The 576,716-nt window shown below is 29.3% G+C and overlaps 12 protein-coding genes and 1 non-coding gene across 14 annotated transcripts in view; 8 read left to right on the forward strand and 5 right to left on the reverse strand.

The window, feature by feature from the left end:
* Positions 1-126,659: 126,659 nt before the first annotated feature.
* Positions 126,660-130,185, forward strand: LOC123305402 (tektin-B1-like). Its single transcript, XM_044887110.1, has 5 exons — positions 126,660-126,874; positions 128,117-128,333; positions 128,404-128,841; positions 129,714-129,937; positions 129,996-130,185. Exons 1-5 carry the CDS (start codon positions 126,660-126,662, stop codon positions 130,183-130,185), a joined length of 1,284 nt encoding a protein of 427 aa, XP_044743045.1.
* A 5,518-nt stretch (positions 130,186-135,703) lies between these two features.
* On the forward strand, positions 135,704-137,440 carry LOC123305412 (dynein axonemal intermediate chain 3-like; the record flags this gene model as incomplete). Its single annotated transcript, XM_044887122.1, has 3 exons — positions 135,704-135,872; positions 137,249-137,311; positions 137,433-137,440. Coding segments are annotated over 3 exons (240 nt in total), but the record flags the coding sequence as incomplete, so codon positions are not given.
* Positions 137,441-137,451: 11 nt separating this feature from the next.
* LOC123305421 (dynein axonemal intermediate chain 3) lies at positions 137,452-141,303 on the forward strand. Its single transcript, XM_044887135.1, has 3 exons — positions 137,452-138,089; positions 139,113-139,322; positions 139,434-141,303. Exons 1-3 carry the CDS (start codon positions 137,452-137,454, stop codon positions 141,301-141,303), a joined length of 2,718 nt encoding a protein of 905 aa, XP_044743070.1.
* A 9,525-nt stretch (positions 141,304-150,828) lies between these two features.
* Positions 150,829-153,015, forward strand: LOC123305430. Its single transcript, XM_044887147.1, has one exon. The coding sequence runs from the start codon at positions 150,829-150,831 to the stop codon at positions 153,013-153,015; it is 2,187 nt and encodes a 728-aa protein (XP_044743082.1).
* Positions 153,016-156,639: 3,624 nt separating this feature from the next.
* LOC123302421 (sialin-like) lies at positions 156,640-162,254 on the reverse strand. The gene is made up of 8 exons (XM_044885351.1): positions 162,014-162,254; positions 160,135-160,370; positions 159,402-159,711; positions 159,023-159,342; positions 158,823-158,955; positions 158,601-158,756; positions 158,454-158,539; positions 156,640-156,970 (listed from the first exon to the last, which is right to left on the reverse strand). The coding sequence occupies exons 1-8, from the start codon at positions 162,078-162,080 to the stop codon at positions 156,674-156,676; spliced, it is 1,605 nt and encodes a 534-aa protein (XP_044741286.1). The 5' UTR covers positions 162,081-162,254; the 3' UTR covers positions 156,640-156,673.
* Positions 162,255-167,083: 4,829 nt separating this feature from the next.
* On the forward strand, positions 167,084-397,420 carry LOC123305441 (tyrosine-protein phosphatase non-receptor type 13-like). Its single transcript, XM_044887158.1, has 15 exons — positions 167,084-167,255; positions 202,148-202,197; positions 269,412-269,608; positions 335,379-335,557; positions 340,821-340,973; positions 359,802-360,133; positions 379,946-380,118; positions 380,398-380,624; positions 384,633-384,731; positions 386,532-386,864; positions 386,923-387,129; positions 388,387-388,631; positions 392,983-393,638; positions 394,349-395,598; positions 397,297-397,420. The coding sequence occupies exons 3-14, from the start codon at positions 269,413-269,415 to the stop codon at positions 395,593-395,595; spliced, it is 4,047 nt and encodes a 1,348-aa protein (XP_044743093.1). The 5' UTR covers positions 167,084-167,255; positions 202,148-202,197; position 269,412; the 3' UTR covers positions 395,596-395,598; positions 397,297-397,420.
* LOC123302457 lies at positions 171,729-176,586 on the reverse strand. The gene is made up of 3 exons (XM_044885364.1): positions 176,562-176,586; positions 175,105-175,525; positions 171,729-171,818 (listed from the first exon to the last, which is right to left on the reverse strand). Exon 2 carries the CDS (start codon positions 175,509-175,511, stop codon positions 175,167-175,169), a length of 345 nt encoding a protein of 114 aa, XP_044741299.1. The 5' UTR covers positions 175,512-175,525; positions 176,562-176,586; the 3' UTR covers positions 171,729-171,818; positions 175,105-175,166.
* Positions 184,157-185,942, reverse strand: LOC123302444. Its single transcript, XM_044885353.1, has 3 exons — positions 185,760-185,942; positions 184,455-184,527; positions 184,157-184,376 (listed from the first exon to the last, which is right to left on the reverse strand). The coding sequence occupies exons 1-3, from the start codon at positions 185,898-185,900 to the stop codon at positions 184,240-184,242; spliced, it is 351 nt and encodes a 116-aa protein (XP_044741288.1). The 5' UTR covers positions 185,901-185,942; the 3' UTR covers positions 184,157-184,239.
* Positions 283,333-287,842, reverse strand: LOC123302429. Its single transcript, XM_044885352.1, has 2 exons — positions 287,759-287,842; positions 283,333-283,902 (listed from the first exon to the last, which is right to left on the reverse strand). Exons 1-2 carry the CDS (start codon positions 287,819-287,821, stop codon positions 283,432-283,434), a joined length of 534 nt encoding a protein of 177 aa, XP_044741287.1. The 5' UTR covers positions 287,822-287,842; the 3' UTR covers positions 283,333-283,431.
* LOC123291149 lies at positions 285,850-286,034 on the forward strand. The gene has a single exon (XR_006534940.1). It is a non-coding gene; the product is annotated as a U2 spliceosomal RNA (small nuclear RNA).
* A 12,084-nt stretch (positions 397,421-409,504) lies between the features above and the next one.
* Positions 409,505-568,163, forward strand: LOC123305452. The gene is made up of 10 exons (XM_044887169.1): positions 409,505-410,501; positions 551,755-552,522; positions 563,252-563,460; positions 564,084-564,269; positions 564,338-564,490; positions 564,683-564,849; positions 565,188-565,408; positions 565,696-566,345; positions 567,377-567,532; positions 568,042-568,163. The coding sequence occupies exons 1-10, from the start codon at positions 409,505-409,507 to the stop codon at positions 568,144-568,146; spliced, it is 3,612 nt and encodes a 1,203-aa protein (XP_044743104.1). The 3' UTR covers positions 568,147-568,163.
* On the forward strand, positions 412,134-415,886 carry LOC123306134. Of its 2 annotated transcripts, none has more exons than XM_044888025.1 (4): positions 412,134-412,194; positions 412,906-413,132; positions 413,647-413,896; positions 414,624-415,886. In XM_044888025.1, the coding sequence occupies exons 2-4, from the start codon at positions 413,024-413,026 to the stop codon at positions 414,925-414,927; spliced, it is 663 nt and encodes a 220-aa protein (XP_044743960.1). In that variant the 5' UTR covers positions 412,134-412,194; positions 412,906-413,023; the 3' UTR covers positions 414,928-415,886. The 2 variants fall into 2 exon arrangements, with proteins under 2 accessions (XP_044743960.1, XP_044743959.1); XM_044888024.1 differs by lacking the exon at positions 412,134-412,194 and adding an exon at positions 412,743-412,837.
* Positions 568,164-574,151: 5,988 nt separating the features above from the next.
* Positions 574,152-576,716, reverse strand: part of LOC123305460 — a 4,410-nt gene continuing 1,845 nt past the window's right edge. Inside the window, exons 3-5 of the mRNA XM_044887181.1 lie at positions 575,816-575,952; positions 574,990-575,149; positions 574,152-574,314 (exon numbers count right to left, since the gene is read on the reverse strand). Coding sequence (XP_044743116.1) covers positions 574,152-574,314; positions 574,990-575,149; positions 575,816-575,952 — 460 coding nt within the window. The remainder of the gene's footprint in view (positions 574,315-574,989; positions 575,150-575,815; positions 575,953-576,716) is intronic.

The raw sequence follows: 576,716 nt of genomic DNA on the forward strand, positions 1-576,716 counted from the left end.
TTATTTCTCGTAGCCTCCACCATGACCATCAAAGGGAAAATAACATGGTAGCACCCGCATGAACGAAATTTAATTTAATTGTGAGCTCAATCGTTTCAAAATCGTAGGACCACTTTTGATCACTCACTATTTTCGTTTTACCACCTACCGTTAAATAAAAATTCACGATTGAAATATTTTCCCACGGCCTCCACCATAAAAAAACATTGTAGATTTTCATCCCGAAAATGGTAAAATATTTCATGCTAAACCATTGAAAACGCTTGATAAGCAAACAACCCTTCTCGGCCTCCCACCAGCGTTCTTCTATCACGATTCATGAAAGAATATTTTATGATTCAAGATATTCGAATTAACGAATCAAAGAAAAAAATATCATAATTACTATTTCAAAATGAAAAAGTGAAAATTTTCTATCTTAATTGTTGGACCATCGTAGGCACCCTGAAATATTCACGAAGAATAGCAACCCGTGAATCGCGTGCTATAGATGATTTTGTTGGTTCCATGTGTATCTAAATCCTAGAGCTATCAAAATTCCTCTTACTTGTTATGAGGTTTTCAGATTCTAAGATATTTAGATAACTTTTCTTCACAAGTTTATTGTTTGATAATGCGAGTATTATGAAACGACAGTTTCCTAGTAGTAATCGAAAAACACCCAAGTTTTGCTCTTTTCAAAGCTCGGCTTTGCATCGCCTCGCCTATATTTGGTAAATGGGCTGATTTCAAATTCATTTTATAATTTGCCTTTACATGCATATGCATATAAACAATTATTAAATGGATGTTATAACAGTGTATACTTCTCAAATCTTTATTGGATCAAATCTAAGTTTTTGATTTATATTCGATGAATGCCATACGCAATAATTACACCCATAAATATGTAAATATAATACGTGAGAAACAAATTTAATTTTATACTTATTGGATATAGTATATGTATATGATATAGTAGGTATAATATACTATTCAGTGGTATAGTGTTCATTTTTCATATAAATTATGCAAGAACTACATTGAATATCATTTAAGCCATTGAATATTTCATCAATAATATTTCACATAGACTCAACATATATCCTGTATTTTAATATTTTAACTAAACAAATAATTCCCATAAAGTTGGCAGTCCAAGTTTTAATTTTTATTTTACATTCCTATACACTAATAATCCATCGATTTAACAAACAAACAAAAACACTCATAAAAAAAAGATAAGCGAAACTGAACATATTTCAAAAATTATGCTTGAATTATTTTTAACGACGCTTTAACGACCCCACGCTTTTTAACGATAAAATTATTTTTTAAGGATTTAAAGAAATTATTTTCTACCTTTTAGTTCAGCTAGCTAAAAAAAACGTGTTTTTTAGTTTTTTCAACTATTGTTTATTTTATGTCTTTTAGTTTTTTAGACTATTATTTATTTATCAAAAATTAATATAAATATGGTGGGAGCGCAAATAAATGTATATATTTTCAGATCTTGAATCCAGAAAATCCTGATCAAAATAATCAAATAAACGTATAAAAATTATTGTATTGTATGTAAACTAAGAGAGGAGAGGAGGTGAAAATTGAATCAATTTGATAATAAATTCAGAGAGATCAGCAGCTTTAAAAGCTCCCTTATATGCCTTAGAAAGACAGAATTTTTCAAAAAAATGGTGTTGTTTATTTCGGGGGTCTACCTATGTGGCTTTTGGAAAATTCGAGATCAACGACTCAAAAAACCGCCTGATACGTTATTAAAAGTATTAATTCACAAAAAAATGGTTTTTCCATTTAGAGAATTTTTATACCCCGCAGGGGAGGGGAAGTTGCATTAAGAACAATTTTAAAACAAATATCATAAATTTCGGGCTACTTTAGCATTTTGACCTTTTTAAAATATCTTAAAAGTTATATGATTTACTTTACGACCCTTTCTCCCTTTTACCTAAGTGGCGCGGGGGTAAAAGAGTTCCGCTTTAAACCATATTGACTTTTTTTAAGGTAATTTTCTGAAGCCACTACAAAAAACCATAAGTTAATGCAATCAACAAACAATTCAATTTCGTAAGAGTCAAAAAATTCTTGGTTCATTTATTGTACTATTGGATCTATTCAACTATTAGAACGTAAAAGAATGTTTCTTCTTTAGAAACTTTTATAGAAAAAAATCATAATAAAACATAAAAATAAAATATTAAAAAAAACATTTTTGATTTCTTCGTAAAAATTATATATTTGCGTCAATTATTTCGAGATCACAGTCTATGTAAAACATTTCTCAAAATCACGACTTAAGCAATCAATTTAAAAAGAAGATTAATAAATTTAAACAATTCTGTGAGAGTACGATGTCAAAAAATAAAAATTTATGTTTAAAATCTGCTCATTTCAGAATTTAAGTACCCAAATGGCAAATTTGCTTGGACATTTGGAATGCCAGCTTCACACAACTTTTATATATATGTATATACATTATTAACTTTTATTAAAAAGGTTACTTCTGGTCGGTTGTACATGATACACGAGCACATTTTTGTCATATTTAAACATAATTATTATTATGGCTTATGCATATTATTGCCTAAGGCTTTGTTTTCAATCAATTTGTTGTGTCTTGCTTATGAAATGTACTGTTATGTACTATATTGTTATTTTTATTTGCAGCAGTTCAATAGAACACTGGTTGATAAAACCTTTTTTTACATATTTCCAGTCTTATTAAAAGCATTGTACGAGTTGTGCTAAAAGTATTATAAAAAAAATGAACTCTGTACTTAATAATAGGGCCATAAATTTCCGATATAGTTTTCTATATTAATTAGATATCCTGGTAGCTGGTAATAATAGAGAAAAATGATCAAATGATAAATGGAGTAAAATTTGTTCTTAAACATTTTCGTTATGACCAAAAATTCTATTAAAGTATTAATTTCATATTGTTTTTCTTGCCCCTCTAGCCCCTCTAGCCCATGCGTAGCTGTTCATAGCCTATTCATTATATTTTTTGCAATAAAACTCAACGATACGCATTAACCCATTTTCACATATGCCATTTCTGCATACGTACATATAGATATTTATCCTTGTAAAATTAATTTTGGTTTGAATTTTTGGTTTTGATTCTCATTTTCTCAGGAATACAAATATTCCTCTTTATTTCTCCTAAAAGATTCCCAAATTCTTATGACCAATTCTTATATTTTAGGAGACAAAGAGACGATGAAAACCATATCTTAAAATTTTCATGGATAGTGCCATCATAGACATTTTCGAGAAAAGTGTATTACTTGCTTTGTTTACTTTCGAAAGCTTCTTCAAGTACTTAATGATTACTTTAAAATAATCTTTCTTTAACACTAGCGATAGTACATTAAAGCTGTAAGCCATAGTTAAATGTTTCCATAAACACCATAGACTTATTTGTGCAGTAATTTAAAATTATCGATATCATATCTCGTTAAAAGCAGATTGGATCGAAAACTTCTTCTAAGATCTTTTTACACACTCTATATACAAATAACTTAGATAAAAAAGACTGATTTATTGTAACCGATACGTCATTCATGTTACATATTTGATAAATGATACAAAAGCAAACGAAGTTGATTTATAAACTAAAAAATAAAAGTCTTAATTTATTATTAACAAGCGATAACAAACAATTGACTGAGTTAATTGTTCAAATACCATGCATAGACAGTGTTGATGACATTGGCACATTACACATACATGGATGTCACACATACACATATAACTGATATTCCCGTATATTACATACTATCCAATTTGCGCTCTCACGGCTAAACAGTGATGTTTACGAAAAAATGTTTCAAACAGAAATTTTTTATTTTTTTATCAGGAATATTTTATAAACTTTTAAACTTTTGTTCTATCTCTAACAGTTTACAAGATGGGTCCCACGGACCCAAGACCCGATTGACCTATGTGGCTCATTTACGAACTCGAACTCTTTTTTTATGTCCCGAGCACGCTATAAAAATTTCAGCTTGATATCTTTTTTCGTTTTTGAGTTATCTAGTTGACAGACAGACCGTCAGACAGACGGACAAATAACCGAAATTGGACTAATTAGGTGATTTTATGAACATATATACCAAAATTTGGTTTGTAGCATCAATATTTTTAAGTTTGCAAACTTGGGACTATACTTAGTATACCTTGATATATTTCATATACATGGTGTAAAAATTTATTTAGTTTTAATTTTAAATTGACTTCAAAAAAGAAGAATTTTCTTATTAATGGGATGTTATTTAATATACAAACATAAAATATTACTGCAAATTCTGTGTTAGTAGGAAGAATGGCCATGAGTATTTCCCGGTGTACTTTAGATATCATACACTAAATTATGCGCTATCTATAACTCATTAAGTCAACTTTCGCTAGAAAATCAGGACTCTGAAGCAATTTTCGAGGGTTAAAATTCGGGTGGGAAAAAATTTATTTGTTGTCGATTGAAATGTTAGCAAAATGATAATTCTACCGGGAAATTGAAGTGTGTTTTTAGTTATGGTGATGAAATAAACTTATAAAAATCTGATGTACATCTGTTACAAAATTTGTTTTTATCATCGATATTAGTTTTAACATTACAAATGTAGACTAAATGTAATATTTTTCCCATTTTAGGGGACTGTTTTTCATGTCATGTTTGTGTGCATATACCAACTACATACCTACGATACCGTTGGTTATACAGGATTGTTGAAAGTCCTAGGATGGTAGTCGATTGAACAGTGTCGTTGCGTCTGTTAGTCACTCGTTATATATGTGTTGATACCTATATCATGCAATTATTAACCAATTTCAAAACCGTTTATCACTTAACCCTTTTAATATATTGATATATGATGTTTACTGTATGTACAATCACCGAGTGTACAAAAAAAGACGGAACTCTTCCAGAAATACTCGAAAAATAATGTTAAGAATTATATAATTTACTTATGAAGTCATTTAAAATTTGATTCTGGATAAATTCAACAGTTTTTCTTGATTATATTCTATTGCGGATTGAAATTCTAGTTATGATTGGTTTTAATTTTTGTGATATGTAGTCAGATTTCAACTAAATACTTCCTTTAAAACTTTATTGAGTTAATTTGGCTCTAGTCTCATAATACTATTCTAATAAAAATAAAGACTTGAAAATAATATTAAATTGTCGGACATTTCAGGCTAATATTCTAAATATTAGAAACGCTACTTTTATTAAGTATAGTTTTTAAAATTCTTAATTGATGGTTACCCTAAACAAGTAAGAGCGTTACCCAAGTTCATTGTGAAATTTTCATCGCTTACTAAATAAGAACCATTTTTAATTATTTTAGCTCTTGACCCATCACTATTTAACTGAAAAGCCATACTTTCATATAATAATAGATTCTAAACATAATGTTTTTACCAAATTCATTTACTTTCGAAAAAGATTCCTTACAACTATAAGTTATTACAACAAAGCTTTAGTTGAAAATTTTCCTCTATTCTGTTCACTTGAGAGAAAACCTTTTAAGTCATCTTGAAAAGACTTACAACGAACTTAAAAAAAGGGGTGTTCTAAGTTTTACCGCTATGTGTGTGTGGCTGTGTGTGTGTCTGCCTGTGGCATAGTAGTGCCTAAACGGATGAACCGAATTTAAATTTTTTTTTTATTTGAATGGTAATTAGAGTTTCAAGTGCGAGCTTAGCTATGGAAACGAATGGTCAAATAAACCTGGCTTAATTTATTTCGAAAAGTGAAATGGTAAAAAAATTAGGTTCTTCCAAAGAACAAAGTCAACTCAAATATTTCAATTTCAATTAAAATATTGTATCCAAAAAAAGTGATAGCTCTCAAAGTATTATTTTCATCTGATGCCCTTGACCATAACTTTGATATTGATGTATGAAGGAGTGTTATGAGTTTCAAGTGTTTATCTGTGCGTTTGTGTGTTTCTCATTGGGATCGTAGTCCTTAAACGGTCGAACCGACTTGATTGAGAGACTTGATTGAGAATATTTCATAGCTAAGTTTCCAAAAATCGGTCTACAAGAAATAAATCGCATTTGTCAGGGTTTTTTTAAATTTTGTAAAATTTCACTTGTAACCCTTTAACTTACGCATTATTATTTCTATGTATTGTTTTTCTTAAAATCATCTTTTTCTGGTGGTACGGTCTTTTTTACTCTCTGTATATACATACAGTGGCACAATATATATACAGGTCACACATTATAATGTACATTAATTTTAAATACGTCATTAAAGTTTGTGTCATTTTAACATTACTGTTTTTGTTGTTGTTAACTGTATTTATTTGGTATATATGGTATACTATTATGGTATGTAACACACATTACGTACGTTTAATAATAAGTATACTGGCTAGTTCGTATGGTGTGATACGCGTCGTCACCAATATTCATTTGGATTATTGTAATAAATCAATTCTGTCTGTTAACTTCATTATTAATTGGAAAAAGAACATATATGTACTTTTAATTATTCTTATTATAATACCAATTGTCACTCGGAACTTTGTAGCGAATGTTTCTCCTGTTTTTCCTGGTATTTAAAAGTCAATTTCTTGAAATTATGTTTGAGATGAGTTCGGTTTGTCATAAAAAAGATTTGTCAATCTTTTAAGGCGATTTCATTAAACTGGCGAGTTGAGAAATCTTATCAAAATCCTGACTAAAAAAGTTGCATTGTTGTAAAACATACAATGTAAGTCTTACATGAGTGCCTGTTCAAAATATTCCATTGCATTGAATTCCGCTTCTCATTTCTATATATGGACGCCGAGCATAAACTCACTTTGTTTGCTAGGATCCATGTTCGAGCTCAAGCAGTCAAACAGAATTCGTGCCTTGAGTTCGGCTTGTCTATTCACATAGATTGTAATTACTGGTTGTCTATACTACTTCTGTAGCCTTAAATGTCCTTAAATGGTGGCATTACTGAGAAAAATTATATTTCAATATCCAGTATTCAAAGTATATTATTACCTCAAAAAACATTTTATTCCAAAAATCGAAACTCAAAAAGTATAATTAAACTTTAGGTTGGTTACACATATTGATAAGATAGGTTTACACAAAACGCTACGAATTAACAGTGTTTGAACAAAATCTTTAAGGAAAATCAGAGTCGCCAGAATATTCTATTTTTATATACGCTTGAATTTGAAATGACTCTTAAACAAGTGTTTTAAATAAAACGACTTTTTTATTACACCGATGTTACTGAATAACAAGCTATCTTCCCATCTAACAAAACTTCTTACCTTAAGGAGGTTCTTTTGCTTGGGGGAAGTAAATTATGCACTGGCTGGAAGTAAATTGTGCGTTTTTTTTTAAGTTAACATTGGCGGCGAAAAGACCTCCTTAATTCAATAAAATAAGTATTTGACATCTTAAAAATTAAAGTATAGCAAGAAAATATTGTCTTAAATCAAAGTATTTAATTGCTGTCTTACGAACAAATTTTTCTGCTAGTACTTTTTTCCAGTTTATTATTTATTTCTCAATAAATTTCACGGTAACATGTATATTTTAGAGCAAAAACTAAAACTGAATATTACGAAAAACTAATTTTCAGTTTTTTTTTTTCACTGACTGGTAGTTAATTCGAGAAAAGAGCTAGAGTGTTACTTTCTCATAAGACTCTTAACAAGTGCTAACAAAAATTAACACGGCAAGGCGTGGTCTAAATTTCACTATACGATAAATAAAGACTTAAACTATTATCAAATAATTATTTTCTTTGTAATGTTATATTTTTTAATTAACATGGGGGGGGGGGGGGGGCAAAGAACTCTCTTAAACTCCTTTTTAATATCCCAGTGCGTAGAATGCCTTTCAATATGCATTTAGTGTATGGTGCGGCATCCTTCGAATAAAGTTTTGCAGAATTATTCCATGAAAATAGAATTCATAAAATCATTTATATCATCGCCCAAAAATTATATAGAAATTTTAATATTAAATATATAGGTATTATAGTTAAATTAATAATGGTGGCATTAGATAATGTTATATTGAAACAATTAGTATGCATAGCCTATAATAATACCCATAATATCATTTAAATAAAGTTATATGTTTACACATACGTAGTGTCTTCATTATATACTATACAACAATTATACACAAAGATAGTCAAAATTTATTACACTAATTAATATACAATACTTTGAAAGTGTGCAATAATACACTCGAACATTCTATTTATTTAAGTATAGTTGGTCTTGATATTTTTTCAAATGTTTGAAAATCATTACCACGCAACATTTTTTTTTTTTTGCTAGTAATTTAATCGTATAGAACAAGTGAAATTCACTAAATTTAAAACATCGCACTTGAAACATATCTATGAAGACTCTCCATTAAATTACAGTTTTTCTTAACGCCTGCTCCAACCTGCTCCAAATTGAACCGATTTTGAACATCATCGCCAATTTTTTAGACTTTTCGGGTATAGAACCCAGGACACGGACTTGAAACGTAGCTAAGAACTCTCTCCATTAAATAACCTTTCAAACGAAACCAAAAAAAAAATCGGCTCACAGACAGACAGACATACACATATAGCCGTCAAACTTCTAACATCCCTTTTTTTAGTTCGGGGGTAAATAAATTAGCGTTTAAGTTTGGTGCAATCGTCGTTGTGTATTTTAAGGATGCCATTGGCGCTATTTTTAAATAAAGAATGAAATTTTTTAAATATATATTTTTAAAGAGCTCTCTCTTCGCATCAATTTTTGATAAGAAAAATAAACTTTACGTTTGATTAAAAGCAAAATAGTTAAACTTGGGTTATATTTCTTACGGTTTAGAAGATGAGTCAGTCCTACGGACCCAAGATCCAAGATCGCACAAATTTTTGTTTTTAACTTCCTTACATGAGCTTTTAAAAATGCAATATAAAAATTTTTATAAAGATTTATTGATTAGTCCTGGATTCCGAGATTTTACAATTTTTAGCGCCCCCCTATTACAAATTGATTTGAAAAAATACAAGGAAAATTTTGGTAATGAAATTTTTCACTTTCAAATATACTTTAGAGAACTACTATATATATATATATATATATATATATATATATATATATATATATATATATATATATATATATATATATATATATATATATGTAAAATCTCGGAATCCAGGACTAATCAATAAATCTTTATAAAAATTTTTATATTGCATTTTTAAAAGCTCATGTAAGGAAGTTAAAAACAAAAATTTGTGCGATCTTGGATCTTGGGTCCGTAGGACTGACTCATCTTCTAAACCGTAAGAAATATAACCCAAGTTTAAATATAAAAAATGTTCCATGTAACGAAATAAACAACTTTTGTTTGAAACATTTTTTTTTTTTGCCAACATCATAGTAATCATCACCTAATTAGTAAGGACACTAATTAGGCCCGAACATAAATTATTCCAAAACGCTAGCTTAACTTATAGCCAATTAAAATTCTTAATCAAACAAGAAATATGTTTTTTTTGAATTAAAGCAAATTATTTTACTAAATCAAAAAATACTGGAAAATACAATATTATCGTCATAATGGTTATTAGTCTCATTTTAATGGTTTTATCAGGTATATAGTCAGTTGTCCTTCATTTCATCTGCTTCTTTTTCACAGAAAAACATCCACTTTTACAATATATAAAAGTCGATTGAAGTAACCGCTCGAAGATTTTTCTTAAGTGAGAGAAAATGGATACGTACGTTCTGGTCACGGGTACACTATGATGTGGACAAAAAAGTGTTTCAAACAAAATTTGTATACTTTTTTTCCAAGGAAATTTTTTTATACTTAAATTTTTTTGTATATTTTTTGTTTTAATGGTGGGCAAGATCTAATATCGCACAAGATTCATTGATTCAATTTATATTTTCCATGAAAGTTTTAGAATCCTAAGAGTAATGCAGATTGAGTAGGTCAATAATTGGTGTAATTTGAGGATATGAGGTACTACCTAAAATTAACTAATTAATTACTAATTTTTTTGCACGTTAAAGGCATTTAAATAAACTAGTAGGTACTAATCTTTATAGTACAAAATGAATTGTCATAAAATTCATCATTTTCTAGTGGCACGCACTATTGCGGGTATTGACGTGGGTAGGTATCGATCGCTACATTCTGAAAATGAGTTGTATTCAACTGCACATCCAAACCTATCTTAACATCGAAAATCATTCTGAATTTCTTGATTTTTTCAATCAAGAAATTCTATAAATTCTATATAAATAGGTATACTTTTTGTTAATTTTAAATAGTATTACTTGTTAAAAACCAGACGAAAAGTAACATTTTTTTTAGCCGTTGGTTCTGTATCCCATCATGAATACTATGCTAGAAGACAATAACTTCTTACTACATGTGTTGTATTGTATAGTAAAAGAATTGTCTAAGATCTGTGGTTTTGTTAGAATATGCAATATTTTTGCTATTTTAATGAAATCATAACTTAGTAAGAAATGTAAAATTCGTTTACCGCTTCCGACACCCTTTTAAAGGAGATAAGCGGGGTTCATAGTATATATAATATGTTTTCACAATTAACTGTCACCTTCCTCTCACGGCGCATGAAACAGATGTTATTCGGAAAACTATATTTTATACTACCTGTCTACTTTTATGACTAATTTGGTCTAAGATCTATTAGAAAAATTCTTTAATATCGGTATTATTCCACCACATTACCGTCTTAACTCATACTGTACAAAAAAGTTAGTGTATGTTACTAAACATTTTCTAACAATGAACTTATATAATCAAACCCAATATTTGTCGTTTATAGTCAAGTAATGTAAATGAAATCTGCCCTAGTCACATTATGACTACATACACTATTCGGCCACTACGAAGAAGATACCATTTGCCGCTCTGAAATGAAACAGTTTAAACATTTTCTATGTGTGATACAAAATTACAAAGATGTTTATTTCTTGTAGGTATTTATATCGAGGACATATCTATATTCAACCATACTATGAAATGTCTAGACATTCCTTAAAATAGCTAATAAGTTTTCAGATTGGCAAGCTAGTATGTATCGTTCGTTAATTGACGATTCGTCAAGCGATACATATTGTCGAATTGTTAGAATTGTACAAATTACTTTGAAATATTCAACTAATTATTAATTAAAATATTTAAGCCGTTTTTAAATATTCTTAGTGGATATTCTTCACATGTCTTCGTCGGATGATTTCCATTTTTCCAAAAAAGTCTAACTTCCAAAAAATTAGACTCGTTGGTAAAACCTAATTTCGGATTGTGTATTGAATAATTATATTCGATTCGGCGTGGTTGAAATGTCCGTGTTTCATATTGCGGATATGGGATTGTTTCGGCTTTTAAGTAAAAATTTACTAAAAAAATGTGAATCTCCCGAACAGGATCGGATCGGACATGCAACTTCTCCAAGTATCTTGCGACCAAGAACCTTCAATTATCTTAATTTTGCTTATGTTTCTTCTCTTCACTGATACGTTGAGTGATAAATCATGCCACCATGAGATAAGAGATGGGAACCCTTCTTATAAATTAATGCATTTTCTAAATTGTCGAGCCATATCATAAAATTCCAAATTCTGCGATTGTATTTCGACATATATATACAGTAGAAATGTTAATATATAAGGTGTAAAGTTCTATTTAAATGAACATCTTAATATAATTATTTACTCCGAAACCATAAAATATAATAATTAAACCTTTTCGTGTATGGTAAATTAATGGTTTTTAATGAATTCATGTAAAGGGTATACCGTACTACACATATTATTCCCAAAAGGAGCATAACACCATCATTCTCGATGTGCTAAAATTATTGATCCAATTAACAAGACGGTCCAGATTTGATAATAAAGTTCTAATGTACCTATGAATTAAAGTTTAAGTTTCCTTTCCACATTTCTGGTGAATGTCTTCAAGCAAAAAAAAAAAATTTAATATCATTAAACAAAGCTTGTTCCATGAAAGTCGATACAAACAAATTAGAATTTAACTTTTGTAGAAAACCTATTCCAGTTAAAGATCCATTTTAGCAGAATCAAACATACCTAACCTATTCAAAACCACATTTATGTTCATTTTATTTTTGTGTAAACGGATTTAGAAAGAACCTACAATTTTGCAATAAATTATTTTCGAAGAAGTGACGCACATCAAAGCATAATTTTAAGTAGAGAAGCGCAACATTCCTATCAGACACCGAAAAACGACAGCAATGACATCATCGGCATCCAGGGCATCAACGACGAACCCATTTGACAAATAAATTAAAAAGTATAAGCTTTTAACTAGTATGAGAACATTTAAAAGGCAAACTAGTTTGTAGAAAATCCATTTAATTTCAAAGAAATATATTCTACAAATTCGTCGATAGTTTGGTAGAATACTAAAATCTTCGAATAATCTAAAAAACTAACTGAAATTCGCAAATTCCATTACAAAATTTTCAGAGCTTCCAGCTCAAATTTGACATTTGTTTTATAAACGTTAAACAATCATAATTAATTTACCTTTCTCTAAAAATATCGGTTAATCAACACCGATTTGTCCAATACGATCTCCTGATTGGTTAAAGAAAACGCTAAATTATTATACAAAATGAGACACAAATAAAAAATCGTTATTATTTAGTCGTATTTAAGTTTGAATTGCGAGGGTGGATTGTTTTGATTTAAATTAAAATGCAAATTATTATATGTGATTTATTTTTGTAATAATAATCTTGAATATACATTCTATATTTCCAAAAAATAAAATCAACTGCAAGAAGTTCCCAAAAAATTGAGTTTATATTTCAGATTTACGTTTCAAATTTCGAGGGTGGATTCTGTTCATTGATTTCATCACTTTTAATTTATTTTATAAAAAAAATGCATGCCGCTTGTTAAAATTGACTTTATGGAAAGATATTTGTCATGCTTTTAACTAATTAATATTAGCTTTCAAATAAATCTTAGAAATTAGCTTATTTTTAATTTTTTATTCATTTCAAACAAACCAGGAAAATTTTTTACTTTATATTATGGACACATAATATAAGTGCTATCATGTGCTATCATGGATGAACTTCGTGATATTGAACTGAATTTTAAGTAAGAAATGCATAGATTTGTAATTATTCAGTCGATAAATATTCCTTAAATATAAAAAAATTATCTCCGTTATGTAGATATTAGTGTAAAGAAAAATTTTACAGACTGTAATTCCGAAACAAATGATTTTAATACCAATGTTGAATGTGCGAACTCCTTTAACTTATTCAATATTAAATCCTGATGTAAGGTAACTTATATTGATCAAAATTATAAGTTTGACTTAAATTGAACTATTATGTTCAAAAATGCACTTGCAAATTTTCAAGGCTTTTGTAGTTTGATTGCCAGCAAAGAATATAAATAAAATAGAATTGAAATTAAACCAGTGATTTCAAACCCTATATTTCTGAAAGCATTTTTTTTAATTAGATTTTTTTGCATATGATTATTATTTATATAAAAAATAATAAAAAAAAGAAATAATTATTAAAAAATTACAATTGAGCTTCGGGCGATAACATATTATTTTTATTATATAAAAATTATATTTTTATTCAGATTCTTCTCTGTAAACACTATTGCCAGATATTTTCTGCAAAACATTTTTTTTTATTCTCATAATATAAACAAAGTAAGTTCCATGGAAGCATTATTGAAAAATTAGCAACAAAGCATCGAAAATTGTATTTTCATAATATTATTCGTAGTCCGTTTCATTACTCATGCCATAACATTAGAGAAATCTCCAGCAATATCTCTTTTTTGGTGTTAATTTTTGAAAAAATCTTGGGCTTAAAAGTTGGCTTACAAATTCGGTTAAATCTTTATATATTTTTAAAAATTATGAATATTGATTAAAGCTAAGTGTTCTTGTTCATAGAAGTGTACTCCTGCCATATGAATGAACAAATTGTGATTACCTGGGTTCTGGTGGAAATAATGTCAATGCTTGTTACTTCTTGAGTATAATGCAGGCCATCATAAGATCTAAATAAACGTTGAGTGTTGAAATATACGAGCATATTAAATCCCTTGTACCTGATTGCATTTAAAATATAAGAACCCATTTTGAGTTTGTAACGTATAAAATACTTAATTCCAAGGTCTTTTTTTTTCGAAAATAATAAGGAATATAATTTTATATACCTAATATATTTCCAATTAAAAAAAGAAACGGTGAGCATCCTCGAATTATAGACCTAGGTGTTGTTTGACCAAGGTATTTATTTATTTACCTAGATATTTTTGTCAACTAAGAGACATTAAGACGAACCGTGTTGAAAATAACTGAGATAATGTGCAATAGGCCTACGGTAAATTCCCCCGAGTGTCAATAAATAGTATACAATATATAATATATCTTCAGTGCGCTTAAATATGTGGGTATGAAATTGTAATTTTGAAAAATAAAAAAATGTATATATAGAGTGTCCTTCAATGGCTGCATTCAGACAATACAGAATTCTTAATTGGAAATGTACCCAGAAGTTTCCTTATCCAATGAATATTGTTACTGTTAATGACACAGTTAATTAATTTTTAATGAGAGAATTAAAATTAGTTCAGTAGTTTAAACTATCCATTCTTTGAAGCCAGCACAACAATTGCACACATAATTTATACTAATAATAAACGTATTTGACTAATCGCGTATTTTTAGAACCCATTAGAACATGACTTGTACATCAATTCACGTTAATTTGAGATGTGAGTGATAAACATAATGTTTTATTATTCAAATTATGATCAGCATTTCTGTAGTCGGTATTAGGTATACATTTATTTTGTTTTTATTTTATTATGATTGTTTGATTTTGGCTTTAGGGTTTAATGCTACTGAAAAAAATTTCCAAAACAATCGAAACAGGTATAGCAAAATTTTTTTTTTTTTATCAATTCGACTAAACAATTATTGTTATGGACCCTGAAGAGGTTTTATTTTAACAAAGAAGATATGTTTAAAGAAGAACTTATGCATTGTCTCTTTAATAGCCAAAAGTATTTTGTATCCATGGTAGAATAAAAGTCGATTTATCGTGAAAATCGCAGACTTATGATCTAGCTGACTATCACCAAAGCAAAAAAATAAACTGACTTGCTTAGCTCTCTCCATACTATTTTCCTTTTTTTATTAATCCAAGTTATTTTTGTTCACGTGATATTATTGCAATCCCTATATCCCTTATTCTCTATATGATTACATCGTAATATCTCAATATTTCTTTATCCCTATATCCCTATTCCTTTATGTATCATAAATTAAAGATTTCTGTAAAAATGATGAACGAGATACAATTCATGGTCATCTATTCTGATACTATCAATGAATCAAGGCTATAAAACATTTAAAAATATTCAAATCTGCGCATATATTTTACTTGTATAATTAATCCCTACGCGCATTTGAAAGGGGGGAAAAAGAACAAGAGAGGTTGAGGCTGTAACACGGTGATCTTTACTTTTAAGCCAACCGAAGCGGGCGAATATCAAGCTAGTATTTCCATAAAATCATCTATTAAATTCGTCTATTGCAGTAGTTACTGATTATGTGGACACGTTACTTAGATACATAGTACATGTATGAACAGGTCACGTGGAAGTTAAAATATCCATTCTCATTATTGTTAAAATCTCAAGAAAATTTTTTCGCGACTACAAGTACTTCTGGTACCATGTACAAGGTATCAGAAGTAAAAACGGTAAAAAACCGTTTATTATGGTTTAATATGTTTATGGTTTTATGGATAATTATGAATGTTTAATGTTTATACTCGTTGCAAAGTAAATCAAAATAAATACTATTTATCATCCGAGATAAGAAATTGGGGTGGGAGTTGTTTTGTGGAGAAAGTTTTGAATTTTTATCTTTCTAGTATATATTGAAGAAAAAAGGTAGTATAGGGGATATTTTTCAAATTTTCGACGGGTTGGGACGTTTATCTTAGAAGTTTTCTGCTAATTTAAATTTACATCGCGTCAAAATGGTAAAAATCGTCATTCTAGCTTACATAGAAATGAAAAAGGCAAGTTAGGAATGTCCTATTCTCGGGTATTTGTGACATAGATATTAAAATAAAATTAAAATAGTAGGTTATAATAAATATCCTATTCTGATAATTAAGCTAAAGCCTACCATTAACAGTTTTATTTCCTCTTCAAGTTTTATTTTCGAAAAAAGTACCCTATGTACTTTCCCAAGGTCTCATCTATCTCTAAACCGGAAATCATCAAAATTGGTACAACAGTTTGGGCGTGAAAACGTAACAGACAGGCAAGCAGACTTACTTTCACAATTATAATAAGCTATAATTAGCTACGATAAATAAAAAAAATTATAATTGAAAGATATCTTGCACAAAACTAAGAAAGAAAAGGGTACATAAACAAATAGACAAAGCAATCTTTGCTAACATATTTAATCCCAAAACATATATGCACTATATCGAAGATCAACGGGGTTAGGGTGGGGGTGTGATATATATGCGTTTATAATCATTAGAACACAAGTTATAAAGTTTTGGGATGCTGTATAAATCAGCAATTTGGAATAGGCGGAATTTCCAAAAAACCGCTTTTTTCGACGTTTTTAAAGCTTTGTATATCTAGAGATCCTTCAAATTGAGCTACAAGGTTGAAAATCGTAATGTAAGTTATAAACATCAAAGAAGTAAGTAGGTAACAAGTAAGTAGGAACAAGTTTCCATCAATGCCACTCTTATTTGTTTTGAAATAGCATTTGAAAACGCGCCTGGCATTTTCTTCAAATTGTGCTAGAGATTGAAAATGTATATGTAGACTTACCTAGGGACAAGATAATGTCTTTGGGGGGAAGGGTGTATTTATGTAGTTTTTAAGTCTTATCTCCAAATCTCTTCTAAATTGAAACTGTGCCCATTTCAACTATTTTATGTAAATAGTTTATGCGTTCAAAAACATGTAAAACATCTTATTTCAATAGAAAACATTCTATTATAGATCACATCCAATGGATGCTCTGCTGCTCAAATTTTATTTTTATTTTTTAATATTTACATATTTTAAGCCACTTGCGCCACTACTATCAACGATCAACGATCAAGTCGCAAGTATCAACGATAAGTTTGCGACAATTCCGCATAATTTTTGAAATGATGAAATCCACGTCGAAGTCATAATAACGAAAATAATATATTTTCAAAACGATGGAACTGATGATAGAATTTTTATAGCACGCGTAGTTTATAGGAGGATATTGGGTTTATGGGATTCAAATTGATGTACCCTGTATCAACCCTAAGGTTTGACATTGCTTTTGGAAACACTCTCTCATATAATATAAAAAAAAGAGTAAATATGTGCACATGTATATAAAATAAATTGACGATCATTTAAAATTAGCATTACAGTTTTACAGTAGGCGACACACTATTTGTACAGAGCTACTTAAATCAGCTATTAAAAATTAACAAATTTCCTAAATTTTTCAACGCAAGCATCTTTTTATTTTTTATTACAAAATAATCAAGTATATTTAATTTTAAAATCAATTTTTCTCAATTGAACGATCAATCGATCTTTCTTTTCAATTGTTTCGATTACAATTTTTGTTACGTTGCTCTATTATTTTTGAAGGAACTTAAGAAGAAACTAGACCGGTAACCTCCAGAGTGTCAATAAGAATAAATGGGAATCTAAAGTGAATCAAGAATGGTTATCTATCTATCTTCTCAGCGAGACCGGTGAGTACCGGATTATGATGAAATATTTCGGTAATATTTAATTTTTCGATCTTAAATGTATAATGCATTCATTTGCGTTTCTTCTCACATGAAGAACGTTCTTAAATTAACTTCGAAGGGAAATAATCCGAAAATAATCCAGATTAAAACGAATTTCAAATATAAACATAATTTTGATCGGTTAATCAGTTTGGAATCTATGGTCATTAATTAATTCCCATAAGAATAAGAATATACACAAAAATACAGCAAGTAAGTCGGAAAAAAGTGTCGATAGTGGAAAAGTTGGGAAACAGAATCGATTTTAATTAAATTTTTGTTACGAGTTTATTGGTCCCAAATAACATTCAGCTTACTTTATATCCCAAAGAACATTGAGCTGACTTATAGGGAAATAAAGCAAAAAATTTTTTTAATTGCTTATTTTTAACTTCCTGGACTAAAAAAAGGGGTCTGTCTGTCTGTGGCATTGTAGTGCCTAAGCAGAACCGATTTGGATTTTTTTGAGTTTGTTTCAAAGGTAATTTAATGGAGAGTGTTCTTAGCTTATGTTTCAAGCAAGGGTTCCGTACCCGAAAAAACTAAAAATTTGCGATGATCTTCCAAATCGGCTCAGTTTTTCTTTAAGGAAAAGGACAATTTAAGGAATGTTTTTATTGTTAGATATGTTACAAATGCGAGTTTAGGATTTGGGCTATATATGCCACTCGCTGGGGCCCTATGCCCATCTATGACTAGGTAAAATTGGCTAAATATTTCTTGAGGTCCTATAAACACGTTACAAATAGTTTCTTATACTCGTTTCTGTTTTCCCACTTTTAATTACGTAACATTAAATATAATTTGAAACGACAATATTAGATTTGATAGACCATACAAGGTATTAATTAATAAGATAATTAATTGGAAATTTACCGTCGGGCTCCTTACAAGTTTTATAATTTCTGTCGCAAAAGTTCAACAAAACTACAATTATTTTGTTAGACAAAATATATCATCCTGTAGCCTTTATACATAGCTGCTCTATGGACATATCTACATCCCTTAGTAAAACTCATACCGTCCAACAAATATCACCAGTGAAAGGTGTGAGTGAGAATTTTAGTTTAATTAAAATTCCACGAGGGAAAATGCGTCATCAGAGTAATATAACGCTACGCGGTAAGGCGTGGCATATATTCTATGTGTATGTAGTTTAGTGAGGTTGTTTTTGGACATCATCACCGTCGTCGTCGTCGTCGTTGTATTATTTGTCGTTTTCAGCGACAACAACAAAAATATACAACAACCATGCATAAAGTAAATCTGGTTCGTACGAATTGTGTACCTACATAATGTAGAAAATCTGAGAAATGTTTTAAAAACGGAATTTGTACCGAAAATGTTTCACATAATGTGGACAAATCTTATTATTAAATATTTTTAGCTTTTCATTTTAAAATTTTTAGGTCAAATAATTTATTGGCTTCCGAACATTTTTTGCACTATTTACAAAAACTCAAAAATTTGAGTGTATGTAATCTTGTGATAGTCTATCAACGCTGGTAATGGGTAATACGTTATTGAGAGAGTTTCGCTTTTTATGATCAGGATAGGGGAAATGTTCATTCTATCTTGGAAGATTAAAATTTATGACCTTCTTTCATACTCTATTAAATACAAAATCGATTCCCTGACACTGTCGACTTTTATCCGACACTCAACGCCGCAGAGTGTTAATTTTGAAAATATCTAATTGCAAAGTGTCAAACTATGAATACATCGCTTTTGGCGGGGAAATTAAAAAAGCTCAGTTTTCTAAATAACACCCAGTGTTATGAGACTATTAAGGACTCAGTTCAAACAAATTTTTGGCTATTTGTAAAAAAAAGTTCGAAACATGATCGATAACTTTATTCCTAAAATTTGAAATTGACTAAAAAACCAGTACACATTAAAACACATCGCAAACGGTATGTCGGCGTTTTAATATTTAGTAGGATGTGTAAAATAAGGGATTGTCATTGAAATTTCCAAATTCTTGAAATCTAAGTCGAATATCAATTACGCCGTTCCGCATCATGTTGAAAATCAACAGCGCAATATAATATTGTAGTCATTTAATGTATATAATCAAACTGCCTTAACATGCCACAATCAGTGTAAATATTCTTAATGTTTCTGGACACATTCCGCGAACTTATAGTTTTATATAGATACTGTGAGCTATTTTTTGGGAAATATCCCCACAACCGCAAGAAATATCTCCGTAAAAGACATTGGCAAGATAAACTGGTATCTGCGGTTATATTCTGAACACTACTAGCTTTAAGAAAACATGACTGGTGTATTCTGAATAGAACCTTGTTCTAACATGTTGGCAAAATGGCTTCTATAATAATAATATATATACATAATATTTTGTTCACTTTTCACATACAAAGCACTATTTTTGTGAATTTTTATAAAAATATTAATATTAAAATTTCAAATCGGTCGGCTTTAAAAATTACAACTTTTTATTACTAGCACAAAAAAGTTAAATTAGAGTCTCTCCGAGGATTTTTACTTTGTTTCGATTTGTAGGGTTGGAAAATGGCTGTTCATTCCCAGTACCTAGACTAAGCAAACCTATTAAGTAAATCATTTTTTGCATAAGCGGCAACTGCATCGCATCGAAATACAAAAAAATGTAAAATACTTTCATAATAATCGTCACAATATCAGTTTTTACACAGTCACCCGTATTATCACAAATAAATTTTTTCGTCACTTTTATGAAACACCTCGTATATTTATATATGTATCTAGAAACAGAATATTCCTCTTGAGGATGATGATAATGGTGGGTGACTCCAGTGGATGATAGTATACGTACATATATACTGTTCCAATTGTTGTTGCAACATTTACTATGTAGCGTACATAGCAAGTACACATAAAATTGTCCTGGCACTCATTTCTCTCATTCCAAAACCTAAATCCTACCGTAGAGAGACTGTCGTAGAATCAAGCACAGTGATAATAGCATACTACATACCATTTTCTATGTTACGATATTCTTCTACATGTGTGCATGCAGATCAGATTGCATTGGTATATACAGGTTTTGAAACTGTTTCATCAAATAGGTAGTTCTTGAATTGTAAATATAAATTGAAACCCAATCTTTTTAACTTAAATAAAGAAAAAATAGCGAACAATAGCAAAAATTAACTTTTTGGAACATAAATAACAGTGTATGCCGGGTCAAAATAAAAGCATTGCAGGAGAAATGGATAAACACTACTCTAACTCATATTAAAAACAAATACATGAATGTTCAGTTATTTGTTCTGTAAGTTTGAAAATATATTAAATCTATCTATTTTGTTTTCTAGAATTAAAAAACTTGAAAAACACAACGGAACACTAAACTTGCACTTCAAATATATCTTAGATCACTCTCTATTAAATTACCTTTTTCCTTAAAACATTTTCCAAATTGAACCGATTTTGAACATCATAGCAAATTTCTAGATTTTTCAGGTACGGCACTCTAAACTCGCCCTTGAAATGAAAGAAAAACGAAATCGGTTCAATCGTTTAGGCTTTACGATGCCACAGACAGACAGACAGACTCACACACATAGCGGTCAAACTTATAACACCCCTTTTTTTAGTTCGGGGGTTAAAAAGTACTAAACATATAGTTCGCCAAATAAATTTCAAGAGACTGAATATTACTAAAACTTAACATTATAAAATTAGAAAAATTATGCTCCTACTATTTTATTTTACTATTAATATGCTCCTACTGGATACATTTCAAGTATTTATTACTTCTTGTTCTATTGTAATGAGCCATCGCATCGCCTATAATAAGTGTTTACATCTGATCCATTAACCGACCAGGAATTTAATTTGTCTTAGAAACGAAACTAAGTAATAACAAATGCAAATCCCCCCGAAAATATTAAATTGTACCTTATGAAACTAATGCAGATTTTAATATTAAAGGTTATTTTAGCCCAATATCTAAAAAAAATGACCGCTATATGTGTGTGTCTGTCTGTCTGTGGCATCGTAGTGCCTAAACAGATATACCGATTTGATTTTTTTTAGTTTTGTTTGAAAGGTAGTTTGATGGAGAGTGTATTTTAGCTGATAGGGTACGGGTACGGAGTTTAAGATTACGTACGCTAAAAAACTAAAACAATCGGCGATAATTTTCAAAATCGGCTCAGCTTAATGAAAAAGGTAGTTTATTGGAGAGTGTTCTTGGATATGTTTCAAGTCCAAGTTTAGTTTGGTAGTTGAATCTCGTTATCTACCACATACTTCTTTATTTAAATTCACATATCTTATATAGCCGGTGTGTTACGGAAGCTACTAAACATTACCAATATGATTTCAAAGATTGATGTTATGCTTATCCTGCCTATTCTAAAAGTAACTGTGCGGAAACATCATTGATGGCATTGATGGTATGTCACACTGCACTGATAAAGGAATATATTTTGAGAAATTCATTAGTTTTAGAAAATTATTTTCCGCTCAACCTTACGAAAATATTAAAGGTTAGTGTCAATGATTACTAGTTTAACCAACACTATTTTGGCTGTAGTTCTTTATATATGTATACGATGCGATAACTTTCTCATAAGTAAAACATTGCATGTATGTATGATCTTTTGAAATAACATGCAATAAACAAACTTGGTGCAATACACCAGAGCTGAGAGCGCAGCCAGAGAGTACTCTCGATAATATAAATAATTAATTTTCTTAAAAGACATATATACATTCTATGTAATAACATATATTTATTTGATTTGTTTTTATAAGTGTCCAAAATTATTTTAAAATTAATAAATTATACTCAGGTACCTACTTGTTTTCCTTGTATTTATACTCTACATTTAAGCTTTTATTTGCGTTTGAAAAACGGAATGAATACAAGCTAATGGGGGAAACAAATTTCTTTATTCTTCAAACTTGTGGTTTAGCGTTTAACAAATACATTAAGTTTCTGGCATTATTCTTCAAGAAAGCTTCAATTCAAATGATACTTTTAACACAGATTCTTACAAGCCATTTTCCTGTCTAATAGTGAAGACTACTTTGCTTAAATACATCCAATAATATTGAAAGAAAGCAAAGGAGTCAAATTTTGAAAAATATTTTTCTATTCTTTCAAAAATTATACATTTCAAATAGCCACTTCCATTTTTCAAACTGTTTTTAAACAAAAATTTTTCAAGAAAAAACTATGCAAAATGCGAGTAAAAGTTCTTGTGGAATCTTTTAAGGAATCAAATGAGAACGATTCTACCTAGGAGATGTTAAAAATCAAGATTCAAATGAGCATTTTTATGATAAACAAACTCTAGTGTATTGTATACAAATACCTCTATAAATTTTGATTAATAAATCCTCTAATTTTTATTAAATCCCAAGGATTTAAATCATTTTCTTCCAATCCGTAGAAATGCATGTTGGCATTTAACTGCACATTATCATTTCATAATTTATCATTCCAAGTTCATAAGTGCTTGTTTTCATGCTTATTTCATTTATATTATGCACAAGAATTTCTTATTTTATTTAATTACTATTTTTATTAAAATACATTTTCAGGATATAGATACACATTTGATACATACCTATTCAGCTCTACATACAAAGACAAATACTCGAATTCTGGAACAAACATAAAAACATTCAATTTAGAAAGAATATGAAACTCCGACGAAAAACGTTAAGATTTAAGAAACAAAGACAAATTCTTTATAGACGTGCACTTTTAGGCAGACCAACAACGCGGAGCAAGTTCGCTAATAATTAAAAACAAAGATTTTTCAGTTCAAACGAGGAAAATTTTTAGCTGCCCTGCTCACTCAAAATTGATGAATAATCGTTTTTTTGTTTTTCTATTAAGACAAGAATTTTTTATGGCACTCCATAAAACAGACAAAAGAATATTAATTTTCATGGTGTCAGACTATGGTCAGTCGTTTACTGGATAAAACGTAAGTTTAAAATCGTAATTTGGAGTACATTTAAAAATCAAGAAAAATAAAGAAATATATAATTTATTATTAAATATTTATTCAAAGATTACTAGCATTTTATATTTAATGAAAAAGTTCCAATATGAACAAAAAAGATTTTATATTGGCTAAAAACATTATTTTTATTTGAAAGGCATTGGCTACTGGTTATCGAATGATGGTCAGTGAATGAACAAATTTATCCATTTTTGCCATATCCGTATCTCCGCAATTAGGCCTCAGATCTAAATTTGGAAAATAGTCACTTACACTTGGACCTTGGAAAACTGTAAGTATCAAATTTGAGCTATTTCTATCTTTAAATAGGAAGAACAAAAGGATATTTTCAGGGTCACGGGCAACGAATTTGTCCAGTATCGAATAAACGGATAAAAAAATGACATTTGAATTTGTTAAATGATCTTTTATATTAAAATTGCAAAAAATAATAGTTAATTATAAAAATACGCAGAGAAGTTGTTAGTAGATATTTAATACTGACAATGAGTATTAGAATTGATTACTGAACTATAAACTACACGATGACAATCAAAATCTCAAAGACACCCAAAAAATCGCCATTTCTTTAGTCAAATTCTTATTGCATTTAAATGTTTACTCTGGCAGTTGTTAGTAAATATATGCTCAATGCAAAACAAAACTTTCTTAAACTAATTACATTTTTTTTTTTTTTTTTGTAAAAAGATACATTTTAAATAAATAAATTCAATTTCATATGGAAGAATATTCCGTAAACGTTTTTACATCTTTACCAACATTTTACTGTGGCGTGTGGCATCTGTATATATAAAATGTACCCAAAGGCTAAATTACCACACTAAATCCAACATGTATATAAAAATATACATGTATTTATAACCGTCCAAGTTCATACATCAGTAACAAATACGTCATAATATCTCATTTCAAATCGGACATAAAATGTAAAACAAACGAATATAATTCTTGTATCGAATAATTTACTCAATCCTCTTTGCCCAGTCACGAAACTTGCCACTATATATTTTGTGAGCTTCACGAAATCGTATTTAAGTTTCAATAGGCAGGCTAATTTTAAAACAGTGCTTAAACCTTGAAAAAAGTCATGTTTTCCAAAAAAATTAGATGATTGTTAGCCCATTTGCCACCTGCAATATATATACCTTAGACCTGTAGTTGAATTGAAAAAAAATGATTGTTACGAAAAATGACATAAAAAATGACATTCAGTAAAATATTTAAAACGTGGACATAAGTTACATTTCGGACATATTTGTCATCAGTTAACTCATTTTTGGACAGGTAAAGATCTCCAACGTATCCTCACACGATCCATGTCCGTGACAACATATTTATTGCAGTGAAATATGATCAAATAAATATAAACTATAAATTATTGGGCTCGTTCTAAGTAGGAAGAGGTGTTAAATAGGACCTACTGTCGCCTATACTATTCTTCTTGGTTCTCGATGGTTTAAAGAAGAAAGTAAACAGTAGACCGAAAGGCTTAAAGGGGGATTTGATGGACAAACTGGAAGACATAGATTTTTCAGACGATTTGTGCATCATATCACAAACATTTAAAAACATGAAAGAGAAGCTAGACGATTTTCACAATGAAGGAGAAAAAGTTGGCCTCAAGATAAACTTCGATAACACCAAGGAAATGAGGAAAAATGAAAGAAACTACCAACAGTTAGCAGCGAACAATGTAAACATCGAGCAAGTAGGTCGATGCCAATACGTAGGTTGCATAGTGTTAAAGACAGGTGGAATTGATGAAGATGTCACTTGCACAACTTGCTCCAGTGTGGAAATCTAACAAAGAGAAACACCAAGCTATAATAGTCGAGACTAATGTAAAATGAGTCCTTTTGAATGGCAGCCAGACGTGGTAAGTGACAAAAACCGTCTCAAATAAATTAGAGGTATTCACGAACAGATGTCACAGAACAATCTTCAACACACACTGACCAGAAAGAATTGCGAATGAGGAATTGATCAGGAGAGTAAGTCAAAGCCCTATCAACGAAATGCTGGAGAAAATAAAGTTTGGGTGCATAGGCCAAACCTAAAGAAGAATATGTAGCACCATCAGCGAACAAGCCCTTGAGTAGAGCTCCCAAGGAAACCGAAAACGTAGAAGACCCAAAATAACTTGGAAGAGGTCAATCGAGAAAGAGATAGAAGAAGAAAGGAGGACTTGGAGAGAGATAAAGCTAATGGCTCAGAATGGTGTACGGTGGAAAACATTTCTTACGTCTTTCAAGAGAATATAGGAATTATCCTGATTCTGGGAATTATTCCTCAAAATAATTCTCGAAATGTAGGCGCATAAGAACATTTCTGTATTTGTTCTTGATTTTGAAATAATACAAAAAAAATTAATAACTCGCGTTCTTTACAAAGTAGATTTTGTGTACATATAACCTCAATTTTTTGAAATTCTGTAAGAAAGAAATTGACAATAATCCATTTGCTTGTCTATATTTCCGGCTTGTTAGATTATCATTTTCTTCCTTTTTACGGTTAGCTGTTTTATAATGTATTGTTACTGCCATGGGAACTTTAACTTTAACAGAAGTCCTCCTTAAATGGTGTTTATGTTTCATTTTACTAAAGATTTATATACTCAAAATACATTTACACAAAGTACAAAGCAACGCACACCACCCATTCTAAAACAGTTTATGCAATTATGTTAGCATAAAATTCTTTATTTTATCTTTTATCTCGTATTTTTTTCTTCTTGTGGTGTATAAAATAATAATATTAAAATTGAAGTGAAGAACGAAAAAATAATAAGAATAGTAAAGGCAAAAAAAATATGATTTAAAGAGATGTTTATTGTATGTAGCGCTACAATTTACATGATTAAATTAATTTCTACAGTCGATAAATTATATTTCAAATGTTTTTGGACTATTAACAAAATTTATAATGTTCTAAGCCATTTAAGATTACTAACTATTATACTTACTATAAAATGGCACGTTCATACACTTTTAAAAGACAGAAAGTCTAAAAACTTTCCAACCACTTTTAAATAAACGTTGGATTAAAGAACAAGCAAAAAATTAGGTACGTGTTTTTTTACTTTAATTTTATATCTACATATAATAATAAAAAGCTCCACTATCTGTCTGTGTGCTTATTCGTACAGAGCCAACTTTGAGGGCCACTCGTGAATAACTTCTATATATTTTTATTATATTATTAATATGAGTTTTCACACAAAATTACATCAATAATGTAATAATATTGCCCATATTCTCAAAATATTAATATTCTATAAGTTAGATGAAATTTACTGAAGTTTTGGAGGCAGCAATGCCAAGTTTTAAATTGTCTCTGTAGAATAAAACTGTTCATATGCGCAAAAAAAAGATTTTTATTCGAAAACTATGCATTTTAGAGAAAAAATAGATTAGTTCCAAGCTATTGGGCGTAAAATTTCCCATGGATTTGTATATATATAAACTTTTTTTTATCTTTCATATTATGTGAAAATATATACATCAATGTACAATTTTCTATGGTTTTTTTTTAATTTTTCTTAAAAACTTTGCATTTTTCTATTGACTTCCAAATAGATTCACAACCAAAATAATTGAAGAACTACTTTTAACACTACACTGTTATAACACCCATTCACGATGACAGCCCGAATAGAACTGATTTTTTATTTTACAGCACCTATATTTCTATATTCATTTTGAAGTGAAATATACATTTTGAAGTCTTCCCAGAAATACATTTTCTTCTTCTATAAAAAAAAAACAAGCTTATAAAGTATTACGAAATCATTTGCAGACTTTTTATTTTATTCCACAGTGTAAAACTTCTCGTATTATCAAAGGTCATTGTACATATTTCAAGAAGTTTATTTCTAATAAGTATTACAATTGTAAAATTTATTTCTAATATTAAAGTTATTTCTTGGAAGCAATAATTTTGACAAGCTTGAATTTAAAAAACTCTAGGGATCCATAAATGTAAACAATCGTTTTATATATATTGTTTTCAATGTGATGCTTGGAATCTGACTGTTTCATTCTTCTGTAGCAGCACAAAACAGTAATATTTTATGTGCATTGGTTTTAAGACTAAAGCTTGCTTATAAGTTTGAGACAAAACACAACAAAAATAGAAATTGTTATAATTTTACTACATAAAATACATTAGAAAACATATTACACGAACAAGGACGCCTTGTTTGACAGATCCATTACGCAATTATTTTTTCTTACTTCTGAAGTAATAACTACACCAAAATTCAGAGTTTAAAAAAAGCAAGAAGTTCTTACATCTACTAGTCTATGATACTTGGCAACACTACTGAAAGATTAATAAACGGAAGTGGTGAGTGTAATTCGGATAATACTTTCAGAAATTATCTATTTTAATACCATGTATATTTATGACATGCACTAAGGTATACGTTTATATATAAGTTTAATCCCAAGTTTGTAACGCTTAAAAATATTGATGCTAAGCACAAAATTTTGGTAGGTAGCCTAGTGTATTACCTAGCCTAGCCTAGAATAACCCCTTTAAATAGTAGACATTAGTTTTCATTTTATCTTCTGAAATGTATCATATGAACTACAAATGTAAAATAGAAAATGTAATAATCTGGATTCGAACCATAAACCTCTATCTATCCGGAATAGTGCCTGGAACCGTTAACCTATAAACAGAAAACGAAAGTATGGTCACTTTTATCACAACAATTTCACACGTATAAATATCATAAAAATTGATGGTCAATGAAGTTTAGAGTATTATATAAAATTCAACGATGCGTTTTATTTAAATATTGGTGATAATGATTTTAGAAAAGTTCTAAAGCCACATTGAGCGAAATATCTGAAACAGTTCTTCTAAAAAAAACGATCTAACATTTCAAAAGTAAAATTGGAAGTAAAAAGAAAATATATCAATATAATGGACAACGAATTGAGTTATAAAGTTGTATGTTTCCTTATTCAAATTTTAATGTTGTATCTTTTAAAGTAACAGATGCATAACCGATTTCGAAATATTTAGTAAGGTTTAAAGTAAAATGAAAATGCAATAATAAACTGTTGTATTTTCCTTTTGGTCCATGTATGAAACATTTGACTAAAGAAATTTATTGGCTTTATATTGCAGATTTTATCATAAAAATGAATTACAAAATTAAAGAAACTAAATCAGTATCTATAATTTAAAGTATATTAATTCTTCAAAATAAACATTAAAAAGTACATGAATTGCACTGGGCCATCCGTACAGCCCTTTTAAAATCAAAAATAGGCTGTTATATGCGAAACTTTACATTGTTTTTAGGAAATCGACTTTGCTGGATCGTTTAAACAAGTGGCTTATTCCGACTTGTTCTCGTATTTGGAAGGTGATAAAGAAAACTTTGCTTTAGAAAGTTTTTCCTTAAAAACCCTTTAAACAAATTTGTAGGAAACATTTTTTCGAAAAATGAATATATCTCATTATTTTCGATACAATACTTCTTTTCATTCCAACGAAAATTTTTACTTATTTTCGGAAAAACTTTATAACTTACCAGAATGAGTCTGACTAAGCCACTTCAGGGTGAAATCACAAGTTGCAAATATGTTCAGTCTTATTAGTTAGCAGTCTAACAATAAATCCTAACCGACCAGAAATGGTTTTGATCGTTTAAAATTACTTTAGAACTTTTTATTCGTGAATAAAGTATAATTATTTGACAAACACCCCCCCCCCCCTTTAGCATAAATTTAACTAAACTATAATAGCCTTTGACTCTGACATATATGTATAAATATTAGGACTATAAATATTAGAAAATATCCTTCTATATTTATTGAAATTCTCTTCTACGTCAATTTATTTTTTCTTTTAAAAATTAATGTACTTTAGCATAACGAGTAAATTTTGTTTTAATTTTTATATATCCGTCGCAACTTACCAATACGCTGTCATGTATTCGACGTTTATTTTTGCTTCAAAAGCCAATTAATATGGCATTAAAAGTGAGTATCCATAATTGAAATTATTTCTTCGATTTGTACCATATATTAAGTTACTTAAAATTTCCGAAAGTATTAATAAATATAATTATGTTTCAATCAAAATTTGAAAGTTTTTTTTGTAAGAATAGGTACACTAAATCCTCTTCAAATCATTTGATTTTTTTTGTGTAAGAAATTGAATATTCAAAATTTTTCTCAGTAAACAAGGACCTTCCAAATAATTTATTTTATTACTTCGTAAAAGGAAAAAAACTCAGACCGAAAAACTATAACTCTTTATACCATGCATATATGTAATATGCAAGGTATACTAAGTTTAGTCAAAAGTTTGTAACGCTTAAAAATATTGATGATATGAACAAAATTTTGCTATAGGTGTTCATAGAATCACCTAATTAGTCCATTTCCGTCTCTGGACACGATAACTCAAAAACGAAAAAAAGATATCGAGCTGAAAATTTTACAGCGTACTCAGGACGTAAAAAGTGAGATCGAGTTCGTAAATGAGCATCATAGGTCAATTGGGTCTTGGGTCCGTAGGACCCATCTTGTAAACCGTTAGAGATAGAACAAAAGTTTAAATGTAAAAAATGTTTCTGATAAAAAAATAAACAACATTTGTTTGAAACATTTTTTTGTAAACGTCACTGTTTACCCGTGAGGGCGCCAATTAGGCGGAAATTTTATAGTATGTACTATAATCAGTTATGTATGTGTCACATGTATGTATGTGATATGTGATAAAGAAATTAACACTGACTATGCATGGTATTTCAACAATTAACTCAGTCAATTTTTTATTTTCACTTTTTTAATTTTAAATTGAACATATGCAGAGTGACAAATAAATTCTCCATTTTTAAGTTATTGTCGTTATGCAAATGAAATAAAATATTTTGACCATTTGCTGTATATTATTCATCCATATTAAAATTATAATTTATTTTATTTAATGGACACAGAAAACTACTTCATATTTAACGTTATTCAACCAGATATATAAATATTTTTTTGTATTCAATAGGGTTTCCGTAGTTAACTTATAGTTATTTATGAAACAAGTGGAATAATAGCATTATTAACGTACGCATGCACAATGAATGCGTATCCTGAATTCAGCAATCGTAAAAGTGCGTTAATAATGCACTATCACACGCATTATCGCACCAAACTTTATTTACGCCTCTTAAATGTGACACTAAACGATAATTATTATTTAATATTTGTCATTAGTTAGTTATTGAGAAAAATAGAGAATTAAAAAGTTGCTATAGTATTTAACTTGTTATTAGTTTACATTTTGACAACAATTTGGGTTGTGGTCTTGAATTCATTATGATGCTAGTGCAGTACTGGATTCATTACGACTTTAGTGTGGTAATGAACTAGTTAAATTTATCAGTTTGTTCCCTGTGCCGCCTTTGTGTGCGACTGTAAGTTTTCCAAATGGAAGTTGAGATGAGTTTATAAATAATGTCCTTCAATTCAAGTAACATCAGCTGTTTTTATGGAAAATTTAGATTCCGTAAAATGTTAATTAATTTTCACCTTACTAGAAAACTACAATATTGGACACTTTTATTCAGGGTACAACATTTTGTGAAATTGATTATATGTTTTTTATTTAATAAATTTTTCTGAAGAATTCCTTTTTACATCAGGCCAAGTATTTTCTTATATTACCTTGCATTATTTAAAGTAGAATAAAACAAGAAACAATTTAATCTCTTGTGAATTAACGAAAGTTCGAAAATTTTTTAGATAATATAATAAAACTTGTAGTCATACATCAATAATAAAATTATTTTTTATTATTTTTAATTATTTATTGTATTGTAGTATGTGCTACCAAAAACCAAATATAAATTCAATAAATTAAAAATCTTGTTAGGGGACTTGAAATGCACCTCACAAGCTGTTTTAGTTTTGGAGGCAAACGGAAAACATTCAGTAAGTGATAACACAGTTATAATTAATGTATATATTAGAGATACAATTTCTAACCAAATTTTTTCTGCGAGAGAAAGATTTTTTTGAGATTAAATGTCAGGTTTAACATCGTTCGGCTCTTCAACGAATTCTAGTGAAAAAACTCTTGTGCAGCATAGTTCTCTTTCCCAATAAGGTCATATTTCTTACTCATTAATTTTTTTTTTTTACAAAATGAATTTTATTGTTGAAGTTTTTTCTTACCATGCTTTTTTACTATTAAAATATCTACATAAAATAATGAGAAAAGTGGCTAGAGTTGGCATTACCAATTAGCACTTCATACGTCTTTACTTAATTCGCATACAAAAAAAAATTTAATTACGAAAAAAATATGTTGGTTACAAGCTCATTTTCAATATGAAATAAATTTTCTACTAAATTTGCGTTTCTATCTTTTGAGGGCTAGTAAAATCTCATATCTCTACGGTACTAAATTTTGTAATTTCAGCTGATCTTTCAATTTTTGATACACAAGTGATATATTTCTAAGTAGAATTTTTAGCTATTAATCAGGATGATATTTTTGATGGAATGAATGCCTTTTGTGGCATCTAATAATGTAATATAAATATATAGACAATTTTTTTTTCCAAATCGCCTGTCATAAAATGTTCCAATATAATTTATCAACAAAATGGAACTATGGAATGGTCTTTTATTTCATATATCATTCATTCTATGATTTCAAATATCATGCAATGACTTACTTTTGAAAGAATTATGTTTAGCAATCGAATTGAATTCTTCATATGGAAATCCTATTTTTATTCAAACATACGAAACATATGTATACAATCTTTGAATGGTGGAATAGAGAAATATGTACATGCATATACATATACGACAGATTCAATGTCTGATGACTTCTGATGAAGGATATGAACACTTGTTACATAAACTTTTTGATGATGAACAAAGTTTTAAGAACATTCATATAACCCAACACCCTGTACAGTGTATGTCTAATAATAACTACTACTACACCAGCAAAATTCATTCATTATATTTCGTTACGACCATATGTCCGTCTTTCTACCCGTTTTGTTTATATGGTTTTGTAATATGTATGGTATATCTACAATACATACACCGCACAGACATAACCAAACACCAAAAACACCAGCAGTTTGTCAAAATTATATTATAATGTGGGGAATATGAAACTGTTTAAAAATAGATTTTTTATTGTTTAATATTTATTCTTTTTTCTTTTAGTTTTCTACAACTTTTGTTGTAAAATAAAAAGTGGATTTTTTTAGTATGTTTTATGTTCAGATCCACATTACTTATACATTCATTACAAACATTATCAACTTCTATGGTTACTTTCCTCTTTGAAATTTTTATTTATTTTTAATTCACAGTCACTGTCAGGTACCGATTGACACTTTATGCTAACTAGACAGATATAACGACGTAGTGACTTATTTTGAATCATTGCAATTAATTTAATTGTGTTAGAGAATTGATTAAGAAATACCCTCATGAAATTGACGATTTTCAAGAAAAAGAGAGAAGGCGATCGTGTAGCCAACTTGTATTGGCTCTTTTCTATAGGTCTGTAACATAAATATCGAGAACGATCAACTGACCGCTTAATCGCTTTGTCTCACAAATTTCTTACTTTATTTGTAGTTGAATAGAAAACGCTCCGACTATTCCCTATGTCTATAATGTAGAGCAAAAAGTATAAGATAGAGGAAAAGACAACGTCTGTAGTGATTGTGTCCAGTCAAAACGATCTTCACCTTCATAATTTTGTTTAAAAAACTTCTTTTAGCAAAGCGTAGTTTCGATCTACGGACCTCTGGGTAATGGGACCAGCACACTTCCACTGAACCACTATGCTCTGTGTAATAATATCGCAATAACGTGTACCAATTCTATTTTAAATACATTACTATTTACAGGATACAAATACCAGTATGCATTCGTGCCTGTCTACGCAACCTTCTCCTCTATCTAAAAACTCTTTGGTGTAGAAGTAATGCTTAAAAATGTAAAATTCAAAATTTATTAAGAAACACATACAAAGATAGTTTCTCTAGCACTCGGGAACGTCAGAGTGTTGCAGAAGGGACATCCGTTTGGTTGTACGACAAACTTGACCAGCCTTAACAAATTTTGCTTTTCTAGAAAGTTGTACGACAAACTTGACTAGCCTTGATGAATTTTGCTTTTCTACAAAGTATAGACTAATTATATACTTTTATTCTATACAGTCGATTTCCTTGTGATGTACTTAAATTTTTGTAACATTAAACATTACAAGATGGCCATTTATTTCGTTGGTTTGAGGTCATGGAGGTGTAAGCCCAAACAGATATTTTGTGTATTGATATCGTTGAAATATAGATAATATAATAGATGTTTCCGCTACATACCAATCTTAGTGGGTATCATTTTAATTTGTTATTATACCATAAATTAATTTTTTTTTTTTTTTTTTTAATTTTCTGTATTTTTTATTATCAGCCTTGCCTTGTAAAAGTGATAAGACATATGAGCAATATTTTTTTTTTTTGGAGTTAAAAAAGGTGAACTTGAAAAGATTCTCTTTTCAAAAATTTGACTCTCCCCCTTTTTTTCGACTTAAAGTAACTTATAAGCAAATTCGAGGGCAGTAGATTGAAATTGTTTCACCTTCAATGGTAATATTTAACTTCCCTAGGATTAGTTATTGTAATTGATTCAAAAATCCAAACCGTAATTTTCCACTTATCCATACATTTCATAGCCAGGAAAATATATTAACACCATTTTTTGATTGATGTCTGTATTTTTGAATGTTTTTTCGTTCGTTCGTAGATATTTTTTCGTTCGCAAGTGCATAAAATTTTTGCATAATAAAATCAAAGATATAGGTTTTAAAAACTAATAAACACGCTTTTATAACTAGCTGAACTAAAAGGTAGAAAATAATTTCTTTAAATACAAAAAATCATTTTATCGTAAAAAGGCGTAGGGTGCTAAATTTCAATTAATGTTATGTAATTTTATAGACACATATTAAAAGCAAAGTCATTATATAATATCTTAAAAAGCACCCCTCGCTTTTTTACGATAAAAGGATTTTTTTGAATTTAAAGAAATTTTTTAGTTTAACTTTTATTTATTTTGTGTTTTTTAGTTTTTTAGACTATCAAAAATTCAGTATATATATGGTGGAAGCGCAAATAAATGTATATATTTTCAGATATCGAAATCGTTAATCCTGAAAATCCTGATCAGGATGATAAAAAAAACTATTTTATTATTGTATTGTCAACGGTCCTAGATAAGTATGCCAAATTTCGAGTTAATCCGACGTTTTGAAGGGGTCGAAATCATGTTCAAAGTTTCCGTTACATACTAACATACGTATGAAGCTAATAAAAGCGTGTTAAAATGATCTCTAAGAGCGTTAGAGGCTAGTAAAGCTATCATCTGAGAAATTAATAATGTGTATCATAAGGGTCACACGCACATGTAAGGCTTGTTTACTCCAACTTCGATCTACTCTGAATAGATACTTAGAATTAACAGGGACGTTTTTCTTTCGACATTCCTTTTACTTAAATAAAGAAATTTTAATAAAAAAATCCCAATTCGTCTCATTTATGATAGCTAATTGCCTGGGGTAATAAATGAATAAAAACAAATATTTTATTCAAATAAAGTACGTGGAGTAGGTACTTTTTATGTATATTCCAAAAAAAAAAAAAAAAAAATACACAATTGAAAAAACTATTATTACAACTGGCTGTTGTATTTCAGATAATTAAAAAACATTTATAATATAATACAATAAATCAACGAATTAAAAAGTTTAACTTAGTATAACGTGGTATAAAATTTATGAAAACATTAAAACATAAGATATATACTTGTTGTGTAGCGCTACACTACTGTTCATTAAAAATGTGAATATATCAATGTACAAGTGAGGTGTATGTAATAAATGCAATGATTCAAACTTCTCGATATATAAGTGAGATTATCAAGAAATATATTTTAGTACAGTTATTAATACCTACTGTGGTTTTTAGAAGGAATGAAAATATCAATAATTTGTCTATAAATTTACAGATGAAAATTAGCTAAGCTCATGGAGTTCCTCGTACTATTTGAAGACGATTTACTATAAATAGTTCAAAAATGTTTGTTGAAATTATACCACTTTTTAATAAACACTCTATTTCTTAGCCATTTCTGAAGACATTACTCCTTTGTTACATTGACGCAGAACTCTTTTTTTAAAGATGGCTAAAATTTGGTTACTAGCACGATAAATGCTCAAAATTAAATACATACTATTCAAGAAATTTTCAGAAATAAATATTTCATATACATTTTATAGGTTCTTTCAAAAAGACTGATACTTTTTAAAATTGAAATTTCTAGTTGCTTTTATATGTCTTTTCGTGTTTGGGAATAAAAGTTTAAATATAAGAAATGCGAGAAAATCATACACAACTCGGTGAGTCTATAGACTCTTAAGGTTTTTGGGCCACAGATTGCTAATATTTTGGTCTCCCGACTTTTGGTTTTTTTTTAGCCATGGTAACATATTGACCAAAAACGACCCAAAAATTATAAAAACTAATGGACGTCCCTTGTCAAGTATGATTTGCATACATGTGTTTTGAATACTATGAGACCGACGATTTCTAAGCATAAAAAAATTGCTGCATACTAAAACTGCTTACTCAAATGATTATTTCTACACTTGAGAACACAAAAAAATATGTTAAAAAGGGAAAATTTCAATGTAAAAAGTATCACTCTTATTGAAAAACCGCCCTTCATATGGAAAAAAAATCGACTCCAAAACACTGAGCTGATCTCTACTGCTTTAATTATGAAATGGAGAGGAGGGTGTAAACATTATCTTGAAGCGTATTTAAATGACATTAAAAAGGAACTAAAGGAAAGTAATGAACGATACAATTTCGAAGAACACGACTGTATTTCTAGAATAAATGATTTGTATACAATAATGGAAAATATTATTGATTCATTGAAAAAAAAAGGTTTATTCCAAATCGGTATTACAAAACGTTAATATGAAAATTGGAAATTTTTACATAGAGGAATGTAACATTTCATTAGATTAATAAGTTGTTTTGTCGTATGTTTTTGGCACAGATTCTCCACCCGATCCATGCTCTACAAAATTTGTTGTGATTTAAATCTCCAATTTAAATCCAAAATTGGATTAAAAGATCTACTATCTGTGTTTGCGAAAAAGAAAAATTTGTGGTTAACAATAAGCTACATAATTGACACAATCGAGTAATAAATCAACAATTAAATTAGAATAACTAAACAAAATATAAAAATACCGTAAAAGAAATGTCAAAAATATTATACATATTATTATTTGACGTCATACCATCTTTGCCGTAATAACTCTATGCTAAATTCTGTTTTTATTGAAAGATATACAAAAAATCTTTGTTGGCTTTTATCTTAGTTGTTTCTATACTTATTTGAAAAACGAATTTTCTCTGCTGTTGTCTCCATGAATAAGCTTTATGAAAGCAAAAAAAGTAATCGTTATTTCCTATTGTAAATATTTGAGGCAATTTAGTATATTCACGAGTTTCTTCCAAGAAAGTTTCTGCAAATGAAATTTCTTACCTTTAGAATTGACAGAAGTAAGTTTAATTTGTTTTTATTTCATGGCGGTTTATAAATTGATTGGTAAAACTTCAACTTTGCGTAAAAAGACATCGCAATTTGCGTCAAATAATATTTAATGTGGTACAATTCAATTTGGTATCATCCTCATACATCATAAGGTAAAAATGTTCCGTGTCTTTCTGTCTGATATTTGTTGGATTGATTTTTTCGACTCTCGAATTTCGTTTATGTTAATAGAACGACATTTAAAACATAGCCCGTAGCAAAAAAAGGCAAAAGAATTGCAAACAAACGTTTGCAATGCTCGAAAGAGTTGAAAATTACTATTTTTATCATTCAGCTTAATGAATATGCTTACAATTTCTTGTCTTGCATGTTACCACCTAAATATATATATATTGAATTCTCAAATGAAATTTCCCATATGGTATAATTTACTAAAATATTATATACAAATGTTCCCTGAAATGAAATTATTGTTATATGAATTGACTATATGTTACCATTTTAAAACAAACAAAAAAAAGTATTAAAAGTACCCAATGGTTATGTTATGTTTGTGCCCAGAACGTATGCAACTTGAACAAGTCAAAACAGAGTATGAATGTTATGGACCAAGAGCCAGTATGAATAATGAAAAATTTCGACAACACACTCTGAGTTGAAAAAAGATAAAGTTGGTAAAAACCTACAATTTTCACTAGAGCCGAACTTCAATTTCCTGTGTTACTTGCATATGACAATCCTTAAAAAGGTAAAATAATCATAGATATTTCGATTCATTAGGGGCCACATTCAAATACAGCCATTTCGTGGAAAGGTCTAGAGAAATATTTTTCAAAGTATTACGAACACTGCACAAAAATATTGTTTAAATGTAGCTCATTGGAGTCATGTTTTAGATACCTATACTTTTTGTTACATAAAAATTCTCTCTCATTTCGTTCATGCTCTTTAAGAAAAGTCTCTAGAATAGTTTGGAAATTATCTCACAGAGATTTGGCAAAATTAATTCATTCTGATGTATCTATTTGGGATATTTATTTTAGCATGAGCAAAATAGATCAACTTGGCCATACATCTTAAGGATCTATCTTGTAAACCGTAAGAGATAGAATAAGTATTTAGATATAAAAGTTGTTTTTTACCCCGACTATTCAAGGCGAGGGCTACGTGCTTGACCGATATGTGCACCTGGCTTCTAGAATACTTATCATGGTTTGACAAGTGAGGTATTGCTAAAAGCGACTTGATCATCCGCTGGGTATAAATGCTGGTGGCGTCACATTAAACTTAATATAGCGCCCAAGAGAGGACATAAAGTTATGATCGAAAAAAATTTCGATTTAATGATAGCGATTTGGTATCAAATTAAAGGGCATAATTAGCACTTTGCAAAAATAAATATGTTGTTATACTTAATCTCGAAATCATAACTGCAAAATAGTCTAAATAAATTAAAGTTCAGAAACTGGAACCCCGATGACCACAGAATCACGCTCTTAAAAGTATGAAAACAAGAAAATATTTTCACCTGAAGTTGTTATGCTAAGTAAAATCGTAATTGCAGTCGGGGTACCTATTTTCTGTCCTGTGGAAAACTGTTTAATGTTTGAGGTACCTAGACTGAAATAACGATTTTACTTATCATAACAATTTCCGGTGAAAATATTTTCTTTTTTTCATACTTTTAAGAGCGTGATTGTGAGCTCGTCGGGGTTTTAGTTTCTGAACTTTATTTTATTATAAAAAATAATCAACTTTTGTTTGAAACATTTTTTCGTAAATATCATTCTTTATCAGCGAGGACAAAGATACAGCGTTGAAATTATGTAAATAGGATCTACTAGTTAGTCTTGTAATTGCAGGGACAATTTTTTTTTTTTTTAATTCGTTTCAAATTAACATAGGCATTTGTTTTTTTGCTGGCTCTGCTGTTATAGTATAAATGTTATACGTATAATGTAATATATACATTTACAATATATTATAGTATAATGTGAAAAATTAATGTTATTTTCATATTATTTACCACTGAATACTGTACTGACTACTAATACAATTTACATGTAACGATGTACATATACTTGTAATGCACTGCACTGTTATATAAAAATGAAAAAAATATTATCCGTTTTCAGCGAAGAGAACTTATTGTTATAAATTTCAATAATATTTATACAACACTCTAATTACATAAATATATAAAATCCGTTGAAAAATCAACAGGCCAAGTACCTACTTGTAATCAAATTGCATTTTCTTGAATGGTTTTGTCAGAATTTAGATTTTCATAACTAAAAATGTTTCAAGACTTATTTGATAGTTCAATATCACTGAGCAAGGATGATGTTGGAAGACGGCACTGCGTAGGTTATGGGCCAGGTAAATGTTTAATAGCCCCGGCAAGTTAAAATTGATGAAAGTTGGCTTATTTTCTTATGTTTATAGAACGATAATCACCTCGTCAACTCTATGGACTTTTGTTCAACACTAAACAATGAGACACCAAAGTATACGTAGCCCGACACATTGAAATTTAAAATTTTAAAGTATCGGGCTACAGACACGTTATTTTGTTGAGCTTTGGCGGGGCTCAGACTTTAAGTGGTGCAGTTCTCTCAATGTTACCCTTGCCTAATAAGTTAGTCCTGAAAGATTTTCTACAATGAAAAAATAATTCAAACAAGTGAAAACAAACAATTGACTGATTCATATATTCGTTGTGTGCGTAGTCATGGTAGGGACAATAAAATCGATGCCAGCGATTCCAGTGAAAAATTTTTTAGATAAAGGAGGCTGTTATGACTAATTTTCAATTCTTTATATGTTAATGTTAAAGAAAATGCCAAATTAATATTATTGAAAAACACTAATTAATTAAACTTAATGCATTAAAAATTGTGAAAATAAGAAATCAAATTGCACAAATATTATTTTTCAAATGTAAATTATCATAATTATTTATTTAAATTTGTTTGATAATAATATTTTAATTTTCAATGTAAGTGATAAATACAATCCATACAATTATATATGTATCCATACAATTCTATAATTAAAGTAGTGTATCGTTACCATGGAAACGCCTCCAATAAAACTCACACACGGTGCGAATAAATATACTATTAATTAATAAACTTGTTGCATTAGAGAAATTGTGGAAATTGCATAAATAATATTTTTAAATATAAATTAGTATAATAACTTATTCAAATTGATATAAAATTTTCAGTGTACAACACATGAGAAGTTTGCCATTGTCATTGTGAAGAAAGAATGAATTCAAATATATAATACCTTTTATAACTTCGTTGTATTAATTGTTTCAGCAACTGCGAATAGTCAGTACTGGAAAGGTTAACATTTTTCGTCAGTTGCTTCGGCCACATCTTGAACTACTAATCGTTTGAGCGCTTTAGAAACTTTGAAGCTTCCATAAGTATATAAGCAATGTAAGCTTAGCTAACGAAATTACACTTTTTTGAAATAAGAAATATAACACTTTGTTTGGTATAACGAGATTCACAAAATTTAAAAACCTAACAGCCAAACTTTTATTAAGCTGAATTTCTAATATAAAAAGGTTATAAAGAAATCACCTCATACGTTCGAAAGAAGCGAAAGGCTACTATATTTTTGTCGGGGATTTGAAATTGTGTTCGACATACAAGTGTATCCAGTATTTTTTTCAGTCAGTATTGCGAAGTTTGACCAAGTATAGCCCAATAAATATATTTTAGCTGATAAAGGAAGTTTGAGAATTTGAAACGGATATTTAAGGAAAAATTTATTTAAATTTTAGAATTAAACGAGATTCTTGAAATATCTCGTAGTAGACCCATTCACACCATCATTTTGAAAATTTTAAAAATATTATTTTGAAGTCTTAACTGGATTGCAAAAAAAATGCATTTTACTTATTTGTTCTTTTTGGGCATTTTGGCGTTGGTATTAAGAAATATTACAGGCAAATGTTTTCGCCGGGAATGGCTTTTTAAATTTATTATTCAAAAAAAAAATTAAACTCTTTCTTTATATTTAGTGTTAGAAATATTGGGAACGTATTACAAACGTATTTGAAAAAAGAGTGTCTTTGTGATCGAAGTCTTTGTAGAAAAAGCATAGTTATTTTAATAACACGAAAAAACAATCAACATATATAGTTTTAATCAAAACATTAATAAAACCACTTTAATCATCAATAAGTACTTAAATTTCAAGGAGTGGCTATGTTTTTCGCACGTATCTTGTATGCATGTATATTTGTAAATATCTTTGTAACTTCGAATCAAACCTGAAGAGTATGGTATCAAAATAAAGTTAAGTCAATGAGGATTACTATGAATGTGCATAAGTTATACATTTAAATTTTATTAGGAATAACAAATTGTTTTAACTTTTAATATAGTATAAAAAGAGGGTTTTTTTTAGTGCCGGGACACTAAAAAGTCCAAAATATAATAAATAATAAAAAAATAAAAAACTTGACTGTGCTAAATAAAATCGGAAAACAAAGAAACAAGTCCAGAAGTTTATATAGCGACTTTAACAGTCAGGCCCACTAATATCTAAACTGGCTCAAATCTACCCAAAGATGGGCCGCGACAGTTAAAGTCGCTATATATAACTTCTGAACTTGTTTCTTTCTTTTCAGATTTTATTTAACACAATCTGGTTTTTTTTTCAATTATTTATTTTAATATTTTATTCTAAAGTAAGGTTTCTAGTAAGTCATGCTATTCTTCTCGCTTAAAAATACACTTTATTTCAAAATACGCACCGCAGATCTGACATATTCTTTTAGAATATACAAATAAAAATTCATCAAAATGAAAATATACAAAGCATCTCATTTCCATTTCTCATTACATCTAATTATTATTTTCATTTTTTTTTTTTTTTAATAAAAGAAATTTATTCATCGCTATGTTGTCAAAAGCACCATTCTACTTTTATTTTAATATAATCATGACACCATGTAATGTTTTTTATAACTAGAAGATATGAAAATATGTGTTCTGTAATAAAAATAGGTCCTAAGTCATTCTTCTTACTGTTTTCTGTTTCTTCAGAATCATTCAGAGAATATACACAACATTTACTTACAAAGAGTGTTAGGTATTCTTATTTATTGCGCGATACAGAATGACCATACCTACTTCTAAATAACGTAAGATAACGTAATTATGTGCATTTAATGTATACTGAAATCTATGTATTATCTAATTGATTGGAGAGTGATTAATAATTACTTATCTAAAAAAATAATTATTTAACTTTCCGAATATAGGTAAATAGATGTTGTGTATATTCTTTTAATTGTTCTGAAGAAACAGAGAACAGTAAGAATACATAGAACACAGAATACATATTTTCATATCTTCTGATTATAAAAAACATGACAATTAAAATAAAAGTAGAATGGTGCTTTTGACAACCTAGCGATGAATAAATTTCTTTTATAGAAAAAAATTGAAAAATAATAATTAGATGTAATGAGAAATGGAAACGAGATGCTTGGTATATTTTCATTTTGATGAATCTCTAAAAGTTAAAGAATAAAGATCAATAATTGTTACTCTCAAATCAATTTATAAATAATACACAGATTTCCATACTTTTATTCAAAATTGCCCTGGCGCTCGAACATCCTTAAATGTTCTGAAGGAACAGAAAACAGTAAAAAAAAGGACTTAGGAAGTATTTGTATTATCGAATATTATATCGTTTGCAATTAAAAAAAACACTATTCTGATTAATTAAAAAAATTTAAATTTAAGTATAAATTAAAATATTATTACCATGTTTGTGGGCCCTTTTGTGTTGCCAGATTTCTTGTTTCATTATTGCCTTTCAGGGAAAAGGGCAATACAAATTGTGCAAGGGAATGATGTAATTGAGTCTGGTATATTACATACCTGCGGAAATAATAAGAATTCTACTAATATCCTTCGCAACTAAACATATGCGGAAAGCTGTAAATAAGACTGTGCTATGAAAATAAGAACAGATTATATGGAAGAGTTGAAAAGAATAATTCTTTGACTGTTGAATTGAAAATATTATACATTGATGTCTGAAAAATTAAATGTATATTTAATTTTGTTAAATAGCAAAAGGTTTATATTGAAGTTACATAGAATTCCCCCGTGTATGTTTGAATTTTGTTAAATCCGAAAAAAATTGTAACAATTTGTTAGACGAAGAATTTGGCAAAGATAAAGACCAACATCTATGATTAATGTAACTCTTTTTATTGTATTTCTAGAACAAAATGGAATGGAAGCTTTCACGGAATTAAGAATATGAAATAAGGGTGGTAAAGTTTATATGTTGTTGGTTAAGGATTTCGGTTCACGTACAGTGAAAAATCAAATAAATATACCTACCATTATTGGAACAATCGCAAAAGAAAATTAAAAAAACTATGATTATGTAAATAAAATTGAATATTAAAATCAGCAATTTTGGAATTGGCTCCAAAAATTTTCCCGAAAATTAGTATGCAGGAGATTGGGCCGAAAAATCGATAAAGCTAGATTTCATTTTAAAAAAATGTCGTTTTATCCGTATTTTCAGGAAAAACTAAAATATTGACTGTAAAATATGACCCATCCTGACATAAATTGTCGACGATATAAAGTACATGAGATATTCAAACTGGTATTTGTGTGGAGAATTTTTAAATGGTTCTTATATTAGTGATAAAATTTGTATCTTTTTAACTAAAAAAATCCAGGTATTTCCGTTATTATATGAGATACAATATTATTTTATTGTCATGAGCTGTTAAAAAACAAAATTTCACTTAGATGTTGGTCATTTGGATTCGACCAGATCATTCAGATGTTGGTGAAAATTGAGCTTTAAAAATTTTTTAACTAGATTGATACCCGCCCGCTTCACTGGGCTTAAAAGTAAAACCACTGTTGGTATACACACTTTTCAATTTTGTTAAATGTAAAATAGTCATAATTCATTGAGTATAGCAGAATAGTTGGCCATGATTTGTTTGACATTTACTATTTTAAATTTCTACAGAATTCTTTAATTTATGGTTCAAATTGATGATCAGAGATTTATTCCATCTATAATCATCATTTTGAACCATAAATTAAAGACTTCTGTAAAAATTAAAAATAGTAAATGTCAGATTAAATATAATTTTTAACATTTTTTAAAAATATATCTTTATAAATTATGGCTCATGTGTTATTCTGATGAATGAGCTATATTACTGTACAGTTTCATTAAAAACCATTCGCTAGTTTTTGTGTGAGAGCGTAACAAACAAACAAAGAAACAAACATCGTTACTTTCACATTTAGAATACATAGGGATCGTGCTTTAAACTATTTTTAATTGATTACAAAAAAAAAAGAAAGAATACAATAGGTTTGAGTGACATCCTATATACGTATAAAACTTGACAGGCAACCATACCGCTCACAAATATATAGTCACACATATACCCACCTCAAGTGTGGTTTCTTATTATAAAAGACTTAATATACGGCTGAATATGGCAGCATAATATAATATTAGTGTAAACGAAAGCACAAGTAATACATTGGGTAAGTAAATTACACTTGCATGATAATTTATGATAGTTGAAAAACGATGAGGAAAAACCCACCAATGTTTGCATATACATTTATATACATTTGTATCATTCTAATTTTCAACCCTTGTTATACAATGTATATGAAATATACCAAGGTATACTAAGTTTAGTTCTAAGTTTGTAACGCTTAAAAATATTGATACTATGAACAAAATTTTGGTATTCGTTGTGTGCGTAGTCATGGTAGGGACAATAAAATCGATGCCAGCGCTTCCAATGAAAAATTTTGGCGATATGGACGCTGTTATGACTAATTTGCAATTCTTTACATGTTAATGTTATAGAAACTGTCAAATTAAAATTATTGAAAACACTAATTAATTAAACTTAATGCATTGAAAATTGTGAAAATAAGAAATCAAATTTTACAAATATTATTTTTTAAATATAAATTATCATAATTATTTATTTAAATTTGTGAGACAATAATATTGAATTTTGTAAGTCATAAAATGCAATCCATACAATTATATATGCATCCATACAATTCTATAATGAAAGTAGTGTATCGTTACCATGGGAACGCCTCCAATAAAACTCACGCACGGTGCGAATAGATGTTCATAAAATCACCTAATTAATCCATTTCCGGTTGTCTGCCTGTCTGTCGTCTGTCTGTCCGTCTTACATGACCATTACTCAAAAACGAAAAGATGAAATTTTATAGTGTGCTTAGGGCGTAAAAAGTGAGGAGGAGTTCGTTAATGAGCAACAATAGGTCAATTGGGTCTCCTACGGACCCATCTTGTCAACCGTTATAGATAGAACAAAATTTTAAAGAAAAAATGTTTCTTATAAAAAAATAAACAACTTTTGTTTGAACCATTCTTTCGTTAACATCACTGTTAACCCGTGAGAACGCAAATTATGCAGTACAGTATGTATTATATGGGAATATCAGTTATACATGTGTGACATATATGTATGTGTAATGTGACAGAGTAATCAACACTGTCTATACTTGGTATTTCAACAAATAACTCAGTCAATTGTTTGTTTTCACTTGTTTTATAAGATCTTTATATGTATTTAAATATTGCTCTGAATACATTTTTTTTTTTCTGTTTTATTAAATAATCCTTCATGTATGTATAATATTGCGAATGGATGTTTTTTAAATTACTAACATAGACATTTATATTAATTTAGAAATTGTTAGAAATGTTACAAAATTCTAAATTGGTTTAAAATGGCACGATTTAAAAAATTGTCAGTAAAGAAGAGGTAAGCCCACTACATAAACTATCATTATGAAGTTTCGAAACCTAACTGAAAGGATTACCAAAAATTTGGTGTATCCAATACTGAGTACTTAATATTCAGTTCAAATTTCAATACGATTCTGTTTTACGAAAAATTAATTATTAATAATATTAAACTAAAAATTTAAAGAAACTTCTCACATTAAGTCTAATCAATTTGTTTATGGCCTCGTACCTCCTTGGGATTGAAGGGATGAACAATTTTTTTTTTTTTTTTTTTTTTTTGAAAAGTAATTTATACGACAGTGTTCATAAGTATGTTCCAAGAAAATTTACTAAGCCGTTTGATGATCGGCTCTATTATAGTTGCTTCGGGTACGGAACTCTCTTGAAACTTAGCTAAGAATCATCCAAAGTGCCCCAGGTTGACGACCACTGTTCTAGACAGATGAATCGATTATGATTTTGGTTTTGTTTGAAAGATAATATGATCGAAGTGTTCTTAGCTATGCTTCAAGAAATTATGCTCATCTCTTACAATATCATGTCCTTTTTCTAGTTGTTATTGGGCACAAAAGCCTTAACTCATAAATAACGCAGCTAAGAACACACTCGATCAAAGAATTTTTCAAAAAAAAAATAAATTCAAAATCGGCATGAAAGCAACCTTGCAAATTCATGTTACTAAAATGAAAAAATTAATATTATTGATTATTTCTTCTCTCTTTTTTATTTAATTTTTATTAAAGCCTGCGAGAATAACATACAAATTTTATGTGATGCCCTTGATATATAAAATTCCATGAAATGCGTTAAGAGTATACAGTACACTGATATAACATCGTCACTGTAATTCCAAAAGGTATTATGTCAAAGTTTGAAATATTTTTTATTTGTTCTAATAAAAGCTTTCCCTGAATACGCAAAAAGCACGGTTAGTTAGCCTCTGGTCAACAATTGGTCTACTATATTTCTCAGTCGATCACGATAACTCAAGAATTAAAACTGCTATCCAATTTGGATCTCGAAGCTATCAACTATTTTATACAATATTTTTCCATAAGCTAGTTTATCGCGATAATAATAGACTTTTGATAGATGTACATTTTCAATACTCAAAATCTCTAGAATTAAGTCAGGGGCTAGTGAACTTCATTTAGTCACTTCAATGATTGTGTCCCTCCAAAAAAGGATATATACGATCTTCGTAATGGAGAAATGCTGTTTTTGGTTTTATTTATAAATAAATATAAGATTATAAAACGCAAAATTACATCAATTGATATTATTTTTGGTATGTGATCAAATTATTATCTCAGGAAGAATATCTCGAAATTGGTTTTCATGTGATCTTGAATTTTCAAAAACAACAACAAAATATTGATAGACGTTTTCATATAAAATTTCGAAAAATTCATGACCTTATATTACATAAACTTTGACACGTTTTGGCCGGGCAGTTTGGTCTAGTATGTTCGAATAAGTATTGTACACAAACTTAAGTTTCTGGCCCATGATTTGAAATTTGAAGAATTACGACCTAATTATGAACGTTAGTTCAAGGGATCCTTAGAAGAAGGTTCATTATTGAAATAGCGGGAAAGTAGAATGTTCCAATTATGGGTAAAATATTGTTCTTGTGTTCCTAGATTCATAAATTCACCTCTTGGTCGACACTCATTCCACATATTGGTTTTTTGTTACTACATCAGTGCATTACTTCAGTGGATTCACTGTAAAATATGATAAAAATATGTGTGAAAAATAAAAAACATTTTTAAAAAATTTATAAAAAATTAGACAATGACACAAAACATTATGTTAAAAGGAATATATCAAAAGAATTTTAATTAGACGCATTCCATGTGACACAGTGTTAAGTTTTTTAAGATTTTTTTTTTTTTTTTTTTTCGTGAGAGAGTGTCTCTCGAATAGGTATATATGCATGTTATCGGCGATCCGATGCCATATTTTTATCATAATAACACAGTGTTATTAGAAGAAATAAGTTCCTTGAATAGAAAAAATTTCAAAGCATAAATTTTTCAATTTTATTTTTTATTTAATAATAAGTTACATATTATTTAATGGAATGTTGAATACCATAATCATTAAAAATGTGAAGAATAAATCTTTTAATATATTATTAATTTCAAGTTCTTTTTTTCTTTTTAACCGACTTCAAAGAAGAAAGAAGGAAGTTCTCAATTCGACTGTATTTTTTTTAATCTTTGTTACCTCAGAACTTTTGATTGAGTGAACCGATTTTGATGATTCTTTTTCAATTTGAAAGCTGCTTCCCATGTGGTCCCATTTCAATTTGGTCCAGTTCTGACAATGGCATTCATGAGAAAACCATATAAGTCTTATAATTGCGCAACAAATGGACGAATAACGGAATATCACGCCAACCAATTACGATGATTCTTTTTTAGTGCCAAATTAGTTAGTGTACTTCAGATTCACTAGAAAATAAAAAAAATAAAATAACTTTTAACAAAAAAAGAACCGATTTCAAACGGTAAAAAATAGAAAATGCACTAAAAAGTAAAAAAAAAATTACGATAATATAATGTAGTTATAATTAATGCTATTTTCACAACCGTAACAGAATAGTTTGCTACATTAACTTGGCTGATACCGAATGCAAAAAATAACAATAATTATAACTACATTATATTATCGTTATTTTTTTACTTGCATTTTCTATTTTTATACTTCTTTAAGTCGGTTTTTTTTTATTAAATTATTTTATTTTCTAACAAAAGCCAATGATTTTTCTTTTCAGGGCATAATAAATTAGACAAATAACAATTACATGAAAATTTTATAAAAACTTCAAAAATATTTTGGAAAATATCAAAGAATTGGATATGTTTTCATATGCCTAACATGATTTGATTATGTTAATAAAATCGAGATGAAATTTTGTATTTATTTTATTATTCACATTATCCTGTTGGCCCTTAACAAACCAAACAGATAACGAAAGATAATTCAGCATAAATTTCAAGTATTCGAATTGATTTTGAGAAATATATCGTACAAAATTTGTTTCAAACGTTAAAACAAATGTATTTTTTATGTGTATTATTCGTATTCTGAGACACACATTCTTGTTTTCACTTTGTCGAGTTAGTGAAATAAATAGAGGTTTTTCTTTGAACAACTCACGAAAGCCAAAAATTTTGAGAATATACCTGTCATATCAGGAAGTTATGACCGTAATTCTTCCACATGATTTTCCTGTCATGTTTTGCGTTAATCGTTGTTTTTTTTGTCTAATAATTCTAAAAATATTTCTTTAAAAAAATTTGACATCACCGACATTTTTCATACAAAATATATTTGAAATATTTTTCTACGATAGAAAGTGAAACCTCCATGTTTTTTTTTAATCCAGAAAAATGGAACTCACGTGCAGTGAATAAAGAACGGGTCGCGCACAAACTTAGTTAAATTTGTTGTAACATTAAACGAAGTAATTTAATTTAGTTAAACTGTGCTTATGAAATAACAAAATGTGGTTATTATATTTTATTTTCAAATTAGGCGATACAAGAAGAGATATCTGATAAAATCGATAAAGGTTTACTTTTTCTTGAAATAAAAAAATGAAATTTTTACAGCTCAGTCTAAACTCGTTAATTATCATTGGAGCAAATATAGTAGTTTGAAACTCATTTCTTAGTTTTCATATAAAAATTTTATTTAAGTTTCATTTATATGTTTTTTTATGAATTATCGACTTCTATAATTAGACTTCTAAAATAGACTGCTAAAATTAGACTTATTAAAATAGACTTCTAAAATTTGCTCGGGAAATGAATTAGTTATTATTTTTTAAACCTATGTAAAAAATAAGATTATATGAAAATCTGCTAATTCTCACGACGAAAGACTTATCCAAAGTCATAAACTAACTGTATACATAATTTAATAAGCTATGTCTTAAATTAACTTATCGTATATTATATTATATCCTGTGGCTGCATGAAATAATAAAGTCGATATGTCTAAATGTAAAGATAATCGTAGCAAAAAACTGTTGTTAGGATATTAAATTGATTAAAAAAATACCTTAACCTGACGAAGCAAGGAAAACACATTATTCGAACCTTTTTTGTTATTTTATTTTTTTCATAGACATTATTCAATATAATGAAGGTTCTCATTAAAATTTTATTAGGAATTTTTCTAGAAATGTGTGAACAACAAAGAATCGATATAAGGATCGAAAGTAGATTAAATTTAAGAAAATCAAACATGAAATCGCCTAACATTATTTCTGCCTACAGCATGAAATATTTTATATGATTCTGAACTAATGTTTTGCACAGAACTAATTATTTTTGAGCAAAAATCAAGCATCATTTATGCATTCTAACGATCCTGGAATCGCTCCTCCACAGGTCAAATATCTTGACGTAGTCATTAACCCTGTTCTTCACTCATGTCAAACAAATTTTTACAAAATGGACCAAATAGCTGTGAAAAAAGTTTACTCATATTGCATCCAAGTCGCTGAAAAATAGACAGCATTTGTTCAATCATTCTTTGTATTACCTAAGAAATGAAAAATTCAATATAGTAATTTGCTATAAAAGGTCCAGGTATTGCAAAATGTATCTTTATTTAAAAACCTTTGTTTTAAATGTTTCCGGATTCACAAAAAATTAACGCATAAGAGATTTTTCAAACAAATCTTCCAATATACAACGAAAAATCTTCAGTAATCGCCAACAACTCCCCTTTTCATAATGCCCCAACATGCGAGCGTGTGGTAAATAAAAACGGTTTTGAGTAATCATAAGAACATTTATTATAAGTATAATGATTATTTATAAGAACATAGAATATTACAATACTTTGTCCGCTTTGAGTTGTATAATACCTAGCTTGAAACACGTCTTGGCAAATAAGATATAAACTTCGAACTTGAATCTCTCAAACACCTCACACTTGATTACATGTAGCATTTAGTTTTCAAGAGTGAGTGAAGGTACCAGGATTTATATATCGTTGTTATTAATGGTATATTCTCTCTTAAAAACACTTTTATTAGTGTAAATGCAAATAAAATAGTGAATAAAAATTTGCTAAAAATTGAATCTACATCAAAAAAATGTTTAAAAAAGTTAAAAATAGTTTTTAAGTACCGAATAATTTTCTTGTGAGCAATTACACTTTGAAGCCGACGCCAATGAGTAAATTTTTTAAAAAGCATATAGTTAGCGTCATATATCATTGAGTGGAGTCGGGACTAGACTATTTTTACTTTTTTGTGCATTTTTTTAGAGCCGGTTCTGTTTTTGCAAAACACTATTATTTTGTACTCTTGAGAGTCTTTAGACCTTTCTTTCGTAGATAATAAACATAGTCACTTACACGTATTATTCCATATCTTGAAAACTACTAAACCGATTTTGATGAAACAACTACGGAACTGTATGGAGAATATACCTTTTCAATTAAAACTACAAATATGAATCATGTTTCAACAGAATTGTTTCACAGATGAAAATTCAGTGGGTGAGTTATCAGTCATAGCCTATTTTTCTACCCAAAGGAGCAATATTTTTTTCGAATTTAAATGTTATCAACGTCGAAGTATAGCTAGTCCAAGGAATTATCGAAATCGGACTACTAGTAAAAATTAAACATGGTCATACATTAAAAAATATATACAGGTTGATCTGACTTCTTCGTTTTTTTTTTTTTTAATCAAAACTAAACGTAAGGAAAAAGATCCTCCAATTTTGTGTCCTGTTAGATTTAAAAGTAAATATTTGTTCCTGAAAAGTAAGTTTGCATTAGTTATTGAGCTTTTTTTTGTTTATAATCGTCGAGTGCATGTATATTACTTTGAAAACTCCATTTATTTCTTCAACGGGTTTGAATGCGTAATATATATTAGTAGCATTATATAATAACCAAACTAATATAAAATGGTTTATATTATATAATATAATATATAAACATGAATTAATTATATATGATAAAATATGAATATTATAACCACGACATACTTGAATAAAATATAAGCAGTTTTACTGTAGAGTAATTATAACTACATATTACTCTACATAGGTTAATAATATAGGTAACACTGCTAGAGACTTTAACCACATTGTTTTTAAAATACCGTAGAGTCAACGGTTCAGTTTATTTAGCCATGGCAGGTGTAAATACATTTTACTATTTGATACAATTTAGGCTTTCGATTTAAAAACATTATTTTCTTTAGATTGTTATTAAGAGTTTATACTACGGTTTCATTTTCCAATTATTGTTTAAATTTGATGAAATATGTCCAACGACTTCAGCTTTATAACTTTGATTAAAATAAAGAACTGGTTTTACCTTTTTAATTTCTATTTATTATTTGAAAGGTTGTTATTAATGATAGCGGTATACTAACACGCAACGTCGGAATCAAAAAGAATTTTTGAATTTTCTTATTTAAACGATGTTTTTGGGTCTGGTGTTTAATGAAATTTATTAACATCATTTACAACATCTAAAGGACTGATGAAACTTTTTTTCCCTTAAAATTGAACATCAAAATTTAACCCCTGTAAAATTCCTGCAAGTTGTAAGGAAAAACTTTGCATACTTTTCCTGGAAATAAACATTTTTCTTTACGGCGAAGATATAAATTGTGTATTCTGAATAGGAAGGAAAATAGTTATGATTTTTTAAGTGTAACGGAACCCTAATAACACAGTCATTCTATATTTCTAACCAATGTAAAACATGCGGCAATATAATTTTACCATAGAAACTTGGAGATAGTAAAAAACCAAAAAGCATATGTATATACATGTATAGTTTTCGAAAACAAAAACCATGAGTTATTTTTATAATGTTCGTTGATATTGTTCATATTACTGATGAAGCGGTACTCGTGTCACTATTGCATATAAATTTTTGAAGTGAAAACTTCTTTAGTCACGTTGAGCACTTTTTGGTGGGCGGAAATGTTAAGGGTTCGCGCCACCGACAAGCTGTGCGCATGCTTATAGCAGTATATCTTTAGTTATACAGCGGACGTATTGTGTAACATTAGTGCTGCGTATATAATAAGTACATTGAAATTTATACAAATACTATCCACAAATCATATGATTGTGTATTAATTGTTATTTCAATTGAATTGTATTTATATTTTTCATAATCTTGTACAGCCCGTAATATTATATTTAAATAATAAAAAACCATATAAACATGCACATAATTGTTGCTCGGAGAGTTAATAGACGAAAGCCAGATTGGTGTTGATAATTTGAATTCGAATATAATGAAATTTAAATTTTTTATACTAAAAGTATTTACTTCTAACGGCAGCCCCTATGACTGCCAATTATGCAAGCATTAAAGAAACTAGTTTTTGAAAAGACCGCCTAAATTTTTTTAAAAACGAACTTTCGTTTAACTGATTTCTCTCAGAACCTTCAATAACACATTCATTAGATCTTCAATGGCCTTTGATACACTAGCATCGATTTTTTAGACTTCGCAAAAAATATCTTTTCGAAGGTTGAAATTAGTTAAAAGTTTTGTTTACACCATGTATTATTTTAAAGAAGGCAATGTATGTTATTAGATTATTAGCAACAAATGTTTACGACAATATTCTTCATTCATCAGAACCATTGTCCACCAAACAATGTATGAAATTACAATTCAGGTAAAATTTTTAAAATCTGAACAAGTGAGACAAACTTATAAAAGATATCGAACAATTTTTTTTTTTTTTTTGATGTGTTTATTTAAAGTCGCTCTGACAACCCAGGTCCTCGAACAAATTTGTATCTTATTTTTTTACTTATTTTCCGACAGTCAAATAATGACAATGAAATCAAAATTTTAAATAATTTTGGGTGTCTGTAGGAAGATGAATTTTGTTATGTCAGGTGAAATGATCTATAACAACTTTCTAGGGTAAGGTGTTCTAAATTACACGGACGAAGAAGAACGCAGTGTCTAAGAGTATAGATTAGGTTAGGGTGGCTTTTCTGGGGTGGGACACACCATCCCCGGCCACTACTCCATGAACCATTTGGAGTTGTTTGAGAACAGCAGGAGTGCTTTGACATCGGCGGACTTTAGGTCGGAACTACTGTTACAGCTCCTGCAGTAGCCGTGATACACTGCCAGGCCCAAGCATTCAGCATACCTGCCGCCCAACCAGTATCCTGTAATAGCCACAACTACTTTGCTAATAGGGGCCCTTGGAAATGATATAAGATCTTCGGAACGCCTTCGATTGTACTCCGACTATATATGTCTTATAGTACCACAAGTACGTTCCTCCCTACATCTAAGATTGGCCGTTTTTAAGATATCCTCTTTGAGGAGCAACTTGCAATTCGCAAATGGAACTCCCGGATGATTATTGATGCTTGATTCCGGCAGCATTCCTGGAATGTCCCTGTGTCCCGGTATCCATACCAGGCTTACATTCATTTTTTCCGCCAGTTCATTTAAGGACACACGTCAAAGAGTTTACATTCAAAGTATACAGCTAGCTTCAGTTGTGTTTGAACTAGAGAATAGAATAGAATTGTCTCACGAAAAAAATAAAATCGATAGTGCAGTAAAACGAAGCATTCACTGTAGTTTGAAGTCTTTTCTACAATTTCTCATTATATTTTTATATTTCTAAAGCATTATAACACAATATTTACTTAAAAACGCTATTATACTTAAGTGTTTCCTTAACCAAATGCTTCAATCTAAAGTTTTATGGGGGTAAATCATAATTTTGAAATTTGTTGCGGTGACCTTTTACAGCCTTGTCCAAATAATACACCCCAACTTTTAGAAATGTTGTTAAGCCAAGTCCAATTCCATTAATCATATTTCCTTTATTTTGGAAAAAGTTTTATTGCAAAAGCGTATTATTAATAACACAAACGACACTCCTTTCCTAGTTTGTAAGCAGTGTATCTACCTCAGTCCTTTCTTGTGGTTTAATTCTGTATGTAGATAAATACTAACTATATACGTATATAATAGTTAACATACAATTTGTATTATAAATAGATAATATATTAAATGTATGCTTACAAAAGTATAAACAAAAACTAATGTTCATAATATTATATTATTATATAAAATGAAAGTCTATCATCAAACATTTCATTTATATTATATGTCATGGCATACCTGAGTACAACACCCTTTACGAAAAAAATTGTTTATGTAAGATACGGAAAGCACAAAAAATATTGATATAGAAGTTTATTTTTGTTTATTTGTTAACTTTCTGAAAGTTACAGTCTTCAACCTGAAAAACGAAATTAAAAATTTAATTTATTGAATTTATATGAGGTTTTTGGTAACATACTATATTATAATAAATAATTAAAATAATGAAAATAATTTTATTATTAGTATATGACTTCAAGTTTTTTTATTTGATCTCCAAATTTTTCGAACTTGCGTGTCATTCTCAAGAGATTTAATTTTATTTGTAAATTAAATTAAATCTCTTGAGAATCAACGCAAGTTCGAAAAATTTTGATAGCAAATAAAAAAACTTGTACTCATACACTAATAATAAAATTATTTTTATTATTTTAATTATTTATTATACAAATATAAATATATAAAATAAATATATTATCAATTTATGTGCTTATGTGAAGGAAGGGCAAGTATATTTTTATAATTTTAGGTCCCTGACTTTTTAAGTCATTTATTTATTTAAATAATCGAGCAACCCCTCCTAAAATTTTTAGAATTGATTTGGACTTAGTCCAACTACATATAAACAAACAAATCAAGTCTTTTACCCAACATTGCAATAGCGCTCGTACATTCTTAAAGGTATATTTTGACAATAAACTGCTATTGGATGTTTCTTTACCAGGCGCACGAAATTTCATATATGTGACATTAACGGCATGGCATGGCGCTGAATTTAATTGGAAAACCCAAGAAATAATTAAAAACTTTCACTCAAAGAATGATATCTCTTTACCACATAGTAATTAATCAGCCGTGTAAAACAAGTGTATGTTGTACCCACTGATAGTACTTGTATGTAATATTCAAGGTATGTTTACATACCACAGAATATTAAATACATATTTCATGTAATAGTGTGTAACAAACAATTCTTCGTTATTGTTATTAGGTATTATTAGTCCAAAACATCAGTACAACAATCACCATACATAATGTATTCGTACCTAATTTCTCACAGTATATTTTGATGTTACAAATACGTCTGGTTGTATACTATTTGCATTTACTCCAGTGCACTTACGAATTGACCCAAAAGTTTTGACACTAAATTTTTTTTATTTCGATAGGGGGTTGTTTGAAGACCTTAAATCTGATTTTGCATATTTGGGAAATTAACCCTTTCTCCGCCATCTTGGAAAATGACTTTTTTACGTTTTGGCTTATATTTTGCCTTCTATTTATTTAAATTTAAGCTTAAAACCCTTTTCTTTCAAAGTACACGCTAATTGATAGCAAACTTCTTAAACTTCACTTTTTACCCGTCAAGGCGCAAATTAGGTTAAAAACACAAACTATTACAAAAAGAAACTCACGAAAAAATTTTGACTTTGAACACGATTACCTTTTTTGCTATCAATCGTAGCGTGTACTTTGGCATAAAAGGGTTTGAAGAAAAAACGCAGACCAGTCCAAAGACATCAATGTCATCAACTTTGGCGGAGAAATGGTTAATTTCCCGAATACGCAAAATCAGATTTAAGGTCTCCAAACAACCTCTATGGAATGAGTAAATAAAAAAACCTAGTATCAAAACTTTTGAGTCAAACCCCTGTGATTTATGTAAGTGCACTGAACTAATCTTTGAAGAATGGCTTATAAAATTTTTTTTCTAATTTCGCTTAACATGTTTTTAGTATGCTACTCTAATCTCTTGAGCTGAGTCAATTCAAACTGTGAGCATTTAATTCCTCGTTCAGGTTAAAAGCAAATCCTTTCTTTTTGAACTATTGGGTATTTTACCATATCGGGTGGGATAATTTTTTGCTTTTAAATTTCATTGCAAGTAGCATATACCTATTTCCGTACATACCTATTGCATCCACTTCATCATAAAATCCATTATTTTATAAATGAACTAACAATGCCATATAAAATAAAAATTTTTTGAAAACGGATTGAAAAAATATACAGTTTTTAATTTTTTTGCTGACAGAGATGAAGCTTCATAAGTATTGCAATAATTTAATAAAGTTACAACTAAATAATATATAATATTCTATATTAAAATCGCAAATAGCGATGTAACGCTGCTTTTTTGGTATGTTAGGTATGTTACTGTTAGTTAATTTATAGAACATAAAAAAAATTTTCCAAAATGAAATTACTGACTTTTATAGGTTTTTCACTCGAATAATTGAAAAATTTCCTTTTTATAAATAAGAAATTATTTTAAATTAAAGTAGAAGAAAACATGTCAATCACCAACGCATGACGTAAGAAGGTATTACGATCGCAATTGCTCCATTTTTTTAAGAAATAGTTTGAAAGAAAATAGTTAGAAATAATTTTATTTTTAGAATATAGTAAAATTCCCTGACTTTTTCTTTATTGAAGAGATTCCCTGACAATAGGGGATAATCCTGATATTGAATTGGGCATATTACCCATAAAAATGTAAAACTAGAATTGAATCATGACAAAATTTGAAAGTGAAATTAAAATTGATTAAAAAACGCAGAAGGTATAAGCAATAAAAATTTGAATCAAAGTTTGCCCATTTTCTTTTAGTGGGTGTATTCCTTTTTGTTAAATTAGGAGTTTTAAACGTTCATATCTTGCATACTAGTAAAGATTTTTAAATCCAACTTCACTTTTCTGTTCGTGAAGTGAGAATTCTTCGTCTGAAGTGGTAAAAAATATTAAAAATTAAGCCCGATCCCAATTTATCGAAATTCCATGACAATTCCATGCTTTTCATAACTATTTATGTTAAGAAATTCACTTTAAACTAAAAGTATCAAGAAAATTATAGATCAAATATTTTATTTCTGATAAGATTTATATTCCATTGAAATCGCGAAAATTTGAATTTGCGCCAATTTCCCCTATGTTTGTGGGATTATATAAAAGTAAATTAAATTTTATAGAATAATTAGTTTTGTACATCCCTGAATTTATACATTTTGACTAGTTTTGACATGATAGCAATTTTATTTTCCATCAACAAATTGCATGACTTTAATCTAAAATCAATTTCTTCCACAGAAGTAATGATTTTGTTTATTTAACCAGTGATTTTGTATCAGTGAATTCATATTTCAAATGCAATCCCATTCTATTGTAAATACAAATTTTGCGTAGTGGTTGAAGGTATTTTTACTTTATTTTGATATGAAATGGACAACTTCGGGATGAAATTGTCATTATTTTATTTTATTTTTTTAATTAAAAAAATTTAATATCTCAGCATTGATTGCTCAAAAGGAATGTTGTAGCGTTTTTGTTTTATACAACGTCAATTATATCCTTTTTTTTTAGTATACGTGAATCGATTTTAACTAGTTTATAAGCATACAAAGAAGTCATGTGATGGTACCTCCTATCTATTATAAAACGTATTCTTCTTCTGACATCTTTACAATCGACTCTTGTACTACATAATATAGCATGGACATTGCCATGTCTTTAGTAATACATTCATTGCATTATTATTCGTCTTCTTAGCATATAGATATAGACTCGCCGTTTCTAATGTCTGAGAAACCAACAAGAAGCATCAAATATAAGATACTGTGCATATTAACACGAATTTGGTTGTCTTATTATATAAGCATGCTACTTAATAAAGCCTATTACATGAGGTGGTGAGTTATATACATACATATGTTGGATGGCATGCGGTGTAATACCAAATGCATTGGAATTCCTATTGATATCAGATAAGTAAGAAACTTTCTGACAATTCGAAGTTGTATGATTGCACATGCAGTGCACATTCCTTTTGAATTATAGTATGTATACTTAATACATATTGCGAAAGTTTTATGACTAAAATAGGTCAATGCAACAACCATAATGCAAATGTAGCTGAAAGTATTGTAATTAGAATCAAACTAAACTTTTTAACAAGTATTTTGATAATTAATCCGTTCATCTAATAAAGAAAATTTGATAAAGTCGTATGATGTAATCAGGGAATGATACAGATATCTCGAGGATTTTTTTAAAACAAAAGTTGAATCTAGAAACAAATATCAATGTAAAAATTGAAACTATTAAAAAAAATTCAATATGAGATCGGTTGATTGAAATCAGCGGAGCAGTTATCCCGTAAAATCCGAAAATCTCTACAAAAATGCGAATGAAACAGGCGTGGAGAGGATTGCGTGCGAATATTTTCTATAGGATCGCAAGGATATTACTTTTCATACCTTATAATATATGTATCTTAAAACTGCGAACAAAAAAATGTAGTTTTCAACTAACTTATTTTTGATTTTTTTCGTCGAAGTTTAAATTAAAAACTAATTTATTTACGTGAATTGGGTCACCTAATTACCTTAGGTTGAGTATAAATTAATTTCAACTTTTTGAGGAGTAGATGGATAGTTAGCGGAAAAGTAGATACAATAGTGAAGTTTTAAGGAATCTTTTGCCCATCGATAGTATAAGTACCATAAAATAGAATCTATATTACTTAATTTGTTTGGATCTAGATTTTCAATTTCAAAAGAATTATTGTAAAATTGATTCACATCCTTCTGGTCTGTGATCCGATTGCACTATTCAATTAACATTGTTATCTCGATAAATTATAGATAAAATTTGCAATTTTAAAGTATGAATCTGCCGGAAATCAAACAAACCATTTTACTGTTCGAATAAATGCTTTAGTCAATAAGCTGCAAAATGTTTTTCGGACGCATTAAATTTTTTCATAGCATTACATTATTTATGTATCTCTGTTGAGAGATTTTGTGTTGACTGTTTAGACAATGTATGCCAGTTTATTTTTAAGCTATGATAAAGCTGCATAATTGCCCGAGAATCAAACTAAAAATCGCACACTTCTTACCCAATCTATCTGTTTTTAAGCAATTAAGTGTGATTTTATTAACACACAGGTATTAACTTCACTCATAACTTAGAAACAATGTAATAAAATCTTTGAATTAACTTGAAAATTTTCACACTTATCCAAATCCAAAGATAATACAATAATTAAATGAGTTTATCCTTCCTGAGTTCTGAGCAGGATCGCGGTATTAAAAAATAAGAAATTAAAATATAGTTCCAAAAACTAAAAAAAAAAAAAACGCTTTACTGCAAAAAAACGAAATTATTCATTATTTTAATTGTAATTTATAATTCAAAGAGTGGGTTTTCCGATTTTATGTCCCCACGCTTTGAAAATTGAAAATAATTATCGTCTTTTTAGTGCAAGAATTAGCGTATTTTTTAGTTTTCGAAACTACACTTAATTGAATCACAAGCAGTGAACTACCCGCATTTTTGGACAGTTTTGTAATGTACACGTCGTGGCCTTTTATTTGGGGCACCAATTGGGTATATTTGAAAACATTCGATTATTTATCTTCACTTTCTCCCTTCACCTTTCCACTCCCGAAGGCTATAAATAAATAACAATCTTCGAAGCTGGTTGCATATTTTATCAATATTTGAGCTTAATCGATGCACGGCTTTTGAAGTTTTTGAAGCACATCCCTTTCAAACCCTATTTCAACCACTTAGTCTACTATATTATGCTTGTATTATACATAAAAACCTTCGACGTGAATCTCTCTATCTATTAAATTAACCTCAAAGTCCGTTACATAGTTTAGAGAGAGACAGGTAGACCGAAGCGACTTTGATTTATACTGTGTATATGTATCGATATATACTTGAATGATGTGTTTAAATTTAAGATCGTCATAAAATGGTCCCCTTTCTTTAAGCCAAACGACCTCTAGTTTTGACATGTCCAACACATTTTACTCGATAAAACTTATATCCCTTAAGCAATAGCCCGTGGCAAGAAAAATACCACCTGTATATTGATTATTATTTGACTAGGAGTTAATTATTATTTTTGGCAATCATTCTATATGTTTGTGTGCATCGGTTGAGTGCAATGCTCCAAATAGTGTTTATATGCATCCATATACATAAATAGTTTATAAAATGTAATTATTCAACAGTTATTTATTAATTCTATTTTTATACATAAATTAAAATACTGTTGAACACACATGGGAATTATTGTACCATGACAATATAATGATTTGAAATGAAACAGGCAGAGGATAATTAAATCAGATAAAGATAGTCTAGTTTTATATGATGTACAAAATACTGAATGCTATAAAATAATAAATGTATTGCCTTTGGTGATATGGTGTTGATGTAATCTCTAACGGCACTATTTTATGTTTATTAAATATCTATTATTTGATGTAACAAATTTATTACGGTGGACAACCGACATAGGAAATCTATTGAAAAAGCGAAAAGCTTGCCTAAGAAAATTCAAAAAATCAAAAAGTACACTTGATTTTGAGCAATTCAAAATAGCACGCTCAAATACTCGCCGAGAAATTCATGAACAAAAAACTAAAACCTGGAACGACTTTATCTAAGCGATAAACAAAGACACTCCAGACAAAATTATATGGCAAAACATTAGAAGATTTAACACTGGACAAAAATACACAGAAAAAATCAATGCACTACAAATCAACAATAACATATCCGTAGATCACAAAGAAATAGCAAACCAACTAGCAAACTACTTCTCCCATGTCTCGAGCAATGCGCAATACAGTCAAAACTTCATCACATACAAATCTACAAAAGAAAAACAAACTCTAAAATTCAACACAAATGAACAACTCGTCTACAACAGTCCCTTCACTATACATGAATTCAACGTAGCTTTCCAGCAAATAAAAAACAAGGCAGTCGGCCCTGATAACATAAATATACTGACCATCAGACATTTGCACCCCACAGCAATGGACAATATCTTAAAAATTTTCAACGACATTTGGAAAGTGGGGAAAATTCCGGAATGTTGGAAAAAGTCAACCACAATCCCTATATACAAAGAAAACAAAAACAAACTGTCACCCAGTAGTTATAGACCAATATCACTAATCAATCACATCCAAAAGATAATGGAAAGAATGATTTATGAAAGACTTACATGGATTCTAGAGGGAAAAAAACTACTCAATGCAAAACAATATGGATTCAGAAAAAAGAAGTCCACACTCGACTGCTTCACTATACTAGATTCAGACATAAAAAATGCTTTTACAAATCGTTCCAACTTGTATGCCTTTTTTTCGATTTCGAAAAAGCGTTCGACACCACCTGGCAGTGAAATCTATAAGATTAAAAAAACCATCGACTAATTTTTTGGGTACGGAACCCTAAACTCGCACTTGAAACATATCTATGAAGACTCTACATTAAATTACCGTTTTCCTTAAAGCCTTTCCAAATTGATTTGATTGATTTCTTAAACGCGCACTGGAAAAGCTAACGACACTCTCCATTAAATTATCAAAAAAAAAACAAAATCGGTACATCCGTTTAGGCGCTACGATGCCACAATCAGACAGATACACACACATAGTGGTCAAACTTATAACACCCCCTTTTTTTAGTTGGGCAGTAAAGAAAAAGGACATGGTAGCAACTGTCAATAAATGACTTGATTATTTTTTTATACGTAGTTTAAATTCTTTGAAATGAATTCAGAAAATTTGGGGGATTTTAACCGATATATTAAATAAATATTTGACTTCAAAAGTAATCAGATTTAACATTTATCTTAAGATAAAGCAGTTGTGAGATAGAATATTATTATAAACTTCTCCTAGCTTTGACCGTAGAATAAAAAACAAAACTATATTATTCAATATGAGGCTTTAATTAAGAAATAATAAAATAAATGTTTTGAATAATCATATAGTTTGGAAATATCAAATATTTTAAACGGTTTAATAGGGAATATTCATGAAATTTAAATTTGGTTCAAATATTTTTCTTCCGTAACTTTAATTACAGGACCTTTCAACGAAACCATTATTTTAGTAATTAATATCTTAAAAATAATTAATAAAAGTACAAATTCAGTGAGGGCATTTATAAATTTCTAAAACGGAAATTCAAATTTTTATACGGACGTGACATCAAAATACGGGCTTATCAAATTTGTTGACATATTGTATGATATTAATTACTTACATTTTATATGGTATTTCATTAAATTATACTATTCTACGGCTTTTTATTAGAAACTTAATAATAATGTGTGTAAATTCTATGTTGTAAGTTCAGTTTTTTAAAGTGTAAATTATACATTGAACTGTCAAAATTTGACAGTTCACATACTTATACGTCATCAACAGAGAACGCCAAAAAACTGCGTTTAAATATCTCAAAATTATAATGAATTTTTAATATTTTTTTACACTTATATACAGCATTTTTAAACAGTATTTATATTTTTTACTTTGTTATAACGGTGTAAACTATGTATTAAAAATATAAAAAAAATACAAGAATATTTCCTATTATTTAGTCTTTGGTATTTAGAAAATTAATTCAGATGTCGACGAAATGTATCCTTACTTTGAGTCCAAATTCATCAAATTATCACAAAATTCATAATAGTAGTTCCAAATTTCATTAATAACGTGCTTAACTCAACTCGTATTTCCTTAAAGTAAGAATATGGTGGAAGCGCAAGTAAATGCGTTATATAGAGTAATGCATGTTTTGGTTAGTTTTTGAAGAAGCGATTATTTCTTCAGTGTTCGAAGATTGAGCATCGAAGTTGCACAAATTCGCTTACGATAGTAGTCAATATACGTTTTAACAACGTTGGGAAACATTACAAATTTGTTATTGGTATAGTGGTATACATTTTTATTTTTAAATTTGATGAAACTCACTATGCAGAGTAATTTTAAAATCCAAACAATTTTAAAAGCGCATTTGATAATTGGAGTATTGAAAATTTCAAAATTTACTAACTTAATTTCATCAAAATATTAAAAACTTATTATCCGTTGGCCTATTGTTTGAGTCGAATCGCCAAGGACAAACGTTACGCTAAACATCAAAAGATGATTTTAGCTTTAAAAAATACAATGATCTAAAAAGTGGGGATAAAACCATTAAAATTATACTCGAACTTGGGTCGCCAGGATGGTCTACTCCATTTCAATCAGAAGAATGAAATACTATTCTATTCATATTCGGCAGGTTTCTTCTTAAAAGTAAAATACTAAGCACTTGAAAATATTTGTTTCATTGACCTTAAGTATCCATTAAAAAATTGACAACAAACAATTTCCAATTTTATTGAATAGAAATTATTGCTTTATTTGGGATAATTGCAGATCTTGCCAACGTTTGTGCAACTCCATCGATTTCTGAAAAAAATAATCAATGAAGATTCACCGCAATAGGGTCGAACTTTCAAAATTTACATTTTGGAAATTCAACCTTAAAATTGATAAAAGGCTATTTGACAATATGAAAATTATAGTCATATAGTTTATGGCATATCCATGATGTATATGATTTTGATATATATGTATATACAGGGTGGGTCATTTTAATATATTATGACTAATAGCTCGTTTTGTAGTTACCCAATAAAAAAATAAGCTAAATGTGGCACATCATGTATAAAATCTGATTAGACCTAGTTCTCCAGGTTGCTTTAATAGCTAATTTGTAAATTAGAAATTTGATACTCATTAAAAAAACTACCATTTTTTATTTTAAACATTTTTTCGAAAATAGTTAGTTTTCGGATGAAAAGCAACTTAAGAAATTTTCACTATTACAATTAAATGAAAGAAAATACAGATGTTACCAGGGTTGACTTCCCTTGTTTACTTAATATGTATATTTATTGCTAAGGTGTGGTATCACAAACTTAAGTTAATAGATCTTACAAGTTTAAGTAGTTTTTTAATTGTTGTTTTTTGGAAAAAATAAATAAAAAGCATACCCTTTTTGTGGGATCTATAAATATCATTATTGATTACTTATATTCTTACTGTACTAGTTAAACTATTGGCACCGATTTAAATTTATTAATTTATAATTTTATTATAAACTATCCCAATAGAATTAACGAAATAATTGTTTACACCGCAGAGATATGTTCAGTAGATAGATGTTTATATGAAAATAGAAATTATACCTGTATAAAGTACAATAGTTGTGGTGAATTTGAGTTTCGGTTGCAGCTACGTAACGAGTTTTAGTTTCCAATTCAGTAAATTATTCTTGTTCCGTAGGTAAATTATTTATTTTTTACATTTTAGTAAATAAAATTTTTTCTACATCTTTGCCTGTAATAAATAGGGAATACTTACCGACTTATCTCTTACTAAGACTTACTAAGGTAAGAAAATTCTAGGAAATTAAAATTTTGTATAGTCGAAGATTCAAATAGAAAATACAGACAGAATGTGAAAAAAATCGGTACTCCGAAATAACTCGGAAAATAATGATTCTAGGAAAAAATATTTGATACAAAAAATGATGTTCTTGAACTTCCTTGCATGGCACAAGCATCCATGTTCTCCAGTTTGTATTTTTAAGAAATAGAATACAGAAAGCAAATTAGATTCACTCTGGTTTTAGTACTTTTAGTTACCATGGATATGAGTATTGAACACCAAGCAGTATTGATTTCTTATCATGGTCTGTTAATCTCAGTCTGTATTCGAAGAAAATTAAAATATAAAAAAATAGTTGATGACATTGAACTTGACCTAGAAGTCGATTTTTAAGGCTTTTTTGTAACTATGTTGATAATTTCCAAGTTTTGTACCTAGAGAGTTTCAAATGGAAATCAAGCACAAAATTTTTCGCCGAAGCATATGCTTCTCGGCGGGTTTTAAAAGGTTTAGTATAAAGATATTGAAAACTGACCTCAAGTTATATTTCAAAGCCATCACTTAAATCTTTTATCAAACCATGTATATATGAAATATATCAAGCTATACTAAGTTTAGTCGCTTAACTAAACAAATTATAGTACAATAGTAATATTGTAGATTTGAAATATATCTTGAAGTCGATTTTCGTCGTTTTCTAAGGTCCTTGAAGTCGATTTCAAGATATTTATACTCAATTTTACGCTACGGCATGTATTCGTTTAGCTTTTCAACATTTTTTTAAATTTAACTTTTTTTCTACAAATTTTATTTTCTCTACAGCTTTATCTACACAGATGATCTTGCACAGATCCACCCGAGCATAAGTGATTTTCCTTAGACTGAAAATATTCAAAAAATTTATTTCGTTTTTCAAGGTGCAAACAATAAATTTCGAACAGAATGTTTACAAGTCTACAGCACATAATATTTTCTGTATTAAACAAAATAACAAGGATACGTACATATACATACAATATGTATAATTCACTGCGATGCAGTTTGCAGTATATGAGTCTCAATAGTATATTAATATGAACCAAGAGAGAACAGTTAATATATATGTGGTTAAAAACAAACTGAAAAATAAGTTTACTTATAGGTAAAACTATCCGTATTGTATAAATAATAATAATATTTTTTTGGTGTACAGTACACAGGTACGTTATATACCTTCATTTTGTACTGGACTTATTCTTTACCATGCTGCATGTTATATTTTCATGGTTAAAAGACAACTATTTATGATCTTCCTGCTTGAAATTAATGTTAGACAGGCGGCTACCAATTTTTATTATCCTATCCAAATATACATTCCAACTATAACATTAGCTTTTTGATCATACCGCTATTTATTTTCTGTTTATTAAGAGCTTCTAATGAACTTCCATTTTTATTAATCACAATAGCCACAAGTATAAAAATCATAAAAAAAGCAGAGCGTCAAAAACCTATAGCGCACAAAGATCAGCTCTATTACGTTATATTTTCTTGAGTTTACTCATTAAGTGGCATTGTTACTTTCTTGCATAAGTATAGGAAATATTGCAGCTACGAAGTAATTTGATGTTGGGAATTTTATGAATACATTTTTTTCGAAAATACGGGATACCATTGTACAAAATTCATAACTCAAAATCGATATGCTTTAGAATTTTTTTAGCAACTTAATAATTATTTCTCATCATCTGGTTCAAATTCAATAAATGTTGGAGTGTTCATTTTCTGCTTATTAATGTGGCCTTTGTAGTATGAATATCAATGCTGCCTAGGTAGAGACCATACTTTAACTAGTATGATTCGGGGATAGAAAAATGAACGGAGCTTGAGATGATGCAGTTTTTAAGTTTTTTCACATGTTTTTTTAAAAACAACCTGTAATAAAAAAATTAGTGCCTTTTTATAAAAAAGTTGCTGTTGTCCAATGACAAAGTTACTCCTATAAAATACAATACACACCTCAAAACATCGCACGCTTTCAAATTTATGGCATAAGAAATTACAAGAGTTTTCTTCATTTAAGAAAAACGCAGCATGTTTAAAATATGTGCTAGTAAAATCTTGAAGCCAATCTACAGCTTCGTATGCCTAAAATTTTCTCAGATAATTACTTGAAAAATTTACATGGTTTTCAGAAATGATAAAATTTTTGTTTTGCTTATGTTCAAGATAGAGATAGAACAAAAGTTTAAACGTAAAAATGTTCCTTATCGAAAAATTAACAACTATTGGTTGAAACAATTTTGAGAAAAAAAGTTTTCTAGAAAATACTTCGAAAAAATTGAAGATTTTTCGAAAACTAGCGAAAATGGTGGTCGGTAGGCGATATAAATCTGTTTTATCGATATGTTATTTGACCACCTTTGGGGAGTGTGAAACTATTTTGATGAGCATTTGACAATCTTGGTTTTATTTTTTAACTAGTAGCTGGTAAAATATTATACATAGAGGACAATATGTCTTCATTCTGTGGTTTCTCTGCAGATATTATTATTTACTGGACAGCATTGTTACTGATAAGAGAGTATTTTATCGCATTTCAAATAGGCTGACGACTGGTTGTCAATGTGGTTTTATTTTTGATTAAAACAATTAAAATTGGTCAAAAAATTAGAAAATTTTAATTATTCAGACCGTTTATTTTTCTACGAGATGGTCATTGCATATTGATTTATAAATCACACTCGTCGTAAAACATTGGGGACTAAGTTTGTAATACCATATCCCAGTTTTTAACAAAACATCTTGAGAAAGTTACGTTTCAAATACTCAAAGTTAAGAACTTTGAATTTAAAAACATATTATATTCATGCATTAGCATGTACTGATACATGATAATGCATTAAATTTTAAATCTATATTTTCGTTTTTTATGGGTTACTATAAAAATAGGTAAGCGAAGTATAAAGGAGGAAAGGAAGTCTCATTCACTCCAAAATATACAAGCCCGCTTTGCTGGGAAATTCCTCCTTTAAAAACAAAGACTATCACGTTATATCCCTCACTTATCCTCCCTTTTGTTCACAATTTTATGGACTTTAATTTTTTGCCCATGATACTCGCTGACACTACTTTCTATAGGTCCAATCCAAAAAGTACAAAAATTGGGTGCATTTGATGACTGGTTGAATAGTTTTTGAGATACGGACTAAAATCGATCCAAATATTGCGATATCTCAGAAACTCAGCATCCACTCATTAAATTAACCTGATTTTATACTTTTTGGATGAAAGTTTTCCCATCCACGGAGTTTCATCAAATTCCAAAACACAAATTTTCTTTTTGTTTTTCTCGATTTTTTCAAAAAGGTGCCCCTTAAAAAAATTGAAAAATCGATAAATTTTGTTATCTCTAATTTCGATAAAACTCTGTATATAAGGTAATTTTAACCCAAAAAGTTCAAAAATCAGGTACATTTAACGACTGGGAGAATAGTTTTTGAGATACGGACGAAAACCGATCCAAATATTGCGATATGTCAGAAACTCTGCATCCTATCATTAAATTAACCTGATTTTTATACTTTTTTAATCAAAATTACCCCATCCACCGAGTTTATTAAATTGGTTAAATAGTTAATTCAAAAATGACGAATTTTCATACAAACTATCATCCCCTTTTCGCCACCAAAATTACAGAGTTTCATATAAACTTTCATCCCCAATTTGATCCTCTCAAAGAATGAATTTTTATGAAAAAAGTTAAATAAATTTTTTTCTCAAACCATGAGCTCATATATCAAGTTTTACATTTCTAACTTCAAAAATGACATAGTTTCATATAAACTTTCACCTTATACAGGCTCTCTCCTCTCTGAATTAAAAACTGGAGTGATTCATTTCCTTTTTTGATTAGTATGTATTTATTTTATGATCAAAAATTGGATACCAATTTCAATACTTAAAATATGAATAGGAACATAATGTTTATGAGAGGAAAGAATAAATTTAGTAGATATTTGATAGAAACGTTACTCTATTAGTAGTTCTGTATTAAATATTATTTCTTGATATTTGGATTTTGTAAGAAAATAAATTTATTATACTATTTTTCCTTTAAAAATAAATATCTGGATGACCGAGCTTTGCTCGGTATTCTTAAAAAGACACAAATTTTATCACTAATAGAAGACCGTTTTAAATGTTTCCACACAAATACCAATTTGAATGTCCCGGTAATGTATTTTATTTCATTAACTACGATATACACCAATAGATGTCAGGAAGAGTCATATTTTGCGATGTATGTTTCAGTTTTTCATGAAAAAACGAATAAAATGACGTTTTTTTAAAATGATACCTTGTTAGATCGACTTATCGCCCCAAAAAACCCCTACATACTCATTTTCATGAAAATTGTTGGAGCCATTTCCAAGATCGTTGATATATATATATATATATATATATATATATATATATATATATATATATATATATATATATATATATACAAGAATTGCTCGTTTAAATATATAAGATTCAAATTTCTTTTCTATCTTCAATAGTTTTCTCTCGACTTTTTCTGCTGGTTAAAACCTTAAATATACAACTGTTTAATCATTGTTTCAAATATTTCGTACAACGATAAAATAAAGTTTCAGACTTTCAATTTATAAATAATGATTCCAAACATACCGCTTGTGAGAAGAAAAATTAAAATTCACTGTAAATATATATAAGCCATATGAAGTTAAAAAAAACTATAGTAACATGACAAACATGCAAAAGTATATCTACATTTAACTATAAAATTATTAACATGGGTTTTCCATATACAAAATAAGTATCCCCTTTTTTCCCCCTTAGGGGTAGAATTTTGGAAAATCCTTTCTTATCGGATGCCTACGTCATTTAAAGAACACACTCTCCAAGTTTCAGGTCTCTACGATCAGTGGTATAGACTGTGCAATGATCCATCAGTCAATCATTCAAGACAATGCATTTTATATATATAGATAAAAAATTACAGCCATTCCGATTAACAAATACGGTAAGTTATCCTTCTCAAATTTTTTTCATAATCTTGCATATTTTGAAAGCTCTGCGTTCAAGGACCACTATATTTATAATCTGTTTTACAATAATAAAACGTAAAAAACTGCGTGTCATACAAAATAATTACATTTTTTTGTAACTTATAACGGATAAAAGTAACCGATGAATTATAAAATATTGTTTTAAGTAAAAAGTTGCTTTTCTTTACATAGGTACCAGTTTTATTGTCTTTTAATAATCCATGTGATTCTCCTCATATTTTATTATGTATAAATGTTCGGTATGGCACAGGAAGAAACATTTATCGAAAGAGCATTCATTCGGCTTGATTAATTTAGAAATAATTTGACATATCAGAATAACATAGATAGAAAGAGTGTGAATTGAGGTTTGCTTTTTTTCCTTTCCTTTATATGCTACATAAAATCTGATAAATTATGCTTTATTAAAATAATCTTTGTTGCCAATAATTCATTGTTTTATGAATAAAATTATATTTCTTAGATTCACTGCAAATGGTTTGAAAAAAACCTTGCCGATGATTCGAAATATATTATTTACATGAAACCAAATGCACAAGCCAGAGTTAAATTTCGAGTGTAGAATATGGACAAATATTAAGCAGACACTTTTGGTCCTGTCTTTTTCCATTATACTGTTAATCGTTAAGCATAAATTTTCGTTTTGCATAGTCATGTTGTTGTCTTAAGAAAAAACAACTTGTACGTTTCTCCTTTGAACTAAATTTTTTATGTGTGAATGCTGCAAATAATCAAAAATCGAAAACAATTCCTACTTCTATCCTGGGTGTGTTCAATTTTGTATTATTAACACACTTCTATTAGCTTCACATGACACTTGAATATTTAATTCTTTTTCTATCAAAACATAAAATTGAATTGTTTAAAAATTTTGAAACTTAATAGAAGCGATGATAAAAGTTAAAATAAAATTTCTAATTAAGTAAAACAAATTTTCAATTTCAAGCAAATGTTAGATGGAAACTAAATAGAAGTATGCCTTTTGGAAATTTGGAGTAGACTACACATTTCCCGAAGTCTAATAAAATGAAACAACGTCATTTCACTTATGTTGGCATCAAGTTAAAAGTGGAAAATAATGTGACTTTTCACTTAAAATATATAACAAAATACACCATATAAAAAGAAACATCGTACTGAAAAAACTTTTTGGAGGAATATCTTTTAAAAATCTTTCAATAATAATTTGTAACTAACTCGACTCGTGAGGAATTCCGCTCCCGTAGTCACCGTAACCCGTGGCTATCCTGTACCTACCCGTGAACAAGCAACAAATTCAAACAAACAAGCATGTGAACAAGCAAAAAAACAAACAACAAATTCAGAAAAGTGGTGAAAAAAATCAAAAGTTTTTTAATTTATATTAGGAGAACATGTATTAAAAATAGAATTATATGTCTAGAGTATTAGAAGAGCATCTGTAAAAACTAACATGTTTGCCTATTAAACTAATTATTTAAATTTATGATTTTTTCGTTAAAATTATTTATAAAGCAAGGTTTTTCCTAAGCGGTAAATTTGTAGACGTCAAACCTAGACATTATAAGATAAGGGTAGGACAGAAAAAAACTTAAAAAAGTAATAGTATATAAGATATGATCGATTTCAAATAATTGGTAATAAAGTGCCTATAAAATTATCCCATTTAACCCTTCAAAATGTAACCATACTATTTTTAAACAGACAATCATTAAAATGCCACCTCGTACAATGGCTGGAACATATTACCATACCATTAACTTACCTTTTTATAAATGCCAGTTTGTAGCAGTCCATTTGTAGCCAACGGGGGCATTATAGGTTCATAGCTACAGATTATTAATAATATAAACAACTGCTTATAGTTTTTCAAAAAATCACCAAATTTATTCCAATATAGAATCTCTTTTTTACCCACCCTGTACAATAAAATCTTATACCTTCTTCATGGGGGTTAAAAATAACATTTCTAGTAGAGAATATCAAAAGAGCGAGTTATTTTTTCTTCAATTTTATTATTGTATTTGTTAAACACAACAACAACGACCAAAACTTTAAATAACAAAACTTTCGGTTATTTTTGTTTTATATTTTTAACCAGTTTTACATACTTTTTTTTTTCGTTCATATATACCTATTTTTTATACATAGGTAAAATTTTAAATTACTTATTTATTTGTTATATAAAATAAGAACAAACAATATACTTCTGTTTTTGTTCTTTTAAAAAAGTTTTTTGTTTTTTAACATATTTTCATTCTTTTCAGTTTAGTTAATTTATATGTTTTATGAATTAACTGAATTTTATTCATATTTATAAAATATATAATAATATTTTTGTAATGACAATGTGATTTTATATCTCTATATATTATAAATGTGAAAGTAAGCATGTTGCTTGTTGGTTTGTTACGCTTTCACACTAAAACTAGCGAATGATTTTTAATGAAACTGTACAGCAATATAGCTCATACTTCAGAATAACACATGAGATATAATTTATAAAGATATATTAAGCTGTGTTAAACAGTCCTTACCATTATTTCGAGTGTTATAGAATGGGGATAAGCGAGAGTAATCTTTATCAATCTTTACTTTTAAACCCAGCGAAGTGGTTGGGTATCACTCTAGTCCCGATTATATTTGAGCAAATAAATTCTTTTCCATTCAAATTAACACGATGATGTTGAAAAAATAAAATTACTGACCAATCACTAAAAATGTGAAAGCGACTAAGCATGTTTATACTTTTCGTGAACCTTGGACCAAAAGGAGTAAATTGGTAAAAAAAACAAAATTGTGCGAGTGGGCTTTAATTTGTTAGCTAATTAACAGTTTATTTTTATTTTGGAAAATGCTTTCTGAGGAAAAAACGGGCAAAATAAAAAACTTTTTACTCCATTGTAATTTTTTTCGAAAAAGTGCGTTTAAAAAAAGTAACAAATATTTTAAAGTCAAAAGGCTAAAAACAACGTGTTTTATTTAATTAAATTTCAAAATTTCTTGAGATACTCGAGAAACTTGAGAAATATATCTCGGAAAATAAAAAAGGTCGAGAAATAACAAACCCTAGTTATGTTCTTCTTATGATTATCTCTATTCCACATTATCCTCCACTTTTATTTCTCACATATAAATGACAAGATAATTCGAAAAAAATGTTTAAAACTTAAACAATATTTCCCTTAATCAAATAGTACAAGAGACGGTATAAGGTTGATCTTCACCGATCTGAAAACCTGATGAGACATATTTTTTATAAAATTTTTTTGATTTTTAAACACTCCTTTCACAGTTTTTATATAGAAAAGTGGCTATTTTTAATCAAATTAATTGGAATCATTTTTTCCTTGGACAGTTTTTTTCAGTCAAGCCTATACCATGAATTTTGTAATAAACTTATCTTGTGTCTTATACGAATTTCGATTGTTCAACAGATTGATGTAGATCTGTTTATATCATATGCACTGGTAAATCAAAAAAGTTTGCTACACCGATCTGTTAGCAAATCGAAATTTGTATACGAAGAAAGATAATATAATTTTGAAAATAATGGTATAGGCTTGCCTGAAAAAATTCTTAATAGGAAAAATTAATTTAATTTAATTAAAAACAAGTGAAAACGAACAATTGACTTAGTTAATTGTTGAAATACCATGTATAGACAGTGTTGATTACTCTGTCACATTACACAAACATACATGTCACACATGTATAACTAATATTCGCATATAATACATACTATACAATTTGTGCTCTCGCGAGTAAACAGTGATGATTAAAAATGTTTCAAACAAAAGTTGTCTATTTTTTTATAAGAAACATTTTTTACATTTAAACTTTTGTTCTATAACGGTTTACAAGATGGGTCCTATGGACCCAAGACCCAATTGACCTATGTTGCTCCTTTACAAAGTCGACCTCACTGTTTACGTCCTAAGTACGCTGTAAAAATTTCAACTTGATATCTTTTTTCATTTTGGACTTATCGTGTTCACAAACGGACGGTTGGACGGATGGACAACCGGAAATGGACTAATTAGGTGATTTTATGAACACCTATAGCAAAATTTTGTTCGTAGCATGAATATTTTTAAGCGTTACAAACTTGGGACTACACTTAGTACCTATATTTTGATATATATTTACATATATACATGGTATGATAGCCATGAATACTTTTCTATAGAAAAACTATGATACGAGTGTTTAAAAAACAATAAAATTCAATAAAAAATATGTCTCATCTGGTTATAGGATGAGTGAAGATCGACCGAATACCGGCACGTTGACCTGAAGGTGATTAAAAGTTACTTATTCCATACCCCAATTTTCTTGTTTAACAAAAGAAAGAGTACAACGTATATTACTTCCATAATTATTTAGCGTGTATTACTACCAAAAGTATAAATATTATTCGAAGTTATTCTATTTACCTTGAAAATCAAAAATTTATTACTAGATTGAACTAGAAATGAGCAATTTTCATAAATTCTTCGCCAAAAAGTATTTTAAAATTCAAATTATTCATTTATTCTGATTATTATAAATTTTTATGACTATTATATAAACAGACTTGTTCGAAAAATGTATTTTATTTATCGTTTTTATTTCAATTCGAGTTGCAAGAAAAACAAGATGTACTCGAAAAAAGCCTTTATATAAACACTGTAAAATTAATAAAGTTAAAAACAATTGTTCCAAGAAATCTTCGAAAACGTTTATTTTGTTAAAAATTTTATGGTGACTGTAATTTAAATAAAGTGTCAATAAAACAAATTGAAAATATTATATAGAAAAGATGGTTATAAGATTTTCATGAACAATATAAATGATTGTAGCCATGAAAAATAATATAAATGCGTTGAAAATAATAATATTTTATATTATTTTATAAACTACAACACAACAATGTTTTTATAGCATATTAGAATTGTAATTAAAATCAATTAATTAAATCCAAGTGTTGCATTATAGATGGGATTATTATTTTCATGAATATTATAATTGTTCAAATGATATAAAAATGGTCCAGGATTATTAGCATTTTCAGGCAACAACAATTATTATTATGCTTGGCTAGATCTATTCACAATGTATCAAATTTAAAAAACTAATTTAAATTAACGTAGTTCCAGCATGGTATTTGCAGTTTCTATGTTAAAGCAATGGTACAATTTTTTTTTCGACAGAATTTAACGAAAAATTAAATTTAAGAATTTAATAATGCTTACTATTAATTCCCAAAGTTTCAGAAATTTTGACCGTTTAAAATGGGAAATAATTATGCCAACGTCCCAATTTCGATCAATTTACGTCAAAATTAATATCTCGAAAGTGAAAATTAATTTCTAAATTTTTTTTTTAGAATTGTATTGTATAAACATTTCTTTCTACTTTTTCTTCAATATATAATAATATCATAAAAAATAGTTGGAGAGACCGGACATTTTACATGCTTTAAATGGGACATGACCCTCAAAATCGCGAACTTTGTCTTTAAATATCTCGCGATCTAAACGGTCAAAAATTATGAAATTTTAGGAATTCATAAATAAAGCTATTATAAACCCGAGAAAAAAAATTCGGCCAAATCTGTCGAAAAGTGATTTCATGCTGGTACTACCTTAACAAGGAATATGTGATTTTAACCGACTTCAAAAAAACGAAAAGGTTATCAATTCGACTGTTTGTTACCCGAGAACTTCCGACTGGTTGAACCCAATTTGATCATTCTTTTTTTATTTGAAAGCTGGTGATTTCGAGTGGTACCGTTTTAGTTTGGTCCAATTCCGACAACGGCGTGCATGAGAAAACCATATAAGTCTTAAATTGCATTAAGTATGTGCGCGACAAATGGTCGAATAACTCAATATCAGGCCATCCGATTTCGATGACTCTTTTTTTAGTGGCAAATTAGTTAGTGTAATTCAGATTCACTTAAAATCACAAAATAAACACTTTTTAACAAAAAAAAAAAAACTCACTTAAAAAAAAACTATTCCATAACAAATTAATATGCACTAAAAAGTAAAAAATAACTATAATATAATGTAGTTACAATTATTGTTATTTTTGGAGTCGGTGTCAGCCAAGTTAATGTAGCAAACTGTTCTGTCACAGTTTTTTTCTCAATAACAATAATGGTAACTACATTATATTATCGTTATTTTTTTACTATTTAGTGCATATTAATTTGTTTTGGAATAGTTTTTGTTAAGTCGGTTGTTTTTGTTTAAAGTTTTTTAGAGCGAATAAAATCAGGGCCTTCTTTCCCATATTGTATACTGGGTGCAAGTGTCCCACGAGATTCGAGGGGCTTGATAATTTCTGATGAAAAACTAAAATTTCGCAAATATATTTTTTCGTAAAAAGTGGATTAAATATTGTGGTAGCATAGGACACCCTGAGGAAAAAGTATCTAAGGACTTAATAGATTAAAGACGACCCCGTACAGTAACTTTCTGATCTGTAAATGATTATTTACTCCTCAGTGAAAGTTCTTATAATAATAATAATAATATTAATGGGGTTTAACCTCCGTTTCTCTGACATATACGCCGATTCGGATTATAATTAATCCGAAAACCCAAAGCGAAATTTTCATCATATTTTTTCGTATCATGGTCACGATAATGCATAACATCACTATTAAATGGAACTCTGTGTGGCGTATTTTTTGCAAGACGAAAGGTATTACGTAGCGATCTAAGAATTACGCTAATCGTTGCGTAATTACATCAGAGGAGAACAGAAATATTCTGTGATTATTAAGAAATTGAAAATGTTGATAGTTTGTAAAGTCGTAGAAAATTACCTACACAATTATTTCTAAGATGTTCATTTTTTGTGTAAAACAAATATTTACATAAATATTACCAGTAATTGATTTCATCAATTTGTATAGCATTAAAAAAATTTTTTTCAAACTGCTTGTATCTCAGAAACTCTTGTATAAAAAGGTTATATATATGGTCACTACCGTCATATTCTATTAAGATTGTATAAACTAAATTATTTACTGTCTTTGTTGAGTTGTACAAAGTGGTTATTTGAATAAAATAAAATGCAAATTTTTTATCCAATATTTAACCAAACAAATGAAAACAAACAATTGACTGAGTTCACTCTTAAAATACCATGTATAGACAGTGGAGATTACGCAATCGTATGTTTTTTGACGTCATGTAATAATAATATTTTTCGTCTCATTTCCTCAGTGAATATAGTAGGTAATAAAGAAACAAACACATACATAATATATATATATATAAAACGTATAAAATATATTTGCGCCCTCACAGGTAAACTCTAAATATTTCATACTTTCCGAAGAAAATACAATAATTTAATAAGTTTATTTGATCATTTACTTGCGCTCCCACCATTTTTATACTGAATTTTTGATAAATAAATGATGGTCTTAAAAACTAAAATACACAAAATAAATAATAGTTTAAAAAAACTAAAAAATCACCCTTTTGTAACTAGTTGAACTAAAAGGTCGAAAATAATTTAAATTATATTTAAACTTGTGTTGTATCTCTAGCAATTTAAAAGATAGGCCCTGCGGACCCAAAATATTATAAAAAATAATGTTTTGTGATGAATTTTCTATCAAAATGATTTTTAAATTATCTGTCATAATATTTTGCTTATAATTTTTTAATAATTCGTAGGCAACAAATGAACAAGAGTATTTTCTAAAAATTTTCCAGCTAATTTTTTCAAAAACTGATTATAATATCAAAAAACTGTATAATATATTTAGTTTTATCTGCCTTCTGGATCAAACGATAGTCATTATCTTTTCACTACCTTTTTTTATATGGCAAATTCTAATTCTTAATTCTCAGTAGAAAAAAAAAATCAACAAACAAATCAAATTAACAAAAATTTTTTGTCCTTAATTTTCGTTTCGGCTTTTTAAGACTAAAGCCTGTAAAAAAGTATAGACAAAAATTTTGTAGGCCTAAATTATTTGCTGATGTTTATAAAATAAGAATCTATGAAAAAAATTCTTATTTGACGAATAAAGCTTGTTCTTGCTGGAAACTTAAAAATGAACCTGAAATCATGAACCAAAACTAAAAATTTGGGGAAAATTTTGCAGAATAGTTTTTTGCGGCAAAGTACCCATAAGCAATTATAAAAGAATGTAGAAAATAAACAGTGGTAAACAGTAAGACTCGTTTTTTTTAACTTAAGGAGACCCATAAACTTAAGAAGACCCGTATATTACCATTTTTTTATATTCCAATTCATTTTTTTAAAAATTAGCTGGAGACTTGATTCAAAATTAACTGTAGGTGTAAATTTTGATATACAGTACTTACTTTCTACAAATTTAGTAAAAACGAGCACATAATATTTCCTATTAGCTTCACATAAGCCATCATCTATCTCATTTTCAATAATAAATTTAATAAAATCAAACAAAAAATGTATGTTAAAGAATAAAATTTAATGTTTTCATTTTTAATTGACAACTAATTAAAATTTCAGTTATTTTATCTATATATTGCCAGGGTTGCCGTCGAAACTTAATTGTTTAATTGTTTTATGGACACATTTGATATATCAACTAATTGATTCAAAAATTATTGTTTTCAAGCCAATTATAAAACGACGACTTTTCTGTTATATGATTCAGAATCCTCGTTTGTATTTATTTTCCCTTATTACGCATATCATCTCAAAATTTAACAGGGAAAAAAAATTGAAACTTCTATTACTTTATGAAATCAAAAATTATTCAAGGTTTAGAAATAAAAATACTCCTGAAAAAATTGAAACAAAAATTTTTTATATTTTCTTATTACCTGAGAAAATTCCACAACGCACTATACTTTAAAACTTTAAATTGATTTATCGAAATTGCACTAAATTTTTGCACATAAGTAAGAGCTTTTTACAGAAAGTTTTATAAAAACTGCACTAAAAAAAGAATTCACTTACTACAACAATAAATAAATAAAAAGTTTAAAAAGTTTATCAGTAAAGCTTTACCACATACACATGAAATATTTACAGTTCTTTGTAAGTTCTACTTGATCATCAACAATGATATGTTATAAAACAAATTTGACAATATTACGCGCGATGTATGAATCATACGAGAACGTACATAGAATAGATATAGTGACAACAATAAAATACCCGATGGAGCTTTTACATCGCACACGCTTCAGCATGTAACTACTGAGAAAAGCTTGATAAACATCATCAGAGTCTAGTTGGAAATATATATTTTCAACGACGCACCACACACAACAATTTGATTGTAAATGTTCTTCTTGTATATACGGATATATGATGCTTTACTATAGTCGCAAGCAGCACAGGATAAAAGAGCTTATTACATACTATATATCGGTATAAAGCTACTATCTATATGGAATATGCTGTGGATGCATGCATACATCTATGCTTGTATGTTGTGAATAACTGTATGGCGCATTGAGCTTTCAACACAGAAAAACCTCGGACCGTTACTAAAAATCATAGTGTTCATAATATTCTAATTCTATACAGACATTGAATCAATCCATTTTTTATTATTGTCAACCATTATATGTTTTCATGGTTATGAATTTAAAAAAAAAATTGAAAAGAACTAAAAAACATGCTTTTGTAACTAGCGGAACTAAAAAGTAGAAAATAATTTCTTTAAATTCAAAAAATGATTTTATCGTAGAAAACTCTGGGGGGCTCAATTTTAAAGTAAATATCTTATAGACAGATATTGGTAAAAGTGAAGTCATTATAAAATATCTTAAAAAAGCACCCCACGTTTTTTTACGATAAAATGATTTTTTTTAATTTAAAGAAATTATTTTCTACCATTTAGTTCATTTAGTTACAAAAGAATGGCTTTCAACTATTATTTATTTTGTGTTTTTTAGTTTTTTAGACTATTATTTATTTATCATAAATTCAGTATAAGATGGTGGAAGACTTATGACAAATAAACTTAATTAAATTATTATTTTCATCGGCCCTTGATAAGTATGGAATATTTCGAATTAATTCAACGTTTTAAAGAGATCAAAATCATGTTCAAAGTTTCCGTTACATACTAACATACTAACATATTAACATGTGTATGAAGCAAATAAAACGTATTAAAAATGGCACAAGTACGTGTAATAAAGGCATTAAAGTGTTGCGACATATATGCTATGGAAAGAACAATAAAGAAACATTTTTCGCTGCAAAAATAATATAAAAAGCAACATTCAAAAATACAATAAAAAGTTTCAAATAACTTTTCTTCTCAGGCAATTATTTCACGAAATGTTATCTCTTAAAATATTGAGTTAGATAATGTATCGTGTTCAAAATAATTTTCATTGATAGTGCTTATCGAGTATTACTTTCAATTAAGAGGGGGAGGGATGCATTTCTTTTTGGATGATTATACTTCGTTCAAAATTCACGTGACGCAAAAATGTTACTGGAAATTTTTCATTTATCTTTCAAAGATATATCAAACTATAATCTATACGAAACAGTACATTTAAAAAAAATTGGCACACGAAATCTTTAGCTCTTTTCTTCTTTAATTAACACATGCTCGAAATAATTTTCGTTGAAAGTCTTCATTAATTACCACTGCCAGCACTTTCAATTTTCTATATCTCGTTTCAAAATTTAAATAAAATGAAAAATAATTAATTTTCCCTGTTTATGTTTATGCAAAATACGATTGATATCTTGAATAGCTTTTGAATATTGAAAGCGTCCATTTTACTTTAGTATTTTTATAAATTCAGATACATTTTTTCGAAAACAGTTCATTTTAGACAAAAATAAGTAAAAATATTTTTCCTTTGCTTTGACTTAAAAATTATTTTCCACTAAACGAAATTTTTCGATTAAAACTGAAAAAAGAAATTGGTTTAAATAAATACTTAATCATATTTCTGACTTGCAAGATACACTTTCAAATACAAATGCAGTAGATTATCGATAATCGGAAGACTCGAAAATCGGAAACGTCGAAACACTGAACACCCACTCGCATTTTCCACAAAACTCTCTACCAATCACTTAAATATGATATTGTTTGTTTGTATATACATCAAATATGATTCATTGTTATGAGGTTAAATACACAACATCATCACAATTACACTTGTTTATTGCTGTGTGTACAGCCTCACTTAAATAAATACTGTCTAAAGCTGTTTTTGAATTTTTTTTGGATACAATTTCAGTAATTGGAACACGGAATAGCATAAAAAATTCCATTCCAATATTTCAGCCAGGCCGGACTAGAGCTTTTTATGGAAAAATGAAGACAATGCCGCCATTTTCAGCTGGTTTGATATTTATTGTAAGAGAATTTGACAATCGTAGATTTATGATCACGCTGTTTCATATGACCAAACCAAAAATTAAATTGTATTGGCATAACACTCTCTTGAACAATTTTTGGCAGACTGATTGAAGCCGATCCATAGAATTAAAACTAAGCAAATCAATTTTGAATTTCACGACACCTCCACTTTTTTTTATATTTCATGACACCTTCACTTTTTATTTCTTTGGATGTAATTTAATACAAGGTAATTTTTTTATACGGGGACGTCGGATCAACTTTGTATTTTGGAACGAGGACATATGTTTTATTCGTCTTTATGGTCACATCCAGATCAACTTTGTATTTTGGAACTAGGACAGATTTTTGTTTTTTTGCGACAAAAGCAAAAAATATAAAAATTACTTCCTAGGCCTTAATTCGTGGTATATGATTTCAGGTCATTCCAGTTAAAAAAGTTTCCGCCAATAAAATTTTAAATAAGCAAATTCAAAAATTAATAATTTTTTATTTTGCAGACTCATATTTCAAATTAAAAAACGAATACCTTAAATCGGCTTTGTTCCCTATATTATTCTTACAGTTACAGTTCTTACAGAGCTTTAAAAAAAAAACTTTATATAAAAAAACTAAAACTAAACTTTTTATGAGAAAAAACAAGTATTCTCATAAAATGTGTAGATCCATCTAAAAAACAAAAGGATCTATCTAAAGGTCATATAAACTAATAGCTCAACAAACGTAATGATACCAAGAAACTGTATATAATATACGAGAGCACTGCCATCTATATATGCAACCACTAACTAAAATATGATGTTATTTTGAAACTGACAACATTTTCAACAAAATGTTTATTCTCAAATTTACACATAAAATCTATTTTAATAAAATATCGTACATTTTCTATTCAATATTTTTGTGCATAAATAACATTGCATTATCACAGCCGTGCATTCTTTACCGAACATTGTCGAATATTTACGACTTATACAATACAGTCTGTTCAAAATTTCTTGGCTATGCTCTTAGCTCAAAATTTAGCAGTCGTGAACTGTTTCGACTTTGGCAAAGAGAATATTTATAATTAAATGTGAAACTTTTGCATCTATATAGAATTTTTAAACCAGAAAGTGCATTTTACAAATGAAGACCATTTCCACTTACCACCTAAAAATTAAAAAATTATTTTCTTCCTTTTAGCGAATTGCGGAATTTTGAAAAAATTTCTTCAAATTTTCATCGATCCTATCCAATAGATGTCAAAAATATACATGTGAATCTATACGTTTATGTGTCTGTAAACTCTTTAGATATCGCAATTTCGATTTGAATAAGTCCAAATCCGATTTGAATAAAATTTGATATCAAGAAGGGTTTTGATATTTGATAGCTGAAGTTCATTCATGAGAAAAACCGACAGATAAACAAGGGGTAGGGGGAGGTGTGCAAAGTAAAAAATTTTGAATTTTTTCAACTTAAAAACATTTTTGTATTTTTGGTCAGTTTCAAGCAAAAAAGTACTTTTATGATTTTTTTTCTCTAGACGCTTGATTTTCGAAATAAAAATTCTTGGAATACTGAAAATGCAATATTCGCTTTCAAGAAAAATGTGATATTTTTCAATCTCTGAGGGAATTCGCTTAGCTTACGTAGGAATTTCCCGCGGTACGAATTTGTATTTCTATCCATGTTTATAAAAAGAGACATTTCCAACACAAATTTTTGAATTTAGCGACCACTGATTTTGGATTTTGAGAGAGGAGGGAGGTAAAAAAAATCAACCCGGTACTTCGTAAAAGCATCTTAAAAAACCAATAGGATACTTGTATTGTACATTGTACAAAGCTCTCGTAGATCTTCATAGCCCAGATGTTGGAACGTTTCTCAGAAAATCAGAGACTGTCGATTAAGTTTATTCAGAAAATCAGAGACTGTGGTTTAAGTGTTTTTTTTCGTCGTATCTAGAGCATTGACTTGAAATTGTATTCATAATGCCTTTTTATTACTATATTTTTGAAAAAATTACAAACAAAACTTGTTGGAAATATTGTGCTAGATAAGTTTTTGGTAACTTTAACGTTCTATCAAGGACATAATTGGATATTTGAATGAAATTTCACCAGATGATCAAAAGCGAAATTAAATTTAAAATCGGCCAAGACAAACGGATGATATAAGCATTTTAAAGACAGGTATTAAATGGAGAGAGAGAGAGAGAGATACATATGGTATACCTTAGCTACTCAATGTTAAATTTTGTTTTTCTAGAATGAGATGAAAACAAAACTTTGATGGCTTTTATCTTGATTGTTTTTATAATTATTCGACAAAAAAATTTCGGTTGTTTACTAACATGAATAAGTTTTTAATTTTGTTAAGAAATTCGAAAAATAAATTTCATATAAATAACCAATTACATGCAACCGTAAAATACCAAATGACGGACCCTTTTGATATCCGAGAGGAGTAATATCAATGAAATAATTTAATGCAACCTCGATATATCACTATATCGCTGTATTAGAAAAGGCTAAATTTGGACAAACTCTATAGTTTGTTCATCTTGTATCCTGAAACTGTTCAAATATGTTTTCTGATTGGAGTAAAGAGTATTACAAACAAATAACTATTTCATTAGGTATCAAATGCCCTTTGGCATACATAATTCGTTAATAATTTTAGTACATTTTAAACAACGTATCAATTATATATCGTTTAAATCAGTGAATTAGAGATGAAATTGTTGAATATCATCATTATTAGAGTTTCTATACAAAATCTAGTGTAATATAAATGCATTTCATTGAATATATTTATTTATGAAATTGAAGGTCATCATTTTAAATTATATCAGCAATCACTTAGCGTTTTTAATATTTTCAACATTTGCTATTCAATTTTAGCAGAGAATTCCGTCGAAGTTTCATTCTTGAATTACGATTTCGAAAATCAAACTGCAACTAACATCATTGCTATGGCATGGACAAATAATAAATTTCGATATATTTTATTTATATTTTCTAAATATTTGTTTTAATAAATCAATTTAATTTAATAAATAAAAATGGAATATTTGTATAAAAGTAAAATACTTTGTTTTAAGAAATCAGACGAAATTAATTATAATGTAGTTTCTACATAGTTCTTTCTATAAGAAAAATGTTTGTTTCCGAAACTTACTTAATAAAAAAGTATTCTTTGATTCTATTGTAAGTTATCCGGTTGTTTTACTTCCTTGTACATAGAACAGGAAGTAATGTTTTCGCGAAAAATTATTAATTAGTTTTCAACCGAAATACAAAATTATTCAATGAAATATTTCCACGTAAGGGAGAGAAATTTATTCCAAAATGGTCTTACCACTTAAATGGGAGAAACACATTTCACAGAAAGATGTTCCCATTATAATAGATGAAATGTTAGTAACATAATAAAAAAACAAGTGAAAAGAAACAATTGACTGAGTTAATTGTTAAAATACCATGCATAGTCAGTGTTGATTTATCACATAACACATACAAACATGTATAGACAGTGTTGATGCGCAATCGTTTGTTTTTTTTGACGTCACGTAAATAACAAAAGATAATCACTTTTAAATAGACACACACAACTGATATTCCTATATTCATACATACTATAAAATTTGCACCTAATTAACGCCCTCGTGGGTAAACAGTGATGTTTACAAAAAAATGTTTCAAACAAAAGTTTTTTATTTTTTTATAAGGAACATTTTTTACATTTAAACTTTTGTTCTATCTCTAACGGTTTACAAGATGGGTCCTACGGACCCAAGACCCAATTGACCTATGATGCTCATTTACGAACTTGACCTCACTTTTTACGTCCTGAATACGCTGTAAAAATTTCAGCTCGATATCTTTTTTCGTTTTTGAGTTATCGTGTCCACAGACGGACGGACGGACGGACAACCGGAAATGGACTAATTAGGTGGTTTTATGAAGAGCTATGACAAAATTTTTTTCCTAGCATCATTATTTTTAAGCGTTACAAACTTAGGACTAAACTTAATATACTATGTATATTTCATATATGCATGGTATAATAATCGTTTAAAATAAATTATTATACAGAGTGTTCAAAAACAGGGTGTCCTACTGAAAGCATTTTAAAAATAATGATTGAAAAAAATTATCAAGATAAGGTTGTAAGATTCCGTACAATCTGAAGTTAACCTTGGATTTGACGTTAACCTTGACTATGAAGACGACTTTAAGGTTTAGTAGAGTTTTTACATTGGAATTATTAAATAATTTAATGATTAAATGAATTCACTATAAAAGTATTGAAATAAAATTGCTGAATGGTTTTCATAACTTTGCATTGGCAACCATCAGACGTTTTCAGGTCACCGTTCTCGTCGAGCTTGTGTTTTGGATCTCTGTGAGAACTTTTATAATGAAGCATTGTTATAATCTGTTAATTTCGCTATTAATATGGATGACCGAGCTATACTCGTTATTAGTTTTTTTCCTGGGTTAAAAAATGAAACCTAGCTAGATCGATTTTTCGCCCTCGGAACCTTTGCATACTAAATTTCATAAAATCTTTTGACCCGTTTCCGAGATTAAAGTTTCAGACATAAAACGACGTTTTCTAAATATTAAATTATATTTAGGCTAATTTGTGGCCCTCGAAACCACCCATCTACTAATTTTTATGAAAATCAATGCAGCCGTTTTCGAAATTAACGATTTCGAGATAAAACGACATTTTGTAAAAATGAAACCTAGCTGGATCGATTTTTCACAATATATTTCATGAAAATGAAAATTGGAGTCATTTTCGAGATTCCAAATATATACAGTGTGTCGCATTGAAAATGAAGACACCCTCAAATTTTCGTTATTTATAGGAATAACGATTTGAAATTTTATCCAGTAATACAGGGTGATGGGTCACATTTTTTAAGATACTTAACCAAAATCAGTTAACTCAACTTTAAACTTAGATACAAATCAACTTTAAACTTAGCTTACTTAAAATTGACAAACAGGACCAGTTTTGAATATTTTGCCTAAGGTCAGAGATGGTTAGAGATTTCGAAAAGAAAAAAAAACTATTTAAAAAAGTTGCTTAGAATTTTTTTTTTGTACGCATAAACGGATTATCATGATAAAATTCACACTTTTAATTAATTATTTTTATTTTCTAAAATTCAGTGGTGCTTGAACTTTTTGAACACTCTTTATACAATAAAATGTTACTTCTATATTATGCTCTTAAAATCCACTTCTCATCTATTTACCCGTGATGATTATAGTTACAGTATGTATCTGTCTCGTATAACTCATAAACTATTAGTCGTATATTGTTTAAATTTTGGACTTAGGATTGTTGGAATATCTGATTGTGCACCTCTACTTTTGTTCACTATTGTATGTCGCATATCTCAAAAACCCTTATTCGAAGGAAGTTAATAATCTTGAATTTACTACGGTTATAACATTTATTTAGAAGTGCACCTCACGTTTTACACCTATTGTTATTTAACGATATTGACAATTAAATCATTTTAATAATTATCTCATTCAATTCATTTTTACCGTTTTATAAGCGTACAAAGAAGTCGTGTGGTGTTCACATAAATATTTTTTTATGTGTAAATTGTGATATACTTAACAGTTTTAAATTAAATCAATTTAAATTAATTTGTTTTGAACCTAACTATACCATGAACCTAGGTACCATGATTAGGTACTACCTGGTATTACATGGTACGTTTGATAAAAAATTATCGTAAATTGAGATAAGTACTATATATGTTAATAATTAGTATTCATACACGGATTTTTAAATTAAAGGTCGCTCCAAAGTCAATAAATCTAAAGCGAAAGTTTAAAAGTTTGAACATTCATACGGCAGACGCAAAGTGTATAGGTTTTTAAACATAAAAATTCAGTTATTATTTCTTTTTATGGTTCATATTTTTCAGTCGCCCGATTGGATTTGCTTGTTTATGACATCAAATTTTGGTTCAGCCAATGTGAAAATCTAATAATGACACATTTTTTACCACCCTCCCTACAAAGCGGCAAGGGATGATAACAATTTTTGAGCAGTAGATTCCAAAACTAGAAAGTATAATTTTTCTAATGAGCACGATATGATTTTAAATAACGCTTTTTTTTTATAAAATGACGGCCAAGTGAAAAAACGCCTAAAATATAAAAAAAATCTGTTTTTTGTGTGTTTTAAAAACGAAAATTGAGAGATTTATATATGAAAACATTTCAGTGCTATGATTATTAGATTGAGGACTTTAAATCCAGAAGTGTCAATTTTGCTTGAAAAAGAAATATCTTCGTCAAAAAGCCCGTACGATAATTTTTATAGCTTATTATCAAGAAAAATAAACTTTTCAGTGGTTTAAACAAATTTGTGGGAAAATAATTTTTAAAAATTTGGTACTTCTAAGCTTTATATACAAATTAGGAAAAATATTTTTCACCTTTCCAACCATCCGTGCAAAGAGGCAAGCAGTGATAAAACTTTTTGACCAATAGATTCCAGAATTAGAAAGTACAAGTTTTCAAATGGGCTATTGAAGTTCCGATTTCGATGATTTTTAGCGGAGATACATCTGTTTGAAATTTTGGGAAAATATTGTGTCAAAATTTTGTTCCTTTAATAAATTGAGTATAGAGTTAAAGTAGCTTTAATATTTAATTCTTTAAACAATAAAACAAGTATTTGACTTCTTAAAAAAAAACTTTAAATTTTCAGAATTACCAATACACGGATATGCAAACAGTATCGTGCAAGGAAAAATGAAAAAAAAAACATTTAAAAGAAACTATTGATACTAAATCTGCAAGGAAGCGTACCACGAAACTATATATTTATAACTAATTACTACCTACCGGGTACCCCACGACGCCTATAGTTTTTTTTTTAATTTTTAGAGCAATAAAATCTTTGCTTCTAAAAAAATTATTTCAGCAATTTTTTTTTTCGAAAATGAACCCTAAATCTAAGTTCACTATATAGAAGAAAAAAAAGCACCATAACCATTAGCACACTCGCATATCATACACTTGCAGAAACTCTAGTATTAAAATGAAAAGACAACATGACATGTCTGATAAAAATATAACAAACAAACTAAACATTAAAATTATAATTATTTTTGAATGAATTTTAATTATAGAAAGTGATTTCAACAATTTCCACACGAGCTTTATAACAGTTGTAAAAACGAACATTTGCGAATTCACACGAATGCTATATTGTTATTACTTTATTATTATTATGATTATTATTCTTATGATTATTATTATATTGGTTTACATGTTATACGTTATATGTATGTATAAATGCACGAAATATGTTCGAAAACAAACTTCGAATAATATTGTATAAGATAAAATGAAACAGAAACTATATCGCATACATATATCGGTAACTATGTATATATACACACATATACGGTATCACAGACCACCTATTCTCAATAAAAATATTAAACTTTTGTTTTGGGTCGTAAATTATCAGATTTAGGGTTACAGTCTCTCAGCGATACTTCTAAGGATAAAAGTATTACAATCTATGAATGGTTGGTCTACAGAATTTCTTCTTCTTAGACGGAAAAATTTTTGTTGAAGTCTATGGAATTTGATTTACTAAACGCCCAAACTACCCCAAAAAATAGAACAAATATTTTTTCAAGGAAAGATTTATTCTTGTATTAAGTTTAAAAAAGTAGTTTATCATTATTTTCGAGCCATATTACTTACCTAATAAATGTGTTTTCACAGTTGGTATCAACAAGAGGCCTGGTTTTATAGTCAACTTCGTTGGTAGAACAATTTTTTTTGGAATAAAACTTGAATATAATGACAATAAAATAAATTTTTATCAAGTCAGGATTCTATATTCATTGAAAACTCTAAATTTTAAGAGGAAAAGAGAGTTTAAATCCGAATACTTCGGTTTTGGAAATTTTAAAAGTGATAAGTATGTCTTACCTCTTTTCCAGAAATTTTTTTGATAATCAAATAGATTCAGTACAATTAGGAAATGTTTTTTCGTTTTAATCAGGCACGCTCTGTCCAATTGAAATATAACTGATTGTTCCAAAAAATATGACTTTGGAGTCTAAAATTTGTTTAAAAGCCGAGTGTTTCTCACCTCTCATATCATTTATTTCAAAAACAGACTAGCTCTTTCAAAAAAAGTATAAAGAATTTCCTATAAATTCCGTCTATCAAACGGTGATATTTTCTACTTATTGGAAGGACGAAGCACAAAAGAGCGAATCTGATTTATAAGGAAAAATTTAGTTTTCCACTTTTAAAATGATACGGGTAGTCTGAGACACCACATATAAAATATATATTATGAGTGTATGTGTATATATGTATCTAGTGGGGGTTAAAAAGGCGTATCTCACTTTACATACAGACACGCCTTTCAATTTTCGAACACGCTGGAAGACTTTAATTCATTAACGTGCGATCAAAACTAATGACATTTAAATAGACAGACAATAACTTGTCATTAATTAAATTCGATTTACATTCAATATAAAGTAATACTCTTTACATATTATAGTGTATGCCATATAAATTAAATAAATCGGATATGATTTTTAGCTTATTTCGAAAAAAAACATAGTTTTTGGACTTTTTCCGTGCTCGTTTTAATTGGTGTACACTATTTTATTTTCATTTAGTTGACTGTTCATGTTTGTAAGATGCTAATGATTTCACAAGTTTAATATTTTTTTTAATTTGGTTTGTATTTATTTTTAAGATTTTAATTTGAATTTTTCCTAAAAATTACTTTTTTTGTATGGGTAATTAGGTGCAAGGTCTTTTCGAAAATATTAATTACTTACTTAATTTTAAAACACAATCTTTAAACAAAAATATATTTGTGTTTGGGGAACCGAAGAAAATGCACAAAAAAGTAAAAAATTATTTTTAATAACCGATCATAATTAACAATTTCGTTGTGATTTCACTTCCAGAAATTTGAATCATATGAAATGCAATAATATATTAAGAACTGTTGAAATGCCGTTTGCATTTCAAATGGTGGAGATGCATCGAAGACATATATTTGGCTAGTGTGAGCGTTGGTTTGACTTTTAAAGTCCGTCTTGAAAAGACAGTTTTAAAAAGCCAAAAAACACGCATACAAAAAAGTATAAAATATTAAAAATACATACTTAAACGTGTGAGACACCTGAGATTGAGATGTCTCAGATGTCTCATTAAAACTCGTTAGTGTAAGTGAGTACACCTTATGAGCATTCCAAGCTTTTATAATGAATCTTTTAAATTATTTTGTATTTTTTAATTCACATCACAATCATAAATAAACGTTTTAATTCACATGTTTATAATTCGCATGTTTTTTTTTTTCAGAAAAGAAGTGGAGGACTGAGATAATCCCCACGTTAATTAAAAATACTAAATCAAAGAAACTTTTTTTCTATGTGTTCATCGGATGTTTATTTTCTGAATAGTCGAGACAAGTTATGGATCTTTATGTCTAAAGCGACATTTACACGATCAATATACACAATTATAATATTGGACCAATAATATTGATCACGATAAATATATATACAATTCCAATATTATTGATCTAGTCTAATAATATTGTGAATAGATTCATGTATTGTCAATATGAAAAATATTTATAAATTGGTTTGATGCAAGTCAAAATAATTTCGTTAATATTTATGTGCACAGTCGACTTGGTTTAGGTCCTAGGAACCCACTTGTCGTACTCCTCTTATGTTTTGTTATTAATGTTAACATTTTTTAACCATATTAACCGTATTTTTTGACCATAGTAAAAAAGGTTCTTCAATAAGAAACTCCCTCGTAAATGGTAGACCCTTTGTTCAAAAAAATATATCGCCTTAAATGGGATAGACATGTTGCCTAATAGATGTTACCACTTTAATAGAGAAGCAGTGTATTTTAAGAATATAATAAAAGAGTAATATTTTATTTGTACTTATGTAATACTAGCTGTTACCCGCCCGCTTTGCTGGGCAACAACCCCACTTGCACCCCTCCCTCCACATTTCCTTGCGTTGGATAACAGTTTTGTAATGTACACGTCATGCTCTTTTATTTGATACCTCACTTAGGTATATTTGTAAATATTCGATATTTCCTTCCCACTTTCTCGCTACACCTTTCTACCCTCCGAAGGTTAAAAAAATTTCTAAATGTAATTTAAAACATTCTGACCAAGTTTTGAACTATTAAAAGCCATAATTGAAAATATGAATTTTTTATTCATGAACACCCCCGCAACCCCCCTTGTGGGTGGAATTTCGTAAAATCCGTTCTTAGCTGACCTCTACTTGGCAAAAGGAATATTCCTGCCAAATTTCAAGTCTCTAGGTCTTATAGTTCCAGAGATATCGTGATGAGTGACTATCTATCTATATCTATAGAAAGTCTCCTATATATATAAGATAATAGGTAAAAAGATCTGCCATCGTATGGCGGCTCTTGAATGTGTTCATTTAAATGATTTTATCAACGATTTTTGTGTTCATACTAATCGTTGAAGCAATGTAAAAAAACAATTAATATTTTATGTGAACTGTTTGGTAAAAAATACAATGGCATCATTTTACCCACGATTCTTACAAGATCGATCAAAACGATCCCTTTTGAGGAATATTGAATTTCGTAAAATCCGTTCTTAGCTGACCTCTACTTGGCAAAAGGAATATTCCTGCCAAATTTCAAGTCTCTAGGTCTTATAGTTCCAGAGATATCGTGATGAGTGACTATCTATCTATCTATCTATCTATCTATATCTATAGAAAGTCTCCTATATATTTATAGATAACTTGTATTACTTATATTAAAGCATGTCTCCCCTCCATTTAAGTAATAACATCTTAAAGGGATAATGTGTTTCTCTTATTTAAGTGGAAACAGCTTTTTGGGCAAAGTGTCTACCATTTACGAGGTAATTTCTTATTGAACAGCCATTTTTTACAGTTTTTTAATATGGTCAAAAAATATAGTCAATTTGGTTAACATATGTTAACAACAATAACAAAACATAAGAGAAGTACGGCAAGTAGGTCACTAGACGAAGTCCTCAATATTATATGTCCCATAACATCTTATTGAACAACTCTGTATATTTAAAAACAAATTTCGAACAATATTGGAAATAAAACACTGAAACAGTGACTATGTCTGATATATAATATGTATGATTGTGTTACACTCACTCTTATTAATAATGTATCTCTACTGTTACACTAAACTAAATTTCTTTGGTGGGCAAAATAAATCTTCAACTTCTTAGAAAGAACATAATTTTTAGTTAGTGGTGAGCAAGACAAAAGCAAGACTATCTTTGTTTAACACACTAGGTCTTATGAAATTAAGATCTCTTACATATGGTCTAAATCTTGCACGTCTTGTATGGTTTTACATGTGCTTAAGAGCAAGATCTGTTTCATGTGTGTAGAAGTACAATACCTGAGCCATGTGTGTAGAAGAGATCGTCAATAATTGAATTAGAAGATTAGTCTTGGTTTTTCTCTTGTTCGAGTGTAGTACACTCTAAGCAGTTAGGAAAAAAAAGCCGAGAAAAGTTATATTTATTTAAACTTAAATGTGAGATTGCAAGTAATACGAATGGACACTTAATCAAAAAAATATAAGAAGCGAATCGTCCAGAGTAGACTAAGGCACATGATTTTACCTAGTCTTATTTTTTAATGTAGTCGTTTTGAATCTAGTCTTATTTTTTAATATATCCACTAGTCTAATGGAACAGGGAATTCGACTAAACTTGTTTATCACTTAAGATGAAGATTTCTCACTTCACGAATAGAAAAGTGAAATTGGTTTTTAAAAATCTTTACTAGTGTGCCAGATATGAACGTTTAAAATTTCTAATTAAAAAAAAAGGAAAATATTCACTAGTGACGTCATACGTGGGTATCGGAATAGACATTACATATAAAACCTTGTTTTGCTAAAAAAAAATGGGCAACTTTTGTATGAAATTTTTGATTGCTTATAGTTTCATTGTTTTTTAATCAATTTTAATTTCACTTTCAAATTTTGTCATGGTATCAAGTCTAGTTTTACATTAATATGGGTAATATAGCCAATTTGACATCAGGATTATCCTTGCCTATTGGCAAGTGTAGCTGACATAATGCCATTCATCAATCCTTCAGAGGCCGCAAGTTGTTTAGAAAATGTCAATTTAATTCGGACGTTTAAATTAGAGTCAAAACCCTTACATTCCTTAAAATACGACTGAGTGGAATATAAACGCGCCCTTCTGTGATTAATAAGTGTAAGAAGAAGAGAGATCGATCGGGTGATCATTATAGATTTCCTGGTAGTTGTTCAATCTATATTGCTAATTTAAAGTGTTTCTCTATCTCTTATCATTACGCGAATATGAATTGACTTTCAAGTGACCTTGATTAAAGTAAGCATTACATGTCTCCTTTTGAAAAACATTCAAAAGGCAGGTGTTTTTTCTAGTAAAAAATTGTCAAAAAGTTTATGAAATTATGGTATTGTAACAAGAACATTTCTATGAAAGCATTAAATAATAATATTTTCTTTAAAAAAAAAGTTGAAGTATAAAGAAAAGAAAATGAAAAATACGTCGATATGTATGTATTTGTGTGAAAGAAAACATTCTGTTTTACTCATATTATGATAAACTAAAAACGACTTTGTGCCTCATTGTTACCCTATGTTGTGTGTATTTCGTTTATCAACACTTTTATGAAATAAACAATTGCTTATCTCTATTTATTCCCTATTACTATTATTCTTTTATAAAATAACGATATATGTAAATTGGCGAGAAGGCTTGTTATAGTGGTTCAAATAAACTAAAAAATACAGTATATAAATACAAAGAAGTGTTTCTTACAAAATCATTTTTCCTTTACTGGGAACTTTTCTATTTTATAATAAATACGCATTCAAATATTTTACTTGGGTGTATTTTTCTTTTTAAACTGCTTCCAAATTAATATATTAAGTTTTTCATACTTTTAAACATTGAATTACAATGAAAATTTTATTTTAGTCCACATGTTAATGAGGAGTTCAAGCTATATTTTAAATTTAAAACTAAAAACCACCGCTTACGGTGACGAAAAATAGTAACTTCCTCTTAATACGTCTGGTCATGACACATTAGGTCAAATTTTACCCTGAGGGATTGTTCTATATAACGATCCCTCAGGGTAAAATGATCCGTCGTTGTTTTTAAGTGTCCCATTAAAATCATCTAGTATATTTATCGATAGATGGCTTCCGCGTGGTCAAATTATTCGTTCAACAAAAACTTATAAGCTATATATGGTGATGTATCTAAGCTAATTTGTGTTTCGTAGCAAAAATATTAATTTTACTGCTTATGATCTATGGTAAAACAAGTTTCAACGTAAAATTTCTTTTTTTGTGTTAGTTTTTGCCGGCTGGTTGTTTTACTCTTGGCTTCTGTTGACTTTTATTAATATAAAACATATTTTGATACGCTTATAATAAATATACGTTAAAATGATCCCTTTTATATACGTTAAAATGATCCCTATTTTGTTTATAAAATTATAATAGGTAAAAAGATCTGCCATCGTATGGCGGCTCTTGAATGTGTTCATTTAAGTGATTTTATCAGCAAACTTTTGAGTTCATACTAATCGTTGAAGCAATGTAAAAGAACAATTAATATTTTATGTGAACTGTTTGGTAAAAAATACAATGGCATCGTTTCACCCACCATTCTTACAAGATCGGTCAAAACGATCCCTTTTGAGGAATATTGAATTTTTTTTTTTGAGGAATATTGAAAAATTTGAACAGATCCAAAGAAATTGACAAGCCAATATTGCAACACCTGAATAAAGAAACTAAAAATATTTCGACGCTGTACAAATGTTGAATAGTTTGGCGAAAAATTATTTTTTTTCTAAAGGAGGACATCTTCCCTTACCTAACATTAAATGTAATAATGTATACGGCAATAAGATTGTCAAAGCTACTCTTAACTAAAAAGTGTTCAGATATTATCTATTACTTACAACCATTTTTATACCATGTATGAAATATACATAGTATATTAAGTTTAGTCCCAAGTTTGTAACGCTTAAAAATAATGATGCTAGGAAAAAAATTTTGTCATAGGTGTTCACTAAATCACCTAATTAGTCCATTTCCGGTTGTCCGTCCGCCCGTCCGTCTGTGGACACGATAACTCAAAAACGAAAAAAGATATCGAGCTGAAATTTTTACAGCGTACTCAGGACGTAAAAAGTGAGGTCAAGTTCGTAAATGAGCATCATAGGTCAATTGGGTCTTGGGTCCGTAGGACCCATCTTGTAAACCGTTAGGGATAGAACAAAAGTTTAAATGTAAAAAATGTTCCTTATCAATAATTAAACAACTTTTGTTTGAAACATTTTTTCGTAAACATCACTGTTTACCCGTGAGGGCGCCAATTAGGCGGAAATTTTATAATATGTACTATACTTGATTATCAGTTATGTATGTGTCACATATTTGTATGTGTAATGTGATAAAGAAATCAACACTGACTATGCATGGTATTTCAACAATTAACTCAGTCAATTGTTTGTTTTCACTTGTTTAAAATATCTTTACAATCATTTAAAATATCTATTATATTCAATTTTACTTTACATTTAAAGAACCTTTTATAAAACCGTGTTTCCTATTACTGAATAGCCTAATTTCTTACTAGTGGAGAGGTAGTTGAAGACGTGCTAAGACAATAATATTCCGTGTAATATTATCACAAAATATCTTTCAACATTTAGATAATGATTTGCTTGACACTATGAATAGAGTCAGGATTAAGATATTGCTTTATATTTCAGGCTTGTTTTAAAGCCACTACGTACCACATATATGTACCAAAGCATTCAAATTTTTTTTATTGAAAATGTTCCCAGTATGATATACATTTTACACATACGTAACACCATCCTACTCCGACCTTCCTAATTTTAACTAAACAGCAATAGTACTCTAAAGTTGGATCTGCAGCTGATATTCAACTACTTTTTGTATAATCTACTTTTGTCTCTCTCGTTATAGTTACACAACTAGATATAGATACAAATTTTAAAAGTAGTTGTCACATCAAAACAAAGTGTTGAATTTTTCTATGTAATTTCCATTTCTTTTTTCTTCAATTAAAACGTATATATAAATTTTTTCCGTTCATGAAATAGACGAAGAAGAAATGTGTTGTTGATTATGATGATACACTTATTTGTGTGTAAGAATATGTTTTTTTTTTTTTGTTGCTTCCTTGATAAGGAAGGAATCCTTCTTATATTCGCTTTTCTTTTGTTTATTGTATCATTACCGCTCCTATTGTCAATTATTTTTATGTTATCATATATATCTTACAAGTGAAAATAAAAAACTGACTGAGCCAAATGTTGAAATATCCTGTAAAGACACTGTTGAATATCAATGCTTGCACTACGTTTAATAAATTAGAAAAGTTGAAAAAATCAACAAATTTACGGTATTTGTCCTATTTTCCAGTCTTTTCTAGAAAACTTTTTTTCGTTTTTTTTTTTCAAAAGTCTTTCATAAGGCACATTAGTTGAAGCTATCTAGAATGGTCATCTCTCTATCTTTTATAGTTTTGGAAAAAATAGACATCAATGTCTTGTCCTAATGTGATCCTCTGTGGGAAAACAATGATATTTGTGAAAAAATGTTTCAAACAAAAGTTGTTTATTTATTATAAGAAACCTTTTTTAAACTAAGTTTTTGGTTCTATCTCTAACGGTTTACAAAATGAGTACAACGGACCTAGGAACCAATTGACGTTGCTCATTTACGAACTAAAAGTCACTTTTTACATCCTGAGCATGCTATAAAAACTTTAGCATTGATTATCTCTTTTCGATTTTGAATTATCGTGATAACGGAAATGGACTAATTAGTTAATTCCATGAACAAGAATAATAAAATTTTGTTCGTATTCTCAATATTTCTAAGCGTAACAAATTTAAGACTCAAATTAGTATATCTTAATATATTTTTCATATATACAGGGTTAATAAAGCCAAATATAGTCTGATTTTCATGAATCAATAAAACAATCCTATTAAATTTCCATAATATTTTTAATTTATTAGTCAAATTTGATAACGATTTTGAAAATATTATCCAAAACATCCGTTTATCGTATTTTGTAACGTCAAACAAATTCAAACAAATCAAATTTTGCTTACTCAGCCCAACTTTCTTGATTTCAATAAACCAAGCATATAATTTTATATTATAGTTAATAAGTCGGGATGCATTAGAAAAGTTGAGAAACAGGACCAATTTTAATGAAATTTTTTGTAACTAGTTTCCCCGAAGTAATATTCCATGTAGGACCTCAAGGAAAATTCAGCCAACTTATGTATCCCAAAATTTTTTTGAAATGCTTATTATAGGATTCTTTTTAGGGTTTCTGGTTTCTCGACCATTTTTATTTCTCGAGGTACGAGAATTCTCGACCAGGATTCCTCGAGTATCTAGAGAAATTTTTTTAATTTATCGAAAACAATGTTTTTTTCCTATATTTTCTTAACTCATAGATTATTAGCTCAATTAAATCAAATGGTATATTTGTCCACAGACAGACGAACAGATTGACAGACAGGCGGACACGCAACCGGAAAAGAATTAATTAGGTGATTTTATGTACATCTATACCAAAAATTTGTTCGTAGCAGTAATATTTTGAGCGTTACAAACTTGACTCTAAGATTAGATATACCTTGATTTATATTTCATATACACAGGGCAAAAAAAGAACAGTGATTAATTTTACTATTTTATAAAAAATCATTTGAAGATTGTTCTAGCCATAACTAAGTTAAGAAATAATTAAGTTGTGATAAAATATTTTTGTTGGCTCCTCATGCTATTTTTTATTTTCGAAGACAAAGGTGAAAATATTCTGAGTTGAAAGACAAATAAATATTTTTTGAAAAAATAAACCGACTATAAAAAATACGGAAGTAAACAAAATTTTAGTTATACATCTGTAGATCCTATTTCAGTCGACGCCATAGGATTGAATTCTAGCTTGAATGATATGATTGTGATCTATTCCAAATTATTGAATTTAAATGAAATTACATTCGATTTAAAAATGCTTTTTTGTCCACATCGCCTCCTTTCAATAATATATAATTTCGGTTTAAAACGCAATATCACCTAGCATCACAAAAAAAGTAACCAAAGTTTTCCTCTTAAAAAAGCGTCATATACCTACAAATTTTAATGATTCAAATTTTTATTAAATAAATCATAATTGTGTGTACTTTGACTAATTTTCAACAGAAAAGTGTTTTGCCATTTTATCAAATACTAAGTTTCCGGGATAAACAAAAATTATGACTATTAAAAATTAACTTGCATTGTTTTAAATATGTTAATGTAGAAGGTACAAAGTAGGAAATACATAACAGTTTTAACTTTTTTAAGGATCTGATTTCTAGCCGTGAATATAGCATACCTAAATCCGAATAAAATGAAGATTTGATTCGTTTTTTTACATCTATCATTTATTTACATTTGATCACACAAAATTTTCTTTTGTCCACCGCCTTCTTATAAGTTATGAAACAATTAAAAATTATGACATCCGCACCCCAGTTGAAAATAAAATAAAAATTTATAAAATGAAGATATCATTCTTTTGACAACGATTCGTCCATGTTTGTCCACCCAAAATTGTTATTTGCTCACCCATCAATTTAATTCAATTTTAAATTTTTAAGAATTTAAAATATAAAATCAGCAGTTCCAAAAGTGGATTTTTACAAAATGCAGATGCCATATGGTTTGTTCATCTAAAACTTTCGTTTGCCCACCATAAAGTTAACAAAAATAGAAATTTAAGCTTTTGTTATCTTTGGCAGGATTTTTTTTTTATTGTAATGAATTTTAACAACTAGCTTTAACTTAGCCACTATTCAAAAATCGGGCAAGTGTGTGTCGGACTCTTTGCGGAGGGTTTCGTACCGTCGTACAAGATGTACTACTATGTACTTTTTAGCGGATTAAATAGCGGTGAAAATGAAGAAATAAATAATAAATAACAACAATAAAATGTTGATGTCAAGTTTTAATTTCCTCAAAACTAAAATTGAAGGGTAGACTAACAAAAATTTTGGGTGGACACACCTGAGCAAGCCGTTGTCTAACGAATAACATTTTGTGAAAATTCGCATTTGAGGTACTGACACAAATTTTAATTTCCTCAAATGTAAAACTTCAGGGTGGATAAACAAATATTTTGGTTATCGTGGACAAACGTGAACAAATCGTCGTCCAACGATTGATATCTTCGTTTTATAAAATTTTGCATCTGTTGGTGCTGATGTTATAATTCTTAATTGTGTAATAACTCTCCATAAGTGGGTGGACAAACGAAAATTTTGGATGTCCACATGTAAGCAAATGATGGACAAACGAATCCAATGAGAGTTTTATGAAAATTCGGATTAAGAGGCTGTTATTTTCACGGAACTGTTCTAGTTTTAATTTTAATAATTTAATAATATGTAATACATTTTCCTCTCCTTTTCCACTTGAATATACTTTTTCAATGTGATTTTTGATTGGATTATTGAATTTTCTAAAGAGAAAATTCACCTGGTTAACGCAGCTCTTGCGTCTCTTTTTTTAGACGAAAGTAATAGCTTTTGTAAGGCATAAACCAGATGAAGTCGTAATTAACTTTTAATTAACATATCATAATATTTTAATATTGATGACAAATATTATCAAACCAAAAATAAAAAGGGTCAAATTTTTTGAACTGTAAAAAATCAGAAATGTAAATAATATGGTTGACAAACTGTTTTCATCACATATATAGTTCCACTGGCATCAGCATGAATGGTATGGTAGGGCAAGAGGTAATATTATGTATATTTGTATTCTGTTAACAGAAAATTGATAACCTTATTATTATTGAAAAAGATTTCCGAACATGAAATGGGTGGGTCGCAGACCATTTCTTATATGAATGTTGTTACTATGTTATTGTACAAGTATTTTGTATAGTCTATTTCACTTACTCCTCAGATACCAATCCACATTCTCATTAACAACATGGCATATCAAGTAATGAATTTAGAGGGATATTTCAATTATAAACAGTGCTCTATATACTACAGTGATTTTATTCAGCTGTGGAAGAAATCCTATCTTGAATTAAAATATAATGATAAACTCATGCAAAGCATGGATAACAGACATTCCTTCAAACTTTAGCGTCAGTTTAAGGTCTAAGCTCTGGGCAAATCTCTCGGGTATTGCCTCTACTTCATTGAAAAAAAAATTCTTAATATCAACCGATATGCGGTTTTCTCAACTTCATCGCGAGAGGAAATATGTCGAATATGATACAACTACCGTACGGGGTTGAATGGTGAAGTTGACACAAACGCATGAGTTGTTTGTATGAAAGTAATAACAAATTTTAGATATTGTTGTTTTGAAATGCAACATAGTTTTAAACAATCTTTTTTTTATTGGTATCAATTTGACTTATTTATATTGTTTTATTAATAAAATAAAAATAACAAAAAATATTGATTTAGTAATAAAGTTTTAATTTATTATCCTTCATCAATGCTAAAAAAATATAATTAAATTATTGGCTTCGGATAAGGGTTAAACAAAGACTGGTAAACTAAGACTAACCCTTGCTTACTAGCCCTTGCTTACCACTTAACCGAGACCACTAATTCAAGCTTTGTTTTGCCAGATTTTTTTCTTACGTCAAGTTGTTAGCTTCATGATTTTATCGTCTGGTATTTGCCAATAAGTTCATATTTCCTAAATAGTTGAAAGTTCCGAAAATGTATATAGCTTCAAGAACCCAATAAAATAAATCCAATGTGATAACCACATGACTGCTTACGCTTTAATCTAAAAATCGAATATTTTCATTACGAAAGGATGACCTTTCGTTCATGTACAGGAGGGTGTACAACTAGATGTCAACAGTATTAAATCCAAAAATTGAACATTTAATGGCTTATGCTTTGTTAGCTGGGATGTATGTACGTACGTAACGCAATTTTATTGTCAATTCGATAATCGTATATACTTAAGCTCTGAAATCATATCAAGTCAATCAAAATGGATTCAGGGGTCTTCAAAATATTTATCTTCTTCCCCCTTCAGCTTCAAAATCAGATAGGATTTTGAAACAAATTTAGTATTAATTTGTTTTGAATAATATTTTTTTAGAAATATTTTTTTTTAAACAAATACAAAAAATGTATTTCCAGTGTTCATCTTCTTTAATTTTGTTTTTTTTTTATTCCCATACGATTTTGATATGAGTGTTTCAGTAAGAAATTACCTTTATAAAAAGTTTTGTAGAGAATTTATTGTTGAACTAATTTTCTATAAATTTTTCCATGTTTTGCATATTTTCAACATTTGTACTTTCAAATCACAGGCAGAAACCGCCCAAAATTACATAACGGCCCTTTTGTAGTTGTCGAACTTTCTTTTATTGAATTCTACTCATAAAATACTACATGTTTCCACTGCTTTCAACATGTCTGCATTTCAAGAGGCGATAAGCTAGAATGATTGTAGTAAGCAATGACTCCTGATATATTGTGTGGCAATTCAATGTTGTTTAGTTGCATCGCTTATATATCCTGTCAACTCAACTAAATGGAATGATATATATCAATTTTTAAAAGAAAAAAATAACATCAATTGCATTTTATGTTAACTACCCCGTTTTTTCTTATGTCATTGTCTATATTCTTAAAAAAGTGATTCTTAAACCACAGAGACACTAACAGTAATCGATCAGTCTGATCAACGTTCCAGATTTGACAAAATGGTTCTTTGTGTTAATTTAATGAATGAACTACAATTGCCACTAACCAAGCAGGACTATACACAATACATACAACAATTCTAAAGAAATTAGCCAGAACGACTCACTGAACCAAATTACACAGGTCTGCAAAAAAAAATTTTTTGTCAGCTGCATGAGATATTTTTACTAAATTATATGTTTTAGAATGCGCTGATTTCAGAAGTGATGGCCATTTTTTTCTATCACGTAAGGTTTTTTTACAAATTCAAACACAAAAAATTGGTAAAAGCACTCGTTTATTAAAAATTATACAATAGCCTTCAAGCATAGTGACATCCCATCTTCCCTGGTACCGTCTCTCGATATCGCGGACATCCTGGTGAAACCGCTCCCCTGTTCTTCACTGTAAGCTCCCAGGTTTTCAGGAAAATAGTCTACGTGGGAGTGTGAAAAATGAATCTTCAGGTTTATCTTGCAGCCTTGAGCTTCGTATGCTGCTAGTTGAACAATGGTTTTGTAGTCAGGATCCTTAGTATTTCCCAAAAACTTTTGCACTACATCCTTGAACGATACCCAAGCTTTTTTTTCCTTCTCATTCATACTTTCCACAAAGAGGGTGCCGGTTAAAAGCCTTTTTATGTCGGGGCCATTGAAAAATCCCTCTTTAAACTTTGCTTCTGACAGCTTCGGGAATATTTTACATAGATATTTAAAACAGTCTCCATCCTCTTGCAGTGATTTTACAATTGTTTCATCAACCCCAACTTGATATGGAGAGGTAGCAACAAAAATTTTTCTGGCGGCACCAAATTAGTATTGATAACATTCTTCTCTCCAGGTTTTAAAGTTTCTCGGAGTGGCCAATCACTTTTAGTCCAATGCTGTTCTCTGGCTCTACTATCCCGTAAGCATAAGAAGCATGGGTATTTAGTATAGCCTGCCTGCTGACCCAAAAGCATCGTGAGTATTTTGAAGTCCCCACAAACCATCCATTAATGGTCCTGATATTTAATTCTTTCCAGGATAATGGCCAAATTGTTATAGTTAGTTTTCTTCCATATGCACAGAATAGCCCATTGGAAGCGAAACTAATTTATTTTCATTGTGCAATAATAATACTTTAAGACTAGTTTAATATTACTATAAAATACTATATAATACTACTTAAAGGCTAGTTTATGTTGTTACTAACATCTATAAAAACCTATGTCATAGAATGTTTTGAATATTTTTCCTGTTTTTGGGAGGTCAAAATCTATAAGAAAATTCAAAAAAATCTTATGCAGTTTTTTAGTCGCAGACCTGTGTTATAATACAATTTGCTAAAAATTCAATCTCCTTGTAAACGACTATCAAAGAATTAATTAACATTTTGTCCCATTTCAATTGATTAGGTGTTAACTATTTGTTAAATTGTAGTTCCATTATTCAATGTATAGAACCTTTTTATATGTATATTCCTATACATTATAAAAGTAAAACTGAAAATGTTTGTTTGTTTGTTACGCTTTCACACAAAAACTACTGAATGGATTTGAATAAAACTGTACAATAGTATAACTCATACACCAGAATAACTTGAGCTTGATCTATAATTTATAAAGATGTATTAAAAAAAAATTAAATTTAGTCAATCACGTTGTATTATGCCATGTATGAGCATCATTTAGGACCATAAATTAAAGATTTTTGTAAAAATGTTGAACGAGATATAATTCATTTTGCAAAAATTAAAAATAAATATTTGCGGTTAATTTTTCTTCAATTTAAAGGTAACTTTTTACGAAAAAAAAAGACATAGAGGTCATGGTGATTGATTTAGGAGCCAGTGCTTCGAGGGCAAATCAATTATGATAAAATTTTTACTTCCGCCCTACTTGTAACCAATACTGCCTTACCTCAATTTTGACTCTAGCTACAGCCTTGTGGTGTCAGTTTTTGTACAAAATTCAGTTTGCTAAAAGTAAAATTATCAGTCTATTGTGTTTTAAAAAATACCAACAATACATCGTATATACATAAAAAAAAGACAAGCCTCTATGCGTTCTAGTTCCTTTTTTTTATACCAAAAACCTCGTTCAATTTAATTCGGATAAAAAGAGCATGTGATCACTGTTGTCCATGCCTGAATAACTGAGATACAGTACTTTAGAGTTATTGATATTATATTTTAACATCATATATACATTGAATTTCTTATATATAGTTGTACTATGTGTTTCAAAATTCAATACAATTTTATATCTGTCATTTTAACCGTAATAGACTGTATTCCTTGAGAACCAATTTTTATAAAATCATCAGTGTTTTAGTTTCACTGTTGATATAAAATTAAAATAGCAAATCAAGATGGTGCCTTCGTATGAATAATAATAATAATAATAATAATGGGGTTTAACCTCCGTTTCTCTGACATATACGCCTATAACAGAGGCCACCCACATCATTATTTCTTAATCTTTATTTATTTAATTACAAACATATTTACAATTACATTTTGATGTGGGTGGAGTCGGTTACTTCGTTCTTATCCAAGGGACGACAATGTGATCAATTCTGCACTCCCATTAATTATAAATTGTTCACACTGCCGCTGCCTGGATTCGAACCTTCGTATGAATAAATTTTTGGTTGATGTTTCATACGGGCGAAAATATCTACTCAATAGCTAACATTCTTTGGATGAAACAACCTAAAGTTGTTTCAGTTTTAGTAGGCGTCCCAAAGATCTTATATCACTTCCAAGGGCTTCTGTTAGGAAAGTTGTTGCGGCTATTAAAGGAAACGGGTTGGGCGGCAGGCATGCTGAATTCCTTGGCTTGGCAGTCTATCATGATAACTGTCGGAGCTGTCACAGTGGTGATCAGGAGGAGACAATGTTTCATCTTCACTGTCACTGCTCAACTCTTGCCATGAGGAGATGGACTTACTTGAGCCAGCCTTTCTTTGACGACCTCTCCGACCTAAAGTCTGTCGACGTCAAAGCACTCCTGCTGCTCTTAAGCAGCTCCAAATGATTCATGGAGTAGTGGCCGGGGATGGGCCAACCCTTTTTCGGTATCATAACGTACCCTATGGTCTAAGTTTGTCCCACTCCAAGACAGCCATTCTAACCTTATGTGTAGTTTCGTTGGACTTCGATGTAGTTTATTTTTTATGTCTATGTGGTTTACTCACAAAAAAGTGTGTCCACTTTTTTGACATATTGCACATTATACACCATTCCTTACACACGTATATTGAAAAAATCTGGTAATGCAGGAAGTGTTTCCACTAAGCGAATTTCCTCTGAAGAAAATCGAAAAAATCAATCATATTTCACGTTTAAAAGTTTGTAATTGGTCTTGTTTGACTGTAAGAAACTGTGACTCAGTTGTTATTAGATTCAAGTTTGTTCAGAAATATGTTGAAGTTTTTATAGTAAGTATGTGGATATAATTTTAACGATAGATTTTTAGACATATTTTAGGTTGGATCATCGGTATACAAAAGCAATAGCTCCCTTTCATAAGAAGAAAATTCGCTAAAACTGTTATACTTATATAATAAAATAAAATTTATCTATTTGTATATACACAATAAAGATCCGATTATGAATGGAAAATTTTCATATTTATGTCCAATCTCCAACATGCTTCCTTTATGTTATATCTATCTAAATGACAAAAAACGTGTTTCATAAAAATAAGAAAAACATTTTCTTCTCTAAATAATTTAATTATGCTGAATATTAACGCTTATAATTTAACTTAGCTTAGCGTAAGTTGTAAGTTTTATAAAACAGGTTTAATTTTCCATAATAATTAAACATTATATTTCAAGTTTCATTCTCGAAATCACTGTGTAGTACTGCCCCTGTACGCTTATTCAATACCACATAGTTTAACAGTAAATTAAAATTAAGTTAGTATCTATGGCGACGTGCTTATTTATTCTTTATTATGTCATTTGTGCGCTTACAAGAAACATCGATTTTGATTTCTCTAATCAATTTTTAATAAATTTTATCAGTTATTTTAAATTAAATCATTATTTGGTTAATTTAAAATGAATAAACGTAAATGGAAAACAGTTATCATTTTATTTAAAAAAAAAAAAAAAAAAAAAAAAACCAAAAGTGCAGCTCAAGTGACAAAATTTATCAAACCTAAGCAATATTTAATATATTAAATATACTCATCACAGCTCTGAACATCTACACAGTGATCTCGAGAACGACACTTGAAATATAGTAAGATCGAGCGAGCCCGCGGGTATATACTGATAGTTTCGTTCGAAGAGTTCACTCCCACCCAATATGTCCCCAATATGTCAATCTCCCAGTGATCTCTTCTACCTAAACTAAAGCAAAGCTGAACTGAATGAAGATTAAATTAGCACGTCGCCATTGATACTAACTTAATTGTAATTTACAGTTAAACTATGTGGTATTGAATAGGCGTACAAGGGCAGTTCTACACAGTGATCTCTTCGAACGAAACTATCAATATAATTATGATCGAGCTTCACCCGCCTTCGGCAGGCTCGCTCGATCTTACAATTTACAATCAATTTTAAAAACAATATTAAGTCTATCTTGTAAAAACACCAGTTTTACTGGTAGTTATGTATGCAGGTGTACACAGACTATAATAAATAAAAGAAATAAACATTATTGTGTCAGTATATGTTTTAAAGCTACCATAATAGAGTTCTTACCTTAGTTATGAAAGGTTTACATACCAAATTTAAATATTTTGTATATAATTTTATCGAATTGAGTAGGGATTCTATGTATCATTTTCTTCAATATACATATTATTTTGTTTGTTAGTTTTGGTTCTTATCAAATTTCGTCAAATAATTTATGTGGGTTGTGTTCACACAAAAATTTTTCTAAACCATATTCAATCTCCAAAAATTTTGACTCATGTATAATAATAATTTTGAAAAGTCATTTTCTCGGTGTGGCGATCAGTGATGTTATCCTCAGCCAAAACGATAAACGAATTTCTTTGTTTTGGCAAAAAAGAAACGCATATACGTATACTGTGTCCATCTATAGAATAAAATCGATTCTGAAAAGTGATCATGTCACAATAATCGTAATTTAAATTGAAAAAAAAACTTTATTTTAACAAGTAAAACGGCATGCTATAGCTTTATAAAAATTGTTTGCTTTGTTTTAGTCAACTAACTGATTGATTGTTTTTTTTTTTTTTTTTTGCAAAAAAATAATAAGCAAAACTTCTTACTTATCTCTGAATGTACGAATTCATCAATACAAAAAAAATACAAAATATTATCTATGTTTCACTGTTTCATAAAAACTATTGTTACAATTTGTTTACAACAATGTGTGTGTTAAGTTTTAGGGTAGATTTTCTACTGTTAGTCACTGATGATATTACTCAGAGAGCTTCATATCACAAGCAACATATAAACCATTCAGCTGGAAATTAAAAGATAAATAAGCATAGCTCATAGCTCAATTTATGTTGTAAACATGAAGTGTACCTGGGGGCTTTATTGTGTGACAATCTAAGTACTGTGTATCATACATCTCTCAATATGATTGAAGTTGTTTTTCTCATTTAAAGTAGTTCAACATATCTATTGTTTTTAGCACAGCGGTCGTCCAATCTCATCAAGTATTTCTAAATAGAGCCGTGAAACCTTCCTGCATGACTTTTTTTAAAAACTTTTAAGAAGTAATACGCAGTTTGTCCATTGCCAGTTTAAGTTCCATAAATTCAATCAAATGTCTGATTTTTCAGAAAGCGCTTTAATGGACTTAGCTTGGAACCTATGCCGAAATACTCAACAATCTAAGCCAAAACAAGTATCTTAACTTTTTACCAAACTATGTTAGAAGCTATGTTTATCGAGATTTAAAAGCGTTACTAAATATTAACATAGTTTGGAGTTTTAATTTTACGCAATATGCGTTGCTGCTAAATAAAAACTTTACGAGATAAAATTATCACATTTCTGCATTTCAGAAAACAGAGTTGGTTCCCGATAGAATTATGGCGAGAAACATTGTCGACTATAACATACGAAATTCACTGAGCCGTATTTTGTTAAGAATCTAACTGTTACAGAAACGAATATCAATTGAACTTCTTTTTTATTTTATGTGCTTTATGGTCATATTATTTCTACTAAATATACGGTTTTTGAGTTGCCCACGAAAAACTGATAACATTTGGGTTTTCGCGCATATCAGCTTATAAAATAACAAAGCATATATCGTAAAAAAATGCATATACCACAACTAATTTTGTTACTTGAATATGTGCAACTATATCAGGTATCATTTTTATATTTAATGTATAGCTAATGTCAAGTTGTTGAAGGGAAATAGTCAAGTTGTTGTTTTTTCATTTTCCAAAAGCTGCACTTGACAGCAACTCTGTCCTGTTATTTTTAACCGACTTCAAACAAAAAAGGAGGAGGTTATCAATTCAACTGTATTTTTTTGTGTGTGTTACCTCAGAACTTTCGACTGGGTGAACCGATTTTGATGATTCTTTACCTATTTGAAAGCTGGTGCTTCCCATGTGGTTTCATTTAAGTCCAGTACCGACAGCGGCAACCATGAGAAAACTATAAAAGTCTTAAATTTGCATTAAGTATGCACGATAAGAGGACGAATAACTGAATATCACGCCAACCGATTTCGATGATTCTGTTTTTAGTGACAATTTAGTTAGTGTACTTCAGATTCACTAAAAATCACAAAATAAAAAACTTTTAACAAACAGAAAACCGACTTCAGAAAAAAAACTTTTCCGAAACAAATTAATATACACTAAAAAGTAAAAAATAACGATAATATAATGTAGTTCAAATTATCGTTTTTTTTGGAGTCGGTGTCAGCCAAGCTAATGTAGCAAACTGTTCTGTCAGAGTTGTTTCCTTGGCTGACACCGACTCCAAAAATAACAATAATTTTTTACTACATTATATTATCGTTAGTTTTTTACTTTTTAGTGCATATTAATTTGTTTTGGAAAAGCTTTTCTTTTGAAGCCGGTTTTCTTTTTGTTAAAAGTTTTATATACTTTCAAATACTTATGATCAAATTTTCTTCAAATTTCTAATATATGATCAGATCTCATTCATTTCTCCATTGCTTGAACTATAAGACCTGATACTAAAAATATTTATAAATAAAATATACTCACTGTATTTGTATGTGAATTCGATCGAACAATATATTATTTCATGAAATTTGATTTCATTAATGTTAAATATGTACACTTAAACTACTGAAAGTCTATTTTATATTGGTTAAATATTATCTTACAATTCAATATTTATTCAATTCCTATATTTTCATTGAAAATCACCGGTAGTCACCGAAATCATTCATTTTACAATTTTACGTATTCAAAATACGCTTTAATAAATTGTTTACTAAAGTTTGTATATTTACTTAACTTCTAGCCACTTAAAAAAAATATTTCGTAAAAAAATGTATAAGTAGGTGTACGAAATAAGTAGCTTTGTTTGTAAATAAACACTTTACAGATAATTGGGCAGTAATTCTGTATATTAAAAGCTAAAAAAGGTTCATAATTTCAGAAAATATCGAGAACCTAAATTATTACGGAGTCTTTAGATATGCATCGAAAAGATAAAGATGTATAAATATGGCCGAAGTTTTGTTTTTGTTCGAGGATTTGGATTGAAATTCTTGAGCAAGACACTCTTTAGACTGCGATTTTTACAGTCTATTTCTTCTTGGCTGACGTAAAGGAGCGCATATATCTAATCTAATTCAAATATTTTGAATTTTGTTTTCAATTTCATTTCTTTGGAACTCTAAACTTGACTCTGAATATGGGCATATTTTCCCAATATTGGAGATTTTCATATAAATACTACTCTTTAGACCATAAGCCCACAGATTTGCACCATGCAGTTGAAAATTCATGATTTATCTTTTTCTTTAGTAGTTTAGTAATCAAGAAAATTATATGGTACGAAGGTAAAGATAAATTAAGTATAGTAGGGCAGGATAAATTACGTTTTGCATCTGACAGCAAAGCTCAGATCAATCAAGTTTTTCATCTAGCAAATGAAAAATATCATCATAACATAACAGATATTCATATATTCACATTTTCAACTTGTTGGATGGAAAATTACGTAAAGATATATTGAAAGCAAGTTAAGAAACAAACCATTAATGATTCTGCATGTTATTTTATCATTTATTTTATGTATTTTATCAAGTTCTCTGTTATATAAAGATTTTTTTTTTAAATTACTACCAGAATTTCTGATGCGGTGTCGCAACAAAACTGTCTGCATTTATAATTTACAGTGCTATACATTACATAGCCAGAATGATGTTAATAAAACTCAGTAATGGTAATTAGTTTTATTTATTTTTTTTTTTGGCTTTCGTCTTCTCCACAATTTTTCTGTCTGTCTTAGATGGAAAACAAAAAACCTCACTGATAAAACAATTCTTAATTAATAATTAATTTACAATTCTTTCGCTAGTTGCAAACTTCCCGTCATTTTTTGCCTCTGTTATTGCCAGTATCGCTATATTTCGGAATTTCGGACGTTCGTTTAAATTCATATTGTATCTTCTACATCTAAGCAAAAGCTGTATTTCAATTTCTATGAACTTGGTTCCTCACTGGTATAAATAGTGTTCTAAGAGAAGTCATTGTAATTAAAATAGCTCATCGTTAGATTGTTCAACGTAGTTAATATTCTACGGCATATTCAAGGGCAATAGAGAATATTCATGAAATTAAATTTTGGTTCAACTTTATTGGCTGGAAATTTGAAGTAAACCATTATTTTAGTAATTGATATCGTTTTAATTACTTCAAATTAATTATTAAAAGTGCAAATTCAGTGAGAAAAATTCAAATTTTAAAACGGGCGTGACGTCATAGTATGTGGCTTGCCAGACTTGTTGACATACTATATGGTATTAATTACTTATATTTCGTACGGTATTACCATGAATATATACTGTAATTACTACATAGGTGGGAATTACACCTGTAGTAAACAGTACATGGAACCTGACACCAACTGACAGGTCACATATTAATACGTCGTCAACAGAGAGCGCCAAAAGGGCTGCGTTTAAACATCTCAAAATTATTTTCTATTGAAAATATTTTTTACACTTAGTTACAGCATTTTTAAACAGTATTTATATTTTTTACTATGTTATAACGGTGTAAACAATGAATTAAACATGCATGAATATTCCCTAGAAAGTAAAATTATAATTTTTTTTTGGCAATAGTACTAACACTTTAAAGATATTGTGTGGACTTTTCGCGAAGCTGTAAGTTTACAGAGCTTGTGTCTCGTCTTACACTTTGGCTAGGATAAAAACAAAAAAATTAAATAGACAGAGCAGTAGTAGGGTGATTGTTTTACGTATGTAGTACATATTATATACACTTGTTGTAACAGTTGTTGTTCTAACATCATCTGTAGTGGTTACATAGTGGTTAATACTGCAGTTCTAGTTGTATAGTGGAAATAGAACACCTGATCCACACCAATTCGTTAAAGTCATCAACTATCAGACGATATAGGATTGTTAACAATTTATTAAATTCAAACAATTTATATGTTTACCTTATAATCAACAAATATTTAAGCGAATGTTTAAGTATTATATCGAAAATGTAAACAAGGAAAAATATTTTAACTTTGACTCACTGATTAATTAACTTTTCCTTCGAAAATGATTTCCAAGTTATTTCGATTGTCAGATCTATGTGGTGCTTGCCAAGCGGAAACGGCCTTTTACGAAGTAAACAAATGGATAAGTTTAAACAATTTAGTTGACAGCTATATCACTTCCCTCACTGAGAGCCGATCGATGATAAAATTACCCAAGATCTACCTAACTTCAAAAGAAGCAGAGGACTTCCGAACTTCTCTATATAAGATGTTAGAAAATAACAAAATTTGTTATCCCGACTCCATTGACTTCTATGCTACCGAAAGTCCCTTGTTTGTGAACTAAAAACTTTAATTGCTGAAATCGATTTTATAAAAAGAACTCCCTTGAATGCAGGGTGGAATCAAATATGAACACACACACACACACACACACACACACACACACACACACACACACACATATATATATATATATATATATATATATATATATATCTTCCCGTCATCTTCACCAATCAAATTTCTATATCATCGTATTATCTAATTCGATTATAATATCGATTAATTATTACATTATCATCCGTTTTTAGTAGCTTTTAATAATTGTAAAATTTCAAATTGTTTAATCCACTGAAATCCGGAAGTTTATTTAGACTGTAACCCGCTGGTTCAGATTTATTGCATTTAAGTGTACTTACACAGTCAATGTTACATTTGTTGTAAAGCTATAAGGAATATTCGTTTATTCTAACATGACTCGTTTACAAACTGACACTGGTCCTCAATCAATGTTGACCAGTACTCTATCTTGATCATCAAATTGTTGAAATTATTATTATAAGCCGATTTTGTTAGTACATTTTAAATTATTTATAAATAATTTGTATTTATAAATATTTATCAATATTTATATACATCAATTATGAAAAAAAAAACATTCCGATGTCTATAAACGAATTTCTAAATTCTTTCAAATAATGAATAAAGAGAGGCGAGAATCGTAAGGCTCATTTTCAAAGATTCATTAAAAAACGGTTCAATGGCGTTAAGCCACTACATTTCATTTTGCTTCGCTGAAATACGAAATTGATTAAAATACATTGAGTCACACAAGGATATTTGTTTGTTTGGTTGTATAGTTAGTATAGTTAGTATAATTAGTATAGTTAGTATAGTTAGTATAGTTAGTATAGTTAGTATAGTTAGTATAATTAGTATAGTTAGTATAGTTAGTATAGTTAGTATAGTTAGTATAGTTAGTATAGTTAGTATAGTTAGTATAATTAGTATAGTTAGTATAGTTAGTATAGTTAGTATAGTTAGTATAGTTAGTATAATTAGTATAGTTAGTATAGTTAGTATAGTTAGTATAGTTAGTATAATTAGTATAGTTAGTATAGTTAGTATAGTTAGTATAGTTAGTATAGTTAGTATAGTTAGTATAGTTAGTATAGTTAGTATAGTTAGTATAGTTAGTATAGTTAGTATAGTTAGTATAGTTAGTATAGTTAGTATAGTTAGTATAGTTAGTATAGATAGTGGATATCTCTTTTGGTTTTTGATTTATATTGTTTACAGACGGATAGGCAGACAGACAGACAGGCAGACGGACAGAAGGACAACATTAAATAGACTAATTAGGTGATTTTATGAACACCTAAACCAAAATTTTGTTCGTAGTTCGTATATTTTTAAGCGTTACAAACTTAGGGCTAAACTTAATATACGTTGATATATTTCATACATGCATGGTATAAAAAGTATTAATCAAAGTACGCATCGACGTTTGTTTTCTTTCATTGTTGGTGTTGAAACAAAGAAATATCAAAGTTTAGAAAGCATACAATCAATAATCAATGGAGCAAATAATGCGATCGTAAAACCGATGAGTGAAATGGTAGTTAATTCTAAAGATTGAAGGAGTAGAAAATTTTAATGTCATTATGTCTCCATACACCAAACCACTTTCACGTTATTTATTATTAATTGACAAATACAAATAAGAACAACAAAGAATTTTATTTGCCAGTGCCACCCTAAAAGTTTGTTTTTTTTTTTTTTTTTTTTAAATAAAACACCATTCAAAGTTTTGACTCATACTTATATAGAATGGTTAATTTCTTTAATGAGAAGTTTTTTTTTTTAATTGTAGTTTCCTATTGTATGCATTTATTAAAATGATGTATTATGGTCGTATAATTTATTTTAAATAACAAATAATTCTGCCCACTATATGCAAAACTATTCTTCTCCTAGTACAAAAAAAAAAAAAAAAAAAATAAAAAATAACAATAAGATCTACTATAATCGAATGAGGAAAAATGTTTGAAACTTACTCCCCCTAAAATTTAGAGTTTTACGTTTCCCAAGACATACAAAAAACCTAATAGAAAAACGAAATAATTATAAAATTTCCGGCCAATATACTGACTGATAAAAAAAACTTCAAACAAAAAGAAAACCGACTTCAAAAGAAAAACTTTTCCAAAGCAAATGAATATGCACTAGAAAGTAAAAAATAACGATAATATAGTGAAGTTAAAATTATTGTTATTTTTGGAGTCGGTGTCAGCCAAGAAAACAACTCGAACACCGTTGCTGACACCGACTCCAAAAATAACAATAATTTTAACTACACTATATTATCGTTATATTTTTACTTTTTAGTGCATATTCATTTGTTTTGAAAAGGTTTTTGTGTTAGTTTTCGAAAAATAACACAAAAAAAAAAAGTTTTATTGACCCTCTAAGAATAGGTGCGTAAAATGACTCATTGCATTTTACCAAATAGGACACATAAAATATTAATTGTTCTTTTACATTGATTAGTATGAAAACAAAAACAACTGATAAAATTACCTAAATCAACCCACCCAAGACTCAACACATGATAGAGGATCATTTTACCTATTATAATATTATACACAAAATATAATCATCAGTAAAACATTACTCCTGACTTTTATGAATATTAAAACACATTTTGGTTCTCTTTTTATGACGATATTCAAATATGGCGTTACGGGTAAAATGATCTCCTTTATAAACGTTAAAATGATTCCTATTTTGTGCATAAAATTATAATAGGTAAAATGCTCCTCAATCATGTGTTGAATCTTGGATGGGTTGATTTAGATAATTTTATCAGTTATTTTTGTTTTCATACTAATCGTTGATGCAATGTAAAAGGACAATTAATATTTTATGTGACTTGTTTGCTAAAATGCAATGGGTCATTTTACCCACCTATTCTTACAAGGTCAATAAGACTATCCCTTTGAAAAATTTTGAATACTTCTAAAAATTTGAACAAATTAATAGAAATTTTGATGCCAATATTAAAACATTTGAATAAAGAAATCACTAATATTTCGACGTTATACATATCTAGAATAGGACACCTTTGCCTATATATCATAAAAGTATCATTGCAGTGTTTCCACGAGTCCAAACTTTACAGTTGAATATTCGCCCTTTAATCTTGTAGGGTAATTTCGTAAGTACAACGCTATTTCTACAATACTCAAAATGGTTTCAAAAGCAATTTTGCCCTCGAAAAATGATTACTTTTTTCTCAAAAAGCTTTAGACTTCTTAAGATGATGCTCGTTAGTGAACACAGACAGTAGGGTTGTATTAATGTTATACTCAAAATGACTAAAAAAATGTTTCAGAATACATTTGCTACAATAGATTATCATATTATTTCTTTGTTTAAAACCTACATTGAACTAACAGTAATGTGTGCTTTAAAGGTACTTAATCCTGATTACATTAATACAAAAAAGAGTAAAAACTTAAAAACGTAAAAAACGATATAAACATTTATGTATGTTTAAGTGAAAGTTCTTTTGATTAAAATACATTGAAGGGACTTCACATATATGTTGTATATATGTATATATAATAACAATAAATATTCTACTATTATTTTAATGGAAAGTCAAGTAGCACTCAGTTAAAAAGTAAAACACCAGGAAATGTATACGGAAAAGTATAATAGCTCGGATAACGTTAAGAAAAACTACACACGCCAATGTCCTAAAACTATATAAATATATGAAGAAGAAGTTTTTTCTTCTATATGTCGCGTTCGTATACATCGAATACCATTAACGATAAAATATACTCTTATATACATTACTCCGATAGATATAGAATTTTTCGTTTAAAAAAATACATCGAAATCATTTTATGGCAGAACCTTCAACTGGTAAACGGAAAAATTTCAATATCTCCAATTACTTGGATCTGGAGTAGAACCTGCCAATATGATTGTAGCAAAAAACATTTAAAGCTTCTTTATTCATTTTAGTAATTTTTAACTTTTTTTTTTCACTTATAAAATTTCTTTACTTAATCTTATCTTTAAATTATGACCCAAATTCTTGAAAATTTCTGCATATTTTCAATAAATCAATACGTAAGTTAATATATGTTGAGTGTTTTAATTTGAAAAATGTCTACAGTCTACAGGATGGTTTAAAATAAGTAGCCGTCAATGAGGAGGTTATCATTGACAATAAAACATTATAAAAGTTTTATTTAAACAAAACATAGCCCCAAAGAAAACCCGTTTCTAGCGCTCCATTCTTTTGTAGCAGCACTAATATTGGCCACATTAAGATCCGGAAAAACTTGGAATATTCCTAGTTCTAGATCTTGCATTGATATCAAATGTTTGAAACATTCCCATGAAAAATAGTTCATTGGAGTCAAGACCAGAGTCCGAGATAGCCATTAAATTGGCCCATGTTTTTACAACTAGCTTCCTAGGAAGTTTCTTTCCTACTCCAAATCGAGCGTGGAAGTGCAACTTGTCTAGGTGAGGATCTGTTGGACCAACTTCCTTAAAATAATAAGATAATTTAAATATTAATCTTAGTTGAGTTAGTTTGAATTTTTTTTTCACATTTGAAATTGCTATAACATACAAAAATATAAAACAGTTTTTAAAAAAATTTGATGCTATTTAATACGGAAGCCTGAATGTGTCACTGTGTGTACTAAATGTGTACTATCCACAAGTATTAAACCAACTTTAAAAAAGTCACTAGTTCACTTTCAACAAGGGCACCTGTGACTTGTGGCATTATGGAAACGAACCTATTTGAAGGTGTCGGAATTAATTAATAAACACTTAATAATACTTTTAAAGGTTAGAAATTAGAAATGTGCAGTTGCAAAAGAAAAGCATTATATTTTTTAAATAATACTAAAGAAAATTTTTAAGTAACTACATAAGACTAATTATAAACATTATTAAATTATTATTAAATCCGGACATACAATTATTAATAATTTCAGACAGATTCGGCAGTGTCTAATTAAAGAATAGTCATCACCGACTGACATCTTCAAAAAACTTCGTTTCCATAATTCCACAAGTCACAAGTGCATTTGTTGAAAGTGAACTAGTGACTTTTTTAAAAGTTGGTTTTATACTTGTGGGTAGTACACATTTAAAAAATAAGCTAGTATAGACCCACTTTCTCGTAAATTGACAATGAGACATTCAGGCTTCCGTAATTTAAAAGTAATATATTTACATCAAAAACAAGTGAAAACAAACAATTGACTGAGTTAATTGTTGAAATACCATGCATAGTCAGTGTTGATTTCTTTATCACATTACACAAACAAACATGTGACACATACATAATTGATAATCAAGTATAGTTCATATTATAAAATTCCGCCTAATTGGCGCCCTCGCGGGTAAACAGTGATGTTTACGAAAAAATGTTTCAAACAAAAGTTGTTTAATTTTTGATAAGGAACTTTTTTTACATTTTAACTTTTGTTCTATCTCTAACGGTTTACAAAATGGGTCCTACGGACCCAAGACCCAATTGACCTATGATGCTAATATATGAACTTGACCTCAATTTCAGCTCGATATCTTTTTTCGTTTTTGAGTTATCGTGTCCACAGACGGACGGACGGACGGACAACCGGAAATGGACTAATTAGGTGATTTTATGAACACCTATGACAAAATTTTTTTCCTTGCATCATTATTTTTAAGCGTTACAAACTTGGGACTAAACTTAATATACTATGTATATTTCATATATGCATGGTATAACAAATTTTTTCGCTAAAAAAATAGTTTAAAAATGATTTAATACATATATATTATATCAAAATTCCGAACTTTAAGAAAAAGGGGGGTGGAGCTTTAAAAACTGGTCAACTCGCATAGTAAAGTTATGATATTTTATTTCCCTGCGCTGTCATTTTAAAATATAGTAAATGTATCACCCGATACAAAAAAGATTTTTTATTTTACATCGAAGTCTTTACAAATTTCACTTATTATTAAACTTACGTATAATCTCATCTATCTTTACTGAAGTATAAATTTGGTTGGTAAGTATATAATGACGTTCCAACTACAGCTACGAAGAAAAAGGAACTATATACGTATGTAACTATGTACGTATGTAGTATATATTGTAATCTTTCCTTAAGTTTAAAAGCTAGTATGTTATGTGGTAGTTTGGTATGGTGCTATGAATAATATTTTACAATTTTTTAAAATACAGAGAGTATTACATGAATGTAATGTATATATTTGCTTCCGTTTCAAATAAAATTCCTAATGCAAATCTATATTATATAGAGGATATATTATAAGAGTTTGGTTTACTTCTTATTTTATTTTATTCTTTTTTGGTAAGTTCTGGTGAATAATTTGGCCACATAAATTATTACATTATTTTAAGAATGATTTATTATCCAAAATATGATTAACGACGATGAGAAAACAATTGAATGTTGCATCATGCTAGATTTATACACTCATGAAATTTGCACCAATTGACTTGTGCACCAACTTTGCACAAGTAAATCGTTGCATGTGAATGAAATCATTAAATCTGTTCAAACCAAAATTTGCATGTGATTGATGTATTCGCGTGAGTGTGTAAACGAGACTAGCTGAAAATTTCCTACGTAGTGAACTGGCAATTAGTCATATTTTGGTCTTTTTCTTTTTTTATTTATTTTTTTCTCAGCTTTGACATCTCAGAAAATAATTTTAAAACGACCTGGGGTTCTACTTGTCCCAAATAAACAGGTAATAAATTGACAATAACTTAAAAATTTAAGCTATAATACAAATTATTCATAAATGCGAGGTTATTTAGTGAGTTTATGGGAAACATGAAGCATATAGACAGGAGAACGATCGCTATAGAAAATATTGTCCCCGAAATATGGATAAAATAAGTGAGGCGCTGCGATCAATACGTAGTATCAATAAAAGCGGGCTGTTGTGCGCTAATTTCAAATGATATATCAATTTGTACATTATGCTAACAACAACAGCTAACTTCACAGATACTACTTCTTGATGACAGCGCGGCTGGTGGCTTAAAAATGAACTATAAATTCTACAAATTTTTAGGGACAGGTACGCTAATGCTTTAGTACATAGCGATCTTTCTCCTGTTCTATAACCTTCATGATGGGAAACATGCTCAACACTTGGTAGACGGAACATCTCCATAGGTAAGGTAAAACATACAAATCCTTAGCAGTCTATTATGATAATTAAAAGATATACAAATTTCATCCAAAGTAAAAAATTTTTTAGACTTATTATTTTTATTTTTGTACCAAATTTTGTACACAATAAACTTTTTCAATTCTCTTTAGTTTGAATTTACTCTGCAAGTACTATTTATCCATCATCATTGTATGGCAAACATTATTAATAATCGAAAAATTATAATGATTATTCTATACAAAATTTAGTACACAAATAAAAATAATAAGTTAAAAAATTGGTTAATATTGACAAACAAAATCAATAAATTCGCCATGAACTTGAAAAAATAGTATATTAGACTTACCGCATATATTGCCGAATTGGTAGGGCGCTTGGCATGAATTCAAAAGACCCGGGCTCGATTCTTTATTTACGTGGGCGAGTCCGAGAGAATATACTCGCTATTCCCTAAAATACTCTTTTTTTTAAGAAAGGTATTCTAAGCTGCACTTCGAATTAAGAATGTTTGTTATAACTGAAATAGCTTGTCAATTATTAACGAAGTATCTCAAAATTGATTTAATTTCTATCATCTAGATATGGTCTAAGTGTGTCTCACCCCAGGACAGCCACTCTAATCTAACCTAACCTATCATCTAGATAGAATACTTCACAATGCAAGTATGGAACCTTCATTCGAGTTTTAGAATGGGTAAAATAATAATATAAAAAAACTGTAATTATAAATATTAAAAATGTTACATTTAAGATAAGAAACTTCACATAATAACAATGAAAAAAATAAGTTCAATGAACAAATTGGGAACTTTGAGATATTCACATAAGAAATTAATCAATATCACACATATTTCGAGCTCTTTGCGCAACAAATCAATGCGGTACAATTTTAGAACGTGGGTCTATTTTCGTCGTCAGCCGGTACGATAAGCTGCGTCCTAAGCGGCAAAGATATTTCATGGAATTTGATAAAGAAATAAGTAAGATCTCGCTGACCTACAGATAAACAGGCTAGAATGCATTGTTTTTAAAATATACAATGTCTTTATTAACAACAAAATAATATTTTAATATAGCTAAAGCTGAAAAATAAATCTCAAAGAACGCCAATATCTTTATAAATTTTAGTAAATTATAAGAAAAACTTAAGGTAGTACTATTGGTAATAGACTTTTCATTCAGAATTTAATGAAACTTTGCATAGTTGTCTATTATTATATCATAATTAACCAGTTAAATTTTTAGGGGCTTTCAGAGAACTGAAAAAAGATATTTTAACATTGATCCTTATGGGAAATCACAGATTTTATTTTATTTCACAAAACTGGACGATTTTCAGTTCTCTAAAGGCCTCTAAAAATTTAACTGGTAAATTATGATATAATAATGGACAACTATTCCAAGTTTCATTAAATTCTGAATGAAAGTCTATTACCGATAGTACTACCTTAAGTCAGTGTAAGACAATATCTTATAAATTCACGTCTTATGGGAGATATTAGCCTAGATAAAAGTCTCCTTCCCACTAACTAATGTTTCCTACCCTACGTGAATCTCTTAGTTAAGTAATTTTTATAAAAAAAATTGAACCACGTCCATAAAACCTAAGTACTGTAGGTATAATTAATAGTTTGAATCTATTCATATTTAACAACATCAATTAAACGTCTAATATTGAGAAAAATCACTTACCAGACCGTTACCACTCCGCACTTTACCACGTTACCCATATATTTGAACCTATTTTCAAAATTTCTTTGAATATTGGACAATCAAAATCAGTTAAGGGAAAGTCGCGGTTGTAACGCTTGTGATAACTCCTGTTTTTAAATTGTCATAATCGGTATATTTATTCATTCTATAGTAACAATTAAAAAGCATATGACATTCCTCTGGGCTTATTTGTATCAAAAAATAGCCATCATTCAATAAATATAAAAATCAGTTTATAAATATAGTGTGACTTAATAGTGAAAGTCTGGAATTCATAACGATTAAGTAAAGAGTTAACAAAAAAAAAAGAAAGTATTAATTAATTAATTCTAATAATATTTCTTCATTACTCAATGATTTTCTTTCAGAAGTAGATCAACTATTTCATTGTTTAATATTAAAATTTTACTCAACGCTAGTTGACCAGATTTATTTGAGCAAAGCAATTTTAGGTATGCTTACGTATTTTGATCCTTTAAATACTTCTATCTCTTTGTTTTGTAATTTCTATCTCTTTTTTGAGTAACAGCCATAATAATTTAAATTTCTTAATCCTTTAACTTTTTTTCATTTCCCCAATTCACTTCATTTAATTTAAATAAAACTCATATTTTATTCGTTAACTGATGCTTTCGTTTGAATATATTTTTCACGACGCTTCCACCAAATTTTAATTATTAAATGGTTGCGTATTTTCAGGTTGACATTATATTATCGGATTGACGATAATATTGTTGGACTAGGTCTCCAATTACACACAGTTTTAAATCAGTCTGCTAGGACTTTTTACCTAACCTAAGTTTTCCTACTTTTATGTAACATTTTTATAACTACATCTCGTTTTTAATTTACCGTTAAATATCATCAACTTGTAACCAGTCTGGCACGTATTTATTCCCAAAGAAACTTTCTGTAATTTCGACGTCGAAGTTTTTAGTGCTAGCTCTACATAATTTCAGTACTTTTAGCTCAAAACCTATCTGTTTTTTCACAAATATCGACGATGTGGCAGGCGTCTGCCACTACCCTTATTATTTGAAATTTTCAAACAATAATTTCTTCTTCAAATTTAGATCAATCTGTTAAGATTTGGTTGTTAGATGACCAATCAGAAACAAAGAAATTTTTGAAACAAAAACTATTTTAATAGTATAAACCGACCAAAACTGGGAATAATTGGATAAAAATATTTCAGCTAAATAGTTGTGTACATAAGTAGTTTTGTATTTATATATATTATATATATAATATATGTGTACGTATAGAATATATACCTAGGTATATATCCGATATATGTTTGTACATCTTTTCATGATTAGAACAGTGCCAAGTCACGAATTCGATTACAGAATCATCTCGAATGTATTCTATCAAACCACACATAATAATATGAAAACATATACCACTTCTATTCATATAAATATGTTATGTTTGGTTCTTTCTTCACCACGTTATTTTACATTATCTGTTGGTGGTATATGGTTTTCTTTTTCTTTTCTTCTCTTATATTATCATATACATCATTTTATTGAACGTCCTCAGTCAAATGGTACTGCATCAATATGTTAGAACTAAAGATATTTGTTCAGTTGATATTTTACATACCTACCCGTATTTCTGTCCTCTATTTCAAGTCCCCTACCTCGTTTGCAAAGAAAAACTCCCGAAATGCGTGCTTGTGTGAGCTTTAATATACAGCATGTACCTCTATTTCCATATTTAGTTATTCAATTCCGTTTCCTTTTAAATGGCTACATAAAGTTCTTATCAATTCTCGCTTGATTATCTAGTACTTTTCTTATTTTATAAGTATCCCTCACGGCACTGAAGTGTTAAAAAATAAAATGGAATTTAAGTGAAATTTTTGCTGTGGGTTCTATTTAATGTGGTTCAATAATAAGAACATACGCTCCTATCTACACACTCGATTCAAATTTAAACTCCTACTATTCTTGAGTGTTTGTTTTATGATAAAATTTGTTTTCGTAAACTTCAAGGAAAGTGTAAAGGTAGATGTGTCCTATTACCATGCTCTCTTTGTACCTCAGTACACCTCGGCAATAACGAATACTTTTAATATGGCTTAAACTAAATAGTCTTTTTGAGTTTCGTAGTTAATAATTGTTAAACAATTGTTCATGTTTAATAAAGTACCCGTCTTTCTTAGATATTTTAAATAACATACATAGTTTCCATTATTCTTGGGAGATTCTTACTTCGTATTGTATTATCATCAACAGTAAAAAAATCTACAGAGGCACTTTTTCTGAAACTCACCTTTTATAATTGTTTATGTTTTTTAATTACATTTGGCACAACGATAAAAGCTCGTTTATTTATGTGAAAAAGATATTTCAAATATGCAAAAACTCGGATAATACAGAAGAAATAAAAAATCAAAAAATTTTAATTTTTTTAACCAACTGCCAAGTTTTTATATTTTTTGCGAGTATCTTGTATGTATGCATGTATGCATGTGTGTATTTATATTCGTTTGTAAGTTTCTTTATTACCTCGTATCTTTATTATAAATATATATATTCGTCTTAAAAATCCAAGTGTTCTTAGATAGGTGTTTGAAGAAAAGACAACATAAGATATCAAAACAAAGGAAATTAAAAGAGAATTACAAAAATATTTATAAGTCATAGACTTTAATTTGACTAAGTATAATAAATTGGTTTAAAATGTTTTAATATAGTATAATAAGAAGGTTTTTGGTGACGGAACATTAAGATGCCTAAAATAAAATTAATAATTTAATAAATCAAAAACCATACTGCGCTTAATATAATCTGAAAAGAAAGAAACAGTAGTTAACTTTAACAGTCGAGGTTCATTAAACTTTAGTTAAATTCGCTACGTAAACCACTGGACTTTAGTTTTATTTCTTTTCAGATTTTTTAAACGCTGTTTTTTGTTTTATCTAATTATTTATTTTATTTTCTGCATTTGAAATGGTGGAATTACATTCTCAATTAGTGCGGTGTACTCAGTCAATGCTCGGGTTAATGCTAAGTCCGTTACCTCGAATAACGCGAAGGCTCTATTCTATAATCTTCTCTGTATTATAATCTTTATAATGAAATGAAATCATATTTAAGTTCTTCTTTATCATCCAGTCTCATCTTTAAACTTCAACTTATTAATTCAACGAGTTTCAACTAGTTTTAATATAAACACACAGCGAAAAACTGGAGACACCTTTTTATTCTATGTGAAACATATATAAAAAGAACTTGTCACCATGTATACTTTCTGCGAAAATGGTAGGAAGTATGTGAGGAGTTATTATTTAATGTGTGTTATGATAACCTGATTCTCCAATTCTTATGGACAATAATTATCACTCACTTTTTAATATCTACTGGCGAATAGTTGATATTGAAAATCATATTAAATTTTTATAGAATTCCATGTATTACTATCAGATAGTACGTGAGCTGATAGAAAACAAGTGAAAACACACAATTGGCTGAGTTAATTATTGAAATACCATGTATAGACAGTGTTGATGACGCAATCTTTTGTTTTTTGACGACACGTAAGTAAAGAAAGATATCAACTTTTAAATAGCCACATATTCATAAATGATAATCCCATAGAACACATACTATAAAATTTGCATCTAATTGGCGCTCTCGCGGGTAACAGCGATGTTAACAAAAGAATGTTTCAATCAAAAGTTGTATACTTTTTTATAAGGAACATTTTTTACATTTAAACTTTTGTTTTATCTCTAATGGTTTACAAGATGGGTCCAACGGACCCAAGACTCAATTGACCTATGTTGCTCATTTAGGAACTTGACCTCACTTTTTACGTCCTGAGCACGCCGTAAAAATTAGACAGACGACAGACAGACAACCGGAAATGGACTAATTAGGCGATTTTATGAACATCTATACCAAAATTTTTTTGGTAACATCAATATTTTTAAGCCTTACAAACTTGGGACGAAACTGAGTATACCTTGATATATTTCATATGCATGGTATAATAAATGAGTGGGTTTGTGAGTCAGTTCTGATAAGAAAGGAGTGCGTCTATAAAAAACAACCATTTTCTTTTTAAAAACGTATTTGAACTTTCTCCTTAGTTTTGAGCTTCCTTATCGAGGGAGATAACTTAGTTTATAAACCGAGACCCCAAAACGAAGGGAAACGAAATGAAATTTCTATGGGACATTTTGTCTGGCCATTTGGCCAGACTGGAAATGAGTTTGAGGAATGAGGAAACTTTTATTTAACATGAGTGAAAAAAGACATCGCAAAATTACCAAAATCGTAGGCGAAATCATTTCCATTAAGTCGAACCTCGAAGCCACAGTTACTATTAAACTTTACCTTATATTCTTTATCAATATACCAAATGACGAATAAAAAAAGTGTTCGCCTTATTACGTGCTTGCGGTATGGCTAGGAGAAATTTGGAATGTCAAGTTCTTCACAAGCAAAATTAAGGAATTCGACGAAAAGCAAAAAACTTTGATTACTTATATTAAAAAATTTACTTCGGTTGTCGTGCATTTTATTTAAATAGGCAAAAGTAAATTCCACAAACCACACCTTTAACAGATTGTAGCTAATATGAGGGAGTTAAATGAGAGAGCAATATAACTACTACTTTAAATTCACAACTATTTAATCGATAAACGCACAATAGTAACGCATCCCATGGTAACGTTATTAGAATAATGATGGATTCATAAGAAAATCAATAATTAGTAGGAAATGCAAGAATACAAAAAACTTGTTGTTAGTTATAGCTCAGTTATTTAGTGCAACGGGTGAATCTTCTTTCATTCTGTGTTTACAAATTTATTTGCAATATGCCGTATCAAGCGTCAATAGTCACTTTTGAGCAACCAATTAAACGAATAAATATAATTGACTGGCATGGTCGACTAGAAAACCAAAATAAAATTGCTGTAGCTCAACGAGATGAATCATTCGATATTCGTCAAAAAGCGAGAACTTTACGTAACGAAGTTGATATTAAAACAGTTTGGGATGCTGCGAAAAATACTTCATGTTTAAATGATCGGTAATTATATTTTTAGAAATAGAAAAATTAATAAAAATTTAGAAATTAAAAATTTAAATTTTATGATGCTTAATTTAAGGAAAAATGACTTACATAAAATCAGATAATTGTGAGGGTGAGAATCACGGGTGGGGAGTTAAAAAAATATTGGAGGGAGGAGGCAACAAAAATTTTTATAACAGGAACGGCGAAGGTAGAGTGATTATTATTCGTAGGGGAAAACATACACGTAACAGTAATTTAAATATCACGGAGATGAACCATGGGAATTACAGTAAAAAAGTTTGATTTCATAATTTCTAACAAAATTTCAAATATTTATTACAATTGCCCAAATATTGGGATAACGCGTGGCCCCCCAATAAAAATTTTAGGGTGTGCCTTCCCTCCCATAGTTGCCGCCCCTGAACTAAAAGTTCAGATACATAGGCCGTTTCATTTAGCTTGTTGAAATATTTGGCCTGTTTTTCACTCAGAATAATGCTGGCTGTGAGATCCAAGAATTGCAAAATTTTTGGTCGATTAGTTCAAAAAATAATCAGTTGCAAAGTTATAATTTCGAGGGTCAAAGATAAAACTAAAAACTCACAAAAAGTAGGAGAGATGAAAAGAATGTTTTTAGAATTTAAAAAAAATTCCCCCACATCGTTTGTTTTCGAGAAATTAATTTTGACGTAAATTGTCAAAATTGGGAACTTAGGCATTAATAATATCGTATTTTAAACTATCAAAATTTCTAAAAATTTTGGGGTTTAATACCACGTCCTATTCTTAGTCTGTGAAAAAAAATTCGGTAAATTCTGTCAAAAAGTGAGATTTAACATAGTTTTAGTAGAATTATGAAATAAATAAACTTTGTACTTAGATATTAAAATGTTTTACCTTTGACCTTCGGCTTTTATATATAACAAACAATATACTTAGTCCCGCCCCTTTGCCTCTAGTCTCATTTTAGAAGGGCTTTCCAAGGCTGTTGTGAAAATCGTGCCTTAACATATTTTTCTCTAAGAAAATTATGATAGTCGGAAACTTAAAATATTTAATTAAGTTACAAGATTCAATTTTTCCAAAAACAGCATTGATTTGCATAGTTTTACAACAAAAGCATTTTTTGTACATATAAGACAGCGATTAATTAAATACTCAAATTCATATGCTCAAAAAACAAACTATGTTTTTTAAAATGGAACTTCGTTACATTACTTTGTTTGTTACATTTTAATCAATAAAATAACTTTTTAGCATAACTGAATTGCGAAATTGGCGTGAATTACTTGAAACAACAGTAAAAACTATTGAAGATGATGTTAGTTGCTTAAAAAATGAAAAATCATTAACTGAACATGATATACGAGTGTTAGAAGATCACTTGAATGTCTTAAATGAATGTTTTACAATTCGTGACTTGCGGCGAAAACCAGAAGCAACTCATGATGATGTTGAAGTACAACTTAAACAGGTTACACAAACAAAACTTTACTCTGAAAGCTATTGTTCGAAACAGTAACAACATGAATAATCTTTTTTAGGAGCTGACTAAAATGGAAGAAATGAAGAAATTACTATTGGATCATTGTGAAAGTTGCTATGAGCAGATAACACGTTTAACTGAAATCAAATGTCAATTAATATTGGATATTAAGGATAAGACTGTAGCAATACAGGTTGACGAAGAAGTTTGTTCTTTGAATCGAGATCGTGGCGATATCAGCTACAAACCAGATGTATTAGAAGCAGTAAAACATTCTACAACCTATGAGGTTTGGTTGCAACATTCACGTAATTTGAAGTATGCAGCTGACGTTATCATTGGTGAAACACCTAAAGTACGAGAATCAATGTACATGGCCCGAGAACTTGCCAAAAATGAAGCACTGGCATTCAGGGAGGTAACTGATTTTACATTACGCAAACGGATTTATGATAGTGAACGAGCTAAAAATGAACTGGAATGGCAAAAACGAAAGGTATGATTTATTATTATATTTACGTGTGCAAAATATAGACTTAGCTACAATTGTCTAAAAAAAAAAATATGTAGGAAATAATTCCCTTACTTCACCCCGGATAATCATGAAAGAAAGTTGATTTAATTTGCTACAACTCCTTGGCTACTTTTTTAAGAAAAAGTTTCGAATAAAACGTAACAAACTAATTTAAACAGAAAATCGTTTATGCATATTTTTTTAAAGGGTAAATAAATTTGGACAAAACAGTCACATTTTAGTTTATCCTTCCCATTTTTCAAATCAAGACAAACTATTAGAATTGAGTCGAGATAGTGCAATGACCTCCTCAGAGTTTGTGGCTTTGCGTTTGAAAGAATGCAGAATGGAAAACGCAAAAGAATTTCTTACCAGTGTAAGAACATGAATTTCTAGAGTGACATGCTCACTCCATTCAATAATATGTAAGGAATTAAGAAGGAGGTACCTTATTTACTGACGGGAATTTTTTATGCTTTTTGGAATCTATACAAGTTTTGAAACATAGGTATTTGCATAGAAATTTTTTCTCTCAAAGTTTTTGGATTATGTTTAAAAAAAATAGTTTTTGATGAATATAATTTTTGTAATTAATAGTGTTTCGAAACAATCTTTTACATACACCAAGAAATTTTTGAAAAAACAGACGTTGATTAGTGATTACTTACTGCAAATAACTAATCGCCATCCAAAAGAAAAGTGATTAGAGATTACTTGCTGTGCATCATTTCATGTGAAGAAAAATACTCTTTAGCAAGGTCCGAACAGATACAAGTTTCCGTAGGGATCACTTGAAATACATTACTTCACAAAAATATATTTTGTAAAGTATTGATAAAGTTATGTTTTTTCAGATTGAAGATGAAATGTTTAGTTTAATGAGTGAAATTGAAAGATTAGAGCATAACTTTAATGAGAAAATTAAGGATTTAAAATGTGCTGAAAGTCGATTATACACTAGAATGTATCGACCTGGATTAGAAAAAGCATACGATAAAACGGAAATGTCATTAAATATGGAAATTACTGATTTGAGGAAATCTCGACAGGAATTAGATGAAAAGATTCGAAAGGCTAAGTATGTTTCATTTAAAATTCGACTGACAAAATAAAATTTATTGTTTAATTTATTTAAGGACTATGCATAATGCATTAGAGGATATGAAATGGAAAGTTGATAAGGATTTTGATAATAAGAACCATTCATTAATGACTGATATTCGATGTTTAGATGTGCATTTGCGTATTAAAAGTCCTGTAGCAGATACACAAATGAAACGAAATATTCAACTGACACAAATGGACAGGCAATTGTCATCAGAATAGAATTTTGTTTACAAAATTTTATGAATAACTTTATACCCTTTTTTAATTGTAGAAATTGTAGAAATGTAGTTTAAAAAAAGGTTTACAATTTCAGTACTATTTTTATTAGTTTTCATTTATTTCACGCTGCCGAATAACTGATCAAATATCCCAATAATTTTGGATTTGATTTAGATCTTCAGAATCTTTCAAAAGTTCACTGCTTATATTTGTGCACGAGAAAAGATAGAGGAATGCTCTAGTTAGGAAGTTATTCCTTATGAAAACACTACCCGATTTGGTTGGAAACATTTTAGCGAAAGCTCACGATATTCATCAAGAAAAAGTTATTGTCAACACGGCTGGCAAGACTAAAACTTAAATTTAAAATTACCTTTTATGTTTTTTGCTTAGTGGTAATAAACTTTTGACGCGTTTTATTTTTAAATGAGTTATCAAGGTTTTAATTGTTAAATAAAACCACTACCATCACTCAATTTCTTTTCAAAAAGATGTACGGCAAAATGAAAAACAGATGAAAATTAGGGCAAAATTTTATAGTGATATATTGTTCATATCTATCTAATAACAATTTTTCAAAAAAGTTACAGCTATATCTTTAAAAAAAAACATAAGGCAGTAAAAAATAGTTTTTAATTAAATAGTCCTATCAATACTTTTTTTGTAAGTAAAAAATAACCTTTTGAAGTCGACGTTAATAAGGCGATTACAAATAACAATTTTACTTCAAAAAGTAGTAAGTATTGATTTCACAAGCAAATTTTTGATTTCATTCGCTTCACAATAGTCCTGAACAAAAATTATGTAAACTCAGCAACACAAATTATGTAAACTTACAAATATGTAAACTGTAGCAACTGTATTGGTATTATTTAATAAATATGATAAATATAAGTGTAATTGCGATAATCAATTGACTTACATGACTTACATTGAAAATTTAATATTATTGTCTCACAAATTTAAATAAATAATTATGATAATTTACATTTGAAAAAATAATATTTGTGCAATTTGATCACAATTTTTAATGCATTAAGTTTAATTAATTAGTGTTTTTCTATAATTTTAATTTGACATTTTCTATAACATTAACAATAACAAAGAAATTTGTAAAGAAATAAACTAAACTAATTTGTAAAGAATTGCAAATTAGTCATAACAGCCTCCTTTATCGCCTCCGTTTTCACTGGAAGCGCTGGCATCAATTTTATTGTCCCTACCATGACTACGCACATAACAAATAGAACAAGATTCTCCTCTGTGTCTTAATCTTCCTTACATAGTGCTTTAGAGGTATCTTAAATCTGGCGCAAACATAATAGTGATAACAAATATTTATCATTCAAAAATATTAAGAAATGTGAAAATTTAGGTAAAGCAAATAATACTTGTATTTATTTCAACAAAATCATAATATGTACTACTATATTAAAACAATGCGCTATTTATTTTTTACAAGGTCATTTAGGTTAATGCATTTAAACACACACTAACAATTAAAATTATAAGTATTATTATGATGAAATTAAAAGTTGTTGACACGAGAAAAAATAATGAATTTTATTTCAAATGTAGTACTTTTAGCAAAAAAAACTCTAACATTAGCGCCACACTACCTCCATACAATGATGAAATATAGATACCCTCTCGCTTAGGTACCAAATATGTTTACGAAGATAAACAAAAATTTAAGTATTAAGAATAAAACCTATGTTTTGTTTAAAATTAACTGAGTTAATGATTGAAATAGACTGTATAAACCGTGTTGAATATCAGTGCTTACATTATTTTTAATAAATTGGAAGAGTTTAAAAAACAGATTTATTTTAGTTTTCGAAACTTTCTAAGATTTTTCTTTTTTCTTTTTACCTAATTGGCATGATTCAAAACGAATTTTTAAGAGTTTTGAAGCAAATATCCTAATTTTGCCCCTAACAGGAAAACAATAATGTTAACGAAAAAGTGTTTCACACATAAGTACGGACCCAAGATCGAATTAACCTTTGTTGCTCATTTACGAATGCAAACTTACCATTTACGTCTTGAGCATGATATAAAAATTTCAGCTTAATAACACTTTTCGTTTTTGAGTTGCGCATGGACTACTAAACGTAAATGACAACAAAAAAATGTAAAAATGTAAAAATTTTGTTTGTAGCAACAAGCTTTCGTTAAATGAAGCTTAATATACTGTTATATATGTATTTTATACACACAGGGTGTAAAAAGGCACATCGACATACATTTAAAACCTAGAAATTTTCGAATTTCAAATTGAACATTTTATAATTATATTCAACAACTCAATTTTCTTTTTCATTCTTCATCCCATTTACAAAATGTAATCGTCATCAAAAGAAAGAGCTGCTATAAAACAAATTAAAGAAGTCCATTTTTATTAATTAAAATTCGTTTACTCGGCATAAGGATATGTTGTAAAAGCGGAAATTATGGATGTGTGAACTTCTTAGCCCCTTCTCCCTTTTATAGATCAAATATTATATTTTTTTCGCTTTTAAAGGCTTGAGTACGCAAATTCTTTTGCAGGTGCCACCTTTCCAGCTACCCCACCTCTTTTTTATTTCGAAATATAATACCTTTGTGAGGTTTTTAATGCTTTGAACACCCTTAATTCTCCTGTAATTGCATTGGAACCCAAATTATTTTATCAATTACGTACCATTTTAAGGTATTTCCTTTCACTATTGTCAACTTTTCAGCCCCCTCCTTTTTGTTGCTCTTTTTTGTAAATATCACACGTGTTAAGTAACCTGATAAGACAAAATGCACATTTCAAATCAATATCCAATATAATAGCAAAAAGAATATAATGAGGAGAACGTCATATTGTTAGTGAAGAAGCTCTGAATGAAAACGAATTTCTCAATAAACTGAATGAACTGAATCATAATTAAAATTATTTCTCATACTGGTAAGTTTTGCAAAAAAAAAATACTATGATTTTCGCAGGTACCAATGAATTAAAGCCCTTTTCGTAAAAACGGCAGCAAAGATGAAAATTGTGTTTTTGAAATCAGAGCGCCTTAAAACGTAGAGATTCGTTAAAAACTCAAGATTATATTTTCAAAGAAATATCTTACCACTTTATACACAGATGATTTTACAAAAGGTCCATTCTCATAAGTCGAAAAGGCAATTAGTTTCAAAAACGAAACACTAAAAACGGTCAAGGTTGGAAAAGGAACAGTAAGTCGGATTTGAATACTGTTTTCGCCATTCGATTCGTTAGAGCGTCAGGAAATTTTGTGGCCTAAATTGATTTATAAAAATTTAAAAATATGTCTATATGTCGCTATATTTGCGTTCAGAAACCCGAAAACCCCCCAGTAACAATTTTGGAATCATTTTCATCACTATTAACCGAATTGTGAACTAAGTATATTTACGGTCAATTTAAAATGCAATAATAAAATGCGTATTATTTATGCAAATTCCATATTTTTTATTTCTTATAAATTAATTTAGGTCACAAAATTTCCTGAAGCTCTAAGAAATCGAATGCCGAAAACCGCATTCCAATCCGACTTCAGAAGTTCAAATTTTTTCATTGCATCATTTCTGCAACTAAATAGAAAACCAAAAATGGCAACTAAAATAGAAAACACGTCGGCTCATTTTTATACATTTTTTGGTATAAAAATGTATATAATATATTGTAGAAAATTTTTTTCCTAGACCCTAATCTTTGGCACTGTATTTGTAATATTTTTGGGTTAAAAGGTTTTCAATGAGAAAATTTTTTTATAGATTCTTATTTTTTATCAAATAACAAGTAACTTTTGTCGACAAAATTTGTACTATACGATTCTTAGAGTTTTTGAACCCGTAAAATGAGGTTCCGAAAATTAAGGTCTATGTTTGACCTTCAGGGTGTCCCTGTAAAAAAAACTAAATGCCGAATTGTTATTCCTCCTAAAAATGAGGCGTTACATGTTTTCGCGTCTTCTGATTTTCCATTCCACTTTCGAAATACAAGGGAGGAAACTTTTTAATCACTTGTGTGCATTCATCGATAACAATATTAATCCATAGGTGGAAAAGGATTTTTTTTAAATCAGTACACCTCAAAAAGTAAAGATCCGTTATGGAATTATCATTATCTTTTCGAATGGATTATATGACTTCTTTATTACTACGTATATAGAGGCAAAAATAATAAACCAAACTATTAAAATAAGAATACTGAACAATATTGTGGTTTGTATTTACCCGCTCATTACTTTTCATTTCCATAGCAACAATATATTATTTGAAATGTTGACAACTCATTAAACTTCATTTATCCAAATATAATCATATTAATTACTAACTAAAATGTCAGACAAAGAAGAAAAGGAAGAAGAGAAAAATGAGAAAGACAATGAAAAGGAGAAGAAATTCAAGGAAAAGAACAAAGATAAAAAAAATGTTGACATTACTGCTAGTGCTAGTGAAAAGGAAAAGTCTAGTACTACAAAAAATTCTCCTCGGTCTCCTCGGTCCAAATCTAAAACATCTAGAATATCTAGCATGTCTATAAAATCGTCCAGGTCAAAAAAAAGTGTTAAATCTGATATGACCGAATCTGAAATAGAGGTAAAAAAAAGTTTTAATAATTATTCTGTTTTAAACTCTATCTATCAAAATAATATAGTCTGTCAGCGGCAGGTAAAAATTTGTTTGTAGATCGAACTGAAAGGTTATTCTAGAAAAATATTTTAATTATTTGAAAAGAATTGCTTGCGGTATAAATCTTAATTTGGAATAAATTTTTTCAATGTTCGTATTAAACAAATTTTTTTTAATTATTCGTGGGTCATGAGTAATACTGGCTCACTTTTCCTTTTTTCCGAGGTCTATTAGTCAGTTCTAAATTAAGTTAACATGTAGTAATTTGGAATGTAGATAAATGTTGTAATTAATATTGATAATTGGGAGTTGCAACTCGCCAACTAGCGATAATAATTCCGGCTAATTAAAATCAGAAGAAGCCCCAAATTTAATAGTTAAACTAATTTCGACTACCAGATAGCGGTAGGTACTTGTACTTGCAGTTTTTTAAGGCCAATAAAAATATTTAAACTCAGATAAATTGCTCCAACTACTAGAAACAAATAAAATTGTTACAACAACAACGCATAATAGAAGTATAATTTTGGTTAGTTACGATAGGTCAGAGCTTAAAGGAAATCATTTAAATTTCCATATATTGAGTGCCGGTAGGTACTTGTTTTATCAAGCGTTGCAAAAGTTCGATCACCTCTCCAAACGCAGTCATTGACAACACAATATTTAAACAAATTGCGGGATGTGTGCACTTCATTTTTCAATCGTTTCGAGAGTTGTTGCAATTTTTTTACCTATTACTTACGTTGCCAATAACTAGCTTTCAACATATACAAGAGACATAACGAAATCGTTTTATCAAACACGAAAAATATATTATATAATTTAATTATAGGTAGAAGAAGATAAACTACCGGAACCATCTTATCGTTTGCCTGGAGTCCTAGTCATCACTATTAAACCAAAAACTCAAAAACAAATGAATTTAGTTGTTGGAGATGATGTCACTTCCGAAAAACCATTTAAACTTATTGAGAAGTCTGCATTATTGGATCATATACAAAATGTGGAAGATTCGGATTTTTTACCAATTAGAGCACAGATAGAACAATACCCGGGTAATTATTTATTTATTTATTTTTTTATTTTTATTTTATTTTATTTTATTTTTATTTATTTTTTTTTTTTTTTGCTTAACAAATAATCAAAGAATGAAGAATTGAAAAATATTCTTCATGGGAACTTGAACATACAATTCTTCAATACAATTTTAAAAGAAGCTAGAATCTAGATAAATGAATATTTACAATGATTATGCTTTTAAAATTTTAAATTAATTTATTAATAGTTCTACATGATTTATTTTTAAAAACCTGTAACAGGTAATTACCCAAAAAATTTTCAGTACAAAATTATTTATGCTTTATTAGGAACATTTCCGAATGTGTTTTCTTATAAAAAATTTATTTAAATAATATCAAATTTCAACTCTTTTCGTCTAGGAGATTCAATGAAAATAAGCTTTAGGTTTTTTTTCTACAACAGGTGGAACCTTGAAAATTTATAAGTACTTACATTGTAATGAAAGTCTCAAGTTCGAAGTTTTTTTGAGAAATATCGAATTAAGAATGTTTAACTTGCTTTTCGTCACTTTTAAAGTTTAAGATTCAAAAAGAAATTCACTCGATAATCGATATTTTATCTTAAATCATTCAAAACCATTTGAATTTTTGTATTATCAAAATTATTTTTATTTCTCTAATTATATCATTATATTTTGAGTATGAACGTCCTTAATATGTTTGAAAACGTACTTTTAGATTTTAGAAGAAATTTTAATTTTTAATAAATAACATAAAATATTTTCAGTACGTTAGAAACGCGGTGATATTAACTAGCAGAATCAATTGCAATTAGGGCTGCAAAATCAAAATTTTGAATATTCGGAAATCATTCCAGTGAATCAGGAAAGTAACCCTTTTTTGTGATATTTATAAATCTACCAGGGATCCTTTTGTAGTATGAGGTCCCTTCTAAACTTGACAAAATAAAATACATTTCATCAAAATACATTTCATACATACATAGCTATTCTACTAATCTTTGTTTACTGGCCAGTAGATATGACGCAGCGCAAACTGGTTTAGAATAATAATGTGGATATTATAAATATTATTATTTTTTAAATATAAAATAAATTTTTATTTATGAGGGATAAATTTTTGTTCTTATAAAAATTCTTCGAAAACCGGAGACTATATCCATCGGCTGCAAAAAGTGACGGAACCTAGAGAAATTTTTTTAAATGTTATACTAACAATTCCATTAAAACTCTGTCAGTTGGTGATTGGAATACATTATAAATGTCTATATATTCCAGTCAGACTGGTAATTGGATCGATGAGAGATTAAATTATTAACTAACTATTGGAAGGTGTATTAATTTGGAAATTAAATATAAAAAATAACCAGATTTCTTCGATGTATTTTGTAGAAGAAGAAATTCTTATGGGGTATGTAATAAACGAACAGAACACTGATGATGAATTTTATTTTTGTTCAACACCTGAATTAAAAAATCAAGTATGGCATTTATGGGAAACACGATGGAATAAATTACGTAAAATATTAATCGATAAATACACAAAATATCCCGGTTCTTGGTATTCATTAAATAGTGATGTAGACATTGAACAAATGCAAGAAGATCAACGATTTCGTTCATTATTTGAAGTAGAAATCGAAACGAAGTTTCCAGTAATTAGTGAGCAAACAAAATTTCGTAACCGTAATGCTGACGATGTACGTGATGGGTATGTTGAAATTTTACCATATCGCGAAACGTTCGATAATACAGTAAAAACTCGAGTGCATGCATCATCACAAATAACACCTTCAAAGAAGACAGTATCTGTACAAACAGTATGCACATTTCCAACACATAAATGGACCCAATATGGATATGAATACGAACCACCGGTTGAGGTACCAATAATTGTAAAGAAAGGGCAACCAAGACCTAAAACCCCATTGGAGAAGTTTTTAAGTTCAAGTGGAGTTGATCCAATTTATGATGAAATGGTTTATAATAGTATTTTAAATTTATACAAAGATGATTATCCTGATTTATGTACTGACGAATATTCTAGTAAATCGTCACAAAATTTAGAGTTTAACGAATTTATGTCATTTGCTGATGTAATAAACTGCCAAGATAAATTAATTGAAGCTTGTTCCTGGCATCATTCGTGGAGTGGTATTGTTGCATTATCGTATGTTGACGCATCTACTTCTAGTAGACTTCAATCAAAACCTTCTCGAGATGAAGTTTACAGGTAAAGTGACTTACGTTCTAAATTACCAGTGTAAAATATTAAGCAACAGATTCTGACGAAAAATTTCAAATTTTTTTTACTATTAAAGCGACCTTTAATTGCTCAAGTTACGTAATTAATGAAAGGAAAAGGATTGTCGCAATTTCTTGGAATCGCAAGACCATTAATCATACTTATCAGAACTATGAATTCAAAGCGATTTGTAACTTAACAATTATAGTTCAGTTGGCGCTCTAGCTATCAGATGGATGATAGCTGTATATATTGAAGCATACAGTTTAAAGAAGTCTATTGTCATGAAATTCATAAGAGAGGATAAGTGATTAAGGAAACAGATTCCGAAAAGATAGTTTTTTCCAGTTTTTACCAAAGAGCCATTCTCAGTAAAATTGAAATAATAATGAGCAAAGTTTTGTTATCATTTACAGAACTACAGTGATGAGGGAGAAATGAAAAACTGCAAAAACGGGAAAAATTGGAAACTAAGTATCGATGGAAATGAGTCTAATTTTGTTATTCGGGGGCTACCATACCTTATCTCTTGGAGTTTTACGGGAATATATAACATATTTCGCCGAAACTCGTTACTTGGGCCAAATGAGGGCAGATGCCTTGGGGCCGTTTTCGTAGTGATACTCGTAAAACTCCAAGAGATGAGGTTGTGTGCTGTACGCTCTGAGCACAAAGTATTTCAAGCGCCATTTTCGTTTTGATATTTGAGTTCAGCGGTCCCAAAACTCCCGGTAACAAAATTAGACTCATATACATCGATATTTACTTTCCAGTTTATCCAGCTCTTCATTTCTTCTTCATCATTTTTGGTCACAAAGCTTATAGACACCCTCATGAATCGAATGCAAAAAACCACATCTCGATCCGTTTTATTACTTTATTACAATTTTAGTACTTTATTTCTTTGTCTACAAACCTTTTTGCTGCCATTTTTCTTTATGCTGCCATTTTTCTAAATTTATCCAATTATATATGATCTAAATATTAATAGTTTATAAATTATAATTTTAGGGCAATTCAAGGTAAAAATCCAGTTTTATTATGGAGTACATCGGAAACATTACATCCGATACTAGAATTATATGCACCGCGTGAAGTGCGTGAATTGGAATTTTGTCCATTTAACGAAAATTTACTACTTGGTGGCTTAATGAATGGTCAAGTAATATTATGGGATTTAACAAATCGTATAAAATTTGAAGAGCAAAATGAAGTTTTAACGTCTGCTCAACAAAAATATAAACAAATTATGACAAAATCAACAACATGGTTTAAAAATATTAAAAACGATGTCATTTTACGTCCAGCATGCATTTCAAATTTATATTCCAGCCATCGACGGCCGATTAGTTCCATTGTATGGTTACCACCACAATTCCGTATTAATCGTTCTGGTCAATCATCAACAGTACCAAGTGCTAATGTGAATCCATCATACCAATTTTTAACATCATCTGAGGATGGATGTATTTATTTCTGGGACTTATCCTTGGAGGTAGATAGTACCCAAGAAATTAAAAAGGAACGTGTCTCAAAGCGATTGCACACCCGGCTACCAGAATTAAATGTTGATAGATCGCCCTACTGTGTACTAAACGGCTTTTTAAAACCTTTTTACAAACTAAACATTCCAAAACAAGGTAAACAAGATTTAGTAATTAATCCAATTACTTGCATATCAATGCCACCAATTTATGTTGACTATATTAAAATATCTGAGACTAATGCACGCAATATAACCAGTCAAGTAATTTTCGAACCAAAAATTCCACTGGATGTAAAACCATTTGAACAAGTAGTTTATATTGGTTTTGTAGATGGTGAATTTGGTGTTGCCAAATGGCTTGGTTATGAGATTGATACTGGATCTCCTTTGAACGTAGAGACACTAGAAATACAAATGTTTCGTCAAGCACATGATGGTTCTATTTTAGACATAATTACAACCAAATTTTTAGAAAATACAATATTAACAATCGGGGGTAAGTTGGCTGCATTGTGGGATAGAAATTTTCAATTAGCCCCAATTTTTGTTATTCGGAAATCTAAATCGGTAACATGTGCCTCATGGTCATTATTTCGACCATCTTGTTTTCATATAGGTCTCTCGGATGGTACAATTGAGATTTATGATATTATACATCGTTCTGATAAACCAATAGTAAGACAAAGTGTTTCGGGAAAAGGACTTACAGTTATAAAAAGCCATATTATTAAATTAAATCAGAATGTTTTTGGTATTGGCGATTATCGTGGTACATTTCGAATGCTAAATATTCCATCAATTTTTTGTGAAAATAATGCTGAAATACATAATACAGTAAAAAAAATTTTACATTCAGCAGTCCAGCGACGTAGAGATTTCTTCGAATGGCAGGAAAACTGGCTAGAAATCCATAAAGATTTAATTAATTCCATTGCACAGGAAAAAGAACGTGCTAAAGAGGAAAGAACTAAACAATTAGAAGAAGAAATTCGTATGGCAGAACAATTAGAGCAAAAACGTATTGACGACGAAAGGAAACGTATACTTGCTGAAAGTAGACCGCAACCGGGACAGTATGAAAAATGGGCTCAAAAGAAATTTGATGATATGCAAGCAATTCGTATGCACAATGTATTATTAGAGAAGAAACAATTACGACGGGAAGATCTAGTAATATATTTAGCACCGTTAAATCGTATTGAAGATGAAAAGAAAAAGAAGGCAATCAAACAAGAAAAAATGCTAGGTAAAAAGAGTAAACTATTCGAAGATGCATTGGCAATATCATTTCCTGAAACACAAGATGCAGATTGTGGATTTACTAAAAAGCAACCTGTTTCTAAAATTAGTGATGAATCTAAACTGATCGATAGAAGTACAATACGAAAATATCTAAATATGTATGAAGAATACGAAGTTAATTCTTATTCACTGATCGATTCGAATAGATATGAAGTTAAAGTGACTTGGAGTGATGTACTTAAAAGAGGCAATGAGCGCAAAACTACAATAGATATTGGTTTGAAGCTAAATTCGAAACATCGAAATCGAATTAAAACTGATCCTCCCAAATTACTACCAACAATTGCAGAAATCTCTTCTTCTTCAATACCTTCAATAAGAAGTCAAGGAGGTACAATTCATACCATTATGAAACCAGACGAAGAAAGTGAACTTTCAATAGAAATGGAACATGAAGTAGAATTGGATGAGTAATTTTAATATATGTTAATAAAATTGTAAATAAATTAATTTTATATATGTTAATAAAATTTATTTCTTAGAAGTCTATCAAAGTTTTTTAATTTATCCTACATTATAGGCCGATTAAATAACGGAAAAAAATATGGCTTACGTGTTATTGTGACTTTAAATTTGTTGTTACGAAAAATAAAAAAATAGAAAATTTCTAGTTAAACATCAAACTCATTATAAAATTCGTTATACTAAAACAGATGACATAATTGTTTTATCAAAATTTTGCAAGAGAAATACAAAGTGACAATTTGATGTGTAACGAGAAATTAGCTATTTTTTATTTTTCGTAATAACAAATTCAAGGTCACAATCGCGAAATGGGCCATAACTCGGTCCCAAATCATGTAAGAATAGTATTGTTTTTAAATCTTCGGCTTTCTAAGCTCTTTGCAAATTTTAAAATCGCATCTCGTTAAGTTGAAAATTCGTTGAGAAATTTAATTTTCCAACTAAGGAATTTTTTCGTTTTTTAAACTACTGTAATTGTTAACATTGAATATGGGTATGAGCAACAAAATTTCTAATTAAAGCTGACATTTCACCCTAGCGATTCTCATCAAGCAGGTTGCGATTGGATAAAATGGATAAAAACTCAGACCTTGCAGTCTGCTCAAAGTCAACAATTTTTTTCAGACATTTAGTGCAAAATCTATTAGGTCGAATGAAATGTTCTAAAGACAGAGGGGTCATTCAATTGAAATGATACATTATAAAAAAATTTTAATAACAAATGTGAATGCATTGTCATCCACTTCTGTGGTATGGTCCATATTTCAAGTCTCTAGCTCATCGGGAAATTAGTTTAAAATCAATTACAAAATTCCACCCAGGAATACAAAAGCGAGTTAATAAAACATAACATGTTAAAATAATGTTGTTTTAACATTTTATCAAAAAATTTGCATAAAAAAAAAAAATTTTTAAATTATAGAAAAACATCTAAGGAACACAAAGTTCTATAGCACCAGTATCCTAAAGTGCGCCATTTACGAGTTATATCGCTTTCAAGGAAGCAAAACAAAATTTCCAACCGAATTTGTTTAATAATTCCAGTCCCCAGGTTCCGGGCGAGTGAACTCCGCAGATCCATTATGCGAATACCCCCCCCCACTTCAGAGATTAAAATACTTCTGACCTTATTTTTGGATTCAGGGAACTTAAAAATGTAATAATAAGTTGAACAATATTTATTACATACACGGTAAAGTGTGTTTTTTAATAACTGGAACATATTTGCGAGATTAAATTAAGTTAAAAAGATTAAATATTATTTTCCGTTCATTATCTGAAAACCAGGGTAAGTTTTCCAAAGTTATTTGACGTTAAATACTTCAATATTTGTTACCGGTGAAAAAGCAGTTTTCTTCAATAACAATCGCACCAAAGCGAATAAAATAGTACACTAATCATTTCTTTTTTTATAAGCTAAATTTTTTGGGGTAAGTTTTTTATCATATGTCAATTTCTCTAGTTTTTCGAGAAACAGTGATGACAAATGTAATTTTTTCAACAAAAAAGGGCGAATTTTATTTGCCAATAACTCGAAAATTATGGACGTTTCGAAATATGCCTAAATGACACCTTTTCCTTAAACCCTCTATCGATTGCCATTATTATTTTACCCATAATTTTTTCATCCCCTGGACAAAAACAGCTCGCGGCACCATAGAAATTTGGGTCTTGAGGGTGAAATAAGCTTAAGAGCAAATATTCATCGAAATAGGTGCTATAGGTGCTATACGTACAACCCAAACCCACTGTAGGGATAGACAAATTACGTATTTTAGGTCAGGACGTCAGATACACAAACGCTACGGAGAATAACTATCATGTATAATTTTTTATACATACTTGTTTGATTCTAGGTTCGCTGAGCCTTGCCAGTGAATGGCCCACATTGGACTTCTAAAGCTTGCAAGTTTTTATATGTGTCTGTATTAGTGGATAGAAAAATTAGAACAATACAATAAGAAATATTAAAATACAGATTATGAATATATATCTATTTATATAATATTTCTGAAACAGAATTCATTGTGGGAATTAGGACAGTACATTATTTTATTTATTTACAAGTAAATGAACTATTACACACTTTTAATTTTTACATACTGTAAGACAGAATGTCGAATGATTAATTTACATTTTAAGTTGTTATTTTTAACCGCATCCATATTCAATGAAATTTTAGATAACATACCACAAATTCAACATTAAATTTTGTACACGAAATCTTTTACTTTCTAAGGTATAATTACAGAAAATCTCGAAATAATGCATTGTCACTGAAAAAAGCCCATATATTGATTATGTTCTGGCCTATTCGTTGAATTGTGAAGCTCAGAAGCTTGGATTGAAATCAAAACTGAAGTATCATTGAAATTAATAAGGTTTAGATCGGGTGAAATTAATTGAAAAAATGGGATGGCAGAATACAGACTGTTCTTTTGAAAATTCAAAATAGAAATACTAATTTTTTTTTCATAAAATTCAGGTATGGCAAATACAGAACTCAGAAAATAGTATGGCCAACTATAATAGGTTTTCAGTGAAAATAGAACACGTTACAAGAAGTAAAAACTGTCTATTTGTCTACTATAAATTACAAAACAAGAAGCTGTCATTTTGGAAACTTGGATTAAAATTTATTCAGGTATAGTTGTACAATAACTCGAATACCTATAATATTACACACTAGTAGACACTGTCAGTATTTTATTAATTCATTAAGGAAGTTCCCTCACCAGTAATAGAAAAAAATAAATTAGTAGAAAATGATCCAAATTTTTAGTATGTTGTAGTTAACGATACATATTATTAAATCAAAAAAAAATTTTGGTATCTTATCGATCAATTAAGAGAGTAATTAATTAATTAAAAATACACTAAATAACATAGCATGATATGAGGATGGTATGTTATTTAGTGTATTTTTAATTAATAAAAACTCTTTTAATTGATCGATAAGATACCCAAATTTTTTTTTGATTTAATGATATGTATCGTTAACTACAACATACTAAAAATTCGGATTCTTATCTACTAATTTATTTTTTTCTATTACTGGCGAGGGAACATCCTTAAAAGATTACTTTGAACCAAAGAACTCTCAGCTTTTCAATCTTCATCATGATCTTTGAGGTTTGATAATTATATAATTATATATAAGGTTTCAAAATCGTATTTCAATACATAGCCTAAAACAAAGTCGCTTCAATCCGTCTGTCTGTCCTTAATCCCTATGTATTCGATCTTTAAAACTACGCAACGGATTTTGATGCGAATTTTTCTAAAAGATAGAATGATTCAAGAGAAAGGGTATTATGTATAATACCATGCATAATATAGTTGAGTAAGGGGTTGAAATAGGGGTTGAAAGGGATGTGTTTCTGTAACTTAAATAGTTGTGCATCGATTAAGCTCAAATATTGACAAAATGTACAACCAGCTTCAAGGATTGTTTTATCTATTTTTAACCTTCGAGGAGTGGAAAAGTGGAGCGAGAAAGTGGGGATGAATAATCGAATATTTTCAAATATACCCAAGTGGGGTATCAAGTAAAAGTGCATTACAAAACTGTAACCCTTGAGCAAGGGGATATGGGAGGAAGTGAAAGTGAGGATGTTGCTCAGCAAAGCGGGTAGTTCACAAACAAACATTGGAAACAATCAGTACACAATTTCTTTTCTTCCAAAAATCTTTCATAAAATATTGCTCTACTGTTTTGATTTATTCAATCACGCGCCTCGTATTTCTCTAAATAAACAAATAAAAATTATTAAAATGAACGTTATGTAGAAAAAAAACTGCAAATGATTTCACAAAAGTTTATGATAATATTCAACTAAATGAAGGTTTCTTGATTTGGGTGGATTTTAGTCTTTGGTCCCTAGTGGAATATATGATTTAGTCAATATCAATATTTGCAATAAAAGAAAGTGTGGTTTGTCGGTTCGTGCCGCTAAAGTTTCGCAACCAAACCCCGCAACGCCATGAGAGTTATATGGCATGCGATCCTTCTTTATCGCATCCTCAAAGCACAGTCAATTGAAGAAAATTTATGAAAGCTCTTGAACGATATAGACGATATAGTCAGAATATAGTATGTTAGAAAATATTAGAATATATCATGTACTGATAAAAATATTCCAAAAAGTTAGCGGACGTCACATTGTCCAAGTGATAGAGAAAAGCTAATGAAAGCTTTAGGGAGTTGAATAGCATGTAATAGACATTATATCGCGAGTGGTACATTATCCCAATGACATTAGTTTATTATTATTATTTTTTGTTAAAATAAATAATAGATAATAAACTAATGTATACTTAAATTACATTCATTGTGTGCGTCTTTTAAAGTAAATGAATGACAAGTTGCTTTTTTCACAGATTTAAAAGACAAAAATAAAAAGTGAAATGAAATAACACCACATGAAAAACAATAAAGGTTATTGTTTAATTATAATAATTATTACATATTATTACTATTATTGTTATATTCATAAACAATACCTACACTTGCTATAATTAAATTATTAAGATCATGACTTCTTTTCTAAATATGCATAAGATGTATTTTATATGTTCCTATTATCTATTATGTACAATTTTTTTTATTATTGGTAATAAGTACCTAAAAGTTCTTTGACTTTTTTCATGTTTATGACAAAAGTAATATTCTAAATTTGCAATAGTGTTATTACATCATTCATAGATTGTACTGAGGTTTGCAGACTCCAATTAAACAGAAATATTTAACAACTGATAAAGAGATCAGATAATTTCTTTATTAATATTTCTGTACTATACAGGGTCGCAACTTTCAGGAAAGGGTTGATTTTTCATTAAATATGTATTTTAAATACGGTTAAATGAATTCTGAGAATTTTAAGAGGAGGGGGGCTATCAAATTATTTAAATAAATTATTGACTTCAAGAGTAGGGATATTTAACATTGGTCTTATTGCACAGCGGTCGATAGATAGGATGTATATATGATCATGTGTTAAAGTAATTTCAGGTACAAATTTTTTTTTATGATTATTAGTCCAATACTATTAGGTTTTTAGCTCGGAACCCAGTTATAGTGAATGGATTTTTATTTTTCTGCATTTTCTAAATTTCTTATACTAATAAGAAAAAAGTTTACCTATTGAAACCTTCTGCTTCCGTTTTTATACCCTGTGTATATCATATATTTATCAAGGAATAATAATTTTAATCCCAATTGTTTGTAAAGCTTAGAAATATTCATGATACGAACAAAATTTTGGTATAAGTGTTCCTAAAATCACCTAATTATAGTCAATTTTCGGCTGTCCGTCCACCGGTCAGTCCGCAAATTTCAGCGTGATATCTCTTATCGTTTTTGAGTTATCGTGTTCACCGGCGGACTGACGGGTATACGGACAGACGAACGAATAGCCAACCGGAATTTCACCAATAAGGTGATTTTATGAACACTTATACCAAAATTTTAAGTATTTTATCATCAATATTTCTAAGCGTTACTAAAATTTAATATTTCTAAACGGGATTAAAACTAGCATACCTTAATAAATATATGATATACACAGAGTATAAAAACGAAAGCGGAAAATTTCAATAGGTAAACTTTTTTCTTATTAGTATAAGAAAATCCAGAAAATTAAAATCCATTTATATAATTTCAATTTTGATGATAAATTATATCATCATATCGAAAAATATTATTCTTACTTTTCGTCTAAAAATTCATAAAGCTTTAACCAAATAATAATAATGCATCAAGTTGAAAAATTTGATAAAACAAGTGAAAAAAAAACTGACTGAGTTAATTGTTGAAATATCCTGTATAGAAAATGTTGAATATCAGTGCTTCAATTATTTTTAATAATTAAAAAATTTAAAAAACCCACACAGTTATGGCGACTTTTCTGTTAGAAATCTTTCACAGATTGGATTCAAGATTCTGGTCTGCCGTATTTATCTAAAAGTTTATTAGTAACAACTTTAGATAATCATAGATCAAGCTACCTGATTTTATCACCTCTGCCTCGGAGGAAACTGAAAGATATATAATTTTTACCATTATATTGAAAAGTTTGTGAGAATTAAACTATTAACTATGATACATGACAGTGCTTTCTAACAATTTCTTACTACCTTGGAACTAGTAACTTTCGACACTGTGGTTTTATAAAATCTTTAAACAATGACATTTCGAAGTGCTTCATGCAAATTCATTTATTAGTTTTGTACCCTCTGGGTTTTTTCATTCTGCAGTACTTTTGAAAAACTACTCTCTTTTAGTCAAAAATTACTATTATCATTATCTTTTCTATACAACAATAATTGAACTTGGTAGTCTTATTTGTAGTGAGTGGTAACTACTTGATTTTTCCCCAGTTCTGTTTGTTAGGTGTGATCATCAAAATACAAATTATCAACACTTTTACTTGAAACTTTTTTTTAAAAACCCAACGGATTGGGCACAGACACGAAACAATAAGCAAAGTTTTTAATTGATTTAGCTCCAAATAAGGACGTTCAAATGCTTTTTTGACTTATCCTATTGTCTCCTTTAGCCAAGATTTCCACAAACTTTCGTTAATTACATAACTTATTCAAGTAACTAATGAAAGGCATCATTAATAACAATTTAAGTAAACAAAAATCAGAAAAAATATCGTCTTAAGGTAGCCTAGCACATCGAGGGATTTCTTTGGGCGTAACGATGGGGACTGATATGTTTGGTTCGTTTATTGTGTAATTATTATTAAACGTATTTGCTTTATTTCAATGAAAATCATTTAAATCAATTAAATGACATAACATACTATTACCTGTATGTAGATAAGCTTACAATTACACTTAATCCAGCATCATATCAGCGATGGCTATCTGCAGTTATGCAGTTGGTACTTTCACCTTACATTGTATAATGTATGTAATACAGTACAGATTGGAAGGGTCAACATAAAATCTACTGTGTATAATACGACGATATTTTTTTGAATTGAAAATTAAAATTTTCTCATCAACTCCCCTCACATATAAATATTATATATTTTGGTCACCACCCAATATTGTAATTTTTTAACAGATTGTCTCCAAATACGGTAGAAGTTCACTATATAGTAACCAACATTCAAATTAAATAAAACATTTTTTGATTCAGCTCACGTGTAAGAGCTTGGAAGTAAGAATTGATTATCATAAAAGTGCAGTTGTATAATTTGGTGCTTGTTTTAGTTTTTAAATATTCTTTGATAATATATTTTAACTAATGGTGTTTTTTATTTAATTTTTATACAATGGTGATAAATGGAAAAAAAGTAAGAATTTTTTTAATTATCGTAAGTCTGTATATATGTGTATTAATTTTTGAATTGTCTAATCAAATGGGCTAATTCATTAATTGGAAAATATGAACTCTTTGTATTTGCCCACTGCTAACGGTGAATCTTCGGCTGTAGATTTTATTCATCTTAGGTTATCTTTAATCTCATGAAATTTCTGTATGATTTTAATTTAGAATTTCTAAAAATAATTTGTTGTACTTATGAAAATACTATATATAACACTAAAAGTTGATGTATATTACGTTTTGAAGTATTTTCTTTAAATTGCTAAGCTTATCAATTGATTTTCTTCTTTGTTCAAATTTTCATATTTATTTGCGAAAATTACTAAATGAATGAGCCCATTAATGAAACAACTTAGTAAAGTATTGTTAACATAACTGCATGCTTTTTTTAGTTTTAAATTGAAAAAAAAACTTAGTAGATGAAAATTGTCTTCCTAGCTTTTATAATAAACCTAATAAAATCATGTTTAGAAAAAAATTTGGCACAAAAATTGTATAATTAAAGAAATCGTTTATTTTTAATCAAAGACTAATTATACTTGTTTTCTAACACACTGTCGTTATTATTATTATTATTATTATTATTATTTTTTTTTTGCTAATTATACTCAAACTATTGCTACGAACCATATATAAGAAATATAAAACACCCAAATAGATATGATATTTTTTTAACTTGATTTATGCTCGTAGTTCAATAAATAAGTTTTATCGAGAAAATGTTTAAAACAAAAAATGTTAAATTTAAATATGAGCACATCTTACGCAGACATTAAATTCGACCTGTGCTTTCAGGTTCAATGAAAAGTTTACTCGTCTTCATAACTGGCAAGAGATTTCAAATTTTGTTCCTTATTAAAATGGCAAAATTTCTTGTTCGAATCATTTTTTTCGAAAACCCTTTATTTTAACGCAAAATAGTTTTTTCCTTTAGGGGTTGGACTCTCTTAGACTTTTTTAGAAAAAAGTTGCCAATTTTTAAAGACAATATTTTGTATTGAGAGTATTTCTCTATCTTTTACTTTTTTCAAAAAGTGAATGAAAAATACATCAAAAGATAGATTTTTGCATTCAATTTTTGTATAAAATGCCATTTTAATAAAGAACGATTTTCTAATTTAATAAGTTTTCTTTTATCTGTTATCAGTTATGAAGCAGGATGACCTTTTCATTGCACCTGAAAGCCCAGTAAAAATTTAACGTGTGTGTAGGTTGTGACTCCCTATTTTATCCTGAATTATACTTATAAAAAAAAAAATTATTTTTGGAGTTTCAAGCATACCTATGTCAAGTTACAAAAACACCTTCTTTCTCAAGAAGTGAGGAAACATAATATTTATCCACGGAACTATGCTAGCAAATTTATTATTTTTAAATTTAAATATTTCGCCCGATTTTTAAATTTCCATACATAATTAAGTATTTTTGCATCTTTTGTCGCATAAGGAAATAGTCCTTTTTACAATCAAGGTAATAGAACTCAACCGACTTCTATGAATATTGTAAAAACATTTTATATTAGGATAAAATTTTAAACAAAAATAGATACGCAAATGGTGCGTAGGCAATTTCTATTAATTTAATTCCTTTGATTAAATCAATGAAAAAGTTCGCATTTAAGTTAAAGTGAAAGTAATGGGTCAGAAACCCATTATTTTCGAGATATACGATAGTAAAGTTTTGGAATGAATATAAAACTTTATCAAAGTTTCGAGAATGAGAAGTAAATGTAGGCTCGGGCTATATGAGCTTTCTTTGTATTTCTTGTGAAAGGAATTTCAAATTAAATTTAAATAAATTCTTTACTTACATTTTCATACTTTTTTAAGTAAATCTTTATGACCGTATACCTCAAAAACAAAAATTTTCTCGCGATTAGTTTATTTGTATTTTTATAAGGAATCTGACGTTGCTTTTTAATTAAAGTCAAGTAAGAGGCAGTCACTTTAGTAATTGCACTCAAGCAGAGAATGATGATAGCTCATCGAGGCATGTTAAATATTAGGAAACTATTTTTCTATAATGCTTCTAAAAGTAGATGCGGTGTAAACTATCTAACCTAAGTATGTTAGCGTTGTTCATATAACTCTTTTTATTATTTTTCAAAACAGGTAACAATATGGATTATTTTGGTTATGATTTTTGGCCTATATCGAACATACGCTGAGAAAATAAATGCAGAAGATTCGACTACCACAGAAAAGGATACAATTGTTGCTGAGGAATCAAAAGATGACAAAACAATTATAAAACAAATAAATAAACAGAATGAAGATGGAACTTATACATTTGGATATGAAGCTGATGACGGTACTTTCAAATATGAAAGTCGTGATGTGTTGGGAAACGTCAAGAGAACATTTGGCTATGTCGATACCGATGGTTTAATAAAACGTGTGACATACACTACAAACGAAAATAATGAGACATCATCGGAGTCATTAGAAGATGATATTAGTACAACTAAGCCAAATGTCACTCAATATCTTTCGTCCACAACCAGAAGGCCATATCTACAAATTTCTACGTCTAGATCAAATGTTATTCAATCGATACCTCGGCGAAAAGCAGACTTAACAACCCAATCTTCGTCAAGCTCATCATCTACACAATCACCTCAAGTAGTTTATGCTACATCGATACCGTCCTCATCGACATCACGTATAGTTATGCCGCCTAGTCCACATACACGACCAATTTTACAAAATGGTGTATTTATTCGATCAACATCACCACCTCAAAATCATGAAAATCACGAAGGGCAAATTGTGAGGCCGTCAATACAGACAGAAAGCAGTTCTACTATAAAACCAGTACGTCGCGTCTTGGTATCAAGGCAGCCAGTGTCACATGATAAAACCTCCACGACAGAATCACAAACATCATCTACTTTACGTCCTAATTTGGAGACAGATCAATTTTTAGAAAATGAATCATCATCCTCAACAACTACAACACACAAAAGTAACACATTCCGACGTCAATTAACTCCAGAAAAAGGATACGATCCACATCAACATATTTTAAACTACCAACAATCAGCTGGTGATGACACCACGGATATTTACGGCGGTTCTGTAATGACAGGGACCCAACGACCTTTATTCACAACCACGCAAAATTCTCGTATTATACAAAATTCGGGAAGGCATGCAATAATACGAAACGGACATTACTTACCGATCGGATACCACCGTAATACAAATGCAAAATATCGGCAAGATCCTCTTGTCGAGGCACCCACAACACAACCAACAATTGAAGAACCTTATCAAACACAAACTACTGTTCCTGTAATCTCTATACCAGAATATGCAAAGAAAAACCATAGATATCCACAATATACGAGACCAACACTAAATACCGTTGTAAAAAACCATAATCATAATTACTTACGTGAAGAGGAACCTGAAGCACTTGATCCTCAAACTAGTTATGTAGCAGCAACACAAGAAAATGAACAATATTTAAGAGAAAATCCATTACAAAATGGGCCAGTACAATTTCCCGAAAATCCAGCTCCACAACCAGTACATCGGACACGAAAATCACGACCCCTTCCAGCGCACTTGGCTCAATATCAAGGTGAATATCCTGATCCAAACTACCAATCTCCAGTGCATATACCTATACCAATACCTCAACCAAATTATCGTGGAGCATTCGGCAATGAAATTGCACAAGGAGCACCTGAAGATATACAACCCCCTGTTACAAACAAAGATTTTCAACGATTGTTAAATCAATTAATATATTTGCAAACAAAACTTCAACAATTGACACAAATCGCTCAATATCAACAAGAAATCATAAATCAACAACGTCAATCACAACCAAATCCATACTATCAACCAGGAATACCTATAATTCCCCGCAATTCTTACAGTAGACCATATGAACGTCCGCCATTCTATCCAACCCGACAACGTTATTTACCCCCTGGATACCAACAAGAACAATCAGATTATATTGATCCAGCAGCTCAATATGATCCAAGATATCAGCGAAAAGTGGCCGTACCGCAACAGCAGTATGAAAATCAACAAGATTATTTACCACCAGAAGTGCGTGAAATGTTATTGTTACGTATGTTACAGCTAGCAATCAACTCTGAAATTGCAGCTACAAATCAAATGGAAGTTATTGCAAAATCTCCCACGAAAAATGTTGTAAGTGTCGTTAGAAAAGATTACCAAAATCGACATCCTATACATAATGTACAAATATTGGGGGAGGAAACTAATAATAACGAAAGATTAAAGCCAACAGCTAGAAGTAAACGATTTAAAGATCCTGATGAGGATATGGATTATTACGAATAGTTTTACCATAAAAACAAATTACATGCTATAGTTTTAAAAAAAAATTGCCACAAATTATAATTACCTACTTAAATTATTAAAGCCTACAAGTGGTGAAACTACGGGATGGTAACAGTAGAAAAAAACTCATAACATACGATCGCCGTTTCTATTTTGTATTTTTATATAGAAAATATAAAATAGAAAAAATATAAAGGTCCCACTAGTCCAGCCAATGTTGATATTCGATGGCTCTCTTAATTTTGAGCTGTGTCCGATCATGGCTTTTCCCTTTCGGTATAATCTTAACAGATATAAAATGAAACCTATTAAGATTTGTTAAAATTGATTTTATTTCCTAAAATTTGTTTTGTTTTGATAGGGTTTGAAATTTTAATTAGTCAAACTGAACTATTATTACAAAATTTTTCACATCATAAATATTTTTATTTTTATAGATGTCGTTTCTCTAATGTTTTTTCAAATTTCGGCTGGCCCAAATATAATTATCGGTCGGACACTAATTTTAAGAAAAGACTGGCATTGAAAATATTATTTTTATCTTCTACTTTCGGTCGTGCCCGATTTTTTGTCAAACAATGCATTTAAAAAACGCTTTTTTGGATTTTTAAAGAATTATGCCTGGGGCTTCAAATGGAGTAGTTACGCCACTGAACTCATAATATTTTTGAGATAACCGATATAGAATTTTAATACTAGTACTATTTCGAATTTTATTTATTGATTTCTAGTGATATTCATTTACTTATCCAGAAATTTTTTTTTTCTAACACAACGCAACACAAGTAGGGTATTTCATTAAGTATTGCGTAGGTACCACAAAAGTCATTTCATCTATATTCTTGATGATTTACATACAATGTAGTATGTTACAATTAGAAACCAAAATTAATAATATTGTAATTGGAATCAAGGCCTTCATTAAAAGTTTAAGTCGGACTAAGAAACCAAATACATTATTTATTAATTAAAAACAATTACAAAACCCAAAATGTATAATACCCACAATTAGAAAAATAACATAACTACATATTTTACATCTGTTAAAAAATATAAGAATAATATAATTGTTTGGTAATAATTGTGAGAAATGATAAAAAATAGAAGTATATTAACATTATGCAATTGCCTTCATAAATATGTTAACGAGAACGAGCATACACAATATTATTTTATCGAAATATTCTCAGCTCTATTAATAAAAATAATATTACATACATGTGATAAAAAATACAAACAAACATATTTCTCTACATACTTACGTATCTTTAAATGCAATCAATTCAAGACATAATTTTTTACTTACCATAATAATTTCAATTAGAAAAAAAAAAACAATGTTAATTGTTTCTTTTATTTGTATAACTTGTGTGATTTTGTTTTGTACATTTTTGAATCTATTTTAAAAAGATACATCGAATTATTTTGATTTTTTTTTTTATCCCAACGTTTATAAATCTGTGTTACTAGTTGATATAACCGATTTATTTACTATTCAAATTGCACTTTTAGTTTGTGCATTAAGATTTTTGTTTTAATTTTTTCTTAGTTAAAAGAGACTGAACTAAGAAGAAGAGTCGAAAACTTTTTCTAAAACATCAAGAGTACGCACAGTTCAGAAAAAGGGAATATGAACTTCATGGTTTGAATTCTTTATAACTTATTTATTTAGAGAATATTGTTGATTGAATTATGAAACATGATGCTTTGTACTTTTAGCAAAAGGTACAAAGTAAGGTTGTTAATGTGTCAATTTCATTTCGAACTTTTAGTTTTCAATTCTCTTCGAGAGAGAAATGGCTCTCGACATACTGTCATGCACTTTTACGCTTAAATTACTTATGCACTTTTTTTGGTCCTGTAAAGTGACATTCAGCCACTTTTCTTACGGATTCTTCTTTTCGAAAATTCGATTTCAATGACATTATAATTACTATATTGGGAAGTCCAATGCTTATCATGTACATAAATACAATTAATGCTTTTCATGTACATAAATTAGTGGACAATTGATTTATAGTTCAATAATTACGATTTATTCTACGCCGATCGCGATATATTGTTTCATTTCAAACAAATATGGTAATGAATCGGAAAATAGTAATTTTATTTTTTATTATTGATTTCGATAGAAAGTTCCATATTCATTCCCATTAAACCCATTTAAAATTTAGAGTCGAAACAGAGTTTCATTATTTTCGATTCATTTGCTTAACAATATCAAACCAATCGGAAGTGTTGATTAAGAAAAGAATTCGGACCACAACATTCATTTTTCCCGATTCTATATAAAAATATCAAAATCGAGATATCGTCTATTTACAACTTCTCCACTTTATTTCAGAACATTTAAGGTTTCGTATTTCAGTTTTTACTCTATTTTGAAAATAAATTGGCGTCGTGCAAAGTTCTATAAGAGAGATTATTTTTTGGCCAGAATACTAAATGTGGTACACTAGTGTACCTACAGTTGAAAATCGTTGTTGTTTCGACTGTCGCTGTACCTACATAATTTATGTTATTTTTAATGTCTCTACTATTAGTTCGTACTTAATCCTTCTTCCAACGCATGATAACTGCGGCGTCACATTTAAAAAGTTTTTTTTTTTTTATTATATGAAGTAACTATAATGAACATCAGAAGCTCACTAATGTAGTCCATATTTTAAGTATCCTAGTATTCATTAACACAAATTTCAATCCAATTAATATATCTCGAAATTATATATTTAATTTTAAGAATCCTGGAACTGCAAAAATGTGGGGCTCTGCCTATTACGATGCCAAAGTAGATTTCTATTCTTTGTTTTGTTTTTTGCTGTATAAAGTATACTTTGCGGTTACATTATCAAGGCTATTTTTATTTATGATTTACAAATTATTCCTAATAAATTAACTTTGAATAATTATATTTAAAATTTTCTACAATTTTCACATCGGATATTTTTTATTTTCTATAAAATAATTCATTTAAAAAAAAACTTCAACATTTACATCGAATGTCATTTAATTTCAATATATTAGTTTTAAGAATAATAAAATAAATAACAATTTAATTAATATCAAGTCAATAAAAATAATTGCTTCTATTTTAATCGATAAAAAATTTGTATTTATGTTTACAAGGCTGTAAAAAAATTAACATTATTAACATTACGGAACATCGGCGCGACGCGACCAACTCTTTGAGGAAATTTCACGCGATGGACGAAAGGTTAAGATACTAAAATTATTCATTATCATTATTTTAAATTTTTCCTTTTTTTTAGTTGGAAATTATTTTTGATTTTCGATATTGAATGCGCTTTCTTGAATTAATGACGACTTTTTAAAATTAATTTGAGCATACGATTTAGTATTACTTATTTGTTAAATAATATGTCTCCAGATATTTTATAAATTTGATTAAAAATGGTTTATTACTATTGAAATGTACTTTGATTTTGAAATTGACAATAAAAAATTGAAAATGATTGATTAGATGTTGTACCCATTTCGTTTACAACACTACTTCTTTTCAAAATGATTCGATGAATTAAAGCTGAAATGATTAAGATAGTTGAAACAAATTTGTGAATTTAACATGTCTATTTATGTATATTTATTATAGTTTTTACACTCAATTAATAAAGAAATTTTTAAAAAATGTTTTTGTGTTTTAAATATTAATACGTTTTGAATTATCGAGAGTTTCTTGTAGATGATTAACGTTATGTGAACCACGTCGCGCACATAACACATCGTCAGAATCAAGGGAATTTGTTCTTGCACCAACTGTATCAGAACTACGCACAGTTACAATGGAGAATCGTGGTTGTTCTGGTGGTAATTGTTTGGGAACATAATGCGAACTCCAACTTAATGCGCATCCTTTACCAATTGTTAAGAACACACAAGCAGTCAAAAATAATTCAGCAGATGCTATACCAAAAACAAGGCGCCACCAACCAGCAAACTGTTAACAAAAAATTTAACTTTTTACCTTCATAGACCTTTTCATCAAATGTCATATGCGCAAGTGCAGAATTTATTTTTTCGTACTGACAGCAATAAGTAGGACTAAGATAGAAGATATATTATGCATTTTATCACATTGGTTATAAATCATTTAGTACGAGGCAAATGTGAATCGTGATTTTAAAATGAAAAGCCCTATTAGTCACATTTCAATAAGTTACGATTTAGTCACACTGGATACATTTTTGTTTTTATTTTCAAACTATTTCAATCCGTTTTTTGCAAGAGCAAGTTTATGAAAAACAAACATTTTATTATAATTATTAAACATATTTATGCAATTTTTTTGTAATTTTAACTAAAAAATTCTCGGAATTCAAGACTAATCGCTTCTAAAAGCAACCACGATTATTTTCAATCATTTATAACGCTGAAAATTCTCTATTTTAAAAATTAGCGTGAGAATTTTCAGCTGAAACCTCGCTGGTTTAAAATTTACCCAATGCGGCTAAATAAGTTTTTCGGGAGAGTTGTTTCACACAGAGACGAAATTTCACACTTTTAGTTCGATGTTATATGTTACTATGTTTTTGACTCACTAAAAGACTACAAAATACAAAGTTTAAAAAAAAAACTATATATCGTTCTTTAACATTGTTAATTAAAAATGGATAATTTTGTAAATTGTCAAATATAAGCTTAGTTGTTATGGAGACAATTACGATCCAATCGAAACAATTCGGATTCGCTTTCTATTCTTATTTTACGCATACTGCTTTCACGTCATTTTCGAGGTACAGCATATGGCGTTTTTTCTTAGTTTCTTCAATAGATCTAATTAAAAATTGAAACATATTAAGCGAATTTTATAACTAAAGATTTCTCTTAATCATTCACTGTTATCCAGTGGATATATCTCCGACAATGTAAATTGTAGATTGGAAAAACATAAAAGCTGATGGAACACAGAAACGGCTAAAGATTTTTCGAAAAGCTGCAATCGATATTCACAAGACCTTTGATAGGAAACAGGCGAACAGTAAATAATTGGTTAAGAGTAAGTATTAGTTATAAAACGGGGTTAATATGTAATTTACCCCGACTTTCGATTAGGTCAGTTTGAGATACCCAGAAAAAAAAACGCATCATAAAACTTAAATAAACATAATAAAAATCGTAACGTTTTCCATTGGATTATCTCGAAAACGGCTAAACCAAACCGTTTATTGCAGTAACTTTCACAAGCTACAAAACTCTCGACCAATTTGTAAGAAAGGAAAAGCGGAAAGATATTTAAAGAGCTCATATGGATAAAGCAATCGATCAATCACATTGCGGACTAAACAGTCTATCCTTTTTTATTTTCAATCAAAGAGCACAATAGATTTTTTCCTTTAGCAACGAGCCAAAATTAAATCGAATTCCGAGTCTGTGCGAATTAATTCCTAAAATAAATGGTACTACTAAACTTGTTCACTTACAGATCCATGTAAACCTTCTCTTACAACATAATTTGCGGCCAATAATCCAGCAGCTCCTAAGGTGGTACAAAGTCCAAAAGTAGTGCCTATTTAAAATAAACAATATTTAAGTTGTTATTAAATTACAGTTATTATTTGATTCCAGACCTGCATATTCGGGTGCTAAATCTATGGCACTAGCATATGCTCCCGCTGGTGTAGCTGCAGTTAATGTTAAAGCAGCTGTATACATTGCAGCTGGTGCTGCGGGATCACATCCAGTATATCCCAAAACAAATATTAATGCAGCAGGTAGAAAATGAGCTGAACAAAAATTATTTATCACAATATCACAATTTTATATTTAGGTTAATATTTTCATAAACTTACCAATATATACCAATAATTTTCTGGCAGTAGTTGTAGAAACAATACCCGATGCACGAATATGATCCACAATAACTCCGAATGTAATTGCAGCAAAGAAATGACCAATGTGTGGAACCGCAGACAAAACATCATTCTAAAAATAAATTATTAACAAATAACAATATTCTTTTCCGTTTTCCTTTTTTTTTAATCATAATTACATGTGAAGTAGTAAATCCATAAACAAGTTTTAAATATTTCAAAACTCCTAACATCAATGTAGCATCAGCCCATTGACTACCCAAAACAACTAAGCCACAAGCCCAAACTGCCGGTGATGCCAAAAAATGACGCCAGGGTATTGCACTCCGTACTTTTTCGTTAGGGGTTTTAAATGCTAAGCTAACTTCCACAAATCGCCACCAAAAAAAGAACCATAAAAATACAGTAAGACAAATGAAATAACATACAGAGTCCCTGCCAAAATTTGTAACTAAAAATGTTCCCAAATATCCAACAATAGCATAGCCTAAATTAACAGCTACAAAATAATAATATTATTAGTAACAGATAAAATGAGGAATTTTGACATTTACCAACCTGTGTAACAAGATACAAATGTGCCCATATATTTTGGATCAATCCATGAAGCAGCCATCATATGTGCAGTTGGCCAAGTAGCACCAATGCATATACCTTGAAATATTCGTAGAGCTACATGAGCAGAAGTTAACCATGCAGCCGGAACTAATGCCGCAGAAATGCCAACACCTAATATAGCATAACCAAATAATTGTTCTGCACCAACACGAACAGCAATTCGACTAGCACCTAAGGGTGATATAAAACAACCCCACATAAAAGCTTCTCGCAAAATTGATTCAGTTTCTTCGCTAAGTGATAATGGAATCTAAAATTTAAAAAAAAAATTAAACACACGTATCTGGGGATATAGAAAGTCCGCATCATGAGAGTTAATTTTTATTACGTGTAATTTACCAAACCGTAAAATAAATTACGAAAAGAATTTTAAAAAATTAAATTAGTTTACGATTAATCAGATTTGCAGCTGTATTCTCCCATGCATGCATGTATGTACTTCAAACTTTAAATATATGTTTGTAAAGCCTGAACTTAATGTAAACATTTTTCAAACTGAAATTATTTTCGTTTGGGATTTTATCTGATTACCTAAGTTCATATTGTGTTTCGATTATTTCTCTTTATTTATAAATGCAATAATTACACAATCTTAAAATTTAAATATATTTGACTATAATTATTTATACGGTTTGGATATTACATAGAACCATTTATATGAATCAAAAATTACTTCGATATGTGGAATGGATAAAACAACATGTACATCAGGATTTGAATCATTTTCTGGTGGATTACACAGCCTTGTAATATAACTTGTATTTTCAACATATTGTGCAAATTCTTCTGCTGATACTAGAGCTTTATTATTTGGCAATAAAGCCACTGATGAGCTTTGTTCAACAATACCACCAATTGCAAAACCAATTGTCAGCATAAACGTTAAAATGTGACGATGATTAATTTTTTCTAAAATTTAAAAAAAAAATGAAAATTAACAAATTGAATAGTTTTCAGCTAGTACTTAATTTATTAATTAATTATTCTTCTTTAGTCATAAGACTATTAAAATGAATCATATAGGTATATTATACTACGAATCTTATTCCAAATTCAGCATCGACATTAATTTAATTGGGAAAAAATAATCTTGCCTGAGTCGGAATTAGTTATAAAAATATTTTATTAATCCCGATTCAAACCCATTAATATTTTGATTGGATTTAAAAGGGATAGTATTGAATCGGAATCACTGAACTGAAATATATAGAAATTTTCCACTAGTGTTTTCATTTTTCCAGTGTTTTCCGTAGCAGAACGAAAAGTTAAATACACTTTCTAATGGATTATTAATTTGGGTTAATAATGTAATTCAACAAAATAAAATTCAACGAGATTCGACTGAAATATAAAACTGAACTGAAATATATATAGAAATTTTCCACTAGTGTTTTCATTTTTCCAGTCTTTTCCGTAGCAGAACGAAAAGTTAAATACACTTTCTAATGGATTATTAATTTGGATTAATAATGTAATTCAACAAAATAAAATTCAACGAGATTCGTTACTTTTGTTTATTAATTTAAAGATTCAATACTTATTTGATAATTTAAGACAAAAATGGGTAAATGAGTAAAAGTTTAAAATTTTCCTAACAGTAAACGCTTAATCTTTTCACAAGATCTTTATTTGGATATTTGATAAAGGTAAAGTATTACTCTCACAGTCGTAGCAAGTGCATGTTAAATCCTATATTTTTGGCAATTTCAAAACAAAGACTTCTTTCTGAAAATTTGTGATCTATAAACATGCAATTATATTTTAATCTTTAATTTCTTGTAATACACTAATCATCGAGGCTATAAAACAAAAAAATGACGCAAAAATCAGAATTTAATAGTACAAGTTCAACTTTTACGACACCGGGGGCAAACTTACTTATGTGCGTGAACGCGCCTACAATTTTTTAATAACTAAAGGTGCTGACAAATATGAAAAAAAAAAAAAAACGGGGATAAACTATTTTAAGCGTTTCTTGACCATTGGCATTTTTTCCTAAACCTATCTAAAAAAATTTTAGAGATAGAACCGTTCAAAAAAGTCATTAGTTTGATGAAAAGTTTATATTGGCAAAATTCGATTATCGTATGGTTTTGATCAAATATTTGATCCAAACCAATTGGATCTAACATTTTGAAAAACTTTTTTCACCTAATCTCGCCGTTTTCGAAATTTTGGCGTTTTACAAAATTTTTAAAACGCTAAAAATTCTTTTAGGCTAAAATTTTGTTGTCAACAAATTTGACAATTTTCGAGTGGTTTATACCAAATATTTGATCAGAAAACCAACTGATTTCATATTTCTGACTATTCTAAATCACACTTTCTGACCAAACTGACTTTTTTCTACACCTTCATACGGACAGTTTGCATCCGGTCCCGTAAAAATCGAAGTTGTGCTATTATATTTCAATTTTACAAAATTTTCTCATATTGTAAATTGAGAACAATAATTAGGCGAAATAATTAATTATGCTTAGATAAAATTATTACCTTTGAAATACAAGAATTAATATTTAAAATAATTAATAAAGAATAATAATAAAAATAACCTTGGACTTCTTTTACAGCATGTTGGATATGGATACTGCTTCGTTTTAATTGTCCTAAAGTTGCCATACTGATATTTCAACCAAAAGATTTTTATAATCCAAGTCAAAAACAAAAATTAATAATAAACAAATGCATGATATAAACAACAATAAGAATAAAAACAAACAAATAAAATAAATCAACAATAGATATAAAATAAGTGTTTAACTTCAAAGGAGAATCATATTATTACTGCCAATGATTCGACATCCTTTACAACTTATTAGATCGGTTTTAAATTCGATAATTGCGTTATTGCGCGCTTATACCACTGCATGGTCAGTGTTTTAAAGTGGGCAGTTAAACGTTTATTTATTATAATCATTTTTATTATATTACTAGCTGATGCCCACTACTTTGAACGTAAATTCTAAGTCTTTTGGCCTCATGAGAAAGAAAATATTTTCTCTATGGCCCTCTACCTTATTCCCTCTGATCTGTTTTAGCATTAAATTTAGGGACTCAATATTTCATTATTGTCATAAATACAAATACAACTTAAAACAAGCGAAAACAAAAAATTGACTGAGTACATTATTGAAATGCCGTGTATAGACAGTGTTGATTATGCAATCGTTGTAAGTAAAGAAACGACATGTAAGTAAAAAAAGATATAGTCACTCTTAGGTAGCCACACATAAATACATGTCACACACATATAATTGATATTGCCATATAATACATACTAAATAATTTGTGAATAATTTGCGCCCTCCCGGGTAGTAACGGTGAAGGCTACAACACGATAGTCTTTCTTTTTTAAGTTGATATTTCAGAGCAAAGCTGGCGGATATCTGCTAGTCTATTATTAAATCTTACAATAAAATAAATTTATATGAATTGTATTAAAATTTTAGCAATCAGACTCCTTGGTGAGATAATCTCTATTGAATATATTCTTGTATACTTGTAGCTTATACGTTAGTTTATATATTTGATCACTCATTTCGCACGGAAGCATTCAGAATTTTTAATGAAATTAAAGATTTTAAATCAGTGACGAATTACAAAGAAAAAAAATTAAACTAATCTTGATAACTTGTTTTTTTGCCAGTGATGCACGCACATAGCAAAAATAGGCTACAGATTTATTATATTAAAGACTTGCTGACCCATGTACAGCGGTATCTCATTCATACTTAGCACAATACCTTCAAAATAAAGTATTATAAAAGTATTGTAGTTTGTAGAGTCTCATGTATTTGTTATGTAGAAACTAGAATCTTTCAGGCATTCTCCAAATATTTTCTAATTATTGATCCAAAATTTAAAGGTCCCTAAAACCTGTATATGTATGTGTTTTATGATAGACGGAGGATTTATTTACGATGGAAACTTTCACTATCTTACTCAAAGACTACTAGTCCTCCTCTGCCTCCCAGTCAATGCAAGTGGTCAAACATATACTTGAGTTGTTTTATCGAGGCCAATTTTTTGAACTTGTGTGTTTTCGAGCCTAATAGTACAATTTCAATGATTCGAATTTACATTTATGCTAAATATAAGTTATTTTAAATCAGAGTTAAAAGATCGAACTTCTTAAATTAAGCTGTGTGCTTTAAAGTCTACTTTGCTTTTTTAAATGTTGGTCTCGATAAAACAACTCAAGTATAGGAGAAGGCAGAAATGACGGTGGTGAATTGGATATTTTACGAGAATAAACGACGATTCTTGACTCAGGAATGTAAATTCTTATCGTATTGCTTATTAAATAATGATAGATAAACAAATTATAAAACGATAAAAATATTTTTAAAACAATATCTAAATTAATAATGGTATTTTTTTTTTATTATTGATAAGCGACCTGAAGGCGTGGCTTAAATAAATGGCTACGTATTGTGTGCAAGCAAGTTTTTGACAGTTTTTTTACATTTATTATACCATGTATACAGAATGTTCGATTTACATCTAGGAATATAAATATCACGGGTACAGAATAAATGCGTTAAGCAATGCATCTAAGTGAGAGGTATTATATACATGTGTAGAAGCTTCGATATGAGTTGAGATAGTAGTAAGACGCTTGGAGAGTGAGACTTTCTTAATTGAATAGCTGAACTACAACAGATAAGCCACGATACAAGTCACTTTTGCAATTTCATATAAAACCTATAATACCTCATACTTAGATACATTGCTTAACGCATACTCGTGATATTTATATGCCTAAATGTAAATCGAACATTCTGTACATGAAATATATACTCAATGTCACAAAAAATGCTCGTTTTAAAACATTCTAAGTGTTACTATTATAACATAACATATGATGCGTACGCTTAGAATGTTTTAACTGTGGCACTTTTTCTGACAGTGAGTGTACATAGTATATTAAGTTTATTCCCGAGTTTGTAACGCTTAAAAATATTGTTCTACGAAAAAATTTTTGGCATAGGTCGAGTTCGGAAATGAGCAACATAGGTCAATTGGATCTTGGGTCCGTAGGACCCATCTTGTAAACCGTTAGAGATAGAACAAAAGTTCAAATTTAAAAAATATTCCTTATAAAAAAATAAACAACTTTTGTTTGAAAAATTTTCTTGTAAACATCACTGTTTACCCACGTCAAAACGCTTTACGTGACGTCAAAAAACAAACGATTGCGTCATCAATACTGTCTATACATGGTATTTCAACAATTAACTCAGTCAATTGTTTACTTTCACTTGTTTTTTAATAAATTTATGATTTATCTATTTGAAATTTTTAATTGTTTCTGAAAATTTAAGAGCAGTTGAGAAAATTATTGAAGCTTGATAGTTTATATAATGTGCTAAAAATAATGAGAATAGTATTGTTGTGAGTTTCTCAGGACTGTATTAGCAATGTGTTAAAGTATATGCTCAAAACTCCCATTTGCAAGAGCAATTAGTTATATTGAATTTTAGCTAATTTTAAATTAAAAAAAAGCAAGTGTTTTATGCTACGTTTATAATGAAACATAGTAGTAGTAAATATCCAATATTGTTTAGATTGGTGTAACAAAATCTTAATTGTGATATCGAAAATGTGATTAAGAATTGATAATTAGTAATATAATACAAGTTATAATATAAGCAGGCTATTATTCTATTTATTCCACACATTTGTTTATTAAAACTGCACATTAAAACTGGTTTGTTTTTAAGCCACCAGATATCATGACCAAAGTGGTCCGTTTATCACACAAAAAGGGGAGTTGGAGTGGCTGTAAAGTATTCCAAAATTAATCAAATTTTTTACAGGCTATTTGGCGATAGTATAGGATGTCTATCCTAGGTTTTCGACTACGAGGACCCTGTGCTTCAGAGGGGGCCAAAAACCCCAAAATTTTCGGACTTCTTCCAGTTTTTCGCTTATATCTCGTTACTTAAGTTCATTTTGTGTTCTACACTAAATTTGCTAAACTTTGGTATATAGAACGATTTTCTAGACTCAATAATAACCGATATACAGACGATCAAAGACAGACAAAGTTTCTCGAAATGTAAAAAACTAGCTGGAAAATGATGGTTTTGGCCCTATAACTATTTATTACCATCATTTCCATGTTAATTATGTTAATCGCACATCAATATCAATAGTTTAGTACAACTATGAGACTATGACCTCAGCCTTATCCTCCTATTCCTTCCCTAACTTTCCCCCTCCCTCAAACGTGAAGGTGTCTTATTTTAAGGTAAGAAATGCATTTTAAGATACCTTCGCTTACACCAAGTACTCTTACGTTGTACACATAATGTGGTGTCACGGGGTGTGAGGAGGGTCCAATGACCAAGATTATTTTTGAAATTTGCAGTTTCCATATTTTCGTTATTATTAATAATAAATAATTGATGCCGTTTATCATTTTTTTTATATTTAAGGATAAAGTAGTCGCTTAGATTTCCAAACTAAAACCGTTTGGGAAAAGTTGTGAAGTTAACAATTTTAATAAGACTGCCATTTTTTCTATTTGATTCTTTTAATATTATCCGTCAGTTTCAATATGAAATTAGAATAAAAAGAATTGATAGTTTGAATTTCTGAAGCTCCCTACAAAATTTCAGTCATATAGTTTGGGAGAAATTTGGAAAAAAATAAATGTTATAAACTTGCGCCCTTACGGTAAAACTATGATGTTTTTAAAAAATATTTCAAACAAAAGTTGTTTATTTTTTTTTAAGAAACATTTTTTGTATTTTAACTTATCTTCTAGCATTTACTTTTTTATAAGATAGGTCCAACGAACTTATGACCCAATTGACGTGTATAGCCCATTTACGAACTTATAATCACTTTTTACATCCTTTTTATACCACTGTCCGTTTTTGAGGTACGGTAGTACAGACGGACAAACAGAAACGAAATAATTAGGTGATTTTATAACACCTATACCCAAATTTTTGTTCGTAGGGATCAATAATATTTCTAAGCGTTACAAACTTGAAACTAAATTTAATATACCTTGATATATGTTATGTATGTATACAGGAATAAAAATCAAAATAAAAAAGGCTGAGTATTTTACCAAATAAAATGAGTGGAATCGTGCTTTTTCACAATTATCTTATATTTAGTTTTTAAAAAAATAAGATAATTATTATTCGGGAATTCTTAATTTCCAAGAAAATAGTAAGTCACTTTGTTCACCTATATTTTATGAGCTGAACTTATGTTAGCAAGTAATTCAGAAATCATCAAATGTTCTCTGTTCAAGAACTAAACACCGTATTATAAAGTTCAATTTGTTGCGTAAAGATGTCAGCACAATGTTATTAACGGAACAGCTGTAAAACCCGTTAAAAATGGAGTAACGTATTATGGATGGCGGGTGTTTAATACAAAAATCAGTATAAATTTATTTAAAAAAAATTTTTGATACAGTTATTGTATATTTTTATTGTTTGACAAAGTGTTTTTGTTTTGTTATTAACTTAATTTAAAGTTTAAATTAATTTTTAGTAAATGAAAGTGACGTCAATTTATTAAATATAAAAAAACATACCTATTATTTATTGTGGTTATGTTCATTTGTTATTGACATTTTTGAAAATTATCTTTTTTATTTATACAAAGTTCATGAAACAGTTTTGTTAACTTATACTAATTTACTAATATTTTTCAAATATGTTAGTTTTCTTTAAAATAAAAAACTTAAAAAAAACTTTTAACACATTGCGTTGTTAACTGAACAGTAAATACACAATCAACAGTGTTTTGTTTTGAAAGTTGGAACAGGTATGTAACTAAAATAAAGTCTTAAAAACTATATTCATATGTTATTCTTAATTAAGTCTATTGATATGAATGTTTTGACCTTTGACAGTGTGTTTTTAAACTGCATAAAAGTCCAATAATAATATTGTAATTCTATTCATTGTAACTAGTCATTTTACGGAAAACAGGAGCAAATTACGCAAAACATGCATGTCCCATTTCCAGCAAAATTTATACTTAAAAAAAAAATCGTTCCTTCAATTTTTCTGCCTAGATCAGCGAAACTACTGACATAGATAGGTGAAAGAAGAGATTTCTTCAGGTTGTGTTACCAATAGACTTTATAAGAATTATATCCAACTTTTACAAGCATGAATTCAAATTTCCAGGATGCTCCAGAGTGTCTAGCGATTCTGAAAACCTAGAAATGTCAGGGAATTCAAAATTTCTTGAAAAGTTATGAAATATTTCTGGAAAATATAATTCTTTATTTAAAAACTTTAATAGGATAATGAAATCAATCAATGAATTTTAGCAGCCTAATTTTGGCGTAAATCTACATCAAACTGAAATTGAGAATAAATTATTTTTTGGGATTCCAGTTCTACCTCCCGAACATTAGTTGACGTTTACAACAAATATACAAAGTAAATGTAAAATATTTGATGTTAGTTAATAGTTTAATGTATCTTGACGCCCAACTTGATGCCAATGAAATTGCACCATATGGGCCTACCGAAGTCGTATTTGCTTACCGTCGTGTTATAGACGGTAACTAATATAGCTTCTGATTGATTATCGAGACAAACGTTCGCGCGTAGGACACAACTTTAAGTGTCATCGATAAATCGTTCAAAACAATCAGAAGTTCCGTTAGTTGCTATTTTTAACTGCATGTTAAGCTAATATTACTTCCGTTTGACTTACCGCCACCCAATGTGTTAACGTACAACAAGATTTCCCACTTTAAATTCCGTCTTAATGGAACTGAGCTCTTCCCTATGACAAAAACCTTATAAAACTTGGACAAAGACAGTCAAGAATATCATAGGATCTTATAGAATTTTATTAGATCTCATATGAACTCATAAAATTCTATAAGATTCTTGACTGCCTTTGTCTTTGTTTTATATGACCTTTTCCATAGGGTTGTACTTAAAAATTTAAAACATCTTAAATGAACAAACTAAAATATTTTTGGCACTGAACAATGGATTTCATGGATCTTGTATTGTCGTTCAATGTAGTAATACGACTACGTCATATTACTAAATTACCAAATATCGCAAGATCATTTATGGCACACACGTAAATTCCTCGGTCAGAAAAGTCTTTATTAACAAAAACCATTCAAAATGTTTTAACCATTCAAAATGTTTTTGTGTTCGAAAAAATATTGAATATTTCATACTCATTTTATTTATTTCAAATGTAAATCTTTAGTTGAATTTAAACTATTTAAAGTTCTTTTTACATGAATAATTTTTGTACTTTTTTTTTTTATTTTAATTTTCTTTTTTACTGTTAATTATACCAGTATTTTGTACAATTGGAAACTTCTTAATTGATATTAAAATTTCCTGATATTATGTTCAAATAATGGAGCAATTGTGGAATTCGCCGAAGGCATAATTTAACCTAGTGATACAAAAAGATACTACTTATTTTAACAATATAATCATGTATGTAGTTGTAATGTAATAATGTGATTATTATTTTCGTGAGCATTTATATACAAAATATTTGTAATTTCATTTCATCGCACAAAAAATTAGTTCCAATTTCGAACTAAGTGGTCAAAAATGGTCGTTTTCAAAACTAATAAATAATAATATAAAATGAAATTCCTTCCAAAATCATTATAGATTACCTCATTCGAAGGTAAAATTTTTAATGGTAAAATAGAGATTCTATGTTTGTAAATATTATCTGTCTCATATACATGAATTGAACAGCGATATTCTAGTGTCAAGATTTCATTTCAAGATAAATTAAAAAAATTTTGATTAGCTGACAGCTGATTAATTTTCATTCTTAAAACAACTTCATCGAATTTAAAAAAGGCAAATATGTAAAAAAATTAAGTAAGTAACTAGTTTAAAAAATTGTGACCAGATTTATATTGTACTATCTTTACCCCGATTTAAAGACATTTTCCGAATGTAAATATGCATATAATTAATGTGAAATATTTTCCAAACAATTGCGAATTTTATACCTCTCTAAACATTGCTCTTTCTTTTAGGGGATAAACGTAAGCTTATTCAATTTTAACGCTAAAATGTCAGCGCCACGAGTAAAAAAATGTAAACCATAATTTAAACGCTAAGCTGATTTTTTCATTGAATAAAAAGACTAAAGATGTCTAATTCATTATACATCTAAATGTGCTGGGCCATAGTAAATACCACCGCTTTATAGCCTCCACCTCTCTTGATTTCACTTAACCCCCTTCCATTTCAATTGAAGAGATTGTTTTACACAGCTAAAATATATGTACAGTTTTCAATTTTATTAGTCATTATTGAGTATATCAGAAAAGATGAGAATTACGTATATCAGAAAAAATGGCCATGAAATTTACTACATATTTACTGTTTGACATTTACTATTTTAAATTTTTACAGAAATCTTTAATCTATGGTTCAAAATGATGATCATAGACGGAGCAGTAAAATATCAGATAAATTGTAGCTCATGTGTTATTTTGGTGTTTGAGCTATATTGTTGTACAGTTTCATTAAAATGCATTCGGCAGTCTTTGCGTGAAAGCGTAACAAACAAACAAACAAACATTTATTCGTTGTGTGTGTAGTCATGGTAGGGGCAATAAAATCGATGCCAGCGCTTCCAGTGAAAAATTTTGGCGTTAAAGGAGGCTGTAATGACTAATTTGCAGTTTTTTACATCAATTATATATGCATCCATACAATTCTATAATTAAAGTAGTGTATCGACACCATGGAAACGAAACTCACACACGGAGCGAATAGGAAAACATATAAAATATATAGAGATAGAAAATTGGTGCGGATTGGTTAGAATGATTTAAACAACCCGTGAAATCGAGATTTTAAGAAAATAGTTGATAATAGTGATCACCATTTTGAACCATAAATTAAAGATTTTTGTAAAAATTTAAAATAATTAATGAATTTAAATAAATTCATGGGCATCTTTTTTGATATACTCAATGAATTATGACTATTTTACTCTTTTAAAATTGAAAACTGTGCGTATATTTTAGCTGTGTAAAATAACCCCTTCGAGTGTTATGGAAGGTTGATATTTGAGATCAAGAAAGCTGGAGGCTATAAAGCGGTTGTTGTTACTTTTGAGCCCAGTGAAACGGGCGAGTATCAAGCTAGTTTATTATATACCACTCAAAATTTCAAATTTATAATATATCAGGATCTATAAGCGTTGCACACTATCGCAAACTAGTTCTTTTTATTATCGCTAGATAGAGCCTTTCTTAGTATTAAAATCCATTACATTGAATTGATCTGTGTTAATGTTGACAATTTACTAGCAATATTTGTTTGTCTACACCAGGCATGGGCATACGTGGCTTAGAGAAGTCCCTCAGACTTCTGTATCTAAAATACGAGTAAGACAGGGACAACCCAACCAGTGACAACCCAAAATACGAGACAGAGTGACAAAATTTTTTTCTTCCTATCTCATTACTATAAGAGAAACTGAGATAGGTAGAAGAGTCGTATACCCGTCTCGCTTCCTCCTCTATGAACAATGCGGACTTGGATAAAGAGACACACAATAAAGTTTATGGCACCAATAAAATTATAACAATGGTGACTTCGACTTAAAATAACTCCCCCATGCCTGGTCTATACACTCGGTGTAAGTAGAACAATAGTCTTGCTATACATTAGATATCACTATCCTTTTATATTTAAGGTGTAACCAAAAAGAACATTTATATTATATATGGTCAATGAATTTTTGAATTATTCAACTGGAATATCCGTAAAAATCACGTATTTTTAATTTGAATAATCTGTGGCCAATGATGATGATTAGATAGATACATTTAAAATACATTACACATTAGTACGTAGGAAAAACATATACATAACCTATTTAAAAAAAAAAAATTAGTTTGTGTGCCGTGTTCATATCCATTCAAATGAAAAATAATTTCCACAAAATCAAATTCAATGATGATTTAATCATTTGGTTGATTTCTATCGTTTCTCATACAATATTTTTCATTATTCTGATATAAAATGTTGGTTTTTTTATTTTCGTTTTCGCAAGCCTTTATTTGATCATCGTTGTTGTTGTTGGTAGCGTGCAATTGATTTGAATCTATTTTTGATTGGTGTTGCATGTCTTCAGCTGTTGATAAAATATTTAAAATATCTTGTTCTTTTTGATGGAAATTGATATCATTCTTATTTATTTCTAAATTAACTTTTTGTAATTCAGTTTGAATTTGTTTACGAAAATATTCATCAATCGATTGCCATATATAAATTGTATACCAAAATAATACAGAAACAAGGACTATTCCACGGAATAAGAATTGCAGCATGTTTAATTTTTGGAGACAAATTAAATCTGAAAAATTATAATAACTAAGTATGAATACTACAAACAAACGCTACTATTTAGCATAAACTAAAGGTTATGCAACACTAGGTTATGCAACATTGACGTTAGAGTTATATAGACTGAGTGTCAAACGACTTTAAGCATTCCAATATCTGACGTAATTGCTTAGGTCCATCCATTGTAGATTCGTAAGATAAAATGTAAAGTGATACGTGATAATTATTTTTTTTTAACCAAAAAGCGAAAAAGTTCAGTAAAATTACGATGTTTTATGTAAAACATTTTGTGATATGAAAATTTTATATTATTATTTATTATTTTAATAAACGTATTTTTTTAATAAATAATCCTAGCTTACCTAAGCAATTACCTCAGATGTTGGCACGTTTCTCACTGTACGGAAAGATAGGCGATGCTTAGTCTATAAAACTATAAAGTCAATGTTATGCAATCACCACTTATAACATTTCAATTTAGAATAATAAAGGTTATATTTATAGTAGCATATTTAATTTTTGGAAGAGCGAAAACCATATAAAGTTTAAATTTAACACGTTTATATTAACTTCACTGATAACTAACTAGTATTTGTTTATTAGATTTTAGAAACTTTGTAAAAAAATCGGCCACTCAAAGGGATACTTAACGCCCTTTTTTGGAGGGGGGGGGGGTAGGTAGTTATAGGTTTTAACCAGTTTTTTACAAACTATAAAAATACTATGCATCAAATAAAAAAAAAATTAAAATAAAAGTTCTAGCTGATTTATTTGTGCACATTTTTGTTCTCGGCCAATTTTCGATTTTCTAGCTTTAAAATTGTCCGAGATATGTCAATTTTAATATGGTGTATTTTTTGCTCATTCAATCACATGCAAATGTATCCATCTTGTAAACCGTTAGAGATAGAACAAATGTTTAAATGTAAAATTTATTCCTTATAAAAAAAACTTTCATTTGAAATATTTCTTCAGAAATATTACTGTTTACCCGTGAGGGCGCAAATTAGGACAAAACTTTGGTGTCTATTTTCTCCGAAGCTATAAAAAATAGGGAGTTTAAAATTTGTATTTGTAACTTCATCTAGTGGCCTTGTGAAACATTCTCGAAAAACAAAATATAATTCTAGGAAATACTTTAGAAAATTTCGTATTTTTTAACCATTTATTGCAATGAAAAATGACCCATTTTGTAAACCGTTGGAGATAGAACAAAAGTTTAAATGTAAAAGTTATTATTTATAAAAAAAAAAAAAACAGCTTTTGAAATAAACGTTTGGCTGGAAGTCTATAACGCTATTCGGCATCGTTTGGGTGGAGGCAACGTTAACTTTCCATCCTCTTACTTTACAGTTTGTTTCGTTGTCTATTGATGCAGGAGTATTTGTTTAAAATTTCTACCTAATACCACCTTCTATGTACTATTAAATATATTAGAAACTATAGAAACTACTCGTCCGATTATCAAAAGTATCCGATTAATGTATTGTTTGGATCAAAATTACGTTAATTGATTTGTCCATTTTTTTTAAAAACTTCTTTAAACAACCGAGAAAATCACAAAATGTAAACTTAACATTTAAAGATCGGTTTCCTTTAACGATCTGGAATCTATTCGAACTTTTCCTAAAATCTATTCAAACAGTTTTATTTCGGTTGTTTTTAGTATATCTCGAAAAAAAAACTCATATAATCGTCAAATGAACTGATTTGAATATTTTTGAGTTTTAATTATTCTAAAATCAATCAAAAGACAAACAAGTCTGGAAAATTTTGCGATTGAATAAAAATAAAAATTTTCAAGTTGTTGACTGAAAAAGTTGTTCCAGGATACTACCCTTCGCCCAGTTATTAAATGAACCCCATTTTTGTAATTTTTGGATAAAAATTACTTATGATTTTTATCGAAATCTTAATCTCCGATTTTTTGCTATTTGCTTAAGGGAATTCGATACAAGATAATTTTGACCCCAAAAATACAGAAATCGGTCTCTTTTAACGATTGGGAGAGCAGTAGTTGAGATATTGCCTAAAATCCATTACAAATAAATCGTCAAAATTGGTTTTTATGTTTTTTTCAAAAATTTTCAATAGGGGATATTCATGAAATTTAAATTTGATTTTTAAAACGGGAAATTCAAATTTTTAAACGGACGTGACATCGTAGTACTGGCTTGTCAAATTTGTTGACATACTGTATGGTATTAATTACTTACATTTTTCATGGTATTACCAAGTATTATATTGATTTCTATTATTATATATACGGCTTTTTATTAGAAAACTTAATGATAACGAGTGTAAATTCTGTGTTGTAAATTCATTTTTTTAATGTGTAAATTATACATTGAACTGTCACCAATTGACAGATCACGTACTTATACGCCATCAACAGAGAGCGCCAAAAAACTGCGTTTAAATATCTCAAAATTATTCTGTATTTTAAATATTTTTTACACTTTAATACAGCATTTTTAAGCAGTATTTATATTTTTTACTTTGTTATAACGGTGTACACAATGAATTAAAAAAAAAAAAATCCATGAATATTCCCTATTGTTCCAAGATGTCATCTATACTTTTTTAATCGCAACGGGTAAAATTTCATTTTATAGTTTCTTAAAACTATATGCAAAGTTTTAGGGCTGTACCCAACAGTGTGCTGACCGCACTACAGGCTGTATTAAACAAGAAAAGAGTATGTAAATTATTTTCTAAGAATAGTGTAATCAAGGTATTTTCTCATACAATAAAAGAGTATTCAAAACCACTAAAACTGATAACTATTTTAAGTATATCTTAGATAACCATTTCTAGTATATGGAAATTAATACTCTCTTTTTGTACTTATACAGATTATACTGGATGTTTTTTTGAGAAGATTCCATCTTTATTGATTTTGTACACAAAAATATATAAAAATGAAATTTTTTTAACAGATTCTTATTATTTTTCGAAAAATCAGTAACTTTTCATTTTTTCGTATACGTTTCCTATAATAACTATCCGCATTAAGCATAAATTTTTCATGCCAGAAAATTTTGTTTTAGAAAATAAAATTTCAAACAAAAGTTGCCTTTTTTTAAACAAAGAATAGGAATCTATAAAACAAAAGGTGTTTTCATAAAAAACAAAGATCTCTGTTTGATAATTAAAACGGTCATAAGTCTTTTTCATTCTCTTAAAAATGAGCAGGTACATGATTTGCGGTTTTCCACCCAGTTAAGGTGAATACTTGTTATAAAATCAGTCTGTATAAACTTAGATATAATTGGGTGTTCGCTATTAGTACTTACTTCGAAGTTATACCCTCTGATGAGAATCTAACCACTCGATGTAAATCTACTTATTAAGTCTCTTATATGACGTCACCTCCTTTTATAAAAGATTCTATAATTTCAAATGCTTGTTGCATCTGTGGCCATGCAACTGATAAGAATATAACAATAGAATTTCCGATTATAAACAGACGTAATAATGCATGGCCTTGTGATGATCTTAACCAACCACCAAAACCTTCATCATCTGAATCAAGTAGTATATCGTTTTTTGTTGGTAAAGTTGTATCCACTGTGCTTTTGATGTTTGTCTTCTTAGTGTCCTCTTTTTCAGATAAGTATTTTTGTGCTAAGTTATTTGGATTTCTGTGATGTTTCTCAATTACTCCATTACGTTTAGAATGTTTTCTGCCATGTTTTTTCATTATTTTTCTTTCATCTACAACATAAACAAAAAAAATTTTAAGGAAAAAGGAAAAAATAAACTAAACATAATCGCATTTTTGTTACGCTTAGAACAGAAGAAAATAAAACAATAAAAATGATAAGAGTTAAAAAAAAGATTTCTTGAAATCGTACAAAGGTTAAATTATCTAATTTTCTCCTACAATGTGATTTGGAGATGCTCCTGCATCAACGCTTTTCATTCTAGCTCTTTATCAAGTTATTACGAAATTAAATGTATCATAAAATATCACAAGATAAAGAAAATACCTGCTAACGGCAATATCTCTTTTATAAAGGATATGAAAGCATGGGGTGAAAAAATTGACTTTGTCGTCTATTCTAGTGTGGATCTAACGATCAGTAACAAAATGACACCAGACACATTTTTTTTTGTAAATCGAATAGTTTAGACAGTGATTGATAGCAAAATTCCCTAAAAGACACTATAAAAAAACCGGTCTTTATAGAAAAACAAACTACTTTTATTGGAATTTTTTTTTGAAGTGTGCTTAGATTTTGCAGAAGATATACGAAAAAACAAGTTTTGAGGAAAACTTTTCAATCCGTTGCTTAAAATGTACGCGAAAAAATGTTTCGAACAAAAAATATTCATCTACCTGTTACCACTGTTATGGAGTAGAGTGGGCTTTTCATTGAGTTTGAAAACCTAGGTCAAGTTTAATAATATCTGCGTATGATGTAAGCCGATAGACCCAATATTTTTTACTTGAAGCATTTTTATCGATAAAATTATTTTTCGAGTTTCAAGCATATGTCAACTTAAAAAAGCACCTTGTATATTACATATATACAGAATATAAAAATATAGTATATTATGGCATTACTGATGAAGTTTTAAGCCATTAATAATTACCAATTTTTTTCAAAAATTCGAAAAAGGATGTCAGATAAGGATATTTGAAAGGGGTAATTTTTTTTACAAAAAAATGTTTTTTTATTTCTGATCGGACTGGTTACAAAAAGCTTTATTTTTATATTTAACTTGTTATTTAAATTTTTCCACTTACCAAAGATTAAAACTAAAACACTAACTTTTGTACACAACTTCAATAAATAGGTACTAGAAACACAACAAAAGTTGAATCATGATTTTCCATGTTCGATTTTGTTTAATTTAATTAAGGGTGATTATGTAACACTAAAATAATACAGTGTGAGTTAGAAGGTAGTAAGTAGGTAGTCTGTAATCGAATGATATGATCATAATGCGTATCACTTAGTGGTTAAACTTTTTCGAAGAGGGGTGAGATGATAATGTAGAAAATAAAAAATCATTTTATCTAGTAAGTCAATAATTTTTTATTTATGGTGTTTTAGGTGTATCTTAAAAGTCATTAGCAAAGGGGCATACTTAATAATAAACTACATTTCAGTAATTTTAAAATCATTATTAGTACAAATATTTTGAGAAAGAAGGAAAGTATCCCAAACCTGTGAGATTGCAACAATAACTATGATTTACTAATCAGTCATTCATTATACATGAACAATCTCAAATATAGTGAAATCAAAATGTAGAAAAATGGATTGGAATTGATTTTATAATACAAGTAGGATTTATAATACTATCATATGGATAATTCGCCATGGGAACTGATTTTAGCGCTGTCTAGTGGTAGAAAATAGAAGCCGTTTATGACAAGTCAAATTTATGCATGGCTATGATTGAATTGTTTATTTATATTTTGATAAAGAGTGAAATAAAAAAATTATTTTAAATTTTGACACGTTCGTACTCTTATTTCTGTTGAAATTTGACTTGTCATAGACAGCTTTTATTTTCTACCACCAGACAGCGCTAGAATCAGTTCCCATGGCGAATATTTCAGGGGTAAAAAAATGAAAAATAAATAATTTAAAAAAATTATGCATTAACTGAACTTGAACAAGTGAAATACCGCTGTCATAGTCCTGTGTATTCTTCAATTTCTTAGCATAACAATTAGCCAAGATTTACCTACTTTTTTTTTTCAAAATCAAAGGAAAAGAGAAAAGTAATTGATTAATTTTTATTTCTTTTTATTTCATGTACATGTATCTTTATAGATGGCGCTGAGACTATTAACGAAATAATTCAGACTTCATAGAATGCAACAACATTATAATTTTATCCATGTTTAGACCAATGCAAAGTATGATTCCTACTTCTCTGGAAGAATTAACTCTAATAATAAAGGTCGTTGGCATTGTTTGTTCGTCGCTTTTTATTCTGAAACATTTTCAATATTAGCAATAAATCCCATAGGCTTTGAAATGTTTGAGAAAATTGATTTCTTTTTCATGCTTTGTAAAAAAACTGTTTACAAGATTTTGAATAAAAATACTGTCAAAAAATTTAATTTACTATTTGAAAAAAAATAAAAAAATATGTAATAATAATACAAAAAAAGCGTATAAGATTGTTGCAAGAATACTAGAATACTATTGGTAATGTTTTGATAAAAATTTTATTTGAAAAAACATTTTTTGTTTCACAATTAGATGTTTATTTCACAAACAAGGATTGTATTTTTACCAAACCATTGTGCGTTACAGTTTCCAAAACTTTTGTAAAACTACCTTTTGCCTACGGCTAGGCTGTGATTATGATTCATTAACTTCCCAGAGGAAGTTAATGTAATTGGGCCGATTTTAAAAATCTCCAGTTTTACATATTTCCGCGGTTTCAAGGCCGCAATATCCGAATCAAACCTTTTGTTTTGATAGTGGAAGTGGTAAGATCGCTTCAGAGCAAAGTCTTTTGCCATAATACATCCTCTTTTACAAGTTTTCTAGACACAGCTACACAATGGCGTACTGCTCTTTGTTACATTACCAAAAAGAGCCTTTTATTAAATTCGATAGAGGTTCATTATTTGCAACCGTTACCCGGTATTTATAATTCGTAGCATATATTTTTATTACCGTATTGTCTTACAAATGTCATACCTTTCAATCATTTCTTGATTTAATGACATTTCTACCGTACTCTACTATATATTTTCAGTACGGTATTATGTTACATGATGTAATCCAGATTTTCTCAATACATTTTAACAATATTTTCAACAGATAGTAACCAACACCAAAAATGGTTTATCGATACTTTTTCTGAGATAAAATATTGTTATTACACATAAAATAGGTACTCACTCCTCATTCCTGTATAATCTACTTACGTTTATGTAGAAACCTTTTTTAGTATATTAAACCTGGACTATAAGCACAACACATAAATGATGTAAGCTTTCAATATTCTCTTGTATTTACTTCCCACCCTCTTTCACTTAATCTGATAAAAATTCGTTATCCAATTATTTTAAAGTACTTGTAGTTCATGAGTTTATTTTTTATTTTTTAGTGTTCCGTACACATAAACGTTCCTTTTAAAGATTCACTTATGTAATTCGTTTGTCATCTTTATGTTTCTGAGAGGCTATTTAATGTAAGCGATTTTAAGGACCCGTACACTTTTGTGTAAATTGGGTTTCACAAAAAAATTTTTACACTATGGATTCTGATACTTCTATCTAATCTATAGTCGAAAAATTCATCCCAACTAACCCGTAATTACATCAATACTCCAGGTCTTTAAAATTTTCGGTCTTTTTTTCCAAAGAGCAGAAAACAGTGTCCTATTTGACGTTCGTTTATATCTTTAAGAATACCCCAAATAATAAGTTGAGTGAATAAAATTGCGTGTCTCACTTTTATTCAAATTCTTGTATTTTCGTATACCCCGTTGTGTATGCAGGGATGCTTCGTTGGTTTAATAAATATTATAGCTTTCTGGTTAGTTACCTTCTCAGGTGAATTGTATGTCAGGTATACGAGGCCTATGTCTAATATTGATCCCCCATATCTGAAAACCTACCACATTCTTAGAACTTTGCGTTCGTAAAGACTTTCGATTTATTTATCAAGGATTATTAGAATCTATAGCTTATAAAATTTTGAATAAAGTTCAGTTTATACACATAAACTTTGCAACCGTTGTCACAATTATTGTAAGCAGTTATCCAAATACGAAGGTAAAACTCAGGCTGAAAGCCTGTTGGAGTCACCACGTGTACTGGTAAATGAAACATTTTTTCAAAAATGTATACATGTTACATATATGTAAATATATAAATTTTCTATAAGAAAATAAACGAAAAGTTGATACTTAGTATCAAAGTTATAGTAAGTTATAGTACGGAACACTGATTCTGCAAGTATAACTTGCGAGATCACAGCTTTGGTTTATTTTATCGTAGCGTATTTTTAAAAATTTATTTCGTGCATAGTTTATGTGATTTTGTAAATTATTTATACTTCTGGGATTTAATCGTTATTAATCGATCTACTAACTTCTTCAATTACAAGATTATAGCAATATTACCAAAAATTTGATATAAGATTAAACAAAATACAGATCGATTCCGATAAAAAAAGAAGTATTAAATATCAAAAATTTCTTAGAAAATGATCAAGACGTTCTTAGAAAATGATCAGGAATGAAGTTTTTGGAATATTTTGAACAAAACAATTTTGGCAAAATATGAAGAAATCTTAGGAATCAAAACTATTGTTATCTAAATCTCAAACGAACTTCTTATACCTGACTTTACCAATACCTGATTTTTTTAATAAAAGGTCTCTAAAATTTTTACGGTCTCTGTTTTTTTAAAAAGAGTAAAAAAAAACCTCAGTTCATTTGACAATCGACAAATAAACCCTTCTTTTTGTATTTTTATTGTAAAAGTTCCTCTATATATATGCAATAACTCTGTATCGATAAGGCTATAATTTCCACCCAATATTGTTTATATGAGTAAGCCCATAAAAAAATCGGATTCTGACGATAAGATAAATTAGAAAAGTTAAAATTACCAACACATTTATGGCGGCCTTGCGGTCGACATTTATTCTAATTTAATAAAATTTCATATATTTTTCGAAGTATTTTCTAGAAAATTTTTTTGTTTCAATTTTCACAAATCTATTACTACACTTACTAGTTGAAGTTTCTTAAAAATTTTAAAATCTTAATCTGTTTTAGCTTTATAGAAAATGGAACCCAAATTATATTTACGAAAAAATGTTTCAGACAAAAGTTGTTTATTTTGTACAAGAAACATTTTTTACATTAAAACTTCTGTTCTATGTTTAGTTTACGGTTTAGAAGCTGTCTCCTATGGACCCAAGACCTATGTTGCTCATTTACGAACTCAAAGTTGCGAACTCTTTCGTTCTTGAGTCAACGTGCTGACAATCGGACGGATGGATATGGTCGAAATAGGTGATTTTATGAAGGAACACCAATACCAAAATTTTGTCCGTATCATCAATCTAAGCGTTACAAACTTGGGACTAAAATTAATATATCTTGATATGTATTATATTACACAGGGTATATATGTAATGAATCAATTATCAAAATTAATTGTAAATGCAAAAATTTTTAAGATGTTCCATTAATATTGCAAAAAAAAAAAAAAATTAAGCCGAGTTCCATTATATAAACATAAAAAAAAAGAAATTCATAAAAACTTTGGGTCATATAAACAAAATCATTTGATTGATTCATATAAACAAAATCACAAAACTATTTTTTTTTTTTGAAATATTAGTAGGACATCCTGTATATAAGCTATTCCTTTATTAAATTTAACATTGTATTAAAAAATAACAGATTTATTAAAGCGTAAATAAGTGTGTTAATAATAAATTTTATAGCTTGGTTATGTCATTAACCTAATCCTTATTCAATCAAGGCCGATCGAAGGTCCATGTTTTTCGAAATTTTATTCCTTTGTTCTTAATAATGTAATGCATGCTCTTTTCTTTATCAGGCTGCTAAATTAAATAGTCAGTATTATTGTACCCTTAATTCGTATACCATGTATATATGTAATATATATCATAGTATATTAAGTTTAGTCCCAAGTTTGTAACGCTTAAAAATATTGATGCTACGAACGAAATTTTGGTATAGGTGTTCATAAAATCACCCAATTAGTCTATTTCCGATTGTCTGTCCGTCTGCTCGTCTCTCTGTCTGCCCGTCTGTCTGTCAACACGATAACTCAAAAACGAAAAGAGATAACAAGATGAAATTTTTATAACGTACTCAGATCATAAAAAGTGAGGTCGAGTTCGTAAATGAGCAACATAGGTCAATTGGGTCTTGGTATCCGTAGGATCCATCTTGTAAACCGTTAGAGATAGAACAAAAGTTTAAATGTAAAAAATATTCCTTATCAAAAAATAAACAACTTTTGTTTGAAATATTTTTTCGTTAACACCACTGTTTACCCGCGAGGGCGCAAATTGTATAGTATGTATTATATGGGTATATTAGTTATATGTGTGTGACATGTATGTATGTGTTATGTGACAGTGCAATCAACAGAGTCTATACATGGTATTCAACAAGTAACTCAGTCAATTGTTTGTTTTCACTTGTTCATATACCATTTATAAAATTCTTATAATAAAATGTTTATATTATATTTTTGTAGAATGAATACTTTGCCTTCTAATTTAAAAAATATCATTTATATGTTTGTCACGATTTCATGTTGAGTTTATGAGCGTTTCATGAAACAAATTGATATAAATAAAACACACATTCAAACAGGGTATTTGAATATTAAATTTGGAAAGTTTAAAAATATATATTTAGAGTCATTATGAAAATATGTGTTGGGCTTTTCTTTTTCTATTGTATATGGTACCTTTTTGTAATGACGTTTGCTCATTTAAATGTTGGTATAAGTGGTAAGATGCTTAATCGATAAATTATGTGGCCTTGTTCTTTAAGTAAACGTTCCTCCAAATTGTCAGCCAAGGAACCAACCCTGACAGAACAGTTTGAAAAAAAAAAAAAAAATTTTAACTTTATATTTTTATAAAGTTAATTATATTATTTTTACTTGTAAGTGCATATTAATTTGTTTTGAAAAAGTTTTTCTTTTGAAGTCTGTTTTCTTTTTGTTAAAAGTTGTTTTTACTTAGTGATTTTTAGTGAATCTGAAGTACACTTACTAATTTATCACTAAAAAAAGAATCATCGAAATTGGTTGGCGTGATATTGAGTTATTCGCCCTCTTGTCGTGCAAATGCAAATTTAAGACTTTTATGGTTTTCTCATGGAGGCCGTTGTCAGAACTAGACCAAATTGAAATGAGACCACACCAGCTTTCAAATAAATAAAGAATCATCAAATCGGTTCACCAAGTCGATAGTTTTGAGGTAACACACATTAAAAAAAAATACAGTCGGATTGATAACCTCCTCCTTTTTTGTTTGAAGTCGGTTAAAAAACAAAAGCAATATTTGAAATACGCGCAAAACTAATTTTTATATTTGACAGTACAACTTTACAACAATTATGTGCTGAATAAATTCAATTGCTAACCCAAACGAAGTCCTCCGGAAAATTTTTCTACGACAAAGCTTGCATTAATGTTGGGATTGTATGTGGAAGTATTATAGAACGGAGACGCTTTTATATTCATCAAGTTAAAACAAGTTATATAACATACAGGCTTAAATGCATAAGAAACGCAATAAGTGAATCACTGACCGCTAAAAAAATACCGAAAAAGGGACCGTCTCCCCTCTTTGTCTCGCAGCCTGACAAAGCGCGAATATTAGTATTTTGAATTATTATATAAGCACGTACATGTCTGTGTATTTCATAGAGGTTATATAAGACAGACGAAGACTTGTACTTTTTTTAGGTCTCTCTCTTTAACGATCAACCGTTTGGATGGGCACATTACAGTTCTATGTAATTAGTCTTTGATCGTTTGGATACTGACTAGGAGGTTTCGGGTTCAAATACAGGCAGCGACAGTGGGATCAAATTATAATTAATGGGGGCGGTAGAATTGATCACACTGTCGTCGCTTGGATAAGAAAGAAGTAGCCGATTCCACCCACATCATAAAATGTAATTGTATATATACGGATGTAGTTAAATAAATAAAGATTAACAAATAATGATGTGGGTGGCCTCTGTTTTTATATGTCAGAGAAACGGAGATTAAACCCCATATTATTATTATATTATTATTATTACTACCAATGTGACGTATTGTAATTGTAGGTACGTTCTAAGAGCGCGATTATATTTATAAAACGTTTGAACAAGAACTAAACTGTACTAATAAGAAATAACGTCTACTGGCATTTATGCTACTTGAAATTTGGGCTACAATTATATTTTAAAAACATAAAATGCTTATTGGAAAACCCGATATACTATTCTTGAAAAATATAATTTCTAATTGTTATTTGAAGTATAGCTAGTTTATAGCTTTTTCCAAAATTGTTGACTCATAGAATTTCCCCGAAGTTTAAGGATTCCCTTTTTGCAAGAATAAAAGATTCACAAACATGTTGTTCCAAACCGCACGAAAATGTTTCCCCAAAATCTTGCGTAGCACCCTTTCAATATTAAAATTTTTTTTTAAAGACATCAGATTGTGGAAAAATAAATCAATTTCATGATTAAGAAAATTATCATTTATTTGAATCTATAAAAACAGAATTTGAATACAAAATACAAAGATAAAAAGTAAAAGATTATTGTATAACATCTTATCAAATAAAATATTCTATAACTAAACATCGTGTAAAAATTATTCTTCTATGAAACTGGTCATCATTCGTTCATAGGGAAAACAAAAATAATATGTGCGAATAAAATAAAATATATCAATTAAGTGCTAATGCAGAACTTGAATTCGGTAACGTAGAACTTAATAGTTGACTATATGGGCTTGATAAAAGAGCAGCTTGTAGTGAACTGTTTGGATTAGGCAGAAGTGATGATGGTTGAGTACCCAAGTGATCTAGAAATAGAAATCTAGAAATGGTATTTACGAATTAACACAAAATTTTGAAATTAATGAAATTGACTTAGAACTTACGTGGTGGTAGAAATGATTGTGCTAATGCTGATGAAGAGAAAGGTAATTTTGAAGCCATGCTCAAGAATGGATTCTGTAAAATACACAAAAATATTTTAAACAATATAAAAAACTTAATAAAAAAATCTTCGATCGATTCGTAATTTTGAATTTAAAAATTTTTTTAAGGTTATGCCAGATGGTAGATATGTTTTTAAAACTGAAAAATAGCAACGAATGCAAAAAGTACAATACATGTGGTGTTGTAGAGAATTATAATTCTAAGATCCACCTTAGGATTTGTGCTGTTTTTAACCGATTTCAAACAAAAAAATGAGGTTCTCAATTCGACTGTTTGCTCAAGTTCAAGTGCTCCATTTCATTTTGGTCAAGTTCTGACAACGACATCCATGAGAAAACCATAAAAGCCTTTTTGCATTAAGTATGCATGACAAGAGGACGAATAACTCAATATCACGCCAACCGATTTCGATGATTCTTTTTTTAGTGACAAATTAGTTAGTGTACTTAGATCACAAAATTAAAAAAAAACTTTAAACAAAAAGAAAACCGACTTCAAAAGACAGAAAACTTTTCCAAAACAAATTAATATGGACTAAAAAGTAAACAAATAACGATAATATAATCTAGTTCAGATGATTGTTAGTTTTGGAGTCGGTGTCAGCCAAGCTAATGTAGCAAACTGTTCTGTCGGAGTTCTTTCCTTGACTGACACCGACTCCAAAAATAACAATAATTTTAACTACATTATATTATCGTTATTTTTTTACTTTTTAGTGCATATTAATTTGTTTTGGAAAAGTATTTCTTTTGAAGTCGGTTTTCTTTTTGTTAAAAGTTGTTTTTTTGTTACCATTTTTGGACTTCTAAATTTTCATTTTATTTGGTTTTTAATACCAGAAATAAAAATGAATTGATTAGGATACACAATAACATAATAAGAAATTGGTAAAAATCCGAAGAAATTGATAAAAAAGATTTGAAACAACTGAAAAAGCACAAATCAATTAGCGGTATACAGAATTTAGAGTCCTTAAAACTTCTTAGTACCCTAATTCTGCATTCCACCATACGCTCTGTGCTTTTTGCATTCGTTGTCATTATTTGGTTTCTTCATATTTATAGTATTCTTCGGGTTTCAGCATCTGGAATAAAAAATTAATATTATAAATATAAATTACAGCAAATCTATCTTCTTCAGCTTATACACCTTACCAAATTTCTTGGGTTGCTTATTATTGTTTGGGTTATCTGAAATTACCATAACAAACCATTTTTATTGCTATAATTTAAAATTTTACTCACTGTTTGTAAAGGTGGTGACAATCCAGATACATGCTCTAATGGATTTGTTGAAAGCATGTCCGAAAAAAGATCTAAACATGGTTTTCCCATACTTAAACTTATGAAACTGGCCAATATAAGTATAAAATTAAAAACTTTCATTTTAAATATGTTTGATATAGTTTGCGTCTAATATTGTCAATATGTGATACGATACTCAGAACTTGAATGGTTAATTTCTTTATATAGGTCAGATATTCGTGACAAAAGTATCCTTAAAATTTTTACCGCTTTCTCGTAACTCCCGTAGTCGTCATTTAACACTGGCCAGTAGCCTGAATTCTTTACGAAAACACTTAGAATATAACCCAAGATTGTTCTCATCAAAACTTTTAACATTTTTTATAAAAAGTGATTTTTTTATAATCTGAAACGTGACACGTCTATAATACTTTTTATACACTGTAATATATATCATTTGCACCATTTACGAGCTACATCGCTTACAAGAAAGCAAACAAAAATTTTTAGCCGAATTTGCTGAATAAATCCAGTCCCCAGGTATCGGGCGAGCGAACTCGGCAGGTCCATAATGTTAGTACCCCCCTCCATAGATTAAAACCACTTCTGACCTGTAACCGACAACAACACGTAAGCCATATATTTTCCCTTATTCTATTGGCCTTTAGGGTAGTAATCGTTAAAATTCAAAATTTTCACGGATTTTTCGATTTTTGGCAAAGTTGCGTTCTGCGCTCGATGTCACAAACATGGATTATTCATTAGACCAACATCATAAACAAGTCTGCAAAAAAATCGGAACTACCGGATTTGATGCAGACTATCCCGTACTTTCAAACGACAAGGTTACTGTATTAAAAGTTATCTCAGAAATATGGAAGTGACAATTTTTTTTACTGTATGAGTAACGATACAATCATTTTCTTCGCGTAAACATGACGCAATATTTCTTGTCATCGTTTTTTTTATTCCCTTGTTACTGATAAGACAAATTATTATTACCTCACTTAGTATTCATATCGTTTCAAATATATCTTTTCAAATTATTTACGACTAATTGCAAGTAAAAAAATAATGAGTACAATTACGCAACACTACAAACATATTTCGTTTAATATTTCTAATAATAAAACGTGTTTGGTAAATGATGCAAATTCTTAAATCCAATCTAAAAAAATTATTAAAATTTTTTTTATTGTAGTTTGTAAGTTTATTTTTGTAGTGTAAAGCGTAAATTTTTCCTTATTGGGTGTAGGTTTTACTTCATGTGTGTGGTTCAATAAAAAAGTTTTATACTTTGCAACCAGAAAGGCTTATTCGTTCTCGTAAATTTTGGTATAGGTGTTCATAAAATCACCTAAATAGTCCATTCCGGTTGTCTGACTGTCTGTCTGTCTGTCGCCTGTCCGTCTGTCATCCCGATAGCTCAAAAACGAAGAGAGATATCAAACTGAAATTTTTATAGCGTGCTTAGGATGTAAAAAGTGAGGTCGAGTTCGTTAATGGACAACATATTTCAATTAGGCCTTGGGTCTGTAGGAGTCACCTTGTAAACCGTTAGAGATAGAACAAAAGTAAAAATGTTCCTTACAAAAAAATTAACAACTTTTGTTTGATACATTTTTTTTGTAAATATCATTGTTTATTCACGAGGGGCCAAATAAGGTGCAAAGTTTAGAGTATGTATTATATGGGAATATCTGTTATGAATGTGTGGCTATCTAAGAGTGAATATCTTTCTTTACTTACCTCCGTGACGTCAAAAATCTAACGATTGCGTCATCAACACTGTTTATACATGGTATTTGAACAATTAACTCAGTAAATTTTTTTTTCACTTGTTTTATATTCGAATTGTATGCGAATGTTATTTAATAAATAAAGATTTAAAAAAATGGTGTAGGTGACCTCTGTTATAGACGTATAGGTATGTCAGAGAAACGGAGGTTAAACCCCATTATTATTATTTTATTAGTATTCTGTCGAAGATATTAGATTTCCTTAAAATGAAATCAGAGTCGAAACTTTTGTGTTCCATAAACAATTATTTTTTATTTAAAGTACCGAAAATGGAAAACGATTCACTTGTTGAAAACTTTACAATGATATACTTTGGATTTTAGAGGGAATGTACTGGTGGGCTATGACACCCGGTATATAATAAATAAAAAGACTTTCGTAGACAATGACAAATATGACTAACGAAAAAATGTTTCATGTGAGAATATACATGAGCTGCTTAAAGAAATAACGGTAAAGAAAATACTAAGAACTTGTAAAAACATTCTTGCACATAAATTTAAATAAAAACTAATTAAAAAATGGTTGACATAAAGGAATGTAGGTTTTCTACTTAATATCAACTTTCTTGAACTTTCATTTCGTTTACCACTTACGTGTACAGACCAGCGACTATTACATTAAAACTTTTAAAAAAAGTTGTAGTATTCTTTATTTATCTGTTAGATTAAAATTTCTGATAAATTAATCGTTGTCCAAAGTGTAACTTACCATGAAACAAATTAAATTTCTGTTTACTATACTGAATGTTGAGAATTTATTAATCATCTCTCATTTTAAAGTTAAATATGGTGTGTTTGTGTTTTTAAGTATGACCAGAGATGTAAAAAGTGAAAATATTTAATTATTTCACAATACTAACTTATAAAACAATTCCACCACATGTTATCCTTCAACCCATCTGCCTCTGCTTAGCCTGTCCCCTTAACATCAGCTTGAATTCGAACCCTAGGACGATAAGACATTCTTCGGCCTTGAATATAGTGTATATATTTATAATGGTTTAATATCTACGATATTGTAAGAAAATTTAGTTTTACCGAAATATCTCCGGCCATCGTTATGGTACATAACGAACATTGCATATGTACAATAAATAATATTCGAAACATTTCCAGAAGTCGTTTTCTATATTCTACAATCTTCAAGAGGATTTTGTAATATTCTTGTATATTTTAGAATACTATGGAACCTTCAAAAATTTTATGACATTCGGGAACGTTCTCATCCCTTTAAGATAATTCTATAACATTCAGAAATTCCAGAGCATTCTCGAACACTGCTGCTTTAACGTTTTTTAATTGGGGAAAATTTTTCGTTAGGGAAATTTTCATTCATGGATGAAGGAAAAAAGGCTACCATACTACAGATCTCTCATGAGCCTGCAAACCTCACTTTCTTTTATTATAAGTGTTGATTTAATTATTCCATTTTTCCTTTTTTGTTACAATTTATTACCTACTAATTTTTTATGTAAATATAATTATAAAAATTATATTTGTAGAAATAGCTGCGATTTTAATATTCTATCTCTAAAAACCATTCACAATGTGTAGATATTATGTTCATGATAGCTTATTTTATAAAAATATTTAGGATGTGATGGAGTGTAATTGATATTGTTATTTTTACCCGACTACGATATACTATGCAAAAGACCTTAGTTATTTATAATCAAATACCTTTCAGTACACTCTTAGCTGGCCACAGTTCGCCTCCGACAACTATTTTCAAAGACATGAAAAGCTTCATATTTGATTAATTGCATCATTGAGTTTAACCTACATCGCAAACTCTGATGGATAAGTGGACGAAATCGTCAATTCAACGATGCAGAAAGAATATAGCTTTACTCAGAATTTTTTATCGTCAAACTTCGAAGTGATTGTTTATGACTACACAACACACGATTATTGGGTTTACCAATTTGAAGTTCCATTTGAATTATAAAATAAACGTTGCTATTGCAGGTGTCGTGGAACACCCTGTGAACTATGTGTCCAAATTATAAATTATTAATTAAATTTTTTTTCTTATTTTCCAAAATTAATCATTTAAAAAATCGATTGTCTTGGATGAGTTTTAACCTTACGACCTTCTGTATCAGGAAAGAGCACTTTACTACAAGACCATTCCCTCGTTAAGAATACTATTAATATTTCAAGACAATAAACAAACAAAAAAATAGCCGACGGTGCCGGATTTTTCAAATTCCGCCATACGTGTAGTAAGAAACTTCAAATGCTTTCATTTGAAACAGTTTTGAAAAAGTAAGAAAACCTTTTACATACCTTAATTTCAATAAAAATGTGATAACTTGGAATTGTCGACTTAACATGTTTATCATCATGAAAAGATTTTCATGCTTGCAGTAGTACGAGTACATATTATTACACTTGAACAAAATGAAATAATGTTTATAGTATTTCTGCTTCTCACAAAATTCTCACAGTGTTTCTTGTTTAAAATAAAAAATAAAAACCGTATAATTAGCAAAGAAACAATATGATCGCTTTTGTTTATGCTGAGATACTACAGTTTTTGTTTTTATTAAATTTTATAAAATGCGTTTTTCTTAGAGAAAATATTATCTCACAATTTAGCTTGTGGTGTGTATCGTTAAAAGTATAACAAACTAAAATTGTCTTCACTCATTTTAATGTAGTCAAAACTTGTAAACACAAAAAATTTTCTAGGAAAAATGGAAGAAGATTTTTATTTTTGAAAAGTTAAAAATATTTTATTTTATCATCCCAAATCGGGAACATGTATCAATAAAGAAAACTATCGGAAAGAGAAATACTATCATTTACAAATTTGTTCAAAACTTTAAATAAAACCTGATTATAATGTCGAAATAATACAAAATTTTGTTTATATGGCTATTTTTTGTTTATATGGCTCTATTTACAAGTTATACAAATATACTTTTAGACCAAACGTTAAATTTTGGATGGCTTGTCATATTTGGTGATATTGATACATGCTTTCGACATGCAATGATATATAAAAAAATTGGCATAATTTTTACAAGCTTTTATTTTCACCTTTTCGTTGTTTGTAATCAAATCTTGGATGTATAATTTGATTGAGGTGAAATTTTGCATGCGTATATAAATCGGATGACAATGCATTATTATGGTAAGTATTGATCTGATTTTCCGATCACGTCCACCATATTTGTTATTTGTACACTTTTTTGTTTTAAATTAAAAATTTAAACAACAAGTGAAAACCATAAATAAATTGAATTAATAATTAATATACCATGCGTAGACAGTGTTAATTACGCAATCGTTTGTTTTTTTATGTCATGTACCTAATTAAAGAAAGATAGTCACTCTTACACACAAAGTAATAAGAGTATCTTTCTTCTCACTTCCTCAGTGTATACCGTAATAAACAAACATATACATATATACAAAACATGTATTCTTTAAATACAATACATGTATACATACTATATTTGTTCTCACCTAATTTGCGCCCTCATGGGCTAACAGTGATGTTTACGAAAAAATGTTTCTAATACAATTATTTATTTTTTTATAAGGAACATTTTTTACCATTAAAATTTTGTTCTATCTCTAACGGTTTACAAGATGGGTCCTACGGACTCAATTGATCTATGTTGTTCATTTACGAACTTAATATCACTTTTTACGTTTTGAGTACTCTATAAAGTTCACCTCGATATCTCTTTTCGTTTTGTAGTTATCGTGTTCATAGACAGATAGACAAAGGGACATGGACTAATGAATTGATTTTATGAACACGTTTACCAAAATTTTATTCTTAGCATCAATAGTTTTACGCGTTATAGACTTGGGACTGAACTTAGTATGCCTTGATATATTTTTACAAATGCATGGTATAAAAATGCTTTTTAGGTGCAAGCTTTTATTGTATCAAAACATAGAAAATAATTTTTATTGTGCATAACTAATAGTAAAAGCTTGTGGCGTTTCGAATCATCCTTAATGTTTTAAATGGAGCGCGTCCAGATTTTACAAATAGTCTTGTATGAGGATCTCATAAGAATTATTTTCTATTTTTAAGTACAATAAAAGCTTAACCCTAAAAAAAGTATTTTTATTTAATTTTTTGATACCTTTTCTAATTAAAGAAAAAAAAATCTCTTCCAAATTTTTCGAAACAATTCTTTTCTTTGCAACTTTTTACTCCTTTAATTTAGGTACTTCGAAGTAAACATAACTACTATTTGTGGCCTTCTCTATTGTAGAGAAAATGATTCAAGTTTGATTTGGAGACATAGTATTACAATTTATTCCCCCGACATTATTACCATAATGAATGTATGTTCTCCCGACATTATTACTGAGAATCACAGCCTGTGTATTCACAGACAAATTCTGTGTATTCACAGAATACACAGAATCGAATACGTGTTTTGGTGGTCTCAAAAATTTTTGCAAGAAGGTATATTACTATTTTATTTTGAAATCTCAATGTCATTGAAACCCACCTCGGTTTAAACCTGGTTTCAAAAAAACAATACACTTCAAAATCAGTAAGAAAGATTTACTTTATTTCTGAAAACTTATAGAAAGGTAAACATTTCTGCAATATGGTTTCTTGTACAAATACTATCAAATTTAGTGCAAAATAACGAATAGTACAATTTCATGAAAACTAGATAGCAATTGTCTAGATTTCCTTGGGTATTAGAAAATATATTATGATGAATTGAGGGGTTATATTATAAAAATATGTCATAAATCATTCTTGTTTAAACAGTAGCAGCTTAAACAACTTCAATAAAGAATAATACATTTCATACAATTAAACTTGTGAAAAAATATAAAATATTCTTTTGTAAAATAAAGACCATTGAAATAAATTAGTGAGCTAAGCACAAAATCGACATGTTGGAAGTTGAAAGAAGACGAGCTGGAGTTACATTAATGTTGGTATTGTTAGTGTAAAAGTCTGTTTGCCCTTTTAAAATATTTCTATATCCATGGTTTGCCTTCTGACGTCTGCCTACTATACTTACTTTTGATAATCGATCAATCCAAATACGGCTAATGAGTACAAATCTCACCAACGTTTCTTTGCGGCTGATTTTCATAGAACCACATACATGAATCCACTGTCAATAAATCTAAACCCTTCTATTTATTTTGCGATTAAAGCATGATTAAATTTTGTAGTTCTATTCTGCTAAACTGAATTTTATTGTGAAATTGCTTAATTTTAAAATTTGATAAAACCCCCGAAAATTTTTCGCGTGCGGAAACAATAAAGTCGCATCTGAAACATATCTAAGAACACTCTACATTAAATTACCTTTTCCCTTAGAGCCTTCTCCAAACTGAACCGATTTTGAGGATCATCGCCTATTCTTTAGTTGTTCCGAGTACGGAACCCGAAACATAGCTAAGAACAATCTATATTACATTACCTTTCAAACAAAACGAAAAAAAAAATACAAATTGGTTCATCTGTTTAGGCGCTACGATGAAACAGGCAGACAGGCGGACACACACATAGCGGTCAAACTTATACCACCCCTTTTTTTGGGTCGGTGGTTAAAAATCAATATCTACAATCTAAAACATTATAAAGCCACAACTGTAACTGACTTATTCACTCACTGACTTTTAAATTTCACATTCTAAGGGACTTGGAAAATTGGAAAACTTCAACGTTTTCATTTGAACTTTCCGAAAAATCATAAAAACACCCCCAAAATTATTTGTGTAGACGTGTTGGTCGTATTTCGTTAGTTTATTTTTAACCGACTTCAAAAAGAAGGGTGGTTCTCAATCAGGCTGTATTTTTGTTTTTTATTTTTTATTTTCATTTCTCGGCTAATTGTGAACCGATTTTTTGCTTGCAAGAGTATACTCTCGAGGTGATCCCATAATTGTTTCATTAAAATGGGTTCAGTTCTTGATATATGGACCTGTAAGCAACTTTATTTCGTACGAAAGGTACTCCTAAAGACACTTAAAAACGCAATATAAAAATTTTTTGCAAAAAATAGAACCGACTAGAGAAAAATGTACAAAAAGTACAAAATAATTTACCGATACAAAACAATAATTTCCTTGTGAGCAATTACGCTTTGAGGTCGACTCTAACCATTTTCGTAGTAAAAAAAATAGATTGATTGGCGCCGACTTCAAAGCGTAATTGCTCACAAAAAAATTATGAAGTAGAATTCGGTAGGTACTTCGGTAGGTAATTTTTTTTACTTTTTAACCCCCGAACCAAAAAAAGTGGTCGAAGTTTGACCGGTATGTGTGTCTGTCTCTCTGTATGTATTTTTGTGGAATCGTAGCGCCTAAACGGATGAACAGAGTAGGATTTTTTTTGTTTCGTTGGAAAGATAATTTAATGGGAAGTGTTCTTAGCTATGTTTGAAGTGCGAGTTTAGGGTTCCCTACTCGGAACAACTAAAAAATAGGCAATGATCCTCAAAATCGGTTCAGTTTGGAGAAGACTCTAAAGAAAAAGGTAATTTATAGAGAGTGTTCTTAGATACATTTCAAGTGCGAGTTTAGGGTTCCGTACCCAAAAAATTTATCGGGGTTTTTGTTATTTTGTAAATTACACTTTTTTAGGCATTATCTCGGTTTCATTTTTTGCAAAAAAATTTTTTCCTATACGTTTATATAGATTAAATTATGTACGTGCTGATGTAAAAATGATATCACAGAGGTCATAAATACAGTACCTTTATGTTAATCAATAATTGATTATCTATGGTGGCATAGAAAGAGAATGAATAAAAATAATTATTTGCAGCCATCAATCAATTGTAAAGACGTTTTACTATACTTATATTTGATGTGAATGTGATGTAAAGTAAATGACACCACACAAACTTTTATATTATTGTCCGATTTGTATTATACCCAAAGGGTAATCAAATGTCGATCCATCTATATTTACATTGAATTGTATACTATTGTAGGTACACATATGGTAAGTTTGAAATACAGAATGTACATTATCGTCCCTATTTCTAACTAGTATTGTATAATGAACCTATCCACAAAAATTTATGTTTTTAAATCAGTACTTGTATACGAGCCTTTTCTTTAAGTTTCAAGACGGCTGTATTTTTGGTATTTCTTTTTTTATAGAGATTAGTTTTATACGGATGAAGTTCATCTGGTACCTGAAACCGATTGAATTTACTGTGAAAAAAATGACAATTAAAAAAAATTATTTTTATTTCCCGCAATTAAAATCGCAAAACGTGATGTAAAGCTTCTTTTTTAGTATGTTATTTAAATTCCTTAGGGGAGTGTGAAAATACGTTTTGCAAGAAACAAAAATTGTGCTCCAAATTTTCGGACTTTTTTCAGTTTTTTACCTGTTACGCAGTTAGTACAACTTTTTTATTCTTGCAAAACGTAGTTTCCTTTTGAACTCTCCTAAGATGTTCAAATAACATGCCAAAAAATCAAATGTAAATGTAGTTGTTTTTTTTTTTACTGTTTTTAATATTTTACTGTAGTATTAGTAAAATAAATTATAATTGGCAGTCTGTTTTACCGTTTCTAACACTGCGCCAGATATTATTATAATAATTTAAAAAAATTTTTAAAATCTTTAATTTTAATATAAATTAGTTTTATAACTTAAGAAAGCAATTATAATTTGCCAGACAATAATTGGGTCCCTTTAATTGCGTGCATCTTATAGCGCGTTCGTTAACGCAACCGTTCATTTTTACTTTGTCAGTCATTTCACTTTCAGAATTTGACGGTAACATCACATTTCAAAAGCATTTAATTTTCTTATTGTGTTGATTTTGAGTACCCAAGTTTTACAGCAATATAAAAGCACAACCACACATAGCATTTTAATATTTGGATTCTTAAACACTTGTTTAATTTATTTTTCCCGCAGAATCACTTATTTCTAGTCGTAGTACAACTTCGGAATACATGCGCGCGCATCGCTCACACAACATTTGTTTTATATGTTATATTATGGTCATTTCTGTGAAAATTAGATAGTTGAGAGCATTTAAGTACGGCTACTTATTTTTTATTTTAGTGATTACTTAGTTCGAATCCAGCAACAGACAAAAATTAAAAATAAATTTCTATCTATTTGTTGTTATCGATTTTATTTTTATAACGTTTCTTATTTTATTTTTTTAAAACTCTGTATTGTTATACCATGATATATGAAATATACATAGTATATTAAGTTTAGTCCCAAGTTTGTAACGCTTAAAAATAATGATGCTAGGAAAAAAGTTTTGTCATAGGTGTTCATAAAATCACCAAATTAGTCCATTTCCGGTTGTCCGTCCGTCCGTCCGTCTGTGGACTCGATAACTCAAAAACGAAAAAAGATATCGAGCTGAAATTTTTACATCGTACTCAGGACGTAAAAAGTGAGGTCAAGTTCGTAAATGAGCATCATAGGTCAATTGGGTCTTGGGCCCGTAGGACCCATCTTGTAAACCGTTAGAGATAGAACAAAAGTTTAAATGTAAAAAATGTTCCTTATCAAAAATTAAACAACTTTTGATTGAAACATTTTTTCGTTAACATCACTGTTTTCCCGTGAGGGCGCCAATTAGGCGGAAATTTTATAGTATGTACCATACTTGATTATCAGTTATGTATGTGTCACATGTTTGTACGTGTTATGTGATAAAGAAATCACATCATGCATGGTATTTCAACAATTAACTCAGTCAATTGTTTGTTTTCACTTGTTTTAATTACAAGTTTGTTAAGTTGAGTTTATCGACTATAGAGGAGTTGGTTGGGTTATGAAGTTTTTAGCCCATGCGTTGAACAATGGGACACTATTACAGAAAACGGAGATATTATCGTAAAACATACATGTATTTATATATACAAATATATTCCGCAAATGTGTTACGACTAGAAGTAAGTAGAGTCCTTATTTTTTAAATATGGATTTAGTTTGTTCTATTCTTTGCTTAATATCCACTGCACATTCCATATCAACTTGTTGAATATTTTTATTTTCACACTTTAAATTTACTTATGTCATTATTTTTTCCTTTATTGATTAACACAATACAAAAAATTTTTTTAACGTTTAACTTCAAACCTGCGTTCACACTTGCCTTAGAAACTTTATATACCAAAACCTGCAGACCTTCTTCAGTATTTGCTTTCAAGCCGATATATTAGCGTACCTGATATTATGAATGTGTTCGTTAACTTTAATGCATTCGTTTATATCATCTAATTCTTCAATGATCTTTTCCGCATATAGGTTATAGAATAGTGGTGACAATACACATTCTTGCCTTCACCCAGTTTTATTTTGATCCATTGATATTTGATTCCAGTAAAGAAGTTTGATTAAACAGTCAGATTTTTATCCATTATATTTTTATGTAACAATCCCATTCCACGGCATTGGTGATTTTCCCAATAAAGATAACCTGCATATAGAGTGACTACAGCGCCATTTTTAATGGTAGTGGCCTTGAATGTAAGTAACGAAGTAACAGTTGTATACGTTGTTGATTTATATTGTTGTTGAAAAGTTAACTGTGTCATTGACTATCTAGTAACCGTACCTACTCTTATTGTAGTTGGTATCAAACCCCGATTGTTGTTACGCAAGTGATGTAAATTTACTATTGATAAATGGTAAGTAATCAGGTGGTCTAAATTGAAACTACTGAAAAAGCGGTTCTGGTACAAGTATTGCCATCTGGTAGTCGAAATTGTAACTACTGAATTGGGATCTACTTCTGTTTTTAATTAGTACGATTTTTTATCGCCAGTTGGCGATTAGGAACTCCCAGTTATCAATAGGCAATGAGATCTTAACGATTATTTAATATTCAATTCATAAACAAATAAATTAGTTGTTATATTAAAAAAAATTGCAAAACTTAGTTAGCAATTTTTTTAACATAACAACTTTGAGTATTAAGTGTAACATAATAATATATTTTTGTAAGCAGAACCGATTTGGCGTTATTGTAGGTACGTTATTTGTATCTGCTTTACCAGCCTGTATACTGTGATTCTATATGAAATCATTTACTTTAAAAAACGACAAATATATTATTTATATAGAGCATTGAAATGAATTGAAACCTTTATAGATAGATATATTGAATGATAGATAGATAGGCATATTTACTGTTACCAAAACCAGAAGCTTGTATCACTTTTATTACATATTATATCTTTATTATATATACCTTCATATTTCATTATATGCGCCCTTAATTTTTATTAAGAGCTTTTTTTAATGACTCTCGCTTGGGACTTTTATATATGAATTTAGTTAAGCAGTTGACTGAATGCACTTTTGTGTACAAAGACTGACTGTCATATGGTTGGTACTTTGAATACATTTTCGATGGCTTGTTCGAAAGTAGCAGATAAAAATTTGAAGAATAATTTAAATAGTGGTTTTAATAATATTTGTGCCTTTCAAATCGAAGAAGTTCATGAGAAGAAAGAAAAAATTTAGTAAATATTTTATAGAAACGTCGGTCAGAACTTTAAATATACAGCTGTAAAATCATTGTTTCGAATATTTCGTACAACGATTAAATATAGTTTCAGACTTTCAATTTATAAATAAGCATTCCTTACATACCGCTTGTGAGAACAATAATTAAAATTCTCTGTAAATATTATAAACCACATGAATTAAAAAATTAACTATAGTAACATGAAAAACATGCAACCGTTGATCTATATTTGTTTATAAAATTATTTACATGGGTTTTCATATACAAAATTCACACCCCTTTTTCATCTCTTTAGGAGTAGAATTTTGGAAGATTCTTTTTTATCGGATGCCTACGTCATTCAGGACAATGCATTTTATATGTATAGCAAATTGACCACAAATTATGATCGACCTTTATTCTTACCTTCAAAAAATTGTGTTCGAGTTGTGCAAGGATTTTATGTGACCCGCAGCATCACGGAAAAGAACGTGTTAGAAAATACAAATTTTCGATTACTTGACTGCACATATTCGCATCGATATCTTCGATGGCACTGTTTGGCTTACTTTGAAGGGCATTCGATCAAACCTTACGTTTCAACGAACATGTAACACGAACAGAACGATTATTTAAAAAAAAAAATTTAATAATGTGCATACGTTTTTTGTCAATAATTACTATATTGCGATGCTGAGCCAAGCTGTAATTGTCATTTGTGGGTATCGTAGAACACACTAGACCTTTTTCATGAAATGCTTTTTGTTAATTTTTTATAAAAATATAGATCGAGTAGATCCTATAACTCGGAAATTACGCATTTTTAACATTAACAAAAACTCTATGGAAAAATTGTTAAAAAATCACGATACTTGCAATGAAAAGAGGTGTTTCTGACTTTTTGGTCAAAAGATTAGTTTATCATCGTTTATACGAAAAAAACAATAATAAAAAATATAACAGAATTATCGATCCTAGGCAAAAATTGTAAGAAATGTAATTCCAAACAACTTCGGTAATTACCATTTTTCGTGTAAAATTAAAAATAAACGAGTTCTTCAATAAACAAAAACTCAATCCGCTTCTTTTCGGATATAAATCGAGAAATATCGATCCTAGGAATTGATGAGAATCAATATTGTAGGAAATTTACTTCCTAATAACTTTGGTAATAACTATTTTTCGCAAGCTATGCAACAAATAAATCTTCTCGACCATCTTCTTTCGAGTCTAAATCCAAAACTATCGATCCTAGAAAAAAATTTATAAGAGCCAAAATTATAGGAAATTTAATTTTTAATAGCTTTGGTAATAAGAATTTTTCGTGTAAAATTAAAACTAAACTTATGCAACGTACAAAAATTCAAGACCACCTTTTTTCGGGTCTAAATCGAAATATTCGATAAGCACCAAAATTTTAGGAAATTTAATTTGAAATAACTTTGGTAATAAGCATTTTTCGTATAAAGTTTTTCAGTAAACAAAAATGCAAACTATGTCGAAATAGTGCTTGAAAAACTGTAATACTTACTTACCGATCGTTTGCGCCAATTTGAATTTTAATAATTTTTATTATTTTTATCTCGATCATATGGCTCAAAACAAATCGGGGAAGAAATGAGCCCTTTTATCGAGGCATTTACTTTCATTTAAAAAAAATCTGAAAAAGGTCTATTGCCATGAAATAAATATTATTTCAAAAATAAATTTTTTTATTATACCACGCTCACAAATTGTTTTACTTAAGTTTAAAGTTCGAAAATTCTTTACAGAAAAGCCTTTATATTTATCTTAGATGTAAAACAAAATTATTTGATATTAAAATTAGTTATTTGTTTTAAAAGTTGATAATAAAATATTCAAAATATATATTATCATATTTTACCATTTTGAAACAAATATGGAACCTATGATAAAGTGGATAATTTTCACACTTTGTTACAATCGATTTTGTTTTTGTTTAAACGTTCGTTCCATGTATGTGTTAAATATCTCGTATACAAATAAATTGTATATTGAATGCTTACTGGAAATGAAGCTTATATGTCGGAACATTTACAGTTTAATTTCCTCTTTTTTAAAGTTTATTAATTTATTGCAAAGAATATTTTATATCATTACCTCAACACATTACGTACAAACTGTAGCTTCGTAGACGATATAGAGGCTATATTTTTTATGCCAAAAACCCACGTTGAGTATCCACTTGATGTTTATTCTTTTTGGCGTGTAAAATCATTTATACTCTCTGTATATGTCTGAAGTTCCGAATTCAACATCTCAGAAATGAAAAAGTACTGCCGAAAGAAAAATTTTTAGCGGAGCAAACAGAAACTATTAATACTTTACGAAATTTTTAAACCAGAATACCTTTGCCATTTTTCGAACTGACATACCGTTGACTACAGAGGGTTCGTTAAGCACCTTTTTTAATGTTTCTACACTTATCAATAGATAAATTTTCAACTAATATTAGGAAAAGTTAAATTTTTATAATAAGCAAAGCTGTAAGAAATAAAGTTAATTGTTATTTAGTACCTAATCATAATTTCGCTCAGTTTAACTTTGAAAAAATTATAAAATAAATTAAAATAGTAAATTTCTCTGTAAATATTAAATTTACCGGAAAATATATTGATAAATTTATCATTTGTATTTCCTACAACTTTGCTTATTATAAAAACTTAAGTTTTCCTTTAATATTGTAATTATTATAATTAAGAACGATAATCCAAGAAGCCGTGGCTGAATTTCGTTAACGATGCGTCATATTGAAAACCGCCAAATGACTTTTCGTCTTAGAATTTCATAAGGAATTCGTAGTTTCTATTTGATGGTTTAGGGCATACATCTTAGAAAGGGAAGGGCGCTATTTTATTAGGAATTCGTGGATAGTAGTCACAGAGAGTATTTTACAATAATATTTTAACGTGATATTAAGAAAATCGTTTGAAAGTTATTTTGTTACCTATTATAAAATAGTTTTCAAAAGGTAAGATAGGAAACTAAGAAGTTCACCTTTAAGCCAAGTAATTTTTTTCAAACTATGTATCTGGAACTAACCTGGAACTAAATATGTGGGTGTGGAGTGTGTACAATAAACGCTTAGCCGTTCGATGTGTTTCATGGGCTATATTTATATGGCATATGATTAAGTCTGTTGATTCTAAAAACTGTTTATTATTAAAGAAGGTTAAACTAACAACAATTTGAGATCAAACCGGTTTTTATAGGACCGATAATTTCGGAGATAGAACTTTTCAAAGTGTGTTTGTTTATTTTTGCAAAGTCATACGGTTTTTCGCAAAATTTTATCTTGTAAACCGTTAGAGATAAACAAAAGTTTAAATTAAAAAATGTTCCTCATATTTTTCTATAAGGAACGTTTGTTTACCCGTTAAGTCGCAAATTAGAACAAAATTTTGGTGTGTATGTTCTACAAAACTATAAAAGATAGGAAGTTTGCAGATAACTTCAATTAGTGGTCTTGTGAAACATTCTGAAGAGAAGAAATTGTAGAAAAGAAAAAAAACGAGAAAAAATTGTAGAAAATACTTATATCGAAATCATGTTCACGAAAAAATGTTCCCAAATAAGATTTTTTATTTTTTTATAATAAACATTTTTTTCATTTATACTTGATAAATTTTGCGTAAAATAGTGTGACTTGAAAATACTTTGAAAAGTTGTATCTCCGAAACTGTTGGTCCTATAAAAACCGCTTTTAACTCAAATTGTTGGAAATTTAACCTTCTTTAAAAATAATAACTACAATTTTTGAGGAAAAGCCTGTCTTTCCGGTTCAAAATCGTTAAAACTGAAGTAACGTCAAAATTTTTGAGGTTTTTGTATTTTACGGCATGATACGGTCGTCTTTCGAGGCCGAAAACTTGGATTTAATGCCTCTACATTGCAATCAACATATAAAAAAAACCTTATTTGAATCATTCATTTATGAATGCACATTTTCACAAATTGAATGTGTATTCGAGATTCTGATTTTATCTTTTTATCTAATAGCAGGTGTAGTTTTTGAAATTAGCCTCCCTTTTCTCAAAAAAAAAGTAAAATAAAGAAAATATTTGCCTAATTCTCTTAAAGGTTTTTTTTTTATAGTTTCTAACGATTTTTTTATTTGTAGGTGGCGTGGTTTTGAAATCCTGAAAGGACAATCAAGGGCATTACGGAAGAGTAAGTTTAAACGTTAGATGATTTTTAAATTAGTAAAAATGATTCAACGTGAATGTAAAAATTGAGTTAAGAAGAATATTCAAATATTACCTCTGCAATTGAAGCTGAATTGACTGCGGTTACATAATTATAAGAAACACAAGTTTGATTCAATCGTGATAAATGTATGTACTGAATTAGCCAAAAATAATCAATCTTCCATTATAATTCGACCGGATTTGCAATACAAACTAGATATAAAGTCAATCGTAAATTCAACACAAAACGATCTGATTCATATAATTGGCTGACAGGTTGCAAACACAGCAATCGGTTTTTTGTTTCTTGTGTCTGCTATTTGCTGCCAATAACTATCTGGAACGATACCGGTTACAACAATGTTCATAATTTTTTTACGACCGCAAAAAAAACACTTCCCTTGAAAAAATCCGTATAATTACACCACCATCTTATAACTGCTATTATTTAATTCTAATCTTTAAAGATCAGCCAATCTATGGATATTTGTGGTTACAAACATATACATCATTATTTACTCACCATGACGATGAACCAAAACTAACATGCCGTATTTTTGAGTATATAGTAGGTTTTAAAAATTTCTGTCTACCCTGTCTAAAAACTCCGTGCACGCCACTGCTGCTTATAGAAGATAATAAAAAAAATTATATTGTAATAAGATTTGTAACACTTATTTAATCAATAAATATTATAAAAATGTTTATTTGATAAAGCTTTAATTAACTGCTGATTTGAATGCTCAAAGGAACTGAATCCAAACTCCCTTATATGAATACCATTTACTATGAAACATCTTACAATAACAACAATGTGGAGTTAATTTACATAAGGATTTCTATTGACTTGGTAAATTGATTATAAACACTTTGTAAAATAACTGTTGTAGCTTACAGGTGAATAGTACCACAACATATAATCAATACACAATTTACATTATTATTGTCAATGGGTATGTATAAAGGTAATACTCTATTGTAGTACGTAACTATTTAATTTTTAACATGATTGGTGTACCTATTTTCAAATTGATGATTACATTGAAATCTATATATTTGTAAGGCTCAAAGACCGAAAACGTTCACTGATTGAAAAACCATCTCCCTCAATGTTACATAAAGTTTAGAAGAGTACTAAAATTTTAAAAATTATTTTACAACAATTTTTTTAAAACCACTCGAAAGCTTGTTTATTTTTCTTGAAAATGAACTAAAAAATTTTCCATACGAGCTGGATCAAGATATTTGCTTTCCAAGCAAAATCGACACTTCTGGATTTAAAATCATTTATCATCAATTTCCATTCTCCCAATTTTCGTTTTTAAAACATGCCAAAAACAGATTTTTTCCATATTTTAGGCGTTTTTTCACTTGAACTTTATTTTATAAAAAAAGGTGTTATCTAAAATCTTATCATGCTTATTGGAAAACTTGTACCGCCTAGTTTTGGAATCAATTGATCAAAAGTTTGTATCACCCTTTGCCCTTTGTACGGAGGTATGAAAGGCTGAGAAATATTATCTCTAAATGTAGTATGAAATTTAGAAGCTCATCAAAATTTTAAAAATTATTGTTTAACAAATTTGTTAAGACCACTCAAAAGCTTGTTAATTTTTCTTGATAAAGAGCTACAATATATACAGAAATTCCCCTACGAGCTTTGTGGATTTTTACAAATTTATGTGGTTAAAAATTACCTCTTTGCACAACTTCGTACTAAACTACTTTAAGAAATACCTTAAACTATTAGTGGATATTTTGATTATCTGTGTACTCTCAGTAGGACTTTATATATTATCATTTTTGCAAATTTTTAACTAATAATTTTTTTATTGATTTTGAGTAAATTCAAATAAAGAAGTTATTTTGTGCATTATTTTGAGATTTTATTCGGCTCTGACCATTTTCACAATATTTCATATTTAATAATGAAATTTGGGAAATAAAATTAGCAAATCTCGCAAGACTTTTGCAAGTTTTTATCTTGAAATTGGTCTTAATCTTGGTTTTGCTACCAAAAAAGTGGTCTTGTTGTTGGTTTTGCCGATCAAGGAAGACTACTGCTTGCGAGACCAAGTTAAAGACAAAGAGCATAGGATAGAGGAGAAGCAGCCCATATGAGCTAATGTAAAATCGTAGTATACGAGTTTCAGCGCCTCTACCGAGTCAGGCTTTCAAACTTAATAGTTAATAGTCACCCCCGCAAAGTAGTTAAACTTAATAGCCATACCCGCAAAGGCCTACAAACTTAATAGTTGATCGCCTCAGACTCCAGATGTCACTTATAATTATACTTCTGCTTCTTGTCTATCCTATAGTCTTTGGTAAAAGATTGCAAGACCAAAACTTATTTTGCTCCTACTACCACAATGCATCATTGTCGTTTTAAAAAGTACGATAATATGATTTTCCCATGTGAATGTTATAAAGAAACCACAACGCATTGTGAGCTTAGTACGCATCCTAGGTCTTTGCGCCGTACATATACATTGCATGACCTATACTCCAAATATAGTTGTTTATTCGGTTGTACAATGTAAACCTATCGATATTCCCCCCGTGTTATGAAATGTGTACCATTTTGGTGATTGATAATAATTTATGTGGCAATCGTTGTATTGTTGGTATTTTGTTCCCTACATTTGAATGTCTGGTATTTATATTTGGTTTTATACCATATGTAATAATATTATGCTCCTTTTTAAGTACCATTCAAACTGTGTTTATGTTTATTTTAATTTGTCAAGTTCGTAAAGAAAATTCGAACATTTTCATTAAATATACATGCGTTCGCTGAATTTTTATTGTTGATTTATGTTAATATTATACTCTGAAAAAAAAAATTCTTATTACCAACCGGTATGAGGCTGTCTCAATCTCATCGCGAGATAAAATATGGCGAATGGTGCCACGGATGTGATACAACTACCGTACGGGGTTTAGGGGTGAAGTTGACACTAACGCATGAGTTGTTTGTATGAAAGTAACATACTGTCTAACGAATTTCAAATATTGTTGTTTTGAAATGCAACATAGTTTTAAACAATCTTTTTTTGATTGCTTATACCACTCATAAATATTATAACATAATACTTATGCGATTGTCACAACTACATAAGCAGGTAAAAAAAATAAAAGGTTTATACCTGCTAATAGGTTTATTCAAAAAAAATTTGATTTTTTCGAGTCGGATTTGTACCAACGATACATTGATTAATATTGATTTTAGTGTCCTAAATTTTATGTGCTACCGATGCTTTTTTTATAAATACCAAAAAATTTGGTTTATATTATAAAAATGATGAATAACTTTATTTCAAACTTTCTGTAAGTTAGTAACAACAATCTTCATGTAGTTGGTTCAATCACATATGGGCTAGACATGATAGATATGCGATCAAAATAACCAAATCCTCTATTTAAAGCAACGCAAAGAAATTTTATATATATTCCAACTAATATTCATATTTTAAATTCAATCCCATTCTATTGTAAACTCAAATATTTAGCTGTACTTGTTCCAATCGTTAGAAAATTGTTTGAAAATATTTTTACTTTATTTCAATATGAAACGGCCAACTTCGGAATGGGGTTTTCATTATTTTTTTTTTCAGTGTACCTTTAGAAAAAATGCGTTTTGAAAAAATAAATTAGTGTCTATAGTCGTTATCGTAATCCCGTGAAACAGCTTTATCAAGTTTTATTAAAAAGTCGTTGCGTAAAAAAATTTTTATCTTATGAAATTTCAAGTTTGTTGTGGGTGCATAAATTTATCAATAAAAGAGAACCGGGAGATATAAAGCAAATAAGCCAAATGGCATATATTTTCATTATTACATGGAGCTGTGCATGTTTATAATGAATAAAAAAAATCAAGAAACTGACGTGCAGGAAAATAGAACAAGAAGTCTGAGAAATTTCTAGGAATATTGTGGCGATAGTAATTTCTAACGAGTAGTTGAGAAAAAAGGTAATAATATCCACTGGCATATACATTTACGCTTTACAGTTAAAATATTCTGCATATTCTGCATCTCAGCGGCATATTCTGTGTCAAAGTGCGAGGAAGAGGGAAATTAGAAATATAGGTTGAACTGGCTACTGCTTAAGGTACTTTTTTGCTACGTACATAGATTTATTGAAACCACTCAGTTTTTTTAAGGCCGAATTGAATTAAACTGATGATGAAAATACTGAAAGACAGATAGATAAAAATTCTCAAGGATAAGTGGAAAAAGTCAAAAAGGAGATAATTAGCACAGAATTTGAGAGATAATTGGCAACATTTCGCTATGAGCTGATTATCATACCAAAGTCTTAATATCTAACTGCTGAGCAAAAAAATGTGTACCTAAACGATTTATTCGGTGCTTACTTTAATCAGTAAGATTATCATTTCTGAAGTTTATGTTAGCAGTTAGTTGTATAAAGCGCCGATAAAATCGTTTAGATACTTCAGTAGGATAAGCTCTGCAAGCTTATTTTTTCACACTAAACTTGTACTCTATTAATGGGAAACCAAAATTAAAGCCTCTAAAGATTAAAGTGTCTAATACATTATTTTATTAACTTCGATGATATAATAACGTTAACAAATTGTTTAGATAACAAAGCTAGCTTGTATTAGTGACTTTTTGTTTCATTTGTTTTTTGTTTATAAACAAAAAAATCCATTAAGAAATGAAGGACTCGCTGTGTTTGTTAATGGAAAAAAATAATAATATGCCATTAAATAAGATGCATTTATTCATACAAAGTAGGCTTTTTTATAAATAAAAAAAAAAAGCAACTGTTCGCTGACTTGATTCTTTGTTATAAAATATTTTTTCTTTATAGTAATCATGGTATTCATCCATTATCTTTGTTTGACATTCAAGATCTGTTTTATCCTACTCCAAAGGTTGTTTCAAAAGACATCACAAAAAATCGTTTTACTTTAATTGCTGTTTTCAATTGGATAGCATTTTATGCGATCAATACTCTTTTTTGGAAAAAAGTTATGGTTTGAATTCTTGAAAATCATTTTAATAGCACTTTTCCAAACTTAAATAATTTCTCAGACATGTATAAAACCAGAAACTTCAATTATCAAATACTGGCAGATACCTATTTAAATGCCTAATCACTGCCAAGTATCAGTGTTCACAACCTGAGGAACAAGTGAGGAACTAACTTATCGTACCAGTAGCGCAAAATTATAGTACATAAATAAAGTAAAATTATTGTACTTATAAAAATAACTCTAACTTAAAATAAATTATATTTAACGTTAATGAAAAAATAAATTATATTTAACGTTTAACTGTATGCCAAATAATGACCAGATAATTACCGTAAGATTCTGAAACCTGCCAAGTATTCATGGTCAATGTCTCGGTCTTCAAGATGACGAAAGATGATTGTCAAAAGTATTCTGCTCTATGGACACAAGATGTTTATAACACAAGACAATTTCAAAGTAAGTTACCAATTCGAGTTGCTAATCTGCTTAAAGCTTCCTTAGTTATACCCGTATTCATTACAAAGTTGAGCGAACACGGGTTGAGTTACCATTTAATTGGCTTTTTTTTTTTTGGCAACTCGCATTAAAAGTGTTAATGGTGAAAAAATCGATGGCATGGTATAATGGAGATATTCTACTGTAAACAAATTTTTTTGCCGTTTTTTTGTCTTCGCTTTTTATAACCGACGATTAAATTAGAATGGAACTTTGCATGTCCCAAGGCCACTTTTATATCGTATATTTTTTTTTTATATCGTATATTAAATATCGTTTTATGTTCTAAATTAGAAACTATTACGTTTCTGTCTTTGCCCCACATTATGGCTATCCTACCAATAAAAAAGATGTCGACATGAAGAGATTAATTAATCTACAAAATTTCCATGATAGTAATGAATATTTGCACGTCTGTTGAAGAAATGACGAATATTAATTTTTCCAGATTTCAATTAATTTTTTGGACAAATTGTAACAAATGCCTGAAAATAATCAGTTATTTCACAAATTTAATTTCGCATGATTTTGTTTTGTTTGCGCACATGAAAGGAACAGGATACGATTCTGTACATAAAAATGTGACTATTATTTTTAAACAATTCTTATAAAAACTACCACATTATTAATACTGCCTGTTTAGTTAAAGACTCTGAAATTTTAATTAAAATTGAACTATTGATAATAAAATAGTTAAATTTTATAAAATACATGACACTTATTCACAGACTGTGTATAGTGAATGCGAGGATACATATCGGCAATAGTTTAAATTTTGTATTAAACGCTTTATCCATAATACTATTTATTTAATAAGTACTTTACAGTACAGATGCAATAGGATGATACTTGTTTAAAAGATGCCGTACCATAAACATATATGCATAGAACACACAGGAATGTGAACAAATGGAAAGATTAGATAAAGAGCCTAACCTTATATATCGGTATTTAGCCTGAAAAATGAGCCAGCTTTCTGATGTAATTCCCCGATGAACTTGATTCACGTTTCCTTCGAAAAATAGCGTTTTAACGATACTTTTTCTTGATTCGTCAATTAGATTTGATCACCATTTGAAATCTGAAACCAATTTTTAATGAGTGGCGTACAGATTTGTGCACAGGGCAAGACAGACTATTAGAAAATTTTTTTTGAATGTTTATGTTTAGTTTTCTGCCGATATAAATGGCGGGCAGATTTGTGAAAAAACATTCTACATTCTGTACATGGTGATATCTGTCCACATTTATGTAGAAAATAACCTATGCATACTCTGTGTCACAAAAAACGGATTTACATATAGGGTGTTCTGTTATTTACTGCAGAAATCTAGCTTACCAAAATAAGCTCATCAAGAGCAACCAAAAAACTCTTTTCCAAATTTTGATCTTAGGCCTAATTTGGGAGATACGGATATGGCCAAAATTGATAAATTTGTTCATTCACTGAGTATCATTCGATAACCAGTAACCAATGATAATCAGTAGACATTAGTAGGTTTCATTTAATTATATTGAACTATGGAAGGCATTTAAAAAAATGATAAAACGATTGAATCGGCTTTAGTCAAATTCTCCCATTTTTTATATTTATATTAAATTATTGTGAGAAAAAAAATATTATTGTGAGTAAACATTATGTTATTGTACGTAAACAAACAAACCACGCCCATTCATATATCAGAAGTGTACGTAATAAATTTTTTCTCACCAAGTTAAGGTCACCAAGTTCAAAGATTTGTTTCCTTAAAGGAATATATTTAGATACAAAGATTTTTTGAGATCTATACGCAGTTATTAATGCTTAGTAGCAAATATGGAAAATAAGTCAAATTTCAAACAAAAGTCGTTTACTCCTGAAAAAAGAAAGTAAGGATAAAATGATCAAATAGCCAACTAACTGAAGCTACCTAGATATTTGTGTTTATTATCTCTTTCGGTTTATCTTTAATAGTCCATCTACATAGATTAATTTGTGATTGTTAGGAAGAAAGTTTTAGAAATTTTTTATAATGTTCGTTCCTAAGTGATTTTACTCGAAAGATGTAAGATTTATTTCAATAGGTCTTTTGAGAAGATTTTATTAATTGATCATTTAATTTATATGTACTGTCAATTTTTAGAGAGCAATAGATTTCACGGGCTAAACATTTATATGATATTTATGAAATCAACCGCCTGAACAAATTTTTTTTGGTCCCTAAACATCAATCAAAAATACTAATTTGAAAATCAACAAGTGAAAACAAACAATTGACTAAGTTAATTGTTGAAATACCATGTATAGAAAGTGTTGATTACTCTGTCATATTACACATGCATACATGTCACACATATATAAGTAACTGATATTCTCATATAATACATACTATACGATTTGCGCATAATTTGCGCTCTCACGGGTAAACAGTGATGTTTACGAAAAAATTTTCCAAACAAAAGTTGTTTATTTTTTATAAGGAACATTTTTTACATTTAACCTTTTGTTCTATCTCTAACGGTTTACAAGATGGGTCCAACGGATATTGATTGACCTATGTTGCTCATTTACGAACTCGATCCCACTTTTTAGGTCCTAAGCACGCTATAAAAATTTGTGCTTGATATCTCTTTTCTTTTTTGAGTTATCGTGATGACAGACGCACAGACGACAGACAACCGGAAATGGACTAATAAGGTGATTTTATGACCATCTATACCAAAATTTTGTTCATAGCATCAATATTTTTAAGCGTTACAAACTTGGGACTAAATTTAGTATACCTTGGTACATTTCATATACATGGTATAAAAATAAGATATAAAAGCTTAGGTAAATGTTTCGAATTATCCTTAATATTAACTCTTGTCCTGTTTCGTTGAGTAGAATTCGAAAACATTATCATGATTTTCAGAAAGAATTTGCAATTTAATTAACAATTAAACTCTTTGACACTTACATATTTTTGGAGAAATTTGATTATATACAAAAGATGTAAGGTTATTTTGTGTTTTCGTTGAAAATTCACTTGGGAATGTATTAATGTACAGTAGGAGTATTAACAATATACTCACTCACACAGGAGAGTTTAATGTTTATTCTGGATAACAAATCTCCCGTTTATAATTGATGTGGGATTAGAATTCTATAGTTTCATAACACACCCACATAGAATGTTCGATGTAATGTATGTTTTTCCTGTTACAAAAAAAGGAAAATAAAACCATATTGTGATTCAATATGTGTATGTCTATCTATGGTATATGTAATTATATTAAAACAATAAACGGACGACAATCAAACTTTATGTTGTTTATTATTGAATAAATTGGAAATTGAAAATGATATTTAAATCGTTTTGTGAAATGACTCAAATTACGTCCATAATATTATTTTAGTGAGACAGCACTTGAATTGAAAATAATTAAACTGTATTTAATATCACTGGATTTAGAGTGTTATTCGCAGTAAAGGAATTTCGTTTTCTGCCGAAGTTTTTATCCAAAACCAATTCATGAGAATGCCTGAAAATTCATAGGCGTATTTGCAGTTCTTAATTTTTTATATTTTGAATCTTTGTCCAACAATAGCATTTGCTTTATTGTTCTCTCTCTTTGAGTATCATAGCAAATGTTTAATAACTGTAATATACAAAAAGTTTATAACAATTAACAGAGCTAATTGTTACACCGCATATAATGAGGTTGGAATGATTACATTGTTGTATAATTATACTATTGTAATAAATTTGTGCATTTAAACGTACGTATATGCGTACCATCAACATTTGGAATTATTTATTTTCAGAGACAATTTGATAATAATAATAATAATCATCATTTATTTGTTCCAAATTGTACATAAATTTACAATATAAAATAACAATTTTGATGTGTGATACAATTGGAATAAGTCAATACAATTATGGAACCCCAATTTACATCATACTTAAAACTTTAACAGCCCATGAATCATGGACTCTATTAATGAATTAACAACACAGATTAAACATATTTAAACATTACTTTAAAGTAGAATAGAAAGAACCAGATTACCACCATAGCAAAAAGTTATATTTACAAAAATGTAAGAAACGAAACCGAAAAATCAGTCCAACCCAGGAAAAACTCTTCGCCAGTATATTTATATGGGAGCTGATGGAAAGTGTTTGCCTGAGTGTCTTCAACAAAATCATATTCATACGAACTTGTGTATTTTCGATTTACGGCAATACGGTAGAAACTGTTATATTGTGAACTAATCTAATTATTTTTTGAGCACTGACATTGACAAGGGAACTTCTACCATACCGTATAGACGTAAGTCGATAATGCACAAGTTCGCATGAATATTGTTTTGTTGAAGACACTCAGACAAACATTTTCCACCAGCTCTTATAAAAAATGCTTCGTTTCCTACTTCTTCTAATATTGAAAAAATACAATACTATTTTCTTTCTTTACTTTTTTGGTAGAACCCTTAAAAATAATTGTCTAATTATTATTTTTCAAAATAAATCACGAAGGCATTCTATGGCGAAGAAGTTTTAAGTTTTACTAGTTCGCAGCGTTCTCGACTCTTTTTGGTAAGTCATTAAGAACGTGTTGTGAACAAAAAGCGTTGTTCGAAAGTTTAATTCGTTTATTGCGCATAACAGATGCATTCAGAAATTTTATTTTATACAAATGAAATTATCATAGACAAAGTGTACCAGAATCACAATTATCCTTAAGTTTAGAACTGAAATAAAGTTTTTTATTCAAATTTGTCTCGATTTTTTTCATGTGTACTTCCCAAGAAAATCTTTCGTCTAGATGCATATATGCATATTTTTCGGTATCGATAATAAGCTTCATGAGCTATGAGCTGCAGTTGAGTTCATTTTAATAGTTTCAATTTCAAACGGCCTGATATTTCTTTTTTTGGTAAGTCAAATTTACTTGTACTGATTTGGCAAATTATTTTAGTTTCATTTTCCGCTTTTGTGACAATTCGTCTATGCGTCGTAGCCAGTCGCGTTTAGGTTCTATTCAAAATTTGTAACTCTCAGAATAGTTCCTTGCGACACATATGTTTTAATGTCTTTCATTTTATGTGAGTAGTTTTTATTGAATTCATATATATGTTACAGGCAAAGTTGATCCTCCAGTAAGAGTTGAGTTTCCCTAGGTAAAGTCGACGGTAACTGGTATTTTCAGTAAAAGTTGTTTAAACTAAAAGTTGATCAACATGTACTAGTCAGAGTTAACTATTGCTAGGTAAAGTATACTCTTACTGTCTTGATATAGTAAAAGTTTCCTTTTGCAAGGAAACGGTCTACTAGCTAATAAAACAAATAAGAAAGGCAAAACCTGTATTAATAAGTGTACATGGAAAAGTTTAAAAAAACTAATAAAAGTTATTAAACGTAAATCTAAAATGTAAAAAAATATTAAGTTAATATAAAATATAAAAAAGGCGAGGTTATATGGACGATATCGTGAAAAGTCTCTCGTTATAGTGCTTTCGAGTAGATGATTAGCGTGAACAGAATATTATCTAAGTTTTTGAGCTTTTTGCAGGATAACAAAAAAAAATTTGATGTTTTCTTTATATATTCTGAAAGGTGACTGTGTGCCCTAATGAAACAATATATTTTCAGAAAAAAATACAATTAACATTTCTTGTAGGGCGCCAAACTTTAGCTAAACTCTAAGTTTTGCTCAAAATGTTATATTTTCAGTAACATTTCAACTTTCAACAAACAAGATATCAATCAAAACAATCGCACAATTACAAAACGTAAATAAAGTATGTCCCTGTGGAACTTCTCAGTGAATTAACTTTTACTAATCCATAGGAGGCATATTTCCTATGAAAAATGTGTTTATTTTGAATCAAGTGTTACTGATGTTTTTAGTAAGAGCTAACTCTGTCTAGTAAGAGTCAACTCTTATTAACTAACCACTATTCCTGTAACATATATACTTTTCTTGACAAGACAAGTAGTTCGTATTTGGATATTACATTTTTTTAAGCTGAGATTATCAGCATCGTCTTTAGTAACCAATGTAATAGTGCTTTTAATTCTTTTTCAGGAATTTCTTATACTTATAGCTTGTTATTCACAACTGAATCATTCTGTAAAGCATATTATTCGACAATGTGTTTTGTTTAAATCGGTGAAATTCGCTAATATTCGATGTTTGTGGGGGCGTCGTCCTACCAATATACTAACATTCATGTTTGTGTATATATATGTGTTCCATGCAACAATCACCAACAACATATAACTCGAACCGAATCGCGAATGAAGGATCTAATATACGACGCAACACAGCAACAACTCACTCTATAGAATAGCAATGTCTATACTTTTACTGATATGCTGGCGCTTTTGATTATAATGTTGGTGCTACTGCTGCACACCCATACACTAACAAACTCTGATGGTGGTGGATGATGCTCTCTCATCCGCCAACAAACCGGTTTCAGAATCAGTCATTGATAAATGTTAAAACGGTTCAGACGGATATATCACATTATTCGTCACTCGTATATTGTTGTTGGTTGTTGTTAGACGTCATGAAACGAAAATAATTTTTATCTCGTGTAAATTTTATGTGTGTATTTTTTTTCTTTCATTTTTTTTGTTTGTTTATATTTTCATTTAGGATGCTCACAGGCTACAGCGTCCATCGTGCACAAATAAATGATGAAAAAAATTATTTTTTTATTTACGTGACTTTTTTATTTTTTTTCGGTTTTTCTATAAACACTTCAACGAAATGTGCTTAAATTAAATCAATATGTGAATTTTTTTATTTCAAAATAATACTTTTTGTGAGATAAAAAACTGTGGTAACAGAATTCGTGTTTCTAATTAAAAAACAAAATACCTATACCATTAACAAAAAAAAATGAATTGAGTAATTTTAGAAAACATCAAAAAATCATAGTATCTTTTCAAAATCAAATAAAAATTACCAATCGTCAGTTTTCTCACAATTTATATTGTGGTGCTTTTTGAAACCATCTGTTAATATCTGATAAATTCAATTAATAAAGCTTTTACTAATTTCTTTAATTTTTTTTCAATATTTTCAATATCAGTTTTCAATATTTGATTATACAAATTCAACTCTATTGTGAGTTCACTTAATTGTTTTATGGGACTAATAAATTGGCTAGCATGTGTTAAAGATGTATAAAGTGTACGGCTATTGCACTCGATCCCACTGTATTAACTGTAAATATTCACTTTCGTGGGATATTGAAGGGCTTAATATGTTAAAAAAAGTGGTTTGGTTGCTTTTTCTTATATAGTACTTAAAAAGTATTAAAGTTATTTCGGTATTAATAAGAAAACCAGTAAAAGAATACCATTTTGTGGACAATTTTTTTTTATAATTATCTCTTTTATTTTGATTATATAATTTGTTTAGAAACGATGATAATTGAGAGACCTTTCGACTTCAAACAATTGCTTTTGTTTAACTAACTATAACTATTTCGTTAATTTTTGCTAAATCTGTAATAAATTTTTACTCTCATAGTAGTTTATAACTTTTCTCCATTTCATGGTTTACATTGGATGGATTTCAATTATTGTAAAATATTTTATTTTTAGAAGAAAGGGTGTTCATAATGTTTTTCAAAATATGAAAAAGATTTATGCGAACTATAATATAGCAATGCTTTGTTTCTGGCATTCAAGATACTGAACAGGATATGAAAAATTATCGCGTACCGAATTCAATTAATCTTACGAAGGAACGTATTCTAAACATACCCAATACAAAACAAATATTTTTACATACACGTTCGTATAAACTGGTTTTCTACGGAAAATGGATATATAGTTAAAATACTTGTTTATCGATAAAAATTTCTCAGATTTTGTAAATTAGTCAGCGTGCGTATATCAGAAAATAACTAATATAATTAGGAAACAAAAGATGGCTTGCACAGTTGGTTATGAATCTTATATTTGGAAATCCTCAAATCCATGGACATCAAAATTATTTATCACCGTATACAGACACAATATCTGCGGGAAAATTGTAAAAATAATTGTATATATGGGTTTACAATTATATGTATGTTGTCGAACCAAAGAAGGCTATATTCAACTAAGTTCAACTATTGCACAAGTAATACCGCCTGAATAGCCAAGAAATCTCTATTGTAGAGAAGGTAATGGTTGTCCGCGAAGGACACACTTAGGCTATAGAGCCCATTGTGATACCATATATGTGTTTTACCACCTTTCCGCTGATAATTTCATTTATCAGCTCCTCAATTATTTGGAGGCTGAGTGCACCTCCTTCATGCATATACCATGCACTACATCAGCCCATCACAACCATTAAATAAATTAATTTTTGTTGTGACGGAGAGAATCAAACCCGCTACCCTTACATACCGAGGACGGAAATGGTTACGCCTTAACGAACTGAGCTACAATGTTTGACGATTGTTGAGAAACTTGTCTATATTTCTGGGGCATCCAAATCCGAGGTAGTGAATGATTCAAATAGAATGCTCGTTAGAACTTCTTTTCTAAAAAAACGCCAAAAAATTTCCCCTACTCGTGCTACTTCAACCTAATCTATGAGTTGAGCTGAGCATTGGGTAGCTTGTAGGCAGCCGAATTACAATTTGGCTACAACAATCGTGTAGCTGGTAGCTACGGTATATTCATATCGTACTTAAATTCAGTATTATGTGTGTATGTGCTGAAAGAATGACATATTCACATATTCAGAAAAAGGTTTTTATTATGGTGAAGAACATCTCTTTATTCTTTATCATATCATACAGAAGAGGTATACGAACGACATTTTGCGAGGATTTGATGTTATGAAAAACCATTTAAGTCGACCTATTACACAATTTTCACTATATTGTTTTTAATCGGTTTTATGTTGATGTATGTTTTTCAAAACCCTTCTCATAAATCTTTTTAATAACTGCGTGTTGTATTTAGACATTATTCGTAGCAGACTTCAAATTGCGTACTAACATATCTATCTATATTTTCTACCCATATTCTCTATTTATATTTGGTTTTTTTAGCAGATTCACTACTTACAAGACTATGGGAAAAAATAAACACACACACAAATCATCATACTACGCAATGTAAATGAATATTCATATGCTACGGTATTGGATCCCTTATTATCACTAGGGCAATACGTCATTACGGCAAATATTTCTCTATTATATTTGAAGAAATAAGAAATAAAAAAGCAAGAAAGATTGTGCTCAATATTTTAGTCCATGTAAGGTGGTAGATGCCTTCCGACGAATACAGCTTTGCTGAGATTAAAACTACAATTGAGTTTCCGAAATGAAACTTCTAAAAAATAGCCAAGGGCAATCGCATGTAACTAAACTGGCTGCAAACTAGTCAGATTGCAACCGACTCATTGATTTGAAACTTTAATCTTACATGATGTGTTAGGCTATGTGGTGTTATTCCCTCTTCGACATGTTTCTTCCTGGGATAGTTTTGAATTTATTTTTCGGATCCAGGCAACACTCTAGAAGAGCTTCATTTAAGTAATGTGGATCTTTGAAATAAATGATTAACCGATTGTTCTCAAGTAATCAGATTCTGTATATTATGGTTCTTCCAGATCATACGTGTGGCCAGCCAAATCTAAAGATCTGTAATCTGTCTATTAATTTGTATTTTCTTCAATCACAGCATTCTGCTTTCAATTGATTGAGACATGGTCGAATACACTACTATTGTAGTACTATCTTAAAATAAAATTCTTCAAATGTGCAAAGTGAAGTTGAGTCGGGTTTGTAATAAAGATTTTTTGTTTGAATCTTGCACCGTTGAATTGCTTTTCTTGCGGATTTTTATTTAGTAGCATTAACATCTGTTCTTGTGTTTCGTTCAATTTAGTTAGTCGATAATCATAAAATGAAAAAACTTTGTAATCAATAAAAATCAATGACTTTCTAATTTCAGGTATTATAATTGACAATCTATTCTTGAATTGGCAAACCCACTCGTAGTCATGTATCCTCCTGTCTTATTAAAATAGTACATTCTTAGCCTTACTGACTAGATACCAGTTTTAACTAAAAAAAATCTGCATTAGTCATACATTTTTTTATTTTTGTACATCGCTAGGACAACCTGTATATATGAAAAACAATTAGAATTGGTTGTTGAAGAACATATCATGTTTAAAAGTTTTCTTTGTTAACATGCATTCAACATCATGTTAATTTAAAATTTGTTGTTCTTGTTTTGGTTCATATAAAATTTTAATCAATAAGGATAATACCTACTCTATACTCTATAAAACGGGTAGAATGTACTTTTATAAGTAGATAAGCAGCTGATGACAAAAATCACAATCGGAACTATTTACGGTTTAAGTTTGACATCAATTCAGAGGATGATATTCTATCGTTGAAATTTCTTTGAATCAATTGAACAGAAAACATTGAATGCTTGACTAGTCAACTGGCATGTTAAGACCTTATAGATTTTTTAAATTTTTGGAAAATATTTTACATGTGGGAAGAATATATCCTTTTAAGTTTGAATCTGCCTAATGCAGCCAAAAATTAATTTTAAACACGAATCTGTGTGTGTCAACGTCTGGAATGTAACATGCCAGAACACGAATGGATCGTGCAAGAGTCTAAAATGTGATTGCTTTTCTTATTTGAAGATAATGAACTTTTTTTTAAATTCATTTGCAATAAATACAAGTGATTTACAATTTAGTTAACTGTATAGACAACGTTGAATGTCAGTGCTTACATTATTTTTAATAAATTAGAAAAGTTTAAAAAATCAATACATGTATGACCATATTTTCTAGTTTACTTAACGTTAATAAATATTTTCTAGAAAACTTATTATTTCGGTTTACAAGAACCTATCACAAGACTCACTAGTTGAAGCTACTTACAAATTTTCAATCCTCTGCCTAGACATTTGTCCATTAAAATAAAGAAAAACTTTTGCATTTAAATATATTGCTCATGTACGAACTCAAAATTATTTTTTACGCCCTAATTATGCTAAAAATTCTAGCTCGATATCTCTTTTCTTTTTTTAATTATTGTTCTGACAAACGGGCAGACAAACAAAAATGAACTAATCAGGCAATTTTATGAATACCTAATTTTGTTCGTATCATCAAAATTTCTAAGCGTTGCAAACTTGGGATGAAAATAAGTATATCTTGATTAATATTTTATATGTATAGGGTATAAAATAATACATTATAAAATAATATTATAAGAGAATAAAATCTCATATAAGCTATGCAACGTAAAGATATTTTGTTTTTGACCTTTACTTTGCACATCATCTCTTTTTTTTCTAACAGTTGGCCAATCAAAGTAACAATCGCTTGGGAATTTGATGGTGATTACTGCGCTCGTAATCACGCGTTTGCCAGTTATTTATAACGCCTTCTTGCTAACATATTATACAAAATTCCACAATAGCCTTACAACGCACGTCATCAGGAAAATAATACAAACATACAAAATGATCTATTGAAATTCCTTCTACATTCAAATATGAAAAGACGGTATATTACTGTGTGCCATTCGAGAATTATAAAGACTATATAAAAACCAAGGGGTAAGAAATCCTACCCATATTTTCATTATTTAGTACTATCTCTTTGTAGAGAGTTTCGTATTGCGCCGGTCTCGTTTCATAAAGTTTTGGTATAACTCAAAAAATAGGTTTCACCTCGAACGATGTGACCTCGACACGTTTTTTAACAGTTTGGTCTCAGTCTAAGCTCATATACGAGACAAAATCGATAAAAGTATCGGCTCCGCATGAGTTTATAATTATTACAATGATATAATTCATAATTTTCTGCCGCGAAATGGTAGCCAGAAATATCGAGCAAACTGCATAGAACTAATATTTCTTCTATGTAGGGTTACCGCATACCGAATGAAATTTTTGTCTATCACCTTAATTGGACTGCATTATACTATGGTAGATAGATATCAAACCATAATTTTATTTTAAAAAAATGTACCGTCTCATTTAAGATCCTTGGAGAAAAATCATTTATATTTATTTGGCGTTTCATATCTATACAGTAAGATAATACTCAAATTTGATCGTTTGTTACAAATCCAGTGTCTTAAACAGTAATAATTTTTCCACAAGTCTAAATATTTCTTATTTAGATTTTTCAAGCGCACAAAACTTTTTCTGAGAGCTTATATGACTTGACTTAATTCCTTTAATCCCTAGGGGGCCCCAGGGCTGCAATAAAGGATCTACAGCAAACACAATTGCTGGCCAAACTCTTGACTTCACTCTAGGTTTTACCTTCCAGTTCTGTCTCTTTTTCTATGGTTCTTCGCCAGGTGATGTGAGGTCTTCCCGATTTTCTCCTGCCTTGTGGATTCCAATCGAGTGCCTGGCGGCTGATGTCTTCAGCAGTTTTTCTTAGCATATGTCGATCCATCCAAACTTCCTATGCTCAATGATGTCTGCTATGGGTGTTTGATTTGTTTTCTTCCACAGGTTAACATTGGAAATCGTATTTGGCCAAAAGATGTTTAGTATTTTTCTAGGACAGTTGTTAATGAATGTCTGTATTTTGCTAGAGATGATTTTAGTAACTCTTCATGTTTGGCAACCGTAGAGTAATACTGACTTTACATTTGTTTCGAAAATTCTCAGTTTGGTCTTGAGTTCTAGGTCCTTACATGTACAGATGTTTCTTAGTTGTGAGAAGGTTCCTTTTGCTTTTTTAATTCTTTGAGCTACATCTTCATCGGATTCCTCTTTTTTATTAACGATGCTGCCTTAATATGATAGCTTATAAACTTGAAGCAAATGGTATACAAGCTCCTTAGCTATTCATTCTTGAAATATGTGTTCCAAAATGATTATTATTGTAAACTTAATGAATATTTTGTTATCGTAATATATAAATCTGTGTATGAAATATTATACCTCCTGTTTGGAACAAAACAACGAATAAACTTTCAATATGATTCTATTTTCATTTCATTTCCATACGTGCAGAAATCAATTCGTTCTTCATATATTTTCTTCATGTTATACATAAATATCCATTATAAATATTTTTATTCATATTTTGTAAGAAAATCAATTTCATTCGTATTTTAGAAGGATGAGAAAATTATTTATGTAAATTTTTTGATTGTTTTGAACAGCCTCATTAGCGTGAAATTGTGATTTCTCTAAGTTTATGCTAATTTATTCTTTTTATTTTTATTTTAACCTACGATAAATAACGACACGGAAGATAGAGGGAAAAAAGTTATCACAATCAGAAAAGAGCTATAAACGTCCTAATAATCCATGGACAGATATAGCAGCGACCCGATAGTATTTTAATTTTTGTTAAATTGCATAATTACTAAATTACAATTTTACATGTCTCAAGGGCCGTATTTAAAGTCCTTACCGTCAATGGAAATTCTGAGAAGTCGATACTTTTTTGTTTTTGTTCTCTTGAAATCTGTTCATAGTAACCTTACTCAGAATCATCACTAAAGATTTGGTATAACTAAAAACGAGTATAATTTACTCTGCCTAAATAATTTTCAACATTTTAAGAATATATTCAAAAAAAATGCTATTCATTGTGTTAAAAGTTTTTTGATGGCATATTTAAAACTCTTCAAACAAAAATAAACTTTCAATGAATTATAAACACCACTTTTACAGAGCAAAAGGACAAACTTTTTTTCCTTATGCATATATGTTACTGTAAATATGCGAAGAAATGTTTAAAAACTTGAGAAGTTACCAAATTACCTTTATATCTATCTTATATCCTTTATGTGTGAAAAAAATTTTAAAAATGTTTTCAACTTTGATTTTTTAGTGTTTGATGACATAATAGTGTTTTTTTTTTTGTTAGAACTTCTAGAAAGGTACATCTTTTATCAAACATTCATTATATAAGTCAAGTTTAATTCATTAATAATACAAGTTTGGATATTGTAGAATTTTACTCTTACTGTAAATGCTTAGTACCTAAAGGTTATATAATTTATAGACCCAATAGGAAATATTCATGAAGTTTAAATTTGATTCAAATATTTTTTTTTTCCATAACTTTATTGGCTGGACATTTCAACTAAAGCATTATTTTAGTAATTAATATCGTATTAATTACTTAAAATTAAGTAATAAAAGTACCAATTCAGTGAGAAAAATTTAAATATCTAAAACGGAAATTCAAATTTTAAAACGGACGTAACGTCATAGTATTGGCTTGTCAGATTTGTTGACATACTGTATGGATTATTTATATTTTGTATGGTATTACATTGAGTTATATTATTACGGCTTTTTCTAAGAAAACTTAATAATAACATTTTTGTTAAAGTGTAAATTATACATTGAACTGTCACCAATTGACAGGTCACATATTGATGTCACGAACAGACAGCGCCAAAAGGACTGCGTTTAAACATTTCAAAATTATTCTCTATTTTAAATATTTTTTTACACTCAATTACAGCATTTTTAAACAGTATTCATATTTTTTACTATGTTATAACGGTGTAAACCATGAATTAAAAATATAAAAAAAAATACATGAATAATCCGTATTGTTATATGAATTTTTCCACTTGAATACTCATGAAGCCTATGCTGTGATCAATTGTTGCTCATTTGAATATGTTATTCATCGAATTAAAGGTATTACTTTAATTTTAAAGTTTAAGTTTTGTTAAGGAGGTAAACCAAAAATAGTTGAAAATTGTAAATAACTATTATACTCATAAATACTTGTTCATAAACAAAAAATATCGTAAAATAAGCTTTCAGATTACACATGTTCCTTATAAGGTCATTGTTAAAAAAGCTAAGCTCAAACTAAATCTTAAGTCAAAAGTTTATTGGCTAACTTCAGTAAATTCCCAATTTTGCTACAATTTCTTGGGAGTAGTTGGAGATATGAACATTTAACAGTGATCATTACTATCATCGCAAAAGGGTAAATATTGCGATGTATATTAATATGTCGGGAAACTTTATTGCCCTTTTCGCACATTTACTGTAACACCTACGCGTATAGTATTACATAGAATACGCCTAGTATACTTATTTGCCAATAAAATGAACCCTCTACTAAAACGTAAATACTTATTTTAATGATCTTTTGAAGATATTTCTATTTAATTTACGCGATTATACTCACAACAATATAAATGCATATAATGTGTTGTGTTTTATAGAAGCCTGATGACATTCTTATTTTGTTATTTTGCTTTTTATGGCGAAATTTGTTCATCTGCAGTTGAATAAACCGTATTTTTTTGTGATTTGATCCCGTAAACCCATTCACAATATTTTGAAATTATCTAAAACATTTTTATCCCCATAATAGAGTGGCAAGATACCTGGGTGGCTTCGGTGCTTGTATTATTTTTTATAAATTTTAAGTTTATAAAAAAAAGAACAAAAATTTATACAAAAATGAACTTTTCTCGCGTGTTTTGGTATCTAAATTATTTAAAACGAATTTTTAAACAAAAAAGTTGGACCCCCTTAACTTCATTCGGTAAAAGTACGGTATGAAATTAAAATCAATAGAAAAAATATTCGAAGCTACAAACAAATTTTGAATCTTCTATCTTGTATATTTTTGAAGAAAATCGAAAATTAAGTTTTGTCAATTTCTAACAAAAGTTGTTTATTTTTTCACAATGAACAAATGAATTCCACGAAACCATGACATTAACCCATCATTTAACTTACGTTGCTCCATAAGGTATCTCTCGGCCATTTAAAATTTTATTACAAATATTAGAATCCGTAATCACGAAACTTTCAGGATTAGTGGCTCCTGGACTATATGTACATAATATAAAACTTTAAGTCATAAAAACGTTTGAAATTTCAAGTTGTTATTGCAGTTTTTATTGTATTTACTATAATCTGTAGTGCTTACAGCCTTTCTAATAGCTGTTTATTTATACGGCCTTTCAATATAGACGGTAAATTTTTTTGAACTTGCCTATACTCTAATCAAGTTTATCCGCTTTATGTATAAAACTTAAACTTGTAATTAAATTATTTTCGTTATATAAATATACATTTACTATATTATGTTACTATCTACAACATAACGTTTACAAGTTTTAGTTACTTACTAATACAATATGAACTGTTTTGTTAGTGAAATAGTCTTTTCTATTCTATAATATTATAACCTATCTTATTCAAGGTTTATACAAATATTTCTCCATTCTATTCATAGAAATAATTCATGTTTGCATTTTATTATAAATATCAGATGTATACATGAATTGAGTACTTACATTTAATATCAGAATTATAACTCTACCAGAAATTATTATAACTTTTATGATTTTACTCGTATATATAATTTTTGCGTCTATCTATGCATGTATAGGGTGCGCCGTATTTTATGTCGGTATGTAAACATTGAATAACTTTGAAAAAACAATCGATTTCTATTTTTATTCCATGTCGTTTCTCTGCAATTTATTTGGACTAGTTTTTGGACTACAACATCAATCAAGTGGCCACCCTCTATTAACCAAAACAAAATGTTCCCTTTTTCTTACGTTTTTGTCCAAACAGTCACTTTTTAGGCATGCAATGGCGTTTCATGGATCTTGTGTGAATTCTACTTTCCTCAAATGTGGCAATTTTGCCACATTTTAACGTCGCCAGAGAGTGTGAAATAAACGTGGCTCCCCACCCAAATTTATTTAAAAAATCAGGTTCAGTGTCAACCATTCGAACGGCTGTTTGGTAACGATACGACATTTTTGAGTTCTGGACGCGTTTCTGACCGCTTCAACTAGTTGAAATGCCTTGGCCTTGACATGCACGTTGAGTTAACACAACCTAACGACTATTTTCAATGTACAGCGTCGCTATTTCGTCGCGTTGTTTCGGTATGAAGCAATTTGGAATGGTACTGAATTGACGTTTCAGAAAAAAAATAAAATGGCCAAGTTATTAAATGCTTACCTGTCGACATAAAAGATGGCGCACTCTGTATATTATGATCAGATATGCCAATACTTTTCTAACGTTATTTTCGCATCGATAATTTCGTGAAAACATTTCTTAAACGATGCCAATCAAGAGGTGATAATAATTTCTATGTTCGGAAATACTAGCGCTATCCAATCCACTTAACGATAAAATATAATTTCAATGGAGCAAATTCTATTTTACCATTTCATTTCTTCTGTTAAAATAGTCGTCTTAAAGTATAATGGATCAGAAGATTTAATTTTTATTATTATTATTATTTTACTTATTGATTCGTAACGTAACTATACAGGATTCTAAGAATAAAGGTTTCTTGTTGTTTTTAGATTCGATGTACCATTAAGGAGAGTACGATGTACCATTATGTATATTATCATTTCTTATCTTGATTAAAATTATTCAAATTGAAATTTTTCTGAAAAGTGATGTTCAGTAATCTTAAATATGTACTCTAGAAAATTCAAAATTACAAACCTTAGGTAACGAACCTAGTTTTGTTAATGGAACATAGACTCAAGAAATTCCAAGAAGAAAAGTCCTTTGATGTTTTCATCGCTCCGTTTCAATTTTAAAAATTTCTAGTCGAATATAAGGAAAGATTACATTTTTATAAAAAGCATGTTATAGGAAATAAAATTTACTGTAATTTATCACACCATTTTTTAATAATATTTAGGTACAGAGAAATTTACGTTCCCACTTTTAAACTCTACAGCTTTTAACGTAAATTTCTCTATAAATACTTAAAACTTTATATTTCATGCTTTCCAAAAAAATTGCATTACAATAAATTGTATTATAATATCCTACATCTTTGCTTATTATAAAGGTTTCAGTTTTCTCAATATTAATCGTGAAATTATTAATATAAAAACGATAACTAAAGAAATCTTAATTGTTAGATGCTTCATATTGAAAAGTGCCCAAGAGTATTTATTTAAGAATTTTATAAAGAATACATAAAGGTTATATTTGGTCTGATGATTTTGGCCACCTTGTATAATTATATTACTAAACAAATAAAAATTGTCAAGTCATTGTTATATGAACCAATTGTTAAAAAACAAAATAAAAATATTCATTTGTTTCTATATGTCAATATTAATATTTTAGTAAAAGTTTTAGTGTATATTTTAGCTCAATATATTTATGTGAAGTTTTAGCTCAGTATTTAATATCAATATTTTATGTGTATTATTCTTATCACGTTCAATATCTGTAGCGCAAGCTGCCTGCTATGTTTTCATATGTTGTTTACCCATAAAATATAATAGTTAAATATATGTACACCGGGAAATAGTGGGAGATCAGACAGTCCCATTTTCTTGCTTCTTTCTGTTAAATCAAAAATTCGTTCGGCTATTTTGACCTTCGCCAATATTTTTTGTGAACTTTATGATATCCACTTTCATACTTTCGATTGGCAAAATCTTCTAAAAAGCAACCTATACAATGCTAAACGTCGGCTCCTTAGTTCATCCCTTTTGTCTATTGTTTTTCGCTGGATTTCGTCCTAAAAAACTGATTAACTCTTCGAGTTCCTGATCATTTAAAAAAGAGAGTATGATTAGGCCAGAAAATAAAACACCATTAACTTAAAATTTTAAGAAATGGCTCTCTTAATGTTAAGACGTCACAATTAAATTCAATAGCTTTTAGCGATATCACTTTGTACAACTCCAAAATCAGTTGATAATATCTTTTTAGTGACAACGCAGCTAATGATAGCCCTCTTCAATTTTTACAATAAATTGGTTTCAGTGATGTACTGTTCTCAACTTATTAACTAATTTTTCGCGATAGCTAATAAAACTTTTACCATCTGTTGTAGTTTGGTTATAATTTGGCTTAACTTATAAATGTTTTGACAAAGTTGTTCATTACATACATTAAATAAAATCAATTGCTTTTAACAGGATTTTCAGAATTGAAAAATAGATTACTTTTTTTTTACCACTATTGATGTTCGTCTGTTTATTATTCGGCCCATGTCAGGTATTTGAAAAGATTTACACTAGAACATGCATGCATAGAAAATTACAATATTTCCCGATGAGGTAGAGAGACGAAAATTGCAGAATATATAGATAGAAGAGATATATATATTTGTATATCGAATGAAAATATTCCATGAGAAAATAATATAAAATTGGAAGAAAAATAATTTGCTTTATTTCTGCCATGATTAAACAAAGTGAAAAAATGAAGATTTTTTGCAAGCAATTGTGCCGAGCTACAGTTTTTTTTCGAAAACAATTGTAAATCAAAAATGACTAACAGCATGATTTGCGCAGAATCAATTTTCTAACTAAATTTGCGGAAAAACAAAGCTTATTAACGGAGAAAGTTATTACTACATACTACTTTTGAAGATAATTTAGCAAAAAAGGAAAAACATGGTCTCCCATTATCCCTTTTAAACTTTTTAGAAAGGGCTCATCTTTGTTCGTTCATTTTTCTTTAAAATATACCACTCGATCAGATAGATATCAAAAGAAATAATTAAAATTGAGGGCTCTAGTATAGAAAGTGGATTAGAATCACCCAATATAGATTTATATATTATTAGTCACATCAATGAATGTTTTTACTCGGGAGTCTCCAATAACAGCTGCGATTTTGATGATTTTTTTTTCAAAATAATTTTTATGTATATAATTTAAAATCAGAAACATTTCAGATGGGGAAATAATCTGGAGAGGGCATAGGCAATGTTTCGACTGATATATCGGCGCCCAGCCTAAATCGCTAATGATAGAAGTTTGACATTTTGAAGAGATATTGATTTTATACAGTAGGTGTTACATAAGAATGAATTTTTCGAAATTCATCCCCTCAAAGGGTCAAATAGGGTTTTTATGCAAATATATATATAATTCACTGAGTTTACTACGTAACCGATTTTAGAAATTCTTTCATCTATAGAATGAATCGGTTTGTTTTTTTTTTTGCATACAAACTTTCATCTCCTATTTGACCTTTGAGGAGATGAATTTCGAAAAATTATTTCTTATGTGACCTACTGTATAAAATCAATATCTTCTCTAAATTTCAAACTTCTATCATTAGCGATTTAGGCGGGGCGTCGATATATCAGTCGCGACATTGCCTATTCCCCTACTTGATTATTTCCCCTATCTGAAATTTTTCTGATTTTAATAATATATTTAAAAAATCATTTTGAAAAAAAAAAAAAAAACTCATAAAAATCGGAGTTGTTATTGAGGACTCCCTGAGAATGGCTATTTTATGTATTCCTTTATTCGACTATATGTAGATTTTGAATAATGAAATGAATGAGATATAATCCACAATACTTAGTATTTCCAGTGTTTATAAATACAACTTTGGTTATTAATAATAATTTATCCGATTATTCCAACATATGTGAATGTATAACGTACTTATATAATAATAATTGTGATAAACTGGCGTTGCTAAATATAATTTATAATACAGAGTTAATAACACACTTTATCGTACTATTGAAAATGTATATTTTTAACAACAATTTGCTGCTGATTTATAAAACAAACTTTAACTTATTGTAGAACAGAAATTTCTAAACTTTTTTTTTCCTAAGCATTAGCTTTAGATTACTTATGAATTTTTCTTCTTTCAGAAAATCTTCTGATTTTTTAATATAATAATAATAATAATAATAATAATAATAAGCTGTTTATGGGCATAAAAGATTTTCAATAAAAAATAAAAATAAAGGCCTTATAGTCAATACCACCAAGTGTTAATGTAAAATACTTAAGCCCAAACTTGAACATGCTAAGACTATTTATTTCTGAGATATGTGAAATACATATGTACGTAGTTACAATCGTCACATCAAAACATCTTCTACTCTTATTATTAAGATCCAAAGTCTGCACGTCATAATGTATCTACATATATATTTCTGTAATATATAAACATCAGTTTCAATATGAAAATTGTAACGTGAAAACTGTTTTTGTCGTGTATGTTCCATTATCACAAAAGTAAACTTTCCCCACACAATCTTTTACATTCATGTATCGTGCATAATACATTTTGTTTTTTTTGAGTAATAGAAAGAATAAATCAACAAATGTATAATCAATCATTCTCCCAAAACAATTCAATCAATCATTCATATTTTACATAAAAAATTAAAATTTATACCATTTATATATTAAATTTAATATGCAGCATTTAATGATGTTACGCAATGCTTCGTACGAGGACTAAAAAATATCATAGCATGTTCAGCATTAATAAGCGGTTCAATGCGCATTCAGCGGTTTATGCGATCACATAGAAATATTTTGGGTCTAGCAGAAAACCTAGAGAAAAGCGCCTTCCTTTTTTTTATATTCTTTATAAAAAGGAAAAAGCGCGCTATTTTTCTGCTAGACACAAAATGTTTTCACGCGCATCCTGCAAACAAGTTCATAGTCGAACGTTAACTAGTGTTAATCAGTCATTTACGGAGGTCCTTCCGCTGACTGATTGTGCACTTTTTACACAATGATAATAAAAGCAAGGAAAGATTTCTTAAGTTAACGATTTCATTACTTAATTCAGTAAAATAAGTATTCGACTTCTTAAAAATTAAAGTATAGCAAGAAAATATTGACTTAAATCACAGTATTTACTTGCTGCCATGAAGAACAAATTTAACTGAATAAATTTCACATTAAATTATATATTTTAGTGCAAAAACAGAAACCTGAAAACTATTTTTTAGTTTTTTTTTTACCCCATCTAATCGATAACTGGTAATATAATTCAAGAAAAGTTGGAAGGGTCTTACTTTCTCGTAAGACTAACAACAAATGTTAAAATTTTTGAAAAATTTTTGCAAAAAAATGTACACAGTCAAGTTTGATCGAAACTTTATATACGATAAATAAAGATTTAAACTATTAAAAAAAACTTATTTTTCCTTGTAATCTAATATTTTTTAATTAACAGTGGCGACGAAAGGACGTCCTTAAAACGCACATAGATTATTATTTTTGTGAGTATTCGTCTGAACAATTTGGGCTGCGTTATTAGTCATAAAAAGTGGTGACGTGTAAGAATAAAGTATAAAGAATCTTAAGTATTTGTAAGAACTTTAAATAGTCTTAATTAATTAGTAACTTGAGCTGTGTTAGTTTTTGGAAGACATTTTGAAGATATTTCGATAACCTAATAAAATTAAATACGTGTATGTGGCATACTAGACAATTATCGTTAGAGTCCAACTATAAAATTCCTAAGATAGAGCAAATTTTTATCTTAAATCATATAAATAGGCCTATGCTTATTTCATCCACGCAGGCAGTCCAAATTATGCTACACGAAAATATTTTAGCTTAAGTCTCGGTGGTCTGGCGCTCCGATAAAATTATTGAAAAATAAAGGGAAAAACTTTATAATATCAGTAGCGAGGAGTTTAAGTATAACACTTCGTTCATTCTTAAATATCAGTATAAAGCAGCGTTTTTCATTTTTGTAATTTGATTTCATTAATAATTCGTTGACGTGTTTTCATTTGTAAAAAAAAAAACAAAAGCACGTAGCTACGTTTTATACTAAATTCTTGTGATACGTCACAAAATATTACTTTTTCACTATCCAAATCATTGTACTAGTTGAATACAAATTTGGTTGGACAATGTTCGCCAGATAATAACTTATGATAATTAGTCTTTTGTTTTTTAAATTACAATTTAAAAGCAACACCCATCTAATGTAGATGTCAGAGTCTGGTAAAAAACCATTTTATGCGTAGGACATCTACGAAACATATACACACACATTTTTCACAGTACATGTTCCTGCAATAAATATTAATGCTCATACAGGGTATCCTATATGTACACTGTCCGTCATCTTAAGCGTAATCTCTTTATTGAATTTAGAACGATATTGTAAAAAAAAAATACTACAGTATCGCTGAAATCCTAGCTAATCGCAGAAACGAAGCAAGCAAAGCAATGCAAGTCGGCTGAATGCGATTTGCGGCATTCGATTCATTAGAGCGTCAGGAAATTTTGTGACCTAAATTGATATATAAGATTTGTGACCTAAATTGATATATAAGAAATTAAAAATATGCAATTTGCATAAATAATATCCATTTTGTAATTTCAATTTACAATAACCATAAAAATTCTAAATTCACAATTCGGTTAATAGTGATGAAAACGATTTCAATCTTATTCCTCGTGGATTTTGGGGTCGCTGAACACACACATAATTGATCTACGTGGTACCTGGTGCCCGATTCCGTAACGATATTCGTATTCAGCGATCCCAAACACGAGTAACGAGTTTGTACCGATTATATAACGAATTTCCCGAAAACTCCAGGAGACGGCGGATATACCGTTTAAACTGATTACCAGGTACCTCGTAAACCAATTCTGACGCAATATTAGTGTTCAGCGACCCCAAAAATCCCCTAGTATCAAGTTTGGAATCATTTTCATCACTATTCACCACTTTTTTTTTAATTTCTTACAAATCAATTTGGGTCACAAAATTTCCTGACGCTCTAACGAATCGAATGCCAATAAACCGACCTACTGTACGAAATTTTTGGAACTTTAACCGTTGTTAGTGTTTTATTTCTGCGACTAACTATGAATTAACAAGAAGCAGCGTTAAAAACGAATTTCAAAATCATATTGGAAAAACTCCTCAGTGTTGCTGTTCGTATTTTAATTTTTGTTAACCGAAAAGTAAAATGTTGATTTTTAGTAATTTGGTAATGTTTTTTTTGGATAGCGTACTAAAAGCCGCCCAATTATAATCTGAATTAAAGCTGCGGTAATCAGCTTAGTTGTCTATGTGGCTAAAGTAATAATAAAATACTTCACTTGAATAAAAAAGAAGTTTAGATTAAAAACCAGCTGTCCTAAATACGTATTTCATCAATACAAGAAGTAAAAGCAAAAAGGATGCATGCAAAACTGAAACGATAGATTTACTGCCTAATTCGGATAATACAAAGTTCACATTTATTGTTTTTGTCTGTTTAATGTGCTTTTAATTCGGAGCTTTAATACAGAGTTTAAGTTCGTAATTTATATAGTAATTCAGAATTGTTAAAAGAATGACAAAATATAATTGTTTTTCCTTTTTTCAGAGATTTATTTAATGACTAGTGATTAATGGTAGATGTCTTATTTTTGACATTATTATTCACCTATTCGTTGCCTGTATAACAAAATTTAGCGCCGCATCGCTTGATATTTATAAGTTCTTACTAATTTAACGGATATTCACTAAACAAGTGCTTATATGGAAACTAACTGCGAATTGGACAATCGCAGAAGTACGTAAATAATATGTTATCACACGTATATCGTACAAAATTTTATCTACGTCTCAAATTTGTCATTATTATTTAAAATTTGTGATGGCTTATTGATAAAAATAGAAAATTAATAAGTTACTGTATTCATTACCGCCGTTGTGCGGAAATGAATTCATTTCGACACAAGGTCAGTTATGAACTATTTTTCCCACGCATACTTAGAGAAGAGTACTTCTTTTCTCACGGGCCTAGATAAAATTAATTGTAATATTTACTATACACAAATAAATTACTATACCATGTATATAAAATATACCAAGGTATACTAAATTTAGCCCAAGTTTGTAACGCTTAAAAATATTGATGCTATGAACAAAATTTTCGTATAGCTGTTCATAAAATCACTTAATTAGTCCATTTCCGGTTGTCTGTCTGTCTGTCCGTCTGTACGTCTGTCATCACGATTACTCAAAAACGAAAAGAGATATCAAGCTGAAATTTATTGCGTGCTGAGGACGTAAAAAGTGAGATCAAGTTCCTAAATGAACAACATAGGTCAATTGGGTCTTGGGTCCGTAAGGTCCATCTTGTAAATCGTTAGAGATAGAACGAAAGTTTAAATGTAAAAAATCTTCCTTAATAAAATTAAACAACTTTTGTTTGAAACATTTTTTCGTAAACATCTATATCAGTTATATGTGAGCTATATATCAGTTATATGTGTGTGACATGTATGAATGTGTAATGTGACAGAGTAATCAACACTGTCTATACATGGTATTTCAACAATTGTTTGTTTTCACTTGTTGACTTTATAATCTCCTCTATAACGCGAGTGGTCATCAATCCCTTAGAAAATTCTGACACTATGAGTTTTTGGCCATTATTGTCTGTGATACTAGACATATACAACAAAATAGCAAAAATATTTTCAACATCTACAGTACGAGCAAATATTGTAATTTTAATCAAATTTCTGGGTCTTTATGGAGCACTCGGTATGCGATTGTAGTAGGTTTGAATTACATAAGATTAAATTCTATCCTGACATTCAACGTATACACTATTTATTTTGAATCCTGCAGTGATGGTATGACGTTTGGTGGTGTCACCACCAACAAATTCACTGTTCTTGTAAGAGAGATATTACTATTATACGTCACTTAAATAAAATAACACATAAAAATTTATGTACACCGAGTGATGTATGTAAAAGTAGGTAATATAATTCTTGATGCGTTTGGAGGTAGCCTGGCACTGGGGTTAAATGTACAATGATAAGCCAAACACAGACGTTGGAAAACTGACGTTTATTTTAAAAAAAAATTATACATTAAATAAAAAAAAAAGTTCTAGATGAAGTATTTGTGCAAATTTTCGTTTTATTTTTTTTTAATTTGCGTTACATAAACATCCAAAGGCAGTTTTGGAAGTTTGATTTCTTAAAGTCCTAATTATGGAGTTCTCTAAAGTGAAGCTTCCTACAATAATAAAATATATACATATTGGCTTATAAACACAATCCTGTCGGGACCCATTGTTGGGAAGATTTCAATCGGTCTAGATTTTAATCGATTCCGATTGTTAAAATCACTATACAAACGACTAAATAGTCGCTATTTATAATAAGTTCTTTTCCTATCAATTTATTTTTTTAATGAGTATAACGTCAGTCGAATAGTATATTTAACAGCTATTCAATGATACATCACTTGACATAGTTCGTTGGCAATCAAAATCGGCCCGCGCGTTTGGCATCTAGTGGGCATGTAGGAACACACATACATTCCTTTCGCAATATGGCGTCTGTTGGTCGTCATATTGCATTTTCATTAGGTACTGTCATACCTTCAGTAACACTCCCAAGGTTAAGACAAATCGATTGACGTCTGAATCATTAAAATCGGACCATGCGTGTGTTTTCAATTGTGCCACATAGGAACACACATACATTCTTTTCACAATATAACGTCTGGTGGTCGCCATATGGAATTTTCATGACTGCCAGTTCTTCAGTAGCACTCACAAATATAAGACAAATCGATTGACGTCTGAATCCTCAAAATCGGCCAACGCGTTTGGTCTCTAATGAGACAGATAGAAATACACATTTTCACAATATGGCGCCTGGTGGTCGCCACATTGAATATTCATGACTGGCATATCTTCAGTAGCACTCCCAAGGTTGAGGCAATTCGATTGACGTCTGAATCATCAAAATCGGCCAACGCGTTTGGACTCAAGTATAGAAACACACATTTTCACAATTTGGCGTCTGGTGGTCGCCACATTGAATTTTTATGACTGCCATATCTTCAGTAGCACTCCCAATGTTGAGAGAAATCGATCGACGTTATAATCATCAAAATCGAACCGCGCGTGTGGTCTCAATTGCACCACATGTATTCTTTTCAAATTATGACGTCTGGTGGTCGCCATTTGGAATTTTCATGACTGCCATATCTTCAGTAGCCCTCACAAAGTTAAAACGAATCGATTGACGTCAAAATCATCAAAATCGAAACTCGCGTTTAGTTTCTAGTGGATTACATAAGAACACACATTTTAAAATATGGCGCCTGGTGGATGCCACATTGAATTTTCATGACGGCAGTAGCACTTCCAAGGTTAAGACAAATCGATTGACGTCTCAATCATCAAAATTGGCCCACGCGTTTGGTCTCTAGTGAGACAGATAGAAACACACATATATAGCTGATAAACACATTACCACTCCTTTGCGTTGCTCAGTCGGGTAATGAATTTGTTTTGCTCATTCAATCAAATGAAAAAGTATCCATCTTGTAAACCGTTAGAGATAGAACAAAAGTTTAACTGTAACGGTTATTTTTTATAAAAAATTAACAACTTTTATTTGAATTTCTTTCGTAAATGTCACTGTTTACCCGTGAGGGCGCAACTTAGGATCTTTTTTTTTTCGTTTGATTAAATGAGCAAAAAATTATAGAAAATACTTGAAAAAGTATTTCGAAGAAATTCGAAGTATTTTTCTGGAATTTTGTTTTGTTTTTCCAGAATGTTTCACAAAACCACTGGTAACTGAAAATTTCCAAAAAACTTTTTTTTTATAATTTAGGAGAAAATGGACGCCAAAGTTTTTTCCTAAGTTGCGCCCTCACGGGTAAACAATGCTATTTACGAAATAATTGATTTGTTAATTTTTTTTTTATAAGGAATAACTTTTACATTTAAACTTTGGACATATCTCGGTCAATTTTGAAGCTAGAAAGTCAAAAAAGAAATCAAAAATGTGTACAATTAACTCAGCTAGAACTTTTAGTATACCTTTTTTTTAAATTAAATACATACTTTTTTTTGTAATTTAGCACGTCCCTGAGAGGTCGATTTTTTTTGAAGATTTTACAACCTAATAAACAACTTGGAAAAATTTCAAAGATTCATAAATTTTTTTCTTATTACCATGATATTTAAAATTTGTCAGTTTCTGATTTATTTATTTTCGAATATTCACAATAAATAAATTGGAAAATCGTCTATTTTTCGAATATCGGTTGTCTGTCTATCAAATAGTTATTACAATCTATATTATTTATCATTATCTATCTCTTGCTACATCACTAGGTGTAATGGATAGTTTACGTCCGTTTAATGGTTTCAGTAAATAGAAAAACAATTATTCTGACATAAGCTCGTTTTCATAAACCTTTTTTTTTATCAACAAACGTTTGTCACCTGATTTTTCAACTTGTATGTGTACGATGTCACCAAACCAATTTTAAAATTTGAATTAACGAGATTGTAAATATGGTTAAAGTAAACCAACCGTAAAACAAGCACTCTGTATCTAGAAAAAGTATGATAGTTTCACATATTTGTATTCACCTACGCCAAAAAAAAAAAAAATGTTAGAAAATTCTACTGGAAGGTGAATATATGTTTACTAAGCCCTCCATAAATATGCTCAGACATTTTATACGACGTGCTCCAAACAGCTCGTAGTATAGATATATACCTATATACTGCAATACAATATTATATTCCAACAGAATATTATTTTTCCCTAATAATATACCACTTTATATTTTTTCAATTCGAAGTAGATAGATGTATAAAATAACTATGTTCGTACAGACATACTGTTTTCTAAAAATCATTTTTTCTATTTCTATTGTCGATTTATACCGAATACATTAAATGTTGAAATAAAGTTTTGAACAAAAGGTTGATTCAAAGTTGGTCTTCTTCATATGAGAGTGCTGAATATTTTTAAATAACAAGAATATATGTCTAAGTGCTTTTTTTTCCTGTATTGACTCCTACAAATTAGTATCGTAGCTAATAGCACTTTTTTTTCATCCTTTATATTAATTTATAGTTAATTGAAGCAGCGTTTAAGGGTCAAATGTCTGGATGTTAAACTTTTAAATTAAACAATCATCTTTAAAATGTTTTCCTTTAAACTGATATATTATTAACTCCCGAACCAAAAAAAGGGGAGGTATAAGTTTGGCCGCTATGCGTGTCTGTCTGTCTGTGTATTTGTCTGTGGCATCGTAGCGTCTAAACGGATGAACCGATTTGGTTTTTTTTTTTGTTTCGTTTGAAAGGCAATTTAATGAGGAGTGCTTTTAGCTATGTTTCTAGTGGAAGTTCAGGGTTTCGTACTCGGGACAAATAAAAATTAGGTGATGATATTCAAAATCGGTTCGGTTTGTAGTAGGCTTTAAGAAAAAAAGAATATAAAATGAGAGTGTTCTTAGAAACGTTTCAAGTGCGAGTTAAGTAATTTATACAACAAGTAAAGGTATAAACAAGTGTTACAGCTAAATGACGATCATTAATGATTGTTTGTTTATATTATTATAATGATTGATTGTTTATATTAAGTTGGAAAGCGTCGCGAAGCTAGATCGCAATATGGGTGCCAAACTTGATACTTCATCTTTAGCATTGTCTAGGATAACCAATAAATGTAATATGAAGGCAGGGTGAGTGATTTCCCGAAAAAGTGTAATGAGCTTCTATTTGTTCTCGAACAGAAGAAATAAATAAACTTGAAAATGTTTATGTTTTTTGTTTATTTTCATTTTGTGGGAAACCAAGTAGTATGTACCGTCGGCAGCTCAAGGCCTAAAACACATTTGAACTTTTGTCAAAAGGGCTTGAAATTTCAGCTCTTGAAATTTTAGAAATCCTTTTTGCTTTTAGAAAAAGAATTTGAAATTTTAGAACAACTTTTCCGATACAACAAGAACTTGAAACAGTTAGAGATGTTCAAGTTAGAAACATATGCCATTTATGAAGAAGTTGATGCACAATGCATAGAAATTTTTAAAGGGTGGTCCAAGTTAAAACAGCAGGACTTCATCAAATGGTAGATAACTTAAAATTAATGACAGTTTCTCAAAACAGTTATAGCCGTGAAAGTGTCTTTTTCTAGATATAGGATTTTGAAATGCTGGATGAAATGGAATATTTTTGATAATATTGTCAAATAGCCTGCATAAAGAATAGGCAATTTGACATTAAGTTGTGTAATTTTCTCTGCTTGGGGCATTGTATGCCAAATTTTTCAATTTTTCTAAGTAGTGGTTTGGCAATATTCACAACTGCCCATATTCATTTTTTAATTTCAACACCCAGTATTTTGAAAATGATGCTTTTCCGACAATAAGTGAATTGAGAAACTATTATTACTTTCACTAGAAAATGATATGATGAACTCAGATTTGTATAACTTGGGCCAGCCTGTATACCATCTATCACAATATAAAAGAATTTTGCAACAAACAAATGCTCACTATATAACAACATATTTATTGAACTGTGATTAATAACTATTCACAATTCACAGTGCTTTTGAACTATCACTAATATAATGATTGATATTGTAAAAAAATCATAATACAATAAAATATAATAACAGTTTTATATGGGGAATTTATTTCACATATTTTTCATCGATCCAAACAGTAATAAAGAAAACTATTTCAATCAAAGCCTGTTCAAACTCCAATGACTGTAATTATGTCGAGACGGCAAGGCTTACTTTAAAGTTTGAATTTATAGATGTAAATATGTGATGAATATATTACAATGTGAGGTACAGTCAAACTTGGTTATCGTTGCTATGACCGATATATGAGTTAATAATGTAAAAAATAAAGTTAATGAGGCTCATAATAAAATATATATACGGTTCAAAGTGAAAGTTGATTTGTTGAATTGAAAAACTATGTACTTATTGCTTGCATTCTATAAAAACACTGGATCAGATCGCTACTATTCGCTAGTACCTACACTATACAGGGTTTACTAATACCTACTCGAATAGCTTGTTTTGTAATCAACCAATCAAAAAATTACTTAAACAAAAGTTGCTGAGTTTGATTGGGGGGTTATGTTTAGACATCAGATTTGACCCAGTTCTTCAGGTTTCTTTACATTTCTTTAATAGTCAATTTAGATCCTAAACGGTAATAGATAGAACAACATTTTAAATTAGAAAGTTAAGCCTCATAAAATAACTAACATTCTTTTTTTTTTTTAAAGGAGGAAATGCGATTTTAAAATATGTGATTATTGCATATAATCGAAAAAAAATACGGTCAAAGTCATGGTCACCGGCGAATGTCCTCTATTGCTTCTGATAACTTTTAGCTAAAGCAATTTTCCGTTGTAAGCGTTTTTTCCTTTCGATTAAATGCAATATTGACATATTTTGAAATCGTATTTCTTCGTAAATCTGAAGATAAAAAGCCATTTTTTAATTAATTGGTTAGTTTCTGTAAAATCTCATATTTTTACAATATTTAAAATTTTATGTGTACTAGAATTTAATCTAAAAAACACATATTCGGTATATTTCTAAATGACGCTTGTCAACTGTTTACCGATAGTGTAAAACTGCACACCCATTCATTAAGTACACCTGATTTTTGTATATTTTAAATTGCCCTACATTCCCAAGTTTCATCAAAATTCAGAACAAAATTTGTTTTTAAATCCCTTTAAGCAAATTAGGAAAAGTAAAAATAAATTGGTAGGATAATAATTTTTCCATGTACAGTATTTTTGTATTTCACTAGAAATTTCAAACACTTGAATTATTCCTATGAAACTTGTATGGGACGTTAATTCTTATAATTAATATATGATCCAAATTCTGAGTGTCATATGGGGCGGGGTCCAAAGGCGAGGTATCATTTCGAGGAATTCTATACATGTTTTACGACAGTACTTTGGCTTTCAAACAAAACATCAACCATATTTGCTTTTGGCCACCTCGGGAAACAGGATTTGTTGCGTTAAGAACCCGGATCAGATATTTCGCACATAAGATTATACGCCAAGTCTGACTCAGTCTTCAAGTCGTTAAAATTTCGTTGGCATCTCTAATCAACTTTTGAACAATCTAAATTCTTTTCATAGGGTTTTAAATGTGTAAATACGGGCTATGTAAATACGTGAATACGTTTTCCCTGGATCTATACGAGTTTGTAAATCTAAAAAAATAAATGACAATAAAATAAAATTAAAATTAATGTTATTAAAGAATTTGTTTGAATTACAATTAAAATAATTAATAGTGATGCGTTTATTGACATTCAATTCATTAATTATGTTTGATATTGTGTTCGTATTCTTTTTATTTTTGGTCGGTGTAACATGTTTAATGTATTATATTCCGGGTAGACGACGTCCAGGTGACGATATACTATTTCAAGATGATCCATCGAGTGGTAGTGTATGCACTAGTAGTAATACAACATTAATTACATCGTCAACAACACCAGGCGTCCTAACATCTACATCATTGTCGTCATCAGCGTCAACATTATCAGTGTCGTCATCTGATATTACAACAAATAATGTCCCATCATATACATGTTATGTTACTGTTAATTCATCAGTATTAACTGAAGATGCACCATTGGATCATGTTTAACTGTGTAGGTAAAAAATATGTTATTACGTTTTTCAATTTTTTTTTTTCAGTATTTTCTCTTAGTTTATGATTTATCGTATGTTTTTTATTTCCTTTCGGTCGTACGATGTGATTAATATATTTATAGAAGTTCGGTTTTTAATAACTGAACACTTTTTAATAACTGAATTATGAGCGTGCTTACCCTATATTCCACACGAAGAACTCTCTGTGAATTTAGCACCCTTTATGTACTTTTTCTGTAAGGAAAAGATAGGTGTTCAACGTGTGGGAGCTCCAAATTTACAGATAGAGGTAGTAATATTACTGACGTAGTGGAGTATTTTCTAATCACGATCAATATTTGATTGGGTTTTAAAGGTAAATGTCCGTGTACAACAGAGACCCGTACAACCTTAAATAATGCTTGAAGTAAGAGAGGCATATATTTTTCCACCCTTGTTTCCCCTATGTGTTAAGATTAAAAATTAAACTTTTGTAACTAGTGTGCTATGGATTGTAAATGCTGGTCAAATTGATAATTTAAAAGTGTTATTTATGTATTCAAATATTTCACTTAACTGGGAATAATATTGACTAAGGGCCAAAATAATGAAAAAATTAAAAATGTGAATTTTGTCCTTAAAATCGGTATATGGGTATAAAAAAGTATTCTAAACAACTTTTTCTTACAGTTTTTGGATTTTTTTTTTCAATGTTTCGGCTGATAATCAGGCTTTGAAAAAAAATTGCTCTCACTATCCGAAAGTAAATAAAAAACTTGCAATTAAAAAAAAAAGTTAAAGTCCGATGATTTGCCTGAACTGTACAAGCTGTTGAAATTTTTTAGAAATTTTTTTCGTTTTTTTTCAAAATTGAGGTTCTGTATCGGGCTAAAATTTATCACCCTTTTTTTATGATCATTAGTTACATCTTTTTCCAAAATTTTCAATTCAATTCCTTCATTTTTCGAAAAGTTGTCAGAGAAAGTTGAAAATATGAGGTACAGCGGTTTTCTTGAGATTTTGAGACTATTTTACTATGTTAAGAGTTCGACAGCAAGCAAGGTCGATGCAAAAATTCTTAACAAAAAAATAATTTTTTATTCTTTTAAATTCGATTAATAGAAGCAGAGATATTCAAGAAAACGTCATCAAAGAAAACAATGTTGAGGTGAAACCACGCGAATATTTTTTGCAACAAAAGAAACCTATTTAAAAAAAATTGCCATTTGCAAAAATTTCTCAAATTTTTTATCAAAATCCGGTAGATTTATTAAATTTAAAATGTTAAATCTCATCTTTTATTGCGGCCCAAAACGGAATATCACTAAAACGTCGAATGTCCCAGTCAAGCTTAGCGGAAATAACAGTCTTGTCTTGTCACCAACTATCAAACTATCGACTGTCAGACGGCTAAAATTTTTCACAATGATGCATGTCTGGTCCTGAAATATTCTACGTAGATATACCATTTTAGTTTCAATATTATTTCAGATTAAGGTGTTTTAACGTTATATGGTCTGCCTATATAGCTCCTAAACTAATAAAATTATGATTATAATTAAACTGATATTTGTACGTAGTTTTTTTGAAGTCTGATTTCATTACCATTGTTATTAGATATACTATAAGAAAGCTTGGTAAGATATATAAAGATCCTTCCTAGTTTATCATGGTTCTCAAGTTTCTAACAAAGTGAATCTGTGGAAGAGTGAAACAGTATTCTTAGGCATGCCATAAGAAATCCTGATAAGATATTTAATGATAATTACTAATTTTCAATGGCTCTCAAATTTCTAATCTCTAATTTTAATTTTTAAATAGGTTAATTTACTTACCAAATACAAAACAAATTATCACATACTGCGACTTAAATTATAATAATTTGTTTCATAAAACATTTAAATAAGTTCTCCATTTAACAGGAATATTCTGTTTTGCAAATACAAACAAAACCCTTTCATTAAAATATTTGGTGGGTTTTTGGCTGGTTACAAATATTTTTCAGGGAAAATCTAATTTTAGTGTGGTATTGGGTAACATGTGGTTAAAATTCAATTAATTTACATGATCATGAGTGAACCAGGAAGTTAAAAGTTTCAATTAAAAATTAATTGTGTTTTAGTACAAATATCAGTTGTCAATGTTTATACATACATTCTACTTGTTTACAATTAGAATTTAATTATGTATGCATATTAGTGTGGATTTTGATAAGGGTTGTAAAGGTACATGTAAAAACCGAAACAGTTAGGTGATGAAGGTATTAGGGTTAATGAACTGACAGGCATGGATAGTATCTATTTACTGAATTGTATTTGAATAACTTATCCGAAGAAATATTCTATTTACTTACTAGTGTAAACTTATTGTTTTAAGAGAACGATTCACTAAACTATTTAGTTATTATAAATACCAGATATCGTAAATTTGGAAGTGAAAACTAATTTCCGCTTCTTTCAAGACTGAATAATTTTCACTAACATTGCAAATTTTTATGCATAAAGATTTCATACAACTTTCCAATTCGTTATTTACATCAATATGAAATTAAAAGTTCTTGGAAACATACACTGAACAAAAAATTAAAATAATGACAACCTTATCCCGAAGTTGGCCGTTTTATATTGAAATAAAGTAATAATACTTAAAACAATTGCCTAACGATTGGAACCAGTACAGCTAAATATTTTTATTTACAATAAAATGGGATTGAATTTGAAATATGAATTCATTGATACAAAATCACTGAAGTTTAATAAACAAAATCATTGCTTCTATGAAAGAGATTGATTTTAGTTTAAAGTCATGCATTTTATATTGATGGAAAATAAAATTTTACTTAGTTGGAATATACAATCGTGTTAATAAAGCGAATCGGTTATTATGATCGATTTGGTTATTATGATCGCATGTCTATCATGTCTAGTGCATATGTGATCCAAATACATGAAGATTGCTGTTAGTAACTTACAGAAAGTTTGAAATAAACTCATCATTTTTATAATATTTTCCATTTGTTTGGTATTTTATAACAAGAATTAGTAGCGCAGTTGGTTTAGCTGTAGACTTAGGTACTATTAGAAGGTATAAACCTTTTATTTTTTTTACCTGCTCGTGTAGTTGTGCCAATCACATAAGTATTTTGTTATAATATTTATAAGTGGTAGAACCAACCAAAAAGTTTGCTTAAAACTATGTTGCATTTCAAAACAACAATATTTGGAATTTGTTGGATAGTATATTCAAAACAACAATATTTGAAATTTGTTAGACAGTATATAACTTTCATACAAACAACTTATGCATTTGTGTCAACTTCACCACTCAACCCCGCACGGTAGTTGTCACGTTCGTAGCATAATTCGCTATATTTGCTTTAAACCCCTTAAAAAATATACAAACTTGTACGCGTTTTATCAATTTTATTTCACTCTTAAATGCCATTATAAACAGCGAACAGAATCAACTTTCGATTTAAAAAATAGCGTTAATTCAATATGAAAGGCATCTTTACCGATGTGAATGAATAGAATAAATATCGGTCTACATTTGAGCGGACGATTACTAACACGCCATAATAGGTATAATACCGAAATCACGTGATAGGTTTTTTACTCCCCCGTTACGAAAAGAACTCATTTTCTGCGTCCAAATTTTTGAACATCGAATGTATTAAAAGCTTCTGGGAGCGCAAAATCTCTAAAAGTTTCATAATCAATTGTATTATTAACATGGGCATACCATTTGACTCCGATCTGATATACAAGATATTTTTATTTAATACATTATTAATATTTCAAATCGTAAAGTTATCTCAAAATATTTCGCTTTTTGAGATAAAAATCTTATTATTGTATTATGGAGTTCAAAAAATTAACTTTTAAAACAACGTTCTTAAATATGAATATCTTTTTCTTTCGTTCAATATATTTCAACACGTACAAAGACATCGCCAAAAGCGAAATACGCGAAAAATTAACCAAATTCTAGATATTTACTTTCCGCTCGAAAAATGAAATTGTGTAAGCCTGTGAAATTCTGCTTCATTTTACGGTTTTGCGGAACCCTAACTGCAAGTTTTACTTTTCCAACATCTTACTGCCTCCACCTTTTTCACTTACTTTAACTAACTGAATGCCGACGTCATTGCGGTAATGACAGGTACAAACAATTCAATATATTGGATTGCTTTTCCTTATTTACTTTATATAAAATAGTGATTTAAGGACAAATCCTGAAAAACTCACATTCTAAAGATAAACGAAGGTCAAAAATATCAATATCAGCTTTAAATTGATTAGCCTAAGTAAAGCAATCTATCTTTTCGTATTAGGAGGAGCTCTACTGTTCATTATAAAAGTATTACAAAAAAAAAATAACTTTTAACAAAAACCAACTTCAAAAGAAAAACTTTTTCAAAATAAATTAATTGCACTAAAAAGTAAAAAAATAATGATAATATAATGTAGTTAAAATTTTTGTTTTTTTTTTTTTGGATTCGGTGCCAGCCAAGGAAACATCTCTGACAAAACAGTTTGCTACATTAGCTTAGCTGACACCGACTCCAAAAATAACAATAATTTTAACTACATTATATTATCGTTATTTTTTACTTTTTAGTGCATATTAATTTATTTTGGAAAAGTTTTTCTTTTGAAGTCGGTTTTCTTTTTATTTTGTGATTTTTAGTGAATCTGAAGTACTTATACTAACTTTAATTTGTCACTAAAAAAAGAATCACCGAAATCGGTTGGCCTGATATTAAGTTAATCGTCCTCTTGTCGTGCACACTTAATCCAAATTTAAGACTTTTATGTTTTTTCATGGATGCCGTTGTCACAACTAGACCAAAGTGAAATGAAACCACACGGAAAGCACCAGCTTTCAAACAGACAAAGAATCATTAAAATCGGTTAACCCAGTCGAAAATTCATTATTATACATTATTCAGGTATTCTTTCAGGTATTATACATTAAAAAAAATACAATCGATTTGATAACTTCCTCCTATTTTGTTTGAAGTCGGTTAAAAAAAGATTTGTAACAACATAAATAGGACACATATCGATATGAGACCTTTTTTCTATCATGATAATATATAAAGAAAACAGTTGTTAGTTCAACGTATCCACCATTATTCCTCTCACCAACCAGAAATTGTGTAACAACCTGTTACACTTAGATTGAAGTCTACAAAAGTATCCAAGATAAATAAAATTTATGAAATTGTAGATAGCAAATGACACATTTTCTTTTCGTTTATATATGTTAACGGTAAAGTAAATAATGCAGACATTTTATACAATCCCTGGTCATTCTATACAATACCATGCTTACTCCTCTAATTACAGAACAGTTGAAACCTTATTTACTCACAAGTAGCCTTCGAGAATTTAGCCATACCTATATTTGAATCTTAATTTAAGATTCGAAGTAAAATATTTAACGAATATAACCATCTATGGCATTTACTACAATGCTAGTATGGTATAGAGCGCAGGCCCATACTGGTTGGCGATACCCATAATACTTCTGGTGTACACCGTGTGACAGAAAGGGTGCTTTGTTAAGTGATTAATACAAACGTGAGTGCTTTCTTAAGGCAGGTCTATAAAACTTTTTTCTCTCTACGACTTTTTTCGAAAGAGCGACGTTTTCAAATGAGCTTAATATATCGTATTAAATTCCAGAGTTTATTTACAAATTCTGTTAGAACTTGGAAAAATTACCATAGTTTTTGACATATTGATGCCTAAAGATGTAGAAAAAATCGCTTATGGAAGAAATAACACACAAGTACATGCAATTTCATCACTTTAAATGTATTTTTTGGAAAATTATCACTTTAAATGTATTTTTTGGAGTAGAGCTTGCTACAATTTTCTTTATAGGAAAATAATTGTCTTGTTTTTAACTAATAAATATAAGTGTTCCAAATTTTTCTTTAGAAAATTAGCGTTTTAACAGCTCAACGCCTAAATCCATAAATTTATTATCGTGAGGGGTTTTAAAAAATTTACCTGCTTATAAAGAGCATTAATGAGAATGCATATACACGGTTTAAAGATTTTCCTAAGAAAACGATATTTTTTGGTCCTTTCCGAGGTATATTCTCATGAATTCATTATCACACTGGGGCGTAATGAACTATTTTTCCCACGCATATTGAGTGAGAATAGTATTTCTTTTCTCACGGGCGTAGATGAAATAAATTGCACTCACATATACTCATTTTAAGTAGTAGTATGCAAAACACTATTAAAGTTCTTCTACCATCGGTACCTTAGGTTATAGATAACGTAAACATTTTAATCACTTTAAATAATATCCAGGGATACCATGCATTACCTTATTATAACATTACCAGTACCATATATATGTATTACAGAACAGATCTGTTTTGTTTCTATGTTCGTCTCTCTCTTTCTATCTCCTTTTCTCTCTCTCGATTCCCACAAACTAATACTGTTTAAAACCAATTCACAAATCAAATATCAGTCTTATGATTTTTATTTTATAACGATTATATTTTTATGTATTTTATTTTTCTTCTTATTTATGAAATTCAATTTTAGCTTTATAAGGTAGAAACAATTTTTTTTTATCTCTTAAAAAATTTGATCAATTTAAAATGATAAACGCATGTGTTTATGGTTTGTTGATGTTATAAACAACATATTGCTGTGTGTATGGGGAAAGAACGTCTTATGAGAGCTCGTTGAATATTCAGATACTCAAATATAAAAATAATAATAATAATGGGTTTTTATCTTCGTTTATCAGAAATAAGGCTGAGTTAAAATGTTTGACTGCCTAATTTACATTTATAATTTATACAGCATTGCCTCATAGAATCTAGATAGTTTCCGGGACGTCTTCTCCTAATTTGATTTTTATAATTTTGGCAAAGCCAAAATATCCTTTTCAAGACCCAAAAATTTCAATAATAACATTGACAACAATTTGGAATATGAGTTTTTGATAATATTTTCGTCGTTTTTGTTAATATACCGTAAATTAAAAACACTGACAAATAAAATCGGCCAATATTTTGATTAAAAAATAACTTTGGATATGAGTAACAGTGGATAAAATCGATGTTTGAGAAAACATCTCAAAAACGACCAAAGATTTTAGGAGCAATATTGTCCTGCGTCGTTTTATTATGGTGGTAAAAGTTTTTTAAGTCGATACATTATGTGATGACAAAAACCACAATCTTAAAAAAAAAAAAAAAAAAAATTACGCTTGTTAATTACCTTTTGATTGTTTCCCCAATTTCCTAGATCAATTTTATGGCATTGAAATTGCAAAATTATTTAGTTTCATTATTTATTTTGTGTTTGTAATTTTAATATATTTTAAGTGATAAAATAAATAAAAGGATCTCGTGATTCGCGTTCATTTGCAAAACACCAACCACTCAATTGAGATCCGCGTTCATTTGCAAAACACTAACCACTCAATTGAGATCCGCGTTCATTTGCAAAACACTTATTACTTTATCGAAGCTAATGTTAGATACCTGGTAAGTATACATTGTGCACATACCAAAACAGCACTTTTCAGACATAAATTTGCAACGAATAAGATACATTGTTTATAAGAGTATTTACGATTAGTTAATTAAAACTGCTGGTGACTACATGGTAGTCGAAATTCGTATTTGTATAATACAATATAGAATACAAAATTGATAGCAAGAAACTTGTGGAAAATTCTATTTATAATTTTTAAATCGAACAAATGAAAACAAACAATTGACTGAGTTAATTGTTGGAATACCATGTATAGAAAGTGTTGATTACTCTGTCACATCACACATACATACATGTCACACATATATAACTGATATTCCTATATAATAAATACTATACGATTTGCGCATAATTTTCCCAATTGTTTATTTACGAACTCGATCTCACTTTTTACGTCCTTAGCACGCTATAAAAAATTTCTGCTTGATATATCTTTTCGTTTTTCAGTTATCGTGATGACAGACGGACAGACAGACAACTTGAAATGGACTAATTAGATGATTTTATGAACACCTATACCAAAATTTTGTTAATAGTATCAATATTTTTAAGCGTTACAAACTTGGGACTAAACTTAGTATACCTTGGTATATTTCATATATTTACATGGTATAAAAATTCTAGTAATAACATAAGACGTATTTGAATAGGCGATATTTCACAGTATGAAAAATAGTGCCATATTTATTAGTTACTTGCCTTGATTATGGATTTCAAAATCAATTTTTTGATTTAATTTTAAACAAAAAAAAATTATTTATTGTTTATTTAATCGCTTATAACATCACAAAAACATAGTCCATACCATAAGTACTACCGTTTGTATATTTATACAACAATAGTATGAGGTTTTGATTGGCTGTTTGTTACATACTTTATTTATATACATAAAAACATGTATTATGAAATTAAATCAGGAGTAATTTGATTTTATGAAATATTTAGTAGCTTGTGGAATTTAATATTCATAAATAGATTATATTCAATCATTCCAAAATATATCCGATTATAAATAGACAGAAGCGTTTTACACGAGCATTATTTAAAATAACGTATAGTCAGATTAATTTTAGACGAGATTAGCTTAATTTTTCAAACAGTAGGGGAAAGTGTAGTACTTTCGATCAATTTGCATTTATGCGTTTTGTCATTAAAAAAGTCATTAGAATATCAAAATTGAAATTGTCTTTGATGATAGCATTATTACAACTCGCGCTATATATTTGATTTACAGCTAATGGCTTATAATAGCACTATTGTGTATTTTTTGAATGTACAATTATATAAATACATATAAAAAACTTGTAACAACTATCTATCAAAATGTTTGAACCATGGTACCTGCATGATGTGAACTATGGTACAGTAAATCAATGTACCATGGTTCACCCGTTTTCAACATGTAATCGTTACAGTTCACTCGAGGGAACAACATCATTGAATGTGTTTGAGCGAAACATTGAAAACTGTACACGTTTACAAGCATCCACTAATCTGAGCATCCAACAAAAGCTTTAACTGTTATTTTTAAAGACTCTGAAATGAAATTTCTTTTTCCCACTTATATTTCGCTTACCTACATATGGAAACTCATAAAAGACAAGAATAGAAATGTAAAATTAAATGCATACATATTACCATACTTGTACAAAAGGTAGTTATGTTGTTAGTCAAAGTACATCACTTTATATATTTGAAACATAAACTCATCAAAATTTAACGTTATGTTTAAAACTGAAATATGGTATACCAACATATTCAACCAATGACTTACGTTAAGTATTTACACCAGTCTAAATACATCTGATATTAGTTAAATTTGGAAAAAATTAGTTGCAGGACCGGACCCGTTTTTAGTTGCTGAAAAATTAGTTGCTGAATTTAGCCGGAAAAAATTTCAAAATTTTTCAATTTTTTTTTCTAAAAAAGAGAAGCTAAAAACCAAAAAATTAGTTTTTTACATCTTACTCGTTAAATTTGAGGTTATGTAAAAAATGGTAAATACAAAGTAATGGATTTCTTTATTACCAAGAACTTTCCTATATAACTTTTTTCTCTAAAATAAATACTCTAGCCACAAATCGATAAAAACCATTTGTTACCCCATTTCACCCCCGACGTACCCCTTTCCGGCTAAATTCAGCTGTTTTAATTTTGTTTCCTGAGTTATACATATTATGTCCAACACAAAAAAACGGATCCGGTTCTGAACTAATTTTTTCCTTAACAAAATGCAATTCAGTTGGTCTAATTATGTATGAAAAGATTTCTAATTTTGATAATTTTAAATAGCAGGAAATTTCCTAAAATTACATTCTTTATGAGATAAAAAGTACAAAAATAGACTGGAATCATAAATAAAGGAATCTTAAAAATTAAGGTGAGACTCTTTACACGAACCTAAACAGAAAATTTTATACAAAAGAAGACCTTTTGTTTTCTAGATGTAGGTACAATTAAAATTTTTGAACAAGAAATTAGATGCTTTTTCTGAATTTATAATAAATATGTGAGATATTTATAGAAATAAGATAAAAAATTTAAATGAATAAAGATTTGATTTCGAGATAAAGAACAAAAGATTACTTCAAAACTTGATCATCAAGTATCACGAAAGAAAAACCTTTGGTCGTGGTATTGATTATATGATCTTTAATTTATTATTTTAGTGAAAATAAATTTTTTTTGCAATAAGAACGATAACTCCATGTGGGTTTCATTTTAAATAGAATCAAAATTAAGAAAGTGTAAAGGATTTTCTTAGAAGGCGAACTTACTTAAGCATACATAGAATAGACGATGTTTTGCTCTGAGTCAAAGGCCAGTAGATCAACAATTCAAAGCAACCATTGAAATTTTGAAGTAGTAAATAGCAAAACCAAAATTGTATTTGAGTAAACTTTACAACATCAAATATGCAAGAAAGAAATAGTTTACTATAGAAAAACCAAGACTTATGTGTAAGAGAAACAGCAAAGTACAGTAAAGTGTGATTGATTAAGATAGTCAAGAACCTCGATATGAGAACCTTTGATGCGAGGAACACATTATTTTAAGTATTTATTTATGTATAAAGACTTTACGTTAAGGTTTTTATCGAAGTTTTACTATAAATGGGAGGGCTTGATTTTAGTTTCAGTATCCCTTAAAAATACTATTATATCATTTTTCGTAAAAAAAGCACTCCACACATCATAAAATTTATGTAACGTGGTACGTTGACGGATATTAATGGGTGGTAAAATTATTTTCGTTAACATTTTCAAATATGTTTCAGTAAAAAAAAATCTGCCTTTAGTGCTTTAATATTCTTAAATAACTTTTTTCTTCACATTAAGGAATATGTTAAGAATTCACACATTTCTTTTTTTATTAAGTAAAACAATTAAGTGATTCCCATTGCCATATCAAAATAAACAGTGGTTTTTTTCTCTTATATTTCGAAAACGAAATGGGAAATCGGTATACATGAAAATACAAAGCGGCATGTTTCATCGGAAAAATACACTTTCTTAAGTAGAATTTTAGTTTTTGTAGCCGATTCTTGTTCTTTGGCCCATAAATTACAATTTTGTTTACTAAGCGTCAATTTTCAGAACTTTACGGGTTTTTAAGGCTAAAAACTGTGATAATGGTAGGGAAAAATTTTCTGGCAAAAACTATTGGTTTTCAATCATTTTGAGAATTTGATGGTGCTATTATTTTTATTTTTGGACAGTGTGTTTTCCCATTTAAGTAGTAACATATTTGGAACAAAATGTTAAATTAAACTTGGTAACATCTTATTGACAAACCCTGTATAAGAGCAAAATTCAAGTACAACACCATGTTTTCAACCGTTAATTACAGATAGACTAATATTAATGTGGCGAACGTCGAACCTGAACGTCGCTGTAAGCAGTGACTGTTGGTCGTAATTGTTTATTGCACCAACTCAAGTTGGAAGATAGCTACTGCTATCCTATCAACAGTAATTACAAGTTTTGTAGTAACGCGTCGGTGAATGTGGTTGATGAAATTATTTTTTGGACTACGAAAGAAGCAATCCAAAAAAGTGTAGTATATATTTAGTAATTATTTTTGGACTAAAAAGAAGCAATCCAAAAAATAGTATATATTTAGTAATTAATTAATTAAGTTTATATTTCTTGTCTAAAAATGTTTCACTTTTGATTTTCACGAAGTGAAAAATCTATGGCTTAGTGTATGGAAAAAATATTTTCCTAATAATATTTTCTTATAATAAAATCCAATATTTTTTCTAATGTTTTAGAATAGCTCAGGAACTGAAAAGCGATGTAAACCGGTGAGAAAGATGTAAGAACATACTAAAATACTGTAGAAAGATTTAAAATTTTTGAGAAACTGGTCGAATAATGAAGAGCGACTATAAAGAACAATATCTGTAAGTTCAAATTGAATATTCAAACAACAAGTCAATTATTCAACAAGAAATGTTCTCGAAATTTCGATAGCGAATCAAAAACAACAATACTTGTCCAAAGTGAATATTCGTATCGTTAATTAAATTGCAAATAAAAAAACTTTTAAACAAAAACCGACTTAAAAAAGTAAAAAATAAAAATGTAAAAAATAACTATAATCTAATGTAGTTATAATTAATGTCATTTGGAGTCGGTGTCAGCCAAGTTAATGTAGCAAACTGTTCTGTCACAGTTGTTTCCTTGGCTGACACCGACTCCAAAAATAACAATAATTATAATTACATTATATTATCGTTATTTTTTTACTTTTTAGTGCATTTTTATTTTTTTACTTGTTGAAGTCGGTTTTTCTTTTTTTCTTTTTAATTTGTGATTTTTTTTTTATTTCGTGATTTTTAGTGAATCTGAAGTACACTAACTAATTTATCACTAAAAGAGAATCATCGAAATCGGTTGGCGTGATATTGAGTTATTTGTCCATTTGTGGCGCACATACTTAATGCAAATTTAAGACATATGGTTTTCTCACGATGCCATTGTCAGAACTGGACTAAATGCGATCACACGACAAGCACCAGCTTTCAAATAAGAAAATTCATCAAAAATGGTTCACCCAGTCGAAAGTTCTGAGGTAATAAACATAACAAAAATATAGTCGAATTGAAAACCGCCTCCGTTTTTGAATTTGAAGTCGGTTAAAACCACTGAATTTTGTAGTAAGCTTGAAAACTTATCCAGGCAGCGTAGGATGTGACGGATAGCAGGATTATAGAGCTAAGTTTCCGTTTCACTTCTCTCTTGAAATACCACAATTTGCATATGCTTAAAAGGGAAAATGTACAAAAATATTGCAACAGTCTTTTATCTAAAATTACGACATTCAACGGCTAATCGACGTTGTTCAAGGAAATAAAAATTTATGTTGTTCAAAGCTAATGATTTAAAATAAAGCTGGTACCACTATCGTTTAATAAAGTGTAGAGATTCCGCAGACAAGTAAAATAGTAAAACAGATAATAAAATTACCTTTTATTTTTATTGAAGAAAAAGTTCTTAGATACTAAGGTAAGAACAATGTGTGTTTTAAACGTCAATATATCTCAATAAACATGAATTTATAGTAATTAATTTAATAACGAACCTATCTATAATCGTTACTAAAAGAGTGTTACTGGATAAACAAAGTGGTTCAAAATTATTCGTCACACCACACCGTTCTAAAGCTTTTCCCATTAGTGACTGATATTCATTTGTTTTCAGTAAACGTGAAGCTTTTTTAGAATGTATTTAGGCGAAGCACGAGACGTAGGATCTCTTAATCAGTTAATAAATCAATTTAATAATAATCATGTGATAACATTGGTGATTTCGACACCAATTAATATACCATACATTGATGTTAGACAAACATTCCAAGATTTATTTCCATAAATATTGAGAGAAGTCAAAAAAAGTCTCAAAATCTGATACCCTCAGTACAGTACCAATTTCCATTCACATCGTTTTTTTCTAGAAAAATATTGTTTTTCAACCTTTTCGTCCAGAATCCATAACTTTTCCCGAAATTTTAATGGATAGAATGTAGCAAATGTAAAAACAGCTTTCAGTTTGTGGTTCACTGTTGTCCGATTTTTCAGAAGGTGAAAATGGAAACCAAAGTATATATTTTGAAAGGAATGTTTACATTGGATCCTAAAAATTACAGTACGAGGAGCATACATATAAAGCGAATAATCTTTAAAATGAGAATGGAAAGCTTTTGTGACCGGATATGAAATTAACTTTTTTTATCTATAAAATATCGTTTGAAAATAAAAGTGTACCGCGTGTCAACCAAATCAATTATCATATCGTAGTTTTATGAACATTGAAAATAATAAGTTCTTATTTTCGAATTAAATATATTGTTTAAAATGTCCCGAAAATGTCTACCTTTAAATGGCCACTTGTCAATTATTGTTTGAACTAGTGGATAGCTTTTTGAGTTTCTCATTCGGTGATATTCCATAGTTTTTTTCGTCATAGAAGTACAATAATTTTGAAGCAACTGATATTAACTTTTTTAAATTGATTTTAAGTTAATCATACAAAGCGTTTCTTGCAAAATTAACTATCACGCTTTTCGTACTTCACAATATAAAAAATTTGCACAAATTCATACAATCAAGAGATATCGGCAAAAAAGCGTTAAAAAATGTTTAATTTTTGGTTGAAATTTCTTGAAACAATACAGGACGATATTGGTATCTTATTCAAAAATTCAGATGAGTGGAACCCTCTTAACTCATTCGTTTCGCGATTACTGTAAAATTAGTAAACTAACGAGTTTCCTATTTCTATAAACACGTATTAATTCGGATTTGATTTTTATAGCTGAATAAATGTAACTTTAGGTATTAGATGTTCCTTCCATCGTTGGTTATCAGGGTTTAATGTTAATCATACATTTAATGGATAGAACTATTTGATATTTAATAACTATGGAACTATAGAACTAGGAACTATGACTTATTGAAAGCATTTTATTAGTCGAAAACTTAATTCGAATCATTCACACTACTTTTCTAATTAAAGAAAAATAGCATAATTAGTCAATTTTGATGCCCGGTAGTTAGTTAGAATAAGAAATGAAAATCTGCAGAGTTACGCCAGTTAAAATTTTTTTAGTTATTGTTTAGCTTTCAAGGTTTTTCCCACGTAACAGCAACTTTTACATGTTATTTTATTTCCTAACAAATACCTATAACCAAATTTTTAACGTGTTCCTCGACTAAAAATCTCTTTTTCTTGTGTTATCATTAACAGAAAATTAAGAATGTTGACACTAGGTATATTTTTTCTGAATGTGTTCCAATCATTTTCACATCTCTAATCAATTTATTCTGTTTTCCGAACGGTAAACGAATTATATTTGTTCTACGGCAATAATTTTATTCCAGTAATTAATAAATTTAATATCGTATATTTATAATCGTTACGTTACAAATATCAAATATTTTCAGGGAACTGGAGACAAAAATCGTAAACATATTTATCATATAACATAAAAATGCCTTGGGCTCTGGAAACAAATTTTATCATTTTATTGTAATAATAATGTTATAAACTATTATACAGGCGACGTGAAACACAGTGAGCAAAGGCGGAACACTAAAGACGTCAGGATTCCTTTCAAGCTTGAAGCATGTACTAAAAGTTTTTTTAAACCATTTGCATGGCATTTGCCATTTTACAAAAAAAATTCCGGGGAAAACTTTTTAAAACTTTATTTAAAATTTAATATTAAAATTACCACTCAAGCTAATAAACTGAATATTTTCTCGTGACTGGCAACATTCAAATTTCTATTTCGTGTCGTATTTTTATACTATGTATATATGTAATATACAAAGTATACTAAGTTTAGTCCCAAGCTTGTAACGCTGAAAAATATTGATGCTACTAACAAAATTTTGGTATAGGTGTTCATGTAATCACCTAATTAGTCCATTTTCGGTTGTCCGTCCGCCCGTCTGTGAACACGTACAGCGTACTCAGGACGTAAAAAGTGAGGCCGAGTTCGTAAATGAGCAACATAGGTCAATTGGGTTTTGTATAAACCAATTGAGAAATAACGAAAGTTCAAATATAAAAAATGTTCCTTATAAAAAATAAACAACTTTTGTTTGAAAATTTTTTTTCGTAAAAATCACTGTACCCGTTAGTGTGCAAATTAGGGGCAAATTGTATGGTATGTATTATATGGGAATATCAGTTATGTATGTGTGACATGTATGTATGTGTAATGTGACAAAGTCATCAAAACTGTCTATACATAGTATTTAAACAATTAACTCAGTCAATTGATTTGAAACGTTATGGATGCGTTCCGTCTAATACCGTGAGCCCTATATAATAGAGCAAAATTCCTAAGATTTTTTTTGTCTGCCAATTGGAGATTTGGTAAAAGTAAATTTAAGAATGAAGTATAATAGGGTTTTAATTGAATCTCTGATATCGAATTAATGGAAATCGAGTTTTACGCTTTTTGCGTTTCGAATTTTGTATTTAGAATTCTCTTTCGTCTGAAAAAAGAAGAGGAGGAGCACGTTAGTAGTATGTCTTGTAGCTTATACATCTAAAAATACAAAGTAAAAGAAAAGTAGGTACTACTTTATTGATTTTTAATTAAAGTCACTGGCTCTCTTTAAAAAACTCTTAAATTATTAAAAATGGGTTTATTATCATAGTCATGTTTCTTATGCAGAGTTTTAACGCTTAAACTCAATCGTATTTAATTTTATTGTCTGATGAGTAAATTCTTGCATACTTTAAGTCCTGACGATTAGATGAGAAACGGTGAGATGATCGGAAAACTCCAAAGGACTTTTCTATTGTCTTCTATTTTTTGAACTTACGTATAATTTTGAACCACAATATCCACCAAAAAAAGTATACTAGTCGAAACATCTTTATATGATAATTAACCGATTTACGATCAATATATCACAAATTGAATCGCTTGGTCTTGGACGAAGTCAAACGGGCCAAATAGTATAGGTATAATACTAATTCTCATATAAATTCATAAAGTCAATATTAGCTACTAAGTCTTTTATTCATTCGATTGTTTTTCTTCAAAATACTGCATCGGGTGTATCATACGTCACGGGAAATTTGTCGAGAATAAATTCGTTAAGTCAAAATCAATCGCAAAATCCTTAGAGCTTTTTCGATCAAGTTAGATACTATTGAATAAAGTCGCAAATTATATGAAATATTCTAGTGAGGGGGCATCGCCTACCTTACAATAATTTTCCAAGATATTTTATGAAAATTTTTTTGTACTGTGTTACTAAGTGTACCAAAAAGGCAGTCGCGTTTTTAGCTTTTAACAAAATAACACACCACACGTACAAACTTTAGTTTATCATTTTCCTCCCTGAGAAGATGAATTTCCAGATGCACTTTGAACAGCGAACATTTTTGTATAGTAGGCAATCATGGAAAACCATGTACCTAGATGCCAATAATTCATTGCTTCTCTTGGTAACTTCTTTTTGGTTTTAAGATTAGTTGCTTCACTATTTTCTAATTACAAAGGTTTATTACATAAATTGTAAAACAAACAAAAAAGGATATAAAAAAAAAGCCTTCATATATATTAATTAAAAAACAATCAAGTTTTTTAAAGCTGATTTAGTACGAACAAATGAAGTGAACATTTTTCAATCAATGGTGGGTTGTATTCGTATACACTTTTATCGATAATGTGTGCCTATTATTTTTTCCTCATGAAAATGTAAGTGAAAATAATTGTTGTGGGTATGTCTTCACAATGCTCAATAACAGATGGGTACATTAATGTCTTCAGTATTTCTTTTCATTTAGTTTATTTGTTCATGTATTTCATTGTATTTCTTCTCGAAAGTTATTTATCTGACGTAAATTTATTTTTAATTAGCTTAGGTCATTAAGGTTTCTTTCAAGAAAGTATGTTACCATATGACGTATCATTTCTACTGAAAAAAAAAATAGGTTTAAATATCCACCCGCTAAAAATAATTATACAATGAAAACAAGCAAAAATTTTTTTTTTAACTTTTAAGCCGATTTTCAGACTACTGTACTGATTGAAGGTGGTTAAAATTATTGTTATTTTTGGAGTCGGTGTTATCCAAGCTAATGTTGCAAACTGTTCTGTCAGAGTTGTTTCCTTGTCTGACACCGACTCCAAAAATAACAATAATTTTAACTACATTATATTATCGTTATTTTTTTTCTTTTTAGTACATATTAATTTGTTTTGGAAAAGTTTTTCTTTTGGTGTCGGTTTTCTTAGTGTTAAAAGTTATTTTTATTTTGTGATTTTTAGTGAATCTGAACTAATCTAACTAAATCTTTAGACTCTAATTTGTCACTAAAAAATGAATCATCGAAATCGGTTGGCATGATATTGAGTTATTTGTCCTCTTGTCGTGCATACTTAAGGCAAATTTAAGACTTTTATGGTTTTCTCATGGATGCCGTTGTCAGAACTGGACCAAAACGAAATGGGACCACACGGTGAGCACCAGCTTTCAAATAGATAAATCATCAAAATCGGTTCACCCAGTCGAAAGTTCTTTCTAACACACATAAAAAAAAATTGAGTCGAATTGATAACCTCCTCCTTTTTTGTTTGAAGTCGGTTAATAAAACCCAGATAAATCTTTGGATACAATTCTTCTAGATATAAGCTAAAACAATAGCTATGGATTATTCCTGGAAGTAGTATTTCTTACTTGTTGGTTCGTAGAAATGAAAAGATCGTAGAATAAACTCTATAAAAATGTTTATTTACGTAATAAATGAAAAACAACAATATAAAAGCAGAGTTGTATCCTTTTTTGGAAAATATTTCATTTAAAAAAAGCTATTGTTATGTTTGTCAATAAAAAAATAAATAATATTTTACTTTTATAAATTAAATCCTGTTAATTTTAAATAAAATTCCATGCTAATGGAATATTGATGGTTATTTTTATCGGATAGTTATATTTATATGATAAATATTAATGGGAGGATTTCAGTATTTAGGTAGTTTGTTTATGCATCGTATAATATTCAAATAAAATGTCAAAAATGTTACAAAATATATATGTTGTGAACGCCACACAACTTCTGTATACGTAAAGGGTTGGCGTTAAAATTTTATAAATATATTTCTTTTCGATTATATTTCCAACTGGCGTGATACCAGCTCCGCCTCTCTTGATCTCACTCATCCTCCTTCCATGACACTCTCAGGGATTGTTTTACACAGCTAAAATATATGCACAGTTTTTGAGTGAAAGCGTAACAAACAAACACTCAAACAAACAAACATCCTTACTTTCACATTTATAATATATAGGAATATTTAAACTAATTATTTTGTTGAGACTCATTGCGATGTTTTTTTTTTATTTCTATCATCTGATAGAAACATAACTTATACGCGAAGAAGAAAATTTCCCCTTAAAGAAGTTATCATTCAAGAGGTTTGTCTGAGAGTTTATATACATCACAATAAATGTCTTAAAAAGAGAAATCAAATAATAGAGATAATAAATCGTCTGATTGAATCCCAAAATTCACATGTTTGGTTTTACCAGTGTGTATTGTAATAACTTTAATAAGCATTAACTTATATTTGAAATTGTTATAATCTATATTTTCATTTGAAAGCGATCCATTCCAGGCAGACCAAAGATAGTTATTTTGCAATAAAGGCCCTTAAGATATTATGTAGAATTATTGAAAATTAATCACCAAACATCCGCAGAAGACACTTTAGCTCTTTGTTATTATTATCGAATATATAGAGGCTAAAAGGTATCGTATAAAAATACATGATTTTTGAAAAATAGGCCACCCTTAATAATTTATTATATTTTATACAATGTGACGAAACCTAATAATATAATACAAAACCTTCGCTTAACCTTTTCTATAAGTTCTGAAACTATTGTTATGTTTTGATCTTTTTTAAAGAATGTTTTTTTTTTTTTTTTTTTTTTGCAAAAGAGATATGCAACAAAAATCACTTTGAAATAAATATTGGTTTTCAATTGTATAAACAATTTTTTTAATGTAAATATTTTTTCTAGTTACATTTTTCTAGTTAACAAGGTGTTGCCAAAGAAAAACTAAGAAATTTTTGCTTTATATGAAATAATTTAAGATGTATCTAACTGCTCAATAAACATTCTATCACCCTCTCGAAGGGGAAAATTATTAAAAACTCCGTATTGCTTCCGTGGAAACTTGATAACTTAACCAAAAATTTATTAAACAATCCATTTCATTCAAAACTGTGAAGAGGAGAAAAAAATCTGCTTAGCATAGAATAATAATTTCTATTACAGTTCCGTCATCAAATATGATAAACCGAATCCTTATAGTTTCTCCTATCTCTGCAGTAAAAAAACCAAGTGTGCTAAAATCTTAAAACCCTTGCAGGCTTACCATTTGTTGTTACATTTTGATAAATGGTATATCGTTGGATTGCTCTTTCCGAGAAGAATAATAACTTTTCTGCTGTTGTGAAGATTGGGATAGATGCGAAGTGATTTGAAACTGTTTATACCATTTTTAGAGAACATTCAACGATAGATACACTACGCGATGTTACGCCTTTATATTACGTACACCTATCTCGCGGAAAAATGGTATGAAATGTTTCTCTCGTTAGTGATTTGTTCAGGTTTATAATTTAAATATGCATTTATACAACTAAACTTTTCCAATAGGTACAATAATTGTAAAAGATAAACATACCATTATAATTTAATTTTTATTAATAAATATTCTTTCACACAATTTGCACAGTTCAACTTTTCCAAATATTGTAAAATATGCATTTATGTTTAAAATAAAAAACGGTAATACTTAAGGGTGATATCATTCTTTGAGGATGAAAATTCAAACAATGAAAATTTATTTCAATAAATTAAATTTTATCGGCAATTTAACAACACACAGTGTTTTCAAGTTATCTCCAACTACTATTAAAGTAATAATTATCCAATGTTGCTTAACTTCCTGGATCAGGCGAGAACCAGTATTATAACGTGATATTTATGTCACGTCGTATGCATGTTGCTTCCGAACTTGCAGGTCCATAAGTTTTACCTCAAAAGCTTCAAATAAAGTACATTTCTTCTAAACCTGCAAGTTAATAAAATAGTCGAAAGAAAAGTTTAACACACATTTATATATAAAAAACAAATGCATAAACCAGTCTGTAAATACATACTGAACTAAATTAAAAGAGAATTGAAAAAAATACACTCGAACCAGGACTCGAACCCGGACATCTTGGATTCATGTCAAGCGCCCTACCAATTAGGCTATTCGAGTTCTAGGCACGACATACTGAACACTCAAAAAAGTATATAATTTGAAAAGGCATACTATTATTAAAATTTTTATTTTTCCGTTCTGTTTTTGTTTCTTGTTATATCATGTATATGAAATATACCAAGGTATAATAAGTTTAGTCCCAAGTTTGTAACGCTTAAAAATATTGATGCTATGAACATAATTTTGGTGTAGGTGTTCATAAAATCACCTAATTAGTCCATTTCCGGTTGTCTGCCTTTCGTCTGTCGTCTGTCCCTCTGTCATCACGATTACTCAAAAACGAAAAGAGATATCAAGCTGAAATTTTTATAGCGTGCTGAAGACGTAAAAAGTGAGGTCAAGTTCGTAAATGAGCACCATAGGTCAATTGGGTCTTGGGTCCGTAGGACCCATCTTGTAAACCGTTAGAGATAGATCAAAAGTTTAAATGTTTCTTATAAAAAAATAAACAACTTCTGTGTTTACCCGTGGGAGCGCATATTATGCGCAAATTGTAGTATTTCAGCATGAGTATATCAGTGATATATGTGTGACATTTATGGTATGTATAATGTGACAGATTAATCAACACTGTCTATTCATGGTATTTCAATAATTAACTCAGTCAATTGTTTGTTTTCACTTGTTTTTATTTTAAAATGCCCTCTCTACTCTGAGGATATCTGCTCAACAAGTACAAGCGCTGCGCTGAGAGATTATTGGCAATTCTAACGTTAAATATACGTAAAATAATTTTTTAGTTAAAAATTTCCCCCCTCCACTTTTGGATGGACCAAATGGCATGGAAATGATCAGGAGACAATCCTGAATACAATGCATTCAAAAATAACCAGAATTTATATGAACAAAATAGGTAAATGGGTAGGTTCGGGAGTAAAATAAGGGTCCCTAGATTTATATTGTATTGTTTTTATTTTGAAAAATAAATTTACAGATAATCCATATTTTTCCAAATAAAAGGAATTGGTGGCTTAGTTCCAGTATTTTCGATTATAAGGTATCGAGATCTTTAAATTTAACCCCCGGTAAACCCTTTTGTGCGTGTACAACACCTGGTCCGTTTTTAAAAAATTCTTTGTACATATTTTAATAACATTTCGTCTCATGTGCAAATTAAAATTATGTTTATTAAAGTTTTGAATTAATTTATTTTTTGTGTTTTGTTATCGTCATATTTTATTATGAAAAAATGTAGATAAACATTTTTTAAATATTTTTAAAAACAAAATCTCCCTCTGGAATTGTTAAAATCAACATTGTATTATACAGTATAAGTCATAAGTCGTTTTTATTTAAAAATTCTTTGATTTTGTATATTTCTTATTTTTTTAGATAAATTGCTTATTCTGGCATTAGTAAATTCCGTATAAACCGTTTATAATGAAGAAGCCGGTTATATCGATGAAAATGAAAGGTTCCGACCGAATCTCCATATAAATACATATATGAATTTATCGACTATAACAACATTGGTTATAACGGCATATCGACCGTAGCGACCAATTTTCATTGAACTTATACGCTGACATATCAATTATACTGTTATAACGACCAACGTATGTATACTATGTGCCACAAATACACTTTTGTTACATACTTTTTCATAATACCACTAGCGACCCTTCCTGGCTTCACACTGGTGCTATGCTGATATTAAATATACTACAGAATATTTGTTTATATACAAAAATGTGTTTATTTACGACATCACATTAGAAACCTCTAAAATTACCAGTGTTTCTTTACTATATTATGAATTTATAATACATAAAAATCTTTGTCTTTAATCACTCTATCTATTTCCCAATAAAATTATTCACACAGACTGATGACAAGGCATAATCTGAAGAAAGATTAAACTCTAGCTTCCTCGTTTCCAGTTCAATGCTTCAAAAATGACTCAAATAAAGAACTCTTATGCAAAATTTTATACATATAGGCCCATAAAATTCTGTTCCTTATTTGAAACATTGAACTAGAAACGAGGAAGCTAGAGTTCAGGCTTTCTTCATAGGGAAGCTGCTAGGTATCTTTGAATAGTATATATAACACAAATTGCTGTAAAATACTTTTTCTATGAAAACAATTTCATAAACTTCAAACACAATGTTTGAAGGTCCACCTAAACATCCCAGTATGAAAAAAGAGTGGCCGCTTCGGTTCAGTAAAATATCTCCTAACGATTTTGCATAGAAATGCCTAAGAGTACTGAGATGTTGGACCATCGTTTTGTCGGATGTTTTTTGTTGGGATTTTCACGACCTGTTTTCCAACGCATTACATATGTAAATTTCTAGTTTAACGCTCTTAATTTTGCCAGTTTTTCAATGGCGGAAAATGCACAAGGGTGGAGAGATAGAAATCTTGGATTTTTCACAAGAGGAGTAGTACAAATAGCATATCAGGAAATCAAGATTACACTTTCTGCAAACCAATCTCCTTTTTGATCTATCTCTACTATACGAGGCTATATTTCCACTAAAAAGACTTATGAAACATATTGTATACATACGTTTGATATTAAACTATATATATACAATGAAAAATGTCTGAGTGTCTGTCGATGTGACGTCATGCTGAAATATTACACTGATAATCCACTGCTATAAGTTTCTTGTATTTTAAAATTTAAATTTTCAATATTCCCATGTGAAATTATATAGTTCAAAAAACATCATACTTATGGATACACCTATGAAAAGTTCAAATTTCATTTCGCTTGGGTTCTCAATTTATAAATTTGTTAATTTTTCGACAACAAGTATTTGGATCAAAAACTCAACAAGCATATAGATAGCAGGTATAGTTAGTTGTCTATATTTAACAAATTTTACTGTTAATATGTACATAGGTACACCAATTTATTTATTTTTCTTGTCGTAATGATGTAAATACGTTTATATAGGAATTTAGTAAAGATCTCTCTATTTCGGCGTTATAACCGGTTTTAATTATACTCATATAAATAAATAAACTGTCTCAAATTAACTCGTCCATCACAATTTCTTCCGGCCCAAAAAAATTGTTTTCAATGTTTAAATCACTAAACCGCCACATAGCCTCTCACAGGAGCTGCAGCAGTCGATTTTCTGTATTGTAAGAGAAATTTTCAAACAAACTTACTATGACGTTAGTACTTATGAACCGATTGTTCTACAGCTTCCGGGCCTGAACGGCACCAAGGTGCTCATGCCATCCTGTATTGTTTACTTTTAAAAAGACTTTTAGAAGAAAGAAGATTTTTATAAAATCAGTAACGCACTGGTATCTATTATTGGCCTTAGATTTTGTTAGTTGATTTAATCAGATCAAATACAATTGACGACATGCCGGTCGTCCAAACCAGGGTTGTTTGTTTATAAAGAATGGTTTTTAGATGACACTAAGACAAGGTGAATTTTGTAAGGGCAGGTTTACACAGCCCGTGCAAAACCACATTATTTTAACTTAAAAGTTGCTTACTATATAAGTGGGCGTTTTTTTTTCTAAGACACGGTTTCTTGGCATGAGTTGCGCCATGGCTTAATTACGAATACTTCAGTCTTATGGCCATTCGTAGACCTTATACATTACATCTTTTCTCTACCTCAGATTGCCATGTTTCTTTAGATAATCAAGGTCCGTATATCAACCCTCTTGCCACTTCGAAATCACGTTCCTATCGTTTACCCATTAAATGGCTCTATCAAATTCATTGAAAAAACATAAAAAACAAAAAATTGTAGCTATTTTGAAAAATAGACAATTAATTTTTTTATGTTACCCAAGCCGAAATTTCCTAAACTTTTCCATATTTAAGTGGACTATATATAGACCCAAAAATGACTTAGACCTGACATCGTCTTCCGGTCTATATTAGAATCTCCTCTGACAATTATAGTGTAATATTATTTTAAAGCAGTTCAATCATGAAATGGTTTTTCTTTACAATTCTGTAAATTTGAAATATAAAAAAGTATTTAATAAAAAAAAAGGAAATATTTTCACTGTTTGTCTCTAACATGTCTGAGGTATACTAAGTAAAAATAAACAGATAATTTCCTCGAATCTCCTTCTTATCATTTTCTCTTCAAACACAACGAATTGAAACATTTATTTATGGCGAATTTTTTGGTACAAAGAAAACAGTTCTAGCCCAAGTTGTTAAAAACATAGAAAAAAAAGCAACTTGTAAGAATCTCATACTCATACAATTGTAGTTGTGTGCGTATGTGTATATATTGAATATATGTATAATAGATACAATGTCTTAGTATTGTACACAAATAGTACACGAATATATAAGAGCATGTTATGGACTTGGCTATAACGAGTGTATACCTTAAATGTGTGATTTATAAAAACCATATAAACCTTTTATATAATTTAAGTATAGAAAATGCACCTTAAAGCATACTTTTTATAAAACTTTTTGTTCTTTATATCATTTTAAAAAATTTCTTCTTTATTTTCGCCAATTAACTACGAACAAAAAGAATTGTCTAAACCTTAATACTTTTACAGCGAACGTTCTGCCTCCTGCCTAGAATTAGGTGTTATTAATAATCATATAAATATTCCATATCTTAAATGATTTTAGCGCATTCTTAGCCGGATTTATTTATTAAAATCTTGACTAAAGTACAAATACGCTGAAAACATTTGAAAATTGTTGAGCGTTATCCTACCTTTTTTATCACTCTATATCAATACATGCTTGCCTCGTACCGCCGTTTGCAGAACATTATATTTATTTTAATGATATATTACGCAAAAATAAGCTTGTATTTTGGTTGGTTGACGAACCCTTTAATACGTATAATAAATTTAGTGTTGTATCATCATCCTTGTCGTAATAAAATATTTTTAATTAGATGTTTATCTTTTTAGTTGGTTATTAACTTCTATTCCCGTTTTTGCAAAAAATGATAAATAGAAATGATTGTAATCGAGTCAGTAGAAAAATAAACTCCTGTCCCTCAAATTTCAGAAAATCTATAAAAAACAATTCTGTACGACTTACGCAAAAAAGTTTTCAAAATTTTTTTCCGGAATTGGAAGAAATAGAAAATTTGTAAAATTGTATTGATTTGAAATTAAGAACAACAAATCAATAAGGAAATTTTTCCTTTCAAATGAAATCTCTTATAGTACCGGAAAAAAGCTCTGAAAATCTCAGTGCACTAAATTGCGTTATTTAGTCTCCAGAGAGTTTCTTCGAATCTATGAAAGATTCGGAGATTGCCAATCGGTATATAAGTTGTTGGCCTATATTTTGATAATATTTAGGAGAAAGGGGATGATTTTTCCAAGTTGAGTCTCCAGAGGTTTTTTATGAAACTATCAAAGATAGAAAGAGATTTTCCAATAGTGTTTATTAATCCTTATGATATAATATCTCATAGTTTTAAGTGGGTGAAAAGTGTGAGGTCAAAATTTCAACAACAAAAATTTTATGTTTTAAAATCCACCGATTAGAATCCACCGATTAAAAAAGTTAGACAAATATTTTCCAGTCTAAATATGTTTTAAGTTTAAGAATACAAAAAAGTATATTTTTCGATAAGTCTTTTGGAATTTACAATCTTTGAAACGAATTTTGACATAAATCTAAATTTGTCAGAATCTGATTGTTTTTGCTTTAGTCGAAATATTAATACAAAACGGGGATAGAAGTTTTTGTGGAGTCATTTGTAGTGTTTATAATTTCAATTTTAATCCGTATTTAACACAGACCATCAACCGTCATCTGTAAGCATTAAAATCTTAAATTCAGTAATTACATCTGTATTACATGAGTTAACTGCTAGTTAATTAAATAAATAATAGCACCGAATAACATAAGTGTTCAAGAAAATTCACAATTTTGGCTATTCATGTTATTCATGTTAATATTCCATTTCCACGTCAATGATTTAAAAGTCACTTTTTGTTTTAAACTGCGAGTTAAATTTATTTATTTTTTTCTTTAGGGGAATGGGGTTTTCTTTAGGGATGTATTAACAAAATTCAAACTTCTGTAAATATCTCCTAAAGTTTTCAACTTAATGTCATTACTAAAGTACCTTCATGACGGAAATTTATTCATCTTTCATATTTAAATCCAAAATGCCGTTTGAACTGCTCGGTTAAGCAGAAAGGAGCATTTTTTTTAAAAAGTCGGCGGCTAAAACTTACCCCGAGTTGGGTGCAAATATAAACAGTGAAGGAGTAAGAATTTACATTTAGTTTAGTTTTAAATAATGATTTTTCTAAAACATAAAAGTATATTAATCTTTATAATAATTTTATCTCAGATAAATATCAATATCGGGTAATTCTTTTTCAGTGGTATTACGGATGAATCCTGGCGGTAAACTTGCCTTTATTCCACTCGTTAAAGATATAACAGGCTTAATAGACGGACCATTTTGTTTTGCTCGGTTCTCTATATTGTTAAGAGTTCGGTTCTATTCTTTCACCAGATGTCGCAAACCCAACTTGCTTTAGTATTTTCTGTAATACGATCTTTTTGGGCTTGTGGTGATGCCGGTTTCATCCATATATTCTTGAAAAAATGAATGAACGTTGGTACGATGGAAAGAGGTGCATCGGCTCAAACTGGCAGCTAGGCTCAGTTTTTTTGTTTGATGGCCAGGACTCCGGAATGGAAATATTTAGATCAACGGCTGCTTTGTAAGCTAGAGATTTAAATTGCTCTGGAAGCAATCCTCTCTCTGGAAGTAAATTGAGGCACTCTTTATTAAATAATCGGCAATAGAACGTTCTTGTTGTTCTATGAAAATCAGTTTAGGTTTATTAAGCCCTACTTTGTATTTCAAACCAGCTTTTGTTTTTTTGACGTAATTAAAAAGTGTTACGTGGCAAACATTGAACTCTGTTGCAATATCCTCATTGATTAGAATAGGGCCTCTTGTACCGCTAACTAATACATCTCTGTTAGTAGTGATACTTCTAGTTGTTTTGCGTTTGTAAATCCTCATTCTACAACAAATAAGTTGTTAACACAAGTGTTTCAAATTGAAACTTTCAATTTTGAACCTCAGATTATTAATAAATAACTTACAACTATCAATTTTATTTGTCCACCATCCGGCCTTACTCTCCGAGGAAGCAACTACCTGGCGACGCTCTTATCAAAATTGTGAAAGAAATAAAATGTGTTTAAGAATTTGCTAGTTTTTTTTCCGTTGCTTAAAACAGCCGGAGGAACTTTGCCGGGGACAAATATTAATAGGTTAATACTTACCCCACGCATTTGGTTAATAATAGCCCCAGAGGTAATTTTCAAACATAAAACATTATTAATAAATAACTTTGCATTAATTTAACAAAACAAGATGTATATTGTATATGTAATGCTCCACTTAATAAACATTAGATAAACATGAATCCTCAATCACATATGTAATGAATTAATGTTCATTAGCATCACCCAAAGCTAAAACCTTGAAATTAGCACTTTGTCGAGTATAGTTTAGTAGCTAGAGGATTATTCATACCTATCCCCGTTGAAACAAGCCCCCTTTACCTATTCACAAAAATAAGTAATAAAGAACATTGAAGGTATTCTGCTTTCTCTATGTTAAATCGTCATAACGATTTTTGGGAAATATAAAATGATTCTGGTTCAAAGCCTAATAATATACATATTTTGATGCATTTTGTTAAAAAATATTCTCTTCTGGAACAAAAATGCATAATACATCCCACAGAATTGCACATCTGAATTTGAATATTATATATTGATATTTTAAACTTAAACACATTACTGAACTGACAATCAAGGAATGTAGCCACGGGGGAGAAATCAAATCTGCGAGATTCTAAATCATTATCCGCCTTCGCCAATTTTTCGAATATAAATTTTTATTCAAAAAATTTTTATATTCTACATTTTACAACTATCAATTTTATTTGTCTGCCATCCTGCCTTACTTTCCGAGCAAGCAACTGCCTGGCGACGAACTTATCAAAATTGCGAAAGAAAGAAAATGTGAATTTGATTTTTTTTCCCGTTGCTTAAAATAGCCATAAATTATGTTGTTTTAAACAAAGCTTGAAACTTTCAAGTTAAGCATTTTTGAATGAATTACGTACTGTTTAAGCCAATTCGAAATTGTCGAATTGCCTTCACAGTACGTAAATTACTTTAAAAATTTGTATAGAAAACAACCAGTTTTGTTAAAAAGTAAAAAAAAATGATATTCGAAACGGTCCAATTTAGTTTGACAGTGCGCTGCTACTTGGTCAAAAATATCGTTCGAGAATGCGTGAAAACACATTAAATAGAGAGATATAATAATAAACATTCGAATGCTATATTTGATTTCCTTTAAATAATTTTTGCACCCCGTGTTCGTTTTCAAAGTTCTTAAAACATTATAAGGTAGCTTTTCTCACTCGTCCAACCTTCAACATAAAGTAGTGGCGGATTATTCAAAGCATGTTCTAAAACTGCAACGTACAGGTTTTTAATGTGTTTTTGGTGATCCCGATTAGATTATTTTACTCGGTGGTACAGGTGTTTGAAATTCCGCAAATATGTTTTTAAAAGGGGCGATTTTTGGTTATGGCAAGTGTATTTTTATGTGGTCCAATTTTTTGTATGCCCAGTGTATATTTTTAAGATATTTAATATAATTTGAAAGATATTGAATTTTTTGTGTATTTTTTATTGTAGAATGCAGACTCCATCATCACCGTCAACATCAACAATAACATTACCACCGAATTCAATATTATATGGTGGTGAAAAGAATAAAGGAGCTGTCAGTCTTGCTGATTTACTTGAGCGCCGTACACACGGTCTGACAGAACCAGAAACTTGGGCTTTATTATGTCAAGCTGTTCAAGCATTACAAGACTTGTTTCTCTCTGGTAAAGTATATCTACATGTAATAAATATTGTGTACTATTTATAAATTTTAACGAAGTATTATTACAATTTTCTTTATCTACGCAAAGTAGACGTCACCCTTATGTTACTGTTTACTACAGTTATTTTAAACAACATTTGAACATTCTAAATCTAAAACACATAGGAACACATATTTAATGCTTATTTGTATAATGTCTCGAAAAAGTTCTCTGTTTAAAACATTCTTAAACAAATTATCGTATTTTCTCGGTAATTGAATAGAACTCGATTAAAAAGTTCAATATGTTTTCGACTCCCGTTCTCTCCCGACATTGTTAGATTATAGACATACATATTTTCAACTCGTGTCTTTAGCATACCTACATTTTAGACTATAAACATACATGCAATAGAATAGTTAAATTTTTTTTGCAATTATACACTTGATAAAAATTTAACGATTTACTATTTAATGCCTATTTTTGTTGTTGTTATCTTTAATGCAAATAGGTGCCTTTAGTGCCACTTCTTCATGGAGTAATGTTTCAATTTATCAATACTCAGATATCTGTTTCATCCTTGTGTTGAGATTGGAAATTGTGATCTGCTATTTTCATTCTTTTTTTTTGTTTTTATTATATTTTGACATGTTCTAAACAAATGTATTTGTAATCAAAGAACCAATAAATATATTATTATTATTATTATTATAATTAGTAAAGCACGTAAAGGCGTACAAAAAAACAAAAATTTCGTGAAGTAAGAAAACTTTTTTCAACTAAGAACTTTTTTATAAATAATTTAACAGGAAATTTCTTTGAGCGAAAAGAAATTTACTTGTGACAAAAAACATTTCTTGGCGCAAGCAACTGTTTTGTGCTTAAGAACATTTTTGTTTTCTTTTTTATATGAGCCTAGAAAACTTTTTTTTACGGTACATTCGTCGCGAAAAATTTCGGATTCGACTTCTTTGCATGGACACAAGACAAAGTTAAAAGTTCAAGAAAATAGTTGTTTGTTTTGATCGTTCGAAGGATAAGCTACAGTTTTTTTTTTTCATATGATAAGATGTCAATGATGGCAGGTTAGCATAAATTTGCTGAACTTTTTTCACAGTTTTTGCTCAGTACAATTTTATACTGTAAATACAAAATTTCAATTTCGAAAATAATTTAAAAATAGTTTCTAACTAGTGTATATTTACTCATTTATTTTTTGTATTTTGTAGATTTTAGGAAATATTTGTAATTATAAGTATTTTAGAATCCGAAGGCCCAAAATTTATATGTTTTTAAGGTCCAAAATTTTGCTGGTGACACTTTTTGATTGATTTCCACTCATGAAACAGTTGCCTCAACTTTCAATTTGCTTCTTTTTTTTGAGACAAGAAAAGCCAAAATGGTTGTAGTAGTACGTCGATGAATTCTATACATGTTTGTTGACACAGCATCATTCGTTTACTTCAGTTCAGTCAGATGAAATATGTTACATATACAAACTCGTACGCACACCCGTCCTTTTATTATTGAAGTAATTAAAGTCATTATGTATTATAATTACATAAACATTACAAAAGAAATTAAAATAATTTATTTAATTTCTAACCTTATAAAATATAAATCATTTTCATGTAGAATAATAAATATTATGTTTGTTAGTATATACAAAGAGTTATGCGTACTTCGTAAAATCAGACGCGGATACAGAGGAGGTAGTTGAGTAATTACCTCTCTAACAACTTTTTTCACCAATTTTTGGGATAAAATTGTTTCGATTTTATGTTTTACTCGAAAGTTTTATTAAAAATGACATCATAAAGTTTAATTGAACGCATCAAAAATTCAGTTCCAGGTTTCTTATACTTCGCGCAACAAATAACCGATGAAACGAATACATAATAGAGCATCCGCTCATGGGTAAGTATAGTCAAGCGACTGGGAGATAATTTCGATTTTGGTATTCAGTAACAAAAAGTCTATTGCAGTGTTTAAATATCAAAGAAATTGGACACAGGTATTTGAGGTTACCAAAAAACTTGAATGCTACCAGAACTTTGATAGAGTAAACGCCTAACTTTGGCAGAGAAATACTTGGAATAACTCGTGCTATTGATAATTTCACTTCAGTTATTAATTCATTATTTTAAGTAGGTACAACCTATATATAATATGTACGAAATAGCTTACTAACTGACGATGGATCGATGAACGCACAGCTGAAATCGCTGGGTCTAGAAGCATGAAATATTACACACACGTTCCTTAAATGACGACGTAAGTGTGCACTAAGTTGGAATTTTTGGAAATAATACCCTAAGGTGTCAAAACGAGGGCTTAAGGTTTTTGTGAAACTCAATTTTTATGTAAACAATGATATATAAGCTTAGAGTTCAAAAAAAAAGATTATTATATGACTTTTTTCAAAAAATTCATTCTTCGAAGGGGTAAAATAAAAACTTTGACATTTGCCATTTTTGAAGTTAGCTGTGTAAAAATTAATATATGGTTCAAGGATAAAATATGAGTCTTCAAAGTTGGCATTGTATATATTGTGAGTAGTATAAAGAGCGCATAATTGAGGTAAAGTTAGGTTCTCTATAAATGAATCATTATTCGTGAGCAAAAACTTGCATATAGATAAAATTAATAAAAAAAATTTATTTTAAGTTATTGTAAATGGAATATTCTAAGAAGCTAAGCAAGTTGCACTCTAACAAAGCAGTCATGACAGTTTAAATGAAATAAATAGTACTTTTGTGATATGTAGGGCCCCAAAATGATGTATGATGTCACAAGGTGGTCTTGTACCGGTACTTATCACAGTAATGTATCAAACCCGACTTTTAAAGCACCATAAACAAATTCACCATTATTTAAATTATTACTATTTTTGTTCTTTTTATAATTTTGAAGACTAGAATTTAGCTTAAATTTAAAATGAAATGGATACAACCTTATTGTCTAAGGGAACACCAGTTCAAATTGATTACTTCGAAATTGGAAGCTTACTTATTAAATTTTGTGAAAAAGTACCATTTCCGGCTTTCCTTTTTATAAAATTACCCCTCCAATCCTATATCTTGCACCTTGCTTACACTACGTTCCATCAGTCCTAAACCACCTTTTAATGAGAAATATCGGGGAAGTTTGTTACAAAAACATGTCAAAACCAAAAGTTGAACTTAAAAGGGGCTATTTTAAAAAGACTTTGTAACCAAAAGTAATCTAAAAACTAACTTGAGCTCGTATCTGACAGGAGATGGATTTAAATTCGAAATAGGAAATGATTAAGTAGAATTTGAATCAAAAAACGTTTCAAACAATATTTTTTTTAAAAGTCCCTTTTTTAGTTCAACGTTTTTTGTTATATCATAAATATGTAAGTGTGTTGTGGAAAATGAAGCAAAAGTACTTGGAAAAACATGGCGAAAGGTTAAGGCCTTAACTCCGCTATAGAACTCGTTACAAGGAATTCACGGAAGCCCTATGCTCCAGTTGTAGATAAGAAAACAGATATATAAGAATTTCAACACTTTAACCTATGCCTCTATATTCATAAAATACAATCACTAGCTTTTCTTTTTGAAGAAATCCTATTTTGATATACTTGTATTCTTTCAAATTTTTTAAAAATGCCTTTGTTTCATTCTTTTAAAAACAGCGTTAAAGATTTGTTTTGTTTTATAATTGTTAAGTTCTTTAAACAAATATCACTGAATTTAAATTTTTAACTACTGTTGATTGTTTTTCATTTCGACATTCTTTTATTTAATTTAAATTCCACAAAAATATTTTCACTTATTTTTGTAATAAAGGAAATATTTAAGTGTTAAAAGATTAATATTTGCAATAAACTTTCGTTTTATTTATCCTGTGTTAAATTCCTTGAGTGAATTGTAACATTTTGGTTACAATTTATTAAATGATTAATTGAGTTATTGCACGACGATTTGTACAAGCACTGTCAAAAAATTTACGGAACAGCAATATTTGTACGAACAGACAGTTTTGATATTAGGCTTAGCGATGAACTAGCACAAAGATTGCTAGTATAATATTACGGAATGTAATATTCCGGTGTTAAAATCAATGAAAGTAAGAAAATTTGTTCCCATAATTTTTTTGTTTCCATTGATAAATATGAATGATTTAAAAAATAGTTGAGAAAAGCACTTTTAGAGCTTTCAGATTGCTTTAAAGCTAGAAGGACAGGCCTGGATTTACATATTGGGCCACATGGGCCATGGCCCCAGGTGGCAAATTTTGGGTGTGGCAAATTGATCGAAATTTCAAAGTATTTTTGTAAACATGAGAATTTGACCTTAGACATGACGAAAAATATTCAAGATATTGAAAAAATTTTATTATTTTTAATTTCACAATCGCATTCTCCAACAAACGTAAAATTTTTAAATCCTGATTCATACGCTTTCTGAAATAATAATTCTTAAGCATCGATAAAAAAGAGCGTTGCGTGTAATTTTTCTCTTCAGTTCCAATTGTGCTAGATGTATTTTATTGTATCAGAACTAGCTGAAAAAAATTAGCACTCGCAATCATTTTTATATCGAGATTATTAACAAACAAACAAAAATATTAATAATTGTTCCCTACAAATCTTTGTGTCAACTATCTGAGATATCTCGAAGACGATTTTTATAAAATATGTTTTCATCATATAAAACTAATTTTTTTACGCATTTTACAAATTACAAATTTGCAGAACCTTTTTGTGGAAAATTATTCGCTTCAATATTCAAAATTTTTGAAATTTCAACAATTTTCCAGTTATTTATCAAAAAATGATGAAGAAACGAAATATTCTGGGCAATTTTTAATGATTTTTCGTATTTGTTTAACAAGATACATGCTTTGAAAATTAAATTTTTTATCAGTCTATCTGCGTGAATGAGTGCTGAAGATGTCGTTTTTTTGCAAAATAAATTTTTGTTGAAAAATCTATAGAACTTATCACCTATAAATTTCAAGTTGGGATTTAAATGATCTAGGAAAAATGTGACACTTTAAAAACATATACCCAAAAATTTTTTTCATGCAATGGGAAGAAAAGAAAAAGTGTCTGACGTGGTCCCGGCTTTAAAAATTGAAAAATTTTTTATCCTGAATATATTTTTAAATGAGACCTATACAAATGCATTCGAATATAATATAATTTTTAATTATATATTTTCTGTGTCTGCTGATTCTTCGAAATTATTCTTTTCTAATTAGATAATTAAAAAAGTAGAAAGACGGAAAACGTACAACAATAAATAATATATTATAATTGTTATATAGCATTTCAAGTAATTTTATTTTTATTAATAATTAATTAAGTTTTTCGTTGAAACCGTATATAATGCAAACAAATTAAATTTTAAGATACACCTCAGAGCATATTTTTAAAGTGCTTACGAAAGCTATTTTATTTAAAAGTGACCCAATTTTGCCTGAAGTCACGCTAAAATAAGTATTAAAAAGCAATATAATAAATAAAACCCACATATTTGCAGTAAAAATTCGTTATTATTTTATAGTTATTTTAAAAATTTACGGCCATGTGTCAAATTAAACAAAATCAAATTAAATAAAATGGTAACAAATAATTCATGCATGTTTGAAATTTTCAAAAATCAATATTTACATATCACATTAATCATTAGAAACTTTTATCCAACCGATTTATTCTTAGTGGACAAAAGCTTATAATGGATGAATGCTGAATGTTACCAGCTATTTACCTTTAATTAATTAAGGAAAAATTGAAAATGCTATGCTGTTGGATTAGAACATGTTATGTTTGTGAACAAATATTTCAAGTTCAAGGTTCTATTGGATACAGTTAGTACCTACTTGGGTGGGTAACCGCTTGAAAAGACTGTGTGTGGTTGCTTTTTTGTTTTTTATAATCGTTTTTATATAACTCACCTTAATCCATTTCTTCTTCCCTATTTAGTTCAAAATTCTATAAAAAATCACACTTATTCCAAAGTTTTAAGTTTATCACTTCTTTTAACAGTCCCCATTATTGACTATCTTTTTATACCATGTATATATTAAATATATCAAAGTAAATTCAGTTTAGTCCCAAGTTTAGTCGCTTAAAAATATTGATGCTAGCAAGAAAATTTTGGTATTGGTATAAAGCACGATAACTCAAAAACGAAAAGAGATATCAAGTGAAATTTGAATAGCGTGCTTAGGACGTAATAAGTGAGGTCAAGTTTTTGTAAAATAAGCAACATTGGTCAATTGGGTCTTGGGACCGTAGAACCCATCTTGTAAACCGTTAGAGATAGAACCAAAATTTAAATGTAAAAAATGTTCCTTTGTAAACATCACTGTTAATCCACGAGGGCGCAAAGTAGGTGCGAATTTTATAGTCTGTATTATATTGGAATATCAGTTATTAATGTGTGGCTATCTAAGAGTGGATATCTTTCTTTACTTACGTTACGTCAAAAAACAAACGATTGCGTCTACTGTCTAAACATGGTATTTCAAAAATATACTCAGTCGATTGTTTGTTTTCACTTGTTTTTATGTTAAGTAATTTCATCCACCTTGTATAATAAAATAATTTTATTCAAAAGGCTACAAATTTTTTAGTATAATTACAGTAAGAACGTTCAGTGCATAGTTCATTTCATTTACGTTTCACACCTGAACGCACATTAAACGATTTATTCCATAAGTAAATTTCATGATCCGTATAGATAATTTTACATAAATTAACTTATATATAGATACCTTTATGAAAACTTATAATAAGAAAGATTTCTGATGTTCCAATTATTAATCATTGAATAAGCAAAATCATTTTCATTGAAATGTATATTTTATGTCAGTGATATGAATTACAAATATAATAGGAGAGACTATCATACCTTGCATCACAATTTTCATTCATATGTACTTATTCCAAAAATATTTTTTTTCACCCGTTAGGACTCGCGTCAACCATTCGGTAGTAATCTTTAGTCGCGTGATGAGAGATTTTCTTTAACTTTAAAGAAAAAACGCGTTAAATATTCCTTAACTTTTAAATCATAACCTCTATGTAATTTTATTTTTTAATGCACTAGCTTATTTAAAATAATTTGATGACGTGATAATTGAAAGATGTTTGAGAGTGGAAATATTAAAGCAGAGAAATAATCTAAATAATTAATTAGTTTCGCTTTAACTAATTTTGCCATATTTCTATCACAAGTTTTTTTTTATTTACTGAGTACTACTTATATTAAGCTAAAGTACATGAACAAACCTGGAAATTTCAGTAAATATTTTTACATACAATTTTACTATCGTAATGAGAGAAATTCTCACAGTTAAGAAAACTTAAAAAAAAGATCGAAAAACAAGTAGTTTTTGTTTTCAAAAATTTTTCCTTTCCCATTTATTCTTACAGTTTTAGCCTTAAAAACCATAAAATCAGATATTAAAAATAGAGGTCTAAGAAAAAAAGAATCAAAATCTTTTGCTGGATAATTCCATTTAAAAAAAATTAAATTTGACCCAGAAGGTGGCCTAAGAAAATAAAACTAGAGACATTTTTTCCACTAACCAATTATTATATATATTATTACAAGGCGTTTTTGAAAAAATTATCGCCCCTCTATTTACAATTAAAAGGCTTCATATATAGTTAGAATATGATATAAAATACAAAACACAAAGCCAACAGAATACATGAATAAATAGTAAAAAACAAATTTTTTACTAATAAGAAACAAGAAACTAATGAATGATGCAAGGTACAACACACATCTTATTCTATTAAAGAACGAGACAAATTTAATTGGAAAAAGTAGGTATTCAACTGAATTTTTCTATAAATGTTAACATCTTATATATCATTAATATCTATAATTCATAATTGACGCCTATGTGGGAGCGATGGCTGCATATCAAAATGTTGAATGATAAAAATCTGCTTTTATTATAGAAACATTGAAATAATCATTTTTTCATAAAAAATAATCTGATATTATGTCAAAATAACACACTAGAATATAAAGTTTATTGTGTGATAAACAGAGGTTTTTATTAGTCATACTTTCCCCGAAAATTTATTGACATATATACCCTATATTTATAATAACGTCGCGTCGGTTCAAAGCATTTTGCTTCCGCCAGGAAACAAATAAATGTTTCCCATAAATTTTAGTTTTAGTAGAGAGAATTTTTCCATTTATTTTTATGATTTTAAAAAATGAACGCCGAGTGCAAGAATTATTTTGCTTGTAAGCCAATATTACGAATATCAAGCTTGTACTTCATCAAGCTCTTTAGAAAAAAGTTGATTCAGCCCTGTCGTACATCGTTTTGGAGCGAGTTATTAACTATCACTATAAAAAAAATATCAAAATTGGGTATAATTTGAAATCTCCAAGGCTGGAAGCTTCGTTTTTCTACAGTAACGGTTTTCCTTGACCAATTTTCATTTTTACATATAAAAAAAAACCGTACATCACCGTGGTAGAATCGTGTTGGGACTCAAAAATTATGAAATAAAAGTTCGCAGTATGGAGAAAATTTTGGTTTGGAAATTGAAGTTGTTTCATATGTAAATATAATTTTTTATGTGTTTAAGTGATTTTTTGTCTGGAATTTTTTTTTTGTCCCACTGTCTAGGAAATTTTAGGAACGCTATTTCTACTAAGAACTTCGAATTGTCTTTATAATATCCTTTACGATTTATACCCATTTTTACAGGTCATTAAGACGTAAGCAATCAAAAACATTAATTTTTCGACAATTTGCAGAAAAAAAATGAAAACCCAAGAATCAGTTGGGTAAAGTATGAGCTATTATTTCATCTTTTTCTTCATAAACATGATAGCCGAAAGAGAAAAGAACAATCTTGCCATGGTAACAATGGTAATATTATTTTACATGCAAACTAATTTTTGTATTGGACGCGCACTCTTATAGATCAAAGAAATAAATATAGAAATTTTTCCACTCTTTCAACACCCGATTATGGGGGTTAGGCTACTTATAATTTTTCAGTTATCATTTTCAAAAAGTGCATACTTGTTTACGGTTAAGATTGGTTCATTTTTCCCAGAAATACAGGTATCTGTTAATCTGTACGTTAATATTTTTGATAATTCTATTTAGACGAATTTCTGTACCGGTGAATGTATTATGCTAGATAAAAATAGGTTTTAGCGTAGTGTAATCCATATCTTAATATATATACAAATTTAAATTATGTATAATTGGGTAGATGGCTGGTATTGAATTTGCCACATTACCCATAAAATGTAAAAGTAGACTTGATACCATAACATTTGAAAGCTTAATTAAAGTTGATTAAGGAACGAAGAAGTTAAAATCATTCAAAGATTGTTTCCCACCCCAGCTTGCAATACAGTTTTATGTGCAATCTGTATGGCGATACTCAACAATGACATCACTTTTAAAGTATCCTATCTTTGTTTAATTAGGAGCTTTAAAACTTCATACTTCTAAAGATTTAAAAAAATTCACTTTAATTTTTCTGTCCGTGCAGTGAAAATTGTTCATCTGAACTGACAAAAAAAAATTATGTCATCATCCCAATTGTGGATGCAAAACTCGACGAGTTGTCCATTTATATTCAAGAGCGTTCATACATATTTGTATCCCGAAGTTTCCACGGGAACGAGCCATGAAAGAAGATGAACGTCTTATAAATATCAAATAGTTTCGTTTAATATTCATAGGTGACATATATATGTATTGAATCATAATTCTAATTATAATTTCGTTTATTTTCATTTAGTATTCATAAGTGATATGTATTGGATCATAACTCTGGTAATAGTTTTGTTAAATATTCATAGACGTTGTATATAAGTAACGATGGATTGGCATTTTGATAGAACGTTTCATATTTACCCCTGAGTCTCTTTACATACTTTGTATCCTCAACTTCCCATGGGAACGAAAATATTTTTTGTTTGTTTTGAAAATCGAATACTACTTTATTAGTTAAGTTGCCATGGCTTACGTTGGAATGTTTCGTCGGTAAATTTATAGTTGCTAGTAATCTAATAAAAAAAGTTTGTATTACTTTTTAATTTTAAGCATTTACACCATTTAATATTAGATAGTAGGAGAGACCGGGTATGGTTGTCTCACGGGTAGGTTGTCACAGCGCTCATAACATGAAACTTAACGAATAAATACGAACATTCATTGGTGGCGAAGAATCACGAACACAACATCTCTATACTCAGTTCGTTTCAGTCCTCTCAGAAACACCGGAGCTGAGAAAAATGCAGCTCTTCTTTTTTTTCACACAGTTAAAATATTTTTTTGTGCAACTGTGTCGATTCTTGTAACTATGCCTAAATTTTGCGTTGTAATATACCTTTTCATGTATTTATAATGTTAAATATATGGGCCATGATATCGATATATTGTTTTTATAAATACCCATCGATTTGAATTTTATTTTCAAGGTTATTTTCTAAAACGTGTTTTGGGGCAAGTTGTCTCAGTTTGCCGGGGGGTAGTAGTCACATGTGGCAACTAACATCATTCATGTGTTCTGCCTTTTTTTGTTGCCTTTTTGGAGTTTTGATAATGTTTGATGGTTTTAGAAATAGTCATAAAAGTGCCGCGGCATTACAAGAGAACGCCTGTCTGTTTCACCAGCTTTGGGGCTACGAGCTACAAGAGAAGTGCAAAACTTTGGTAAATCTATAATTTCTGCCGAGAAGGATTTTGAAATTAATTATCGCACTTTAACCAGATATCGTAATCACTGAACAGAATGATAACTCTAACTTTAATGTTCGTACGATGATACCACAAAGTTCTACCAAAATTTCATTGCAATATTAATCTGCAAAAGAACCTATTCCTGGTCCAAGTTCTTTGATTATACCACAATAAAATTTAAAACCACTACCAAAAGCTCCACCGTGCTGACAGAAGAAAATGTAAATCAGAAATTCTGACAGATAAGAGAAAAGAAAGTAGCGAAGAAATTATCTAAGCGTTTGTTGAGTGACAACAAAGAAAATAAAAAGCTTTCTAAAGCAAAGAAGATTCATTTGAAAGCAGTTTACAAGGACAAAGATAAGAAAGAGGATGAAGAGTTTTGCTTGGTCTGTTTATTTGATTTAAATAAACGTTTTTTTAAATACATCTTCCTTTATTTACTATGTGACTACCTACCCCCAGACACTGTGACAACCATCTCTGACACACTTTTCTGTCTCAAAAAATGTAATATTTCCTCAATGGAAAATGATATAGCCAAAAAGTTTTTAAACTAGATTGGATCCACTATCCATTGATGTATAAACGCCAATACTATACTAAGACTATAGGCATTAAAAATTCAAAAGAACGAAAATGTGACTTCCAACCCCGGTCTGCCCTACTTACGTAAGTAGGCTTACGTAAGTAAAAGGAACGTAAAGATTTCGTTTTTCTAGCTGAAAGCTAATAACATTATAAGGTGGAGGACATATATTTCTTGATAAATCATAGTTCCAAGATTATTTGTAAATACAAAATATTGAAATCATTTTCCCTGTGTACGTGAATGATATATGTGTACATAAATAAATGTGACTAAAACATTAAGTGGTAGGCAAGTTCATAAAACATTTGCATACACATATGAACATGTTATTTTGTTCTCAATTGTAATGTAATTAAAAACACGCTCATGCATATTTAATAAAATTTATTGTTTAAAATGTATTATAATTATTAGCTTTACTACCGTAGGTATTATTCATGTATGTTTCGGGTTATAACTTTATGTACCTACTGTAAAATACTTTATATTATATACCTCACCTCTTTCCAGAGTTGGATTTATAATGTAAAGACCTAGTTCATTCGCTAGGAATCATTTTGGTCGAAATAAAAGCAAATTGAAAGCGGTGTTTTCTATTTACAATTTTTCAAAAAAGCGGTGTAGGTGCGACCCGAAAGGACCAACTTCCCAGTGGAAAGGATAAAAAAATATCATATGTTTTAATATTGTTTATATTAAGTATTATTATATTATTATTTTAAAAGTTGATACGTTATTTGAAGTTAGCATGTAATTTTTTGTCCTTTGTTTTTATTAAAATTAAACTATTGCAGATCCCATATTATTATTATTACTTTTATTATTTTATTTCGTTTTTTTTTTTTTTTTTTTTTTTTACACTTTTTTTTCACTTCTCCTCCAGGGGGGGGGGCTTCGCCTCTTGCACCCCGATGACATTAAAACTATATAAATGATAAGTGATAATAAATTATAAGTGATAAAATGACAATTATTCAATTTTTCATTCGGTACAAAAAATGGCTTGGCTGATTTTGCTCAAAATTTAATCAGGTCTAAGATACATAATTATGCGTTAAATGAAACTGGTTCCGTGACAATATCATAATTTGTTCTCGAGATACGCGAGGCGAATAATGAATCCGAACATATATACATACAAACATGTGCACACATGGACAACCTTTTAAAAACCATACTATTCGACTCTAAAGGCCTTGAAACGTGGAGATATGTCTAAATTTTCAATTTGCAAAATTGGACCCATTACAATAACTTACCACTGGGAAATAAAGTAGTACAAAAAAGTTATTAATAATATTTTTTAAAGAAGTACAAGGAACATGGTTTATTTAGCATCTTTTAGTAAAACGCTTAAATAAATAATTGAGCTCAAAAGTAGGCATATTTATCATTGGCCGTATGGCAAAGCGGCTGATAATATTTTTTTCTTACAATTTTTACCCAGATTTAACCGTAGAAGAAAAAATTCGATTAGAATTCTAATTAAAACCAAATTAAAAATCGTATCGACCAACTTATGGAAGATGTATGATCATTGTTTTTAAGTGATTTTATTTATACAATTTTTAGGAGAATTTCATGATAACCAATTATAAAATAAATGAACTGGTATCAGTTTTTTGAGATTTGGTAAGGTGTTGATGATTCTCCAACCGGGAAATTTTAGGCCTAGCCAATTTGGGTCTTTATTGTACTTTACCAGTTAAACCCAAAGTTTGAATTTCTAGGCGAGAAACTTGCAGGCTTTATTCCTATACAATATCGTCTTCTGCTACTTGGACGTGCATCTTTTGATAAGTAATTTAACTGGAAAGGCGTTTGAATTAATTTACTGTTATGAGTATAGATTTGGATTACTCATTGGTCTTGGTTTGGCAAGTCTTGTTTCGTTTAAAACCAAGGCAGTTTATTAATTTATTTGAAAAGCCTTATTGGGCTAATCAACCCAATAGGGCATATCAAATAAATAAATGCACATTTGCTACATATAACATAAAAATAGAAGATATCAAATTCTTAAAACATCTACTTAGGCAGTTAATTATAGAAGGACCAAGACCAATGTGTACAAACAAAGAGCTAAGTACAGTACAGTCTAAATATGTTCGGCAAAGGTGTTTAAATTGGTCTTGTTTTGGTCTTGATGCTTTTCATTGCCTGGTTCCTTCATGGAGTTGTTCGCCGAATATAACATTTGTGAGGTTATTTCTTCAGTAAGCATTAACTGAATCGGACTTAATGTTATGAAAAAAAAAAGTGCATGCTGCATGCTTTGAACTCGATTTTGCAAATGAAAAACGTATTATATGGAAATAAAATTTAACAAAACAAGAGCGAATAATTTTTAATTTATTTTATGTAGATACCTATATCTCGAATTATTTTACTAGTACTAGGAATTAAAGAAAATAATAAGATGGAATAATTTCATATTTTTTTTATTTATATCTGGAATATTTTAAAAGCAGTCATTTTATGAAATTTGCTCAAAATGTTGATTTGTAAATTCCAACAACTGTATCGTATACAATGCTCATTTACAGTTCCTAATTTTGTTTATCAATGGTATAAGACGTTGTACAGTATCTTTATCTTTCTTAATCATGGGTACAGATTTTGCAATAGTTTCTGCAGCTAATTTAGCAAAACAAAATGCACCTGCAAAGGTTCCTTCTGCACTACATTTAGCAGCCCCTAGGGAAGTTTTGGAAACTAAGCTTGCTGCAGCTTGAACTTCTTTAACAACTTCTTCAACTACAGGTACAAGTGGTTTTAATTGCCCCTCTACACATTTCGTATGAGGTGAATTAATGAAATTTTTGATTTGGCTCAACGTATTTGCTTCGTGCTGTTCAAATTGATGTACAAGCTTTTCAACTGCATCTTTAGTTTTGCCAACAAGTCCATGCGATTTATGTGCTACAGTGTTGGAAAAATGATTACCAGCATTTTTTAAATTATTAATTGCTTTTTCTAAACCATTTGTTATAGTTTGTATTTCATTCTAAAATAAATAAAAAAAAATTTACGATTATTGGTCTGTGGAAATTTTAAGGTAAATCATCCCTTGGTTAAAATATGCAATAACTTGTTCGAATTTCATTAGGAATGCGGTATTTAATTAGTACCGAACTAGTTTACAAAAGGCATGTGTTGCATTATAATTACGAGCATTGTGTGTAAAGACGTTAATTGCAATCCTTATCTTTCGTCGAAAGTAAACGATTACTTTAGACGCAATATCGTGTTGGTTGATTTTAATATTAGAAGGTAAAATGTTTGTTAATAATATGGTTGAATGGAAAAATATTTGTTTGAAAATGTGAGAGATAACATAGCCTTCCCATGGTCATAATAATCTTGCCATATCTAGTGATAGAAATGTATTTATTTTTAACTATCTTAGCCAAATTGTAAGAAATATTGTACACCGGCTACTGACAAACATTCCGTTTCAATTGAACCAAGTCTCTAAAAATTTTATAGGATATTTATCATAACCCATGTAGGAACCGCCATAGTTGAACGACGGGGCCTAGCCTGGTCCAGTACTGGGGATCCCAGCTTTGGCGCCCCGATATTGGCCCATGCTTGAGCCAAGATGAAATTATTAGCCTTGGCCGACCCAACGATTGCCCGAGCCTGGGACAAGGCTGGGTTGCCCAGCCTTGGCCGATCCAATGATTATCCAAGCCTGGGCCAACATTGGTTTGCCATAGAACGGCCAACGCAAGGGAGCCCAGTCTTGGGCCAAGACTTGGCATCCTAGCCTTGGCCAATCCAATGATTATCCAAGCCTGGGCCAACATTGGTTTGCCATAGAACGGCCAACGCAAGGGAGCCCAGTCTTGGGCCAAGACTTGGCATCCTAGCCTTGGCCAATCCAATGATTATCCAAGCCTGGGCCAACATTGGTTTGCCATAGAACGGCCAACGCAAGGGAGCCCAGTCTTGGGCCAAGACTTGGTATCCTAGCCTTGGCCAATCCAATGATTATCCAAGCCTGGGCCAACATTGGTTTGCCATAGAACGGCCAACGCAAGGGAGCCCAGTCTTCGGCCAAGACTAGGCATCCTAGCCTTGGCCAATCCAATGATTATCCAAGCCTGGGCCAATATTGGTTTGCCATAGAACGGCCAACGCAAGGGAGCCCAGTCTTGGGCCAAGACTTGGCATCCTAGCCTTGGCAAAACCAATGATTATCCAAGCCTGGGCCAACATTGGTTTGCCATAGAACGGCCAACGCAAGGGAGCCCAGTCTTGGGCCAAGACTTGGCATCCTAGCCTTGGCCAATCCAATGATTATCCAAGCCTGGGCCAACATTGGTTTGCCATAGAACGGCCAACGCAAGGGAGCCCAGTCTTGGGCCAAGACTTGGTATCCTAGCCTTGGCCAATCCAATGATTATCCAAGCCTGGGCCAACATTGGTTTGCCATAGAACGGCCAACGCAAGGGAGCCCAGTCTTCGGCCAAGACTAGGCATCCTAGCCTTGGCCAATCCAATGATTATCCAAGCCTGGGCCAACATTGGTTTGCCATAGAACGGCCAACGCAAGGGAGCCCAGTCTTGGGCCAAGACTAGGCATCCTAGCCTTGGCTGACAATATTCAATTATTGAAGGGAAATCACAGAATAAATCGTCATATTATAATTATTATTATTATTATTATTATTATTATTATTAAATTAATTACATTGATGACATAAACTCCTGAAATGGACACCTTTGACATTGTAAAAATTTTAAATACCTAACAAAAAATGGCATATACAACCAAAAGGTATACAATGCGCATGTGTAATACTGTTTATGGAGTAGGTACATGTACTTACAATAACTTCCTCCTTCTCTGTCTTTTAGTCACTATCCTTTTTACAAAGTAATATTTATTTTTAAAACCTCTCACTAGTAAGATGTTCTAGTAAGGTGTATATAAACATACAATGTTATCGCTTCTCGGCTCAATGAGCTAAGCTCAACGTGCAGTATGTGTTCTTATCAACTCTACGCCTCGCATTGCGAGACCAGAATATTAAACTATTATTTGGAACACGGTAGATTGTTAGGAGCTTGCGCCTCTTCTACCGCGGGTTGACTCAGTGTTGCGGTATAGCTGGGGTTGGCCCAGTCAAATAAATCACAAAATAGAATTCTTCATAACTTAACTATGGCCTAGCCCCTGGCTCAGACTTAAAACTTAACTATGGCCCAGCCCTGCCAGCCAGGCATGGGCCAGACCTAAAACTTAACTATGGCCCAACCAGGCATGGGCCAAACTTAAAAATTAACTATGGCCCAGCCCTGCCAACCAGGCGTGGGCCAGACCTAAAACTTAACTATGGCCCAGCCCTGCCAACCAGGCATGGGCCAAACTTAAAAATTAACTATGGCCCAGCCCTGCCAACCAGGCGTGGGCCAGTCGAGGTAACCAGTCTTGGGCCAGCATTATCATTCCAGACTTTACCCAAGTCTGGGCCAAGTCTGGCTTACAAGTCTGGCCCAGAGTAGTGCATAGTTGGACTAAGCCTGGGCCAAGCCTGGGCCCGCCATACTTTCCTACATGGGAAGATGAAACGAGCGATTGAATTTTTCGAAGTTCGTGCAGGGGTGAAAACGAAAAGAAAAAATAATGGGAAATTTCATTAAAAAAGTACAATTGATTGGCTAAATGATTTTAATTCATACTTTAGACAGCTACAAATTTACTTCAATTTCTGTTTATGTAGGTATTGTGCTGTTAATGAGACAATGTGGGCAGTCTGGTACCTATAACGAAGCAGTACTACAAGACAGATATGGTCTGAGTACACTCAATTTTGTAAATGAGTAGTCACTAAAAAAAAGTGAGAAAATCCACTCGGAAGAGAAAAATTTGCTCAATGGCCATAGTTTTGAAAAGTCAATCATTTTTCGCTCAACTACAGATAGTGAGCTCATCAAGGCTTCTTAGAAATCTTGGAAAAAAAGGTTCACTATTTGGAAGATGATCATCTTACGTTTGGGACGTCACCTGACTGATCACCCTGCAACTTGATGAACGAGTTAGCAGGCAAGCTCCTCATTTGTCCAATTTTGATATAATTTTTAATAGTTTATCTCCCTTGCTTACGACATTTTTTTAATCTGCGTTTTCTTCAACATTAGCCTTTTATATATAGAATTATAGACTACTAGATTGATACACGCCCGCTTCACTGTGCTTAAAAGTAAGAACTACCGCTTTATCCGGTACCTCTCTTGCTACACACAGTTTTCAATTTTGTAAAATAGTCATAATTCATTGAGTATATCAAAATGGTTGGCCATGATTTGTGTGACATTTGCTATTTCAAATATTTACATAAATCTTTAATTTATGGGTCAAAATGATTATCATACATCTGCTCCATCTATAATCATCATGTTGAACCATAAATTAAAGATTTCTGTAAAAATTTTAAATAGTAAATGTCAGATTAAATTTAATTTTTTTAAAATATATATTTATAAATTATAGCTCATGTGTTATTGTGATATATGAGCGATATTACTGTACAGTTTCATTAAAAATCATTCGCTAGTTTTAGCGTGAAAGCGTAACAAACAAACAAACAAACAAACATTCTTACTTTCACATTTATAATATATAGGGATTAGAAAACGAAATCAAAACATTAAATTGTCACAGCTATGTTACAAGAACTTGTACACAGTTATGTAACAAGAAACGTGAAGCTCAAATAAAGAAAAAGATTGCTAAAGCAAGAGGTTTGCAATTTACTCTGAGTGGAATATTCAAACACTCATTCGAACACTCATCGAATATTCAAATTAAAATGCAGATACGAAATAATTATAAAATGAAATTTAAATCTTACCTTTGCTGATAGTCCATAAATGCAGGATACCAAAACAAGTATACAAATTGTTAGCTTCATCATTAAATTTTTTATTCAAATACAATGTTTCCTAGTTTTTTTGTTCATTTATATAGATGAAAAATTGTTTACTCACGCTTGTCATACAAAAAAAGTAAAAGTGCTTGTTCAGGTGTTTTCTTCAATTATTAGTTTATGCAAAATTATTAATCTAAACAAGTGAAAACAAACAATTGACTGAGTTAGTTGTTGAAATACCATGTATAGACAGTGTTGATTAGTGTTGATATACCCATATAATACTATACAATTTGCGCTCTCACGGGTAAACAGTGACGTTTACAAAAAAATGTTTCAAACAAAAGTTGTTTATTTTTTATAAGGAACATTTTTTACATGTTCTATATACAACTTTTGTTCTACCTCTAACGGTTTACAAGATGGGTCATACGGACCCAATGCCCCATTGACCAATAGTGCTCATTTACGAACTTGACCTCACTTTTTACGTCCTCAGCACGCTATAAAAATTTCAGCTAGATATCTCTTTTCGTTTTTGGGTAATCGTCATGACAGAGGGACAGACAGACGACAGACAGACAGACAACCGGAAATAGACTAATTAGGTGATTTTATTAACACCTATACTATAATAATTTCCTTATGAACAATTATGTCTTGAAGCCGACGCTAACCACATCTTAAGCTAAAAATTAAAAATAAAAATTTTGTGCAAAAAAAAAAAAAAAAACCGACAAAAAATGTATAAGGTTTTAATAAAGTATCGACTCAAATCAATAATTTCCTTGTGAGGAATTACGTTTTGAAGTCGACGCGAAGGAATCAATTTTTAGCTAAAAATATTGTGAGAAAACATTGAAAATCGATATAAAATACATTGGCTCTCATGAAAGAATCTCGAAAAACGACATATTTTGAAAGTTTTTGTTAATTTTCACTTGAAATGGATGAAAACAAATTTTAAAAAAACTTTTTAATAAAAAGTAAGCATATTAGCAATGGCATAGAAAAAAAAAGAAAGCAAGTGTATCCTTTCATATAAGGGATAAATCTTTCCTCCTTTCATAAAATTTTTAGTTATGTGCCTTGGTTTTCGAAATATCGAAAGCTGAATAACTAAACAAAATTTTCGATATTTTAAAAATTACGTAAGATATCGACAAATTTTATTCTTACTTTTCGTCTTATATCGTTGAGTTATAATATAATTTATCATCAAAATTGAAAATATATATTTTTTAAATTTGTGCCCCCACCACCGTGCTCATACATCCTTAATAAATTTTGAATAAAAAAATAAAAATAAAAAAAATTTTTAATTTTCCATGTTTCTATAACTGACTTAAAAGTATAAAATAATAAATCGCTATTAAAATACTTGTAATATTGGAAACGAAAAACATTGGGCGCATGCAGCAAACACTACACTCTTTATAGTTATGTTTTGCATCCGCCCCATGTTTTTCGTTTCCAATCTTGCAAGTATTTTAATAACTATTTGTTATTTTATACTTTTCAACCCGTTATAAAAATATAGTACATTAAAAATTTTTTTTCTGTTTTTTAGGGTTATGTGAATGTAATGTCATCCACTCCAAAATTCCAAATTTCAAGTCTCTAGCTCATGGGGAAGTTAATAAAAACATGTTAAAAACGGTGGGAAATTTTAAAAGATATATCTGAAATATTTGTAACCTTAACTACCATTATTTGAAGCTGGAGGACTTTGGAACTGGAACGACCTTATGTAATTTTTCAAGCTTCCTGTAATGAAATAATAGAATATAGTTTGATAAACAAGTATTGTTTAAATAAAAACTATCTGAAGTAATTATTTAAACAAATAATTTTTCATAAAATTGAAGGAAACACCTGAGTTAATAAAAAATATTTTTCTGAATGAGATGAGTTACAAGATTGTAAAATTTAAGTTTAACAAAATAAATTATAGAAACCTTCCAATCATCGCATTTTAATCAAAGAATTGATTGAATCATGAAGCTCACGGTATACGGTTTTTATGGATTATATGTATCGATAAGATTAAAATTATATTTTAAAATTACAGAAGACCTTGCGATGGGTCATTCTTAACCAATCTCCACTCTGCTTTGAACTTTGCGTTTTGTACGATAGAGAAGTTTGAATATTTCCGCTAGCGACATTGAATTCGCTTCTACAAGCAACGTAAAAATATTCTTTAATTAATTCGAATTTTTATTTTATCCAAAATAATATTACGGAGCTCGAATTGATGTTATAGTACAAGAGACGATATTAGGTCGATCTTCACCCATCCGATAACCAAATGAGACATATTTTTTATGAAATTTTATTGATTTTTAAACACTCCTTTCATAGTTTTCTATCGAAAAGTGTTCATGGTTTTTTTGAATTATATTAATTTCATTCAATTTTTTCCATGAACGGTTTTTTACATGCAAATTTATACCATTATTTTCGTAATTAAATTATCTTTCTTCTGGTACCAAATGCGATTGGTTAACAGATCGGTGTAGATCTGTTCATACCATAAGAACAGTTAAGCCAGTAAAGGGACACCGTTCTGTTAACCAATCGAACCAATCGAAAAAGTTATCAGAAGAAAAATAATTTAACTACGAAAATAATGGTATAGGCTTACCTGCGACAAATGTTCATAGAAAAACTTGATTCAAATTAATTTAATTAAAGATAGCCATGAACACTTTTCGATAGAAAAACTATGATAGGCGTTAATATATCAAAAAAATTTCATAAAAAATCTGGTTATCAGATGTGAGAAAAATCGACCTTATACCTTCTCTTAGACAGTTATATAATTGTGATGCAAGACATCTCTCATCTGACGTTGTGTACAATCCGTGCACAATTGGTGCCAAATAAGTAAATAATCTTCTTATTTTTAATTTAATTTAGAATGAAATGCAAAGCAAATAAATCGCGTGAACTAGTAGGCAAAATTGAATGTTCTGTTAAAAAAGTTTTGAACAACATAAAGAAAATACGTTGATTAAAATCAAAAATGTATGCCAAATAGGGAAAAAATTTTCGTCAGAAATGCAGAGAAAAGAGGGAACTTGTGAATAAAATTTCTATGTTAATTCTATGTAATTTGAAACGTTTTACTATATGGTACAAACTTGAAAATGAACGTAAAGTCACTATCCGAATATGGTTATACATTATCAGAACAACAAAACATTTAATTTAATCCGATTTTCATTTGTTTTTAATTGAAATACATACATATAGCTTAAAAAGAAATGAGAATCGGATAAAAACGGTGAAATAGTATACGGATGAACGCACCACATTAGGACTAACCATTCATTCTGCGTAATGTTCGTAAGTATCCATATATCCATATACCATCCATATAGTTTAATTTTAAAGAAGTTGCATTCATCTAGTTTTCCCAATAACTTAGTTTTTCATAAATTACTCCAGCTGACAAATTCTGCAAGTCTAATTTTTTCTTAAAACTTCATAATTGACCACAATATACTAATTTTATAAGCTAGTACTTTTTGCGAAATACGCCAAGCACTATTAGCTTATAAAAAATATTTTCCCAGCTGTTTAGTTAAAACCCATGCAATTTGTTTAAATTGGGTTAAAAATATGTTTTGATGGAGGTTGTAAACTTATCTATAATAACAAGTGAAATCCACAAAATTTAAAAAATCCCCGACAAAGCGATTCATTCCTTCTAAGCCGAATTTTGGAAACTTAGCTATAAAACGTTCTCAATCGAGTCAGTTCGACCGTTTAGGGGCAACGAGACCACTGACAAACACACAGACGCAGAGATAAACACTTTAAACTTAAAACACTCCTTCTTAAATCAATATCAAAGTGATGGTCAAGGACATCAGATGAGATGAAAAGGATACTTAGAGAGCTATCATTTTTTGGGACAAAGTTTTGGAAATATTTTAATTGAAATTGAAATATTTGAGTTGATTTTGTTCCTTTGAATTATTGTTTAATTATTTAACCTTTTCACTTTTCGAAATGAATGGACCTAGGTTTATTTGACCATTCATTTCCATATTAATTATTTATATGTTCAAATTATATGTCATGCCATTTCCAAACTGAATCGATTTTGAAGATCATCGACCATTTTTTAATTTTTTCGGGTACGGAACACTAATTTCGCACTTACAACATAGGTTACTCTCCGTTAAATTATTTTTCTAATGGAACCCACCCGTTTAAGCGCTATGATACCACAGACAGACCACACACACATAGCGGTCAAACTTATAACACCCCTTTTTTTTAATGCGCGGGTTAAAAATGAACAGAGCTATACCAAAGGCAAATTTGGGCACTACAAATTCAAAGAAACATTTGCCGCCAGACGTCAAAAAATATTTACAGAATCAAAAAAATGACATTATCAACATCTACCACAAAATCATGTTAAAAACGTAATATTTTTGTTTTGTAGTAATTACCACGCGAAATTTAAAATGAAAATGTGTCATGTTGACTACACTTTCTACAGTGATTTGAAAACAGTTTTATTATTAAATTAAAAATAAATTAGCAACGCGCTTTTCGTTTATAATCAACTTTAGGTATTTATATGGATTTTTCATTTACACAAAAAAATTACTTCCTAATCAGATTTTAAAATAAAAGTTAATAAATCATTTATATATATATATATAACATCGACAATGAATAATGTCATATATAATTGATGCCTGTAACTTTTCAATCTTGGAATAACATTCAAAAAAACAATAACATTCACAAAAGCAAATTTGTTGAAAATTATTAAAAAAAAAAAAAAAAAAATTATATTTGATGCCACGAGATCCTAAGAAATCGAGACGATACAGTAATAAGAATCTCGATTTTTGATAAATAAAGAATGTTTTCTTTTCGTTGTTGCATTTTTAACCGACTTCAAACAAAAAAGGAGGATGTTATCAATTCGACTGTATTTTTTGTGTGTTACCACAGAACTTTCGACTAGGTGAACCGATTTTGATGATTCTTTATCTATTTGAAAGCTGATACTTCCCGTGTGGTCCTATTTCATTTTGATCCAGTTCTGACAACGGCATCCATGAGAAAACCAAGTCTTTTAGTCATTTAGTATGGACGACAAGAGGACGAATAACTCAATATCACGCCAACCGATTTTGATGATTTTTTGAAGTGACAAATTAGTTATTGTACTTCAGATTCACTAAAAATAAGAAAATAAAAAAAAAATTTTAACAAACTGATCTGTCCGAGTTGTTTCCTTGGCTGACACCGATTCCAAAAATAACAATAATTTTAACTACATTATATTATCGTTATTTCTTTTACTTTTTAATGCATTTTATTTTGTTTTGGAAAAGTTTTTCTTTTGAAATCTGTTTTCTTTTTGTTAAAAGTTTTTTTTTTTATGACGTGGTATTTAAAATCATTCCTGTTCACGAAGACGAAACATATCGATTATTTTCTCTGGTAGAGCAGACGTTATTGATCGCCTAGATCTTGTAATTTATTGAATTTAATTGTGGAAATGGGTTAAAATTTTATCAAAACTTTTGATAATTAAGATGTTATTAATAATTAATTATTAATTAAAAATAACATCCTAAGTGAAACACCTTTAGTTCATACACCTTCAACGAAGGAATAGTTCGTCATTTTTGTTAAACGGAATTTTTTTGCCGACAACGGAAAAAAGAATCGACTGCGTTAAATCCTCTTATTATACTATATTAAAACTTTTTAAACCTCTTTATTATTTCTAATCCCCTTTTAATTTCCTTTATTTTGATACTCTATTCGATAAGTTTACTTTTAGTTTAAGAAATATACATACATACATACAAGATAGGCGCAAAAAACATGACCCAATCCATGACAGTCGGGTACGGAGAGAATAAAATGAGAGAGACAAGCGATCCTGCCTGGATTTTGAAATTTACCGCCCCTTACCAGTTGAGAAAATTTCCGCCCCTTCCTTCAAAATTTCTTCATGGAGGAATAAGTTTGTGCGAGAAGGTTTTCAATCAATAAGATGCACCTTTCTAAGAGAAAATATTTTATTTTATTATCAGTAGCGCTATAATCATAATGTATATGATATATGTCAATAAACAAGTTTTCAAAGTTTACGCCAAAATTTGTGCACGTTTCTACTCTGCCTGCATGGTAAATCCGGGTTATCCAATTTTGTCAAACTTTGGATAGGGTTTTAAATGGTGATTATTCGAAAATAACAGCATCTGTTCAGTTTTTGTTCACAGAATACTTATTTTATCTAAATTTGTCACATTTTACATTAATGAAAAATCATTATATATAATTCAATGGAATAATTAAACTTTTATAATAAGCCGATTTAAATATTTCATTAGGTTTACTAAAAACAACTGTATATAAATCCTACATTAATTATTAATTATTTTACTATAGTAACATCATACATCACTCATCAAAGTATTAACTAATTGATACTTTGACGTTGATATTTACAAATATACTCATGTTTAAAACTCAAACTGACTTTATAGTTAGGTAGTTTATGGTCGAATTACGCGCTATATGATGAAATTTCGAGCAAAAGTTATTCGAATTCCAGTATAACACTTCAGTACAAAAGAGGATGTGGTTCACCCAACTTAATCATTATGCGCATGGGAGGTTGTATTTGAATGAATGTAGAATGAATGATAGAAAAGTCATTTGTAATTTCAGATTTGAACTGAGTTAATTGTTGAAATATCATGTATAGACAGTGTTGATGAAGTAATCGTTTGTTTTTTGACGTCACGTAACACTGGTATTCCCATATTAATGCATACTATAAAATTTGCACCTTATAAGCGCCCTCGTGGGTAAACAGTGATGTGTACGAAAAAATGTTTCAAACAAAAGGTGTTAATTTTTTTATAAAGAACATTTTTTACATTCAAACTTTTGTTCTATCTCTAACGGTTTACAAGATGGGTCCTACGGACCCAAGACCTAATTGACCCATATTGCTCATTTACGAACTCGACCTCACTTTTTACGTCCTGAGTACGCTATAAAAATTTCATCTTGATATCTCTTTTCGGTTTTGAGTTATCGTGTTGACAGACAGACGGACAGACAACCGGAAATGGACTAATTAGGTGATTCTATGAACACCTATACCAAAATTTTTTTCATAGCATCAATATTTTTAGGCGTTACAAACTTTGGACTAAACTTAATATACTATGTATATTTCATATATACATGGTATAAAAAGTAAATGCGGAAAGGTTATGTAAATTGTGTCAGTGTTCAAACTTATGCCAGAATTTATGTTTTATTTCGTATTTGCTTATTAGCACTAGTAGTAAGAGAGGTAGTGACCCATCCGACTAACCCGTTTGCAACAACGCTAGGAATTTTTTACTTTGTACTTTTGTCCGGTATTTTGTACTTTTGTCCATTACGTACCTTCAGTTTTACAATAAGCTGCTTTACTATGGGTTCAGCAGTTCAAGGAAGTGAGTTGAGATTGGTTTGATGATGTAATACACACAATAGAAGACAAAATACATGATTATACACGAAAAAATTTCACATATTTCAAAAACTCATGACGTAAGGAAAGGTTTAAAAACTAGCCTATGATTTGTTATATATAACTTAAATGTGTTTAAATGTTTATTAGTTAAGAAAGTACGAGCAGGTTAGATTAATGATTGAAATTTTTATTTTCAACTTTGATGAAAAACTTTGTTATAATTTGATTAATTTAAACGAAAAGAATTCTTTTTTTATCCGGGTTAATTTTCGAAGTAATAATAATAATAGCCCTACAACCCTATAGCTATTGGGCAAAGGCTTCTTTCAACAACTCCCACTCCATTCTACCTTGAGCCTTTCGCAACCATGACCCTCCCACATATCTCACCAGCTCATCCTTCCACCTGGTACGAGGACGACCGCTTACTCTCTAATGATTATAAATTTTCAAAGTACCAAAGTGAAAAAAAAATTTTCCATCTATGGTATTTCCGAAAACAAAGTCAAATATTGAAACAATTTTCTTACTTTTCGTCAATGTTTCGTATAAGTTGTTGAAAATATAATGGTCTAAGAGATGGTATAAGGCCGATCTTCACCCATCTGATAACCAGGTGAGGCACACTTTTTCCTCGAAGTCTACCGATTTAAGAAACAAAATGCCTGTTTAAAACGACGTTTTCATATTCGTTTATTTCGAGCTGTAGATCTATATTTTTTTGGGAGGACTCGATTTTAATTTGACTTAGTATGTTTGAGGTTCCTTACTGGTAGACAACCCATGGGACCCTATCACTGAGACTTCGCACTGGACATAGCAATAATAGTTTTTGTATTATTAAAACAATGAAAGTTTTTTTTTGTCTTAATGGCTTATTTGAATAAAAAATTTCTTGGAATAAAAAAAACCATCCAGTGTGGGCGATCAAATACATAATAAAAAGTACGTATTGTACCGGTCAAGTGCGAGCTTGGGGTTTCTTTACTCGTAGGGCTCCGTACCTGCCTACTTTTTTTCTTTGAAGTATATTTAATAAAAAATACATAGTTATATCTTGTACGATGATACGAAATCCTACTTTGCGGGACTTAACCAAATTATTTCATCACTATGATCTCGTAATGATAAAAATAAAGCATTGTATGGAAAAATTACAGCAATCTAACATGTACATTTTTCATCATGCCAATATACAAACTAAATAGATAAACGATACCACTTGACACGTATCCGTCAAACTAAATAGGTACTTGTTACCGGATACAATTATTTTTTTTTTATAAATATATATTTTTTTATAAAATTATTTTTTTAGGTCTATCAAGTTAACAAAGCCTTAAGTTATCAAGCAACAAGCTATGTACGAAAAATTTGTTTTTCACACACATCATTTGCTTTTCACCCTTAATAACTCTTGGTACCTAGATAATTTTAGGTATCAACCCTTGACCCTCAGCTACCCCAACGTTGAAATTTCAAATGGCACCCCTACCTTGTCTAAAATCTGAAAAAAAAGAAACAAGTCCAGTAGTATACTTGCCGATTTTAACAGACGACTTTCTTGAAAGATTGGAGCCGGTTTAGATATTAATGGGGCCTGACTGTAAAAGTCGCTATGTTCACTATACTGGACTTGTTTCTTTCTTTTTAAATTTTCATTTAACGTAGTCGAGATTTTGATTTTTTTAAATTATTTATTTTATTTGTAATGGCTATCTTTTAAATTTTTGAAAACTTAGCGATTAAAAAACTTATTGAATTGAAAAACGTCCGTTTTGGAAATTCAAAAGCATTTTGTAATATAGAAAGGCTGTAAATTTAATTTAAAATTCGCAAATGGTTTGTATTCTGCTAGCTTGATGGACAGCGCTTTTATTAATATTCATTCTTGTTGTTTTTGATCGATTTGTTTTTATTTTATTGCCTAAATAGCAATAAAATTGTTATCAACCGATTTGTATTTATTTTATTGGCTAATTGGACGATATTTGTCGTAAATACAATTAATATTTATTTTATTTTTGATAATGAAACATTCGGTTTATAGTTCCGTGCTACAAAAAGTTTATTTCAATTAATAATAAATATTTAAATGACGGGCGAATTCTCACACAGATAATACATGAAAATTGTACAAAAACTATGATTTTGCTAGATATAGACATAACAGAAAAATGTTATGAAAAACAAGAATCTAGGATATATATTTCGTATTCATTCCATAATATACATATCTACAGTTCGAATTGGTTCTGCTTTCATCCTCTCCATTCTCCAAATTTGCAGGTTTGTTATTAAAGTTCAATTCTGAGAAAAATGATGGTTTCAAAAAGAAGACCAACTAATGAAACGAACACTTCAATATCAAGTATTGATCTACCATTAATATCAAGAAATTCTTAGCATAACATGTTTAGTTACCTGAGCCAATATGTCCTTTTGAATTTTCCAATTGTAAGATTCCACTATTTGTCAACTATTTCTACATAATAATAATAAAGATTAATTTCATAATTTATTATCTTGAGGAAAAACTTTTCTTGTGGTGACGACAATTTGCATTATTACAATAATTACTTTAGGAAAAACAGAATAAAAACTTTTCATTGAGCATTATTCATGCTTTTTAAAAAAAAAAAAAATCTTAATAATTTTAATGACTATTACTTTAATTATTTTAAAACAATGAGTTGTTTTTATTCATTTTAAAACGTTTTATAATTTTTTTTGTGAGTGATAAATTTATTTATTTAAGTTAATGAAAAACATTTTATAAATTTTTCACTTTATTGAAAAGAGTTTCAAATTAATTTGTTTTTAGAGCAGTGTCTGTTTATTATTCGTAGACTCATCAATTTTAAGGTGATCGGACACTGAGGCAATGTCTAGATAAAAATATGAATTTTTGATATTAATTGTTTACCCATACGTAAAAAATAATTTTTTGAAAAAAATCTGACGAAAGGTTTTTGTGTAATTAATTATTAAAAAACCGAACTTTTTACATGTAATCTATAATACATGTTAGCTAAAAACTTGTTTAAATAATCTCACTAAACCTTCTTGAGATTAAAAAAAAATTATTATTTTTTTAAATCGGTTTTCGTAGATTAAGCTAGAATTACAATAAAAATATATTTTGATGAAAGGTTTTTTTTATTATCTTAATAAAAAGAATTTGTATTCACAATTAAGATAAAAGTGAATTACCGATAGAAAGAGGTGAATTAGAAGAGGAGTTTAAAAAACCAACACAATTATTATGTGATTTTCGAAAATTTTCGAAAGTATTTTCTAGAATTTTGTGTCGTTTTTTCAACTCTCTGTCATTTATAGTTTTGGAGAAAATGGACACCAAAGTTTTGTCCTAATTGGCGCCCTCACGAATTAACAGTGACGTTTACGAAAAAGTGTTTCAAACTAAAGTTGTTAAGTTTTTTATAAGAAACATTTTTTACATTTAAACTTTTTTTTCTCTCCAACGATTTACAAGATGGGTCCTACGGATCCAAGACATAATTGACCTATGTTGCTCATATTCGTTTTTGAGTTATCGTGTTGTCAGACAAACAGATGGACAACCGGGAACGGACTAGTTAGATGATTTTATGATTTCGATTTTTGACAAAGTTGCGTTCAGCGCTCGAGATCACAAACTTGGATACTTTATTAGACAAACATCATAAACAAGTCTGCGAAAAATCAGAACTACCGGATTTGATGCAGACTACTCCGTACTTCCAAACGACAAGGTTACTACTAATATATTTTTATTAACTCAACATATTAAATTCTGTATTTACTAATAATCATTATAGTCTTAAACAACACTTTCCAGCTCTGTTTTTAAAACAAAAAAATTTCTAGAAAGTTTAATCTTTTTAAGCTTTTTTACCACTAGAAACAATATCAAGTTTTTTATCCGTATTTAAATTGAATAATAAAGCCTTGTGTAAGTTATTTGTGGTATGTTGCCATCCCATAGTTATAAATGTCACAACGTATAAAGTTTAACACGGTTCAAGTACATGCACCAACGAATTTAGTTTGAAACTTTTGCTTCATATCAATATAACTGAACCTGATGTGACTTTTTCAATATATTGAATATATTGAAAATTTATCTTTATCAAACAATTCAGCAGATGATAATAACTGGAACCATATTTGTGTATAATTTTATAACTATATTTATACATTAATATTTTTATTTATTTAAATCATAGTAGATGACCCGTTACCTGCGCTAAGTTCAAAGATTTTGAAGCATTAACTCTTCAGCTGGATCATGAATGTGAGATAACCTTGGTATTTGGCAAATTATGGCGCTACTACGATCGCCTGCGGCTAAAAGTTGTTAAAATATTCAGTTTTAGAGTTTTGAGCACAGATTAATATTTATTACATAAATAGATAGGCAACTCTACGGAACATGAAATGTTGTTCAAAAATCCCCCTGGAGTAAGGCACTTAGAGTGAACTTTTTTTTTTTAAATAGCGGGAATTAGGTATTATTTGAATTATTTCTATTTAGTTAATCATTTTTTAAATTTTTTTGTACTTATTTGTCTTCTAATAAAATAAATTGAAGTTTTTAAATAAAATAACCAGTAAAATAAAATAAAATATTAATTTATTGCAATATTTGAAACAAAATAGATACAATGTCTAACCATTTAAGTTCGTTAATAGTCAATAATAATCACAAATAAACACTACCTAAAATTAATCAACACGATTTATAAGACCTAAACACTAAAATAAACACATACATACTATAAAAAAATCATAACATATATTTATTTATAAACACACCTAAAACGACCTAAACTAAATTACACTAAATAGTTAATAACACCATGAAAACGGCTTAATCACTTAAATAAAGTCACTACACAAATGGGTCCAAAAAAGATAATAAACGCAATCAATTGAAAATATACACGAAGAAACTTAACGAATTTTAACGCAAAATTGGAATGTCATATTTTTTAGTTTTTTTAATATATATAAAATATTGTTTCCCCAACAACCATTGAAATAGGTAAATTATTCTCCAAACTAATAGACGCCCCAATCTTTGAGTCTAACGTAGAACCATCCGAAGTGAGGCACCTGCTTAGAACTAAAAATAGTAAAAATTTCTCAGGGAGTTACACATTTGTTTTAAATTAAAAATTATAATCTGTGGTTTTGAGACTCATATAAAGTTAATATTCAAGCTTTTTAAAAATCAGTGTAACTATCGATGAAATAAAGTGTAATAAGACATGTGGTGCCCATAATTTTACTGAAATTATTTATATTTTTTACCTAAAAAAAAACCAGAAAAAAGATATAAAGGGATAAAAGACATTAAAAGAAATATTCTAAAACCACTAAAAATGACAATTTATCAAAATCATAAAAAAAAATTTGACTGTAATTATTGTATTATCCGATTTAGCAACGACAATCAACTATATTTTGTGACAGCGGCGGCAACAAAGTTACCTCTTTGAATCATTATAGTAATAAATATGGTGAAATAGGTAGGGAAGAAAAAGATGGTCGAAAACTCTGATTTGTTTTAACGTAGGTAATTGAATGAACACTTGTAACTAACATATCTTTTTATTTCCATTTTGTATACAGACTTTATTATACCATTTTGCTGCACGCAAAGAATATGTGACAGGGCAAATAATGGTAAAAAAGAAAATATGACTTGTGCCCTTTTGCCCTGACGCTGTACAATTCATTTAAGTCGTTCAAACTATAATACATGTTGTTACATCTCCTACAGTAAATTATTGATATAAGTCATGAAAAAATTATTAATTGGGAAATATATTATTCATAAAATTACTAATACAAATACAACTCAGACTAAATTCAATATCCGTTACAGTTCAACATAATTCAGAGCATACCCTTTACACTCGAATAAAATTATATAACTAATCCTCTATTGATTTATGTAGTTAACAACACTTAAACAATTGACTGAGTTAATTGTTTAAATACCCTGAATAGAAAGTGTTAAATGTCAGCGCTTGCATTATTATTTTTTAATTACAACAGTTTAAAAAACTAACACAATTATGTTTTTTAATTTATTTGGTGTTCGAAATTTTCGAAAGAAATTTCTAATTTTATGTTTCTTTTGTTTTGCGATAATGTTTTAGAAGATTAATACTTGAGGCTAATTTGGCGCCTTGGCGGGTAAAAATTTTGATGTAAACGCGACCTCTCAGGGGTTAGCAAAAGCTCCTTTTAAGGGGAAGTTAGCGGTTTTAATCAGTTTTCTACAAATTAAAAGAACTATGCATTAAATAAAAAGCTAGCTGATTTAATTGTGTATAAAAAGCTAGCTGATTCACTCAAATGAAAAAGGATCCCACTTGTAAACAAAAGTAAGAGATAGAACAAAAGTTTAGATAAAAAGTTATTCCTTATAAAAAAATAATCTTTTGTTTGAAATATTTTTTCCTGTTTATCCGTGAAGGCGTCTCAAAAATACATTCATAAATTTTGAAAATTTCCAAAGTATTTTCTAATTTTTTGTTTGTTTTGAGAATGTTTCACAAGACTACTAGTTAAAAATATCTGCAAACTTCCTATCTTTTCTAGTTTTCGAGAAAATGGACACTAAATTTTTGTACCAATTTGCGCCCTTACGGTAAATTACGTAAAAATGTTATAAGGAATAACTTTGACATTTAATCTTTTATTCTATCTCTAACGGTGTACAAGATGGAATTTTCATATGACTGATTCATAAGAACAAATTTGGCGAACGTAACTTTATTTTATCTTTTGAATACTTTTTCTAGCTGTGTAGCAAAACATTTATACAAGGTTTTTGTTACAGTGTTTAGAAAAGTCCTAGTTCCAAGAAAATATGTTTTTAACCTAAGAGTAAATATTTTCTTTGTTAAGTTTTTAAGCAGTCAAGATATTGAGATAGTTCACTCAAGAAATTTACTAATTATAAGAACAGCCCAAGTACCTAATTGCGTTTACCTCATCGACCCAGTAATATTTTTACTGTGTGGACCTAAAATTCGGAGGGACCTTATACAATAAGAATTTTCGGGGTTAAGCAAACAAATCAAGCAAAAGCCTGGCATATTGAAATCCTTAATAAAATTATTTGTCAAAATGGCCTATTTTAAGAAGTAACTTTTAATATTTGACATTTTCCTCTGTCATTTTTTTGCACTCGTTAAAACCTACATGTATAAATAACAATAGTAAATTAATGTATATGAAACATGATATACAGTAAGGATTTTTTCCTTCCTGTCACGTGAGATTCACATACAAAAAATGTATCCCAAATGATATTAAGTGAAAATATAGTAAGACATATGTTTATATATCCTGGGTAGTGTTATTTGTTATTTATTACTGCTTGGTAATATCAACTCTATACAATCAAAAACATACCAAATAGAATACATCCATATTATGTATAGAAGTACGGAAGCCCGAATGGCTCACAATCAATTTATGAGAAAGTGGCGCTACACTAGCTTATTTTTTAAATGTGTACTACCCACAAGTACAAAACCAACTTTTAAAAAGCCACTAGTTCACTTTCAACAAGTGCACTTGTGACTTGTGGTATTATGGAAACGAACCTTTTTCAAGATGTCGGTATTTTTTCATTTGCAGATTTCTAATTATAACGTCATAATAAACATTTTATAATACTTTTAAAGGTTAGAAATTATAAATGTGCAGATGCAAAAGAAAAACATCAACAATTAAAGCATTATATTTTTAAAATAAACCTAAAAAAAATTTTAAACTTACTAAATAAGACCAATTATAAACATTATCATATTATTTTTAAATCCGGACAAATAATTATTAATAATTCCAAACAGTTTCGGTAGTGTCTAATTAAAGGATAATCATCACCGACTGACATCTTCAAAAAGGTTCGTTTCCATATTACCACAAATCACAAGTGCACTTGTTGAAAGTGAACTAGTGGCTTTTTAAAAGTTGGTTTTAGACTTGTGGGTAGTACACATTTAAAAAACAAGCTAGTGTAGCGCTACTTTCTCATAAATTGATTGTGAGCCATTCAGGCTTCCGTATACAAGTGTTTTCATTCTCATACTTATTCATCCTACAGTTTTCCTGTTTTCTTGGGATCGATTGCAATCTTTGATGTACCTGAATTATATGTTGGAAAATCGAAATACAACAGTACACAATACTAATAAGAAAAACTACTACTTAGCAATAGTTGTAAAGGTAATAGAAATGCTGAAGAACGTGACATTAAAATCTCTTTTCCGATACTATTCCTTTGACTTTCTTACGTTCTCTACTCTTGGATAGCACAAAATTTTTTTTTAATTTTCTCGAAAAAAAAATTATTGCTACTACTTTAGGGCTTTTTGCTTAAACACTTCCCCTTTTGAGAGACAGAATTCAAAAATGTTCTAACCAATTTCCAAATATATCTAAATTTCTATCTAAACAGCAGTTTGCATTTTGCAATTTAAAGTACTGTCTAAATGAGATTCTCATTCGATAATCTTCGGTCCATGGCGCAAATTTTCGGCTAAGAAAAAATAAGCAATTATGGTGTTGAATCTTAAGTTTTAAGGATGTTCCAGCATGGTATTTGCAGTTTCTATGTCAAAGCAATGGTACAATTTTTTTTTCGACAGAATTTAACGAAAAATTAAATTTAAGAATTTAATAATGCTTACTATTAATTCCCAAAGTTTCAGAAATTTTGACCGTTTAAAATGGGAAATAATTATGCCAACGTCCCAATTTCGATCAATTTACGTCAAAATTAATATCTCGAAAGTGAAAATTAATTTCTAAATTTTTTTTTTAGAATTGTATTGTATAAACATTTTTTTCTACTTTTTCTTCAAAATATAATAATATCATAAAAAATAGTTGGAGAGACCGGACATTTTACATGCTTTAAATGGGACATGAACCTCAAAATCGCGAACTTTGTCTTTAAATATCTCGTGATCTAAACGGTCAAAAATTATGAAATTTTAGGAATTCATAAATAAAGCTATTATAAACCCGAGAAAAAAAATTCGGCCAAATCTGTCGAAAAGTGATTTCATGCTGGTACTATCTTAAACTTTGTTGTCAGTTGTTTTAGTGAATAAACTTTTATTTATCTTCGGCTCTCAAATTTACTTTTACTTCAATCATCTTAGTGTTTCACCTCGGAATCTAACGGAATAAGCTGAATTTTTTTAAAAACCTTTATTTTGATAGTGCAAATGTTGTCTGAAAAGTCACACATGATCACGCATGAGCGTCCTTAGTTATTCAAGGTCAAAGGTCGTGATAATCAGTTTTTTGTGAATATCTTTCCTTCCATGATTTTAACATTTATTATAAAAGTTGTAGGGGATACAATTTTCTACAAATTTTCCGTGAAATTTTTTTTGTACGTTAAATGGTTCACATTTTGGAAATAGAAGGCGCAGAAGATGGGGCGCTCAGCTTAACGTACTTCAGTGCTGCGTCAATATTTATAAATATAAGGTATTAAATAATTATTTAAATAGTATTTAATAAAAAATTAAGGAATAAAAAACCGCATAATAGACTGGGACCCTGTCTATTATACGGTTTCCTAAAAGCTGAGCGCTCCATCTTCTGCACTCTATTTCAAAAACGGTAAACGTAACAAAAAAAGTTTCAGCCAAATTTTATAGAAAATTTTATGCCCTACAACTTTTATAATAAATGTTAATAAGATTGAAGGCCAAGGAAACGAGATATTCATAAAAAAACTGATTTTCGCGACCTTTGTCTTCTGCTGTTCAAGTGATAATCTGTCTCCATTATTTTCCCAAACTCCATAAATTTTCCAAAGTATTTTTAGTGTTTCCAAATCTGCCTAAAAACACACCTTTCTTGATACTAGAAGACTAAATATTCGATACATTAATAATTATGATGAAATTAATGTTGGTTTTAATTCCAGTTTGCGATCGTTTTAGATGGTCTTAAATCAGTTTTGTCTTAAAAAATAAAAATTAATTTTATTAGCAAAAAGCTTTTGGCCACCCAAACAACTTTTTCAGAAAAAGCATTTGAGAAAATCAAAATTGAATGTATATGAAGAAATAAGGCTATTTCAAAAAATAATAATAAATATTTGATTGTCGATTTCTGATCGCTTTGAATCTTTTAAAGATACCTTCCTATTTTGGTTAAATTAATTTATTTTTTAATTTTCATATTTTTAGTTTATATCAATGAAAACCTTCTGAACAAAAGCATGACGTTGTTTTATTGGACGAACATAAAGTACGGTAATATTTTTTAGTGTAAATCAGTAATCCAGCAAAAAATGTCCATATAATTTTTATATTAATATGAAAAAAAATTAAAAAATTTATGTGTATAACATTTTTTTATTCACTAACCTGACTTTCAGCAATGAGACGTATTTCGAGTGGTTTTTAAAAAAACAATCAAATTGTGACATTTTGTTACCCATATTAGAAAAATTGTTCACAATTTTCGTGACATATACTGTATATATGAAGAGAATTCAAACGAACGGAAATGTGAAACTCTTGTTCAAAATGTGTATAATGTATTTATTACCACACTAAAAAACTCACACTTGTTATATATTACTTCTGACACGTTTTTTTGTTTCTACAGTAGCGTAGACTTGTGGTGTTACAAAAACAACTTTGTGATTTAAAATTTGTTTTTTTTTTTTTTATTTCTAACATATATTTCAGATTTAAAAAATTGGATTCCTGACATGATGAGATTATACATGTATACTTTCTTCATATGTTACATTATTAGTTGAGTTTTTGTCTGAATTTGTTATAAAAAATAAAATTAATGAAACTGGGTGATTCGATTTGGTATCTATAAAGAGTATCTGATTAACCCACCCAAGGTAATATTTATAAAAACATTCCACTCCCGTATTTCGAAAACGGAAGGAAATACGAAAAGCACCTCAACATGTATCGGCTCATTTTTAATTGTTTATAAGGGGATGCCTTACATGGTTAAACAGGAGTTTTTTTTTTTTGTAATTGCATATATTTTGTAGCAGATTTTTTACGGCCTTGAAACTATACCTATCTCAATTTTCTTTAGGTACCTGATTTTACTGTAACTTATAAAAATGTTTTAATAGTAAAGGAAATTATTATTTTGAGAATATGCTAGTGAAAAATTCTCTTGATGGAATCTTTTAAACTTGAAAGTGCTTAAATTCCTTACTGCAACCTTAAAATACGTACCGGTGGCATCGATCGAAATTGCCGGATTCCCTTTTTCAGCCACTTGAAGGTCATCAGCTCTATTCAAGTTTATGAAGGAATGTGGGTTAAACCAGACGCGGGATTTTTAATTTTAACTGTATTCTTGTTAAATGCATTAAAATACAATAAACGAAAGAAAATTGTTTTGACGCGGATGTTTTAATTTAAACTTTACTCTTTGTTACATGCGGAAAAAAAACAATAACCGCGCGAGAATTATATATTCCCTATTACTTATATTTTTTTTTAGACTTAAAACCATATAATGCAACATGTGCATGTCACGCATTTGTTTATTAGTTAACATAAATTAGAATAGTTATTTTAGAAAGTTTATTTTAAATATTGCTATACTCAAATATTTCTCAGAAAACTGTCCTTTAAATATTACGAGAAAGTTGACCCTTAATAATATTAATGTTATACCATCTGGACGGTCACAAAAGATCATATTACAAAAAGGATATTTTAAAACACATTTCTTAAGTACTAAGCAATATTTTAAAAGCATATATAAAGTAAACTATCCAATGTACAAGAATACTTAGTATCCAAACTTTTTGACATACGTTCGGGTTCGGATAACTTTGTTTCAATAATACTTATTATTACAATCGTTTGACATATGTTCGGATTGTTAAATAATTCGTTTCATTAAAATATTTATTTTTAATTGTTGTTACTTTAATTTTGTACAAGTGTAACTTAAATTGTAAATTTAATTAAATAAATAAATTTTTATTTAAATATCTGGTCTACAAGATATTAATGGCGCAGCCGATAGGATAATTTGAGAAAAATATTTTCGAAAATTATCGCGTCCATCGTAAATTTGTGTAAATTCTACGAGTGGCTCTTAAGTCTTTGGGACGCATCTACACTCCAAATAAATTTTTAATATCAACCAGAGTACAAAATAAAATTTACTGGATTGGAAGCAACATTGGAACTGGTTAAATCCATTTTCGACGGCATATCGAAGATTTATGGTATTCTTTTTTGGAATTATCTGGAATTTAAACGTAACAATGTGGTTGGTGTTCATATTTCAAATGTAAGTAAATTTTTCTTTGTTGAATATTCGAATACCTACACCTTAATGCCTAAACATCCTACTAAATTTAAAGTAAAGAATAAGCTAAAAGTTAGATTATTCAAAAAAAATCTTAGCTCCGATTCAAATACGGACGAAGATTTATCAACAATTATGAAATAAAATATAGATTAATTATAATTTAGAAAATTCAAATTTAAATAATACTAACAAAAATTTTTTAAATATTATTTAATTATACCAAATACATAATAACTCAAAATTAAAATTAGAAAATAACAAAGCTAATATGGCTACTAATATAACAGTAATTAATATATTAAAAAATATGGACACCTACGAAGGTTGTCCAGAAATGTTAAATACATTCATTGAAATGGGAGATTTCGTTCTCCAAGGAGCAAATGCGAACAACTCTTTATTGATTAATTGGTTAAAACAAAAAATAAGAGGACCAGCTCGAAATGCTCTCATGGCATGTGGGACCCCTTCTAACTGGGAAACTATTAAAGAAATATTAATAACTCATTTCACAGACAATCGAACAATACAATTAATTCTTCATAAATTAAATACTATTTATCAAGGAAATAAACATTTAAAACATTACTATACAGAAATAGTTGATTTACAAACCGTTTTGTTAAACTCAGTAGATCGAACAAAATCTGAAGAATTCATAAATGCACAAAACGAAGTATACTTGAATATTGTTTTAAAATCTTTTATAGCAGGATTAGATCAAAATTTAGGGTATATCGTGAGATCCAACCGACCAAAAACAATCAAGGAAGCGTATGATATTTGTGTAAATGAAATTTCAATGCAACAGTCTAATCAAGATAGATATAGAATATCTCAACCAAATGTAAATTCCCAACCGAGACAAATACAAAATAGTTATCCACATAACAATAGCGTTCTTACACACAATTTTGCAAATGACTATAAAATACCCAATTTTTCAACGAAATGTATGCAATTACGACCAGAACAATCATTTCGAAATAACACATTTAATAATCCGATTCATTACCGCCCCTTACAGCATAATCAACCGACTTGGTATCAAAACCATTTTCAACCCCAACAAAGTCGATTTAAAAGTTCACCAACTTATAGATCGCAACTACCAAGTACTGAACCTATGGATATTTCGAGTGGAAATACCAAACAATCATTTAATCAAATTAATAATATTACCGCTTATGATAACGTCGAAAATTCTCGAAGTAACCCATATGATAGTTATCTAAGTGATCAATATAATTTACATGATACTAATGCCTACAACTATATTTCATTTGATAAAACTAATAAAATTCCTGAAAAAGAACAGTCAGAAACTTTAGATGTACCTGTTGATGATCAAAATTTTACAAGGTGGAAAATAAAGTTACTCGGTAATAACTTTAATATAGACCATGAAACTAATGAAACTGTTAAGAGAAAAACTAACGTAGACACAATATTTAGAGTTCAAATAAACAGTTTAAATAGCAATAGTATTCAACAATCAGCCGAAGAAAACCTTAATCGCGGTATAATAGAATCCAAACGAGCATTAAATAACTTTTCACGACAAATAATTATTAAATTAGGAACAAAATATGAAAGAAAACTAACTAAATTATTTCAAACAAGACAACATATTGTATTAACAATACCAAAAATAGACGAATCCATAGCTATTAAAATTTTAAATACAGAAATTGTTAAGAATAAACAAAATGCTATCTATACAGTAGACATCATTTTCAACGTTATTCAAAACGCATATCTAAAACATTTTGATTCAAAATTAAAAATCATTCGGTGCACTAAATTCTTACAGGATGTTGAAAACTTTGATGAACAAACAAAACTTATAAAAGACTATCATGAATTATCAATCAATCGTGGGATTGATAAAACACTGAACCATCTTAGAAAGCTTTATTATTTTGACAATATGAAGTCCAAAATTCAAAAATACATAAATAATTTCGATTTCTGTAAAGTAAATAAATATGACATGCATCCACGTGATAATCAAATTTTAAAACCTACCACCGATAATATACATTCTACTTATGCTAATAAATATATTGAGGAAAAACAAATTATAAAAGATTTAATTACTAAACAGAACAATAAATTTAAAAAAAAATTAGTCCGAAACATAAACCGAATTGATCTCCCACTTTTAGCAGTAGGTGAAAATGTTTTTGTAACAAATAGCCGAAATAAAATAGTACCCAAATATACAAAGGACAAAGTAATAGAAATTAAAGGTAAAATTTTTAAAGTTAAAAATACCCAGAAAATACAAAATTATCACAAAGGAAAAATTAAAGTAAGAAAAAAATAATCGATTTGAATTATGTGAAACAACAGATAACGACATATAAAGATATTAGCACTGCTCAAGGACTATTCGTATTGAATTTAAGAAAAAGATAAAATAAATAAATAAATAACAAATCTTACAATCATAATTTTTTAATTCGGTTTCAAGCTAGATATTTTGGTCAACAGCACATAGACAACATAATTACGTGTATTCGAGTAGCTCAGTGGCGGATTTAGAGATTTGCCGCCCGTAGGCTATTCAATTTTTGCCGCCTCTAAATTTTGATATCTTAGTTCACAATCATATCAATTATCTATCAATAAAATTGCAACTTTATGATTTGTGCTCCATTATCCTCATTACATCAACTTTTACCGTATGGTTAGTATCATCGAAAACTATGGTACCGTGTTAGATCCTTGATTATTTTTACAGCAAAGAATTATCAAAAAACAATATTTTATGCAAAAAATATCTCAAACATGTACCAATTTTAAAGTAAGTTAAGGTATGTGTTAAAACTATACAATACTTACGTAATAGGAATAAAGCTTACACAAAAAATCTAGATTTGGCGAACGTTGATAAATATTTATTATTACACTTACAGTTACAAAACAACACAATAAATATATCCTTTCTTAATTATTTGTTAGTATTATAATTCAAGTCAAATTATAAAAGCATTACAATACTGTTTTGCGACACTTTGAATTCGCAAAATCATTTATTATATCGTCGTACGAAATCTTGTTTGTTAGCTCTGACTCGATGCACAAGAGAGCTAAAGCGTTTAGCTTTTCTTGACTTAAAGTCGATCGGAGGTCGACTCTTGCCTAAAAATCTAAATCCGATGTTTTCTCACATTAAACCGTGTCTAACAAATACGATGTACATGTATATTATTTAAAAAAGCAACTTATCAAAAAGAAAAATAATCGCTGAGCTCATAAAAATTATTTGTATTTTCTAAAAAAAAGTTGGCTTTGTGAAAAAGTTAACAAATGTAAACATTCAATTTAAATAATTCGTGTACGACATAAGCCCTTAAGGCATGATCATTTGGATTTTCCAAACCTTTTCTTACTACAAATAAAATAATTAACTGATAAAATGTATCCATTTTCTAATCCACAAATTGTCTAACTTCATATTTAGTAGAGGCAATTTTTTATTGTCATGTTGCAATCGTTCAAATATCAGTTATTCGATTGAATTAAACAAAAAGACTATACTTATTCTGAATCTCTATAAGATATCGAACTAGTTTTTTTATTTAATAAAAATTAGTCAGTATTTTTTTTGCGCATAAAGAAATAACTTTCTGGAATAAAATTTGACAATTTGCAAACTTGCTGCAGCAATCATGATTAGACCATCGATATTTGTATCAAGATTGAATTGTGTAAGGAGATCTCATAATTATTAGGTACACGGAGAAAAAAAAAAAATTATAGTAATTATCAGTGAAGAAAATATGTAAAAATAACTAAATTTCGACTATAATATGGAATCGCTATTGCGATATTCTAAAAATTCATCAAATCATTACATTATAATCAAAAGCGTTTAGCAATTGTTTATGCAGAGATTTTGAGATATTTATTATTTAGCACTGTATATAGGACTATATTTCGGTTTTTGTTGAATATTTTAATTCCTCTATAATTTTTGAAATTCGTATTTTGTGTGTGTATTATAATTTTTTCTAAATTTTGTCAATCGAAATAAAAAATTTATGAACTAAATTTGCCGCCCCTTAAAATTTGCCGCCCTAGGCTCCAGCCTACTCAGCCTGCTGGTAAATCCGCAACTGGAGTAGCTACAGAAAACGTTATTTCTAGACATATTTTGAGTTATTAAAATAGAAAGCATTAAATTCAGCTAACTTTACCTTAACGATTATATATCCTATCCCTACAAATTATAGTAAAATAAATCCCGAAACTAATTTAATCCTACATAATCCCAACGAATATTCATTTATAAGAAATAATAATTACAAAAGAATAGAACAAGACTACATTTGTTACCCAACGCAACTTCCTGACAGAAAACTTAATACATGTGAAATGGAAATACTGGAAAATCGTATTGGACACTGTTAGTAGTTACTAATCATTTTATAATTTTTACAAACACCGGATTAAATATTAGTTCGTCATGTGAAAAAAAAAAAAAAAAAAAAAAAAAAAATATTACCAATTTTGTTGGTAAACTTCATATTACCCTGAACCAATGTTATATGGATATGAATGGCATACGATATGGAACATTGGAAACTACATATACTAATATCGAAGTGGAACAAATATTATTCAATAAAAATAAACATCTACACCTAGAAAATATAGAAGATTTGGAAAATACAACAGATTTGGAACTGGTATAATTTATATTTTCTAAAGTATGGTCCAAGGATTTTCATAAAACACAAACTGTGCCAATACCTGATATTTATCGAACTCAATTAGAAATGGTTGGAATATCAATACCAATGCTTTATGTTGATCGAACTACCTTGTAAACAACGGAAGTTCATTCTAAGAAGGGAGGAATTATATATTCCCTATTACTTATATTTTTTTTTAGACTTAAAACCATATAATGCAACATGTGCATGTCACGCATTTGTTTATTAGTTAACATAAATTAGAATAGTTATTTTAGAAAGTTTATTTTAAATATTGCTATACTCAAATATTTCTCAGAAAACTGTCCTTTAAATATTACGAGAAAGTTGACCCTTAATAATATTAATGTTATACCATCTGGACGGTCACAAAAGATCATATTACAAAAAGGATATTTTAAAACACATTTCTTAAGTACTAAGCAATATTTTAAAAGCATATATAAAGTAAACTATCCAATGTACAAGAATACTTAGTATCCAAACTTTTTGACATACGTTCGGGTTCGGATAACTTTGTTTCAATAATACTTATTATTACAATCGTTTGACATATGTTCGGATTGTTAAATAATTCGTTTCATTAAAATATTTATTTTTAATTGTTGTTACTTTAATTTTGTACAAGTGTAACTTAAATTGTAAATTTAATTAAATAAATAAATTTTTATTTAAATATCTGGTCTACAAGATATTAATCGAGAGAAGATTTTTTAACGTTTCGTCAAGTGCATTAATTTTAAGGGTAGCCTGCGTGGGACTCCTAGGTAGTTGCGTACCTTGTCTAATGGTTAATTCGGCCCTGCTTGTTCTGACGAGTGCCCTACGTTTCCGTAATGTCTTCATTATCAATGTTTATTCTGTTTATTATATATGTATTTCCAAAAGTAGATATTTCTGATTTTTCGGTTAATAATTTTATGTAATTGTTAGTTGTGGTTTTTTGTATTTAAATATACACATTCGGTGCAAAATGTTATGTATCAACTTGTTTATCACAATAATTTAATTTTCCTGGAATAATTAGTTTTTATGTATGTATTCTCGGTGATTTTTTTGCCGGGTGAAGAATAAAACAAGGCCCAAGTGTTGTTGAAACGGAATGGATTAAGAGCCAGACCAAAAAAAAAATTCTGTTGAATTTACTAAAGCTGATCATTTGAGGATTGGTTGTAGTAGTTGTGTACATACTGCGGTCAGTCAAGCGAATGATATAACAGCGGTCATATATGCTATCGAGATGGTTATGTTTTACGTGGTACTTAAATAAATTTATTTATGAACAATAAATAAAAAAGATTAATTTATGATTTTTTATAACTGTTATAAACAAGCAAGCTGCAATATAAGCTGTCTAACAATTTTCAGCTTTAATAAATTCATTTAAATACAACGTAAATAATAAATTAATCTTATTTATTTATTGTACATAAATAAGGGCTGACTGAACAGCCCTATTCTAACACCTAACTGACTGACAAACATAACTATTATTTATATGCAATATACAATCTGTATAAGAATTTTCAGCTTTAGTAAATTCATTTAAGTACCACATAAAACATAGCCGTTACGATATCATATATCTAATCCCTGTTCTATCGTTCGTTGACTAACCACAGTATGTGTATGTACACAACTACTATAAACAATCCACAAATGATCAACTTTAATTAATTCAATGAATACTTTTTGGCCTCGCTCGTCCATTATAATTTTTTTCGACCAAAATAAAACATTATATACTGATTCATTGTTTTAAATCATCAATATTTACGCCCCTGTGTTGATTTTCGAAGTTTTAGAGATAATAGAAAAAAATATATATCATTATAAAACACACCTTAAAGTATTTTATTTTGTATATAAGGACAAGAAAATTCACTTAAATGTTTACATTTTTAAGTTGGTAAATAATATCATTATTACAGGCTTTTTTTCACCTATATCTGGGTGTGTGTTTGTTGTGTATTAGGGCTTCTTGAAAACTAATCTTTACTTTGATTACTGCTAAACTATCAATTTTCTTATTTTTCTTATCTCAAGTTATACTTCATTTCATTAAGCTTAATTGTGAATTTCTAATTGCAATGTCAATATATAAACCCCTTAGGCCCAATTCACACTGATATGATGCATCGTGAAAAAAACTGAAATATACTTTAATTAAGTTGTTTGCTTAGCAACTTGTTTGTTATTGCTGAAATATATATTTATTACATTAAAGCTTATTTGTAGGAGTAAATTAGTTGATGATGAGAGAAGGGAAGCCATACTGACATCAGGCAGTCAGTTTCAGGACATTAAAAGCAGTGCGCCTGCCTCCTTAATGGCGATATTTTTTATTTTTTTACCTATAGTTTATATAATTTTGTCATCTAATATAAAAAATGGAAACATTATAAAATCACACTTGCGTCTGTCTATCTCTATTTCTCTGTCTGACTTTCACAACCCATTTGGGGATTATATCAAATTGAAGGGGCCATAATGAGGGATAAAAATATTTATTTTTCATTTTTCCAAAATGTATAGTTTTAAAAATTTTGTAGAAAATATGCGACCATAATTCCCTCTACAAGAGTATTACAATATTCATACTCAGGCTTAGTAGTAAGTCCGCTTAGAAAGAGACATCATATGCAACAATTTTCCATTACAGTGTATGGTACCTCACATACATTTTTTGTCACCCCAAACAAATTTGGATCAGATTTAAAAGGATTTATTAAATACTAGCTTGTCTGGATAAATAGATTATGAACAAAATATCAATAGTATCTGAATGTTATTTCTCTAGCCTGTTTTTCCTAAGCAGTACATTTTTAGACCTGAGTCTATTTTTCGCCACTAGCCAACACGCTAATGGAGAGGGGTAAACCATGAACTTTAAAATGAATTGTAAATCATGGAATTTCATAAAAGAAATAGGAAGAAGTTGCGATGTGATAGGAAACAGGCTAGAGAATTAAAATATGAGATAAGATATTAAAAAATTCCTTTAAAGTAACTTTCTAGACATAAAATAACAGTTTAAAAAAAGTCGACTTTTTTAGAATGATTTGTTGAAAGTGTTATACGAAAAAAGAGTTTTGTGTAAACTCATTTTAACTAAAATATTATGAATATATTAATTAGCGTTTTTATTCAATATGTAAATATGTATAATATAACAGACTGAGTTGACACTAATATTGATGTAAAAACTAATAATTTATAGCATAAAGTTTTAAAAGCAGACTCACTAAATATTCCATTGTAATTAATTTATTTACAAAGTTAATTGAATAAAATAATGTGTTGTGTTATATATTTAAATTTGAAAAACTAATTTTGATCGTTAATGGCAGATACCATAAAGATTATGTCAAAATATTTATTGTTAAGGTGGTTATTAAAGATAAAAACGGGTGTACCAAAAAGATTTTTTTACAGTAAATTTATAAATACAGTAGGGAAATTTTAAGTAATAGCTTGATGTTTGACTGTTCGCGAATTAGAGTATAGTTTTAAAAATATTAATGTAAAGTTTACCAAGTATACTTACCTAATTTAACCAAATCTGAATTTTTTGGATTTAAAGCTCAAAAAATTATTTTAGGATTCAGTCATCAAAGTTGAAACAGTCGGGTAAAACGAATCTCTCTTGTGTCTGCCTGGTTGTCCAACTGTTACAGTCTATTTTCTCAGAACCTACTTGCCGAAAAAGCTGAAATTACTTATGTAGAGTTTGATGAACTTCAAGCAAGATTGAACGGAAATCTTGAGCTTTAAATTTTCGAGAAATTAAAAAATTTTGTATCTATATTTCAGTTTCACGATGCAAATTTCTTATTGCATGCAATATTCATAAAAGAATTTAAATTTTCTAATTCAAAAACCACTAAGATCTAACGATAAGACATCATATTCAGCAATTTTCCATGGCAGTTTCTTACCATACATACTTTTTTGTCACTACAAACAAATAATAGATGTACAAAAGCTATGAGATTATTCAAGTCGAAACCTTCTCCACGCAAGTACAACTCGCAATTGATCGTTACTTATATTAAAACACTCTATGGTAATATTAGTTTTCGAAGCCCTTACAATTTAAAAAACAATAGCCAGATTTCAGATGTTATTTCTTTTTAAAATATACCAGCCAGTTGTCTACAAGAAATGTCAACCGGAAATGTTAATTTCTATACGATCATTATTTCAGAAATACACAATCGTTTAAAGTGTTAATTTTGCTTTTACGTAAGTGTCAACAATGCGGTCAAAAAACCTCATACGGGAATGTATAAAAGTGCTTTGTAAAGAAAAACAAGCTTTTTTCTATTATTTTTTACAAACAATTTTTGATAATTCCACTTTTGAAGTTCATAAAAAACTTAGAGCTGAATTTTTTCATCATATCAACTCGGAAAACGATACGTCTGTAAAAGAGCAAAACACTATTTATTGCGCTTTAATGGACGAATATTACGAACAACTTTCAATTTATGATAAATTTACAAAATTTGGTAAAATATAAGTTTTTTTTTAAATAGCACCAATAATATTGTGTCATAATTACTGCCATTCGCTGAACTCAACAAATTCAAAAAATTTACACTTTGTTCACAAATTTTTAATCCTGTATTCAATTTTTTTTTTGTATATTGAAAAAAGAATCATTTCAAAATTGAATTTTTATTTGAAACAACTATTAAACATGTTATTTTTTCACGTAAGCCATTTTCCATTTACACAAATGAGGCTATGACCGTAAAAAAACCATTTATAAATAAATAATTATGCACTTTAGTGATTATCATTTATTTGGTGTTTTTTATATACATTTTTTTAATTAACAAATACAATAAATTAATGTTTATACTACACATAGTGTTGGATCCCTCATAGTAAAAATTAAGGACCGCTTAACGCTACGTTATCACTGGAAACATATTCTTTAGAGTCACTATTATGCACTTTAACATCAAATATGAACCCGCACTTAAAATTTAATAATCAACATTTAAATTATTTTGTTGGTTTAAATTATTTGTGTTGGGAAATTTAATTCCCTCTTTTAACCCCCAAACTGAAAAAAGGAGTGTTATAAGTTTGACCACTATGTGCTTGTGTCTGTCTGTCCGTTGTCTGCCTGTCTGTGGCATCGTAGCGCCTAAACGGATGAACCGATTTTTATTGTTTTGGTTTTGTTTGAAAGGTAATTTAATGAAGAGTGTTTTTAGCAATGTGCGAATTTAGGGTACCGTACCCGATAAAACTCAAAAATGGTCGATGATCTTCCAAATCGGTTCAGTTTGGAAAAAAAGGCTTTAAGAAAACAGTCAATTTAATGAAGAGTGTTCTTAGATATGTTTCAAATGCGAGTTTAGGATTCCGTGGCAGAAAAATTTTTTTAAATTTTATAAATCTTATTTGTTTTAAAATCACGCCATTTTATCAGGTTGTATTAAGACTTAAACATGGTTATTTTATTACAATAAAGTATTGCAACAAACCCGTTATTATCCCGCCAGCACTCCCGTTATGAGCATTGTTCACCTTCTTAGACCCCATCTCGTCACAATTTTCCTTGAAAAAAATACTAAAAAAAACGTCTTGATATGAAAGGAACATTTAGAGAATGTCCTAGCGCCCGAAGTATAAAACTGTAATAATCAAAATAACCACATTAAATCCATAAGTTATACAGGCTACTGGTACTAAATTAACAATAATACCTCCGGCTCGAGAATGAAGCAGCTCTCACGTCAGTTCGGTGGTCCAGATCAAATTAAATTAATTAAAATCAATAATTGAATAATAATATCTTAATTAAATACAATATACCTATATTTGTACAATGTTTTAACTATTCTGAATGTTTGTAAAACAAAACAAAATTGGAGTAAATAAGTTCTAATTTCTTCATCAGTATTATTTATCAACAAACTGAATTAATTTATGAAATACTATGTATATATTATTTTTATATAAAATGAAAATAATTTTTTTTATAAATAAGAATATTAGTGTTTTATATATTAGAATAAGATAAATGTTAAAAACTAATATATTCATAAAAAAGGAAACTTTTTTACTTTCTAAATATTATCGAATAGGTTTTGTCTTGTTAAATTAAAATCAATAGACTTACTATTTGAAGTAGATTTTGAGTTTTTGAGAAATCGGGTCAATAGATATTAACGAAAAAATTTTTCATAAAAAAAAGTTTTTTTGTTTATTTTTACATATAAAAACTATTGTTCTGTTTCCTACGGTCTACAAGATGGGACCCACGGATTCAAGATCTAAAGACCTATATTACTTGTTAACGAACTCAAACTCACTTTTGATTCCTGAGTATGCTGTAGAAATTTCAGCTCAACATATTTTTTTGTCTTTGATTTATCGTATTATGGATAGACACTAGGGGAATTTTATGAACACTTATACCAAAATTTTGTTTGTCGCATTAATACTTCTAATCGTAACAAATTTATTATACTCTGAAATATTTCATATATACGGTATACAAATGGGTGGGTCTGTTCTCATACTGCTAATAAAATAAATGGCAACAATTTACCTAAAACTTGGTTTCGATAATGCGGGTAGGAACTTTATGTACTATAAAGTAGGAATTAATAACTCTTGATATTCCAGAGAGCAAAGAAGGTGGAAGAGTCAGCTAAATTGATCACAGCGCTCTGTTATCGTAGATAATTTAAGAAAAATATTAATGCAATAAATGGTGGAAACGCAAATAAATAATGAATTTATTGCCTTATTATATACTTGTATGTATTTATTTGCGCTTCCACCATGTATAGTAAGTACTATATGTAATCCGTGCATTTTTTGCGTCACAGAGGTACATCCGTTAACTATTGGAAATACTATAAAAATTTAAATAATTTACTCATCCATGACAATCAGAGTAATGACATTAAGATAGAGACTAGGTATCAATAATTTTGACGACTTATGGTTGCACAATGCCTATGACGTGAAATCTAGTAACACAAGCATGTTGTATTTAATGGTGCTGTTGAAACGAGCGAAATTTTCAACGTTCATTAGACCTGCATTTCGAGTTAGCACGAGTCTGTGAGGTATTTGAGCTTTGCGTTTTTCCTGTAATTAATATTTATAGACGTTCAATGGGTAAGTAATGGTTAGTTAGTACGGGTTAGTAATAAATTTTCATGGGATCGAGACTTGATTAGAGGGTATATTGTGCTGGGTCATTCGGTCTGTGGGTGATTTGTCTCTTTTATTTTAGGACCATCTATCTTTGTTTACACTTAACTTTTACCTATCATTCATATCGATGAGCAAATCATCTACCGAAATCATCTACCGAAATCGCCACCACTTTCCTGGTAGATGTTTTATGTTATTTATCTAAATTTATAAAGTTGAAGTACATTTTGGGATACAACTACAGTTTACAAATAGCCTTGATTTTGACCTGAATAGAGTCATATCGTATAAAACTCCAATATGCGAAATTCCATGGGTAATAAATTCTTATGTGGTTTATAAAAAAGATTATAACTATATAATTTCATCATTGAATTCTCCAACAATACAATGTTTTATAAATTTTTGAACAGGTATACAGATATATTTATTTATTTTATTAGTTAATGGAATGGGAAATGGGAAAAAATTTACACCAAACTGCTGACAATAATTTATGGTTCCAATAGTATTAAACTGGAACATCACAACACCCTTAAGTGTATACCTGTTTTTATGTGTATTACCATTTTAATACATTATATGGTTGTTACTGGCTATAGTACAGATGCCAATGGCGGTTCGAAATAACTTCGGACTTAAGACTGTTGAGAAAAATGATTTTGGTTTTCAATTTAATCATCTAGCAATATTTTGTACTAATCAATTAGTAACAAACTACAGACTGAATCAATTGTTTAAATACCATGTATAGAGAGTGTTGATTACGCAATCTTTTTTTTTACGTCATGTGAGTAAAGAAAGATAGCCACTATTAGAGAGCCACATTTATATATATGTCACATTTAAGTTGTGATGTTTCAGTTTTATAACTGATATTTCCATAGAACACGTACTAAATAATTTGTTAAACTTAGTATATCTTGATTTGTTTCATACATAGTATAAAAATTGATATCAGAACCAGAAATAGCTAAGTTGATAACAGAAAAAGGCTATATATTTTGAAATTCTTAGATATACACTGTTACCCATGAATGGAGAAAACTTATGGAATTAACATACATATCAAGAAATTTCGAAGAACATATTGTTCCTTACTGCAAGTTCTTTTATAGACGCTTCAATGCACTCAACGAATTAGATAAATAAACACTTTCAGTTTTTCTTTGCTAATGATTTTATCTTATTTGTAAGGATCTTCCTCAAAAATGAGTTTTTATGCGACTAGCTAGCTGTATTAGATGAGACACGATTCGCGAAAAAGTGAGCATAATGGTGGCCAGTGACGCACCCTGGCCATTATTTTGCAATAACTATTAATAGAGATTTTTTTGGCATAATAGAGATTCTGCTCTGAAAATTCTCAATTAGCAGATCAAAATACTTAGAAAATGCTTGAGCAAGAAAAGGGTACAACAAATATAGAGCAAACCGCCTTTGATCGATGTATTCTAGCTAGGCGAACGTTGAATGTAATACACAAACTATTTGAAATATGTATCACATTGACTAAGAAACACGACGAACGTTGACAAATAAATATATATTACCAACCACCAATTCGGTTATACGTTAATTCAGCTATAGTGTAATATAGCAAGCCTACATTATTAAACCTTTCAAAATCAAAGAAATTTCTATTGGTGTGCTTAAAGTTGTGAGCTCCCCTCACGATCAACCGATCTAACCAAAGATCGGAAAATTTTCTATTGTAGCTCATAGCCATCTTGTTAAACTACTGGGAAACCCTGATCATAGGGGAAAGTTTATTCATGTACAAGATATTTAAGGTTCAATACAGAGGGGATTTTGCATGAATGGACTAGTAAATAAAATGATCGACATTTGTTTCATTCATTAAAAACTCGATAAATTTAACATTGAAAAGGTTTAGGGTTTCACTCTATGCATTTTTAATTTAGTCAAACCTAGCAAGGTCAAAATAACAGAATCATGTATTTTAACGGAATTGCCCCAAGGTCCAAACCCAATTAAATCTCTTGGTAAAAGTAAAAACGGACCGAGATAATCAATTATTTATTTCGAAATAGGATATTTGCTACTATCAAAAGTAAATGAAACAAGTGAAAAAAAACAATTGACTGAGTTTATTGTTAAAATAATGTGATGTTTACCAAAAAATGCATGTTGATCTCTTCAATGTCATAAGAACATATTTTGACAATAATATTAAAAATACTAAAATGTGAAGGTGTCACAAAAATAAACCAAGAAAAAAAAAAGTTAATATTTAGTTGTTTTATAATATAACCGAATTCGAATTGAGATTTCGAATATATACATTTATTCATTTGTATATATTTATACAATTTGTATCAACCATTGCTATAGACTCTTATTCACTGCTGTTTTCGAATTGAAAAGACGAACGTGTCTTTTAGTATAAAATAATAAATGACATAATATTAGTATATCGACATATAATATTAATTAGTACATACATAATTCCCCTTAGTACTTACCAGCCAATGCGACGATCTTGCACGTTTAAATACACTACACTGAGCATTTATCTAGTTTCTAATTTTCATCGGCATATTTTGTTAAAATTATTATATATCCGTACACTGCAATGAAAGAAAAGACAAAATAAAGATACTTTTTATAATAATATATTCAAAATTTTATTTACCCTCGGCTTTACCTCGAGCGACAATGAACATGAGATCTGAGACATTCCTTACTTCCTCCCGTAGTGTGTATTGTTGGCACTTTCTGCACGGAGGTGATATAAAATATTTTTAACATTTAATTTTTTGTTCTTTCTCTAACGGCTGACAAAGATAACAGTTTGCAATACCCAATTGACCTATGTTGCTCATTTACAAACGCAATCTTACTTTTTACGCCTTGAGTGCGCTATAAAAATTTCAGCAGGTTGTTTTTGAGTTATCGTGGTTATAGACATTCGTGCTCAAAATTCATTTTTCGCGATTTTCTCATGATATTTGAGGTTATGTTGACAAAAGTCTCGTACAAAAGTTTTTCAATTTTTATTATCTACAACTTTTCTGCAAAACATTTTTCGTTAGGAGGTCATTTGTCACAAAAAATCGCAAACAAACGGTTTTAACCGCTAAAATGGACCCCCATTTCACCATTTCCAAGTGTCTCGAGTGTCATTGATTCTTACTATGTTACTTACACCTCAAACTAACATTTCCACCTAGTCGCTGCAAGTTTTTCAACAACTTTTGTCGCTACAATAGAAACTTTTCGAGTTACTGGGATTTAATAAAATAAATTCTTATAATAACTTTTGTTTGCACTTTACGAAAAATCTAAAAACCTACAGAAAACATTGCGTAAACCGGTTTTACTTCCTACGAAACCCATAACTCGCGTAAGGAATAAATGCGTAAACCGGTTTTACTTCCTACGAAACCCATAACTCGCGTAAGGAATAAATAGCTGCGTAAGAATCGAGTAAACTATCGAGATTACTTACTCCCGATGGACTGGAACTTCTATAATACTACCAAATCCATTTCTGAAAAAAAAAAGTTAAAATAAAAATTTTTACGTTGTATTGTACACATAGAATGTAATATAATGTTTCGGTTTATAGTCTTCTGCTGTGGTTTAAGTTTCTGTTTTTAATTAGGTAAATTAAATAGATATCCTTGTATAATTATTATTGTATAATATCAACAAGAAAAGCCACTAATAAATAATAACTTTCACAGTTCACTACTAATTTAAAGAAGTTATGAAAACAAGTTTCTCAGTGTTGATTTTCTTTCCATATACTTCATCTATCTTTTCTATCGTTCTTTCTTTTTGTAAATTTTAATTAACATCGAAAACATTTACCAACATGCAATTTGGTATTTTGCATCAACACTATATGAATTTAAATCCGAAACAATCCTAAATCCAAAATTCTACGGATAATTGTTTTTAAGTTATTCGTTGGGCGCAAGTAGGTGGAGGAGACATCTGAATAGATTGCAGTGCTAATCTCTTATGAAATTTGTTATAAACCACACGTTTGTATGTGTAATTGGTAAAGTAAATGTCAAATTAAAATTATTAAATAATAAGAAGTAATTAAACTTGTTGCATTAGAAATTGTGAAAATAAAAGACGAAATTTCATAAATAATAATTTTTAAAGTAAATTAACTTAAATTATTTAAATTTGTTAGAAAATAGTCTTAAAATTTCAATGTAAAACATATATGTACAAACCATATACATGTACATGAGTATCTCCGTACAAAATAGCAAAATGGAAAGCACACACCAATTTTTTCGAGGATAAAATATCTTAAACAAGGAAATAAAAAAGAAATTTTGATTTATTCTTAACTAGTTTGAGTAAGATAAAATTTCGAGAAAAATTTTTATTTAGATATTCTAGAATTCTTAAATATTATCGTAACATTCAATGCATTACTTTCCACACATCTTGTACAGATAGACTTTATAATAAAAATGAAAAGTTTCACAAATTAAGCAATTATCAATTTAAATTGTCAATTGAAATGAGTATGATAAAATAAAATAACTTTCAAAAGAATTTTTAACTTAGATTGAATAATAATAATCAGAATATACATACTAGATTTGTAACTTTCATCCCACACATTTTCATTATACCGATTGTAAGCCTTCTCGTTAGCCATATAAAATATATGAAGTGAAAAGAGTTTTTATGAACGCTCTCATGTATAAAACAAAAAGGGAATGTGTACTGTGTGTCATGCTTATTTGCTACTGTGTGTGACTGATATTGTATGTGTACAACTTCAAATGATGGGTCTGATGACAAGAACGTCCATAAGAACTCTTCTTACTTCATATAACATAAATGGCTAACGATACGGTTTACAATCAGTATAATCGAAGTTAGTTTATTTTGAGTATTTAGTATTTAAGAAGGTTGTTTTTAAAAATTTATTTATTTACTTATTTCTGTAAACGCCTACAACTGTTTTTAAGATCGAAAAATTATTTACAGTATGTCACTACTTTACCAATTTACAACAGAACTAATAATTATTATAAGCTTTTAAAGCAATAAATAAATTAAGATACCTATAATATTTACCCCCTATAACGTTCAAACCTTCGTAGGTTCGATACAATGAAACACCACTAGGTGAATTCCACAGAAACTCAATTTACAATCTTCATTTTCAAATATATTCAGAACTAATATATCTAATAATAATTCAAAAACTACTGTTAACACTACACTGTAGTATAAACGGTTTTTATTGTCTCTCCATAAGAAACTGGACTGTAATTTCCACAGCATCCATATCTACACTTTTTCATAAATGCCGTTTCCATGAAAACCACGGTGGTTAACAACATAGTTAACAACCAAGTTGAATTTGTCTGTCACACACGTACCAACCAAGTTGATAGCTTTAATATCAACATTAGTTTTACAAAGATTTCGTAATTATAAAAACTTAATGTCTCGTTCAACACTCTCTATAGTGTTGATTATTTTAATTACCATATGTGGACTATTTTACTACATGTGGACTATATGTAGACTATTTTAATTGTGAAACTTGTATTTTCAAATGTTAAATGGTAGTTCATTAAATTTTTATGAATTTTGTGCAATGTTGAAAATAATTCTGACGAATTTAATAATATTTTACTACTTTTTTTTAAACATTCCACTGGAATTTTCTCGAATATTTTTCTTTTATAGCAATATTTGAAATATTTTCGATGTGAAAATTGCAGAATATTCTATATAATTCAATTCAAGAAAAAGTTTCAGATAATATCTGGCTGAATTTTCTGATATAATTTCGAATCAAATTTTTCGATATTCCAGAAAATTACGCACAATGATTTAAATAACGTCCTAATTTTTTAACCGATTACAAAATTTTACTAACATTCTGAAAATTTTACAAAACGATTTAATTACTAGAAAGTTTTTAATGCACCCTCCAACTTTCAACATTGTTTTTAAAGACAGAAAAAGTAATTACGAAAATAAATAAATATCGTAAAATACATTGAAATCAATTTAGGCAGAATTTTTAATTGTTTTGAGAAATGTATTTATTAACCTAATAATAAAAACTATAATTTTGCTAGAGTCGCGCTCATTATACAATAAACTCTATAACTGATGTTTGCAACAAAGTTGTAAACCTAGTCACTGATACATCAACATAGTTGTCAATATAAAGTCACTTCCACAAAAAATCAAAACTTTTTAATTTTATTCAACATAATTAGGTTAGATTAGGTTAGGTTATATTGGCTGTCCACGAAGGACACATTTAGGCTATACAGCTCATTGTAATACCATATATGTGTTTTACCACCTTTCCGCTGATATTTTTATTTATCAGTCACTTAATTTCAGAGGCTGAGTGCACCTCCTTCATGCATATACCATGCACTACATCAGCCCATCGCAACTATTAATTAAATTAATTTTGTTGCGAAGGCTGGAATCGAACCCGCTACCCTAAGCATGCCGCGATTTTGGCTGAGAACATGATTGAGAACCTTAAATTTCAGCCATCAACCCATCTACACACGTTCAACTTGGTTGTCAATATAAAATATTTCAACTAAATTGAATGTAGAGAGGAATAATCAGAGGAATGGTTTTATATAAATTGATTTTTGTCATGTATTTAATAAAATTTTGTAAATTTTCTTAACTGAACTTGCCAATAGGAATATTTATAGTTTACTCCATACGTAGTCCCATATTGTATGTGACAGTGTTGACCCTAAAATATATTCAGTAGTGCGAATAATTTTGAATATAATTTTTAGAAAATTTTAATATTTACACCCACGTACAAAAAATGTTCATAAATAAAAAAAGGAGTGAAATAAATAATTTAATTATACTTTAATTAGTAGAAAACATAGCGTACATTCATAATACCTAAGTATCTTTTTACACACACATGTGTGTAAATTGTTACATTGTAACAATCTCGTAACCCTGTGTAATTTATGATTTTCATGTAATTTAATAAAATTCCACGTAATATATAAATATATATATGTTTACCAAACCACCTAGTTTTTTGTACCCACAATAAAAGCAAAAATATTTCATATTATATAAAATTATTTAATTTCCATTATGTGCAAAAAAAAAAACACAGACAACAAAATCTGGTGTGAACGCCACAACACCTCTATATATAGTCTTTACATTTATAAAATTTAACCATAGAAAAAACATATGCAACAATTTGCGTTCAATGAACGAACGACACTATCCGTATATCAGATATATTTCGTGGCACCATACAGATTATAAAATGTGCATTTTTCAACCACCAAAAAGCTTTGGGTTAGACAAGGTCCACAACTTCAAAAATTATTTATGAAGTCTCGATACTAAGTATTAATAGTATATAATTAAATGTTATTTAACAAGCGAAAACAAACAATTGACTGAGTTAATTGTTGAAATACCTTGTATAGACAGTGTTGATGACTTTGTCACATTAAACGTACATACATGTCACACACATATAATTGATATACGCATATAATACACACTATACATTTTGCGCATAATTTGCGCTCTCACGGGTAAACAGTGCTTTTTACGAAAGAGTGTTTCAACAGGATATCTCTTTTCGTTTTTGAGTAATCGTGATGACAGACGGGCAGACAGACGACACACAAACAGACAGACAACCGGAAATGGACTAATTAGGTGATTTTATGAACACTTATACCAAAATTTTGTTCATAGTATCATTATTTTTTTCATAGTATCACAGTATCAAGCGTTACAAACTTGGGACTAAACTTAGTATACCTTAGTATATTTCATATACATGGTATAATAATTAAAATAACTATTTCTGAACAGCATTGAGTCAATTTCGTAACAAAATAAATTATATATTATTTCAGAAATTATATACGCCGTAGGTATGTGCATTACTTAAGGTTAAAGTGTTTTTACACTCAGCTCATACAGTACAAAATCGGTATAGTGTAAAGTCAATGAATCCGAAAACGTTTCCAAGACGTTTTAAACAGATACTTAATTGAATACATTTTATTTAACAGTCTTCTAGGCATAATCTCATGACTTCAATTTAATAAAAATATATTAACAAAAATAGCGGCTTCATGAAACATCTTTTTTGGGAGTATTTTCAGTATTTTTTATCCTTTTTTACCAGTGGCAAATTATTTGAACTAATTGAATAAACTTCTATCGTCTATTTTATTTTCATTTATTAAATTTTTAAATAAAGCATATTATTTATGATTTTAATGTTCTTGAAGTAAGTTATACTTTTTCATATATAGAGATTAATATAAAAGGATTTGACATTACTCTCCGTTTTCTTTAATTTATCAGCCAAGTACTTTTAACTTTTTCGAGATAAAAGCACACTATTTTTAAATTTGGCTGATAAATAACTGCACATGCAAATTTTAAATAGACATGTTAAATTCACTGCTGGAACGAAGAAATTCTTCCGCTCACACTATGGTTTAAAAGTGGATTTATAGCCGAGTGAATTTTGGATATTTGTCTGTTTATTAAAATTAGAAAGAGATGAAGTACGCGGACGGTGGTAAATGATACACGTCGTATTGGTAAATGAAATTAATTTATGTCTAGTAAATTAAAATAACATTGTTTGATTATAAAACTATAAATCATATTAAAACTACTGCCATACTTAGATTATTTGAAAAAGTTCTGCCATTTATTAGAATAGTATTCGGTGCGATGTTAGCGAATGAAAAAATTATCATAATTATTTTTAATTGCCTTAAACAATTTTAAAATCTGTAATTGTCACCTGTAGAGAAGAAATGCGCGCTAAGAAACGCAGTAAACGCAACAGCTCATGATAGGTGCTAGACGTTTTTCATCTGTACCTAATTTCAATATGTAGTTTGTAGGTGTTTTCCTGCACGTTTTGGGCTTGAAGAATAATCAGACAAATCAGTATTTAAGGTATTTCGAAACGCAATCAAAATAAGTGAAAAATTAAATTAATACCAAAAATTTAAAATTTAATTAGCAATTATTCAATATTAAAGTCAGCGTTTTTATCTTAGTGCTCTTTTTTTCGTAAAATCGTTGACTTTGATAGTTAATCTATAAATATATAGGAGACTTTCTATAGATATAGATAGATAGATAGATAGATAGATAGTCACTCATCACGATATCTCTGGAACTATAAGACCTAGAGACTTGCAATTTGAGAGGAATATTCCTTTTGCCAAGTAGAGGTCAGCTAAGAACGGATTTTACGAAATTCCACCCACAAGGGGGGTTGCGGGGGTGTTCATGAATAAAAAATTCATATTTTTCAATTATGGCTTTTAATAGTTCAAAACTTGGTCAGAATGTTTTAAATTACATTTAGAAATTTTTTTAACCTTCGGAGGGTAGAAAGGTGTAGCGAGAAAGTGGGAAGGAAATATCGAATATTTACAAATATACCTAAGTGGGGTATCAAATAAAAGAGCATGACGTGTACATTACAAAAATGTTATCCAACGCAAGGAAATGTGGAGGGAGGGGTGCAAGTGGGGATGTTGCCCAGCAAAGCGGGCGGGTAACAGCTAGTTTCTAATAAGCGAACTGAGAATTGATGTGCAATTTTTACAAAAGCGTATAAACGTACGATTACTTGATAAATAACACTGGTCAACAAAATTTGATTTTTTTTTTGTCACATTGATGCGACAGACATTTCTTATAGTTTTTGAGGGTGCGAAATTCGAATTCTAATTCAGAATTTCTCTAATATATAAGGTTTTCGAAATATTTTTAGCTAAAATAGGGAAAAATTCGTTTTTTGGTTATATTTGAAATTCCGTAACGCCACTATGTAATTATTTTTTCATATGAAAAATTGGAAGATTTCCATTTCCTTCCCTCTTACTTTAAAATACTTTTTGAATTATTCCGATATCCTTTTTGCTCTTCGAGAAATCATATCACATTTATTTTAGTTAAAATACCTATACATTGTATTACTACTAATATAATATTTATATTTAATTAATTAATTCTATACTTATATATTTATATATTACCTATTCTATTTCTTGGAAAAAGATTTTGGAAAAATTCAAAATGGTTATTGAGGGGGAATTAATGGTATTTTCTGATGGCGTAAATGTTTTTGTGAGGAAAAAATATTCACCGGTGAAATATGATAACGTGACGTGCTGAAGCAATTTTGCGCTCAGATTCATATTCAGCACGTCAAAAAATTTTCAAAAAGTAAAGTCATGCTTCTGTGACAAAATTTGTGTTGACCAGTGTAATCTATTTTACACGTATATCGGTGTATATATGATACGGTTTCAAAATACCTTAAGAATATTTGCATACATAGAGGATTTTTTTCTACCTAAACTTCGAAATATATTTATTGTGTATATGTTTCTGAGTTTCGTACTTCAGTATCTATATTATATAATCTGCTTTTTATAACATTTTTCTGTTAAAAATATGTTGTGTATTGAAAATATATTTCTCTCTGATATGAATGTAAAATCGTATACAACAAAATAGAAATCGATGGCTTTTTATTAACTTTAAAGAATAATATAAACTAGATGCCATTTAAGTTATTTTTTGCTTCTATATTATATTTTTTGCTTCTATATATATATATATATTTTTTTTTTTTTTTGGTTTTTCATAAACCATTGTATTTTTTTATACTTATACTTATATATCCTACGTATAACTAAAATCCTATAACAAACACGCCAAGAAATAATAATTCGATATAGTTACACTAAGTTCAACAAGTACTGAGACGATTTTCTCGGAACAAAGATATGCAATTAAAATAGCTTTATTGCTTTAGGAGAAAATCTAATGACATTTACAAAATATGGAATTTAGACAACACAGACTTTACGTTGACCTTGACTGTGATCGTATTCTTAAAGGTTCTTTCAACATTTGCTAATCTTACAATTTGGTTTGTGTACTAAATTTTGTAAACAATAAACATCTGATCATTTCGCTTATTAATAATAGTTATGATACAATAGGGTACACTAGAAATACAAATAGAACTTGTAGGGTAAATCCTAGTTAAAGAGAACTCTAAGAAAAACACATATAGTGGAAATTGAGTCTGGATATCTTATATAAGACTTTTCATTTATTTCTCATGTTAAGTAAAGAGGTATCACATATGTTCTAGCCAAAAAGCACAACTGTCCGGAACAAAAGCAAATAAATGAAAAGGTCTATTTTTGCCAAACGTCTTACCAACTCAATCATATATGCTGTTAGTGATATTTGCTATTTTTTCAACTCCATGAAGAATTTATTTTTTTTGTCAACATTAGTCAATTTTTAAACCTCTTATTTTTTCTATACTTAGTTTTATATATAATATACATAAGAATCTTTCGATTTAAATTCAATTTCGATTCAAGATACATTTATTACTCAAACTTGCGATTATTATTAATATTTATGATAAAATGGCGTAATAATAAAGACAAACAATAATTTAAAAAAATTCACATATACCAGGAATCGAACCGAGGTCTCTTTGATTTATGCCAATCGTTTGACCCACTCGACCAAATATGCTGTCAATGTAAAAATCAATTAAAATTTTCAAATGAAAACCTCTATTTTTAATTCTAATAAACTTGACTTTCAGAGATAATTTTTAAAAAAAAAACCATAACCTTGTTGAAATATAATCGAAATATGAATAAGTAATGTAACAAATATGTGACGAAAAGTAATTTGATTTTTTTACAAACCTTGGAGGTCATATTTACCTTAGGCTTGACACATATATATCTGAATATGGTATCCCATTAGAAATTTAAAATAAACCCTAAAGACACAAAGAAATTTGTTTTAAAATCTGTCAACCTTTGTAGAGAACATTTTTTTACTGCTTCTTTTCGATGAAAAATTTTTGGTCTATGTACTTTTTAAATACAATGTATCGACATGAGATAACAAACTTCGTTTTTAAAGTCGAATAAAAGTATGAATCTTTATTTTTTTTCTCGGAGTTATTAAAAAAATAGAAACAGAAACTAAATACAGCTTCAGTAGCTGTGCATCTTTGCTCACGTTGAATCTTTGAGATTTCACTCAAATTTTTCTAAATAGATCTTAATGTGTTATTAATTGTAAGAAGATCAATCAAATTTAAAGAATATAAAAAATAAAAATATTCCATCGCTCCATTTACCATTGTCGTCACTATATATTCCTATATTCCTTACCAATATATCATAAAAATAAATCAGAGAGTGAGTTTATAAAGAAACCACAAAAAATTATATAAATGGGATAAGGAGGGATAAATGAAACAAAACAAAAGGCAGGTTGAAAAACGTAGCTGTTGTAGAGAAGGTAAATTTTGGAGTTATCCAATAAAAATTAAGTTACAGTAAATTCTAGGAATTACTTTTTTTTTTTTGCAATACTTTTTAATATTATTATTTATTGTTGTTTTCTTGTTTGAATTTAAAAAAAACTTCTATGATGTATTTTGTATTTATAACCAAACTTTTTTTACAACGTTTTAGAGAAACTTATAGGGAAAATTTGCCATTGCACGGAACGTTTACGTAATCAGAGAATTAATCCCGCTTTCGTAAAAACAATAGTTTGTGCAATTCCTACATATTTTCTTTTATCGACTTGGGCGAGAAACTGTTCGTACATCTAATTCCTCTTCGTTTGAAATTGACAATTTATCGCTTCTGTTCACAATGTATTATAATTTCACTCTTCCCATTAATTTTTCTAAGCCCTATAATAATATAACTCAATGTAATACCATACAAAATATAAGTAATTAATACCATACAATGTCAACAAAGCCACATATTATGACGTCACGTCCGTTTTAAAATCTGCATTTGCCTTATAGAAATTTGAATTTCTCTCACTGATTTTGTACTTTTATTAATTAATTTTAATAAATTAATAAGATATTAATTACTAAAATAATGGTTTTGAAATGTCCAGCCAATAAAGTTGCGCAAAAAAAATATTTGAACCAAATTTAAATTTCATGAATATTCCCTATTACTTGAATGAATTTTTTTTGGGATGATCAATGTACTGGAAAAAACAAACAAATTAATTTTCGAAAACAATAAGAAAATGTTATAAATTTCTCTACCACTTGAATAATTCGTACAGATATTAATTGTTTTCTTTTTCTAGAAAAATATCTTCTTGCAAATTATATTGTGCAAGGTGACAGGTGGTCAGGCTTTAATCACATTTTCAAGATTCATTTAATCACGTAGTTTAACAAAAAATATTTAGAATGTTTCTAAATAATTTAATCTGTGGATTAATTTTTGTTATAAAAGCTACACACATATACATAGAATGTATAAAATGCAAAAAGCTCAACAGCTTTGTGTACAGAAAAGGATAACATATTTTATTTATATTAAAGTGTTACTCTCTTTATGCTACAACTGAGTAATATATATTTCAAAAAAGATTTAATTAATGAGCATCGCTTGTCATCACGAAACACATAGATGACTGCACATGCCTGCCTGTCTGCTGTTTTAATATGTCTTTTATTTTAGAATAACAGAAAATATTTTTATATAAAAATTTCATACATGCCTAAACAGTTTGAACTATGATCTATACGCTTTTTTCAGTTTCATTTCAAAAATTGTCAATTGTATTTCTAATTAATAAATTTTATTAGAGAAAATATGAATACGGGGTGTGATAAAATAAAATATTAGGATGAAATTTTCCAATGGCACCTTGGCTTCAATCATCATCTTGGAATTTCCTTTAGCATAGTTTGGTATTCCTTCAAGAAAATTCAGCAAGTTTTCTCGATGAAGAACTTGACGCCATTTGTAAAATATTCAGATCAATTGATATCAATAAATCATAAACCTTTTCGAAATCTGCTTCGGTAAGCAAAAGTGTTTCTTACTAGAATCTATACCAACATGAATACACATCTCACCAAAAAGTAAAAACTCTTATATCTTTTGAAATATGTATATTTTTTTCCTGTTTCATAGCAATTGAAAAGAAGACACAAAATGAAGGAATATCTCTCCGGGAAATTAAGCATATAGAATATTATTTAAAAATTTTTCCTACAAATTTCTAAAGCTATCTGTTTTGAAAGAAACAGTTCCGGCTTAAATGCAAAACAAACGATTTTCAATGTCTGGAAATTTTGAAGGTATCAAATATTTTAAAAATAACAATAAACGTATCATATGCGTACAAAAAAAAAAATTAAGTCTTAAGAAAAATATAAATTCATACAATTTTGGGTTAAACGTCAACTCACGATGCTGATATTCGCCACATACTGCTTTTTGTTAATGTTATTGATGATAATGTTATAGATGGGGTAGTCGGGAAAATGCCTATAGCCGTTGAAAAGAGAAAAAAATTATTAAAATTACCATGTTTAGCAACCCAACAAAAAAATTTTTTCTAAGGTTTTTTTCTTTAAAAAAACTAATTTTGTAGCCTTAAATCCTCAGACAAACCAACATATTTTGAAGTGGTGTTATGTCTTATATTTTTTTTTAATGCTGTCTCCTTCAAAAATTATAAGACAGCCATGTCAGAAGAAAGAAAAAGAAATACCTAAATAGGAAAGAAGTAACGAACGTTACCGATTTTACATTTCTGACTGGCAGCCTTTTCCTTCCGTTTATGTTTGACGGGAGTTTTCCACAAATGTTGATATAAGTAATTATTTCCAGAAGTTTTGTAAATAAGTACTTTATGATTTTTGGTGGAATTTCCCACTTTCTAACATTTCTACAAGCGAAGGGGAATGCTTATAATATGAAATACAGGGCGTCATAAACTGCCATGGCTTCATGGGCATCTCTTATTTTCCACTGGGACTTTAAAAACATACAAACATACATATATTCTTACTCTTATGAACTTTCTGTATACTTGTTCAGAATCCCCAGTGGAGTAACATTCCAGCCAACTATATCATATATCATAAAGATTTATATAACCCTATACATCATCCTGTATTTCATATTTTAAGGATTCCCCTAAAATGTCCCATTGTAGGAATGTAAGACAGGGGGAAATCCCCCCAAAAATAATAATGTATTTATTTACAAACTTCTGAAAATAATTACTTATATCAACATTTGTGGAAAATCCCCGTCAAACATAAACGGAAGGAAAAGGCTGTAAGTTCAGAAATGTAAAATCGATAAAAAATTCGGGCTAAATTTTTTCTATGAATTTAATGCATATTGAAATACTTCGTTCCTTCCTCTTTTTTATTTAGGTATTCTTTAGGTGTAGAGGGCGGCGAACATTATTTTTATCCAGAGCGACAATATAGCTAAATCGGGCCCTGTTGCCATGTGAATAATATTGATATGATACGCATGATGTGCTGCACAATTTTTAAATATTAAAATGTGGGAAAAAAATATCGCACAATTTTTTAATATTAAATTTGTTGTATAAACTTTCAAAAACTTTTCAATGCCTATTGTAGGGAATCACATATTCAAGTCAATTCCCTTCATTTTCCTTGCCTTCACTTATAATACCTTTTTTTCACAATTTCATAGTTCTTAAATTTTGTGTGTGTTTTTTTGGTATTGAACTTTCTGTAGGTGTAAAATTTTTAAAATCGTTTAAAATTTTTAAATAATTTTTGAGTTTATTCATTACAAACTAACTAACATACAAAAAATCAAATATTTTACTTTACATATAATATATTCTCTAAATAATAATATTAGTATATGATAAAATATATAAACAAAAAATAACTTAAAATTTTTTTTTGTTACAGACAGTTGTAGTGTGGGACGATGTGTTCCATTAGTTACACCCGGTTCATTCTTAGTTACGCCCCGCGGTCGTGTATCATTGCCAACATCACGTCGTTTAACTGCAACACCTCCACAAACAGCATATTTGGCACCAGAATATCGTCCTGGGAAAAATTTCACCGACACCGAATCAGAAAAGGTAACATATATAATATATTTTCTTAGTTCGCCATTGTCTTGTTATAGTTATATATATATTGCGAAAATTTTTAATGCGAGACGTTATCTCAAATTCATAAAAAGGGGATTATATTGACTAGGAATTTGCTAAAATCTACATAATAATAAGTAAAAAACTATATTTTAATTTTCTACATTATGTTTGCTAAAATTGATTTCATTTAGGAAAATTTTGTTGTAATATACTTACAGTTTATAAGAAGTGCCAGCCAGCATTTTATTTTAATGAATTGGTCATCAAATCTTTATTTACAAGCTCTTACTCGACTTTCAAAACTTTGTACGAGCTTTCACCGAATAGTTTTTCCATTATTAATCATTGGAAGCTTGAACTTTAGTTTGAACGAAGAAAGTGATGAAATCAATTAGCCGAAATTCTGTTGCTTTTTCAGGTACAAAGCAGTTTCATAGTGGTTTTAAGAGACTTATTTTTTTAAAACTTACCTGTCTCAATATCTACGATTTTCAAATGATTCAAGAAGGTTGTTATAATTAATGAAAATTAATATCCTATTTCCCCAATACAACCATAATGATTTACTTAGATGTTAAAATTTCAATCTTCAAAACTAATTATTTCATTAAGAGTCCGGGAAACCTACTGTTTTTAACCGACTTCAAAAAAAAAGAAAGAAGTTCTCAATTCGACTGTATTTTTATACCATGTATATGAAATATACTAATGTATACTAAGTTTAGTCCCAAGTTTGTAACGCTTAAAAATATTGATACTATGAACCAAATTTTGGTATAGGTGTTCATAAAATCACCTAGCTATTTCATTTACGGTTGTTTGTCTGTCTGTCTGTCTGTCGTCTGTCTGTCCGTCTGTCATCACGATAACTCGAAAACGAAAAGAGATATCGTTCGTAAATGAGCAACATCTTGTAAACCGTAAGAGATAGAACAAAAGTTTAAATGTAAAAAATATTAATGCTAATATACAACTTTTGTTTGAAATATTTTTTCGTAAGCACTACTGTTTACCCGTGAGGGCGCAAATTGTATAGTTTGAATTATATGGGCATATCAGTTATATATGTGTGACATGTAGGTATGTATGTGTAACGTGACAGAGTAATCAACACTGTCTATACATGGTATTTCAACAATTAACTCCGTCAATTGTTTTTTTCACTTGTTTTTTTTTATTAATTATTAACTAACGTAGAATTAATTCACAATTTTTGAACAAGTTTTAAAACTCCTTAATATTAAACACTACTACCTTCCCTTAAACTCTTATAGTAAAGCCACTGTGGCAACACTTCCTCTAAAGTTACCCACAGCTCATACTCATTAAGTGGTGTACTATTATAAACAAAATAACTAATGGGATTGTGTTTTACTAATTTGATTAGACTTTTGTTTTCTTTAAATGAAAATCCTATCAAAATAATGACTGTAATCTATACTTACAAGTGAGAATTGACTTACTCATAGTATAATAATTATAATTAATATAAATGTTTAGTTAGAATCATACAATCCGATTACAATTAATAATATTCAACCTAATTTAAGATATTCTATGTATGTGTATACACATTATATATACGATTTCGACATTGTAAATAGAATGTGCAAATATTCACACAGAAATCTTATTAAATTTAGAAAATGTAATAACACAATTATTAAATAACTACCACAATGTTATACCAATATAATAATATATACATATTCAGTTGGTTGAACAATGCTTTTATCAACTCTCTAAATTCTAAAGCACTCAAGTTATTTTAACAAAGTATAAATTTTATTAGAAATTTTTAGTCGCATCAATAAATGTTTTTAGTCGGGAGTCCTCAATTACAGCTCCGATTTTGACGACTTTTTTTCAAAATGATTCTTTTTGTATACTATTTAAAATCAGATACATTTCAGATGGGGGAAATAATATAGAGGGGGAATAGGCAATGTCTCGACTGATATATCAACGCCCAGCCTGAATCGCTAAGTATACAAGTTTGGAATTTCGATAAGATATTGATTTTATACTGTAGGTGTCACATAAGAAAGGATTTTTCGAAATTCATCCCCTAATAGGGTGAAATAGGGGATGAAAGTTTGTATGAAAATATTTATAACCCGTCATTTTTGAGTTGATTACTTAACCGATTTTAAAAGTTTTTTCACCTATAGAATGCTCCATTATCAGCAAATAAAATGGGCTTAATTTTATTTTGAAAAAATTATGGTTCCGCACCAAAAATAAAAATCCATTAAATATTGAAACCGATATTTTTGAATTCACTACGTAACCGATTTTAAAAATGCTTTCATCTCCGAATGCTACATTATCAGCAAGTGACATGGCCGTATTTTCTTTTCAAAATTATTAGGGATTCGCAGGGAAGTTAAGACAATTGATGGCTATAACGTGGAAAACTGCTAGTTATTTATATTGTTTAAACAATATTTGTGCAACTTATATAAAAAATTCATTCTTGCGTGATTTGTTTCCACAAAAAATGTATTTTAACTTACTAGCAATAAAAATTGCTGTTAACTTTTGGTACAGAATCCTAACTTTTTGAAAATAAAATTCAACCCATATTAACTGGTGATAATGTAGCATTCTATAGGTGAAAGAATTTTGAAAATCGGTAAAGTACTAAACTTGTTTCAATTTGTAATGGATTTTTAATTTTGGTGCGGAACCTTAATTTTTTTAGGGGATGAATTTCGCGAAATCCTTTCTTATGTGACACCTACAGTTTAAAACCAATATCTTCTTGAAATTTCAAAATTCTATCATTAGCGATTCAGGCTGGGCGTCATTGCCTATTGCCTCTCCAGATAATTTCCTCTATCTAAAATGTTTATGACTTTGAATAATATACAAAAAGAACCATTTGGAAAAACAAAATTTTTTTAAATCGGAGCTATCATTGACGACTTCCTCAGAATGGCTATTTAATGTATTTCTTTATCCGACTATTTAGTCATAAAAATAATTGAAAATGGTTTAAAATGGTTCATATGTATGTAGAAATTATGCATACCACATGGTCTAACTTACATTGGACGTTAACGCTGACCGTAGTTAACTCTCCCTGATAAAGCCAAAATCAAATTTTTTTGTATTCATAGTTTTAATTAAAAGACTTGGAAAGAAAAGTCAGTTTATGTTTTATCTAATACAAAAAGGGACTCTGGCATTTTTTTTTGAATTTGACATTTGGTTCTTTCTTGAAACTCTTGACGATATAGGACGTATCTTAGCGCCGCGATAGTAAAAAAATGAACTTTTCATATTAAGTCACCCAGTTGTTCATTTTCATTAAATAAAAATATTATAGAACATTTATAGAATGCGTTGATATATATATATTGTAGAAATTTCGTATTGTGTAAAGCGTACTTTTGAGTTTTGACAGCTGATTCTTTTCGTTATATAAAAATATTGCTCTTCAGTGTTGTTGGAAGCCTGAATGGCTCACTGCCAATTGATGAGAAAGTGGCGCTACTCTAGCTAATTTTTTGAATGTTTACTACCCATAAGTATAAAACCAAATTTTAAAAACTCATTAGTTCACTTTTTTATGGAAACTAACCCTTTTGAAGATGGATTTTTAAATTTTCGTGAATTCAGATTCAAGAAAAACGAAAGGGAGAGTAGAAATATTTGAACCACGATTGAAATTAAACTTAAGTTTTATCAAGGAGGGCTTACTACGATCAGCTTTCATTCAAACAGTTTATTGTATCAAATCCTGCATTTTTGATGTCAGGAATAATAAATGGCAAAAATTGTATTCATCGCAATTCTCATGTACTAATTATTTATTCTTGATTTTTGCATATGTATACATCGTCTAGTAAAATTAACTAAAGATGACTATTTTTGAAATTAAATGATAATTTAATCTTTATGTTAAATTTTAATAGCTTTTAGTACTATTTTGGGGAATACAAGTATGTATTCAAATAAAATGATAATGATTTTCATTTTGATTTGAAATTGTCTTCTTTATGACTGCAAACATGTAACTGCACTATACGAACAAAGTAAAATCAGAAGTGGGAACAATAATTTTGTTCAAATAGACATTTTGCATTGGGGAACCATAATGCAGTTTTCTTATTATAAATCAAGCAAATTACGTTTATTTGATTGCTGGAGTTTTTTTAACGCTCCATTGGGTACATGAGCCTAGCCAATTTTTTTTTTTTTTCATTTGCATTTTATTTATGCTTTTTAATGTTGGAACCAAAATTTTCCTAAAATTGTATGAGCTATCATTTCTAATATTTATTAAGACGATACATTCCGTAGATTGATACAAGAACGTTATGTGTCACTTGTCATTAACATTACTTGTCACTTGTCATTAACGTTTATACATTTTAAGTAGTGATGTTCCGACTAGTCGGCCAAACCAAAGAGCGCCGACTATCCGACTTCTTATCATTTGGCATTGCTTACACTTGAACACTGTTGACATTTCATTCAAAAAAAAGCATACATGAAACGTTTTTGGTGCAGTTATTAGAGCCCCATACAATAATTCCAAACGACATGATCGAGTAGAAGTTTGAATAATAAATAAGCAACAGAGATTTTATATCAATTCTTTTTTCATCATTCTTAACTGAAAACAAACTGTATTTAGCCTTGCACATAATGAATCTATATGGAATATAATGACGTTTAACCTTCGTTCCTCAGGCATACGTCTATGATAGAGGCCATCCAATTAAATTTTTATGATGTGGGTGGAGTCGGTTACTTCCTTCTTATCCAAGCGGCGAAAATGTGATCAATGTGCCGATCCATAAATTATAATTGATCAGACTGCCGCTGCCTTGATTCGAACCCGCCACCTCCCAATCTAAGTAATCAAAGAGTTAAAGGCGATTGCGCCTTTAATCGCTCGGCCACTTAGCCGATCCTGATGAGACTTTCTTTATGACATGAGTAAATTGTAATTGAGGTATTTCGTTTTAATGAACAATAGTGTATTTATCTTTTACACGAAAACATCTGTCTGACCAATGCAGAAGCGAAAATCAAGAAACAATGCGAAGTATATAAACGATGTTCCAGCACGCTCGGTGGTGGAAACTTGTGCGCGAATAAGCTGTAAACGGAGCGTCACGGAAATTGTGGAATACTAATCGACTAGTGGACACAAATATAATTTTATGATAACTTATTGCTTGTTAATTTAATTATGTTTTTTTATATTTTAATTATTTGTTTTCTTATTTTGCAGATGTGGATTTTTTCATTAGGTGAAACCCTTACACGCACTGCTTTAACAAATCATTGTGCTGTTACACATCTAACACCAGCATTATGTCGTGCTTTGTCGGCGATGACCAGACGCAATCCCACTCATCGTGCAAACCTCATGTGTTTATTAGATGTAAGTAATGCATTCATTTTAAATTATCTCTTTACTGCTCTGCTCAGTATTGCATTCTATATAATCTCACTTGTTTTTATTTAGAACAGCCTGTATATTAAATGTTATTTTATATTCTAGTTATGCTGATTTCTCAATATTGCATTTTATCTGCAAATTATTCATTTATTTGAAACCAACACCCTCCTCCGTTTAAAGGATTACTATTTCTGAGTGTTTAACTCTATTGGATTCATTTTATGGATAAACCCTATTTTATTCATTTTGTGGATAAATAAATGAATTTATTCCACTTAATATGCGTATACGTATTTAACCGACGAAAAAAAAAGGAGGTTATCAATTCGACTGTATATTTTTTTTGTGTGTGTTACGCAATATCATCGCTAATTATGAACCGGTTTTTTTATTTTTTCTATTAAGCGGTTAGGAATTCGGAATAGCCATATATAATTTAATTTCCACAAAGAGGGTTGAATTCTCAATAATATAATATTAAAGAGAACAATTTTTTTTTTGAATTAGCAATTTTCCAATGACTTTAGTGCATTTTGAGTAATCCTGTTTAAAAAAAATTCCACCCTTAAGGGGATGCAAAATTAATAGGAATACAAAAGTAAAGGGGATGGCATTTTTTGAAACGTTTTAAATTTTAGCTGCGACTTTCGTAATTTAGATCGTAAAAGTCTCCTTATTTGAAAAGTTTTAAAATTTAACTAATTTTGGTAAGCCATACAAATGTAGATACATACACTTTTTAAATCACTAAAAAGTTTTTGCAAAATAAAGTTCAAAAACTAAAACCCCGACAATTACAGAATCGCGATCGTAAAAGTTTGAAAACTAGAAAATATTTTCATCTGAAATTGTTATGATAAGTCAAATCGTCATTACAGTCGAGGGGCCTCTTTTCGGTCCTGTGGAAAACTTTAATCTTAGAGGTCTCCCGACTGTAATGCCGATTTTACTTATCATAAAAATTTCAGATTAAAATATGTTCTTGTTTTCATAATTTTAAGAGCGCGATTCTATAATTATCGGGGTTTTAGTTTTCGAACTTTATTTTATTTAAACCATTTTGGAGTTATAATTTCGTGAGAAAGTATATGTCCTCTAGAAGGCGCCGTATCCAATTTAATGTCACGGTACTAAGCATATACCAAGCAGACGATCAAGACGCTTCTAACGATATCTCATTTGTCAAGTTATGAAAAGTAGTTTTGAAGCTGGGAGGGAACAGACGAAAATACATACATTTTAATCTATTTTTCGGTTATAATTTCGTGATTAAGTATAACAATATGTATATATTTATTTTAAAAAGTGCTAATTAAGCCCTTTAATTTGATACCAAACACGCTATAATTAAACCCAATTTTTTTTTCCGATCATAACTTTATGTCCTGTAGAGGGCGCCATATTCAATTTAATGTGACGGCGCCATATTCAAAGCCCTTAACCAGTGGGCGATCAAGACGCTTCTAACGATACCTCATTTGTCAAATAATGATAAGTATTTTAGAAGCTAGTAGGGAACCAATGAACATACATACATATCGGTCAAACATAACCCTCGTCATTGTATAGTCGGGGTAAAAATAGAACTCGCTTCAAAAAGAGCGCTAAAAAAATAAATAATATACATAAAGTAAAAATGAATTTATCAATAATTTTCATTCATCCTAAGCTCAAAATGAATTTTGCGTCATAATGCATAAAACGCAAATGCTCACAAGGAAATTATTGATAGGATTGTTTGCCTTTTAATGAGCTTTAATACAGCTTATGTGTATGCCCCCTATACAACCAATTATTTTTTACTTTTTGTTCAAGCCGGTACCATTTTTTGCAAAAAAATTTTTTTAAATTTAAATGTGCATATTCTCATTGAATATTTATTTAACCGTAAATGGAATTGGATCAACAATCATATGTAAAACTATTTATTAGATTTTGCTATTTAATTTAAAAAATTTATTTTGTATGAATAAACAGTTTTTATAAATAGTACCATTTAAATTACTTAATCATACCCAGGGGAGGATGAAAAAAAATGTTATGTTTGTCGCTAATGAGACTCCAACTCAAGACCTTTTGTCATTGGATATCATAAACGGTTTTGTTCACCAAGTATCTCACGAGCATACTATAACATAAAAATTTGATGTTTGACTACAGAACGTTAGGGATTTGAGTGTATACGATTTTTTCTTTGTATGTGGTATACGCTACTATTATAATCCAAATAGCTGAAGAACAAACAAGTTATGATTTCCTTTTTTCTTTTTCAACCAAAGAATTTCTTTAGAATTTCGAACGTTCTGATCTACTGTGGATAAGTAATCATAAAATATGCCAATCAAAATTTCGCCTTTTTGAATTCCTTTTTTCTGTAATTCTCTTAACATTATAACGTCACAATTTCCAAACCCCTCTCATATATAAAAAATATAAAAAATTTAGTTTCATAATAAAAATATGTAATATATGACTATGTTTACTAGCGCGATAACGTTTGTGTGTGTGTTCTGCATACATAAGCATACAAATGGAATAGACACGAAGGACTTACATAAAATATAGTTATCATAAAATATGCCAAGCAAATTCGTCTCTTACTCTTTCTTCTAATGAAGTTATTATCGTTTAAAACTTGTAATTCTTTAGTCATAATTTTGGCCCAACCTGTATATGTAATCAATTATTTACAGTTGCGACAAGAAATTCAATCTATTAGTAGACTCCAAGTTAAATTTGGTTTGAAAAACTGATGTAAGCTTTGAGAATATTTCGCAAACCGTCAAGTTAAAGTGAGGTAAACCTTAATGAAAACACCTTTATTTCGATCGTGGAACCTTAATATAAAAAAATTAACAGGATGTTTATATTAAAAAAAAAACAAAAAAACAAAAAAAAAAACAAAAAATACAACTTTGATACATTAGGGATTTCCCGTCACTCTGTATATTACGAAAATAATTTAAAAATCTACAGTTAATAAAAATCTACCCTTCATCTATTTCCGAAAGAAAATTATGTTAAAATCAAGCCGCTTAGCCATAATCTTCCGTATCGTAAAGTGTGAATAACCAAGCCTGTATATTTATACAGAGTGTCTAGCTAAGTTGGCTACATATGGAAAACTTTTTTATTATAAGGTTTACGAAGAAAATGGTATCTTTATAAAAAAAACTCTGCTTTCAAAAGTATTAACAATAACCTATTCACTGTTGACATAGAATGTATAGGGTGGCCACAAATTTAGAAAGTTCGATAGGAATATTAATGGTCATTTAGAAATGTAGACCATTTTGAATAGATAAAAAGCTAAACGGTTCCAGAAATCACTCCCGAGATATGTAGCAGTGTATTTAAACAATTACAATAATTAAAAAAAAAAAAGTATTAAAATAATTTTAGTGGGACTATAATTTAATATGATTTCGTTTTATTATTCATTAAATAATGTAATTTTAATTTCCCAGAGAGAAATAAAAGATACCCACAAATACAAGAGATGCTTCACCCCTACATAAGTTCAAAGAGAAAAGGAGTATCCAAAATTAAGTCGTCTTAAAAGAAACTCTGAAAAACGTTGCCAGCTCTCGTATCATTCTATTTACAACTTTGTTACAGTTGTTTTAGGAAGCTATCATTGTCAACTTCCTTTATCCTCGTTCAATGTCTATTTTACTCTTGAATATGAATAATCTACCAATTATTCACAAGCACTTCTCGATATTGAATTTCGAACCCGATCAAAATCAAGTTAAACATATAATGTTATTCCTCAAACAAATCAACGTATCAAATACAAATTTAATAGCATTGTAATCAATATTTATGATATAAACACTATTTGCATACATTATCATCCTTTAGGGGACAACTACCATGTTGATACCATCTAATAAATTTAATTATGACAAGCAATATAACACATGATATTGGATACATGGATAATGTTTGTAATATGATCTACTATACATAGAAATCAAAATTTTTTTTTTGATCGATCCAAGTTTTTTTTTTAACTTTTTGCCCAATTGACCAAAACAAAAGTCGCGAACGAAGAGTTGAAAAAACCTCGGAACAAAACCGAATTGGAGGGCGTTCTCTAAAAACAAAATAATAATATTGTAGAAATTTAAAGTGAAAACACATCTTATACTAACTTATAGAAACTATAATACTATCCTAGTACTGATCTCGACGAGAATATAGGTTATGTTAATGTTATAAATATTTATTTAACAAAGTTTACTTAAAATCGGCGAAACGGATGACAAAAATATCTTACGATAAAAAGAAAAGTTGACGGCAAATGTAAAAAATTTAAATGAGAAAACTATATATCTCAAAAACCCCTATTCATTGACGTCTGATAAGTTGATTTGGATGCACGGGTGCCGAGAAAACTTAAATAAATGAATGAAATAGTCGTTTTTAAATTTGTTTATAACTTTTTTTCTTTTTCGATTTTAAAGTTGATATTTGGTGAAGCTATGAGTAATAGGTTCACAAACCTTCAGTTTTTCTGCAAGTTTTGAAAATTTTTACAAATATCGCATTTTTTCAAAACAAAAACACCTTTCGCAAAAACCAAACTTTCCTGTTGGTCGAGAGATTATGGTAGAGTAGTTTTCGGGTCTTAATCTTCTCGCCTAGACTTCGTTTATCATGATATTTTCGTCGCAAGTGAAATTTTTTTTTCGTGAAACGACAGCTACGAACCCGCTAAACTCGAGTGTTTCTGTCAAAAAAATAGTACTTTTTTCAAAGCCCGATTTCGGCATCAAAAATACCGCCAGAAACCGCTTTACCATAGTCCCTCGACCAAGAGGACAAAAACGAATTTTTTTTCGAAAAAATGCGATGTTTCGAAAAATTTTCAAAATTTTGTGAATATCTTACTCATTCACCAAATATCAACTATAAATCGAAAAACAAAAAGTTATAAACTAATTTAAAAACGACTATTTTCGCTAATTTTTTCCAGTTTTCTTGATATAGATCTCAAAAAAACCTATCGTCAATCGATATATCTTCAATCGATAGGTTTTTTGAAATCTATAACTTTCCCATTTAATTTTTTTGCATTGGGGGTCTTTTTTTTTATCGCAAGAAAACTGTTTTTTTGACTTTTTAGGTTTATTTAGCCATTGATTAGGCGTTTTCTTCTATAACGTATTTTTTGATAACAATTTTGTCAAATTTAATATTGAATCTCCGTAGATTAATTGAATTATTATATCTTTGTATCGGTAACAACTTACTTCTGTACTTAGATCAAGATAAATATTTGATGTATATACATCAATTGAAGTGATGTGTGAAGTAATTCATATAGCAATCGATAGAGTCGTTAAATTTAAATTTAGTCTACAGTATCAACAGCAAATATATTTTAGCGCAAAATGAAAAATTTTGACAGGGCTGTGTCTCGGTTTCCCTTATGTAGTTTTGGCCCGCTTCTCACTTCGTAACTCGGTATTAAAATAGAATATCCATCTGATTGAAGGCAATTACATTATTTTATTCAATTATGTCGTTCTGGTTTTACCTTGACACGTTCTACTGGTTGCCACAATCCAATCATTATTGCTATCATAGTGCGTGGTTTACAATAGGTTCTCATATGTTGAAATTTGAAAAGTGGAAACGTTATGACATGACAGTAAAATACATCCATATTTATTTTTGTAAACAATATCCATTTATTTTGCATAAGCCAATTTATTTTAGTTTGTATAAATGATTGTTGGTTTGCCATATTCAATTTATCTTAGCTCTGATTATTCTAGCTACATACTAAAAACTATCCTTCACCAAATGTTTGTAGGTAGATATAACAGTACATGATAGCAATTTACCGAATATCAGTTACTATTATTATTTGTTTGTTATATAAAGATGGTGGTTTTAAGGTTTTACCATTTTAATAATAATATTTATACTAACAGAACCTTAAAATATATATCATCCCTATTTTATACGAATAAGAGTATTATTTATGCTGATAAATGTTTGTTTGTGTACGCAATGATTTTTGAAGGATGAGAAATATTTCTAAAGGAAAGTCAGTGAGATTGAAATACCAAGATTTTATTGTACCGAAACTAATGATAACCAAATGATTTATCATTTTAAATTGAATTGTTTTCGATATATATTTTTCTAACTTTAATAAAAACATTTTTATGTACAAAATTCCGGTAGCGCAGAATCTGTGATAACTAAACGAATTTTCTTTTCGGAAAATTGAATAAACCAATCACATTTCGCATTTAAAAAGTTCCTATATTAATTAGTAATATTGTCAATATGTAAGGTAAATGGATTATTCAGCTTGAATAAGCCAATCGTATATCGCATTAAAAAAGTATATTTCACTAGTGAATTTATCTATATATAAGGTAAATAGATTATTATTCAAAAAATACAAACTTGTATTCTTAAAAATGTTTGATCAGACAGTCTACAAGAAGTATCAAGGAGAACTTTTGCAAGTATTTACGAACTTTCAGGACCGGATTGTGGCTGGGGCCAGCGGAGCCTGGGCCCCACCAGTAGTCTCCACCAATTCAAAAAAAAAAATGTTCTTATTCTTTTATCGATTAACTTTTCAATCCAACGGAAAAAAATTTACTAAAAGATTCCATGGCGTGGTCGATTTAATGGGATTTTATGTCAGATTCTTTCCCTCGCGATACTGATCAATTGTGGAATATGTTCTGAAACATACTTGTGTGAAACTCATTTCTTATTAGAAAAATTTGAATTTCCGTGTCTTGTTGAAAAGTTCGTACTTTTCTTGGTTATAACTTTGAAATTAAAAGTTTAAAATGTTTTTGTACTTTTTAACATAATTATATTCCAATACGAACGTAAATGAGCAAAAAACTAAGAATAAACGTTTAAAATGTATCATGCATGTTGTCCAGTCTGAGTTTACTTATACCTAAAAAGTTCAATGGGCGCCAGCGAAACGTTGGGTCCCAGGACCTCTGAATTTTAAAGCCGGCCCTGCGTACTTCCTGTGTATTACTTACGTACGTACTACGTATGAACGTATTTCATACGCACGAACTTACTACGTACGTATGTTTTTACATCATTTTTTTTTCGTGTCATTTTTCATAACTCTTTCAATTTTTCATAGAACAATAATTGCCAATTTCATGTAAACCATAAGGTTAAACGATTCTTACCAAGGTTACTTTTTTGCAGTTCACAATTTAATTAATCTAAACTCAACACTTTCTCATCCTATATCTACATCCTATATCTACAATCCATTGGTGTATCCACGTGATACACCAATGGATTGATGAACAATTTAATTTTTATGTGGGTTTTCTTTTCTTATAAGTAAGACAATATAAACATACCTAATTTTAGCATTTCATGTTTGGAGTCAAGTTCAACTTTAAAATCTTTTAGCTCTAAAATGAAACAATTTACTACTAAGGCAAGCTTAGCTAAATCGACTTATTTTGAGTTGTACTATATCTGATAGAGCGTTGTAGGTACAGACCTTTGTATATAAATCTTGGGAGCACTTTGTATATCCATACATAAAAATTTTAACTATAGTCATTTTTGGCATCTTGTAAATAGGGTCTGATTATTCGCATGATGCTTTGGACCGTTCCAGGACAATATAGATTACAAAACATGAAGTATGTAAAAAATTCCGTTTTTAGTATGTTCATGTTATTGAAACACTAAGAATGTTTTTATTAAATTGTTTTTTATTTTTTCGCGAATCGTTGTATAATATCTACAGAGTGGTGCGTTAAAACATTTTCGTTATTTTCATAGATAACTTAAGAATATTAACTGAAAATTTACGTAGTGTTACAAATTTTCATTTTCTAAATTTAAAAATTCGATTCAAAATATGTACTTTCCAAAATAAATCAATATCTTAAAAACGTTTTTTTTCCAATTTTTTTTTTTTTTTTTTAAATAATATAAGCTTTTCTTCTTGACCTCATCAAACAAAATAACCGTATTTGGTCTGAAAATATTCAAGATCTGCCAGTACATTCAGACAAAACAATGGCTTGGTGTATTTTATGAACCGGTGGAATTATCAGTCCATCTTCCTTCAAAAGGGAGGCCTGTCAAAACGTTACTGTCTGCAGGACCATTATAGTTCCATGATTACAAACTATTTGTTTCCTGAAATTGAAGCCCGTGATCTCCAGGACATTTGATACCAAAAATACTGACGGAACACATTTGATCCCACTAGCCACAAAGCACGTGAATCCAAGGCTTTATTGCGTAAACAAATTTTTGAACAATTATTGTGCTTCAGACCGGTGAGTTGGCTACCTAAAAAGCTTAGAGATGTGATCCTGTGAAATCATGCTTCTATACTTTTTCCTTTGGGGCTATGTAAAGTACAAAGTCTATATGGATAAATCACGTACGATTAAGCAGCTTAGGAAGCCAACATTACTCGCGTTATTCGTCAAATACAACTCGAAATGTTCGAGCATGTCATCGAAAATTGAAACTGCAGAATGGACCATGCTTAGCGCAGTTACGGAGAAAAAAAATAAATGTCGAGAGTGGTTCTTTTGTATGTATAATTTTGTTTTTATATAATTTTGAAACATTATTAGTGATTGAGGTAAATGTGAAGATAAGATCGATGTTACACACATGTTTGGGTCCCTCTGTGTTCATTTTGGAAACTATGATGAGAACCAAGACCAAAACAAGACTAATTTGACTGTCTTTGTCTTACACACAAGGGCTTAAACTTTGCTGTGTGTCTTACACAATGGTCTTGGTTCTGTTGTAATTAACTGCTTCTGTCTAGCATACTTGGTGTTGTAATTTGATCTTGGTCTTACATATATTCAAGACCAAACAAGTCTTGCAAGACTAATACCAATGAGTAAGACAAAGATGCTAAACCCTTTACACTATATTCGTTAAACAAAGATAGTCAAATAAAGTCTTGGTTTTGGTCTTCTCTCGCTCTTCAATAACTGGCAAAAGATATTTTTGAGTCCAGAGCTCTAAAAAATTTTTTTTTGATTTCCTATTCTATATCTGTTGTAACTGTAGCGGACTTAACGTAATCAAATTTGTGTAATGAAAAATTGAACTGTCTATACTCAAATACTTATATGAATTTTTATTGTTAAGTTTTTGTACTACATACAAATACAATATAATTCACAATACATATTAATGTTATTCTGATAGATGATAAAACTTGGCTTCATCTGTAGTTAACTTGAAGAGTCTGTATTGTAATCTGACGGTATCGCGTACTGTGCTCTGTTTATATAGTTACAATCAATTGTTACCGTACGGTCTAGCAAATTCTAGAACTGTCACGTATGTTCTATTGCATATATTTTACTTGTATATATGTTTTCTATCTCTGTTTAAGTAATATCAAACGATATTGTTTGTTTCTTTTTAGAATTGTTTAGAGATTATTTATATTGTCAGGTTAATTACGAAAAATTCCAAATTTTGAGGAAGATGAAGGTTTTTTCGCAGAAATGTTGGAAATCAAAATTTCCTTTACAAAAAATTTTTCCGAATGTATAATGTTATTTGTCAACAAGAATTGCATTTGTGGTGAACCATTTTGTATGTAATAATTCTTCCAGGCGTACATTGTGTGCAAATGTATAAAAAATGTATAAGGTTTAAAATGGAGAGTAAAAAATATTATACAGTTTTCTAACTACAACCTACGACCTACTTGTAAATGGAGTATATTTTATAATATTCTAACATATTTAATTTTATCTCCAATTTTATTCTCTCTTCTTTATTTATGGGGAATAAAACAAAGTTATTGAACTCGAATTATTAAACTTACAGTAAAATGGAAATGTTGATATTTAACAAGTGGCAAGTTCATTGATTATAAATTTGTCATATGAACATTTTACTAAACAAGTTAGGTTAGGTTAGAGCATAGAGCACACTTAGACCATAGGGTCCGTTGTGATACCGAAAAGGGGTTGGCCCCTCCCCGGCCACTATTCCATAAACCATTTGGAGCTGTTTAAGAACAGCAATGCTTTGACGTCGACGGACTTTAGGTCGGAGAGGTCGTCAGATAGAGGCTGGCCCAAGTAAGTTCATCTCCTCATGAAAAGAGCTGGGCAGTGACAGAGAAGATAATACATTGTCTCCTCCTCTTCAGCACTGTGACAGCTCCTGCAGTAGTCGTGAAACCCTGCCAGGCCCAGGCGTTCAAAAAAAGTTAAACAGCTATAATTTTGAATTTTTTAGCTGTGGCAATGCTAAGGGTTGGAAGCCGCTACAACACTTTTTGTGAAGAGCCTGTGATTGGCTCGGTACTTATGTCATCTTTTCAATACTTGCGCAACATTCGGCAATTAGTTTTTTAATGAAAACATTATTCGTCTGTCTTCTATAAGCCAAATCCGCCATAGTTTGCTTTGTTATACATTACGTATATACAGAATAAAAGAATGCCGTAAACGATCAAGTGTTAAAAGAAATTATATAAGAGAAGGTGTCTTCAGTGATGGTTAAAAATGATGATGCAGAAATGCGTTACCCAATTTTAATAATATGGGAAATTACCCATTTGATAAAACATTTGGTGAGCGATTTGGAAGTCCTTATTTAATATCAATACGTAAAGCTACACAAAGTTATCATGCACATCTCGAGCTATAAACACCACTGTCGCCAGCTCTCGAATTGATAACACCAAGTTACATTACGAAATTTATTATAATTGATGTAAATTGTAGAAATCACGATATAAAATAGTTTACTCTTGAGATAGTTTATATAGGGGCAAGTCTTAAACCACTGGTTACTTTGCAGAAATTTAACTTTAATAGTCATTTTGCGATAAACTAAGGAGCCATTAATTAATTACGTAAGCATATTTTTGACGATTTTGACCCCCACAAAATCAGACATAAGATTTCTCAAACTCACTTCCCCTTCTTATGTAAGATTCAATTTCGTTTTGCCGAATAATAAAAAGTTGTTAGAAAAGGGTCAGGTACACTAAAACTCACAATTTGACGTAAATTAAAGATTTGTATTCTTTAGCACTGAGACTATAGTTCGCAATCGTCCTCCCCCCCCCCCCCAATGTTTTTACGTAATTGATGAATGGCCCTAAAAGCAAAGCAAAATTTTTGTTTATTCAGAATTATTTTACCATACAGACCATTTATTTCAGTATATTTCGTTTCACCTTTTTTTCTAAAACTCTGCTTTTTTGTCCAATTTTGCCTGTATGTAACTTTTGATAAGCATAATTGTATTGAAGAAATACCGTCATGACATTACTTGGGATAAAAATTAATGAATTTTAAACCCTTAATTAAAACCGTAAACGCAATCACAATCACATCACAATTTTATTATTAGTGAATAAAATTGTTATATTTTGTAATAATACCACAATCAGATTTAGAGGTAAAAGACTCCAAAAAAAAATATGATTTGTTGAATGCTCCGATTTCGATTTTTTTACATGCAAGTATCTGTTTTATTGAGACGGCTAAAGTTAATAACTTTAGAATATTTTGTGTGTTTAACTAAATTTTATGGAACAACTATTACAAATTTCAAACGTTATAAAAAGTTGCAGTCGTTTTACTCAAAATTATCAATACCTGAACACCGGAACTACTAAACCGATTGGAATTCATTTTGTCACAGTTATGCTTCACAGAGTAATAAAATACTTATCGACCTATTTTTTTGATACCAGGCGTAGTTTTTTGTTTGCATCATAATTACTGAACAATTTTGAAAAGAAAATTATTTAATTTTGTTCAAGTGATGCTGCGGCCTAAAAAAATACAATTGAAATTACATAACCCATTTATACATTATGCATTTAATATTCCCGGTGGATAAATATTAATTTTATCTATCTACTTTAAGAAACAAACATTTTTGTTTTAGATAAAAAATGGTATAGATAACTTTGGAACCGCAAAACCCTCTCAAAAAAACACATATCCGGAAAACGACTATAATTTTTTAACTTTTTCAAATTTTGTAACCAACTTTTCACCCAATGAAGATAAAATGTATATCATGACTGTTCAATAAAATTCATATACCTACTCGGACAAAATTCTTAAACATATCCGAACGGTTAGTCGGTTCCTTTTTTTTCTTTAACAAATCGAAATATAATCGAAAGGTGTTGATATTTTGGCGAAAAAAATTTCCCCCTTTCTTGAATAGTTTTATTGGCTGAAGTAGAGTGAATTCAATGTTTTCACGAAAAGCTATAATCATCCAAAGGTACACGGCTTGCCCCTTCTATTTGGTTATCCAACGTGGTTTGCATGTGATTTAAATTTAAACCAAATAGCTATGATGGCTATGACATTTTTAATGAGAATATCACACAATAATGGAATATTCATTTTTATAAACATATTTAGTTTGTGTATAAATTCATGTTTAGTATTATTCTAAATTATTCATATAATTAAAATTTCATTAAAACATCCTGTACTAACAAAGAACATTTCCTGCTTTACTTGCAAAATTCCTCTAAAAACTTTACCAGAGACAAGCAATATAAGAACAAAAGAATCACTGTCTGTTTTCATATTCAAGTGTTTCAAAAGTTAAAAGACGTATCTACATTATTTTTGAAATTATTTTTAAGAAGGCAAACAATTTTGTAGGCGCAATAGTCTACAGTAGAGCGCCGCGCCTATTTTTATGGGGGACCTAAAATTATTTTACTTGGAGGCCATTTATAAAATACGTAACGCATAAGGCTGGATGGAGGAAAGTGAGGCCGGGGTGGTTGTGTTCTATAACTAAACCTGACACAGTACCTTCCCAATTTTTGTTTTTGTTTTAATAGTTTTTAGGAGAGGTGGAGGTTAGAAATGTGGCGTTATATTTTCGAGGAGTTACATATATGTAACGAAGCGTGGCGACGAAGGAGAGAGGAATTGTTGAAATCTTAAAATTGATATATGTTTTCTTTGTTATTCTAAGAAGAAGGTAATTAAATTGAAGAATGATTTGGCTGAATATTTTATAAAACTGGCTATCCGCTCTCCTACCCAACAAGTTTCAATTTTTGGTTTAATCAGAAAATAAAAAAATGCAAAAAATATTGAAAATATTTAAGTGTTGCGCGAGGGGCATAAAAAAATTCTAGTTGTTACTGAATGTTTGCAATTGTATTTTCTCCTAAAATTCAAAGATCCCATCATAGGTACATTATAACTGCTAGACCTATTACTCCAACATCCTTAATGTAAATTGTACAGAATAACCTGATTGTTAGAATGTATACCTGGTATATTAAATTTATTCACAGAAATTACATAACCCATTTGTGCAAACGACATTAACAGGAAAGCATTTTCAACATCATCGTGTATAAGTTTTTTTTCTCAATAAATAACAACTCAACGCAATTCAATTATCCTTGAAAAAATACTTAGTGAAGCTTGTCATGTTTCGTAATGGAAAAAAATGATTGTAATAAATCTGCTATGGAATATAACGGCTATAGCTCTGTGAACTATAAACTATTAAATCTTCTATCAAATTTTCGAAAATTAACGCAGGATGTATCGAAACTTTTAACATTTCTTATGTTGATAAATATTAAGGGCTATTTTTTGTTCGCATAATAAAAGGCTAAAGTAGAAGAAAATTAAAAATATGCAGGAGATGCATATGTTGTAGTTTTTAAAGGTATTTGTTACTTTGTAATTAGTTGATTTTTACACTAAAACCCTGCCTGAATATACATCCCTATTAACTTTCATGGTTGTAAACAATTTTCTTAGGTTAGGCTAGGTTATATTGGCTGTCCACGAAGGACACACTTAGGCTATAGAGCCCATTGTGATACCATATATGTGTTTTACCACCTTTCCGCTGCTAATTTCATTTATCAGCTCCCCAATTTCAGAGACTGAGTGTACCTCCTTCATGCATAAAACATGCACTATACCAGCCCATCACAATCATTAATTTAATTAATTTTGTTGAATTGGTTACGCCTTAATCAACTGAGCTAATAGGGCGACACCAATTTTCTTAAAATTTTCGCAAAAATAATGTGCATTATTGGTGTTGGCACTGAGAAATTAAAGTTTCAAAACTATTGAGTATATTCTGCAAATAAAATATTTTCTTTTTGGGATATACTGTTTTGGGTTTATGATATTATACGTTATATCCCAATATTTAGTACTTTAACATATTTTCACATTGATAGACAAAAAAACCGCCTACAGAAGATACTCGAATTTCAATTATCAATTTGGAATTGAATACGGAATGCCTCATCGAAATAAATCTTTGGCCAATCCTTCAATAAGTCCCTCAATAGTTCCAATAGCATTTATCAATATTTCTATTTATTTTTAATAATTATACTCGATCGTCTATATTATTTTATTCAGATTCGTCTGAACACAAAACCGTCTTTGAAGTGCTTGGAACAGAAAATTTCATATTTGTGACATATTTATGTAAATAAAACAAATTTTTCATTCATAATTTACTGTAATGCTATTTACTAAAATTCACTCATATTTTATATATCCCTTCCGCTCGAAGAGCCTGTTTATTATGAAGATTAAGTTAAGAAACCCAGTCAACGTTAAACGTCAGATATATTATATAATAGTTTCGTTTAAGATGATACGGCATTCTAAAACAATAAAAAGTCAAGTAATGACGTAAAACGTGTAATTATAGCATAAGTTTTGTGTAACCGGAACCAAGTAAACGATTAAAACTTTACACATTATAAATTAAGTATGAAAAAGTGTTGTAGAATTACAAACAAAAGCCGTTTAAATTAACTGATTAAATAAATATACTTCTTTTTTTTTTTAATTTCATTATTTTAGGGTATTCAAAAGCTAATTAAAAAGCTCGTCTTAAAAATCTAGAAGATAATTTGGCTGTACGGATAATCGAAAACATCTTTTAAAATAAACTCTCTGCGATCTTATAAAATAATATTTTATATTGTCTCTACCAAAATGGTCATTTTCTAAAAAGTTCCAACTCTTGTATTTTGAAAACAGAATGGAAAATAAAAAAGCGCGAAAGCATGTATCAGTTTATTTTTGAGGGAAATTAAAAAATAGTAATTAGCTCTTTATTATAAGTAAGTTCAGGTAAGTTAAACCATGTTTTTATAAATGAAAATGCATGTTTTTGGCAGATTCTTGTTCTCTGCCGCAGAAAAGCAACATTTGTTTTTGAAAATTTTTAGCGTAAACCTATGACCTCTTTAGAGAGAAATGCAGCAGGTGCAGCTCTCAGGCTAAATCTGTTCTCACCCTAGACTGAGACACATTATGGTCATGCACGGATATTAAGAAGGAACTCACTTCCAAGATCTGTTTACTACGTTTTACCCTATCCTAACTTCGGGTACAAGTTCTCGGTAAAGATCCTCTACAGGCAGAACATCAGAACATGGTTAAGCCAAACGGTGTCGTATTTTATACCGACAGATCTAAGTTAGAGAGGAGGGTAGGTTGTGAGATCTCCTCTGAAAATCTCGATCTGCGTTAATTTCGGCTGTCGGATCACTGTAGCGTGTATCAAGCGGAAGTGATGGCTATTCATGAGGTATGTCAATGTAGAAAACTGAACACTCTCAGGTGCAGTGACATTACTATCTTCACCGACTTCCAAGCAGCCCTTTAACCCTTCAGCTCAGTCTATCTAACCTCAAAGGTAGCATAGAACTGCCGTACGTCCTTAATTGAGCTGGCGGAACAAATGAATGTAAGGTATGAGTACCGGGACACAGAGATATTCCCTAAATAGAATATCTTAAAAAGGGCCAATCTCAAATGGAGGGGGGAGCGTACTTGTGGTACTACAATACAGATATGGTCTGAGTACAACCGTAGGCGTTCTAATGATCTTATATACCTTCCAAGGGCCTCTGTTAGCAAAGTTGTTGCGGCTATTACAGAATAATGATTGGGCGATTCTTAATATTTATTGCAAAAAAATAATAACTTTATCCAAAAATTGTTTTGTGTTAAAAAAAAATCATAAAATCAGGTCCCGAAAGTTGAGGGCTAGGAAACAAAATATCCAAACAAAAGTAAGTTTTTGCGGCAAAGAACACAAATCTGCTAAAAAACTATGTAGTTTCATTTCAAAAAGCAAAGTTGACCCATGTTTGACCATGAAACTAAACCTGTATATAAAAACTAAATATTGTTTTTTTTTTTTGCCCCTATAAATGAGATGGTTCGTGTTTTAAAATGTCAGGGCGAAACCTTTTTAAAAAATCACCCTATACAAGAAGTGTATAAAAATCATTTATATAAACTTTTTTGAAAATCGAATAAATTTGGCAGAAATTGGAAGAAAAAACTTATTTGCACTTAAGAAAGAGATAACTTATACTGGATTTTTTGTGACACATACGTTTTCCCTTTCGATATCTAACAATGGTGTGACATATAAAAAAAAATTTTATGCATTTTTTTTTTTTTTACAGTTTGAATTTGCGAATCTCGATAACGAAAAAAATTAGCTGTAACAAAAATATAGGTTTGATTGATCTTAATCAATGGTTTTATACTCTCTTTTTTAAGAAAATTTGGTTTTAATTTGTATCTCTTGCGTGACGATTTTTTGTTTGTTTTGTTTTTGTACGTCATTTAAATATAATTTTAAAGATTACCAATTAAACAAAAACTTTCTTAATATTATTAAGTTTTGTTCACGCAATTAAATTATAAATAAAGACAATAGTAATAATAATTAGTACCATAATTTAATTTAACACAACATCACATTAAAACAAAAAAAAAGCTTCATTAATTTAAATATTTGACATTTGAATTGTTAATAAATATCATTTTTAAATTCCTTCATTAAATAGCAAATATTTCAATAGGTTTGTTTTCACTTGTTAAAGTACTTAGTTATACGATTCCTCGTTATACCATGTATATGAAATATACCAAGGTTTACTAAGTTTAGTCCCAAGTTTGTAACGCTTAAAAATGTTGATACTATGAACAAAATTTTGGTATGGGTATTCATAAAATCACCGAATTAGTCCATTTCCGGTTGTCCATCCGTCTGTCGTCTGTCTGTCCGTCTGTCATCACGGTTACTCAAAAACGAAAAGAGATATCAAGCTGAAATTATAGCGTGTGCTGAGGACGAAAAAAGTGAGGTTGACTTCGCAAATGAGCAACATAGGTCAATTGGATCTTGGTTCCGTAAGACCCATCTTGTAAACCGTTGTATAGCATGTATTATATGGGAATATCAGTTATATATGTGTGACATGTATGTATGTGTAATGTGACAGAGTAATCAACACTGTCTATACATGGTATTTCAACAATTAACTCAGTCAATTGTTTGTTTTCACTTGTTTTATCTTGCTTTTGAATTTTTGACGAAATGTGGCAAAAGTTATAAAAGTAAATGGATTTTACTAAATTATTTTTCTCGATAATCAAACTTTAAATTTTTTAATAATAACAAAGTTGCTAACATTTTTTATTGAATTAACGAAAAAGTGTTAAAACAGAAGTTGGTACTTTTTTTTGGTAAGGAGTGGGGTATAGATAAAGATAAGGCCTCATTTCCGTCCCAGTAAATATTGCTTCGCGTTAAAGCAAACGAATTATCTGCGAGTGAATGGGAGAGGATGGTGAAACCATCTCTACATTTGTGTTTTATTATAAACCCCAAAATGGTTCAGAATTTTTTTTTTAAATATACAACAAAAATTTTCAACACATAAAATCTTATAACTTCGCTAGCTGTTTTTCAAGCAAGTATGTTATTTTTGCAGTCAGAAGTTAAAAAGCCCTTTATCCAAAAAACCAAATTTTATTGTAAATACGAAAAAAAAATTCTTCCAAGAATTTCTTCATAAAATTTTTAAGTTTTCAAATACTTTTATCAGATCAGATATGTATAAGTGATTTTAATGTCCAACATTTTAGATTAAAATTAATATATTTAATTTTTAATTTTTTTTTTAATTTTGGCCATCTTAAACGATTTCAAACTGGAATTAGATTAGGGTCAGTATAAATTTAAACTGACCTTAATCTACTAAACATTGAAAAGAAAGAATCAGTCAGCTCCCGAAGCTAACAAACCTCGTGGTTGCTCACAATAATTTTTTTTATGATGTTAAATGAACATTAACAATAACAGAACTCCTAAAAAACAGCACAACAGAATGTCTATAATAACTCTAAACTTTATCGAAAGGTAAAAATGTCTTTCTAAATTAAAGTTTATATTCTCAAATGACCCATTAAAGAAACTGTAATATCTTATTACGAACTGATTGATTTTAATTTTTATTATGATATTGATTTTAATTGCGATAGAAAACAAGGCGGCATTAAAATTAGATTCGAGTGAACCTATAAAGGCGAATTTTCAAAAATTAAAGCACATAAGAGATTATAAATTTGATTTGAAATCTCATCTGTATATCTTTTGATCTCTTCTGTATAGTAAATATTTTATATTGTCCATGTGCATCGTTGTTTGGACCTTGGAAAAACGGGTTGGGATGCACTTTTTATCTATGCACCGATGTACTTTTTCACCTAACTACGCCACTGATGTTATAAAAAATTGAAGGCTTTTAGACAGATGCTAAAAAAATATTTGTAAAAAGTTGGAGTCAGGGCCTTAAATATTACGACAGATTTGGAATTTAGATTATCCTATAAACACACTTATATACTTTTTGTCAAAGTTAAAACTAACCAAACTAATAAGTCTCTTTAAATAATATTGTATTAAAATATTACTTTTACTCTTTCTCCATAGGTAATATCCGATTATTGTAAAAGTCGCACACAAACCAAACCATTCTCCCATATTGTAATGGACCTTCATCGTGAAGTTATGGATCGAGGTGCAGTTGTAGTTTGCCACCAATCACCACCTACAATGCCTAATACATCATCATACATGTATCCTCAATACCATCATCAACCAGTTTCACCAACTTCCTCAACGTCACAAACTTCCTCAAAGTCATTCAGACCATCATCAGGTGTTATAGTGACAAGTGGAGGATGGGGTACACATTGTGGTGGTGTTGGTCCAGGAATGGCAGGAACATTACCACGTCAACACTCATCGTCAACGTTAAACAAGTAAGTTAAATTACATTATTTTTTTAGTTAATAGAATTGAGTAGGCACGCTTTTTGAGAATTTTCTTCTCTAAAAGGTACCTATTGGTTTGTACCTAAAATTGCAAAAGTTCACACTGTTTTAGTTTTTCGTTAAATCTTAAACATTTATAAATTCATACACTTTATGTGACTAAACCAACCCTCTAATAAAAATTATATATAAAATAGTTTCAAAACTATGTCTCGTGTAACGAATTTTCATTCCTTACTTCTAGTTAAAATAGATATTCGCAGGAACGAAAAAGTAAAGCCATTAAACCTTTAATAAATATTTAAAATGATAAACTTTACTAAATAATTAAAATGAAAAAATATATAAAAATCGAAAAACTTAAATAAAAGCTGAGAAAGATAGCAAAAATGATGTTGTTGTATCTCAGTGTCACAAAAAATGCGCAGATTACATATAGTTTTATATGTAATTCGTGCATTTTTTTTTTGTGGCACTGAGATACCTATTACTAATTTTTTTTTTAAATTATCAAGATATTAAAGGTTTTTTTTTGACTACTTTGCACAGAAAAGTTATATACAAAATAAATAAAAAAAAAAAAAAAATTAAATTTATTAACGAAATGATACCGGCATATTTTCGAATATTTGATATCCATTTATCCACGATAAACAACAATTTACAAGGTTATAAAATAAACAGCTCTTAAATGAAGTTTTAAAAAATAAATTTTCATACATAAAATTTGAAAAACGAACGTCTTTCAAAACAGCTCAATTTGGTCATTTTTATTTTGGTACTTTTCGGGCCTATAAAACAACCATCTGACAAAATGATCTGATGGATCAATTCGTTCTTTTAATTATTGAAATGTATACCGCTGTGATGATAAGCCAGAACAATTTGCTTTGTCAGAACAATTTGCTTCACTTGAGTAACAAAAATTCCGTGAGCAGTAGAATCCTATTTCCTCATTAATGAATTTACCACTCATTATGCATTTCTTATTAAAAGATGCTTTTTATTGAACAGAATTAATGTTTTTTCAAGTTTTTGAAATTATTTATGCAATATCCTCATAAAAAAAAGTTTAAGACTGGAAAGTTCAGACCTCCAAGAGTCACATTCTTAACATTAATCCAACTTATATACCAAATCCTCTAGGTTAATTTCAGAGGCTGTATAGATATTCAAAGCTATAGAACAGCTCAATTTTGGGCTGATAAAAGTCAATAAAATATAACGACTTTTCTCCTGGAACATCCATTGATGAAATCGAATACCCCTCTCACCCCCCATACCGAATTTGAACCAAAAGGAGCCTCTAAAAAACTGTAAATATAAATAAATAAATTGTGTCCTAGAGATCATAAAACAGTGCATGTTTACGAGGAAATTATGTATAACAATCGATAAGCTTACGAAGCACCTGCGTGTCGAATGTTTTTGGTTAATAGAATTGAGTAGGTACTTTTATTTATTATAGTTGTGATAAATGTTATTTTCTTAAGACATTTTCTTAAATTGAACCACCTATGGGCGTTAGATAACATTGATTATTATAGCCATGACAATTTATTATCTTGTAGTTGTTCACGTATATTTCTTATATCAGTAGAATGCTGCGAATTAAAAACTAAAGCAGAGTATGCACGATCAATAATGAAACAGTTGTATTTGATAAAAGTACTAAAATTACGCTATTTTATTATTTTTCACTTCAGCGATCTTCATCATTCAAAGTCTAAAATCACGGAATGTACAAGAGATTTTCAGCTCACACATTTTAGGAACTCGTAGAGAATTGGATATAGGTAGTAAATTGGATGTGCAATTACAGGCTGAAGGTGAAACGTGTTGAAAACTAGAAATAAAAATTAAAAAATTAGTTTTCCGTAAATAACTTGGAAACTATTCGTTAAATGAAAAAATTTCTTCTATTTTTTAATTCTGTAAATTTTGGTTTTTTGATACAACATTATTAAACATGGAATGATTTGACTTCCATTTTCGACAAACAAAATACTACATACAAAAAGTTTTAGTTCTATTAAGTATTTTCTTGACAGGAACTATACAAATAATTTAGTATCTTTGTTCCTTTATAAGCTTTGTTCAGATAACACGATTTTTCGATTAACAACCATCCCAAATTAAAATTTTTCTGTTTTCGCGTTTATCAGAAATCAAAAAATTACTATCGTTTAGAGAGCATATCTCCAATAGCCAATTTTTATGCTCGAAGTCGTATGAAAAACCAAAATGTGCAGAATTACTAACTTCATTCTTTTTTAAATTATAGTATAATTTTTTGTAATTCATTTTCCATTTTCCAACTTCCTACACATTTAACATGAAAACAATTCAACATCTTGGTGATCCTTTTTCTTTATTACTTGTACAAAGAAAATAAAATATGTGTTACAATAATTAATGACTCTTCTCGTAACCGGTACTTTAAGTCGTCGAATTTTTCCATTATATTTCTTGTGTAACTCGCCTGTCTAAATGCAATAATTTTCCGGAACACCCTATACAGAATTTCTTGTAAAAATCATTTTGAACACTCGTTACATTTAATTTTTATAACTAACGAAAAAAAATTTCAATGGTTAAAAACTCTTTTAAAAAGTTTTTCAATTATTATCAATAAAGTGAGCGTCATTTAATTAATAACTTTGTAAAAGGTGATTATTGATCGCAGGGGCCTAAAGAAAAACAAGAAGAAAGTTTAAAATATGAAACTGTTAAAAAAATTAGAAAACAATTTCGAAAATTCTTGATATTCATTACGAGAATACATTCTATCTAAAGTATAACTATGACGCACAAATATCTATATATCTTTAATGGATTATTTTAATTTTTTTTTAACAATTGTGCTAATATTTTCTACTCGTTTCAATGAAAAAAAAATTATGGCCAAAAGAAGAAAAACTAGGATTCACGTTCAATTCTGACCCACGCATACTCTAAATAATTCTCCTGTTTATATAATCCTACAGTTTATTTTCACATTCCTTTTTATTTTAAAAAAAATTTTTTGTATAATAACTATCCAAGTCTTTTCCCACGTCCACAACTTTGACAATATTCGAAAATACTAAAAATTGAAGTATTGAGAGAATATTCGATATTCATTTATTTTTTGACAAATGTATCTTGCAATATAGTCGCATCTTCTTGTTTTTGTATATTATTTAAAATCAGAAACCTTTTAAAGTCTCGACTCATATATCGACGTCCAACCTAAATCACTAATGATAGAAGTTTGAAATGTCAAGGGGATATTGACTTTATACTGTAGGTATTAATTAAGAATTAGTTAGTTAATTTTCGAAATTTATTCCCTAAAGAGGCGAAAAAGGGGTTTGAAAGCTTGTATGAAACTGTCATTTTTGGTTTATTTTCAAAAAAATTAAGGTTATTTTTCCCTTCTGAAAGATTTCTGATTTTAAACAATGTATAAAAAGAAACATTTTAAAAAAGTCATCAAATCAAAATCGGAGCTGGTATTGAGGACTTTCTAAGAATGGCTATTTAATATATTTCTTTATGCAACTATTTTCGCATGAAAACTAAAATATTTATAAAATATTTTACATGATTTACCAAACAGCTCAAAAGATCTGGTAGCAACTACAGGTTGTCAGTCCCGCGAGCATGTTGGAACCCTGGAATTAAGTGGTGAATTTGTTGGATTTTTTTGGGACGCTAAAGTGTACAAACTAGATCAGAAAATACCTCTAAAAACCATCAAATTTACGAAAAAAATTACCCAAAAATTCATAATTTTATATAATTTGTGAAGTACTAATTCCTCGGCCCCCGTTCGTCCTCAAGATTTTTCTCAACACAAATTTTTTGGACTCCCTAAAGTTTTTCGCCATTGAATCCGGTTTCGTACTTAATGTTTATGTACTTATCCACATTTAGGCCTCGGAACCGATTCCATTCGCTTCAGTGCCCCAAAAAATAATAAAAATTAACAATTTAATTGCAGGGCTCTAACATAATTATTAAAAATACGTCCACAAATTTTGTTACTATTTGATTAAAAAAATACATTTCATACTGAAGCACTAATTAAAACTTTTAAACGTAATTAATTTTATTTCAAATATATAATATACATCACATTTCAAATAATATTAAAAATATTTTTTATTATATAACTAAACTAGTTACATTTATTTCAAATTTTTGTGTACTTTTTATATAAGTCAAAGTCTCTCATACATGATACTTTTAATAACTGTTATCTTAACACATTATAGAGAGTGGTACACTTCAATGGAAAACGCATATTACGTATTTTCATTTGAACAAATGAATGTTCTCTCCTTGTTGGTTTTGGAAACTTTTTTGCATGGAATGCTTATATCATAAAAATTTAATTGTATCTAAATCAGGGAACCTAAATTTTACATGTTTAGTTTCATCGGTTCTCGTTAAACATGAATGTATTTTTACAGTCAGTTTATAATTCAAAGTTTACAGAAGAGTATTTGTAACCACTGCGTATTACATCCCAAAATTTTAATGTTAATGTGAAAACATTTACTTTAAGGTGGTTTGTACGCTAGAATAATCTATAGATTAATTTTCTATTGCTAGAGAGGCTAACGACTAGAGCAGCAGCTCAACATTTGGAAATCGTGTAGTTTCTCCCAATTATTTTGCTTCATATTCAGGTGAATTCGACAATTCTAAACAAAATTTGTATACCAGGTATATGAAATATACATAGTATATTAAGTTAAGTCTCAAGTTTGTAACGCTTAAAAATAATAATGCTATGAAAAAAATTTTGATATAGCTGTTCATAGAATCACCTAATAAGTCTCTTTCCGGTTGTCTGCCTGTCTGTCTGTCGTCTGTCAGCCGTCTGTCATCACGATTACTCAAAAACGAAAAGAGATATCAAGCTGAAATTTATGGAGTGCTGAGGACGTAAAAATTGAGGTCAAGATCGTAAATGAGCAACATAGGTCAATTGGGTCTTGAGTCCATAGGCCCCTCTTGTAAACCGTTAGAGATAGAACAAAAGTTTAAAGGTAAAAAATATTTCTTATTAAAAAATAAACAACACTTGTTTGAAACATTTTTTCGTAAACATCACTGTTTACCCGTGAGAGCGTAAATTATGCACAAATTGTATGTATGCTATTGCTATATCAGTTATATATGTGTGACATGTATTTATGTGACAGAGTAATGAACACTGTCTATACATGGTATTTCAACAACTAACTCAGTCAATTGTTTGTTTTCACTTGTTTTTAAATTATTTGAAAGATATTTATTTTTAATTATGGAATATTTGGTATACAAAACATCCAAAATATTGTACAGTATTATGAATATTTGGTATACAAAACATCCAAAATATTGTACAGTATTATGGATATATCTGGAAATTTTTATTCAAATATGTCAATACTAGAAAAAGGCCGTTTGTCGTGGTATGGATATTCACAAAAATTTTACAAAATAAGTAATTCAGAATAACACCCAGTAGCTAACAAAATGTAAAAAATTCCAAAAATCTATAGATTTTTTTTCATAAGCTGTGGTCTGGAGAAACTTTTATTTTTCTCCAGACTAAAACTAGAGTCTGGAGTTTCTACAGTTAAACTGGAGGAGGCAAACTGCTATTTAACGTAGTCGAGTAGGTATTTTGATTTATCAAATTTTTTATTTTGTTCTTTTTTATTTATTTTTATACTTGAGAACTTTTATCATAAGGACAATCCAACGAATACGTTTTTCTTTCATCGGTTTTAACTGAAACTGTTAACTCTTTATATTGTGCCTGGTCATTTTATAAAATTTTATCCACTATTCTAACAACCTTAACATGTAATAAATTGTGTAGTGTCCATGTAACACTCATTTAATTGAATACCTAAGTTGATATGGGTTGAAATGTATCGAAAAACAAAATTCACCCTTAGATTATTTTGTAATTTTAGATATTACATTAATAAACCTTTTGTTATAATATGCCATGGCTTTGTTTATTATCTATCTCTACGTAGATAAAGATTTAGATACTCATACTTACTATCTATGACAAGTAACCACGTATGTTCTTTTCGTACCATTAATGTGTACACTATTTACACTTAATGTAAATAGAAGTACATGGTCTTATTACATCGTATACTGTCTTTTCCTACTTACACTGAATACATTACACTGAGGCAAAATAAACAAACTTAATAATATACAACACTAATTTTTCATGATTTCGAATAGATACACACTAGTGATTTAACAAATATCGAATTTCCGTCATTTATGAATGCGAATTCAAATGTTTATATTTATTCCCATTACAACCCGTTATACGAAGGAATACGAATTTTGGCCTTTTTAATGTGGCCTTAAATATTTAATAAGCAATATTTGCTTCAAAATATTTTAGATAAGTATATTTTAGATGTCACTGCAATCTGCAACCCCATTTGTGAAGACATATGATCGCAAAATCGGTTGTAAAGACTTAAAAAACCCCGACAAATTTTTCGGGTACGGAACCCTAAACTTGCACTTGAAATATATCTAGGGACATTTTTTATTAAATAATCTTTCAAAAGAAACCAAAAAAATTAATATCGGTTCATCCGTTTAGGCGCTACGATGCCACAGACAGGCACAGATACACAGACATACACACATAGCGGTCTAACGTATAACATCCCTTTTTTTTTAGTTCGGGGGTTAAAAATAGACATAATACACTTCAATTTTGTTTTGGGTCTATATGGAGATTCCGAATTAGATCGCTTAGGGACATTTTTCACTGTACGTAAAATTTTAAACAGCACATGCTTGGAGATGGATCAATGCTGAGTTTTAAAAGTACACCAGAAAAAAGGCTATTACTATTTCCAAAATTGTTTGCATATTTGCCTATCTGATATAAACAAGTGAAAACAAACAGTTGACTTAGTTAATTGTTGAAATACCATATATCGACAGTGTTGATTACTCTGTCACATTACACATACATACATGTCACTCATATATAACTGATAATCCCATATAATACATACTATACAATTTGCGCTCTCACAGGTAAACAATGATATTTACGAAAAAATGTTTCAAACAAAAGTTGTTTATTTTTGTATAAGGAACATTTTTTAAACTTTTGTTCTATCTCTAACGGTTTACAAGATTGGTTCTACGGAACCAAGACCCAATTGACCTATATTGCTCATTTAAGAACACGACCTCACTTATTACGTCTTAAGCACGCTATAAAAATTTCAGCTTGATATCTCTTTTCGTTCTGTCCGTTCTGCCTGTCTGTCAGACAGACAGGCAGACAGACAACCGGAAATGGACTAATTAGGTGATTTTATGAACCCCTAAACCAATAGTATCAATATTTTTAAGCGTTACAAACTTGGGACTAAACTTAGTATATCTTGCATCATATTACATATATGCATGTTATAAAAAGAATGATCATATTTGATTGTACTCTTACCTTCCTATACTTTTCGAAAAATAAGAATGTCTTTCGATATTATTTCAATAAACAATATCGAGGATTAATACAAAAAAATTCCTAAATGCCTAGATATAGAATTCAAAAATCATGATTAAAATACTACAAAACACTATTTAAAAAAAAAATTCCCATCTGTACTTGCTGATAATAGGATTAACGGATCAAATTAAAAAGAATATTGTCATTTCTTAATCCTTAAATAATCTCTTCACACACACTATACAACTGAAATAACATTAAAATGATGTTTACAAATTAAAAGGTCACACAAATTCTATAATAGGTATCAATGTAGTGTAATGATATTAAATGCGAGCTATATAATCTTTACCACTTTGCCCTTGGTCCTCCGAACTCATTTTCATCTGTATGTGTTGTCATTTTACCCTTTAACTTTTAACTATCGATAATAATGTCGAAGTCAATTTAGTAATACCCAATTTACTTTTCAATTTGATTAAACATTTTGACTTTATGTGTTTTTTCATGTAATAAAAATTTAATTATACAATTTTTTTAGGATAATATTTTTTGCATATTATATTAAATAATAAATAATATTTTAAAAAACTAAAAAACACGCTTTTGTAATCAGCTGAACTAAAAAGTAGAAAACAGTTTCTCAAACTCAAACTCAAAAAATTATTTTATTGCAAAAAAGCGTGGGGTACGAAATTTCGATTAATGTAAATATTTTATAGACAGATATTGGTAAAAGTAAAGTCATTGTAAAATATCTTAAAAATCATCCCAAGTTTTTTACGATAAAATGATTTTTTTTAATTTAAAGAAATTATTTTCTACCTCTTAGTTCAGTTACTTACAAAAGCGTGTTTTTTAGTTTTTTTAAACTATTATTTATTAAATGTATATATTATCAGATATGAAAATCGTAAATCCTGAAAATCCATATCAGGATAATCAAATAAACTTATTAAATTATTGTATTGTCATCGTCCTTGATAAGTAAGAAAAATTTCGAGTTAATCCGGCGTTTTGAAGGGGGGGGGGTCAAAATCATGTTCAAAGTTTCCATTACATACGTATGAAGCTAATAAAAGCGTGTTAAAAATTATTGCTTCAATGTCAAAGATGACCGAGCATTCTCAAGAATTTACAATTTAGTTTAAGGTCTTCTTCATCAATAATTATCAATTTGTCAATTTTGCATGCGACAGCCGAAGGATTAATATAGAACTACTATAACAAGCTTAAACTGGGTTTCAAACGGCGTTGAATAAGACATTTTAAATAAAATCGTAACATATAAAATTATATTTATAGATTATTCAACATCGTTTTTTATGTATTAACACACTTTTGAATGCTTTTGAATCATAAATATTAATTGTCATATTTTAAAATCTTAAATTTTTTTTATTGATTCGAAATTTTTATTCATGAACAAAAGTTCATCTTTTCCCAGCTCTATTTTTCCGGATCTATTTTTCATTTTTTCCCAGGTCTATTTTTTGTGAGTCTATTTTAGTTTTGCGGTCTATTTTTTCGTGATCTAAGTTTTCCAGAGATATTTTTCCGATTACCATCACAGCCATATTGATTACTAGACAATGGCTCCCAATAGACAGATTTATATGGAAGAATTTGTGTGTTGTCAATATTTTGAGAATGAAAACGCTTAAACATTTAAATTTGATTTCGTTCGCTTAAAATTTTATTTCTTAATATGTTCTGTATCATAGAAAAATCTATTAGGAAACTTGAAGTCGAAATTGTTTAGCAAATTCAAACTTGCTGAAATATTTAATCCAATCAAAATAGCTATATAGAAAAACTTTCTGCATTAAAATTCAAAGGACATGAAAATACGCAGCAATCGAAAATTTCAAAAAAAAAAATTCATACGTAAACGTTCAAACTGAGAGACCGTAAATAATGAAAATCTGTAGATGGTTTTGAATAGTGGGCTTATTGATCCCAACGGAGGCGAAACCTATACAATACCTTGTTGATTTCATATTCGTTTTAAAAATGTTAATTCCAAAAAAACAAAAAAATATGAAATTTCAAGAATAAGTCAAACATATCTTCAACGTTGGACTTTGGACTGCTAGTTATATTTAATGAATTGTATTTTTCATTTTTTAAATTTTAAATTAAAAACTGCATCCGTATATTTTTTCGTATTCTTGTGAAATATATCTCTCATTAAATTCATAATATTAATATAGGCTCAACATTATAATGATTCATTTTCTCTTTTGTAATGATTTTCGTTTTTTATAATAATAAACTTTTCTCGGTAGTGGCGGTTTTTTCAGATATATGCTTTTGATTAGACAACAAATGATCCATTCTTCATTTCTCTTCTTAACTCTGTCAGCGCAGACAATGTTTGTATCAATCCTTAAAGTAACGAATAGAGTGGCGCGCCAAAAATTTTAAATGACCCAAACTACAGTTTTTGGTTTTAATATCATAAGCAGTATTTTCGAATTCAATTTTTAGAGAATATTTTTAGTAGGTACAACTTTCCACAAAAAATATAAACTTATCTGTATGGAGGATTGGTTACAAGAGCTGATATTATTAATAAAGCGGTTGATTTCAGTTATTTGAAAGAATTTCTAGGGAAACCTATTTATTCGACGTTTTTTAATTGTTGTTCATCTATATAGTTCCTAAAAATTAAACTAGAGGGTTACAATGTTCGGACTCAGTGTCAATGCAGTAAGTGCCTTTTGGAGGTGTCAACTTCCCAGCCCCTCCACCTTCTTTTTTATCAAAATATAATTTTTTCCCTTTTTTAAGGATTTGAACAAGGGTGAACAAGAGGTCTACAGCCACTCGAAATTGAGATAGTGTTATCAACTTTTGCAGTTATCAACTCCCCAGCATCTCCACCCACTTTTTATATCGAAATATTTGGGAACGCAAGAACTTGCGCTAGTTTAGGGGTTTAAAAGAATGTAAGCAACTATCTCCAAAAACCTTATTCTGTAGAACCTATTTTTAATCTTTCACGATAGTTCATAAAGTAGGAATCCACTACCACTTTATTATTTTATTATATGTTCTAAGAAGATATTTACACTTTGATCATGAGCTCATAATTATATCAATAGAGGTTAGATCTACATTTTGGGGTTGAAAAGGTTTTTTTTGCTGATTTAATACTTTGCCTCTAATTACCACCAAATTAAGTTGAAGGATGAAAATTTGTATATGAATTGATGTTTAAAAAATGTCATTTGATTGTCTCAACTTCCAGCTTCTCTTTTTTACCCTTTACGGAAATATTTAAAATGTTACAAAAATGAAAAGACAAAGACTATTTTTAAAAAAAAAAAAACCTCCGCTGTAGGGAAAATAGTTTTATTGGAGTTTTTCTTCTTTTATCATTGTTTTTCTTTTTATTTTGTCGTGCCTCAAGGTTTTTGTAAATGGAAAAACATATAACAAACAAAATAATATACAAATTTTATTTAAATATAATGTTACAAACGGATACTGATTTATTTATGTTTAAAACACCCACTTCTGGTTTTAAATAGCTTTTATTTTGTAATGGAATCAAGTTATCCTCTAAAAAACAATTTTACATCAACAAGATTCTAAATTCAATAATCAGTTCGACCATTTATGTCGACAAGCTAACGTCTCCTTCAAATACATAAACATTATGTAACTTTTTTATATACAATAATAAATAATTTAAATATACATCTTCGGTGTTATAAAATGGTTCCGGTACCAAATTGACTAAAATTGGAAACGAGGAATCTCCGGTGATGGGAATGATTATGTTTAAGTTCGGAATAAACTTTTATGATGATTAATATTATGGACGAAGATACTAGCAGTTATGTCAAAGGGGGCGATCTGCACTCAACATGTCAACATGTTTTGATTTTTGGATGCTACACAGCTATAGTGTTATTATCCACTGATCGATGTCCCAGCGAATAATACGCATCAACTTACAATCAACATGTATTATTATTTGTTGCTTCAAGGAATTGTACTGCACCATTCTTCTTCAGATTCGAATTCTGCCCGTCCCTTCTTCATCTTAAGGAGGGGGGAATGATGTAATGGAATCAAGTTATCCTCTAAAAAACAATTTTACATCAACAAGATTCTAAATTCAATAATCAGTTCGACCATTTATGTCGACAAGCTAACGTCTCCTTCAAATACATAAACATTATGTAACTTTTTTATATACAATAATAAATAATTTAAATATACATCTTCGGTGTTATAATTTCATAGCTGCAATCGGTTGATGTAGTGCCTGGTGTATGCATGAAGGAGGGGCACTAAGCTTCTCAAAATAATTGATGTGCTGAATAAATTGAGGTTTAATTTTGTACGTATATATTTTCCTCGTAAAAAGGCTGATATTGTCAAAAAACTGCTTTTCGACGCCATTTTTCCAATATAGCGACGCGAGTGGCATAGATGCGAGGAAGCAAAAAGGAAATTCGAAAAGAGCATCTCACAATCTATAAAATCACCCATTTTCAAAAGTCCTGAAAAACTTTTCAGGTAAAACTACCAGTTGACTATACGAATATCAATTTTGCAAAACTTGGCAAAAATTTTTATTCTGTCGAATTACAGATAAAGTATAGTTGATTGTTGAATGATTTATTGTAGAATGTATAATTTATTTAATATACAAGAACTAGTAAGCCCCACATCTTTTTAATTGCTCAAAAGCACATTCCCTATAATTCACCTAAAAATTTTTATACTCAATCACTGTAACTTAATTCAAAAGAGAAAATTTCGTCTAAGTGATAAAATGACAAAAAATGACAAATATCAAGAAAGGATTTTTCCTTCTTGAGTTATCGAGTGTTTCACTTTGGTATTTAGTACCTACATATATTTTACAACATAAAGTGCATGTCATCAAAGTGTTGCATTATAATTCTATTTATTTTACATAAAATATTTCTTTTCACTGAAATATTAATCTTCAACCTTACAACTGTTTGTGAATTGAGTTTTGAGGCTTTTAACATTCTAATTTCTATACATCCTTTCAATTTGAATATTGTATCTACTGTGAGTGAAGAGGGTGTGATATATAAAACTGTTTAACATAGTGCTTGAATAGTTGAATAAAGTAGAGCTTAGTAGAACTATGATTTGTGCAAGGATCTTAAACTCAGCATTTGAATTCAAATACAATGCGTTAATGACAGTATTTATACAACAAAATATTTACTATTAAATTTTCTTGCACATCCTTACTAATATTATAAATGCGAAAGTAACTCTGTCTGTCTCTCTGCTTGGCTTTCGGGACCGAGGCAATTTTGATGAAATTTGATATAGGTTACCTTAAAAACTTTAAATTATCGATTTAAGGTATTTCCAGCATGAAAGCACTTGTCGACAGATTATGCCAATTTTTTTCACACGCTCAAAATAATTTAAGCTGTGAGATCCTCGAGCTATGAGTTGCATAATTTTTGGTAGTTTAGATCACGAGTTAATCAGCTTCAAAGTTCGCGATTTTGAGGATCAAAGAATGTAAAACTTAATGTCCTCCTAGCTATTTTTTACGATATTAAAAATTTTCTCGTTGGAATTGGTAAAAAAAAGTAGGAGAGATGAAAGGATGGTTTTTAGAATAAAAAAATAATAATAGCCCCACGTCTTTTTGTTTTCGAGATATTAATTTTGACGTAAATTGTCTTTGGGAATTTAGGCATTAATTATCTCGTGTTTTAAACTATCACAATTTCTGAAACTTTACGATTTAATAGTAAGTCCTATTCTTAGCCTGTGAAAAAAATTCTTTAAATTATTTCTAAAATTGGGTTTTGCCATAGTTTTAGCATAGGAACTGCAAATACCATGCTGGAAATACTAAATAAACTATAAATTAATAAAATTAGAGTGCAGCTAAAAAGGGTACTACCTGAAAGAATCAACCCGTGAAGAGGTAAGCAAGAGAACAAAGTTATATTTTTAAAAATTTTTGTTGTTGAAAATTATAATAAATAAAGGCAAAAGACTAGGTTCCGAACCAGCGCGCAACCCCAATTCTCATAGTCCAACGATCTATTTATTACACCACAAGATTTAATAAAACACAGTAGAAAGCTAAATATGATTTCGATCTAAGAAATTATCGAAAAATTCCTAGGGGCTATACCATAAGGTTTTTCTAAAATTGTCTATGTAATATGTTTGTCTACAATGAATGAAACTCTTACTTCAAACTTTGTTAGCGTAAATTCCATAAAAAAACAAAAAAAACAAAAAAAACAGAAGAAGCTAAGACTTCATATCAAGGGATTTTTTCTTCAATTTTTCGAGGTCCTATGTACTTTCACTTGTCTGTTAAACAAATATAAAATGATTGTGTATAAATTCAAATATTAATATTAGACAACGTCGGTTTACAAAAGCCCATTAAAATATCACGCTAATAGAAGCTTAAAAGCTTTACATAATATGAATGTCATAGTCTTTCGATGGGGGCGAAGTAGATATTAGATAGGTTAATATAGGTAGGTATAAATAGCGTATGTCCGTATCCGTATATAGATTATATTATGTGATATAAAGCACACTTTGTTTTTTTAATAGAAAATTAGATGAGAAAATGCAAGAAAATTTGAGCTTTTTTATAATAATACTTAATTAATATTTATGTATGCAAAGTCACACTTAATCGTGATATGATAATGAACGAATTACATATATTTGTAACTAGCTGATTCCCGCCCGCTTGGCTGGGCACACTTACTATTTGGTTGTGAGTCTATACTTCTTTTATTAACAAAATGTTTAATTTCGATTTGTTATTTATTATAAATTTTTCAAATTTTAAATAGGAAAATATAGTGCCAGTCAGTGAATTTAATTAAATTTTGTAATCAATTATATTTTTACGTCCTTTATTTTTTATGTATAACAATTTTTATAAATAACAACTATATTTCCATTTTTCATCACATTAATTTATTTCTCTTAATTTTAACATTTAACAACATTTCATGTACATGAAACTCGTAATAATGGATAAAGAAACCTGTAAAATACTTTACTAACATTTATAAAACTTCTCTGTAAACAACATTCTACGTACGTTTATCTGGTTGGAGAACGATGAGATCCTCAAGTGAACTCACTCTTGAACATGCCACATAAAATTGACCATGAGAAAAACAGTCACTTCTTAAGTCTACACCGGCTAATTTTAAACTCTGACCTAGTGCTTTATTGATAGTCATCGCAAAGCAACATTTTACTCGAAACGGAATGAATGCACTCTCAACCTCATACTTCCTATAAAATTGCTTCGATAAAGTTTCTTTGCATGGTTTTTACTCGTAGTCTGGTGCCATTACACAATTTTGGGAGATTTAAATTACGCAACAACATTATTGGTGCACCAATTTTTAGATGAAGAATATGAGGTGGTATTCCCGGTGGGTTGAGTGTGTGTAGAAACTCGATAGGATAGTGAACAGTATCTTCTACTTCTATAGTGATAGTGAAAATCCGTTGGGATAGGAATTCCGTAAAATCCGTTCTTAGTGGACGTTTATGTCACGAAAAAGGTAAGTATGCGAAATTCGAAGTTAATCGGACTGATAGTTTCGGAGATTTCGTGATGAGTCAGTCAATGGTGGTAAATCGCTTATATATATAATAAAAAAAAGGTTATAATTGTATAGGGTGATATCACTCACCTACTGTAAAAATACCAATCCTTTGACCGAAAAATATGCACTACGGTTGGATTTTACGAAATTTTAAGGGAATAAAATACTCATACTTTTTAAAAGAATTTTTTTTTTTTGTAATACAAATATAATAAATATCCCGAATTTATTTTTTAGCATAATATTTATTTTTTATTATTATTATTAAAATCTTTATTTGACATAAATCAAAACATAAATGTGTACAATTTAATATTGATATTTCGAAAAGAAAAACAAATAATGTATTCTTTTAAATAATTAATGAGACAAAAAATTAATTTAAAAGAACAGAAAAAAAAACAAAAATGTAAGTAATAAATTCTAATGAGTATGGAAGAAAAAGCAGTTTGTATTGTGGGGTCACGGAAAGTTTCAGTATGATCATCTCGTATCGTAAATACGCCGTAGATGTGCGAATTCAGATTTTTTCGACTTGTCTCCTATCAAATGGCTTACACTCTCTTTCGCATTACACAAAACACATATCTTCCCGCCACCCACTTTGTTATTTTCCCATTTGAAACCACACATTCTAAAATTCGTAATAAAATACCTTTCATTTCAACTACACGGTTTTAAATATTTATTTAAAAATATTAGAACAGTAACTATCTGCTACATTTGCTACTGAACTGCTATGGCAAATAAACTGATTTCGAAGTCTTACTGTAATGATTCCTTTTTCCAGTGCCACAAAATGGATATTAAGACAGTATACCTACTGTATGTCAGAAAAAAAAAAAATTTTAGCCTGTATACTTGAGATTTTTGTGACACAGAGTGTACACAGATCTACTATGTTACTCTTACTTACTAGTGCTACAAAACAAACTCAATAGAAGAAATAAATAACAAAGAATAGACAGATAATATGACAAGAAAGATGGTTTGAAAATGCAAAAATAATCCAACAAATAAAGGTTGCAAAAACAAAAAGAGTCTGAACCTTATTGTTAACGAAGTTTCTAACGCTTTAAAAACTTATCCTGAGTTCGACGGATTAAGGCAGGCGAGAATTTTCAATTTGATAACATGTACCTATTTAAACAACATCTAATCAGCAGCTAATCAGTTTAATATGTAAAATTTCCAACTATCCTTAAATTGATAATATCCTTATCCTTAAATGATAATAATGACTTTTTTTCGTTTTTATGATTTTGCGACCGAAATATACATTTTAAGGAAAGACTTTTATAATAGAATTATTCAAGTTTTATTCATTCAGACGTCAAATCATGACATCTTATTACAGAGATACTTGCATTTATCTCTCCTTTAGTCTAAAAGGAGAGATCCCCTTTCTTCGCTTTTTTTAGATAAATATTGGCCAAACTACAGTAACAAAAAAAATTAAATTCAAAAGTGTAGGGCTTGGTCGGTACTTATTTATCTAAATATTCAAAATAAATAGGATCTTTTTTGAAGGCATTTTTTATTTAAACTATTAGGCTAAGGTTTTTACTTTTAGAAATCTCAATAAAACTTGAAATTAGTCTTAAAACGGCCTTTTTTGGCCTTATTAATTTAATTTTAATTTTTGTTTTCTAAAAATTCAATTTCTTGATATTTTGATCCAAAATAGAAATTTACTTTAAAGTGGTACAACTATAATTTTAATTCCCGCTTAATATTATAAATAAATTTCCCAATGTATTTTATCATCAAAAATTAATATTTTCATTATTATCTGAACCGGCCCTAATTTGCCGTACTCAAGAACATTTTGTATATGTTTAGGGACGTTTTTTCTAGAAAAAGTAGCTTTGGGCGCAAAAGTGATGGTGTGTGGGTTTTTTTTACTTTAGTTTATTGGAGTATAAGTATATTGAGTGTCATGAGTGATCTTTAGATTGTGCATGCTCGCAAATAAATTGTCTACGAAATTGAATTGAAAATATACCAGGCTCTTCGTTCTATTATTTTTGACATAATCTAATTCCTAAACATTTTTCACAATGTATATGTTTTATACCATACTATTTTAAATAAGAATAAACATAGTAGCACAAGCAATAGGGAAAATTAAGTTTGAGCTCAAAGATTTAAGGAACTCGCTCAAAAATTTGGTTATATGTAGTTAAAATGATGTAAAATAAACATCTCAAAAAGCTGCTATCACGTTATGTTTTTCAAGAATTGGGAAATGGAAAATGAAAATTTAAAAATTTAAAAACCAATTTCCCTCAAAAAACTTTAAAACTGTACCTACTTTAACTTAAAAAATTAAAGTTGTAGCTGACGGAATTTGAACATTACTATTTTTGTTCGACTTAGCATCAAAATTGGCTACGATATACTACTTTTTATGATATTTTAGCCAATTTTAATGGTAGAAGGTCGAACACACAATTTGTTACCGGATAAATACCGAATAACAGAATACAGTTTTTATCGGATAAATAACTCTTAAGCCCTACATTCAATCCAAAAAAGTATGCTATCAATAAATACATATTAAATGGCAAAGATATTGAGTTGGTTTTCGTTCTGGTAAATTAATACTTACGGACTATTATGACTCCTTGAATGTAGTACATTTATTTTTCGTCGACTAACTTAAGTCGAATTTTTCAACGTTAACTTCTAGAAAAATGGATTATTATTCCGTGAAAATTGACAGGGCTTTTTGAAAATTTTATAAAAACATCTTCAAAATGGGCTATTGTAGAAGTGCGTAGCATGGCTACTATCGGAGCTTTAACAACAATAAAAATTTTACTCGCTTTTTTAGAGACAAAATGTTACATTCAATGAGACATAACTCAGTAAGTACCTATTAATTTTACTAGAACAAAAACCAATTCATTGCCTTACTTTTTTATAAGCTTTATTGTGATAGTACACCTACTTCGTTTTTTTAGTTAAAACCGGCACCTACATAAATTTTTAGTTCATGTAGGTGCAGTTTACAAGTTGTTGGAGGAAATTTTCCAAAAAATCTATGTTCTACTACCTTTAACCATATTTTCAACGAGGCCCAAAAAATTTTGAACTCAAAATCTCTTTTTGTTGTACTACAGTACAAGAAATATACGGTTCTAATATATTCGAGAAAGATAAAGACTGTTGCCAATATCATATTTTAGAACCACTCTTCAGAGACAGACACTCAAGAAGTATGTTTTAATATATTCGTTTTAAAAATAACAAAGCTTTGGCAGAGGTTTCATAGTTTTTAACTTCCCACTATAATTCTCATTTGTTTAAACAAAATGCAGTCAATATAATTACGTGAATAAGTAATAGAACTTCTGTATAGACAATAAACATATTTAGAATATTAGGATGAACGAAAATAATTTTTAGGGCTCCGTACCCGAAGCATAACCAAAGAAGCATAAAAAGCAGTATCTTATAAAACGCAATACTTAAACAGCTGAAATTTTGACGATAGTGTGTATTACTAATGCCGCTATAAGAAACAAATATTAATAAATTAGAAAAGTTATAAATTAATAATGGAAAACCAGAAAAAATGAAAATATATAACTAGTTTTTCATTTATAATAATAGCGGGCAATAATAGTTGTATAATGAAAAACAAGACCGGTCTTTTAAACAGCCTTTTCTGTTCGAAATATTTCTACAAGATGGATTTTAGTTCTGTACTAAGCTAATATATGTATAGAAGATAACTAATACATAGGTAATATATATGTTGTAATTTCCGTTAGATTATAAACTAATAAATAAAATTGTAAGTTAAGCTTCCTATAAAGGGTCAAAAGCTATCCCAATCCGTCCTAACTCGACTAAACATAACATAATGAGTTGGTTTTGTTAACCCGTTTACAATCTGATAGAAATAAAATATAAGGTACGTTGACATATAACAAATTTATTTAGTTTTACCATGAAAATAGTAAAAATTACATATTTTTTATATTTACAACGGCCGCATTAGTGACATTCAGATAATTACATCACTTCTCAATAATATTATGATTTTATTCTCAATTTTAAGATTAAGCTAAAAATTTTAACGGCTATAATATTGATTTTCTTGATTTATATAAAAAACCTGAAAAGGTTGGTCATGAACTTTCTTGCAAAAAAAATTATACGTTCTTCAAATTAATTGGCCTGTAATTATGTAACGGTTTTTCATTAAACGGTTTTTCATGAATAATGGTTTAAAAAAACTAAAAAACACGCTTTGTAACTAGCTGAACTATAAAATAGAAAACATTTACTATAAGTTAAAAAAAAATTGAGTGATTTAGAAAAAAGTCCTTTGAAGTTATTTTCTACTTTTTAGTTCAACCAAAGCGTGTTGTTTTAGTTTTAACTATTATATATTTATCAAAAATTAAGTATAAATATGGTAGAAGCGCAAATAAATGTACATATTTTCAGATATGGAAATCGTTAATCCTAAAGAACCTGTTCATGATAATCGAACAAACCTATCAAATTATTGTATTGTCATCAGTGTTTGAACAGCTTGCGAAGTTTCAATTCAATCCGACAAGTGAAAATCACGTTTAAAGATTCCGTTACATAGATACATAGCTAATAAAAGTGTGTTAAAAATATCAACTATTACTGTTTTTATTAAGACCTACAATTATTTTGGCATTTCTTTGATTTCAGAACTCCAACACGATCGACTCGACAAAATTATAATGAAGACTATTTAACATCACATCATGATATTCTAGTACAACAGCAACGAAATGAAAGGCCTAGATCATTATATAATAATAATAATTCAACAAATTCATTACCGTACAATGACAATATAACGCCTAATTTAAATATTAATAGTAATAATAATAATAATATTAATAATAACATATTTAATTTAACTAGTCCTACCAAATATCAAACTCAAAGCATAAATGCAACAAATAATAACAATAACACTCTTAGTAATCAATTATTAAAATTTAATGCTAGAACACTAGAAATGAATAGAAACACAGTAACTAGATTTAATAACAATAAAAGTAATAATAATAATAGTAATAATAATATAAATAATTATCCATTTGAAAATTTGGAACCAACAAACAAATATTGGGAAAATAATATTGTAAGTTCAGAGAATGTGTTAACAGAACATAATCAACGAAAACCATCACAATCTGATACAAATATTGTAAAGAAACGTCGTAATCCAATACAACGTGCTGCATCACGATTATATAAAGCTTGTGATGGACCATCGACTGTACGGCGTAATAAGAAAAATTTTAATGATTGCATTGGACCTGAATTTGTTGTACGTGCCAGTTTACCAACAAAACAATTAACTGTTGGTGATTGTAAGGTTTGTAAGCTTTATTTTTATTTTAACAATAGCTTTTTCTTATTTTTTTGATTATAAATTTAATTAGTTTAGGAAAATAGTTTTTCAAGAAAAATTCCACCAATTCCATCTATTTTTTATCAAAGAAAAGGAATCTGTTAAAAAAATATTGGTTTCCTAAACATGAAGTTGACTTTCATTTGACCATGAACCTTCCACTTATACAACATCTGTTATCGAGATTGTGTTTCCCCTTTTTAAATGACGAAAATTTTGAACGAAACATTTTTTTAAAAATTCAAACTTTCGGACGATAAATTTAGCCTTATATTGGTAATGTCTAACTGAACAACCCTGTGGATAATATCAGTATGACCATCTTTCAGTTAAAATAATTAATATCTGGATGACCGATATCGGTATTTTTTTAGTTAAAAAGGCTTAAATTTTGTCACTAAGATAAGAATCGTTTAAAACTCTACATAAATACCAATTTGAATGTCCCGGTAATGTACTTTATTTCGTTAACTACGATATGCACCAATAGATGTCAAGAAGAGTCATATTTTGCAGTAAATGTTTCATTTTTCATGAAAAGACGGATAAAACGACGTTTTTTTTTTAAAAATAAAACCTAGCTAGATCGACTTTTCGCCCCAAAAACCCCTGCATACTCATTTTCATGAAAATCGTTGGAGCTATTTCCAAGATCGTGTATATATATTTATATATATATATATATATACAAGAATTGCTCGTTTAAATATATAAGATACTGCGTTATTTAGTATATTATACTGAGTTAATTGTTGAAATACCATGTATAGCCAGTGTTGATTACGCAACCGCTTGTTTTTTACGTTATGTAAGTAATGAAAGATAGCCACTCTTTCACGCAAAGTAATAAGAGTATCTTTCTTCTCACTTCCTAAGTGTGCATGTTAATAAACAAAGACATACATATATACAAAACATATATACTTAATACAATATATACATACAATACTATGTTTGTTCTTATCTAATTTGTGACCTCACGGGTAAACAGTAATGTTTACGAAAAAATATTTCAAACAAAAGTTGTTTATTTTTTTATAAGAAACATTTTACATTTAAACTTTTATTCTATTTCTAAAGGTTTACAAGGTTTACAAAATATGTCGAAAAATTAGTCCAATTTTTTCAATTAAAAAATTACCAAAAAATCGAATAGAGTTTAAAGAGTCGTGGTCGGCATGTTCAAAATATTTCGTTCATAACAAAATTTCAATGTCTAAACATCTAAATAAAGCTCATTTATTAATTTCGATGTAGTGTTACTTTTTATACCATGTATATGAAATATACCAAGGTATACTAAGTTTAGTTCCAAGTTTGTAACGCTTAAAATTATTGAGACTATGAACAAAATTTTGGTATAGGTGTTCATAAAAATCATCTAATTAGTCCATTTTTGTTTGTCTGTCTGTCGTGTGTCTGTCGTATGTCTGTCCGTCTGTCATCATGATTACTCAAAAATGAAAAGAGATATCAAGCTAAAACTTTTACAACTTGCTTAGGACGTAAAAAGTGAGGTCGAGTTCGTAAATGGTCAGTTGGTTCTTGGGTCCTTTGGACCCATCTTGTAAACCGATAGAGTTACAAGATGGGTCCAAAGATGGGTTATAAAAAAAATTTAAATATAAAAAATGTTCCTTATAAAAATTTTTTTCGTAAACATCACTGTTTACCCGTGTATGTGTAATGTGACAGAGTAATCAACACTGTCTATACATGGTATTTCAACAAGTAATTCAGTCAATTGTTGTTTCACTTGTTTTATTCTAATTTTAAAAAGTATTATTATCAGAAATAAGAATTCTCAACTTATATTAGAAGCATTCTTCTGAACAGATGATTCTTCAAAATCTATCAAAATATTTATTGTCTTTCACCTCCAAAAATTCTATTCATTTGATGTAAATCTCCGCCTGAGTGTAATAGACTTTTTGAAAAAATCAATTTGACCATAATATGTTTACTCCCTCCATCTCTTTTAAATCATTTTCTTTCATTTTTGTTGAATTTTATCATATCTGCGGAATAATAAAATTTTCATACTTTCTTTCAATCAGTTTTTTTGCGTGTTGTATTCTAAACAATTTTCTTCCGTCTACTGCTTTTATTATCATACAAAATTAATCGCCTACAGCAATTTAAAATATTCTTTGTAGTATAATTTATATGCACATAGTAAAATTTTGGGAACAAAATCCATTATTACATTCTATAATACAGTTTTTTTAATCCGTATTACAATGCATTATCCCTAGTTTTTTTTTTAAAATGAATGTTTATGGGTTGTAAAATAACATATTTAAAAATCAATGTTTTATGTTTAGTTCTGTCTATTTTTGTTTGAACGTAATCCTGTTATATAAACTTTATATCTATCAAACTTTAAGCGAAATAGATGCATTACATATATTATCGGGATATATAGAAAAAAATTGAGGTCCTTTTTCTTTATTGTATTATTATTTTTAAATAATTTTCTACATCGACCTCCGTGGAATATTCGAAACGCTTTAACACGAACTGGTTCAAATCAAAATAGAATTTCTCCTAACCATATCAAATCAATGTAAGATTTTTTCTGACCATTTCGAAATTTAATGATTTTCGTTATTTGAGTAGATTTCATTTTTTCATTTAAACTAAGAATCTTATAATTCGATCATCTTAGTCAAAAAAAGTGTTCAAAAATCAAATAATTCATTTTGATAGCACAAATGTCGTCTCAAAAATCATATGGTCTCATGTGCGCACCCTTGGATATTCAAGGTCAAAGGTTCCTTTGCTTTTAATCTTATTAACATTTATTATAAAAGTCGTAGATGACGAAATTCTCTACAAATTTTGTCTGAAATTTTTTTTATACGTTGGACGCTCAGCTATGCGTGCCTTAATGCAGGGTCAATACTTACAAGTATAAGGCATTAAATAATTATTTAAGTAGTATTTAACAAAAAATTAAGTAACAAACCGCATAATATCCAGGCCTATTATGCGGTTTGTTACTTAATTTTTTGTTCACGATTAATATACGGTTTTTTTACTTAATTATTCCTTAAATATTACTTGAATAATTATTATACCATGTATATGAAATATACCAAGGTATACTAAGTTTAGTCCCAAGTTTGTAGCGCTTAAAAATACTGATACTATGAACCAAATTTTGATATAGGTGTTCATAAAATCACTTAATTAGTCCATTTTCGGTTGTTTGTATGTCTGTTGTCTGTCTGTCGTCTGTCAGACTGGCATCACGATAACTCAAAAACGAAAAAAAATATCAAGCTGAAATTTTTATAGCGTGCTAAGGACGTCAAAATTGAGGTCGAGTTCGTAAAAGAGCTACATAGGTCAATTGAGTCTTGGGTCCGTAGGACCCATCTTGTAAACCCTTAGAGATAGAACAATAATTTAAATGTAAAAAATTTTCCTTATAAAAAAATAAACAACTATCGTTTGAAACATTTTTTCGTAAACATTACTGTTTACCCGTGAGAGCGCAAATTATGCGCAAATCGTATAGTATGTATTATATGTGAATATCAGCTATACATGTGTGGCATGTATGTATGTGTAATTTGACAGAGTAATCAACACTTTCTATACATGGTATTTCAACAATTAACTCAGTCAATTGTTTGTTTTAACTTGTTTAATACCTTATATTTATAAATATTGACCCAGCACTAAGGTACGTTAAGCTGATCTTCTGCACCTCCTATTTCAAAAACGGCTCAACGTAAAAACTGTGGCGCAACTGTGACTCTCCTAGTTGAGCTAGAGAGCTAAAAGCGCTATCTTTTAAAGTTCTTTCATTTTATGCAATACAGTATAGGATATAGGGTAGGGTTAGAATAAAGTGCCTAGCTTAGCATTTTCGATTATAAGTTTTGCAGAAAGAACAGGATAGAAAGTTGAAAATATTCTACATCAAATCGCATCTCAATTATTTCAAAATTGTTTTTTTTTCAGCCATCACTACAACGAAATATTACTGTAATTTTATTAAATGGACAAAAATTAAATGTCATATGTGACCCAAATACCACAACTGCCGGTGAAATATTTCAGGTATACTCTCATGAAAAACTTATTTATATTATCAAAATCAATATTAATATTGCTTTATCATCTCATATTACTAGAGAAACTATGTGAACTACAAAAAGGTTATCACACAACTAGAACGAGTAAACGTAGAAAGTAGAAACTCTAAATATTATGAAACAATTACATTGTTATATAACATATTGAAAATTGTTTCATACCTAGATAGATAGATTGATTCTCTTAGACGTTGACGACTATCAATGTTGACGTTACATATTCAGGTTATGCTGTACAAAATGTTCACATGAACATTGTATTATATATAAACATAGTTCAATCAAAATAGCAAAGAAGAATTTTATTCTGTCTCAATACATTAAAATTTTATGTTTGCAAAACCTAAAATTTTCCGGCTTCGAGGTTGAATTTTCTTATTTTCGACTTCTTACGGAGAACTAAAAAATTCTCTTAAGGAATAAGTTACTACTTTATTTTCTTTTTAAATTTATTCATTGGTTGTGTGACCTTAGCAAAAAATTTAATTACTTTGTGTAAAAAAAAATTTAAGAAATAAAATGAGACCGCTTACGTCCTTGTAAATCTTTTTTACGTCAAATCCGTTTATCGATGCAGTAGGATAGAAAAATTTTTTCCTCGAATTTATCATTCCCTTCGTTAATTCATTACAAATTTAACATTCTTAACTAAAATAAAAGTTGTACATAACGAAACACGAACAGCCTGTTAAAAAGTTGATATTCGCATTTTTTCTATTTCGAAAAAAAAATAATAAAAAGTTTGATGAATCAGTTTTTTGTTTCTAATATCATACTGAAATTTGACAATGCACTACGAAATAAAAATTTTCGGTATATCAACAATCTAAAAAGGACAACTTTTATAATTAAAACAAAAAAATTTTAAGTAATTATATACCTAAAATATTACAATTTTTTAACGGCGCCCTATTGTCTTCTTACGATAATCATGAAGACATTTTTGTAATATACATATTATTACATCATGAATATTATACTAATGAGCCTGTCCATCATTTTTTTCTCTACTTTTCTCTTAAAAAAGAGTATATATAATATACATGGCTGTTCAATAAGATTTTACTTTACTACGTAAATGAGACAAATTTTTTCCAAAATGATGTTACCGCTTAAATTGAGGAAGAGGGGTAAAAATTTATTTCAACACCATAATATAAGAATTGTATATTATATATAATAAAATATTACTCTTATATTATATTTTTAAAATAGACGCCTAACCCATTTAAGTGGTAACATCTTCTTGGACAATATGTTTCTCATTTACGAGGTAACATCTTACTGAACAACCCAGCGACCGGCCAATAGAAGTAAAAAAGACAGAACTGGATCCGAAGACTACCCTGAGATAAAAGCATTTATTGGCCCCAAACTTTGTTGATTCTTTCTAAATTAGCTGATATATTTTGACTGCATGTGCAAGTCAAATTAATTTATGTCTATATAATCTATGTATATATGAAAATTTTTTTTACGATAAATAAATAATTGAACAATTGGCTATTTGTCTTTGGACAAAAAGGGGTGCTTAAAGAGAGAACTAACTAATCATATTCGAAAAACTCGTGCTGGCTATCTGTTACTAACTTGAGAAGGAAAAACATTAATCTAGATCGGGCTTTATAATCCCGCTCTGGTAAGTAATTCACAATTTCCCACTCTTTTTGCACAATATACTATGTTTACAAGAAGGACTTCTTTAGTCTTTGATGATAAAGCAAAATGAACTAGGATAATATTAAATTAAATATTCATATTTAAGGTTGTAATACAATCAGAAAATTTAAAAGAAAACTTCATGCTGGGACTATCAGCATTAATGTCAGGTGATTTTATATTTCTACCCTCCGATACACGTGTATGTAAAGTTGCTACGTTTAATAATAATCAAGCGTGGTCAATTTTAACATTATTCCTTCGGGTAAGGCTGTTTTTACCAAGTTTACGTGGTCTACGTGGGTATGAAGCAAGACATGCATTATATTTACAATTACGACGAAGTATTTTGGAGCAACAGTTAGCCTGCAATTTAAAAACATTAATTACCATTGGTGGATTAGCACTACAAGCAGAATTCGGCGATTTTAAAGAAAAAGTATGGAAAAATATAAAATCTTTTTTTTTATTTTTCAAAAATTGTGATATTTTTTTAGGAACACGGTACAACAGATTATTTTTTATTGGAACACTATGTTCCCGAGTCAATGTTAAATGAATCGTCATCGATTACACTCAAAGAATTATTAATTCAGGCACATAAAGATCGAGTGGGTTGTGACAGAGATCGTGCAGAACAAGAGTTTATACAACATGCACAAGCATTACCACATTATGGAGGACATTTCTATGCAGCAACTTGGGTAAGTACATTTTCATTTTATTTATTATTTTATATTTATTTACCGTCAAAGTCTCTCGATTATAATTGACGTTTTTTATTATGATACAAATAGCGCAAACTATCTATAGACAAATAACTTCCTAATCCTAATTAAAGCTAATTGAATAAAAAAAACTCGCATCAGTAGTCGAATCCGGATCTGTTGAATTCATGCCAAGCGCCTTAGCCATTTCGGTCATACGAGCTTTTGGCACTGAGTGTAATTTTTTTCAACTTATCGAATTTTTATTTTTGTTTATCAGTCAACATTAACTTATTTTATTTATTATTTATGTTTGTTTCCTCTTTTATATAAGTTTTTATTATTGTTTAAGGCTGCTCTATATACATATTTTTGATTGGCTTGAAATCATTCTTTGATATGGTGTGAAACTTAATAATTAAAAAAAAAAAAAAATCCTCTTAAATATCCTCAAAAAGTTTAGAAAAAATAGCGTGTACATTTCGTAGGAAAATCACATTCTCGAACTCCTATGGTTGCTGGCTATCCGATGGTGTACTGCTCTTCCTACTAAATTTCAAATCTGAGAGTTATTTATCGACCTAAAATTTTTTTAGTTTTATTTTTTATATCGGATTCCGTACACAACAATCCCAGCTAAAAAGAGAGGTGGTAAAGTTTTCGAACGACTTTCTGTGAAATAATACTAACACCCTGTGTATCTGTCTGTGAAGTAATAGCAACACCCAAAGTAATGCTTTTCTCTGTGTTTATTCAATCATTTGTAGATTATTTACTGCTCTTTTCCTAGTTTTTCTAGTGATCTTACGTTTAGGAGCAATAAAAAGAATAATGGAAATTTTTATATTGACAGTTACTTCATTTTAAAATGTATTATCTCCTTGCGCTTCAACGTAAACAGGTTTATTTGTATGCTAGAGACTTTTTAAATTTCACTTGATATTCACCTGATAAGTTTTCTTTATAATAAAAATGTAAATATTCGATATAAAAAGTTTTTTTTGCCAGAGACTTTATAAATTTCACTTGTTATTCAGCTAAGAAGTTTTTCTTTATAATACACCTGCAGTTTCTTTTTAGAATTTTTTCCGCAATTTGAAAGACATAAATATCATATAAAAAATCAGAGCATATAATATTAAGGAATAAAACAACATAAATATAAATAACAATTGTTGCCAAAAAAATAGTAGAAGAAAAGAAAAAAAATGAAATATTCGTATATTATGATACTGATAGTAACAATGCTTACAGGTAACAACAAAAGAAACACAATGTAATAGTAATGTATGGTTGTGCGTGACAGCACGTGGAATATCATTATACGAGCGTACATCCACAAGTCCATTAACTTCATCAAATATATCACCATGTCAAGCATTTGAATGGAGATCTATACAAACATTATGCTATAGCAAACAATTCCTTTGTATATTACCACATTCAGGTGGCAAACATTCAAGACCTACAAAATGTAAATTGAAAATGGATCATAAAAAGTAAGTGAGAACGAACAAAAATTGTATAATAATATAACAAATACAAATGCATATATTTATTTGTAGAGCTGAGCAAAAATGGGGGGTAGGTGTTGTAGGGTTCGTGATAAAAAGTCCATAAATCATTTGAATATACAGCGTGTCCACTGTTAAAATCGTTTACTTTTTAAACGACGTTAGGAATTCATTTTTCATAAAAATTACTACTTGTGTAAAAGTAAGATTGTTAATACTTTCATCAGACTATAGAGTCTCCACGAAAATCATTTTACAAAATTTAAACCTATTGCTGCTTCTTAAGAAAATAATATTACCACGTACAAATTTATTATCAGACTACCGAGTGTAAAGCAAAAATTTTTTTATAGCTAAAAAAGCGAAAATTTTTTTGCACTCGAGTCAAAATCAACACAAGGTATCTTCGTGAATGCAGGCGAGTATCATTTCCACATTCTCGTGATTGCTTATGTAGTTCAGTTCAAAATTATTAGTGTTATATCGCACAGAGAACTGCCGCTAATCCCTCTTCGATAGTATGGTGGTGAGTACTGCACTCCGTCTAACTTTGGCGAGTAAACTCGGCGAGGATTAAAAAACTAAAATATAAAGAAAAAGTGCCAAAACTTTTTTCCTTTTGTGCTACATATTCCCACCTCTAAGTTGAACTAATTTTAGAACAAAAGTAAAATTTTTAAAGCATTGAAAACTTAAAGTTTTTTTTTTAACTTTAAAGTAATAAATAAAGGTGCATCTCTCTTAAATCTTAATTTTCATATTTTCATTTATATCCGAAGACTGTGTAGCTTGATTAACAATTTGTACGTGGTAAAGTTATTGCCTCCACAAGCAGGGATTAATATAGGTATGATCTGTTCATTATCACGTAGGTATGGTATTATGTGTATGGTAATCTCACTTTCTCGACAATCACAATTCCACTTCTATTTACTTTATCGGTAGACACACTATATACTACAGTACAAAATTCAATCAAAATTTTTTTAACCCGATACCTCCTTCCATTAACAAATATACTAGTGACAAAACGATTTTGGTAGAATTGAGGCAAATATTCATACTTCCAGAACTTTTACCTATATCATAAAAATATAGAACATTTTTTAATTCAGAATTTAGTTTTAATTTCGTTAATTTCGTCATTTTACTCATGGTTGCAACATTTCACGTTATTTGAAAAAATTGAAAACTAATTTTTAAAATAAAACAAGTTGTAAACAAACAATTGACTTAGTTACTTGTTGAAATACTATATATTTATTACGTCACGTAAGTAAAGAATGATAGTCACTCTTAGATAGTCACAGTCGTGTATGTATAACACGACACGCATACATAACTGATATTCCCATGCACTTAATACATACTATATAATGTTATAAACTAATTTGAGACCTCACGGGTAAGCAGTGATGTTTACGAAAAAATGTTTCAAACAAAAGTTGTTTATTTTTATAAATAATATTTTCTACATTTAAACTTTTCTTCTATCTCTCACGGTTTACAATGGGGGCCATACGGGCCCAAGACCTTTGTTGCTCATTTACGAACTCGACATCACTTTTTACGTCTTGAGCTCGCTATAAAAATTTCTTCTCTTTTTGTTTTTGAGCTATCATGTCCACAAACGGACAGATAGACGGGCAGATGGCCGCCGGAAATGGACTCTTTTGCTGATTTTATGAACAGCTATACCAAAATTTTGTTCATAGCATCAATATTTTTAAGCGTTACAAACTTGAGACTAAATTTAATATACCCTGATATATTTTATTTTTACATGGTATATATAACATGCGACGAATGTAGAATTTATTTATTAATTTCAGAAATGTTTATTTTAATTTTTTTTTTTAGAAAAATTATATTATTTAGGTTTGGGGTTAAATCCCGTGGTAAATCAATATTGCTCTCGCGACTTCATCATATTTCATCGCTCTGCGCTGTTAGTGTTGCCCAGCTCGTATGCATTGTAACACAATACTTACATACCTATAAAGACACAGGGTATAGAATAACTTTTTGTGAGAAAAAGCTCTGCTTTTTGTATTTGTATATTATTGATCACATAATACATAACTATACGGTAGAAGTATAGACTAGCTTCCTCGAACTAACATTGAAATGTTTCTTTTTTCGTACATACCTATATTTTTTATGATGTAAGACCTTACAATACATTAACTAAATGCTTATTTAAGGTGATTTAAATGGCTTTACAAAACATTAGAGTCAAAAGATTGCTAAGTTTATTTAGTAGGTAATGAAATGAATCTACTATTAAAATAAACGTCATTTTTAGTGTAATAACAGTCAATCACAGAAGGTTTAGAAGTCATTCGTTTAAATACGATAAATACCGATTTATTTATCTTTGTTTCTTTTTATATGCAGGGTGGATCTTTTTAATCTATAATGGCTAATAACTCGTTTTGTAGTTAACAAAACAAAAAAAATAACTTTAGCAAAAGTTGCAGAGTTTGATGGGGGACATCATATTCTGATCAAAGAGTGTAGACCTAGTTCTTCGGGTTACTTGAATAGCCAATTAAGATCCTAAACGGTAAGAGATAAACACTTTAAATTAGAAAATTGATCCTCATAAAAAACTATCATTTTTTATCTAAACCATTTTTTCGAGCCAGCTTTCGGGGGAAATGCAACGTAAAACGTCATTATTGCATTTAATCGAAAGAAAACTAACTTGCGCTAACTACGGAAAAATTTTTTAGCCAAAATTTGTTAAGGGCAATAGAGGACATTTGCCTATGTCCATGACTTTGGCCTACAAATATGGATAAACTATAAGTGCATTTTCTTTTGATTAAATGCAATAATGACATATTTTTAAGTCGCCGAAAGCTAATGTTTTTGGTGTGAAAACATGGTGTTCCCAATCAAACTCCACAATTTTTAATCCAGTTATTTTTTGATTGGTTAACTATAAAACGAGCTATAACCCATTATAGATTAAAATAACCCACCCTGTATATTTATTTATGAAATAAGCGGTACATCATTAAATATATTTAATAAGCAATATAAGCAACAAAATAATATGTTATAAAAAGTATAGAAATTTTTATTTTTACTAAATCTTATTTTAAAACTCACTTTTACTAAATCTTATTTTAGCAATAAAGTTATTCGATAGATAGTACCTTGTTCTGCTATCAAACGAGACGGGTCCAAAAATTTTGTTTTAACTAAACTTATCTAAGTATAAAGTTATTTTATTTCTTCGCTATACGACCCTAAATTTGTTAATTTGAAATCATTCAACTGATCTTAAAATAAATTTAAAATTTATTAAAAAACAAAAAAATTCATATCATAAATATTTTTATCTGTAGAATAATACAAGCAAACGGAACAACTTTGTAACAAGGCAAGTTTAGCTAAATCGAATTATTTTGAGCTCCTTTAGTTTTTGTAGAGCAAAGTAGAAACATTTTAAAGATATTCTGTATAGTGATATACAAGGCTATCCATGTTATAACATCAGTATCTGATAAAATGGTAGATAACATTAAAATAATGATAATATCTCAATATACTTATATCCGCGAAAGCTTCCATTTGCAAACGCAGGGTGAGGAAATTTTGGAAAAAAATGACATTTTTATGAGAATTGCCAAAACCGATATTTAAAAAAATGGAAATTTGGTTTGAGCTAAGGATCCTGCATGATTTAAAGCTTATGGTCATAAATTACGAAATCCAGCTTGAATATATGGGTGTTCCATACACTGGTTTTGAAAAATCTCTTCGCTACTGACTTCATTGCAAATACAATAAAGTATTCTTTCATTTTCAATAAAGTCGATGGCGTAAGATATTTTTTCGGAAGAGAGTTATGTCACGTACGAGCCTCCATCGCTAGTGGAGTCTCCCCGGGCAAGTCTCCGCCGCTGGCAATTTACGATCATAAGCTTTAAATTCTGGAAGATCCTTTGGGTAGGTAAAAGTTATTTTTTCCCAATATTTCAACAACCTGTATCTAGAAAAGAAGGCTATAAGTGCATTGAGAAATTGTCATTATTTTAACGGTATCTACCATTTGCTAAGGTCCTGCTATTGAATTTGAAGCACTCTGTATAAAAAACAAGTGATTGTAGCTCTAGACTTGAAATAAAAATTTGTTATTTAAATTTTTTCTAAATCAATTTTGTGTTGTATAGAAACACACGCATATTTCGACTCCGAAGTAATTGTGTTCAAATTATTTAAACTGAGATCATTTTCTATATTATGAAGAACATTTGAAATTAAAAAGAAAGAGACTCTATTACTTAGTTTATTAACAATTTTTGTTAATTTTTTTCTGTTTTAGAAGCTATTTTACATTTCGTTTAGCCTCATTACATCATCAATTTTTCTTACGATTACGCACCGAATACAGCTCTTTACAAACTCTGGCCCAAGAATTTGGTGTACCGTTAAAAGATGTTAAAAATGAGACGAATGCATTATGCAAAATGAATCCAATAGCATCAAATAATGAGGAAACACAATTTAAAATATCGTTCCGTACATCAAGTGTTTCTAGTCATGGAAGTAGTAGCAATTCATCATCTAATCATAATTCTAAGCAACAGAAATGCCGACGATCAAAAAGTGCCACCGAAATACGTGTACTTAATGATAATATGCAATTAGAGGAATATCAAAATAAAGAGAATGAAAATCCTCAAAATAAACAAAGCTTCGGTAGTTTAACACGAGATGTTAAAAAGGCATTAATATTAGATAGTAGTCTGTTATCTGGACTACCAAATGTTCCATTGTTTAGTCGTGAACGTAGACATGGAGTTCTAATGGGTACTCGCGCGATTGGATCATCGTGTACATTTCAACCAAGTGATTTAAATCAAGTAGTTGCAATATCAGACGGGTCAGATATAATGTCTTTGCATTCTAGTTCACAAGGTGAATCTTTAACGCATTATGGGTCAGAAGGACAAGTGTCTAGTGAAGCCTTTGTTTTAAGTAAGTATAAGTTTATTATTTTATTTCACAACTGAGATTTACATACCATAAACACGGGCTTAGCAAATAATCCAAAATTTAAAAAAAAATCAAAGTTAAATGATTATGAAAAAAAAAAATTTTATTTAAAATAACGTATGATTTTACGCAGAGCATAAAACATGACCAAACCCTATTGACTACAATTGCCCTACTACTACTTAAAAAGTTATCTTACTTTACATCCCATTCGTATCTATAAAGATAATAAATTATACAGTTTTCACAATTTTTTTTGATAAAATTTCTCATTAGCTAAACTGACTGTCTTATTCTCCATTACCTAGAGAATTATTACTGTCAAACCCTTGATGTGTTTAACATATCGGGAAATATCCTTACATAGTTACAAAAAAATCTTTGTTTAATATTTAACGAGAAATATGTTGCAGGTTTTGTATGATACAGAAAAATATTTCAAACAAAAATTATTGAATTAAAAAAAAAAAAGTTAGTAAAACCTTAAAAAAGGGCATAATAAAGAACCCGGGTTGGATTTAAAATGATCTTGGAGATCAAGGTTAAATTTTTGTTGACCTCACGCAACAAATTTGTTCGAAACAATTTTCTGTGTCTAATTTTAATTTTATTCATTTAAGGTTTAAATGATTTACACTGCATAATTTTTTTGGTTACAATTTAGATATTTAATACAAAAATTTTGTTTGTAGATTCGACACTAAGGGCATCTGACGAAAAATTTCTTCCCGATTTTCATGAAACTATTAGTGATTCATTAATGGAAAAATTTGATAAATTATCTTTTGTTGAAGAACGTATTCTACGATCGGTTACACTTATTCGTGATAATGTTGGTAGTTTAGGATTACAAATTACCGAAGGATCCGATGGTAATGTTTATGTACAATCAGTAATTACAAATGGACCAGCAGATAAATCCAAATCAATATTTAAAGGTGATCAAATTGTTGCTGTTGATGGGCAATCTTTATTGAATTTATGTTATGAGGATGCTTTGAATTTATTAAAACATACAGGAAAATCTGTAGACTTTGTTTTATCTCAATTATCGATGAATGATGATCGCCATCGTTTAGAAAACAAGAACAAATCAAAAGCAAATCGTAATTTATATAAATCATGTCTGCAATTAAACAATCCCACGTTTGAGCGTCCCAAAGCGTCTTTTTTTAATTCGTGTGCAGATATTTCAAATTTATCGCCAAATAATTCATTTTTGTCTGCGTCTACATTCCTGCAAAACGATACAGTCATTGAACGTAATGTTGATGTATCAGCCATAAATTACGTTGATTTTTCTGAAACAAGTTTTTATAATCCAACAAAAATCTTACATCATCCAACAAGCATTTGTGGTCATAAGGAATCCTCATACAATTACCCAATTGAAAAAAATTATTTAAAACACATACGTTATGAAACGGCTGCAGAAATCGATGGAATTTATGGAAACAATAATATACTTTCATCACGAATGAATAAATCACCAGTGTGTAATCCACGTATTTCAAAATCTTGCGGTACGTTAAATGATCCAAAAATGTTTTTACATGATATTTATTCAGATGATATACCTAAATCGCCACATGAAATGCAAAATATCGAACCAGCTGTTAGTAAGACAGTACCAAAAATGTCGAAAAGTATTGAAAAATTTTTATATCAAAACGATTCAGCCAAATCAATATGTGTAGATGATACCATATCATCTGAGGAAGATTTAATTGACGAAGTTGGCGGAAATAATGCTGATGTTGTTGCGAAACAAGTAGCATTACCTCGAAGTTTAGGTTTAAGTCGAAAATGGAAGGGACCAGTACGCTATCCAGTTACACCCATTCGATATTCAGCAAGTCGAGTGGCATCGATTGGAATTGAAGGTGGTGATACTTCAACGTATTTCGTAACGTCAGATGATGAGCAAGTATTTATTTAAAAGGTATTTATTCTTAGCAAAAAATAATTAAAACTATATTTGTTTGTTTATATGATATCAAGGTGGACAAATGAAATTGAAAATGAAATTGAATTGCTATAAATGAAATTGAATTGTAGCATGGGATTTAGAGAGTGCTATCAATAAACGTTGGGCCTATTATGCATCCTCAAATATTAGGGTATTTATCACGGTCCTACTTTACTACCCTAGTCTTGTTTTAATCTTAGCTTACACACTTAGTTTTGGCCTGGCATGTTATTGATGTTTTTATTAGTATAACAAAGATATAACTTGTTGAAAAATTAAGAGTGGCCGAAACCGAACCGAAAGTGTTCATAGAACATTTTGACATAAGAATAAAAATTTTGTTATAAATTTAAAAAATAATCAATTTTGTATTATATAAATACGTATTTCGACTACCAAGTAGTCATCATGAGTATAAATTAGCCAATCGTAATTACTCTTATAAAGCATATGTTATTCGTTGCTAATTTGGTGACAGTCTGCACCACTGATAATTACTACTTGGTAGTCGAAATACGTATTCATATAATACAAAAAATGATCTTTGAAATTGGGACAAAAATCGATATTTATTTCGAAAATTCATAGAGTTCTCATTTATTATCTTTGATAATACTTATAATAATAATTTAAAGGCAAATTTTTTATCGCTAATAAGTTTTTGGTTTGTTTACAAAGAACACATTTTTAATTTAAAATTTACCTTTATCTTAGGTTGGGTGAGGTTAAGGGCTCGATCGAAAGTTCACTTGGACCACTCTTAAATTTATTAACGTCTCTTAAATCTTCGGTTTAAAGCATATTCTTCTTTCTCATCGTAATTTTTAGCATTATTTATCCCAAATTTTTTTATGTTGATCCCGACAACGAAGTTTTCTGTAATAACTTCAATGGTTATGCAGGCTAAATTCGCCTGATGATTCAATATTCTCTTTTCCTTATTTCGTTTCTTAGCAATCTTGAAATGTTTGACAGCAACAGTTACGGATTAGAGAGACCTTTCAGTCGTGGAACCCTGGGTACTCCCCCACAGTATCCGTAAGAGGGATCCATGCCAAAACACATACATATAGGTATACAAGTAGATATATATAATCGATTTTTGAATCTAATTACTACAAAATTTTTATTTTAAAAAAAAATCCAAACAAAAGTGTTTCGTTATTTTATAACTAGCAGTAAGTTATTTATATTATAAATATAAATATACCATAACTCAAATGACATGAAAGAGTCAAAGGCAGATTTAGTGTCTTCATAACCTGTTGAATCCAACTTCGCATAGGTTATTTTTAGATTCGGGTCTTTCATGAATAAATACTGTCCCAAAAAAGAATTGAGTATTCCATTTTTTATGAATGGAACTGTATAAAATTAAATACACTTCATTATTTAAATCAATGATGCATAAATTAATAACTTATTGATTATTTAGTTTTACAATTAAAAACAATAAAAATAATTTTCAACGGAATTAATAAATTGACTTTTAATTTTTATTATATAATAAAACCAATATTTCAAGGTTTTGCACAGAAGCCATATAATTGTATGTATAATTCAATTAATTATGTGCAAAACATCTTTTTTTTTCAATAAAATTCAAATATTAAAACAGTTTATCATCAACTTTTGTGTGATTGTAAGTTAAATATTTATTTTATTTTATAGAAACCATGGCTCTTTTAACTGTGCCTCCAAAACCACCTGCCCGTAATAAACGTCGATCACGCTCATCGGAACCAAAATCATCGGTCACGTCAAATAAAGATGACGCCGATTTTCAATCTATCATAAGTGAAAGTGTATCAATGAGTGTTTTAAATGACGAATATGATTCTTCAAAAGGGTTTAAAAAGACTACAAAGAAGTACATTGCTCCTCAGCAACCATTAATAAATAATAGTGTTGATAATTCTTTAATGTATCCACCTTTGTTCTTTACTGCGGAAGACTTTGAAAGCGTTACAAATCCGTTAATGAAAAAGTACAATCATCATCAACTATCATTTCAAAAATTTTTAAATACAATGTTGGATATGGAGGAAGATCATGAGCTTTCTAATATTACAAAAGTGCCAAATGAACATAGTAATTTAGAAAATAATTTAAGTTTCATTTCTGAAAATATTAATGACACTGATTATGATAATAATGACGATGTTGTCATATCTGATAATATTAATAATAATTACAGTAAAAATAATAATGATAATAATAATGTAGTGGGTCCAAAGAAAAATAAGGTTCGTTTTCACCATAAAATATGTCATAGTTCAAGTATTGATCATGATGATTGTAATATATCAAATGTTAGTGATGTGTTTTTTGATGTACGACTTGAACGGTTATGGGGTTCGTTTGGTATACAAATTGAGGTATGGTTATATCATTTGTATTTAAATATTCATTCATCAAATCATTGTTAATAATAAATGGTGTAGATTTTCGATTCGAAATCTTTCAATAAAATTTGAAATTCAGTTCCATATATGTAAACTGCTGACTTATATTTGTATTTGTAAAAAACCAAAATGGTCAATTGTGCAACACGCGTTATTCAAATATAATTTTTATGATTAGAAATTATTTTGTTATTAGGAAATTCTTTAGTTCACCACAAGCTTAAAATTGACGAACATAAGTTCTTTTGTTATTCTAATAAGAAGATACTTAATACTAAATTCAAAAATCATTTTGTCATAAATCTTTTCATTTGAACAAATAGAAAAAAAATTATACATAAGTCGGGACTAAAACCTGAGTCCTCTACATATCCGATCTAGGACGTAATCAACTCCGTCACTACTGTTCTATGTGTCTTTCTAAGTGATACAAATTATATATTTTTATAATGAAACTAAATTTTTATATTTATTTTAAATTTAGTTTTATAATAAAAATAAATATATCAATCTTTTTTGGAGTAAAATTTTGGAGTACATATGTCCCCCTATGACTAGATGGACATAAGGGTTAAGTTAACGGAATGTCCATGGGGACCTATAAGCACGTTCAAAAAGTTTCATTAAAATAGGTGCTGTTTCATAACTTTTCACCATTGACACTTTTGTCCGGCTTATTTGCTGTATTATAAGTCTATTGATGAATTGAGAATTTTCGAAGAACAACAAATTGTTAACCCAGGTATAATTAAGTCACACAGGAATTTGTCGAATTGTATTTATCATATGCTGATGGGTACCGAAACTATAACAAGTAATAATATATTACGTTTTTTTTTTATCATCTTAAAGGATTGAATATCGAATATTCAATAATACGCCTTGATATTCGATATCTTAAAATTCTAAGAAAAAGAAAACTAGCTTTTTATGTATGCATCATTTAATTTCGGTTCTCCATTCCATTAAAAAATAATTATAATAAACTTATGTTCGAAATTTATTGAAAGAATTCACTTAAAAAAAATTATAACAACTCAAAGAAAATTTACTTATTAAATGTTTACATGTACATATTTACATGTTTCATTAAACGCAATGAAAACTTTCATTGTTTACATTCTGAATCAATCAACGCCATCAAACAGTTTTGAATTACGGAACATTATTTGATTTTTTTTTATTGTATAAAGAAAGCAAATGAGAGAATATTCTTTTTTATTTACAAAATTGTAACTATTAACTATCTATTAAAATTGTTTTGTTTTAAGTTTTAAATCCATTCAAATGGTTTGAAATATTAATATTAGATTAAAATATATCTCTCATTTGTTGAAAATTGGTGTATTGAACGGGGCATTGATTAACTAGTTGCCCCTTTTACACATGGAAATATCAAAATAAATGAATTGTTCCTTTAGTTACTTGCATTTATAACTAATGTTACCGTCGCAAATGCAAATAACGTAAAAAAATTAATTTAAACGGGTAATATTTAGAAAAATAAAACACCTTAGACGGTTAAAAATAAAACAAAAAAATGATGGACTGTTATTCGTGGATTTAAAAAATTGTGTTTGTGTGATATGAACTCATTCTGAAATTGTTATAGCTTTTGAATCAAAAATATAAAAAGGGTAATGAATTTGTTAATGAATCGAAAGCTTACCTTAAGTTAATTTGCCAGTAATATTCCCCCTTTGGGAGATTATATTACAGATGTTAAATTGTTTAATTTTTCGCAATATTCCGGATCCACACACCCATAGATCAGTGATATGAAGATTTCCAATTTGGATGATTTTTAAGCGATCCAATTATCATTGTTTCACATTCAGAGTATTAATGAAATGGATTTTATATTTATAAATGTGATAAGAATCTTACTCCATATTATTATATTCAGTGATGGTATTAAGAAAAAAGTTCCAGGCGGAATTTATTTCGTTTTGTGGTAAAATTGATTCAAGATTTTTCACGGTGGAATAGTACGATATCCGCAGTGCTATGATTTGACTACGGATTCTTATCTATTTCGTTAGTATAAAATCAAAATGAAAGTAATAGTTTTTAAAATTAAGCTTAATTTACGACATTCCTTTTTCTATATCCATATATCTCCTTTTAGAAAAATTTACTCTTTAATAACATCTCATCTATTTAAAATAAAATAATTACTTTGTTACTTTTTCGAATTTGAAAACGTTTTTCGATTATAATATTATAAGAATGAATTTACTGATGAAAAGGATAATGTCTTAGAATTACCCCACCGAAAATGAGGCTCGCCCGCTGGCGGGGCCAAGGCAGATATTACTCTTTTGCCACTCGCTTAAAGCCATCACTGAAGGTTACCTTACATGCTCTTTGTTATAATTACTTATTATAAAACATAATGTGGAATATAAAAACATGAAACAACTTTCACAGTCCTAGGGTAAAACTAAAAGACAAAAAATTCTTTATGATAAAGAATTTTTTTATGTAATAGTCATAAGCACACAAACATCTTTTTAAAAATGTCAATTTTTATTTAAAAAAAAACTAACATTCAAAATTTTTGTAATGTGCCAAATTAATTTTTAAAGTAGATTGTTATGAACAATCGAATATTTAAAAAATATTTATTTTAACGTTTTCCTCTAGGAAATGCATTTTGGTAATGAATCTCAATTAGTTATCAGTGGAGTTTTATCACGTGGTGCCGCTGATTTAATAGGAAATATATTTGAAGGTAGATATTTTTTTACTATTTGAAAAAATGTAATTTTTTTTTTAGAATTACTTATTTGATTTTACACATTTTATTATTTATTTTTTTTTTTTTTATGACTTAAAAATTATATAAATTATAGAATAATAATTAATAAAAAAACTATAAAATAATATTTAAATTGTCAAAGACGCTCGGTAAAATTTTTTACTCTTATATTCCTTTTTGCCTCTCACCTTTTATTTCGCTTTTGTTGTTACTTTTAAGATCGAAATACGTACAATCCAAATGTGAATACAATTTTATTTCATTATTTTTTAATACAATGGTATCTTTCCTAGTTCATTTTAATATTTTGTAGCATCTATCTAGTTAAAACAATATGTTATTGAATTTTTTAATATCTGAGCGTCCTTGTTTAAACAGTATTAAATAATGCTTCCTTTACTTTGTACAAGGAAGTAAAAATCAATAATAATCATAAACTTGAGTCATTGTTTTTTAAAATTTAGTTTAGTTTTGGATTAAAGACATTTAGAAGTTCATCATGTCTAAATTCAGATTGTAAAAAAAAAAAAAAAATGGTGATTGTCAATTTTAACAAAAAATAAATTTTGAAAAATATTGGCTACAGTTATAATAAAAAAAATATTAAATTTAAATATATAAAACTAACATGATAATAATATTCATTATGTAGTTAAAATTTAATCGATCTGTAAAGTAATAAAACTTTTGGTGGAAAAGGTTGCATTTGTGTTTTGAAAGCTTTGGTAAGGGTTAACATAGTTGTCTTGTAAAAAATGTTGTCAAAGGAATTTTATTTAAGAATTATTCAAAATTTAAATTTGATCTATTACAAAATTTCAAAATTATTTATCCTTTAGTTTTGGTTAATGTTACAGGCGTATGTCAGTATGTTGCCAGATATCACGATAAAACGGTGGATCTACCGTGTTTTGATTAGGTCTTATTCCGTTTTGTTCTTAATATACCGTCTTTTAATACTTAGGCGGTATATTTATAATAATGAAGAAACATAAACAATTTTTGTAATTTTATAGCATTAATTTTGCGAACTATGAATTTTCAAATTAGGTAAAAATTCGAAAATAAGTAAAGATACAAAGTCTACAGTATTTTTACTGAATCTACCATTTTTAAAAGGGCCATGTACTGTTTTTTTTTCGAAATGTTTTAGAAACTCTGGTTTATATACAAACGTATCGGACGATTTGTTTAGAAAAGTCCAATGTAAAATGATGTTATATTATTATATTTCAAAATGAAAAAATTTTTTAAGCGTTTAATTAATCGTAATCGAATAAGGTATAAAATACCTATTTAGCAATACAAAAATTCAGATATTTAATTTTAATTAAAACATCTTAAAGTATAACGTTACTAAATTTAACTGATTTAATGATGAAAATAAAACTAATTTAACATACATGATGTAAACAAAATGAAATTAATTAGGGCTTGTTAAAATATTTAATACACCACAGGGCCTCTCAATAAATAATTTCAGTACTGCAATTAATTATTAATTATGTTACTTTGAACAATCATTTTAGAGCCTTAATAGCCTTAATAAAGTCTAAAGAGAAAAAGTCATATAACCGGAGTTTTATTTAGTGTAGAGAGAAGCGTGGGCAGTTTTATGAGTTCATTTAAATCGAAGAGATTTGAAATGTTCGATAGATATTTTTATCGCTTTAAAATTTTACAACCATATTTTGAGTTTCGTAAATTGGATTGTTTATTTTTGTGTATTACTTTTTTATTAGAAAGATGGAGAGTTGAAAAAGTTGGAAATATACCAGTGAGGCATAAGTTTGAAAATACCTCAATATCAATATCCGGTATATTATGTTTTGTCTAATTAGAAAAAGATTAGGAACGCGAATGAACGTTTAATTATTTAAGAGTGAAATAAAATGCAGGCGGAAATGAAACTTTCTTTTCTTTAGCTAAAATCAAAACAATCATCTCTTGGCCCTTGAAAATTAACCCTTCGAGAAATTCGTCTTTCTTGATCATTCAAGCGGATGAGTGCATGACTGTTGTGGGTTCGCGAATAAAACACTATTCAATGGGAAAAAATATATTTACAGTGCTGTTATTACGATTACATAGGTCTAAATTGTCAAGCCGAGCGATTTTTAGGAAAAACTTTGATGCTATCTATTGTTTTATTATTTTACAGATTATAATAAATAATTAGTTAAATAAATAAAAAATTATTAAACTTATAAAACTAAACTCAAAGTAAATTCAAAAGTTAAACAAAATAGTTATTGATTGTTATATCAAGTAATTCTTAGGCCTTTTAATGATATTGACTGAATAAGTATAAGCTCTAGTTGCTTATTAATTAATACTTTTATTCAAACATTTTAAGAATTGTTGTGCATATTTAAAAAAAAATTGTTTCGTATTTATTAAGAGTATCGTAGAAAAGCATTGATATACAATATTGTAATAATGTTTAGTAGTATTAATAAAAAAGTTAAAATAATAATGATGATAAAAATCGTATTATTTATTATACCATGCATATATGAAATATACATAGTATATTAAGATTAGTCCCAAGTTTGTAACGCTTAAAAATAATGATGCTAGGAAAAAAATTTTGTCATAGGTGTTCATAAAATCACCTAATTAGTCCATTTCAGGTTGTCCGTCCGTCCGTCCGTCTGTGGACACGATAACTCAAAAACGAAAAAAGATATCGAGCTGAAATTTTTACAGCGTACTCAAGACGTAAAAAGTTAGGTCAAGTTCGTAAATGAGCATCATAGGTCAATTGGGTCTTGGGTCCGTAGGACCCATCTTGTAAACCGTTAGAGAAATAAAAAAAGTTTAAATGTAAAAAATGTTCCTTATCAACAATTAAACAACTTTTGTTTAAAACATTTTTTCGTAAACATCACTGTTTACCCGTGAGGGCGCCAATTAGGCGGAAATTTTGTAATATGTACTACACTTGATTAACAGTTATGTATGTGTCACATGTTTGTATGTGTAATGTGATAAAGAAATCAACACTGACTATGCATGGTATTTCAACAATTAACTCAGTCAATTGTTTGTTTTTATATAAAGTTCAAGCAATAAATGGAATTTGTATGAGCTAAGAGGTAAGGATATTATTAACAATTAATGAATTAACACTTAATGGAAAAGTAATAGGCAGTCCCTTTTGAATTGTCAAAATGGCGTTTCCTTAATTAAAGTGGGTTTTCACAGATGTTTCGAAAGCGGTAAGTCGTAGATTTATTACGAGTGTTTAACTTTGAAGAGAATAAATTTAAAACGGAATTAAACACATAAAAATAACATCAATCGCCACGATATTGGGTTCTTGGAAAGGTCATTTCATGCTGTTGGTGTTAAAATATGATTTTGTACAATTGGGTACCGTGTTTGGCTCGAATGAAGTGTATAGTGTGAATGATACGGAACCCACACATTACACATATTACTCTTAATAGGAGTCAATTTGATAGCTTCAATATGATTTGTGCTCAATTTGTTTACTATATTATAATACTATTTCACAGCCATCTTCTCTGATATACTCAATGAATAATTACTATTATAGATTTAAAAAAATAGAAAACCATACATATATTTTACCAGTGTAAAACAATTCTTACCATTATTTCGAGTGTTATAGAAAGGAGATAAGCGAGAGCAATCTTTATCAATCTTTACTTTTTAAACCCACCGAAGCGGGTGGGTATCACTCTAGTAAATAAATATGTCAACGCGTTCTGTAATGGCTCTATAATCTTTTTATTCAATAAAAATGATCAACTGGAGACCTGTAAAATAGTTAATTTTTTAACTACCGCGGTGCTGGGATCTTAAAAATATTCTCGGATATAGGGATCTACGACACTGAATTCGCTGTTTTTTGTAATAGGGGTCTTATATTTTCTACTATAAGATTTAAATGGCGGCAGCACACTAAATGAGAGTTTTATCCAACCTTCGAATTAGGTTGTGATCACGTGAAATTTGGCAGGAACAATTACAACTAGTACTGAGATAACGTAATGCAAACTGTTTTCAACATTGTGAACAAACTTTTAACCGATTCGCAAAACGAATTTAATATCTTAAAAATTTAGGTATCCATAATATAATGACTTCGTCGAGCATTTTGTTCTAATATCGTAGGTTTACACGACCTTCACTCGATAATAATTTCAAGGGTTTGTTGTTAAGTTCGGCATTTTATAGCTTATTATTATAGCGATTAGACAACATTATAATTATAAAGTATTTTGTTTGGTATCATATCAATATTTTGGGTTCGCAAAAATAGAATAGGTGCTTAATAAAATTAATTATGCGCATGCGTTAAATTACAATTTATCGTCTTTACATTAACGTGGCTTTTTTACCACCGTATTCATTTCATTCATCAGACATTATTGCCTTGCATTATCGTGCTCTAAGCTTCTTATTAAAAAGAAAAGCGATGAACTAAAAAAGTAAAAAAAAAACTCTCAGATTGTAAACTACCTTCCTTCCAACTTCAACAAAGTTAATTCATTGGTACATGATATATCATTATTATGGTATTAATTATGCGCGAAGTTTTTTCATTTTCGAGATTAGCGATGATACAGTTTTGAAATAAATATACTAAAGTGGTAAGTAAATAATTTTTTTAATTTAATTTACGACGACAGCTGCAGAGTATACAGTTAAATGTTCGTGTGCTAATTTGTACTTTTATGTTATTTAGATCGCTGAATCAATATTTCGTTACCAAGCTAAAATTTTGTCGTCATGTTGCAATATAATTAACGATAATAATTATGGCGAAGCCTTACATCTGTATAATATTCTATGTCTATAAAGTGACTTATAAAAAGGTTACAATTAAAATCAGTAAATAGTGCCTTCCTTAGTAGGATTGTCCATATACGTTTTCAATGTTCATCATCCTTTATAATCCTTTTACTGCGACCATACTTTTTATTCAATACTATAGTAATAGAATAATTTCACCATTAAGAACTGACTTGACTGGCCAAAATCTGATGTATCGTATGCAGGATTCTTAGGCAAATTAAATATTGTTTTGCGCTCATTGTTGTGTGAGAGTCTGTTAGATAGGTGTTTAAAAAAATTTCCAATTACAGTTCTCCTCAGACGTATATTTTTCGAGATGTTTATAGCTCTCCAGAAAAATTTTGCAACATTAAATTTTTGATAAGAAAAAACTGAACCTAGATTTCGTTATAAAAGCGACCTAAAATAATAATAATAATAGATACCAAAAGTTACCACGCACACTTCGAACTGTTGACGCAAATGCCAATCGATCGCGAAATGTCTTTAAAAGAATTTCTCGAAAGCAAGTGAGGCCGTTATTATATCCTACGCTCTTGCATACTTTATTTTCGACGTATCCACCATATTTTACATTATAGGAAGAGTTTTGGTGGCAGAACATTTGAAAGAGGAAATATTTTAATTTCTATTGAGCAAAAAATCAGCCAGAGCAATGTTTTGTATAGTTGACATATAACGTCAAACTTCAAACGTAAACACAAGTATTAAACACATAGGTGCATTGAATCGCAGCATATTTTCTTCAATCTAAAAGCATTATCTAATATGCTGCTAACTGGTGATACGATGTGTCTATTTTTAAAAGCAAACTTTTAATATCTATTACATACAAAACATATACTACTGCGAGTATGCATACACATATAACGTACAAAAACATATGTTCAACTATGTATTTGTGTAATAACTGAAACAAGAATGAAGAAACGCACATTAATGCCCCACTAATACTCCTGGTGCCAGACCACTTGAAGTAATAAATAGAGGTGCAAGACTGCATCAAAATTTTTCGTATATTAAATAATGCCTTTAAATAAGTGTTCAACATTTTCATAAACAAAGTTTATAAATAAATATGAAAATTTAATTTTCTGGTTTGAAAAGCAGGGCCAAGATTTTAAGTTGATAGATATTATTCTCTTGTATCGTATGTTGGAAGATTATTTAAGAATTTTGGCCAAATCTAAAGACCAAGGCCATGATTAAGCTATATTTGTCTTGCATAGTTAGTATTGTTGTTTCAGCTGGGTTTTACTATTAGTCTTAGGAAAGACCAAGATTTATTATTGTGTAGGTATTAAAAAAAGGTTAAATAAAAAGGCGAAGTGTGGAACACAAAAATATCTAGGTATGGTTTAATATTATGAGCTGTGCAGATGAGCAGAAGTTTAATAACGTCAAAAAATCGATTTTTCTCCTGAGAATCTAGTCCAAATTTCTGAAATCTACCGACACTTTTATAATATGCCTACTAAACAGCCCCACATAACGTATTTCATCTCCCTACATAACGAATTTATGCAAAGTAATTTAAGAATTCGTTTTTAAAAACTTAGCCCAAATTTTTGTTAAAAATTAAATTCGTTAAATAAAAAAATATAATCTGTAAGTAATTACTCTTTATGGTTGTGTTAAAGCTAAAAAAATTTCTGATCCTGAAACGGTAAATTCCCTTACTTGTTTTTGTTTAATAAAATCCACTTCAGTTCAAAATGAAAATACGTAATAAAAACTTGTGCAACCTTGGATCTTCATTAGCCACGAAAAATGGCCTGGCACCCGAAGTATAAATCGACTATATGTTTTTCTTTAACGATGAAATTTCTTTGTAGGCATCTTTGTTTTACATAACCAAAATGTAATAATTCTATCTCTTTATTACTACATGTATGATTTCCTCATTTCAGTTTTTCTGAAAAACAAAGTTGAATTAAGTATACACTCTGATTAGTTTATTTTTAGCGTGTTAACATTATTGTAATTATATCGAACGAATAAATATTGATCAAACGATTTATGCACATCGATCGATTGAATTTCTCTTGTACTAATAATATTTTTATTTTAAATTGAAGTGATTTATTTATTTTTAGTTTAATGTGTAGCAATTAAAATTTCATAAGTTGTTCTAAAATTTGTGTCATGTTTTCGTGTAGTTTAGTTTTTCTTCAGGGAAAATTTTCCGAATATGTAATGTTTAAAATATGTTGATGTCTAGAATGATGATTGATTGGTAACTTTATGAAAATTTGCTAATTATTTTTATTTTGGAAATAAAGTATGGTCAGTGTTTGTTTACGTCATCGATTAGTATATCAAAAAACTTTTTGTACCTATGTGAAATATTTTCTCAAGGTTTTTAATAAATTTATTTTAAAATACCAATAAATAATATTTAACTTTAAGAACATTTTTTAATGTCTGCCGTGTTACTATTTTGTTCGTGGGAAAACTTTTCGATTTAAATTTATTCTTCCATTGTATTTCTGGTACTCATACAATAGTTTGGCAAAATGATTAAATTAACCGTGACAAATATATTACGATACATTTTTGTGTCTCAAATAACGGTAATAAAAATTAGCAAAAGTCAAGGATATCAAAATAGCTTAAACAACAATAATAGAAATAATCAAAAAATCTAGTATACTTATCAAAAAATCTAGTATACTTACTAATAAGAAGTTATCGCTCAATTATATTTGCTGATTTCAAATCCCAAATTATGAAGTTCCACAAAGTAAAGCTCTCTATAATCATGTATGAAACTTATGTAGTTATTATCCTATAAAAGTTCCAGGTACTGTTTCGAAGTTTTTTTTAAGAATTATAATGATTAAAATAAAATAACAAATAATGATTAAATATATGTATATGATTTAGGTATATTGCGATGATTTATCCTCTTTGGATGTAGATTTACTATTGATTTAGTTGACTAAGTATTTGTTTAAACAAGTCTAGATACTGTTATATTTATTAAAATTTTTGATGAAAAATTTCGAATTCCCCCCTCTTGACTAGAAATTTCTGTTTTGCCTTCTCTTCCTTGTACCAAGAGCGGAGTATATACGAAGTAGTTAGTTACATTTTGAAAACTTTGTGTTGCTCGTAGCTTCTTCCGTTTTATTTATACGAAGTATTTACATTCTGAAAACTGTTGTTTGCTTGTAGCTTCCTTATCGTTTTATCGAAACAAAATATTCTAAAATGAGTTTCTTATTCTTAATTGGAATTGTTGTTCATAGTTTAGGTACCTTGGCTGTAGAAAAATTCAAAATGTAATTGTATTTGACATCTGTGTTCGATATGAATACATCTCACTGGGAATTGAACCCACGATTTTTGACATTCTGGGCTAGTGCACGTACCACCTAAGTTATTAGGTGGGCGATAACTGTGTAAATTTCTTATCTTATCTTGATGTGATGGTTACAAGTGGTGTCTTAGTTAAGGCTCGTGTCCATAAAATAAGAAATCCAAGATTCTATCCTAAGCGTTTGTAATTTTTTTAGCAGTATTTATTGATAAATATTATACACAGATACTATCCACTAACAATGAATTCATGGTTCATATGAATTCTTGTTCTTATTTTTGGGGACATTAAAGATTTCCTATTTCATTTTCCGGATTAAAATCTGAGACACACTGTATATAGGGTATGATTACTAGAAATGCAATTATTATTTTAATATATGCAAAACAAATACTGATGCAAATCTTTTACTGATTTACATATAATTTTCACTTTCAAAATAATAGAATATTTTGTAAAGTTATCATACAATTTGTGTACAGTGCTTGTTTATGGTGCAAATATTTGTAATTTATTCACAAATAAATTGAAATAATAATTAGAAAATTGAATACAATTTTCTCAATGGAATCAAATACAAAAGAATCAAAAGTTCCATTAGGTGGAATTATACGTTTACAATTAAAAAAACCAAAACAATGGAATTGGGAATTAACAACATCAAAATCATCGCCAAACATATCAATGCCAATTTTTCAATTATTTGATGACCATGGTAATTTACTAACAGAAGCTAATGACCGTAATGGTTGCTGCCGTAGAAGTTGGGATCCCACAGCTGTTGATAAAATGACTCAACCGATTTTAATAACACGACATAAAAGTATGCGAAATTCATTTCATGAACAACACTCATCTGTTGCAACGGTAGAGAATACTAAAGATCAAGAAAAAAAGTATAAACTTCGTTCGAGTAAAGCTGGAACCTTGGTGGTAAGCGACGATAGTTTCGAAAAAAGACCTAGAAAACATCGACATCATTTATATGCCGACAATAATTCGAATGTAAATTTAAATAAATTTGGTAATTATTTTGAACACGAAACATTAATTAATTCAGCGAAACCAAATATTATGCATAGAAAAACAAAAAGTGATTTAGGCTTAGAATCTATACGATTATCGAAAAACGAGAATATTTATCCAATGCCGGATTATCGATTATTTAAAACACGGCCAGTGCAAAACCTATGTGATTTATCACAGTCAAAACCTTTTAGTAATTTAGAAAAATCAAATTTAGTTTATAGCCAAAGTGATAAAGTGATGTGCTCGAATGACCGTGACTCAAACCATGTGCAACAAAATAAATTGAAATTAAAAATACCAAAAGATAACACCGTCCCAGATGTCCAAACACCGACGTATATTGTGCAGGAACCAATAACACCTCTTAGTGTTAACAATCAAGACTTGCCAAGTTTTTCAGTGAAAAAGAAGAATAGAAGAAAATATTTGACTAAATCTGAGGACATCGATAGTAAAGAATTGTCACCATCGACTGATGACGACAATGTCCTAGAGTCGCGCAAACAATTACGCCGTCGTAGAAAGAAAAAAGGTAAGATGGCTAAATATTATCTTATTTTTCTTTGTCTTCAATATTTTTGGGTATAAATATATTGCGATTGGTAATTGATTAAAATATTTGATTTTGGAGTTAGAAAATATTTCCATTATGTTACCCTCTATAATTATAGCAGTTAGTTTTTTTAACAATACAGAACTTGAGAATTTTTATTTTTACTCAAAACGGAACATTACTAAACTTACAACTTGGTGCCCGTAAACAATTTAAAAGAAATTAACGAGTTATGAAAACGAAATTAGTCACAACAGCCAACTTTACGTCAAAATTATCCACTGCGAGCGCTGGCGTTGATTTGATTGTCCCTACCATGATTACGCACCCAACGGATATATACAAGTAAAAATGGTATATATGTAAGTTACACTGACCGATAGAAAAATATTTGTACTTTAAGCTTCAGTGATGTACATGGCGTACTTATACATATTATTACGATTACAACTCTTGGGAAAATGGTGGCTCTTAGGAAAAAAAGTATTGAGACATTTTTATATTTAATTATTTGATCTACAATTCTTGTCTGAGCTAATTTTATGATAAAACTTGCAGTTTTGCTGAAAATCACGAAAAAATTTTTATGACTCCTTGATCCTGCGTAAATTTTTTCCACATCTTTCCACATGGGGATTTTTAAATTTCATTTATGATGGTGTTTTGAATAATTCTACCAAATTTTAGCCATGTTCGAATTTTTGTACTTCAGTCATATTTTTGTATTTAACTGTATTTTTAACAGAATATTGATTGCCAATTTTAATACTTAAGTTAAATGCCAATTTTTCGAACAAAATAAAGAACAAACTATCCTTTTGAACAAACAACCCTTTTTTAGGTTATTTAACGACAAAAAGATCTCTTGTTAGTTAGTTTGGGAAATTTTCAAAAAAGTCATTTTCAATGCTGAAAAACAATGCTAAAAATTAAATTTTTGTGCTTACCAAACTCCCAAAATGATCTTTGAACATCCTTTAATAAAGATCTGAAGAGTAATTACAGATAACTTCATTCTAGAGGATTATTTTCAATTCTTAAATATATTTAATTTCCATTAATAAACAATATGTAGGACACAGCTACTAAACATTGTTATTAATTAATATATTCTTTAGCATTTAAAATTGAGGATTAATAGAATTAAACAATCTGTAATTACTCTTCAGAGCTTTATAAAAAATATTAAAAGGTCATTTTAGGATTTTGATAAGCTTTAAAATTTAACTATTTATCATTGTTTTTCAGTTTTGAAAATGACTTTTTTGGAGTTTTCCAAACTGGCAATAACTTGAAAACGGTGAATATTATCAAAAATCTGAGCATGTATCAATAGACAGAATGAGGTCCTCATCATATATTTTATCTATGGTTCTCATATTATGCACACTCAACTCTACCCAGCGCTTGTTCTACATTAATTTGCGGCCCATAAACACGTTGAGAAACACTGGTATATGTTGTTTACATATTTAGAAAATTTAATAAATCCCCTCTTTTGTTTAACCGGGATATTTTGTTTAATTTTGAACGATCAATTATTTTTGCATAGAATAATTAATAACATAATGATTTAATGTTTTTATATTCTACTATTTATATTATGTAAGTGTGTAAATTAAATCAATTTCAACATTTTTGTTTAAATAAATTGTGTGTGGTTTTAAGACAAGTAAGTAATTTTATTATCTACTATATTTAATAATAACCTATAAAATTTCTTTTATAAATTTAAAATAAGGACGATAAACCTACTTATATTTAGTGTGTATTGATTTAGATTTATATCAGTAAAGTAGATGAGATCGACAAATACCTACCTACCCACTCATATGGTTCGTTCATCAACCATGTAACTCAATCAGGGGGGAGGGAATATGGCTGTCGAAAAAGGGGGCAGATAGAGGCAGCTACCCCCCTTTGGAGGTTCACGAAAATGGTTCAAAGCATCCACGAATTTTTAAACAAATAATTTTCTCCCAAAAGTTGACTCCTTTAACTCTCAATATTATCGAATGGATTTAGTCAACTCACTATCTTGAATCATCACTGTAGCTCAACTGATTGAACTGACCATCCTCAAGGGCAAAATCCGTAAACTGTAAAAAACAAACCCCCCTCTCCACAAACTGTAGAAAAATTCGGTTTTTATTTTAATAAAACTTAGCAAATACAATGTCAAAAACAAATATTTTATAAGTTATAAGTTATAAGTATGATGGGGCTTGTTTCTTGTCCCAAAATGAGGATTATTTTAACGTCAATTCTAATTTAGTATCAAGACAATTTATGTATTTCGTTTTTATCATGACCAGGTGTGAATTTTACTTAACCTTTAATTTTCTAAGATATTTTACATTTAAAATTTTGTTTTCCTAATCAGATCAAAATTTAATCAAAAATACAATTGAAGAAAAATTACAATAATTTACTGAATAAGTTAGTGATTCGGCTTCCAAATCCAGACGGCTTGTTACATTTTGTTATTAACGTTTATAGAAATGGAAAACGTAAAAGTGAAAATAGAAGGGCTGGGGGCTAGTAATAATAATAATAATAATAATAATAGTTTGGGGAAGTGCGGCGGCAGTGAACAAATTTCACAAGAAGGTACGTATTTTCTAAATATTATAATTTTATCAAAAAAATTGCATTTTTCTTTCAAAATACTAAAATGTTAATGAGAAAGGTTTTAAACCACTGTAATTTAAATTCTTAGTTGGAAAGATCTTTTTACACTATAATATCACTAACACTTAAGAGTACAATTTATACTTAAAATTAGTGTAATTTTCTAATTACCGAGCTTTGCTCGTTTTGCGACCGAGCAAAAAATATACTCCCTCCCTCAATATGATCGACCAATAAAGAACACCGCCTAACAATTTAAACACTTTCCTTAAAAATTAACGCCAGAACCCCCAGAAAGACCCCCTCCTCAAACACCCCAAAAAAAAAAAAAAACTGCGGAAATTTTTTTGTCGGAATTATACTACTCGAGGAGATGTATATGATTGTTCATGAGCTGGAGATATTATTTCGTAGCCTTCTATGATTTAAAATCATAGAACATATTCTATAAAAATCAAATATATTAAATGTTTGGAATTAATTTTTTTTATAGAATTGACAAATAATGTCAGGGTTAAAGAGGAGAAGCGCTATAATGAAGATATTCGATCCTCTCAACAAGGATCGTCTGTTCTAAATGATAATCCTCCTACTAATCCTCTAAACCCTCAACAAGACACTGTACCAATCGTTAATCTTCCAACTAATTCTGTGAATCCACAACAAAGAGCTGCACCAATCGCTAATTTTTCAACTGATTCACTGAACCTATCACAAAGGAATAATTATGACGAATTACTCAGGCAAGCTTTTTCAAATATTATTATTAAGTAATTTATAAAACGATTAATGTTATCAGTAACATGTTTTGTCCAGTTAATCCAATAGCTCTTCTATATTTTAAGTTAAAGTAGATTTAGATTAAACAATTCCAAAATTATTCATAAAGTGTCTGTTTGTTAATCCGCCCTTTCGTTAACTTAAATCGGAAAGAAATTGCTAGCTGAAATTTAGACAGCGTGTTTTAAACTTAAAAATAACTTTGATTATGTAAGCGATCGTAATCGAACAGTGAGTCCTATAGGCACACTCTATCTTTTAAACCTAATCAGTTTTGATATAATTTAATAAACTTAAAAATTATCATCAGTTCAGACATTGATGTCTAAGCATGTTTAGAATATTTAAACCATTGATTCGGTTCAAATTCGGAACGCTTCGTAGCTTTTTTATGATAATTAAAATGAATTTAATCTATTGAGTGAACAAATTTTAAATAGTAAATAAGTAATAAAAATTAATTTAAATTTTTTTAAATATTTTTATTTTAAATGTAAATTTAATTTTTGAAATAATAATAAATAACTTTTAAATGGCTAAGTTGGTCGTTTTAAAATTTTCAAAGTGCCTTTACCATTAACTGAAGAGCATTCTACTAAATTTTCATTCGTTTTATAGAATTTTGATAAACCTAAACATATTTAAGTGATTGAAGAATTCAATAATTTAATTATAATATATTGTTCTTAGAGACATAAGAGAAATTGTAAAAGAAGAGATAAGACACGCTTTTGAAGAAAGTGCACGTAGAATAGGGTGGAATCGGAACAGAAGAAATTGGCGTAGAAATAGAAATAGAAGAGCAAGGCGTCAGAATATAATGGAATGGGGTCAGAACAGAGAAGAAGTATGGAGATTGGATGAAAGAGAATTGCGAAGAGCTTTCATAGAAATGAGAAGAGGTGAAAGACAAATGAGATGGGCTGAACCAGATCCTCGTTTTACATATTACACACCTACGAATGCATATGATTATTATTATTCTAATTATTAAATTTTAGTTTTTAATGTATTTATTTTTTTCTAGTATGTAAAAAATAGCTCGGGTAAAAATTTCTTCGATTAATATCTCCAATTGTACTTAATCGCATAAAATTGTACTTAATAAGAAATATTAACTATGAGCTAAAAAAATTTTAAAGATGTTGCTGATTATTCTACTATTTAAATTTTACTTCAACAAAGAATTTACAGAAAAAAGTAAAAATTGTTCGATTTGGGTGAGGGCACGAATGGAAAAATCTACCAGAATGTTTGAGGGTTAGATATTTGCGTAATCTTAATGACTAGAAAAAAATGTGACAATTAGTTGTTAGTTGCTTATATGTATAAGGCCAACTTTGTAAAGTTTTTCTTTATTTTTCATATGTTTGTATTTTTAAAGTTTAACCAAGTTATATTGCGGGTGTGGTGTATTATTATTCAAGATTTTGCGTTTACATTTTATTTATGACGAATTTATGAATATTCCAAAATAATGTTTCCAACAATAATTGTTTATATTCTCTAAAGAATAACTTTCTTCTTTAAATATTTCCACTATCTCAGTAATGTGTTGAATGTTTTGTTGGGTCCTTTTTTGGGATTGAATTTTCGGGATACTAAATAAAAACCTTCACATTATACTGCCCTGGAAAAGTACCCTAAATGCCCTGCTTCCATCACAACAAAAATTATTATCAACATTTATATTCAAAATCTATTGATTCCAAACAAAATCTCCCCAAAATTCTGGAAAGGGCAGGTCTCGAAAAAAATCTATATCATTTCAAATAATCAATACTGTTGTTGCTTTATCGATTATTTTTCAGTTTGTTGCTCCGATTTCTTTACCTAGTCTCCACTTAGTTAACACGCATTAGGCTTGTTTGGTAACTACCATTAGGCGAAGAAAAAACATTTAGGCGAAAAAAATTATTTGTTCGAATTTTTTGTGTTGCCATTATTTTTTATTTGGGCTATTTTGAGATTTTTTTCTATGTAATTATTTATAGATAAATCAAATTTCTTAAATATTTACCATCTATAATACGAATTATAAATTAGTATTATATTATAGATATAATAGAATTTCGAAGATTATTTTAAAGGATTATTTAAAAAAATTTTGTGATTGTTGAATTTGATACTTCGGTTGGGTAAAGGCCATATTTGGTAAATAAATAAAAACTATTTCGGAATATTTTATTTCAAGATACGGGGATATTTTGAAATGTTAAAAATTTTTATACTTTTATTTCATTTTAAGTATTATTTTATATATTATGTATGTATATTCCATGTTCAATAAAAATATCCATTTTCGTAAAACACAGAGATGCAATTATTTTTCAGTTTTCGTGACCTCGTTTTGGGTAATTATCACTAAAAAGTCGAACAATTTTTGTAAAGAGAATGGTAACAATTGTAGAAATTTTTTAATTGCATGTTCAAAACTAAATTTTTTTAAAATTTTACGTTATATATCTTTATACGGCAGTTTAGAAACCGTTTAAAAATAGTACAGAGGCTAAATTTTTCGAGGGGAAATGTAATAGATCGTTACATTTAGGATCAAGGTACATTTTGGAAACTGTTTTTCTAAACTATAACTTCTAACGACAGTGACGTCACCACATCGTTTTAGCAACACCACACGCACGGAGAAATGATAAAATAACATGCAGAATGATAAATGGTTTGTCTAATTAAACGTAATTTTCGAAAGAAACAAACTGAAAAATGTAAATTTAACGTGATTCCAATTGGTTCACAACCTCTATGGGTGTAAATACGTCACTACCGGGTTTTTTAATTTGAATATATGACTCTTTTTTATTAATTCAAAAAAAGTTTATTTAAATATACCTCAGATGAATTAATCTTTCATTTATATATGAATTTGCGATAAAAAAAATTATTGCAAGTTCTCTATTTCTGGCCTTCATAAAATCAATTGCCATAATGTATCTTGGCCCTAAATCTATAAAAAAAGTTATTAAAATATCCTATTGTAAAAAATTTATTACATTGTATAATATTATAATCAATATCCTAATTATTAAGTTAATTTACGTGTCGTGGCCTAATTGTTACATAATGGCCCTGAATTAATTTCCATGATAAATCAATACAAAAATTCAACTCATTTAATTTTAAGTGAGTATTGAATTCAAATTTTCTTAGAACTGTTGCCAATAATGTTTTCATAAACATCATTGCATGTTTAATACCAATACAATTTCTAGGTCCTCCACTAAACGGTAAATATGCGAATGGGTGTCGGGCTTTTACTTTTTCTGGCGTAAAACGTTCTGGGTCAAATTTTAATGGATTTTCCCACAAGTTTTTATCACGATGAATATGGCATATCAAAATTACACAAGTACATCCTTTGGGAATAAAATGTTCTCCTGAAAATTTAAAACAATTAAGTGAGATCATATATCGGGTGATCATATTTATATTTCATATAACATATTTCTCGAAAACAGTCAACTTTTGGATAATAAGCACAGGTTCAGTAATAAATTCCAGCTGATACAATTTTCTACGACTAATGCTTATAGGTACATATTTTTCTTGAAATACCCATTTGTGAGATTAAACGCTCCAAAGAATTTCGAAGTACGTTTATCATGTCCTGACGGACAAACTTTAATGATTAATTGTTTAATATGACGCAAGAACGGTCAAATTTTATCGAGGTATTAAAGTGTTAAAAATGAAAGCTTTGCCAAGTGGGTTTATTTTAAAGTTATCAATAAAATCTTTTATTTTGGATTTTCATTCTTTGAGAATTAAATATGTTATAAATTTTGTCTGGGAAGTTTTCCTCGGCTAATTTTGTTGAGTTATAACTACATTTTTATCATTTATCGCCAAGAAAATCGTAATCGTACCAAACTCTGAGATCTACGGGAATAATTTTATTTTTAGAAAACCATGTGAATCTATAACATTTATGACTGCATATATAGTATAGTAAAAGATGTTACAAAAATCGGCTTATAAAGGAAAAATAACGAAACCGCTCGTATTTTGCTTAAACCTCATGGAATTTGATTCTTAGTTGCCAAATATTATTACTAACGCATGAGTTAGTGGCGCAAATGTTTCTATTTATTAATAAACAATAAATTTTTAATTCAATGAAATGATCAATGTTAAAATTCACTTAAAAAATTACTAATTGGGCAACTTGTATGAAGTAAATGTTAAGTATTTGCCAAATAATCGAAAACTATTGTAAGTATGTATAAAGTATACGTAATTCAAGTTGCCTATTCATTAATTTTGCAAGTCAACTTTAACATTAATCGTTCCATACGTTACCATAATGATATTTGACATGACGTTTTAGCAAAATGCGAGCGGTTTCTTTCATTTTCATTTATTTGTAACATCTTTGACTGTGCTAATATTGTATTTGCGAAAAATGTTCGTGCTTGATGTCTATGGGCGCTATTATAAAATTTTCAGCCATTACAAATTATTTCAGTGTTAGTCGTTCTTGGATTAGTTAAAGTTTTAATCGAAAGCCATACCAATTTGAATGTCTTCAGTTATTTCCCGTGCAATCATTGGAATTGTTGGAAAATATCTCATCGTTTCCTTAATAACCATTTCCATATAACTTAATTTAGGTAAATCGTCTAAAGTCACTGGACGATCAGAATTTCCAAAAACACTGTATAATTCTTGGTACACTTTATTTTGAATTTGTTTTTCAGCAGCTAAACTAAGTATTGTATAACTTATTGCACTCGCCGTAGTTTCATATGCCTAAACAAAATGTTTTTGGTATAAAGATTTGATAACAAAACTATTTTAAGTAATTTTTTTTTTTACTTACCGCCAATATTGTAAGACTAACTTCGTCCCGTAATTGTTCATCCGTGAATCCTGGAATTTTTTCTGTGATATCAATTAAAAATTCTAATAATGGTTTCTTTAGTGGATTTTTGTCAAACTTATTTTCATTATTATCAAATTTGGACCCATTATTCATTTTCCGTTTTTCGGATATGATCTGAAATGAAAGCAAACCATTTATGAAATTATCGTGTTTATGTAATTAATTTGATGATGTATTCTTCTATTGTGTATGTATATATATTAGCATGGCCAATTAAAACCTTTCAAAATGCCTTTGTTTTATCTTTAAATATATTGGTTCGTCGTTCGTCGTGACGCGAAGTAGACGTCACGGATAAAAAAAATCTGATTTTGTTTTATTATGATTCTACTTCATAAGGATATACGATCGCTAGAACAATTTTGGATAAAAGACTTGTTTTTTTTATATATGAAGTTGGACTAAGTTTAAATCAATTCTGAAAAGTTTAATTTGCCCGATTATTTAAAAAAATAAATGACTTCAAAAGTAGGCATATTTAACATTGATCTTATGGGAAAACGGTAGATGGATGATATGTTTTCATAGATTTCTCCAAAACTAGTCGATGGAAATAAAAAAAAACCTGTTTAAATTAAAGTTAAAACCTTAATAAATTATTGAAAAAAAAAAAAAACCCGTTGCGTCGGACTAGTTAAGGATGTATGAGTACTGTAGTGGGGACACAAATTAAAAAACAAATATATAATTTGACAATATAGGACGAAAGTAAGAATAAAATTGTTCGATACCTGGAGTAATTTTCAAAATATCGAAAATTGAAAATTTAATTTAATTTTTTGCTTTCGATATTTCGAAAACCAAGGCAGATACCGAAAAATATCATTCTTGTTTCTCGTCTACATTCATGAAGTTATAACAAAATTCATAATTAAAGTTGAAAATAAGGTACAAATAATTTCAACCATAAGTCTAAACTTGCTTTGGCGCTCGTACTACCTTAAATTCATAATTTATGTAAAATACGTAACATAACGTAAATATGTAACGGACTTCCAGAATATTACACCTTTGATATTACTCACCGTACTTGCCATTTCATAAATTTCATTTACATTTTCTTTAAATATTTTTGATTCTTTTGTTAAATTGTATATAAAATCGGGATGCTTCCAAACATGAAAAGCTCGTTCAAATAATAAATGAAAAGCACTGCAAATGAAATATATTTCTATTTAGTTTCATTAATTTTGTGTAGTTCTTTAATTAAAACTATAGTAACTTCCAATTCTGGTACCAAGTATGAAGCGCGTATCTGCGACACAAAGCCATTTTCTAACAAATAGGGTGGCGGTAAAACGACTCTTCAGTTAGTAAAAAAGTGGCAATTTAACCACATCGACCCACTTTATATGTTTGAACTGTTATATATGTTATACGCATTGTATATCGAAAAATTCGATTGTACTTTTCATGATCCAACGGAACTACTTGCTACTGGCCTATTCTACTTATTAATAAGTAAAAACAAACAATTGTCTGATTCAATTGTTCAAATGTCATTTATAGACAATGTTGATTACGCATTCGTTTGTTTTTTATACGCCATGTAAGTAAAGAAAGATAGTCACTCTTAGATAGCTCACAGTCGTGTGTATACATAAAACGACTGACACGTAAGAGATACTGTGGTGTCACAGACACGTAAGAGATATTCCCATACAATACATACTATTTAATGCCATAACCTAATTTGAACCCTCTCTGGTAAACAGTGATGTTTACGGAAAAAATTAAATTTATTATTTAAACTACATTTAAACTACGGACCCAAGTCCTTGCCCAATGGTTGCTTATTTACGAATTCAACCTCAATTTTTACGTTCTAAGCACGTTAAATAATTTCAGCTTGATATCTCTTTTGTTTTTTGAGTTATCGTGTTCATAGGCGGGCAGACTGACAACCGAAAATGGACTTTTTGGGTGGCCTATACCAAAATTTGTGACTAAACTTTGTATACTTTGATATATTTCATATATACATGATATAAAAATCTTGTGACTGACCGATTGCCAAAATCTGATTAGACCAAAAACATGAAGATTTCACAGGACTTCCCCATATATAGAAAGTTGCGCACGAAATAATTTTTAAAAATTCATCTCTTAACTTGGTATTTCTGAAGAGCTTTTTTGTTAGACAGTAAAATTTAAAATTTAAAATTACCTTTGCACAGCTTTTAGATATTTTGATTCACCCTGTTGTGAATTAACATCAACTCCAAGTATTGTTCCTATAATTTGATGGATTAATCCAACTGAATATCTTTTTAAATTGTGTATTTAAATATTACCGCAAACAGAATCCATACTAGTTTTCGATACATAATCAAATATGTTAAATGATTTGTTATCGCCTTGTAACATTTGTTCATTTAATTTTGTTAATAATATGTTACTTTTCTCCACAAACACATCAAAATATGATTTTATAATTATTGGTGTTAATCCTTTTATAATAATACTGCGATTGCGTTTCCACTTTGGAACTGAAAATTAAGTGAAATTATTTAAGATGAACATTTCAACATATCTCAGGTTTTAATGTGAAAAATTGGAAAGGCCATAGATCTCTCCAAAATAATAACCGAAGTTTACATCTTGTTAAATATATTTATCGGATTGGAAAATTAAAAAAGAGAAGCTTTCAATTTTCTTAATACATTGATACCAGTTTTTTTTCAATGATGTGCAGGGTATTCAAACAATTAACTTAAAGTAAAATCTTATGAACACTTTGAAAATTAAAAAAAAAAAGTTAGCCTCCAACCACTTGAAGGTATATGTGCACTAACTGAAATAAAGGTAAATGTAAAAGAATAAAGTTAAATTCTACCTATTTCTTAAAACTTCTATCTACGTAATTCTGTCGTTCATTTTTATTTTTATTCTATTTTCTGGCATCAAAAACGGCTTATATATGCTACTTGATACTATATAAGCACTTTCTTCATGTTATATTAACTGATGAAACCCATAATTTTAACTGTTTTTAATTGATAGCTCAAAAAAAAGTACCTACATGCAATAGAAAAAAGTATGATGTCAATGTAGCTCATAAAGTAACAAACAGATTTAACTGCTTTTCGTATACTACTGATATTAGGCTTCAGTTTTCAACGAACAAAACGTAACATTCAATAAACCGTATTTCGGAAACTATTATTTTTGTGGAAACGGAAGTAAATTGATTTTCTTTATTATTTAATGTGATTTGTATTGGTATAATCCTTTTTTTAATGTTTGTTTTTTGAATCATCCGAGACAAACTTGTAAAAAGTAGTAATAATAGGTTGGCTGATAAGTCCCCGGTCTGACACATAAATGGCGTCGCTAGTATTAAATGCATATTATTTTTATATAGTACCAACCTTCAAATGATTCGTGTCAAAATTTGACGTCTGTAAGTCAATTAGTTTGTGAGATAGAGCGTCTTTTGTGAAGCAACTTTTGTTATTGTGAAAAAAATGGAAAAAAAGGAATTTCGTGTTTTGATAAAATACTGTTTTCTGAAGGGAAAAAATACAGTGGAAGCAAAAACTTGGCTTGATAATGAGTTTCCGGACTCTGTATTTTTTCCCTTCAGAAAACAGTATTTTATCAAAACACGAAATTCCATTTTTTCCATTTTTTTCACAATAACAAAAGTTGCTTCACAAAAGACGCTCTATCTCACAAACTAATTGACTTACAGACGTCAAATTTTGACACGAATCATTTGAAGGTTGGTACTATATAAAAATAATATGCATTTAATACTAGCGACGCCATTTATGTGTCAGACCGGGGACTTATCAGCCAACCTGTTATCTCACCCTATTTTGGTGCTAGAAAGTCAATTAAAAATCAACATGTTCAGAATTACTTCAGCTACAACTTTTACACTTAACTTTCATTTATATAATGTAAAGATTTCAAGTTGTTTAAGGAAAACTGTTTTCTTTTTTCATTTTTTAGTTCCCAATTTTCCAAAGCTCCAACAATTTTGACATGTTATTTTTTAGTCTTTCGATTACAACCCAATTTTCAGCAAGTGGCTAAGATTAGAGCCAGAGTTAATTAATTTTTCTATTGCTTGCGCTATTCTTATACGGTTAATATAAAATATTATGGTTTTATAAAAATATTATGCTTTCAAAGATTACACATTTGAAGTAAGTCATATGGATGGTGTATCTGCTAATTCTACATATATCTATGATTTTTTGCTTTAATTTATCCATTTTTTTAATGGAATATTATATTTGAAATTAAAATTGATAATTACGTTTTGATATTAATATTGGATCGCCTAATAGTCGCGAAGCACCTTTTATCATTATCGCTGATTTTTCTAAGCATTTTGTTAATATAATTTCGGCACTCTCAGGTCCGGCTGCAACAATTATTGGTATTGGACCCATCCAAAGACGAAATAATGGTGCATTTTCTTCAGCTATTGATAATGCGTAAACTGTTACCTCTGAAAAATATATACAATTATTTATTACTAGCTTGATACCTTATATTACTAGTTTGATACGCTATACTTATAACGTCCACCCTCTCTTGATATGCATAGTTTTCAATTTTGTTAAATGTTAAATAGTCATAATTCATTGAGTATATCAGAAAAGTTGGCCCTGATTTGTTTGACATTTATTATTTTAAATTTTTACAGAATTCTTTAATTTATGGTTCATAGATTTGATCCATCTATAATCACTAGTTTGAACCATAAATTAAAGATTTCTGTAATGTCAAATTAAATTAAATTTGTTTATTTTTTTTAAATATATCTTTATAAATGATAGTTCATGTGTTATTCTGATATATCAGCTATATTGCTGTACAGTTTCATTAAAAACCATTCGCTAGATTTAGCGTGAAAGCATATCAAACAAACAAACAAACAAACATGCTTACTTTTACATTTATAATATATAGGGATAGGGAAGGGATTAGTCAAGCTGTGGTGCATTTGTTATACAAAACTGATTTAATCTTCCAATAAAAGACATGGAAACTTAAACATTTTTTATTTACAACAATTAGTAATGAGTAAACCCAAGGTCAATATCCGAAATTCTTGTTTCAGTTTTGTTTTTTCAATTAATTTTACGCACTCAGCTTTAATATTGATAACAACTCATATTTCGTTTTAAAAAATAAATAAAAATTTCCTATTCCAGCAAAAAAAAAAAAAAAAAAAAAAAAAATCAAAAATTAAAAAACGTCTAACCATTTCCTTTCAAATTTGGAATTTTGAATATTAAAGAACTTGTTGCCGGACACATTTTTCCATAACAACATAATTTGTATAAACATTCATTCGATTAATAAATTTTAAACTTTGAAGTTTGATTGATTATTTGCGCGCCACTTTATCTTTCAGAAGAAGGTTCTAGTGAAGACTTCATATTTGCTTCCGATAACGGGAATCGAACCCGAGCCTCCTGAGTGAAAGCCAGGTATCCTTAATAAACTTAACTTCATAAACTTAAAAATTGAAAATTGGAAATCACAACTCAAAATAAATGATCGAATAATAACAATAAAATATTTAGTTCTGATCAATAACCCAAAACTCCATTTTAAGCATTGAGATGGAATTTTCTAAGCCCTGAAGTTTGGTTTTTGGTAAAATCTTAGTGTATGGGTTAGGTTGTGTTTTTATAGGTGTAACCGTGGTTTTGAACTTCAACTTGCAATGCGAGACTTAGCCCAAGAATTAATAAAAGCCACGTTAAAGATAGCATGGAGTGATTGCTGTTCCAAATTTGTTTAAAGAAATAAACTAAGTACGAAATAAATTTAAAAAAAATTGCTTTAGCTTATTATTCACAAAATTAAATTTTTGAATAAATTCCGCCAACAATTACGGAAGATATCTCCAACTTATAATTAGAACTTGAAATACTTAAATTTGAAAATGTTTGCAACCTTCCATCATGCGTTATGTTGTGTAATAAGTATTAATAGCGAATGAAATAAAAATAAAAGTTTACCTGCATGTGTTCCTTTAAAATTCCAAGCATTTCCAATTAATGGTAAAGCTGTGGGCCCTGGTAATTTGATAATATAGTAAAATCGTCTTAAATAATTTGAAGTTAAAACAAAAGCTAATAAAACTATAGAAAAATATACAAAAATATCTTTTGACGAAATATAATATTCAACTATTCGACACATTGTTTACAAGAAAAGTAAAATTTTTCATTTCAGTTATTTATTTATATATACTTACCTAAATTATTTTTTATTTTTTTTTTTTTATATTTAAAAAAAAAATAATTGTAGTAAAATTTGTAGTAAATACTAATACTAATTTATTGCAGTTTAACTAGTTTGTTTGTTTTAAATCCATTTTTGGATTAAAATGAATCATAGAATTATTGCATCAAATAGAATAGATGAATATGCTGGAATATGCGTTAAGAATTAATTGAAATACTATTAATATCCACGTAACGAAAATATGAATAATTATAACTTTTCTCTTTCATGAATTTCTTAAAATATGAAAATTGAAAGAAAAAAAATTATGGTGCTGCCCCCAAGCACTGATTTAGCTTAAAGTCGCATTGATGGAGAAGTCCGCCTGAAATATTCGCGAATGGGAAGTAAACCAAGATTTATCAGAGATTAATGTAATGAAAGTTTCATAAAAAAATAATTACATTTTAAATGTTGAATCCAATATCTTTGGTTGTAATACACAGACTAATGATGTATGAGAAATAGTAGAAAAAATAATACACAGGGTGAGGCAGTGAAGTGTGCGATTTTAAAAACGCTGTAGAAAAAAAAATTTCAAAAAAAAAAAAAAAACAAAATTTGGAAAAATTTTCCAAATCTTATTTATTCTTACTCTAGCAAGTTTTTTTTGTCCTGCCCTTTTTTTCCTTATTCCTTTCTCAAATTCAATGATTCACCCCCTCATTTTCAAGCTTATTATGTCTAGGTTTGACAAAAAATATACTCACGGTCTAAAATTGTACCGCTAAGGACTTTTGATTTTTTTCATCACTTTTAATTGAAACTGACATAGCTGGTTCAATGGGCTGGGTGTCATCTTATAAGAGCTATTTTTTGAACTGTTACATTTAGTTAATTTTCTTGAATGCTTTTTGTATGTAATTAAACAATTAGAGTTGCTAAAAAAATTTTTTTTATGTACTATTCTAGTAATATAATTTATAATTTATAATTTAGTTTAACAAAACAATTTCCAATTCGCTTGAAAATCAATTTGTAAATGCATTTGATACAATTTATGTCGCCCTATTAGCTCAGATGGTTTAGGCGTAACCAATTCCGTCCGCGATATGCTTAGGGTAGCAGGTTCGATTCCCGCCGTCGCAACAAAATTAATTTAATTAATAGTTGTGATGGGCTGGTGTAGTGCATGGTATATGCAAGAAAGAGGCGCACTCAGCCATTGAAATTGGAGGCTGATACATGAAATTATCAGCGGCAAGGTGGTGGTATCACAATGGTCTCACAATGGTCTCTATAGCCTAAGTGTGTCCTTCGTGGACAGCCTACATAACCTAACATAACTTTAAGTTTAAAGAATTTATATATATATATATATATATATATATATATATATATATATATATATATATATATATATATATATATATTATATACCTATTATATACCTGTGTACGATCATTATCAAAAAATATTCACGATTAATCATAATACACATTGTAATTTCCGTATGTTTCATTATGAGTATGAAATCATTAACATCGTAATGTCGTTATAATCATTAACATCATAATATCGTTGACATCGGACAAGTTTAATTAATATGACACAAAAAATCTATTTTTATAAAATAGACAATAAAACAAATCGACTCCGAAAATTTTAAAGAACTATAAATTGCCGCTTTAAACTGTTTTAACGTTGCCAAATTATAATCATAAATCTATTATTTTCATTATGATACAGAGGATTTCTGGAGTATTAAATGTCGATAATATAGGAAATATAACTAAAATAACTAATCAAATGAAATGGTCAAAATACTTTTTTTTTGTTATAGAATTTTATGTATTAATTATTAATTGTTATAAAATCAGTTTAATTTGTATGATAAATTATGGTAATGTGTGTATTAAATTTTGTATGCTATTTAAAATTTAAAAAAAAAGATGATCTGGTGACGACCCATATTACCTTAAGTTTGTCTTCTTTGTTTATCTATTTTGCAGAGGTATTTGGAGAAAGTTTCATCAAAACACTTTCAATATTATCTTAGCTTGTAATTATCCTATTTCGTAAATTTGCATTGGTTGACCTGCCTAGAAAGCAAGAATTAGTAAGCGTGGACTAAATTTATCAAATTTTTCACTGCCTTTTTCATTTTGTTCCATTGACTGTGTATGGAAAAATAATCGTTTTCCCCTGGTCTTTGCAGCAAGTGTTTGACCTTCCCAAATTATTTCTTAAACGAAAGTTATGGAGAAAATTCTAAAATTTAACAGATGTTGATGACCTTTCCTTTATGTTTATCGTTAATGATATATAATTTATTAAAATTTTTAAGCTGCGCCAATCTAATCTAGTTTCTATAACGTAAGAATCAAATAATTATTACAATCAGTAATTATGTCTTTATTTATAACATAAATTAAATTACGTAAGAACTTACGTTGTAAATAAAATAGATTTACTACTTACACTCGGTCAAGGTAATCATATTAATTGTATAATAAACAACCTGATATATTAAGCGACAATTGAATTGATTGACCTGACTGTATATCAATAACATTACAAATATACAAATTATACTTTTACTACATGTCGTGGTGGATGTGATCTTTAAGAGTCAGATTAATAACTTTTTAATAGAGCAAATTATTGATTTGGACGGACACAGCAATAGTTTTTTTTATGAATTATTTAATTAATTAATTAATTCATTTCTGCGAAAAATCATCGAATTTGAAACCACAAGAGCTCATTTCAAAACTTGTACTTTCTAGCTTTGGAATCTATTGCTTAAAATTTTTTATCACGTTAATGCTATAGATGTAAGATGTATTACATATAGATTAGAACAATTAATAAAAATATGTTTTTGAATATTGAAATATTTATTTCTCAAATAACGTCTCGGTTCATCGAGTATACGCTATTTATCATATAAAAACCACAGATTATACGATGTATGCCGCCATATATTTTCAATTACAGCACTGGACGAGATTGATTTCCATAAGAGCGCTTTGTCAGTCTAACATTATGAAGGTGTTGCTAATGGAAAAACAACTACAAAAGAAAAATATATCGAATTTTTTATTTTAACTATTATTTTTTTATTGATATTGTACAATATTTAACATTATCACAATTATACGGTTTTAATATTTTTATTTCGTGGTGTAATTCGTACTTGATGGCCTCCAATTAATTTCAAGGTCACCTGTAGATCAAGATTAAGTTTTCTCAAATTTAAATCAGTGTGAAATTCATAATGACGTAACAGTGTTGTAATGGTTGTTTTCATAAACATCATTGCATAACGACCACCTAGAACCGATATAAGAAAACATACTTTTAGAACAAAAATGGCACACGCATGAAAAATCTGTAGAAACGCAATTTTTTTTGGATTCTTTAATTGTGATATTTCAGAGTTTAGAGCTTAGAATATGGTAAAGGTGCTTTCAAATATTAGTGGTTGGCTTATCGTTAATTGTTATTAAAAAATCTAGTTATGTGAATGAAAGGTGAAGGTAAGAGTACTTTTTTTGCTTAAAACTGATCAAAAATATAGTTTATTTTGATTAAATTCAAAATTTTGTACTTTGCGCATCACCCACCCTTTGTTTATCTGTCGATTTTTCTCATTAACGAACTTGGCTTTTCAAATACCAAAATCCTTTTTGATACCAAATTTTATTTATATCAGTCTTAAATTGCCACCGCTAGAGAGAGTAAAGACACATGAACGAAGGTCATTTTTAACCCTCCAACTAAAAAGAGGGGGTGTTATAAGTTTTCCTCTATGTGTGTATGTCAGTCTGTGTGTGGAATCGTAGCGCCTACACGGATGAGCCGATTTTGATTTTTTTTTGTTTTGTTTGAATAGTAATTTAATGGAGATTGTTCTTCAAACCAAAACTCGATTTCGAGATAAAGGTTCATAAAGTGTTAAAATATAAATAAGATAATAAGAATCCTGCCACAAATAACAAAATAGATCATGTAAAGAACATATGCTGAAATACGATTTATTTTTGAGATATACATCCGATCATAAAGCTTTATCATTTTTGTTTCAAAACTTTATGAATCAATATTTCGAAAATGGAAAATCTTTGGCCATTAAATCTTTTGTATAGCCTTTCTATATGCTTATATATCCTGTTTTTTATTTTTCGGTATGTAAATTTCTTATCATAATTTTGTTCTAAAACTTGATCAAATTACCCTGTATATCTGAAACAAACATTTTGGCACCCACCTACATTTTGGGGCTAATTTTTTTTGTTTTAATGTCCTCACAACGTTTAGAAATTTGTTGGTACATTTATGAAATAGGCTATATATACAAATATTTTAAAAATTTTAAGATTAAAAATTAATTTAAGGTGATTGTAAACCTACAGTATTGTAAAAATGTTTTGGTTTATTGTACGGTACATACATATAAACCAAATATATGCTTTGCAGTCAAATAATGAGTTATTTTTGGCTTTACAATACCACGTAACAACAAAAATATATAATTATTGTGTGCAAGTGATGCTTATAAATTTGATAATATAGATATCGCTCTTCAATCATCAATACTCTAACTAAAGTCGTCTCTGTTCATCAAATGATGGACCTTCGATGAACAACTCATAATTGAATTAAAATTTTGTTTTTATATCATCGACAACCTTTTATTTTTATGATATTATTATAAACTACAAGATGGTCTAAATATTTTAGATAGTTTGTTATCACACTCTCTAGATTTTTTGATATAGAAATATCCAAAAGGATAACCAATATGATTCATCAGTTTTTCAGCCAACTTTGAACGATAAAATAAAAATCAAGCCCGGTTACCTAGGCATTTTGTAATTTTTGGAAACTTAGTTAATCAAAAAATGTATTTATAAAATTTTTTTGAAATCCCTAGTATTAATTCTTGTAGTGTAATGTATTTGAAAATTTTTTAAAAATAATTTCTTAATTCGTGTCATAATTTCTCATTTTATTGATTTTTATGTTCTAGATATATGCAAAATCTATGCATATGTGTATTAGCCTTTAAACCGCAATTTCATAAAATTAATTTTACATTATTAAAATAAAATGTCACCAATGAAATTGTATTAATTTTCGTTTCTATATTTCATACTTTTCAGGATATTTAAATTTCAGGATATTAAACCTTTATCAGTTTGAGGAAACCGTTTTGATGACAATTAAAGATAAGCCTAGTCACAATATTTGGTAGCACCTTTCACATACCTACTCGAAACCAAAGAATCACAAAAAAGTTGTGTCCAAAAGATTTTTGATACGCATGCGCTATCTGCGATCTATTAAATTAGAGCAATTTTATTTATAATTATTTATACCAATGCAATTTCTTGGACCACCACTAAATGGAATGTATGAATAGGGATGACGTTTCTTTATATTTTCTGGTGTAAATCTCTCTGGAATAAATTGCAAGGGATTTTCCCACAACTTTGGATCACGATGTATCTTAAATATTGGTATGGCAAAGTAACTGCCCTTTGGTACAATGTACTTATCTAGAATAAAAAATATTAATGAAAAGTCGAGAAATTCTACTTCAAAACTGAATTAAATTCTTAAACAAAACTGAAAAATATTTGCGAATTTTCTTACATAAAGCAAAATCTATAATATTTATTATACTACATAAGAAGGTATGAATTATAATAAAAGTACACGGTAACAGTATGAACCACAAAACTTTTAACCCTTTTCTGCCTGGCGGTACTCTAAACAACCGGATTTTTTTGCAAGCTGTGGCCCAATACCCGTATTCGGCTTGGTTGAAACAATACACTTTCAATCGAGTTTATTACATTGGAATCACTGTACTGTTATCAACTTCGATAAAATAATAAAATCTAGTTACTAAACAAGTGAAAACAAACAAATGACTGAGTTAATTGTTGAAATACCATGTATAGACAGTGTTGATGAAGCAATCGTTTGTTTTTGACGTCACAAAAAAAGATATCCACTTTTAAATAGCTACACACACACTGATATTCCCATATTAATGCATACTATAAAATTTGCACCTAATAAGCGCCCTCGTGGGTAAACAGTGAAGTTTACAAAAAAATTTTTCAAACAAAAGCTGTTTATTTTCTTATAAAGAACATTTTTTACATTTAAATTTTTATTCTATCTCTAATGGTTTACAAGGTGGGTCCTACGGACCCAAGACCCAATTGACCCATATTGCTCATTTACGAACTTGACCTCAGTTTTTAGGTCCTGGGTACGCTATAAAAATTTCATCTTGATATCTCTTTTCGTTTTTGAGTTATCGTGTCCACAGACGGACGGATGGACGGACAACTGGAAATGGACTAATTAGGTGATTCTATGAACACCTATACCAAAATTTTTTTCGTAGCATGAAAAATTTTATGCGTTACAAACTTTGGATTAAACTTAATATACTATGTATATTTCATATATACATGGTATAAAAATACACTTGAAAGTATCATGGAGAGTTTAATGATAAAAAATTTAATATATTAAGGAAAAATTTGGCTTTAAAATAGAGGTACTTTCGAATGCCGTTAAGCAGCTACCGGGAAACTAGGTTGTGGCAGGAAAGGGAACAGAAGGTCTACGATCCAAAAAAATTGGTTTGTTGAATATTTTGTTCTTTTAATATTTCGTTCGTTCGTGTATATATATTTAGTTATATTAATAGTAATTAATACTGCCCATATTAAAACTCGGGAAATTCACTAAATAAAATAGTAAAATATTAGCGAATGTTCATACTTAAAGCAAAATCTATAACATTAATTATGCTACATCATATGAATATGCTTTAAAACAGAAACTGTACGACCTATACAATGATATGCAGAATAAGTTCAAAAAAACAAACCCTAAGACAATAAAATAGCAGGTATGACCTAACAGAAAATCAGTGTAATAATGTAGGCACTGTCTCTATTGGCAATCACACCTAAAAAAATCGTCAAAACCTCAAAGTTCCATCAATAAAGTCATATTTCACCATATTTTGATTTTTATCACTATTATGCTTTTTATTGAAGTGGTACCTTTGTCTTTCTTCAAAAACAAGATAGCTTGCATGAAAAAACTTGATTTTGTTTTATAAAAAAGGGGAAAGAGGGGCTGAGAATTTGCCACTCACAAAAGGCACATCCTTGATACTAACTCAACTTATACACCAATTTTCAACCGTAAAAATTTTCCCCTCGGTTAATTTACGGTTAAATAGCGGGTTATTATTAGCTTATAGCACATTTTATCGGAAGAAGTTGCTTGGCTAACTTGACATACATAAACAATTACGTTTAGATAATTAATACTGAATATAACTGCAGTGTAGTCGAAATACGTATATATATGTAATATAGTGACCAATTGTTCTAGAAATTTACTTTGCATTTTGTTTTAAGAAAATTCGCAAATAAAAATATACAATTATTACCTATTTTTATATCACTTGTAAGTTCTCGAACTATCATTGGTATCGTTGGAAACAATCGCATTGATTCTTTAATTACCATTTCCAAATATTCTAATTTTGATAAATCTTCTAATTCAATGAATCGATCAGAATCACCAAAAATTGAGAATATTTCATCATAGACTTTTTTTTGAATTTCTGGACGTCCTGCTATGTTTAATAAGCAATAACTCATAGCATTTGAAGATGTTTCATATCCCTAAAGAGAAATACTAGTATCAATATAATTACTGAATATATAGATCTTAAAATCGTTAATTACTGAATGTAGACGAGCATGCAAAAATTAATGGTAAACAATTTTTTGAAATATTTTTTGTATCATATATTGTCGAAAAAAAAACCTCTGACTGAATATTATACTTTTTATTTTTAACACGCTTATATTAGCTTCACCTGTATGTATGTATGTATAGATGTATACTCTCTAATATCTGACCTATGCATAGGACATCATCAAAGTTATATACATTTATTATACATGTAACCATACTAAACATATACATATACTTAGAACAAGCAACAAGCGTGTTTTTTAGTTTTTTAAACTATATTTTATTATAAAACTTGACTTAAGGACTGTTGGTAATCTTTCCATTATGAATTTTTATTGTAGGTAGTGAATTTTTCGGTTACCACACTAAACGTTATAAGGATGTACGGCAATTTGGGATAAAAGCAAGTCTAAATCAACTCTGAAAATTTAAGGGAGAAGGGTGAAATTGCCCGATTATTTAAATATATAAATGACTTTAAAAGTAGGCATATTTAACATTGATCTTAGGGAAAAATGGTAGATGGATGATATGTTTTCATAGATTTATCCAAAACTAGTCGTTGTAAATTAAAAAAAAAAACTATTTAAAGTTAAAACTTTAATAAATTATTAAAAACAGAAAAAACCCGTTGTGTCCGATTAATTAAGGATATACAAGCACGGAGTGGGGACACAAATTAAAAAAAATCTATTTTTTCAATTTTGATGGTGAATTATGTTATAACTTGACAATATAAAAAAAATAAAAAGAAAATAAGGTACAAATAATTTCAACTACAAATCTAAACTTGCCTTGGCGCTCGTACTACCTTAAAGCCTTTTATATTTGATATCGTCTTAGAGGCTTTCAATTCGGCGGTAGAGGCTTGGTGTCCTCGCCTTCGCACTTGGGTGGTTTGTTAGCTTTGGTTTTTTCCTTTTAAAATACATACTTCTTAGTGCATTTATTGATATTTCAACTCTTCTGGTATGGATAGTAGCTACGCTTAATCGCTTGTATTTAAGTCTTAACCCATCCCATCAACAGTGTATAAAATAAAAAAAATTTTTTTGTTACTTACAGCCATAATAACAAGATTTGTTTCATCTCTTAAGTCTTCATCAGTGAATGCTGTATTATTTTCAGTAGATTCCAGTAAGTATTCTATTAAAGGTTTCTTTAATGTATTTTTTTCAAAACCTTCAAAATCGTATGCTTCGTTATTATTATATAATTTCTTTATATCTCGATTTTGTCTTTTCTGACTAATTATCTAAAAATAAAAACCACGTTATTTTTAATTCCAAATATCTGAATATAAAAATAACTCGGTACACAATATAATTTCACTTGTATAATTAGTTATATTCAATTGTATCCAAATAAAGATCCGTATTTTGAATGGTATTATCAAGCCTAGAACTATTATCAAGCCTATAGAACCTCAAGCAGGATTTCATCAAACGTTTGATAATGTTAAAATAATGACTTTTTCAACACACAAAGCCTCAGAGATATTGTTATTGTTATTTGAGTTTTAAAATAAATAGAAGGAGTGACAAAAAACTGGTCAAGAATTCTTATTTACAAATCACCCGGAGTTCTTATTTATAGAATTGAGATAAGCAAGGTCTGTTTCAATTGCCTTCGCCCAGGTCAATTAATCTAGATAAGCTTGCAGAAACATGAATTACTTCTTTGGTCAAAGCATAAATTCTGCCCCTTATATGGAAAATATTAAATACCAACATTTGTCCATAATTAACAAGTGAAATTTACAAAATTTAAAGTGTTTTTCCTCTTAAAATATAAGAACTCTCTCGATTAAAATTAACTTTCAATCAAAAAAATCGAAATAGGTTAACCCGTTTAGGAGCTACGATGCCACAGACAGGCATACAGACAGATAAATAGATAAAAACACGCACACACACATAGAGGTTAAACTTAAAGCAACCTTCTTTTTGAGTCGGGAATTAAAAGGAACTATTGACATAATAAAATAATAAAAGAAATAAAAAAGCGTTAAATAAAATCTGAAAAGAAAGAAACCAGTTCAGTAGTTTACATAGCGACTTTAACAATCGGGGCCCACTATTGGGATGATTTGAGTAGGTCTCGATTTAAATGGGCCCCGACTGTTAAAGTCGCTATGTAAACTGTTGGACTTGTTTTTTTCTTTTCAGGTTTTATTTAACGCAGTCTGGATTTTTATTTTTTTAATTATTTATTTTATTTTAGACTTTTTAGTGTCCCAGCACAGCAAAGGGGGTCTAGAAGAGTGTGTTTCCTAAAGGGTACTTATTTTTGACGAACTCATTCTGCATAATGATTCTAAACTTTCAAGCTTAATTTAAGTTATAGAGTTGACAAAACAAAACAAACCTTTAAAATGTCGAAAAGAGCTTATTTAAAAATGAAACGAAAAAAAACCCTTTTTTGAAATCGGGTACTATCTATAATTGTTTGCTTTAAAAAAAAATAAATAGAGATCATTTTATTAGCCCATAAAGATCAAGTATTAGCCCATTGAATTTACATTACACCAAAAAAATCCTCTGTTTTATTTTAATATAATTTGCAACGAGGACCCATTAAAATGTATTCCCGTCGTTTTTTTGGGACATTCAGGATGATTTTCTAAATAAGAACTCCGAATGAATATATAAGTAAGAATGAAATTCTTCTCGAAGTTTTTTCACATGCCCACTATTTGGTTTAAAACTTAATTAACAATAACAAATCTCTGGGGCTCTAAGTGTATTGAAAAAAGTCATTATTTTTACATAATCTAACGTTTGATGAAATCCAGATATTTTAAACTAACCATTCCAAAAACCATATTTACACTCGAGACCTTTCAGCAAATATCTCAGAAACTGTTCTCTAAAACTTTGGATACCTTGGAACTTTTGGTTACTCATTAATTTAGGCAATTATATAATTAATTATAAGAGTAATTATTTGTGTGTATATAGGTACTAACTTTAATCGGTAAATTTTGAATAACACCTCGATTTTTTAACAGTTGCTTATATTCCTCAGTCAAACGATAAATTACGTCAGAAATGAAATATGACCACAGATGAAATCCTCTCCAACTTAATAAGTGCATACAGCTAAAAAATGAATAATGTAGTTATAGTTGGTTATTTAAATTAGTTTTTGTGTCAAAAAAAAAATGAAATACCTAACGAAAAATTATCTATAAAAACAGTTTTTACTTTAGTTTGCGAATTTTTCATTATAATCTTTTAAAATGCGATTGGAAAGTATGTTTATACAGGTAAAATATCGTGTATGGTGGTGATACGACCGCTAATCTGAGGACAATTGATCCACGACAACTGATTTGTGAAATAGTCGATTCATCGATAAATGATAATTTCAACTTAGCCCAACTTATGAAGGTCGATGATTATTCAGTAACAAAGCAAATACATCAGGTTTCGAGCACTTAGAAGATATTACAGGTAGCTTGAGTTAACCCTGTGATTGACATATCCAGAAGTTCTATCCAGAATATCTACAGCAGGCTTTATGTATCTTCCATTAATCCTGGTGAATGAAATACTCAAGCGTTCTAAACGTTATCTAGAAGGTTGGTTATACGTCTGATAGGATCTACTTTGCAATTGTTTATGGGTTTTTTAACCCTTGCGATAACACTGCGATTGAAATAATCAGACGCGTGATTGATGGTCCATGTCTGTAATGGGTTAGAGTTTGTAAGTGTCTGTGGGATGTTTTCCTTGCGTTAACCAAGTGATTGTAATGTTCAGGCCGCATTTATGTCGGATAGGCCAGGTCTTTAATAAGGTCGGCTTTGCACGAGTCTGTGAGGGTTTTTTGACACTTTTAAATTGAATTACTTTTTGTGTGAATTGTCTAGTAGGCTACATGTGGACGTATAAAATGTCAGCAAAATTATCGTAAATTTGCCTCTTTCTTCCTTTTTTTGTTAACCCTAATAGCTCAGTTGGTTAAAGAGAAACCAATTCCGTTCGCGGTATGTGTAGGGTAGCGGGTTCGATTCTCGCCGTTAAAATTATAATAGTTGTGATGGGCTGGTGTAGTGCATGGTATATGCATGAAGTGCATGGTATATGCATGAAGACTGAGGTGCACTCAGCCTCTGAAAATAATTGAGGCGTTGATAAATGAAATTATAATTATCAGAGGGAAAAAGTGGTAAAACACATATATGGTGTTTTGCCAATATAACCTAACCTATCCTATCGTAAGTTTAATCGTCGCGTAACACAGTTCAGTTGTCTTGGGATCAACTGTAAAAATATCGATATATATGAGTATGTTTACTGAAATTCTGAAATTAGATCATCACTTACAAAATATGTATAAAATTGAAGGGGAAAAAGAAAGATTCATGAATAAGAAAATAACCGAAGTTTTAGCATTATGGAATTTTTAAAAACCCTTCATTCAAAATTTTAAAAAGTTAAACAATTTATTATTTTAAAATCTTAATAATTTATTTTTATTTTACATAGCATTAAAATAATGGAATTTTGAAAAAGCCTTATTCGAAATTTTTAAAAGCTTAACAATTTATTACTTTTACCTTTCCATAGCATTAAAATAATCATCTTCCTTTTGAAATAGGTCAATATTTACACCCATTGTAGATCCTAAATGTTAATTTGTGAAAATCAAATTATTTCAATTCAATAATAATTAAGAGATATAATGTAAAGTAAATTTATTTACCACAAATGGAATCAAGACTTGTCTTTGTTAAATACTGAAAAATATCGAATGATTCTCCTGTGCCAAGATATTTTTTTAACTTTTCTGTTAAAATTGAACTTTTTTCAACAAATACCGGAAAATAAGTTTTTAAAATTACTGGACTAAATCCTCTGATTACAATACTCCTATTGCGTTTCCATTTGGCCACTGAAACAATTTTAATTTCATGTGTGTACTTAATTAGCTTAATTTTTTTGTTCGCGATATTCGTATTCAGCGACCCCGAAAACCCCCGAGTAACGAGTTTAGATCGATGATATAACAAATTTTCCGAAAAGGAAATAACGGGTATACCGTTTATTCTGGGCACCAAGTACCTCGGAGACCAATTCTGTCACGATATTCGTGTTCAGCGACCCCAAAAACTCCCGTTTAACAAGTTTGGAATAATTTTCATCACTATTAAGCGAATTGTAAATTTAGTATGTTTACTGTTAATTTAAAATGCAATTATAAAATGCATATTATTTATGCAAATTGCATATTTTTAATTTTTTATAAATCAATTTAGGTCACAAAACTTCCTGATTCTCTAACGAATCGAATGCTGAAAACTGATTAAAATCCAATTTACTGTTAAAATTTTACGAACTTTGATCGTTTTTAGTGTTTTGTTTCTGCGACTATGTTGAACAACCCAAAATACATATTATCAGTATACATCAATGAAAGAAATCTATCAGATTGTATTGATGTTTTGCAGAAGCGTTTTAATTTATTAAAAATAAATTAAATTCTTTTCTTTAAAAATTCTAATTACATAATTAAGGACCGATAAACATTTTCTTTGCCAGAAAATTGTGTATTATGTGTATGTTCAAGCAGATAATTGCATTCAACCTTGTTTTTCTGAAACATGCCAAAATGCCTTAAGTATTTTTTCATAGGCAAGGCACATTTAAATACAGTAGAATCTCGATAAGTTAAAGTCCAAGGGAAACACAAAATATTTTAAGTTATAGAGGTTTTAAGTTATCAAGGGTCTATGTTAGGTAAAGGTTAATATAGAGGTATGTACATGTTTCTATGTACCCTAGTTAATATAGAGGTATGTACATGTTTCTATGTAGTTACTGAGGGCCTATACAGAGATTATTTATTTAAGTTATAGAGGTTGCGTATTTTAAGTTATAGAGGTTTTGGGCTCTGATGGGAAGGGAACATAGTATTTTTTGAAGTAACAGAGGTTTTTATGTTACCGAGGTTTAAGTTATCGAGATTCTACTGTATATATGGGATTGAAATATGTTAGTATAGGCGAGTTTTTGAATAGAGGTTTACATTAAATTCTAGGATCGACGTTCATTATAGTTCTTACAGTGCAGCGCGCTCTTCGATTATAAACAGAGACCTGCCGTGACATGACGATCCTCAAGTAATAATTCTATATCTGACTATATCTACTTTTATGAAAGCATGGTACCATGTTCAGTTAAACTGGCGTTGTAAAAGATTTATTTGCTTTTTTTTATTATATTGTCAATATGAGATTGCTGTCATAGACAACTATAGTATAATATAAATATTTATTATCTATGATTGCTGTTTTAAGCCTTTACCCACACTTAGACTAAAGAACCTCACAGTTTCCATGAAATTCACTTCTTCGTTGACAGGGAGAGCAATATCTATCTGATTAGTGTATTTTCAGAAAAACGTATCCAAAGAGTTTTTACAAAGTTAACTTTCAGGGAGTTTTCAAAGATTTTAAGGAAATTCTAAAATTTGAGAAGACGCCTTCCTCTATGTTGGATTGAATGAGTTATTGTATTTATACAGTTATCGTGTATCGATTCAATCTAAGCAAAACTTTCGAAGTGAGTCTAACCAAAAACCAATTAATATCTTTGTCGTTAACGTTTTATTTTTTGATATTCATTTTGGTCTAATATTTTCTTCCAACTTTTCAATCAAACTTAGTGACTTTAAAGTTACTAAGTTACGAGTCGCGTAAATAATTTGATATAAGGGTTATAGATGATTAAATCGTACCGCCTGTTTATTCGACATACTGGGGTTATTTTCTGGGATTAAGTTTCATTTAAAGTTTTCAGCTACTGACGAAACCGTCGATTATTTGAAAATTATTCAGAGGAAAATGCTTAAGGCAGTTTTATTAAAATTTCTCTCACAACTTGTGTCTAAACATACGTGCAGGCTATGTGAATTCAGAGAATCTTTAATAATTTTAGCGACGCCCATTTTTGTTGGGCGTCGCCCTCTTTATTTTTCTGACACTCTTTTAGACTTTAAAACGTACTCACCTTTTGATAATAGAATACATTCACCTGTAATTGGTACACCCGCCACTCGAAACAGATATGGTTTTTCTAATGCTCCATGACTAGTTAAAATTTCTTGAATATAACTAGGATTGCATGTAACCATGGCAGCTATTGGTCCCATCCAAAAGCGAATTAAGGGAAACGTAGAATCAAGCGTCTTGTATAAGTTTCTAATTTTCTCTGAAAAATTAATAAAGACAAACGAAAATTTATTTTAAATTGAAAACTAATTGTAATCATATAGTTCTGACCCTCACAAATTTAGAACAAACATTTTTTACATCAGATTTTAAAAGAAATTTAGAAATTTTACTCCATAAAACTATACAAATCCGCCAATTGTGGGATAATTTTCCCCAAAAATTAATATTTTTGTACATATCTCAAAACTTATAATATACACCAAAGGTATACATACAATTGATAAAAAAAAAGTAAATCAATTTAATGGAAAAAAGGTTTTCAGTATTTTTTCTTATCTGCAATCGTTTGCGAAGAAATCGTGGTTAAAAAATTTTAAGTTTTCGTTTTTCATAAATTTTGTTTTATTTGAAAATGCGTATTTTCGCATGAGTTACAAAATTGATTTGTAAAAAAGTCTACAAACTACTTACGGTGAAAAAAGTAGGGTTTGAAGGAAATATTTTTATATTTGTGAGTGAAGATTACTATTTTTTATTATTTATACAGGTTGGGCCATTTTAATCTATTATGGCTACTAGCTCGTTTTGGAGTCAATAAAAAAAGTTAGTTAAACAAAAGTAACTGAGTCTGATGGGGGACATCTAGTTCTGATATCAGATTGGAATTATTTTTCCGGGTTGGTTTAATAGTCAATTTAGATCCTAAGAGGTAAGAGATAGAAAAACACTTTAAATTAGTAAGTTGACTATCACATTTTTTATTTAAAACATTTTTTCGATAATCACTAGCTTTTGGAAGAAATACAACTTAAAAATGTGTTTTTATTGCATTTAATCAGAAAAATACCTTAGCCAAACTTGTCAAGGGGAATAGAACACATTCGCCAGTGTTCATGACTTTGACCTGAAATTCTAGTTTCAAGGTGATTTGACTTTGATCTGCAACTGATCTTGAAAATTGACCTGGGCTTAAAAGATAAACTACTAACACAGATAAATGACCTTTATTGTCCTTGATAACTTTTGTCTAAAAATTTTTTCTAAAACTAGCTAATTTTGTTTCGATTAATTGCAATAATGACATTTTTTTAAATCGCATTTTCTCTGAAATCTAACGATTCTCGAAAAAATGTTTTAATTAAAAAATATTTTTTTTAAATGAGGATCATCAACTTCAAAATCAGTGAGGATCATCAAAATCTCTAATTTAAAGTGTCATTCTATCTCTTGACTATTAAAGCAACTCAGAGAACTAGGGCCAATCTGATGTCACAACATTATGTACCCCATCAAATTCTGCAACTTTTGTTCAAATTATTTTTGATTGGATAACTATGAAACGAGCTATTATCTATAATAGATTAAAGTGGTCCACCTTGTATCTCATGGTTTTTGAGATATGTACAAAATATTTGAGAGATATATTTCTAAATGCATTGCCATTTTAAAATGATTATTTTTTACCTTGTTTCGAACTAAAAAATATTGGTAAATTACCAATAATGGGATAAGCTCTTGGTCCTGGTATTTTATATACATAATAAAATATTCGAAAATAATTTGAAAAATACACAATAGTTAATATTATCACAAATATTGTTAACAAAACACAACAGTTATTTTCAACACACTTTAAAAGCAATTTTAAGAAAAGCATCTTTATTTGATATTAATAATATTAGTTAGTTGCAATACGTATGAACTAAACAAATAACGAAAGACTTTGTTTGATGGCTATATATATCAATAATTTTGTATAAAATGAAGTATTATATATGAATAATTAATGATTATATGTTCATTTTTACAATATTCAGCCAAAAAATGACGTTCTGCACTATTACTAGTGTTTAAGTAAATGTAACATTCGTAGTACCACCAATTTTTTAAATAATTTTGTACCATGATTAAGCGAAAGTATCTGAAATTCCTTAGAAGTAAATAGGAAGAAATATAAGTAAATAAAGGTCGATCAAATTGGGTTTATTCATTTTTAATTTAAAATGAGAAAAAAACGTAATGAGATGTTTATATGATGTATCTTAATTTAATATATTGGTTCGTGAGGCAACGTCTCTAGATGTAGCACCAAGACTATTTTCTTTTGCAAAACTATACTACGAAACACTTCCATACCATAGAACCACAAAAAACCATGAATTTTTTGCATGTAAACATGATTATTGATCAGTATCAGTAACTCAAAAGCGGTAATTTATTATTCACAAAGCTATTTAACAAAAAATGAGCGTTACCAATTTTTTTTTATGAAATAATGAATCGGCTGTAGAATACAAATTACATGTAGTTAAAGTTTGGAACGGTCCTGGAACGAATTTTATTTTGCTTTTTTTTGGGGTTTTTCCTGGCGTAATAAGTTTTAAAATGATGTAGAAATAAAAATTAAATAGAATTACTACTCGAAAAAGCATGGAAGTTTCGAAAAACTCGAAATTTCAGCTCTATTGAAAAACTTCACCGAACGAATATAAATCGTTGCATTGATTTTAAAATATATATTAAAACATTCTAAACCGTACAAAAATATGAATTACAAACAATTTCGGTCCGGAAAAAAGTGCCACCTTCGAAAAACTTAAAATTTTCGAAGTAAAAATAAATTTAAGATGCCGTGGGTGTGTCTATAAACGTTTGGCTCATTTTATATTTAAACAGCATCTTAAAAAATTATTTTAGAATGTAAATCGACAACACCCCACAAAAAAAACAAAATAAAATTCGTTCTAGGAACGTTCCAAACTTACACATACAAATTACCGCATTTGAAGTTAAAAAAAAAACAACTTATTATATAACTCTCTATCTCTGCAGTGTAAACCCACAATTGTATGAATCACGCTACAAAATTTAAACAGTTTGGTGTCTGTTTGTGGTATGAAAATGAATTTGAATCGTACATTGGAAAATAGCTTAGAATCTTTAAGAGGTGGTTATTTAGATAAAATCATTCTTGTATCAAATTCTTAAAGTTAAAAAAATTAATATTTCGCCGTTTTCTTTTTATTTCAATAAAAAGTGGTTAGCTCGTGACACGGATGGGTTGGCTGACCCGGTATAATACAACCCCAACTAGATTTGGCAGCACTGATCGCCCCCTACATTAAAGAATGATCAGATATGTAATAAATAGACCGTGGGACAGAAAGGGTTCTTTTTTAAATGATTAATACTTGAAATTTCATGAATAGCTTCCTTCCTGGCAAGTCAGCCAAGCTTTCACTCTTCGACTTTCTTCGAAAATGATGCGTTTTCAAATGCGTATGAAGAACGTGGTATTCAAAATATCGGTCTGAAAAAACGCAGCATAAATTTTGTCGAACACACTCACTGATAACATTAATAATTATTAACTAATAAAATATTTTATCCAACAAAAATACTGCTCTTTTAAAGTACATAATTCTATCAATAATTTCTTAAGAAGCAATTACGTTTTGAAGTTGATGCCAATGAATTAATTTTTGAAGGATGTGGTTTGCGTCGACTTCAACAAAAAGTTGAAAAAAATTGTTGAATTTTTTGAAGTAGTTTCCATTTTTTGTAAAACTTGTATAGCATTCCTCTAGTACCGCCTATTACAGCAGATAACAAGTTGGTAGCTAATTTTAATGACCAAATTCACCCAAAATTGGGAAAAAAAAATTTAACCACATAATTTTAGTATTGCCGCAACGCACTTAGGATGTGGAAATTTTTTATTTACCACTTTGGAGGCTGAAAGATCAAATGAAAAAAAATTGAATCCTTTAATTTTTGAATGAACATAAGCCAACCTTACACTCCCCTCATCCCCATAGTATAGGAATTTTTATTGAAAATTTTATGGGGCTACCCCGAAATCACACCTTAAAAAAGATATTGCGTAACATACACACAAAAACTATAGTCAAATTGATCTCCTTTATTTTTCGTCGGTTACAAATATTAAAAATTCTCATAAGTAATATTCAATAACATTTTTAGATTTTTTTATTTCATTTCTTTGCTACTATGGCATAGGTAGATATATTTGGACTGCATTCTAAAATATTAATTTGGAATTTATAAAAGTGTGAATTGGATTGTTTTGGGTCATTCTACAATGCATTAGCATTAGTTTAGTTACAGTCATTAATTTTATAATAAGTAAAATATGAATATATAATTATTCAGAATTTGCAAGTTTGTAAGGAGAACATATAATATTTATTATATGCAAAAAAGTCTGCCTGGTGTCTATGATCTCTGAATTAATTAATCATTAGGTTTATTTTGATAATTTTAAAAATAGAAATTTCATTATAAGGTTGGGGGAATACGTCTAATTTGGACAGGTTTTTAATAGACAGCATACTAGTCTTATGGGCACTGGATCTCGGGCAAATTTTTCCATTTGGCCCGATTTTCTAGATCTTTTACTAACTTGATCAAAGTCATAATAGTCACAACGACCAGAATGTGAACGTTTTTGAGTTATGGGCGTTGGAATGTGAATAATCACTGTGTAATAGTATGAGTCTTTCTGAATAGTCTTTTGAGGTAAGAAAAAGTTGGAAAATTAAATAATTCAGGGAAAAATGTAAGTGCTTCTTTATGGGATTTTATGATTTGAATGATGGATTTGCACAATTCTATTTTGTTTTGTTCGTTGCAAATTTAAGGAAGAAATAGTCAGAGGAGTTAAAGGGCCAAGAGATTATTGTGTTATGGTTTGAACTATATTCGTTTCAGGGTTTCAAGTCAAAGGTAGTTAACAGTTAAGCCAAAAAAAGGTGCTTAAATGTGGTCAAAGGTCAAAGGGATAATTTTGTGGCATGGTTTTCGTTGATAAAGTGCAATTAGTCCAGCGAAGCGGGTGGATAGCAGCTAGTAGAAATAAGACTAATAATATAAGATTCAATATAACACTAACGTTGTTATGATTACTACCCTTAATGTCCATAACTATTTTGTGCAAATTTTTTAGATTTTTGTTTAGATTACGAACACATTCTCCACGGTCACGAAGTGTGTACCTCAAAAAAGTTTTTTTCCTAATTGGGGTATTGAACTATAAGTGTTTTCTTCAAAACGCTTTAGCCAAAAGTTGTCAAGGGCAATAGTAGATATTCGCCTGGATCCATGACTTTGATCCAGTGGCGTAGCTCGCCTAAGAGGGGCTCTGTAGCAAAATTAGATGTGTGCCTAAATGATCAAAATTGAGCTAGTCAAACAATTCAAATTAAATTCAAATTAAACCAAGCAGTTCAAATTAAACAATTCAGTTCACTTTAAGGGGCTCCTGTAGCCGGGAGGCTCCGTAGCATTGATACGGCTGATACAGCGGTAGCTACGCCCCTGCTCTTACCAGAAACTAAAGTTTATTAAAGGTCATTTGACCTTGACCTTCAAATGATTTTAAATATGATATTGAAAATTTATCTGATCTTAAATGTTATTAGCATAGACGAATGACTTTTATTGTCCTAACTTTTGTCTAAGTAATTTTTCCCTGATAACTTTTGTCTAAAAAACTATACAAGAAATTCAAGATTTATATGTATAATTTTCTGTACTTTCGAATGGAGCTATTCGTAAGAACTATTTAGGTAGGTACTTCAAGTATGCTGTTTCTGGCTTGGTCAAAGATGTAATCTCAAAGGCTATAGTTTCCCCGTAATTTTCCAAAGTGAAAACGTCTTTTTATTCTACGTTTGAATAGTAAAATTACGATGTAACAATGTTGAAATTTTTTCCTGCGAACAAATATTACTATTGCTTAAATGTGTCCCAAGTTTCAATGTATCCAATTTTTTCCTATCATACTTAAAAAAGTGAAATGAAACTGCAATGAATAAGTGTATTAAATTTTTATTGGTTTTTTAAAATAATGTTTTTTATCATTTAATTTTAATACTGAGGGAGATTTTGGTACTTTGGTACAAATCAATAATAAAGAATATTATTATTCCATTTTTTTCTGGTTTTCGAGACATTTTTTTACCAATAGCTATACACTCAAACGGATTAAGTCATATAAGGTAACGTTAGTATTTGCGTTAGTAGGATATCGTCTCCGAGAATCTTTTAATTGTCACGGTAGTAAACTCGATATTCTTGATAGTAACATCCTTATAAATAGCAGGTTAAATTTAGAAATTATGTTAAAATTGTTGGGCTCCGGATTGGTCGAATCTTAACGCCACAAATAACGTTATCGTAATACTGTAGGTTTTATGTTTAAGACTAGAAAAATTATGTGATTCAAATAATTCTTTTTCGTGGAGTAATTCGTATTTGATGGCCTCCAATTAATTTCAATGACACTTCGAGATCAAATTTAATTTTCCTCAAATTTAAATCAGTGTGAAGTTCATAATAACGTAATAATGTTGTTATAGTTGTTTTCATAAACATCATTGCATAACGACCACCTAGAACACAAATAAGAAAAATTACCCTATTAAAATGAAAATAAAATTATCTTTAATTGTTAGTTGCTTATACCAATGCAATTTCTAGGACCACCACTAAATGGTATGTATGAATAGGGATGACGTTTACTTATATTTTCTGGTGTAAATCTCTCTGGGATAAACTCTAAAGGATTCTCCCACAAATTTGGATCACGATGTAAACAGAATATTGGAATGGCAAAATTACTGCCTTTTGGTACAATGTACTTATCTAAAATAAAAAATATAAATGTTAGACATGAAATTTCTCAAGCAAAAGCTTTAGCAAATTTTTTTACATACAAGCTACTCTCCTTTAAAATGTCCCCTGCTCCACATTTTAGAATATTGGTATTTCCTACGTTCGCTGTAAATTTCGTTCTATTAACGGCGAATTGGAATAATTCTATAGATAATAATTTTCAAAATGTACAAACTCGCCTTAAAACGAAAAACTTTTTCTCACAAAAAACCCCCTTAGTTTCTATAGAATCTTTAGAATTTTTTACATTCAACTTAGAATATTATAGGATCACAATCAAACTGAATGACTGACGCGACGGATGAACGCAAGTGATCGATTGTTCTGAAATTGTGAGCTAAATACCTTTTTAGGAAATTTGCTAATCACAAATGTAAAATTAAAGTATTAAAATAATATACCAATTTTGATATCACGTGTAAGTTCTCGAATTATTAGTGGTATTGTTGGAAATAATCGCATTGATTCTTTAATCACCAGGTCCAAGAATTCTAATTTTGATAAATCTTCTAATTCAATGAAACGATCGGAATCACCAAAAATTGAGAATATTTCATCATAGACTTTTTTTTGAATTTCTGGACGTCCTGCTATGTTTAATAAGCAATAACTCATAGCATTTGCTGATGTTTCATATCCCTGTACATACAAATTAAAATTTTTTTTATTCTTACTATACATTCTCAAAATCGTTAATATTATAAGATCTAGTTGAGCATATAAAAATCGTGCATTGAAATTTATTTTATAGGAAACACTGAAATGAAGCTCGAAATTCCACAAATTGAAGCTCGAAAATATATATAACACTGAAATACTTATGGCGGACGAGTCACTGCAGCATGGACATCAGACCCAAACTGCTTGGTAACAATACTTCTGGCAGATAACCCTATTAAATATAGTAATGTACCTTATGCTAACACAGATACTATAGTATCTGTTTCTATACTATATCAGCATTGTAATAAACGCCGTGCAATTCTTACCGTGTAGATATTATTTTTTATAAATTTAATAAGTTTAAAAAATGAAAACATTTATATAGAATAAAATGTTGGCCTTTATTGTCGTAGGTCGTATTTTTATTTTTCTGCATACAACTCAAAATGTAAAAATTTATTAATTTATTATTAACATATATTATGTCTGTTCATTGAGGGGGGCATAATACTTTAAGTAATTCATAAGAATTCCGGCTTTTGGTTTTTGCATGCTCAACTCCATCCAATAACGCTTGATTTATAAAAGAAAAATAATATTATTAAATATCGTACGGCCATTATAACCATATTTGTTTCGTCTCTTAAATCTTCTTCAGTGAACGCTGGATTATTTTCAGTTGATTCCAGTAAGTAATGTATTAATGGTTTCTTCACTGTACTTTTTTCGAATACTTCAAAATCAAACTCTTCGTTATTATTATTTAATTTATTCATATTTTGATTTTGCCTTTTCTGATTAATTATCTAAAAATAAAAAATAGGGTATTTTCAATCTTATAATATAACAATTGGTACACAATATAATTGCACTTTTTTGGGTTAAGTAAGGCATCCCTAATGTTTCTGGTGAACTCTAACTGAGATACTAAATTTCCGAATAATCAGAAGATAAATTTTTGTGTTCTTAAGAGTAAATACATTACTTTGTATAATATTTGCATCACCCATCGATTGCATATATTTTGAGCTTTGCAGAATTTTGAGCTTTGCACATTTTAATTAAAAAAGTCTTGCTTTGAAGAATAAAGGGAGATAGTAGTCGACAGAAATTGATGTAAAAAATTACTCTAATACAATTTTGTGTAATCAATTTTCCCAAATATATTCTAAAATTGTTCTCATAAATTGCATCTAAAATTTTCTTCTAATCTAACCAGTTACAAAAACGAATCGATAAAAACAACTTTTAGGAGTTGAAAACTTGTTCAATCAACCAAGCATGGCCGATTTGCTACTAAAAAAAAATTCAAGTTCCACATTTAATATTTTTTATTTTAAAAGGCATAGGTATAGGTGTCTCAAAACATAGATCTTAGTAGAATTCAAGAGGCCCTGGTGGACCGATCTATCATGTTTCCAACTTTCCAACTTTTAGATTTAAACTAATTTGTTTAGATTCATTTTCGTAGCAATTTGACCCCCCAAAAATTGACAAAATATTTCGAAACGAGAAATATGATCCTGATCTAAAAGCTGTTGTTGGAAACATTTTTTTGAAAATCGAATACATTTGGCAGAAATCGATTACACAAAAATTAAAATACGAGAATAATATTTTACATTTGATTTCTGTCGAATGTAGTCGTTTTTCTAAATAATGTTTTAACAAAAGTTTAAAGGTTTTTTGAGTACAACTTTACAAAAATATAATTTGTCTTTAAGTTGCTTCACGCTTATAATATGATCTTGAACTCCTTAAGGATGTACGAGCGCCAGGGTAATTTTTGATAAAAATTGATTTGTTTTATATGAAGCTTAAGACTTAATCAAGTCTGAGAATTTGAGGGGGGGGGAGGTTGCCAGATTATTTAAATAAATAAATGACTTCAAAAGTTTGCATTTTTAACATTGGTCTTATCGTAAAACGGTAGATGGATGATATGTTTTCATAGTTTTTTTTAAAACTAGTAGGTGGAATTTAAAAAAATATTGTTCAAATTAAAGTTGGAACCTTAATAAATTATTGAAAACAAAAAGCTTCGTTGTGCCCGACTTGAGCACGGTTGTGGGGACACAAATTAATAAAATATATATTTTCAATTTTGATGGTGAATTATGTTATAACTTGACAATATAAGACGAAAAGTAAGAATAAAATTTTTCGATACCGGGAGTAATTTTCACGATATTGAAAATTGAAAATTGAAAGTTTTAATTACTTAGCTTTCAATATTTTTACCCTTTTATTTAACCCTGGCAGATATCGAAAATAAATGAAATTATAAAATAATTCATCATCAAAGTTGAAAATAAGGTACAAATAATTTCAACCACAAGTCTAAACTTGCCTTGGCGCTCGTACTACCTTAAAACATATCTGGGCAATTATATCGTGTACTTATTTGTGTGTGTAAGTTTACAAACTTCAGTAGGTAAATTCTGGACAATCCTTCGATGCTTTACCAGATGTTTATAGTCGTCAGTCAAACGATATATTATACCAGGATATTTCCACGGGTGCAGTCCTCTCGAAGCCATTAAGTACATACAACTATAAAATATATTCGTTTGTTATTTAAGCTAGCGTGTTTTCCATTGTTTATAAACTCTGTGTTTATAAATCCAAATCCAAAATTGCATAAAGTGTACGCGTAAGTTAGATTACACTTTTTATCATTTTCAAAAACTACAATCTGTCTAACCTAACAACTGGAATCTAAAGTGCGACGCTGCGCGCTGTTTATCGAACAATCTATATAAGTACAGTGTGTTTATTTTAAAAGTATCTACCCTGAATAACTCTTGGTCTGATATGATTGTTGTTTCAGTGAAAACAACAGATTTTGAGATTTAGATATCGAAGAGGAAGTTCAAAAATGGTACGTAGAGAGTTTTAGGTTTCACCCCTTAACTTCTAGCCACCCCAACTTTGAATTTTCAGAAGATGGAAGACATTTATCCTTATTAATTCTTGACCTGATATGATTGTTGTTTTGAGTGAAAACACGTCCATCAATTAACAGCCTAGCCTTTTTACTAAACGGTGCTGTTCAACTAGCGGCCTGACTATATTCAGCCATTCAATTAAACAGGTAGACAAGTGAATTTACCACTTTCCGCTTTCTACCACCTGACCAAAGTTGTATACGTCGCTAATCAGGACGAACAGAAAATAAATATAGAAAGGGACACAGCAGACAAAGTAACTAAGCGTGCAGCCGTAAAGATTATTGTTGGGTCACCGGCCACTAGTTACGAATAATATCCAAGAGAAAATTGTTAATATAAGACGCGAATTTCAGAAAGTCCAACTTTTTTGAAAGAGCTTGTGGCTAGTCGGTCACCTTTCGATGACTAGGGATTCCAAAAATGTAATTATAAGCCTGCTGTGAATCAGTGCCGCAATAACGAATGTGCTTGTTTTTTTTTCTGGATCCAATTATCATGGAAGTTTAACTAGCGTAAACAAATAATGATATGGTTATTGTTTTGAGTGATGTCAGATATTTAATCTTTTTTTTTTTCAAATCGTCACTATATTATTTTATGAATGGCCTAGGCATCAACCAGCCAGTTCACTAAATGTTGTATTGGCTAATTAAGCTTGTTGACTGCGACATATATATACTCATCGCACTATGTTTATAGGTAAATATGTACTTATCGCTGTCTGGATTAAATACAATGATGGGAAAATTGATGGGATGATAGATTGATGAAATGGTGGGATCGTTTTACGATAATACCGCCCATGCTGGTCTCTTAGGGGGTGGAAGAAGAAGGTATTCAAACTATGTCTTTTTAAAAATATTACGGGGGTCTATTGATTTGAAAGCGTTTTTCAAAACTTCTTTCGCGAAAGAACAAATTTTACATGTCTTGCTGGAACAGCAAGATCAATAAATAAGATTTTCGGTCTTACGGATTACCACTTGTAAAATAACGCATTTTAATTATAATATTTGTATTTTTTTTCGTTTTTCGGTTAGTCTATTTCAAAAATACTACTTGTGTATACATATTCCTTATAACAATATGACTATTATATAATATTATATTTTACCTTTCCATAGCATGAAAGTAACTTGCTTGCCTTTCATGTGCATTAATATTTACTCCCATTGTAGATCCTAAACGTTAATTTATCAAATTATATCAGTTCAATGATTCATAGATATGCAAAATAAAAATATTTACCACAAATGGAATCAACACTAGTTTTTGTTAAATAGTGGAATATATCAAATGATTCTCCTGTGTCAATATATTTTTTTAATTTTTCTGTTAAGATTAAACTTTTTTCAACAAATACCGGAAAATATGTTTTTAAAATTACTGGACTAAATCCTCTGATAACAATACTTCTATTGCGTTTCCATTTGGCCACTGAAATAATTTTGAACTTCGTATTATTACTAAAAATTAAGTTTGTTTCATTATAATAATGTTTATTATATGGAAATGATTATTTTATTAGAATTGGGAAATTGTTTGATGTAAATTTCATTATTTTAAGAACAAATAAAATTTGTACCATAAAACAATGCTAAAATTTAAAGTTATAAATGTGAAAATTTTGAAGTTTTCTCCCTCCTCTTTTCGAAAAGGGTCCTCGTAGTCGAAAATTTGATAAATTGTTAATCCCTGAACAACATCCCAAAGTTTCATTAACTTCTGACCTTTTACCTAACTGTCGACTGGAGTATATCAATTCCATTAAAGTTTGAAACACTCCAATAACAGAACTATGAGTCTTTCAGTCATACTTTAAACAAAAGGTTAAAAAAAAGTGTCATCTGAATGTTATGAATACATTCTATCATATTCGTAGATAATAGCAGCGGATAGAGCGAGGTAAATTAACCCCTATTTTCTAGGCAAAATTATACGATATCATTTTAAATAAACTATTTATCCCAAAATGTTATATGATCTTTTTTGTGCAAAATTTAATTTTCAATAACTTTATTTAATTTTTTTGTAAAAACTAATAGGAAACGAGACATAGTAGAAAAATCGGACGCACCCTTAAATTGAAGATGGCGGTACGTTTCTCCAAGGTTAGCATCTCTAATTTTTGAATTTAAACTTGCCAATATCCCAAAATACCTTCGGATACAATTTTTTTTCTTACCATGTATAAGAAGGGAATGTTAATTGGATTGGAGTACATGTAATATAAAGCGAACACGAGGGCCGTTTCTAAAATGCGCTCTAGTTGGAACTGGTATCGCTCATATTTGGATAATTAAACAGCGTTGTCAAATAAATGGCGACAACTTTACCGTAAAACATTAACCTACTTTGTATTAGACACTTACCTTTTGAAGTAAGAATTGAATCACCTGTTATTGGATAACCCATGTAACGCATTAGAAATGGTTTTTCTAATGCGCTGTGATTACTCAAAATTTCCTGAATATAATTAGGATTGCCTGATACCATCATGGGAAACGGTCCTAGCCATATACGAGACAAAGGAAGCGTTGAATCAAACGTTTTGTATAAATTTTTAGCTGACTCTGAAAATTAGTAAAAATTAAAACCATATATAATATTAGGTATATTATATTACTATATAAGTGAAAATTATTAATTACTAAAATTTCCGAAATAAACAATTATTATTAAAAATTTTAAAATTTTTATAATTTAGTGAACAGGTATTTTTCATCTATTTTGACCTCGGAAGCTTTTAAGTACTTATTACTAAATTTTGCTTTTATTTTGTATATATAAACAAAACTAATATATTATAGATAATATTGAACTTCGTCAATAAAAACTTTTTACAATTATCAAATGTAAAAATATTCACAGATAAAAACCTTTTCAAGACACAGTATGCAAAATATTTACCACAATCAACACCAGAAAATATTTTTATCAACTAGCAGTTGGTCGAATACAACAATAAAATATAAAATTAAATTTGTTGATACTTTTTACTAGAAAATGGTTAGTACTATACTATATACTAATCACAGAAAATAAATAATAAATAAATAATTTTACCTTCATTCGATCCTAATAACATTAATGCATTACCGATAATGGGATATGCCCTGGGTCCTGGTATTTTATATACATAATAACATATTCGAAAATAATTTGAAAAATACACAACCGTTAATATAATCACAAATATTGCTAACGTAACACTAAAATTTTCAATACACTTTAAAAGTAATTTTAATAACAACATCTTACATTTAGTTACAATGCATCTAAACTAAACAATAAGGAAAAGACAAATACTTTAATTTAATATTTCAAGGGGTATATATATATAGATATAATTTAATTATTCTTCTAATTAAAAAACATCTTTTTTGAAAGATCTATTTCAATCTGACAACATTTCGATATTATAGTAATTAATCTAATGCTTTGAATAATTCATGAATAGGGCATTTTTGTGTTACACACTTTCTTTCAATATGCGTCCAAAAAATTTAAAAATCTTACCAGTAATATTAAATAAACATGGGTAACCTCCGTCATATACACGCCACATATTGATATGATTTTGTACGATGATTATTTATTATAAAACAAAATAATCTACAAAAAAAATATATATGCCAGTAAAATCTTACAAAAAAATAACTATAAGAAAAACTTAAACAAAAAGAAAACCGACTTCAAAGAAAAATTTTTCCAAAAAAAATGAAAATGCACTAAAAAGTAAAAAAATAACGATAATATAATGTAGTAAAAATTATTGTTATTTTTGGAGTCGGTGCGGTGTCAGCCAAGCTAATGTAGCAAACTGTTCTGTCAGAGTTGTTTCCTTGGCTGACAATGACTCCAAAAATATCAATAATTTTAACTACATTATATTAACGTTATTTTTTTACTTCTTAGTGCATATTAATTTGTTTTGGAAGTCGGTTTTCTTTTTGTCAAAAGTTTTTTTTTGTTGTTGTGATTTTTAGTGAATATGAAGTACAATTTGTCACTAAAAAAAGAATCATCGAAATCGGTTGGCGTGATATTGAGTTATTCGTCCTCTTGTTGTGCATTCTTAATGCAAATTTAAGACTTTCATGGGTTTCTCATGGATGCCATTGTCAGAACTGGACCAATATGAAATGGGACCACATGGGAAGCACCAGCTTTCGTATAGATAAAGAATTAATCAAATCGCATCACCCAGTCAAAAGTTCGGAGCGAACACACATTTAAAAAAAAAAAATACAGTCGAATTGATAACTTCCTCCTTTTTTGTTTGAAGTCGGTTAAAAAAAGCAAAACGCGATGTAAAGCTGCTTTTTTATAAGTTATTTGGACCTCTTAAAGGAAACTGCAAAAATTTCGGGCTTTTCATTAATTGCTACTTTCATTTTGAAAGGGTATAAAATTAGAAACAATAGAAGCCAACCTAACGCTACGTATGTCTAATAGTTTTTGAGATATGTTGCTTTAAAAGTTTACATGCTTTTCAGAAAGGGTAAAATTTTGAGTTTTACCTATGTTAAACTGTTAGAAGTAGTACAAAAGTTTAAATGTAAGAAATGTTCCTTTGAAAAAAATTAACAACTCTTGTTTGAAACAATTTTTCGTAAACAACATTGTTTTCACGTGACGGGGCAAATTAGAGCCAAAATTTGGTGTCCACTTTTTCCAAAAGTATAAATGATTGAGAATTGTATATTTTCAACTGTTAAGGTTGCTTCAACTAGTGAGCATTATGAAAAATTTTTGAAAAAAAATTTAGTAAAAATGGCGTCCGGAAGGCGACGTAAAGAATAAATACGTATAAGAATAAACCCATAACGGGTGAAATTTTTGTGAATCCTGAAACAATAAATCAAAGTTGTTTGTAAATAATTATCCATTAAATAAAAAAAATTAAAATAATTATATTGACAAAGATAATATCTCTCTAGGTATTGTTAATTTTTATATTTGAGTATGGTGGTTAAATAATTTACATTAGTTTTTATTATCTCATAAATTAATAAAAAAAAATATTTCGGTTATATTTAAAATTTAAATGTGATATTAGCGTTACTTTTACGGGTTAATTAGATTAACAGAAAAAAAAATAAAATAAAATAAAACAACAACTATAAAATCGACATAACTATTAGAGTTTATATTATTAACAAAAGATCAAGACCACGGCCTAAGTTATCTTGGTCTAGGCGATAGTATCTCGGTATTGATCTTTCAATATTGGTTTTAGTCATGGTCTTGCAAAAATATGCCTTGTTCTTTCAGAATCGAATTGATCTTGGAGAGTTGAGTCTTGCTCTTGGTCTTCTAAAAATAATGTCAGTCTTGATTTTGGTCAATCGAGTCATGTTTTTGATATTGTTTTATCTTGGTCTTATTGTATAGATATATATATTATTTTCTTTTTTTATAGATATAAATTCATTCCTCAGTTTTTTGATTATATTTACATTGATATACTAAAAAAGCACATTGAAAAATTCTCTAGGGGACTGATTAAATATTTTCAACAATAAGTTTGGTAGAAGTCTTCTTATAAGTCTTGATCTTGTATAATTGGGTCTCGGTATTGATCTTCATTCATATAGGTAAGTTCTTGGTATCAGTCTTGTCGAATTAAAACTATATTGGTCTTCGCCTTGAAAAATATGCAACTTATTGTTAAAAATAATTAAACAGTCTCTAGAGAATTTTTTATTGAACTTTTTTTATTGCTTTGAGATCCCGAAGCAAAATTTTTGGTCATTTAGATCACGAGATGTAAAATTCGCGATTTCAACTAACTGTCTTCCCAGCTATTTTTTAAGATATTTAAAAAGTCTTTCGAGAGAATTGAAAAATAAAGTAGAACAGTTGAAAGAAATGTTTTAAGAAAAACAAATAAAAAAATTGCACCACGCCGTTTTGTTGTCGAGATATTAATTTTGACGTAGATTGATCAAAATCGATAACTTATTAAATTGTCTCGTGTTTTAAACGATCTTTTTTAAATTTCTGCAACTTTAGGATTTAATAGTAAGCACTATTTTTAGTCTTTGAAAAAAATTCGTTGATTTCTGTCAAAAAGTGGGCTTTACCACAGTTTAATCATAGGAACTGAAAAATCCATACGGGTCTTTGACTGCTAGAAAAGAGTAATATTTAGTTCTGAAATCCTAACTGGATATTATTATTATACGAGTAACAAATAAATCTACATCCATACAATGTACTCTTTTTTGGACCAAAAAATTTGTAATCAAAAAATCAGTACTGTAAAAAGAGCAGCTAGTAATTCTAAGCCAAATGTACTTACCTATATTTACATAAAAATTTTGTATTTGTATAAATAAATTATAATGTTTATCATTCAACACCATTTCATAATTATTATTATTTTTAACATGCATATTGAATAAATATTATTAAAATTATTTTAAAAAAACTTCAATTCTAAATTAATTTTTGATACATTGGAAACTCTAAACGCATGCTAAACAAACCTTTTTAAAATCAATTAATTTGCATACAAAAGTAAAGCTTTTTTACCATCGCGCTATTATTTATAATGCTGTAAACACAACAATCATTTGATTCGTATAAAAAAATTTACGTTTTCATTGGCTAACTTAAACCGGTTTGACATATTTCCAAAATCATACATTATTTTATTGATTAATTCAAAATGTGAACTTATTTGCAGTGGAAACTTAAAAAAGCTTCAATCTAAAAATTATATTAAAGCAAGTAAAAATTTCCTTTCTCTCGAATTTAGAAAAAGCCACATTTAGAATATGACTAATCCACATAGTCAATTGTTTGCAAATTAGTCTAGCCAACAAGTTGAAAATTGTAAAAATAGAGATACCTGATGCTATTAAAAATATGTTCGAGAGCTCGTTGGATTTAGAATGTCTCGAAAATTGGGCCGGAAGCGTTTTAGCACATAAAAAAGTTATAAACAATAAAAAATGAAAAAAGGTATATAGTTTTTCGTCAATAATTTAACTATTAGTATTTATAAAAAAAGTTTTTAAAGAGGAGGAAATTTCCAAGAAAAAACCCACTTCTGGAAGTCTATCTCAGTTATTGATAACTTTAATGGAACGCTGAAAATAGTCTTTTTGCGTCATTTTTAGATTGTTGTTATAGTGTCAAACTACTACATTAAATAATTCTTTCTAGCTTTAAATATTAATTTAATAGCATAACTCTCTATAATTTAGATGAGGAAAAATATACTCAAAGAAAAATTATATGGAAATCTTTCCTTGCGAATTATTTTAATTGTTATGAAACAAGTCATATATAATCAATAAAATAATAGTACTTATTATAAAATAAAATAAAATTTTAAAAACTAAAACTCGACTACAAATTTCTGTATGTCTTTTTACAGCTATTAAATATGATTTATGAATTTTTGATGTCATTTACGAATGTGAACAAATCTAAGCGAGAGTATAAATTTTTAATTGGTGAGAAAGTTTTTGCAAATGTCTTATTATATAATTTATCTGAAATAAATTTCAATTTTTGCCCCAATTTCCTATGAAATACTACGTATTTCGACTACCAAGTAGTTATCATCAGTATGAATTAGCTTATCGTAATTACTCTTATTTTGTATGTTACCTACTCATTGCTAATTTGGTGGCAATGAGGACTGAGATTTAATTTATGAAATGCGAATATTTGTACCTTCGGATGCTTAAATTGGCCGGGTAAAATGTATTTGTGGGACGTTCCAACTGGGTTATATCGATTAGACAAATGAATCTATAATTGACCATGCAAAATTTTTAATTTTAATTTTGATTAAAATCAATATTTTTGACAGATGGTGTGATTATTGGTCTTTTGGTGCTTGTTAACACGCAGCTAAGAAGCTAGACAAAAATATTTAATTTAATCTCTTCAGGCAGGCTAAGGCCTAATGTTTGGAAAACGCTGGGTTTCCGAGGCATGTGTACAGAAAACAAAAGTATTGTTTTATCTCAACTTCCGTGTTTTCAACCAAGATTTGTTTAGTCTCCACAATTATCAACCTACTAATCATTAGAGGGTTTAAATTTTTATATACAACGGCATTTCCCATAATTTTATTACAAATTTTTAGAAATTATATGTTTATTTGTTTTTCCATTAGTTTTTCATTCTATATAATTTTATATCAATTATTTCTTATGCATAGATATTAATTTTATTAAAAAATTTTTAATTAAAAACCACTAAAAAATAAAAAGAGATTTAAAAAAAAATTATTATTATAAATACTAAAATAATGGTTGAGACAATATGATTGTATGGTAGTAGTCGAGAAGTATTTAGTAAATTTTATGAAATTTGATAAACCCCCGATAAAAGAATTTACAATTTTTGAACGCCTAAACTGATTTTCATGTAACTTACAGTGCCTTACTGTACATATCATGCCCTTTTATTTGATACCAGACTTGGGTATATTTGTAAATCTTTGATCGATCACTTCCACTTTTGATTTGTTTTTTGCGGAGGCCTACTTTAGGAGATATGGTTATGGAAAAAATTGACAATTTTTTTTTATGCACACACCAGTCATTTGAAGTAATAGGTGTCATAATTTTACGGTTTCTTAAGGCTATAAACTGTAGGAATAGTACCAGAGCAAACGGAAAAATTAGTCATTTTTCAATAAAAAATAAGAATTTGTACAGAAATTATCATTTTTTTGGTTAAAAGTTTTCTTAGTGGAAACTTTTTAGACCGAATTTTTTTTTTTACAAAATAGGTAAATAAATTAATACCAGTTAATTTACTGTGAAAAACCGTCTTCTGACAGTCAGTTTTAGGAAAAATAAATATAATGTGGGTATAAAGCCAGCATACATTTTTTGTTTTTTTGATTTTTGTTTTTTTTTTTTTGGAATTAATTGCAACATCTTAAATTGTGCAGATTAGCCCATAGCAATGAGCCCATATAATCGAGCAACAGAGCTATTGAGGAAGTTTAGCTTTCCAACTACGGAACCTAGCAAATTTGTAAATAGACCCCTGCAGCTGCCTAAAACTAATCCCTTTTCTGCTATTCTACTTATTCGAAGATTAATATTTTAAATTTTAGGGTAGGCAAGAGGCATGTTTGATAATCATCGAACTGATTTATGAAATTCTTCGGAATATCTTAATAGAGTTACAAAATAAAAAGATATTAATTAAATTTAAAATGGTAGATACCGCAAATAGAAATTTATAAATCCCTTTAATATTGCTTTCTCATTAGCGCCATTACTCGCTTAGTGTCGTAGGGATAACTAAAAAAAATCTAAAAAAATTTTTGACTTGGAAGTAATTCCAAAAAATGTACGATGGCTTTGTACTTATAATTTTACATTTAAGTATAAATTTCTGAATTAAAAATTGTGTTCATAAGCATATCGACAAATCATTTAACATAATAATAATATTTTGTTAATTAATGTTGATATTTTTAACGATAATATTATGAAGAATAATAAATTATTTTTTTAATTCAAACCTGTTATAATGGGTGGACCACCATTCTTTGCGTGCACAATCGAATTTAGTGCCGCCTGCGGAAATATTTACAAATTTTATATCTTTTTTATTATACAGACCGAATCGATTATAGCGACCAGCAGTTATGATAGTTATAACCGATAATTTTGTAATACCTAAAAATATTGTTACTAAGAACAAAATTTTGCTATACGGGTGTCCGTCTGTCTGTCCGTCTGTCCGTCTGTGGACACAATAACTCAAAAGCGAAAAAAGAAACCAAGCTGAAATTTCTATACCGTGCTCAGGAGTAAGTTTGTAAATGAGCAATATATATCAATAGGAACTTGGATCCGTAGGATCTATCTTGTTAACCATTAGTGAAAGAACAAAAGTTCCTTATAAAAAATTAAACAACTTTTGCTTAAAACATTTTTTCGTAAACGTCAATGTTTATCTTTATTGATTTGGCATTCAACACTTTCTATACAGGGTATATCAACAATTAACTCAGTCAATGGTTTGTTTTCACTTTTTTTTAATTAAAATACGAGCAAAATTGAACATGTTATTGGTGGCTATTGCTTACTGATTTCAATGAAACTTTGTAGCTATTAGAGATACATAATTTAATAAAATTTAAAATAAAGATCTCGATCCTATGATTCTTAATACGACAAACTTGCACTCTTATTTCCTAAGTACAGCTAACTATTTGTATTTACAATAGAATGGGATTGAATTTAAAATATGAATTAATTGGTACAAAATCACTGAAGTTAAATAAACAAAATCATTACTTTTATGAAAGAGATTGGTTTTAGTTTAAAGTCATGCATTTCAATGATGGAAAATAAAATTGTACTTAGTTGGAATATATAATCATGTTAATAAAGCGAACAAAATTAAAATAACACATCTTTACGTTTGCTTTAAATATAGAATTACGAAAACATATCTATCATGTCTAGTCCATATGTGATTGATGCAGCTTCATGAAGATTGTTGTTACCAGTTAACAGAGAGTTGGAAATAAACATATTGATCATTTTTATAAGATTTACTATATTTTTTTTGTATGTATGCAACAAGCATCGATAGCGCACTTGGTTAAGGTGTAGACTTAGCAAATTTATTTTTTTTAAATAAACCCATTAGCATGGTATACATCTTTTATTTTTTTACCTGCTCATGTAGTTGAGACAATCACATCAGTATTTTGTTATAATATTAATATTATTCAAAACAACAATATTTGAAATTTGTTAGGCAGTATATTACTTTCATACAAAAAACTCATGCGTTTGTGTCAATCTCACCACTCAACCCCGTATGGTAGTTGTATCACATTCGTGGCACCATTCGCCATATATGATCTCGCGTTGAGACAACCTCATATCGGTTGGTATTAAGAATTTTTCTTCTAGTGAATGATTCGAATAATTTCGGCATTCGTTACTTCAAGTAATATTTTTACACCTAAATAACTTAAAGCATCTTTATTTCAAAATTTAACCTAGTCCTCAATAAACATTGAACATAAATAAATATAAAATCAACTCACTAAGTAAAAATATTAACCAAATTATTTTACATTTCCCTTGGTTTTTAACAAATCAGCATTTTACTGCATTTTTAGATTAATAATATCTTCCCTACAAAAAATTTATCAAAACTTTAAATACGCCTTTATTAGAAAATAATGGTAGATTAGCGAAACCATATGGGAAGCTCTTGATTTTATTAGTTTCAAGTTTAATTCAAGAATTTCAAGTGTTTTATCCTAAAGAAATACGATTTTTTAAAACAAACCTATTATATTCCTTTAAAGTTAGTTTTCCTTAAGGGATTGGTTTCAAAATAAAAAGTAATCTCTATTCATCCCTATTCGTAAAAATATCCATCCCCATACCAAGTTTCATCAAAATCATTTCGGCGTTTAATTACCGTGAAAGTGAATAAGACAGATTACATTCACATATTGGTTAGGATAAATAGATACTAATTTATAACTTTTTATTATTCATAAATTGCGTGTTTTGGAAGTGGAGGTGCGTTTACCTTGTTAACGAAAACGCATACAATAAAAAATAGAAATAGTAATAGACCTACTTATAATGAACTTAAAATAACAGCAATTTATAAGTAATATTCATATTTACCTAATTTCACGCTGTGGATAAAAATACGAATTTGTATATAAAGTGCGTTCATTTCAAAAGTATCCACCCTTAATAACTGTTGACCTGATGCCATTATTGTTTTGACTGATAACACGTCGATTTAGATATCGAAGGCGAAGTTCTTAAATCGTACCTAGAGAAGTTTATATTTCATAAAAGTTTACTGTTTTTTTCTTTCAAATAAGTCAGTCAGTCGAAGTCACGGAAGAAGTTAGCGTCTTTTTTTTCGAGGTGAATGTCTTTGGAGTAGAAAATTGATTTCAGGCTCATTGTAGGAGCATTATATTAAACTTATAGCCTTATCTGAAGAAATTGTAGGAATTGAATTGTAAGTTATATAGCTTATATTTCAAAAAAAATAATAACTTTACAAGTGTCAAAGTAAAATTTAAACAAATTGTAACTATGTCTATTTGCGACGTCAAGAACCTGTAGGTAGTATTGTTCGGCCAACGTCTATCGATTGTAAATGGTCCCGTAGACGGGTAAAGATTCACCAACGGAAGTAACTATCGTTTGACTTTGATATTTAAGTGAATTAGATATTTAAAAAAAAATTTTTGTGTAAGATATTGCAGTTGAGCGAGTTAAAATCTACTTTATACGTACAATAATTTTTAAGTCGATATTCCGCTAAATCTTGTTTTTTTATACTTATGACTCGGCACTGATGACTACTCTTCTAAATAATAAAAGATTCGTTTCGCGATTTTTGCGTATTAACTTGAAGGAATAAATTCTTTTTGCGTATTAAGTTGAAGGAATAAATGGATTTGTGTAGAAATATTAAAATCGTATAATGAACTATGTTTATTTTATTTTGTTGGTAAATAGATTATTATTATAATTTTTATTTTTTAATCCGTGGAGTTATTCGAATTAGGTGTCCACCAATTAATTTTAATGAAAGCTCAATTTCAAATCTTAATTCATTTGTAATTAAGTCAGAATGAAATTCATAACGACATAATAATGTTGCCAATAACGTTTTCATAAATATCCTGGCATATCGTATACCTGAAACGTTATGAAAATTTAAATACATTTTTTATTATTCAAAACTTTAAATTTAAAAATTTACCAATACAATTTCTTGGACCCCCGCTGAATGGTATGTATGAATATGGATGACGATTTTTAATTTCTTCTGGTGTAAACCGTTCTGGATTAAATTTTAATGGATCTTTCCATAGGTGTGGATCACGATGTAAACATAAAATTGGAATTACGCAAGTAACTCCCCTTGGAATTAAATAATCACCTATTAAACATAAATATTGTTAATACTTGATATAATATATAATAGGATGCGTCACTGTTTTAACGATGTGCGTTTCTTATTCGAAAATAATTACTAAAGTTTTCAAGATCGGTTTTTTATCTTCTTTGTAGATAAAAAAGGACCTCGTGAGTAACTGAAATTAAAATTTATTGAGTTTTGAAATAAGCAAAAATTGTTTTGGAATTAAATTGGTTTTAGCATGTTTTTTGATTTGCTTTGATTTGTTGAATCTTAGAGAGCACCCGACTGTAATGACGATTTTACTGACCATAAAAATAATTTCAGATGAAAATATTTTCTTGTTTTAATACTTTTAAGAGCAAGATTTTGTAAGAGTGTCGGGGTTTTAGTTTTCGAACTCTATTTTTATTTTAAGCTAAATGATAAAATGACCACAATCTTTCTACCTTATAAAACCTCAGAACTCGGAATTAGCAGAAAAAGAATAGTGGTTAGTGAAATTTTAAGCAGAAAGGTTCTTAGAAGGATTTCGATCTGACATTTTTGGAGCTAATCAATTACGTACCCATTTGAATGTCTGTTGTTAATTCGCGTGCAATTAATGGAATTGTTGAGTGTAATCTCATTGATTCTTTTATAACCATGTCCATGTATTTTAATTCTGATAAATCATCAAAACTAATTGTACGATTGAGGTCTCCGTCAAGCACTTCAAATAACTCTTCACAAACTTTGCCTTGAATGTCTTTATGCTTAGCTAGATTTAATAAAACATAACTTAAAGCATTAGCTGATGTTTCATAGCCCTAAAAATATAAAAATAAAACACTATATGGAACTGTATACTACGCATTATTTTAACTACAATTTATTCACAATCAGCGCTGTAGGCGAAAGGTTTCTGTCCTGTGGATTTTAAAATGAGTATACCTTATAAAAGGTTAGAGGAAAGCGTATTTTTTAAATTCCAAAAAAAAAAACCATTTAAACTATTTAGGTAATATTAATTTAAATAAAATATCTATCTCAATTTTTTTTAATTAGGGGCAATAAGCACGACTGTATGTACCTGTTTGTCAGAAGCAAGGTATTTCGATACCAAAAAAATGAAAATTATCCAAAAAATTTGAAATTTTATTTATCAATTAATCATCCTTTTATACGACTTTTGTCTAAAATCCATGTCGATTCTCTGTGTGGTTTAGTAGAAATTACACATCAAAGTGAGTACTTTTACAAAAAAAAGTTTTTCATTTTTATGTATAGTTTTTAATTTTAGTGATGATTTTAAAGCTATAAACTTGAGGAATATTGACAAAAGTTTTTTTACGTGTATGATAAAATATTCTTAAAATCTTGTAAATAATTAGAAACTAATTAATATTTATTTTGCAAAGTCCACTTTAATTAAAAATAATTGTGACAATTGTTTCGATTTTTACATCATATTCATACAAATGTGACTACCAATTTTCGACTACCAATCTTTATTAAGACTTCTACATATACCACCATGTAAAAAGGGCTGTTTTTAATACTTAATTTATCATCGTACAGAAAATTGACTTGAAATTTATAAAGAAGGCGTATTAAATATTCATTAATTGACACACAAAATTTCAGTTTTTTGGTAACCCTTTCGTTCTGGTAACGAAACACCTTAACTAACTATTCGCAATTATTTTCCAAAAGAAGATGTTACTCATTGCTAATTTGTTGATCAGTTCTCGAAGGTTTTTGATGACGTTAATTCATCCTGATGATGACCATACTTATTGTAGTTGAAATAATAATAATAATTCTGTAGGTATTTGAACTTAGAAAGTTACTACAGGAGTAAGTAGTGCCGTATTAATTATATACATTTTAAATGAATGTACCGTATAAAATATATACATTCTTAATTTTTTTTTTTAAATTGTAATTGATATTCTTATTTATAATGCCAACATTAATATTTACTTACAGCCAATATCACAAGATTAATTTCATCGAGAAGTTGTTCATCAGAAAAATCGTTATTATGTTCGGTAATATCAACCAAATAATCAAGCAACGGCTTATTAAATACATTCCTACCAATGTTTCCAATCTCATGGGTCTTGTTTACTATTGTGTTTTCGGTCTGAACTTTACGTTTTTCTGCTATGATCTAAAAAATATTTGAATTGTAACTCAAATATTTAACTGGAATTATCGTTAGGGACAGAAAAGAGAAGTAATGAGTATCAAATTTAGCAACTACACAGTATACCTATATATGAGAGTATATATACGTAGCAAAACATATCATTTATGTAATATCTACTGCAAATTTCTATCCCCTTTTGCTACTATCTTTTTTTGAGTTTTTTGATCTTAGCTAGTTGGGATTAAATTTTGACCTTTGATAAATAATTTTTGGTAAAGTTCAGTAAAATTTATTTAAAAACTTTTTTTCGTTTTTTCGAAAAAAATGTTTTTTCTGAATATTTTACGATCCAATTTTTGCTTCTGACCAAAATTCCAAAAAACGAATTATTAATTTTTTTTAAATCTACGAGACAGATTTTGTCTACATGAAATTTTTGTAATCAAATAAAATTTCGACTCTCCTTTTCCACGCTCTTTAAAGTGTTAGATGGGGTTGGTATAAAATTAGAGTCAATAATGATTCTACTATTTCGGAAACTTCCCACAAATTTACAATCTTCTATCTTTTTCTTTTATAGTTTCGTAAAAATAAACTTGAGAAAATCATTCCTTTTCACCCTTGTAATGTTATCAGATAGAATTTGTATGAAATAAGACATATATTAATAACTCGAAACTTGTGTAATTTAGTTTTTACTATAAAAGATAGAGGTTTTACTATAAAAGATAGCAGCTTCCCTTTTGGTAGGGTAATTCAAGTTTCTGATTTAATCAGCCGTACCAACCTGATTTGATAATATTAAAGCGGTGAAAATAGGTTAATGTTTTTTGCCAAATAGAATTTCACCGCTTTCACTCCCATTGTATTATCAGATGGAGTTGGTAGGAAATCGAGGTTTTATAGACTAATAACTCGAAGCTACTGGAAACTATTGTGGGGGATGGGAATTTTTTAATTTACAATTTCCAAATTTGAGAGGAGGTTGGCTAATATTTTTCTAAAATTCTTTTTATCCATTTTTTGCAAAAACGGGAATTGAATTTAGTAATCATATTGTATGAAGTTGGTAAATTTGTTACTTATATTACGTCAATTCTGTTCTGCAGTCAACGAATAATAGTGACTATAATTGTGTCTACGATTTTCATCGTTCAAAAAGGCATTTAATATTTACTACAAACTTTGCTAGCTTGACCTTGAACGATTTTTCGATTTTCTTTTGATTGTTTGCCTTCTGCCGTGAATTTGTAAAATATATCAGGTAACTTCCATGGGTGAAACATTCTATCGAAAATTAAAGTAAATGACCTAAAAAGAAGATAAAAATTCAAAATTATTTGCTCTAAAATAATTTCCGGTTAAAATACAATCAAAATTCGTACGCAGGAGCTGCGTTAGCTTAGCGAATTCTCACTTAAGGAATAGAAAAAATAACACAATTTTCTTTAAAAAAAATTCGAGGGCGACACCACAATACAATTCAAACACCAGTAGTAGATTTTTTGAGGATCAACTCTCTAATTTAAAGTGTTATGCTCTCTTACCGTTTAGGATCTAAATTGGCAAATAAAGAAACCCAAAGACCTAGGTCGAATCTGATGTCAAAACATGATATCCTTCATTAAACTCTGCAACTTTTGTTTAAATTATTTTTTGATTGGTTAAATTTCAAACAAGTTAACTAGGTCTATACTAGCTTGGATCGATGGACATTTTCAAAATTCCATCATCAGTACAAAAGACAGAGCTCCACTTACTTTGGAGTAATTCGTTTTCAAGCTTTTCTGTGCAAAAACCGAATGGAGTTGTATTGCATAGTTTTAGTTGCTTCATAATGGTTTTAAGACCGAGGAAATATTAATAGTAGCTATGGGAAGATATTTGCTATTTCCAGTACAGGATATCAAAAGGACTAACTGCCATCTGCAATAATAGGATAATAATGTTACAGATTCAAAAAACATTTCCACCCTGTTTTTTTTTTACATTTTTGACATATTATCGTTAAACTCTACTCACTTCGCCTAAAGCACCATTTTCTGAGAAAAAATCGAACTTACTAACTTTATTAAGCTTAAACTTTTATGTCAAATTGCTTGTGAAGCAAACACTGAGCTCGTAAGCTGAAATCAGGTTGACGGTCTAAGTCGCCTTAGATTCCTATTTTAGGATGGTTACAAAAGTTGGTAGATATCATGTATTGTTGAGAATGGAAAATCCATATTGCGAGCGTACTACTCTATGGTCGAAGCCAAGCTACCCAAAGAAGTCTCAATTATTAAGTAATATTTACGCGATCAGTAAATATAACTGTATAATATCAAAACTGCTTGCCCGTCAAGGGGCATACAACATTTTACCGTGTATAGATTAATGTTATTTCAAAAAGCATGTTTGCACAAATTGTTTGATTGTACTTGACCAATAAAATTTTTACATACGTCTGAACGGCGTTATAAAATGTAGAGTCGCTATCTAGTGCATTTACATCGACACCCATTGTAGAACCTAGAAATGCATTTGTTAAAAAAAAAATTAAAAGTTAAAAATCATTAATTCAGTTACCGCAAATTGCATCCATCGTACTTTTTGATAAATATTCAAAAATATCAAAAGGTTCTTCATCATTTAATTTGTGATTTAATTTTGCAACCAATTTCACATTTTTCTCAACAAATACTTTAAAATATGTTTTTAAAAGTGCAGGACTAAATCCTCGGACCATGATATTACGATTACGTTTCCATTTTGGCACTATAAGTAAAAGTTATAATTTTGTGTTTACTATATAATATTATAAATTATTTCAACAGAATAAATACCATTTGATGTCAGAATTGAATCGCCTGCTAAGTCATATAACGTATGCCTCATGAGCCACGCTTTTTCTAGACTATTATTTAAAACATCTTGTATGTAGTTCGGATTAACGGTTAAAATAAGAGGCACTGGCCCAAGCCATATCCGAAACATTGGCCAATATTCTTCCACTTTAGTCATTATAGTTAAAGTTATTTCTAAAATTATAATGTTTTGTTCAGATTTTCAATTATACATCGTCAACTGCTTCCGCAAAATACAACACAAAATATGTTATAATTGAGGAGTTAGATTACAAAATTTATTTTCAGAAAAATATTAATAAATATAAAAAAAAACATAGTTTGAGCAATTTATGGTTTTCAAGAATATATTATGCTTAAAATTTAATATATTAGCAATTTATTTCATACTCAAAATAACTCAAATTCCCATACGTAAAATTTAAATTTTTTCATAATTCCATACATAAAATTTCACTTTGTATATCCTTAATATATGATATACACGGTGACTCATTTTAATCTATAATGACTAATAGCTCGTTTTGTAGTTAACTAATTAAAAAATAATTAAACAAAAGCAGAGTTTTACGGGAACATCATGTACTGACATCAGATTGGACTTAGTTTTTCTGATTTCTTTATTAGCCAATTTAGATCCCAAACGGTAAGAGATAGAAAAACACTTTAAATTTGATCCTTATAAAAAAACTAACATTTTTCATCTTAACTATTTTTTTCGGAAATCATCAGCTTTCGGAGGAAATGCGTCATTATGTGTCATTATTCCATTTAATCGAAAAATGCTTTAGCCAAGAACACACGCTAAAATTAGCCAACAATTGTCAAGGACATTCGCCTGTGCCCATGAGTTTGACCAACAACTATGGATAAACTTTAAGCGTCTTTTCTTTCGTTTAAATCTGATAGTGATGTATTTTTAAATCGCATTTTTTCCGAAAGCCAACGTTTTTCGAAAAAATGTTTCAAAACAAAAATTGTAAGTTTTTTTAGGAGGGTTAACTTTCTAAGTTAAAGTTTTATTCTATCTCGTACCTTTTAGAATCAAAATTGTTATTATAGCAACCCGAAGAACTAGGTCCAATATGATGTCAGAACATGATGTCCCCCATCAAACTCTGCAACTTTTGTATAACTCTGCAAGTTATTTTTTGATTGGTTAACTACAAGAATCGAGTGGCGCAAATGTTTCTATTTGTTAATAAACAATAAATTGTTAATTCAATGAAACGATCAATGTTAAAGTTCACTTAAAAAAATTGTAATTAGGCAACTTGTAAAACGTAAATATTAAGTGTTTGTCAAATAAACGAAAACTATTGTACATATATGACGTTTACGCAATTCAAGTTGCCTATTTATTAATTTTGTAAGTCAACTTTAACGTTATCCGTTCTATTGAATTAACAATTTATTGTTTATTAACAAATAGAAACATTTGCGCCACTAACTCATTCGTGACTAATGATATTTGACACCTAAAAAACACATTCCATGAGGCTTTACCAAAATACGAGCAGTTTCTTTTATTTCCTTTCTTTGTAACATCTATATATTTTTATTTATATTTATGTCCTATGATCCCGAGGGGGACGTTGGGCCTCAACATCTTTAACTGTACTATTTTTAAAAGTCTAAACAAAAAGTTATAAACTACGTCTTTAATTAGCTAGTGCATTAAAAAATAAATTTATATAAAATTATGTAGAGTTTAGGATTAACAAAGTTAAAAAATATCTTACGCGCGAATTATTTGACGAATGTGCGTGAACACATCTCTCATTACGCCACTAACGATTAACGTACGGTTGGTGCGAGTGATGATGGGTTAACAATTTTTTCACTAGCGAGTGAAATAAAAAAATAATAAAGTTATACCTTCATGTGTACCAACTAACAATAATGCATTACCAATAATTGGTAAAGCTGTAGGACCAGGTAATTTGGTCATGTAATAAAACACACGAATAAATTTTGAAAAATAAACTAGTAATAATAATAAAACTACAAAAACTGATACAACAATTACAAAATAATTTTCTATATATTTTAATAACATTTTTATTTATTTTATATTACTTCCTTGTTAGAAAAATTAAATGCAAATTTTGTTTCATACAATACTTAATAAAAGATTCTATTCATATATTTTTATTCACAATCTTATTATAATTAAAAATTTATTAAATATTTTTGGTTTATATTATAAAACTTAATTTATATAACCACAAACATTCATTCATTTAATCTAGTTATTTATCATATACAAGGTTGGAAAATATTCTGATTATATGTTTTTGTTCTGCGAAATAGTATAAAACACGTACCTGCATATTATGGAAAATAATTAATTGATCGAAGCATGAAACTTATTAGCATAGATAAAAATTTTTTCAATGTTCAATGTTTTTTTTGTGTGCACAAAGTATTTGAAACTAAACCTGCTAACGCCTCGAATTTGTCACTTGGAGGGATCGACGTAGAAAAGGTTAAATTTCAAATAGGTGAAATTCAAAAATGTATTACGTAGGAGCTAATTGAGCATGCCTAGGGCTGCAAATACAAAAAAATGCAAAAATTAAAAAGCGTGTAATGTAAAAATTTGAGACGCGTCAATAACGTTTTTCCCTTTTATAAATTTAGGTTACATTTAATAAATCATACCATTTGTTGTTGTTGAATATTTAAGCCTTTTTAAGGCATACAACGGGGTATTTAAAGTTGCCCTCCCTCCTCTCTTTTAGCTTAGATAGGCAGACCCCTAAAATAAAAAATACCATTTTTTTGAAAATTTAACCCTCTGATCTTGAGTTTATGATTAAATTGATTCAATTGTCACTTTCCCCCCTCTCTTCTAACTTACATAAGTATACCTTCTAAAAAATTATTCCCCTTACATGCCTTAAATTTTCGAAAAAATTGTCTACTTATGTAAGCTGTAAGAGGGGTGGGGGCGTCAAAATTGAATCAATTTGATCACAAATTCAAGATCAGCATCTATAAAAATCTTCAAAATTGGTTGTGATGACTTCCAATAACTTAATGATCTTAGAATAATAATATTGAGCAACACGAAGGGCTTAAGGTTTTCAAATTATCACTAATTACAACTAGCTCGCTACATCTGCCATTCATAATTTTAATTTATTTTATTTTTTGTTTCAGGTTTGACAAATTAATTATTTGATTGAAGTAAAAGTATACCTGTGTTTAGTAAGTAAGTAAACAGTATTCCTTAAAAAGAGAGTTTTTTTTGGATAGTTATACGGATGAATCTATTAAATTACCTACAACCAAAGATAATAAATGAGAGCTGTATGAGCTAGTATATTTGAAAAGTATTTAAAATTTGCTCCAATTCACAGATTTTGTTATATAAAAACTGAATTATTTTTTTAATTCATAAATTAGGGGTGAAGTTTTAATTTATCGGCAAATTTTTTTTTTTTTAATCAAGGATTTGTTAACTTTGGTTCACAGAACTTTTTACATGTAATTCCGCTGCAAAATACAAAACTTTACGAATAAGTTAATAACAGACGAATAAGTTAGGAAGCATATAAAAAACTGAAAATCGTCCATATGGTAAAGTTGTTCCTCAGGGTGATCAAATATGCCATGACTATAGCTTCAAAATTTTATTCCAAATAAAGTAAAAAACAAGTTTCTGTTAGCTCATCTTCTCCACGTGATAAACATTCGTGAAAATATTATAAATGATTAATTAGGATGGATGATACAACTTTTTTCAATTCGTGAAAATGTTTTAAATAAAATAAGAATAAGTAATATAAGAAATAACAAATTAAATTTATTAAACTTGATTTTAAATGTAATATAAATATACATATAAATATTTTTAATCATTTCTTAAATTTAAAATCTAACAAATGAAAACAAACAATTGACTGAGTTAATTGTTGAAATACCATGTATAGACAGTGTTGATTACACTGTCACATTACACATACATACATGTCACACACATTTAACTGATATACCCATATACATAATACATACTGTACAATTTGCGCATAATGTGCGCTCTCACGCGTAAACAGTGATGTTTACGAAAAAATGTGTCAATTTTTTATAAGTAAGTATGTGTTAATTTTTAACATTTTTTACATTCAAACTTTTGTTCTATCTCTAACAGTTTACAAGATGGGTCCTACGGACCCAAGACCCAATTGACTTATGTTGCTCATCTACGAATTCGACCTAACTTTTTACGTCCTCAGCACGCTATAAAAATTTCAGCTTGATATCTTTTTTTGTTTTTGAGTAATCGTGATTACAGACGGACAGACAGACAGACGACAAACAGACAGACAGATAACCGAAAATGGACTAATTAGGTGATTTTATGAACACATATACTAAAATTTTGTTCATAATTCGTAAAAAAAGTCTATATAAGCTAACTTTTTAGTAAAGTAAATCATATAGAATAAAATACCTTCTAAAAGATTTTGTTACGGTCAAAATGTTAAAGTAGCCCGAAATTTAAGATATTTCTATTAATAAATTCCTTTATGCACCTCCCTCTCCTTTTCCGGGAATCAGAAAGATTCTCAAAAAGAGGTTTTTGGGAAAATAAATCTCGAATTTTCAGTCGAAATGTTTAATTTGTTAACACCCCGCCTCTTTTAGCACATATAAGTAGACTCCTAAATAAAAAATACCATTTTTTTGAAAATTTATTCACTTTTCACCCCTTCCCCTTCCCTTTTATCTTACATAAATAAGTAAGAAAATTTAAGCCATAGATACTTATGTAAGTTAAAAGAGGAGGGGAGGTCAAAATTGAATCAATTTGATTATAAATTTGACATTCCTTTTCACATTCCTTTTGTACATTCCTTAAAAAGGCTTAAATTTTCAAAATAATGGTACTTTTAATTCGGGAGTCTACTTATGTGGGCTAAACGAGGGAGAAACCTTTTTATACGTCATTAAAAGTCTATGATTTACTTTACTATTTAAACCCCAATTTAACTATTTAAACCCCAAACAGTCCTTCACAGCGGTGAAGGAGTCTGTTTTTTTAAGGATAATTTTCTGAAGCCAATGTAAAAAAGAAAAGGTGCTTTTAAAGTACGAACAAGGCATATAGACGCTACAGCTAGATTTGATCTAATTAGAGCTAGATTTGGTCTAGCTAAACTTGCTCTAGCGTGTAGTTAAACAACTAGTTTCAATGTACATAGAAGTATGAACACATATAGCTCTCTTGGCATATCACCTGGAGCAGTTTCTCTAATCAGTATAACGAACGCTCACTGTTTACACAACGCTCTCTAGCTAACCTGCAGAGCAAGTCTATCTAGAGAACACTACATGAGAGCTAGTCTTACTACAACAAAACTCTAATCGAGCAATTAATATATTTTTGTCAATACCATACACACTTAAATCTAATAAATAAAAAATAATACAAGAAGGAAGACATTAATGAAAAAATATGTGTTGCGAAATTTCGTTATAAGGCATATTTTCCGTTCATAATAAGCATAAATCTAAAGAAAAACATTTTTATACATAATTAATTAAAATGTAAATATCTATTATTCGCACCGTGCATGAGTTTTATTGAAAGCGTTTCCATGGTAACGATACACTACTTTAATTATAGAATTAAATGTATTGTATGGATTGCATTTATGACTTATATTGAAAATTTAATATTATTGTCTCACAAATATAATAAATAATGGTTTTCAATAATTTTAATTTGACATTTTAACATTAGGCAAAGTAATAAAAAATTGATATATTAATTATTAATAACAGGTATTGAATTTGGTTTCAAATTCGTATTATAGGCGACAAAATATACCTTGGTCCTTATTATAAAGTCTATTTGGCATTTTAATCCTTTCAAGATCAATAATGTAGCATAACTTTTTTTTAATGATTTTCAACATTTCCTTCTAGGTGTAATAAACACTTGATGCCCGCCAACTATTTTTAACGATAATTCACAACAAAATGTTAATTCATCTAATTTTAAATTTGTGTGAAATTCGTACTTTCTTAGCAATGTTGTTAATACGGTTTTCATAAATGTCGTTGAATATCTCATACCTGAAACATTAAAAAAGTTTAAAAAAAGATTAAACAGTTTAAGTATTGCAATATGAGGGCAATGTGGATATCACCGTTATATGTCTTCAAATAAAATATAATTTTTTTATTTTCTTAGTCAATCGTGGTATAAAAGCTAGCAATGTCACGAGAAAATTGACTTTAAGTCAGTTGGTTTTTGGATATATCTTTTCTTATTGAAATTAACGATGGTATAGATTTGAGGTACGTCTGGCATCTGTAACCACACCCAGGAAAAAAACAGCAAAAAATGATGATTTTAAAATCGTTTAGGGAAACTTTGCAAAATCATTTTTCATGTCCTTTTAGCCTTTTCAAGCTATAAACGCCAGGCACACCGAGTCAGATATTATTCTAGTAATTAAAATCAAGGTATTCAAATCGTTTACGTTTTAGTATGGGCTTTAATTTTAATACGGTTTAGTTCAATAATTAAATAATATAATTATAATTTTCCAAGCGGAGCCGCTCTCAAATTCAAGTTGTACTTCACCCCTGGCTAAATTCAATAAGAAAAGAAATTTTCGAAATTCAGCATTCTTAAAATAAACTCTCGAAAACCTTACCAAATGTACTTAATTAAATTTTAACTTTTCCTTCTTAATTTTACAAAAAGTGTTTTGAGAGTTTTCTTAACAATAATAACGTTAGTGTTCCTCAAAATAATTTTCAGCTCAGATATTATCTAACATTTTCAAAAATAATTATTTTTCTCGTTTTTTAATTTTAGCCACAGTAAAATGTCATCAATTATAATTATATATTGGCTGTCCATGAAGAACACACTTTGAACTCCACAAAGAACACAATTATTTTCAAAGACTGGGTGCATCTCCTTCATGCATATACCATGCACTATACCGGGCCATCAAACTATTAATTAAATTATTTTGTGACAGCGGGAACCGCGGTATACTCTAGGTATATCGCGAACGGAATTGTTACGCTTTAACTAACTAAGCTTCTAGGGTTGGCAAAAAAAAAAAGACGGAAGAGAGAAATTCTTTAGAAATTTTTTTTTGGCGTTTTTGAAATATATTATCAAAAAATTCCGCAACCAATATTATCCGCGAAAAGTTTTTTTAAAAATTATGTCTAGTATGGGTAGAATGAAAAATAATTTTACTGACAAAAGCATGCCAATTCAACCGCATACTTGTATCACTTTAGGGAAACACCTCGACGCCACAATCAAGGATGCTAAAGGAACTAATTTCGCCTCCTTTTTTTCATTGCCTTAGTATTGTTGCCGATAAGCATCAAGTGAGACATAAAAACAATTCGCATTACCATCTCTTTATGAGCTTGTCTTTAATATTTTAGTTTGTATATGTTCATGACGTAATATTCGTATAGCATTAATGACTGTATTAATTATTACCAATACAATTTCTGGATCCCGCGCTGAATGGCAGGTAAGCATACGGATGGCGTTGTTTTATATTTTCTGGTAAAAACCGATCAGGATCAAATTTCAATGGATTTTCCCATACTTTTTCATTCCGGTGAATTTGAAAAAAACATATTACACAATTTAAGCCTCGCGGTATAGTCATATTATCAATTTTGATATCATCTTTTATCTGTCGTAAAGTGATTGGTATTGTTGGAAACAAACGCATTGATTCTTTCAGTACCAAATCCATGTAATGCAACTCTGCTAAATCGCTCACTTCGATTGGTCGATCAGAATCACCAAATACTTGATGCAATTCATTGTAAACTTTATTTTGAATATCTTTGTGAGCAGCTAAACATAGTAGATTATAGCTCAAAGCATTTGACGATGTTTCATAGCCCTGGAACAATTATTTAGATAAAATATTAGATATACCCTCACATAAAAGGTTTAGTTTTAGAATGGCTGTGCTCAGATACACTTTTTTTCTGTAAAAAATATCTGGCCTTAACTTTTCTAGGTTGTCGATAGTAGGGGTGAACTATTATATATTGGTGGTATAATGTGATACTTTCCAACGTTTACAATACGATTTAAATGTGGCTTATATTTAACTACTAGCCGTTACCCCGTTATAAACAAATACTACTGTACAATATTATTAACACCCCTTTTTCCTCTTAATTAACTGAACTTTGATCTGATTGATCTGAACTTTGTTTCACTCTCAATATTTATCGATTCCTTAAATAAAACATACAATCAATATTGTTTATAGACTTGGAAGAAATCAGTCGGGAAAGAGACAGAAGAGAAGGAAAGACCTGGAGAGAGATAAATGAGAACCAATTGTTTCTAAATCGTGTAAGGTGGAAATCATTTGTCGCAGCCCTACGTCCCCCAAGTGAACATAGTAATAATAATAACCATAATTGTTTATAGCAAATCAATCCATATAAACTGTCCACACAGCTTGGTTGAAAATTTTCCCTGCCTGGACAATCCTATGCCATGTGTGCGAGGCTAGCATCTCTGATCTAAGTGTGTAGTATGTCAAATATAAGTGAGTAAAACCTATAAAAGTGAGAAAAATCACTCCCGTTTTTGTATAAAAACGAAACATTCACAAGCGAAACAAAGTTTTTGGTCCCATGAGAACTCGCTTATCAAGTTCTTCCCATTAAAATGAATACTGATCATACTCTAGATTATCTAGCGTAACCAATGCATTAATGTCAAATACAAGGTCACTCTTGCATATTATGATAAGGCTTTTTGTACACAATCGTGTTTTCAGAGTGAATACTTTTTAAGATAAATTATCTGAAAACCAGCGTGAAAGCGGGTTATTATCATTACGAGTTGGTTGAATTGAGTTTCTCCACTATAGAGGAGTTTTTATTCTGAAGTTTTTAGCCTTAGCGTTCAAAAATGAGACACAACTACAGGAAACAAAAATATTTTATTCACGCTGGAGACCCGCTTGTGTAAGTATAACCTTAGCCCTTTTATTTTGAACAATTTGTTTTCGATAAAATTATTAAATCTGTTGTTTGCTTATATGTTGTGTTAAAGAGCTGTCGAATTAAAAAAGTAGTATCCGAACTGAATTAAAATTCCTAACTTATATCTAATATTTTTAAAACTTACAGCCATTATTAATAAATTGATTTCATTTCGTAACTGTTCATCCGTAAACGTTGAATTATTATCCGTAATATCAATTAAAAATTCTAATAACGGTTTTTTATGTGGATTTTGTTCTTCTTTCATGTCCATATCGTCATTATTTAGAACTTTATTATTTTTCTTCATCCTTTTTTCATTTATTACCTTAAAAATTAATTAAAAAAAACTAGTATTTTTTATGCAAATAATTACCAAAAATATTTTACCTGAGCAGCCAAATTTTGTATAACTTGTATATTATTTTTAAACTCTTTAGATTCATTTAGTAAATAATAAATACAATCTGGATGTTTCCATATGTTGAAACCTCTTTCGAATACATTGTGAAAGACACTAAAAATTTTAATTAGAAAATTTAAAATACTTCTCCATAGTCTAAAGAAATGATAATACAAACGGCTATGTGATCGTTCTTGATAGCCACCCCTACTAGAGTTGGTGAGTTAATGCAAAGGGTTATTTTTCCATCTTCAAAAGAACTTTTTTTAAACAAAAATTACAGAAGAGTGTAACAAGTACATGCCTTTTATTTACTTTCCGACTTGAAGATACCATCACAGTATCTACATTTATGAATATTCAAAATAAATAATTAATCTAAATTTATGTAATTTTAAGAGCTTGTTGTTTATAAGGATGCTGAACCGTGGAGAGAAAATAAAAACAAATTCTTGATTGTTGTCTGGAAGTCCATTTTCTGAGGATAATTGGTTATTAGCGTAAGCAAAGTATTATATGCAAAATGGTAACCATGGATCTCATTGATATTGTATAAGATCAAAAAGAAATAAGAATCACAAGATCGCTACATTGCATGTATTTAAAAATGACGACCTGTTGATAAATATTGTAAAAAATTACTCTCAGAAAGTGGGCTTCAGGTCATCAATCAAGTGTTACATTTATAACTGAAGAGTCCAGCTATGCTTTCACTCGTAAGCGTAACTAATCCACATCGAAACCGAGGAATGTCTATTACTGTAGCCAAGTTTATTTATATATTTTCGTTTTCGTACAAGAAAACATCAATTAGAAGTGAAATAATGTTAAATGAACAGAATAATACGGAAAATTTTAATAACTCCTTCGCACATGTGGAGCAAACTGGAAGTTGACTCAGTAGTTTCGATAATGAAGAGACACAGCATGTGATTTCAAAATTTTCCAAACTGTTCGTTTTAAAGTAATAAAAAACTTATTTGTGTTCCTCATAAAGGACTCTCTCTTTAAATTAAATATGTCGTAGTATACACTTTGAAAAAGTTTTAGTTTAATTATTTATATTCCTTCTCTGCTCTAATATTTTTACTCTCAAACATCAATCAATAATCACGTAATCAAACTGTTTTCAATTAGCTAATGCATTAAAAAGTAAGTTTATATAAAATTATGTTGAGGTTATTATTTACAAAGATAAAGAATATTTAACGCGCGAAACACGTGAGCACATTTCTCATCACGTGACAAAAATATATAAACGTTAAACCTTAATAGGGGAGGGGCACCATTGTATGCCTATGGCCTCTTCCAATTTAAGGTCGTCACTACATGAGTGATATCTATAAACGATCACAAGCACGTAGAATTACTGTCACTTCTGCTACATAAAATTTTCAGATTCATAGTTTACCTTTGAACAGCATTAAAATATGTCAATGATTCATTTTGTTGAGCATTCATATCCAAGCCCATAGCGGATGCTAAAATATTTCAAAATTAAAAATTTTTAACGAAATTTTAAAACAAGGTTTACTTACTACAAATAGAATCTAAAGCTGCTCGTGATACGTATTCAAATATATCAAACGAGTTTTTTGAATTCAATTCACGCTCCAAAACTGTTGATAAAATATTACTTTTCTCCACAAACACTTTATGGTATATTTTTATCAAATTTGGACTAAATCCTCTTAACACAATATTTCGATTATGTTTCCACTTCGAAACTTGAAAAATTAATTCTATTTAAAATCTTACTCAAAAAAATATCTTCTTCAAAAGATCGAGACATTGCTACTTTTACATATATAAATCCTTCGATTTTTTAGAAACTAAACTATTTTTCGAATCTTTTGAAGATGATAGTTTACAGATTGCAAGCAAAAGAAAATTAAAATTGAGTAGGTTTACCTTCAGAAATTAATATCGCTTCACCAATAACTGGTGAGCCAAGTTTTTTAAATAGGTCTGCTTTTTCTAAGCACTGTGGACTTGTTAACACAACTTGGGCAGCTTCAGGTCCGGTAACAACCACAATTGGTAATGGACCAACCCATAATTTAAAAATTGGTGAATATGTTTGTATAAATTGTAATCCAATTTGAGTCATATCTAATGAAAATTAAAGCAATTCATTTCGAATGTTGTTTTTCGTAAATGTTCTAATAATCTATTACCTATATTTTTAAAAACGTGTTAATTGATAATGAACCGAATAAAAATATAAGAGATGGAATCTTTGATTTTAAATGGCCCTTGAAATTGTGCAGAATTTCCACTTTTGTATCTAACTATTTTATTATTTTCACATTTATTCTATTTACCTATAGCTGAAACTTTTATGGCGTTACCTTTACGACTCGTAGAACCTAATACTCATTAACGTTCAAAAAAATTTTCATTGTAAGCTCAGGCGTCTGCAATTGAAGCCCTGGACTCTTACAGCTTATAAAGGATGTTTTATTTCGAATTAAAAAAACTGAATAACTAATGGAAAGCCCTACATAATCAAACTGTAAAGAAAGTTATAAAACTGTATTTTTCAGTTAACAACGCATGGCTTGACACATTTATAACATCTGTTTAAGAGTACATCAAAGATTAACAAAAAAAGTCTCTTAAAAGTCACAGCAAATTAAAAATCTGTCAATAAAAGGTGCTTCAATAGTATCGTAGATTTGACGAGCGGTGTAATATAGTCTAAAAAGAAAGTTGTCTTGAAATTTTTGGATCCCATTCTCAATAACGAGTTGGGGCATCGTTAATTATTGTTTATAATTCTAACCATTTTTCGATTTATATTAATCAAATTGATTTTGCTAAGATTTCATAAAAAATAAAGTTGTAAGAAATTATATTTACTAAAATTTTATTATCTCTAAACACAAAATTTAATCTAAAATTTCAAATTTTGTACTATACGCCAGTAAAATCTTACAAAAAAAAAAGAAGAAAAAACTAAAATCGCAATAACTACTAAAATCGATGTAAAGCTGCATGTTTTTTTACTCCTTAGGGGAGTGTGAAATTACGTTAAAAGCTCATATTTTTTTAGTTGAACTTCAAAGACTGAAAAAAGTCAGGTAGCACAAATTTTTTTTGCTTGCCAAAAGTTGTTTCACACTCCCCTAAAGAGTCCAAATAACATACCAAAAAAGCAGCGTTACCTCGTGTTTTGCGATTTTAAAGTAGAATTTGATTGGCGTATAAGAGCATTAAATGTAAATATGTCTCAGTAATATGAAATATGAAAAGAGTAAACAATTTTTTTTCTACAGTTATTGCTTTTTATAAAATTTAATACAAAAAACTTAAAGTAAAAATATATTTTGGGTTTCAAAATTTTTTAAGAAAACTTGTTTTAATTATTGAGTTAAAAGGTATATCGTTGAGCTTATGCTTTTCGAAATCTTATATAATTTACTACCACTTGTTAAAGTTTTATACTTTTTGAGTCGTACAAATAATGCCCTAAATTTTCAGCCGTACGTATTTAGCGTCCGACCTAATGTCGATTTCTGGACGAAGCCAAACCCGATTAATCATTCTAAATTTTGTTCGAAATTGGCTACAACTTACAATTAATAATAATATTAATGATTTTAAACTTTTATATTGACGTTTTATATTATTGTATAATATCGATTTATAGACTGTAATAATTTAAAAAGATAATTTAAATTATCTCCAGAAGTTGGTCTAGAGATGATAAGAAAATTACCTTCCAATTTATTTGTCAAATATTTTACAGAAAGTGGTCTTTTTGGCTGAAAGTGACCGAAGCCGAAGCTTCGATCGGACACTAGCCTTTGCACATTTTTTACAATTAAACTATCAAGTCTGATTGTAATAATTGTTTAAATTCACTTCACACTAACACGTTTTCTAAAATAGGCAGTAAACTTTTATAAATTTTGTAAATAAACCTTTGGTTGATCCAAGAAATGAAAACAAATTTCCAATAAGTGGTATGCCTGGTGGTCCCGGTACTTTACTTAAATAATAAATTTGTCGTAAATAATCCGAATAGTAATTTAAAATAATTAACACAATAATTGCACATAATAATATATTATTTAATAAATCATTTTCCACATTTAGTAAATTTTCAAAAAACATGATAATTCTTTCTAACGTATATGCGTTTCAAAAGGAACTTTAATAATAAATAATATGATCCAAGATGTCGATGAAAGAGTGAACTATGGTTAATATATTTAAAAATTGCCTTTTTATTATGAAATATTATTATTGTCACTAAAATTGAATACTTTTTAAAATTAGTGCAGGCGCTGGATAAATTTTATGAAAAATTGGTAAACGAGGATTATTAATTAATTTCAAATATATATGTAATTTTTTTTAAATATTTTCTCACGGAAGTTAATGTATGGGGCCAATTTTGAAAATCTCCAGTTTTATATATTTCCGCGGTTTCAAGGCCGCAATATCTGAATCAAACTTTTTCAATGTGATGTATGTGTGTGTGTGTGTGTACGTATGAGCGTATGTGCGTATGTTCGTTCGGATTATTTCGCCTCGATTATCTCGCGAACCAGTTATGAAATTAACGCATGGCTGGGCTTATGTACATGTTCGAAGAATAATCTATGAAGGCCAACAAGAAATTTTTTAAATTTTTTTTCCTCCTCTGGGAAGTTAGTCGTGTGGACTGCAGGGGTCGCACTCACACGACTTCAGTACCACACCGACTATGTACTGCCAATTTTTTTTTACAGTTCCGGTTATCTCATCGTTATAACTTTATCTTCATATTATTGTTATTGCTTTAATTTCCAACCATTCCTAATTATGTTATTGTTCAGATGTTCATAGGTATAATATTGATTGGATCTAATTTGTTATAATTATATTCTGTTTACTTATGGATTGTTTCATTTTGTCTTTTGGGGCATGTGTACAATTTTTTCAGTAGATGAATAATTTTAAAAGCCTTCTCCACACTCTCGCGAAGTACTACAAAGTCGGACAAGGAACGAGAGTGTGCAGATGATATTTGAGCTATCTAATCTGTCTTTATCTCGCCTTGTGCAACTTCGCTCAATTTCGAGTTTTTTGTAGCCAAGTCAAAGGAAACTCGAGGTTTTCTCGCAAGTACCTTCGAGTATTATCTCCATATTCTCGTGATTATTCGTGTAGCTCAAGAGCTGTTGTGTGTTTTATACAAAATTGTGCTGCATATACAGCAGCTGTGTATCGCAACATGTGTGTCACTTCGATGCCAGCCATAGCAATGAAATACTTGTGAAGTAAAACCAGAGTGAAATGGTGAGTACTTCACTTGGTCTAACTTTGGTGAGGATACTCCGCAAGAGAGTGTGGTAAGGATTTATGCTTTGATTTTTGTTTTGACATTAACTCGCATCATTTAACTTTCAACATTCAACAAATTTTTCATTACTTTTAGCCTAATTTAGCCTGATGAAAATAACTAATAAAATAATAAATGTCACAGGAACATCGAATTTAAATCATTTGCATTGTTAAGCAAAAAACCGATTTATTACATACACTCGAGTCACGGCTAAAACCTTTTCTTTTTTTTTCTTTATTATCTTTATCTTTACTCATCAAATTAGGCTACTTTATGGTCGCACTGTTATATAGACGCTTATCAAGAAAGTTCAAAGATTGTTATTACAAAACTTTAGAGGTAACAAATTTAGTAACTACATACTATATGACTTTTTGAAATAATGTGTAAAACATATTTTATATATGTAAAAATTTTTAGCTCTGTAGAAAACAGAGCAATAATATTTATATCCCTTAGTTCTATGTCCAATCAATACAATATAGGTACACAATACATTTATTTTGTTGAAATTCTTCGTTTTGCTATATATTGTTACTTACCCGGTTTTATATCTTTTCAAACGGTAATTGGAATAAAACCCGGAAAAAATTAACCGAAAACTTTATAGACCCGGAGTATTCTTGTAATTACGAGTTGGTTGGATTGAGTTTGTTGACTATAGAGGAGTTAGTTGGGTTCAGAAGTTTTTATTAGCGTTAAAAGTACGAATTTTTTTTCCGTCTATTTTTTCCGGTCTATTTTTTCTTAAATCCTTCCAAAACTTTTGTGCTATTCAAAATACGAGACAATAATAAATTTACTCATTTTACGGAATCCATTATTAATATTTTACTAATATTATTTATTGAATTGCTAATTTTTTTGGGTTATTCCTTTTGAAGTCGTAAAACTACTATTTGCTATTAAATAAATAATAATATTTATGAATATAAATAATTAAAAACTATATTTGAATTTTTACTACAAATAATAATTATTTATGAACAAACAGGGAAGGATTATTCTTCCATAACGTTTAACCTAATATAAAACTTATTTACTTAGTAGGATAATAATACAAACAGTCTTATCTAAGGAGGACATTTTCAACTGACCATTTCTACTTTCCAAATATAACTAGAATATGAAAATTTTTGTGCTATTAAGGTAGTACCTACACGAAAGTGATATTCCAAGAATTTCTCAAAACTCAGAATATAAAATATTTAATTCATAATACACTTGCTGTTAAAATTAGAAGATGATTTACCATGCCATACATGAGATATTAGCAATTAAAAGTGACGCAATTTGTACGTGTACATGGGAGAAGTGTATAAAAATACACAAATTTACAAATATTATATTTATTTACCAATGAATGACGTCCACCATCTCTATGAAAAACTAATATAATGTAGAATACTATATTTAGAAAATATATAAATAAAAATAAAAATTATTTACCATATAGTTTCGATAAAAAACTTAAATAAATAACTCGTTTTAGCGATGATTTTTATGGAAAAGATATGAAGACTAATGTTAAAGGCATATGTCATAGTGTGTGTGTTTATATGTATACTAGAAACAGTAGTGAGGAACTACAGTCTTGTGAAAATAATATCTGGTATATGTATAATAGTCATAGCACAGTTAATGCACTGAATGATAGTATTAGTCCAAAACTTTTTGACTGGACGGTCGCGGAGGAACTACCTTAAGAATTCAGAAGCAAAACATCAATTAGTTAATTTTTTGGATGCAATATCTTGAAAAGGGATTTATTGTAACTAAAATCTTTCACGTTGATCAAACGAAAGATTAAGTAGCGCCCTCTAAAAAAAATAGTGATGTTTCGATCGCATTTCAGTGTGGCAAGATAGGACAAATTTTTTTTCACGATTTTTGCACACTCTTGTATTTTCTCACCCAGCGCTCTGTCTAATAAGTTATGTATAACCCCAGCATCCACCCAAATAAACACATACCACATCAGTAATGACCTAGTTATTATTTAAAATACATATTTTTAAAAAATTTTCAAGGTTTATAAAAATTTTTATTGTAACATTGTAGGTGAGATCATTGAATTTAAATTCATCATTATACTTTTAATGAAAGTATTTAATTGATTCTTTAGAAAAGTAAAATTCCATATTCAAAACATTAGTGCGTATTTTTATAGTAACAACTTCCACCACTATCTTACTGTTACTGTGGTAGGAATAGGTATTTCAATGCGAGTTCGCTAATTTAGCCCTTCGATTGATTGGTGGCGCATCACAGACCTCAAGCAATTTCTAGTTACTATAATTTTTAATTTCTTATACCGTCAACGCTATTTATGGTCTCAGAAGCTGAAATTTATTAATAAATTAACGTATTCAAATTTGTTATGCGACACTTGTCAAAGTGAGAGGACAAAGTACAAAGTTTTGAGAAACGCTTTCACTTTTAACTTTGTTCAGTAGATAAAGGTTGTTTCCAGGGCCTTTGCTTTTATATACCGCAACATTGCCTAGACGATAATTTTATCTACTACGAAAAAATTCCAAAAAAAAAAACTTCTCTTTTAGATTACAATCATCAATTTAAAAAAATTCCTAAAAGGTCTAGTTCAAATTCCAGGTAGGTTCAAATTCCATGTTCATTCATTCATTTCTATAAATTTTTTATGCTGAACCACGAGTTTATAAAATGCTTTTTATTATTGTTGCTAACTTCTGGGTTGAATAAATTAGACACAAAAATTTTATGTAACAGATTATGGTGATTTATTTATTAATTAATTCAAATTACAGCGATGTGTTCTTTATGGAATTTAGCATATGTGTTTCATCTAATAGTCTTATATTTTTATATCAACCAAATAACAAGCGCTTCTAGTCGTCTTGAAATGTTCTTTCTAGTCTTCTTGAAATGCTAGTCTTCTTGAATTTTAACGAAGGGAGATACTCTACACCATTATTTTTACTCGATAGATTATTTATTTATTTATAGACAACTAGAGTGATATCCCCTTTCTATAACACTCGAAATAATGGTAAAGATTGTTTTACACAGGTAAAATATATGTAAGGTTTTCTATTTTTTTAATAGTATAAAAGTCGTAAGTATTCATTGAATCTATCAGCAACGATGGCCGTGAAATATTTCATATTGATTATTTTTACAGAAATCTGTAATTTATGGTAATTTCAAATGTCAAATTAAATTTTTTTTAAATTTTTTATTAATATATCTTTATAAATTATATCTCATGTGTTATTCTGAAGTATTAGCTATATTGCGGTACAGTTTCATTAAAAACCATTCGCTAGTTTTAGCGTGAAAGCGTAACAAACAAACAAACAAACAAACAAACATGCTTACTTTCGCATTTATAATATATAGAGATAGCCTATGGCTAATTAAAAAACTATCAAAAAAATTCAAAACAGTCAAAATAATAATTTAAAAAAAAAAAATCTTAAAAAATAACTAAACAAACAAAACATTATAGACCAATATCTCAAGGCATTCCACTCCACGTCACATGTCCTTCACGTCACATGCCCACTTCGTGTAAACAGGAGTGAGTAGCTGAAAATCTTCCAAGAATAAAAAGTCTAGAGGCCAACCTACCGACCTTTGCTAACTAACACTTCCTTAACGCATTTATAAAATAAATAATGGGCACAGGACCATTATTCAGCACTATCACTTTTGATAATATTTTGCTGAGGAATTATTCTCGTAGATTTATAAAAATAGTTTATTCTATACAGAGTGTTTTATTAAAAGGTTTTGAGCTTCATCAAAAAGCGTTAAAACACGAATCGGCTCATTTTTAGAAATAACGAAAATACAGTAATTACCTTTTTTTAACGGAAGCAGTTTCATGATTGGATTGGGGTCAACTAGTTTTGTTAATAGGAAATACTTATTTTTTAGAAACGGGCTCAGTGGCCGTGCGAGTAAAGGCGTAATTGTCTTTAACAGTTTCATTAGTGAGACTACGAGGCTGCGGTAAACTGATCACAACTATCGTCACATGGATAAGAACAAAGTAATCCACTCTGGTTTAAAATAAATAAATATTAAAAATAATGATGTGGGTGGCCTACGTTATAGATGCATGTCTGAAAAATGAAAGCTTTTTCCTAAGCCATAATTTTCAGTAGGTATATGATTTTAATATTTTTTTAAATGTTAAAACTGTAAGAATAATTTGATAAAAAAAGTGTTCGAAAAAAGTTAAATATTTTTAAATAAAAAAAATGAACCTGTAAAGAAAATTATTATTTTAATTTTAAACCTGAAATAAAGCAAGAATCTGCTTCAAAAAATTTGTAGTTCGATTTAATAAAACAAATTTGACCTCTGTTTGACTATGACGACGCCCACGTAAATGAAAACAAAATATAGTATATTTCCGATCCCCTTAAAAATGAGCCGGTATGTGTTATTACGGTTTTTGATTTTGAAACTGTTTAAAAAGTCATCTTGTTTAATATTAATCTTTCAATTTTTGCAATAAGATATTTTAAATGCAAAAATTTTAAAGATAGATTTTATTTTAGTATATATTAACATAATTAAAAACATAATTACACAATACCTAATCATTTTTAAATTCCACAAAAACCTAATTTTATGCTAAATTAAAAAAAAAAAAAAAAAAACATGTCGTCATTTCATCCAAAAGTGGCTAATCTTGTTTTAATAAAATATAAAATTACTCATTCAATGAAATATATTTCATTTAAATCGCTGCATTTGAAATACGTATAATATTGAACATAAATATAAGTAGATATATGTATAAAAAATCCATGATATTATTACTCATGATATTATTAACGCATGCTATACATGGTGTCTCACGTAATACAAAAAAAAAATCACAGTTTAACATCGAATTTCTATTCAAAAATTTTCTTGCAATTTTTAGATTCGATGCACCTTTAACAAGATAGTTTCCTTAATTATCGTTTGTAATTTTAAAGTCTCTCGATTAATATTAATCAAATTGGAATTTGTATGATAAACAAAGTTCCAATTTATCTCTAAAAGTAAAATTTCTCACTTTATTATTTACGGAGATATAAATATCTGAAAAAATCTTTTCAGATAAAAGTAAATTTACTTATATAAAAATTTGATGAAATCCTTTCGAAAGAGAATTTGGAAAGAAGTCGACTTATGAATGTCCTCCATTATAGCTGTACGTGTAGAAAATAATTTAAAGATTTCAACAAAAATAATACAAAAAAATAATAATTATATTTCAGATTTTTTTTAAGGGCTATTCCTGTTGAAATGGTAAAATAATTATTATCAATCCAGAACGTTAATGTGCCACCGTGTTTTCTTATGTGCGTTCATAGGAAAACAATATGTACCTGAATTTAAAAAGAATATAGAAAATTGAAAAATTTTGTGAACTTAAAAATCATTGAAACTTTTGGTAGGTTTTCATTTATATATTTAGACCTCTCTACCAATTTCTTCCTTTCCCTAACAATCATTAATTAAGTTTTGTGGTTAACAAGATTCATCTTAATTGGCCTAAATTTGTGTGAATTATTTATCTTTCCAATTCTGTAAATTTGTCGATATAATACTATATGTAATCCGTGCATTTTTTGTGCCACTGAGATACGTACTTCGAAGCGAATTCGAAGCTTTTTCTTAAATTTTATCCAGATCGATATCGCGCGAACCAAAAATGATACTACATAAACACACACACACCCAAATTGCTTAATTCGATCTTCAATTGTTTAATTTGATCTTCAATAACGTCCTTTTCGAGTCATGATTCTTCTTTTTCATGGACTATTAAATTATTGCAATTCAGCTTATTCTTTAATTGTAAAATGATTTCATACTGGCTCTCAATTTTCTTTTCAACTTCTTCCTTTCTAATTTTTACTTGTTCATTTATAATATGTAGACTATTTGTAAGAGCGCACGATTGTATTTTATTTATTTGTCTACTAATATCGTTGACGCATGAACGTCCTTTCATCAATAATAATTTATGAGCAGTTAAGTAGGTTACTCTCATAACATGTATGAACATTATTTAAAATTATTATTAAAGTAATAATCATATTTATGAACAAACATAGAGCAGACTTTTTTGCAGTTCTGAAAATTCCATAAAAAATATTAAGAACACTGTAAATATAATTGTATTCAGAACTTCATCCTTACACTCAGTGTAAGCAATAGAAACTTATTATAGCAAAATAACAACACTAGCCTTTTCTACTTTCCTATTTAGTACACTGAGCGCGTGTGAGTAGCGTAAAGTTTTCTATATTCTATTAATATCAAATTTATCTCATCTATCTCAAAATTTTTCGCGCAAACTTCTTTACTTGTGACAATTTGTGCAGTTCTAAATTTTACTTAACAAACAAGTGAAAGCAAACGATTGACTGAGTTAATTGTTGAAATACAATGTATAGAAAAGGTTGAATATCAGCGCTTACATTATCTTTTTATAAATTATAAAAGTTAAACAAGTCGTGGGTAGTGTCTGGTGCGACCCTTGAGGTCCACACGAATAAATTCTCTCCACATTAAAAAATTTAAGAAAATAAATACTCGACCGATAAGAAAGGACTCGACCGAATAGTATGAAATTCTTTTCGGATCATATATCATATCATATTCGGCACCTCAACGATGTGCAATGGATAAAATTCAAGAAAAAGCTCGTCCGATTTGAAAAGACTCGACCGAATGTTATTTAGTTTTTTTCAGATCATATTGCCGTTAATACGCTTCGATCGGCACCTCAACGAAGTCGAAACTTTTTTTCTATCTCTAACGGTTTACAAAAGGAGTCCTATGAACCCAAGACCTATGTTACTCAATTACGTCCTGAGCACGCTATAAAAATGTCAGCTTGATATCTCTTTTCGTTTTTGAGTTATCGTGCTTCCAGGCGGGTAGACACACAGCCGAAAATTAACTTGAGGTGATTTTATGAACACCTATACCAAAATCTTGTTCGTAGCATCAATATTTTTAAGTGTTACAAACTTAGTATACCTTGATATATTTCATATTACACACATATTAAAAAATTTAAACAGCGGAATTTTTCCAATAAAAATTTTATTTACCTAGTGTAATGGTATAAAATATTAATCATATCTTATGGGGTTACTTTCAGGCGACCATTTCATATTTCTAATGTAACTAAAATATGAATAAAAAAGTCAACAAGAAACCATCAAACGAATTATTTGAATTATGACTTTACTTGTGTGTCAAGGTCACTTAATTTTTATATTTAATTAAGTTTTTATACTTTATACATGAAATATATCAGAGTATATTAAGTTTAGTCCCAAGTTTGTTATGCTTAGAACTATTGATGCTACAAACTAAATTTTGGTATAGATGTTCATAAAATCAACTAATTTGTCCATTTTCGTTTGCCCGTCTGTCCGTCCGTCATCACCATAACTGAAAAACGAAAAGAGATATCGAGATGAAATTTTGTGTGTGCTCAGAACGTAGAAAAGAAGTTTGATTTCGTAAATGAGCAATAATTGGTTATAGGGTCCATAGAAAAAAATTAATAATAGACAACTTTTATGTGAAACATTTTTTCGTAAATGTTTTTTTTCCGTGGGTTGTTTAAATTATAGCAAAAATTAAGTTTCCATTTTCACAAAAACTATCAAACATAGAGAGTTGAAATTTTGTAGGTATAGCTACAAATAGTGACATCATGGGAAAAATTTTTTTTTTTTAATTTTCTTTCAAGGCTTTTTGAAAATTTTTATATTTATAGTTTAAATTATTTTTAAACTTTACAAACTGATATTCAACATAGTCTGTAAAGGATATTTATTATTTAACTAAGTCAATTGTTTATTTTCACTTGTTTGTTTTGATTGACAACATAACAAATAAATAGCGTATATATGTACATATTTTTTATGGTTCTTTTTAATTACCCAAACTATTAAAATAGGCTGGTTTTTGCATATCATTCCAAAATTAGTAATAAAAACGCGTATGTGCAAAATACTACAAAATAATAATGTTTCATTGAACTAAATTTCACATTTGTTTGCAATTTTTTTCAAACATTATCGTATTCTCCCAATACCTATTATCGACCTTCCATAATAGTTAGGGCCAAGCAGTCGGAGTTTAGGTATGTTGTTGTATTATACGCTTTTGAATAAGATGGTGCATTAAACAGTTTAAGATAGGTAAATTTAGAAAATAAATAGTCGTGTAATTTTAGCATTTCAAGAGAATTTTTTTGTACCTCAACCTATCGACTTTGTTCCAAAATAGCTCTGGCACTCGTGCATCCTTAAACAACACGCTTGGTGAAAAAAAATAGGCGGCATTCTTTGCCTATTCGTATGTAAAATTGTTTCAGCTGAACGACAAGTAACTCAGCGTATAGGATACTGAATGTTCATTTGTTTAACTTTGGACAGGATCCTGATATAAAACCAAAGAGACCAATTCTGTAAAGAGATTTTTTAAGATATTTTTTTTAAATAAGATAATAACATCCTCCACGTCCTCCAAGAAACAAAAATGATTAACCGCATTACTAATCGAACTTAAAGTCGTAGTAAGTAAATGATATGACACTTTTGACCAGATTTTGTTCGAGGAACAATGAAGTGGTCTTGAGAATTTGGCACTTACGATAATTACGTCAAAATTATCATTTTAATTCTAAATTATTTTTAGGGGCCAACTGAAAATCGGTGAAAATAACAGTATCTTTACAAATAAATTTTTTTTTTATATAACATAGTGTTTGTGACGCTTTTTTATGATATTTTAGCTGAGAAATTCTTTAGTTTGTAAAACTACCCATATACGATTAAAAAAATTCGTATCACAGGAGCTAAGCGAATTCCCTCCGAGATTGAAAAATAACGCATCTTTCTTAAAATCGAATATTCCATTCAAACTGACCAAAAATACAAAAATATTTTTAGTTTGAATGATGAACTTGACTATGCAAATACCCAAAAGCCTTCCAAAACCCTTCTTGATACCAAATTTCATTCAAATCGGATTAAAATTGCTACCACTAGTAGAGAAAAGGTACAGACATATGAATATATATATATAAGGCTTTTGGAAGGCTTTTGAGTATTTGAATGGTCAAGTTCGTTTATGAGAAAAATCAACAGGTAAACAGGGCAGGGGGGGAAGTACAAAATTTTGAATTTGTTTGAATCAATCGGTCATATGAACAAGCCGTACTAAAAACGTAATAAAGAATGTACAGCGAATAAAGAAATTTTAATGAAAATGATAAAATTCCTAAAAGCCATTCATAAAAAATGTTAACAAAAGCGTAACTGAAATAATTTCGATTGTAAGCGTCAAACCTGACAAAAAAAAAAAAAATTATTAAACCTCTGATGGTGAATTTAGTTAACCAAACTAATTCAGGTAATAATAAAATAAACAACTGTATAATTTAATTTAAAATTATTATTTATAGTGGAGAGCCGTTAGTTTTATACGTCTGAATCCAGATATAGTCAATGATTCGTTATAAAAACGGTTCGACTGCATTGTTTAAAGCTTACTTAAAGCAGTGAAAAATTTGTGCGATCTTGCCCAGGGGGATAGAAGGATGAATTCTAAGCAAAAAAAATGCATTTAAGTATATTTCGAAAAGTCAATACTTTCCGAGTTATTGGCGATTGGAATTCGAAGTATTTCAATCGCCAAATAACTGAAAAATTTGAAGTTTTTTAAAGAAAGTACATAGTACACTTTTAAAAGTACTATAAAAAAATCATGAAAATGGAAAAAGTTTCGAGTTATTTGCATGAAAATTGACGGAGTTATAAGGAAAACAAAGTATTTCGTACCTTTCTTACGGATCTCTATTATCATTTTAAATTCTTTCTTGTTTTTTCTAATTAAAAATTCCTATGTTGTAAATATTTAGTGCCCCGTAATAAAAATAAAACGATACTTGATGCGACACGTGTATATCGCGAATAGGTGAATTATGATGGATTGTGTATACTTTTAAATAAGGCAAAAAATTGTTTATAAACATTAGTTGCGTAAATATTGTGATCATTAAATTTATTATTGATCAAAAAACTTGCACAGCTGCAAAAATAAACAATGTCAGTTTTCCACTTTTTCACAGATAAACGAAGTGAAATACCCGGGAATTCACTTAGATAAAGAGGCTAACTTGTCGCAAATACATCTGGTCTAAGAGAAAGCAATTAAATTTAAAATTTTCAAAACTTTACTGGCTGTTAAGTCACAAATCAAAGTTATCATTAGACAATAAAGTGTGTATAAAAAAATTCTGTGTGGACTTATGGGATGCAACTATGGAGAATTGCTAGCAACAGTAAAATCGAAATTCTTCAACTGTTTTAATCAAAAGTTTTACGAACAATTAGTGAATCTTCCTGATATGTGTGTAATGACGACATACACCGTAGTTTCGGAGTGCCGATAGTACGTGTAGAAACTGCGTGGTTCAGTGAAAGCTACTTGACTCGCCTTGAAAGGCACCCAAACGTTGAAGTAATCAGTTTCTTAGACAATAGTGAAAGAGTAAATAGACTAAATTGACAAAGTGTTCTATAATTAAGATTTAGATTTACGTAAATAAGTAGTTTTCATTATACAGTAGAATCTCGATAAGTTAAAGTCCAAGGGAAACACAAAATATTTTAAGTTATAGAGGTTTTAAGTTATCAAGTGTCTATGTTAGGTAAAGGTTAATATAGAGGTATGTACATGTTTCTATGTACCCTAGTCAATATAGAGGTATGTACATGTTTCTATGTAGTTACTGAGGGCCTATACAGAGATTATTTATTTAAGTTATAGAGGTTGCGTATTTTAAGTTATAGAGGTTTTGGGCTCTGATGGGAAGGGAACATAGTATTTTTTGAAGTAACAGAGGTTTTTATGTTACCGAGGTTTAAGTTATCGAGATTCTACTGTAGTTTACATGCTATAACTTCGATTAGGTGACTACCAGTGGTTTGTTACCGTTCAAGATATCTAAACAGCACACTTATTTATAGTTCCTTTAGAAACTGATAATAGAATATTAGAATACCAAAAACAAGTACTACGTATCTCTTTAATTTTCTACTTTTTCAATCTATCTCCATTCTCACTACTAGTTTCAAATCACGGCTGGGTCGTTGATTTACAGTGACCTTGAATAACTTACTTCTGCATCAATACATCATTTTCATGCGTCGTCATTCATACCAAATTATGAAAAGATAAACTTAAATTATAATTTGTTAATTATATTATAATAATTAATAGTGAATAATTAGTTTATAAATTAATTATTGAAACTACAATTTATTAATATATATTATCTATCATCAGTTTTACCTAAATTATCTTTATAATTCTTTTATAATTGTTTATAAGATATTATTCACATAATTTGAACCCTTAAGGTAATAATTTATACCTATAAATCCTAAACCAGCATGTTCCATTAATCGTTAGCCACCCTTTTTATCATTCTACTTTTAACTTGTAATTCTATACAAATTGTGCAGTTATATTTACGATTGCTGTAGTTCTAAATTTTTTATTTTTGTGTTGATCTTAACACCATAACTATTGTGTACAGAACTTGTTACGACTGTCGGAGTAAGCAGTAGAAATAGATGGTCCTATAACGTATTAGCACTACCCTTTCCTACCTGTGAAAACTAGAAAATGAGATGGAAAAATCTTTGGATTACAAAACTAATTTTATCACACTTTTCAAATGTTCTATGTAGATTTATGGCAATTTATGCAGTCCTAAAAATTGTTTAAAAAACAATGCTTCTTATGAGGAATACGTTGTAGGTTCAGTTGGATATAAAAAATTTTCCAAAAAAATAAATGGTTGTGGAAGATTTAAAAAAATATAATTTACTTTGATACTCAAAATGTCAATTTCAATGCGTATTCGCAGAAACGAAACACTAAAAACAGTCAAAGTTCGAAAAATTTGACCAATAAGTCGGAGTTGAATGTGGTTTTCACCATTCGAATTTTTACCAAAAATTAAAAAAATTCAATTGGCATAAATAATATGCATTTTATAATTTTATTTTAAATTAACCGTGAATATAGTAGCTTCACATAATAATGATGAAAACGATTCCAAACTTGTAACTCGGGGTTTTTGGGGTCGCTGAACACGAATATCAGAATTGGTCTCCGTTGTACCTGGCGCACAGGGTAAATGTTATCCCCGTCGTATCCGGAAATACGTATAATAGGCCCAAACTAGTTACGGCACCAGGTACCTGGTTCCCGAGGTACCCAGGGTATCCGAAATACCCTGGGCACTAGGTTCCTCGGAGATTAATTTTGTCGCGATATTCGCGCACAGCGACCTCAAAATGCGTAACGAGTTTGGAACGATTATATAACGAATTTCCCGAAAGCTACGGGGATACCGAGGGATACGACGGAGATACCGTTCTGGGCACCAGGTACCTCGGAGACCAATTCTGAAGTATTCGAGTTGAGCGACCCCAAAAATCCCCGTGTAGCAAGTAGGGGAGTATTAATCACTATTAACCGAATTGTGAATGTTGTTTATTTGCGGTTAATTTAAAATGCAATTATAAAATGCATAATATTTATGCAAATTACATATTATTAATTTCTTATAAATCAATTTAGGTAACAAAATATTCTAACCTTCGAACGAATCGAATGCCAAAAACCGCATTCAAATCCGACTTAATATTCAAATTTTTCCAACTACATTGCTTCGTTTCTGCGACTATGCGTAACTTCGTAAAAGATAGATCACTTTCATTTAGAAAGTTATTTGTTACAACATTTTTTTTAAATTATTATTTCATAAATTAAATAAAGGAATTTGCAAAAAATTGATTATCATAAAATTTTGAAAACAGTGTTTAATACAAAATATGTAAGTTATTATTTAAAAGAAAGAACTTAAAAAACTAAGTGTCTTTCTATCTCTTATCAGTTGGGAAGGGTAAAAGTAAATTTGTCGATCTGTTTATTAAATGCAGAAATATAAATCCGAAATTTAAGTGTATAAAAATGCAAAAAGATTTGATTTGTTCATGTGTTTTTTGGAATGTACATGCTTTGGCGAAACGTATTTTAGCATATATCTATTTTGATTGAAAACCTAAATTGTACCCAACAAACTGGTTAGTGTATGTGAAATCATTGTTTGTTATTTAAATATATTGAAATCCAGTTCAGCGCTTGATATTGTCACCACCAATTTACATAAAAATTTACAATCTTGAAAAGTTTTCAAGATTGATTTAATAGTTTAGTCCCTACACAATTGCTCTTATTTTTCATTCAAAAGGCTAACTTCATTTCTGAAAATAATTTTTAGCATGTATATTTTTCATAAAGATATTTTTGTTCAGGTTCAGATAGATAATACATTTGTTGACCTTCAGCATTGACTAACTAATCAGAATGTAGATGTTTAAAAGAAGATATTCTGGTTCCAAAATATTTACTTGTTTTTATTAGAGAAAAGGCCATTATCTTGTATTTTTCAACTCTTTATAACAATGGTTCCAGAAAAATGAACCTGAATAAATAAATAAATAAATAAAATTCACCTCATTGTAAAAGAATATTTATTTTCATGTATTATTTTTCCTGTATAAAACATTATTTTGTCATTTTTTTATGAATTAAAACAAATGAAACCAAAATTTTAATTTCTTTAAAAAATTTTCACAGTCGCACCAATTAAACATCCTTGAGGTCACATCAGAGCTAAAGGGCAAATGCTGTCTAAATAATCTTCACGAATAATCATAATTATTATATTTTTGATAATATTTATCGTATTTGGACTTCGGGAGGAAAATGCGCGACTGTGAAAAAGCTTGTGTAACAGCGAAGAATTATTTATGATTTCTTGGTTTAATTTTAACTAAATGTCCTCCAATTAATTTCAAAGATAATTCTAAACGATATTCACACTTCTCAAATTCCAAATCGGTATGAATTTCATAATTTCGAAGTACAGTTGTTAAAACAGTTTTCATAAACATCATTGCGTATTTAACACCTAAAAAAATACGTAAAAAATACACTTCTAGAAATAATTATAGAGGTGATTATATTTTTTTAAAAACTCGGCATTCATTCGTGTACCAGGCTGTTTAAAAAATATGGCTTCATTTTAAAGTTTATTGAAGAAAAAAGATAGAAAAAGATGTAGTTAAAAGAAGTTATAATTTATAATTATAACTTGTTTTTAAGGATTTTTTTGCCCCATAAATACTTAAAATTGTGGTAGGAAGTTGAACTAGACGTGTGTTTCCACGTTTCCAAAATCCACGTGAAAAAATGAATAACAATTATAAATTAAAGTATATGATTGAAAAAATAATAATCTTTCGATAAAAACAATAAAAAAGTGGGTTTCCTAGCAAATTGCGGAAATATTTGATATTTTTTATGAAAAGTATCATATCGATCACATATACTTCGGTACTTGGCAACACCGCCAAAAAATTAATTATTCAAAATAATTTATAAATAATTAATTCTAATATTTTTTTAAAATAAATAATAAGAAATAAAATAAAAATTCTTTTATTTCACCATAATAAAAAATAAAGTTTATTTTTATGGTGGTATTTGGATCTTCTTAAATAGCTCAAAAATTGAATGAATGGTAGGTTTAAAACTGAAAATTAAGAAAAAAACCGCTTGATTCAAGATTGTTGTCATTGTGGCAATACTCTTCAAAAAAACATTTTATTGTAATTATAAAAAACTGAATCTTCTAAAAGAAAAACTTCTACCAATATTTTCGTATTTTTGTCACCAGAATTGAGCAAATTTGAAAAATTACAAAATATGAAAACAGCTTTGCCTCTCTATAATTGATATATAGTTTAGAATCATACGTTTTTTCACGGTAAGATACTAACCATACTACTATTATAATCGTGAAAGTTTGTGAGGATCTTTAGATGGATTGATTTATCGATGGATGTTTGTTACGTTATCACTCAAAAACTACTGCATATTATAGCTTATACTTGATGCGTATTATAGCTTATACATTTGAATAAGGCTTATGGTATAATTTATATTGATACGATAAAAATGGCTAGAGATAATAAGTGTACCAAATTTAACAATACGTAGAAATTATATTTAAGTATTGTACATTCAAAACTAACTGCTTTATGGCCGAAGCAAAAAATTAATTGCTTTATTGCCGAAGATGGAAGCTATAATTTAAGAAGCCAGACCGAATTCCGTATAATTTTCCAATGGATGGATATAAAATTGGTGTTTATTGGGCGAGCTACGCGGAGGAAAGTGGATTGAAAGATTTATGAAGACGTACGTGCATTGTCTTCAAAGTTTACATTGTCTAGTGAGGGCAAAGCAGGTGAAGGCTATAACGTGGTTGCCTTTGTTTAAAAAGTTAAAATTTTCCAGCGAAGTTAGCGGGTAATTTCTAGTCGTTTAAAAGCAGTGAACGTACAAATACAGTAAAAACTGTGAGACGGGAGCCTTATGCGCACTTCTGAGGCTTATGCTTACAAGCATATATGGTTTATTTGATTCTTGTGAAAATTTTTATTGGAACATTATTTTAATAGATAATTTTATTTTTCAATATTGCATATGACTTGTAGAGGTACCAATTTTTAGAAGTACTCGTTATTTATTATCAGTAACTAGAACTAATTTTCCATCACAACTTACCAATGCAATCTCTTGGTCCAGCACTAAATGGAATATAAGCGAATTGATGCCGCTTTTTTATATTTTCCGGTAAAAATCGATCTGGATCAAATAGCGATGGATTTTCCCAAATTTCTTCATCATAATGTAGATATGCGATGGATACTAGACAAGTTGTACCCTTGGGAATTGTGTACTTATCTAAATAATGAGAAATTTAGTAAAAATAAATTCCTTTTTTGAATTTAAAGGCGTTTAAACCTTCTAAAATGTATTTAGAACCATAAACTTAAAACCTTAGTTACTGTGAGACAACAAAGAACAAAATTAAATATTTGTTCTTGCTATTGGTGTACCTTAATGATACATGGGGAAAAGTATCAAAGATAATAAATCGAAAAAACTTCCCTTTTGAGATTTAAGGGAGAATCTGTCGAACTTCGATATTAAGCATCTCTCAATTTTATAAAATATCGACAATTTTATAAAAAACCTCATAGAATTAATGGCTAAAGCATAATCCTCATAGAATTCTCCATATGTGATTAGAGAAGTATTTAAAAATGAAATAAAGGTTTGCATTGAGGTTTTCGAACGAGATTTCCTTTAGAATTTTAAATCAAGTAATTCAAAAATCTGATAAATCGTAAGATAATAAATGCTTCAAACGTATTTTCAAATTATTATTTTTATGCACCCCATTATGTGTTGTCGACCAAATCATTGCAAATGAAATAAACGATGCCATGCAACTTTAGTCCTCATGTTGAAAGAAGTGAATATTGAAAGAAGATTTAAGCTTTTAAAATTCTAAATAATCCTAGAAAGGCGGATATAACTTTATGTTTAGTTCTAAAGTTGCGATATCTTAATTATTCCGCTGTAAAACCTAGAAAAATCCAAAGGTGCATGAAGTAGCAGACTAACTTCTTTGCAAAACACCATAAATGCAATTTCTTATTTCTTTGAGTATCAATTTTTAAGTATACCAGTTTCTTACCTACTTGTATGTCATTCGTTATTTCACGTACAATATAAGGAATAGTTGGAAAAAATCGCATCGACTCTTTAATCACCATTTCCATATATTGTAAATTTTGAAAATCAGACAGATCTATTGGACGTTCCGAATGACCAAATATGGAAAATATTTCATCATACAAACGCTGTTGGATATCTTTATGTTTACCTAGTGCCATAAACATGTAACTCAAAGATCGTGCGGCCGTTTCATAAGCCTGAAACATATAAAAAACAATAAAAACAAACAATTCACTGAGTTAATTGTTGAAATATCATGTTTAGACATTGAAATGCCATGTTGATTACGCAATCATTTGTTTTTTTACGTCATATAAGTAAAGAAAGATAGCCACTATTACCCTCAAAGTAATAAGAATATCTCTTTTCTCACTTCCTCGGTATGTAAAAATTTCTGCTTGATATCTCTTTTCGTTTTCGAGTTATCGTAGTCACACGCGGACAAACAGACAGACAGAACCAGAAAAGGTTTAATTATAGGTTTGAACACATATACCAAAATTTTGTTCGTATTATCAATGTTTTTTAGCATTACAACTTTGGGAATAAACTTAATATACCTTGATATATTTCATATATACATGGTATACAAATTAAATTACATTGTTTGTTTCGGACACTATAACGTTTCGATTAACCTGTGCAGGTAAATCAGTACAGAAAAAACATTACATGTGAACTGGAGACCTGGAGAAATCATACACGTTACGGTAATACTCTCCCAATTTAATGTCATCTCCTAGTCCCTTTTGTCAATGTTAGATATTGATTTTCAAGTAACGTACAAAGCAAAGATATAGTTGCAAGGATTGGCTATTAAAACGAACAAGTCGTCAGAAATTCTATGAACTCTCGTTTTATTTACCTCATGAAAACAACTTTGACTAGGCATAAGTTTTCGTTCATCAGGAAGAAGTTATAGGCACGATATATTCTTCAATTATTTCAATTCAAGTTCTCCGTAAATTTTCGAAACTACGTGTGATTAATACAAAAAAAAATTTGAATTAATTACTTATTGTTCGAATTTCAATTTTATTAGCGGGATTACTTTAACAGTTTATTTGAAAGATATGTGGTTTAAAAACATAATATCTAAAGAGCTCTACACCCAAACCTTGTCTAAATTTGGTCCAAGAGGCCAATACTAAATTTTCGAGGTATCTGTTATATTGATAAAAATCATCAGGAATGATGGTATTCACGTTTGTAAAGAATAACCCATATAACCCCAATGACCCCAAGAGAGGGAAAAATAATTTTTTGTTGCAAAATTCACACACTCACCTGGTCTACATGTTATAGTGATCAAACCTATGCCACCTATATGCCCAATTGTACAGTTCAAAGTGTTATTCAAGGAAAATAATGATTGCCTGGATGAAAAATGACCCAAGTTGAGGTAATCACGAGTTTTATCTACAAGATTTAAGATTTAAGTTTTTACAAAGAAAAAAATATGTATATGAATTAAAATTAAACGTTGTTAAATATAGTGTAAAATTAATTATGAGTCATTACTTCAAATAGTATTAATATAAAAAAAAAAAAAAAAAAAAAAAAAAAAAACTGATAGTCAGTCATGGGGACTGCCCACAGAAGTGTAAACTTAAAATATTGAAAAAACTGAGTTTCTTATTTATTTTTTTTAAATTAAATATAGTATGAATAATTAATTAAAATTAATTCAAATTATTATTAAAATTTTGTAAATTGAAATTATTAACTTGGCTATAAAAAAACGATTTCAAATATTTTGAAAGGTAAGTTTGCGAACGCAGTTTATCTACGTAGCAACCCAGTAGCGATCCACTAATCGCGAGTCGCGCGAGTTCACTGCTTTTTCCCCATTGAAATTCGTGACTGCCTCAACTTGGGTAAATTTTTCTCCTTAAATAACACTTTGAATTCCATACAGTTTGACAAAGGTATTATGACTATAACATATGGAGAATTAAGTGTGTGAATTTTGCAACCAAAAATTTCTTGCACCTTTCTTGGGGTCATACGGAATCCAGGAAAGCATGGCACATATTCTTTACAAACATGCATTCCATCATTTCTGATGGCTTTCAACAATATAACAGATGCCGTAGAAATTTTGCATTGGCCTCTTTAACCAATTGGTACACACGATCCTGTATACTGTACTTGTATAGAATACTTTTTAAATCATACCTGTACATCTCTATCGAAACATTAGTAGCGGCATTTGTTATATTTCAAGGGGCGTAAAAATTCACTGAAATCAAGTCTCAAATTTCGTTTTTATATAATTTTTTATTTTCAGTTTCTTTAAGGAGTTCAATGTCTTGGAAAATAACCCAGAAACTATCCACTCCACGTTTGGTCTACCCAGCCATTGTATTACAGATATTTACATAGGGAATATTCATGTATTTTTTTTATATTTTTGATTCATTGTTTACACCGTTATAACATAGTATAAAAATATAAATACTGTTTAAAAATGCTGTAATTAAGTGTAAAAAAATTTTTAAAATACAGAATAATTTTGCGATGTTTAAACGCAGTCCTTTTGGCGCTCTCTGTTGATGACATATTAATATGTGTTTTGTCAGTTGATGATAGTTCAATGTACTGTTTACTACAGGTGTTATACCCCTGTATGTTGTAATTATAGTATATATCCATGGTAATACCATACAAAATATAAGTAATTAATACCATACAGTAAGTTAACAAGTCTGACATACTATGACATCACGTCCGTTTTAAAATTTTAATTTCCGTTTAAGAAATTTGAATTTCTGTCACTAAATTTGTACTTTTATTATTTAATTTTAAGTAATTAAAAAGATATTAATTACTAAAATAATGATTTAGTTCAAATTTCCAGCCTATAATGTTACGGAAGAAAAATATTTGAACCAAATTTAAATTTCATGAATATTCCCTATTATCTAGTCACTTAATAAAATAAACTTTTGTTCATCTACATAACTTACCCCTAAAATAACAATATTAATTTCTTCACGTAATTGTTTACATGTGAATTCTTTATCAGTTTCCATATAGTCAAGAAGAAAATCTAGTACTGGTTTCCTTAATGGATTCTTTTGTAAACCAGAATTTATATCAATGGTATCATGTTTTGCTACAATATTTTCCACATTATTGGCTCGGTTTTTTCTTTTTTCAGCTATAAGCTAAATCATTAGTATAACTTTTTATTTCTATATTATATTTACAAAGCTACAAAATCAAGCCAACCTGGCTAGATGCGTGAGTATCGTTGTCACGTATGTACTCCCAACCCAAATATATCGCGGGCCGATGTTTGTTCAATTTAATCAACTGAACCATTTAGGTTTACAAGTTTGTATTAATAAGATATTCTTTTGTTAATTTTGATTCTGCTGGCCTAAATGGGACTTTGATTCATTATTCGCTCGAATTTTTATTTTTTTTAATAATGCTGAAAGCGATATCTTGCTTGTAAGTAACAAACAGGGAAATGTTGCTTAAAAAAAATTTTTTTTCCCGCAAATTTTGACCTTTTTTGATTACTTTTTATTTACAAAATTTGAGCTAAACTAAATTTGTTACAAAAAGTTTAAAATTTGAAGTTTGCGAAATCTCCCCTCTACTTCAGGAAGCCTGGTATTTAATCTAGCCAAAGGAACTTGAAATTGAATATTCATAAAAATAAATCGTAAATTCAAAGTATTTTTACTGAAATTCAAACGATTTACAGACGTCATGTGAATAACAAGGATTTAGGAAAAAATAGACTGAAAAAAATTCATTATTGAACGCAAGGGCTTAAAACTTCAAAACCCAACCAACGTCTATATAATCGATAAACTCAACCCAAACAACTCGTAATTACAACAATACTCTCAACTTTCGTTCTATTCGGTGTTTATTTTTGTCGATTAGCGAATAACAAAAGACAAACCTTATCTACGACACCCCATAAAATTTGAGTATTTTCTCTATGTTTTTTAGCCAATGATGTTAAGTTAAAGACAAAAGGTGAATGTAGCCAAATTTTATATGCCCGTTCTACCATAATTTCTAATTCACTAAAAAAAAAGGATAAGTAAAAAATTTTCAAAAATAAAAGTATAATCTTTAAACTGTGGGTTAGCTGTGTGAGAAATTAAAAGCATTTACTTTAATTGATCGAAAATTATCCAGAACACGTACCTGTCAAGTGCATCAATATATTCGGAATTGGTACGCTGCGAGTTGATATCGACCCGCATTGCTGCATCTATAAAAAAAGTTTTTCATGATTTCCATTAAACATATGGCTAGTTCTAATTAAAGAAATAATCCAGTACTAACTAGTTTCCTACTCGTACAGCGTCTACATCTAAAAAAATCGGGAAAATCTCGATTTCCGAATAAAACTTTCCTTTGGTGTTCTTATGAATTTTTTCACGTAAGTATCTCTATGTGACTTAAAAATGACAGTTATTCTTTTTTTATGGTAGAGATAATTTTGAAGCAATAAAAGAGTCCCTAGTTTTTTCCTATAAATAGCCGTTTTTCAAAGCATAAAATCTAGAGAGATTACGGTCATTATCCTTTTGTTTAACGCATACCGATAGCGATAGACTTCAAAAATAGCATTAAATTAAATTAAATAAATTGATCCATCCTAAAACTATTGCCGAATTATTCACAGTAGTCGTGTCATTTTAGCATTTCATAGAGATCTTTTTTGTACCTCAACCTATCGAGCCAGTTTTTTTTTTTTTTAATAATCAGGAATATCGGAATGTACATCTAACTTTTTGCCGCTAGAAAGCTTTGGTTTTTGCTATGGGCCCAATAGGAAAATCATCCATTTATGTGGTCAGAATCCATTTATGTGGTGATTTTTGAAAATTTTAAAACCTTGAAAATATGGGCCAGAAACGTATACACGGGGGTTTTCGGGGTCGCTGATCACTATTCCGAAATCAGAATTTCGATATAATCTCCCCCTCTTCGAGTAATTTACCTCGCTGGTCCAAAATTGCAATATTCTTTAAATATTCAACAAAATGAATCAAAAAAAGATACTCTGGGGTTTTTAGGGTCACTGATCACGATTCCGAAGTTAGAATGAATATGTATTCCCCTCTTCTTGAATTATTCACGCCCGATGGTCCAAAACAGCAGGATTCTGTAAATATTCGACAAAATGGGCCAAAAAAGTAGGCTCAGGGGTTTTTGGGGTCACTGATCGAAGTTAGAATGGGCAAATGGGGATATACTCCCCCACTTCGTGGGGTTTTCTTCGTTGACCTAACACTGCAATTTTCTGTAAATATACAATTTGGACCAGCGGGGTGAATTACCCCAGGAGAGGGGGAGTATATCCAAATTCTGACTTCAGAATAGTGATCAGCGATCCCGAAAACCCTTAGTTGCACGTTTCTGGAACATTTTATTGCATATTTCAAGGTTTTTCAAAAATCACCTCTGAAATGGATAATAATCATGGACATTTTTGGCCCATAGCAATGGCCAAATTTTCTAGCGGCAAGAAGTTAGATGTAGATTTTGATATATGGACCTCCCTGAACATTTTTAAAGAAAACTGGATAGGTTGAGGTACATAAAAATTCTTCTTTTTTGCCTTTTTTGATCTAAAATGATTCGTCTACTGTTAGTCATTGAATATTTTCTAGTAGGTACATATTTAGCAGTTGTTTCTAAAATGTAGATAGGTACTTCATATGATGGTAAAATTTTTAACTAAAATTTTTAACGAATGTTTTTTTATTTAAACATTGTATTTTTGACGGAACTAATTTACAAAACCACTAAGAAACTTGTTCCTAAATTATTGATCAAGAGTTATTTTTGATGAAATGGATATTTGTGATTTTTAATGACACTGGTTTATAGCAGAATTCACCATTAACCCACAGATTAAGAATGAATATAGAGTTCGAATAAATATTTTCATAATAAAATGATTAAATAATTACCACAAACTGTATCTAATGTGGCACGTGATAAGTATGTGAATGCATCAAATGGGTCTTTATTGTTTAATTCTTTTTTGAGAACATCCACTAATATATTACTTTGTTTCACAAATACTGGTAAAAAGCTGTTTATTATACCTTGACCAAATCCACTTTTAACAATTTTACGATGTCGTTTCCACTTTGGAACTGAAATTAAAATGAACAAGTGAAAACAAACTGAGTTAATTATTAGATATAATTATAGAAATAGCCTGTATGAATGTCAGTGCATTATTTAGAATAAATTCGAAAAGTTTAAAAAACCAACACAATTCTGTCGGCCTTTCAGCCGCCATTTAATCCGAAGAAGAAACACCAAGCGTTTCAAGGCAACATACATAGTAAAATAGAATGGTTATCTATTTTTAAAGTTACTTTTTAATTGTTTATTGTATACAAGCAAGGAACAACTGGCGAATTTGTGCCATTACAATTATGCCGGCTTGAATTTTAAAAACTAGCCTCACTTAGCCAGGACACAAACCTAAGTGTGAGAAACCTGCAATGAGAACACGATTTAAAGACCGACACGCAATAGACTACTCTCTCCTAATATCATTCCGTTAAATGAAATTACCTAAAGATAATAAAATACCATCTCCAAAAATTGATCCAGCAATGTGTCGCATCAACCATGCTTTTTCCAATGCACCAGGACTGGTTAAAACTTTTTGGACATGATCTGGTTTGGATACAATAACAATCGGATGAAAGCTTAACCAAAATCGAAAAATTGGACCAAATTTTCGCAATTCATTGAATAATAATTTTGACACATCTATAACGAATTAATTATTATTCTTATTTATATTAATTATTATACCATAATTATATTTTCGTATATGTAACAGTTTAAACTATAATAAGGAATATCCATGAAATTTAAATTCGATTAAAATATATTTTTTCCTTAACTCTATTGGCTTGACATTTCAACTAAACCATTATTTTAGCAATTAATATCTTTTTAATTACTTAAAATTAATTAATAAAAGTACAAATTCAGTGACAGAAATTCAAATTTCTAAAACGGAAATTAAAATTTTAAAACGGACGTGACGTCATAATATGTGGCTTGTCAGATTTGTTGACATACTGTATGATATTAATTACTCATATTTTGTATGGTATTACATTGAGTTATATTATTCTACGGTTTTTTATTAGAAAACTTAATAATAACGTGTGTAAATTCATTTTTTTAAAGTGTAAATTATATATTGAACTGTTACCTATTGACAGGTCACATATTAACACGTCATCAACAGAGTATAAAGTATTTATCGCGCAAAGTATAAAGTTTTTTTCAAAATTGATTGTGATTTTTTCTCTAGACGCTTAGTTTTCGAAATAGCTGTTAGTAAATAAATAAAATGAAATTTTTAAATTCATTAATAAAGTCAATTGCGAATGATTTACAATTATTTATATTAGAAAAATCGATTAGTTTTTAATCAATTTTAACGCAAAGAAAAATAATTGAAAATTTAACAAGTAATCGATTTTTTTCTGGAATGTCATACTCCCCGTATATTTGATAATTTACCTTCTAATGATCCATTCAATAATAAAGCATTCCCAATTATGGGCAAGGCTCTTGGTCCTGGGAAAAATGATATATAATAGAATCGACGTATATACGTCCAACTTAAACTTGTAATTAATGCAATAAAAAACAAACTGATAATAACTTTTTTAAAGTTTACTAATAATAAAATAATATTAGCTTCCAACATTATACGAAACTGACGAACTTAAATATATGCAAAAATTTCAGCTCATTATAATCATATTTATAAGATTTTCGAGGTTTGATAATTGTTTTCCTAATTGTCTTATTTAATAAAGCATCATTGTAAGCAGTATGGAATTGGCTCTTTACACTTCTCTTCGTCTATCATTTCTTTATACTAAGTAGTTGTGATCATAAATCTAATACAAACAACTTTCGACAATGTTTTTACTCCATACAATTTTTGCCAGAACATTTACATACCTCCTGATTGTCGCAAGGACGGTATAAATATTTATTAAAAAAAGTCCAATTTTGTCATTTCATCAGTCATGAAATTTTTACAGAATAAATAAAATAAATTCATAATATTTAACACCAGAACGAAAGTCCATCACCAACAGTCTGCCAGAGCGAAAAACGTGACCGTGCTAGTGCGAGCAATGCATATGGAAACCTGTGCGTTAGAGATTCAGCATCTCAGTAGTCGTTTACGAACATTTACGAATGCTTACGAATGTTCGTAAACAACTACTGAGAAGTTGAAGGCGTTTTTCGCTTTGGTAGACTGTTGGTGATGGAATTTCGTTCTGGCGTTAAATATTATGAATTATTAATTTATTTGATTTATTCGGTTAAAATTTCAAGAGTTCTGGCAACAATTAGGAGGGATGATAATGTTCTGGCAAAAATTGTATGAAGTAAAAATATTGTCGAAAGTAATTTCCTAAAATTTTATGACTTATACTTAAACCAAAATAAGCCTTATTTCTTACCCTCTTTAAAAATTTAGGGTAGTCCACTCCGGCAACACAGGACTGCCAGAAGTGGCTTTTCAGTATCTGTAAGTATTGAGGTTTTACTATAAAAAGTTTCGTGACTTTTAAAATGACCACCTAAAATTGGTCAGTGGCTCTCCCTCTATAAATAAGAGAAATTAGTTCAATGAACACATTTCCCATACATAGTTCATTATTTGAAGCCTGGCTTAATCCAAATGGTTCTTTTAATGAAAATCTCTTCAGCATGCTTACAAACAGTCGTACCTCGCCTCTGAACTAGTTAATTCGTTTTAACGAGACGGATTCAGTACTTTGTACTCGGAGATTATATTTATCTGTCGACATCTACGGATTTGTCTAAAATAAAAGAACTAACAAATTTTTTTCCAAACTAAAGTTAGTATTTGGAAAATTAATATTTTCGAAATCAAACTTTTCTGAATAAATACGCTACTCTTACGAGTATACAGAAATAGATATTGGGAGCAAAGTCAAAAAACCCGTTTCAGAAGTGTAAGTTAAAATCGAATTTTGATTCTTGAAAGATTTTTTTGGAAGTATTTTTGTAGTGAACTCAATTACAGACAATCCAAACGCCTCGAACGACCTCTATGCCCCTGTGAGACGCCTTTATCAATAACTCACAACAACAGTATCGTATCAAGCATTTTAGGTGTACATGTATCATTGTTTCCTGGCGATACTTTAGTCATTATATTTGCGCTTTAAACTATACCTTCTATAATCCGAACGCTTCGTACTTTCGAAGACAATATAAATTTTGGGTGTTAAGATTATCAAGGATTATTGGATGTATTTAAATCGGTTTTTATTATGAATCAAAAAATTGACCGATGGTGAAGGTGTTAAATTCGCATATTCCTGTATCTCTAGAATATACAGTATGTCCATTGAAGAAGTTGAGAAGACGAAAAGTGTTATAATAATAAGTCAAAGTTAAATGGGAAATGAACTGCGTGAGTCGGGAACTTTTTTTGAAACGAGAAAGAAGAACTTTTACAATTTGCTGATACATAGACACTTAGTTATGTACAAGTGGCAAATTTTGAAAATTTTTATTTGCCTTTTATTTTAGAGTTTTTTGTCTCTATAAACGAAATTATGTATAGAGACAATAATTATCTCTTATCTATTACTTTTTCGATATATATTTAATAACATAAAAATTTAAAAGACGGTTACAGGCTTTAGAGCCTTAAATGCTTCCTATTGATATTGCTTCCAGATTGAATTTCCAAATTGATTATTGCTTCCAGATTGAAATGTTTTCATGCACATTGAGTTTTTTGAGATAAAGGTAAATGATTTTTTGTTTATTTAATTAATGTTTATTGAATAAAATATGACTGAATGGGTTCCTATTTAAGAAAGTCAGACTTGTCGATGAAATATCGCTGTACATAGCAACCATCAGGCTATATAAAAAGTGGTCGATCCAAACAAAACAACATTATGCCATTAAAAAAGGTCTGCGGAGGTTGATAGTTTTCTATGTCCTTGTACTTATGCTAGGGTGAAGACTGAAGACCGAATACCCAGGCTTGAACAATTATCAGACACACAAACTTGAAACTCGGTATTAATTCAAGTCTTGTGTTCCAAGCTTGGCTCAATTATTTTTACTGTATATAGTAAGCCTTTGCCTCAATTCGAGGCTGTTAGGCATGCAGCAATCTAACTTAAGATTTTCCAAATGCTATAAAGAATAATTTTTCGTGGTAGTAAAAACTTGTATTCGTCTTGTCAACTCAATCCATGGACATACTGTGTATTGCATACACATGAACAACAACTTAGTACTTAATGATTTCTTGAAAGTATTATAATTGACAAATTATATTAAATGATTATAATTCATAGTAAGTTGATATTTTTGCTTTTGACAATTTGCAAAATATGAGAATGATTTGATAATAACTTTGTACTGAAAATAATTGAATATAAATTTATAAATTACCATAAAATGTTTAATTATATACAATTTTCATGTTATTTTATGAGTTTTCATTTTATATTATTGAGATGTATTTTATCACTTAATAATCATTTCCGTTTCTTCTGTTTAGGGTTTCGTATTTCCTTTCGTTCGTTTTACAATATGCAAAACACTCTGAACTTTTCAATAAGACTTATAAAACATATTTTGCTCCGTAAGAATTTATTACATTATGAAACTTTCTTGTCCAAGGAATCGTTTTTTGAAATTTTCTTTCAATATACAAAAATAAATGAAATTATCATTTATTTTTTATTTTCAAGATTAAACTGTCTTATTTACGCATGTAAACTTTTTTATTCAAACAGAGTGGTCCAAGCTTAAAACACGTATAGTTGAGAAAGTGAATTGTCTTTTTCTAGATACAGGATGTGATATTTTAGAAAAACAAGAAGATATTATTGTGAATATTACCAAAACGGTTGCTTAGAAAAAATTATAATTTGGCAGAAAATGCCCCAAACGTGGGACATTGCATAATGTTTTTATGTTTGCAATAAAGTCAGTGTATTAAGAGATATTTTCATTATTATAAGCTTTGAGGAATCAAGAAAAATCTGTAGCTCACACTGTCTAATTTCCAATTTTTCTAATCAAGAGGTTGTGCCAATATTCCAATACTGCCAATATTGAAAAGAAAAAAATTTTCTTTTTCATCTAGAATTTTAACAACCTGTATCTAGAAAAGGAAGCTTTCCCGGCTACAAGTGTATTGAGAAAAGGTCATTTTTTAAAGTTTTCTAACATTTGATGAAGTCATATTGTTAGACTCAGGTTGGTCCAATTAGATTCGCCTAGTTATTAATCATTTACAAATTAATTAATAATAGAAAACCTGCATGTTTTTTAATTTTATTTTGTTTCGAAAGTAATTTTACAATTGAAAACGGTTTTTCTAAACTATAACTTCAAACGCCAATGATGTCAACACATCGTTTTTAGCTATACGCCATCGCGCGGAGAAATGATATGCATAACATGCAGATTGGTAAATAGTTTGTTTCTACACTTGCTCTCAACATATTATTACATAGTTTTCCATAGAAACAAATTGAAAAATGTGAATTTAGCGTGATTCCGATTGGCTCACTGCCTCAACGGGTGTAAATACGTCACTACCGTTTTTTTTAATTAAAAAATATAACTATTTTTTATTAAGAATTAAAACAAAAATTAAATTGTTAATTTTAAAAAAAGGTACTTAAATATACTTTAGATGAACTATTCTTTTATTTATGTATGAATTTCTAATAAACTAAAAAAAATTAATACAAGTTTTTTATAACTATATTCAAATCTAACTAGGCTGTTGTAGTGAATTTTTTTTTATCCGCGGAGTTTTTTAACCTTTTTATCAAAAGTAGAAGAATGTTGCTTTTCAAGAACCCGTTTGGAAAATACCGACTGAGGCAATATTATTTCAAGCCTGAGAAGTTTGTGTGATTGTGAATTGGCCCACGTTTGAATACCAAGACAAGCAAGACCAGCTCTGAATTAAAATATCGTGCCAAGCATTCGCTCAAGTGTAGGTGCAATTATTACAAACCTTACATAATGTTGTCATGTTAAATTCTTATCTAAATATGTTATTTTTTAAATAATAATTATTATATTTATACTTACTATGTTGTATATTTAATAAACGGGGATGCCACAATCCAGAGTTGAACCTTTATACAATGTATGTCGAACTCCATTACTCTCTCAGTTAATCACCTACCAAAATCTTCAACTAAATTTGGTGCAAGTTTGGACAAGGATTGGTTTATTATATTGGTTAAAACTTGGACAAGGGCTGACAAATCAAGATTTGATTTATTGGCATTGGTCATGGATTGGCTAAAAATTAACAGACCTTGGCTCATTACATTTGGTTAAGGCTTAGACAGGGACTGAAATACAAAAACTGGATTGCTCAACCTTGATGATTGCCTACCCTTGATTCTATCGACAAGATACAAATTTCCTTATTGAGAAATAAAAAATTCATTAAAACCATTTTTGTAAGAAAAAGAAGTGTTACTTCTAGTACTTATATTTTAATATCCAAAAATTTTGTACAATATATTTTACCGACATTTAGGTCGGAAATTGTGAATAAAAGTGAATTTGAGCTATGGCATAAGAGTGAACAACAACGCCTCGAAAAAGTTGATTTAAAGAGTACTGGTACTGACACCTGGAAGCTGAGAGCGATTGCGCATATTGCATTCACTTTTGTTAGTTCTCGAAAAAAGCTGCAAAAATATCTGATTTTAAGACAACTTTTATAATCCTTTTTCATGTCATTTTGCAATATAAATTATAATTGCCAGACAGTTTGGCCGATGAAAGCCCCGCATCAAACTTTATTCTAATATTTGATGAAAAAAAATGTATATCGTTTTAACGTGCATTTAACTTTAATATAATTTAATCTTATAATTAAAGAAAAATATATAGTTGATACGGGATCCTAAGTGGGAAAGAACTCATATTCTTTGGTGCGTAATAGAATTGTTTTTCTAAAATAGTTACCATTCGCAGACATTTAAGGAAATTGTGATAAAAAATAAATAATAATTATTTACATTACTCAAAATTAAAAAATATTAAAAAAAAAAAAAACATTTTAATCTACAGTCAAAAAAATGACAATTTTATTTAGTTAAAAAGATTATTTGCAAATTTGTAACTTTGTTATCCATGGTCGCTTGGGCTATACCGAGGCTCATTTTAAAGACTTTAATATAAGAACTAGTAGAGAAATTTCCTTTAAATTAAAGGTAAAGAATTAAGCATTAAGTTGTTCCAATACAATTTAAGGCTAGAATTGATGTTGCGGCAATAAAAAATTCAAGAGTATTTGTAAAGGGAAAAAAGTTCAATGTTTTCCCTGCATGTTTCACGGCGTTTTAATGAAAACTGTTATTATTGTTTTTTTCCATTTCATAGTTTCATTTCGAGTTCACTTCTTTCCTTTAAAATGAGTTCTAACATTTACAAGTTCACTTGTTTACTATTAAAATGTATCCTGATAAAACTCAAAAGGACCAAAAACAATTAAGTGGCATGCATGCAAATGTTTGCAAATTGCAATTTAAGCGAAAAAAGTATTTAAAATTAAAGTAAATTAAAATAGTTAATGTCCCGTTAATTTTTAGTATTTAAAATAAATCTAAAATATAATCCAAAAAGATGGAAGTAAATAAAATGTTGTTAAGTATAAACATTTCGACTAAATGAACTAATTTTGAATTATGGCTGCGTTTTACGGACGTACAAAGGGCATTCGTTCGAACTACCTAGTGATAGTCTATAATGTACGTTGAATTAACTTGCAGTTAGAAACTATCGTTCAAACTCGAAAATCGAAAAATTTGGATTGTATTATACCTCTCAATCTTTCATTAATCAATGCTTTTCAATTACTTAAAAACTCATAAACGGGAAATTTTACACGTTACGAGATTTGTTTCGATACTACTAATACTTCTCATACTTTCCTGCTAATAAATGTTGGTCTAATGTTATATGTACTGTAATACATAAAACAGAATTGTTATACAAGTTGCATATGCAAAATAATCTAAACATATAATGGCGAATTCCTATCTTATAAAATAAAACCAAGACATACTGAATCAAATATCTAAAATTGTTTCTCAATAATAAATTACTTAATAATACTGTCTTTCACGACTTCAAAAAAGTGAATTTGATTTGTTTACATGTTTTTTAATTGATCATGCTTAAAGTTTCACGATGAAATATATTATACATGAAATTACATTTGGTCGCCGAGCTAAAATACTTAACTGGAATGAAGTCAGCGAATGAATTTTTATTGCTGGATTTCCACAGGAGGACTGGTTTAAGTATTCGCTTTTGATGAGTTAAATAAATTTTTTAATCATAAATTTGTATTATAATAATTGTTTTACAAACAACAAATTTTTCCTATATTAAATTTAGCTACGAAAGCACAAACTTTTTTCGTAATTCAATTTATCAAAAAAAAAAATTCGTTATTATCGTTAGAATTTATCCTTCCCGAAACCAGAGAGAGAAAATTATCTTGTCTAGATTATAATGGAGCCATTTAGACTAGTACTAATTATACCATGAATATAAAAAATATATCAAGGTATACTAAGTTTATCTCCAAGTTTATAACGCTTATAAAACATTGATGCTACAATCAAAATTTTGATATAGGTGTTCATAAAATCACTTTATTAGTCAATTTCCAGTTGACGGCCTGTCCGTAAACATGATAACTCAAAAACGAAAAGAGATATCAAGCTGAAATTATTGTAGCGTGCTTGAGACGTAAAAAGTGACATAGAGTACGTAAAAGAGCAACACAGATCAATTGGGTCTTGTTACTTGCAACCGTTCCTAAATGTTCCTAAAAAATGTTCCTTATGAAATAAACATTTTGTTTTAAACATTTTTCGTAAGCATCACTGTTTACCCGTGGGGGCAGTTTAAACTGAATTAGGATCCAACGTTATGTATTATATGGGATTATCAGTTGTGTGACATTACAGTCATGTTATACATGCACGACTGTGGCTTTCTAAGAGTGACTATCTTTCTTTACTTATATGGCGTAAAAAAACAAACGATTGCGTAATTAACACTGTCTATACATAGTATTTCAACAATTAACTCAGTCAATTGTTTGTTTTCACTTGTTTATTAAAAACAAAACTTAGCCATTACTAAAATCCAAATTTTAATGCTTTTCTTGCCATCCTCAAACATTTTCCAAATATCTTGGACATTTGAAGTTTATAAAAGACATAGATAATTCCAGTTGGTGAACGCGCATGATCGATAGATAGGTTTACGAATCTAGCAAAAATATCACTAAAACTAAGAGACAAAAAAGTTTTTATTCTTTTTTTTTTTCAAAAATAAACTATTTTGAAAATTTTTTTATAAGCTCAATAGATTTTTATGAAGGAATTTAATTAAATTTCAATGTTTATTAGTCATATTATGTTTTATTTTAATAATTAATTAAAACTCAACTTAATATATGAATGTTATTTAAACAATTAACGTAAGTTGTTATATCTCTAGTTTAATTACTATTTAGAGATGCATAGTTGGGCGTATATATAGTGCAAGAAAATATTTTAAATATTTTTGCCTACTTAAAACAAACTACTTATACCACTTATAACAATAAAAGGTATGTTCGTTTGCTCGTATGCAAATTAATTCAACTCTCAATCAGTGTCAAAAATCTATTTATCTGTGTATTCACTTTTAAATTATTCCCAAAATAGAATAAAACATTCCGTTCAGGTCAACTTACAATATAAAAATAAAACAATCATGAATTGTGTTGAACGATAAACATTCCCAAACTTTATAAAAATGCAGTGTCGCATAACACAGAAGTTATATGAAGTATCATAGCTTACAAACTGGGGTTACTTTGTGATAGGTTTTGAGATTTTTTTGTGCATATCATTTCTATTTTCAATTTTCAACACATTGCAACACTATTTTAGAATTCATTCCATTTCCATTATCCTACACATTCACAGAAGAAGATCAAGCTATCGTTAAGTATTTGTGGACGTTAATAATATGGCACAATGTTTTCCCAGAAGTGAAGCTTTGTACTAACCACGAAATAATCTCCTAAACTTCTGAAACAAATGTTTCACAGAACATAATTTGCCCACCGTTAGTCCACCAATTCTTTCTCTTTCATTTGTTATCGAAAAAAAAGTATTTATGTAAAACAAATTCAAAAAGAAACTTATCTTCGGCATGTTCCAGATTTTAAAAAAATAGACTGAACAATAATTTATCTACAAAATACTCGATAATATTTTGATTGTTATTTTAGCAAAGTTAGAGGCGGTTAAATTATGAAATGTCCAAGAGATGCCATATTACTTGATGTACATTTATTTTTAAAAATTTGTCTTATCACAAAGTTTAGTCGCAGCAAACCCAGTTTACGACAAACTATTACATTATCATTGAGGCAATTCATGAGAACTCTATGTATCAAATAAAAAAAGGATATACAAAATGTTTTGCCCTTTCATAGTTTTGAAAGCAGGAAATGTTTTCAAAAAAGCACGGGAGCTCCCCTGGAGATTTGACACATCCAGAAAGTATTTTTTTAAATGATCTTAATTAGCATACAATTGTTTAATACTATCTGCCCCTCCCTGACTCCATTCAGAGAAAATTTATAGTTTCTTTAAAAAAAACGAGAAAAACCATTATTTTTTGTATGAAAAAGCAAGGAGCGGACCTCGAAAACTGACAGCCACAAAACGCACTTTAATAAGAAATGTGTACCCTCCAGCTCCGCTTAGGGGAACTGCGGGTTTGAGCAATACAAGATAACAATAACAAATATAGGTTTCATAAAAAAGGAAAAGCAAAGCTGAGAAGTTTTCATCCCCGAAAGGCACATTCTTACTTACCGATTTTTTTACTCTTCAACTCAATTTAGAGGGTCTATACAAATGTGCATGGCAATAAATATAACGAAAAAAACGGGTCTCCCCCCCCCTTGAGCATTCCATGCAACTTGCTGAAATGAACCCCTGTTTTAGTGTTCATCAAAATTAATCTCGGTTTTGCAGTCTTGCAAATTTTCCAAGACTGCAAGACCGAGACCAATATAGTATCACTTCGACAAAACCAATACAAGGCCCTAACTATATGAATTAAGAACAAGACCAAGACCCAACTCTGCGAGACCAAGAAGTAACTCTACAAGACCAGACTCATGACAAGACTTTTACCAAACTTATTGTTGCAAATAATTAATCTTCAAGATAATTTTTTTATTTCCTTTTTTATTATACCTGATTAAATAAAACAATAGAAATAAAGAAAAAGCAAAAGCTAATCTACTAACTTTTGTGCCTAGCACAGTTTGAATAACAGACTTTGATTATCCGTTCTCTTCTTTTTATATAAATAATATATTATATATTTATGAAACCTATATGGTTAATTAATTTTGTAATGCTTATTAAAAGCAAATTTCCAAAAATTCTGAAGTAATACAATAAGACACAATCGAAACTGAAAAGTTTAAAACAATGTTGATCAAAAACAAGACTCGATTGGCCTAGACCAAGACTTAGATTATTTTTGCAAGACTAAAGCCAATATATAGACTCAACTCTGCAAGACTAAAACTAGTTATGCAAGACCAGTAATAAGATTCAATCGTCAAGATTAAGAACAATATCACGATAACTATATTTTTGGTCTTGATCTTGGTCTCGTCCATCACTAGCCCGGTTTATAACATCGATCCGCTCAAAAAAGCGAAAAATATACAGACATATAGATATACAGAATTTTGGAATTCAAATAATAATTGCAGGGCATAAAATTTGTATTGAGTCAGGACTATAGATTGACGTTGACCTGGATTAACGAGGTCTTTTAAAGTTCAAGCCTTGCTGATAGAGGCATAGTTTAAATTGAGTTCTACAATTTTTTTTAACTGAATACGTCCCACAATGCTAAATTCTAATTCTGTATTTTTTAAACTCTACAATTTTTGTTGCCTGTGCAAAACTTTCGTCCCGCTGTGCAAAACGAAGTTATTGCTTTCTGCCTCCGTCAGGGACAAAAATAGTGTACACTTTGATGCTTTACATTTGCTCTCTAGATTCTAATATACTATTTAACAACATGTTCGTATAAGCACATTCTAAGCCAAAGAAATCTATGGCAATTTCACGACAAGCGTGGGCAGCTTTTCTTATCTGCGCTCCGTCCTCGGTACACCTATGTTCGGTGTCTACATTTGCAACTTAGAAGGTTTTTCATACGAATCCTTCTTTTTGACCTGCTCTATTATCTTCTTGGGCTTTTCTTATAATATCGTTAAATTTTCATATGTATAGATGTTATATACGGAATTAAATTCCCTGTACGCACTCTTAGGAACAAACAACCAACCAATACAACAATAATTTTGTCTTTCTTCGCATTTATACAAATCGAATTGATATTGCATAGTTTACACGGTTTAACATACAGGATGAGGCATCTTTTACTTCCTTTTTAAATAAATACTAACAAATATTCCCCAATGAGTAGTACTTTATTTTCCGAATAAACCTTCCGATTAAGAATGGAATAGTTTTTCATTCAAATAATTGCTTAGTCAGGATATGGTTTTAATAACCCAATTTTTAGTACATTTTTAATGGTTTGAGTCTCTTTACAAGTTTGGCTTTCACTTAATCACTTTAATTGCGACCTTCGAACCATTAATTATCTTATTACCATAATATTTTTACTTGACTCACTGTAGAAATAGTTCAACGTATAATAAAATTTCAAAGTTACGTTTTTAATATATTGATAAAGTTTGGATGCTATAATTATTGAACATTTCAATACTTTCAATATTTATTTACATTTAGGATTGCCACCGCCAGGTTCGGGGAGGTGGCAATCTAGGGTTTGGGTACCTAGTTTTCCCATAGTTAAATATTTAAATAGATATTCTTAATTCAGCTGTTTAAAAGTTGTCAACTTTTATATTGGGTGTTTATGAAATTTTATAAAATTTACTAGCTGTAAACCTTCTCATCTATTTCCATGCAATGTGCCATAACAAACCGTGGCAGCGTAAGGCAGTTTTAACATAGTTTTTAAATTTTTGCCAAATGGCGATCACATTCTGAAGCTAAATGCCTTTACGAATGGAATGGAGCATTAGTGGTTATGTAATGTAACTATGCATCTGCAATTTATAGGTGTGTTGTGGAAAATTTTAATGAACAAGAAACACGCTCATGAGTATTTTCAATTCAATACGTTCGAGAGAAATCATGAACGTATTGAATTCTTGAACTTCGTTTACGCATTTATATTTCATAAAGAAATTCACGACAATCTTCCTTCGGTTCTGGATTTTCTAATTTTATGAGCCACTTAGAATAAATAACAACATTTGAAAATTAATTTGGATATTATTTTATAAGTAAATAAATTCTTTACAATTTTAGAAATTTTGTTTTTTGTTTGTTGTAGCAGAGATTCAAATATAGAATTTATTTCATTTTACTAATCTCACAGCATATTGAAGCATATTTAATCTCACAACATTATGTTGTTTAGCCATATTTTAGGCGATACTCGATAAAACAGATCATGTCGGTATCGAGTGAAAATTTTACCATTTGCGATGCTTTTTCTGTTGGAACAACAAAATAAAACGGAAATTAATCAATTTATTGCCCGCACAATCAAAAGAGGTTGTCCAACTGAACATAAAGAATTCTCTACGGACTGTGAGGTATTCACAAATGATTACCCCCTAAGAACCCGAGGACTATGTATTAGCAAGAGCCCTTTATTTCTATAATTTCAAATTATTTATCAAAAAAATATTTCCTGACAATGCGATCCTTTAACATTAATCTCATTCGTGAAAGAAACCATTATCAAAACAATACACATTATCAAAACAATATACTTCACACATTTCAATGTCTTTTAGCTGTATTTATACTTTAATTCTTATTTAATACCAAAGAATGAAACAAAACAATTATTAAAATAAATAATATATATGTTACAGTCAATGCTCTTAACCGGTCAAAAGTACTTTTCAAAAAAATCCAAAAAACACGCAGACCCGTGCCAACACGACCCCATTAAAGGCATGACCAACCCGAATACTAGTGAATTAATGCAATCACGGTTATCGAAAAAGCTAAAAAAAACCCGCAGAACCGTGCTAACTACACTCCATTAAAGGTATGGCCAACCTATGAATCAGTGAATGAACGACATCACAGGCTTATCACAAGGGCCAAAAAACCAGCAGCCCGTACTAACTTGACTTCATTTAAGGTATGGCCAACCTATGGGTCAATGAGTGAGTGAATGCAGTCGCAGGGTTAATGCGAGTTGTTTTTGTTCCAAGTTGTTTTGATCGGAGTTGCTTTGGCAACGATATGTTTTTGTGCCGAGTTGTTTTTGTCGGAGTTGTCATGACGGCTCCCCTTTATTCATTTAAACTAATTTTGACCAGAGTTAGTCAGCCCAAACCACTTTTGACCAAAAATTTACAGTTAAAAGTACTATTAACCAATGATATCCAGGCAAAACTACTATAGACTAGCCTGTGCAGTCAAAAGTACTTTTGACTACAACTATAATTCAAATTGTATCGAATTTCCTTTTCAAGAAAAATGAGTTATAGGTTTCCAGAAATTTCTTCAAATGTGTATCAGTCCTACCTAGTCTATGTTGCCTACATAGTCCCAAAAGCTATTTGACAAAATGATATCCTAACATAGGCAATAATTCATAATTCTATTTTACGTTATAAGTACAATATAACTAAATCTTTTATCTATGGTTATATGCTTTTTATCAAATCGCTCTTTTGTCTGTTTCTTTTTGTATTATAAATTTTGGATTTGAAAATTAAAGGGTTTATAATCGCTAAAAATCTCTCTAAGGTATAAAAAAGGTCGATGTTGTTCCATATGCTCAAAAAGTGTTTCTCGCGTAGGATACTGTGTTGTCAAAAGATCGCGATATTTCTAGAATGTTCTTTCAAAGAAGTCTGGAGTGTTTTGTTTTTCAGTTACTTAATTGCTTTCAATATTTCTTATTTGTTGCTAGTTTAAGCAGTTAGTCTAACTGTTCGTTTAAGAATACCTAAGATATTATCTGGAATTTGTCATCAAATTGCCACTAATTTTAAGGCAAATATTGCTAGATAGGTAGGACTCAGTTACCTATTCACTACTCAGCTACTAGTAAAATAAGAAATTATGAGAAGTTTGCATAACATCACACAGCTTGTCACTTCTCCGATATATTCGTCAACGTGTTCACAAATATCGCATCCCTTGAGAGTAACACTTCATCCCTTAGCGAATGTAGTCAAGTTTTTGTATAGAGTACTAAATTATTTATTTACTCAGAAGGGGCAACGAATTTACTCTCTCGAACGAATATTCGATTCGTGTAAACGATTCTTAGGCGAAATAGGTTAGTGTAGAGTGTATATAGTCAGTGTAGTTATTGTTGTTATGGATGAGTTAAGAGAGTTTTCGGTGACCAGCGAACCAGGGGAATCTTGCAAGAACGTACACACCAGTACTTTATATACATACCATCACCATTACCAAAAAATCTGTGTTGTGTACTGCACAAAACCTCCATACACAGATTTATATCTTTGAATACACCTACTTTGGTGAGACCTAAAAATTCTTCTTCTTGAATATGCCCATCTAGCTGGAATTCTTCCATATTTTATGTAGTGAACTTACACTGAACGGACTAATTGTTTTTGAAAAAAAAGTCTTATTTTTATGCAATCTTTTCTTAATTCGAAAATAGCTGTATTAGCTCCCAGGATTGAATTTGACGTAAAAATATATGCTGAAAATTTTTATACTCATTTCTGAGTGTATATGCAGGAATTGAGTCTTTAAACTTCAAAATATTCGAAACTAGTTCATACTCAAAAATTGTCCACTGAACAACTTTGCGCCCATTTTAATTACCATGTTAACAACTATCTTCCTCTTCTTACAGCATTCTCTTCTCTTAAATATTTTTTTTAATCTTTCGAGTCTGTCCAATGTATATACATCTTCTTACAAACAGAACAAGAAATTTCAAAAATATCCGGTTTTTGTCAACTTCGAGCACATATCTTTACAAACAACAATGTAATCTGTACATAGAAGTAATATATATAAGTGTGTATAAAAATGAAGACACATACATCCATGGAACATAGTATTATATGTTCCATACTGTTTTCTACATGAATCGTATGATTTCGACATCATTCGGACTAATATTCGATGTTACGTTTAAATAAAATACTTTCAATGCACCTGTTAAATAAAGATAGCATATTATACATTATTATTGATAAAACATGTATTGATCTCTGTTTTCTAAACGCATTCAATGGGTTTCCTCATCAACAATTTGTTTTCCTTATCTGATATATTCTAGATATTATGTATGTATCTCACATATGAATGTTTTTTTTTATTTCATGGGTTCCAGTTTATGTCGTCAATGTCCATGAATTTCAGTTGTTTTCATACATTTCAAGTGTAAAGAATATTTTGTGTATATTAAACCCATGTGTGTAAGACATTTTTTAAATGTTTTAAACTTAATTACTTCAATGCGAATAAATTGTGTGTGGATTACTGTGATTTAATTCCCCTTTTTCCGCCTTCAAAGAAATTTTTTTATATGGAAAGGTACTTTATTATTTTGTGAAATTTTTTGTGTACGATTTTTTGCCAAAATTGCTAAAATGTATTTTTTATGTGCGAAATTGCATTTATGATTAGCGTAAATGAAGTAAATGGCCTTGACTTAGAATACTTTGAAATTTAACGACAAGAAAAATGTAAACAAAGTTCATAATTTAGTATTAATTGATATAGTTTTTATTAAATATGTTTCATATTTTTTAATTTAGATTAAACGTATCTTTGCGTAAACTGTGTTCGTTTTTCATTCATTGCCTTATAAATGTATATCCGATTGTTATTTTTGCCTCGAAACTTTTCAATCAAATCAATATTTTCCATGCATGTTTTAAAATATATTATTACTTCTCTTCATAATCAAAATTGTTGCTATATTGTTGCAAAATTACAAAGTACTTCAGTACTTGATTTTTTGCAACAATTAAATTTTTACAAAGGCTCATTATGAACGTAGAACAAAGTTTAATAAAGTATTTGTTTATTGATGAATTTAAAGGATTACAATTCAAAACAAGGAAATTATTATGTTTTGTGTATTCATTGTTTTAATATTGTTAAACAATATCTTGATAAGCGTTTGTTTTGTAAAGCAATATAGTAATTCTAGGCTCATTATATTGTTAATCTGGGTGGCGACTCAATGACGTAGAGTGGAGCGTACGTCGTGTGCCAAATACACAGGGCATCCCTCTTCCTAATGAAAACAAATTTATTTTACTTCCAGGTGAAATAAAAAAGGACTTTTCTCAAGACAACTATTTTAATATGGAATAATTTAATTTTTCTTAAATTGAATTAATAAGCTTTCTTTTAAATTCAGAATTCGGCTTGGCTGGAGCCTTCGGCAGTGATACCTGAATAATAATAAATAATACCTTAATACTATTGAAAATACGTATTACATAGTATGTTGTAATATAATGTAATATATTATTTATTTGCGCTCCCACAATTTAATGAAATTTAATTTTTTCGTGCGTTTTATAAGAATTGTAGTGGACCGAATAAATCTAAAGCATCATCTGATTCACTTGAACACACACAAAATTTCATCAAAATCGGTCCATCCGTTAAGGAGGAGAACGGTCAATAACATCTACACACTCGAAATATATATAATAGATTTGTAATGAGTAATAAATACTATTAATATTGAATCCAACCAGAATTTTGTTTTTTCTGCTTCAGTATATTTTAATCTTATACGGTGCTTCAAGCCATCCACAGTGCGGCCGAAGTCCAAAAATAGGAACAAAATTCGAAAACTAATTAATTCAAAATTGAATTTCTAGAGGATTTTGGGGTCGCTGATTACAAATTTTATGTCAAATTTACAGTAATCGACCGGTAAAATATCAAATTCAAGTAGCAGATAGTAGCAGCTGAATTTTTTGATTTATTTAATAGTTTATAATTTTCTCGGTAACCTCCAATAAGTTTACAGGCATCGCATCCAACAGCGTGTTATTACTGTTTCAATTAGTAACTTGAATTTTGTGAAAAAAAGAAATAAGAAAATAACTTCTAAATATTTCTATTTTTCTCTAAATATTTCTATTTTTAAAAATTTTCTGTTGCAATGATATTCACAAAATTTTTTACGTATTTCATTAACCTTCAGACGTAGATTCTATTTGGTTTTGTTGGATTTCTTTTACTCGAAGCGTTTTCAAGCGTTTATGACTTTTTCCTTTGTATCTAGAATAATGTTGTGCTTGCTACTTAGCTTGGCTGACACCGACTCCAAAAATAACAAACAATAATTTTAACTTTTTACTTTTTAGTGCATATTAATTTGTTTTAGAAAAGTTTTTTTTTTAAGTCGGTTTTCTGTTTATCAAAAGTGTTTTTTTATTTTGTTATTTTTAGTGAATCTGAAGTACACTAACTAATTTGTCACTAAAAAGAATCATCGAAATCGGTTGCCATGATATTGAGTTATTCGTCCGCTTGCCGTGCATACTTAATGCAAATTTAAGACTTTTATGGTTTTCTCATGAGTGCTGTTGTCAGAACTGGGCCAAAATGAAATGGGACCACACGAGAAGCACCAGCTTTCAAATAGAATCATCAAAATCGGTTCAACGAGCCGAAAGCTCTGAGGGAACACACGAAAAAAAAATACAGTCGAATTAATAACCTCTTCCTTTTTTGTTTGAAGTCGGTTAAAAATGATTGTATGCATGGTGTCATGATACACTGCTTTCAAAGTAAATTTGAATTGGTTTTTGAAAATGCAAAATACATAATGTAAATGGTGTTTTTTTTTTTAATAATACTTTTTTGTTGTAAATCAGGTACTAATGTAACGTATAAACCAATTTTTCAAATTTAAGACAAAAGCCTATAAGGGTCGTAAACTTACTAATGAAAAAGCCTTATCTAGAAACTTTTTTCCGAACTCTAGTCCTCGTTTTTGCCCTTCGGTCGCACTGTGGCGTCGGTAAGTTTATCAATATTACCATTATTAATAATTTGGCATACCCTCAGGGTCATAATGCTATTCAAAACTAAAATAAATGTAAAATTAATGTTGACGATTATTAGAATTAGTTTTCGTATCTACATTTTGTATAATAAATTGTTATTTATGTTAAAACTATTATTGAGGAAATAAAGAAAAATAAGAAATTGCGTTTCAATTGAAATATTACAGTTACTTTAAAATCGATTTTTTTGAAATTGATTTTTGAACACAAAACCGAATAGTTTATGACAGGTGACGTTTTTCCTCTATATAATGTTATTCTTACTTCGAAATTCGGTTAAAGTTGAGTCATGAATCCAAGTTTAATGGCGGTAAACTTGCATTCATTTCATTCGTTCACTCGATATCAGGCTTAATAGGCACATAATTTTGTTTGGTGGTCTTTATTGTTAGAAGCAGGGTTGCCAATTGATGCCAATTGCGTTTACTGCAGCCGCAGAGTGACCAAGGTGCGTCTTTCACCAGATGTCGCAGATCCAACTCGCTTAATTCCTTTCTGTGTTACGATCTTTCTAGGAGACTGAGCAGTGGTGACACCGGTTTCATCCATGTATACTTTTCAAAAACGAATGAACGTTGGTACGATTAAAAGAGGTGCATCGTCTCAAACTGTTAGTTCGGCTCAATTTTAGGAATATAAGGATCAACGGCTGCTTCGTAAGTTAGAGATCTAAGTTGTTCTGGAAGCAATCCGGAGTAAATAGAGGCACTTTTCTTTAAATATTCGGCAAGAGAACGTTATTGTTGTTCTTTGAAAATTAGTCTCTGATTAGTTAGCTCTGCTTAGAAGAAGCGTTCCATTAGCTACAATTTCCTGGAAAGGACCATATTACGATAGTCTCAGCCATTAATTGTATGCATTTTCTGCATGAGTATTTCACTTTAAAAGTAAATATGCATAATTTACCAATATTATTTCAAGTTAAATTCTTCTTGGTGGTTTTGCTGACTATATAGATCATAAATGTGCAACGATCATGCAGTCTTCGATACTTCCTTTTTAATATTCATACTTGACACTATAGTTTCGAACTGCATTTTTGAATAATATACCTCCAATCTATCTAAAATATTTTTTAAATAAACTGAACCAAGAGCAAAGTATGCCACGTCATATCATTCATGCAAACAAGCTCTTGTAATAAATACTATTCTATATACTCTATCTAATATTATTATTAATGCATGCATATGAAATAATAATAATATCTCGCTGAAAACGATATTCAAACTGGCACAATTCCAGGATTTCAAATACGAGGGTATACCTATCATGTGTATGTCATGTAATGTAATGGATGATTCAATTTGAGCTTTCTCATGAAAATATCAAATAAAATTAAAAAACTTGGTGGAAGCACAGTTCAAGTTTTATTATTTCCCTCCACTATATATTTCTTATTATAAAATGCATTTCATTGAAACATGATTTTTGTGTTTGCATATTTTTGAAAACATGGTATGTTTAGCAAAAAAGAACAAGAAAAGAGGCTGGAGAATTGTCTAAAAACACTTCTTTAACCCCATGTGAACCTAATTTCACATATAAATTTTAATATTTTTACTCCATTCAGGCAGAGTATAGAGCTGCACAAATCTATAAAACCACGAAAAATGATTTTTTTGGAATAAAATAGGGTAAAAAGATATTTTATCTGCACTAATAATAACCCCAAAAGACACTTTCTCTGCACTAATTTAACGTATATACAAATTTCCACTCTTCTAACTCAATGGACGGTTGAGAAGTATTGGAAGGGCCAAGATGGGACAGGAAGTAATCATCTCTTTAACACTAACCCAATCCACTTACTGATTTTTAATATTCTAAATCCATTCGAATAGCTGTATAGAAGTTAAAACTCATAAAAACGGCAAAATGGGTTGTATAAGTTTTTCGTTTGCTTCCTAGCTAGTCATTTTAAGAATTTTTTTAAATTAGTTTTTTAAATTAAAATCGTTTCAGTACTCAGGTAACTACGAAAGAATAATATGAAAAGATGAATTAGTCATGATTTCTAGATTCTATTTACCTGTTACGTCTAGGTACGGCGTATACAGGGTATTTTTTTAAACTAACATATGCTTGAAACTCGAAAAGTAACTTTAATCGATAAAAATGCTTCAAGCAAAAAATGTTAGGTTTGTAGGCGCACATCTTACGCAGACATTAAACTTGGCCTAGGTTTCCAAGCTCAATGAAAAGCTCACGCTACGTTATAACTGGTATTCTAGATGAACACTTTAAGTAAAAATGTTGTTATTGATTAAAAAAGTTACATTTTTTTTGAAAACATTTTTCCGCAAACCATACAGCTTAGGCAAAAAAGGATAGAAAAAAAAAAGTAGAAAAGTTTTACTTAAAATTATTTAAAATAGTTTTTATCCAAATTGAATGAACAAGCGCACAATAAGCCTGATGTTTGCTATCAATTACAGTCTAAACTACTCGGTTTACAAAAAAATGTTTCATACAAAAAATGTTTGCGTATTTATAAAGAACAATTTTCTAATTTAGAGCGTTCAGTTAATGTTTGTCAGTTATGAATCAGAGTGATGTTTTAAGAGAACTTGAAAACTTAGATGGAAGTCGATGCTGGTATAAGATGTGTGCCCTTGAAACTAACATTTATTTGAAGCATTTTCCTCGATTCAATTTATTTATCGAGTTTCAAGCATATGTCAACTTAAAGAAGCTCCCTGTATACAGCTTGGTTAGGTAAGATTGCAACGACAGTCAGGTGAGACACTCTTGACTGTCCACAATGCCCATTGTTATATCTATAGAATCGGTCCACGAAAAGCCTTAATTCTTGAACCATTTAAAGCAATTCAAGAACAACAAAACAGATTTGCAGTAGTTGTAGTGCCTAATTAAAAGCGTTCAACATGCTTACTTCGTAGCCAACGTCATGTAATAGTTGTTACTATATTGAGTATAGAAGTCCTTCAGAGGGAGATAAAATCTCAAAATGCTTTCGATTGTATTCTGGTCTTATCTGCCTTGCAGTACCACAAGTTTTCTTTCCACTTAATATTTACCTTTTTTGGAATATTTTGTGTCATTCTTACTTGTAAAAATTTCCCTTGCGTGTAGAACAAAACAATAATACAGTACCATATTTAAAAAAAGTTATGATAAATGAAAAATTGTGAACTGTTAAATTGTGAATTTTCCCAGCGGAACGAATAATATCTATACTATTTTAAGTTCAGCCTATGCCTTTCTTCTTTAAACTCCTTTTCTCTGTTTAGATGTTCAATTGTTTTTTGTTGATAGCGTGATCTTTAATAATTTAGTTCTGCTTACATTCTATTCTTGATCTTGATCTTTAGACATCTGTTCATGTTCTATAGACTGCAATTCTTGTAATTTAGATCATTGGTGGGTTAAAATATAAATCTTTTGTTAAAATTCTATGTGTAGAAATGTATAATACCTACCAACACTGTCATGCAAATTGTCTTTGAATCATCCTGTAAATGCTCATTTCTAAATGATGATATTGTAATAAACCCGACAATATCCGCAGACCATATTCTGGCTTTTGATATTTTTCGTTACTTTTCGACTCTATGCCAAAATTAACTACTCATCCATTCATTAACCAGAATGACTATGTAAAACTTTCAGCCATAAAAATATTTTTAGTGCATTCTATAGGGTGAGCACAAATAGAAAGGTACATATGTTAAACTGAACTTAACTTTTCCATATTTTTTTACTTTTTTTTGTTTTCTGTGGGTAATAGTGCTAAATTGATTTAAACGTATGGTAGGATTTCTCACTCTCCTCAAATATTTTTCGTAAACTATAGCTATTTGCATTCTAGATAGAAGATATTTTAGCTTTGCTAAAAGATATTGGAAAAACCTGCTACTGAATTAATTGAAAGTCCTTACTTAGCGAAGTTAATTCAAGCCGACTATAACAAACTCTCATGAATAACACTATCAAGTCCAATTTTATATAATTGGAAGATTGGCGTCCTAATAATTGGTGAATAAATGGAGAGATAAGTGAGGATAAGGGAAGTGAAGATTATAACGGGGCAGTTTTTATACCATTTATATGAAATATACCAAGGTATACTAACTTTAGTATCAAGTTTGTAACGCTGAAAAATATTGATGCTATGAACAAAATTTTGGTATAGGTGTTCATAAAATCACCTAAATAGTCCATTTCCGGTTGTCTGTCTGTCTGTCTGTCTGTCGTCTGTCCGTCTGTCATCACGATTACTCAAAAACGAAAAGAGATATCAAGCTGAAATTTTGAAAGCGTGCTGAGTACGTAAAAAGTGAGGTCGAGTTCGTAAATGAGCAACATAGGTCAATGGGGTCTTCAGTCACTGTTTACCCGTGAGAGCACAAATTATGCGCAAATTGTATAGTATGTATTATAATATCAGTTATATATGTGTGACAGGGAATATCAGTTATATATGTATGAAATGTATGTATGTGTAATGTGGCAGAGTAAGCAACACCGTCTATACATGGTATTTCAAGAATTAACTCAGCCAATTGTTTGTTCTCACTTGTTATTTTTAAAATTGAAATGGCCCATCGAAGCGGACATGTATCTACTAGTTATTTATAATATACAACGACACCTACGTTTTTAGGTAATAAATACTTACAAATAATAACATTACAGCATTTTGTGTATTTATTAATTTTCATTTTTTAAATAAATGATAATAAATCTATGAATATCTTTTACACTCGCTACATATTTTTAGTTTTATATTAGAGGCATATTTAACAATTTCATTCTTATTAAAAGTTATGACGTTAATATTCCATTGAGAATTTTTATTTCACTTTTAGTGGTATCTATATGAAGATGAGAGGATGTCACATTGTCACATATAAAAACACCACCAATGACATTTTTATATTAAAATATTATCCTGAGATTTCTCTATTCTTCTTTTATACTCCAAATAAATTATTTTATTTTATGACGAATAGCACGCACACGCTAGATTATACTTGTCGCTGCATTTATGATTTTTTCGATTTTTTTTTAATGTTCGAACTTATAAATCTATAGTTTTTTTTCAGTTGTTTTAGTTTTTTAACGGGTGTCTGCTTTCAGTTACAGTCAGAGATGTTACAAATTAAGGCAAATGAAATTAACCGCTCGCTTTTTGCTTAAACCTGATCGAATGTGCAAATATCATTAGCAAGCCATGACCTAGTAGTTCAAATGTTGAAGCAATATCCTCACAAAATTGACCGCCTTGTAGAAAAAAACAAAGCGACGTGCGGCCAATATCTGTCTCTTTTCTATAGGTCTATAGAAATTTTAGAAAGAGACTTACTGGCTGTAGATTCGCTTTATTTCTTTCATAACTTCTTGCTTGTATTTACTATACAGCTGAATAAGGAACATTTAGTCTGTTCTCTATGTTATTGGAAATAACTCATATATTATGAAGTTAACTAAAATTAATAAATAGGCCACTTGTATTACATTAATGTTATGCACAGTCCATATACACTTTAGAAACTAATATAATTTAAAATTTCATATCTCTGCTGTTATTCAGCCAAATATTATAAAATTTGGTACCCAGGGTTTTTTTGGGTAGCTGAAAACGCTCTCGTACAGAAATGAAAAAATTCCAAGATGGTTACTAGAAAATTCGCATTATTTGACTTAAACTTTAGTATCTCGGCTGATATTATTAAATATTAAGTAGGAAAATGCTCATTTTTCTGGCAGAAGTTTTCCATTCTGGAGTTTTCCATTCCGGTGATTAGTTTTGTTGAAAATTTTGTTGAACACAATAATCTAATTCCAGTTATATACATGTAAGTTCGATTTTTGGACATTCTCATCCATAGGAAAAAGTAATATCAGATATTCTTCTTTAGTACCTACAATGAAAAAAATTACTGGTTTGAAGTACCTAAACGAGTTTATTTTCCTGTTAATAATCTTTTAAAAAATATGTATATTTTTTGGGTCAACGAGCATAATAATTACCTAATTCAAGATAATAAGTATTTGATAGAATTTTTCTCGAATTCCATTTCTTTGAACTTATTGAATTCAAGTAAAACAAGTGAAAACAATTGACTGAGTTTATTGTTCAAATGCCCTGTATAGAAAATGTTGAATGTCAATCCTTGCGATATTTTTTATAAGAGAAGAGTTTAAAAATCCAAACACAATTCATTTCTAGAATTTGTTTTTTTTTTCGAGAATGTTTCATAAGACCTGTTTAAGGAGCATTTTTTATTCTATCTCAACGGTTTACAAGATGGGTTCCACGTACCCAAGACATAATTAACCTATATTGCTCCTTTATGGTCTAAAATTCACTTTTTAACGTTCTGAGCACGCTATAAAAATATCAGCTTGATATTTTTTTCGTTTTTGAGTAATCGTGTCGACGAACAGACGGATGGACAACTGGAAATGGACTAATTAGGTGATTTTATGAACACCTTTTCCAAAATTTTGTTCATATAACCAACATTTCCAGGCGTTACTAACTTGGGACTAAAATTAGTATACCTTGATACATATAAATTTCATATATACAGGATATAAAAGTTATCAGTTTGAGTGATTTCATATACCTAGTCCAAGTACTTTCCTACTTGTAAAAATTCTTCGATATGAATCTACTGTCTACTATGAATCCACTTTCTCAATTATGATTTCGAACAAAGAATTATTTGCTTCGGAGAAATTCTCATTATTTGGGTTCAATAAAATACTTAATGTTACAGATTATAAATAAATAATTTTTTAGCATTGAATCGAGGCATATGTTTACCCCCTTGCTCCTGTGACGTCATTCCAAATAATTTAATAATTCATCAATTTTTTTCATAGCCTTGGGTAAATTGTTAAAAAAATTCCCAAAGTTTTTTCAGCCAAAGCAAACTATGCATAAAATAGTTATAGGAAAGTTGGAAACATTTGTTTTTTAAATTTGAAAATTGTAACAGAATAATTAATTAAAGTTACAAAGTCTTGAAATATGATGTGGGCATTTCAATTAAAACAAATATTATTTTCACTTCAAAATAAATTATTTTTTTGTAATTTTATTAAAACATGAAAGAGTCCGGCAGCACAAAGTTTCTTCTAAAAGAATAAGTATATATAAACTGATATTGGGGGCTGAATCTATATTATCTATTTTCTATCTTCTATGTATATATATACCTATATAATCGATTTATCACTGAATGACTCATCACGAAATCTCCGAAACTATCGGTCCGATTAACTTCAAGTTTCGCATACTTACCTCTCTCGTGACAAGGTTTTCCACTAAGAACGGATTTTACGGAATCAATATTCCAAGAGGCTCTCAATCGAACAGGACATTAGAGGGAGTAAACAACTGCTTTTTCGTGGTGTTGGCCTATTGGGGATCCCGCCACAATAAATAACGGGAACGCATATCAATACACAGTACCTCATGGGTGATGTGGGAATCAGTGTATTCACTGACTGGCACTATATTTTCCCAATTTAAAATTTGAAAAATTTACAATTAATATCAAATCGAAATTAAACATTTCGTTAATAAAAGAAGTATAGATTCACAACCAAATGGTTAATGTGCCCAGCGAAGCGGGCGGGAATTAGCTAGTATTAGTATAAAAGCAAAATATGATACATTCTAACATGTAGTAATTACATGATGGTTTTTCTTATGGTGGGTCCACACGACACAAACTATTGTTTGTACAGACTGAAAGTCTGAGTAAAAATGGTCCACACGATACCAACTTCACTATAGAATTTTGTCTGCGCAACAAATCAGTGCAAACAAAAGTCGGTATGATGGTACTTTCAGTCTGTACAAACAATAGCAAACAATAGTCTGTAACGTGTGGACCCACCATAAGACTTTACCATCATACTGACTTTTGTTTGTACTGATTTGTTGAGCAGACAAAATTTTATAGAAGTCTGTGTAAAGTTGGTATCGTGTGTACCTACCATTAACAATATATTTTCAAAAATTGCTTGAAAGGGTTTGAGTTTGAGTGTTACTTTTCCTATAAATTTAAAATATATGTGTGAATACTTTTTTTTCTATCTGTAATAAAACTGATACATGTTTTTACACAATATTTTGTTTACATTAAAATAACTAAATAATTAATTGAATTTTTGAACATTAATTATGAATATTCATCACAGACATCTCACAAGTGACGTGTAAGTACGTTCCGTTAAAGTAACATAAAAATTGTAGTAAATAATACTATAAATATCTCCATTCACCCAAAAATTTAAGAAAAAACAATGAATCGCTTCAAATAGTTAGTTTATTGTTCTTGATTTCATACTAGACCCCCATCTGATAATTTTTAGGCGGAACATTTTTTTTGTTTAGGATATCATTTCAAAGCGTGTAGATTGCAAAAATCGTAAAATAATTCTAGCGAAATCTGTAGAAGATTACTTTCGGAAATCAATTTACATACCCTTATTAGATTCCGCTATCAATGATTCGGGGATTCCCCGAAGGTATACGAACAATTTCAGTTAGGAGTTTTACTACTTGAACCAAATGTTGGTATCTAGGACTTGAATATCGATATCCAGGTAGTGAAAAAAGTGGTTCAGCTGTACGGCTATTCATTAATGATAATGAATCAGCTATTATAAAAGAATTTCGATTCTGGATAGCCAAATGGAAAACAGAAATTGAAAACAAATCCGCCCTACCAGAGTGCGAGATGCGACCGGGATTTGTACCGTAACTCTTTCGGCCAGAGTATAGCTACCGCAGAGATATCGTTTTCTACACTTCACGGGGTAAAATCTTGGTTGCGTGCCTCAATTGGACAAAAAAGATTGTTCGGGATAGCTATGCCAAACATCTGGATATCGATGATATTATTAACGCTTTCGCGATAGAAACGCAAGCTTGAATTTGTTATTTAAGTAAGAACCTAAATAAAATTATTTAATGTAAAATGTATACTGGCGTTTAATTTAATTTGAAGTTGTAAAAATTTCATTAAAATTGGTTCAGTAATTTAAATGTGACACTGTGATGTGCAAACAAACACATTTTCTTTTGTAAATTTTTGTGAGCTAACAATCTAACATTTTACAGGTTTATTGATTTACTAGCGTTCGCCCAACGTCTTTGCCCACGTGGAATTATGCACCGTACAAAATCTTGATCCGGACGTCATTAATTTTGTAAACATTTCGTTTGGTAGCAATGCACTTTATCGATCATAACGACTTCATCATCTGATTCGCATTTAGCCGATTTTCGGGTGCTGTGCCGTGCCCATCACATTATTTGGGGGGCTGGATCCGCGCTTGCATACCCCAAAATCCCAAAAATAATAATTTTCGAATTACGTAGACTGTAGGTTACGTAGAATTTCTGATAAATGAACTTTCTTTCAGTATTTACAGTTTATTAGTATTTATTTGTTAATATATTATTTAATTCTTAATACACCATTAAAAGTAAAAAATATAAAGACCTTGTTCGAAAAAACCAAAAACAGAAAAATAAAATCAATGAATCATAAAAATTATAGTCATATGAGATACTGTTTTTCCATCATATTACCTAGATTACATTATTATATTCGAAGTTTAATACAATCCTTGTACTAGATATTTCATGTACTAAAAAAAATTCTTATTATCTATCTATTAGTTCTTTTACATCATATAAGTAATAATATATTGATGTTTTAATGGAAAATTTAAAATACTTTGTATATAGCGACCGTTAAGTAATGAGCTAGCTCTATGTAGTTTGTACAAGTTTTAATTATTAGGTTAAGGTGTAGGTAGAACCTAGAATCAAAAAACCTTAAATCATTCGTAGTTTCTCGACAGATATTGATTTTTACTGGCCAGCAATTAATTATATTGAAATGAGGTTATTTTATCAGAGTACAGGTGAAGAATGATTGTTAATGTAGTTTTATTTTCGAATAAACTAATTTATTTTAGGGTTTTCAATGATTCAAGCATATGCTGTTCAATCAAATTGTACGATTCTGATTGATTTGTAACAATTACATATTGAAAGAGCGTCTTCAGGAAAAATCGCTGAGAGTGATTCTAGCTACATTATGCTGTGGGCCTTGGTATGTGATGATGCTTTAGCATGGTTCACACATATGTTATAACATGGTTCACTCATTTTTATCGATACCTGTTTAATATTTGGATTTTTTTTAAACTGTGTTGAGAAATAGCAGTTCTATTAACAGAGACTATTCCATTTTCATAAATGGAAATTTTAAATTTTTGTCTTAAAATAAATAAACTACTTCCAAGGATTTTGTCCCAATTTGAGGAAATATACATTACTGATACCTTATCTATTATTTAACATTGGTTCCGAAACTTAAGGTCATAATGACCTCCCTTAACCCTGACAAATTTCAAAGTTTTTGTTTTCACCTGTAACTAGTTTTAGGAAATCTGACTTTCGATAACTATACTGCAATTCTATTTAGATTCCGTTAAAATTTCAAATGGATAAGATATATCAAAAAGATAAGTTTTTATTTCGATATTCGGGGTGAAAACGATAATTTTATTGTAATTATTTTAAAGTATCAACCCTAAAGTAAACGAATGCAAAGAAAAGAGATATTTTGGCCGGAAATAATTCCATCGGTGATCGTTACGTCACCCTTACTTTGTCTATTATTATTACTTTGTCTGCTATTGTTATTCGTGTTAGATGTGCAATATGTAGTCCGGGTGATAGCACCATCAGCCTTGCGCACTTTCGAAAAGATTCCGCAATACTAGAAGGTACAAATAAAGCACTTCCCATATACCTTCATTAAAAACAATGAGTTTAATTGACCTAATTTGACACATTTTGGTTTTATAAACGGAATTTTGTTATATAAATTGTGCAAGATACTATTAAGGATGACTTATTTCTTATTGCACAAAATTCCTAGATATCCATTTTTCTTTAATAACTCGAAAACCGTACATTTTATTTTAAAAATGCTTACACAAAATAAAGCTTACATATAAGAATTATTAGTTAGGCAATATTTGCCGAGTTACGACTCGTGAAGTGTATATTCTATTTTCTTCACCGGAAAGATCCAAATAATAAACGACATGAATCTTTACTTAACGATATGATTATTATTGATAAGAATTTTTGGGTGTATACATAATTATACCATGTATATATGAAATATACATAGTATATTAAGTTTAGTCCCAAGTTTGTAACGCTTAAAAATAATGATGCTAGGAAAAAAATTTTGTCATAGTTGTTCATAAAATCACCTAATTAGATCATTTCGGGTTGTCCGTCCGTCCGTCCGTCCTTCTGTGGACACGATAACTCAAAAACGAAAAAAGATATCGAGCTGAAATTTTTACAGCGTACTCAGGACGTAAAAAGTGAGGTCAAGTTCGTAAATGAACATCATAGGTCAATTGGGTCTTGGGTCCGTAGGACCCATCTTGTAAACCGTTAGAGATAGAACAAAAGTTTAAATGTAAAAAATGTTCCTTATCAAAAATTAAACAACTTTTGGTTGAAACATTTTTTCGTAAACTTCACTGTTTACCCGTGAGGGCGCCCATTAGGCGGAAATTTTATAATATGTACTATACTTGATCCTGTGATAAAGAAATCAACACTGACTATGCATGGTATTTCAACAATTAACTCAGTCAATTGTTTGTTTTCACTTGTTAAATTATAATATTTGTGCGTTTTTTGTCTTGATCCTTAAGTGACAGTTATATGTTTTTTATAAAACCTGATTTTTTATAATAATGACGGACGAAATAGCAGAAATAAGATAGAAAGACAACCGTACCAAGTAGCATCACGTAATCATTAAGGATGTACGAGCGCCAGGGTAATTTTGGGAAAAAGGCTTGACTTTTTTTATATGATTTTAAATCAATTCTGAAAATTTTAGGGTTGGTTGCCGATTATTTATATAAATAAATGACTACAAAGATAGGCATGGTTAACAAAATGTCTTATGGTAAATCCGTATATGGATGACATGTTTTCATAGATTTTTCCAAAACTAATCGCAAGAAATTAAAAAAAAAAAAAAACTATTTAAATTAAAGTTAAAACCTTCATTTTTTATTGAAAAAAATTAATACTAATTAAGAATGTATGAGCACGACTGTAGGGACACAAATCAAAAAAAAAAATATTTTTTTTCAATTTTGATGGTCAATTATGTTATAAGAATTATATAACTTAACAATATAAGACGGAAAGTAAAAAGACAATTTTTCGATACCTGGAGTAATTTTCAAAATACCGAAAATTGAAAATTTTGTTTAATTATTCAACTTTCGATATTTCGTAAACCAAGGCAGATTTCGAAAAATTTAATTCGTATTTTTCGTCTACATTCATGAAGTTATAACAAAATTCATCATCAAAGTTGAAAATAAGGTACAAATAATTTCAACCACATGTCTAAACTTGCTTTGGCGCTCGTACTACCTTAAGTGCAAATTCGCTTCATATTTTGGTGCTTACCAACCGTACTAACATGTGCATTTATCTTAAAAGTACAGTGTAGTTTAGTTAGACTGGTGTTTAGTCTTTCGTTAAGTCAGTAGTTATGAGTGAGTAGTCACAAGTTGTTACTTCAAGTCACCATCATACAACAGTAATCATAGTGGTAAAGGTAAAATTCACATTTTAAAAGGTAAAATACATTAATATTTATTTTGTTAGGGTTGTCGGACAGAAAAGTAAATAAGTGACAAATTATAACATCTTCATTATTATAAGTTATTGTTTACAGGTCTTCTTCACTGTTTTGATTTTACCTAAGTAAATAAGTATTCTCTCTTTGCTGAAACTAAAAGTTAAAATTTAATGATACATGTTGGGTTTTTCAATTGTTTGGCCATTAATTTTGCTTATCCATTCACAATCTCTATACAAATATTATTTGTTAGCCTCACGGTATCCAATTTCCTTCTGGCAATTTACAGAAAAGTTTTAAAATACTTTGTTAGAAAGTAGAGAATGGTCATGATTCCATGTTCTTATTTTAAGCCTTTTGCAGTTTTATTCTTATATCTAACATTTTCCGATGCTGAATTGCCAATAATTCATTAATATTACTGTTGCGAGCAGTTCTCCATAATTGAATCTTATAAGTCCACAAAGTTTTGTATAATGAAAACATTGTCTAATAGAAAACTTTGATTTAAGAACTAACAGCCAATATACTTTAGTTTAAAATTTTAGCTAAATTTTAGCTTAGACAAGATATTTTTGCCCCATATCTTCTATCTAAGTTTATTCTCAAATATTCCACTTTATCTTTTTATAGAACACTGCCATTGTTCATTTTGGCAGCAGGGCATGTGTCTCTTTTCAAAGTGAATGTTACTTGAACAACTGATTTTGGTTCGGCCACATGGATGCGCACCTAATTTATTTAAACTATTTCGTCCGTATCATCTTTGGAAGTAGCTGTCATATTTTTATTTTCTTTACTGCTTTTCAGCTATGAACCATTTCATTTCCTCAAATGTGGAAGATAAAATTTCAAGTTGAGCATGAATATTATTATTTTTCTTTTTTTTTAATTTTCTAGCAAAGTCTATTTTTATCTCTTGGAAATTTTGTACACTTCTAAATTCTACGCTTTTCTAGGATAAGACATCTTTTTGGATTCATTTTAGGCTTAACACCTATTATGAAGGGTGAATTCTCTGGTTGTTTTTATTAAACCCCGATCCAAAAAGGATGTTATAAGTTTGACCTCTATGTGTGTGTCTGTCTGTCTGCCTGTCTGTGGCATCGTAGCGCTTTACGGGTGAACCGATTTTGATTTTTTTTTGGTTCGTTTGAAAGGTAATTTAATGGAGATTAATTTAGCTATGTTTCACGTGCGAGTTTTGGATTCCGTACCCGGAACAACTAAAACATAAGCCATGATCCTCAAAATCGGTTCAATTTGGAGGTGGCTCTAAGGAAAAAGTTAATTTAAAGCAGAGTGTTCTTAGATATGTTTCAAGTACGAGTTTAAGGTTCCGTAGTCGAAAAATTTGTGAATGACCTGTTCTGATTTTAACAACGTTCTTTGATTTAGATCAGGCATGGGCGATTTATTTTAAGTCAAAGCCACCATTGTTATAACTTTATTGGGTGCCATAAACTTTATTGTATGTCCCTTTATCCAAGACCGCATTGCTCATAGAGGAGGAAGCGAGACGTGTATACTACTCCTCACCTATCTCAGTTTCTCTTATAGTAATGAGATAGGTAGAAAAAAATGTTGTCTCTCTGTTTTACTCGTATTTTTTGTTGTCAATGTCTTACTCGTCTTTTAGATACAGAAGTGTGAGTGTCTTCTCTAAGCCACGTTTGCCCATGCACGATTTAGATGCTTATCGAAAAGCCATTTAAAATAGTCTTGGTGTATGGGGTGGACGGCTAAAGAGACAGCACTCCCTTTTAGAATGATCTCACTGCAAATGGATAATAAAATCGACTTTAATATACACCTGAACAGGTAAGAATAGTAATGTGTCTAGGGCAACCCTATTTATCTATATAGGTATATTTTATTAGGTATATACAGTTTTATTACACACAAAGTAATCTTAAAAATTATTATATTTACTATATAAAATGACCTAAGTATTTTTAATTTTAGTTGATGGTGTACACTTGAATGTGCTAGCTAGTGAGTGTACTCAACCGATGAGTGAATAATACTAAGAATTTTTTTAATAATCTAACAATTATTTGTTTTTATCATATCAGACGAATACAAATATTATAAATTGTTTCATTCTGTACATTATTTTGTGTTTTCAAAATGTTATTTGTGTGTCATGTGATTTGTTTTTTTTTATGTAATATAATAATGGTGAAGTGATGAAGTGATCTCAATGAGATGATGTTTTAAGGTCATGCTTATCAGTTTTGGTATGTAAATTAAATGTAGAAAAAATACCGTTGTTAACTGATTAATCAATCTTCATTTATTGTTGTTTAATATAATTGTTATGTAAAAAAAAAAGATATCCAAAACTATTGAAAGAGAATCTTTATTGAACCCAATATTATGTATTTATTTTATATTGTTTTTATTATTTCTATTTTATCATTAATGATTTATCACCATATAAAATTTTTATTACGGCTTTTATACGCTAATATTTTCATCGCATAATGCTCAATTGTGTCGAAAGTAGACACGGAAAGTTGATTTGTTTTCACTAGGTATACAAATACACGTTTTATCTTTTGCAGGTTAATTTTAATTTTACCGGCAATTATTGATCTATTTTTAATAAATTGATAAACAATAATTTCAAATAGAGATAAAATGTATTTGGCAACTTAAGATCCGCCATGTTGGTTTCTCTTTGGCGCAATTCGAACAGATTAGTTATTGTATGGCATCAACGTGGATCGCTAATCAAAGCAGCAATGGTTAAACTTTAACACCAATCAATGGTGAAAGAACGTCATCTTATATCTTAGAGATGACGTATTGGCGTGTGTCATGTCGGTCTTTTGTTTTCACAGGCAATATATCTCCAAATTCCAGTATAGACAGAGTACTTGGTAATCCGGTAGCCACCTTGAAGACCTATACCAAGGCTCATTTGCAACATACTAGGCGAGAGCGTTTCACAAAAAAACCACATCAAATCATAAACTTTCCGAAAATGTTTAAAAATATTGCGCGCTAGTTCCCGAAATGTTCCAAAAACGGACGAAAATTCATTTCACTGGGTACATTGTTGCAAATTAATTTAAAATAATAAATATTTATTATTTGGGTATAAATAAATTAAACGGAAGTAATTCAATTATTGATATTTATTTTATATTTAAAAAAGTAAAAAATTATAGATACTAACAAATTTCAAAAAAGGGAAGCTCTCCGTTTCGATCCTATGTATGTATAGAAGAGTAAGTGGTTCGTACTTCGTTGTAATTTTCAATAGTGGAATGACCTAATTACTAAGAGGGTTTTAGGCGTATTGATAATATTAGTGAAACTTCGCTAGTGCGATAAGTTAAAGTCCCATGGAAATACTATCGACTGTTCACCGTCTTGTGAAGTCGGTTAATATTGCAAATTTTTAATTAAACAAATTAAGTACGGAAGTAAGGGAAGGAGATTGAAAAGAACTGGGCCAGGAGGGTGGTGGGTATATTCACATTCTAACTTTTAAATCGTGATTAGCGCCCCCAAAACCTCCTAGAATACGTTTTTGATCCATTTTGTTGAATATTTACAGAACATTGCTATTTTGGACCAGCGGGATAAGTTACCCCAAATGGTGGGAGGATATCGAAATTCTGACGAGCCCGAAAACCTCCGTGGATACATTTTGGTCTATTTTTTTTTTCAAAGTTTTAAAATTTTCAAAAATCACCCCAGAAATGGATTCTAATAATTGACTTATTTGACCCATAGATATAGATTAGACCCATAGATATCAAGTTAGATATAGATATTGATGTATGCAGAACATTTCAAAAAAAATTCAGAACATTTAAAAAAAATTGGCCCGATTGATCGAGATACAAAAAAATTTTTTTGAATTGCTAAAATGATGCGGCTAATGGGACTACCAATAGGGTTGCCCAATACTGCACTAATCTGGATTCTATCGTCAAGCTTAGCATTTTCTACTTTTGACCTTTTTTACCCGCATATTTTCTTATTCGTAGATAAAGTGATAAATTCAGAAAGAGTACCTCAAATTTACAACAATCGAATTTTGAAAACTTCTGGTAAACTTTTTAGGTCAACGTTCATTGGAACACAAAATAACTGGGTTAAAGCGTGTTCGTATAAAATTATAGATAATATTAATGTTTGATGGTATGTATATAATTTATTATCATCATCAGCACCATTTATTGATAGGCCGACTAAGCACATATAAAGATTATAAATGTGTTCTGTGTAGATATTAGAAGTAACGTAATTATCGAGAAGGCACAATTCAGCAATAAATTCTAGCTTCGTAAAGTTAACAAGCCATTATTCGACACGTTCCAACTTACGAAAAAAATATGAGTCTCAAAAAGGTGCCTCTTTTTAAAATCAAAAACATTTAAAAAATATAATTTTTCTTCGTTTCTAAATAATTTTATATCTTTAAAACTATAGTGAAGGTAGATAGAATGATATTTTTTTTTTAATAAGGTCTTCACACAATTCAACTTTTTTCGATAAGCACTTTTTCTGAATATAGGGATATTAAAAGTACAACAATTTTGATACACTGAAAATGAATTCTTAATATCAACCGATATGAGGTTTTCTCAACATCATAGCGAGATCAAATGTGGCGAATGGGACCACGAATGTGATACAATACGGGGTTGAAAGGTGAAGTTGACACAAACGCATGAGTTGTTTGTTTGAAATTAATATACTGTTTAATATAAATTTCAAATATTGTTTTTTGAAATAAAACATAGTTTTAAACAATCCTTTTTTATTGGTTTTGCTAATTATAAATATTACAACAAAATACTGGTGTGATTATCACAACTACATGAACAGGTACAAAAAATAAAACGTTTATACCTGCACTTCTCTACCAACTGCGCTATCAATGGTTGTTATAAAAGTACAAAAATATCCTATATATTGTAAAAATGACCAATTAGTTTATTTCAAATTCTCTGTATATTAGTAAGAAATATCTTAATGTGGTTGGCTCAATCACATATGGACTAGACATGATAGATATGTTTCCGTACTAACCTAATTCTATATTTAAAACAAACGTAAAGATATGTTATTTTAATTTGTATATTCGCTTTATTTACACGATTATGTATTCCAACTAAGTACAATTTTATTTTCCATCAATAAAATGCATGAAACTAAAATCAATCTCTTTCATAGAAGTAATGATTTTGTTTATTTAACTTCAATGATTTTGTATCAATGAATTCATATTTTAAATTCAATCCCATTCTATTCTAAATACAAATATTTAGCTGTACTTATTCCAATCATTAGGAAATTGTTTGAAAGTATTTTTACTTTATTTCAATATGAAACGGCCAACTTCGGGATGTGGTTGTCATTATTTTACTAATATTTTTCAATGTACACTTACAGGGTGTTCTTAAAGTACTGTATATTTAGTAGATATAGTGCAGCTCAAAATAAGTCGATTTTGCTAAACTTGCCTTTGTACCAAGTTGAAATTGTTTTTTCTTTCTTTTCCCGAACGTGAAATATTATTGTGTTAAAATTGGGTATATTGACATTGTTTTTTTAAACACAAAATCCTCGATAAAAATTTATCACCAATTCATTGGCGTAGAACGTGGGAATTTAGACCCTACCGTATTTCTACGCCCGTGGAGATCGTGGACTACTTACTAAGCGCGATTCTATTGCTTATTGCTTCCTTATAAATTAACAATTTGATCCAGCTGTTTGGAACAAGTATTTTTATTACAATTTATACTGTAATATATACCTATAATATCACAGGTTTTAGGACTGTGAGCAACAGCTATTCTTTGATAATTTTACACTTATACATTTATTATAGAATAGGGATTTGAAAAATTTTCATTTATATAAGAGTGTGTTAAAAGATGGTGTGAAATACTATGAAATATGATTTAAACTTTTCTTATTAAGTTTTTTTAACTCAAACTCCGTACACAAAAGCTTATAATTACGAATATGAAAATACAATTACTCTTTTTACCCACACCTTGTTATAAGTTTAAACAACATTAGAATTGATAACGAGTGTTTTGTATTATTTTAACAGTTTAATCACGAAATAAACTTTTTCTTAAAGTTTTTTTACGCAGGATAGTAGCTACATACTGATTAAAAAAATCGATACGATCCGCCAATCAACCGCTAATGCAAAATATCGGGTGATCGTATAAAAGCGGTAAACATATAGAACAATGTAATTTGAAATGTCTGAATCTTTTTCATTTTCATTTCATCTACGGAAATATTTCAAGATTCAAGAAATGCAGGTTAAAAAAGAAATACACTATTTATATATTTAATTTTGAAGAAAAAATAAATGTTACAATAAAATTGCCTCGAACAAAAAGAACATAATAAGAAAGTTGCGAAGATCAGAGAAGCTTTCAAAGAAATCAACCAACCTAGGTCCTTGGCTGCATCGTCAATTCCATGGATCATGCTGAAAAAAAAAGTACATAATTTAACCAGGAAATGCGTGACCCATAATAATATATATGTAAACATCTTTTTGACAAGCCACACCATAAAAGAAAACTCGCATTGAAACGCACCATATTATTCGGGATTACAATCTTTACATCATAGATAAAAGATACTACAATCATGTAAAAATAATAATAAGATGGTGAGTTACAATAAAAATTATTACAGTTTTGCAAATTTGAGCACCCAAGCTTGAAATGATATTATATACAGCAATGTTAATACAATATTGGGGCAAATGTGCTAAAACTACTAAAACTAAACTAAACTCTTGGTAAGTATACTAAATTCACAATTTGGTTAATAGTGACGAAAATGATTGAGTGATGAAACTTGACACTCGAGAGTTTTTGAGACCACTGAACACGAATTTCGCGACACAATTGATCTTCGAGGTACCTGATGCCCAGGGTACATTGGTACTCTGGGTATCCCGGACACTAGGTATCTGGTGCACGATTCTGTCGCGATATTCGTATTCAGCGACCCCAAAAACCTCCGAGTAACAAGTTTGGAATTATTTTCATCGCTATTAACTGAATTGTGAATTAAGTATATTTACGGTTAATTTAAAATGCAACTATGAAATGCATATTATTTATGCAAATTGCATATTATTAATTCTTATAAATTAATCTATTTAAGTCACAAAATTTCCTGACGCTCTAACGAATCGAATGCCGAAAACCACATTCAAATCCGACTTACTGTTAATATAGATATTAATTTTAAAACTTATATGTTTGTTGAATAGGTATAATATCACCATACATTTTTTGGACTTATTTGCAAGAAATCATAAATTAGTGGGGGTGGTTCTTAAAATTTACGGATATTTCTTTTTTTTCTTATTCTTATAAGAAAATAATAAACTCTCCGGCACCTTTTCTCCGATATTAACAAACTGAAAGGAAATGTTTTGAAGGATTTGCTCGCTGCTTTGTTGTGCGTGGCTCTTTTAATATCCTTATTTTTCAGTTTCTTTCGTCTACTACTATCGTCCACGCAATGTTTAAGTTGTCCGATTTTTTCTACCCGATTACAATACTTCCTTTATTTTGTACAAGGAAGTAAAAATTGGCATAAAGGAAAGGAAAAGATATGGAAAGTTTGACTCAATTAATTATTTACATTAAGTATAGGGTTTTACCCAGGTGTGTGGTTTTATACGAACGGGTACGGAGTTCATCGTTTGCAATATAAACTGTAATAACATGTGTTTTATTAATAAAACACACGATAAACTTCATTATATTCCTTCTTGTTTAATCAATAATAAAATGCTACTAACCTGTGTGTTTTTGTTTCTTACAAAACTTATCAATGTAAATTTTGTATCGTAAATTTATTTTCGAATATTTTTGCATAATGCGCTTGCAATTTTATCGCCTTAAAATGGTAATTTGTGTTTTTTTGAAATATTTTTTTAAATATGTGAAGTTTTAACAGAAATTGTGCCTCTTGGAGATAAAAATGCTCGATGTGAAATCGAAATACGACAATTTTCACTGGGTAACTAAAAAAATTATGATATTTATTCCAATTATATTTATTACAATGGTCACTCAATTTACTTGTGTGTCTTAATACACTTTATTTATTTCGAAAAGATAGGAGAATGATTCCTTTCTTTGAAGTTCTAGGTATTAAATTGACTAGCTTAGAGTAAAATCATAGATAGCAAAGTGTGAATTTCATAAGGTTATTTCATTGAATGCATTCATTTTTTAATCAAACATATTTTTAATTATATTTCTTAATGAAAATGCTTTGATAATAGATGTAATCGGTGGATACACTACCGGTGAAATGTTTCCGGACACTGACGTTATCAGACAATAACACTATAAATAGTGTAATGAAAGCTTTATTTAAGCAGCACGATATATATCTTTAATGCAAATAAAAAATATAAGTTCGTTTCAGGGTATTGTAATGATGGAAGGCAAACCTAGCTCACAATATAGCTGAGGTAAATCGATTTATTATGAATTTCATCAAACCGTTTTTAGCTTCTCGGTCCTGTTAGCTTCCTTCCTTCTTTTGTTTTTTTAAGGACTGAAGGTCTGTTCTTGAATTTACAAGTGACTTGAGGACACACGGTACTATTCATTTTTTATTTGATTTAATTTTTCCATAATCGAGAAAGATTATTTCTTGAAAAAGAATAATAATCCAAAATTGTCTTTGGAGTGTTATCGTCGAGGCAATTCGAGCCCTATATTTGTGAATTATCTAGTTGGCTGGGCCCAAAAAAATGGTAAAACCTTTTGCTCTTGTATAGTTCTCTTTCCCTTTTCGCCTCACACATTTCAAGATCAAGAATCTTGTCTGGTTTCCATGTTTTTGCTTATCCCAGCCATTCTTGAACATTCTCCTAAATGATTTAAAGTAGTATCGCAATTGTTAAATAAAAAGAAGGCTAGAGTAACTTATTATTTTACAGCATACTACAAGTTTAGATATATGCATGGAAATTCACCATTATTCGAAAGGACGCACTAATTTTATGGAAATAGGATCTTGGTTCATATTGCGAGACTCCAAATGCAAACGTTTTTGAAGTTATGGGCATTGAAATATCAATATAGCCACTGCGTAAAAATATATGTGTACTTAAAAAAAAAAAAAAAAATGTTGAAATTTTTGTGTTGGAGTGTGAGTAAGTGAATGTATTTTTAACTTCAAACATTAACAAACAAATGAATAATAATAATATTCACACTTACACTCCAACACAAAAAATTCTAAAGATTACTTTCGGAAATCAATTTACATACCCCTATTAGCTTCCGTTTTGAATAATTTGGGGCAAAGATTTTCTACGGAGATACTTGACCAATTTCAGTTGGGAGTTTTACTTCCGAACCAAATTTTGGTGTCAAGGGCTTGAATATTGATATCCAGGTAGTGAAAAAAGTGATTCAGATGAACCGGTGATTCATTAATGAATAGTGAATCAACTATTATAAATGAATACAGTATCTGGATAGCCAAATTGAAATCTGAATGTGAAAAATTCCGCCATACCAGAGGCGATATGTCATCTTATCGAAACATACGACCAAGATTTGAACCCTAGCATAAAAATGTTCTTACAAATACTGACAACTCCTCCGGTGAGCGTAGCTACCGCAGAGATGTCGTTTTCTATACTTCGCGAGATAAAATCTTGGTTGCGTGTCTCAGTGGGACAGGAAAGTTTAGTCAGACTGCCTCTCCTAAACACATCAGGATATCGATGTCATTATCAACGTTTTAGCGAAAAAAAACGAAAGCTTGAATTGTTTATTTAAGTGAGCACCTAAATAAAATTATTTAATGTACAATGCATACTAACGTTTAATTTAATTTGAAGTCGTAAAAATTTCATCAAAATTTGTTCAGTAGTTTAGAGTCTAAATGTAAATGTGACGGCCCTGTGTTGTGCAAACAAACACACGTTTACTTTTGTAAGCGACAAACTAACATCTAACAGGGTTATTAAATTCCCCTCGACTTTCCCCACGTGGGCAAATACACTGTACAAAATATTGATCAGGCGGTCATATATTTTGTAAACATCTCCATTGTAGGAATGTACTATATCGATCATACTCCGGCTTGCATTCAGCCGATTTTCGGGTGGCTGTGCCGTGCTCATCAACTGTTTTGAGGGCTAGATCCGCGCCTGACATTAAAGATTGTGGCATATTCAATATGTTTGAGGTTTTAGACGAGAGGTAGTAACCAACACTGGATTTATTAACCAATGTTTACTGGATTTGGTTGAAGTGTTGAATTAACTACTGCTGGCCAATGGCGATTCTATCGTCAAATTCAGGATTTCCTATGTGGGACGGAAATTGAAATTAATTATTCATTTTAAATTTCTAACATATTTTGATGAATTTTAAACATCGAGTACTACTGACATAATAAAACAATAATTTATCAATTTTTTTACTCATATACATGTCGTGTGAGTTTTTCATATCAGATTTTTCTCAACTTTCTTTCATTCAAAACCATTCATTAGCTTGAAGTAAATAACTAATTAACAAAAAATAATAACACAAATTCAATTATATGTAAATATATTTTTTTTAAATAAACTTTTTTCATATTTTATAACATAAAGAAATTCTTTTAATTATAATAATGTTGTTAAAGTACCTACTATATTCAAATACTCTTTGCAATTCACTTTAAAAAAAATAAATTATCATCTTTCTGGTAGAGACTTATTTTATTCGGCACAAAAATCGAAAAAAATAATAATAATATTTACCAGCTACTAGCTATTAGATTAGACTCTACTCAGCTTACTCTCGTTACCATTTTATGTGGATAGAGCTTTACTCGTGCTCGCACGGGTAGGCAGATTCTCTTCCCGTACAAACTTGGCTTAACTATGAGTTGACCATGTTTAATCGAAGATAACAAGCACACTTTGCGGATTTTGTGCTTAAATTGGGTATTTTGACATTGTTTGTTTTGGACAAAAAAGCCTTAATTAAAATTTATCATCCATGGATTGGCGTAGAACGTGGGGTTTAAGAATTCCACTCTACCATATTTCTAAGCCTATGGAAATCGAGGAATATCTACTAAGCGCGATTCTATTGCTTATTGATTTCTTATGAATTACTAATTTGAACCAGCTTTTTGGAGGTAGGTAGGTGCTTTGCTCGTGCTAAATTTTGAGTTGGCCATGTTTAATCGAAAATAGCAAGAACGCCTTTCGGTTTTGTGAATGAAGATTAAAAAATATGCTTTTGCTGAAACTATTGACGATAGGGTACAACAAAAAATAAATGATTGGGTGATAAAATCGCTTAAAACATTAAGGAGATGAAAAAGGTGTTCTCTCTACTGAAAGAATAGAAATGTTGACTTAACTTTTTTTTATCACTTCAGAAGAAGAATTCTCACTTGACGAATAGAAAAGTGAAGTTGGTTTTTTATAATCTTTAGAAAACGCAAAATATGAACGTTTAAAACTCCTATTATGTCAAAGTAGCCCCGAAATGACAAAGTTGTTACTATTTGCATGGGACTCAGGTTATTATTAAACACCTATAGCTTAATAATTAGATGAAATATAGAAATTTGAATATGGTAACCGTTTTGGAATAAACATAGTAATTTATCTAAAAGCAAGTACCAGTAAAGTAGCTAGCTACTTTCAGTAAAAAGCTTAATTTTTTTATATGTATGTACTTTAAATACGTTTAAACAAAATTCTGAAAATTTATGGAATATTCACCGTTTATTTAATTAAATAATTGACTACAAAAGTAGGTATATTTGACATTAGTATTATGGCAAAGCGGTTAAAAAAAAGAAAAAAAAACTATCTAATTAAAGGTTAAGACCTTAAAAAAAACCGCATCGATCGACCTTTTTAAAGACGGATTAGTGTTGAAGTAATTTCAGTCATTAAAAAAAAATTATATTTTAAATTTTGCTTATAATATATGATACAACAAAGAGTAAGAATTTTAGATATTTGGCTTAGTTTTCAAAATATCGAAGATTGAATATTTCGGTTTAATTATAAGGTCTTCGGCATTTCGAAAAAGTTCAAGTTATAACAAAGTTTATCATCAAAGTTGAAAATTTAAACTTAATCTAAAGAGCGCATATACTTTCTTAATTCTTAATTAAAAGAATTATAATGAAAAGAATTCGTCAGAAATATAATGGTCTGATTTGCTAAAGGTGATATTGACCACAATTTGTTTTTATACGTTTTTATTCTTTACAATAAGTTTAAAATAAAAAACAACATGAATATGAGTACTTTTTATAATACATAATTATTATTACTTGTTTGTGAGAGATGTATCTATTATTATTTTTTTCTGGGTCAATTTTTCTATTTAAAATTATTATCTGGTTTCTTTTAATAGCGTTCTGTATCCTAAAGGCATTCCATTAAATAATACCTACCTATCTGATTCGACAAATGTTTGTTTAAATATTTTTATAACTTCCTTCGTAAGGAAGTCTCTCGTTATGCTGTAGTCTTGGATATTTTAATTATATGGTATCTCCATGCGAGTGATTTGAGGCAATACAAGCCGTTTTTTTATTAGTTCTATATTCTTACTTCAACTGACTTTTCATCTATTCTTGATCGATTTTCATGATACTTTGGACACGTATTTAATCCCCTTGGCAATACAACATTATCAATTTATTATAAGGCGACGATGCTATAATAATTATGAGAATTGAAATGAATTAAATGCACATTCATTTCACAAAATAAGTAAAAAATTACAAGTAAATAATATGGAAATGACGTCGGTAAGGTTGGCTATCTGTTTTACTTTTGTCGAAATAATTTAGTCAATCTGAGTAAAACGTCTGTGGATGGAATATGGATGTTGGCTGATGTCGACTGTCGACCTTCCCGATGTTGTCACCTAATATCTCTACCAACATCGAGTTAAATCAACGATAAATTTTTACCAACATTTTGTACAAATTTTTTTTAACAATGTGCCTTAACCACTGAATCTTATCTAAATCATTGGCCAAGTTCATAATGTATATGTTAAATTGATTTCAAAGTAATAAATTATAACGTTAAATATTATATAGGTAGTTCAAAACGAAATGAGACTGAATGAGAGAAAGTGTAGATGTATGTATACTACAGGCTGGACCATTTTAATCTACATAACCTAATACCTCGTTTTGTAGTTATTTGACCAAAAAATAACCTAAAAAAAATTTTAGAGTTTGATGAGGGAAATTTTGTTCTGACATCAGATTGGTCCTAGTTCTTCGGGTTGATTTAATAGCCAAATTAGATTCTCAACAGTAAGAGATATAATTACATTTTAAATTAGAAAGTTGATCCTCATAAACTAAATATTTTTGTTTAAAACATTTTTTCGAAAAACCTTAGCTTTTGGAGGAAATGCGACTTAAAAATATGTCATTATTGCGCATTTATTCGAAAGAAAATATGCTTAAAGTTTATCGATAATTGTAAGTTAAAGTCATGGACACAGGCGAAGGTTCTCTATTGTCCTTGAAAACTTTTGACTTCCTTGTTTTCTTTCGATTAAATGCAATAATGACATTTTAAGTCGCATTTCTTCCGATAACTGATTTTCGAAAAAATGGGTTAGATGAATAATGTTAATTTTTTTCAACTTTCTCAGGATCAACTTTCTAATTTAAAATGTTACGCTATTTCTTACCATTAAGGATCTAAATTGGGGCTATTAAAGCAACCCGAAGAACTAGCTCCAGTCTAATGTCAGAACATCATGTTTCCCATCAAACTCTGCGACTTTTTTTAAAGTTATTTGTTGATTGGTTAACTACAAAACGAGCTATTAGCCATTATAGATTTAAATAGCCCACCCTGTATACACACACATGTACACTCACCCTCGAACAGTCTCATTTCGTTTTGAATAACCCATACTGCATGTATTTCTTTTTATAAATCGAATTGCTTTGGAGATACATAATCCCCATGTTTCTTTATTATAAAAGACAATAATCGCACTTCTTCTTCATAATTTTTCTGATTTAGTTTCATTTTTTGTTACAGGTGATCGAATTTTAGAAATAGACAGGAAACCTGTATCAGATTTGGAATCTGCAACCAGACAATTACAATCAGCCTCTGATGGTGTATTATTACGCCTTGCACGACGAGTACCATCAACATCTAATCATGCGACGAATGAAGAACAACATAATGACACAACCCCAACGAGAAATGATAATATTAATCAAAGTGACTTAAACACAATGGGCGCAAATGTTAGTCGACATTCTGGTAAAGGATTATCTGGACGTCGTACACAATCAAGTGGTAATATCTGCAATCGTAAATCCTCATCAAATGTTGCGCGTTTATTGGGCCCATGTGCAACAACGGACGCGGTATTAACACCTAATCAACATCAATCAGTAAATGTGAACGTGAATAATCGATTTTGTGGTTCGTTACCAAATAATTTAGATGATACTGATTCTTTACAAGATTGTGATGATCATCATACAATTGACAATAATAATCATCTTACTTCAAACAATAGTCAGATAGCAGCCAAATCGTCATCTTATATACCAAAAAAATATCATGCACCATCCATTCCAACAGTACAAAATTATAGAAAATGTGATCCAAATGATTATGAGCTACGATTACAACCGTTACATGTGAAAATACCGGGAAATAATGATACGGGATTATATGATCAAGGTTATGGATCTGAACGATCACCAGAGGATGAATACGCATCTAGAGCTATGGAATTTGAAAATTCAGATGACTCCAATTTATATGCAAAATATCCATTTATTACACCAGGTTAGTTCAATTATTACTCATTTAAGGTATTTCTAGCGTGAAAGCACTTGTCGACAGATTTGGTTAATTTTTTTTTTTCACAGACTCAGAATAATGTTAGCTGTGAGATCCCGAATTTGCAGAATTTTTGGTAGTTTAGCTCGCGAGATACTGAGCTGCAAAGCTCGCGATTTTGGGAGTCATTGCTCTTTTAAAGAAAGAAAACTCACTGTTCTCCTAATTATTTTTTACGATATTAAAAAATTATATCGACCGAATTAAAAAAAAGTAGGGTCGGAGAATGAAAAGAATGTTTTTACCTATAAATCGAATGTTACAGTAACATGTACAGAGTGTAAAATAAATAAAGTTTGACCTAGATTGGTTAAAATTGAGAACTTGGGCATTAAGTATCTCGTGTTTTAAACGGTTAAAATTTCTAAAACTAAGGGATTTAATAGTAACCCCTATTCTTTAAAAAAAGTACTCGTTAATTTTTGTCGAAAAGTGCGTTTCACAGTAGTTTAAGCAAAAGGATCTAGGGGAGAGTAGTCTTAGGCAACTTTAAAGTCTGTGCCTCAATTTGATTTGTTTTCTAAAAGTTTTGTTAACTGTAACAGTAATTTTAGTGATCATAATAGATATAACAAAAGAATAAGCTAGTTAGGAAGCTTGTACAGGTATAAATCATTAAATAAATAAAAAAAATCATTTTTCTGTTTTATATTTCAACACCAGATTATTTTGTGTATAAAGAGACTCAGTATGCCATTTACATAAAACATATATGATGATATATTACATTTGTATCTGATATTAAATATTTGAGGTGATACTTAATAATAAAAGGTATATAATAATGCGGGCATCTATCTACATATAAATCGTATGTTACAGTAACATATGTACAGAGTGTAAAAAAAAACAAGAGTCTCATTTTGAATCAAAAACATATAAAAAGTCTGTACTTAGGTTAGGTTAGAGTGGCTGCCCTGGCCTGAGATACACTTAGACCATAAAATCCGTTGTGATACCGAAAAAGGGTTGACCCATCCCTAGCCACTACTCCATAAACCATTTGGTCCTGTTTAAGAACAGCAGGAGTGCTTTAACGTCAACGGATTACAGGCCGGAGAGATCGTTAAAGAAAGGCTAGCTCAAGTGAATCCACCTCCTCGTGACTAGAGCTGGGCAGTGACGGAGAAGATAGGCATTGTTTTCTGCTCCTCCTCTCTGTGACCGCTCCTGCAATAATCATGATACACTGTCAGGTCTAGCTGTTCAATGTCCCTGCCATCTAGCCAGTGTCCTGTAGAAGACGCAACAATTTTGCTAATAGAGGCCCTTGGAAATGATATAAGCTCTTCGGAACGCCTACGATTGTACTCAGATATTTGTCTTAAAATGCTTTTTGCCAATAGACAGTCAGTGATGGAAGTTAATCTTTATTAATAGAAACCTTGGTGTCACACATCATATTTCTTTTGTCGAGACGATGGATCTTTTTATAATAGAGATTAGCCGAAGGTCAAAGTCTGGTACAAGACCAAAGCCAGAACTAATGAATACGGCAGAGCGACAAACACTCTCTGATTGAGCCTCCTTGATATTTCTCAAGAGAATACATTTTCATTGTCAAAACCATATATATGTTGCGGTATAAGGTGTAACTACCACACGGCAAGCCCTCAGGCTGAATCATTCTTTGACTAGTCCTGGTCAACTTTGTCCTTAGTTTCAGGTTTTTCACCCGATGATCATTATCATGAGGTAGCGATCTCTAATGTCGAAGGCAAGTACAAACTATGGACAAAAACGTATCCGGTACCTTCTTGTGGTCTGGGGGGCATATTGTGTGTTATTATTTGTTAATCCATCTATCTAAACGGATAAAAGCCGATCTAGTAAAGCTAGTAGCTTATAAAGTTTTATGTCAAAACAATACATCGCTCGGAGAAATGATAAAATAACATGAATAATGATAAATGAATGGTCTCTAAGCTGGCTTTCTCTATATCATAACGCAAATTTCCATAGAAATCCATTGGCTCACAGCCTCAACGGAGGTTAATACGTCACTACCGTATTATTTATTCAAAAATATAACAATTTTTTTATAATAATTAATAAAAAAATGGAATTATTGTTTTTAAAAAAGAATTACTTAAATATACTTTAGATTAATTATTCCTTCATTTTTATATGAATTTGTGGCCAAAAAAAAAACTAATGCAACTTCTCTATTGAAAACTTTAAACAAGCTCCCTATTTGTTGAAAATGTACACCAAGCTTCAAGTAAATATCTTTATTTTTAATATTTCATAATTGAAATTTTGACACCGTTTGCATCATAATTGTAAGGTCAATTTTCATTCGAATAAATCATAATGCTCCATTAAACAAATTATGCACACTTTATCTTTTATATTGCTCATCAACGGCCTTTTAACCTATCTTTCATACAATCTAGATGCTCATGTGTCAACATGCATCTAAATATTGAAAAGATTTTCTCTGTTCATTTCCTCTCTTTAAATATTCCTACATCAAACAGTACTATAGTTCATTTATATCCAGCTCACATTCTCATTGAAGTGGGTATCGTCGCGATACTCTCTCTCTCTCTCTCTCTTTCGCTCTTTCTCTCAAACTATCTTTGATAAAAGCAGAAAATATCTAGTATCTATTATATGTACCTACCAACACAAACAAGAATAGTGTATGCAGGTACACTATATTTTCATCCTGTATGAATAAGTAAACCGTTTCCACGAAAAATAACTAATTGTCCATTGAGTGCGTATTCAATTTCGCGCACTTCATCAGGAATAAGCTCTATATTTACTGTTGAGAGTCGAAAATCATAAGTACCCCATGTAATGGCAGAAATTTCTTTCATTTTTTTGACTATCTGCTTTTTACAGCAAATTTTAGTTTGTGTTTATTATAAGGTCCCTGAGATATGTAATTTTGGAGATCTACGATTGAAGATCGCATGCTCGGGGCCCTGGGTCTATGCCCAGACGTGTCCATGCATTAATCCAGCGTCGCCCGCAACCGTAAAGAATATCCTCGCTTATTACACAAGGCACTGTTAAAGTCAGCAATGTTACTATTTTACATGCTTTGAAAAGTTATTTCGAAATTTTACTAAAAGAAATAGGCTAAGGCTTAGGTACTTTGACATTAAGTAATGTCTCTGAACATTAAATATTATATCTGAACAATTTATAATTTTGGACATCCATGTTTGATACTTACTACGACTTTTGAGATTTCGACTAGTGTTCTGTCTCTCTGCCACTAGGTGCTGTAGTAACTGTGTGTATTTTTATTCTCTTAGAAAGAATATAACCCTGAGGAAATGTAAAAGTTCGTGAATAATGAACAACTAAACAGAAAGTGTATAAGATATAAATAATATAAAATACATAAAATGTACAGACTGAAAAACTCAAAAAAGCAACGAAACGAAAACATTTAAATTTTTCCAAATTTTAAGCAGATGGATCTCCGCGAAAAATTATTGAATCAGCTACAATTTATTCAAAGTTAATCTTTCTAGTTTTCGAATACGAAGTTTGCAATTGAAAAATTTTTTTTTAAATGAATATAAGAGCTGAATGAAGTCAGATGCATCTCTGAACTATCATAGTTTCAGAAGGTAGAGCAGTTTAAAGTCAAAAATGTCAATTTTGTTTTTACAAATACCTTGGTCATCAGAGCCCGCTAGTATTTTAAGTTATCAGTTTTTGAAGTTTGTTTGACATGAAAGTTCATTAAAAATTAACGAACAACAACGAAGAATTTTCACCATTTTAATTATTGGCACAAAGCATTAGGGAATTAATACAAATTTTTTAGCTGATTCGTGAGCTGGAAAGTACCGACTTTTGAACGAGCTCTATGTGATCCAAGTCATTTTTCGAAGAGATATAATATACCTTTTTGACCCGTTCAGGTTTATATAAAAATTGTTTTAAAAATAGCATCATTATCGTAATACCCAATGGCGGATATATATAAATAATGTTATTTTTTCACAATTTTCTGCCAATGGTGGTGGTCAAGAATAAATCGGTTGGATAAAAGTTTCTAATGATATGTAGATAACAAGACACAAAATTAATTTTTATAAAATATAAAGATTATTAATATTTAAATAAATTCTTTTATTTATACATTTGGTCACGTGACAGCAAACGCCAATAAGATGTACTCTGACGGTACTACGTCACGTCGTATGAAAGGCTGTGTAAGCTTACAAATACAAAAACATGCTAAACTTGCAAATACTTGTAAAATTGCATATACATAACACCATGAAATTTAAAACTAAATTTGAATTGATTTTTTAAAATGCAAAATACATAAGGTAAATAGTATTTTTTTTCTTTTAAATAATATTTTTGGTGTAAATCAGATACTAATGTAACGTCTAAATCAATTTTTCAAATTTAGGACAAAACCATTGTTCAATTATAATGCTTAAAAAACCACACGTTTTATTTGCACCATCCTATATTACACTTGTGCATAATATTCTCATATTGACACACTCTGTATCTGAAAAGGGAGATGTCTGCGTTCATGGATTCATACAGCAATAGTTTGTATCTACCTGTCCGGAAGTCAACAGAGCGGATATCCGGCGTTACGATGGTTAACTAACTTAACTAAACGACTCAACCATTACATTTGATTTGAATTTAATTAAAAATATTCTCTCCACCTTTTTTGTGTTTTTGATTATTTTTGTGTTATTCTTTTATTGCCGATTTTCGTAAAATCAACTTACATTTTTCATAAAAAATGTTTGTATATGATTTCATAATTCATTTTGTTGCCGTTTTTCAACTCAATAGAAACTGAAGCTTCAAATGTAAATTAATACCTATTTGCGTTTTATTTTCAAACGATGAAACTGATACAACCATTTACTATTAAAATTACTATTAAAAAATTCATAAGCAGGAAACAATTTCTTAAATTTTGCAATTAATTTATCCTCAAATTTATAAATGGTGACTTCGAAACAGCCTGCATTTGTTATTCGCCCAGTCGTCAAGCGGACTCTCGATTTTTGAATTTTCTAGGACCTAAAATCTAGGTCATGATTACTCTAGAAACTTTTCTCCCAGTATTCTTTATTTTCCTGGGATATATTAATTAATTTAAGTCCTTATTAATAATCTATAGATACGAAAATATGGTAGATAATGAACGGTAAACTTCTGAGGTATGAACTGAAGAAGTTGCTCAGAAATATCACCGATCGCATACGATTATAGTCCATATTTCGGAAACTTCCCGGCCAGTTGCCAAATGAAAGGGAAAGCCCCTCTGAATATAAAGCGAGTATGGAGTATGTTTTCTAAGTGCCAAAATCGATATTGTCAGTGTTTCCTCGAGACTGTATTTGCCCTGAAAATTAACAATATAGCTCCGAAACTTGTTTTTTTTATATAGAATTTTATAAATTATTACATTTTTTGGTCTAGACTTTACGTTTGAAGCCAGTAAACAGTCTTCAAGTAGGTCGATAGTAAGCAATAGATTGGTTATAGTACAAAAGTATTTTAAAAAGGTTTAGATCTTAACTCTAATCTAACATCGCATTTTAAAAACTAAAAAACCTTGATGAGACTTCTAATTACAAAGAATATAAATGACTGTATTAGTTGTCTACATACTGTACATTTGTGTCTACGTGTGTAAGGCATATTACTTAAAAAAAATAATACAATAGGAAATGCACTTACAAAATATGATATTCATCTTTTTTTCTTATTGTAAGAATAATAAAATTAAAAGATTGATATTTTATTTAAAAAAGCCGTGTTGGAGATTACCTTTAGAAGTCAGACCAAAAACTTTTATTTTCTCTAACCCTGCTTATGATAAATATTTCAATTATACTGATACAAACTGAAAAATTCTAATTTTCCGTTTTTGAAAATTAGTGAAAGTCTAATCCGCAAAATTGAATAGGCGGTATATCTTCAAAAATAGAGAAGACATTTACGTATGAACAAATTTTGAAGCTTCGTTTTCGGAAGCTTATAAACTGTCCCCAAATACGATCAAAGTCTCATAGAGTCTCAATTTTTTTAATAAAGCTAACAAAAGTTTAATCATCATAAAGCAGAAATTATATTTACCACTACTGTCAAACCTAGGGATTAATTTCAATTTTTGAGGTATAATAGGATTTGGAATATTAAACAGTTTCCAACTTATTTTTTTGTTGATTTATTACAAAAGTACCAATTGGAAATCATAAATTAAAGAAAAGGCTCATCTTTTTAAAAAACTATTAAACCTATTCAAAATTTAAAAACAAAGTTTCAAAGCCCAGTACAACTTTATATTTGTGTTAGGTTAGGTTAGACTAGGTTAAGTTAGGTTAGGTAAGGTTAGAGTGTCTGTTCTCGGCTCAGTCACCCTTAGACCATACCGAAAAGAGGTAAATTTGGGTTACACAACATCAATTTTCACGTAGCTCGATGACTGCACTACTAAAATTCAAGATAGCGGTCACTCGTTTTAAAATTCGAAGTGCTGAAAGTGAATTATGGGGCATTCACTTACCCGTCATTGTTTATCACCATACTTCCATTTTAAATTTACCTTCAGGAGCGGATCCAGCTCTCAATAAAATTCATGAGCACGACACAGCCACCCGAAAATCGGCTAAAGGCGAGTCGCAGTATAAACTCGCACATTCCTACAAAGAAGATGTTTACAAAATTGAAAATATATAACAAAAATATAGGGTACAAAACTTGGTCGCATGCTTCAATGAGTTGAGCTACCGACTCTGTTATGGCGAAATTGTTTTCAAATTCTGTGTTCCATTTGGTCATCCAGAGTCGATATTTATTTATTTTTGATTCATTATCGTTAATGAATCGCCGGTACATCTGGATCACTTTTTTCATTGCCTGGATATTGATATTCAAGTCCTTGCCTACACCATTTGGTTCAAGTAGTAAAAATCCCAACTGAAATTGGTCGACTACCTCCGGAGATAATCTTTCCGCAAATCATTGATAACGGAATCTAATAGAGGGGTATTTAAATTGATTTCTGAATGTATACTTCTACCGATTTCGCTAGGATTTTTGCCGATTTTTGGAATATAATGTACATGGTTTGAAACGAATTTTTAAACAAAAAACCTGTTCCCTCCAAAAATTATCAGATGAGGGTTTAGTATGAAATTAGGGACAATAGGGTTATTATTTGAAGCGATTCATTTTTCTTAAATTGAATATGAAATCATAAGTTTATTGAGGTGAAGGGCATGCCCATCATACCTTGAATGCACATAATATTGGATTATTGGTTCAATTTATTTTGCTGTAAAGTGTACCTAAGTAAAATGATATGTAACTTCAATTACTTATGAATTCCGACGATTGTACATACAGTCAAAACTGATTATAAAGACGTTGAAGGAACCATTAAAATCCGTTATGTCCATAGATATAAAATATTTATATGTCTATGGTTATATTTGATTATGATCATTATATCCGATAGTCGTTACAAGAGATATGTACAGTTTAAAAAAATGTTATTCGTGTTCAAAGTCTAAAAATTTTTCGTGTATTTCTTTTTGAAACAGTTTTTGTGCAAATAGATTTTTAACAGTGTGCCGCAGCACTATAAATATATCAAGTTGAAATTTTTATAGCGTACTTAGGACTAAAAAGTGAGATCGAAAGGTTCGTGAATGAGCAACATAGGTCAATTGGATCTTTTAAACCGTTAGAGGTAGAACAAAAGTTTAAATATAAAAAATGATCCTTATAAAAAAATAAACAACTTTGGTTTGAAACATTTTTTCGTTAACATAGCTGTTTACCCCTGAGGGCGCAAATTAGGTTAGAAACACAAACCGTGGCAAAAAGAAACTCATGAACAAATTTTTGACTTTGAACACGAATAATTTTTTTTCTATCAATCGTGTACTTTAAAATAAATCGGTTTGAAGATAAAATCCAGACAAGCCCAGCGCCAAATGCGCAAAAAAATACATTTTCTAAGATGGCGGCAAATGGGTTGATTTTTAAGGTTTCCAAACAACCATTTTGGGTCAGTTCGTAACTGCATTGAAGTATAACTTAAAAATTGTATGTTGACTGGATTTTAGATTGAAAATCTTAAAGTAGTTCTTAACAATAATTGGACAGATGCCAACCATTAAAAATGTTGAATTAATTTAAATTAAAATTTTCGCCCCAAACAGATTGGTGTCTCGAGAATATAGCTCAGCTAGCTCTCTAGTTAAGGTCCTATTATTTATAAGATTGAATATAAAGTGAACACGACTTAAAATTAAGTTATGAATTTAAAAAAAAAAATTATATGTTGGTCGTTAAAGACGACTAATTCTAATGAGGTATGTCGATTCAGTTTGTACCAATTGCCAGTTCGTCGTTATAAGCTATTTTAACTGTAGATAAAATAAATAATAAGTAGAAACTAATTTAAATACATCTTACTAAGGAATAACATTACGTATTATGTTACAAAGAAAATGATGATGTACATAAAAATTAAACACGAGTTTTGCGGTTATAATAGTGGTAAAATGTATATGATGAAATGCTTTGCAAAAAGGTTTAGTAAATATTGTCATAAGATGTTTGAGTGGACAAATAGTAGTATAAAAGCACATACATTTTGTATTATGTGACAATTAATTAATAATAATCTCTTCTATTCTTTGACTATATTCCAATATAAACTGGTGTTTCTGTAACATGTGACGTCATTATATTTTACATGTTATGTTTTATTTTGGGTATAGAAGCATATTGCAGTCAATAATATGCGGAGTTTATAAACAATATGAATAATTTAAATGCTCTCAAGCTGATCGTTTTAATGGTCAAGACAATGCATCTGCTCGTGTAGTACGTGTCAGATTAACCATCAGGCAAAATATGTAACTGTATATGTTTAATATTATTTAGGGAATCATGTACAAAATTACGGCTTATAAAACTTTCCAAAATAAAGTCTACACTTTTACAACTAATTAAACACCTGATCCTCCCATACATAGTGAAACATGGCAGCAATATCGTCATTACCATCAATATCGTGAATATCGAATGTTTGTCGCTTCCTATGCTACGTAAATGAGACTTTACCCTTTATACATAAGAGCCAATATTAAAACTTGTTAAGTAGATGTGGGATTTATGCCCAACATGGTTGATATTAATTTCATGTTACCCCTTGTTTAAATTTGAGATGATAAGCTGCAATGTAAATGTAACACTACTTTATTATAGGTGAATAAAATTATACTGTTGGAGACGATAAAAACTAAAAGTACAAAATTCCACTTTTTACAAAAATAATAAAGATTGCTGTCATGGGACCTCCGTTAGGAACGAAGTTCCTTACGAAGCTGTACAAAAACAAATGTAAACGTTTAATAAATACATATAGGTAATCTTTTTTTGATTGCTCACCTAAATAAAGTTATAAACAAATTTTAGTTATAATAATTTAATAAATTTAATAATTAACGTTTATAAATTGATGTTCGTCTGACAGCTAACAAAATAGTAATATATTATTTAGTTAGTTAGTGTCAAGTAGGCCGTGTTCCCAGACGCACATAATTATAGTACACGAATTTTACCATTTTTGTACTATTTACATTCAAAACTAGTTATGCATATGCATCCATAACTAGTTTTGTAGGTGAATATATCAAGGTAGTCATGGATATGGCACACACACACACAAAGTATATCTCACATTATTACGTGACGGTCTTTGCCAGTTTGCTCACCATGACAAGCCGTTAAGGAAATTAGTTCCAAAAATAAATACATTAGTAGAGAACGTAGTTATCTTAGCCTTCATTTGGTAGGCTGCTACGAGAACTGTTTTCTTTAGTATAGTTTATATAGTTTTGTAGTTTCTTCTTGCTCAAAATATACCAAGTTAATTTAACTAATTAGTCATTTAAAATCATAACCGAGTTAGTAAATCTTGATAGATTAATGGATCAAGACAATTCATTTTAAAAAAGCATCTCTCATTGAGGCAATTACTTTTTACTAATTTCTCCCACTAAATAAATAACTTATGATCTGGATCTGGCAGATCATAGAAATCTCTTCAAGGTAGAGTTGTAAATAATAATAACACTTATTCATTATGGACTGTAATCATAAATTATATATGTTTCTATGAATGTGTCTATAAAAGACCTGTACTTGCTTGACTCTTGGTTATTAGTATTAGGAGAACATGTTTAAAAAAAAGTTTATATAAAAATAGTATAATAGTTTTGAAATATTTGTTGTTACTTCTTAACGATGTTTTTAGTATTAGTAGAACGTCTATAAAAACTGTTGCATTCGAAACATGTTTGCCTACTACACTTATTATATAAACTTAATTAAAAATTTAAGATATTTTTTAGTTAAAATTATTTGTCTAGCTGGTTTTTTTCTAAGCGATACGTTTTTAAACCGTGAGCCCATTTTTTGTCAGTAGCCATCATGGTAAGCATGACAGGGAATTTGAGAAAGGAATAAGGAAGAAAAGGTATGGACAAAAAAAACATGCTGGAGAAGTAATACATAAAGATTGTGGTCTTAGATTTGCTTGTTAGTGAACAGCCATAGTTCATACGGAGGTTATAGTGCTTAAAGAGGCACTGTAGAAAGAAAGAAAAATGTTAATGATTGTAATATTAATTTTTCTTTTTTCCAGAAACAATATTTACGGTGACATTAACTAAAAATTCAAGAGGCTTAGGCCTAAGTGTGACAGGTGGTGTTGATTGTCCAGGTCCATGGTCGGGACTTGTACGTGTAAAACGTTTATTTCCAAATCAACCCGCTGCAACATGTGGCCTATTATCAACGGGTGACTTAATTTTAGCTGCAAACGGCCTAACATTAACAGGGTTAACAAATTATGTAAGTTCTTATGATAAAAAATCTAATATTATATAGAATATTCAAAAAATAAAGAAGAAGCAAAGTGTGCAAAATGCACCTGGTAACCATGCTAACCATATTCCACTGAGCGAGGAGGAAGTTCTTCACTACATTAGTGAACTTTGGATATTTCTATATATATTTCCTCAACAGTCTATTCTAAAAAGGGAATTTTTGTACCTCGAAATACGTAAAGTATGAGATTATTATTTATTAATTCTAAAATTTTATAAAAGCGCATCTTGTTCCATAATTAAAGAAAATAACATTAGCTTCTTAAAATGAAAAAAAGAAATCCGGCCGTGTTCTTAGGCCTATTTAAGGCATTGTAATTAGCGTCGTATATCAGATAGTAGTAGCCTTTTATACTCCCAAAAAATTTCTCATGAGCAAGATGCCATTTTTCAAACTTTTTAAACTAAAAAAAAAATTCCATCTTCTATGTATTTCCTCAAAATCCAATGAATTTTTACGTTTTTCGAGGTGCATCTTTAATTTTCAGACTTAGCTGGTAAATAAAGAAATAACTTTAAAGTCAGAAATGAGACAAAAAGAAACGTTATTTCAACAAAAAAAGACTTTATAGAAAATTTAAATTTTAGGAAGCACTTGAAGTACTACGAACAACTCCATCGAATGTAGTATTAACCGTTTGCCGACCACCACCGGAAATTTTAAGTACCGTTAGTCCATTGAGTGATATACCACCACCACCACCAAAGCGGGATCCAGCTTGTTCAATTAATTTGTTTTCTGGGCTAACACCTTACGAAGACAGTTATAACGGCGTAAGTACATAAAGTTAGTTTAAGCACTAAATAAGTTTTCAATTTTAAACAATTTTCTATGTTGATAGGAATTTGATATAGTTTTAACCAAAGTACAAGGATCATTAGGATTTACATTACGAAAAGAGGATGAAAGTGCATTAGGACATTATGTTCGTGCACTAGTGCGCGAACCAGCATTATCTGATGGTCGTATTAAACCTGGTGATAAAATTGTGGCTGTAAGTAATCTTTTATTTTTACAAAAACTAACTAATAGTTTTGAAGAAGTAATTTATTATTTCCAGTTTTGCTACACCCCCACCCTCTTTCCCCTTGAGATAATTTTCTAATTTAATTAATTAGGCTGTAATTGCAGGAAATTTAGTATGATATTCCATGCTTATTCTAAAATGATATTTATTGACTTTTAGGTAAATGACGTTGAGCTGTCTTCATTGAGCCACGAAGAAGCTGTTCAATTCCTTAGACAATGTGGCCAAGAAGTAAAATTAAGACTGTATCGAGATGCTGCTCAGACTCCAGTAGCAGCATTATCACCAACTGAACCAGATCCTCCTTTAAGATTGAAACCACTCAGGTAATTAAATTTGAATTCCAATACACCTTTGAAATACCCTAATCTTCCAAGGGGTGCATCATCTAAGAACTTTTTACCCCAAAATCAGTCGTTGCTTCGTGCGTTTGGACGTCTTCATCGATTGATTTGAATGACGAATGATTCATTGTGATAATATATTTATCACAAAGAGTATAGTTATAAATGCCATGTTTCATTGAAAAAGGTAATTACGAATGATTCATTGTGATAATATATTTATCACAAAGAGTATAGTTATAAATGCCATGTGTCATTGAAAAAGGCTAACGAGCATTATCGAAATATTTTGCAAATATCTATTTCTTATCGTTTAACAGACAAGAAGCCGTGGATATGCTATCAGATTTAGCTGTACGTAAATTATCACCTTGTAATAATCCACCGCCGCCGTCTTCCCTTGACAGTGATTGGCAGCATAGTAAAGAAGATTTATCAACAATTAGCAATACAAATTCAGCACCTAGAAGATGTGTACGTCGTACATTAAGAACAACACCTGACTCAGATTATGATCGAAATTTGTGTCCTGAAGAAAAAGGTAACTTAAATTAAATATGGGTATTAAGAATAGCACTATAGTATTATTTTCAACACTGATCTATGTCATTGTGTATGCATAACGTTCAAATAACTACGAATAATAACCTTTTTCTAATATTGCGTTTTAAGTTTTGGAAGGTCGCTAATTTCGCTACAAAATAATCGAGAGATGCTAAATTGTATTACGGATAGAAATTACATACTATTTGCACTTACTTTTCTGCGCCTGAATTAGCAGCACCTGTACATTTTATAATTAATAGTACCCCTAATTTTTTTTTGTAGGTTCCTATAAATATCTCTCTAGTCAAATAGCAACATCCGATTCAGATAGTTTTAGTCGGAATGCATCGTTTGGCTCAGAAAATAACAATATCACAATATCATCTAGTAATGAATCGGAACCAGAACGACCAATCCGTCCAAATTTCTTAAATTTGGGTGCTGTATCAACAACGGCATCAACACCAATAAATCGTAAACCAAAATTTCAATTCTCATTAGCACATAATGCTTATGAATTGAACAATTTAGACGCGGACGTATTAGATGCACCAAATTTAACATTTACATTAAACAAAAATAATAATGTTGATGGCGAAATTGATTCACCGTCATATTGTGCTGCAGCACGTGTAAATCAAAATGAGAATTTATCAGAAGAACCAGTTAGTATGCCGCCAATGACATCAAGAGGAGATGAAAATGTTAATAATATGATTGATGGGTTCAATCATAAAAATCCATCCTATCAATCAGCACATCCAAAATGTGGAAGTGGTATTGAAAGCAGTTGTATTGATTCGAATACTACTCCACTTGTACCAGAAAATGGTAGTAAAGGTTTATTGAAATGGAAAGGAGTTGTATTTATACCAGATAGTTTAAATGATGATTCAAAGAGTAATATTATTCATGCTGACGACAGTGATTTTGTAAGTAAAGTTGTTTGATATTAAAAGTTATAGGAATAAATAAAATATTATACAGGATACAGGATGTGACATAAAATCAATTTTTTTCTAGACTCAGTCTCTTACTTTGGTTTAATATTTCTTGGCTCAAAAATAAATAAAAAAGGTTCAATTTTTCAATATTGATCCTTGAAAGAATATGAACCCAATGTAAGATTGTATCTCAGGTGTGTAAAGATCATTTCGATTGATATTGAATCTCCGGCAAAACTCACATTGTTCCGAAAATATCGGCTCGCCACTTCGAACACTTTGCGAACTCGCTACTTTTTACGTCTTAAGCATGCTATCCCTCCGTGCGTGAGTTTCGTTTCCATGGTAACGATACACTACTTTAATTATAGAATTGTATGGATGCATATATAATTGTATGGATTACATTTAAGACTTACATTGAAAATTTAATATTATTGTCTCACAAATTTAAATAAATAATTATGATAATTTACATTTGAAAAATAATATTTGTGCAATTTGATTTCTTATTTTCACAATTTTTAATGCATTAAGTATAATTAATTCGTGTTTTTCAATAATTTTAATTTGACATTTCTATAACATTACATGTAAAGAACTGCAAATTAGTCATAACAGCCCCCTTTAACGCCAAAATTTTTCACTGGAAGCGCTGGCATCGATTTTATTGTCCCTACCATGACTACGCACACAACGAATAAAAATTTTAGATTGATATCTCTTTTGGTTTTTGAGATATCTTGATGGCGGGCGGACAGACGGCAATATGGAAATGGGCTAATTAGGTGATTTTATTAACACGAGTACCAAAATTTTGTTCGAATCATCAATATTTCTAAGAGTTACAAACTTGGGACTAAAATTAGTATACCTTGATATATATTTCATATATACAGGGTATAAATAAATAGGCTTAATGTTCAAATGACTGGTTTAAATCTATTTTATTCTTATTTCCCTGCGCTATTAATGAATAATTTTCCTTAAGTTGCAATTCACCTGTTTTTCTGTCTTAGGAAATAATCACAGTAGAATTAAATCGTGGATGGAACAGTCGCCTAGGCTTTAGTTTGCAGCAAGGAAACAGCGATGAAACATTTATAAGCGCAGTGCATCCGGATAGTGTTGCAGCGAGAGATGGACGATTACAACCTGGAGATCAGTTAATTAGGGTAAGTTTAATAAATTCATTTATTAAGAACACTATCTTTACCGCTATGAAATGGGATAATTAGTCATAATATTTTGTCGTGATTAAATTGTTGCTTTAAGAAATAATTTTTTTTTAAAAACACTTACTTCTTTAAATACTTTTTTCTGAAGATAAATATTTTCAGTTAAATTCATATCACTAAAATTAAGTGTACCTAATTTTCATAGAGTCGCTAACAACAAGTGAGATTTACAAAATTTAAAAAAAACTCGGTCGGACAAATTCGGTTTTTTCCTTGTAGCTATCTCCAAACTAAACCGATTTTCTTGAACTAAGAGTAAATTACCTTTCAAAAATCAGCAAATCAAAATCGGTTCATTCGTTTAGGAGCTATGATGTCACAGACCCAAAGACACTCACCCACATAGCGGTTAAACTGCTCTTCTTTTTGGTTCGGGGATTAATAAAATAGCCCAAGATAAGGTATATTACATATACTGATACTGTATATTTAAATTTTATTTGCAGGTAAATGACGAAAACGTTGAAAAAATGACAACAAACGAAGTTATCGATTTATTACGAATTGTGCGTGGACCTGTCTGTATTGTAGTAGCAAGAAAAATTATTTAAAATAAATACCAAAATAAAAGCATAAATTTTATCTATATATTTCAAAGTTTAATTTAGTAAAATATTATGAAAACCAAATTAATAGAGAATGTATAAAAAAAAAGTGAAAACGAAAGATATAATTTAGCTTTAAACAAGATGAATAACTTAGTTTTAAACGAATTTCTAAAGTAAAATTACGGAATAATAAATCCGCATAAGATATATAAATTTATCTATGAAAAGAATCACGTAGTTTAGAAACCTTTTATCATTTAATGAATATCTAATTATTAGAACTCGTAACACATAAGTAGTTTTCTGATCTGTTTATTTAGATCCCAAATATAAATAGATTCCGTTGTGACACCGCCTTGATTGAAACATCTATTTATTCAGTGTATTAATTTTCTAATTTAGATATATTATGTTTCTTTTTTATTGGGCCTAAATACAATGTGCAATTATATCTAGCAAGGATAAACCACATTGGCATTAAACTTTAAAACAGAACGGCGCATTTTCAGAATGGTAATTTCATTGAAAGACGACAAATTTTTTGCTGTATATGGATGATTGCGTATAGACGAGTCGAATTTGCAAGCCAGTTGATGTAATCAAATCTGGAAATAGATTGCGTTTTCCGATAGTATTATGATAAAAAAATATAGAAAGCAAATGAAAACAGGTACATAAGATTTTTAAAATATGATTGGTGACTTTATTTTAAATAACGGTCATGATATTCAATAACTTTCCATGGTTATAAAAATTATATGCCAAATATTCTATCAAAATTATATCTAAAAAAATTATTTCAATATCTTGGTAAATTTCTATAATTGAGCGTTTTTAACAATATTTAGAATAATAATACTTATAAGACTTAAGAAATTCTTAAAACAACGAATTTCTATAAAATACACAAAGCCACACTTTGCAATCTATAATTTCGTTTCGTGTATGGTAAATATACCTTATCGATACATGTTAAACGCAAAAATTTCAGCATACGGCGAAAATTTAGCAGGATGGTTACTACTACTACTGGACTTTAAATTTAAACATTTACGAATAAATTTTAAATTCTATTCAAAATTATAATCATCCTTACTGAGGCATCTACAAATGGATTTCATTCAATAAGACTAATCAAAATACACAAACTTAAATTATTAAAAATACAGAATTAAGCGCATGCATTTAAAAGAACTCAAATATTGATTTTTAATGGTTGATAAAAGAAAAGAAGCAAATAATAAAATTCATAGAATCGTGTGCCATTATTTATTTTTCTCAATACAAAAAAAAAGGTACATTTATTTATATCTCAGAAAAAATATCGAAACATTCAGGTGCTACGTGGAATAGGGCTAAATGTAATACGCATAACGATAATCAAAAATAAATATCCATTCGTTTAGGTACAAGTTCGCCAGAATGAGCTAGAATATTTTTAAATAAAAACCATTTATTTCAAAAAATTGGTGAACTAAATTTTACTTTAGGAAAAACCCTCTTTTAGGATAATAGATATTTTTCAAATTAAGAATGTAGATGTGCTTAATTTCGTTAATAGTATTTCTTGAAAATTTTCGAATTGTAAAATCAACTACAGTAATATCTGGGAATTTTAATTTTATTTGTTAACATTCACTTATGTGAGTGAAGATAATACAATTTCAGTTGAGTTTCACATTTTGCTCACGAGTAAGGCGAGTAATATTTTAGTACATAGATAAATTTTTAACTCAACGATAATACGCTTGAAATAAATATCATTCTAGATATTACTGTATTTAATCGATAAGCATTGACTGAACCTAATTACAAATAGGAAAAATTTAAATACACGATAAATTCAGCAATAAATATTGTATAAAATCAATTAGTTTAAGGGGTTTAGCAATGTCTTTAATTTATATTTTAGTTAATACCTAAAAATTGCATAAAATAATTCTTTGCCTTATGTATGTAAATAAATTTGAAAAGAAAATATTTTAAAACATTCCATATTTAACTACATTTTTTGAACACTCGCAATTGGGAAATTCATTAATAATGTGAATTATTTACTAGAATATAATGAAAGTATCGTTAAAACATTGCGAAACTCCGTCATTTTAATTTTCAGAGATGGGTGAGATACCCTAAAAAGTATTTCATTATAAATTTACTGAACTACAAAAGCTGAACTAAGAAAGTATTTATGGAAATAATACAAGCATTTCTATTTTAAGCACAGTATGAAATTCATTAGAAAATTAACGGTATCCTTTTACGCTTTAATTCCTCATTATTTTTTCCAAAAAAAGGTTTTTTTTTAGTTTAAAATTATGGCCTTTGATGTAAAATGTAAAGTTGTAAGTAATGATCTCTTAATCCCATTTTGGAGTATACATATATATAAGTTTCGCTATACTAAAATTTTCTAATTCCCCACAATCATTATACATAAAATAATAACATCCCCTAGTAACAACCGACTTAAGTAGTAAGAAATATTTGAATACCAAAAAAAGCAAAAAATATGAAAATTTTTACATTCCTAAGAAAAACTGTATTTTTTTTCTCTTTTGTTGGTTTTTTGTTTTAACATCTTGGAATTTTTCGTTCTCAATATATTAATGTTAAATACGTGTGCGACTATCACAATAACAATTGAAAAGCAAATCAGTGATTTCTTGTTAGCCAAAACAATTTCGTTTTAGCAAATTCCTGTGAAATATAAATAACTTTTAATGTGAGAATCCTTTGAAGGAATTTTTACGTTCTTTAAATTGTTTAAAATTTTGTTGTACCTATATTTTTGAACTTATTTGCAATCAAAATTTTCAAGGTCAGGAAAAGACAAAATTTTTTTTGTTGGAATTTACTATCATTAAGTACTTACATACTACAGTAAATTCAAAATTCGATCATTAAATTAGCTATATTTGAAATATTTCTGCCCATCTCTGTTAATTGTTAAATTGATTTTTAATTTGTCACAAAAACCAAAATTCTAAAAAATGAGCCTGATTACATTAGTTTTAATAAAATTCAATATATTATTATAACTAAGACGTATAAGTGTGTGATTTTAATTTATGAAAACAAATAATAAAATAAATCATGTAAATATTTTAATAAATCTATTCATTTACGTAGGTTTGTCATTCGCCCTTTTAACCTCAGATTTGTTTATGGGAGATTCAATTTGCGAACGTCTTTCATTATTTTTGTCTCATAAAAATTTAAGTTAACTCCGTATTTACAACTAGCAGGTTTAAACATAGTTTCAATATTTGTTTTAATATTATTCTAATTTCTTTATATTCAATTATAGTATAAATAGGATAAAACGAAATCGACTTTTTCTCTTACTAAATGCTTCGATTTATAAGAGAAAAGTACGGAGTTTTAAATCTCACTGAGGCTAGTAATTAATCGAATGGCAGCCCTACATTTAAGAACCTATATAAATTATTTAAAAAAAATTATTTTCTCGTGATATTCTATTTAAAAAAATACTATATTCTAAATTTAATAAACATTAAAATGATATATATCCTGTTATAACTACAAAGTAATGATTCAGAATTTAGATTATTTTTAGTATGATATTTTATCAAATGTTCAACTTTAATTTTTTTAATTCTTCTCCAGTAATTTGCTTTTATTAGTTAAAACTTTTTTTTTTGTGACATTTCAGTGGATGATGCAGTAAACTTGATAAGTCCGCCTCGATCACTTCATACTAATATTGAAGCAGAAGAAGCAAACTCCCAGTACTTAATAAAATTTCCTCGTATTATTAAATCTATATTACTCATATTTCCAGTAAATTTCTGTAAAAATAATGCTTATCAATTTTGATGTCCTACTATCAGACTGCCTTGTTCACATGAGTCAGTATTTCGTAAATAAAATATCTGTACATTATAATATCGAAATTAGTCATCTAATAGAAGTGCAGTTTAAACTGATTATAATTAATATAATTTTTATGGATATTTTGGAGTTACATTTAAACTTCTGAATCATTAAAATTTTTAATTTGTTGTTATCAAAAAATAACCAAAGAAATATAAATTTAAGGTTATTTATATTTAATTATTTTATTTGTAATTATAATGAATTGTTAAATAAAAAATATTGAATGTTGTGATTTTTAATTTTTTTCTTTTATTTTTTTAAATATATTTAATGTTTTTAAAACGACGAAAAAGAATTATTTCTCCTAATTTCAAGTGGCTATTGGAGTAGGAAAGTATGGAATTTTAACGCTAAGATGTCAGCGCCACGAGTAAAAAAAATGTAAACCATATCTCTTAGACTCAACTACTTTTACATTTGAATGTGCCGTGCCATATTTACCCGACTAGTCTTTTATAATTGTAGTAGTTTTCTTAGTTTTTTATATGAACTTTGTGTGTGTGTTAATGTGTTCTTATATAAATTTTGTACATATAATTATATGTTTATATACTTAAGAACTACACATTGGGACGCTACAACGACACTTAAATGACATAGTGATCCAAATTAAAACAATTATTTTAGTGTTTTATATAATTTATTAACAAAATTTTGGTTAACCAATTTTTACATTAACCTGTTTTATGTTTATATGTATGTATGGTATGCATTATACGATACTGTATACAACATTATTGTTAAATATTATAAATCTATGTGAGATAACACCTATAGTTTTTTGTCTATAGCTAGATAATATAAATATTATCGAAGATAATAATTGAGAACTCTAGGATATGTCGAAATAAATTTCGATTTTTTGCCCCAATTTCCTAGATCAGTTTTTGTATTTTTAAAATACGTATTTTCGACTACCAAGTAGTCATCGTCAGTAAGAATTAGCTAGTGAATGTTACTCTTTGCTAATTTGGTGGCGGACTGCACACTCAAATTGTAGTGTCAGTGGCGCTAGCCAATCAACTGCCATCAGTTGACTAGTCTGGCCAATGAGCATGATTCTTGTGCGCAAGCCCATTCGAGTATTTTTTGACGTTTAAAATAATAAATTACAAATCAAACCTAAATTAAAAAACTATAAATAAATCATAAAAATAAATAATCTTTTACAACGTATTGACAATTTTTAAAAATTCAACCCTGATTTTGCAATTTTTATTAAATCCGAATTTGGAATAGGTCCTTTGTCCAAGTTCATTGCTTCATTACCCATCTTTTGAATGAAGATGCTTTCATAAGCGTCTAATTCGGAAGGATTGGGTACTGATTTTAGGAGCTTAAGGTTTGATTTGTCGATTTTGTGGTCGTTTTCGATAACGTGAGCGGCTACACATGATTTTTCAATTCTTCCATATTTTTAATGGCCCATATGTTCTTTGAATCTTGTGATAATTTGTCTTCTACTTTGACCTACATACTTCTTCGAACAATTTTGACATCCAATGCAATATATTCCCGATTGTTGTTCCATGTTGATTTTATCTTTGGGATTTCCAAGTAATTGTTTTAATTTTGTTCGACTAATGGGTGCTATTTTTAGGTTATGTTCTCCAAGTTCTTTTGTTAATTTGTTGTTGTTGACGTATGGTTGAAAATATGTAAGTTTGCACCATTTCTTTTTATCGATGCTGTTTTGTTCTGGTTTCAAAGTTGTTGAATTGTTCCTTTGGACTCTTAATTTTAGGAAATCTAGGAAATTGGGGCAAAAAATCGAAATTTATATAGCTAGATAGTCTTTCTTAGCATTAATATCCCGTTGCTTATCTATGTAGATTTCTGAAGCGATGCTTACTAGACAATTTTTTTCCTTGTCGGTAATATTTAAATTTTAGATACTCTCGGCAATCTAGACCTTTTTCCGATCTCTTAAACGATTAAAAATTATTTATTCTCTAAATCACAACAAAAATTAAAATTTGTTTAGTCTAAAGCAAAGTTTTATTGTTTAATTTTTTAATACAAACAGTAAGAATAATTTACATAAATTAAATATTTAAATCCAAGTCAAGATGAGATTAGATAAGATAATAAAACTTATTCTTAAATTTCTATTGACAAGTTCTGTTGGTTATATTATATTTATTACGTAAATACTTATTATAGTCTTGAATCAATCGAGTACGTGTATTCTGTACGGATACAAAGAAATTTTGAACTCGTTCATTTGTATCTCGTGTTAAACATCCTACTTCATTTAATTGTTCCACCAACCTAGAATTTTAATAAACCATCTAAAATAAAACTGTTAGAGATTTCAACGAAATAGGATAATTTTTTGTGTTTCAATCTTGATTGATTGTCATTATTAATGAGTTTGATTTGCACTTATCGGAAAAAAGAGAAGGTATTAGTTTCTGAAACTGCAAATTATTAAGTGTTTTCCTAGATCCGCTATAGACGGTTCCAAATATTCTTTTATTCCTTTAAGAGTTCGATATCCTGAAAGATAAGTAAGATCTTAACTTTCTGCTATATAATATTCTCACTACTGGCAGATTTTAAAATAACTTAAAAATCTGATTATTACTCTACCCTGTTATTAAGCACTTTTGAGAAAGGGCAAGATTCAAGAAATGTATAGTTTTAAAATTCGAAATAGGAACGGAAGGAATTGATGAAAACATACGGATTTCGTTTTTCACTATTTGACGACAGAAGACGAAAGGAAAGAATAGAGATAATAATAAGAGGTATTAATATATACATAACAAATTTCTATAACAAACAAAAAGACTGAAATTTAAAGACAAATGTGTATTGTGATGAACTCAGAACTGAATCGATCTCAAAATAAAGATCAAATTCAAATTTTTTTTATTTAGTGTTTTTAGGACTTTGGAAAAGTATGAAAGAAAACCAAAGAATTTAAAAGAGAATTTTACTTACTGACGAAAATGTTTAACTTTAAATTCACCCCCTTTCATGTTCTTGTGTCGGTGCTTTTCATTTCTGTGTATATTTTCATGGTACGACAAACTATCCGAATTTTCTTTTTCTATATTTTTCATTTCGTCTTGAATATTTGTGTATGGCTCAATAATTAATTCTTTTTAAATATGAAACAAAAATATTGATTTAAATAAAAAGCTTGTCTTTGAAAAAGAACAAAATATTGTTAAAAATTCCGATCTTCTTTAGAGATCCAAAATAGAGATTGTTTGAAAAAAAAATTGTGAACTCCAAAGATAACCATGCATAAATAAACCGTTTTAAAGCTTTTTCAGATTATTTTAATTGTTTTCTTTAATTTATCGATTCTATGATTTCCGTAATTATGTTTCTAAACCAGTGATAGTGAATCATATTACATAGGGAGTCTACCGGAATTAGGGAAAATAAGAATTATTTTTAAATCTCATTTTAAATTGGTATTATAATTATTAAAATATTTTATACCAATAGAAGCAGTAAGTACTATAAATTGTTGTGAGATAATTACGAGATATGTTTTTTATAGAGTCATAAAAACATGAGTTTTTAAAAAGAGAGTTTTTGCTTGGGTATAGCTCCAAACTGAACATATTTTCTTGAAACATAGTTTAGAACACTCTTGATCAAATTATATTTCATACAAAAAAAGCTAAATCAATATCGGTTCATCCGTTTAGGAACTACGTTGCCTCAGACAGAAACACAGATACACACGTTAAACTTATAACACCTTTTTTTTGGTATGCCGGGAATCATCAATATTAGTAGCTTATGAACCTACCTTTTCTATACTTTTCACTATTGTATCCTTTCATGTCTAAAAGCCGTAAACATATTTCAAAAGCTTCTTGTGTGTTCTTTTCATTGATTTCGTGAGTGTGGAAGAATAAATCGATTTCTGGGTGAGTAAAGAAGAATCTAAGGTTGCGAAAAAATAAATATTATTAATTTAAAATTAAATATTATTAATTTTTTTAACTGATACTGTATATTGACCACACAGAGTGGAGGTTTTCCATTTAGAACACTACTACCGTAAATTCGAGCTTTACAAGATAATTTTAAGCTTATTTTAAGGTATTAAAACGATTTCCAGCTTACTGGAAATTAATTCCTAAAAACATTTTTTATGGATTTTATTTGATTAGCCTATGAGAGAAGATTTTGAAAATATATTATCTAAAGGAGTACAATATGGAACTCAATTTCGTCTTGAAAGTATAGTGAAAGTTTTTTAATTTATAGTTTTCTAAATTTAAAATGTAATCACATTCTTTCAAGCTAATTTCGGGGCATACACGATATTCTTGAGCCACCTACTGTGCATTACACAACATTAAAATTAAAAAGTTTCTAAATCAACATGGGTAAATATTTTCCTGTTAATTTCAAGCTGGAAAATCCCTCCTTATTATTTGAACTTTCCCTGAGAATCGAGATAAATCGATTAAAATCGTATCTATAAAATATACATTGTCAACAGAATGGTAAAAACTAGTACCTACACATCTTTTACGTACTGAATTTAATGACCATTTTTGTACGTAGGATTAAGTTGTGAAATTGTTATCGTTTTGGTGTAAAATGTGATAAAATTAGGTGCTTCGCCTAGCTTGAAATCTCTTTTCACGTCGAATTTTAACAGCTTGGAATTTTATCATATAATTGAGGTCAAATTTTAA

The sequence above is a fragment of the Chrysoperla carnea genome, chromosome 1, assembly GCF_905475395.1.
Source record: "Chrysoperla carnea chromosome 1, inChrCarn1.1, whole genome shotgun sequence".
Taxonomy (NCBI): Eukaryota; Metazoa; Arthropoda; class Insecta; order Neuroptera; family Chrysopidae; genus Chrysoperla; species Chrysoperla carnea.

What these genes read in the sequence shown, in the direction of transcription:
- LOC123305402 (XM_044887110.1), top strand. Translation starts at nt 126,660, where the DNA reads ATGCCGTATCAAGCGTCAATAGTCACTTTTGAGCAACCAATTAAACGA. An exon ending in TGGAATGGCAAAAACGAAAG is followed by an intron (nt 128,842 to 129,713) that starts GTATGATTTATT and finishes ATGTTTTTTCAG; the next exon opens with ATTGAAGATGAAATGTTTAG. An exon ending in GAAAAGATTCGAAAGGCTAA is followed by an intron (nt 129,938 to 129,995) that starts GTATGTTTCATT and finishes AATTTATTTAAG; the next exon opens with GACTATGCATAATGCATTAG.
- LOC123305421 (XM_044887135.1), top strand. Translation starts at nt 137,452, where the DNA reads ATGCAAGAAGATCAACGATTTCGTTCATTATTTGAAGTAGAAATCGAA. An exon ending in TCTCGAGATGAAGTTTACAG is followed by an intron (nt 138,090 to 139,112) that starts GTAAAGTGACTT and finishes TTATAATTTTAG; the next exon opens with GGCAATTCAAGGTAAAAATC. An exon ending in GAGCAAAATGAAGTTTTAAC is followed by an intron (nt 139,323 to 139,433) that starts GTCTGCTCAACA and finishes TTTATATTCCAG; the next exon opens with CCATCGACGGCCGATTAGTT.
- LOC123305430 (XM_044887147.1), top strand. Translation starts at nt 150,829, where the DNA reads ATGATTTTTGGCCTATATCGAACATACGCTGAGAAAATAAATGCAGAA.
- LOC123302421 (XM_044885351.1), bottom strand. Translation starts at nt 162,080, where the DNA reads ATGGCAACTTTAGGACAATTAAAACGAAGCAGTATCCATATCCAACAT. An exon ending in ATTTGTATCTTGTTACACAG is followed by an intron (nt 159,343 to 159,401) that starts GTTGGTAAATGT and finishes ATTATTTTGTAG; the next exon opens with CTGTTAATTTAGGCTATGCT. An exon ending in AAAATTATTGGTATATATTG is followed by an intron (nt 158,757 to 158,822) that starts GTAAGTTTATGA and finishes ATTTTTGTTCAG; the next exon opens with CTCATTTTCTACCTGCTGCA.
- LOC123302457 (XM_044885364.1), bottom strand. Translation starts at nt 175,511, where the DNA reads ATGAAAAAACATGGCAGAAAACATTCTAAACGTAATGGAGTAATTGAG.
- LOC123302444 (XM_044885353.1), bottom strand. Translation starts at nt 185,900, where the DNA reads ATGAAAGTTTTTAATTTTATACTTATATTGGCCAGTTTCATAAGTTTA. An exon ending in TGTCACCACCTTTACAAACA is followed by an intron (nt 184,528 to 185,759) that starts GTGAGTAAAATT and finishes TGTATTTTACAG; the next exon opens with AATCCATTCTTGAGCATGGC. An exon ending in ACAATCATTTCTACCACCAC is followed by an intron (nt 184,377 to 184,454) that starts GTAAGTTCTAAG and finishes TTCTATTTCTAG; the next exon opens with ATCACTTGGGTACTCAACCA.
- LOC123305441 (XM_044887158.1), top strand. Translation starts at nt 269,413, where the DNA reads ATGCAGACTCCATCATCACCGTCAACATCAACAATAACATTACCACCG. An exon ending in TCGGCGATTTTAAAGAAAAA is followed by an intron (nt 386,865 to 386,922) that starts GTATGGAAAAAT and finishes ATATTTTTTTAG; the next exon opens with GAACACGGTACAACAGATTA. An exon ending in TAGTGAAGCCTTTGTTTTAA is followed by an intron (nt 393,639 to 394,348) that starts GTAAGTATAAGT and finishes TTTTGTTTGTAG; the next exon opens with ATTCGACACTAAGGGCATCT.
- LOC123302429 (XM_044885352.1), bottom strand. Translation starts at nt 287,821, where the DNA reads ATGATGAAGCTAACAATTTGTATACTTGTTTTGGTATCCTGCATTTAT. An exon ending in TTTATGGACTATCAGCAAAG is followed by an intron (nt 283,903 to 287,758) that starts GTAAGATTTAAA and finishes TATTTATTTTAG; the next exon opens with AATGAAATACAAACTATAAC.
- LOC123305452 (XM_044887169.1), top strand. Translation starts at nt 409,505, where the DNA reads ATGGAATCAAATACAAAAGAATCAAAAGTTCCATTAGGTGGAATTATA. An exon ending in ACGAAGACAGTTATAACGGC is followed by an intron (nt 564,270 to 564,337) that starts GTAAGTACATAA and finishes CTATGTTGATAG; the next exon opens with GAATTTGATATAGTTTTAAC. An exon ending in TTTGTGTCCTGAAGAAAAAG is followed by an intron (nt 565,409 to 565,695) that starts GTAACTTAAATT and finishes TTTTTTTTGTAG; the next exon opens with GTTCCTATAAATATCTCTCT.
- LOC123306134 (XM_044888025.1), top strand. Translation starts at nt 413,024, where the DNA reads ATGGAAAACGTAAAAGTGAAAATAGAAGGGCTGGGGGCTAGTAATAAT. An exon ending in TGAACAAATTTCACAAGAAG is followed by an intron (nt 413,133 to 413,646) that starts GTACGTATTTTC and finishes TTTTTTTTATAG; the next exon opens with AATTGACAAATAATGTCAGG. An exon ending in AATTATGACGAATTACTCAG is followed by an intron (nt 413,897 to 414,623) that starts GCAAGCTTTTTC and finishes TATTGTTCTTAG; the next exon opens with AGACATAAGAGAAATTGTAA.